The sequence below is a fragment of the Pantherophis guttatus genome, chromosome 4 (assembly GCF_059756535.1).
Source record: "Pantherophis guttatus breed Tessera chromosome 4, ASM5975653v1, whole genome shotgun sequence".
Taxonomy (NCBI): Eukaryota; Metazoa; Chordata; class Lepidosauria; order Squamata; family Colubridae; genus Pantherophis; species Pantherophis guttatus.
In genome coordinates this window covers 112,163,138-112,739,853 of record NC_142066.1, presented here as the reverse complement: position 1 = coordinate 112,739,853, position 576,716 = coordinate 112,163,138, and the positions used below count along the sequence as shown (strand labels likewise).

Below are 576,716 nucleotides of genomic sequence, written 5' to 3'. Positions count from 1 at the left end.
TATTCTACTTGAACAATAGCCCTGTGCATTGGTACACAGGTAAACAAATCTTCGTAGCCACCTCGGCCACTGAGGCAGAATACATATGCCTCTCCAAAGCCGCCAACAACCTTATCTGGTTCGACGACCTACTCGCCAGTGTGTGGAGAGAACCAACTTACCCGATAAACATCTACGAAGACAACAAGGCCGCCATAGAGATATCCATGGCCGACGCCGTAGGGCAAAGATCAAGACATAGCGACATAAAATACAAACACGTGAGACAGCTCTCCAGAATCGGGTTCATAAAGGCCATTCATTGTGACACAGAAGAACAGACTGCAGACATACTCACAAAACCACTGCAGGGCAAACAGCATTCACACCTAGTGTCCAAACTCAATATCCGCCCCAGAGTACCAATCAATCAGTCAGGCATACAGACACATGTTAGGCATTTAGAGGGGGATTTGTCAAGGGTAAATGCCTTAACTATGCCAGGGGTCAGCTATAGTGCAGCAGTGCAGGGGTTAATCCAAACTCCCACCTGTCCAGCTCCTCCCACTGACCCCTCCTTACCTAAGTCTCCGCCTTCGGGTATAAAAGGTGGGCACACTCTTCCTTGCTCCTCAGACCCAGATGTTGCAAGCGTTGTTGAGATGAACCTGTGAATAAAAGAGATTTAATTAATCTACTGACTCATGTCTTGCTGTTGGGCCTGATCCATGAATCCTCGTAACAGTCATCTCCAGACCAATTGGTTTAACATGGATTTTTTAAAAAATAATGTTCTGAATTCTTTCAATATGAAAGATCAGGACCACATGTGACGTTCCAATGTAACTTATTTGTTACTGAACATGCCTATGCATAGGAATCTACTCAACTAATGGTTAGCACTATCTTGGCATAAAGTAAGGGTCAGTGGAATTCAAGAAGGGTTGGACAGTCCATTTGTGGTTATGTAGAGATTCTAAGTTGATTCCTCTTTTAACTCTTTCCTGGTTTCTGCCACTTCTTCTCCTATAGGAGTTGCCAGATGCTCTGGAGACAGAATGTATTAATAATACATTGTATTATACATATAATCAGGATCATTATAAAATAATAACAATATAATAATTGGCAATATGTTGTGCAAATTCGTGGCAGGATTTCAAAACAATATTTTGGTTTCTACACTTCAAATTGGCTACTGTATCCCTGGAAAAAGAATAGCAAAGATTGAGAGATTGAGATAATTAATTTAAGAAAAGTTGTGACAAAAACTGTTTGAGAGAAAGACATAATAAAAACCTATTTTTAAAAACATTAACCTTTCATAATACTACAACCCAATGCAATTAACAAAGCTGACTATAGGGAAGTTTTTGACAAGAAAAAAAACATTCTTTTTCATTCAGACTACAGTTATACTAGGGAATTTATTATGTATAAATGCTTTATGTTATTGATACTTTGCACCAGTCCATCTCATGGAGTTTGAAAGACCTGCATTAAGTGGAGTTTTATCAATATTCTTTTTCAATTGATTTGTGATGACACAATGTTAGCAATGTATGGCATAAGTGTGATTCTTTAAATGTTTTTACTACAACACAGCATTTGATGATAACAATGGCATATGCTGGGAGCTGGAAACCAGTATGCAGGTGGTTTGGCATTTTAATATTTTGGTAAGCAATCTTTAATTGAAATCCTAAGCAGATTCTGGCTAGTACACATAAAACAAAAGATCTGCTCTTGGACAAATTGTAGAGTTTGTCAGCCAGCTTCCTGGAACTTATGCACAGAAAGGCTTTCTTTTTATCTTGAAGCAAACATGATAAATAGCACTGAATAAAAATAAGATATCATTTTGGTTGACTTTGAGACTCAGACATTTGCTATAATAAAAACACACCTGCCTCTTGTCTCACCAAAAGTCTAGGACTTTTGATGAACCTTATGAAATTTTGAAGAAGTACAGGTAGTCCTCAACTTAAGACCACAATTGAGCCCAAAATTTCTGTTGCTAAATGAAACATTTGTTAAGTGAGTTTTGCCCCATTTTACAACTTTTCTTGCTACAGTTGTTATGTGAATAATTGCAGTTATTAAGTTAGTAACCTGGTTGTTAAGTGAATCTAGTTTTCTCATTGCTTGTCAGAAGGTTCCAAAAGGTGATCACATGACCCTGGGACACAGCAAACATCATAAATAAGAACCAGTTGTCAAGCATCCAAATTTTTATCAAGTGACCTTGGGGATGCTGCAAAGGTTGTAAGTTTGAAAAATGGTCATAACTCACTTTTTTCAGTGCTGTTGTAACTTTGAACTGTCACTGAACAAATGGTTGTAAGTCAAGGGCTACCTGTATTTCCCATCTGAACTATCAGCCATTTTACAGAGATTTTCAGAGTTACTGTACAGAGATTTCATGAGATTTCAACAACAGCTTCTTGTATCTAGAAATGCATACTTTATCTCAGCACTCAATTTTGGCAATTTGTTTTAGAAAAGACATTGAATGATTGCCTTGTTTAGGTGAGTTTATGAAGAAGCATTCCAAAAAAAAGTTTTTATCTGATCTGAAACTGATATTTGCACTGGTTTAGGAAAGAGCAATGGGTACTACAAGTCACAAAGATCAAGAAGACAGCAGATTAGATTTGCAGGACAGCACATTCAATTGATACCATTAAAAACTATTGCCCATAGGTCTAGATCAGCGGTTCTCAACCTGGGGGTCACGACCCCTTTGGGGGTCGAACGCCATTTCACAGGGGTCGCCAAAGCCCTCTCTCGCCCCCCCATGCCTTCACTCACCCTCACTCTCTGCTCTGTAGGATTGCCGGCCGTTCGCTTACCCCACCCACTCCCAATCTATTGCTGCCTCCTGAGTCCCAGCTGATGGCTAGAGGAAAAAAAAACTGTTTAAATTCTTGCCATGGGGCTTCAAAGGGCCGCCCTATAGCCAGTGGTGGGATTCTGCCAGTTCTAGGGGGTTCAGCCGAATCATTTGTTAAATTGCTGGCTTGCCCCGCCGCTCTGCACCATTATTTATTGCCAATAAATAGTGGTGGGCGAGGGGCGGGCGAGCCAGCAATTTATTTATTTATTTATTTATTTATTTATTTATTTAATCATATTTGTATACCACCCTACTCCCGAAGGACTCAGGGCGGTGAACATCCAAAATAAAATACAAAGACATACAAAAGTTAAAAAACTATTAAAAACAGATTAAATAATTTAGGCTCAAAGAACAAATTAAGACATCCAATTTATCTAAAAAACATTTAAAAGCCAATTTAAAAGCCAATTTAAAAGGGAGAGTTAGGCCAGACCAGTCTGTTGGAATAAAAAAGTTTTTAGGGCGCGGTGGAAGATGCGTAAGTCTTGGAACCTCCGTATCTCCGGGGGGAGCTCGTTCCAGATGGCAGGTGCCCCCACAGAGAAGGCTCTCCCCCTGGGGGCCGCCAGTCAACACTGTTTGGCCGACGGCACCCTGAGGAGCCCCTCTCTATCAGAGCGAACTGGTCGGTGAGAGGCTACTGGTGGCAGAAGGCAGTCTCGTAAGTACCCTGGTCCTAAGCCATGGAGCGCTCTAAAGGTGGTAACCAGAACCTTGAAGCGCACCTGGAAGACCACTGGAAGCCAGTGCAGCTCGCGCAGGAGGGGGGTCACATGGGAGCGCCACATTGCTCCCGTCACCACCCACGCGGCCGCATTCTGGACCAGTTGGAGCCTCCGGGTGCTCCTCAAGGGGAGCCCCATGTAGAGAGCATTGCAATAATCCAGGCGTGAGGTGACAAGGGCGTGAGTGACCATGCGTAATGAGTCCCGATCCAGAAAGGGACACAACTGGCGAATCAGGTGAACCTGATAAAAAGTCCCCCTGGCCACGGCCGCCATATCCTCTTCTAAAGGCAGCCGCAAGTCCAGGAGGACACCCAAGTTGTGAACCCCATCTGTGGGGGCCAACGACTCGCCCCCAATAGTCAGAGATGGCACCAACTGACTATATCAGGATGTCGGAAACCACAGCCACTCGGTCTTGGATGGGTTGAGCCTGAGTCTGTTCCTCCCCATCCAGATCCGTACCGCCTCCAGGCACTGGGACATCACCTCGAGGGCATCATTGGGGTGGTCTGGGGTGGAGATGTACAGCTGGGTGTCATCAGCGTACTGATGGTACTTCACCCCAAAACCACGGATGATCTCACCCAGCGGCTTCACATAAATGTTGAACAGAAGGGGTGAGAGGACCGATCCTTGTGGCACCCCACATACAAGGGGCCTCGGGGTCGACCTCTGCCCCCCTGTCAACACAGACTGCGACCGGTTGGAGAGAAAGGAGGAGAACCACTGTAAAACAGTGCCCCCCACCCCCAACCCTTCCAACCGGTACAGCATGATACCATGGTCAATGGTATCAAAAGCCGCTGAGAGGTCTAATAGGACCAGGACAGAGGAGCAACCCCTGTCCCGAGCCCTCCAGAGATCATCAACCAATGCGACCAATGCCATCTCTGTGCTGTACCCGGGCCTGAAGCCCGACTGGAACGGATCTAGATAAGTCGATTCATCCAGGTACTGAGGCAGCTGTCGTGCAACCACACTCTCAACAACCTTCACAACAAAGTGGAAGGTTGGAGACAGGACGATAATTTGCTAACACAGCCGGGTCCAGGGAGGGCTTCTTGAGGAGGGGCCTCACCACCGCTTCTTTCAAGGCGGCGGGAAAGACACCCTCACTCAAAGAAGCATTTATAATCCCCTGGAGCCAGCCTCGCATCACCTCCCGGGAAGCCAGGAGGGACACAGGTCCAATAAACATGTGGCCGCACTCAGTCTGCTCAGTATCCTGTCCACGCTTTCGGGAGTCACAGGATCAAACTCTTCCCATATAATATTCTCAGGACCTGCCCCTGTCATCTCCCCTGGATCTACCCAGTCAGAGTCCAGCTGTTCCCGAATCTGAGCGATTTTGTCATACAGATATTGTACAAAATCCTCAGCTCTACCCTCCAAGGGGTCCTCCCGCGCCCCCTGGTGGAGCAGGGAGTGGGTCACTCTAAACAGGGCGGCTGGGTGATTATCTGATGATGCAATAAGAGCAGAAAAATAGTTACTCTTCTCTACTTTTATCGCCACTAGGTAATTCTTAATATGAGATCTTACCAGTGTCCGGTCGGATTCAGAACGACTAGCCCTCCAACTGCTCTCTAGGCATCTTTTCCGGCGCTTCATCTCCCTCAGCTCCTCAGTATACCAAGGAGCCAGGTGAGACCAGCGCCGGGTCAGAGGCCGCAAAGGCACGACTCGGTTCAAAGCCCCAGCAGCCGCCCTATCCCAGGCGGCTACTAAGTCCTCAGCCGAGTCGTGTGCCAGAACCTCAGGAAATGGCCCAAGCTCCATCTGGAACCTATCAGGATCCATCAGGCACCTGGGGCAGAACCACCTGGTCGATTCCGCCTCCCTGCGGCGGGGTGTGGTGGTTCAAAGGTCCAGGCGAAGGAGGGAGTGATCTGACCATGACAAGGGTTCAATCACCATATCCCCTATCTCAAGATCACTCAACCACTGTCCAGAGACAAAAACCAGGTCCAGTGTGAATAGGGCCATAAATTAACTGGGTCAGGTCCATGGCCATCATGGAAGCCATGAACTCCCGAGCCATCTCAGATGTCTCGCCGACTGATGGCAGGTTAAAATCCCCCATGACCATAAGCCTGGGGGTGTCAACCGCCACCGTGGCTATAACGTCGAGCAGCTCGGGCAGGGCTGCAGCCATGTGGCAGGGAGCCAGGTATGTGACTAGCAAGCCCAACTGCACCTTATGACCCCACTTCACAAGGAGGGACTCACATCCAGCCGTCTGAGGAACAGTGGACTCCCTTGGTCCAAGACCCTCGTTAATGACAACCGCCACCCCTCCGCCCCTCCCCTTTGACCTTGGCTGATGGAATGCATGGAAACCAGGTGGGCACATATCAACAAGGGGGACTCCCCCCTCCTGGCCCAACTAGGTCTCCGTAATACCCACCAGATGTGCACCCCCCTCCTGAATAAGGTCACAAATGAGGGGGGCTTTATTTACCACGGACCTGGCGTTGCACAGCATCAGCCGAAGGCCTGGGGCCCAAGGTTCTGTACAACCTGGGCAACGAGAAAAGCTTTGGGGGCCAGAGCGTGCCACCGCTTGCAACCAGCGAGGACGCACTCCCACAAGATAATGTGGCCCCCTGCTCCCACCATGTCTGCCCCTCCCACCTACAGTATCGATGTCATGGCCATCTGTATCATTAGCTCTAACCCCCTCCTTGACCCCTGAGTCTGCACTTCCCATGCCATGCCCCTCAGCTGGCCCAGATACCCTCCCCCACGGGTGTTCCCCCAAACCCACGTAACCTACCCCCCTCCCAGAATCCCTTAAAATCCTATTAAAAAATTTCCCTAAAAAACCCCATAACCCTCTTTTTGCTGTATGCCATCTCTCCGGACTCCAAAGTCCGTCATCGAGATAGGCCCTCGATAAAGCAGAGGGCCAGACCTGCGAGAGGTGGGAATCTCGCAGTTTGAGGAGTTCTCCCAACGAGTACATTTTGTAGCTAGATAGTCCATAGCTGGTAGGCATGTCCTAGCTATCCAGGGTCCCGTGGAGAGAGTATCAATCAGAGGTACAAGTCATTTTAGTCCCACTGACCTCTCACATCAGCGGTAGAAAACTTAAGCCATTTTGAACTCAGATGTAAACATCGGTCACCCTCTCACGGCAACCAGATATAAGGGAGAGAAACAGCAGCTTTAGTCTGGTTCTTTCAATGTTGTACCTAGGCACAGATGGAATAGCCAATCCTTGAGTTCAGAGACACGGATAGTCTGTGGGAAATATGTAGTAGGCGAATCCAGGGAGACTCAGATGACATAAAAGTAGGGAAACTCTCATCCTGACTTACAGGAAACAACAAACCTGGATAGCAAATGATCACAAAAGGCCAAATATCCGGCCACAAAAGGGGCATGGGAGATGAAAATACAGGAGGGGGGGAGGTGGAATAAGGCAGTCACTTTGCAGAAGCAAAGCCCCCATGGTAGACACTACAGTCCCCTTCCCATCTCCTTAACCACCTTCAGGTCCCCCCACATAGAAAAAGAGGGGGGAGGCCTCTGGGAGGTGGTCCAGGGCTGGCCCGACAATGAATGGGTCAGCATCCCTCCGTTGCCCAGGAGTTTCCACTGAAAATAATCAGGCAGGTCCCTGCTCTACCACTTGTGGCCTCTTTGGTCTCCGCCGCTCCCACTACCGCTGCCGGTAATCACCATTTCGGGCACCGTCATCACTGCTCCATCACCATCGGCCTCCTCCACGCCGACTCTGCCCACTGCTGGCCTCCGCAGGCAACTCCTGCCATTGCCAAGGTCCAACGGAGTCTTGCCCAGGGTGCCAGATGGCCATCGCAGCCGCGCACCGCCATCCCTCCGGCAGTCTCTGACGGATGCAGGGTCGGCTGTCACGGAACTCCAGGCCTGTTTCGCCGTCTTACACCCCGCCAGCACCGCCCATCTCACTTCAAGCTGTTCCGGAGAGCCAAGCCATAAACTGCTCTCCCAAAAGGTCTTCCGGAGCCAAAATGTTCCCAACGGATCGGCGAATCAGCCCTCTCACCACGCCATGGGCCATAGGTGGACAATTGGCCCTAAGGACCCCCTAATCGCCAGGACATCACCCCCGCAAAACCGGAGCTCCATCGGAAGTCGCCATCTTCGGCATGCACAGAGGATATATATTAACAAATGGTTCAGTGTTTTTTTGTAATTTTATTGGCCCGCGGAGTTTCAGCATAGGCTAATTAGCCCTTGATTAGATCGGCTCCCAACTCTCAGCTGATTTGGTCTCAGCTGTTTTGCGGAGGGTTCTGCTGCTTCCTTGCAAAGAGTCCTGGAGCAGATTTTTTTCCCCTAGCTATGCTGAAAAACGAAACCGAAACTAAAGCAGGCTGTTGGCTTTGCTGTTGCTGCAACGTTGAAAAATTAGCCAGGCAGATTTCTTTTCTTTTTCCTCACCAAAAAAGGTAGGTGCAAACAATGGGAAATTTAGGGAAAAAGAGGAGAGTTCAAGATTTTAAAACACAAAAGAAAGAAAGCTCTATTTAACTAGGGAATTGTAATAATTGAGATAATATTAATTGTATATTGTGTTGAAAGCAGAAATGGTTAAGTTGTGGTTTGGAGGAATATATGGGGGAAATTATTTGGTTTATTATTATTGGTAAATATAATTAATTGATTTGTAAGAAATTGGATTGCATGGAAATAATTGGAATATTCATGTTCATACTGATTAATATATAAAAAGGTAGTTATATAACTAATTGATTTATATTAAAATGTTGAATTTATATTAAACAACTGTAATATTACATAATTAACCAATGTGAGGATGGATATAAAAATAGATGACAATGGGAAGGGGTATAATATATAATAGAAAGGAAAAATTGAATTTGATTAAGATTAGAGATGAGGATGAAGGATAATATTGGTTTTTTACAAAAATAGATGAGGAATAAATATGGCAAAAAGGAAATATAGAAATTGTAAATTTAATTCAAATGACTAAACACTGTTTAAATTTGTGAACCGGCCAAATACTCTGTTCAAAGAAAATACATTGTATGTTTGTATGTGTGTTTCTAATTATTGTTATTTATTCATATTTGTTCTCTTTTATTCTTTAAAGTTTAATAATTCATTCTTTATCTTAATATCTTTATATTTGTTTGGGGTTGGCTTTCTTCCCTTTCATCTTTTTTATTGTGCAGCAATCTTTCTCCTCAAACCTACCACCTCTATCTTTTCTTTCCTTCTTACTTTCTCTTCCTCCCCCTGTTCTTCTCCTCCCTACTTCCTCTTCCTTTCTCCTTCTCCTCCTCTCTTCCTCCCTCTCTTACCCTCACTCCTACTCTAATTTCCCTTCCCTTCCCTCATCCCTCTCTATTGCTGTATCTTTTTATGCATATGGACTACTCAGTGGGCTGAAAAAGTTATTTCTGACTGGTCCTCGCACTTTTGACCAGTCCTCGAACTTACGACTGTCCTCACATTTTATGTTTTTGCCCTATCTTGTCACCATGGTGAAGAGAAGCAGTTGTGAAATGAGTGACATGGTTGTTAAGAATGCTACAATGGGCATAAATGATGACCAGTCATAAGTGCAAAGACCAGTCAAAAGTGCGAGGACCTGTCAGAAATGACTTTTTTCAGCCCTCTGGGTAGTCCTTTTGTGCACATGGACTATTCAGAGGGCTGAAAAAGTTATTTCTGACTGGTCCTCGCACTTTTGACCAGTCCTCGAACTTACGACTGTCCTCACATTTTACGTTTTTGCCCTATCTTGTCACCATGGTGAAGAGAAGCAGTTGTGAAATGAGTGACACTGTTAAGAATGCTACAATGGGCATAAATGATGACCAGTCATAAGTGCGAAGACTGGTCAAAAGTACGAGGACCTGTCAGAAATGACTTTTTTCAGCCCTCTGGTTAGTCCTTTTGTGCACATGGACTACTCAGAGGGCTGAAAAAGTTATTTTTGACTGGTCCTCGCACTTTTGACCAGATCTCGAATTTACGACTATCCTCACATTTTACTTTTTTTGCCTTATCACCATGGTGAAAAGAAGCAGTTGTGAAATGAGTGACATGGTTGTTAAGAATGCTGCATGGGCATAAATGTGAGGATGGTCATAAGTGTGAGGACCAGTCAAAAGTGCGAGGACCTGCCAGAAATGACTTTTTTCAGCCCTCTGAGTAGTCCCTATACACATAGCCATGGCCACCTGGTCACATGACCAGATAGCCACGCCCACCCAGTCACATGACATCCAAGCCACGCCCACAAAAGAAGCCATGCCCACAGAACCGGTAGTAAAAAAATTTAGAACCCACACCTGGTTGGGGGTCACCACAACATGAGGAACTGTATTAAAGGGTCGTGGCATTAGGAAGGTTGAGAACCACTGGTCTAGATATATCAATCCAATTTTATTAAGGAATTACATCACCTAGTTGCACATGAAACAGGTTAATGAAAATCCATAGCTGTATTGTATCCAGAATGTGCATCTCAAGAAGATGCAGTGCTTATAACAGTATTAATGGATAATTAATAATGGCCTGGTGGCTCAGCAGACTGAAAGCATTGTGATTAAACCAGCTGTCTGGAGACTTCCGGTTTGGTTCCTGTTGCCAAAAGACGGTCGTTTTTTTGGACCCCCAGCCTAGCTGCCTGTTAGAGCCGCTTCGAACAAGAGAAGCGGCTCGGAAATTTCCGAATCCAAAAGGAATCGTGAAAAGAGTCGGCGCGAGGCAGGTAGAGCCCCTGTGAGCCCCCAGATAGCACTCCTTTGCTTCTGGGGAGGAAACAGGCGCGGCTCCCTATTCAGCGCGCCGAGAGTCCGGACAGCGAGGACGAGTCTACACTTTGTAGAGCAAGGCGGCAGGACCAACCTTCTTCTACTGAAAACAAAGCGAATCCAAACAAACAGGGTGGAATAAGAACTTGAACCAAGAAACCGCAAGTATTTACTAGCCCTGTGATTAACTTTTAAAAATTAGAGAGTGAAAGTCTCCTGAAAATGGCGCCCAGCTTCAGTGTTAATGAGAGCTGAAAGCGAAAGTGGACTTGAATAGCTATTTCAACTAGCTACAAAGTAGTATTGCCTGTAACAAGTGAAAGAAAAGGGAATCTTTTTTAAGACAAGCCTGATTTTGCTTCAATTTCATCTTTAATTTGATTAAACCTGGGGGAATTCTTCAGAGGACTTTGTGGTGAAGGAAAGGGAAGAAGGATTTCCTTTTTTGAAAAAGCTAGACTACGTGGCAGGATGGCTTCTAAGCAGACTAAACAGGATGTGAAGGCAGCAGGGGGGGATCCCCCACACACAAACCTGAACAGCAGCCTCCCAGCCAGCAAAGCCAGAAAAAAGAGATTGATCTTGAAAGTTTAAAGGATTTTATTGCTCAGGTTTTGATGAGGCAAGATGAAAATTTGGATGAGAAATTTAAAAAGTCACAACAGGAAATTAAGCAGGAGATGAAAGAAATTAAAGAGGTGGTGCAAGAAAAATATGATAAGGTGACCAAAAAATTAATGACAGTGGTGACTGGATTGTCAGAAGTAATTATTAAAACTGATAATAAAGTGGAGGAACTTAGATCAGAAATGGATGTCAAAATGAAGGAGACTAATTATAAAATTTTTGATGCTGACAATAAAATGCAAAGACTTGAAAATGAAATTACAATGATGCAGTTCAGGTCCATGGAATTTGCTGTAAGGCTGAGAGGCTTAAAGGAGAATGATAGGGAAGACCTGAGAAAGATCTGTGCTGATGCTCTAGCTGTGCTAGATTAGCTAAAGATTAGCTCTGAAGAGATTTTTTTGCAAAATGGACAAAGTGTACAGAGTGAATTCTTGGGTGGCCAGACAAAGACAATTGCCTAGAGATGTGGTGATATATTTTACAGATAGAAAAATGAGAAATGATATTTTACAAAAGTCCTTTCTCTCTGCTGTGCAAGTGGATGGAAAGGAGAGTGGAGCTTATAAAGAGCTACCACCTAAGATGTTAAAAGATAGAAAGGACTTTGGATTTTTAGTGAATGAATTAAAAAAACAAATTCCATTTAGGTGGGATGCTCCAACTGGCATAATTTTGAGGTATAAGGGAGAAAGATATCGATTAAATACTGTTGAGAAGGCAGAAGAATTCTATTCTAATGTTTTCAAAGAGAGTTCACCATTCCCACGTACATCTTCTGTGCTGGAGATAAAGGAAAGTGATAAGGAGAAGCAATTTCAGCAAGAGAAGGAAGAGCAGTCTAAGCAGCTGGAATTGGAGGCAATGGAAATGCAGGGAGCTACAGGAGGATTTCTGGATGCGCCCCTGCTAGATTTTCTTTCGGAAATTGTAAATGAACCACCTAAGACCACAAGAGAAGTGGCTTTGGACCTAGCCCGGATGTGTGAAGCTAAAGGTCAGCGTATAACACGAGCAGTTTCTAAGCAAATTAAAGAAAAACAACAACAGGAAAGGTCCAAGCCACAGCAATATAAGAAAGGAATTAAGGGCAATATACAAGAATGTGAAGCCATGGGAGGAGCAAAGCCAAAGACCACTGATTCGGAAAATCTTCAGCATGTGTTCTTGTCACTTCAAAAAACTGTAAATGACGATTAAGTTTTTATCTTGGAACGTGAATAGATTAAACTCACCACAGAAAAGGAAGAAACTATTTAACTATTTGAGACAATTTAATAATGATATAATTTGCTTACAAGAAACTCATGTCAGAATACAAGATCAAAAATATTTGATAAACTCAAGATTAGGAACACATTTTATAGCTTCGAATTTGGAAAAAAAGAATGGTGTGGTTATTTATATAAATAAAAGACTGTCAGATAAAATTATTGAAGCGGATGATTGTGGCAGGTTCATAGCAATTGAACTCTACACAGCAAATGGCCCAATTCTGGTGATAGGAATTTATGCTCCTAATCAACAACAAGAAAATTTCTACAAAACTTTGCATTCGAAAATATTGCAATGGGACTATAGATCTATTTTAATTATGGGAGACTGGAATGGAGTAATTGATTCTAAAATAGATAAAAAGAGTTTGGCAAAGTCAAGGATTAGATTACCACAGACTTTTTTTGATATGAAAGTAGATTTGGAATTAAAAGATATTTGGAGAATACATAACCCAAAAGATTTGGATTTCACTTTCTTTTCAGACAGACACAGATCTTTTTCTAGGATTGACTTTATTTTACTATCAGCTGACTTACTTGTGAAAATGAAAAGAACAAAGATTTTTCCAAGGACTTTAACTGACCATAGCCCGGTATGGATAGAAATTGAGATGGGAAAGAGTGAGAGAAGATCATGGAGATTAAACGAAAATTTGTTTAGATTTGAAAAGAATATAACAGAACTTAAAAAGCAGATGAAAGAATTTTTTGAAATGAACTTGAATAAGGGTACCCCTATTGAAATCATGTGGGATGCGAGTAAAGCATATATGAGAGGGGTACTCATTCATATGAACTCTAAACACAAATTAAATCAACAAAAGAAAAGATCTGAAATGGAAGCAGAAATAAAGAATAAAAAACAGTTACTTATAAAAAACCCAACAGATGAAAGAATACGAGGAGCTATAAAACTTCTGAAAGATCAATTTCAAATGCTTATGGTGGAACAAACAGCAACAAATTTACAATTTGCGAAACATAACACATTTTGTAATGCTAACAAACCGGGCAGATGGTTGGCTTATACACTAAGGAAGAGGCAGAGTACATGGGTCATTGACAGTATTGATAGTGGAGGGAAGGAAATTTCTCAACAAAAATTAATTAGAGAAGTTTTTGTAGATTATTACACCAAACTATATGCCAAAGATGATACACAGAATGGATTTATAGAGAAATATTTAGAAAATAGAAGAGTCACAAAAATTTCTAGTCAACAAAAGGAGAGAATGAATCATCCTATAACAGCGGAGGAGATTATTGCCGCAATTAAACAACTGAAAACAGCTAAAGCACCAGGGACGGATGGTTTAACTGCGGTGTACTACAAAACTTTACAAACAGAAATGATTGAACATCTTAAAGATTTATTTTGCAGTATACAACAAGGGGGTAAAATACCCCCGTCATGGAAAACAGCTTATATTTCATTGATACTGAAAGAGCAAGCAGGTCCTAAAAAACCTGAGAATTTTAGACCAATATCTCTTCTGAATAATGATTATAAAATATTTGCAAAAGTATTAGCCAACAGGTTGATGCCAGTTATTCAAGAGGTGATTCATTGTGATCAAGCGGGATTTATAGAAGGCAGATACATGAAGGATAATGTAAGGCAAGTTATAGATTTATTGGAATATCTTGAGAAGAATAAACAGATCCCTGCAGTGCTGGTTTTTTTGGATGCGGAGAAGGCCTTTGATAGAGTGGATTGTAACTTTCTATTAAAGACTTTAAGAAAGATGGATTTTGGGGATCAATTTATACAGGCGGTTTCAGCAATTTATCAAGAACAAAAGGAACAAATTATTATTAATGGAAGCTTGATAACAAATTTTAGTATTGAAAAAGGAACAAGACAAGGTTGTCCGTTATCCCCATTGTTATTTATTTTAACATTAGAAGTCTTGTTTTTTTTTTAATTTTTAAAATTTTTATTAATTTAAGAAACCACATAATACATTTATAAATGCAAGTAAAACAATTTACAACAAGTATCATCTTTATAACATCTACCTATAATATCTGAATTGTTACAATATCAATATTCTATATTCTTCAATATACAATATTTCTCTCACCTTATATAATGATATTATTTTATTGATATCTCGTGTCTCTTTCTTAAATTTCATTTGATGTAAAAATTTATTTTACTTTATTGATATCTTTTCTTTTATTTAATTTTTCTTTCTTTCTTCTTCTCTTTTTTTTTCACTTCCCTCTAACCATTTATACCATTTTTGCCAGACCAGATAATATTCAGATTCTTCCTTTCCTTGGATCTCCTTGGTAAGTTTATCCATCTCAGCGCATTCCATAATTTTGGATATTAATTTCTCTTGAGTCGGGACCTCTTCTTGTTTCCAATTTTGTGCGTATATAATTCTTGCTGCAATCAAAATGTGTGTTATTAAATATATTATTTCTTTTTCATATTTGCTTGTAGGTATTCCTAATAAATAAGTTTCTGGCTTTAATGGCACCTTTTGAGTTATTATTTGTTCCAGTTGCATTTTTATATTGTTCCAGAATTTTTTAGCTTTGGGACATGACCACCATATATGATAGTATGTCCCTTTATGTGCTTTACATTTCCAACAGAGTGGAGATGTGCCGGAAAACATTTTAGAAATTCGCGCCGGTGGTAGATGCCACCTATAGAACAATTTATAAGCATTTTCTTTGTATGGTACAGATAATGTTAATTTATTAATATTTTTCCACAATTTTTCCCACTTATTTAATTCTATTGCATACCCAAAATTCGTCGCCCATGTGATCATATTCTCTTTAACTACTTCCTCTGCTAGTTTATATTCCAATAGAAAATTATAAATTTTGGTTATTAATTTCTCATTGGGGCCTAATAAAATTTCATCCAACTGATTTGGTTCCATTCGAATTCCAGTTTTTTCCATATCAGATTTATATCTGGATTTTAATTGCAAATATGACCACCACTCTATTTCCACATTTTGTATTCTCAATTTTTCTCTTGTTTTTAGTTTTCCTTCTTCATTTAAGATATCCTTATATGTTTTTAATTTATTTGTATCTATTGTATTTGGATAAATATGTGCTTCCATTATGGAAGTCCACCTAGGAATCCTATCATAGTGATATTTTCTGATTTCATTCCATATTTTAAGCAAATTATCTCTTACAATATGTTTGCGGAATTGTTCTTGTTTTGTAATTTTCTCTCCCCAAAGATATGCATGCCAACCTCTTGTTAAGTCAAAACCTTCCAATATTAATGTTCTTATGTTTTTGAGTTCGATCCAATCTTTTATCCATATTAACGCTGAGGCTTTGTAATAACTCTGCCAATCAGAGAGTCCCATTCCCCCCCTCTCTCTTTTGTCTTGTAGATGTTTTAATTTGATTCTTGCTTTTTTCCCCTGCCAAATAAATTTTAATATCATTCTGTCTAAATCTTTAAAATATGTTCTTCCTGGGTTTACTGGTATTACCCTAAATAGGTATAACACTCTTGGCAGAATATTCATTTTAATGGTAGCAATTTTGCCTAAAAGAGACAATTGGAGTTTTGCCCATCTTTCCAAATCCTTTTCTATTTCTTTAGCCAATTTAATATAATTGTCTTCCTTCAATGTTGATATTTTGTTTGTAATCCATATTCCTAAGTATTTAACTTTCTTTGCTATTTGTATCCCTAATATATTTTCCAATTCTTCTTTTTGATACTTGTTAAGATTCTTTGTTAAAATTTTAGTTATTTGTTTATTAATTTTCAATCCCGCTACTTCTCCATATTGTTGTACTTTTATCATTAATTTTGGTCCAGATTGTATGGGTTTATCTAAAATGAATACTATATGATCCACAAAGGCTTACAGTTTATATTCTTGATTTTTTATTTTTAGTCCAGTTATTTCTGTATCTTTCCTGATTTCTTCTAGTAATATTTCCAATGTTAATATAAACAATATAGGAGATAATGGGCATCCTTTTCTCACTCCTTTCTTTATATCAAATTGTTCAGTTGTATCTCCATTAATTTGTATTTTTGCTGTTTGGGTGTTGTATATCTTTTTAATCATTTTTATAAATCTTTCTCCAAATTTCATTTTTTCTAATTGTGCTAATAGAAATGTCCAGTTGAGATTATCAAACGCTTTTTGCGCATCTAGGAAAATTAGAGCTAACTGGTTTTCCGATCTTTGCTCATAGAATTCCAGAGTGTCAATAATTGTTCTTGTATTATTATGAATTTGTCTTCCAGGAATAAAACCATTTTGATCAGGATGTATATAGTATTTGACTAGGTTTTTCAATCTCTGTGTTATAATTGATGTGAATAGTTTATAATCTACATTGAGAAGAGAAATTGGTCTATAATTTTTAATTTCCGTGGGATCCGAATCTTGTTTTGGTATTAATGTGATTATTGTTTCATTCCATGACTTCGGAATTTCAGCTTCCATTAATGCATCATTGAAAACTTGTATTGGGACTTCCGGTTTGCTGCTTGTCGCTGCCAGACGTTCCTTTGGGATCGTCAGCTTCCATCGCCTGTCAGAGCTGCCTTCACAACGGAATGGCGGCTCGAAAAAACTCCGTTTCCATGAGGAAACGGAGATAGAGCCGGCAGGGGTGGGTAGAACTCTCTGCGGAGTCCCAAAAGTTTTTTTTTTACTTTTGGGACGGAGCGGATGAGATGCCCCGTATCCCCAGCCGCTGCTCCGGGCTTTGGGAGACCTCTGCTGATGCAGAGCCAGGCGTCAAAAGCGAGCCTGTAAATTTAACAGACTACTCAAAGAAAATGTGAGCTGGACCTGTAATACTGAACCGCAAGTATTTTACTGAATTTTTAAAAGAAATTACTTAAGAGAGAGGAGGAAAAGAAAGAGGGAAAAAAAGCTTTTTAAAATGGCGTCGGCTGGAGGAGAGGCTGAAAGGGAAAGTCCTTCCGTTTTTTATTACTACAATGTAGCGGAATAAATACCACTGGCTACATTTGTAGACAAAACTTCGCTCCTGTGTTTTTTTTCTCTTTTTTTCTCCCTTGGAGACCTGATATTGTTGTTGATTGGAAAGAAGTCTTTCTTGCTTTTTTTTTAACAAAGTCTGCCTGGGCGGAAACATGGCACTGAGACTCATAAAGTCAGATAAACAAGAAGGGGGGGGATTCCCCCACCAGCAACTTAAAGGAACAAGTCTTAACTCTTCAGTCTGAGAAACCTGATTTTAATATAATAGAATTTTTTATAGAAGAGATTGAAAGAAGGGAGGAGATTGTGAATCAGCAATTTGAAAAATTTAAGCAGGAAATTAAAGAATTGGTGAAATCTAAGTTTGATTTTTTGGAGAAAAAATTCTCAAAAATGGCTAATGGTTTTACAGAATTTATGATGCGGTTGGACACAAATACTAATGTACTAGAGTCTAAAATGGAAGGAACTCAAGATAAATTGGACAATAGAATCCAAAAAATTGAAAATGACTTGACAAACATTCAGGATAATAGCTTAAAAGAAAAACCTAAAATGAATGCTGATCAAAAGTGTGGTAATGCAGAAAATCTGCAACAGAAGATTGAAAAAGAGATTTTAATGGTACAATATAATTTTACAGAATATGCGATAAGATTAAGAGGTTTGCAGGAAAATAATAGAGATGATTTAAGGAAAATATCTTCTGAATTTCTAGCTGGGATTCTAAAGGTTCAACCTGACGAAGTGTTTTGTAGAATCGACAGAGCTTATCGAATCAACTCCTGGATTGCTAAGCAAAGGCAATTGCCTAGAGATGTGGTGATTTATTTTACAGATAAGGAAATTAGAAATAATATCGTTCAAAATTCCTTCAATTCTAATTTGCAATTGTATGGAAGAAAGATTTGGATTTACAAGGAACTCCCACCTAAGATATTGATGGAAAGGAAGAAATTTGGTTTTCTGGTGAATGAGTTAAAAAAGAGAAATATCTCCTACAGGTGGGACGCCCCAGTTGGTATTATATTTAGATACCAAGGAGAAAGATATCAGCTAAATACTGCTGAAAGAGCGGAAGAATTTTATCAAAATAGGTTGAAAATGAACTTAACATCTCCAGGTATAATACAGGATAAGCAGAAGGAGCCGGAAATAAAGGTAAAATATCGAATTACAGAGACTGTACCAGATGAATTGCCTTTGGATTTATTGGATACCCCAGCTGGACTATCTACAAATTTGAGAGAAGAGGCATCTAATCTTAATGTGATGACTTATCAAGGCAAGGATAAACATGGAAACCAATTAGGGGATATACAAGGGATAAAAAAGAAATATGAGATACAAAAGCAAAACCAACAAGACCAATCTACAAAGCAGAATAAAAACCGACCAGATGATACATATTTTGTAGAAAGGGAACCAGGACGGAAACCGAACCCACAAAAAGAAAAGAAAAAAAGAAATAGGTGGCATAGAAATAGAAATTTCTAAATCAAGCAACAGTGAAGCCAGTGATTTTAAAATATAAACGATTATGTGCAAACACAGAAGAGGCGACGTATTGGTTAATATCATCCTGAGGTTTGTGGGAGATCTCTGCATGGCCGTAATCTGGGGACGTGAAATGAGCCTTAAACTGATGGATTTGAATTATCCATTTTGGAATTCCTTTTTGTGTTGATAAACATATTATATTATCTTGAATCACAAGGCAAGAGAATTATGCTGGGGCATGCAGAAGATCGGGTTGTTACCCACTACCATGATGGGAATTAATAATCCTGATGAAACCCACAATTATTACTATATGGAATATAATTATAATGTCACTCGGGTGGTTGTTTTTACTTTTATACATATAAGAAGATATTTACTACTGATGGGGGCAGATATGATTGAAGATCCTGAATAAACTGTTGCACCAGTAAGCTATGTTACCCGATTATGGATGTCGGTTCTACCAATCCAGTGGAAAGACCTCAAAGAAGATACTATATGGATTATAAATTTAAAGTCATTGTCTTTTCTTTTTTTTAATTTAGATTTAATGGAAAATATAGACACATATTTTTAAGTAGTGTGGGCAGTGAATCAAAGATGTTAAGAAATGTGTATGGCAATTTTGCATGATAGTGGGTGAATAAGCTAGTTAGTAGATTGATTAGTCTAAGAAAAGGGATTTTTAAGTGATATATTTAGGGGAGTGGAGGAAATGGATAGAGTGGAATAAATGTTAAACTAGATTTTATGGGGAAGGCCGCTTTGAAATGTTATAGTAATATATATAGAAGATTAAATGTTAAAGTAGGACTTATCGTATAGTTTTAAAGTGGAGAAGTTATTCTATAATGTCATAGTATAATGTCTTTTTTTTTTCCTTTCTTTTCTCTTTTTTGATATGTATGGATAAAGGGGGATGTTATAATATTAATAATATTTTTAGTAAGTAAAGGTCAACATCTAGAGGAGGGAGTAAGTAATCTGTTAGGAATTAGGTTTTTTTTTGTTATGAAGAAGTCACAGGGGGGGAGGGGTGGGGAGGGGGGGTTAGGGAGGGGGAGGGAGAGGGGGAAAAAAGGGGGGAAAATTTGTATTTGAAAACTTTTTCAATAAAAAAAAAAAAGAAAACTTGTATTAATATATCATCTAATGGTTGTTGGAATGTCTTATAAAACTCTGCCGGTATACTGTCTGTTCCCGGTGTCTTGTTATTTTTTTGTTTCTTCCTCACTTCTATTAATTCTAACATTGAGATTGGTCTGTTCAATAATTCTATATGTTCTTCTTCTAATTCTTGAATCTTTATTTTATTTAAATATTCTATGATATTTTCTTCTCTAATCTCTTCCTTTGCGTATAAGTTTTTGAAAAATTCCTTTGCAATTTGTTTTTTGTCTTCAATATTCTGGTATAAACAACCATCTACATCTTTTAACTGTATTATAATATTCCTCTGTTTTTCTATTTTCAATTTATATGCTAACCACCGTCCGGTTTTGTTTGCATGTTCAAATTGGTTTTGTTTAGCGATTTTTATTTTTCTTGCTATTTCTGTTGTGATCAAATTTAATTTATGCCTTGTTAAATTTATTTTCTCCTTAATTTCTTGGTTATATGGCTGTTTCGGTAGATCTAATTCATATTGATGTAATATTGTCCGTAAATTTTGTTTTATTTGTTGTTTGTTTTTATTTTTTTGTGCAGTATAGGCAATTGTTAAGCCTCTGATATATGCCTTGGTTGTGTCCCATAGATTTTGTAGACTGGTGTGCTCTTTCACATTAATTTGTAGAAATATTTTCAATTCCTTTTGGATCATATCCACATATTGTTTGTCATTTATAATATCTCTATCCATCATCCATCTTTTACGCTTTTGGTGTCTCTTCCATGTTATTTCAATGGGGCTATGATTAGCCCATGTGTTCGTTGTAATTTCTATTTGTTTAATGTCTGCTATAAGCTCTGCCGTCATCCAAGCCATGTCAATTCCAGACCACGATTGATGTGGATTTGAATAGAATGTGTATTGTTGTTTATTATAATTGAGTTCCCTCCAGGCATCTTGTAATTGAAATTCTTCTACTATATCATAAAATGTTTCTGGAAGTGTTTTTTTCCTGGATTTATTATGTTTACAACTCCTATAGTCCTTCTCTATGTTTATAATTGCATTAAAATTTCCAATTATGCATATGTTTTGGTATTCCAGTTCCTTAATTTTGTTGTGCATCTTTTTAAAATAATCAATTTGGGTTCCATTTGGTGCATAAAGTGATACTAGTAATATCTTCTTCTTTTCTGTTTCAATTTCAACCATCAGCGTCCTACCCTCCTCATTTGCAAATAATTGCTTTGATTGTATATGATTCCGGATGTACATTGCTATACCTCTCTTTTTTTGTTCTGTTAGTGCCGTATAAAGTTTTCCTAATCGTTTGTTCTCTAATAAACTGCGCTGTTGTTTTTTAATATGAACTTCTTGTAATGTTATAATATCTATCTTCAATTTTTGTAAATTTCTAAAAATACGTGATCTCTTTGATGGAATGTTTAGTCCATTTATGTTAATCGATATCAGTTTTAAATCTTTCTCCATTTCAAATTTCTATTTTCTTGATGTTCTTATTTTCCTAGTGTTTTTTTCTGTAATTTGTATTTTATCCCTTGCTCCCTCTCTTTCCATTCTTTCTTTCTCCCCTCTTTTTCTTTCTTCTTGCTGTATTTTTCTCGGTTTGTCCTCCTGATTTGCAATTTCTTGCTGTGTTTCAGATTCTTGTTCTTCCTCAGGAAAAAAATTGCTATCAAAAAATTGCTGTGCTTTCTCTAGTGTATCAAGTTTATATTTTTTATCTTGCCATGAAACAAGCAGTCCCTCTGGCGTTAACCACCGGAACATTATTTTATGTTTGTGTAATTCTGTTGTCAGAAAGTTATAATTTTTCCTTGTTTCTCTTATTCTTCTTGGTATTTGTTTTAATGTAATTATTTCTTTTCCCTTATATATAATTGGTTCTTCTCTCATTTTTTTGTATATTTCCTCTTTCACCAACTTCCTTGCAAATCTAATATGAACCTCTTTTGGTAACTTGTTTCTTCGGGCGTAATTTGTGAATACTCTATAGATTTTGTCAATTTCCTTATTAATTTCTTCTTTATTCTTTAACGTTGCTTCAGCCAGAATTCCCACCATTACATCTCTCAAATCTTCCTCTCTGTTTTCCACTATATTTTGAAATCTTAGGTAAAATAACGCCTTTTCCATTTCTAAAAATGAAATTGAATCTTCCAGTTCTTTGTTTATTATTGTTTGATCACATTCTGTCTCTTCTATCTTTTTTTCTACTTTGCCCATCTTATCTTCAATATTTTGGATCCGTTGTTCATTTTTAGCAATATTTTGTTGAATTTTCTCCATCTTATTATCCGTTTTTTTTAGATTATCCTTAATTTCACCTATGTCCATTTTCAAATCCTCATGGTTTTTCCTACTTTCTTGAAGATTATCAGCAATTGATTCCTGTGTTTTGTTCATACTCTCTTGTATCATTGATAATACTGAGTGAATGTTTTTGATGTTAATTGATTGAGGAGATTTCTCTTTTTCTGAAAGTAACATTGTGTCTATTGTTTTCTGTTGTGCTGATGACGTAATAGACATTGCTTGATTGGCTATTGCCTTTTTACCTGGTTTTGTCATTATTAATGAGCCAGTAGTTGTCATCTTAATTTTCTAATTTAATAGTTCCCAAATTTTCAAGTACTGTCTATAGTATATAGTAAGATTTTCCTTCTGATAATTACAGAAGCCAATATCACTTGTTTAGTTTTCAAATACAGTCAAATTTCAAACTATAATATCATTATATGAGGGATTAATTAAATTTAAATGAGGAGCAGGGATAAAATATGATATCTCAACAAGTCATATTTCAGTTTCTAAATTAAATATTCTATTTAAATATATTATTAATTCTATTAAGTTCTATTAAATCTTTAGTTATATCTCTAATAAATTTTATCAATTTTAATATATTTATTCTTATTTAAATCAATATACATCAATATTAATAATCAATTTTCAATTCATTCTTTTAACACCATATCAATTTTTAAATTAATATTAAATTGTATCACATAAAAAAACTATTAGAATAGGAAAACGAGATAAAACAGAAATAAGAAAAAACAGATATGCTATGTGTTATATTATTATATCTATTCAATACTTATATATTCCAACTTTTCTTACTTATATTAGAAAGTATATATTTAACATTTAAGCTTAAGTAATCCTAAACCTTATGCTATTTGGGCTATAATATTATATACTATATTCTATATTAAAACATTAAGTATTACATAAATAAACAAATAAATAGATAAAAGTACTTAAAAGTATTTAAAATATTATTAAAATAATTCAGTTAAAATAATTCAAATAAATTAAGTCTCTCAAACAATAAAATAAATTTCTTTCTTTATATTAGGTTCCAGAATATATTAAAAAGTATATATTTAACATTTAAACTTAAGTAATCCTAAACCTTATGCTATTTGGGCTATAATATTATATACTATATTCTATATTAAAACATTAAGTATTACATAAATAAACAAGAGCCTTGGTAGTACAGGGGTTTAAGGCACCCTGTTATTAAGCTGGTTATTAAGACCAGCTGCCTGCAATTACTGCAGGGTTCGAATCTCGCCAAGGCTCAAGGTTGACTCAGCCTTCCATCCTTTCTAAGGTAGGTAAATTGAGGACCCAGTTGTGGGGGCAATAAGCTGACTTTTTATAAATATACAAAAGGATGAAGGCTATTGCTGAGCACATTATAAGCCGCCCTGAGTCTTCGGAGAAGGGCGGCATATAAATTAAATAAAACAAACAAACAAACAAATAAATAGATAAAAGTACTTAAAAGTACTTAAAATATTATTAAAATAATTCAATTAAAATAATTCAAATAAATTAAGTCTCTCAAACAATAAAATAAATTTCTTTCATTGTATTAGGTTCCAGAATTGAAGTCTTTGCAATCCTCACTTGGTTTTGTGTCTTTTCAGTCGTCTAGTTTGTAATTGTTTCCAAAGTCCTTCAATTTGCCTTCTAAAAATATTTTAAACACCTCTTCCAGAGCCTCAATGTTTTTTATTTATTTGCAAGTTAATACTGTAATATAGTTACAGTATCTGTTCACTGAAGCTCTGCCACCGTTACAAAGTTTTTAAATCCCTCACAGTCACTCCCGAAACTAGATACTGTTTCTTCTTTGTCTCTTCTTTCTTGTCTCCGCACCACCTCCGTTTCTTTTTTTAAAATAAGTCCAACACTTGGATCTGTATTCCTTTCCCCAAATGAATAATCTTTGTCTATTTCCCAATTTCTGTCTGGTAAATCTATAATTATGTGTTTTATTTCCAATCCACACCTCTCCATTGCGCTTTCTCAAAATCGCCTCAGTTCCGTTGCCTGTCAGTTTCGCCCCCTCACACTTCAATTAGCCTCGTTAACTCACTCAGTTACATTTTCACTCCGTTTCTTCTTAACAATTCTGCTTTGCCGATCAGTTTCTCTTTTTAGTTATGTATCCGATGTTTTAAATATTTAAAATGTTTCAGAATAAGAGTAATTAGTTATTCTTATTGATGCTGTTTGCTCGATCGTCACTTCCCTTTTTTTTTAAAGCAACCGTCAGCATTCTGGCCAACCGACAAGAGGTTGGTTTTTTTCCGGACTGAATTAAGGGACTTTCCTTGAACCTTCGGGGCAATTTTTGATACTCCCGAGGTCCTCAGGATTTTCTCTTTTATCTATTGACCTCTTTGTGGTCAATAGAGCTAAAAAATTCGGCTTTCAGACCGAAAATTGGGACCTAGGAATGGAGCGCTGTCCCCTTGGTTCCTATCACGCTGACGTCACCAACGGAAGTCCTCAGAAGTCTTGTTGAATACAATACGGGACTCGAGCACCTTGAAGGGAATAGTAATAAGGCAAGAGGATCACAGAATAAGGGCATTTGCAGATGATCTGGTTGTTACCCTAACACAACCGATGGAATCAATAATCCAGATGAAAGACATTATAGAACAATATGGTATGGTATCAGGATTTAGACTGAACCAGAAAAAAACTAAGATGATAGTCAAAAATATGACACAAGATCGAAAACAGGAACTTGAAAGCAAGGCAGGTTTTGAGATAGTACCAAAGGTTAAATATCTAGGAGTTCAGGTTGCAGAATCAAATATGAAACTGTTTCAAAATAATTATGAGGTGTTGTGGCGAGAGGTACAGAAAGACATGGAGACCTGGAAAAAACTGCAACTGTCTCTACTTGGAAGAATAGCAGCAGTTAAGATGAACGTTTTGCCAAGATTTCTTTTTTTGTTTCAAATGATTCCGGTGCTTAAAAGTGATAAACAATTGAGAGAATGGCAAAAAGGAGTGAATAAGTTTGTCTGGAATGAGAAAAAGCCGAGAGTTAAGCTGAAAATTATGCAAGATGTTCCAGAAAGGGGGGGCCTTAAACTTCCAAACCTACAATTATATTATGAAGCAGCAGTTTTGACGCAAGCAAGTGATTGGTTTGGAAGGAAAAAGACTGGAATATTGAATATAGAAAGTTATGATCTTGAATTTGGATGGCATGCATACTTATTCTATGAGAACAAAGTGGATAAAGTATTTAAAAGCCACATACTTAGAAATTCTTTGATGAGAGTTTGGAAGAAGCACCGACTCAAATGGGATTACAAAATACCATTATGGCTGGATCTTGGTCATATTATGTGGAATACAAATATAATGTCACTCGGGGGGGGGGGGTTATATAAAGAAGTTCTTTTTACAGATGCGGGCAGATGGCAACTGAAGACATTAGACACACTGTTGGAAGAGGGGATTAATTTATCTTGGTTACAGTATAATCAACTTCAATTGAGATGGAAAGAGGACCAAAAAACTGGTATAATGATGCATGAAGAAGAATTGGTTAGACATATAAAAGAGAAAGGTCCAATGCATATTAAAAGAGTATATAATGTTTTGCTAGAAAGAGATTCAGAAACTGAATTGGTTAAAGATTGCATGATAAAATGGGCACAAAATTTTGCAGAACCAGTGATGTTGGAAACATGGGAGAAAATATGGGTTCAGAATGTTAAATTTACACAGTCGCAGAATCTGAGGGAAAATTTTTATAAAATGTTTTATAGGTGGCATTTAGATCCTAAGAAATTATCCTGTATGTATCCTAATGTTCAATCAAAATGCTGGAGATGTGATTGCCTAGATGCCACATATTATCATATGTGGTGGACTTGTAAGAAAGTGAAGGCTTTTTGGATAAAAATTTGGTGGGTTATGCAGAATGTTTTAAAGAAAAAAATTCAGTTTTCTCCACAACTGTTTTTATTGGGCATAGTTAAGGGTTTCACACTGGGTGAAATAAAGTTGATATTGTATATGATTACAGCAGCGAGATTACAGATAGGTCAATATTGGAAAAATGAAGCTATGCCTACTATTGAAGAATGGACTTTGAAGATGGCTAGTTTTGCTGAGATGGCGAAGATTTCAGCATACTTAAAAGATCGGACACAAGAGACTTATGTATGGAAGTGGAAAAAGTGGATAGATTATGTGCAAAATAAATATCAAACTAGGAAATATCAGATAGCTTTTAACTGAAAGTATTATATAGGGATAGAATAATTGAACTTTGTGAAGATGTGGAAAATATACGGGGTGGAGGGGTTCAGGTTTTATAAAAAGTGACTTTGATATGGATTATATTTTGTGGAAGTCCTGGGGGGATGGGAGGGCTTGGGGGGGTTAGGGAGGGTTAGGGGGGATAGGGAGGGTTAGGGGGGGTAATTGGGAAGAAAATGTATTTGTAAAACTTTTTCAATAAAAAAACAAAACACCAGCTGTCTGCAATTACTGTAAGTTCGAATCTCACCAGGCTCAAGGTTGACTCAGCCGTCCATCCTTTCTAAGTTAGGTAAAGTGAGGACCCAGTTTGTGGGGGCAATAAGCTGACTTCGTATAAATATACAAAAGTATGAAGGCTATTGCTTAACACATTGTAAGCCGCCCTGAGTCTCCGGAGAAGGGCAGCATATAAATCAATTTTTTTTAAAAAAATAAGATTTGAAAGATGGAAATTGATTTATGTCCAGACCATACATAATCAACAAAGCCATGTATCAATAAATATATTCAAGGAAGAAAGTCTTTTTCAAGTTGTTGAGGCCATTTTCTCTGTGATTACAATAGAAACAATATTGTCATGCTCTCAATTTGCAATAATTACTGTCCTCCAAATTTAAGTTAAGAAGGAATTAGGAAAAAAAAAATCAGAGAAGATGACCTATTAGGTACGTTGTAGGAGAAGTAACAACCATCTAGCTTTCCAGTTGCTGGGGATAAGAATAAAAGAGGGTTATTGCTTACATGCATTGCTTTCCTCTAAATGCCTGAGAAGTGGTTCTGTTTTTCCCAACTTCCTGCCACTCTTCCCCTTAAATAACTTCCAGTCACTCTAAGCATTATTTTGTAAGGTTCTTCAGAACATATATTGTTCTGTCCATGAAAATTTTTCTCAGAGTTTGGTTCCAACCATCATCGATAATTAGATGATGATATATAGTCATCCTAGAAAGATAGAAGAAATTAATGAGCCCTCTGTCCAGTGGATTAAAATAATAGGACTAAAAACTATTATTATTAATTTATTTTGACATATTGGATTTAGACTTAGGCAATTTAGAGCTTCCATGAATTTTCCCTATGGAACTTCTCTGGGAATTCCACTTCATTTCAGAACCCTTATGAAATCTTTCCTTGCTGTTGAAGAGATATATAGTTCTATTGATTTAGTACTCAAATGTGAGACTGTGTCCTTGTGTGAGCATCCTAGTTCCATAACAGTTTTCTTTTGAATAAGGATCAAAAATATTTTTCTTTTCTTTTCTTTTTCAGTGGGTTATCAATGTGAAAGTTATCAATTTGAATATTATTGCTGCTATTTCTAAATGGTAAATGTTTTCAAAGTGATGTCATGCATTGCCAATATTGTATATAACTTTTTAAAATCTGTGTGACATCTGGTCTTTAGAAAGGTCATGCAGACTTTCCAGAAACAAATAAAAATGTGATGAAATGTACATAGGGTGAAAGCTATAAAACCCAGATTAATAAATGTATTAAGAAGTGGAAGTTTAAAATGAATAATTTCATCTAAAAACTGATTTTGACAAATTCCATATGAGTTGGTCATTGTTAAAGGGTTGATTTTTATGATAGTCAATAAAACATTTAATGTGCTACTGAAATGTCACATCAAGGCTTTAAATGTCTGAAATGATCAAATGGGCACTGGAAAGATGATAAAAATCACAGTTTCTTTATGTGTAGCTCTTGCCATTTATTTTGGGATCATCTTGGACTAACACTTGTGGTTTGATATCATATTCACCCAATATATATTAACTTAACTAAAATAAAATATAAAGTATCAGATATCTTGCTGATATGGTGAATTGGCCAAAGACAAATTTAGAAGATGCCCTTATGAAGAACCTAGAAGTTCTTCATAATATTTGGAGGTTTCCACCCTAAATCCAACACCCAGACAGATAGATGGCAGTTGCGGTCCAGTGAGTGTCAAAGTGACTATCATGGATGAAACCCAGACCATCCAAGGACTACATCAGTAAGAGGGCACCCAAAGATCAACTACTGACAGAATGCCTGAAGCAGTAGCAGATGTGGAAGAAAGATCAAGCAGAGTAAGTGCCATGGGAAGAAAAGACCCTGCATGCACCAATGACAGATAGGTGAAGTGGCAGAAATCCTACCAGAAGCTGGAAAAGACTAGACTAAAAGATAGTGCCGAGGCTCTGACCACAGCAACACAAGAAAAGACACTATGCATCAGCTCCATAGAAAGCGGGTTCTACCACACTAGACAGGACCCAAGATGCAGACTATGCAGAGAGACTTCAGAGACAGTCCAAAACATAGTGGTAGGGAGGAACAGTATACACTGAATGGCACAACCAATTACTGGCATTGTGTACAGGAACATCTGTTACAAAATATGGGCTAGATCCTCCTATGTCTAGATGGAACATACCACAGAAAGTTGGGAGGAAATAAAAGTACTGTGGGAAATCCTGTGGCATTTCCAAATCCAGAAGACAGGCAAATACTGGCCAATCAACCAGACATCGCAGTAGTAAATAAAGACAGAAGCATGGTGATAGATGTAGTGGTGCCAAAATGATAGCAATATCTGGAAAAAAGAGAAAACTGGAGAAGTATTAAGCCCTGAAGGGGAAACTGGAGAGGATGTGAAAAGTAAAAATTAAAGTGGTCCCAGTAGTGGTAGGACCATCAGGGCTGTGATTTTAAGCTGAGAAAGCTGTTGGAGCTGAGTGGCTCCAACAGATCCCAGGGACAACATCAGAGCTCTCTGTACAGAAGAGTGAAGTCTAGGAACAGCTAAGGTACATTGCAGAACTGTCAAACTCTTGAGAGTTCTTGATCAAACTTATTCAAATATTTTGCAGATCAACTTAAAAGTTTTATTTTAGTACATAAATATGTTTTTAAAAACATCACTTTCAGTGCCCCTAGTATAAAGTGTCTGTTATAGAGCTTGATATACTATAATTTCTTGTAACTCCTTTCTATTTTTCTGCTTTTTATTTTCACACTATTATTTATTATTATGGTTATTTTATCTCAGCAAACAGCAAAATTGGTAACAACACTAATAAATAATAATCACTAAAATACAGTTAATGTGAAATGTGCTAAAAGTTATGAGTCAACAATTATGGTTTCCACTCCCCTATTATTTTGTAAATGATGTAGACATAACACATGAAAGATATTCAACCTCTATTTTAGGGGCAGTCAGCCTTGATTTTCTCTTCAGCTTTGTATATTTGTGCTTCATTTATTTGTGCTAGACTCAAGGGAGGAAAAATGCCTACACAGAAAACCTATAGTTGAGATCATTGTGCGAGGGAGGAAGAAAGTGCTTAATTCTTCAACTCCCCCGACATACAGTATTGGAAAATTCACCTATGCCAACAAGTGTGAACAGGAGTTTTAAAATCTCCATTGGTTTCTAGTAAAATATTTAAAATTTTGTCTACAGGGAAACACATTTATCAAAATTTCAAATGTAATAGGGCCAGAAGTTGTTTTTTATTTCTCACTCACTCACATGCCCACAGAATAGTTGCAATTCATATAAGTGATCATACACTAAATGTAACATAAAAAGGGAAAGAATATCTGCTTTGAATGTATTTTGTAGTGTACAGGTGAATTAAATGTGTTATGTTTCTAAGATTACCCATTCTATGGTCTATTTCTTGGGTGAAACTTATACAGGACAAAGGAAAAAATCTTCTGCAGTTACACATTCTCATGAAGAACTGCTTCAACATAGGAATGTATAGTTCTTCATTATTCGTGCCTTATTATGAGAACTGATTTGCACATTCTACCTTTGATGTTAAATTGCTTTTATTAAGATCCAGTCACTATTTCTTTATTTACATGTTATGCATTCAGATAATCCTAGCTTAAAGATGTAAATTGGAACAGGAATTCTGTTGTTAAGTGATGTAGTCATAAAGTATGATGTCACATTTCTGTGCCAACTAACAACAGCAATTCTGTCACTTCCTGTTGCGTTAAGTGAATTCTGTGCCATTGTTAAATGTGACCTTATATGATTGCCATTTGAACTCCTACCAGCTTCCCAATTGACTTTGTTTGATAGAAACTGCCAGTAAAAGTTGCAAATGGCAGTATGTTCAATATTATAATTACAAGCTGATTGCCAAGTGCCCAAATTATAATCACATGATTGTGGGAATGCTGAAAAGGTTGCAACTGCGGACTAGTTGTAAGTCCCACTTGTTCACTTCTATCATAACTTTGAATGATCACTGATGAGTGGTAATTAACTGAGGCTACCTATATCTGAGCCTGGGCCTGATCTTGATTTATAGACTTTTCAGATAAAAATACAATCCCAGTATTTCTGTAGAACAATAAATTGTGTCATGATTGGGGTTTACAATTGCAAGCAATTTTATTATATCGCTTTATGTTGCCACCATGGATTGAAAATTCTGTGTCAAGGGTCCAGATGTTACCATCATTGCTTTTTGTTGAAGAGAGCATCTGTGTATTCACTGGGCAGGATTCACTTCCTACTATCTGGAGCTATATCAATAGTAGCAGCCTGGAATGATAAAGGAGCCCAAATGCTGAATCTAGATAGGTCTGAAAATAAATTTCATGTTTGATATAGTGTAATCTAATGCAAGTTTTGGAAGAAAGTCAGATCTGAAATTGACCTCTGAAATCACAGGCCCATTTCTTTGCTAAAAGAGAATTCCTAGCTGGTTGGAATTTCTTGTGCACAAACGCAACTCTCTATATAATACAGACTCCATGTGACTACACAGAACAAAGGCATCAACATGAAGACACCAGGAGTCAGAGCTACCTGGAGATGTGATGTTTGTGAGCTCTGTTGGAACAAACTTCACCTACAAACAGGTAGAAGCACTTAATTAAGTCTAATAACATGAAGATTTCTGTAGCTAAAAGAAAGATGTACAAAAAACACATATGGTTTTTCAGACTGTTATAAAATAAACTGTTTTTTAAGAACACTTTTCTCCTGTTTTGACATTGCCTAACATCCAGAATACGTGGCTGCATTTCTGCAATTATTATCCACTTTCTCTCATCCATGTTTAGTTTAGTTCAGCTTTCAATTTCCAAACATTAGGGTGCTCAAAAGTTGTGGCATGCCTTAGGGATTGTAAAGATATTTTGGTTACTTTGATATAATTTAGATGTTCTTGGTAAATAACTATATAAATATCATAACTTTTCAGACCAGCAATTCCCCAGCAAACAATTCAGACCAGCAATTCCTCAGAACCATCAAAGAAGAACATTATTCTGTGTGCAGTGAGCAGGGTGGAAGATATCTTTATCATTTTACTCCAGGTAAAGGTAAAGGTAAAGGTTTCCCTCGCACATACGTGCTAGTCATTCCCAACTCTATGTTTTAATATAGCACTGGCTAAATTACCTTTTGTATGGAAGGGTAGATGTGCTGTTGGATATCTTAAAACACCAACGAGATATACTAGACAAGTGAGAGAACCAAGTAAGAAGGAAGGGAATATTTTCCTGGACCTAATGAAGATAGCTCTCAACAGTTTATCCTTTTGTGTAAAAGGAGAGACTACAGTCTCTGATATAATGTCTACATGTTTTGTTGGAGTGCCAATCCCTGGAAAATTCTTATTTGAGGAAGCGAAGATTACCATAGAACCTAATAATTATAACTTATCACAAGTGATTACTATGTTTGGGAGTCCACAAAAGCCTAATAAATGGACTAACCAGAAGAAATTGTTGATTGAAATGAAAACTATATTACCAGTTTATGATTGTGTAGTTTATAGACAACCTGAGAAGAGACAGGAAAAAATAATATATGTTCCTGTACCTACTGTTCTGAAGTGGAAGAGATAGATGCTACAGGACAGGTATTATACCTGCTTAGAGGATGGTTTCTATTTTGTGGATTATATGCCTATGCATACATACCTGCTAATGCAGTAGGAGGTCCTTGTACAATTGGACGTCTGACTACCTTTATGGCAGTTGCACATATTAAGAACATTAATCAGGAAACAGAATTTTACTATGAAACGATGAACGCTAGTCTCTATCATAGTAACCAAGTGCCACATCAAGTTGCTACAAAGGTGGTTACACATGATGGTACATTGAATACTGTGAAAGAGACAGTAGATGGGTCACATGTACATGCACATGGTAATGTTGAATTGCATAAACCAGAGAAAGAACCACATCTAGTCATATATGCACCTGTAAAATCTATAAAATGGCATATAACACCGGTAGAGTACCCCTTTGATCGTACGGAGGAAAGGATATATAGGAGCAAAAGAACTACACTGCAAGACGCATTTGATGCAGGATGTAGTGACGAAGAAGTAATATTAAACAAAGTGCAAACAGGGCTCTTAGGAATGTTTCCTTGGATGGCTACTCAATATAATCATTTGCACATAGGACATCTTGCTTGTGCGTTAGCAAAGAGTATAAATGAAACATTATCTGCTATTGCTGCATTAGATGATGAGATGGGAGAGATTAGGAAATCTCTTTTGCAGAACCATGTGGCTATAGATTATATGTTATTGTGGATGGGACATGGATGTGAGGAATTCCAAGAAATGTGTTGTTTTAACATATCTGATAAATCTCAAGTTATCGAATCTAAAATACAAACTTTGCATAATATTACTACACATTTAACATATATGACTGAAAATAGAGGCTTTAAAGGAATCTGGGATTTGTTAACCTCCTGGTTGCCTAGCTTTGCTTGGTTAAAAGATCTATTTATAGGTATCATTGTTATTATAATCATATGCTTTATCACCTGTATTTGTATCAAATGTACACCTTTATGCTGTAACTGTTGGAAGTATTGTTTTTGAGTAACTAAACCAAAGAAGAAAAATGAAGAACCGGGAAAGAGATTAAGCAGACAGGAAGTATGTATTATGTTACAAAACATCATGATGATTTACAGGAATAAAACTGACAAAAAGGGAAAGGCAGGTTTGAGAGAAATGGAATTATTCCCGTAAAAATATAGCCTAAATGACTCCATATTCACCCTTCATATAACCTGAGCTAACCCTAAGCTATTTAACTCTGTAAGACACTTAGAAAGGGGAAGTATGTCTTTTCTGAAGAAATAACACCAGGCGCTTAAATGATGCCTTTTCTGAAGAAAAAAAAGAAAGAAAGAAAGGGTATTTTTAGGAGGGAAATGCCCCTCCAAGAGGGAATTCTAAGTCGGAAAAGATGTTTCTGAGAAAGCCAAAATGTTATTTAACATCCAAAAACAATGATAAGTGGGGGTGTTGTAATTGTTTTGCTGATTGCTTGAAAATGTATTTAAACCATGTATTTGGAGCTGTAAGATGTTCTGTCTCCTTCATGGGAGAACAAAAGCTTTTTGCAAAAGCTCATGATATATTTATATATATCTTCATAATAAATCAGCTTTTTACTTGTTCATGGTCTCCATTTTACTTTTTACGAGGTTTGCTGGTTTTTTAAATCTTACAGTGGTGCTCATCTCTGTTTCAAAGTCAAAGACCCAGTGCTGTCCGAAGACGTCTCTGTGGTCATGTGGCCGGCATTGTTAAATAGCTAAATAGTTAAATAGGAAAAACAGACAGCCTCATAGAAAAATACTTCACTTGTCAGAGCATAACCAATCAGGAACCCCGGATACTCCCGCTTAAAGGAGGCCACACCTCTAAGCCAATCCCAGAATGGCATCCCCGGTTGCCGGGGCCTCTGAACACAACAGGCATGACTAAGCACCAAAGGTGCACGGAACACTGTTACCTTCCCACCAAAGGTGGTCCCATTTTTCTACTTGCATTTTTTACGTGCTTTTGAACTGCTAGGTTGGCAGAAGCTGGGACAAGTAGCAGGAGCTCACCCCATTACACAGCACTAGGGATTCGAACCGCTGAACTACTGACCTTTCTATTGACAAGCTCATCATCTTAACCACTGAGCCACTGCACCCCTTATTTTACTTATTTACTTATTTTACTCCAAAGTAATGCTCAAAAACAGGAAAACCTGCTCAATTGCAGATATTCTGTTGTATTTCATGAAGAAGAAAGGCATTGACAAAAGCTTGAAGGCCATTAGAGGAGATACTACAAATGTTAATACTGGCTCTGAAGCTGGTGCCATGTACTGAGTAGAGGTCAAGCCAGAGCATCCACTTTGCTGGAGCTGATTGACTGGTTTGTTGGTATATATGAGCCACCTTTGATGTGCAAACTGACTACAGCAGAAATAAAGAAGTTCATTGATGAACCAATGCAAGTACCAGAGTGGCCCTTTATGCCCAATCAATAGAGAGATGTGTGAAACAGGTGACAGCAGCAGCAAGTAGAGGGTATACACATGAGAAATGTGCGGTTTATATCAGAGGCCAAGAAGCAAGTTGTTGGCTGATGTTGAAGAACGAATCAAAAGAAGACTAATTAAACTTGCTTAAACGTTTTTTGTAATTCAGATAATTGCTTTCCGATGTTAGTTTATGATTGCATGGATTATTTTTTGCTTAGCTAGATAAGATTTGTGCAGAAAAAAAACCGTTAATTTTTGTAGCACAAGATGTAATATTGAGAAGATAAAAGTTAACAGTATTTGTGGGATATATGATCAGACATGGATTTATAATGCTAAGCTCAATGTTGTGCAATTGCAAAAATAATAGCAGATTCTTGAATTCTTGGTCTAAAAACACATATTTTTAGAACCCCTCTTGCATGCTGAGTGTAAGCTTTCCTTCACTGACCTGTCCCCCCTCCCCCACACGCACATTATCTCTCTTCCTCACTGATCTCTCCATTGGCTGCACTCTCTTCAACCTTTCCCATTCACCAAGTATGCTTCCTTCTTCGCTATCCCATCCTATCTATCCATCACTTACAGCCTTGTCTATAAATTCATGCTTGTGCACTCTGCACATAACTGGAACTTCCCAACAAAGCATATTGTGATAAGTTTTTAATAGCAGGAACAGTTAGTACAGAAAACAATGTGGATATTTTTATGAATCTATTAAAATTCATTTTTGTAAAATAAGAAAAAAAATCAGAATACTTCACCATTAAAACAGACAGTAAAATGGACTGGGTTTTTGTGATCTTTATATCCCTTGCTTAGAGTTGTGATAAATATACAGCCAAACATGTAAATAAAGCTCAGGAAGTGATAAAGGGTCAGAGATGATGAATGATCATTCCAGGCTGATATGTAATTATGGAGATCACAGGAGATTGCTCAAACTACTGCATTACCAACTGGCAAATTAATATTATATGGTAAAACATGTCACTTGGGAAGAGTTGGCTGTGTTAATATTATATTAAAATGACTGTCAGATATTTTACTGGAGGGAATTAAAAACAAAGCCTCTCTCCTGGCAAAATGGCTTAATGCATGTCATACAATTATCAAAATGAAATAATGTGAAAAGACAAAAGCGTAATTATATCTTGCTATCTTTCAGAGTGTCAGTATTGACTGGTTATTTTACATCACCTTAGCCTCTCAGCAGCTAATCGTAATCTTGTTTCATTATGACAAAAGACGGCATTGGAGTATTTTCGGATCAGTGTGGACATGTTTAGTGTAATAATATATTTGGTATTCTGATTTCTTATTTCTAAAGTAACATTCTTTCTACAACCTTGTAAAAGGTTCAGATTTTATTCTTTGCAGTTCAAAATCTCACACTTAACAAAATAAGCTGCTGCTGAATTGAATACAATCATAGCAATAAATCTTGGCAATGAGAATAGGACAATTAGCACAGTAAAACTAAAATCATTCCCTGGAAATTATACAGATGGTACCAGGGGGTCTAAATGATTAACAACTGTCAAGCAGATGGGGAACTTTGTTGTCAATAAATTTCTCATCTTCCTGAACACAACTCACATCTCCAAAATGGGACAGAGTTACTATAACCTGGATTTGACTTCACTTTGCTTTCTTACTTTTTAACCAAACCTTTTGAAATCTTCATGTTTTCAAAATATACATGTGTATTTTGACCATTTTGGAAAGTGAGGCTTTTGTGCCTATGTGGACATGGATTAAAGAGAATATGTCCACACAAATACTTCCAAACACCTTTTTAACATACATTTTTGTACATAGTTGTTCTACTACTGTGAACACCTCATGGCAATCACTATTTCTATATATGTGGTGTATATTTTTCTCTCACATAATCACATGAAAATTATTGTGTGCATTTTTAAAATAGTTTTATTGAAAATTTTTAACCGTAATACAAGATAATGCCAAAAGAAATTAAAAAAAAAAAGAAAAGAAAAATAGACAGGAAAAAATGGAAAACAGAGAAAAAGAAAATAAAGACACGAATTCAAGTCTTTACAGCAGGTAAGAACAGACTTAATATCATTCCTGCCCTTTGAAATTACTTTGTGTTGATCACTTCTTCCCATTTCAACCCTTTTCATCTGATTAATCCAAAAGTCATTAATTCAGTTCCATATTCAGCAAAAAGTTCATAAGGTGTTTGCAGTAGTTTGTAAAAATACTGATTCCTAATCATACAAGTCAACTTTGTATTCTTTTGTCTTACGCAGTATTCTGACATTATTAATCTTTAACCTGATGTTAAAATTTTACCTTAAGACATGATCTCCAGTCCTATATTCTTCCTCCCACCTAATTTCTTAAAGGCTTCAAAGTGCTTTCCTTACTGTTTTCATGAAGTTACTCTATAAGTATTCTTGGTCTTAAACAAGATTTTGTAAATCAAGTAATATCTACCTTAGTTTTCATCTCTTCACTTAATATTTGTATTTGCTCTCTGTTATTTGTGCCTTTAATTATTTTTTAAATCTTTAAAATCTTTGCTCTCATATTTAATCTGGGATGAAGGACTGTGATCTTTGTATTATGCCATCTGGAAATGATGCTGCCATGGCTGCTCTTTTAAAATTGAAGAAAGTGTTTCCCCTTATAATTTTATATCATTTTGGACTGCCTTCTCTTTGTTATCCATTGCATTTGATTTAATGATAATGTTGACTAAGAGTACAATGCTATTACACTTCTGCCTGAAATGGTTATCATCTTTGGCTGAGCATGCAATTTTGAGAGCAATGCACATAGGATATGGAAAGAGAAAGGGGACATCAGTCTAGCCAACCAGATCATCTGAATCAATCCTCGTGGGCAGTGGAATGGACAGATGTTGCAGTTCTTATTTTATCCAAAATGCACAGATTACTCCAGCTGTTACTAGTTTTTTTTTTTACAGTTAAATATTGTGTTCAGTTACTATACAGAACTTAATTAGGACTGTATATCTTGATACCAATAGTAAAGAAAGCTCAGTCTAAATTCTTGAAAAAACTTTTCCAGGTTGCTCACTGTGAGCCAAATATGCTTGATAAGGGTGGGTTTCATTTTTTATTTTTTTTTCAATTTTAAAAACAAACTTTATTCAATATAAAAAGATAAAAGATTATACAAAACGTTCTTAACTCTAAAAAAGAAAGTACAATTCTAAATTGCATATATACTAAAACTAACAAACAGGATTATCTATCTATATCTGAACATGTAAATACATATATACATTAACCTTGATTTCTTAATGATGATATAAATTTGTTACCCTTAATTTCTTACTGTATTTGACTTTAGTTTTTTTTCCATCGATTGATCCATTCATACCATTTGTCCCATATTTTGTAATAGTGTGAGTCTTCCTTGTTGTTTAATTTTAAAGTTAATCTATCCATTTCTGCAAATATGAATATTTTTTGGATTATTTGTTGTTCTGTTGGCAACTGTTCTAATTTCCAGGATTGGGCTAGGGTTAATCTAGTCACCGTAATTGTATGTAATGTGATGTATTTTATTTCTTTTCTACTACTTTTTTAAAGTATGCCTAATAAAAAAAATTCAGGTTTTAGGTCAATTTCTTCTTCTGTTATTTCTGTTATCCATATTCTAATTTTCATCCAATTTTTTTTAATTTTTGGGCAAAACCACCAAAGATGATAAAAGGTTCCCAATGATTTTCTGCATTTCCAACATATCGGATTGCAATTTGGGTACATTTTTGCCAGTCTAGCAAAAAAACCACCTATACCACATCTTATAGTGGTTCTCTTTGTAGGTTGTTGCCTTTGTTATTCTACAATTATTTTCCCATATCATTTCCCACTCTTCTAATTGTATACTTCTTCCTATGTTCCTAACCCACGCTATCATTTGGCCTTTGACTGTGTTTTCTGCCATGTCGAAGTCTAATAGGTATTTATAGATCTTTGAAATTAATTTTCCCTCTTTAGTTTCTAATAATTTATCTAATTGGTTGGGTTTTGTATCAACTCCTCCTTCTTCACTGTCTTTTTTATATCTAGTTTGTATTAGTACATACGGCCACCAGTCTATTTCTATCCCCTGGTGCCTGAGCTCTTGGCGAGATTTGAGACTCCCATTAATATCTAGAATTTCTTTGTATCTTATTATTTTTTGAGTAGCTGGTGTCTTGGGGTGCATTGTATTGGGGTGCATTGTTGCCTCTAATGTAGATATCCAGCCTGGGACTTTCATATAGTGCTTACGTTTAATTTCCAACCAAGTGTCAATTAGTGAATTTCTTATTATATGGTTTTTAAAATGTTTGTATGTTTTGTTTCCAATGTTCCACAAGTAAGCATGCCAGCCTTTTAATAAATCGTGACCTTCTAATTTCAATACTCTTTGGTTGACCAAATTAACCCAATTCTTTATCCATATTAGACTTGCCGCTCTATAATATTTTTCCCAGGCTGTTAGGCCAAAGCCTCCTCTGGGTTTATCGTCTTGTAGTATTTTTAAATTTATCCTAGTTTTTTTCCCCTCCCATATAAATTTTGCAATTAATTTATTCAAATTTGCAAAAAAAAAAAATATTCCAATTTAACAGGAATAGTTTGAAATAAGTAGAGGAGCCTTGGGAGTACATTCATCTTTATCGCCGCGATTCTTCCTAACAGCGATAGTTTAAGTTTCCCCCATCTCTCTAGGTCTTTTTTAATTTGTTGCATTAGTTCTCCATAATTGTTATCTTTAATTGCTATATTTCTAGTTGTCAAATTTATACCTAAATATTTTATCTTTTTAACTACTTGCAATCCTGATTGTTGTTCCAATTCTTCTATTTGTTTTATTGTTAAATTTTTGGTTAGTATTTTAGTCTTGTTTTTATTAATTTTTAACCCTGCCACCCTGCCGAATTTCTCTATTTCTTCCATCAATTTTAATTGTGTTTCTAATGGGTCTTCTGTGAAGAATACAAGGTCATCAGCAAAGGCTTGGACCTTGTATTCTTCTCCTTTTATTTTAAATCCTTTTATATTTTTATTTAGTCTAATTCTCCTAAGTAAATTCTCCAGGGTTAAAATTAAATTAAATTAAAATAAAATAAAATAAGAATTCTCCAGGGTTAAAATAAAAAGGTGTGCACATGCTTGCGCGTGCGATGCTTCTGCACATGCGCAGAAGTGTCCAGGTGGAGCCTCCTTCCGCCGCCGCTACTGATTCGCCCAAACCCGGGGCGAACTGGTAGCAATCCACCACTGGCTTTGATGATAATCAGGGTCACTAGAAATTTGCTTTTGGATTATTATCCTTAATTTTTGGTTAAAATCATTACACAGTCAATGGGGCCTCATTTTTATTCCTCCTGGAAAAAAAATCATTTCTATGAAATAACACATCTATGTTTTTTCCTGTGAAGGTTTTATGCCGTGGGATTACAGAGTTTAGAAGCAGGGAATTAGAGAAAGCAAATAGGATCATACAGCTCTTACCCATTATATATTTATTAACTATCAGTTTCTAAATCTTAAATTAGCCAGTTACTGTTTCAAAATTCAGTAGAGTCACTGGTTGCATTTGCAGTTGTGTAGTATCAGAGGTTGCTTGGAGAAATAGTTCACCACACTTGAAGAGAACATTACTTTATCCCTGGCATATTTTAACACTTTTTCCCCAGCAAAGTTTCAAGGGAAATGTAGAAAAATTAATCCTTTAAAAAATGATGTTATTCCTGTCAGGCAGATATGATAGTGCCTATATTTTGTTATCCTGCCAGTTCTATAGGGATACTCATCTGCAATTGATTTATTCTCCCCTTTCTAAAATTCCAGGAGATCTTGATTTATTTTCCTTACATTCTTTAGTTGGACTACAGAGACACTGCTGTGCCCTTAAATATTGCAAACTATAGTTATATTGTGTGTAAACTCCATTCCACCATGACCTGCAATTGCCAATGATTATGCTATATTTTACTGTAATAAAAATTTATCAACTTTTCTGGAATAATATGAGAAAAATGGGAGTGAAATTTGTACCATTATACTCTGGGAACTGACAAAGAGAATAGAATAGGGAGTAATCTGGTGCTGTAAGTGAATTCTTGTATTGTGATTTTACCAAGCTTCAGCAATGCAAAGCGAGTCCAAGCACATGCTGACAAGCTATTCTTCAGTTTATTAGGGTTTCTTCCCAGTAAGGCTGGATTGAATTATTTGTTTCAGCAATTTCTCTGGAGAACATCTGTGTTAAATCAGTCAGGTTTGCATTCAGATGTTCTTCTTCAAGATAGTTTTCCAAACATGTAATGTGCTTTAAAATGATATGGGATAAAATGTATGTATTCCATATGATATGGAATAAATGTGTGGTGGTTTTGTCAGTTTTCCCTTCCTTATCCAAATATTGATTTTATTTTGTTTTGTTTTTATGCTTGGATTTTGGAGCTACTATTCATGTGCATATATTTCAAGGGATAAATATTTAAAAGAGAGCATTTTGTGGAAATCTACCTTCCTATAAGCCACTGGTTGATTAGATCTTTGCTTTCTCCTTCCTTAAGTATTGCTGATTGTTTTAAGTAAATCAGGCTATTTCATAGCATTGCATTAGTCGCATTCATCTAAACTAATTTGTAAACATATTGTATGAATGCTTGCATATAAATATGTAACCATGAAACTAGAAGCTGGGCAGTTGATCTATGAGGTTTGTTATTTATAGATCTCATCTTAAAATTATCTCTCTATATTCTTCTATACAAAATAGATATGTTTTAGGGCCAAATAGAATAGCAATAGCATTTAGATTTACATACTGCTTCACAGCAGAGATGGGAGTCACATAATGGAACAACCTGTTCGCCCAGAGCGCGCTCACCCAATATTTTCAGTTTGGTAATGGGATAGAGGAGAAATTTATTTGGTTATTTAGTTGAATTGCCAGACAAATTATCGGTCTTGTACTTTTGTACTTATTTACAACTGAAAATCTGACTTTTCATAATTTTACTCAGAATCATTCAACAGAAAATATGGAACCAAGTGGTATGTATTGGTGAACAATACAACCAGAAATTAAGGGATGATGCACACCATTATATTTTACTTTATTTATATAAATGTATATATTGTTGATATTTAATTTTTAGTTTGATTTGAGTGGCACTGATTTGTCAAATTTAAAATCTCACATTTTTAATTATAACTATAGTAAACAAAAAAGATAGAAACAAAAAAGCAAGCTACAAATTCAGTAATAAATAGTTTGAACAAATTAGTTGCTATAATTAGTGCACAGTGTTAAAATGAAATTTGCCCGTAAATTTTGTGAATGTTTGTAGGAAGCTTTGTTTTGCAAAATTGGCAAACTGATGCATTAGGAAACTGAAAAATGAAGCAATGAGAGTTTTCCCATTCCTATTCAGAATATAGATTTATTTAGACATATCTAAAGTTCTCTGGAACATAAATATTGTGTGATATTAACTTTGTTAAAATAGCAAAAGTGCCACAGTTTTGTTCTGTGATCTCAGGTATATCTCTGTAACAGGGGTGGGTTCTACTTACCTTTACTACAAGTTCGCAACGCATGCACAGAAGCATTTTGATGATGTCAGGGTCAGTGGGCGGAGCCTCCCACCGATTTTACTACCAGTTCTATAGAACCGTTGCAAACCGGGAGCAACCCACCAGTGTTCTGTAAAGGCTGTGTTTTTGTTGTGCACATCTCTATAGCAAAAATAATTTGTCTCAGGCTGACCACCTCAGTTACTCATTCCCCCCCCCTTTTACATTAAGAGAGCATCTACATTATTACAATAAATAAATAAGTTTTAAGGTCATTGCTAGAAAATATTATTTCTTCATATAATACAGTCAGATAATTGCCTTACTTATCCTTTTACAGAAGATAATTCAAAATCCGCTCCATATCATGTAAGCTACTCAGTCCATGTGAAGGAAGAGACTTCTATTTCATGCCTTAAACCTTCAAACTTTGAGAAAGGTTATTGCTTCTTTTCTTCTGGGATGGATGTGGGTGCAAATACCGGTTTTTGCTTTAATCTTTCAGAAAGAGCTTGTTGTGATTTCCAATCTGTGGCCTCCCGCCATTTCTGAACCACAACACAATCAGATGAAGGCAACAGAATTCTCAGGAATCCATCTGCAGAGACCATCTGCAGAGCTTCTTCATAGTTGTGCAGGTAATTTGATTTTAATAATAATAATAATAATAATAATAATAATAATAATAATAATAATAACAACAACAACAACAACAACAACAATAACAACAACAACATAAGAACATATATAACATTGAAAACTTAGAGAGACAACTATATACTATAGATAGATAGATAGATAGATAGATAGATAGATAGATAGATAGATATAGATATAGATATAGATATAGATATAGATATAGATATAGATTTGTTTTCTCAGGTTTTCGTGGGTGTTTGTATGTAGGTCTTTGGTTATTCGGGTCTTCTCCCATGTAAAATTGGAAGTGTCTTGGCGACGTTTCGACGAAGTCTCATTCGTTATCCTCAGGCTGGTGTTCTTGGCCTCGTGCTTCCAGGAGCAATGTGAGATCGCAGCTGTCTCTTCCTTTTAACTGCTAGTGGGGGTGTGAGCTGATTGGGTGGGAACTTGGCTGTGTTCTGATTGGGTGGAGGTGTGTTCTGATTGGTTAGGGGCTTGGCTGTGCTCTGATCTGTGCTCTCATACGTAAAAAACTCATTCCAGTTCATAGACATCATAAAGCAACAAAACTTACAGCCCAGTGACCTACTTGTGAGCTTCGATGTCATATACCTCTTCACCCAAGTACCAATCAAAGAAGTCTTGACAGTTATCCAAAACAAATATAACCCCCCCCCCAAGCACATCTTAGATCTGACCAACCACTGCCTATCCAACACATACTTCATCTATAATGGACAGAAATACAAACAAACAGAGGAGCACCCATGGGATCACCCCTCTCACCTGTCATTGCCAACCTCTATATGGAATACTTTGAAACCCAAGCTCTAGAAAAATCTGATCACAAACCCAAACTCTAGCTCAGATATGTGGACGACACCTTCATAATCTGGCCACATGGGAAAGAAAAACTGGACAACTTCCTCACACACCTCAACAGCCTACACCCCAAAATACAGTTCACCATGGAAACAGAAGCGAACAATCAACTTCCCTTCCTGGATGTCTTAGTCTACAGAAAATCCAATGGCTCCCTAGGACACACTATCTACCAGAAGAAAACACACACAAACCACTATCTGCACGCACTCTCACACCACCACCCTGCCCAGATCAACTCTGTAGCCAAGACACTCATTTCCAGAACAAAACGCTTAGCTGACGAACAACACCTAAAAACCGAACTACACACTCTCACTAATGTACTAACATCCAATGGATTCCAAAGAAATAAGATCACCAACCTAATCCAAAAAGAAACCCCCACTAAAATCCAAGACAGAGAACAAGAAACGGCAAAGCCCTCCTCCCATACATAAAAGGCACCACAGACAAAATAAGCAAAATCCTCCACAAACATAACATCAAGACAGCATTCTGCACAAACCGAAAAATATCCACCATCCTAAGGAACCCCAAAGACAAAATTGAGTTAGAAAATCAAGGAGTATATGAAATCCCATGCACCGCCTGCCCCACCACATACATCGGACAAACCAACAGACGAATAAGTGCACGCATAAAAGAACACAAGAACTCAGTCAGAAAAGAGGAACCAACTTCTTCCCTGGTCCAACACCTTAAAGCCACAGGACATGATATTGACTTTAAAAAGACCAGAACTATCGCCAAAACTGAACACTTTAACAACAGAATAATCAGAGAAGCCATCGAGATAGAAAAACGCCCACACAGCATGAACAAACGAGACGATACCTCCCGCCTACCAGCCATTTGGAAACCCGCCCTTATTGACAAACAAGTCCCTAACACGACGAATGACACCAGACCCACACTCACGAGAGCCACACAGGATGTCACCACCACACATCCACGCAGAAAGCAGACTCAAACCCACACTGATAATGAGCCATGACCAAGGACCAGAAGCCAGACCGCAACTGCATCATTAGCCACTTTAAACCCCTCCAATCCATACATGAAGCAGACTGACACCCACCATGAAGAGCTCGCACGGCCACAAAAACGAAGCCAAACAACAACAACGCAGCTCACCAGCTCAAATCCCCCTGCAACTCAGACTAAGCTGAGCACAACCAAGCCCCCATCCAAACAGAACACACCCCCATCCAATCAGAGCACAACCAACCCCCATCCAATCAGAGCACAGCCAAGCCCCTAACCAATCAGAACACACCTCCACCCAATCAGAACACAGCCAAGTTCCCACCCAATCAGCTCACACCCCCACTAGCAGTTAAAAGGAAGAGACAGCTGCGATTTCACATTGCTCCTGGAAGTACGAGGCCGAGAACACCAGCCTGAGGATGACGAATGAGACTTCGTCAAAACGTCGCCAAGACACTTCCAATTTTACGTGGGAGAAGACCCGAATAACCAAAGACCTACATAGATATAGATATAGATACACACAAACAAATAAGTTGATAGTTATCCATAAAAGCCAAAAACCTATACCTGGGTTACATTTCTTGGAAATACCAAATTAAATGAGTAATATTTGAAATGGAGTAGAATACAAGACTGGTGTGTGTGTTTGTGTTGGCTGCTGATATTTATTTTGTGATTTTTGAGTGAGCAAACATTTTGCAGATCAAAACCAAACAGAAAAGTATAAATATACTAATTTTGAGAGGTTAAGATAAAGATGGACGTTTTTCTTATCCAGTCATGTCTGGCTCTCATCTCTGTTTCTTAACCAAGTGAGCCAGCTTGGTCCAAAGACATTTTCATGTATGTGGTACAGCATGATTATATACAGAGACACTTAGAACATCGTTAATAGGTACTGAAGTGATACCTATTTAATCTACTTTCATTTGCATGCTTTCAAACTGCTAGGTGGGCAGGAACTGGTAATGGGAACTCACCCCATCACATGGCACTCAGGTCTCAAACCAGGGCTGTCAGCTTTCCAGTTGATAAGCTCAATGGCTTTAACTGCTGAGCCATTATACTTCCCCCCTCCCAAGGATAAGATAAACCCTCAAAATCTTAATATCAATAATATGTCTGCCTCATATCAACTTCACTGGCAAAAAACAGATGAGAGATTTGGAACTAATCAGATCCATGGGCATATGCTAATTTGAGAAATAATTTTCTTTCATTTCCTTAAAAGTTTTTACAAAAGACCTATATTGTGATCCCCCCCCTCCATGTATTAATACAGTATTTCTCAATCTTAACAACTTTAACCTGGGTGGACTAAGGTTGAAAAACACGGTATTAATAATTAAAATTGAGGGGACAAGGATTTCACGCCAATAAATGTTTCTGGTTTTAATACTCACAGTATTGTCTGAAAATCTGAGTGTTGTTCATGAATCAACTCATAAATAGGGTAGAAAGTGATCAATTAGATAGCATAAAATTTATAAGTATTATTTTGGACATCCATCACTCTTACCAACCATCTCCCCTTCATATTCTGGTTATATATGATTACATTTATATTTTATTTTCATTTTTATTATACATCCAATTATTAGAATTCTCAGTGTGATGTATGGGTTGAAGCTGTTGTCCTAGAGCTCTGATTAATATAATATTGGTTTGATCCTATGAAGCTTAGCCATAGAATGAAGAACTTCACAATAGTTGTGAAAGTCAAAGCTTAAAAAGCCATTAACTTACATGTCAACAATCCCATCATCGCCAATCAGCACACAACTCTAGAAGTATTTTCTTTGCACCAAAAATGCAGAGTGCATAGACAGGGGTGTCAAACTCATGACAACATGTGTCATCACGTGATCTATCACAACTTTTTCCCCCTTTGCTAAACTGGGAGTGGGCATGGCAGTGCGGGCTGCGAGTTTGACACCCTGGCATAGAATAACTAGGAAGAAATCACAGCATTCCCCCTGAATTTATTTTGTTCCCACTTTGGGAACAAGCTGTTTCTGCACACAATCCTGATGTTTCACATATTCTATATGTATTTCTGATTCTTCTCCAAGAAATGCAGAACATGTATAAACTGCATTTAATGAAGTGTCCAATAACTGTATGAATAAAGCAATAAGGATAAGAAAGTATAATTATAGATGCACATGGTGAGATGCAGCAGTTGATATCTATCAAACTTTACTGAATCACAATTTAATATATAAAGGAAAACAATTTTTGTAAGTGATCCCAGGTCATCCATGTAAAGGAGATAATCTGACAGATGTTTCTGATGTTTGATAGCTATGGCCTGTTATTCAGTATTTTTGACAGAGGAATCAGTACAATGACAAACAGTAGTGGTGAAAGTGAATCTTTTTGAAATATTCCTTTTTTGATAATAACATCTCCCAGTCTTTCACTATTGACCTGCAACTGAGTCTTCCATTGTGCCACAAAGCATCTGATATTTCTAATTTCTACTGACACCTACTTTCTACTGACACCTGTTATCTCTAGGCACTTGATTATCCAATCAGAGTCGAATGCCTTTTGTAGTCAATCCATGCTACATTCAAGTTGGCCTTCTTTCTCTTGCTGTTTTCCAGAATCATCTTGTCAATTAGAAGTTGATCTTTTGTTCTTCTGATGTTTGGGCATTTCCCTTTCTGCTCAGGTGGAAAGAACTTGTTTTCAAGCAGATGCTATTGGACTGTATCAACTACCATACCAGTTAGCAATTTGAAAGTTGTTGATAAGCAGGTAATTGGCCTTTAGCTGCCTGGTGCTTCCCATTTTGCTGGATCTTTCATTATGAGGTAGGTTTTGCCAGATATTAGTCACACTTTAATTTCACCACCCTGCAGTATGTTGTTAAACTGCTTGGCAACTAATGAGTATAGACCAATCAAACCTTTCAACCAGAAACCATGCAGTTCATCTTACCTGGTGCTGACCAGTTCTTCCTTACTCTTTTCTCTACCATTTCTGCTGTTATTATTAGTTCTTTCATTTCAACTTCTTTATTCTTATCCACCTTCTTTAACTAAGCTGCATCCTTGTTTTATTTCTTTGGGTTATCCCATATCTGTGCCCAGAACTGTACTGTTTCTTCTTTGTCAGAGACTGACTGATTGTACTGCAGTTTCCCCGTGGGTAGATTGATAGAAACTTTTTTTATTTGATTGAAATTGGAGTTTCTGCCTATAATTTGCAATTTAAGTTTCTTAGTTGCTGCTTTATTATTTCCAGTGCTTCCTTGATCTTCCTTGTTTCTAATTGGTACTTCTTGATTAGGTTTTCTTTGGCCCTCTTGTTCTTCAGCTTTTCTTTGTTCTGGCTTGCTTTCATCTAATCTCAGCTTGCTGATTTTATTTTCAGACAGAGAAAGGAGGAAACGAGTAACACTACTGTACATACATGTTTAAGTAATGCAAACAACACTGTGCCAGAATAAATGAGAGGGTTTACAGTGAAGAAAACCAATGTTTTATGTGGCCTCATAGTTCCAAATTTGGGTCCCAGGAGTTCTTTTTGTTAATTCTAATTTCTAGTTTTATTAACATTTAGTAGAATTTTATTTATATTTGTTATTTGTCCAATCTTTTATAAAATCTAATTTTCATATAGCATGTGCATTAGAACATACACACAATGCCTCTTTTTTTGGAACCTTCTGCCATCCTGTCATGTTTGTCTTAAGTATTGAGACTAGAATGGTTGGTTTACAGAATTCATTCTGTCTGCCCTGGAAGGGATCCTTAATGTTTCAACCTTAATCTTGTATGTTTACTGAGTAGGCAAAAGCCATATTGATTTAACACTCAAACTCACTCTATCTCTTAGCTGCTTTCTGACAAAAGCTTAAATCAGAACTGTCAGACTATGTTTATTTACTGAGTACTAGAAGAGATAATTCTTTGTTTCTGGAGGGAATTTATTCCCAGAAAAAAGAATAAAGTCAAAAATAATGTTAGATGGGTTTTAGACCCGTAACTACTGTATTTCTTTAAAGTTTCTGATAAAGCTGCCAGGTCTTGCATTCAAATAGCTAATATTAAGGAGCAGATTGTTCTAAAGAGTGATAGAAATTCTACTTTCTACCAATGATATAATGGAAAACAGATGCTCTTTTTCAAATGCTTTTTGTCTTAAGCAGGCCCCTTTGTCATTTTGGAATATAAGATAAATCATTATTTAAGATAACATAAATTCAGATGAAAATGCTATTCTGAGAGTTGCAGATGTTACCACCACTCTTGTCACCATGTAGCATTCAAGGGGGAAGGGGATGTGCATATGTTTGTTGAGCAGACACTCCCTAATAGTTTTGAGGAATTGGGTAAAGAGTCTGTCTGTCTGTCTGTCTGTCTGTCTGTCTGTCTGTCTGTCTGTCTATCCATCCATCCATCCATCCATCCATCATCCATCCATCCATCCATCCATCCATCCATCCATCCATCCATCTATTTATCTATCCCATCCATCTATTCTGTATGTCTGTCTCTCCTATCTATTATCCTTATTGATTCTATAGCCTTTGTTTCCAGATATTGCCCATCCCTTGACTTTCCACCAAGGTAATAGTAAAAAAGCCTACACTGTGAAACTGTTTTTGAATGATAGCAGAACAAGAAAAAATACTACTTTAACAGTAGTTCAGATAAGGATCAGCTGCATACAAGAGGAAAACAATGTTGTGGACATACAGGATAAAAAAGATGTTGTTTCACCATGGTCAAATGTAAATGGGGGAAGGACTTTGGTTGTGACTATGTTTGTGAAACATTCTTCTCAGGGAAGCAAGCCCACAAAGAACCACCCTTAAATGCCTCTCATCTAATTGCAATGTAGTAGGAACTGATTATTATTATTATTTTGCTTCTTTGCTTCTTTAATTTTTTTTTATTTAATTCTTGTATCACATTATTATTTATACTTATAAAGGTGTTTTAATTTCAGGGGCAGGTGACTAGGTAAGAAATGATTACGGTATGTCTTTTTAAAAAAAAGTCTTCTCTCCAGTGTTGGCAGCTTAAGATTTTTGCATTAATTTCAACGTGATCAAGCACATGGTACCAAAACCTATTGTTAAATTTCAGGACATTTGCAACAGTTATTCACTGTACAAAGATCATGCTGCAATTGTTGATTGTGTTAAGTCTGTTTGCAACACACTTTTAATATTATTACGGACTGTAGAAGGAGATATTCTTGTACATGTCTAAGAACTATTTTTAGTTTAGATGGGGGAATTGGATATATATTTGGATATAAGAGAGTACTATATATTATTGATATAAGAAATAAAAACTGAAGACACAATACAGAATGGGTTGGATTTTTCAAAAATGTATCTAGCATAGATGAAACAGCAGTGAATAGAAAATTATACAAACTGTATCTTGGAACACCTTTTTATGTATTATCTTCACTTTCATAGTATTAAAGCAATCCATGGTGATATCATTGCTTCCTTTTGACAGTTCCTATCACATACAATTGGCAGTTTTCTGAAATGAAAAGTACATAAAAGCATGTGAGTGCAGATAGGAATGCTCTGTTCTTCAACTGGCAATGCATAGTATTTACAATTCATAATTAATGGAATTAATTAAGGAGAAGCTACTTTTTATGGAAAGAAGCTATTCCTCAAAGCTCTACCTACCTATAATTCAATATAATACTTAATTCACACACACACACACACACACACACACACACACACACACAATTTCAGACTCCCTTCACTTTTGTCAATTTTGTTATGCTGTACCCTGATTCTATAGTTGTTGAAATTCATTTTTTTCTCATTAATCTACACTCGGTACCTCATAATAACAAAGTGAAAACAGAATTTACAGAATTCTGAATTTCTGTTTACAGAAATGTCTATAAATTTATTAAAAAGAAAAAAAACCTGAACTATTACACACACACACACACACACACACACACTCCACTCATGTCCCTATTTCCATTTCACCCCGACAATTTGCAACTGTTAGTTATAGACCACTCAGATTTAAGTTAGTTTGCTGCTTCCAATTTTATTCTCTTACTAAACCAACATAGAGAACTCTATTACTATGTGAACATATGTTTGTGGTTAGGAAAGGGTAGAAGAGTGTTCATTCAAGGGGATTTGAAGCCAAAATCACTGCAAGTCTAAATATTCCAAGTTGCTGAGACATTGTGCCAAGAAATATGATGGGCTAGTAATGGGACTCCCATATGTGCAGTGCTGTTTGATAGGCCACCTTGTGCCACATTATCTCTGTAATAGAAAATATTTTTCACAAACTTACACTAATAGCTCCAAGATAATGTTTTAGAAACTTTTGAGAAATTATTGTTCTATTACTAGTGAAAAAAATGAAGAAGTAATTATTGTCCATATATTGTTATCACACATCTCAACTTTCTGACAGATGTAATTCAACAAAATCCAGACAGCCCAGTTTTCTCCACCTTGTTATGTCCAATTTGGGCTTTGTAATATCTTCACATTTTTTACTCCTTTCCATTTATACCACACTTATTGAATCTATATAAAATTGAATAATCTGCCACACCTTGAAACTGCACTATAAAATTTCTTCACAAGTCTGTATTGTGACTCTTTTCAGTTAGTCCGATATTTTGGAATCCCCCCCCCTCCAATTTCTATTTTAGCAGCTTGTGTTCATGATCCTCCACCTTATCCAGAGATCTCTCTGCTAAATCTGATGGAGTGATATCTCTATCACCTCTGGAGGTTCTGTATTTGTTTATGGATACCCTTCCCAACTCGTGTCCCAGAATAGTGTAAAAACATCCTTGCTTGGTCAGCCCATAAAACACCTTGTACAGTCATGGGGAGGCAACATATGAGCCTTTCTTATCATTTCCATTCCCCCTTCATAAACTTAACCTTCAACATTTGAACCACATCCCTTTAAATCAGGCCAGATTCAGCTTTTCAGTTTTTTTGTTTCTATTTTTTATTTAAATCTCAAGAAACATTTATAGGATGGAACATCAAGAATTTGGTAAAACTCCATAATTTAAGGGAATAGAAAGGAAAAGGTGAAGGAATGGGAAAAGAAGAGTAGGACATGAGGAAGTGATGTTAAGATATAGCTAAATTTTAACATTCTTAGCACTCGGCATTCTGGTGTTGTTCTCACCATTTATTGGATTTCATTGATCTCTCAGAATCATAGTCAGATGGAGAAGAAGCTGCTTTAGCCCAGGTGGGCCCCTTACTAGCTATTTCTCATTTTTTAACTAAAATGTCCTATTCAAATCCATTTCCGTCCTTAATACTCTACCTTTCTTTTCCAAATATGAAATTGCCTTATCTCTTCTTTCAAAACATTGTACTTATTTATTTTGCAAAAATGTAGTTTATATGGCCCATCCATTATATTTTCCACCCACCCCCCCCGGGCCTTTTATGGACTTTACATGAAGACCTAATTCTAGATGCTGAGTTTAATGTTAAAAGTGATATGGCAATATTGCTGGGGAGGGTAGCTTTTATTTATTTATTAAAATTTGTCAAACAAAAATGAGAACAAGAATAAAAGGGAAAAAAACAGGGATGATAGGCACATTAGTGCACTTATGCACGCCCTCTCTACTGACCACTTAAGTATGAAGTAAGGTCCATGGAAGTCAATTTGTGCCTGAAACTGTGAAAACTGTAGTATTAAGACTTTTATCTTCTTTAAAAAAATATGGTATTAGCATTCCCATAACATCCAGTTTTCACAATATGTAATCCCCGCCCCCCCCATATGTTAGGTGCCGATTTTCCTAATTTTATCTTTTATTTTCCAACAAGAAAAGTTTATGTGAAACTGTGCTGCTATCATTTAAAGTTTCAGCAGTAAATTTCATTTCATAATCTTGAGGTCATAAAAAGACATTAGAATATTCATGTTGTTTCTATCCTTTATTATGGGTTGCTTACCTCTGCATTGTACCAATATATGTTAAACCTAGATAAATTTCTGTTGCAAATCACACACTTTTTGTAATTTCTTTCTCAGATTGCAGGTTCATAGTCTATCTCCAATAATGGTAATAATTTTGCAGCTTGTTAGTCATATACCATCAGCCCTGTAAGGTAGAGCAGACTAAGAAAGTAATGCCATATAGGTTTATAACTACTGTTATACTAATATAATTTTGCAGGTCTGAATGTGTTTCCATCCTTCTTCACTTTGTCTTCATGTGAATTAGAGAAAGTCCATCTGAGATATTTATTCAAGTTAGTTTCTTGGAATGATCATAATCCCCACTTGTCTGACTGCAGTGGTTCTTCCTCCTGTTCTTCTAGACCATTCCCTATGCCTTCTTCATATATCCTGGTAATGGTAGTTAAACCAGAAGTTTTTATTATGTGCTGGGACTCCAGTTCAATATGGAATTTAGTTGGAAAGAGATTTTGTCCATTAAAAGGGCATATGAATATATGGAAGATTTGCAACACTGAATTTATGCCTCCTCTTACCATAATAATTGAATCCATCTAATTCTACTGAACTGTATAATGTTTGTCATCCTTCTCACCTAATATACCTGGGCAAGTAAAAACGCAAAGATGTTAGCCAAAATCCTGCAATAAAAAACTCAGCCTTTTCATGTGACACATACAAAAAAGGAGTAGTGTTTTGCTTGTATGGTTGCAGCCAGTCTTGATTTTGGGAGAGGGCGGAATATACACAGATATGGCTCTGTAGTAACTTTGATTGCTAGAAAGCAGCCAAAGAAAATAATTGATTGTCCCAAAGGTACTTTTTCAAGAGGCATAATAATTGATTAACTGCTTGGAATATTCTGGGAGAGAGAATCCAATTCTTTTTTTCTGTTCAATTGGTGACTATAAAAGTTAACAGTTTGCAGAGTGGGCCTTCAAGCAAAGATAATGCAGATTATTATTATTACTATTACTATTACTATTATTATTATTATTATCATCATCTCTTTTATTCATTAAACATGAAACTCAGTCAACTGAACATTTAAAAATGTGTCACAAATATGATTGACTGGTGCTAATGGTTGATATGGGTTGCTGCCAGGATCCTAGGTATCAACCAAGTATTTTCTTAAAATATATGATGTTCCAAGTAGCGCAGTCTTATGCAATCCTGCTGGTGTTATTGCAGGAAGCTGCAATTTCTTGATGTGCTTTGTTGTTGTTGTTATTATTATTATTATTATTATTATTATTATTATTATTATTACTACTACTACTACTACTACTACTACTACTACTACTTCTACTTCTACTATTGAAGCAACACTTGATTGCAGTTGGGTGAATTTGAAATGCGAACATTAATGTTTTTTTCTTTGCTTATATTTGGAAACTGAAGATATGAGTATGATAAAAATTTATTTATTATTTATTATTTATTAATTCAATTTGTATGCCGCCCCTCTCCGAAGACTCAGGGCGGCTCCCAATGCATTTAAAATCATTATAAAAAACATTTAAGAATTAAAAACATTAAAAACATTAAAACTCATTCACACCATTCATGGCTGGATCTCGCCGGATCGCGAGAGTGAGATCAACAGCCCCAGGCCTGCCGGAAAAGCCAGGTCTTCACCGCTTTTCGGAAGGCCAATAGGGTGGGGATGGTCCGGACCTCAGGAGGTAATTGGTTCCAGAGAGCTGGGGCAGCCACAGAAAAGGCCATCCCCCGAGGGCCTGCCAGCTGGCATTGTTTAGCTGATGGGACCCAGAGGAGACCAACTCTGTGGGATCTTATCAGTTGTTGGGAGTTATGCGGTAGAAGACAGTCTCGAAGATACCATGAAAATAATCAATATTCCATCATCATCGTTGTTATTGCTGTCATCATCATTATCATCTATGTCAACCATAAACATAAAACCCCAAAATTTTACAAATATCTAACAATTATAGCAAAGACCCAGTTTGATGGAGTAATAAAGATGCTGGACTAGAAATGGGAAGATCATTTGTTCTATTTCTCCTTTTAGGCATAAAAGCCAGTTGGGGGACTTTGGAGCAGTCACTCTCTTAATTAAATCCACCTTACAGGGTTGTTTGGTGGGCAAAATAACAAGAGGAAGCACTAAGTATGCTGCCTGGAATTGTACAAAATAAAGGTGAGACATAAATAAAAAAAAATGAATTGAATCTGAACTTAGGTGACTGCACCCACTGAATCAAAAGGAGAAAGTTATGGATATTGATATTAATGGGTTTAATGTAGATGATATAAATAGATACTGTTTATTTCTACAATTTATATCCAGATTTCCTTTTAGCCTGTGAGTTTGCTACTTTATAAATAATGTGAAAATGTATCTTAAGTAAAAATTGCCATCTCCATGGAGAGAGCAGGAATTGTTATTCCTATTTTATGTGCTTTGAAATAACATAAAATGCTGTAAAATTGAAGCATTATTTGTTAGAAGATGCCCAGTTGTTTACTTTTTGATAGAAAGCATTGTTATAGGCTTCAAGTTTTTGGTCAAAAAAGAAACAGCAAATTGAGAAAGGAAAGCTGAAACCATTTTGTCTGTGACATGTAAGAAATAACAAGAACTGTGATAACCCAGAAAGTGACTTCTCCTTCTGCCTCTCTCTCTCGGCTTGCTTTACCTGCTTACCTGAGCCATTGATTAGCAGGTTCATGGCCTAGCCATGAAGTCTGTGAGAGATTCATTAGAATACCTTCTGTCAGTGGAGTATTAAAAGCCAAAATGCATTATTATCTGCTTAATGGATTCTTCCCCTTGGCAGTCAGGGATCAACTGGAATCCAATGACAGAAGCCTTAATGGAGAGTATTGGGGAAGGGCGGGGGCGTAATGTAAGAAAATGTAATTGATTCCATGCTAGAGATAAAACAAGGTATTTTGCTTTCATTGCCTGCTGCCATATTGTCATGAGAGAGGGTGGTATTGAAGATCATGCTTGCTCTATCATTAAAAGAAGAGGGCAATATGTAATTACTTTTTAGAGGGCTTGCAAGAGACTTTTTGCTTCTTGTAAATGGCTTGCTACCTTTAGATAAAGAATCTTCCATCTCTCCAAAGAAATGCTTCTATATTTTAAACATAGCCATCCTTGAATTTTCAACAAATATGCACTGTATTGTACTACACAGTAATATGTAGTCATTACTGGTACCAGCAGTTGTTGCTCTTGTAATTAATGAAATTGGAAAGCAAAGAATATCTATTTATTATAAGACCAAAATAATTTCCCCTTGACACCTTGCCTATATACTGTATCCCTTATATCTGGGGCTGGACGTTTTAAAATGTAAGGTTTCAATATTTAAACACCTTGTGTCTTTCTTCAATTTTCCTGCTTTAAACTTTGGCTTGTTAAGTGGTTGTGTTACTAAGAAACAGGTTTCAAAAGCCATAATCACCATCTCTTAAAAACTGGAATTGAACATTTTTTTTCCTTTCAAGAGCCAAAAGGCTTTTCCAGAGGAATTTAGTTTCATTTATGTTAAAGTAGTTTTGTCATGTCTTCATTTTCACAAAATACAAAGTGCAAATAAACATTTGGAGTCTATAACTGTATCAGAACTCTTGCTGAGCCAGTGGCATTTCCAGAGTTCACCGCCTTGAGTTCAACCTTTTTTTTTTCTTTTTTACAATGCACTTCAGTGGGCTGCCTTATAGCAAAACTCCCACATACTTTGTAGTAAATACTGTGAAGGACGTTGGCATCAATTGTCCCTGTAATTGTTTGTGTGTGCATCTGCAAGTGTGTGACTGTGTGTGTATGTATTTCGTCTTTTGGTACACCCAGTGAAATAAATATAACAAATCAAGAACAAATGAGAAAGAATACGCTTCCTGCTTCAACATGAAAATTGACAGAATAATTAAAATTCAATTAATTGAAGATACAGCAGCAGAAACTGATCTGAATTACAATGCAGCATTCTTCATTTCTACATCAACATGTGAAAGTAATATTTAAGAAGTTCTACTCTAACAGGTCTTGACTGAGTTTTAGTTAAACAGAAATCTTCCAAATCAGGAGAGTCACTATAGTGAGATGTCTGGGAGACTAACCATGCAATAACTTACAGTATATCACATGATAGCCAAGATCGTCTGTTTCCCTTGTTGGAACTAAATGCAGTTGTTGGAACAGGATGGTTGTGTCTTTTAAACTGGATACTAGATTCATCAGGGTCAGAAAAACCTTTGCAATTTGTATCATTGGTGCAATGGTCAATTTTCTTAATTTTGCAGTGGGAAACTTCCCAGTGTTACTAATTGCATTCTCTGTAATTCTCTACAGAGTATTTGCTTCTTAGAATTGGGAAGTAACAGCATTTGTGTGAGTGTGTTTGTGTATTGTCAAATGAAGTAGGTTAGAAGCCTGAAGAATAGACTTGACATAGATGACCTGCATTGCACATGATAAGCTGTTTTGTCACATAGAGGTCCAGTGATCTATATCAATTCAATACCTTTATCTATGGAACATTTTTTCTGCACATCAGAGCACATCAAAGACTTCTGCCTGAACAAAGAATTTTGTGTTGAAATGAGGGTTTACCTATGTGCCATTATCCAGCAATATGCTTAGAAGGCTTATACTTTGGGGTTTTGCTTTAAAAGAGTGCTCCAGCTTTCAGGGGATCCTGGAATTCTAAAAAAAATGCAAACAACTATTTTGCCTTCTCAAAATTCTGCTTTGTATTTGATCACGGGGTAGCTATTCCACAATAGTTAAATCTCATCCTCTTGTGATAGCACTTATTTAAGCTATTCAAAATAAGCTCTCAAAATTCCAGTTATTTTTACTGTCATAAAACACCACCACCACTAAGCCTTATTCAGTCTTTAATCAATACACTATACTGACAGTACTAGTACTGAGGTAAGATTCTGTTATTTGACTGATTAGTTTCTATGTAGGATAAAGATTTGATCAGGATTTTTCTCCTGATCCTAGACTCTTTCAGGACAAAGTATTGGAGGCAGATAGAACTCAGAACATGCCTGATGTTGGGACTACACTTCTCAGAATCCAAAGAAGAATGGTTGGGCTTTAAGAAATTGAATATAGGAAATTAAGGATTTTTAAATTATGGATTTTAGAATATAGGAAAGCAGCCTGTAGTTCTTTTGCAACTTTTTTTGTTTAGTATAAAAAATGATTTATCAGAAATATTGTACTTGCAGAAGCCCACAAACATAGACACACACCTTGCTTTTATCAATTTCTCATTGCCAACTGGTTGCAGTCTTGAACTTTTCTAATAACACACTATCCCACCACCATTCCCACCTTTGTGTTTGAAGTTCTCTATTGAAAGGCTATCCACATTTTCTACCTGCTTGAAAATTGCTGTTCTCTGCATACCTTGCGACCTCTTACTTACAGAACATTGTGTTCACAGGATTACTCCAGGTTGGAAGATGAGAAGAAAGCATTTGGGCAGCAAAACACCTTTGCTTAAATGTGTCTCTTCTTGATGAACAAAAATGACATGGAGTCATGGAAGAAAAGAAAATGTAATCATGCCCTGAAGCACAGTTTTCTTCAAAGGGGCAATGATGCACATATTGTACAGACTGAAAAAAAAAGAGAAAAGGGAATGATATTGCTATAAACTTTCCCATTGAATTTAAGTGGGGGGTGAAAGTGCTTTTGATTACACTTCTGAAAATACTAATTGTGAAACAGAAAAGCAATATCTATAAGAAACAAATATACTGGATCCAAGAGTGGGTGAAGCAGTGCCACGGTCCTCCCCTTCCAAAAGATAGAGACATATATTGTTTAGTAGTTTTTTGTCTTCTCACATGTCTTTTCAGGGACAAAATTAATAACATAACATGATTGCACTTTACATATTGAGTGTATTGGTACAAAAAAAAGCAGCTTTGAAGGTAGTATGGAGGAATGTATGGAGGAATGTCTTTAATTTTGTTTTTGTTTTTGTTACTACAGTCCTAGTTGAAATCATATATTGAAGGGGTTCCTGTCTGTCCCTTTCCACCAAAGCCCAACTGCCATAATAAGAGACCACAATCTCTACAACAATACAGTTGGGACAAAAAAAAAAAAACCCTTCGTTTTTCACTTCAGATCAATTTTTTTATGTGACTTCTATAATTAAAAAAAAAAAAGCATTCCAACCCTTGGGTAATACCAAAATTATGGAATAAGAAATCATTCAATGTTCTGGAAGAGGTCAGTGATGAACCACTTCTATATTGTTGTCAATATAACTGCATGATTGTCTTTGTAGTCATAAAGAGTAATGGATTCTACTCTCTTTAACTATATGAGGAGAATGAAAAGAAAAAGTCCTTTTTTGTTGTTTTTTCTATCAGAGATAAGGAGTATCTCTGCCTGCAGTCATAAACAGGCTATAAACTGCTACCCTTGACTAAATCCAGACAGAAATTCAGAGAGTAAATCTAGCTCCAATCAAATAAGACTGACATTTAGTTAATAGACTAAATGGAATAACAGATATAAAATAATACCTTGCTACTACTGGGAAATAGCAATATCTGGAACATTCAGACCATGATGCATTAATCATTGCATTTGACTGTATGCCTGGACCGTAAGCTAACAGATCTTTTCAAAGTACCATCTCTACAGAGGGCACTGAATCCAACATCTTTGTACTGGAGAAAAATCTTGGCCTGATCACCAAAATATGACAATATGCCCATTTCCATTGTGCCAGCTTCCTCTTTCTTCCAAAGAAATCCTGAATATTTAAAAATAAATTAGCACAAGGTTTTGTGGAAACTGCAAAGAAAAATCTAGATAGATACATGATAGATAGATAGATAGATAGATGATAAAATAAGTTGCGAAGCCTGACATACATTTAAGAAACTGACACCTTGATGGTTCCTTATAATCCATCCTCCTCTGATTACTCTCTCATCTTGCCCACAACTGATACAAAATTACTGACCATGTTGCTATCTCTCTGGCAAGAGAAATTGCTAGACATAGTAGTTCTCCTGAGTATTGAAAGTATTCTGTTTCTAATCCTTTGCTATGTCAATAAAATTGAACCTGGTGCATTAATAAAGAAATGCAGTCGATTTTGAAAATGCTTCAGGCCTTGCAACCCATGGATTGCAATTGGGTGTGCACCGGACAAGATAAAATAATTTTACAGACCAAAGCAAGTTGGAGTATTATGAAATTTGTACCAGGAAATAAGACAGGCAAATATCTTAAGCATACTCTGTCTCAGAACTCCAAGTCTTTCTCTTTGTATGTGTATAAGATTGAGTAGAAAAAAATAAATAAATTCTACAGGTAAAGGTAAGAATGGAAGAAATGAAAAAGGAAAGGGGGAAATGCAGAAGGACTAACCCTATAAACAGCAGATCTCCTACAGGCTCTTTGTTTATGGAAAAACAATTGTGTTACACAGCTACATATGCAATAATATTAGCAAGATTTTGTAGCAGGATTGAAATTGATATGTAGCTGTAAACTTTGTGAGGTAGTTCAGGTGAGAAGCACATCCAGGAGTACTAGCTTTATCTTACTTTTAAGAGTGCATTAACAGAACCTTCCAAGTACAGTTCTCCCTCCTCATCTTTAAGTCCATGAAACTAGGTAGGGCTCCTTCTGAGATGCCATCCATCCCTTCTGTGGGCTCATCTGCCTCCTGGCTGTTTCTCCTGCCTCCCAAGGTCATTTCCACATAACATAATAATCCACTAATTGTGATGTGTACATGAGCACACTGACTTCATGTCATTTGTATGGGCAATTATCTCAGCTCTCTGTAGTTCTTTTCACTATTGAACCTATCCATGACTGGAGAGAAGAAACAATCCTACTTAGTACAAAGATCCTTAGCACATGTCAACAGATCTAGCCAAACTTGAAGAGAACATGGCATTTCCAAGAGATTTTGAACCTCTTCAAGGTAACAACATACGGTAGTCCCTCAAAATGATTCAGACTTGATTTTAGATTTTCCCCCCCAAACATTTTGGAATGAATAGAGGGCATCTGCAGAAAAATAGTTACTCAAGTCTTGCTATCTGATAGGATGTCCAATTACAAAAGTCATTTTCCTAAGTTATTCAAATATAATATTTGCTGTGCTTCTCTACTCTTTTTCTGTTTTACTTCATATAAGTAGAAATAATTAAAGAGAGTTTGATTAAATTAATGAGAAAAAAATTCCGGGCTTTGAATTTGAGCTTACCTTACTGATTGCAGTCAGACTCCCATCGGGCTATGCAGTCATAGCTGAGGCTTGTCTGCATCCCAGACTTGGTTGAATCTTGCTGGGTGATGATGTAACGAAGAGGGTTGTGTTCTGAAAGGGTGTTGGGCAATTACTATTATGGCTTAATGGCTTTGTCCTGGTTTGGATCTTGAGTGAGGGCTAATCCTATCACTCTGGAGGTGAAGGCCTTTTGTTTTGTAGATAGGATGGCCCAGTCTTTCTGGGGCTATTAACAAAGGTGAGGGTTGCTTTCCAAGAGCATGTCTTTCTTTTTCTCATCCAGGGAGGTATAATATTCTGTCTTTCTAATGTTTCCTTCAATATTTCATTCTTCTAGGAGGGGGGTGGGTGCTAACTTTCTACAATGGGTTTCCTTATACAAAATTATATTTTATTACATGTTATTTTTTTATTATTAATCTAGTGCTGTGTTTCTCAACCTTGGCCATTTTAAGATGGTTGGATCTCAACTCCCAGAATCCCCAAGGCAACATCCTGGCTAAGAAATTCTGGAACTTGAAGTCCACAACTTTTAAAGCTAAGATTGAGAAACACTGGTCTACTCTTTATCTTCTTAGATTGTGGTGGTTCAGAAGATTTCATCTGCCTTCTCATATTATTTCATTTTAAATAGCTCTGAATTCAATTCTTACAGGATGATGTGAAAGAATAATTTATTATGATACCTATAAAATGCTTCACTTTCTGTCATAGTGTTTACTATGATGCGTGGATCTCCTACCTTGTTTATATTGCAGATGTATTTTAAGATCTTTCTCTCTCTCACCCTCCCTCCCTCCCTCCCTCTCTCTCTCTCACACACACACCTGCTCACTCATTACTACACCTTGTAGGGTAGGTCATCTAAGGTGACTGATAGGAATGGCATTCCTAGCCAAGATAACAGAAACATTTATGCCAGGACTGAGTTTGAAAAGGCCGAAATTTAAATAACCAAGAATTTTATAAAACTCAAATGCAATTGAATGACTTCTTAGCCTATAATACACATCACTGAATTTCTCATAACTTTATTCTGGAGGTAGGAGCAGACATCATCTCTAAATAAAGACTTTCCTTATTTCTCAGCTAATAAACTGTTTAGTTTTATATTCCTAAATGTAAAACAGGAGCAGCAATATATTGCACTCAACTTAATGAAAAATAAATGGAAACAAAATACCTTGGATGTTACATTGGTTAAATATATTATTTTATGGGTCAGAGCTGTTTCTAAATTATTTTTATAGTAAATGATCTCGCCTTTTGCCTATTTGTTGGACCCACAGGGATTTTATATATAGGTGATATCAGAATATTATTTTCAGTAATGGAAATAACTAACAGCAAAATGAAGCTGTTAGTATAAAGGTTACTGGATCTAGTGGAATAAATATTTCAAGACAAGGATATGAATTAGGAAATCAGAAATAAAGTTTTGCATGCATGTACAAGTGTTTGCAAATTACTCAGGAATATGCTTTAGCAGCAAAGTTTTAAATGTGTTATAAACAATTGTATGCATGGATGAGACTGGACCACAGTATTAAATTAAATTATATTAAATATAATGGAAGTTGAAAGTCAACATACAGTATTGGGAAGGTATCTGGTTATGTTAAGCCTCGTTAGGTATAAACTGGTCTTATAAAATGAAAATGTCCTAAGTGAATGAATGTAAATCCATATTTGAGACTAAAAGTGCCAAAGACCTGTAGAAATGATTAAACATAAATATATTATATTATATTAATGTTTTGCTATTCACAAATATTTCAAAGGAATTCTAGATAAGAGGTTGGCACTGAAGTTTTTGGTAGCATAACAAGGGAAGTGTAAAAATTGGATTTGCGGTTTTAGACCTCAAAGTAAACGGAACTCTGAAAAAGGGAAGAAATGCAGCAGCCTCAGTTGTTTGAAAGCAAATAACTAAAGAGTCCAACATTTCTGAATGAAGCAAATATAATTCTGCAGCTGATTTTAAGATGAATTAGAGCAAAAATCTACTATTTAATATATTATTTAAAACAAATCAGTCATATTGGATTAAAAAAAAGTCTGTATTACCAACCACATATAATCTATTTTCTTCCAGATCTGTGAAATAAATTGTATCTTTCTCGAAAACAGGTTCAGCCAGTTTCTCAATAACATCTCTAATAGACCATTACCAACCATTCATACCATTTCCTTAGCAGAATATTGGATCTGTCAATGCAGAAAATTGCAGTTCAGTGATCTCACATGCTTAGCAGTGTCTTTGATTCAGGGATCATGGTTCTGATTCTGACGTGCAGACAGGAAAGGCAAAATAAACCCTGACATTTGGGCATCCCAGAGCAATCTGCTTCAGAAACACAAAGGAAAACTACATTCAAGGTATATGCCGATTCATCTCTTAATGATTTTTTAGAAGAGATGGAAAGTTAAGGAACTCTTTTGTTCTTCCATAATGAAATCAAGTCTATATCACTAATTGTACCATTTTTAAGTGGTAAACTAGACCTGTTGGCAGGAAAGTTATAATTTGACCTCCAAGGCACTTGAAAGGCATTGCAGAAAAAGAGTAAAATTCAGATTAGGATTATGATGCTGGGAGATAAGCAGGGGTGGGATTCTACTGGTTTGCACCAGTTCGCTAAAACCGGTTGTTAAGTAGTTAAGCAGTTCGGAGAACCGGTTGTTAGAAGAAATCTCCTTTTGTTTTTTTCCAGTTTACAGGGTTAATCCTGTAAGGAATTACAACATTCTGGTGTTGTTTCTAGCCTAATCTTTATTGCCCTGCTTACAGAAACTGCCTCAATTAATCCTTATTTCATTCTTGGCAATACGCCTAGACTTAGTGTCACCTCTGGAGCTTTTTTTCCCCTTTGCTTGACTTTCTTAAAGGGGAAGCAGGGGTGAAATCCAGCAGGTTCTAACAGGTTCTGGAGAACCGGTAGCAGAAATTTTGAGTAGTTCGGAGAACCGGCAAATAACACCTCTGGCTGGCCCCAGAGTGGGGTGGGAATGGAGATTTTGCAATACCTTTCCCCTGCCATGCCCCAAGCCACACCCACAGAATCGGTACGGAAAAAAATTGGATTTCACTCTGAGGGGAAGGGTTGTTTTAAGCTTTTTACACTGATGTTGGGAGGAAATACTCCCCTGTTAGAGTTCTTCCAGCCGAGATGCAATGATCACCACTTTGAAGAAATAATTGAATAATGAAGCAGAGCTGCCAGAAAGAATGACAAGGAACCAAGATGAGTGATATTCAGCAAGCCTTTTTAGCTACCTAGAAAGATTGACATTCAAACATGAGTTTACATACCCTTTCTGATTTTTGGTCTAAAACTGTTTTTTGGTGAAGTTTAATTCTGTGCTTGGTGATGTTTAATCCTGTGTTTATTGATGGGATAATTTTCCCTATTCATCTTTTTTTGGAAAGAAAAATGTTAATCTCTGTTCCTGAAAAGAAGCAGATTCAGAAATCTGGCTAGTTCCTATGTCTATTTATTCTGGTAATTGATTTAACAAGCAACAGCTACTGTGTTTGCTCCTTTGCTTCATTCTGGTGTAATTGCTTTCTTTGTAGTTAGGTTTATCTCAAATGCTTTTTTTATCTGGGGAGGAGGGTCTTCCTTCACTGCTTTAGTGGTTCTTGGCACTGTCCTTTGGGGTGTACTTCCAAGAGGCAGAATGCAAGCTTGGCACTGATTTTTTTACTGCCTTTCTGGGGGACATGTGATCTTTCCTTAAATCTGGATGATTTCCTTGGGATATTTTATGAGGTGAGTGAGGCCAGCTGGTATCTTTAAGTGGTGCAAATGGATCTAAGGATTGCTTCTCCTGGGTGTGCTCTTTCTGGAAAGCTTAAATGACATCTCTGCTAACGGGTTTCACTTTATGAGTAAGAGTTGGCTGCTGATAGTTATCATTGCAATTTAACTACTTTAATTCCTCAAACTTTCTGAGTCGGGATTCCTTATGCACAGTCACTCATGCTCTCGTCACTTCTCGCCTGGACTATGCTAACGCTCTCTACATGGGGCTCCCCTTGAGGAGCATCCGGAGGCTCCAACTGGTCCAGAATGCGGCCGCGCAGGTGATCATGGGAGCGACATGGCGCTCCCATATAACACCTCTCCTGCACGAGCTGCACTGGCTCCCTGTGGTCTTCTGGGTGCGCTTCAAGGTGTTGGTTCTCACCTTTAAAGCGCTCCATGGCTTAGGGCCAGGGTATTTACGAGACCGCCCTCTGCTACCGATAACCTCCCACCGGCCAATACGCTCTCACAGAGAGGGCCTCCTCAGGGTGCCGTCGGTCAAGCAATGTCGGCTGGCGGCCCCCAGGGGGAGGGCCTTCTCTGTGGGAGCACCCGCCCTCTGGAGCGAGCTACCTCCCGGATTATGGCTGATTCCGGATCTCCGCACTTTCTGTAAGGCCCTGAAGACGTTTTTATTTCAGCAAGCCGGCCTGGCCTGAATAGATTTTAGGGGTTTTTAATTATATTGCTAGGGGTTTTAAATTGGGACGGCCGTTTAATTTAATTTATTTTTAATTATTTTAACTTTTATATTGCATGTTATTTTAATTCTCAGCTGTTCACCACCCTGAGTCCCTTCGGGGAGAAGGGCGGGATATAAATTTAATAAATAAATAAATAATAAAATAAGAATGCTACAACGGGCATAAATGATGACCAGTCATAAGCGTGAGGACTGGTCAGAAATCTCTTTTTTCAACCCTATGGGTAGTCCCTATGTGCTACTCTGAGGGCTGAAAAAGTTATTTTTGACCAGTCCTCCCACTTTTGACCAGTCCTTGCACTTATAATTGTCCTCACATTTTACGTTTTGCACCCTATCTTGTCACTGTGGTGAAGAGAAGCAGTGAAATGAGTGACATGTTTGTTAAGAATGCTGCAACGGTCATAAATGTGAGAACAGTCATAAGTACAAGGACCGGTCAGAAATCACTTTTTTCAGTCCTCTGCGTAGTCCCTATGCATGTAGCCATGGCCACCCAGGCTAGCCACGCCCACCAGGTCACATGACTACCAAGCCATGCCCCCAAATAAGCCATGCCCACAGGACCGGTTGTTAAAAATTTGAATCCCACCACTGGAAATAAGAATTTAAATCCTACCTATGATCCATTTCCATGTCATAGAATCAGAATGGAGAGGTTGTAAGTCATCTGGGAGATTTATGCATTGGGCAGTTCAACTTCTGCCCAATGCATAAAGATGCTACCATATCATCTGGTGCCTTTGTTCAAATATCTCCAGTGAAGAGAAATTCAATTTTCCTCAAATAGGAGACATCTTCTCTATTACCATTATTTGTTGCATTTAACATTATATTTTTTTTCCTAATATCCTATTAAAATTTCTTTCTTTGTAATTTAGGCTCACTATTTCTTTTCTTCTGAGGAAACTCTGAGAAATTCATCCTGCTATAAAGAAGATGGCACTTCAAACACTTGAATTCTGCTATCATACTTTCCCTGACTGTTCCCTTCCCCAAACAATATGTACTCAAAGACTTCAACCAGTAAATGGAGTATTATTATTAACTGCAACTGGGCATTCTTGTAATAAGAGAAATATAAAATAACATGGCCTAGTCTTCAAGAACTCCTTCACCATGGAGCAAAATTTATTAAATGTAATTCCTCAAACATTCCCTTGAGAACAGCTGTTGGCGAGGCATTAAATGTAGCCAGAAGTTTTAGAGCTTGGAAATATTTTTTGGCATGGGTATCAAGTCAGCTTGAAAAAAAAGGTGAATGGTTTGCCCAAGAGCACATCTGTGCATATGGCAGCCAGGTCTAATTGGGCTTCCAAATATTTAGCACATAGTTTAAGGGCTGCCTCTGCATGTTCATGTGAGGACTGCATTTAGTGAGAAACCACAGCATTTCATTTTCTCATGCACTGTCCTATCTTACAATGAAATAATATCTTCACTTAAACTTACAGATAATAAGCTATGGGGAGAGTAATCTTAACAAATAAGAGAAGATGCATATCCAGTTATGGGTTTCTGTTTTGGATACATCAATATCATAGTGTAAAATGATATTAGTTTAAAAATTTGGATTGCACCACTCTGAACTGGTAAAGAAGCTTTGCAGTAAAGGTTGTATCAGTGCTGTAACTAAGAATAGTTTTAGCATGGCAGATGCAAATAATACACTTCTAGCAGTGGTGGAATTCAATTTTTTTTACTACCGGTTCTGTGGGCATGGCTTGGTGGGTCTGGTGTGGCTTGGCGGGCATGGCAGGAGAAGGATACTGCAAAATCTCCATTCACACCCAACTCTGGAGCCAGCCAGAGGTGGTATTTGCCAGACCTCCAAACTATTTAAAATTTCCGCTACCAGTTTTCTAGAACCTGCTGAATAGCACCCCTGACTTCCAGTGTACTAAAAGGCCCACAAGTTTGCTTGTTCTTTAGCCAAACTGTTTTTTTAAAAAAAAAATTGGACCAGTGTAAGAGTTTATTATATAAATGTCTAGGATACAGTTTGCTTATGCTTAGGAAGTAAAGAAGATGCTAGGGCTAAACCCGACTTCTTTGGAAATACTTTTCATTGCCTTACTATTTATGAATGTAAGCGTGATAGTTAGAATGATGTTTCACCAATCCAAATTACGCAAAATAATTTCAGCTGTGATAAGATTGTCACCTGGATCTTTGTCAAGCTTAGTTGTTTTACAAGATCGATGATATCTAATCCGGTTACAGGGGCCACTGTGGTATCAGACTTTCATTAAGCTCTAGGTCAAGCTCAGTTGAATCCTGTTGTGAGTATAATACCCTAAAATGATTCTCCGATGCCAAAGCTGGCATTAAACAAGGAAGACAAGAAGCTGGCTATGGGGTGAGATGGGGGGGGTATTTATCTGTTGCCAAAACAAGAATTCTTGAAGTGAGAGGCCAAAATTAATAGTTGCTATGAATTCCTGAGTGTCTGCCTCTTCTTGGACTTGAAAAATGTTTGTACATTTTTTCAGAGATGGCAGAATTTGGGTCATCTAGAGAAAGAGTAAACTTTACATATTATCTTAAAACAGCAGACTAGTTCCATCTAGCATCCTAGCATTTACAATCAAACCACGGTTGGGCATGCGACTTAATATTTGTACTTTTACATTTATTTGGCTAGAATATTAGTGACTGGAGAAATTGAAACAATTTATTACAGTCTGGCATATTAGTGATTCCAGATGTCCTTCTGAGAATTCATATCAGATCAGGGAAGCTCTGATTTCACAATAAGGTAGCTTCCATGTGTTTTGAAAAAGTTAAATCATCAATTCACACTGTGCACAAAGGCTGACTAGATTGGAAACTGAATCTTCAATCATATCTCATGATAGATGAGGAATCTTCTCTGCATCAGAAGAGGGGGGTTATGGAAGTTGTGTGATCCTCAGGTCTTACCATCAATACTTTGCAACTTTCTTATTCTGTACAGGTAGTCCTTGACTTACAACATTTCATTTAGTGACCATTCAAAGTTACAACAGCACTGAAAAAAAATAACTTCTGACCATTTTTCATACTTTTGTCATGTTGCAGCATCTCATGGTCATATGAGCAAAATCTTGGCAGATGCTTGACAACTGACTCATATTTATGATGATTGCAGTGTCCCAAGAGTCATGTGATCACATTTGTGACCTTTGCAAAATGATGGATAAATGGAAATAGTTTTGCACTAAATAAAGGAAAAGATCAACAAAACTAGAGAAATATTAACCTTAGTTGGAAGGTTTCTCTCTCTCTCTTTTCTTTGTTTCCAATTTTGGTTCTTGTCGCCTGTTTTTGCTAGTATATATCATATTTTTTGGACTATAAGACATTCTGGATTATAAAACACACCTAGCTTTTTGGGAGGAAAACAAGAAAAAAAAATCTGCCTCTTCCTCTCAGCAATTTACCTCTTTGCAACAAACAGCAAACAGCCTGGTCAGCTTCAGCACAGCCTGATTTAGCACAGGCAGTTGATTGGCAGTTGGATCTGCCTCCCGGAATATTGTCTATCAGCTGTTCTAGGCTACGGGGATCACCACCACCCACCATCACCGCCCATTGCTGCTGCCACCTATCACTACCATGCACCCCATTTTTGGTCTCCATGCCTCTCATTTTTGGCCTCCGCATGCCCCATTTTGGCCTCTGTGCATCCCATTTTCAACTTGTTCCAGGCGGCGGGGATAGGCGGCGGGGGTCTGGAACAGGCTGAAAATGGGGTGCACAGAGGTTGAAAATGGGATGTGCAGAGGCAGCGATAGGCAGCAGCGGTGACGGTAGCAATGGGCGGTGGTGATTCTAGTGGTGAGTTGCCCCTGTAAAACTGGAAGGAGGCTCCACCCACTGATCCTGACATCATGAAAATACTTCTGTGCATGCACAGAAGAGCACGCGCGGGGCCTGTTGCAAACCGGTAGTAAAGGTAAGTAGAATCCACCCCTGGATGATTTGGGAGGCAGATCCAACCGCCAACCAGCTGCTCATGCTAAATCAGGCTGTGCTGAACCTGACCAGGCTGTTTGCAGTTTGCTGCAAGGAGGCAAATTTCTGTGAGGCAGAGGCCAAAGGGTGGGAGCTGGTGGATGGGCAAGGCTTTGGCAACATTCGCTGTATAAGATGCACAGACATTCATACCCACTTTTTGGGGGGGGGGAAGTGCATCTTATATACTGAAAAATATTGTAGTTTTAATTTGAAAATATAGGGAAAATGCATAGGAGATATGGTGCTGGGACACAAGTACATAATCACAGCAAATCAAATCAAATATTTATTATGGTCATAGACAAGCATAAGGACTGTGGGATACAAGCAATATTTGTGTGACAAATTCATAGTTTCTATGTGTTTGCACCACCTTTTTGGCATCACTGTGATTTGCAGTAGACTTTTCTAGATGGATGATCAAATCCTTGCAGATGTGGTTTATTGATTTATTTATAACATGCATGACCTACACTTTTCTTCAACTGGAAGGGTTTCCAGTGAAGCTTATTGATCAATTAAAAAGTCAATGCTCCCCCCCACCCCGTTTATGTCTAAAGACCCAACACCAAGAAGAAACTATTCTGTGAGAAAAGTAAAGCAAACCCACTCAGTATCCCATTGTTTCAAATTATAGGCATGTATTCCTTCTTCCACCAGATATTCAGTTTAGTGGAAGAATTATTGATGGCAAAATCTAATGCAAGAGAACTTAGGGTGACTCTGCTTTCCCTCTTTCCTTTGCAAAATTCTGATGAAATAGTGCTGCAGGGTAAGATTCAAGCCTAAAAGATCTTTCATAGCAGGTGTTTAAAGTTACAAGCTGAGCCTGAATTGATTCTTGGTCACATGGACACTTAAGACACAACAAATCCTGATTAGAGCTGGTGCATGATTGCACTCAGCATGCCCCTAAACTCAAAGGTAGTCTCACACAGCCTCTGAAATGCAACATAGACTGAGCCATTTTTAACAAGAGCTCACACTAATAGGAGATCTGAGAATCAGGTCTAAACCCATCACTTCAACAAATTGCAATTAGGTTTATATTCAAGTTTATACATCTAAATCATGATATCAGTGGAAGTGAACCAGATTTTTATTTTATTTTTTCAAAGACACACGAGGTTTTTTTTTTCTGGAAGAAAAAGGAATAAATGAAACTTCTGCAAACTCAAGAGAAGTGCTATTTACAACAAGTGATCAGACAGCTTAGTCATTTTCTGTGGGTTATGTTAAAACCTAGTTTGAACTTACAGTGGTACCTTGGTACTCAACTGCTTCAAAACTCATTAAATTTAGTACTTGATGCATATTGACATGAAAATGTTGTCCCAGCACACATTGTTTGGTATTTGATGCACTGTGATCAGGGGTGGGTTTCAAAACCTGTTGCTACCAGTTTTTCTTGTGGGTGCACGCATGTGACACTTCTGCGCATGTCCGGGCAGCCTCCTGCTGCTGCTGCTACCGGTTCGCCTGATCCAGGGCAAAGCAGTAGCAACCCACCACTGACTGTGATAGGAAGAGGGAGAGAGCTACAGAAAATGGACAGGAAGTCGCCATGCTGGGAAGATTGCTGTAAAAGGAAGTTCACAGAGGGTTAACAGAAAGTCAGCCATTCTGGGAAGGTTGCTGACATAGGAAAAGGAACAGACAGGAAGTCCTTCCCAACTGAAACAAAGGGTCATGTAGTAAGTCACATGGTAAGTCATTTGGTTTGTTTGGTACTCATTGTTTTTAGTAATTGTTATGCCTCCCAGAAACAATTAGTGGTGAGCACTAATGTACTATTGTACTTTTTGTATGTTTGATCCCTGGAAGGAAACAACTTCTATTAGGTGAATATCAACCTAACAATGCAATTTCCTTTTTCTACATCTGGCAAAGACTTTGGCTTTCCCCAAATCAATGTTGGATATATAAAACATTGAGCAATATAATAATTGTACATTCATGTCACAAACAGCCTGTCTTCCAATAAATATACCCAGTACTTATTGGAGTCTTTAAGCTATAGAAAGATATAGATAAGATTATAGGAAGTGAAAATATTCATTTTCAAGAACACTCTTACCTCTATGGAATCTGAACTCTAGATATTTGGTAGCTGTGTTATTAACAATAGCAATAGCGCTTAGACTTATATACCACTTCACAACCCTCTCTATGTGGTTTTTACAGAATCAGCATATTGCCCCAACAATATATTGGTTTTCTCTATATTTTATTTTCTGGATTCAATTAAACACCACTGTTGATTTTATATAACATAAAAAATAATTGGCTTTCCCTGAATATACATCTTATTTTGGTAAATGATAATGTAAAACAACCAAATAATTTTTGAAAATAACTTCAGGGAAACTATACATAGTTAGGTCATTCAAGTCACACAATTGCAGCAAATAACCAAAGCAACCAAGCAAATAGTCGATGACTGAATCAATAAGATACATAAATGGAAGCATTTAAATGAAAATCAAATATATTGAAACTGTCAAGACTGACTGACACATGTCCACACTAATAGATTAGATGATTGCCAGAGATAATCATAACAATTCTCATGATCACAGCAATTATCTTGAACCCCTTCAATCATTACAGCCATAGGGATTTTTACAGATAACAGTATGGGATTTGGCTGCCTAACACAGCTGAACTGGACAAACATAATGGGTTGTTGGACAGCCTCCAAAATTGCCTGTGATAGATACCTGTTAGAAACTGAAGCATCTCTTGGGTTTTTTCCTATTTCCTCCAGTATGATTTGGTGCTGAATACAATTGTTTTATTCACTATTTGGTAATGGATAGCTGTGATTTTTGAACATAGGAAGCAAAAGAAGCTTCAAGAAGCTATTGTTTGTTTCAGGAAGCAGGATTTTCAAGATGAAGAATATAGCCTATTTCTTCAATGTTCATCTGGAGGAAAGCTGGGCTTTTATTTTAAAGCTTTTCTAGACCCCATAAACCTTGTTCTTTTTCTTCACCTGAAGCCAGCATGTTCCTAGTTTTGTATTGTCCAGCATACATTCATTCCTTCTGCCAACATGCAATGCTTTTCCTACTGGTAACAATAGCCAAGTGGAATGAGAGTTAAACAAAGACTGGAAACAAAAGCCAGAAACCACCCATATTCTACTTATGCTTCCCTCTGCTTTAACTCTCTTTCTTCCACCAGTAATCGGCCAATAGTTTAATGTGAAAGGCTTACATTGGCTGCTTAACCTATAGAAATTTGTTCAGTTTAAATGGCTTATATTATGCCCATGAAGAGAAAATTACCATTAGTCTGAGCTTCATTACAGGATTAAATATAGATTTTTAAAAAGTTTTTTGAACCTCAATTTAACTGCTAAATTGATAACAAATTTAGGATAGTTCTTCCATTAAGAGGATTTTTTCATGTTGAAGGAAAGAATGAATCCACCAGAAACATCTTAAAAAGCTGTATCCAATTGTACACCATGAAAATAATAATAATAATAATAATAATAATAATAATAATAATCATTATCATTATCATCATCATCATCATCATTTTCATTCATGAAACTCAGTCAACTGAACATTTAAAAATGTATCACAAATACGATTGACTAGTGCTAATGGTTGATACGGGTTGCTGCCAGCGTCCTAGGTATCAAAACATATTTATTTATTTATTTATTTATTTATTATATTTCTATACCGCCTTTCTCCCGTAGGACTCAAGGTGGTGTACAGTCAAGAAAAATATAGACACACAAACATCATAAAATTGCTAATTAAAATTGTTACTTAGTTTGGTCAATTAAATAAAACCCAGAATTAGATAACATTTAAAAAATCATTTGCATGTTTGTATGTTTAGCCCTGCCTGTTGGAACATCAGGGTCTTGAGGGCATGGCGGAAAGCACGGAGATCAGGGATATTCCGTATCTCCGGGGGCAGTTCATTCCAAAGAGTTGGAGCCCCCACAGAGAAGGCCCTCCCCCTGGGAGTCGCCAGTCGACATAATTTGACTGACGGTACCCTGAGTAGTCCCTCCCTGTGAGAACGAACTGGTCGGTGGGAGGCTATTGGTGGCAAAAGACGGTCTCGTAGGTATGATATATGATGTTCCGAGTCTTAGGTATCAAAACATATGATGTTCCAAGTTTATTTTTTTTATTATTATTATTATTATTATTATTATTATTATTATTATTATTATTATTATTATTTATTGGTTAATCTTTAGTGAGATTCACAGCCTTTGAGGCTGGTTAATAGCTCAGCAGCTCGAGTCCTAACCAAGGACCTAGGAACTGTTAAGGTATCGTCGGAGGATGTAAGCTGTTCCGAGTAAGGTGGTTTTTTGTAGAGTCAAAATGTTTTAAGTCCGGCAAATTTAGAATTTCTAAATAGCGGGGTAGCCCTTTGGGTATTGCTCGGAGGGCTCCAATTACAATCGGGACAACACACGATTTCTTTTTCCACAGTCGCTCAACTTCAATTTGTAAGTCCCGGTACTTTGTGATTTTTTCTTGCTGCTTATCTTCAATTCGTGCATCACCAGGTATTGCAATGTCAATGAACCATACTTTTTTCTTTTCAACTATTGTTATGTCAGGTGTGTTGTGGACCAAGTGCCTGTCAGTCTGAATCCTAAAGTCCCACAAGATCTTGAGTTTCTCATTCTCTAAAACTTTCTCAACCTGATGTTCCCAGTGGTTTTTGCTGTACTCAAATCCAAACTTCTGGCACAATTTCCAGTGAATGATTTTAGCAACACGGTCATGGCGTTGTAGGTAGTCAGTTTGTGAAATTTTGCTGCACCCACTGATCAGGTGGTCAACTGTCTCTTCTTTTTCATTGCAGAGGCGGCATTTGCTGTTGGTGGTAACATGTTGAATTTTTGCCTTCATACAGTTTGTGGCTAGGGCTTGTTCTTGAGCTGCCAAAATAAAGCTTTCTGTTTCTTTTTTCAGTACCCCTGATCTTAACCAGTTCCAAGTTAGTTTCTGGTCAGCTTTGCCTTCAATACTTTTCAAGTATTGGCCATGCAAAGCTTTGTGTTTCCAATTTTCAGCTCGCTGCTCAATTACTTCTTTCTTATATTCTGCTTTTGTTTTAGTTGTCTTTAAAAGGCCTCCTTTATTTACTTCCTTAATCATTGGTTCTTCACTTTTCTGGATGTAACCATTCAAGCTGCATTTTTCTTCTTCCACAGTCTGCTTTACTTGTAGGAGTCCTCGACCACCCTCTGCTCTTGGTAAATATAATCGGTCAACATCACTTTTAGGGTGCAAGGCATGATTCATTGTCATAAGCTTCCTTGTTTTTCTGTCCAAATTGTCTAACTCCATCTGGGTCCAGTCAATTATTCCTGCAGAGTATCTAATCACAGGTATAGCCCAGGTATTTATGGCTTTTATGATGTTTCCTCCACTCAATTTGGACATTAATATCTTACGAATTCGTCGAATGTACTTGGCTGAAGTTAATTCCTTGACTTTATTATGCATTAAGTCAGAGGCTTCTAAAATCCCCAAGTACTTGTAGCCTTCTTCTGATTTTACTGCCTTTATCATTTCTTCATTCTCTAGTTCTATTCCATCCTCTTCTATGATCTTGCCTGCTTTGGTTGCTATTGTTGCACATTTGTCAATTCCAAACTGCATACCAATGTCTTGGCTGAATTCTTTTGTGTTTTCAATTAATAAATTCAATTCAGCTTTATTATTATTATTATTATTTATATATTTATATTATTATTTATATATTTATATTATAATTTATATTATTATTATTATAATTATAGCTTATTATTATTATTATTATTATTATTATTATTATTATTATTTGCCACTTGACCTTCAACAACTCTGAAAAGCTCAACAATAGAAGAAATTACAATAAAAATCAATAAAACATAAAAAAAATAAGATAAAAGATGGAAAGGATGATGAAGTGAGAGTACTCACTCTACTTTGCACAGGTCTTCTAAATAACACCAGAGTGGAGGCCATCCCATCAGATCTTGGAAAAAAACTTGTTCCCCAGAGTAGGTGCTACTACAGAGAAGAAATGCTTCAAGGGTCTCAACATTGTTTAATTGAAAGAGCACACCAACCCTGCAAGATAGAATATATCAGGTAGAGATTATGGGACATAGATGGTCCCTCAAGTAACAAGGTACTATGTCATCATATAGTTATAATTATATATTTTTACATTCACGTGTTTATCTAATGGAATCTAATTGACACTTTAATAAGTTATATAATTTATTTCCTTTTTATAATTTATAAAATTTACTCTCCTACCCAGATGTTTTAGAATGAAATATAATCCATTTTTCCAAATAAAGACTATTATAACAGAAAATTGTGTATTCTTACAATAGTGTAAGAATGACTTGATTTTTAGTTCATAAAAAATGATATAGGACAAAAATTGCCCAGGTGTTCTTCATACAGGTGATCTTGAAATGAAATGACATAGATTTCGCCCACTAGGTAGACCAGACCAAGAAATCAACTTCAGTGGAAGAATAAAAAATTACTTTTATGAGATTGGGTAAAATAACAGAATCTTGCAAGTCTAATTGAGTTGTATCTTTGCCTTCATATAGTTTGTGAATTAGGGAGATTTAAAGCTGATCAACCTCTGAATGTTATCTGGGTATTCAGAATTTAAAAACTGTTTTATCCCTTGTCACCTTGGCAATGGAGCTTGCATAACAATGGTGGGTTCCTCCCGGTTCTGCCCGGTTCCGCCGAGCCAGTAGCGGTGACGATATGATGTCACTGAACCAGTTCTGCCTCCCCCCCCACTCCCTCCGCCCCCCCGCCTCCCCGCATTATTCTTACCTTTTATTTAGCCTCATACCCAATCTATTGCTGCATCTTGAGTTCCAGCTGATCGGCTACAGGGGAAAAAACTGTTTAAAATCTTGCCGAGGGGCTTCAAAGGGCCACCCTACAGCTGATCAGTGTTAAAAGAAAACAAATGAGTGGACTGGTGCCTGCAAAAATAAATGGGTAGACCAGTGCCTGCAAAAATACATGAGTAGATCAGTGCCTGCAAAAATAAATGGGTAGATCGGTACAGTTCTGCAAGCAGTTAAAAGCCTGGTAGACCAATACCTCTGCTAAATCCTAACTAATTGTCACATGACCATCAAACCATGCCCACAAAATAAGCCATGCCCACAGAACCGGCAGTAAAAAATTTTAGAACCCACCCCTGTTGCATATCTCTATTAATGTTTTTTTTCCTGGAGAGGGGAGAGGAGGGGAGGGGAGGGGAGGGGAGGGGAGGGGAGAGAAGGAGATGAGAGGAGAGGAGAGGAGAGGAGAAAGAAGAATGAGCATTTTTCAGGGAAAATATTTTTAAAGAAACATTTTGAGGCTTTTTCTGCAGTACAAGCACAGCACTTGGAGTATATGCACATGGAGTATATGCACAATTATATCATGTTTAGCAGTGTCTGTAGGAATCCCTAATTACATCAAAATGGCGCATATATCATGCTATATGTTGTGACATCTGACACAAGTCTGTAAATCATGTCATTGTCCTATCTTCCCACTCCGGATGACTCCAATTGTCATATTGTCTATTATCATAGATAATAATGCAACTTGTGAGGCATTCTACTTCACTCTAGCTTTCTATATACTATTACTATAGTTCCTGTTCATTTTCGGGCTTCAACATCTAAACATAAATTGCTTACCTATTAATTGGTCTTAGTCTATCACTGTACTCATATATCCATTTTTTACTTCGGATTGTCCAGGCCTTAATATCCTGAGTTACACTATCCAAGGTCACTTGTGATATAGTGTATCTTCCCCTAATGTCAAGATAAACTTTACCCATCAGATAATTGACATAATTAAAAAATGGATTGCTTCTTTGAGAATCTATTCATAACTAACATCCAATAATAAAAATGGCACCCAATAAAATGATAGTCATTCAGATGTGGTGGGGCATGCTTACTCTAAAGCAGTGGTTCCCAACCTTTTTTTGGCCATGCCCCACCTAAGCATCTCTAAAATCCTGATGTCACCCCACTCCCCCTGGTGACATATAATTCTTACTATTCAAAAAGTGAACTCTACTCATGTGAAGGAAGCCTAAAAGGCCATTAAATTGGTTTAAAAAGATTCCAAATTGCCCCCATTAAGAATCAAATTGCCCCCCTGTGGGGCATGGGCCCACGTTGGGAACCACTGCTCTAAAGCTATATTTGATCATCTTCTTCACCAACAGTTAGGGGGAAATAATTTGCTGCTAATAGATTGGGCAACTTCATTGTTGTACTGTGGATTTAGACATAAGCAGAAACTGAAATGTCTACAATAAGCCTAATTATAACAGTTCTCCCATTCTGCTATCATCTGCCCCTTGACAATTATCTTATCAAATTTTCAAACCCACGTGACAGCTGTTTTTAACAAACAAAGATAGTGACTATCCCTATAAATGACAATCATTTCTAGCTTTCTATAACTTAGAAATGAACTGAAAAAATAGCTTTCATCTCATTGAATCAGCTGAAGTGGAGATAAAATTACACATAGTTGGAAGCATCCTTTTCCAATTCTATTTGAAAATGTGCTTCTTAAGAAACTTCAAATTACTAATATGATGCCAAAGGTCTATCAGGAGCCTACCATGCTTTTCATTTCCCTCCACATTAATTCTTTATTTTTTAAAGTGACTTAATTGGCCTACACTATTTGTCTGCCAGTTTTCTTATGCTGTTGCACAGTTCATTCCAGTGGTGGCTTGCTCCTGGTTCGATCCAGTTCTTGTGAACCGATACTAACGGTGGCGGGAGGCTCTGCCAACCTGCCCGGACATCATCATGGATGATCTGCACATACGCAGAAGCATGCGTGCAAGTGTGCTCCCATCGCGAACTGATAGTAAAGGTAAGTGGAACCCATCCCTGGTCCATTCCTTTGTTGCACAGCCCTCTCCTATTCTGGATTCAATCACAGGCCTTTGGTTGATTGTGGGTCAAACAATGGTTAACTGTCTTTTTATCATCAATTAAAGATAAATGGTGAAAGAAGAATTCTGAGAATGTGACTTGGAGGGCAAAATATAAACTAAAAAAACCCCTAGAAATATGTTGGTCAAGGGAGTGCAGAAAGGGATCATGGGGAAATAAGGGATGTAGGAGTAAGGGGGAAATGATAGAAAAATTAATAGAACATTGTGTTGCAACAAAAAAACATCAACTTCTTCAAACAAAAGAACAATCAGACAACAGGTAAAGAAAGCTATGTATAAATAAATACTGATGAAATTCTTCTGATTCTGTGACATTTACAAATTTACATGGATAATGTGAATACTGCTGACACTACATATATATTTCCTGTTATAGTATTGTTGTAATGTACAATACTTCCATGCCCTGAACTTATGCAAATATCGTTCAAACTCCAAATAAATGTAATTCTGAGTCTGTATCAGTACAATACATGTATCTAGTTGGTGCAATGTGAGTAACATTCTGTAGCTTTGCAAAATAGCCACTATATTTGAGATAATAGTTACTATAGAAAAATGTGAACATGCTTGGGATAAAACTTGGTTTTATTTGTTTGTACTTGGCAAAATGACCCCAGATTATCATTATTGTCTTTCTGTTGGAAGAGAATTCTGCATGTGGCACAGCTAAAATTAGGACTATTTCTTCTCTATCTTGCCAGAAAGAATGATGTGAATGTTTTGATTAATGAAAGCTGTGATTAATGGAAGATGTCTATATCTATTGGGCCAAATAGTGAAGAAGATAGCATATGGAAAATTCTAAATTAATATGATTACAGCTGTACTGTAAGATGTAAACAGCATGAACTAAACAAAGAAATAAAAGAAAAAAATAGATATATTTTGAATGTGTGAAAATAAAAAAGAAAGAATACAATAGATTTTGAATGAAGGTGGTCCAATCTTATGAAGTGGATTTGATCAATATATGTAGGAAAGTTAAGATACAGGTTGAAATGTCAGAGAGTAATATATTTATTTATACCCACTGGATAGTCTGGGTGGGTATAAAAGTACCGTAAAGTGTAATTTGTTGTGAGGAATTAATTTTTGTTAACAGCAAAAATGGCTATGTACAGAACAATGTTTCTGCTCACTTTGCAATATGGAGATGATTGGTGGATATATCAAGGGAAATCTAAACGTAAATTGAATGCAAACAAGTTACTTAAGAAACAAGATGATACAGAATCAACAATGAATGAGGGCTGAATGAATGAGAATTGAATTACCAATCTAAAAGATGTACAATGAATGGTTGGTTATATAGAGAAAATGAGTTTCAAATAGCTAATAGCAAATATATTAAATAAGAATGAGCACAAAGGGAGTTTGTGAAAGATGCAATTGGATGGAGTTGATGAGATCCAAGAAGGAAGAAAGAGAAGAAGGAGAAGGAAAAGAAGGGGGAGAAGAAGGAGGAAAAGAAGGAGGACGAGAAAGACAGACCAAAGGAGGAGACAGTCAGAGCAAAAAGAATCTAAAGCCTTGTGGTGCAGCGGACTAAAGTGCTGTTAAGTAGCACTTAGCTGCCATCTGCCTGCCTTACTGCGAGTTCAAATCTCACCAGGCTCAAGGTTGATTCAGCCTTCCATCCTTCCGAGGTAGGTAAAATGAGGACCCGGATTGTGGGGGCAATAAGCTGACTTTGTATTAAAAAAAAAAAGAAAGAAAGAACACCGCCAAAAGCCCTACTAAGCAGGTATATACAAAAGTATGAAGGCTATTGCTTAATGCATTGTAAGCCGCCTTGAGTCTCCGGAGAAGGGCAGCATATAAATCAAACCAATAAATAAATCTATGAGTCAGTGTATGAGATTAGTGGAAACATGGACGATTTGGAAGTGCTATACCGAACTGCTTTTGTTATAAACTAAAATTAACTATCTTTTCATTTCCTTAGCTCATTCATTTAACTTCCTTGGTTATTGTTTTTAACTCCTCTTCTATACCTTTTGCAGTTTTTGTTTAGTTAGATGAAATAATTTGCTTTGAATATATTTTTTAAGAGGAGACTATATTTTGGATAAAATTATCAAGGGCAGAGGAATGTATTAGTCCTAAATTGTGAGTTGGCTAAGGACAGTAGGTAAGAAAGTTCTTCCTCTAAATGACTCTACCTTGGCCTACAACGCCTTTGATTTCTTATTCTTCCACTGACTCAGAATAGAAAACTTTAAAAGGGAGGCAGATTAGTGGGTGGTTTGCAAACCAATTTTGTATCTTCAGCAATGTAGATAATCCCTTCAAAGTTTTGCAGTCCATCCTAACTATTGCAGGAAAACTCAACCTCAGTTATATATTATAGAGTGAATGTAATGCACATATCCTATGAAAGAGTAAATTAACATCTCAGCAAGAATTATTTTTATAGTCATGCTGTTCCAATGGTGGATTTCAAATTTTTTACTACCGGTTCTGTGGGTGTGACTTGGTGGGCATGGTATGGCTTAATGGGCGTGGCTTGGTGGGCGTGGCAGGGGAAGGATACTGTAAAATCTCCATTCCCTCCCCACTCCAGGGGAAGGTTACTGCAAAATCCCCATTTCCTCCCAATCAGCTGGGACTCAGGAGGCAGAGAATAGATAGGGGCGGGGCCAGTCAGAATTTTTACTATCGGTTCTCCAAACTACTCAAAATTTCCACTACCGGCTCTCCAGAACTGGTCAGAACCTCCTGAAACCTACCTCTGTGTTGTTCCCATTTCAAACAGCCTCTCTCAGAAACTGAAAATATAGTTGGGCTTTCCTCCCCCTCCCCCACACACACTTTATATTACTAAATAAAACTGATTTTAGTGCATGGTGTATATATTATATTTTTCATCCAAACCTAACAAGCTTCTGTGATTGCTCTGGCAAAATGGCCCACCAAAACAAATTTGCCACTTTACATTTTCACCTACTGCATGTATATCATTGGCTCTTCCTCCCTTTATTCCCTCACTTAAATGTCATCTTACTAGGGTAATTCTTGCTGTTATTATTAGTTCATAACAAAGCCATTCTGAAATGTCAGCTGTAATGAAAAAGGTATGAAAACAGAAAAAGACACTTATTTGCAGATTCCACAAAATCATAGCATCCGGGCACATCATTCACATTAAAAAGAGGATCATGATTAAGAATGGTGCAACTTATTGGAGGTCATAGGTTCAGATCGAAATTTGATCCATATCCATAAATTAGTATTTATTTTCTTTATTATATTTACATTTCACACAGCCTTTTGGATTTAGTCCCACTTTATAAAGCCTTGGTAAGACCACACTTAGACATACTGTATTGCATCCAGTTTGGTCATCATACAGTATTATAAAAAAGATGTAGAGACTCTGGAAAGAGTGCAGAAAAGAGCAGTAAGGATGATTAGAAAGCTGGACCTTAAAACATATGAAGAATGGTTGGGTTTTTGGTTTGCTTAGGATGTTTTGAAGGGATTTAGTTGGCTTGTGTGCTATGCTTGTGTGCTATGCTGATTCCATGTGCTTGTAGTCGTTTATTTCTGAGATGTTCTTGATGTACGGCAGTGTAATTCTTTTTAGGGTTGTGTTGGTTGTGTTGTATTGGGTTGAGTGGTCAGGGACTTTTTGATAAAGTTGCATGGGTATCCATTTTGTTAGAATGTGTTGTATAGATGCTCCATTTCTTTTTCCTGCTGTTCTGGGTTGCTGCAGTGTTTGGTCTCATTTAAATAAAGTCCTTATACAGTTCCTCTTGTGGGAGTTCAGTTGTTGCATTGGTAGTAGAGCACCTGGTTAGTATGGGTGTTTTTTCTGTAGACTTGCATTTCTATTTTGCCATTGTGGTCTCTGCTGATCAGGATGTCCAGAAAGGGTAGGGAATTGTTGTTTTCTTCTTCTCTAGTAAACTGGATTCCTTTAAAAATGTTGTTGATGGTTCTGTGGGCATTCTCTAATTGGTCTTTTTTATTATGGTGAAGATGTCATCTACATATCTGATCCATATTTTTGGTTGTATTTGTGGAAGTGCTATGACTTCTAGACGTTGCATGATGACCTCCGCTATAAATCCTGAAAGCGGTGATCCCATAGGTGTCCCTTTAATTTGTTGATAAATTTGGCCATCAAATGGCAAGAATTTAAGCATATGATATCCATAATTCTGGCTGCTTTGATCTTCGTTAAGATCAAAATTAAGTCAAGTGTATTGTGAAGCAATATAGTCATGGATTCTTTGGCTAATTCTGGATCTATAGATGTGAACAGGGTGGTGACATCAAATAAGGCTATGATTTCATCCTCATCTATAGTCACATCCCTGATTGTTTGAAGACACTGTAATGAAGAGTTAATGGAGTGTTGACTTTCTCTTGTGAGACGCCCAAGCTTTTTTGTTAATTCTTTTGCAATGTTGTATGTAAAGGTCCCTGGTAGAGGTACAATTGGATGGAGGGATATGCCAGGTTTGTGTATGGGGCATCCATACAAATGTGGGAGGATGGATCTGCTGCTTCTAATCTGCATCATTTCTCTTTGGTAATTTAGCCTTTCTTAGTGAGGTCACTGAGGGTTCTCTTGATCTGGTTATCTATGTTTTGTATTCTGTTGGTGTTCACAGGGATGTAGGTTTCTTTGTCCTCCAGTATTTCTTTTACTTTTTATAGGTGTTGTGTTCTGTCCATCATCACTGTGGTTTGGCCTTTGTTGCAGGTAGGATGATGATTAATAAATACCGGCTTCCAGGTTGACAGATGACTGAGGCGAGATCTCCAACTAACAGTAATCTTTATTAACTACATCGTGTGTAACATCATATCCCGTGTTTGACAGCTCCTTTTATACCGGCTGTCAACTCCATCAACCAATCAGAACAGTGAAAGCTTTTCCTGCCTTCCACTAGGGGAACAGCCCGTGGCTCAGGTTATTATGCAACACTCCTTCCCACCAAGCTCGTGCATGCGTAGTTCTGTAAGTACGTAGGCCTACGCCGGCTCCGCCCTGATCGTCAGGGCCCTGCTGGCGTCAACTCTGGAGGCGGAGGTGAAGCGGCCTCATCCTGACCGGCAATCCGCCTGGACTTCCTGGGTCAGCTCTTCGTGAGTCTTCCCGGACCCTGGGGTCAGCGACAGGTAAGGTATTTGTGTCTATTATCTCTGCCCCGGGGGTGTCAGTGGATCTAGGCAGGTCCCTGTGCAGGTAGTCTGGCTCAGGTTGATGCTCTGTTGACCTGGCGTCTTTAGTTGGTCAGCTGGAGACAGGCCACTGTGTCCTCAATTGAGCCTTATGGTGTTTCCAAACCACTTCCTGGCTCATATCTAGCTTGTATGAGCAGGGTCCCGCGATCCCCACTATTCAACCCAACAGCCACAATGGCTCCCCCACGGGCATAAACAGGGGCCTGTAATTGGAAAGGCTGGTGCTGGCTGCTGGAGTTTAGGGCCTTTAGTCAGGCTATGCTGTGAGTGCATGCAGTCTAAGGAAATCCACAGCTTCGACCCATCAGTAACTCGGCCGGACTTTTAGTCGTAAGCTGACATGGCGTGGTATGCTGCACCAGCAAGTAATCATCCACCCTCTCCTGCCAACTTCCCGGACCCATTTTTTAATGCTTCTTTGGCCGATTGGACAACTCATTCCCCAAATCCATTGCTAGCTGGATGGAACGGGGCTATCAAGCAATGCCGAATACCTTGGGCAGCCAGGAATGTTTCAAAAGGGGCGGACGTGAATTGTGGCCTGTTATCCGACATGAGCATGTCGGGCAACCCGTGGGTGGCAAACATCTTCTGGAGAGCCCTAATTACTGTTTCTAAAGTGGTAGAATGCATCAGCACTACTTCTATCCCCTTTGAAAATGCATCAGCCACAATTAGGAAGAATTGTCCCTGCAGTGGACCTGCGAGGTCTATATGTAACCTTGACCAGGGGGCCCTAGTGTCCTCCCACTCCCGAGGATGATCTCTTGCTGGCATTGGCCTACTTTCCTGACACTGCTGACAGGTGGAAACACATTCTACAATATCCTTATCGAGGTTAGGACACCACAGATAACACCGCCACAAGGCCTTCATTTGCATTATACCAGGGTGCCCCTTATGTAGTTGCAAAATTAACGAGCGCCTCAAGAGGGCGGAATCACCACCTGATTTTTTTTTTTTTTTTAAACAAACTTTATTCGTATTTAAAAAAAAACATTTAAAACAATTATAAGAAAAACTGAACAAGTTTTTGTTAATCAAACACACAAATTACAAGTACATATACTATACATATATAATGCTCAACTTCATCTATCAACTACTTTCTAATGTTATATATACATATATATATATATACACACGGTGACTTATTTCTTTCTATATCTCTCTGACAGTGCAGTTGTTTTTTTTTTGTTTTTTTTTATTGCAAAAGTTTTACAATTACATTTTCACCCCTTTTTTCACCCCCCACCTCCCTCCCCAAACTTCCCGTCCTCCCTAACCCTCCCTAACCCTCCCCCCCCAGACTTCCCTATTATGTACTCATAACTAATAACACTGATATATATACCTGAACCCATCCCTCCCCCTATATAATTTTCCCTCTTTGTCTCTTTATATTAAAATATTTCTAATACATTGTTTTCAAATAAAAGCTATTTGATACTTTCTAATTTGGTATTTGTTCTGAACATATTCTATCCACCTTTTCCATTCCCATTCATAAGTCTCTTGTGAACAATCTTTTAAATATGCTGAAATCTTCGCCATCTCTGCAAAACTGGCCATCTTCGAAGTCCATTCCTCGATAGTAGGCAAAGCTTCATTCTTCCAATATTTACCTATCAACAATCTTGCTGCTGTTATCATATACAATATTAATTTTGTTTCATCCCGTGTAAAACCCTTAACTATGCCCAATAAAAACAATTGTGGAGAAAATTGAATTTTTTTCTTCAAAACATTCTGCATGACCCACCATATTTTTATCCAAAAAGCCTTAACTTTCCTACAGGTCCACCAAACATGATAATACGTAGCATCCAAACATTCACATCTCCAACATTTTGGCTGAACATTAGGGTACATACATGACAACTTTTTAGGATCTAAATGCCATCTATAAAACATTTTATAAAAATTTTCCCTCAGATTCTGCGACTGTGTAAATTTAACATTCTGAACCCAAATTTTTTCCCATGTTTCCAACATCACTGGTTCTTCAAAATTTTGTGCCCACTTAATCATGCAATCTTTAACTAATTCCGTTTCTGAATCCCTTTCTAGCAAAACATTATAAAGCCTTTTAATATGCATTGGACCTTTCTCTCTTATATGTCTAACCAATTCTTCCTCATGCAACATAATACCAGTTTTTTGGTCCTCTTTCCATCTCAATTGTAATTGATTATATTGTAACCAGGTTAAATTAATCCCTTCATCCAACAGTGTCTGCAATGTCTTCAGCTGCCATCTGCCCGCATCTGTAAAAAGAACCTCTTTGTATAAAAACCCCCCGAGTGACATTATATTTGTATTCCACAAGGTATGACCAAGATCCAGCCATAGCGGTATTTTATAATCCCATTTGAGTCGGTGCTTCTTCCAAACTCTCATCAAAGAGTCTCTAAGTATATGACTTTTAAATACTTTATCAACTTTGTCATCATAAAATAGGTAAGCATGCCATCCAAATTCAAGATCAAAACTTTCTGCATTCAATATTCCAGCCTTTTTACCCCCAAACCAATCACTTGTTAAAGTTAAAGCTGCTGCATCATAATATAACTGTAGGTTTGGAAGTTTAAGGCCTCCTCTTTCTGGAACATCTTGCATAATTTTCAATTTCACTCTCGGCTTTTTCTCGTTCCAGACGAACTTATTAAGTCCAGTTTGCCAAACTTTCAGTTGTTTATCACTTTTAAGCACCGGAATCATTTGAAACAAAAACAGAAATCTTGGCAACATGTTCATCTTAACTGCTGCTATTCTTCCAAGTAAAGACAGTTGCAGCTTTTTCCAAGTCTCCATGTCTTTCTGAACCTCTCGCCACAACACCTCATAGTTATTTTGAAACAATTTCATATTTGATTCTGCAACCTGAACTCCAAGATATTTTACCTTAGGTACAATTTCAAAACCTGCCCTCCTTTCAAGCTCATGTTTACGATCTTGTGTCATATTTTTGACTATCATTTTAGTCTTTTTTGAATTCAGTCTAAAACCTGAAACTCTACCATAATCTTGTATAATGTCATTCATCAGGATTGTTGATTCCATTGGTTGTGATAGGGTAACCACCAGATCATCTGCAAATGCCTTTATTCTATAATCCTCTTGCCTTATCATTATACCTTTCAAAATTTTTGAGTCCCGTATTGTATTTAGCAAGACTTCCAATGTTAAGATAAATAAAAGTGGGGACAACGGACATCCCTGTCTTGTTCCTTTTTCAATTTTAAACTCTGTCGTCAAACTTCCATTAATAATAATCTGTGCTTTTTGCTCTTGATAAATTGCTGAGATCGCCTGTGTAAATTGGTCCCCAAAGCCCATCTTTTTTAAAGTCTTTAGTAGAAAATTCCAATCCACTCTATCAAAGGCCTTCTCCGCATCCAAAAAGACCAGCACTGCAGAAATCTGTTTATTCTTATCAAGATATTCCAATAAGTCTATTACTTGCCTTACATTGTCCTTCATGTATCTGCCCTCAATAAATCCCGCTTGGTCCTCATGAATCACCTTTTGGATTACTGGCATCAACCTGTTGGCTAATACCTTCGCATAAATTTTATAATCTGTGTTCAAAAGAGATATTGGTCTGTAGTTCTCTGGTTTTTTAGGACCAACTTGTTCCTTTGGTATCAAAGATATATAAGCAGTTGTCCAGGATGGGGGTATTTTACCCCCTTGTTGAATATTGCAAAATAAATCTCTAAGTTGTCCCACCATTTCAGCTTGTAAAGTTTTGTAATACACTGCAGTCAAACCATCCGTGCCAGGAGCTTTAGCTGTTTTTAGCTGTTTAATTGCTACTATTATCTCCTCCTCTGTTATAAGATAATTCATTCTTTCCTTTTGTTGATCAGTAATTTTTGTAACTCTCTTATCCTTTAAATATTTTTCTATAAGTCCATTCTGCACCTCTTCTTTAGCATATAGTTTAGTATAATAATCCACAAAAGCTTCTTTAATTAATTTTTGTTGAAAAATTTCTTTCCCTCCAATATCGATACTGTCAATAGTCCGCATACTTTGTTTTTTCCTCAATGTGTAGGCCAACCATCTGCCCGGTTTATTAGCATTGCAAAATGTATTATGCTTCGCGTATTGTAAACTTGTTGCAACTTGTTCCGCCATAAGCATTTGGAATTGGTCTTTCAAAAGTTTTATAGCACTTCGTATTCTTTCATCTGTTGGGTTTTTAATAAGTAACTGTTCTTTATTCTTTATTTCCATTTCCAACTCAGATCTTTTCTTTTGTCGGAACAGTCTATGTTTAGAATTCATGTAGATAAGTACCCCTCTCATATAAGCTTTACTTGCATCCCAAACAATTTCAACTGGGGTACCTTTATTCAAATTTATTTCAAAAAATTCTTTCAAATGCTTTTTAAGTTCTATTATATTTTTTTCATATCTAAACAAGTTCTCATTTAATCTCCAAGAACGTCTCTCAACCTTATCCATCTCGATTTCTATCCATACAGGACTATGATCAGTCAAAGTTCTTGGAAAAATCTTTGTTCTTTTTGTCTTAACAAGTAGATCATTTGACAACAAGATAAAATCAATCCTAGAAAAGGATCTATGTCTATCAGAAAAAAAAGTGTAATCCAATTCATTTGGATTATGTATTCTCCAAACATCTTTTAGTTCCATATCTTCTTTCATATCAAAAAAGGTCTGTGGTAATCTAATTCTAGACTTTGCCAAGCTCTTTTTATCTAATTTAGAATCAATTACTCCATTCCAATCTCCCATAATTAAAATAGATCTGTAGTCCCATTGCAATATTTTAGTATGTAACATCTTGTAAAAATAATCCTGTTGTTGGTTGGGAGCATAAATTCCAATCAAAAGAATTTGCCCATTTGCTGTAAACAATTCAATTGCTACAAATCTACCATCTTGATCTACTTCTATAACTTTTGCTGTTAATTTTTTATTTACATAAATAACCACACCATTCTTTTTCTGCGAAGTTGAAGATATATAATGTACTCCTAGTTTTGAATTTATCAAATATTTTTGATCTTGAGTTGTAATATGCGTTTCTTGTAAACATATTATATCATTATTAAATTGTTTCAAATATGTAAATAATTTTTTTCTTTTCTGTGCTGAATTCAACCCACTGACATTCCAAGATAAACACTTAAAGGTCATTAGCCTCTTTCTGGAGCGCAGAGCAATATGCTTGAAGTTCATCCGAGAGCTTCGATCTCGCTCCTCCCATAGCGCCAGTCTCTTGTGCAGTGCTCTTAACTGCCTTCTTATCTTGTCTTTCCTGTTGTTGTTGTTGCTTTTGTTTAAGTAGCTTGGATTGAGCTCTAGTTATACGTTGATCTTTAACTTCAGTCAACTGAATCAAATCCAAAATTGGAGAAGAATCCAGCAATGGCTCACTCAGAATACCTCCTTCTGCACCTTGCACGTTTTCTAATTCCTGCTTAGACTGTTCTTTCAATTGCCTCTCTTCACTCTCCTTAATCTCCAAAACTGTAGATGTACGTGGAGATGGTGTTCTTTCCTTAAGAATAGTACTGTAAAAGTGTTGCGCCTTCTCCACGGTATTCAACCGATATCCTTCTCCCTTATATCTGAAAATTACCCCAGCTGGTGCATCCCACCGGAAGGGTATCTGTAAATTTTTCAATTCCTTAACAAGAAAATCAAATTCTTTTCTAGCTTTCAGCATTTTAGGAGGTAATTCTTTAAAAATTACAAGCCGTGAGCCCCCCACTTGTATAGAAGTGTGAAAAGATTTTTGCAGGATATCATTTCTAATTTCTCTCTCAGTAAAGTATATGACCACATCTCTGGGTAATTGTCTTTGCCTGGCCACCCAAGAGTTCACTCTGTAAATTTTATCTATTTTATGAAATACCAAATCAGGATTAACTTGTAAAATCTTAGCCAGGGCTTCAGAGCAAACTTGTCTCAAGTCCTGTCTTTCCTCCTCTCGAATTCCCCGAAGCCGTATGGCAAATTCCATCGCCCGGAATTGTATCATAACAATCTCATCTTCAATTCTCTGCATTTTATTGTCAACTTCATCAATTTTATAGTCATTATCTTTCATCCTAACATTAACTTCTGATTTAAATTCTTCAACTTTAAAATCAACTTTCCCAATAAAATCTGCCAGGCCAGACGCCACTTCTGATATTTTTTTGGTCACCATAATTTGATTCTGTTTCACCATGTCTTTAACTTCATTAATTTCCTGCAAAAATTCCTGATGTGATTTTTGAAGTTTATCATCTATCTCCTGATGTGATTTTTGAAGTTTATCATCTATCTCCTGTTGTGATTCTTGAAATTTATCATCCAAAGTTTTAGAAATAAATTCTTTTAAATCTGCCACATCAAATTCTTTTTTCTGAGTTTGTAACTGTTGAGCAGGGGGAAGTTGCGTTTGATGTTTATGTGTGGGGGATCCCCCCCCTGATGCCTTCCCTTCCTGCTTCTTTGAAGCCATCGTGCCACGTAAGCTAGTTTTTTTGAAGAGGGAAGTTCTTTTTCCTTTCCCTCTTCCACAGAAACTTCTAAAAAAGTCCCCCAGATTTAATCAGGTGGAACTAGAGTAAAGCAAAGTCAAATTTTAGCAAAAGAAATTTTTTCTTTAGATAGAGCAACTTTGTAGCAATTTTACAACTTTGTAGCAAAGCAGGGAGGCTTCACAAATCCACTTTCACTAGCTCGTTAACTCAAACGCTGGACGCCATTTTTTTTCAAATCACTTTCACTCGCTCACTTTCTCTTTTGATTTAAAAAGTCAACAAAGCACCAATACTTGCAGTTTTCAAGTTTCTGGATTCAAGTTGATATTTCCGCTGTTTGTTAAAATTAATTCCTCTCACTTTAAAAGTTTGCTGCTGCCGGCTTGTTCTGCTGAAGGCAGAATCGTCCCACGCCGCCCGGAGTCTCCGCAGGTTGGAAGGGAGCCACACCTGTTTTCACCCCCAGAAGCAATTCCCTGGGGGGGTTACAGGGGCTCAACCTGTACCCTGCTGTCTCTGCTCCTGCAATCTTCAAGATTTCGGAGTTTTCGAGCCGCACCTCGTTCGCGGGGCGGCTCTACAGGCGGCGGGGCTGGCGGTCTTTAAAAAGTCACCGCCGTCGCCGAAGCTCGCAAACCGGAAGTCCGGAATCACCACCTGATTAATCCCATGTTTGGCTTTAAGTAATAAACAATGCCCCCATAACAAACAACCCCCCTGGGTGGAGAACTCGAGCTGCCTCATTGCATACGGTTGCAGTTCCTGTGGGAAAGGACCCTGCGGCCAACCCCTGGCCATCCAGCCCAGGACGCAGAAAAGTACTTTGTCTTTGGCCGATAGGCGAGCGATATCAGCAGCTGTCACCAGCAGTGGCGAGCCATTGATCAAGAATATAGAGGAGGCGGGAACTGGATCAGCAAGCAGAGTGAGCAGGGGGGAACGGCTCAGCGCATCAGCATGGGCGATGTTCTGGCCTGGCCGGTGCCGCAAGGTATAGGAGTAAACCGCCAAGAAAATGGAATAGCGGGTCACCTGGGGAGGTAGTATTTGGGGAGCTGGGTGGTCTCCTGCGAGAATGCCGAGGAGCGGTTTGTGGTCGGTAGTCAGGTCAAACGAGCAGCCGTAGAGGTAATGGTAGAATCGTTTGACCCCGGCCACTAGCGCGAGAGCCTCATTGTCCAATTGTGAGTAATTCCATTCAGCAGGAGCCAAGGTGCGGGAGAAATAGGCTACAGGTACCTCCCGACCATCTGGGAAACAGTGGCTGAGAACAGTGCCTGTTAATAATCAGGACATTATTAACGCTTTGTTGAGTGAGGGTGTCTTCCCATCCGCCTTGAAAGAGGCGGTGGTGAGGCCCCTCCTCAAGAAGCCTTCCCTGGACCTGGCTATATTAGCTAATTACTGTCCTGTCTCCAACCTCTGCTTCGCAACGAAGGTTATTGAGAGTGTGGTGGCGCGACAACTTCCTCGATTCCTGGATGAAGCTGTCTATCTAGATCCGTGCCAGTCGGGCTTCAGGACAGGCTACAGCACGGAAACGGCATTGATCACATTGGTTGATGATCTCTGGAGGGCCCGGGACAGGAGTTGTTCCTCTGTCCTGGTCTTCCTGGACCTCTCAGCAGCTTTTGATACCATCGATCATGGTATCATGCTGCGTCGGCCAGAAAGGATGGGAGTGGGGGGCACTGTGTTGCGATGGTTTTCCTCCTTCCTCTCTGACCATATGCAGTCTGTGTTGATGGGGGGACAGAGGTCGACCTTGAGGCCCCTCACTTGTGGGGTGCTGCAAGGGTCAGTCCTCTCACCCCTCCTGTTCAACATTTATGTGAAGGCACTGGGTGAGATCATCCATGGCTTTGGGGTGAAGTGTCAACTGTATGCTGATGACACACAGTTGTACATTTCAACCCCAGGCCACCACAATGATGCCCTTGACATGATGTCCCATTGCCTGGAGGCCGTGCGGATCTGGATGGGGAGGAACAGGCTCAGACTCAACCCCTCCAAGACTGAGTGGCTGTGGTTTCTGACGTCCCAATATAATCAGCTAGAACCATCACTGGCTATTGGGGATAAGATCTGGTCTTCCGGGTGCGCTTCAAGGTGTTGGTTACCACCTTTAAAGTGGCTCCATGGCTTAGGACCTGGTTACTTACAGGACCGCATTCTGCCACCATTTTCCTCCCACCGACCAACACGCTCCCACAGAGAGGGCTTCCTCAGGTGCTGTCGGCCAAACAATGTCAACTGGTGACCCCCGGGGGGGAGCCTTCTCTGTGGGGGCTCCTGCCCTATGGAATGAATTGCCCCCGGACATACGAAGGACCCCCAACTTCTGTGCCTTCCGTCGTGCTCTGAAGACCCTATTATTTCAGCAGAGCCGGTCTGACGGGATAAATGATTTTAAATTGGGTTTTAAAATGGTTTAATATGGTTTTAATTGGAAGTTTTAATTTTGGCCAAAGATTGAATTGTTTTTTTTTTAAATCAAATTTCTATACCGCCCTACTCCCGAAGGACTCAGGGCGGTGAACAGCCAAGATAAAATACAGATAATACAAATATTAAAAATCCCTTAAAATTATTAAATATTTTGGCCGAAACACAGATTAAAACATCCAATTTATAAAATCACAAATTAAAAATTTAAAAGAGGAGAGTTAGGCCAGGCCAGCCTGCTGAAATAAAAAAGTTTTGAGAGCACGACGAAACGTGCGCAGGTCTGGGATCCTCCGTATCTCTGGGGGGAGCTCGTTCCAGATGGTAGGTGCCCCCACAGAGAAGGCTCTCCCTCTGGGGGCCGCCAGTCAACACTGTTTGGCCGACAGCACCCTGAGGAGCCCCTCTCTATGGGAGCATACTGGTCGGTGAGAGGCTATTGGTAGCAGAAGGCGGTCTTATAAATACCCCGGTCCGATGCCATGGAGCGCTCTAAAGGTGGTAACCAAAACCTTGAAGCACACCCGGAAGACCACTGGGAGCCAGTGCTGCTCGCGCAGGAGGGGGGGTCACATGGGAGCACCATGTCGCTCCCATAACCACCCGCGCGGCCGCATTCTGGACCAGCTGGAGCCTCCGAGGTGCTCCTCAAGGGGAGGCCCATGTAGAAAGCATTGCAGTAGTCCATGCGGGAAGTAACGAGAGCATGAGTGACCGTATTTAACGAGTCCTGATCCAGAAAGAGACGCAACTGGCGAATCAGGTGAACCTGATAAAAAGTCCCCCTGGCCACGGCCGTCATGTGCTCTTCTAAAGACAGCCGTGAGTCCAGGAGGACACCCAAGTTGCGAACCCTCTCCGTGGAGGCCAATGACTCGCCCCCATTAGTCAGTGATGCCACCAACTGACTATATCGGGATGTCGGAAACCACAGCCACTCGGTCTTGGATGGGTTGAGCCTGAGTCTGTTTCTCCCCATCCAGATCCGCACAGCCTCCAGGCACTGGGACATCACTTCAAGGGCATCATTGGGGTGGTCCGGGGTGGAGATGTACAGCTGAGTGTCGTCAGCATACTGGTGGTACTTCACCCTGAAACCACGGATCATCTCACCCAGCGGCTTCACATAAATGTTGAACAGAAGGGGCGAGAGGACCAACCCTTGTGGCACCCCACATACAAGGGGCCTCGGGGTCGACCTCTGCCCCCCTGTCAACACGGACTGCGACCGGTCAGAGAGAAAGGAGGAGAACCACCGTAGGACCCCTAACTCCTCTAGCCGGTGCAGCATGATACCATGGTCGATGGTATCAAAAGCCGCTGAGAGGTCTAATAGGACTAGGACAGAGGAACAACCCCTGTCCCGAGCCCTCCAGAGATCATCAACCAATGCGACCAATGCCGCTTCCGTGCTGTACCCAGGCCTGAAGCCCAACTGGAATGGATCCAGATACGACGATTCATCCAGGTACTGGGGGAGCTGTCACGCTACCACACTCTCAACAACCGTCGCAACAAAGTGAAGGTTGGAGACTGGACAATAATTTGCCAACGCTGCCGGGTCCAGGGAAGGCTTCTTGAGGAGAGGCCTCACCACCGCCTCTTTCAAGGCGGCAGGGAAGACACCCTCACTCAAAGAAGCATTTATAATCCCCTGGAGCCAGCCTCGTGTAACCTCCCGAGAGGCCAGCACCAACCAGGAGGGACACGGGTCCAGTAAACATGTGGCTGCGCTCAGTCTGCCCAGTATCCTGTCCACGTCTTCAGGCATCACAGAATCAAACTCTTCCCAGATAATACTCACAAGACCTGCCTCTGTCCTCATCCCTGAATCTACCCAGTCAGAGTCCAGGTGTTCCCGAATCTGAGCGATTATGTCATACAGATACTGTACAAAATCCTTGGCTCTACCCTCCAAGGGGTCCTCCCACGCTTCCTGGTGGAGCAGGGAGTGGGTCACCCTAAAAAGGGCAGCTGGGCGATTATCTGATGATGCAATAAGAGTGGCAAAATAGTTATACTTCGCCGCTTTTATCGCCACCAGGTAGGTCTTAATATGAGACCTTACCAGTGTTCAGTCAGATTCAGAATGGCTGGCCCTCCAACCACTCTCCAGGCGTCTTTTCCAGCACTTCATCTCCCTCAGCTCCTCGGTGAACCAAGGAGCCAGGCGAGATCGACGCCGGGTCAGAGGCCACAAAGGCACGACCTGATCCAAAGCTCCAGCGGCCGCCCTATTCTAGGCGGCCACCAGCTCCTCAGTCGAGCTGTGTGCAGAGCCTCAGGAAATGGCCCAAACTCTGTCTGGAACCTATCAGGATCCATCAGGCGCCTGGGGCGGTACCACCTCAATGGTTCCACCTCCCTGCAGTGGGGTGTGGCGGTTTGAAGGTCAAAGCGAAGGAGGGAGTGATCTGACCATGACAAGGGCTCGATCACTATATCCCCTATCTCAAGATCACTCAACCACTGACCAGAGACAAAAAACAGATCTAGCGTGTTTCCCCCCGTGTGAGTAGGGCCATGAACTAACTGGGTCAGGTCCATGGCCGTCATGGAAGCCATGAACTCCCGAGCCACCTCAGATGCCTCACCGACAGATGGCAGGTTAAAATCCCCCATGACCATAAGACTGGGGGTGTCAACCACCACCACATCCACAGTCTCATTGTCTACCAGCAACTGCTGGTAGGCTTGGGCCAGGTCTAGTTTTGCGAACACCGAACCCTGGCCCAGGGAGTGCAACAGGTTTGCACCACGGGACCAGGTAGGCATGACCCAGGAGCGCCTGATTGATGGTTGCTCGATAGTCCGTGCAGATGTGGATCGAGCCATCGGTCTTAATAGGTGTCACAATTGACGTCTCCCAGCGGGCATGATCTACTGGTTCTAAAATGCCCTGGGAGATGAGCTTATCTAGCTCGGCATCTACTCTCACCCTAAGGGCAAATGGCACCTGCGGGACTTGAGCCTGCGTGGAGGGAACTGGGGGTCTAAACTGAAGGATACAGGTGTGCCCTTGTAATAGCCTAGGGGGCCATCGAAGACAGCAGGGAACTCTTTTATCAGGATGTCTAATTCATCGGACCATATAGCGTTAACACCATGTATGGTCAGCCCCAAAGCCTCAAACCAGTTAAACCCCAGTAAACTTGGTAGAGGGGCTTCTACTATGACAAGGGGTAATCTGCCGGTGAATCCTTTATACTGTACCTGGAATTTCCCACACCCAATGATAGGGATCAAATTCCCTTGATAGTCTCGTAACTGTATGGTACACGGGGTGAGGCGGTTCTTGGCAATTCATGGCATAAGCCACTTTACTGTGCTCCACAATGCAAGGGAAATGGCGGACCCGGTCGGTGTCCACCTCCATCAGGCAAGGTTTGCCTTCAATGTTGACTGAGATGTGGATCTTCAGCTGGAGTGGAGGGCTAGCTGTAAGGTCCACCATGTTCACTGCCGCTGGCTCACGACCCCAGCTCGAATGGACCATTTGAGAATTTGATTTTCTTGCAAGGTTCCATCTGTCCCCTCCCGGGGGGGGGGGGCAGTGTCGATGCCGCAGACTGTGGTGACTGGCAAACCCTCGCAATATGGCCCCAGCGACCACAATGGTGACAGACCGCCTCCTTGAACTGGCAGGTGGACCTCAGGTGGTTCCCTCCACAACCCCTACACTGCATGGGCATGGATTGCCAGTTGGGTCTCTGCATGGCCTTAACGCGGTTAATGTCCCAATCCACATCCACATCCTCCTCATCGCTGCACTGCCACGCTGAAATGAATGGACTCTCCCTTAGGTTTCCCTGAGGCTTGGCCATGGAGCAGGTCAACTAATGATAGGAAGGTGAGCTCAGCAGCGCACGCTTCATCGAGGGCCTCTTGGAATGACAGTTCGGGTTTTGCTATTAACCATCTCTTTAAGTTCTCGTTCCTCACTCCACTGACAAGCCTATCCAGTAAATAGTCATCCAAATCGACGAATTGACAATGCCTAGCCGCTTTCCTTAGGACAGCAGATTCCCCCTCAGCCTGGTTTTCATGATAAAAATGTTGTCAGTGGGCAATCCATGATGGCGCTGGGGCATAGTGTTTTTTTAGCTTTTTCATAAACTATTCCCAGGTCCCCACGTGAATAGACCGAGGGGCCATCAGTATCATGGCAGTATTGAACATTTCGGGGCCACAGAAACTTTAAAAATATGCTCGCTTACGTTCACTCAATAATTCTCTATAGTCATTTGCGATGAGGCTACATAAGCCTTCCAGGACTCCGTTGCTGGGTTAAACGGAGGGAAATTCTGTGAGGATGCCATTCCCACCCAGCGCTCTGTCACCGTCAGTGAGATTTGCCTGTGCTCTGTCTCTCTGTTACCAGACGACCTCCGCCACAGGGCCTTATTAACTCGTTAATGCCTCAGTCAGTCATTGGGAACATCCCATCCTTGTTGCCACTAATAAATACCAGCTTCCACGTTGACAGATGACTGAGGCGAGATCTCCAGCTAACTTACTGTTAGCTTTATTAACTACATCGTGTGTAACAACAACTCCTGCATTTGACAGCTCCTTTTATACCGGCTGTCAACTCCATCAACCAATCAGAACAGTGAAAGCTTTTCCTGCCTTCCACTAGGGAACAGCCCGTGGCTCGGGTTACTATGCAACAATGATGGTCTGGTGAGGGTCCTTTTTTAGGTTTCTGAAGGCTGCTCTATTTTTGGTTGTAAGTTGAAACATCTGCAAGAAAACAAGCAAGCTCAGAGAGCACCAAGGTCCCGCTCACTATATCTTTTGTTTGGTTAGTGCATTTATTTCAACAAAGGGACTACCCAAGGACCCTCATATGAAAATTGTTACAGATAAGGAAAAGTATTAAAATAAATTGGAAAGGACAAGACCTGAAATGTGGTTCTAACCATTTCTGAAGCTATTATTTCCTTTGGAAAGTAAATCATTCTTTATAACTATAAGTCCTTTGTTGTTTAATGACTTTAGAAATGACCTATTATTCTGGAGTAAATTATGCCATTACTAATTACTGGTATGACAAGAAAACAAGGATAATTAAATCTGTAGGTTTTAAATATACTGAACTGTTACTCAAAACCTACCCTAAGGAGCATTTCTTATAACTACTAAACTGTATTATGAAATTTGCAGAAGTCATTTGGTTACTGGGACCATTTCTTATTAATGATTACACAGAGCTATCTTTGAAAGACAAATCTGAATTATACTGCCTGTCTGTGCATTAGTGCAATAAGGAAATAGCTGTGGAGTTAATGTATGAAATTAGAATTATGTTAATTTTTGGACTTTAATAAAATGGTTGACTTCTTATCCAATATATACAAGAGCTTAAAAATGAAAGTCATTACTAAAAAATGACTTTCTATTTTTGATTATTAAACAAAGGTATGACTCTGCAATTCCATATTGTATGTATGTATGTATGTATGTATGTATATGTATGTATGTATGTATGTATGTATGTATGTATATATATATGTATATGTATATATATATGAATCTCTCAGAAAATGTGACATCTATATTCCCATCATTTATATCAAACATATTTGTGTCCTTGAACAAATGGAAGCAATGTCAGACTAGCTATATTCAGATGTTATGTGAGACCAAACTGAACCAATAAGCCAAAGCTTCTGTGACTTATTCAGATTCACATGGATGCTAAACATTTATGCTAAAAATAAGCAGTATGCCATTGGATGGATGGATGGAGTTATGAGGAATCTGCTGGAGAATTAAAATAAAACTAGCTCTTAAATATGATTTTTACTAGTATGTGGGAAGCTTGAATCATATTGTGGGTTATAACTCTATCTGTCCTGTTCTGTATGAAATCTCCCACCAATTCTCACCTTGAATTCCAAGCATTTTCAAAAGTTATTTTGCTTCTTTTTTTTCTATCTACTTGTTGTATGCCAATATTGTATTGCATTATCTTATAGATGATTATGTTAACTTAGTTTTTTTTTTAGCAATGTATTATTCAAGAGGCATAATAAGCATTGTATGTAGAGTCTAATGTAAACTAAAGGGACTTAGTAAAAATGAGCTTTTTAATTTTTGTGATAGGAAGTAAAGATCTCATCTTGAAAGAGATATGGTTCTGGCAGTATCAATCTTCTTTTTATAAAGTGAGAGAATGTAAGTTCTGTGCAGATAACAGACCTTTGTTCCAGTTGCTCATAAAACATAATCTAAATTCATTTGTCTAATACAACATGGTTTATCCAAAATACAAATCACCAACTTATAATAAAGTTCTTTGATAAAATATGTGACTTGAAAATATTTATTATCTAAAAAAGTTCAAGATTATTATGATGTCTCATATACATATAGAAATTGATTTACCCATAAAAATGCATCTACCAAAGAGCCTATGAAACAGAAGTGTCAGATCTGATAAGGGCCTTATTCCAGCTCTGGCTCTCTTATGTACAGTTAGCTAATCAAACATAATTCATATTCCTCTAGTTTGCCATAGCTGTTGATTTGCCAATTGTACTCAGCCATAATAGTCCCATATTTCCCAACAGCAAACATGAACATGCAGTCATAACAGCACAATGCTCAGTTGAAATTTTGAAAATGACTACCATTTAATTAGTAGACTTTGAAGTCAAACATGGCCTGGCTACATTTTGAGGTAATCATATATTGCTTACATTTTGATGCAATTTTAAATATACATGTGTGTAGGTCTTTCTAACATATTCAACTATTTGTATAAAGTTAAAACAAAAATAAAAATAAAACTACCAGCAACAAAATAGCAGAAAGAAAAAAATCATAACAAATATTACCTTCTTATATGAGATAATCCAAGCAGCATCTCTTTGGTCAATAATGTTTGGATTTACCTGTTGAAAATTTGTTTTATTATTGAACTTACATCCCAAATTTCCTTAACTGAAATCAGATTGTTATGCTTCTATTTCATTTAGTGTCCATGCTAAAACAGTGAATGATAGGCACAAAATCACACAGCGAACTTTGTGGTTGAGGTTGGGCATGAAACTTGGTATTGTAGCCCATCTTACTAGTAGCCCATCTTGGTTGCCATGATGTAAAAAAGATGTTGAGACTTTAGAAAGAGTGCATAACAAAGCAACAAAGTTGATTAGGGGACTGGACGCTAAAACATATAAAGAATGGTTTCTGGAATTGGGTATGTCTAGTTTAATGAAAAGAAGGACTAGGGGTGATATGATAGCAATGTTCCAATATCTCAGGGGTTACCACAAAGAAGAGGGAGTCAAGCTATTCTCCAAAGCACCTGAGGGCAAGACAAGAAGCCATGGATGGAAACTAATCAAGGAGAAAAGCAACCTAAAACTAAGGAGAAATTTCCTGACAGTCAGAACAATTAATTAGTGTAAATGTTCCAACACTGGAAGTTTTTAAGATCTGATTGGATTCATTTGTCTGAAATGGTGTAGGGTTTCTTGCCTAAGCAGGGGGTTGGACTAGAAGACCTCCAAGGTCTTCCTTCGAACTCTGTTACTCTATTCTATTCTATTCTATTCTATTCTATTCTATTCTATTCTATTCTATTCTATTCTATTCTATTCTACTCTACTCTACTCTACTCTACTCTACTCTACTCTACTCTACTCTACTCTACTCTTATTACTATTCATTACATGTGCTCCTATTAACATAGTCAAAACTATACATGGAGGTCCTAGGCTAAGAAAGGCTGGTTTTTATTTTTATACTAATGTATCTCAACGAGTATTAATTTCTCAAAGAAACATTAGACTTGGTCTTGATCACGTCTCAAAGTCATTGAATATTTTATGCTTAAGTGAACATTGAAAGCAAAATATAGATCACCTGTCATTTTCCCCCAAATCCCCTACATCAAATTGGCAGCTTTTCCACACACTATTAGTTAACCATTGCAACCTATTCTTAAAATAGACTGATATTATCAATAATGAAATAAAATCAGGAGATTGATATAAAGACAATAACTTTTATTATTGTGAAACTAAATAAATCAACAGGTTGTAGAAAGGAGAGAAATGCTAAAGAAAGGAAAACTTTTTTTAGCACATGAATCTTGCTTTTTCTAATGTACTTTATCATGTCATTTCAGATTTAGTCATGTTATCCATTACCTAAAACAATATTCATATGAAACATTAGACTAATGTATCGACAGATGGGGCTTTTTTTCAGGAGGAAATAAAAACCACTTACTATGTTTAGACAAAATACAATGTTGCAATTATTTTTAGAGCCAATTTGGTGCAATGGTTAAGGCACGAGACTAGCAACAGAAGACTCTGAGTTCTAATCCTGCCCTTCGCACAAGGCCAGCAGAGTTAACTTGGGCTAATTCCTCCCTCTCAGCTCTAAGAAGGAGCCAATGGAAAACCATTCCTGGAAACCTGCCTAGAAAAAAGCAGAGATAAGTGCAAGTAGTTGCTAGACTCAAAGGCACTGAAGCAACAATGTCCATTTTTATAGAAGAAATCATTGCAATATGGGACTTGAGCATCCAAGTTAGAATGTGTACAGAGATTACTAGTTTATGAATATATCATAAAATACAGCAGTATAAAACACTTGGTAAATATTACCATTACCAATTTGTAATCACATAACAGCAGCAATCAAATATTACATAAAATTGCAATATGTTTACCACAAAATGAGCAGCAAAACAGTGGGATATTTTAATACCATTTGCAAAAAGGGAAATGAAATTAGCTTCAGAGACTAAAGAGATATCTTTATCTGGCACTGTAAGGTCCATAACAGTAACGTCAGGAAAGCACAGATGAGGAAGTCAATTACACAAAAACCTGTTTAGGATTAAAATAACATTCCTTGAAATTTAAATCCTTGGTTTGGATTCAGCTTTCTGGAGTGGGCCTTAACTTGCATGATTTATCAAATAAGTCACTGTTACACATTATGTACTAAGCCATGAACTATAAATTACATAAACTACATTACAAAATATAGTGGTTAATTTTATGCTATATATCTAGCTAAACCAAACATATTTTTCTGTGTGAACCCACACCAAATTTAAGGCTTTATATTCAAGTATGAAGACATTGGAAGAATCTATTCCTTTCTTGAACAATGAGGGAAATTCAAATTTTGAAAAAGGAAGAATGAAATTGCCAAGTCATAATGAAGTTCAGAATCTATAGTTCAGGTTAAATTATGAGGATTTTTTGTGCTCTCTCTGCGCTTGGCTATTTGCTTGCAGATGTTTCATTCCAATGGACAACTGATGTTACTTGGTCAGTTAATTAAATATCTGCAAGCAATCAAATTCAGAGAGCATCAAGGACTCCAAAGTCCAGGATGGTTTTTTTTTGCTGAACATGTTCCTTGTTCAAATGCGTAATCAGCAATGGAGATTTTACTTGGCTCTTTAGAAATATGAAGCTGATAACTAATCAACAAATTAATGTTAAGGGTAGAATTAAAAGACTTTAGCAAAGTCGCCCAAAATTGATTGAATGAATAATTTCTTACTTTATAACCTACTAATTTTAATACTTGAAGTGGCAATTTGGAAGGTGATATACAGCAATAACATGTGCTTATACTGAAAAGTTAGCTTTCCCAAATTATTAATTTTATATTAATATATTTTATGGAATGCAGTGGCTCAGTGGCTAAGACGCTGAGCTTCTGGTTCGAAAGGTATGCAGTTCAGTAGTTCGAATCCCTAGTGCCACGTAATGGGGTGAGCTCCCGTTACTTGTTCCAGCTTCTGCCAACCTAGCAGTTTGAAAGCATGTAAAAAATGCAAGTAGGATTTGGTCGGAAGGTAACAGCGTTCCGTGAGCCTTTGGTGTTTAGTCATGCTGGCCACATGATCATGGGGATGTCTTCGGACAGCACTGGCTCTTCAGCTTTGAAATTGAGATGAGCACTGCCCCCTAGAGTCAGGAACAACCTGCACATATTTGAACCTTTACGTTTAGCTAATATATTTTAATCTTATTATCATAAGTTAATATTTCCATTCCTGTACAGTAATGTATTTTTAAGTTTTGTAAGATAGCTCAGTTGCCTTTTGATTTCATTTTTATACTATTTGCACTAGAAAAATATCATATCCAATGATACAAAATCTATTCTCCAAAGCACCTGAGGGTAGGACAAGAAGCAATAGTTGGAAACTAATCAAGGAGAAAAGCAACCTAGAACTAAGGAGAAATTTCCTGATAGTTAGAACAATTAATCAATGGAACAGCTTGCCTCCAGAAATTGTGAATGCTCCTGTTAGCGTTCAGCGTTCAGCCATATTAGGCTGGAAGCTTTCAATCTGCCAGCTCCAACACTGGAAATTTTTAAGAAGAGATTGGACAACCATTTGTCTGAAATGATATAGGGTTTCCTGCTTGAATAGAAGATCTCCAAGGTCCCTTCCGACTCTGTTATTCTGTTAAAAAGTCACATACATCAGGCACCATATAAATACCTCACACAGAATAACCTAAAGTGTAGAGCTCCTTGAAGATGGGCTCCAGCATGAGTCTGAAAGCTTGGAAAATTAAACATCTGGTCCAGGTGACAGACCCAGATTGGATCCTACAACATTATCCTGTGCCCCATATATTCACCTTCATTCATATAACAAAACTAGCCTTTATTTTTATCCCATATCATAATGATAACATTTTTGTTCCAGTTCTTCATAAAATTAATTTTTAATATAACGATTACATGAAAAAATAAACGTCATCTTGATAGTTTTTAAGTAAAATCTAGTAATTTTTTTGCTCCTATCAATTCATCCATCCTAACCATTGTCTTTTCTTCTACATTTGTAAACCTTGATATGCACAATACTTTGTCCTATTTAGTATCTACTCACATCACATGCCCAAAGTATGAGTTTCTGATTGTTGATCATCACCTTAGGAGAACAGTATTTTTTGATACTCATCTCAAGACAGCAAAGAAGACCAGTGAAATAGTCTTTATTTAGTCAATGTTTAATTGTTTGGTTCTTTTTACAATCTGTATTATTTTTTTGTTAATTAACCTGCGGTGCCATGTGGGTTGTTACAGGGGCTTCTCGGTACTCCCGTGTGACACCTCTCCTGCGCGAGCTGCACTGGCTGCCGGTGGCTCTCCGGGTTCGTTTCAAGGTGCTGGTGCTCACCTAAAAAGCCCTACATGGCTTAGGCCTGGGGTATCTGCAGGATCATTTCCTGCCTTCTTCCCACCGTTCGGTGCGCTCACACAGAGCGGGCTTCCTCAGGGTGCCGTCAGCCAGACAATGTCGGCTGGCAGCCCCCAGGGGGAGAGCGTTCTCTGTGGGAGCACCAACTCTCTGGAATGGGTTGCCTACCGGCCTCAGGACAGCTCCGGACCTCCTCTCCTTCCGCCGTGAATTGAAGACGTGGCTTTTTCACCAAATGGGCTGAATCCGTAGGGGTGAGTTCAAATAATTTTAATAATTTTTAATTGAGTTTAATTTAACTTTAAACTGATTTTAAATTGTTTATGTAATTCTTTGTTTTGTTTTGTAAACCGCCCTGAGTCCTATGGGAGAAGGGCGGCATATAAATTACATAAATAAATAAATAAATAAATAAATAAATAAATAAATAAATAAATAAATAATTCCAAACTGTAAATTGTATATGTATGTATATTTCTATCTTAATGTCCATCTGTCCATTATTATTGAAAAGGATATTCTGATCTTAGGTTTGCCAATTTTAAACCCATGTTTAATTTCAAATACCCCTTTCCTCTACATCTTTGAATTAAGAAGCCCATATAGGTTTTGAATGGCATGGAGGGACATACTCCAAAGGGTAAGTGGAGCCAAAGCAAAAAAAGTAGCCAAACTAGGTTATAAACTGAATGTGCTAGTTATACACATTTGATTAAATTCCTTTCTATATACTTAATCATTTTCCCATTCAAAAAAAAAATATTAAAAATTCTTTAGCAATTTTTAAAAGCCTTTGGAAACCACATCCAAAATTTTGGGGGCACCTACATACTCTTAAATCATCAATTATATAGGTGCCCTTTATAAAAATATATGTGTCTAGTTCAAGCTCTGTGAACAGACCAGCTAACTAGCTCACTTGAGTTTTAAAATTCACCGAGAATACCATATCCCTTAACAATGCAGCCAATATTCTATGCCAGAAGTGATTACCTGTGAATGAATGGCTGGGGAATAAGCCTTACTCATCAGCATTCAGTGCCACTGACACAACTTGAAGAAGGAATGGGGAGGGGGGGAGAGACTCTCACTAAAAGAGAGAAGGTGAGCAGATAAAATGGGATCAGTGAGGCAGAAAATAAGGACACTGCAAAATTGCTTAGGGACAGAAAAATTCACAGGCCTTAAAAGTTGTACATTTGAGCAGCACCCCATGTCCTCCTTATGCTGCTTGTGTTTTTCTGTGAATTTATCACTGCAACAATGAATCATTAAAAAGAGAGGCAAAGGTACCTTACCATGTACAGAGTCTGTGGATAACAAACACTTGTTTTGCAGCTAAAAGTGGAAAGAAGTTTCAATTTCTCATTCCTGGGAAATTGAAGAATCCTGACTCCAAATGAAAGGGACAGATTTGGCCATCCCAGTTGTTTCCAATTTTGTTTGTGACTGAACAGCTACAAGTAATAAAGGTACAATGCTCATCCAACTCACAGATTAAGAGAAAAACTGTACTCAAGAGAGTAGACAGATCTGGGCAATGGTTAATGATAATGCTGAATAGAAAATACAGTTGAAATGCAAGACTTCTCTCCTTGCTGTTGTACCTCAATTACCTTGGCACACTGCAACTGCCTGGCTGGCAGAAATGGTGTTATGATCTAATATTGAAAATTGAAAGAAAATACAGGCAATTAACACTGATAACAGTCACGAAACATTCTACCTGCAACCTTTAGCTAAAAGTACTTTGCACCTAACTCTTATAATTCTATCCAACCAAAAGCAATAAAATATCTGCATTTGAAAGATACTTTCTGATAATTTACTCGGAGGGAGCAACATTTGTGCTGAGCCCAAACTCTTTATATTATTTGAGATGAAAGGAAAAGAAAAAAAAAATGGGGAGGAGCGTGCAGTAGTGAATTATTAAAGTAAGGGCAAATAAAATATCAATGGATTTTTTTAAAAAAAAACCCTCATTAATAAATAAAATCATTTGGTGGAGCAAAAAGACTTATGACAATGGATGGTTCAGTTTTAATTACAGTAAAAATATATTTTGGATTGTGACCTCTGTTAGGATATGGTTTGAGCCTAACAGTTGTCCAGGCAATATAAGTGTACTGTAACTTTAATCTGTAAATGTATTATGTGACTTTAATGCTGAGTCATGCTGTAATTAGATAATGACTGGTTGTGAGAGTATTTAAGCAAGGTATTGTAACATGTTCAGTTGCTGCTATGATATGCTGCCATTGATGATGAAGCTGCTATGATAAGCTACCATTGAGAGGAGTTGTTATCTGCTAATCATCATTGGATGGATCTGCAACCATCGTGGTTTGTGAACCAGAGTGAGTTTGTTATTCTAACCAACTACTGTTTGTTGGGTAATAAGATTCTGTAACTACTGGACTGATTTACTGGCAAAGACTTGGAATTTGTTTAAAGACTATGAGACTGTTTTTCCACTATAAAGTAAGCTTTTGATAAACCAGTTTGCATATCTCTTATTCATTGCTCTCAGCAACGTTTCCTTGTGCGTTTACTCTGCTGGTTGGTAACACAACAACAATATCCTTAACAACCTCCTCATGTATTCATATGATTTCTCCCCCTAAAAGGTATAGGTATCCAAATACTTCATATCAACCTCTTTTCAAAGAATCATAGAATATAAGGATTGAAATGGACATGGGAGAGGTTGGCCCATCGTACAATTAGAATAAAATAGAAATCCCACAGTATAGTTGAAAATATACCAGCCACATGCAGGCTAAATTACTGAATGGAGGGAAACTTCAGGCTATCTAGTTTAATCTTTGATTTTTCTAGTCATAGTGAGACTATATCTAAACTATTCCAAGAATCTAGATAGATTATCCAATGTTCTTCCAAATAAATATTGGAATTGTCTAACATTCTACAAAGTGTAATCTGAATTACATGAGATTCAAAGGTTATTCTGAAACCAGCAGAGCTTTGTTTTTTGCCGTCACAATGCATGATATAGTGCAAAACCACTGTTTACCATGCCAGAATAATAACTTAGTTTTAGAACTCCATCCTAGAAATGTGATCCATTGCAAATAGTGAGAATGATTTTACCTGGATATTAATTCTCCCTTGGAATCAGGTATATGTAGCAAGACATTTAGCAGAAAGGAAAAACTTATAGTGATGCTGATTGACTACCATCTGTAGATTTACTTGTACTCCAATTAACTCTAACATTTTTTGCAAAACATTTTTTGCAAATTGAAAAAAAGCAAAATACAACTACATCAACTGCTTTAATCAAAGAAAGGAACACATCCAACATTGTTTCTACCTGGAAATGTTTCTGGATTTTGTGTTTAGATTAGAAAGAAAGGAAACTTTGACTTGGGTTTTGCTGATTAGATAAATTTGTGTAGTAGAAATGACTAGTACATACCAAACATGAAAAGTAAAAAGTTGAAACTGTAATTGCAGGGCTGTCAAACCACTGGCCGGATGCGTCATGTGCTGGCCACGCCCACACCTGGTTTAGTGAAGGGGAGAAACAAGTCACAATATGTGTCACGTGATGCTGCTGTGGTGCCACAAGTTTGACATCCCTGCTGAAATGTTACTATTTTATTCTACTGCAGTAAAAAAAAAATCAGCAATCAATGCTTTTCTTTCTTTTTCCTCCCTTCCCTTATTCTTATTTTCCTCTCCCCCTTTTCTTACTATTTTCATTTTCTTATGTGTTTTATATCTTAATAAGCTTAATAAAATTATTAAAAGATAAAATAGTATTTTAAAAAGCAAAATACAATATTATGTTACATAAAAGCAATATTTAACTTACTTGGGACCCATCTTTGCATCTGTTTAGGATATTACTATTATTATATCACTATTTCTAGCCAGCTTTTGGTATGTTAGAAACCGTTCACAAGTGTGGGTTAAAAAAATGTCAAAATGTTGGCAATGGCTGCATGATCAAATCCTACCCCTTTTAAAACCTGTATTGCACAACACATAAAAATTGGGGAGCATTTTATTTGGGTAGTCGCAATCCCCAACTCTCCTGCCTCTTTACCAGACATCCTTGGTTGCATCACTGGCTATATTTTATTAGGAAAACTGCAAAGCCATTGTATTTTATTTTTCCAAACTGATTAGGTCACCATCCCTAATAAGCTGACTATTCATCCTGTATTCCATAAGAGTTTTGATACAATACTAGCTCCTAATGATGCAGCTGATAAAGATAATTAGAGCTATATACTGTGGAATACTTGCTTAATTATTAGGAAGGCTCAATTCTTACAGATTATTTAAGTGATTAATCTCTTCCATTTGCAGCTCTAATGGAAAGATGGTCAGGTATTAAAGAAATTGGAACTACAACAGCACTTATATAGTATATCAATTAATAGAAGCTCCTGATTACATGAGGGAATATCAATTCCTACAGGCAATGTAAAATCCTACCTCTGTTGCAAATGTTCATTTTCCTTAGTTTACTGCACCATACAATATATACTAATCTTTGGTTATAGAAATAAGCATTAAAATTGCTTAATTGCAGTTATCTACTATCCACCAGAATCAATAGTCAGCTTGCTGAGGATTTAGCCCCATAGCTTTAGTATTAGCTAAGATAGATTCCCTCCTGCAAATTTTCTTTCCGTTTTTTAAAGAAAATAAGTATATTAGTATTTATAACTGTCTGTATCTGTCTAGAGCAGACCTATCCATTGCCAGGGCAAGAGGCTTGATTTAATCTGGACTGAAGATGTGCTTCCTATATTTAATGATTTATTTATTATTTATTTTTATTTATTTTTATTTTATTGGATTTATATACCACCCTACTCCTGAAGGACTCAGGGTGGTGAACAGCCACAGAATAAAACACATAAATACAGAAATTTAAAATAGAATAAAAATGAATTAAATAATTTGGCTGAGACAAATTTAAAATACTCAATAATTTAACAACAAATTAAAATTTACATTTAAAAGGGGAAAAGATTTAGGCCAGGTCAGCTTGATGAAATAAGAAATGATAACTTAACTCCAGGTTATCACTATATTAATTTTATTATTTAAGGCAAATCTCCTTCCATAATATTCCACAAGGCCAAAGCATTTGTAAGATGTCTATTAGATTGTTTATAAAAGGCACTTTAGCCCTTTCCCCTCTTAATATGGTTTCGAAATTTCCAGAGCTACTGAGAATTGTCTATAATTCTGCCATTCAAAGGGCACTAGATCTTTTATTTTCAGTTGCTGAAAAACTGACCCCTAAAAAATAATTCCCAAACTTGGTTAACATCTTATTTACACATAAACTGTATTGAGAAAACTATGAAAGACATTCAAATATTAATAAGGCTCTTTCCCATAAGGTTTTTCATATTACTGTGTTAGAGCAAGCAAAACTTTATTATCAGGCAAAGAGCAGGCAAACATTGTTACAAAACCGCAAAGCCATTTTATTTTATTGTAATAAGCAACTGGTCATTTAAGGCTGTTTGAAGTTATGATAGTTTTGGAAAGGGTGCTTTGTGGTCTGGTCTGGACATCATACAATGTACTCCCCCCCCCCAGCAGTCACATGACCGCATTGGACTACTTGGCAACTGGCTTGCATTTGCAATAAGTTATAGCATCCTGCAGAGTCACATGACCATATTTGTTGATTTCTGATACTTTTGGCTTATTTCTGGCAAAAAAATGACCATTCATGAGAGTGGATTTGGACTTATGGATGCTGTGAGTTGCTTAAAACCACATGATTTGCTTAACAATAACTGTAAAAAATAGTTGAAAAATTGGGTTTGTCACATGGTGTCTCGTCTAATGACTACAACAACTTACATCCCAATTGTAAATTGCAGAGTACCTGTACTTTCTTCTTATCCACCACCTCACTTACTCTTGCAGCAGCAATGTTCTTCTGCTTTTCAGCAATTTTTAATCCTATCTTCATTTAGTCCTCACATAGGCCTAATCAATTTGATAATTATTTTTACGCAAAAATGAAAAGCTGCAAGCTGTAAGTTTAGCTCTGGGTTTCAGAAACATACACTGAAATATTTTAATCTTTTCCCTTGGTAATAGAAGAGGTATTAGGCAAAATAATTTCAGCAGTTGCATGTACAACAGTCCCTATCAAGCTTTTTCCTTTATTAGTCTTCATACCACTTCTTTCAGTCTTTTTCTCTTCATTGGCAAAGTATTCATCCCCTACCAGCAGTTTTCCAGATTCCATCAAATATGTCTAAACTAGTTTTTTGCTGGAAAAAAATAGTCCCAAATACTTTTATGTGTTCCAGCAGCTATGTCTTTTTCCCCACTCTTACTGAAAAGCTTTAACAGAGTACCTCTCTTCTGTTTCCCATCTGCAGTCAATCTCACTGACTCATTTCAGTTGGGTTTCCATGTAAGAGATGGTTGAAGTAATATCTAGTTGGTACTGGCATTGTATTATAGCTGAACTGCTTGTGGCCAAAGTGAAAATCTATCTTCATTGCTGATTCTATTAAATTGTTTGCTACATTTGATGCATTAGACATTCAAATATGATTATTTTGCCTGAGTATCCTTGGTGTTGCCTGCACTAAATTTTAATAATTTCAGATTTATATCACCACACCTTTCTGCCATAGTTCTATTTTCCAGCCTTTGTCATAATCAGTGCCTATTGCCCAGGATTCAAAATTCATTGCTTTTATTTACATTCTTCATTTGGTTTCTTAATTTCTTATCGGTTTATATTGACAATACTCAAATATACTCATTTGTCCTTCTTTTGGATGACAAAATGTGGACATCTATTTCCAAATGTTACTATCTCAAACTCAACGTGTAAAAGGTTATGTTCTTAGTGGTGATGCATTTAGAATTAAAATTTGGGAAAACTATCTTTAAAGCTCTTTATTAGTATGACCATCAATTCTTGTAATTGTAATTATTATTCACAATGGTCCTTGGGTCTTTATCATAAAGATATCAACGTTCAAACTATTACGAATATGTCCCCAAATTACTCCACCTCCTACATCATCTGTTAGCTGCTATTTGCAAAAGACATCAGTTCATTGAACCACGCTAAACTAAGTTAAACTAGTTAATTGGAAAATCTGCATGTTGTTCATGTCCCTGTGTATTTGACCTAATTATCTAGCTAGGGCCAATTCTTGGAAATAACATTTCTAGAACATCATTGGAAGCCCTTTTCTACCAGTGCCAATCTTCTGGAGTCAGAATGATGCCTGAAGTTTTATCTATCAGAAAATATTTTAATGGGTCTTTATAAAAGTGATCTAAGTAATAATGTAATGCAGAAAATATACTGTTATTTTAAGTATTTTAAGATGGTTTTAAATGTTTTGGGTCATTCAATTACTGAGGCTGTATTTTTCTTGTGATCCTAAGTTAAATTCTAGTAAGCTTTTGTGTTAATGTTTGATGTTGCATTTATTATGCTATTCTATAGCTAGTTATACATGCAGGAAATATAAAACTATTAGTAGTACAGAATTCCTGACAAATGGTCATCCAGATTGCGTTTAAACACCTTCAGAGAAAGAGACTTCACCATGTCCACAGGAGGTCAGTTCTCCAAAAACCAGCTTCTTCCATGAGGATATTTTTCCTATGCCGAAACAAAATATACTTTTTTAAAATTTAAATATGCTATTTTTGTCCTTTCTTTGGAAACAATTCTGCATCATTTTCTATATGTCATTCCTTGACACCTGAAGACAGATATCATATCTTGCAGCTATATTCTCTTCTCCAAGCTAACTATCCTTATAGTTTTTTCTATAGCTTCACTTACTTGTAGGTCCCTTAATAACTTGGATATTGTCCCCTAGATATGCTCCACTTTGACAATGTCCTTTTCTGAATCCCTCTAGACTAGGGATGTCAAACTTGCAGCCGGCGGGATGGATGCTTCACATGCTGGCCCCGCCCCTGCCCAGTTTAGCGAAGGGGGGAAAGTCCTGATAAGTCACGTGACGCTGCCGTGACAACACAAGTTTGACACCCCTTCTCTAGAGAAACAAACTTGGAATTCAATACAAATACTCAAGAAAAAAAAGTACTTTTAACAGCAAATTTATTTTTAATGAACAAAGCTCTTTGCAGCACCGAGATAAAGATTATCATTGGTTGATAGCTGTATTTCAGAAAGCTGTAATTAAAATTCTTTCTGATAATGACTTATTCCACCTTTGCCTGGTATGCTCCCTATGTGAATCAGGCTCCACACCTCCTAGCAGCTGCAGTAAAATTTTTCAGGCCTCACAGTTTGATGGTGCCAATCAGTGTTTTGCATAATTCTCACATGTTGCAATTAGGGGAGTGTGGATCCTCAGAATCCATACTCAATTTTATTGCTTGCTTCGGCAATATAGTTTTCCAATCTTTTCTAAGGATATTGTAAACAAATCCACAGAAATATTTGTCAGGGCAAAGGGGAGTGGACATGGATTGCACTCCCCCTCCCCAATTTCTAAGGTTCCAAGGAGGTTTCCCAAATTTGTTTAACCTTTTAAATGCCCACCAAAGCTTCATTTCTAGAAGAGGTTTTCCCTTTCACAAAGCATTTCTTTGAATTACTGTGTCACTATCCAGTGTTATGTCTTTATTAAGACATTTGTAGGAAGTACCAGAAAACATAAATCTCTCTGTAAATGTGCCTTTGTAAGAAAATTAAAAAGAAGCCCTAAGAAAATATAGGTGATGCAAATTTTGAGTATACTCAAACTTCAGCCTATTAGCTGATATTGTTATTATTGTCAAAAGAAGAATGTGTTGCTTGTTTATTCTGCTGTGGATTCCCCTAGGTGTCCCAAAGTCTACTCCTAAATACATTCTTAATATTGGTGAACTTATTTCATATCCCAAATTTATAACTGAAAAAAAGTGATCCCACAGAGCACTAGTTCTCAACTTTGACAACTTTAAAATGTGTGGGCTTCAATTCCAGAATTCCCCAGTCAGCCATGTCCATGGTAATTGTAATATATTTTCTGGTTAGGATCACAGAAATAACCTGACCTGCAGATTATCTAGCAAAACCGAGTCCAAGGAATGTATTTTGAAAGGGTTGGTTATTGTTGGAAATAATCCAATGGTTTGACTGTTTATTTATTTGCTATATGGTAAACTCAAAATATGTGTGCCAAAAATGATTTAGTGCTGCAGTAATTAATAATTTCATTATCCATAAAGAATGGTAAATTGTTCTGTTTGCAGTACAAACATTTGATTTATGGTGTTTCTAGATTTTGTTGTACTTGGAAGACTTAACTGAATTACTTTTTGTTTGCACTATCTTAAAATTTATTAAATGAATTGCATATTCCACAATCCCAAAGAGATAAGCAAACTACTGGATTCTGTTTTATTATATCTACCACTCAACCATCTTAATCTCCCATGTATCTTTAGCTTTCTCTATGTACTCATAATGAGATTCTTCATTTAAATGCAACATATTGGCTATGACTGATCCTCTCAAGAACCTTAAAAATGCAAAGATATGATGGAAATTAAAAATACTTAAATGAAGGTAATCAACAGTAAACTATTTTTATGGATTTATATGCCTTTTATTAATCCCCAGCAATGCATGTTAATTTACCTGAATCCTGGCAGAAAACAAACTGTAAGCAATGTCACTTTAGTCTGTCACTTTAATACATATTAATAAAGGAATAACCTTTTCAATGTAAGTTGACCCAAATCTCTAATCAAGTAGTTATTCAGTTTTTATTTCTTAATTATTTTAAGAGATGGCTACATATGTCAAAATGAAGACAGCTAGAGATATGTGATGCTGTATCATTTACAGGACGAAAGATATAGGTTTATATGAAGAGATCCAGCCTGGGTTCTTCTTTAAACATCTCCATTATTTATAAATTAAAGTTTTCACTACCCTGAGATCACTAAAACAACCCAATATTAGATTTTTCAATAAGACGAGAGATCTTTCTTTCCTAGATGCAGCACAAATATGCCCTGGAACATCATTTTTGTGCCATGTTATCACAATGCTGCCTTCATCTCATCTCAGTCCACAAGTAAGATAAGCTTGTCCTTAGCTAGACTGGTGTTAAAGTAGTTCTCCAACTCAATCCAAGGGCAGCCTCAAGACACATCAAGTTTGTCAGGGTTTATGAGCCTTTACCTTGGGTCAGGTAAAGTCAGATGACTGCAATGACTTAAAATAGAGACAGACTAGAGACAAACAACAAGGACAGCAATGTATAATTTCTGTATAATTGCCTGTATAATTTCTGCCAATTCAGGAATAGGCAGAGAACACCACAGCTCAGGTATAGGAAAAAAAATCCTATGTGGTTTTAACTCAGCTTCATGAATCAGATTGCAGAAATGAAATCAAGGATTTGATTTCAAATAATACATTTAAGGTTTTTCTGCTACAGATGGATAATGGAAACAAAAGAATAAAGGATGGGGATTTGGAGCAGTGAAGATAGGTAGTACATTGGTTTGCTCCATATGAAAGACAAAATGGAAAACCAAATCAGAAGTTAAATTCATCCAGCTTCCAAGCAAAATGTATAATTTAATAGTACTGCTTTATTTATATCACTCTAAACAAGTTGAGAAGGAATAAGTTTTCCTAAAAATTTATTATCATACTCATTCTTTTTATAATATAATACAAGATACTTGGGAAGCAAATTACATCTGTCTGTCTGATGTCTGTTTGTCATCTAGCTCTCTATCATCTAGCTATCTAGCTCTGTATCCTAGCTATCTAGCTATCCATTCACCTATCTATCATCTATCATCAGTCAAATTTATATACTACCCATCTCATCTGAATGATTTTGGGCAGTTTACAAGCATTTACTAATGTATTACTTTCTAAGTCACTTGATTCATTGATTGATTCATAGACAACAACCTGAGAAGTTATCAAAACCCTTCCTTGCTCTGGTTTTTGTGAAAAACATCTGAACAGGCCAAGGGAGCAAAGCCACTTACCTTACCACTATCGGCTGATGCTTTTGGTTTGTGAAAGTCCTGATTCTGTTCCATTTTTATTTTTTACCTAATGGAACACCATAAAGAAAATAGATAAAAGGATTCAGAATTCTATCTACCTGTCAGTCAGTAGATTAACTCTTCCCAAAGTTAGCCAAACATGGCCAAATTCGTTATAGTGGAAGATGCTGGCAAAAAGGTTAACTCTGGGTCAGAGGAGTTTTGAGGAAAAAAACACAGAATACAATCGTTTAATACATCATATGGTTAAAAAAATGAGCAGCAACTAATTCTTGACTTAGTGATAACTAGATATTAATGCTTCAATAACATGATAACTATTCATTCAGTTATTGTGTGGGTGCGTGTGCGTGTGCGTGTACGTATATGTATACATATACAAACACACTCAAACAGAATTATTGGAGACTTCAGAGATCTCTGCAAAATAACAAAATACAATGTAATTTAGTTTTTCTGGAACTCTAAGAATTTCCAGGCAACTTAGCTGACTGCTGCACATTATGTAATGTTGTGACTACAATCTCCAACTTTCATAATTGGGAATATGGAAATATGACCAATAGCAGGTAGAAGACACGAAGTTAGCAAATGCTGCATTACTGATAAATTCATGCTGAAAGAGTTGATAGTAGCTTTAAAAAAATGTTTCTGCAACAACCAAAAACTCCCACTTGCCTTCTCAAATAAATAGTACAGATAAAATTAGCTGCTTCTTCTCTATGGATGATTAGTTCACATGTGCTTTCAGGTACAATAGCTTGCTAATAATGAGATATAATAGATTCTAGAATGATTCCAAAAGGAAAGTACAGCTAATTGTCTCATAGAAAGTTACACTAAGCAATTCAGTAAAAAATAGGCTATTTGGGTGGGGGAAAAGTTATATATAATTGAATTATAGGAAAATCTTATCTGTTTCCAAATTGGAAAGGATAGCTATCCTTGTGTATCATTAATTAGATATGCAGCAAAGTAAAGAATTGGTAACTGATCAGTATTTATTAAGAAAGTGTTTTAGAAAAGTCAAATGGTGGCCTTCGTTTTCTAGTCAAAAACATTCTTCATGTTCCTTTGATAGAAGACTGCATTTATAGCAGGAGCTGCAATCAAAAGAGAAACTGGGTCCAAGACAAATCTAAAAGTGATTTAAGTTTGGTTCAATTAATTAACTTGTTATAAAAGTTAAGATTACTTTTCATGTATTTATTGTCATTGTTGTCCCAAAACATTAAAACATTAAAAACTTCAGTTTGATGCTAATTTGAAGAGAAGCTTTTGATAGGGGTCATGCCTAGGTTTTAAAGCTAATTATCCTTGTGATGCAATGTTCCACTCGCATTCCACAAAGGAGGAACTTGAGTCTGGCTTTTTCTTATCAATTTTCTTATCAATTTAGGGAGCTGGTTTCAGAGGAAGAAAAGTGGGTAGGTTGTGTAGGTACTGCATGTTCCCATCATCTGTTGAAGTTATTAGGAAATTTGTGTTTGTAAATTACTATCAGCTAATTGAATCAAGTTTTTAAAAGACACATATGCTTTGAAGATTTTGCAGTTTATTGGTAAAAAAAAAATAGTGCTGACCTGGTTAGGTTACAACATTGTCTCAGAAATTGCGCTCATCTTCCAGATGTAAGATTACTGAATTACGTAATGTCTTTCTGTGGGAGTGTTAATCTTGACATATGCAAACTTGTGGAGTGGAGGAAGAAACAGAAAATGTGCCATTGTGTAAGAAACTGCAATTCACTACTAGAGACTTGAACCAAATGACCTGTTATTTCAGTTCTCTTTTTTGTAGGCATGTTGTTCTTTGATTCATGGTGTAGTGCTTAAACTGCAGGCAGTCATGACCTTGCTAATACTGTATATATTCATAGCTGTCTGCGGACATAGTTATTGTGAGGGTTTTATAAAATTGGAGAACCTATTGAAGTCAATGACTGTACAGTAATAAATGTACAGAAATTTCTTTTATGCTTCACCACTATTTAAAGTTTATATTTTGGACAGGGTAAGTTAAATGAAGTTATATGTTATTTGTCTACAGTGCAAGTCAGGGATATTTGTATGTATATGTGTGCTCCAGTAACTATATTTTGTTGTTATTTCTAAAAATGTGCAAACAAAATATATCACAATTTATCAGAGACCAACCTGAAACTGTCTGATTTAACTCTGTATTGAATATCAATTTGTAAATCTTAATTGGCTCCAACTGGCTTTTAGAGATAGTGTGAGATCTGGGAGTTTTAATAGATGTAGATTAAATCTGATCTAGTGTGAGTTGGCAGAATGGCATTTTCAACTATTCAGTCAAGAGCTTAGAAAAAATAACTGTCATCTATACCTAAAGGATGACTAGTCAAATCAAAACTTTATTATGGTCAAAGACCACCATAGAGAGTGATTAAAAATTCAGTCTTCCTACTCCTAATCTAACACCATAACTGCTATATCAAACTGGTTCTCAAATATTTGTATAAGTCTCTAAACTACATCTTTCATTTTAAAACCACAGAGATCCCTCTCCATTTCTACCCACAACAAAACACAGGCACTGTGCTTTATTTTTTTAAATCAGTATTAGACAGTTGCTTCATGTCTATGGAGATTCTCAGTCATCCAGTTCATGATTGTCCCAAAAGTGCTTTTTCAAAAGACAACCGGACTTCCTTTGTTTTTGCTTGAAGATGTTTTGCTTCTCATTCAAGAAGCTTCTTTCAGAAATGCCTTCAAGCAAAAACAAAGAAAGCTGTCTTTTGAAAAATCACCTAGATGCAATGACTTTTAAACATGGATGTCATTTCCAGTTTGGAGATTTTGAAAAGGATTTTCCTTTCATATCTTTATTTTTGGGGGACAATCCATATAAAAACAACATACACAATCTAAGTACAATTATGTATACTTTACCAACTCTTACTAGCATTCTTTATTGTGTGACCATATATATATACACAGACTAGTAATTATAATATTAATATAATTATGCAATCATATAATGCGACTTACAGTAACATTTTCTCAGAACACTCTGCCCAAAACAATACTTCTGGTAGACAAAATGATATCATTCACTATTTTTGTTTTAGAACAAGAAGTTTCGCTTATCTTTTCCTTGCTTAGTCAGCCGATGTCAGAAGCAGCCATACTAAAAATGTAGTAGTAGGTACAGGCTAGACTTGGCTTTCAAGGCACTCCTGATTTTTTATTGTGGTAGATATTTTCCAAACATTTCTTTATTAGCTCTTGATATAGTGATAGAAAAACTTACAACACAGTGAATTATGCATTTCCATTCTTCAAGTTCAAGTTGCTAGAAAATGTTTTACAGTGTGGAAAAGTGCAAAATAACTGTCATAAATCATGACCTGGGATAGAGACAAAGCCAATATCATGGGGACAAGGAGTAAAACAATGATTTACAGACTGTCCCATTGACATTGCAGATAACTAATGAGAGTCTTTTTGTCTTTCCAATTTGTAAATAAGCACTGGGGGAATTCAGTTTATGTTCAGAAGACATTGACTTTAATTTATGAATACTTCAAGCTTTATTCAAGACAAAAGTCAGGATTTGCTGTTACATATCTAATTGCTCTACTTCTTTGAAATCATAATCTAAAGCCTGTTTAAATATCTCTGACGAAGGAGAGCCCATCACCTCCAATGTCAATAGAATATGTTCTACTGTTTATTATACATCATTGGCAACTAATGTGTAGCCAAAATCTGCTTTCTACAGTTCCATTTATTGCTTCTAATCTTGCATGTTAAACTGTCCTTTGAAAGAAATGATGCAAAGTAAATTACCAGGTTAGTAGTTCCTAAAGAAAGAAACTAAATCTTACTGCCCAAACTGTTAATTGTAATTTCAAATTTGAGTTAAAATCTTGTTGCCCATTGCAACACAACTCACTAACCTCCTAAAATAACAATTCTAAAGAGTTCTGAGAGAGAGAAGGACCAATTCTCTCTATTCTTTATTGGTCAGACTTCATATAGAATAGTCCATTCAATTCTATGTATTGCAATTATAAAGGACAATGGTAAACTAGAGCAGTCCTTCGGCTTGGATCAATTGTAGTGTAGAGTTCAGAGATATTCCAGAAGAGTGCAAGAAATAATTGATTTAAATTACAAGGCATAGCTTTTGCTTAAATATCAGAATAAATTTACTGATAGTAAGAACAGTTGCAGTACATCTCCTTATAGCAGAAATAAGAATTTAGTATCTTTCCAAACATTGCTAAATCTAAACTTCCAGAATTTGAGGTAATGTGACCAATAATTCTTCAAACATTTAGAAAGCCCTGAATTATCACCCTTACCTAAAGAATTGACATTACTGGATATACTGTATGAATAAACTAAAAATTAAAAATAATTTTATATTGAAGATGGAGAAAATACTGTAATAAAATTTTAGAGCATTAGTCTAGGGGGGAAAATTAAGATCCATGGAATAAGTAATTGAATAGCATCAAAAGGAATAGTTTTCACACTAAAGAAGCAAGTAAAGTATCAATTTTCTTTTAACTGAAACAGCAAATGTGTTTCTTTGCAGGAGGCAGAAAATTATTCTAGGACCAAAATAGCAGCATTTGACATAAGAACACAGTTATAGCCCAAATATAGCTATAGAGAAGAGGATTAGAAATGAGGCAACATTTGCTTCTCTGGGCTTTGCCACTGCATATGGTAATTTTTCTCAATTAGCTTGCTCAAATAAACAAAAGATAAGATTTCAAAGCCACATCTGAAACCTCATCCAGAAAATGCAGCATATTTTTCCATGACTTCTTAAGCTTCCTTCCTTCCTTCCTTCCTTCCTTCCTTCCTTCCTTCCTTCCTTCCTTCCTTCCTTCCTTCCTCCCTCCCTCCCTCCCTCCCTCCCTCCCTTTTATTTTTTTAAAGTCATGGAAATTCTCATCATTTCCAACATTTTGTTTTTAACTAGGGCCTTCAAGTCAACAGTAAGTACAATTCATTCCAGTCATGCCAGAGACTCAGCTTCACCTTCAGTTCAGGTATAATTAGTTCAATCCACAAACAATAACATAATAATTTTATGAATTTCTATTTGAATTTCTTCAATTCCATTTCCATTTTATGTGATACCAAGTTCTAATATTTGTGTTTTTAATATTTTTTTATATATAGTTGCTGTATTAACCATTGATTTTGGGCTGTCCAGAGTTCAATACAAGATGGTTGGCTATACAAATATTTAAAATAAGTACATTGTGGAAAGTAAAAGAAGTTACAGAAGGCTCAGACATATAAAAAGACTTCAGGGAAAGAAAGCTGTGAAAAATTGATAGAAAATATAATTAGATCTGAAGAAGAAAATGTCTTATGCCTAAAATTTATAAAACGCAAAGAGAAAATTATTTATTTATTTAGAAATTTAGAAAAGAAGATCAAAACTAGTACAAGCTGATGCAAAATAAAGAAGAAAAAAGAAAAAAGGAAATCAAAGAAAGCTAAAAGCAATAAATTAAAAAAGTTAAAGAAAAATAAAGGAAGAAGATATATAAAGAAGGAATTTCTTTAGAGCAGTTATAAATACAATTATAAATTTATCTCTTTCTCTAAAATTTTAATATGTCTCTCTTATTTCTAATCATGAAAACCATAAATCATGTTCATTTTTTTCTGTTTTCCACAAATGTCCATAAGGGAGTCCAGTCAGCAATATCTGTAGATGACTTTTCGCTTATCAAAAATTTTAATTTTACCATCTTGGCAAGTTCCATTATCTTCACTACCATTTTTCCATTGTGGGTATTGCTAAATCTTTCCATCTTTGCATATTCCACTGCAGTTATTAAAAAAAAAAAAAAGTTCCATGACTTTCCCCCCCCAATTTGGTATCCATCAATCCCTAAATAAAGACCTCTGATCTCAGGTGTGTATTAATCTTTAAAATCCTCTGAATTAGTGTATGTATTTAAATCCAACATTTTCCAGCTTTTTTACATGCCCCCTAAGTATAATAAAATGTTCCTTCTTGTTCTCATTTCTTACATGAATTTGAAGTTAAATACATTCTAGACAATTTCTCTGGTGATATATGACAATGGTACATTATTTTATAAAAATTCTTTTTAAAATTATAACAAAATATAAATTTCAATCATTTCAATAATTTATTTTACTATTGTTCCAACTGTATTTTATAATCAAATTTATTAGCCCACTTTATCATACATTCTTTTATTTATTCTTCTCTTTCAAATTTCAATCATTTCAATAATTTATTTTACTATTGTTCCAACTGTATTTTATAATCAAATTTATTAGCCCACTTTATCATGCATTCTTTTATTTATTCTTCTCTTTCAAATTTCAGAAGTTTATAAATTTATAAATTGTTGGGGGCAATCTGTAAACTGACTAGAGCAGGGGTGTCAAACTCAAGGTCCCGGATCCAGCCTGCAGGGTACTTAAATCTGGCCTGCAGGGCTGCCGTGGAAACACTCTGGAAACAGTGAAAATGGAGCCTGTATTCATTGGCAGAGGGTTGTAGGAGACCATGGCGGCAGAAAATGGAGCTCAGGAGCCCGTTTTTGCTGGCTGAGCGCTTGGGCCTCCACAGGTGCCCCCGACATGAGTGATGTTGAGCTGGCCACATCCACCCTGGTCATGCCCACCCCAGCCCCCTGAGATCAAACACAACCCTGATGCGACCCTCAATGAAATGAAGTTAGAGGCCTAGAGAGTGCAGTAAAGCACTATGGAGTGGTATACTGTATAAGACTAAGTGCTATTTATTTATTTATTTATTTATTTATTTATTTATTTATTTATTTATTTATTACAATTTGTATACCACCCTTCTAGTGGACTCAGGATGGTGAACAGCCAGAACTAAAACACATGCCAATACAAAATTTAAAATTGTTAAAAGAATTACATAACTGGCCCAATTTAAAACAATTCAATTAAAACCCAATGACAATTTAAAACTAAAAAACTAAAAAAGACTAAAAAAGGGGGAGGGGGTTCATGCCAGCCCTGCTTGATGGAAAAGTTTTCAGGGCACGGCGAAAGACCCGGAGATCCGATATCCTTCGTATCTCCAGGGGCAAATCGTTCCAGAAGGCAGGAGCTATACAGGAGCTATTGCTATACAATTAAGCAATTACATGTTCATCAATTGTACATAATTCCATTTCCTTTTATATTCCTTTGCCACTGTTTAAATGATACATCAGCTGCCAAGCAGGTATTTTCTGAAACAAAAACATCATACTAGGCAGAACATTTAATCAGAATTTTTTCCTAGCAAGGACAATTATAGTTTCTCCCATCTTAATAAATCTTTTTGTAATTCTATTGCACATCTTAACATAGTTATTTTGAAATAACATATGATTGGTATGTTATCAATCTTCAAACCTATTACCATATATTCATCAGTTCTGTTTGATCATCTATTTTCATGTTTTTATTAACATCTTTCTTTTCTGTTTGTTAATTTTAATACCTGCTAATGCACTAAGTTGTTTTAGTTTTTCCATTAATGTTTCAATTTCCTTTTAAGAATTTTCCAAAACCAACATCAGGTCATCAGAAAAATCTTATGATGTGAGCAAAAATGGCCTATGATAAAAGAATTTTGTAACTCTGAGACTTAATTCCTACAATTATGGAATCAGATTACCTCTTATAAAAAAACTTCACTCAAGATGAAATAGCTTAAAGCTAGGTGATTGTGCGTGCTCTCTGCTGACTAAAATCACAAAACCAAGATATACTAAAAAACATTGTATTTAGCAAATTTAACCCATACATAGGCGAGCAAGCCTTCACAGCAAATGTATTCCATTTGCCTACATATTCCAATGATATGCTTTTGATTCTCTTTACAAATCAAGGCCTCATCCGTCATTCCAAATTATTCATAATTCTCTTTATCTACATTGGTATTGACATCAATAAATTTTCAGGGAGTTTAAGAAACACTATATATGGAATATCTAATGTAGGGTTGGACAACTCACACCTTTTAGATTGCACGCAGCTGCCCCTTTTGTTTTTTGCCTCCCCTTAGATCATATCATTGAAATTCAGAAGATAGCAAATTAATGAATGCACAATTTCACACTGCTAAAATTTCAATGGGAAACTTAAGGAAGTAGGTACATTAAAATATTGAGTTTTATTTCAAGACTGGTCCCTGATTTATTTGAAGATTGATCCCTGATTACTAATAATATGGAAATAGATTATATTGAACTCAGTGGTGAAATCCAATTTTTTTTACTACCGGTTCTGTGGTCGTGGTGTGGTGCGCGTGGTGTGGCTTGGTGAGCATGGCTGGGGAAGGATACTGAAAAATCTTCATCCCCACCCCAGTCTGGGGCCAACCAGAGGTGGTATTTGCCAGTTCTCTGAACTGCTCAAAATTTCCACAACCAATTCTCCGAACTATTCAAGATTTCCGCTACCAGTTCTACAGAACCTGTCAGAACCTGCTGGATTTCACCCCTGATTGAATAACCAGCTTAGCTTAGAACTCCTGTTGTTTGCTTGCTCTATCTCTGCTGTCAGAAGTGTCAATAATTTTTTGCAGTCCCATATGCCAGATTTGCAAGATAGGACTTACTTTTCATCTTTGGAAGAGATTCATGGCTCTAGGGAATGCCTTCTGGAAGTGTGCTATCAGGATTTGTCAATGAATTCTGAATGGAGAGACTGTCCTTTTTTCAATTGCTTTTTCCCTTAGGTTGATTTTTTTTAAAAGCAAATCTCAACCAACAGATGCTCTATCTTACACATTGGCAAAAAAAATCAGAACACAAAATACAATCTGGGCAGAAACGGCCTAGTAGACAACCTTCACTCTGTCAAGGACCTTGGAATATTCATTTCAAATGATCTAAGTGCAAGAGCTCACTGTAACAGCATTGCCAAAAAAGCATTAAGAGTTGTTAATCTAATCTTGCGTAGCTTCTTCTCCAGTAATATTGAACTGCAAACTAAGGCATACAAAACTTTTGCTAGACCAATTCTTGAATACAGCTCATCTGTCTGGAACATGCACTGCATATCGAACATTAATACAATTGATTTTCTATTGTAGAGATATTTCACAAGAAGAGTCCTCCATTCCTTTGCTCGCAACAAAATACTTTATGCAACCAGACTTGAAATTTTGGACTTAGACAATTTAGAACTTTGCCGTCTTCAGTCCAACCTAAGCATAGTACATAAAATTATCTGCTACAATGTCCTACCAATCAATGAATACTTCGGATTCAACCAAAACAATACATGCGGACACAATAGATACAAACTTATGGTAAACCACTCCAAACTTGATTGCAGAAAATACGATTTCAGTAATAGAGTTGTCAATGCCTGGAATGCACTACCTGACTCTGTGGTTTCTTCTCCAAAATGTTAACCTTAGACTGTCTACTGTCAACCTCACCCCATTCCTAAGAGGTCTTTAAGGGGCGTGCATAAGCACACCAGCATGCCTACCATCCCTGTCCTAATGTTCCCTTTTATTCGTATCCATTTCATGTATTCATAATCATGTTTATACTTATATCTGTTATCTAATACATGCTTGACAAAAATAAAAAAATAAAATAAAAAAATAATAAATGTGAAAAATGGTAAAATATCAATTAAGAAAAAGTGAGAATTGTCTCATTGGTCTTCTCTTTAAATTGTATGGATGTGCTACATGGATTCTGCTCAAGTGGTAGAGTTGCAGGAGCCCTTGCTTAGTGGTAACTGCAATTAAGTGCCATGATAATTAAGTGAATCTAATGGCAAAAAGTGAAGAGGAATTAAAGAGCCTCTTGATGAAAGTGAAAAAGGAGAGTGCAAAAGTTGGCCTGAAACTTAACATTAAAAAAAACAAAAAACTAGGATCATGACATCTAGTCCCATCACTTCCTAACAAATAGAAGAGGAAGAAATGGAAACAGGGTCTGATTTTATTTTCTTAGGCTCCAAGATCACTACAGATGACAATTGTATTGATGAAATTAAAAAATGCTCGCTCCTTGGGAGGAAATTATAGCAAACCTAGACAGCATAGTAACAAGTGGAGACATCATCTTGCCAACAAAGGTCCATATATTGAAAGCTATGGTTTTCCCAGTAATGATGTTTGCCTATGAGCATTGGACCATAAGGAAGGCTGAGTACTGAAGAATTGATGCTTTTGAATTGTGGTGTTGCAAGGAGATCAAATAGTCAATCCTAAAGGAAATCATAGTGACAGATTTTATTTTCATGGGCTCCAAGATCTCCGGACGTGGGGAGTATAGCCAAGAAATTAAAAGACACTTGCTCCTGGGGAGGAAAACGATGGCGAAGTTAGACAGGACACTAAAAAGCAAAGATATCATCCTGCCAACAAAAGTGTGCATAGTCAAGGCTATGGTTTTCCCAGTTGCAGTGTATGGTTGTGAAAGCTGGACCATAAGGAAGGCTGAGCAAAGAATTCAGGCCTTTGAACTATGGTGCTGGATAAGACTCCTGTGAGTCCCTTGGACTGCAAGGCAATCAAACTAGTCAGTTCTAGAGGACATCAACCCTAACTGTTCTTTAGAAGGCCAGATCTTGAAGATGAAACTGAAATACTTTGGCCACTTAATGAAAAGGAAGGACTCACTGGAGAAGAGCCTAATCCTGGGAATGATTGAGGGCAAAAGAAGAAGGGGACAGCAGAGAATGACGTGGCTGGATGGAGTCACTGAAGCAGTTGGTATGATCTTAAATGGTCTCCAGGAGATGGTAGAAGACAGGAAAGCCTGGAGGAAAGTTGTCCAGGGGGGGTCCCAATTGGTTGGACATGATTTCACAACTAACAACAACAAAAGTAAATCAATCCTGACTGCTATTAGGATGGACATTTTTTTTTTTAATTTGATTTATATGCCGCGCTTCTTCGGAGACTCAGGGCAGCTTACAATGCGTTAAGAAATAGTCTTCATACTTTTGTATATTTATACAAAGTCAGCTTATTACCCCCACAAACTGGGTCCTCATATTAAATTATTAAATCTGAACTGCAAATCATATAGAAGAGAGGACTCATTGGAAAAGACTGATGTTGGGAAAGATTGAAGGCAAAAGGAGAAGAGGATGGCAGAGGATGAGCTGCTGTGGGCATGGGTTTGGGCAGACTCTGGGAATTGCAAAATGTCTGACAGGACTTAGTGACTGAACAACAAAAATTAAGTGAAATATCACATGACTGTGACTTAAAATTTTACTTCTACCTTTTCTTGCTTGTTGTAAGCCATTTTTGATGCACACAAATGGCAATCACGTAACTAGGATTAAGCAATGTAAATATAAAGATTGGTTACAAAGCTAATATTGTCATAACTTGAACATTTGCTAAACAAGACAGTTGGTAAGCAAGGATTATTTGTGTTCCTTTGAACTATATCTTTGTGTGAATGTGAATATGAAGCTCGTTCACATTCCTTAGGCAACCTTAGCACTGCAGAAAATGATGCTTGAATCTGCATGAAGTGGCTAGACGAAATTCTGGAAACTACAAGAATGCAGTTGCAAGAACTGTATAATGTGGCAAGAAGCAGGGCAGCTTTTATCTATACATCACCAAAAACAACTAGGACTTGACAAAAATATAACAAGACAGGGAGAAAGAGTCAATTGATTAGGTTTAGGTGTCTCCAAGACCAGGTAGATTGAGTAAAATAAGTTGTATATAAGTGAGACTGAAGCTGAATTTACTCCTCAGTGGGTGACATGCTTGTCTTTAAGCAAGCCACACTAAAACAACTTCCATAAGACTTATGGTTTTATTGGCTGAAAAGTGACTGTTCAACAGAAAAAAAACCCCAAGTTTCTGGATATAAAGTAGATATAAACTACTAATAAGAGCAGAATCTCCTAATCCTTAGTTGCTTCTAATATCATCCCACATTGTATTTTAAAGCAAAGACTCAAGAGACTTGATGTTATTCAGAAAGAAAAATCTATGGCTGCCACTTTTAAATTATAGAAACAATGCCTTGCAGCTATGACTCCAGGATGTGAAAGGGATTTTCATGAATTAATCAGGTGTGGCTGGTGGCAATTTAGGCAGGACTGATTGCAAAGCTCTTTCCCAGGGAAAAGCAGATAGCTATATAGAGCATTAGAAGCAAAATAATGACTAGTACTGTTAATTATGGCACCACTTAAAATCTGTCAATATTGTATGAAGAATTGTTTTTTTTAAAAAAATCTCCTTTTGTAAGTTGGATTCTCAATATAATTAACATCCATTTCAAATAGCATGAACTTTATTTAATGAAGTCTTGTCCAAGCAGGGGCCTTTCAGACTGATGTTGGCCTGTAATTCTTATCATGGAGGAAGGAAGGAGAAGGTGGGTTGGGGCAATAATCCATCATATCTAATTTTAATATATATGTTGTGGAAGCAAGTATGTTTCAGTATATCTAAAGGATATCAGATAGAAAAAGGCTATTATAACATTTTCAAGTAATATGTTTTACTATTAAATTACTTATTATCCCACGCTTGATTTTGTAAAGATACTAAAACCACACAAACCAGTAAGATATCCAGCAAAACTACTCAGAAACCCTAATTTATTGCATTAAGATGTTTGGTCACTCACCATTTGAAAAAATAAAGAAATACAGTGATAAAAAAAATCCAGAAAACAATTGCTATTTTGGTTAATTATACTTTAACTCATACTACATTTTTATAGCTCTAATATGGGCATGGCTACATGAGCTTAATATATTGCTATTCTAAATATGTTGGATTAGATACCAGATATTTTTTTTTTTAAAAAAATGTATGATAACATGAAGAAAAGAATAAAATTTGACGAGCATCCTATAGATCTGTAGAAATAAGTAGCATATTGGATCTAATGACCCAATATAGAATTAGGTCTCCTTACTGCATCTTATGTATGACTCTTTTCTTACATGCACTGGTCTTTGTCTATGAAGACTACAGAACAAATCTGGTTTACTAGACTTGAAACTTTGGGATGCTAATCATGATGGATGAGTTCACTATCTAGAATGGCAACTTGGAATGCAGTTAAGAATTTAGGAAAGAAACACAATAACATGACATGCCTATACAGGAATTCTTTCAGAATTATGGCCAGACTGTCTTGCATTTATTTATGCATTGGAACACAAAGCCTTTATTTATTGGAATTTGGGTATCTCTGATAAGCATTTCACCCTATCTTCCTATGTTAGCAGGAATGAAGATAATGCTATATAGCCAACAGGATATATACTGTTGCTTATTATAGGAATAATGAAATCCCTATTATATGTACTCATAAAAATATCTAAGAGAAATGAAGAAAAGCAGTAGAAAGAAATCAAGATGTTTAAAAAATTGGGCATCAATACATGGGGAATGCGGATATATTTCTGTACACATGTAAGAAATATCTCATGGCTGGAACATATGTGTGTCTCTTATATTAGTTGATTTTCTAATCCAATTTGTATTGAGGGCTGTATTTGTAGTTTATTTCCCATATTTTTCAATTGCTGCTTCCTTCTGTTTCTAAGAAAATACATTAAGAACAAAAGACCAATTGGCTGCTAAATCTTTTGATTGGCTGCCTTAAAGGCCTCCAAAATCAGAACTCTAAATGTCCATGAAAATAAATAATAGAGCTTGGCTTCATATGATCACATATTCATATTTGTTACTTATTTTTCAATGAAAATGAAGCATTCTAGAGCAGGGGTGTCAAACTCGCATCGTCATATTGTCATCACATGATGTATCACGACTTCCCACCCTTTGCTAAAATGGGCGTGGCCAGAACAAGATGCACCTAGCCCGTAGGCTGTGAGTTTGACACCCCTGTTCTAGAGTTCTAAATTAAAACCCACATTTTGAGGACTATCTCAGTATCTTAAATGTTATAAAACTGACAATCATACTATTTATAAAGCAGTGTTTCTCAACCTTGGCAGCTTAAAGATGTATGAGCTTCAATTCTCAGAATTTCATAGCTAGCCTTGCTCTAAATTTGCTTATAGTTTTAAGTTTCTATCATATTGATATTAATTATATTATTTCAATGTATGGATTTTGTGTTTTTAATTGTATTGTAATTTTTAAAAGAATCAGCTATGGAATAGCACTCTAGTCAAGCAGTATCAGCCCTTCCAGTAAAGTAGACTGGATGGCCTAATTTATTGTAAATCATCATTAACAGAATAGTAAAACAATGGCCTTAATGAAAATTAGAAATAATAATATTTAATTAAAAGTGGAAGTGCTATAGTGATTGAAGACACCAAGCTAGAAACCATGAGTTCTAGTCCTAATTTAGCTGAAGTTGTATGACTTTGGGCCAGTCATCTTCTCTGCCCTAAGAAGCAGGCAATGGCAAAACAATTCTGAAAATGTTGCTAAGAAAATAGTTGGGACAATTGATTTGAAAGCACCAATAAATTAACAAATGAATATCACAACACAGAGAAATTAAAAATCTGGAATTTTTCATGCCATCTTCTTCCTCTTCTTATTGCAGCGGAGACTTAAAGGCTTCACAAACACTAAATATAACTCTAATAACTTATACATATTTCAGTTTTGTAAAAGACACATATTAAAACATACATAACTCTCAAATATAATTTCTTTAACAGAATTGCTGGGTTATTTTCCCCGTCCTTCTATTCCTATGGGATGGGGATAGGTAACAAAGCATTTACTGCTAGCAGAGAAACAGTTTAAATACAATGATGAAGTAGAAACAAGTGAGTTTACTTTATAAAATATATGAAACTGGGTAAGGCCCAAATAAAAAGAGACTAAACAGCTATATAATAGTTGAAATTATGTTCAACTATTATTTAAATTATTTTGGGATGGGGAAATTGGCTGAACATTTGAGGAAGCATGATTTAAAAGTCCAAGCTTTCTTCTATATTGGCATCTATGCTGGATTCATTGTTTCAAATGGAGCCTGCTGTTTCCTTTTGCACTGAAACTCATCTGACTTTGTCTTTGTCTCCTGGCTTTACTTCACCCAAGTGACTATATATAGATTTTCTGTCTCAAGGGAGTAAGTTTGGAAAACTAGATGGATAAATTTTAGAAAAATCTGGATTTTTCACCTCTGGGTTTTCAGAGAAAGTGTCTCTGATTTCCTATCACAGTTGAACTAGTTTTCCTTATGCTTTTTTTTTTTTTTTTTGTAAATACATCAATATACTAACTAAAGGAATCAACAAGAAATGAAAACTGTGCCATTTAGTACTTATTATTCTTTTTGTTAAATAATATTTGGATGCAGTGAGACAGTTTGCAGACATGGTTTCATTTTTCAGAAACCAAATTATATATCGTGTCAACATTATTAATTAGGCTTGTATGCAGCTTTGAAAAAATGTTCAGCTTTCATGAAGCTTCAGATGAAACAACATCTTGAAGCTTCTTTGTAAAGCAATACTAGTTCCTAGTCATAGAATTATAGACTTGGAAGGTAATTTAGATGATGCACTGTTCAGTGCAAGATCCTGTATAGCAGGGGTGTCTAACTAGATTCTTTGAGGGCCGGATCAGCATTGTAGTTCTCCGTATGCCAGCTGCAGGGGGAAGAGGGGATGGATTCCTCCTGCAGCCAAAGGAACAATTCACCCTGCTGGCCAAAAGTAAGCATGGGCAGGGCCACATGTGCCCCCCCTGCACATTTTGGCTGGCAGAGTGCTGCAGGAGGCCATCCAGGCTGAAAATGGGGTGTGTGGAGGCCATGTGTGGCCTCCATGCCCCATTTTGGTTGCCAGAGGCACCACAGGCAGGTTCTTTGCTATTTCCAGGCTGGCCCCATGGGCCAGATTTAACTACCACCTCTAATGTGTGGAGTATATAGAAGCCTCTTCTATTGCGGTTCATCAGTCTCTCTATGTGCCGAATGGGACTTAGAGTGGGTGCTTCTACTGGATCAGCAGCTCAACCTCAGAGTTACTAGGCATTGCTGAAAGAGTTTAAGAGTGCAACTGTTTGCACTAAGCAGATGGAACCCTTAAAACACTCTTGGGCTATTCTAAAGAAACTGGGTTGGGGGGAGCTATAGCACACCTCAACCCAGAGCAAATATTGAAACAAATTGATAACTAAATAGCTGTAAACTGCTCATAGGCACTCTGACTGAGATACCTACATTAGAACGAATGAATGAACGAATGAATGAACGAACGAACGAATGAATGAATAATATCTCATATGTGTATTAGTGGTCTCCTAAAATGGGTGGATGTAGATCTTTCAAGCTACTTGCCTTCTGTCTTCTGGTTTGAGAAATTGCCATTGTAGGAAATGCCATTTTCTATTGTATCAGTCAATTAATAGTTGACAGAGTTGCAATAGTGGTGAATATCTGTAGCTTGGATGTAGGATGAAGATGAAGGTTCGTTTTCCGAGCTTGTGGGTTGGTTCCTGAATGAATCCCCTAAACTCTGCTTGTTATCTAGCCTGGAAACAAAATGTTTGGAAACCAGCCCATAAGCTCAGAGAACAAGCCTTCACCCTCAGTTGACAATACTTTCATACTGTTCTCTTCCAGCCAAAAAGCTGATTTGGGAAACACTGTGGAACATGGTTGACATATCTGTCTCCCATAATGCTAGCTGAAATACTTTCATGCTAAGTTACTTTGGTAAATGTTAGAGAATTGCCAGAGTATGTGCTGAAGGTGGCTACCTTTATAACATTTAGAGCTCACTAAAAGTCTGCCAAGACGAATGGTTTCAACATATATGCCAGCAATCCTGTAGCTACCCAGCATAGGAGTCAGTACTGGAGGAAAAGACTGAGAAGAGCCTTCTCCTGCAACACAGCTCTGAAGTATTTCAAGATCCTCCAAATTCCTTCACTTAGACAACTCAAGAATCCTTTTCACTTCAGTGAATTGTATCCGGTCAAATCCCTTAAGTAAAGTAAATCTATGTCACTTTGTAGAGGCCTAGTTTAACCTCTTAAGTTAATTTTATTGGCCATCACATTTTATGACAGTTGTGGTTTCCACTTTCCTTAGCTATTTCTTTCTATAATATAATAGTTAATAGAATATATCCAACAAAGGGCAAAAGATGATACTGCATCTTGCATATGTTAATCTACATATGAATATATGCAAATGTAGAAATAATTCTAATTTATTTATTTATTTATTTATTTATTTATTTATTTTTCATATTTCTATGCCGCCCACTCTCTGAGGACTCTGGGTAGCTTACACCAAAGACAGTATACTAAATAGCATATTGCCCCCAACAATCTGGGTCCTCATTTGACCCACCTCGGAAGGATGGAAGGCTGAGTCAACCTTGAGCCGGTGAGATTTGATCTGCTGATCTGCTGAACTAGCAGTCAGCGGAAGTAGCTGCAGTACTGTACTCTAACCACTCCACCACCTTGGCTCATTATCATACATATGTGTGTGTGTGTGTGTGTGTGTATGTGTGTGTATCTTTGTGTGTGTGTTTGTCTGTCTACATGGAGAACACAAAGTAGAGAGCTGTGTGTTAGCATACATATTTTAACTTCCTAAGCAAAAAAGAGGCTTTCTACTATTGTTTAAATCATAATAAAAAAAAAAATCAGAAATCATAAAATCAAGCATGGGGCATCAATCCTGTTAATAGCCTCTATTTTTCTTCTGATGGTTCTTCATCTCTAACCTTGATTAATCCTCCCAAAATAGTTTTATTTTTTTTTGCTCTTGTTCAGAAACTTATTCCTTTATCCATTTCCCACAAATTCAGGCTTTAGACCCAGCGATCTAAAACTCCGCTTTCTACTTTCTACACTTTCTTTGAATTGGAGTTGGAGCACGGAAGGTGGAGTCTTCTCATATAGAAAATTGCAAGCTAAAAGAATCTTGTAACATGGTTTATGCATATTTAAGTAAAAGGTAAAGAGCTTCATAGTTCAAGCTGAATTCTTTGAAAAGACATCAATTTTTTTGGCAACTCTACAAAAGAAGATTCCACTTGTCTGCAACATTTTTTGACTTTCAGTCTAGCCTGGGATTTCTTTCCATCCACAGACTAAATGTGACCTTTAAAATCAGCTAGGATCAGCTAGTTGATCCCATCAGCTATGCAAAATTTTTATTAGTTTGCTAAACCATGAAACAACAACAACAAATATAAAGTCATCAAATAATGACTTCTATATTTATTTTAAAATTATACTATTTAGAAATTTACTATTGTGTCCTTCCAATGAGAATGCAAAGAAAAAACAGATTCATTTTATTATTTCAGCAACTTTATATGGTAGGTTGCATTGACTAACCCAAGGTTATTTACTGTATTCCAAGATCAAGTGGTGATTTGTGTTTGGGTTTTCATCATGCCAGTTCAGCCTGGTGCATTGTGTCTCACATTAATTTTGTAAGTTTGGATGTTCGTGTAGTTCTTAGTATAACTCTCTATAGGAAGCAAATCCTTCAAGTAATGCTGAAGATTTTGACATGCCTATATGCAAATTAAATTAATGAAAGCAGACTTACAAATGCATAAGTTCAAAAGTAATCAGCAAATTAATGATCCTGAATGGAGGATACTTCATTTTAATTAAAATCATTGTCAACAAGCGTAGATGAAAACTTCTAGTCCCTTTGCAGTATTAATAATCACATGTCTCAGTGTGCATGAAAATAATAAGCTCAATTTTTATTTTAATGATTAATGATGCATATTAATCACGAAACTGGGTGGAAAGGACATGATGCAAATTCTCTGTTACTAAGAAACTATCAATTGGGGGAGACTATATTAAATTAGTTCTTTAATAGTATGGTTGATTTCTCTAGTTATCCAGCAGAATTTCTTTTGTGCATATAAGGAGTGAACCTTCCTTTTATCAATATCTCATGAATAGTAATTGCTAAATGTTCACGTGCATTAAAGACCTTTGTTCATTTATTTCGAAATTAAAATGATAAATTCTCAACAACACTGAACTCTGGAGAAGGAAGTAATTTCACAGGACTGCCACGGAAACAACACTGCTGTTGTATAAGAGAAACTGGAAGAATGTCACAATGAACAGAAAATGCCCAAAGGTTAATAATTTCCCAAATCTCATAAACAAAATTTTGTTCAAGAGATATTTATGCTGGGAAATAAATAGGTGAAGATCACCAATATGTGGAGATAGAAGTATGTGTGTACATACACATGTATATCTGTATACATATTATTGATATAATTTTAAAAATAAAATAAAAATAAAATGCCTCTGTAGTACAAAGCACCATCTCATTGGATATGGTGCCAGCTATACAGATGTACTCTCTGTCCATCCCAGTGGAACTTTTCTGGGTCTCAAAGGCATTGCTACATGATGCTAGAGTCTGGTATAGTCATTTCTTTTTCCTTTTTTAAATTCAATTTTTAAAAATCAGATGGAATGGAGATTTTGGTGGGCATAGAACAATATCTTGAGGCACACCTGTGCTCATAAGCATTGTGTTACTCACATTCTGTTTGCTCTTGTAGCATACTATTAAGAGATTCTTAGGCAAGATTTCTTATTCTTTGCTTCCTTTTTACTTTTTACCATAACTTTCTACTTCCATTCACCAAACACAGATAGATTGGAGATTACTATGATTGAGAAGAAGCTAATAAAACTCATTCTTTTTTGTATCTATGTTTGTGTGTGTGTGTGTGTGTGTGTGTGTGTGTGTGATTTTGGACAATAATTACAATTATCTTATATGATATGACAAAAGAATGCAAAGTGGACATTAAATATAAAAATCAATTAATAGTTAATAGGGAATGAATGCATCTTATTTCATAAATTAGTGAATAAATAGTGTGCTATAGAGATCTTACTGAGATGATTTTGATATTCATATGAATAGCAACTGTAACCAACTTTTTAAATATAACTAAATGAAAAAAAATTGCATAATCACCTACTTATTAATACATTAACTTTATAAGGAATTTATCTTCATTGGAGACATCTGACAAGATAACTGAGACAAGTTAATTAGACTTCTAGTTAACTACTAACCATGTTAATTTATATTTTATAAGAAAGGTAATTAAAATCCAACATCCTATAGCTGTAGAATAGTATCTTTTTCTATTTTATACAAACCTTGTCTTACCAGTAAATTAAACATAGCTAATATAATGAATTAGTAGTATGGCACAATTCAACAGTTATTGCCAATATAGTGAAAATTAGACTGAAACTGGTTTATCTTTTTGGAATTTATTATAGCTCATCAAAGGCTCTTTAAGCAATCATTTGGTACAATAAGTGATTTTTTATGCAAGTATAAATGCAGGTTGACAAAATGAATATGCATTTTGGGCACAGCATTTTTCCCCTTCATTGCAATGAAAAAACTTAACTATCATAGTTAAGAACTGCAAATGCTTCTAAATATTGAATTAAAAGAGATATATTAGTCCATTATGCATAGATTCCCCATCATAAGATAATGACTTTCTTTAGTCCTGCTAAATGTGCATAAAATGTAAGCAGAATGAACTTTCCCATAAATGGTGCTTCAGGATACTGTGTTAAGCTTAATTGTCTCCTTCACTAACCATGCTTCTGACTGTGCTTATAGTCAGACACAATTAAGACATTCTGGGGTATATGAAATATTTTAAGAAATACCAATTGTCCATGACCATTTGTAAATCACCCAAAAGCACATTTTTGCAGTAATAAGCCCTTCAAATGTTTGTAATAACACTGGAGTAACTCAAACCCAGATTGACTTTTTTTCAAAAGATATTAAGTTTTCTTGACAGATCCGATTTAAATCATCCCTTCAGAAATATATCATTCCAATCCCACTTGAATTTCTATATCAACTGTGACATAATGCCAAATGTGTTTTCCCCAGGGTGATGCAGACTTCACAATGGCTAGCACAACATTTGGAAATGATGCACTTAAACCAACCAACCAGCCAGCCAACCAGCCAAATATTTAAAATAGGTGCAGTCTGTCAATCAAATCCTGAGTGTTATACTGTAAAGGGCATTATGATAAAAAAAAAAATACCCTAAAAGTATTATTGCATTTCACTCACACAGTCAAAAAATATATATAGCACATTTTTACTTAGAGAATGTAAAGATTTCTTCCTTACTGGAGAGTTGACTAAGAGAGCTGCTGTTATCATATAGCCTTCTGATTGCATTATGCACTTGTGCTTGTATTTGATTTTGCATTTTGTGAGCAGTGTGTTTCTTATTCATGTTTTTAATTAGGAAAAAAATAGCTATGACTGCTATCTCAGACTGCTAAAAACTAATTGCAGTGAGCATAATATAAGCTTTTTCCCAGAAAAGTATTAAGATAGAAAGGATGATGGATGCTGTTATTGTCAGTGGGAGAGGCATAAAACTAAATCAGACAACAAAAATAATATTTTTTCTTCCTCTCTGGAGAGCTACAAACCAGCCTTCCAACTTTATAACAAGCTACAAGAGGCTCCTGAGTGATACCATCATATTAGATTAGGACTTACTTTTATAAAGAATGCAATATGTTGTGATTGTATAGTCTGATAATATCAAGAATTTCCTGAAATTCAAGCTTTCTATACTTAGCTAGGGTCTAAGAAGGTGAGAAATTCTATATCCACCCATTTCATGCAAAGAGTTTGCATTCTCAATACACTGCACTCCAAAAAATGGAATGGGTCACTGAACTAAAAAGCAAACTGTCTTAAAACTAATTGAATATTGAAATATGATCAGATTGATTGTGAATATAACATGATTCCTTGCTTTCTGTTACATTAGAAACTGCAATTTGGTGGCAATTTTTGAAGGACCTCGAGAATTACTCCCAAGGCTTTGAACAGCCAGATTTGTCTCTAGATAATACAAATTCCAAATGACAGTGGAACTTTAATTAGAAATCAGAAAAATCACCCACATGCAATGGAAATAACTCATGAAAGAGAGTACAATCCTAGATTGCAAATCAAGAAATTAGGAAAATGCCTTTAATATTGGGAATGCGGAAGCAGAAATACTCTGAGAAAATCAGAAAAGTGATTTTTCAAGTAATCACTCAAGAAAGTTAAGGTAAATATTAATTCATATCTTTGTGTCAAAAAGCTGCTTTGGGACATAGCTAGTAGAGGGTGGCAGCAATAGTTACGTGACAGCAAATAAATAAAGATAATAAAATAATAAAAATAAAATATATAAATAAAGTACAATAAATAAACATATGATTATGAAGACAGAATTAAATGAGATAGAAAGATCACAATGTGATCTCAAAGAATCAAGAATGAAAGAAAACATGGACTTTTGCAGAAAGCAAAAAGAAAACCTACAAAATCTTTGCTTTTTGTTTTAGGTTTGTTTTATTCCCCTAATCTGCCATTTATTTTCCATGAAGTAATATTTACTTAAAAAAAAAAAAAGGAAATGAAATATTTTAAAAAGTACAGTTTAGAACAAACATATATATTTTTAACAAACATATATATAGTTAACCCTGGATATAGGTTAGGTGAATTTGTAAAGTTACAAGAAATGGTTGATGCTGCTATTCCTTCCTTTCTGCCATTATTTAGCAATTAATTTAATGACTTCCAAATATAATGGGTTTGTTTATTTTTGCACGTGTGCTGAATTTAGGGATAGAAGCCTGGCTATTATTTCTGCTCTGAAAACTCAGCAAGGCTAGGACAGATAATACACTGAGATTAATGAATAAATATGAAGACAAGAAAAGTTTAAAGGGAGATCATAGTTTGATTAATCAAACTGCTTATGATCATCATAATAATAAAACACTGTGTTTCAGGGTTTGTTAAACCAATACTGTATAAGGTACTTTGCCAGTTTTAAAATATGAAAGTAAGAATATATCACAGATATTTTTCAATTTCAAAGATCTTTAAAATATCACATTCCATGCCAACATATCTAAAAAGACAACTAAACTACTTATAATAAGGTAACACTGAAAGCCAAACATTTCAATCAAAAGAGGGCATTTTCATGTATATCTGTCAAACATGCAACATTGCTTTTGAACAAGCAAATTTCTAAACACTCTGGTTTTACATGCTCTTCTAAAAAACAATTTATTTTTTCTACTTTTTTCAAAATGGATGAAGCTTATGATCTAGCCATTTCATCCTCTAATTGTGAACATCAACACTTGCTGCCATGCGAAATTTGCTGCAATTTTGCATTTTACAGAGCTTGCTAAAATGTAGTGTTCTAAGCATTTGTGTTAGAATATAAATACATTGGTATGGTGAACTTTTGAGAGTTCCCAGAGTATTTTAAAATTACTTTAAAAATCAAATTTATTTTATAAATCCTCAATAATATCTTGTTGGGATAAATATTTACTAAACCATAAGGCACAAGAGGACGGATATATCAACAAATGTGCATATAATATGTGAGGTAAGTGGGTTGCTCGAAATTTACTTCTATCACCTTTGTCATGGAAAGTTTAGAAATCTTTATTACTTAAAAGATAAGTGAAAGATCTGGGTAATATATTAGTTACATTATGTAACAAAAACAGTAAGTACTAATTTGCTAGGTCAGCTATTAACAGTGCAAATTATGATTTGTTATATTATTAATGAATTAGAGATTCACAATTATATAATATGCTGAAAACATGTAAGATCTGCAGGTAATGAGGACAGTGTGGAATAACTGCAATCTGGTTTTATTATGTGTTGTGCATGACTGGCAAAAAGAAACAACAGCACTGTGGCAGATTTAAATATAAAACTAGGTATATTAAATTTCATTTTAAGGCCATGAAAACGTAATTAAACAGAAAAGAGAGTAAAGGTGACAATGAATTCAGTTTGGGCATATCATATCTAGTCAATACAAAATGTCAACAAAAGGTTACAAAAACCATTTGCTTTTTGCAGCGATCTAGTAGTCTTGGAGATCTTTGCAACCCAGATATAGTAGCCTTGACTTAGCCCTATGGGCAAATCTATAGGTTACTTTTGTTTTAGATTGTGTCCAATCATTTTCTCCTCATTAAATAAGCCCCCCCCCCTTGTAAGGCTGCAATTTTCTACATCCTTATTTGGAGAAAAACCCTTTGAGCACAGTGAAACTGCATAAATTTCTCAGGGTAAGGCTGACTTGTCTTATCCCACTTTTAAAATTGTTTCTCATGACTTTGCTTTGTTCTGGCTTTACCTCCCTAGTTATTGCCAATTAAAGTAAATGATCCAAGTACTGAGATTATTGTACTGCACAGTTGCTTTGCGAGCTAGTAAGTAGTTTGCAACACAGTGTTGCTCTTTTGCTAAGCTAATTACCCTGTAAAGGAGCTGAGTTACAATGGGGGAAATGCTCTGCTGTGCTCTAGCAAGCTGAGCTCTTAAGTGACTTGTCTTATTATGAAGCCTGGCAGCAATTGAATTTGCTAAATCTTACACATTTAAAGTTCAGTGGGAAGATCTCAGTCTTGTAAAACAAAATTTAAATGGAAAGACCTTAGTATTTTCAAACTAACAGATCTATTAAATGTCAGTGCTTTTAATAAGTTTTCAAGTTAATTAAGGCCAATCTGTAAACCCTGAAGTTGTTTAGGTAGCTCTGATATAACGCTAATGGCAATATTGTCCATAGAAGTAAAACATGTACAGGGAAAAGAAAATAAGAGAAAATTAAATCAGTCCTGAAACATGACATATCTTAAAATTCCTTTGCATAAGGCATTTTATCCACAAGGTTTGATGACCTAGCATCAAACCGCAACATAGCTTTTTGGAACTGTTCAGAACTGTTCCCAGAAATGATAAGGAAGCTTCAAACTGTATGGGAGAAACTGTTTACATTTCCTGTTATAGGGTCACATTTTTAAAATACATATATTTTAAAATACATATATTTTAAAAATGTGACCCTGTCAGAAAAGATTCTTCATAACATTCAACTGCCTATGTTTAATGAATCCAAGATTTTATACTAGGAGGAAAGCCTATGCAAGACAATAGCTTTAAAAGATTTTTTAAACTTTCCATGAATAATTTCAGGACCATCCAAAATTTGGAAATATTCAGCATATATCAAGGCAACCCTCTAGCAACAGCACATTCTAGTCAATAGCAATGCAACAATATCCTTTCCTATTGACATTAGTAGTCGGGTAGGTTAATGACAAGAAGCTGCCATAAGCCATTTAAGACTTTCAAAGTTAGCACTAATGCCCTGAACTGTTGCTGGCAGGAGATTTTTCAGTACAGGAATTATATGATATCTTTTATCTTGAATTGGTTAGCGGTCTAGCACTTAGATGTAGTGAGAAGTGCTTTATCTAGTTGAGATTTCCAGACACTTTTTAAGGACAGATGGATATGCAGATGATAAGATGATTTGGGCAATAGCTGCGGTTTTATTTCTCATTATAAATTCCACTTCTAAATTCAGTGACAGCTAAGGATCAAGGAACAGTCTCAAAAACTAAGCCTTCTCCTTCTGAGGGAGTGCAACTCAAAATTAAACAAACTTGGAAACCGAAGTCTTTCTGACTAATATTAGTTTTATTATTCAGTTATTGTTACAAAGTCTTGCAAATATGAGTGAGCTCCCCTCTTCTTTCTCTGTATCTTTATCAGAACTGGATAACCTATGACTTGTGATACATTCTCAGTTAGTTCTGATCTAGACTCAGATTCAAATTTCTTTTATGTGACCTTTTTTCTTGGTGGTGGTTCTTCTTCCTGTTTCTCAAGGTTATTCCTTCTGCCCATTACAGTTTGGAATTAATTGCAGCCTCTTGTCTCCCAGGGAGTACTGCTTGGTCAGAATTACAAGGAATCCTTGACTTATGACTGGTCATTCAACCATTCAAAATTATGACAGTGCTGAACAAAGGCATTTAAGACACAAACGTTCCAACTATTGCAGTGGTCCCACAGTCACATGATCAAGAGTTGAATGCTTTGCAGCATGCCTGGCCTTATGACCATGGGAACGCTGCAATTCCTCCATGTCACTGTGGCCAGGAAGCTGTGGACCACTGAACTCACCAGTGGGCCACTAAGCTAACCCCTCCCTGCTCTGCCATCTCAAGAGACCTGACCTTTCTGCCTGCTGTGCCACTCCTGGAAGGTCTTGGCTAGACCCACTGGTGCATGAGCCTCCTCCTTGCCCTGCCACTTTCGAGAGGCCTGAATCTTCTCATTGCCTCACCATTTATCAGACCCATTTATCATTCTCTTTTGCTAAAATGGGCAGGTGTGCTCTGCCAATGTGAAGTGCAGTTAGAAAGCTAGCAAAAGGAATCTTCCTTAAGGCTGGGCTCCACACATGCCCAATGCTTCTTTAGGGCCACAATGGGGAAGAGCTGGGTATGTGGTCACAGTGACCACAGCAACTCACAACCAATATTCTGGGTTTGGTTGTAGTTATAAGTTGGGGACTGAATTCAAGTATACCAATTGCTTCCTTAGAAAGTGGAAAGCAGTACAGCAAAATGCTTCATGATACCAATAACATCCATTCTAAAGTTTAAACTTATCTTCACAGATCAATGAACTTGCTATCATGCAGTAGTCCTACAGTACCAACTCTTGAATCATCTTGACAAGAAAGGCTGAATTGCTGCAAAACCTGGGCCACAAGGGGCAATCCTGCCTGGCTACCAGAATGGTTGATGGTATAAAAAGCTGCTATAAGTCCAGGAGAACTTGCATGACTGTAGCAGTCTCAGATCCTCAACCATCTGATATAGATTTTAAATTTTATTTAAGATGATTTTCACTTGAAATGGAATGATTTTGAAAAAGAAAACAGAAAGGGTAATAAATAGATCCCACTAATAAAGAATGGAATCTTTCAAGAGACTTTACTGTTTGTCATTACACTCATTCCTGTATCAACAATACAGAAGAAATCAGACCATGACTATCAAACTCTGAAAACACCTGCCATGTTATCCTATCTTCTTTACACAGATGATCTGAAACTATATGAAAATTGCTGCTCAACAATGACCAAATATACAGCCAGAATATTGCAATAGAGTTTGGCTGGACAGATGTACCATTCTCACCATGAACAGAGAAAATAGAGAAAACTGAAAGAATCAAGATGCCCAATGAAATAACATTAAGAGTTGGATGAAGACAATCACTATAGATATGTGGGTATCCTTCGAACAGGGAACTAAAATCAAGAATAAGGTTAGAAGTGAATACATCACAAGAGCAAAGAAGATCTTAATGTCCAAACTCAGTGAAGGAAATATCATCAGCACAATTAACATCTGGACAATTCCAGTGATTAGATACACAGCTGGAATAGTGGACTGGACTCAAGCAGAACTAACAGCCTTGGATAGGAAGAGAAAGAGAGAGAGAATGAATCATGCCCTTCATCCACAATGATATTGGCAGATTCTATTCAGCAAGGAAAATGTTCCAAGTACTTCAGAAGGTTGAAGAAGAAAAAAGGGCATTGGGAAAATAACTGAAGGACAATGAAGAAGATGCACTGAAGCTAGTATTCAGTGTCTACTGATTATTTGAGAGACCAAACTGGCCTACAAGAAAAAACAAATGAAAAACAGAAAAAAAGACATGGGAAGAAAAAGTATTACATGGTTATTATATTTTTTAAAAACAGGTAAAATAGATAATAACAAGATCTGACAATGTCTAAGAGCACGAAAATTGAAGAAAGAGTCCAAGGTGCTAATTTTATCTGCACAAACTTTAAGAACAAATGCATATAAAGCCAATATTGAGAAGATAGCAATGGGTAGCAAATGCTGTCTCTGAAAGAAACTGAGGAATTAGTGGACCACCTGGCTAGCTGTTGCAGATCACACAGACTGCTTCAAACAACAGCACAACAAAGTAGCAACAAGAGTGCATTGAAATATCTTCAAGAAATACCATTTTTTGCAAACAAGAACTTAAAATACACAAAGTCATAGAAAATGAAATGTTCTGGGACTTTAGAATCCAAACAGACACTGCCACATAATATCCCAGACTTAACAACTGTTGATCAGAAGTCTGTATAGTGGACATGGCAGTACTTGAATTTTAACACCTGAAATGGACAAGAAAAAACTAGACAAAATCATAAAATATAAACTCCTGCAAATAGAAATAATACTAATATCCCAAAAGAAAGCAACAATAGTACCAATAGTGATAGACAATACCTGGAGCATCACAAGAACACAATTTACAATGACAAAATCACCATCAGTCAATTGTAAAAAGCAGCTTTATTTGGAACAGTGTACACTCTTACAATGATGCCTTTCATCAAACAACAATATCTGCCTATCCCAGGTCCTTGGAAAGAACTGTATAGGTGATCAAAAATATCAAATCCAGGCTTCCGGTCTGGCTTCCGTCGCCGCCAGACGGTCCTCTGAGACCGCCAGCCCCGTTGCCTGTAAAGAGCCGCCTTTACATCTGAAAGGCGGCTCAAAAAACTCCATTTCCTGAAGGAAATGTGAGACAGAGCAGGCGAGGGCAGGTAGAGCCCTCTGCGAAGTCCCCAGAGTTCTTTTTTTACTCTTGGGGACGAGCAGGTTGTGGCTCCCTATTTCCACTCGCCGTTGCTCCGGGCTTCGGGAGCACTCTGCCTTTTTACAGAGCCAGGTGCTGGGACCGGACCAATCAACGAAACTAACAGACGGTTTAATTAAAGAGGACGAGATTTGGACTTGGGACCCTAAATCGCAAGTATTTTTAATGATTTTACAAGCGTTTTTAAGTAAAGGAAAAAAAGTTTAAAATGGCGACTGCTGAGGCTTGAGAAGAAGAAGAAAGCCGAAAGCGAAAGTCTTTCCGTAACAAGCTACAAAGTAGCGGAATAAACAGTGCTGGCTAGAATCTAGAAGAAAAATATCTATTTTAAGTTTCTTTATTCTTGGAGATTTGTACTTGATCTTGCTTGGGGAAAAGTTTTCTTTCTTTAAAAAGAGTTTGTGTGGCAAGATGGCATTAAAACTAATAAAGCCTGACAAACAAGCAGTGTGGGGGGTGTTCCCCCATTTACAATTATGTGAACAAGTTCTGAGCTTACAGACTCAGCAGAATGGCTTTAATTTAAAAGAATTTGTCCTGGAGGAAATGGCAAGATATCACGAGACTGTGAACCAGAAACTTGAAAAATCTAGGCAGGAAATTAAAGAAATGATACAACTAAAGTATGATGATCTGCAACGAAAGATTGTAACAGTGACTAATGCTTTTTCAGAAATTGTTATAAAGATGGATACAAATATCAAGTTATTAGAGTCTAAAATGGAGGAAGTTGATGATAAGATTTATAATTTGGACAATAAAATACAAAGATTGAAAATGATTTGATAAATATTCAAGACAATAGTTTAGAAGTAAGGTCTAAAAAGGAAGCTGGTCACGAGACTTACAATGCAGAAGATATAAAGCAAGGGATTGAAAAAGAAGTTACAATGATGCAATACAGGCTCACGGAATTTGCGGTTAGAATGAGAGGGTTACAGGAAAATAATAGAGATGATTTAAGAAAAATATCTGCTCAAGTTCTGGCCGGGATTTTAAAGGTTCATCCTGAGGAGGTATCTTGTAAGATTGACAAGGCCTATAGAGTAAATTCTTGGATTGCAAAGCAAAGGCAATTGCCTAGAGATGTGGTGATTTACTTCACAGATAAAGAAATAAGAAATGATATTGTGCAAAAATCCTTTAATTCTACTCTACAATTGTATGGAAGAAAGATCTGGATATATAAAGAGTTGCCGCCTAAGATGCTAAAAGATAGAAAGAAATTTGGATTTTTGGTGACTGAGCTAAAGAAACAAAATATCTCATTCAGGTGGGATGTTCCAGTTGGTATAATATTGAGATATCAAGGAGAAAGATATCAGCTAAATACTGTTGAAAAAGCGGAAGAATTTTACTACAAGGTTCTCAAAAAGCAAAATCAACAAGAGATAGAAATTCAAGATAAGCAGAAGGAGGTGGAAGTAATGGAAAAACAACAAGTTACAGAGGTCTTTGTAGATGAGCCGCTTCTGGATTCTCCTTCAGAGGTCTCAGCTGGACTATTTATAAATACAAGAGAGGCAGCTCTGGATTCTAATGTGATGACTTATCAAGTTACAGACCAGCATGGAAATCAATCAGTTGATATAAAACTCATAGAACCAGAATGGAGATTTAAGCCACAAAAGCAAAACCAACAAGATCAAGTTATAGATCAGCATGAAAACCAAACAGTTGATATACAATTTATAGAAAGGAAATCAGGATGGAGATCTAACCCACAAAAAGTCAAGAAAAGAAGAAGCAGGTCTCACAAAAACAAAAACTTTTAAACTAAACAACAGCGTAATGCCAGTTATTTAAGAGATGATTGAATATATGAAAAGATAGTTGAGGCAAAGTATTGGTTTATATTATCCTGAGGAGAGTGACAGACCTCTGCAGTGCTGTACTTTTGGGATGTGAAAAGGGCCTTAAACTGAATGGATTGGAACTATCTTTTTTTTTGATTCTTTGATAAATGTACTACGTTTATGCTGAGCTACAAGGCGAGAGAGCTATGGAATTGGGGCACGCAGATGATCTGGCTGTTACCCTATTATGGTGGTTGGAATTAATAATTTGGATGAAAGACACCACTATAGACACTATATGGAATACAAATATAAAGTCACTCGGGTGGTTGTTTTTTTTTTTTTTTTAGAAGATATTTGTTATTGATGGGGGCAGATGGTAATTGAAGATACCGAACATACTGTTGGAATTAGGATGTGATGTTACCCTAACATGGGTGATGGAGTTAACAATCCAGCTGAAAGACATTACAGAAGATATCATATGGATTACAAGCTTAAAGTCTTTTTTAAGAGGATTTTATTTACATAAGGGAATATTTTTTAGTGGTGTGGGCAGAAGAATAAAGATATTAAGAATTATTAAGTATGGTAGTCTTGTAGGAAAGTGGGTGGAGACAGGTTAGCTTATTGATTGTTTAGTTTAAGAAAAGGGATATTATGTTTAGATATGAATATATGTAAAAGATTTGAGTTAAGAGATATATCGATGGGGGTGAAGGAAATGGGTAGACTATGAATTGAATAAATGTTAAATTAGGATTTATTATATAGTCTTATAGTGGAAGGTTGCTTTGAAATGTTATATTAATATACATAAAAGATTTGATTTAAGAGATATATGTATGGGGGGGCAGAAAAAGGGTAGATTATGAGCAGAGATTGCTAAACTGGGAGATATAATAATATTATTATGCTAAATTAGGAGTTATTATATAATGTTATAGTAGAATGTTATTTTGAAATGTATAGTATAAGGGGGATATAATAATATTATTAGAAAGAAAGGGTCAGCATATGGGGGATGGAGTAAGGGGATGGTAAAGTATTATATAATCTGTTATGAATTTGGGTTTTATTTTGAAGAAGCCACAGGGGGAGGGGAGGGGGAGGGGGGGTTAGGGAGGAGGGGGGGAAAGGGGGGGGAAATTTGTATTTGAAAAACTTTTTCAATAAAAAAAATGTCAAATCCAGTGTAAATATTTGGCTGTGTAAAACAACAACAACATAGTAAATCCTCATTAATCTAGATTTGATTGCCTAAATGTTGGCAACAATAAATCCTGAAGTTTTAATTTTACTGATGTATCTGCAGCTAAGAAAAGCATTACTTGGAGTTAGGGAGTTTACATCAACACTACTAAAAGTCCTGATTTGAAAAGATTTCTCCGTCTATCTTCAATGGGTGGTAGGCGTTTTATAGGCTGCAACAGAAAACAACTAGGTAAGATCTGAAATTATTCCATTCCTCTTCTTTAAAAAAAAAAATTAGGTGCTTTTCTCACTATCAAGGTTGTGAGGACTCACATTTAATTATGAAAATATTCCCAGGCTTTCTTCCTTCATGTCTTTTTCCTTCTTTTTCTCCCCTTTTGTACTACTCCCATTTATTTGTGAACCATGCTAGGACATTTGGTCAACAAATGAGATGCTTTAAATAGAGACATAGAATCTCATTAGCATAGATGGTATGGCTAGATAGACAGACAAATAGACAATATATAGATAGAAAAAGGGTGCAATTTAAGTTAAATCAAAAACTAGCAGCAACCAAAATAAAAAAATCTTTCTTCCTTCCTTCCTTCCTTCCTTCCTTCCTTCCTTCCTTCCTTCCTTCCTTCCTTCCTTCCTTCCTTCCCTCCCTCCCTCCCCTTCCCTTCCCTTCCCTTCCCTTCCCTTCCTTGTCAAACATAATGAAAATAAGAAGTTGGATGGAGGAAGTCTCTAAGCAGAACATCCACTAGGAATATGTTCTATTTGGCATTAAGTTGAAATGACTCTTATGGCTGCTTCTAAATCACTGAGTCTTTCAAGTGGATAATATAGGAACCAAGAGTTCAGAGATGTTAGCTATGAGAATTTGAATGATCTCCAAAGCGGCAACATCTTATAGTTCTATAAGCTGCAGTCTGTGGCTAACAAAAAAAAAAAAAGCTGCTGAAGCTCACAATCACATCACTTGTGAATTAAGAATGGCTCCCAAGGATCCTGACTCATATTGACTGTCAAGCTAAACAAATTACTTAATCTATCCATTCTTCCCCTTTATTTTTAAAATAAAGCTTCCTCCTTTGCCTGTTGTTTATGTTAATTAAGCATTCACTCAAGAAGCAATTAAGACCATTCCTATTTTCTATTTAAATTTAAATGTCTGATTAAATTGAATCATGGCGGCCTTTTCTATAAATGATTTAGGGGCATAATCCTTTCATTCTAAACATGATAAAGTGCTTCTGAGCAATTATTCTGAGAGATTTTTCTCTTGCACCAATATTTAATTGATACCTTTTGGCGATACAAATCACAGTTAAGCATGATTTCTCTTTCCTATCAAATAGTTGGAAACTCGAATGGGTACTATTATGTAAAACAAAGTTGTTTTCAGGTACATACATCACACTGAAGCTTCTTTAATCATTAATGCAAAGTATCTGATGCCCATAATAATGGAACAATGAATTGGCTATATAAGTGCATTGATTAAGTTTTCAAACTCTTTTACTCATTTGAAATGTTTTAATGCATTTGGGGGACTTCCGGGTTGGCTCCGCAGTGCCATGGACGGTCTTTTAAGACCGCCGCCCCCGCGATCCCGTTGAGCCGTTCTGACAGCGCTAATCAGCTGTCAAACGGCTTGAAAATCTCCCCTTCGGGAAAAGAAGGGGAGGAGAGCAGGTGGGTGAGGGTAGAGCTCCCCGAAAACCCCTGGACTAATTCCAGGGGTTAGGAGGGCGAGAGCTCCCCGTTCAGCCCACTGAAGCTCCGGATCCGGGGGGACTCTGTTTTTTACAGAGCTAGGCGTCGCATCCAATTTCTGCTGTCAAACAGAAGATTAAATGATTTCAAAAAAGCAGGCAGAACGGAAGCAGGAGGACAAGCTTTTTGCAAGTATAATGCTTAACTCCGGGGATACAATGTTTCTAATTGGATTTTCTGAGCTGGAAGGAAAGATGGCGTTTTTTTGTTGCGATTTTAAAAGTGAAAGCTAGAAAGGAAAGTGTCTGCTAATAGACTCGTGCTCAGAGACTGGCTTTAAATTGCTGGATTAGAATTTAAAGAGCTGTTTGGGAAAAGATTATCTCGTTTGGTGATTTATAAAGAAATTGCTGAAAGTTGCTCAAGAGGATGGCTGTGACTTTATGACTTTATGGTTGTGGGAAGAAATAAAATCTTTTAAAAATAAAATGGCTTCCAAGAAAGGAGATTTTGAAAGTGCTGGAAGCTATTTGGAGGTGTCAGAAATGAAACAGTTGTCTGATTTACAGAACTACAAGGATTTTGATGCAGAATTTACAGAATTTATAAAAGAAGCCATGAATAATCATACTGCAGCTATAAGTAATCAAATAGCAATTCTTAAAGGGATAACAACAGAAATGATTGAGGAGACAAAAGCAAGTACGGAGCATGATGACAATCCAGGAGACATTTTGATTGAAGCAGAGAAGGTGGAAGAATCTTCTCAAGAATTTTCAAGCTTATTCTCTGCTCTTTTTGAAAAAATTGATAGAATCTTTCAAAATTACGACTTAGTTTGGAACAAAGTAGTAAATGACCAGACTTCCGAAGTTTCAGAAGATGAAGGAGATTTGCCAGTGGTATTTAGACATTTAATAGAAAAGAAACAACTGAACTTTTTTTCACAACCTCTTGACAATCTCTGGTTTTACAGACAAAGGAATGAACTGATTTATATAAGCAAGAAGAGGCGATATGGGGGCTCTAAATCAGAGGAAATATTCTCAAAAAGGGGACAATCTTTGCAGTTACATCAGCCTCAAATTAAAATTAAAAACCTCCTCAAAATAGAAGTAGGAGGGATGCAGAAAGACTGGAAAAAATATAAAAAGAAAGCAGGAATGGAAGATTAACCTTTCTTTTTGGTTTTGCAGTTGTTCTATTCATGGTTAAAAATGATTATGTTTTAGGTGTTATAACTACTGAGGGGGGGAAAGTATAAATTTAAATATTGATTTTTAAATATGATGCATTAATGGTTAATTAAAATGATTATGTTTTTTTTTTTAAAAATGTAGAAACTTAAATAATGATAATGGCTAAAAATGATTATGTTTTAGGAGTTAAAAGTTGGAGGGAAGAAAAAAGACTGAGGGGGTAAACGTACAGATTATGATTAATTAAGGTTTTTTTTGTTTTAAGATTTTTAAAATATTTGAGAGTAAGAATGTAAGATTAATCTTTTTTGGTTTTCTAGTTTATGTATTAATGGTTAATTAAAACGTTGATGTTTATGTTTTAAAATTTTAAAAGTTGGAGGGAGGAACAACGAAGGGGGAAAATGTAACTATTGAATATTTAAGGCTTATTTTTTGTTATAAGATTTCAAAATATCTGAATTTTGAGAAAAGTAGGAGGGGGGAAAATGTTTTTGTAAATGAATTGAATACCTTATTGATATATTAAGAGAATTTTTAAGGTTTGAATGCTTAATATTTGTTAATGGTTTTGAAACTTTTAGAGTTATTCGATTATTTGCTACTTTGAGTCTATAAAAAGGGAGGTTGATGAAATTGTAAAAGGGGAGTTAAGGAGTCTTGGGAGCTATTAAATCTTGCAGTTAGCTAGTTTATTTTAGCGAATGTTTGGTCTATGCCCTGTTTTTGTTCTGGGAAGTCGGGGGTGGGGGTGGTGAGGAGGGGTTGAAGATTGAGTTTAGAGATGGATTATGGATTAAAAAAAAATTCTTTTTTTTTTTGATGATAGTTCGAATGATTGCTTATGTTGTATACTTGTTTGATCATAAAATAAAAATTTTTCTTTAAAAAAAAAAGAAATGTTTTAATGCATTTGAAATGCGTTAATGCATACACACACACACACACACACACATACACACACAATAAAAAGCTGTCTCCAGCAAAAAAATATTTTGCACATATGGACGTGCTGTGAATGCATGGAATACATAAACAGGGGAAATGATTAAAGCATCCATGTGAAAATGAGTTCAAAACAGACATAAACACCCATTCTCAATCCATTGCCTCTGCAGTGGTCTCATTAAAATAAATGAGGTTACTCACTAGTAGGCTATTTCATAACTGAAGCACCATCTTTTCTGAAAGAACAGATTCCTATGGTGAGAAACAAGGAGACAGAGATTAAGATAAATAAAAGGAGAGAGACATGCTGGGTTGGATGTATTTCACTTTTATTTTCTTCTTCTGTTTGCAGATTTCATCTGCTTTAAGCAAGAATGCAGTTTCACAGCTGGTCTGTGTTATTCCCACATTCTCTGTAACTGCTCTCAAGGCTAAAGGATGTCAAGCAGCCATACACTCATGTGGACTTTATTATAAATGTCTCAGTGGAAAAATATAATGAGATTTGTGCCACCAGATCTAAGTATGAATAGTTTGCTGAGAAAACCACTGCTGGCTCTTGAGAGGACTCTGTCATCTCAAAAACACAGTATCTGAACCAGTGACAACCTAAATGCATTCTATATTAGATTTTGCAGTGTTCCCTCTGAGTTAACATTTTGTTGATTTTTCTAATCATTCACTATAATTGGCTTGCCACACCCTGAAAGACCATTTGCAAATGAAACTTTAATATTTTGAATGCTACATATTACAGTCATCTTAAATATAGTTTCTTGGAAAGAAGTCCCCTGATGAATTTTTTTCTATCCTTTTGCCATCTCTTAGAAAGATATGCCCAGGAATTAAAATATGATATATATTTGGAGATTTTGAGGATTAAAATGTCAATTAAAATGTTAGAATCTGAGATAACAAGAATAAGGGCATATGCATAAACAATATGTATACAAAATTAAGGATTGGGAAGTCAATCTCAGAACCTACTAAGCAGGCCAGAATAACATATATAGGAACAAACATAGTTATTACAACTAAAGCAATGTGCATTTGTAGGTCAACCTTCCTATTAAAATCAGATATCTATCTCAAGCAACTGGTTTTGGGAGATGGGGAAAGGTAATAAAGAGTTGGAGATTCTTTATTCTCCAATAAAGGAGAGAATTCTGTGATCATGTCTCATAAGATAGACTCCAGATGTGGCAAAAAGCTGGGATAAGGATAGTGGTAGGCAAACGTTTGCCTCGGAATCACAGGAAATCCCCGAATCCTCTTTTCTGCAGCTGTCCTATGCTAATATGTCCATGATTCTGAAAACTGTACATATTTATCTGTAATTGGGAGTAGGATGAAGATGGGAGTTCTTTCTCTGATCTTGTGGGTTGGTTTCCAAACATTTCATTACCAGGCTAAGTAACTTCTTCAGAGGAATTTAGGGAATGTGAGTGTCTGTTTTCTTCTGCTTATAAGGGCATCATGGGATCAGTTGTTGTTGTTGTTAATTGCAAAGTCGTGTCCGACCGATCGCGACCCCATGAACAACATTCCTCCAGGCCTTCCTGTCCTCTACCATCCTCTGCAGTCCATTTAAGCTCATGCCTACTGCTTCAGTGACTCCATCTAGCCACTTCGTTCTCTGACGTCCCATTCTTCTTTTGCCCTCAATCATTCCCAGAATTAGGCTCTTCTCCAGTGAGTCCTTCCTTTTCATTAGGTGGCCAAAGTATTTGAGTTTTATCTTCAGGATCTGGCCTTCTAAAGAGAAGTCAGGGTTGATCTCCTCTAGGACTGACCGGTTTGATCGTTTTGCAGTCCAAGGGACTTGCAGGCGTCTTCTCCAGCACCATAGTTCAGAGGCCTCAATTCTTTAGCGCTCAGCCTTTCTTATGGTCCAACTTTCACAGCCATACATTGCAACTGGGAAAACCATGGCCTTGACTATACGCACTTTTGTTGGCAGGGTGATGTCTCTGCTTTTTAGTATGCTGTCTAGATTTGGCACGGCTTTCCTCCCCAGGACCAAGCGTCTTTTAATTTCTTGGCTGCAGTCTCCATCTGTGGTGATCTTGAAGCCCAGGAAAATAAAACCTGTCACTACCTCCATTTCTTCCCCATCTATTTGCCAGGAATAGGATCAGTAGGTTTTGTCAAAAGCCATGATCCCAAATCCCTTCTCTCTACCCACACTGACACCAAACAGCACCAGTTCGATTGAAGAAATACAAAAATCACTAGCCACGCTGCCACCCACCATGCTCAAGAGTTTATGGAAGTCTGGTACTCCACAAACAATTCTATCAACAGACACATTAACCTACAACAGCCTATGAATCCCTCAGAATTCAAATCACCTGCATATCCAACCAAAGACAGCACCAACCTCAACCAACCCCCCCAATCAGCACTCCCAATGACCCTTACCTGATGTGACCCACACCTGACCCATCAAAGACCCATTACAAGATCTTGACCTGATATGACCCTCACTTTCATAAGACCTACTATCCACACAAAGCCCTTATAAGCAGAAGAATACCGACACTAATATCCTCTAAATTGGATGATGTTACCTAGCCTGTTAGTGAAATGTTCGGAAACCAACCCACAAGCTTGGAGAACAAACTTCCACCTTCACATCTATGAATGCTTGCAAAGGTAAAGAGTGAAGTAATCCATAAGAGAATGCCATGGCATTGAAATCTATGCAATGACATTGAAATCATATTCTGGCTATGCATCTTAGTTTTTTTAAAAAATAATTAACTTCAGATGCTTGAGGATGAACTGATGAGGCAGTTCAAAAATTAGGCATGGAAAATTAATTAAATAATTTAGATCATTTCTTTTTCTCTGTGTATGTGAGGCCCGGAAAAGTTAGGGGCACCTGACTTTGCTGTATTCATCATGATGGATTGAGGATCTTCTATTTAATTTGGTCCAAGAGAAAAGCAGAACAAACTAAAATTGAAAGTTATATGTACTATATCAAACAGTTTGCCTCTTCAGTTGGATCCAAGAAAGATGACCTCTACTGCTGATGAGAAATGAATATGGATACAGGAACAACACTGTCCCTGAAAATCCACTATTCTCTATATATGGGAGAAGACCCATTTAAATCAATGGATTTTTTTATTTGAACTGTTTAGGGCAGGAGTGTCAAACTGGTTGTCTGCAGGCTGAATGCATCATACGCAAGCCATGCCCACCCCAGCTCCGCAAAGAAAAAGAAGTCACAAAAAACATCATATGACAACAACATGATGCCATGAGTTTGAAACATGTGGTGTAGGGAATATAATAATGCATCTTTATTTTTTAACTTTCTAGGAAATTATATAATCTATCTCCTAAAGAAGTAATGAGTTACACAAGACAGTTGTAGTGCACTGGTTCACTTTCTCTGTTCGAGAATCAGATTTCTATTTTGGCATCTTTCTTTCTTTTTATTTCTAGGCATGTTATACAAAATATGCTACTTTTCAGCAGATCAATTTTTGAGTTTGGCAGGTAATTAGGAAAGCAACTTTTGGTTTGTTATGAAGGTCCTGGAAACTCCCATGTATTTTTAAGAAGATTGGATTCTAATTATTACTAACCTTGATTTTCATTCAATGTGGAAAGCACAAATCTGTTTATATGGCTTTTTTTCTCCATCATCTCATTTTCTAGTCCTTTATTGATTCAGTCTTATTTCTACACCAGGTTGTCGCTGAAAATATCCATATGAGGATTCTTTGCATTTACAAGTTGCCTAAAAGAAGACAATTTTTGATAAAATTTTGCATATATCTGTATTTAAGTCTGTATTTCCCATTTAAATATATGTATTTTTCATCCATATATATTATTTCTGTAGTCCATTCAGAATAATTCATCAGAAAATTATGTAAGAATCACCATCAATAGACAAGAAGCAAAATATTTGATTTGATAATTGAATATACGGCAAAGGCAGTATCAATAGCTCTGGAAATTTTAACTTTAAAATCTTTGAAAAGGTTTTAAGGAATTAGAAATACTAGCTGGTCTCTGTTTCTTGTGGAAATTTTGGCACATGTTCTGATCAGCAACCCACTCTGATGGTGTTGAAAATTATCTGTATTATTATGTTATGGATTCTAGCTATTCATTTTTCTCACATTACAATGATTGGAGCCCCATAGATCATCTGAAGGAAAAATAATATTTTCCACAATATGAAACTATTCTCTGATTCCTGTTAAATTAATCATCTAGATCATTTTCTCTATTTTCAGACAGGATAAAATGGAACATGACTTACTTTCACAGCAGAAGCCTATATGAGTTCTTGGCTATGATAAAATCTCAGGGTCCCAAATTGACGAGTAACTGAAAGTAGGTTTCATTTAAGGTGTGCTTGTTTAACTCTCCAAGCCAACTTTTTGCCATGGCTTTTCCTAGTCAGAACAATAGTTTTAGCCAGATTTTTGAAAGAGAATCATAGGCTTCATACTGCTCTGAATGGACTCTGCCCTTTGTTAATAATCCAAGGAAACCTGATGCACAAGAAATCATCACTTTCCAAAAAAATCAAGCAAGGATAAGAAAACATTTGTGCTTGCTTAAGTCACTGTCTAGTTGTAATTTTTCATCTATTCCAACTACACCAAAAGCGTTTCCAATTTATCCAGAGCAGATGAAAAGAGTAGTCTTTGTATTCATATTATCAGGAATTTTGTTTAAGAGCTCAAGATAGAAAAATAGGGGCATCTTCTAATTTTATTCTCATGAAAATCCCATCAGGTAAGGTGGGATGAAGTAGAGTAAATGGCCCAAATCACCCTCCAAAACCCCATTCTAGTCAAGTATGTACTTGAACCAGGGTACCTCTTCTGCTGCAGACTCCATCCTTTCTTCTTCATCAAATAGGTTGGGAAAGAGCAGCAGTGGAGTGAGCTAGAGGGCAGTGGAGATACAAGTTCACCATATCAAAGTGAACTCCTGGCAAGGCCCATTCAACCAACATCAAGAATCCAAATAAAAGGGCTTGCTTTTTTGCAAATGTCATATTTTGCTCTCCTGAAATATCTGCTGTCAGATACTATAAAATTAATTACAAAATGTCAGAGGAAGATACCTGCTTGACAGAAAAATAACTGCTTCCTCCAATACTACCAGTTGGCACCTGGCTGATTGTCCTGTGCCTACCCTTCTGAACAAGTGCTCAGAAAAACACTTTGGGAAGACTGACAAGTTGCCATCTTACTGTGACAATTATGGGGTTTTTTAGGACAGCAAGTCTCTCTAGAGAGCCACAGACAATAGTCACAATGAAATTTCTGGTTTGGATAGCAAGGAAGTTAGAGTGGTGTCTCAATTTTCCAGCTATTTAACAATCAGCTGGTTTACTTTTTGAGGTAAATATATTACCCTTGTCCATAATTCCCCTTCCCCAGACAAGTTCCCCTTGTCCATAATTCCCTTTGCCCTCCTTCGTTCTAAATTTCTTCTCTCCTTGATTAGCTTCCACCCATTGCTTTTTGTCCTACCCACAGGTACTTTGGAGAGTAGCTTGACTCCCTCTTCTTTGTGGTAACCCCGAGATATCGGAACACTGCTATCATATCACCCCTAGTATTTCTTTTCATCAAACTATACATACCCAATTCCAGCAACCGTTCTTTATATGTTTTATCCTTGAGTCCCCTAATCATCTATGTTGCTCTTCTATGCACTCTTTCTAGAGCCTCAACATCTTTTTTACATTGTGGTGACCAAAACTGGATAAGCGCCTGCACTTCCCAAAATTCTATTGGAACTGAACACCCAATACCAGTATTTCAGTCTACAAGTTAAAAACGACTTCAGTCCATGATTTTATGCAATTGGGGTTATTGGCATTGCAATATTTATTTGCCTGATTATATTTCATATTTCTAAACTGCCCATCTCCCTCAAAGAGGAAGATTAAAATTTATTTATTGTAGATCCTTTTGGAAATGTCATATTATATTATGTTTGAGGGCTAATAGTGCATTCTCATTTTCATCTAAAAAAATAGTATTTTCTTTTTAGATAAAATAAAGCCAAGAATCTAACTGCTACTGTGCTGGAACTACAGGCAGTATTTATTTAAGTCATGTGTTGGGAACTATGGTCCTTTTATGACTTTATGACTTGCGGACTTCATCTCCCAGAATTCTGGGAGTTGGAAGTCCACAAGTCATAAAAAGGTAACAGTTCTGGTCTAAGTTATTATAATGACACAAATATTAAACTGAGGAGCTTCTCTAAAGGCATTTTCAAGTACTGATGATTTTTAAGAGGGCCGTGAGGATTTTAAAATGTGGGATGGGGGTTTCTGTTCAGTACCATGGCAGGTAAGGCACTTGAAAGAATCTTTATAAAGCAGTGTGGGTTCCATTATTTCAAGTCATTGGCCCCCATAGAGAGGGCTCGCAATCTGGGAGTCCTTCTGGATATGCAGCTGTCCTTGGAGGAACATCTGACGGCTGTAACCAGGGGGACCTTTTGTCAGGTTCGCCTGATTCGCCAGTTGCGGCCCTTTCTTGATCGGGATTCCCTGTGCACAGTCACTCACGCCCTCGTCACCTCTCGCCTTGACTATTGCAACGCTCTCTACATGGGGCTCCCCTTGAGGAGCACCCGGAGGCTCCAGCTGGTCCAGAACGCAGCAGCGCGGGTAGTGACGGGAGCAGCATGGCGCTCCCATGTAACACCGCTCCTGCGCGAGCTGCACTGGCTCCCAGTTGTCTTCCGGGTGCGCTTCAAGGTGTTGGTTATCACCTTTAAAGCGCTCCATGGCATAGGGCCTAGCTATCTTCGAGACCGCCTGCTGCTACCAACGACCTCCCATCGACCCGTGCGCTCCCACAGAGAGGGCCTCCTCGGGGTGCCATCAGCCAGACAATGTAGGCTGGTGACCCCCAGGGGGAGAGCCTTCTCTGTGGGGGCACCTACCCTCTGGAATCAGCTCCCCCCAGAGATAAGGAGAATCCAAGACCTCAGTGCCTTCCGTCGCGCCCTTAAAACCCATTTATTTAAACAAGCCGGGCTGGCTTAAGATGAATTTTTTAACTGTTTTTAAATGTTTTAAACGTTTTTAATTGGTAAATGAGTTTTAATTGGGCCAAATTTATATATCTTTTAATTGTTTTTAATATTTGTTCTGCATGTTTTTTAATCTGGCTGTACACCGCCCTGAGTCCTCAGGGAGAAGGGCGGTATAGAAATCCAATATAAAATAAAATAAAAATAAATAAAGCAGAGTGAACTTTTTGCTTGTTTCAGCATAAATAGCAGGTACCTTCTTATTTTTGGAAAACAGGAATAATCCATTGTTCTCAATCCACATTCAGTTTGCAGTAAATGCAATCTTCACCCATGTTTTCATGAATTGCCTCAAAACTATTGTTTTCTACTTTTTAGTGGAAGAAGTGATAAGGACCAGTTCATTTGAATTTAATAGCATTGGAGGCAAATGTTTCCAGTCTGACTGGTCAGCAAAAACATCTCTTTCCTTTTTGGTTCCTAATCTCTGCTCTCCATAGCTGTTGATGTCCCACTCAGAAGGGCAGCTTCTCAGGGCCAAAACCCTGAATTACTAACTCTTTAATTGAGGTGGAGGAATTCACATAATCTGCAAGAAATTGGACTTTTTGATTACTTGATTACATTATTGGTGTGCATACAGCTTCTTATTGATGCTATAGATGTTATATGGTCAATTGTCCATATGTTTTATATGATCATAAGGCCCAAATAATCCTTTGCTTTTTTTTTATTATTTTTTTTATTTTTATTTTTATTTTTATTATTATTATTATTATTATTATTATTATTATTATTATTATTATTATTATTATTATTTATAGATACTTGTTAAAAAAATTGAAGTAGCCACACACAGCAACCAACTTTTAAAAAAAAACTTCATTGCACTTTCCTAGATTAGGCACCCTAATCTCTATATAGCTAATATAGCTTTCAGTTTGTTTATTTGTTGTAGTATCATAGAACATAATGGTTATCAGTTTTCTCTCGCATGGAAAGGATCCTCGGTGAGAAGTACCCAGCAGAGCAAGGGGCACAGAATGATGAAAGATCACATGGTTGCAGCGGTTGGAACAGAGGAAAGATTAAGAGAAAAGTTTATATTTAGCCAAGAAAAGAGATTATCCTTTGTAAGAATTTAAATCTGCTATCTATCTGTCCAGTAAGATGACTGATCATCATCATTCTTGTGGTGTATTTATAGGAAATCATACATTTCCTAAGTGCTTGCACCCTTTCCTATATATAAATTCTGGTCTCGGCTTGTCGTTTGTTCAGAACCGCGATAGTAAATAATCACCAGTAACGCACAGAGAATCAGGGTTTACTTTGGCAATGGTAAGCTCGCAGTCCAAAGTAAAGTACAAGTCGGTGTTTTGGTTCAAAGTCAGCACTGGGTGTAACCACACCACAGGGCTATTTAACAAAACTCAGCCCCTTAAACATACATCCGGTGATTATCAATCAAGCACCCCCCACTCCCTTAACAGTAACAGCTGTGGTGATTATCAATCAAGCACTCCCCACTCCCTTAACAGTAACAGCTGCGAGCGCCAGAGCAGCAGGGACAGCAGAATCGGAGAGCCCGGCAACGTCATCAATCATCGCCATGAACACCGCTATCCAGGAACTGATTGTGTGTTTGCTGCAGCTGCTTATCTCCGCTCCTTCGTCTCCCATACCCCCCATCGATGGTGAGCTCCGGTAGGACTCGACAGGCAGCCCCCCTACCAGGAGCTCACCATCGGGTCGTGTGGGTCCTCATCGTCATCATCACTATCCCCAGTCACAATCGGGAATTTTTCTGCCACCACTTTCTTAGTATCTGTAGCTAGGGGATCCCTCTCCGTATAGGATGTTAGAGTCATTTGGGACCGTTCTGATGTTGGTCGGCCTCTGCCTCTCAACGCAGCTCTAGGAGGGGGGTTCTGATCCGAGCTGCGGGGCATGGGATGAGGACAGTCGGCTGCTCGATGACCAAGGCGATTACATCTGAAGCAACGAAACACAGGCCGCTGGATCCTTTCTCCCAAGCTGGAACCAGCATTCGGTTTAGTCTCCTTGGGTGTTTGTGTGCGTTCTGCTGGTCGTTTTCCTTGACTTGCAACCCCTTCACCCCGTATACGGAATTCTCGGAGACCGATGTCCAATTCGATGGCTGCCTTGTACCACACACTCAACTTGGGGGGCAAGCCCCGGTACACGCAGGCTTGCCGTAAATCATGGTCTAGTCCTTTATGGAATTGGTGCACCAGAAGACGTTCTGGCCACTCCACCAACCGAGCCGCAATCTTTCGGAACTCCTGTACATATTCCTTTGCTGGTACGCCCCGTTGCTTAAGCGCAAACAAATCCCCCTCTGCAACCTGGGTGCTTGTTTCGTCTTCAAATCTGGCACGAAGAGCTCCAGAAATCGTCCCATGTCCACCAGTTCTCTTGCATGTTTAGCATGGAGGCCTGCCATCCACTCAGCCACTTCTCCCGTCAGGACCCCCGTAACAGCAACCACCATAGCCCATTGGGAGGGATACCACTGTCCATATTGGTCCATATGGCTTATCACCTGGCTTAAGAAAAGAGCCACTCGTTCAGGGCTTCCGTCAAAGGAATTCTGCAGGGCAGGCGGTCCCCAAACAGCCTGAGGGACCCACAACCCCGGTGGGGCCCCCGGAGGCCAAGGCATGGGGCCTGGGGTCCTCGCTGCGCCAGTCGCTCTCCTGTCCTGCCTAGGTCAGTCCCTCACTGCCCCGCGACCTCCAACAGGTAAGCCCCCTACCATTTGCGTTGGTTGGGGCTCAGGACCAGCTCCAAGGTCTCCCGACGAGGCACCTTGGTCTTGTTCTGGAGGTGGTTGGTCCATGGATCGTATAGCGGTCCGCTCCATTTTCAATTTAGGACTTGTGAGCCGGAATTGGGTCTCTGAAGCAGTCACCCCTGTATCCTGCCAAGAAGAACCTGGAGGCTCCAGCCCTGCAACCCAGGGCTGCCAGGATGGGGCATCACGAAATCCAGATTCCCCAAAACGCTCACGCAGCATATCCATAGTACTGGGACCGGATGAGGCAGGATACCCCCAATTCCCTTCATCCTCATCAGTCGATCGTCTTTCCCTCCAGCCCTGGAAGGACGCTCCCAAGCGAGGGGGTGTTGGCATCCGCGGCCCGAGGAGAACAGAGCTGTGCCACCAATCCCCCGTCCGACCCCATTGTCCTGGAAGACTCTCCTCCTCCGTTCGGGGCGGGGTGCTCTTGGGTTGCTTGACTTTTGGTTTCACTGCCAACTGTTCCACACTCTCCTTCGCCTCCTCTATCAGCAGTTCCTCCCCCTCCACATCTCCACCGCACTCCTGCTCTTCCAAGGCCGTCCCTTCTGCCATATCCCCCTTTGCTGCAAAGCCACAGGGAATCCTCACCTCTTGCGAAAAGGAACCAAGCGCTGACTTTCTCTCGGCTTGTCGTTCGTTCAGAACCGTGATAGTAAATAATCACCAGTAACGCACAGAGAATCAGGATTTACTTTGGCAATGGTAAGCTCGCAGTCCAAAGTAAAGTACAAGTCGGTGTTTTGGTTCAAAGTCAGCGCTGGGTGTAACCACACCACAGCGCTATTTAACAAAACTCAGCCCCTTAAACATACATCCGGTGATTATCAATCAAGCACCCCCCACTCCCTTAACAGTAACAGCTGTGGTGATTATCAATCAAGCACTCCCCACTCCCTTAACAGTAACAGCTGTGAGCGCCAGAGCAGCAGGGACAGCAGAATCGGAGAGCCCGGCAACGTCATCAATCATCGCCATGAACGCCGCTATCCAGGAACTGATTGTGTGTTCGCTGTGGCTGCTTATCTCCGCTCCTTCGTCTCCCATACCCCCTATTGATGGCGAGCTCCGGTAGGACTCGACATCTGGCCTACTGTACAGTCATTGTCTCTAAGTTATATTCTATAATACAAGAATGTATTTTGCATGGAAGTTTAATATGTAACCTGCATATCATTAAGTAAATGTGAACTTCATACAGCATTATCTATTGGCAATAAAAAAACCCACATGCACCTTTGTTTGGGAGCCAAGAGAGGCCATTTGTTCACTCTCTCCTTTGCTTTCAATAATTAACTTGGCACCGTGGATTGATTTATTGAACAATTCCAAATCCTGGGGGAGCATCTTGAGATATATTGGTAGTGCTAGTGGGTATAATAAGCTGATTTTTGTTCTGTTGTTTATGGAAAGGACAGCCAACTGGCAGCCAGCATATAAGGCCATTATCTTAATGAAATGAAGAAAAGTATTTCACTTAAAAGACAGCTTTTCTAGAGCATTGCCAGGGATTATGAGCTCTGCAGTTTTGCCTGAGCTGGTTATTTGGCTTGATAATACATTTTCTCACCGAGGTCATGTTTGAGCTCTTATGTCTAGTCCTTTATCTTATCTCTCCTTCCACATTGCTCACAAGGAATATTTGTTAAATTCAGGCAATTCTGGTGTCTTTGTAGCTCATTTTCTGAAGAGGCATTTTTCTTTTCAGCATAAACCAATGAGATCAATTGACTTGATTGTTTTAAGGATTTATAGATTCTCCTTTATTATAACAGTTTGGTAAAGTCTATTATAGCGATGTAATATTTATAAAGGACATTTTAAAAATCCAGGAAAAAAATCAAATATTTGAATGGTTAGCAACAAGGCAGGGGACCAATCTGAATGAAAGTACTGAGTATTAAATAACTTAAAAGATTAACGAGAATAAAAAGATCTGGTTGGCTTCCTTGAGGATTTAATTCCAAAATTGAGGACTTGCAGGCATTCCTCAGTTATCATCTACAACAGGGGTCCCCAATCCCCAGTCCATGGATTATGACCAGGCCACAGCATGCCAGAAACTGGGCTGTTCAAACAAACAAAGCCCCATCTATGGAATGCAGGCAGCACATGAAACCACACCCCCTCCGGTCCCTTGAAAACTTCTCTCCATAGAACAGGTCCATGGTGTCCAAAAGGATAGGTGGGGGTGTCACCTGCTGAGTCCAAAAAGCCCTGCAAATGAGAAATATTCTCCACAAAGGTCTTTGTACTTGGGTGAGCACCATGCTGAGAAAATGGGTAGAAAATCAAGAACTCCCAATTGGAGCTTTAAAAATAAGTACATTCCTAAATAGAAATATGACTTTGTCATAGTGGATTTGTCAGTAAAAATCTGCATTGAATGGATTCAACTTACACTCCTCTCCAAATTCCTTGTTCACTTCCAGTACATGGAGTTATTCAAAATTTGGGGGCAAGGAACCATCACTCATTTCAGCATCTATAGTGTGTAGTATGATTGTCAAACCTGAGTTTGTTGGTAGACATTCCTGTTTTAATTTTTGAAACTCAAGACTACAGTGGATGACTGTATAACTGGCTGATATGACATTAGGATGTACACTAGGCTGGAAAATTCTTTTGCAAATGTAAAATATGCACATATATACTAACCAAATTCTGAAAGATCCCCCAAAATCATTAAGCCAACTTAAAAACAACCACAACAATATCAAATATCAAGTTGCTATCAAATATCAATAATATTTCATAGGAGTTCCACATCTGAGGATTGTAGAGGGCTAAGGGCCATATGTACCCCAAAAGCCTGTTTACTGGACTACTAGCACTTATAATAAACATTTCTACATTTGTAACATAAGAAGAGGATTATTTTCAGTGGTGTGTTGCCTCTGGTTCGCACTGCTTCTATAGAACCGGTAGTAAAACCGGCGGGAGGCCCCGCCCACTGACCCTGACATCATGAAAATGCTTCTGTGCATGCGCAGAAGCTTCTGCGCTTGTGCAGAAGAGCATGCGTGCGCACGGCCCCATTGCGAACCAGTAGTAAAGGTAAGTAGAACCCACCCCTGGTTACTTTGCCTGTTTATTGCTTTCATAGACAGAGCAACCCAGGAGATTGTTCAATTGAACTTGGATAACTGTTAAGTTTATTCTTTAACTCACTTTTATGTTGAACCCATTCTTATGTTGAAGTGTATACAGTTAAATTAAGTCAGGATGCCCTCAAGTTGACTCCGGTCTTGCAGTCTTGCTGATTGTATCCATGTAGGTTGCTTGCCAATGTTATAAAAATGTCTTTGCTGCAGTTTCCCAACCTCTAGCCAACAGCCTTGAAATTCCCAGGCAGTCCTTTATCTAAATGCTTAACTTCTGAAATCACTCAAACTCAGTTCAGCCTGTGCATTTCTACATACCTGGATTACAATGTAGTTTGACTAAGATTGAAGGATTGTGATAAATTTTGCTCTGACCGTATTTCAATTTGTTGGTATATAATATCTGTATAGAAACTCAGCTGAGACAGAGAAAAATCCTTTAGGCTCTTAATGAGTTTTCCAAATTATCTGGAATTCTCTGGGGTTAAAGAACTGGAATACTTACTGACCTCAGTCAGACTTTCTTAAAAAAAATCAAAAACCAAAATTCCTATATAATTATTTGTTCAATTACCTGCATGCTACTTCTCTTTGCATATATTTTGGGTGAAATCTCTACACCCTGAAAGTAGCATTACTCAATTCTGTTTTAACTGACACATGCTTATTGATTTTTTTTTTTAAGATCCTGGAATTACTGTTAATCTGCATTAAAGGGCAACAGCATTAAGCTTGATTCATACTCACAAAATCAAATAAATCTTTTTTATTTATCTAGTTGGTGTTTGAATTGTACCATTCAATAGAGAATACTGAAAAATAACTAGATAGGATAAGAAAGAAGAGTACAATATAACCAAATTCAAAACATGTTGGAGATAGATCTTGTATTTCCAAGAATGGGGAATCAACTTGTCTATTTCTTGCCCCATCAATGCTAACCTTTCTTTATGACAGTTACTAAATTAAGGTATCCATTTATCGGAACTCCAAAGCTACAGAGGAATGGGAAATTAACATTTTCCACAATCTTGGACCATTTTCCATATCCTGGAGTCAGTTTTAGTTACTGATATGCTATTGGCACATACAAATACAAGATTATATGTTTAGGAATAAGTCTGAATAATGTTACTCGCAATGTTGTGCTTTTAGAGTCTTCAGCAAAAAGACTTTAAAAGGTGGAAACAAAAGCTAATCAATATAGGCTACATTATCTTTTCTTTTCTAAATCCAATAAGTTACATCTGAAGTTTAAAGTCATTCACCATTCTACGCTGCGCTATGCTGTGCTGTCATTTTATTCAGTTTCTGCTCAAAAACTCATTTCATTTTCTTTCACTGCCTTCACTTTTATCAGATGCCATTTTCTTGGCAGCCTGCAATATTCCAACATGAAGATTTTTTTTCCCCCTCTGACCTCCACCAAGCTGGCTTTGTGAACAGGATTCTGTAATGGGGAGAAAATTTCTGTTTGCAGAATAAATTATGTTTGTATTTTTATCAGCTTTGGAGCAGTTAAGAGGTGACAAATTTCAGAATGATTCAAAGGCTTGATTCAGATAACTATCATAAAACCAACTTGCAGTAAAGTAGGGAAAATGTGTGGTTTTGTATACACGTGAATGGGTGGATAAATGCATAAACATTTTTTCTTAAAAAGCAGGCCAACATGAAAATAACAAACATAATTTAAACATTTCATTGACCTGACAAATATTAAATTACTACTTCCTCAACACTTTTTGGTAATTTTGAAAGTCTGAGATTTCACATGTTATTCCAAGTTTGGTAAGAAGATCATCTGAAATTCTTGTAGTTAGAGCTCAGATGATTCAGAGAGCATTGAGTTCTCTCATACTGGTTCTTTTCCCCTTCTCTTGCCTTTTCCAGTTACCCTTGCCAGGTGTCCACTATTTGAGCGGACAGTCCGCTTTTTTCACATTATGTTCACTATTTTTTTTCACAAAGTAGTGGACATTTTTTTTTATTCAAAAGCTTTATGATGAAATGGTACATAATCTAAAGCTGTACAGTCTAAGAGAATAAGGATAGGAGAATCGTGTTTTGTCTTTTTTTTCATAAGTTAGAATGAGACAAAGATCGTATATCCATTGAACTCGATTCTCCGAAAAAATTAATGATGAGATTAAAATAAAAATATATTATAAAATTATGTACAGTTCACATTTTTAAAATGTATTGTAGCTTGTGTCGACTGACCTAAAATGGCGTCAAGTGATGAGAGTGACAGCGGCGAGATTTCGAATTCTTTAAAATGAAAGAGAGGAGTGTGCAAATACACCAAAGACTGGGAAGCTACTTTTGCATGGATTACCAACAACGAAACCGACAGAACAAATATGACGGCCTACTGTAAATTGTGTCAGAAATCGTTCACAATTGAATATAATGGTATAAAAGCTGTCACACAGCATGCAAGCACAAAAATCATTTAGATAAGGAGAAAATAGCTTCCAGCAACAAGCGAATCAATTTGTTTTTCATTGTTAAAGACTCCTCTCAGTGAGAAAGTGACTGTAGCTGAAATGGCTGAAACTTACCATGGGATCAAATACCATATTTCTTTCCTGGCTCAAGATTGCGGTATTAAGTTAATGAAGCAAATTTTTGATGATTTAGAAATTGTAAAAAAGATGTCTTGTGGAAGAACCAAATCATCAGCTATTGTTAATGAGGTTTTGTATCCTTTTTCTATTGAGTTGGTTCTCAATGATCTTAAAACTGGAATTCCATTTTCTCTCTCCACTGACGCATCAAACAAGGGAAATCGCAAAATGTATCCCATTGTTGCACAATATTTTACTTGTGAAGAAGGACTGTGTGTGAAAATTTTAGATTTTATGAGGATTCTTTCGAAGATTCTACATCAATAAAAAATCAGCTGTGTCGAGTTCTTAGTGATAACGAATTGGAAATAAATAATGTTTCAGCTTACTCAGCAGATAATGCATCGGTCAATTATGGAGTGAACAAATCTGTTTACCAAAAATTATTGCTGGAAAATGACAATATTGTAGCTACTCATTGCAATAATCACATTTTACACAACAGCGCAAAAAATGCATTAAAGCAGTTATCTTTTGATATCGAAAATGTAGTGCTGAAGGTTTTTGCCGAATTTTTGAATTCTGCGAAGAAAAGAGAAGAGTTGAAATCATTTTTTGAGTTTTGCGAGTCAGAATTCCATGAAGTTTTGCACCGTTTTCCAACACGTTGGTTAAGTTTGTTTAAAGCTTCTTTGTTTAAAAGAAGTTGAAAGACTTCTTTTAAACTGGATACCTCTAAAATCGTATTTTATTTCTCTTGGATCTGATGAGTGCCATAAGGTTATCTGAACCTTATTTCGGATCAGGAAAATGAACTCGCAAAGACGATGAACCAACAATTTCAGAATTGTATTTATATTTCACGCACCTCTTCATGTCAATAATGCAAGACACCCTACTGAAGCTGGAAAGCAAGAAAATTCTTGCATGTGATCTTCACATTATCATGTGTAAGCTGAATGATTCTTTGCAAAAAAAAATACGATGAGCAGATTTTTGGAATGAAAGTTTTATTTGCCTTACGTAAAAAACATTTGCCTGAGAATGCCGTGCAAAAATTCAAGAAAGAAGCCATCAACGTGTATCAAAGAGCCATTGCGTACCTAGAAAAGTGGTATAATTTCACCGATTCAGTATATGAGACGCTAAGTTGTTTCAATCTAATTGATCGCAATAATCCTCCAATTTTAGAAGAAATGACGAACATCTGGTTATTATCACCATGGCGAGAAGAACTTCCAGCCAACACTCTCTTCGATGAAATTTCTGCTTTAGAAGAAGTTTATGTTCATCTGCAGGGCGATTCATCCCTTGATAAGTGGACGTACGTTTTCAAGAAAGAGCCAGCTCCGAGTTTACTAAAACTGTTTCAGTATTGTGCATCAATTCTGGTATCAGATGCAAACATTGAACGAATTTTCAGCGTCATGGGAAATTTGTGGACTGACGAACGTAACCGACTGCTTGTACCATCAGTTCGAAGTGAACTTTGTATATTTTTTAATATTTCTCAACGTTGTACTGAAATTAAAGAATTTTTCCTTAAACACAAAGAATTGATCAAAACTGCGCAGTCAAATAAAAAATACACACGACAGCGAAGTAAAATGTAATTTAATATTTTACATTTTATTATAATATATTTGATGTTTTGAATTTTAAGTAAAGTTTTGAAGTGATTATTTTAATATGTGTTAAAATGTTTGTAAGAAAATATATAATTTAATTGTAAATTTAAAAAAAAATTACTACTTAACACCCCCCCCCGCGCTTGTCCGCTATTTTTTGGAAGCAGACCTGGTAACCCTATTTCCAGTTAGTTTATTTTTGCCCTTCATTTGTTTTCCTATTTTATGGGCTAAGAACAATAAGAAGAGTATGGAATTTCTCAGACCCTGAACAATAGTTACTAAGACCAGAGATCTGATGCTATAGATATACTGTAAGAGCTGCAGAGATTTCTGTGAGGCTAGGAATAAATCTCTTCTCTTCCCAAAAGCCAGATAAATCTGGAAAGAAAGTTTGCTTCATGTCATTTATGAAATAGGAATTTGATTTCTTGTTCTCTGAAGTGTTCTTCAGAGGTGGGTTTCAGCAGGTTCTGACCAGTTCTGAAGAACTGGTAGTGGAAATTTTGAGTAGTTCGGAGAACTGGTAGTAAAAATTCTGACTGGCCTCACCCCCATCTATTCTCTGCCTCCCGAGTCCCAGCTGATCGGGAGGAAATGAGGATTTTACAGTATCCTTCCCCTGCCATGCCTCCCCAGCCACGCCCACCCAGCCATGCCATGCCTACCAAGCCACACCCACAGAACCAGTAGTAAAAAATTTTGAAACCCACCATTGGTGTACTTCAGTGGTGGGTTCCACTTACCTTTGCTACCGGTTCAGAATCGGGAGCACGCGTGTGCACTTGCTTCACTTGTGCGGCGCTTCTGCACATGCACAGAGCATCTGTGATGACATCAGGGTGAGTGGGGGAAGCCTCCTGCCGCTGCCATGACCGGTTTGCCCAAATCAGGGTGAACTGGCAGAAACCCATCACTGGTGTACCTGTTGTGAACTGTTGTGACCTGTTGATATCACTGTGACACTTTGGCTCAAAGCCCTTAGAGTATTCTTTTTCACAACCAACAGTCAAGGTAGAAGGTGCGATAATTTCTAGAGATATCACTGTGAACAACTGTACAGCAACTTGTTCTTTGTGCGTTTCCTTCTCTGGTTCAATTTAAGGGGGAAAATACTTGATTTTAAATTCTTTTCAGAAGAGATTACAACCGGGAGAACGGCTGTAAGGAGCTCTCCCAAAAGCAAATTAGGTTTTTCTTTTTAACGTTTTAAAGTATTTTTATATTTTTAACTCACTTTTAATCTATTTTTAATCTATACCGGACTCTTACAAAGCACATATAGGGTGGCTACTGTTTGTTTTAGACATATTTTAACAACACTACAACCTGCATTCCTGGCCTAGGCTACTCCTGTGACTCCTCCTTGCAAGGCCTGAAATTCGGATTACCGGACTTGTTGACAAACCTCACTGGAGGCCCCTAACTTCGGAGGGGATTTTGAGCTGTTTGTTTTTGGAATGAGTACAGTAAGGAACTGGCTGCAGATGCTCCTGGTAGGCCTGCCTTTAATGAAACCTTATCAGCTTTTTAGTCTCCTTCCCCCACATATTTCCCTGTGAAATAATTTAAACAATTTAAACATTTCTGAAAATAGATGATAGCAAAGAAGTAGGAGTAAAAGACAAGCCGTTGTTTGGAAAGGAGATTGGTTTTTACCTCTGTGGTGCCTCGGCTGAGACCATCATTAAGGCCTACCTTAACTACGATTGCCAAGGGAGGATAAATTATTGCGATATTTAATTTCGCTGGGAGATACTGGATCAACTATCTACCAGAATGGGAAAGAAAAGTAAGAGGCAGAGAGCTTGCTCTCTCTCCCCAAAATCTATGACAGAATTTAATTACTCCAAGCCTCTTAAACAGCTTAAATTGGATGACTTTATGGAGAGGTGTAATCCAGAACCCCAATCTAAACTTCGAACTTTGTCTCTGTCGACTGTATCATTGGGAGAGGGAAATACAGAAGGGGAGTTTTCTTCCCGGATTTCAGATTCAAACTCGCCTGCTAAAATGGGTGATTTTTCAAGCTCTATCCCCTCTCCTACTTCTAGCTGTTTAAAAGAAGTTCCGACATATTCAGACCTCAGAGAGATGGTCTGTACTCAGAGTATGTTAACTGCGCACACAGTAGATTCAATATATGACTTACTGACATCGATCAAAAGAGACATCGAGAGGATCTTCCAATTCGTAAATGGCCCTCACTCCGCAGCTAAGGAGGGTGAGATTGCACACCATCCTGACGCGCGGAGAGAGTGGGAGGGTGTAAGACCTCAACCCAAACAACAAAGCATTGCAAGTACTGATGCTAACCCTCATCAAGGAAGAAGGTTGTTAAAGAAACAAATCGCTTTAAGGATAAGGAAAATCCCATGCAATAGAGGACGATGGACTTCAAAGGAAAGGATAACCCTCTCACTTGCACAGCTATTGAAATCTGATCCTTTATTAATAGATCTACTCAGATATGAAAAACTTCCCCAGCATAGCAATTGTGTTCGACTAATACTGCATTTTGACAGCAATACTATACCGAACGCTGTAATGAAAAGAAAAGGATCCCTGCTCAGATTTGAAGTCATTCCTACAAGAGTCTTCTCGAGTGGGCCTATTAAACCGCTTTTACAAGGACTTAACCAAACATCAAAAATGGTACCTAGGAACCACTCTGCTACCTCCAGGGTCTTTCCTCCAGAATCCGGAGAAACTATGGAGGCAGGCCAGATCCGGGAGGTCCCACATATGAAGGCAAGCACTGACAAACCAGAGGATGTTATAATCAGCAAATTTGTCTCCTTGTCTCCAAAGGAGGAAAGGTTGATGTTAATTGAATTTGATTTATTAAGCTCTTCGCTAGCAGAAGCCTGTAGTTCAACCAGAAGGCTATCCAAGTCGGAAGAATGGGGAAAGCATGTGCAGACAAGGCCTAAAGTTGTTAAGTCCGTCCAGCGGGATAGAAGGGAAGGCAAAAGTCTTTTCAAAGAAACAAAGACCATGAACGTAGCGGCAGAAGTTCACCCTCCCCCAACAGTGCAACTGCCCTCACCTGTCTCATCTTCCTTAAGAACGGAGGAGGCACTTCAGCAACAAACAGAGGCCACTTTTGACTCCTTTGGCACTCCAGAGAAGACGGTGGTAGTAATTCCGGACCCCTCCACCAGAAGGGTGGAGGAAGAGACACAAGGAGTAGTGCCTCGGGGTGACTGACTAGACAACAAATGGCCAACAACTAGGGTATCTTATATCCCTAGCCTTTCCCTCCTGTCCTGGAATATAGCGGGCTGGAAAGGCATTGCAAACCAGATGGATTTTATAAAATTGATTTCAACACATCATCTCATCCTCCTTCAAGAAACTAGCTGACTACTAATGATCCACAGATCATCTTACCGGGTTTTGCCTCATGGCATAAACTGGCAGGCAAAGTCAATTTAAGAGGGAGGGCAATTGGGGGCTTAACCACGTTGGTCAAAAGGGATACGGGATGGAAGGGTAAAGAAATTTCTTTAGATCCTCAATTCCAATATATTCTGCCTATTAGATGTACGTTCAGGGGGATGGACTTAATCTTAATGAATGTATATATCGCTCCATTTTCATTTCACCTTTTAGGAAGGGATTTGTGGGATGAATTAGATTCAGTATTAGCTATCTTAAAGGGATGCTTTCCCCAAGCAAAAATTATATTAGCTGGAGATACTAATGCAAGACTAGGTCCGTCAATGAAGAGCTATGCTAACTGAGGCCTGGTACCAACTGGTTACTTTTATAATGAGTTCACTTGGTCCTCAATGGACAAGAGGACCAATAAATATGCCCAGAGGTTAATTTCCCTGCTGTTTATGAATGATATGCAAGTACTTAGTGGCTCGAGTGATGGGTATATATATCCCTATACTTTCTCGTCCAACAAAACCTCAACCTCTATCGATTATATCTGCACTTCCTCTAGTTTAGTACACCATTTTTCAGAAGTAAGAGCTATATTTAGAGAGGAAAGTGACCACTTTCCCATCACGGCTCTGGTTTCACTCTCTTCAGAAGTTAGGCCTCATTCAAGAGAGGAAATTGACACCTTAGCAAACGCCCGGTTTTATAACTATAAAAGGTTATATTGGCACAGACTTGATGTCAAATCTGTCACCACTTATTTGGGCTCAGACGAAGCCAGACACCTAGCAAGGGAAATCTCCCAATCTAAGCCCGGAGACAACACCCCAATGCCAGTTTATACAGAGCTAACTTCTACTCTTAAGAACTTAATGATTCAGAACGATAGAAAAGTAGATGGGATCTCTAGAAAGTGGTTTGATGATGATTGCCATAACTTGAGGTCAAATCTAAGAGCCGCAGTTAAGAAAGTTAACCGATCCAGACAGGATGGTGATTATTCAAATATGGTTCAACTCAGGAGAGCATACAAATCCCTACTGAAAAACAAGAAAAGTAGCTATAACACCAGGATATGGAAAGAGGTAGAAATGGCAGCGAAATCCCAATTCCCTACGATCTTTTGGCATAAGATAGCCGGTATATTAAAACAACGTTCCCCATATATTCCCCTCTGATTCAGTTGCCCCCTGAGATAAGGAGAATCCATGACCTCAGTGCCTTCCGCCGTGCCCTTAAAACCTTCCTTTTCCAACAAGCCGGGCTGGCCTAATTCTTTTTAAGTGTTTTTAATTGTTTGGTTTATTGTTTTAACTAATGGGGCCAAATTTATATATATATTTTTAACTGTATTTTAATATTTGTATTTGATGTTTTTATTTGGCTGTTCACCGCCCTGAGTCCTCAGGGAGAAGGGCGGTATACAAATTCAAAAATAAAATAAATAAAAATAAATATATGGACACTGATATATCAGCAGTAAAATGGGAGAAGCACTATCTTGCTTTATTTGATGGTAACAATACAACAAATGTCTTGCAATTGGATATCCTCCAGCAAGAATTAAGGAAATGTCCGGAATGGACACCAGTTACCCCTACCGAAGTTAAGCATATAATTCAATCCTTAAAGGCCGGGAAGGCCCCTGGAGAGGACTTGTTGCCTCCTGAACTCTTTAGGTTCAACATTGACTTTTGGGTACCGGTGCTGGTAGCACTGTTTACTTATATTGATAAAGTAGGGATAATCCCTGAAGGGTGGAGGTTAGCTATAGTTTCTCCAATTTTTAAGAAAGGTGACAGAGCTGCCCCATCCAACTACCGACCCATCAGTCTTCTTAATATAATTTCAAAAATGTATACGAAACATCTCCTAAATAAAATAGAGGACTGGTGCTTGGATAAGGAAATTCTGGCAAATGAGCAGGCAGGTTTTAGATCAGGTAGGTCTACCATAGACAATTGTTTTGTCCTTTCCCACTTAATTAATAAATACAAGACCCAGGGGAAAAAGCTGTATACCACCTTTATTGACCTTACTGCTGCTTTTGATTCTATAGATAGACTTATTTTGTTGATCAGGATTCTCTATACTAATATGGCAATTAGAGTCAGATATGCAGCAAATGGGGCCTCAACAAACAGCATACCGACAACTAGAGGAGTGAGGCAGGGCTGCCTGGTGGGCCCTACTCATTTTAACCTTTATATAAATGATATCCCAGCGCAGCTGGATGATCTTCTGACGCACAGCCCCCAAATAGGCTCTAGATTTATTAACGTATTAATGTATGCCGATGACTTAGTGTTGTTTTCTAGAACCCAAATAGGAATGAGGAGACTTTTTGACAAGCTCACACGTTACTGTACTGCAAACCACTAAATGTAGCTAAATCAAAAGTTTTAGTCTTTGGCAATAAGAATAAAAAGCACAATTGGCAGATTAATGAAACAAAAATTGAGCAAGTTACCCAATATACTTATCTCAGAATTGTTTTTTCCAGTGCAGGAGTGGACTCCGCACATCAATACCTTTCTCAAAAGGTCAGAGCAGGAGCAAACCTTGTATCCAAATTAAGTAAACGAATCCAACCAACCTCCATTTTACCTCTTCGTAAAGTCTTTCAGGCTAAACTTGTTCCGATCATGCTCTATGGTGCTGAAATTTGGGGTCTTACAGAGGCCCCCATATTAGAGAGAACTCAAAATAATTTGTTAAGGAGGATGCTTGGGGTAAACAATTCCACTTCAGCTGCAGCCGTCAGAGCTGAATTGGGACATTTCTCACTGTACACCTATACAATCACTAGGGCGGTAGCCTACTGGCTAAAAATGACCCAGATGGATGCCAGCAGACTCCCTAAAATATGTCTAGAGGAACAGCAGATTTCAAATCCTCAAAGGTATTCCTGGCTAACCCGGCTGTCAGAAATATTGAACCGATATGGCGTAGGGTTCCCGTTGTGTGACACACTGAACCAAGTTAAACAATGGATTAAAGATATACATGGGCAAATGGACATGGCAACCCTTTCAACTAATCATTCCCTTAAACTGCTGACAGCAGTTAAAACAACTTTCACTCTGGAAAAGTATTTACATTTAGAAATGCCATCAGTGGAGAGACAGTTATTTGTTAAGTTTAGATTCAAACTTCTAGATACCAACGTTAGATTCGGCCGCTATCGGAAAATCCCGTATGACAAAAGAATATGCATATGTGGGGAAAACGTCGTGGAGGACACGGCACATATAATATTCGAATGTAGTCTCTATCAAGAAGTAAGAAAACAATATCTGTCCCCAATTATAAATAAATTTCCCCACTGGAATATAAGCCAAAAATTAGCATTTCTGTTGAGAGCTGACTCTCCTCCCCTGGTAAGAGCGATCACTCGATACCTTAAAAGAATGACGGCAATACGAGCCAGTTATATCAAAAAACATTTTATCGATTGTAAGGAATATGAGCTCAGTTAGACAGGAGCTATCCTATTTGGGTTATCTAGTCTTGGCAACTTAGCTATTGAAATTTGATATTGTAAAATTTTAATGTCATCTATCATATATTTTTAGATTGCTATTTTTGTAACTGTTTTATCTTTTTCCCTTTTTCTTTTCTGTTTTGTTTGAAAAGGCCTTCGGGCTATTCAATAAACTATACTACTGATTGTAAATTGGCTATCTTTTAATCTGAGCCTAATTTCATGTCAGGTATCATGAGCTGTTAAAGAAAATAGACTAATGCAACAACAAAAATAAGAAACAAGTGCTAAAACTGAATAAAGAAATAATAAAGTTTGTCCAAAATATCTTGATTTTTCATAAGAGAATGAAATTGTCTCTTATGTCCTTTGCCATCTCTATTTCTCTCTCTTCCCTGTTTCCTAATTTCTATTTCCAGGAGGGAAAGAGGGAGGACAGAAAGGAATACAGGAGGGAGGGGGGAGGGAGGGAGGGAGGGAGGGAGGGTGGAAGGAAGGAAGGAAGGAAGGAAGGAAGGAAGGAAGGAAGGAAGGAAGGAAGGAAGGAAGGAAGGAAGGAAGACTATCAATGCTTCCAGGCATTGATCCAGGGAAAGTTGGCAGAAAGTCAGAAATTGCTCCCATACCCAATGCTTTTTTGTCCACCTCTGGTCATATTGTTTCTTGCTTCGGATTAAAAAAAATTCTAAAATGATTACCAATTGAGCACTGACTATCTAGTTTTGATTAAAAGTTGCTGATGTAAAGATTTTTTAAAAAACTAATAGAAACAAAAAAGTAAAATGAAAAAGAACAGAGAAAAAAGAAAAAAATGAATAAAAAAGAGAAATGTATAAATAGTTTCACCCTTCATCAACCTTCATAGTATTTCAACAAATACTAACATTTTCAGTAACTTATCACTTTCTCTAAAAATATAACAAAAGAACTTCTTTCCCACATCTCATTGGTTAATTATAAACATATTTTAAAGCCATGTCATTCAGTCTTAATCAGCAAAAGTCCATTAAAAGTTACTAGAAATAACTGCATATATACAGTATTTTAATCCTAATGATATAAACTAACGTTCTATTCCTTGCCTTTGAACACAATAATTATTTCTGTCACTGAAAATACAGCAAAAGAGCTCTTCTTCCCATATCTTATCTCCTATCTATAAATGTTTATATTTATTTATTTATCTGAACCCCACCTTTGTTATTTTTACAAATAATTCAAGATGTCAAACATACATCTTCCTTTTTCTATTTCCACAACAACAACAACCCGGTGAGGGTGAATTAGATAGCTCAAAGTCACCCAGCTGGCTTTCATGGTTCATCATTTGATCTTGGTTTTTTTAAAAAAATATGTTAAGAGCAACCAGAAACAATAACATATTCAGGTTCAGGTTCAGGTTCACATTCAAATTCATATATTCATATTCATGTTCATATTCATTCATACAATACACACACACACCCATATGTATGTATGTACATATTAACCTTGATTAAATAAGACAAGTTTATAATCCTTCCTTTTAGTTTGAAGAATCTTAATCCTTTTAAATAGTTTGTCCAAAACTGGTTTATTTTTCTTATCCCTTCCAACAGAGAAGGTTTGCACATGATTGCAGGATGCTGCAGTTGGTCATAAGTGTGAGCTGGTTACCAAGTGCCCATATCACAATCATGTCTCTACAGGGCTGCTGGAACAGCTAGTCTGAGGACCAGTTGAAAGCACCATTTGTTCAGCATTGTTGTAACTTTGACAGTCTTTGAATGATGATCATAAATCGAAGACTATCTGAATTTCAGGGAACAAAACAAACAGAAGTGCTACTGTTTCAGGCCATTGTTAGATAATAAATAGGTTCAAACAATTTTTGCATTTGTGGTAAAAGAGAGGACAAATTCTCTCTGTTTCATTTTGGGGACATACAAAGGTACTTTCCATTCCAATAGATGATACTACCGTGTTTCCCCAAAAATAAGACAGAGTCTTATTTTCTTTTGAACCCTGAAATAAGGGCTTGGCCTTATTATCGGGGGGGAGGTGTCTTATTAATTTGGGGGTGGAGAAGGCATTGAGCATGGGACTGGATGTTCCGTCATTGTTGTCGCCTGCCCTCCCTGTTCTTTGCACCGGCCGAGCAGCTGGCCACCGCTGCCCTTATGTGTCCCGCCTCTGCCGCTGCCTCGTGGAGCAGGACTCTTGTTGTGCCGTTGCATGCATGAACTGCAGTACCACCGTGAGCTTCATCATACTGGCACAGCTGCCGTTCGTGGCTGTGCTGGTATGTCAAACCTCGCAGCAAGCAACCAGAGGAAATGGCAGGACTGGTTGCACATGTGTGTAAGTAGTTGGTGGGGGGGCTTATTTTGGTGGGGGGCTTATTTTAATGCATGCAGCAAACTTCCGGTTTGCTGTTTGCCGCTGCCAGACGTTCCTTTGGGATCGTCAGCTTCCATCGCCTGTCAGAGCCGCCTTCACAACGGAATGGCGGCTCGAAAAAACTCCGTTTCCATGAGGAAACGGAGATAGAGCCGGCAGGGGTGGGTAGAACTCTCTGCGGAGTCCCAAAAGTTTTTTTTTTACTTTTGGGGCGGAGCGGATGAGATGCCCCGTATCCCCAGCCGCTGCTCCGGGCTTTGGGAGACCTCTGCTGATGCAGAGCTAGGCGTCAAAAGCGAGCCTATAAATTTAACAGACTACTCAAAGAAAATGTGAGCTGGACCTGTAATACTGAACCACAAGTATTTTACTGAATTTTTAAAAGAAATTACTTAAGAGAGAGGAGGAAAAGAAGGGGGGAAAAAAAGCCTTTTAAAATGGCGTCGGCTGGAGGAGAGGCTGAAAGGGAAAGTCCTTCCGTTTTTTATTACTACAATGTAGCGGAATAAATACCACTGGCTACATTTGTAGACAAAACTTCGCTCCTGTGTTTTTTTTCTCTTTTTCTCTCCCTTGGAGACCTGATATTGTTGTTGATTGGAAAGAAGTCTTTCTTGCTTTTTTTTTTAACAAAGTCTGCCTGGGCGGAAACATGGCACTGAGACTCATAAAGTCAGATAAACAAGAAGGGGGGGGATTCCCTCACCAGCAACTTAAAGGAACAAGTTTTAACTCTTCAGTCTGAGAAACCTGATTTTAATATAATAGAATTTTTTATAGAAGAGATTGAAAGAAGGGAGGAGATTGTGAATCAGCAATTTGAAAAATTTAAGCAGGAAATTAAAGAATTGGTGAAATCTAAGTTTGATGTTTTGGAGAAAAAATTCTCAAAAATGGCTAATGGTTTTACAGAATTTATGATGCGGTTGGACACAAATACTAATGTACTAGAGTCTAAAATGGAAGGAACTCAAGATAAATTGGACAATAGAATCCAAAAAATTGAAAATGACTTGATAAACATTCAGGATAATAGCTTAGAAGAAAAACCTAAAATGAATGCTGATCAAAAGTATGGTAATGCAGAAAATCTGCAACAGAAGATTGAAAAAGAGATTTTAATGGTACAATATAATTTTACAGAATATGCGATAAGATTAAGAGGTTTGCAGGAAAATAATAGAGATGATTTAAGGAAAATATCTTCTGAATTTCTAGCTGGGATTCTAAAGGTTCAACCTGATGAAGTGTTTAGTAGGATTGACAGAGTTTATCGAATCAACTCTTGGATTGCCAAGCAAAGGCAATTGCCTAGAGATGTGGTGATTTATTTTATAGATAAAGATATTAGGAATAACATCGTGCAAAATTCCTTCAATTCTAAGTTGCAACTGCATGGAAGAAAGATTTGGATTTATAAGGACACATTACATTCTTATAGAAGAGACTTTGCATTTGACATCAGCTATTCCACTATCCATTTCTTTAATCTAGTCTTCTCAGACTGTCCAATGACTAAATCCATCTCCAGGTGATGCCAAATCTTTATTGCCAAACTATTATGGTTTTAGGTTGACTAAATACATTTTTCCCATGACAAAGTAGTCTGCTAGACAGTTGCATATTTCCATCCTTTTATAAGTAGCAAAGTATAATGCAGTCGGGTCCTATAATTTTCAACACATGCAAAAGTTATTATATATTATGAAGCTTGGAGAATGGTGTCAGAAATGCTGCAAGGATTTTACATCATTTTGTTCTGTTCAGTAAAATATTTTATAGTACTGTAATTATTTCCTGGAAGCAGTATGCTCAGCGTTTCAGAAGCCATCCTTCCAGAATATACAGTAGAATGTCTAAGCCTTTGGGAAAATATTTTGTACATTTTTTTTCTGGTGAAAAAAACAAAACAAAACATAGCCTCTCTATTGAGTTATAAGGAATTAAGTACTCTTTCAAATATAACTTAGGAAAGTAATATACTACTTGTGGTGCACATAAAACCATCCTTTATGAAAACAGCTGTAACATGGACACATAAAATATATATTGGATAGACACCTTATGTCTTTACTTTAAAATAACACAATTTGATTTCATAGAAGCAATGGTCCTCAGGATTACTGAAAATGGATCACATTAATGGATTCCATAGAAAGTGAAACAAATCAGAGTTTTTTGTCAGCTTTGATGGATAGTTAGAATGCAGATATTCTCATTGTCTAAAACCGGAAGTAGTGGTTCTAGTTAAGACAGAAAAAGAGATAAACAGATAGTTTTACTTATATATTTGTTTATTTATGTATATAATATTATGCACAAAATCAGGAAATAAACAATAGCAAATTATAAAATAAAGGATAAAAAAGAAAAAAATCACAAGTATAGCTTTTTCCCCCAAGGTAGAATGTGCATGCGCAAGATGGCGGACCTCCGAGGGACTCGCTGTTGAGGTCGATGGAGAAAAGGAGAACTTTGGAAATGTCAGAGACCGATTTAATGATCCTGAGCCCCATGTTCAGCATGCCGATGGTCTGACGGCTCGGATGAGCTATCCCTTATTGGGATTGGCTCGGGGATGGCAGAGCTACAGCGAGGAGATGCAATCGTAGTGCTGTAAGGAGGGCGGCGGTGGCGATGGAGGCCTCCACAATGACTCCACAGCCACGGAGCCACGGAGCCACGGAGATCGGGCATTCCACCCTGCAGACCGACTGAAGGAGGTGAAGGAGTTAAAGTGATCCGGGGAGTCTGACTGAGCTGGATGGAGAACTGAGGGAACCGAGGAAATCATCTATAGCTACCCGAGCCTCCCTTCGATTTGACGGTGGCCGGAAAAGAGCTGGACTGCTGAGGGGGATGCGGGAAGCGGAGGGCGATGAACCTGGCACCCGGAGGCTTGGAGGCCTGTAGGCCGCATCAAACAGTTATTTAGCCCAGATTTGAGGCTGGGGGTGTATGGTCCAGCAGTCTGCTGCGCCTGAAACCCCCCCCCCATATGGACCTAGACCTGGGAAGATCGTGGCAGAATTTGCTCGGAGAAGACGGGTAGGACTATTGGGGGTGATTTGGCCCAGAACATTGAAGGGAGTTGGGGAGTGATAGAGGGGGATTGCTAATTACCATCTGGTTTCCCTCTTGGATTCACTCCCCTCCCTATGAAAATGGCCTCCCCCCCGTTGCTGCCTGGACTCTCTATTAGGTCAGTCCATTTTCCCATCACTATTGACTCTGGGACTTCATTATCACCTTCCTGGATTTTTATGTTTGATCTCTATCTCCTTTTACTGCTGGCTAGTTTATTCCTGCCGCCCGATTACCACCTTTAGGCCTTGGCTCGGGGGAGGAGTGATTGCAGGCTGGAGGGAGAAGCTGAGAGTCCAGGTCAAGGACTGCTGTTCCATCTGCAGGAAGAGAGTGACTTCTGTTGGCCTATGACATCCAGCCGCTGTGAGAGAACGGCTGTGGCCATCCACCTGCACTGCAATTATCTGATCTGGTCACCCCATCACTGTGAGAGAGTGAAAGGGCCCCAGCTTCATCCTGTCCAGCCTTTTTGCCATCTCTCACCTCAATGACTATCCTTAACTATCGCTGACATCCAAAGTTCCCCTTTCCCATTTCATCATATTTGTATGGCTTATACCTCAGCAGATCTGCTCGCGCTGCGAGATGCCTCCCTCTCGCGGCAATGGCCTTCCACTTTATCGAAGGCCTACCTTAAGGACGGGCTTTGGAGCCCCGAGAGGTGGCATGTTTTAAAGCAGGGATTGAGGGGTTTTTTAATTAGGGCTTTTAATATTTTTTTAAGGGGAACTGGGAGGGCGACCAAGGGGGATGGGGGGGGGTAATCCACCTAGGTCAGGGCCCAGCCCGGCACAGGGTAACGGTCTGGAGGGCGCAGGGCGAGGGATTGGGGATACCATCAGCACGGTGGATGGGAGGGGCAGATATGGCGGGAGCAGAGGACCTTATCTTGTGTCGGGGGTGCGCACTCGCTACTTGAGAGCGATTGCATGCCCCAGTCCTCAAGGCTCCTCTTGGATACTAGGTGGCACAGTTATTCAGGACCTGGGCCTCCGGCTGATGCTGTGCAATGCCAGGTCCATGGTAAATAAGGCCCCCCTCATTTAAGATCTTATTCAAGAGGGGGGAGCGGACCTGGCAGGTATTATGGAGACTTGGTTGGGCCTGGAGGGAGGGGTCCCTCTGGTTGAGATGTGCCCACCAGGCTTCAGAGCATTCCATCAGCCGAGGGCCCAGGGGAGGGGAGGGGGGGGTGGCGGTTATTATCAAAGAAGGTCTTGGTCCAAGGGAGACCACTATGCCACAGATTGCTGGATGTGAGTCCCTCTTTGTGAGATGGGGTCATGGGGTCCAGATGGGCTTGTTGCTTACATAACTGGCTCCCTGCCGTGTGGCAACAGCCCTGCCCAAGCTACTCGACGTAATAGCCATGGTGGCAGTTGATACACCCAGGCTTATGGTCATGGGTGATTTCAACTTGCCGTCCATTGGTGAAACGTCGGAGATGGCTCGGGAGTTCATGGCTTCCATGACGGCCATGGACCTGACCCAGTTAGTTGATGGCCCCACTCACATGGGGGACACACACACTGGACTTGATTTTTGTCTCTGGCCAGTGGTTGAGTGGTCTTATTATAGGGGATATAGACATGAAACCCTTGTCATGGTCAGATCACTCACTCCTTCGTCTGGACCTTTGAACCGCTACACCCCGCCGCAGGGAGGCGGACCCAATTAGATGGGTCCGCCCCAGGCACCTGATGGATCCTGATAGGTTCCAGACGGAGCTTGGGCCATTTCCTGAAGATCTGGCACATGACTCGGCCGAGGACCTGGTGGCCGCCTGGGATCAGGCAGCTGGCAGGGCTTTGGATCGAGTCGTGCCTTTGTGGCCTCTGACCCGTGGTCGATCCCTCGCAGCTTCTTGGTTTACCGAGGAGCTGAGGGAGATGAAACGCCGGAAAAGACGCCTAGAGAGCGATTGGAGGGCCAGTCTCGCTGAATCTGACCAAACACTGGTAAAGTTGCATATTAAGACCTACCTAGTGGCGATAAAAGCGGCAAAGTTTAATTACCTTTCCGCTCTTATTGCGTCATCAGAGAATTGTCCGGCCGCCCTGTTCAGGGTGACCTGCTCCCTTCTCCACCTGAGAGCGTGGGAGGACCCCCTGGAAGGCAGGGCCGAGGATTTCGGACAATATCTGTATGACAAAATCGCTCAGATCCGGGGGGATTTGGACTCTGACTGGGTAGATTCGGGCAGGGTAGCGAGGAATGGTCTTGAGAACGTTATCTGGGTAGAGTTTGACTCTGTGACCCCTGATGACATGGACAGGATTCTGGGGAGACTTAGTGCGGCCACATGTTTACTGGACCCGTGTCCCTCCTGGTTAGTACTGGCTTCCTGGGAGATTACATGAGGCTGGCTCCAGGGAATTATTAACACTTCATTGAGTGAGGGTCACTTCTCCATGGCCTTGAAAGAGGCGGTGGTGAGGCCTCTCCTCAAGAAGCCTTCCCTGGACCCGGCAGTATTAGCCAACTATCGTCCTGTCTCCAACCTTCGCTTTGTGGTGAAGGTTGTTGAGAATGTGGTCATACAACAGTTTCCGGAGTACCTGGAGGAAATGTCTTATCTAGATCCGTTCCAGTCGGGTTTCAGGCCCGGGCACAGCATGGAAACGGCATTGGTCGCATTGGTAGATGATCTCTGGAGGGCTCGGGACAGGGGCTGCTCCTCTGCTCTGGCCCTGTTAGACCTCTCAGTGGCTTTTGATACCATCGACCATGGTATCATGCTGCACTGGTTGGAAGAGTTGGGGATGGGGGGCACCGTGTTACAGTGGTTCTCCTCCTTTCTCTCAGACCGGTCGCAGTTCGTGTTGGCAGGGGGGCAGAGGTCAACCTCGAGGCCTCTTATATGTGGAGTGCCTCAGGGGTCAGTCCTCTCGCTCCTTCTGTTCAACATTTATGTGAAGCCGCTGGGTGAGATCATTGGTGGCTTTGGGTTGAAGTACCATCAGTACGCTGATGACACACAGCTGTACATCTCCATCCCAGGCCACCCCAACGATGCCCTTGAAGTGATGTCCCGGTGCCTGGAGCCTGTGCGGATCTGGATCGGGAGAAACAGGCTCAAGCTCAACCCTTCCAAGACTGAGTGGCTGTGGTTCCCGGCATCCCGATATAGTCAGTTGACTCCATCAATGACTATTGGGGGAGAGTCTTTGGCCCCCTCGGAGAGGGCTCGCAGTCTGGGAGTCCTCCTGGATATGCAGCTGTCCTTGGAGGAACATCTGACGGCTGTCGCCAGGGGGACTTTTTGTCAGGTTCGCCTGATTCGCCAGTTGCGACCCTTTCTTGATCGGGATTCCCTGTGCACAGTCACTCATGCCCTCGTGACCTCTCGCCTGGACTACTGCAACGCTGTCTACATGGGGCTCCCCTTGAAGGGCACCCGGAGGCTCCAACTGGTCCAGAATGCGGCCGCACGGGTAGTCACAGGAGCTGCATGGCGCTCCCATATAACACCACTCCTGCGTGAGCTGCACTGGCTCCCAGTGGTCTTCCGGGTGTGGTTATCACCTTTAAAGCGCTCCATGGCATAGGACCTAGTTATCTTCGAGACTGCCTGCTGCTACCGATGGCCTCCCATCGACCTGTGCGCTCCCACAGAGAGGGCCTCCTCGGGGTGCCATCAGCCAAACAATGTAGACTGGTGACCCCCAGGGGGAGGGCCTTCTCTGTGGGGGCACCTACCCTCTGGAATCAGCTGCCTCCAGAGATAAGGAGAATCCAAGATCTCGGTGCCTTCTGCCGTGCTCTCAAAACCTTCTTTTCCCAAACAAGCCGGGCTGGCCTAACTTTTTAAAGTGTTTTTAATTGTTTTGTTATTGTTTTTAATTAATGGGGCCAAATTTATATATATCTTTTTAATTGTATTTTAATATTTGTAGTTGATGTTTTTATTTGGCTGTTCACCGCCCTGAGTCCTCAGGGAGAAGGGCGGTATACAAATTCAAAATAAAATAAAAATAAAAATAAATAAAATGGTGATAATACTCTATATCAGTTTTTTTTGCCAGTATTCTAATATTTAATTTACTGAAACACATAGTGTGTTACTTAAAATATTGAATGATGGTACATTCAATTAAAACTTCTTCTGATATCAATATACAATTTGCTGGTGTGAAAGTGTCAGAAAATTCTTACACTTTTCCATAGTTAGTTGGTAAGTTTTGGGCAGACCTAATGATGGTACTCACAAAGAAAGATTGAAAACAATATGTAGAATGTGTAACACTGATCTTCAGCCAAATAATTTCAGAATTTAACATTTTTGTTAATGAGGAAAATATATTATAGAGATACTATCAGTCAACAAATTTACCCAACAATGGATTTGTTCTAACAAGTAAAGTGAGAATTCTACATCACACTGTAGCAGTAAACATCGCTGACAGAAAATTGACAAAAATTAATACATGATGGCGCTCAGAATATGACATGCAGTTCCATTGTTCATAAGCATAGTTAATAAATGAAGCAGTGAGCACAGGAGACCCACATGTGCCACTGTGCAGACTCACAGAAGAGGGAGATCTATAAATAACAGTATTATTAATCCTCAGAAAGGCGATTTATAAACATTTACTCAAAAGCAAGCCTCATTGGGTTAAACTGGAATTACTCCCAGATAAAAGTTTATATCCTTGTAGCTTTAGGGGTTTTTTTTAATCACTACTTCTGTGCATTTTGTTATGTTCCAGAAGAATTGTGGTAATGCACTCTTGTCAACGTTTCTTGCAAGCAGATTGTTCTAAATGCCTTCAGGAGACAGCTCAGCGTGATCAGCCTAGTTCTATGTCATTAAACCATAGAGGTATTATGAAGGGAATTTTTACATGAGACATTCAAGATGGGCACTGGAAATGATAAATTATTATAACTCTGGTTCTTGGTAGGTTTTGCTTTGCTGCACGATTGTATCCATCTAGACAGCCATATAGAAGGTAGTCAAACAAAAAGAGGGGGGAAAAGGTAAAGCAAAGACAAAGCACTTCCTTCAATAACATTGGGATAATTATCATAATATCGTATTGCTGAAAGTGTCCTTGAATGGCCTGAAATGTAGAATATATCATCCCTGGCAAAGGACTGCCAACTTTGCAGTCTCTATTTAAATGTCCATGGTAAAAGAATTGCCCATCGTTGTTGCAAGGCAATTAAATCTTCTGTTGCATAGCTTCATACAGTTGCAATGTTTTCTGAAAGTTAAAATCTGGTTGCTCTCCTGCCTGCTTGAACTTGGGGGTGGGGAGGCTGTATGGGTAGGACAAAAGAGTATGACCATCTGTGTGACAACCATTCAGATATGTGAAGGTATATTTTCTCAAAACAAAATATACAATGTTTTTAATTTGCTTTTTTCATGGAAGTTGCTTTCCAATAGCGGTATGCAATCCATTTCAGCAATTTGAATCAATGAAAATTACTCAATTCAATTTAATCCTTTAGTTCAAATGGTTGCATTTGAGTTATTCAATTTTCCATATTTTCACATCAGTTTAGAAGCATCCTATTTGATTTGACTTTTTGATTTGATCAGAAAGTCAACTCTACTCGAGTATTCAACTGTGCATCAAAGCATTCTGCAAGTTCTGTTTCTCAACCTCTTACCAGTCTGTAAGAAACAACAGTCTGCATTCAGCTTCAAAAGGAGAAGCATTTCAACTTGGCATATAGCCCATTAAATTCCAGGAAAGCACTAATATACAGGATTTTTTAGCCATTTCTTCCCAATTTGGTTCTTGTTGTCATGCTGTTCCTGATTCTACATACAATATTCTCATGTTTACACAATCTATGAATATTTCTGAAAAGCAGGCTATATGCATATTGTGTATGTATATAGTATATAACACTATAATATACTACTTATAATACTTCATGTAATCACGAATCCTTTCCAGGAATTCTTTTACTTGGTTTCATTTTTCCCTATACAGTATTTGTAAACATTTCAGCTTATTTTTCTCTTATATACAAAATTACGCTACTGAATGTAGTACTTCCAATTATTTTCCATATTTCATTGCATTTTATGCATTTTTCGTATTACCCCTTATCATAAGCATTATATGTTAGGATATTTTTTAAATGGTAAAGCAAAATTGCAGTAGCCCCTATAACAACAGCAGAAATTTCCATTCCAGGTCTTGTTTTGGGGCCACAGTTTCTGAAGCAGTATGCTTTCGTCTAATCTTGAGGATGGGAGGAAAATACATACCTGAATTTGTAAGGTAAAACCCACTGCTAGATTAGGACACTAAACAATGCATAGAAATAACAGAGCTTTTGTACAAATATGTCATCAAAATTTTTAAAGTGCAGTTATAAATCTGCATATGGATACTAAATCTTTCATTGTTTTAAACTTCTCTTCTCTTCTCTTCTCTTCTCTCCTCTCCTCTCCTCTCCCCTCCCCTCCCCTGTTCTCTCCTCCCCTCCTCTCTCTAAAACAAGATTATAGTGGCATTACGTCTGGAAAATGATTTCTTCTTTCTTGGTAAGATCAGGCTGGTAGACAAAGAGAACATGGTATTTGTGGTAATTCTAATATCCAGAATGTGGTTATAGTTCTTCAATTAAGATAAGTATTTATTTAATCATTTAATTTCTATTCCTGACCATCTTAAGCAAATGACTGGACAGCAAAAATCTTAAAACAATTAAAAGTTATTATAATCTTTTTTTTTTTACCAAAACAATAAGTAACATTTTTTTCTATTTGGAATATCTTTTTATGACATAAGCATTTGTTTGTTTGTTTGTTCATTCATTTAAATTAAAAGTTTGAGTGCAGGACAAGACAAATTTGGACTGCTAAAAGCAAATATTAACATACATGGAATGGATCATCAAGTCTTTAATGCTTTTTTCTACATTTTCTTTGCTAAATTATATGTTTACTGCAACTCATTCAGTAGTGAAATGTACTTGTGAAAAAGTGATTTTTTAAGTAATAAAATGTGAATATATTGCTATAAAATCAAAAATCATGGTGCATTTTGAGAATGGCTCTTCTTTGTCTGGATAGAAGTTTCTTCCATTTTCATTAAAATGAATGTGGATGTAATATTGTGCTATGAACAGAACTCAATGTTTCTTGTTTCTTTTCAAATTTTCTGCCTCTTCCTTTTCTTATTTTGATCCAAAATAATGCCAGCTGAAGATAGAGAAAGGAATAAAATACATATTATTAGCCTGCCCCTAATCATGCAAAATGAAGTATTTAAATATGATATGATAATTGATCTTGTTAAATGTACCTTGTTCCCATGGAAATCAGTGGGATTTAGCTCTGATTTCCACAAGAACTAAAAGCAAATAACCTGCTCTTGTAAATATAATTACTGTTTTTTTTTCATAGTCACTTTGCTGTGAATAACTGTTTTGTGATACTCTCTCTGTCTCTTTTTCTTGTTTTATATGGACATAGTAAAGAAAACCCCTAATATTTTAATTCCTTCAATCATTTATTTGGAAAACAAATGCATAGATTTCAATAGAATGCACTTTTCATTAAGTGTTCTCAGCATTCAAGAATTAGAAATAATACAATTCCTCTCCCTTTTTTATAAAGGAGAAAACAAACACATCTGGAGTCTTTTCAATAGCAAGATCCTTTCTTGCTCTAGGCAGTGTATTTCAAGTAAACAAATATGCAACAGGTCAGCTCCAGTAGGCAGAATAGAAATTACACCTTGATTACCTTCTGAATAATCTGTTTACTGATAGCAGCAGATCCTAAATAGAATATAGCAGCAAGGCTAGAATTGCCAAGAAGTTGTTTAGGGATAGTTCAAGAGATTTTACTGCCTATAATAGAACATGGGAATGACCTTGTTCATTCCCCCTTGGAGAGGGGGAAACCTAGGGAAACATCAGATAAAAGGGGAAAGACCCCATAACTGAGCAATAGTAGGCTGGTGACCCCCAGGGGGAGGGCCTTCTCTGTGAGGGCACCCACCCTCTGGAACCAACTGCCCCCAGAGATAAGGAGAATCCAAGACCTCAGTGCCTTCCGCCGTGCCCTTAAAACCTTCTTTTTTCAGCAAGCCGGGCTGGCTTAACTTTTTTAAAATGTTTTAAATTGGTTTGTTATTGTTTTTAAATTACGGGGCCAAATTTATATATATCCTTTTAATACTATTTTAATGTTTGTAATTTATGTTTTTATTTGGCTGTACACCGCCCTGAGTCCTCAGGGAGAAGGGCGGTATATAAATTGGATATAAAATAAAATAATAAAATAAAATAAAATAAAATAAAATAAAATAAAATAAAATAAAATAAAATAAAATAAAATAAAATAAAATAAAATAAAATAAAATAAAATAAAATAAAAATAAATAGGCAGAGAAAGAGACTTACGAAGGATCTGTCCTAATTTATCAGTTGGTAAGAATAGATGGTGGGAGATTTATACTTTCAGGTTTACAAGATTCTGTTAATGTAGCCTGAATTAGTTCAACTTGGAGGGAATTGGAAATTGGATAATAACAAGGCTATGATTCCAACCAGGACTGCATCAAATCCATGTTAAATTATATAATGGAAAGCTAAAATTATTTAATTAGGAGGGCAACTGAAAAAATAGGAATGAGTTTGGATTACATGACTAAGAAAACTCATAATGCCTGCATTTGCCAAAAAAGGTTTACAAATAGAAACACCAGAGTTATCCAATTATGTGTATTTGTTAGAGTCATGCCAAAAGAAATATTACAATGACTATAGATGTGCTGGCTTTTGTTTAGGGCATATATTGCTTGCAAATTCAGTACAGGTAGTTGTCAAATTACGACAGGTCACAGAATAGTGGTTCAAAGTTATGCTAGACTCCCCCCAAAAGTGTTTACAATTCTGCCTGAAGTTATGTATATTGCAGCATCCCTGATCAGAGAGAGATTCTGCAACTGAGCACAGAGACTCTGCAACATGTGCTCTCCACCTGTTTCCCTCCAATCTTGCCCCATGGACCCCACAGGCACTGAGCCTACTTTGCTAGCCACAAGGTTCTACATGGTCCTCCCCACCCCCGTCACTGATCATTCACCTATCTTTTGAAATTCTCCAGAGCTCAGGATGTCAGAGTAAGGAAAGGAAGACAGGCTGCTTCTTTTTGGCCCATGTGGCAGAATTCCACAAACAGCTATCTTTTCCTGAAATACTGGCAAAGCTGTTTTCCTTTCATTGCTAAACCTTATTCTACCCTCTTGCAGCGCAGGCAAATGGTGATGGAGAGAATCGTTTCCTTGCCGTTTGTCTTCGGTCCCTTGGTAATAGTTTTGGGAGCAGCCTCACCAGAGTCTCAGAAAAAAATGGCTGCTCTCCTGCCCCGACATCCTTAGTTCTGGAACTCTTCGAAAAGTATAGTGAGGAATCGTGATAGCAGGTGGTGGGTGCAGAAGTTGCCCAAACAACTGTGGGGACTCCAAGGGGTAAGAAATAGGGCATGGATATTTCAGTGGTGGAGGGAAGACTTGGGAGAATGGAGACAGTTGTTCCTGAACTAGGTCCCCCATGATCTTCCCCACACCTGAAGGATCCCATGCACATTTAACAACTACACATTTGTTTAAAGAATGCATTGGGAAGAGCAGTGATGGGGATTCATTCACTTAACATGATTCACTTAATGTTCTCCCAACTTTAGACCATAATCGCCAGGCTCCATTATGATTGAAACTCGAGGACTACCTGTTTAAGGAAATCATGTTTCCATGATCATAGCAACATTATCATTGCTCTCACCCACTTCAAAATGAATGATTTTTTATTTTAAAAAAAAGTAGGGATTGTATACATACCAAGAATGGCTTCCATCTTAAAACATAACACAAATAACATAAATGACACCAAAATGAATTAAAATGAAAGACTAATGCTTAATTTCAAACCCAAAGATACTTTTCTTTATGAGATTGAAGGTAGAGAGAAAAGGCTGTAAACATGACACATAATCTAAGATAAAGATTCATTCTAATTAAGGTTTAGAAGAGTGGCATGTTTGTTGATTTATGGCTTTTCAGTCTTTTTTCCCTTCTATATGCTTTTTGTCCTGGAAGATTTTTTTGAAGCTGCAGTAAACTCTCATCTCATTTAGAAAGAAAAGGCATAAATGCCTTAAAGAATCAATCTTACTTAGATTCATTCAATTTTGATTTTACAAAGCTTCTTCCTTTTAAAGAACCCAACCTAGTTTCTTTTACCATAATCCCATTATAAAATAGGTGCCATAATGGGTGCGGCCTGTCAGACATCACCTAAATAAAATAAAGCAAATTGGGGAAACTGCAAACTGTTTCTGCTACTTTTTTTTTTTTTTGCTCTTGGAATTTTTCAATTGTGTTAGCTTTCTAAATTATTTTTGTGGTCATGTGGTCTTTAGTTAGCTATTTTGAAGTCTATTGAATCTATGTGAAGCAAGCATTGAAACACCTTTACAAATCAGATAATATTAGAGATTAGCCTTTTGCTTTGTCCCCTGCTCTCATTGCCCCCTCTCTCTTTTAACTATTATAAAAAGAAAGGCAAATTTGGGGCAAAGAACCTAGCAGGCTCCAAGAAATATGTCCTTGAGTGTATTATACCTAAACAAATGCTATGTTCAGCATTTGTTCTTGAATTCTTCTTATCATTTTAATCCATTATTTTCTAAAGAACAGTATTAACAGTATAAAATTACACATTGATAAAGTAAATGAGGCCTTCCTCCTTAAGACAATTATTTCATTTAAAATACAATAATCTTACCTTAAATAACTGTAATATACATGAGACAGACCTCTTCTTAACTAAGGCACAGTGTCCTTGAGAAGATAGAAAGAGGTTAAATGAAGCTATGAGAAGTCAAAGGAAGATGTAGCTGAGTGGCTGTAATCAAGTTTTAGTGCTTGCAGCTTGTGAAAGTGTAGATGAAAATGCATTGGCTGTCCTAGCCTCAGATAATTGCATGTGTAGGCTATTACAGGTGATGGAAGCCCTCTGAAGCAGAGTTAAAACAAAGAGTCAAAATATTTTATAAAAATGTTTTGTCATTATCCACTCAGAAAGAATGTCATTATTTCATTCAGATAATCTACTGTTGTTTCATAAAGAATGACTTTACTGCTCTGCAAAAAAAATAAAAACAGGAGAATGGATTACGCACGTAAAGTCATGTCTCAGTGTTTACCAAATCTGTTGACTTAAACCACATTACTTTCAATAACTAAGATAAGTCTAATTTCAATCATACTTGACTTCTGGTTGTTTCATAGATATGCCCATCAATATCATTGGATGCATTATCTAAATGGTTTTTTAGTTGTTGTTTTTATTCTTCCTATAGCCATAGGTATAGTGACCATACATCATCTACTAAAACAGTCTTTCAGAAATCTATACTTTAGATCAGGCTTAATTTTCTCAGAGGCCACATGAGAAGCTGGGACTATTGTGGAGGGACGGTGCTGACCCCTGCCACTCCCTCCTCACCACATCATCTGCCAATACCATCCCCTTACATTGTCCTTTTTGCTCTGCATTTTGTAGCCCAAATATGCCCACTCACTTTCTGGAGGGCTTAAATGACCTCTCTGCTAAAAGGTTTCACTTTATGAGCAAGAATTGACTGTATTTTAACTATTTTAATTCCTCAATGTGCTCTGGCACCTGTCTGATTTGTAACTCTGGGTTGCAGGTATTGCTGAGGAAAAGGAAGGTATTCAGACAGAATGGTTTAGCTTTCCATGACAGCTGTGACTCATTGATCTTCAGTATGTATTTCATTTCTAATCTTCATTTCTAATCTACCATAATGATTGGTATTTAGGGCAGCTTTTTGCAACAAAGAAGCTTTTTGTATTTTTGTACAGGTAATCCTTGACTTACAACAGTTCATTTAGTGACCTTCAAAGTTACAATAGCACTGAAAAAAGTGACTTATGACTGTTTTTCACACTTATGAAAGTGTGCAGCATCTCCATGATCACAAGAGGCTGAGCAAGGCTAAGCGCCCCTTGACATGAGTGACATCAAATTGGCCATGCCCACTAAGTCACATGACCATCCAGTCATGCCTACCCAGCCAGTCATTAGGGCAGAGAACTGGTTGTTAAATTATTTAAAGCCCAACACTGGATATAGCTCCCTTTCTTTCTTTCCTTCTATAGTAAAAAAGAGGTGTTTCACTTTCAGATCTTTTCTCTACTGTTATCCTGACCAGAAATTTCCTCCACAACACAGTATAATGTATATCTCTTGATTTCAGAACTAATACTTTGAACTGAATTATTAGAAGTGGATGACTCAGCCAATATTAGTTCACTGAATATCCTTCTTGATTCAGTATAAATGTCACAGTAAACTACCTAATGATAAATGCATTCAATCACTGAGACTATACAGCTGAAAGACATTTAACTGGAGGGAGGGAGGGAGGAAGGAAGGGAAGGGAAGGGAAGGGAAGGGAAGGGAAGGGAAGGGAAGGGAAGGGAAGGAAGGAAGGAAGGAAGGAAGGAAGGAAGGAAGGAAGGAAGGAAGGAAGGAAGGAAGGAATTATGATGCTCCTTGACAACTTCCCACAGGGAAACTCAGTGGAGAAGCTGACAGGAAGTCTGTCCTTCTCCTACTGCTTTTTTGCTGACCCATAGTCGTTCTATTTAGATATGGAAATATCTCTGAAATGATGACCTGATGGGACATAGGTGACCTAATTAAATAATAAAGTAGATCTCATAGATACAGCATATGCTCTTTGGACAATTGTGAGAAAACTTTCCCTGCAAGGAATTGTGCCTCCCTGCCTTTGCTTATGATATACTTTAAATAATTCAATTAAACTAATAGAGAGAATTTTCAAATGTAGGTATGTTCATAAATCAGGAGATAATTTTAATTGGCTATAGTGGTACAGAATTGACAAAAAGCACTGAAAAGGAAAAATATTTCCCATGAAGAAGAACCAAACTAGAAGAGAGGGAATCTCTCTTTGCCCCTGACATACTCCACTTTCAATAATACATGCTGTATGGCACCAGTGTTATAAAATTTTCTCTCTACCAGCTTTCAGGGAATGTAACTATTTTAGTGTCATGTCAATGAACTGACGTGCAGTTAATGTTTTCAACTGTGTATTTATATTGTGGCTTTGAATGAATTGTCCTGGCAAAACTGGATTTCTTTTGATTAAATAAAAAGCATATGTATCAAACTGAGAAGTTTGGGCTAAATGTTGGCAGGGTGATAATGATAAAGAGCCGAGGTGGCACAGTGGTTAGAGTGCAATACTGCAGCTACTTCAGCTGATTGCTAGTTCAGCAGATCAGCAGATCAAATCTCACCGGCTGAAGGTTGACTCAGCCTTCCATCCTTCCGAGGTGGGTAAAATGAGGACTCAGATTGTTGGAGGCAATATGCTAATGCTAATGCAATATGCTAATATGCAATATGCTATATGCTAACTTTGTAAACTGCTTAGAGAGGGCTGTAAAGTACTATGAAGCAGTATAGAAGTCTAAACAACAACAATAATAATAATAATATCCCATCCCCACTCAAGTTCTGAAAATAAGCCCTTTAGTATAGCATTTATTATCATCTATTTAAAGCATTCAACTACTGTTAATCAGTTTCTCCTCCAAAAACCTTGGATATGCATCAATGTTACTGTCCTTCAGTAGGGAAAAGACACGTTGTATTCGGTCAGGTAAATAATTGGTGAGCAAGATTGCTGATGCTTCTGTAAAAGGGAGAGAGGAGAAAGAAAGGAGGGGGGGAAGGGAGAGAGAAGGAAAAGGCAACCAGAAGGTAGATTCATTTCAATGATTCATCTCTCTTAATATATAAATTATAACCCTCAAATTATGAAGACAGACATATTTTATGTATAATTTAAAATACCTCTCATTTCATACCTCCAAATCATTTCATCATCACCTATTTTTTGGAGCTGGAAAATGAAACAACTGAATGCCAAGAAAGAAATCCTTAGTATGGATATGTATTCCAGAGGTAAAACAATGAATATGGTCAGCATGTCCTTCTCTTGTATGGTGAACAACATATATTATTTATGTTTGCTTCAGTATTTAAGGAAAACACGGAAGGCACCATCTCTGTGGTCTTAAGATATTTCAGACATTGGCAGCTCTTTTGCAATTGTTTCTCCTGTAGAACAAAAAAGGGACCTTGCTATTCAAAGGCATCTCAGGGATAGATACTACTGGTATCTTCCACTTATTGCAGTAGTCAAATTCTAATGCAGTTACTCAGTTATTTTTTATAGTTCCCTGATTAATTAAGGTATAAAGTATAGCATTTATATGTTATGTATTTTCTTTGTCTGTCTCTCTCTCTTTCTTAAAGGTCACTCTAAATTAAATTAAATTAAAATTAAAACTGGATTCATACCAAAGCTATCAGGAAATTGTTGTCCTAAAAGATGACAAATGAACTCCAATTTTTACTATGTTCTTTGTTCTTGTAAAACCAATGGCTCTTATATACTGTATATATTATATGTAAATATAAAGGCTTTCTTTTAAAGCTTTACAATCTTGAAAGAAGAACAAGTCCACAAAGTTGCAAAGGTTATTGTGAATTATTCAAATTCTAGTGGTGATAAATTATGTTCCAACTACAATGAAAATATTCAGAGAAAATGTTACATCAATTTCATATATGGTACACATATTTATAATTTTCATGATTTCTTGTTGACAAATGTAGACTTATTTAGTCTACATTTCTAAAAGTCTTGTTCTCTGATATGTGAACAATTTCCTGTTATGATTGGAATCTGGACTATTTTTTTGTAGAGACTCACATGCAGCCTTGCCATTTGATAGTTTGACTGTCATTATTTTTTTTCCTGACAGTTCCTGCCTTCTCTGTCCTTACTATATAATTTTTTTCACCTTAGAAGACAATTGTTGGTTTTTACTTCAGATTTTATGGCTTATTTTTTCAAGATCTGGCTTTGATTGGCCATGAGACAGACCTGATAGAGCTAAAGCAATGGACTTTTCATAACAATACATAGAGAAAGCTTCCTTTTCCAAAATGGCAACTACTACAATTTTTATCCTTTCTGTTCAACCCCTGGCTTATTATAAAATGGATCTCCAGTGATACTTACACTGATGAACACATGCTTTCCATCTCCCTTGTCACTACCTCATCTAACAACTATATACTGCTAAGATTTCTTAGTTCCTAGGTCTGATCAGTAGTAGGGGATGGAAAAATCTACTTTAAGTTGGCTGTCGCTGCCATGTGACTTTCATTGTTTCTGCTCTTCATACTAATTGGCCCCAACACTGTGTTATTACAACATCAATTTCCCACCAGACAGTGCCTCTTGTGGTTTGACTGTTTACCTACTTTCCTACAGATGTACAGCTTAGCCGATAATTTTAACTTTAGCAGCCTCCTGCTATAGAGTCCTAACTCTTTTCATATCTGGTCATAATGACTCCCCTTTTGCTCATAACAGGCTTACAGTAATTATTTTTTCTTATTTTATGTTTTATATCCTCTCCTTTTATTTATCTCTCAAGGGTTATTTAGAATACCCTTCTGTAGCTGACATGAAGGAGATTAAACAAATTATAGTTTTTTACTCCTTCATTTCTCCCTCTGCATAAATGGAGAAAAATAAGTGTTCCAGATCTAGCTTTCAATTGCACAGCCCATGGGAATTTCTAAACAATCAGATGTAAAAGACTTCTTATCAACAAAAGTCTCATAAATACAAATGATGACAACTCTCTCATATTAAGTAACAAATCTGATCTATTATATCAGCTAAAGTTGCCTGGTTCAGAGAACTCTGCATCTTTGGCACAATGTAATTCTTTCATTAAAAAGCAAGCGAGTCCATGCTAACCTGCTCTAGGTGTAGACTCTGTAGATTTGATGACAAATCTCTGTCAGTTCATAGCTGAAACTATAATTTTAACCTCTGAACTTTCACAAACTATTTACCATTATGGAAAAACTAGATAGTAAAGTCAGTATGTGTGTCACATTTCAGCCCACCAGATGCACTAGGAAGCTAATATATGGAAGATTAATACAGTCTCTCTCTCTCTCTTTCCCTCCCTCTCTCTCTCTCTCTCCCTCCTCCCTTCCTCCCTCCCTCCCTCCCTCCCTTCCTCCCTCTCTCCTCTCTCTCTCTATCCAAATGCACCCAACATGGAGAAGTAGTTATATAGTAGGTGTACGTCCCATGCTTAAAGGTAGCATCCAGTCATAAAGATTAGTGTCTTAGTTCAGACCCAAAGATCTAGAAAGGTATAACTTTTGTTATTGTCACAAATAATGTTGTTTGTTAAAATGAACAAGGGGTATGAGTTTCAAGAATAGGCATATTTATTTCCTAAACTGATTGTTACATGGTCAGTTGTCTCAAGCTGTAGAATTATACTAAAGTTTAGCCATCAGTGATTCCTCTAATGCTTTTAAAATGAGCAGATTTCTAGCTTCTTTCCAACTATGTCCAATCCAAGGTTTTAAGATGCTGATGTTAAACCATTAACAACTGCCCTGAATTATAGTCCCAGGGGCAAAGTCTCCTCTCCTAAGAAACCAAAGAATTTTGTTATCAGCACCACAACTGCAAGGGTTACCCTGACAACTGAAAGTACGGAATGTCCTAATGAGTCTGTAGACAAATCTTCCATTAACATTTTACAGAAAGAAGAACAGCAATATGACTCAATCAAAACGCTGCCAAATAAAACAAAAGTGGAAATTTTAGAAGCATGGAAGACATAGAATAATCTTTGTCACCTTCACATTTGAGCACAGTCTCATTACATTCTGGCGCTCAGGCAGCAGTAATGAAGTTCAGAAGCAATATTTTCTCTATTATTGATAGTTACACATCTTTCTCTGAAGACCATTTTTTCTTACAGCAGAATACTATACTTAAAATTGTGCCTCCTTCATATTGCGAACTTATTAATGGCACCATTTTATTTTCCAGTCCTGAAGTGAGTTCACCATCCTAAAAGTGAATCCAATGATAAGCTCCTTGTTAGACAACAGATATTTTTTTTGTTTTTTTACATGCTCTCCACTCATTAAAATAAAAGGGGGCTGACATGATGCCTTTGTGCTTTCGATTAATGATATAAAGAACAAACTTGTCACTGATTATAATAAAACTGAAGTAGTTACTTTCTTCAGAGGAACCATTATACTTAAGCACACTTTGGAAAATCACTGCCCTTGGCACTGCCCAAGTTAGGATATTCAAATATTTTGGTACCTGTTTCCAAGTTTCATTGATCTGGGCTGAACAGCCAGTCTGATTAAGTAGTTAAGACACAAGTAGTAAAAATTTTTGAAACCCACCACTGCAGCAAGATCAGTACCAGTTTGCGACCTGTTGGGAACCGGGCCATGCAAGGGAAGAGCGAACACATGAGCCCGCAAACTCTATTTGTGCAAGCAGCAGGCATGTACACAAAATCATCCCCTCTCTCTTCCCCACCCCCACCTTGCCACTGCCAGTCCACAGAGTTGGAAATGTTGGTGACCGCTGCAATATAATATTATATCATCTTAACTAATTCCTTGTCAATTGTATTCCAATAGCTCTTTTTAGGTCAGGGACTTTTTGGAGCAGGAGGAAGATTAGAGTTGTGTTTGGAAAAAACAAGCATTTTTTTTATATACATAAAAGTGACTTTTTCAAATTTTGGTTGCCCTTTTCCAGAATCAGGAAGGGCGGAAATTTCAAATTTACATTATATTTAATTATTATACCAACCTTGAATATTTTTGTGTGCATTATATTTGTACTGAAAGAGTGACTTATGGAACAAGAGTGAGTTTCTAATATGTCCGTACAAAAAAATTAATCAATTTTTTTAATTAAAAATTTGATTAAAAATTTAATCAAATTAATTAAAAAATTAATCAGCATTTTTGTCAATGCTGATAAAGAATAAATATATTGAGTAGCTGTAGTTACATATTTTAAATGATTGTGTGCTGTTAGATAAGTACAAATTCAGAACAACTAGCACCTAGATAGGTATTGAGCTGTTGCTTAATAGCATATAGATTGAATAAATAAGAATATACATTCTTGTCTCACTTCTTTCCCAACTTGTTTTGCAATGTTCTGACTAGACTGTGTTTCAATAGAAGAGAATAGTGTTTATATGTAACTCAGAAACCTTGGTGCTCTCTGAGTTTGGTTGTTTGCTGGCAGATGTTTTGTTACCAGATTAGATAACATCTTCAGTGCTATATTGTTAGTCACTTTATATTGTCTATCCACACAGTTCTCTTGGTAAAATACAGGAATGGTTTACAGATGATATAAAATTATGGTTTTGCCATTGTCAGTAAAGTGATTATCTGCCTTAGTACCTTATATAGCTGTTGTGCTGCTATATAGATATCTTCTTGTTTTACTTGGCAACTGGATGACTTTTATTTGGGTTATCCTTTTGGGACTATGTAGTCTTGTTATTAAAGGACAACATAATTAATAAAACAGTTTGATCAAATAAGTTTCAGAAAGACTTTAATGCATAGTATAATGCTTGAGAATAAAAATACAAATAGCTTACTAAGGGACAGTAACTGCAAACTCAAAGCCAATGTATAGAGAGGAGGAAGTCAGCCCTTGTTGACCTTGACAGTTAACCAAGGCTTGCTGACTAAACAAATTAAAGGTGCAAATGTTAATTTGCTGCAAACACAGATTCAGGCAAGCTATATCATTAAGGGATCATACTGTCCTCTTATATGTAAATAGGAACCTTGTATTCTGCCTCTGTACAGATAAATAAGTTTAGCTCATGTAGATCGAGAGGTCTCCACTTGTCTTCAGCATACACCCCTGGCATTTTACATTTATCATTGAGGATGGAGGACTAATAACTTTAATTGTGTCCTCTCATAACATTGATCCACTCTTCATCAGGTTTAGGTCTTATTATTTAGGAAATCCTGGGCTATGTAGCCTCAGACTTTGGGTCTAAGATCCAATCATGAGTACACTATTCCTTAGATCAGAAAATGGCAATCCTAATTATCAATACCTGCCTTTTCTCTGGTACTCTGGTACTCTAACTGTGGTACTCAAAGATGTGTGTGTATGTGGTGCATGAACACACACACACAATTAATATTAAAAGATAAAGTTAGCAGAGTTTGATTTAATTTACCAATTTTCTTTTTTGTTCTTTCAGATAGAAGAAATAATATATTTGTTTTGGCTTCTCTGAGAAGTGACAGGAAAAAGGATGTATACAAAAGTAATGAGCTGGACAGCCTCACTCCATTACTTTCAGTGTGAATTATTCTGCTGTATCCATCATATTGCCTCATGTCCAAAAAGGAAACAAGAAAAAAGAAAAATAAAGAAAAATATTTTCTCATGAGAGGAAACATAAACTTCAACACTCTGAACCAAATAACGGATGTTCAGCTTGTCAGCAGTCATGCTGATCTTGAGACATAATTTAGATGGCATCTAAATTATGCCATCATTTCAAAATATTTTCTGTTTTCACTTGTGCCTTACAACATAGAAGGTGTTAATGTGCTGGTTTGTGCAGGCATGATATGTAACTTTCATTCTGGGAAGAGAGTTTTAATGAGTTTTTTAATCTCTGCAAATGTCTCACACTTGATTATTCTTCCAGAATCTTACCAGATTTAATTTAGAACGCAAAACAGAATGTGGTGTTCGTGTCATGATTTTAGCCTTGTTAATATTCCAATCTAAAAGCATGAAAATGCAGATGTTAACATAAGTTGTTGATTCTTTTTCTCAGCCCTCCATTTCTCTTTCTAACACAATATGTTGCAATTGTACTTAGTTTGTGTTTTTAATTCTAAAAAACAGTGTGGAATTTAATTTTTTATCAGTACTCTAAATGAGAACTTAAATATGATTAGCAGCCTTTTCGTCTTAAATATTCTTCCCATTGTTTTTCTGCCTGTTTGGTTCTTGCTACTATGAAAGGTTACTTTCTTTCAGGAATATTATCACCATCATCTTAATAATATATTTAATACATAGCTCTATTTTGGTAATGTACCATAATATTTTTATTTATCCAAGTAAATGTATGTCTATTTTTTTTTAGTTTCTCTTGAATACAACATTCTAGATATGCTACATTTTAAAAAGTATGTGGTAGATAAAACGGGGGGGGGAAGTGTAAGGATGGCATAAACTTTTTCATTCTACAATATTGCATGCACATCATTGTCTAGAGGCATTTCCATTTTCTTCTCCCTTCTTTGAAAGCTCCATAGCTTGTTCAACTCTTCATCTTTCTGCCTTATTTCCCTTTATATTGCTTTTGTGTGTCTTTATATCCCTTCTAAGTCTTCTTAGTGGTTTGCAATGCACTTTTCAGCATAACCAAGAATAAGTACCATTTAAGACTTTAAAGTCATCCTGGGGGAGGGAGTGGAAATGGCTAGTCATAGAAAGTAAGAGAGCCCACAGGTATTGTTTAAAAGGCAATCATGTTCCATGCTGCCTACAGATTCTGAGAGCATGTCCAATACATTCTGGCAGAAATGATGCTATTATTCCCATTTCAAAATTACAGAGAGGGAAACTGCAGTTAATTTTGTAAAACTGTAGATGTTTCTCCTTCAGAGGCAAACCGAGAAAGCTGATTTCATCAGCATGGTAAAAGTAAGCAGCATAGGATTCCAAAAATTAATCTAATCAAATTATTTTGCTCTGAGTGAACATAGTATCTATTTCTACAGCATGGCACTAGACAATAACAAGTGGGGGACATATAGTGTGGCTGCTTTTTAAGGCATTTTCATGTCTCATTCTCCCACCTAAGCAAGATGAAAGTGATCTGCAATGATTGGCATTTCTTAAAAGACAAGAAACTCCAGAGATCACCCCGAGATCAGTCAGTTAATAACCAATAGTTCCTTTTCATTAGCCACAAAAAATCAGTGTACTACCCCCAACCAACATCAAGTCTGTAATAAAGCAGAAACAAAAAATCCACAACTCCATTCTATTCAAAAAGATAATGAATTGGTTGACTTTTCCATCTGCATACATGTTTCAATGTAATGGTGAAATAGCAGCATGTTAGTTTTTTGTTTTTTGTTTTTGCAAAAGGTTAGCTTGTACTAATAACTGCAACAACTGGAATGGGAAAAGGGGGAATTTATTTTGGGAACAGAGGTTTGAGGCTATTGTAGTGGTGGAGAGAAAAGAGGTTCGGAAGCAGAGCAAGAAGCAAGTAAATGTCTACCTACATGTTTGGCAGAGCTGCAAAATATTGAACAATCAATATATCAATTCCAGCTACTTTCTTCCATTCCCCCCTCCTCAACTCCTCAGTGTTCTCTGGAGTATTCACATCCATTTCTAGCTAGACCCAACCATCCTTAGCTTCTGAGTATTGCCATATGCTGAAAATAAATGTATCACAGTAATCCAGTTACAAAATGATAAAGGCATGAAGCACTGGTACCAGGATATCCTGATCTAGGAAAGATAATCAGGGAAGATCCTCCTAACTACAGCTACATCTTGATGGTTTGGCAGGGCCATAAGTCTAAGGAGGAAAATCCAGTGGTTAAGGTTCTGAACCTGTAAGCAGGACAATATGAATTTTAGTCCTCCCATGGGCATGAAAGCTGGCTGGATGGTTTTGAGCCAGTCAGCCCAATTTACCTTACATGGTAGCTATTGTGATATAGGGAGCAGGACCATTATGTACATTGTGTACATTATGTCTTAAGTTGGATGAAATAAAACCGGAATATAATTTTTAGAGTAAATAAATAAACATGCTCCTTCAGAATTATTTCCAGCCCATCCAAAGTTAAAGATGAAACTATTCTGGAATCAGTGGGCTTCAGAAATCTTGTTGGGATTTATACTACACCAGTTTCGTTCCATTCAGCCCCGCAAAACGTCTAGATTCCAGGTCAGCATTTTTATATATGCAACAGTGTTAACCATGCAAAAGCCAAGGCAACACTATTATGGAGGATCCCTTTAAGAATGAAGTCATCTACCATGACTACATAAACACATTGATATTCTTAGCAACGATATAGAAAAGGTTGGTAATTGCGTTCTATGTTTCCTATTGGCCTTCTGCTCAAATACTAGCCCCATCTGATCTAGCTTAGCTTTATAAGATCAGCCAGTACCCACAGGTACTTGCTGCAATGTGTATAATTAATAGATGAAATAAACCTGGGACACAACATCTTAATTTTTAAATTATTTTTAATTATTTATGGTAGGCAAGGCAATGACAGCATCATTTATATATGATCATGTGGGATTTTAAAAAATTTTTTAAATACAATTTGTTTGTGTAGGGAGGATTTTTTTTTTATGGGGGGGAGACTACTAAGCCTATTGAAAGCTTGATACAATCATTATTTTTGTCTGAGAAATGGTAGGAAATTATTTCACTGATTTTGGACACTTTGCCACCCAAATTTGGTAATCTCAGGGCATCATACCAAATGGGTTTGAAGGGCTACCTGCAGCCCAGGTCATAAGGGACAACATGTAAATAAACAAGAATGAAGGTTTCCATAAAAGCATCCCACATCTCCATAAATCAGTTACAAGTTTCCTGTTGAAATAACCTCTCATTTAGCAGAATATCTGCCACCAAGCTGAAACTTCAACAAAAGAATATAATTACCAGTATGTAAATTTAGCATCCTCATCACATAGGAGTAACGAGGTTTCCAACCCTCAAGTGGATGTGATTTCTGAACCTTTCTCATAGCTCATGAGGAGTGAGCTAGTTATGGAACAATCGAAGTGACAGATGAGAAAGATGGGCAAAGTAGAGAGGCTTTGCCTCTTGCATTTCTTCTTTTTCATCAAAATAACAATAATGGAGAAAAAGGCAATTGCTCAAAAGAGAAGGCCACAAGCGTTGTACTTAAAAGATTTTACTTAGGGTAAGGCAGCCAAATAAATATTGCTGACCATAAAATAATGAATCAGATGCCTTCTCTCTGGAAATTTTTCCTGTCTACCAAATGATATGATTCTGAAAATCCTTACTCATTCCCATAAATTAAACAATTAAAGTGAATGCATGATGCTTAGGAAAGCTTGTTTGTGAAACAAATGGATAGAAAGGTAACATTTTGGCTCCTCTTAGATCAAGTTCTATTTCAGGTTATTATGCAGAGTCTGAGAACTAAAACAATATATACAAATATCTGCTTGAAAACTCTATGGAATTGCCTCAGGTGTGTGTGTGTGTGTGTGTGTGTTTGTGTGCACGCACACACACACACACATGCGTGTCCACATATGTGCCTTTGAAGCACCAGTTAATTCTTAGTAACGATCTAGACTAGTCCTGTAGTTTTCTTGGGAAGATTTCAGAAGTAGTTTACTATTGCTTCCTTCCTCGGCCTGATTGACAATGACTGGTCCAAGCTCCCAGCTGGCTTTGTGCCTTAGGTGGGACTAGAACTCACAGTCTCCATAATAAAAGCATGGAATCATTCCATTTCATAGTCAATACTTTGTGACTATAGAAAGCTATTACACACAAAGTTGAATTCCAATAGGATTATTTTCCTAACATCTATAATTGCCATTTATAATACTATATAATTGCCATTTATAGTAGTAATATGTACCAACCCCCACAACCCCCACAATACAATCTTGAAAGATTGCAATTTACATAATTTATTTATTTATTTATTTATTTATTTTCCAATTTATATACCACCCTTCTCCCTGAGGACTCAGGGCGGTGTACAGCCAGAATTAAAAAACATGAAATACAAATATTAAAAAACATTAAAATATATATAAATTTGGTCCAAAATTAAAAATACAATAATAATAAAATTTGGGTTGAGTATAATACCATTTATGGGAAATTTCCTCTAATTCAAAAAGAATCTGCTGCTCTTGATATGCGTTTTATATACCATTGAAGTTTCCTTTGCTTTTAAATGAAGATGTTTATCTTCTTCAAATATTATTAAGGATTTAACTGATAATGTCCAGTAAGCTTAGAAAGGATTGATTGGTACTAAATTGTAATGTGCACCAATTCTTGTGAAAAATATATTCAGCACTACGAGTTTCTATTCATTATCTAATGTTATAAAAAATTTCCCTTGCCACTTCTCAAATTGAACATTTTATCTCTACATGTATAAAAAGTATGTCTGATGTAAAGGAAAAGTGAAGGGATTAAGATCCAAACATTTCTTTTTTTCATTTTTAAAAAAAGTTCTAATGTAAATTTCAGCTGACTTTAAATGTTAATTTCTGAATGTGAGGAAGGAATATAGAACTTTAACTGAGAGAAGTCCAGTACTAATTCAAATTGCAATCAATATTATTTGAATTTCTACTTATATGAATTATTTATCTTCTTTCAAAACCATAATAGATTCAACTTTTGAATGTTTTAAATAAGCATATTTCAATATATTCTAATTTCCATTCTTAACTCAATACATTGGAGGTTAAATGTATCTGAAATATTTCCTGAACTTTGTAAAACATCCCTATAGTATTCAATTCTTTTTTCAAAACAATATGAATTATTGTTTGTAGATACCATTTTATGAGAAGTTAAAACATCATATTTTTACAACATATGCTAAGAGCATTTTAAACATATTCTCATTCCTCTGATAAGATTTTCCATATTTAATAATGTTTGTTAATGCAGTTATTTTGGTGAAATGGTGAAAAGCCACATATCTATTCTCAGGATAATACAGACTTCTGATTGACTGCGGCTGATGTTATATGAGGAATATCCTCAGATTTCCTGGTTGGACAATTAATGTGTACAACATAAAAACACATTATTTTCTTAAGGACAGGATTACATCACAAAGATAAAGCCTAGTAGATATAGAAGCAAGATTATATATATATATATGTATGTATGTATGTAGGTCTTTGGTTATTCGGGTTATCTCCCGCGTAAAATAGGAGGTGTCTTGGCAACATTTCGACGAAGTCTCATTCGTCATCTTCAGGCTGGTGTTCTCGGCTTCGTGCTTCTAGGAGCAATGTGTGTGATCGCAGCTGTTTCTTTCTTTTAACTGCCAGTGGGGGTGTGAACTGACTGGGTGGAGGTGTGTTCTGATTGGTTTTTTTTTTTTTAATTTGATTTATATGCCGCCCTTCTCCGGAGATTCAGGGCGGCTTACAATGCGTTAAGCAATAGCCTTCATACTTTTGTATATTTATACAAAGTCAGCTTATTGCCCCCACAAACTGGGTCCTCATTTAACCTACCTTAGAAAGGATGGAAGGCTGAGTCAACCTTGAGCCTGGTAAGATTCAAACCTGCAGAAAATTGCAGGCAGCTGTGTTAATAACAGGGTGCATTAAACCACTGTACTACCAAGGCCCCTTGGTTGGGGGTTTGGCTGTGCTCTGATTGGATGGGGGGTTGGCTGTGCTCTGATTGGCTGGGTGTGTGTTCTGTTTAGGTGGGGGCTTGGTTGTGCTCGGGTTAGTCTGAGTAGCAGGGGGATTTGAGCTGGTGAGCTGTGTTGCTGTTGTTTGGCTTCATGTTCGTGGCCGTGCCATCTCTTCATGTTGGGTGTCAGCCACAGCTGCATCATTAGCCACTTTAAACCCCTCCAATCCATACATGAAGCAGACTGACACCCAACATGAAGAGATGGCACGGCCACGAACACGAAGCCAAACAACAGCAACACAGCTCACCAGCTCAAATCCCCCTGCTACTCAGACTCACCCGAGCACAACCAAGCCCCCACCTAAACAGAACACACACCCATCCAATCAGAGCACAGCCAACCCCCCATCCAATCAGAGCACAGCCAAACCCCCAACCAATCAGAACACACCTCCACCCAATCAGTTCACACCCCCACTAGCAGTTAAAAGGAAGAAACAGCTGCGATCACACACATTGCTCCTAGAAGCATGAAGCCGAGAACACCAGCCTGAAGATGACGAATGAGACTTCGTCAAAACGTTGCCAAGACACCTCCAATTTTATGCGGGTGAAAACCCGAATAACCAAAGACCTACACACACACACACACACACACACACACACACACACACACATATTGCCACATGGGAAAGAAAAACTGGACAACTTCCTCACACACCTCAACAGCCTACACCCCATGGAAACAGAAGCTAACAACCAACTTCCCTTCCTGGATGTCTTAGTCTACAAGAAATCCAATGGCTCCCTAGGACACACCATCTACCAGAAAAACACGCACAAACCGCTATCTGCATGCACTCTCACACCACCATCCAGCACAGATCAACTCCGTACCCAAGACACTCATCTCCAGAACAAAACGCTTAGCTGACGAACAACACCTAAAAACCGAACTACACACTTTCACTAACATACTAACGTCCAACGGATTCCAAAGAAAGATTACCAACCTAATCCAAAAAGAAACCCCCACTAAAATCCAAGACAGAGAACAAGAAAACGGCAAAGCCCTCCTCCCATACATAAAAGGCACCACAGACAGAATCAGCAAGTTCCTCCACAAACACAACATCAGGACAGCATTCTGCACAAACCGAAAAATATCTACCATCCTAAGAAATCCCAAAGACAAAATTGAGTTAGAAAATCAAGGAGTATATGAAATCCCATGCACCACCTGCCCCACCACATACATCGGACAAACCAACAGAAGAATAAGTGCACGCACTGAAGAACACAAGAACTCAGTCAGAAAAGAGGAACCAATTTCTTCCCTGGTCCAGCATCTTAGAGCCACAGGACATGAAATTGACTTTAAAAAGACCAGAACTATTGCCAAAACTGAACACTTTAACAACAGAATAGTCAGAGAAGCCATCGAGATAGAAAAATGCCCACACAGCATGAATAAATGAGATGATACCTCCCGCCTACCAGCCATTTGGAAACCCGCCCTTATTGACAAACGAGTCCCCAACACTAAGAACCCACACTCACGAAAACCACACAGGATGTCACTACCACACATCCACGCAAAAACAAACCTAAATCCATACCGATGAGGCACGACCACAAACCAGAAACCAGACCACAGCTGCATCATTAGCCACTTTAAACTCCTCCAATCCATACATGAAGCAAACTGACACCCACCATGAAGATGTGGCACGACCACGAATGCGAAGCCAAACAACAGCAACGCAGCTCACCAGCTCAAATCCCCCTGCAACTCAGACTAACCCGAGCACAACCAAGCCCCCATCTAAACAGAACACACCCCCAATCAATCGGAGCACAGCCAAGCCCCCAACCAATCAGAACACACCTCCACCCACTCAGAACACAGCCAAGCTCCCACCCAATCAGTTCACACCCCAACTGGCAGTTAAAAGGAAGAAACAGCTGAGATCACACATTGCTCCTAGAAGCACGAAGCCGAAAACACCAGCCTGAAGATGACAAATGAGACTTTGTCAAAACATCGCCAAGACACTTCCAATTTTACGTGGGAGAAAACCCAAATAACCAAAGACCCACATACAAACACCCGCGAAAACCTCAGAAAACAAATACATAAATATATATATATTCTAGATAGTCTTTTTTCTATAAGAGACTTCTCATAATTTGGTTGCTTTATAAAAGTTTCATGCTATTCTTTCAACAAGTTTGATGATATTACTGCATTTGATGAGATGAGCAGCATATACATTTAATAAATATTATTCTTACATATTGTATATTTTATTCTTACATATTGTATATTTTATTCTCATAGTTTCCAAAGACTTACATGAAATAAATACATTTTGTTTCTTTGTAAATATAATTGTACTACTAAAAAGGAAATCACTACACCTTTTGTTTTTCTTTTCTTTCTTTTTCCAAAAGCCAGCTTCTTCCTTGTATGTTTGAGACTACCGGTAGAGATGTTGAACATCATGTCAGAAACTTGGCAGTTTAAATTTCCCTATTTTGTTTTAACTCTTTTGTCAAGTTTAACAATTAAAAGCAATCATTTTTATATCTACTCTAAAGTAAACCATCCCTAGTTCAATGGGGTTCACTTTCAGATAAATGGAATATAATTAAAGCCTAACAAGTTATTTTACCTCTTTGTACAGTTCTGTATTTTTCAATATGACAGAAGACAGTGATCAATTGAATGTGCAAACATGGTTTTTAAATATGAAATAGCTCAACAATGTCTGGCATTGAAATTTATTTTAAAATTTCCACAGAGCTGTATTGCACTAAATCATGTACTGTTTATGAATGATAATTTTAAAAAGTATATTTTGAAAAAAATACAGTTGATAGTAATGCACCTGAACATAAGTGCTTTAGAAGCAGCTATCAAAAGGTAGGTATGCAAGCTAACATATTGGTTTCATAAATAGTCAAACATGCACAATAGTAATGAGTTGGTTGTCAGATCCAAGCCCAGAGATCAGATAGCAAAATCCAGTCAAGTCCAATCTTTTATTTGCTTATACCTCATGGCCAGAAACTGCCAAACTAAAGCTATAATTTTCTAATGCACTAGACATATTGTACAAATGCGTATTGTACCATATTAGTCCAGTCCAGGTAACTAGGTGGTGAATTGAGTTAAAAGGCTATGGTTGTAAAAAACATCTTTAATAGGATTTAATTCATTTCTTTAATAGCATTTCCCTTCATCAAGTCCCCAGGATGTTAGATTCAAAAATTTAGGAGAAAAGTCTTGAAGTATTATCACCTTTTAAAAATAAGACCAATTAGAGAGCTGTTGTTACCATCAGTAACAAATATTGTAGGCTATAGAATGCTGTGTTATCATAACTCTCACTATATTACTTCTGACAAGCTGGTCACAGTGAAGAAGAAGAAAGGAGCTCATCTAATCTCATTGTACATATATTGTGCATTGACAATAAAGATTTGAATTTGAATTTGAATTTGAATTTGAAGCAGTACCTTTTTGAGCAATACAATTAACAGAACAGCAGAGCCATAAATAGAGAAGGAGTAAAAGATGATGACGATGATAATTTCAGAAGGGAATTTGCAGGTTGCTAATATAAAGTAGTCAGTTAGTTACATCTCATTTTTCAGGCAAAATGTTTTCAAACATCACAGATCAGATCCCCAAATATGCTCTCCCTGAATAACAGAGAGTTACAGTAATTTAAATTATCTTTTTTGTGGAACATGCTATGTAACTTATGGAATACATAAATTCCTGCAGTGGTCTATATTGCCTCCTGTCCTGCATCTGGAAGCATAGTTTTAAAAAGCAAGTTTTTCCAGCACCAACAATTATATTGTTTTAGTTAGAAAGAGAATAACTGGGAGGAATATGCACAGCTGCAAGCATTCCAATCCACTGATAAAACATCCCCCCCCCCCAAAATAAGACAACATTAATTATTACACCATTGGTTACATAGCTGCTTAGGCTATCTCTGCCAGCAGCTTTTAATGCATTCTGCTTTTTATTAAAAAGTCATCTGAGACTAACCCTAACCTGATTTTATCATTGTCAAGGACCATATATGTCCTTCTCCTTCAGTATTGCAATATCATCTCAGCACTTCTTGATATAAACTAAACATTGTCCTTTGTCAGGCCCTGGGCTACAACTATGACAAGGAGTAGGATTATATAACAAATCAAACTATCCAAAGGAGCATAGCTGAAGCTACTGTGTGTACACACTCAGACCTGCGTTCATGTTTCTAACACACTGGCTAGGAAATTTTGGAAGTTGAAGTCTACACATCTTAAAGTTGCTAAGATTGAGAAGCCCTGTTCTAGGGGATTTCCTTTGGTGCTATAGATATTGTTCAAAGACAGATGTGTCCCATCCACTTCCAACAGTAAGAAAGGAGGAAATGAAATCACTCTGTATTTGTCATTGATCTCATACTTTAAACCCATCAATAAAAAAAAAGGTTATGAATATGTTATAATTGAAACACTTGCACAATCAAGCTCTAGCACTGGAAAGTTCCCCAAGAAGTTCCTGGAAGATCATTATTTTCCACTTTTACTCACTCTGTTGAAAATAATAAGTATTACTCAAACTTTATTTTTCCCCATACAGTATTTTCTATTGGTTTTAAAGGAAAAAATGAAAAAGAGTGTTTCATTTGTTAATGGTTAGCTTTCTGACACTTGAATTATATAACTGTGACTCACTGGATCGCTACAAACATATGACATGATGAACATTTCACTAAGCTATTACAATGGGATATGACCAGAATCCTATCTGTTAAACTATAGGTTATTAGATAGACATATGTGTTTTAGAAATACAAAAATAAAGTTATAATTAAAAACCAATCAGTGCAATTTATTAAGTAAAATTCAAGGCTAATATTGGACAAAGCAACCAAATAATTAATAGCTAACACTCCATGAAAATTTAGTACAGAGAATATTTGCGACTAATGGCATACAAAGCAATCAAATAAAAAATAATGAAAAATCAATTGGAATTTAGATATTATTTAGTGAGAGGTTATTCAATGAGGAGTGCATTCAATTCAGCAAGAGCAGGAATTCAGCAAAAAGCAGTGTTGTTATAGGAGAAAGCAGAAGGAGGAAAAAATATATTAAACCTTATGCCACAATAAAGAAAGCCAGAAGTTCTAAGACTTCTTGTTATATCAAAGAGAGAGAAAAATTATAGTATATAAACACATGTCGTTAATGGAAATACTTTCTGCATAGACACAATTGTTCTTGGAAACAAAGAATGAAACAGAGAACCTGAAAGATCATTTCTGAGCTGGGGACTCAGGCCAGTTCAAATGCAAATTATTGGCACACTATTTCCAATTTTGGTCCCTATTGATTCAGTTGATTCTTCCAGGCTGTGAAGTCTGGAGAGGGTATATTATTAAAAAAAAAAACATGGTGGGAAGAGATTTGTGACCACAGCTCCATCCTTTTCTACATACATGGATGGTGCATACATATAGAAAAGGGGTGGTACCTGCACCCCTTGCTGCTTCTGCTATTTTGTTTTTGTTTTTTAAATCACCACCACAACCATCACCCTACAAGGCAGAAGATGGAAGTCCAACTTTATGACTTGAGACAGGGTGTTCACTTCAAAAGGCTAAAAAGTGGAAGGAAAATGTCTCAAAGCTGGCTGAATCCCTGAATAACTCCAGCTATTGATAGAGAATACCTTTTAAGCACTTCTTCATTTCCTTTTAAAGAACATTTCTTTTATAGAACATTTCTATTTCGAGGCAAAAATATTGGGGAGACCCACTTAGGAAAATAGGATCTAAAGAAAAAAAAAATGATTCAGGTCTAACCATTGTTGTTTTATAGGTTTTGGAAGGATTATATTTGTTCTATAAAAGATAAAATGGATATCCTTCAGCTGTATGGGATATTTAAAAAGCTATTTGTAGGACCTTTTTTGCTGATTTTTACTGTTTCACGCAAAAAAAGAGCTCATTCAGAATTATGAGTTTTACTTACAACTCTACTGTTCAACAAAGTACCACTGCAAAAGTGTAAAATTGGGCCTGGCCATGTGGATGCCTCAATTTACATCCATTCCATAACAACTTATGATTGGAAATCTGATCCCAATTGCTCTTGTAAGTTGAGGATCACTTCTAGAAACAATTTGTGAAATGCTATATAAAAATTAAAAATAAACATACTTTAATTTCAAAAGACTAATGAAAGGTAAGGAAACTATTATTAGGCAGATTAATGGGTTAAATCAGGGCCTTTTTCCTGACCCAAACAAAATGGCATCCTGATTGGTAGCCCTGCTAAGGTTTTTCAGGTTATTTCTTGGATATCATTCAAAATATTTTTTTTTTGCAAGAGTGGATGAGTCATTGAAGAGCAAATACCTGTGTTTTTGATTGGGGAAAATAATGGCTCCTGAAGAGCTCGTGGTGAGGATATTTCCTTATGCAGATCCTTTTGTTATTTCTGCCATTGTTATATATGACACATATAAACTGGAAGAATTGAGTGGGTTCTTATGTCTAATTTAGCATTGAATAATTATTTTGGGATAGTTTTAATATTTTATTTCCTGTTATTACTAGACTCGCAGTGCAGAACAATCTGTAGAAGGTTCAATCTGCTTTTCTTCAGACTGTGGTCTTGAGTCATTTTGACAAGCCTGCCTGTCAAAATGCCCTCCCATCAAAGCGAACAGAGAAAAATCTGTTGTTTCACTTTGTTAAAAGAACATAAACAGAAAAGATATTAGAAGAAATGTAAAAGCCGTATCATTTAAGTACAAATATACATAATGGAGATGTGCGTTCATGTATTTGACTCTTTTTTATTTTTATAACTTTAAAAACTTTTTAATGATGTACTTTCAGATAAAATAAATAATGAGTATTGTGTAACATATAACATGTGTATTCTCTGAAGATCTTGATGGAATTTTTGCTGTTGCCAGCCCCAGATGTATAACTCTCCAAAAGGCCAAGGGACGTTTAGACTGAAAGGAACCTGCTCCGGTGTTGCTGCTGTTAGTTTTGCAAGAGCAGACTTATTCTTTAAGTCTTTCCACAGCCTAAAGCTTTTTTTACAAAGTTACTGCCACGAAAGCAAAGAATTGTTGAATTTTGTCCAGATTACATTGTATTAAAAGTGATGATTTTTCAAGAAACATTATAAAGTTTTATTCTAAAATGTAGTAATCCTTGAATTTAAACATCAAACCTACATTTACAGGTTTTCACTCTACAGTTCATATATGTCAATCTGAATTTATGTAAAACTAATTACCACTGAAGGAATTCCTTGAAATTTTCATCTTCATTCCAAAGGGAAAATTTAGACTAGGTTCTACCCATGCAACCCAAAAATAGGTGTCCAAATTACTATAGACTTCAATTCTTTAATCTGAATGTAAAGGTCAACTTTGCTATCAAGTTTTGCTTCAAGATTGTTGACAGCTATAAAATCATCCTTTAACTATTGCCTTTTAGGCAATTTTAGTGTTTGTAGTTCTGTTATGGCTTCCCACAACTGATTTCTGAATGTTTCAGTTGTGATTGTTTGAGCTGGAGGCCCCTCTTTTTTTAAAAAAAGTTGTTGCTGACCACATTAGAACATTTTTATGATGTTTTCTTATAAAACTTTTTTAAAAACTTACTGGATTTCCAATTACAGTATTTAGATCACTGTCATTTATATGAACTAGAAAAATATATCTTTTTAATATCGCATAAAATCTCCATCTTCTACATTATGAATTTTGCTTTATTTTTATATTAATTCCCTTTTTTCTCCTGTGTCAATCGTGGAATTGGGTGGTGATAAGAAATGAAAATAATGTTTGATAATCCTCCTTCAGATTTCAGTCTCCAGGACAAATTGTGATCTATAGCCAACAGGTTTCTGACAAGCAGGATTTTTTAAATTTTTTTTTAAGATTGCTATTAGCCTGCTGCCAAAAACAGATCAGGGTGGATTTTTTGGGGAAGGGGTATCTTAAAGGCAAGTAGGATCTTTAATATTATTTTGAGTAGAAATATGCATACATAGAATGAGAAGAGATAATAATGACAAAATAAAATATAGTCTGTTTTTTTACTCCACTATTCCCTATAGCATTACTTAAATCCTAAGAAAAATATTAACATTTACAGGATTTTAAATAGGGTTGCCAGGTCTGCTTCCAAAAAATAGCACACAAGCAGGGTGGTGGTGATGGTGGTGGTTAAGTAGTAAAAAAATAAAAAAAAATTTACAATTAAATTATATATTTTCTTACAAACATTTTAACACATATTAAAATAATCACTTCAAAACTTTACTTAAAATTCAAAACATCAAATATATTATAATAATATGTAAAATATTAAATTACATTTTACTTTGCTGTTGTGTGTATTTTTTATTTGACTGCACAGCTTTGATCAATTCTTTGTGTTTAAGGAATAATTCTTTAATTTCAGTACAACGTTGAGAAATATTAAAAAATATACAAAGTTCACTTCGAACTGATACAAGCAGTCAGTTACGTTCGTCAGTCCACAAATTTCCCATGATGCTGAAAATTCGTTCAACTTTTGCATTTGATACCGGAATTGATGCACAATACTGGAACAGTTTCAGTAAACTCGGAGCTGGCTCTTTCTTGAAAACGTACGTCCACTTATCAAGGGATGAATCGCCCTGCAGATGAACATAAACTTTTTCTAAGGCAGAAATTTCATTGAAGAGAGTGTTGGGTGGAAGTTCTTCTCGCCATGATGATAATAACCAGATGTTCGTCATCTCTTTGATACTCTTTGATACATGTTGATGGCTTCTTTCTTGAACTTTTGCACAGCATTCTCAGGCAAATGTTTTTCTTCTGCGCATGCCCAAGATGGCGCTCCGATGCTGAGTCTCGGCTTCTTGGGGGTGATGCCTTGGCTTGGGGGGGCTCAGGGGGGTCATTTCAAACATCTATGACCCCCCGCCCAGGCGAAGCAACATCTGAGGAGCCCGTTGGGAGCTTTGTCGGCTCCCCGGACCATTCCAGCTCTGAGGGGGATGACGTCGGGACGGCGGTGGGTGACGGCGGTCTGCGACCTGCAGGGGAGCAGTGCCAGCGGCGGTGGCTGCAGGCGATCATGGCGGCGGCAGCTCCTGGATGACGTCGGCGTTGTGAGGCCCCTACGGAGGTTCCCCACGCCCCTGGATGCCTCGAGGTGGATCTTTGGAGGCAGGGGCGGCTGGGGACGTCCATGGGGGGGCGATGGCGATGATGATGATGGGGACTGTGGCGGCCGCGGCGGTGACCATGGCGATGGCGCCTGAGGTTGGGGCGGCTCCCAAGGGCCTACAGACTTCCAAACAGACGGCACAGGACCCTTCAGCAGTGGATTTAGATCTGATTTTGGGGTGACTGGAGGGTATGTGACCCTTGGGGAAAGGGTTACCTCCAGGGAGACCCAGAGACTCCCCCCCAGGGTGAGCTGGATGGGGGGGGACAAAATAGGGGAGCTTTACTCACTAGAATGGAAGGTTGAGGATTACTGGGGCCGGAAAATGACTACAAACTTATGCGGTTTGAATCCCCCCTCCTCCTTCCTTCGGACTGAGTTTTGGCCTATTGGCCTATTACGATCATAGCTTCCCATCTATCTTGGCCTGCTGAACTACTCCTAATTTTTCCCCACTTCCATCTGGCCTGTCTGGATTCCCTACCATGTAGAACTTCTTTGACGAACATTTACGAACTTAAACCTCCTTTGAGCTGGATATTGGATTCCCTGATGCCGCTAATCCCAGGAGGGATACTGGTTCTATGGACATAAGGCCCGAGGAGGCGGAATATGGCTATCCTCACCCCTGAGCTTTCTATCAAAGTCTCCATGGGTTGGCCTTGGTGAGAGACGGCCGCCCTGGAAACTTTCGGAGTCGAATGATATGCACCTCCTTAGCCACTGTTGTGAGAGGACAGTGGAGCTTGGCAGCCTGACCATGGACTGGAATTTTCCCTATGTCTGTAACATCAGCGGTCCCCCACCCTTGGACAGTTTCCCCTGATGACTATATGTATTCGGTGTCGGAACTCCTCGCCCTGCGAGATTCTCCCCTCTCACAGGTTTGGCCCCCCACATTATCGAGGGCCTATCTCGATGATAGACTTTGGAGTCCGGAGAGATGGCATGGAGCAAAGAAGAATTTATGGGGCATTTTAGGGAAATGTTTTAAGATTTTAAGGGGTTCTGGGGGGGGTTGTAATTATTCTTTTAAAGATAATGGGAAGACGACTATGGCGGATGGGGGGGAATCCACCAGGGTCAGAGCCGTGCCCAGCACAGGGTAACGATTTGGGGGGCACCGGACAAGGGATTGGGAAAGGGATGGGGGACGATATCTATGAGGGCTGTACCATCGGCACGGTAGATGGGAGGGGCAGATATGGCGGGAGCAGGGGACCACATCAGGTGTTGGGGGCTCGCACTCGCTGTCTGAGAGCAATTGCTTGCCCCGGTCCCCAAGGCTCCGCTCGGATACTAGGTGGCTTAGATACTCAGGAGCTGGGCCTTCGGCTGATGCTGTGCAATGCCAGGTCCATGGTCAATAAGACCCCCCTCATTCACGATCTTATACAAGAGGGAGGAGCGGACCTGGCGGGTATTACGGAGACCTGGTTGGGCCCGGAGGGTGGCGTCCCTCTGGTTGAAATGTGCCCACCAGGCTTTAGAGCATTCCATCAGCCGAGGGACCAGGGGAGGGGCGGGGGGGTGGCAGTTATTATTAACGAGGATCTGGGTCCGAGGGAGACCACTGTGCCTCAGATAGCCGGATGTGAGTCCCTCCTTGTGAGGTGGGGCTGTGGGGTCCAGATGGGCTTGTTGCTTACATACCTGGCTCCCTGCCGCATGGCAACAGCCCTACCTGAGCTACTTGACGTGATAGCCACGGTGGCAGTAGATACACCCAGGCTTTTAGTCATGGGTGATTTCAACTTGCCATCCATTGGTGAAACATCTGAGGTGGCTCAGGAGTTCATGGCTTCCATGATGGCCATGGACCTGACCCAGTTAGTTCATGGCCCTACTCACAGGGGAGGTCACACTCTAGACTTGATTTTTGTCTCTGGCCAGTGGTTGAGTGGTCTTGTTATAGGGGATATAGATATGGAACCCTTGTCATGGACTGACTACTCACTCCTTCGCCTAGATCTTCGAACCACGACCCCTCACCGCAGGGAGGCGGACCCAATTAGATGGATCCGCCCCAGACGCCTGATGGATCCTGATAGGTTCCAGATGGAGCTTGGGCCATTTCCTGAGGATCTAGCACATGACTTGGCCGAGGACCTGGTAGCTGCCTGGGATCGGGCGGCTGGTGGGGCCTTGGACCGAGTCGTGCCTTTGTGGCCTCTGATCCGATGCCGATCCCGTGCGGCTCCTTGGTTTACTGAGGAGCTGAGGGAAATGAAGCCTGGAGAGCGGTTGGAGGGCCAGTCTCGCTGAATCTGATCGAACACTGGTAAGGTCGCATATTAAGGCCTACCTAGTGGCGATAAAGAGGGCAAAGTCTAACTACTTTTCCGCCACTATTGCGTCATCAGGGAATCGTCCGGCTGCCCTGTTTAGGGTGACCCGCTCCCTGCTCCACCTGGGAGTGCGGGAGGATCCCTTAGAAGGCAGGGCGGAGGATTTCGGACAATATCTGTATGACAAAATCGCTCAGATCCGGGGGGATTTGGACTCTGACTGGGTAGATCAGGGCAGGGTGACGAGGAACAGTCTCGATAATGTTATCTGGGAGGAGTTTGATGCTATGACTCCCGATGATGTGGACAGGATTTTGGGGAGACTTAGTGCGGCCACATGTTTACTGGACCCGTGTCCCTCCCGGTTGGTACTGGCTTCCCGGGAGGTTACACGAGGCTGGCTCCAGGGCGTCATTAATGCTTCGTTGAGTGAGGGTCACTTCCCCACTGCCCTGAAAGAGGCGGTGGTGAGGCCTCTCCTCAAGAAGCCGTCCCTGGATCCGGCAATATTGGCTAACTATCGTCCTGTCTCCAACCTTCGCTTCATTGCGAAGGTTGTTGAGAGTGTTATCGCGCAACAGTTTCCACAATTCCTGGAGGAAACATCCTATCTAGATCCGTTCCAGTCGGGTTTCAGGTCTGGGCACAGCATGGAAACGGCACTGGTCACGTTGATGGATGATCTCTGGAGGGCTCGGGACAGGGGTTGTTCCTCTGTTCTGGTCCTATTAGATCTCTCAGCGGCTTTTGATACCATTGACCATGGTATCATGCTGCACTGGCTGGAAGAGTTGGGGGTGGGAGGCACTGTGTTGCGGTGCTTCTCCTCCTTTCTCTCCGACCGGTCGCAGTTTGTGTTGGCAGGGGGGCAGAGGTCAACCTCGGGGCCTCTCATTTGTGGAGTGCCGCAGGGATCGGTCCTCTCGCCCCTTCTGTTCAACATTTATGTGAAGCCGCTGGGTGAGATCATCCGTGGCTTCGGGGTGAGATACCATCAGTACGCTGATGACACCCAGCTGTACATCTCCACCCCAGGCCACCCCAACGATGCCCTTGAAGTGATGTCCCAGTGCCTGGAGGCTGTGCAGATCTGGATGGGAGGAACAGGCTCAAGCTCAACCCTTCCAAGACTGAGTGGCTGTGGCTCCCGGCATCTCAATATAGTCAGTTGACTCCATCACTGACTATTGGGGGCGAGTCTTTGGCCCCCACTGAAAGGGCTCGCAATCTGGGAGTCCTCCTGGATAGGCAGCTGTCTTTGGAGGAACATCTGACGGCTGTTACCAGGGGGACCTTTTATCAGGTTCGCCTGATTCGCCAGTTGCGGCCCTTCCTCGATCGGGATTCCTTGTGCACAGTCACTCACACCCTCGTCACCTCTCACCTTGACTACTGCAATGTTCTCTACATGGGACTCCCCTTGAAGAGCACCCGGAGGCTCCAGCTGGTCCAGAATGCAGCAGCGCGGGTAGTGATGGGAGCAACATGGCGCTCCCATGTAACACCGCTCCTGCGCGAGCTGCACTGGCTCCTGGTGGTCTTCCGGGTGCGCTTCAAGGTGTTGGTAATCACCTTTAAAGCGCTCCATGGCATAGGGCCTAGCTATCTGCGAGACCGCCTGCTGCTACCGACGACCTCCCATCAACCCGTGCCCTCCCACAGAGAGGGCCTCCTCAGGGTGCCATCAGCCAAACAATGTAGGCTGGTGGCCCCCAAGGGGAGGGCCTTCTCTGTGGGGGCTCCCACCCTCTGGAATCAGTTGCCCCCGGAGATAAGGAGAATCCATGACCTCAATGCCTTCCGTCGTTCCCTGAAAACCCATCTTTTCCAGCAAGCCGGGTTGGCTTAAGAAGAAATTTTTAAATTCTTTTAATCAGTCTGTGATTTTTTAACTTTCGGGCCAAAATTTATATATATTTTTAAATGTTTTAATATTTGTATTCTATGTTTTTATCTTGGCTGTACACCGCCCTGAGTCCTCAGGGAGAAGGGCGGTATATAAATTGGAAATTAAATTAAATTAAATTAAATTAAATTTACGTAAGGCAAATAAAACTTTCATTCCAAAAAACTGTTCATCGTATTTTTTTTGCAAAGAATCACGCAGCTTACACATGATAATGTGAAGATCACATGCAAGAATTTTCTTGCTTCCCAGCTTCAGTAGGGTGTCTTGCATTATTGACATGAAGAAGTGTGTGAAATATAAATACAATTTTGAAATTGTTGGTTCATCGTCTTTGCGAGTTCATTTTCCTGATCCAAAATAAGGTTCCAGATAACCTTATGGCGCTCATCAGATCCAAGAGAAATAAAATACGATATTAGAGGTATCCAGTTTAAAATAAGTCTTTCAACCGCTTTAAGCAAACTTAACCAACGTGTTGGAACATGGCGCAAAACTTCATGGAATTCTGACTCACAAAACTCAAAAAATGATTTCAACTCTTCTCGTTTCTTCGCCGAATTTGAAAATTCAGCAAAAACCTTCAGCACTACATTTTCGATATCAAAAAATAACTGCTTTAATGCATTTTTTGCGCTGTTGTGTAAAATGTGATTATTGCAATGAGCATTCGATCTTTGTCTCATTCTAACTTATTAAAAAAAAGACAAAACGCAATTCTCCTATCCTTATTCTCTTAGGCTATACAGCTTTAGATTATGTACCATTTCATCATAAAGCTTTTGAATAAAAAAAATGTCCACTATTTTGTGAAAAAAAAATAGTGAACATAATGTGAAAAAAGTGGACTGTCCGCTCAAATCTTTTAAGTTTAAAATTAAAACCCTAATTTTAAACTTAAAAGATTTGAACTTGTAATTACATAAATGTAATGGATTATATAATTTGACAATATTTCAAATAGATTGACTTTAGGCTGAAATCCAAAGGAAAAGTGCCACTGCTTTCATAGATAGGATACATTTTGAACATGGAATTATATGTCTTAACTTACAACTACTTACCAAATATTGTGAAAAAGGTAAACTTAATTGTGCTTCTTCATCAAAATAGGAACTAATTTCAATTATTCCAAGATGTGCAGGTATAAACCTTACAATTTCACTGAATTATGAGCATATAGTTTATGTACATACAATAGTCATAGAATGATGTATGAATTGGAAGGAATTTAGTCCAAATTGCTGTATAATGCAGGAATCTACTGAATCATCCTGACAAGCAGCCTACTTCCATTGGCCAATTTCCAAAGAGAGACAGTTCACTGCTGTTCTAGACACTGTTCTTCTGCTTAATAGCCTTTACAATAAGAAATGCTTTCTAATATTCAACCTTAATCTCCTTTCTTTATCTTTTAAGCATATTTATTTATTTATTTATTTATTTATTTATTTATTGGTTCGATTTATATGCCACCCCTTCTCTGGAGACTCAGGGCGGCTTACAATGTGTTAAGCAATAGCCTTCATACTTTTATATATACCTGCTTAATAGAGTTTTCGCCCCCCCCCCAAGCGGTGTTCTTTTTTATACAAAGTCAGCTTATTGCCCCCACAATCCGGGTCCTCGTTTTATCTATCTCGAAAGGATGGAAGGCTGAGTCAACCTTGAGCCTGATGAGATTTGAATTTGCAGTAATTGCAGGCAGCTGGTGCTACTTAACAGCACTTTAGTCTGCTGCGCCACCAAGGCTCTTCAGTATAATCAATAAACAGGTTCACTCTCTTGAGCATAACCTTTTAGACCATGTATCTATACCCTTTTTGTTTGTATGGTAAACATTCCATCCTCCTTTACTAATTCTTTATATATGTTGCTTTCCAGATTTTTAAACATCCTAATAGCTTTTCTCTGAATTCATTCAAACATCTCTTTGCCTTGTTTAAAGTGTAGTGCCCAGAACTGGCCAGAGTTCTTCAAAAGCAAAGCACCTTGGAATTGTTATTTCCTGTGATCTGGATACAATGCTTCCATTTTAATGTTATTTTAAAAGGTACTCAAAAATGAAAAGAGATGGAAATAAAAGAAAGAAATAGAGACACTTTTGAACTGTAAAGTTTGCATAAGGACTTATAAAACATTAAGCAAAAATGAAAAACACTCCTCTAGTCTACAAGTAACTTCAAAGAGAATTAAATTAGGAAAGCAACCATGATAATAACAATCAGTCAAAATAAGAAACATTTAAGAAAAATTACTAACTAATCTAAAGTAGCCAAGATTTAGCTTTATGATTTAAATCATGTGACAGAGCTGGTGTTTTTAAGGTTTTAAATATATTTTTTGTGTTTTTAAGAGAAAGCTGAACTTTAGATAAATATGACTTTTATGAAGACTTAAAGAATTAAAGTCTATAATTAGTTTCCAAATTAAATTAATATCAGATTTATTTTTAGATATTGTCTAAAATATCTAAAATATTTTAGATATAATAGTTATAATTATTTTGTTATATAATAATAACAAAATAATGAAAAGTATGAAATACCTGTTGCATCATATTGCTTATTTATGTTCAGCTGTGTCCCTTAGGATATCCTTTTCACATGTATTGCCTCCAAGCTAAGTCTCTCCAGTTCTAATCAGATGCAGGACATTGTACATTACAATGTAATATCATCCTGTTGGATTTAGTCTAATAGAATGTCTAGGTCATTCTGAAGAACAATTTTATCTTTTAAATAACTAGATTTTCCTTAGCCTGCAAATTTATTAAGCATTCCTTTCATTTCATCTTCTAGGCTATTTATAAAGATATTGAATAGCACTAGGCTGAAAATGAAACCCTAAGGGAATTCAGACCTCTCTTGTCTATGCCATCTTCTATCATCCAGTTGTTCACTTTCAAAAATCTGGTTTCCTGTCTTCTTTCCTGAACATTAGTAGAGTAGATGGATTGGAAACACTATTGAAATTCCTAGCTCCTTCACTAGAGCTGTATAGTTCCTAAGGCTCCTTTTAAGTATTCATCGTTGTCTGTTTTTTCCCATGTCTATAGGTAGGAGTAGATGGTGATCAGTTGATAACTCTTCTGCAATTTCTTGGATACCTGGATTAGGAAAATAGTAATTTTCTTATGTTCCTCTGGGCCATAGAACAGCTACCTCAGTCCAATATCAAGAGAGAGTTCTTATTTTTGCTGAATCTTGAAGAGTCTTTTATTTGTCTGACTGACAAAACTCTTTCAGATTTTGAGAGTTCATAGGACCTCTCTGCATTCCATTTTCGTTGGTGAGACATAAAGAAAAAGAAACCTGCCCTGAAATTCTTTATAGTGAGCATACCCTTTTAGACTATGGTTGTAATGTATATGGGAATGACTTTGAAGAACAGGAAGAAATACTTACAGATTTACAAGATTCTGCTAATTGAATTTTATAACAGAATACAGTAAGTTCATCTGACTTTGCTTCCTATTTGGTCTACTTTGCAAGGCTGACAATAGCACATATCTAAGAAGACACCCCTTGTTAGTCAAATCCATCTTTCAGCCAGATCTATATTTCAGATCTATTCTTTCAACCTAGTCAGATCTATCTTTTAACATAGTTAGAGGAAGGCTTGTTCCTTCTCCCGATCATTTCTCTTGGAAAGCTCCTTTGTTCACTTTTTTTTTAAAAATTTGATTTATATGCCGCCCTTCTCCGGAGACTCAGGGCGGCTTACAATGCGCTAAGCAATAGCCTTCATCCTTTTGTATATTTATACAAAGTCAGCTTATTGCCCCCACAACTGGGTCCTTAATTTACCTACCTTAGAAAGGATGGAAGATTGAGTCAACCTTGAGCCTGGAGAGATTCGAACTTGCAGTAATTGCAGGCAGCTGGTCTTAATAATGGTGCTTTAGACCACTGTACTATCAAGGCTCTTACTCTTACCCCACTTACTCTGGTGATCAACTCGCAGATGTTTGTTCTCTTTCTAAAGAAAATAGCCTGGCATTGACTGCTAGCCATGGAAGGGAACTTCACACACTAGTTGATTGACTGAAGTTGTAAACACTGCTTTTAGCTCAGGCTGTGTGCTCAGCAGATAGTCATGGAAATTCAGCTGATGGCTTTGGGAACCATTTTTTTTCTGTTTTCATCTCTTCCTCACAGGGTTGTTATAGAAAAATATTGTGTACTATACACACCAAATAAAAACACTTCTATGTTATTACTTATCGTTTTATGAAATCATCTTATCGACTTTATGTATTTTTCTATGTATATTCTTCAAATATAGATAATGCTCAATTTATGACCATTCATTTCACAATGGTTTGAAATTGTGCCTGTCTTCCCAAAAAATCATGTATGATCTAAATTTGCACCCGCTTACTACAAATAACTGCAAATACACACACACACACACACACACACACACACACAACACAAAATCCCAATTGGGCACTTGGCAATTGGCTCACATTTTCAACTGGTTGCAGCTTTCTGTGGTCATGTCATCGTGATTTGCAACTTTTTTGTCTATTTCCAGTCAGAAAAGGCAACACCATTAGAGAATGTGTAATTCATTTAATAACCATGTGACTCACTTTACAACCATATGACTCATTTAACAACCATGTGATTTGCTTAATGATTGTGACAATTCAACTTATGGCTACTGTAAAAAATAGTAACTCAACTTATAATTGCAACTACTTAAGAAATACAGTCCCAAATGTGGTCAAAAATTGAGGGTTACCTGTAGTTTATTAGTCTGCTGACAGATATCAGTGTGTTCAGTCTCTGAAGTGATTGAGGAAAGAAGCTTTGCAACATTGTCAACTTTTTTTAACACATAAATGTCAAGCTAAATGTCACATTAATCATATCTTTTTAAAGGTGTCCTGAATGCTGCTACTTTCAGTTCAGAGGAAAAAAAAATAACTGCAAAGAACTTGATCAAATATTATGGTCTCGATCTTTTATATCAGTTTTTCTCTAAGATTACCTGGGAACAAAGTTATAGGAATTAAGCTGTCAGAATAGTACTGGCGAGAGTTGCATTGGGACACTGGCAGATTAAGGCTCACTGGTGCCCTAAGCACTGACAAATCTTGGTGCCCCCCTCGTTTCAGTGAAGAACCAATCTTCATTGGACTTTTTTTTTTCTTTCTCAACTTTGTCGTGCCCCCTTTGGGCCTACTGCCCTAAGCACATGCTTAGTCTGCTTAATGGTTAATACTAAGGTGACCAGATTTTAACATTGATAAAGAGGGACACCATTGTGGGCATGGCTTATTTTGTGGACGTGGCTTGGAGGTCATGTGACTGGGTGGGCGTGGCTAGCTGGTCATGTGACCGGGTGGCCATGCCTATGTGTATAGGGACTACTCAGAGGACTGAAAAAAGTCATTTCTGACAGGTCCTCGCACTTTTGACTGGTCCTCATACTTATGACCATCGTCACATTTATGCCCGTGCAGCATTCTTAACAACCATGTCACTCATTTCACAACTGCTTCTCTTCACCATGATGACAAGATAGGGCAAAAATGTAAAATGTGAGGACAGTCGTAAATTCGAGGACTGGTCAAAAGTGTGAGGACCAGTCAAAAATAACTTTTTCAGCCCTCTGAGTAGTCCATATGCATAAAAGGATACAGCAATAGAGAGGGATGAAGGAAGGGAAGGGAAATTAGAGTAGGAGTGAGGGTAAGAGAGGGAGGAAGAAAGGAGGAGAAGGAGAAAGGAAGAGGAAGTAGGGAGGAGAAGAGGAGGGTGGGGGAAGAGAAAATAAGAAGGAAAGAAAAGAGAGAGGTGGTAGGTTTGAGGAGAAAGATTGCTGTACAAAAAAAAAAGATGAAAGGGAAGAAAGCCAACCCCAAACAAATATAAAGATATTAAGATAAAGAATGAATTGTTAAACTTTAAAGAATAAAAGAGAACAAATATGAATAAATAGCAATAATTAGAAACACACATACAAACATACAATGTATTTTCTTTGAACAGAATATTTGGTCGGTTCACAAATTTAAACAGTGTTTAGTCATTTCAATTAAATTTACAATTTCTATATTTCCATTTTGCCATATTTATTCCTCATCTATTTTTTTAAAAAAACAATATTACCCTTCATCTTCATCTCTAATCTTAATCAAATTCAATTTTTCCCTTCTATTCTATATTATACCCCTTCCTATTGTCATCTATTTTTATATCCATCCTCACATTGGTTAATTATGTAATTATGTAATACAGTTGTTTAATACAAATTCAACATTTTAATATAAATCAGTTAGTTATATAACTATCTTTTTTGTATATTAATCAATATGAACATGAATATTCCAATTATTTCCATGCAATCCAATTTCTTACAAATCAATTAATTATATTTACCAATAATAATAAACCAAATAATTTCCCCCATATATTCCTCCAAACCACAACTTAACCATTTCTGCTTTCAACACACTTTCCAATAATAGTATCTCAATTATTACAATTCCCTAGTTAAATAGAGCTTTTTTTCTTTTGTGTTTTAAAATCTTGAACTCTCTTCTTTGGCCCTAAATTTCCCATTGTTTGCAGTTTTGCACCTACCTTTTTTGGTGAGGAAAAAGAAAAAGAAATATCTCTCTGCCTCATTTTGTCATGTTGCAACAAAGATCCTGCTTTACTTTCGCTTTCGCTTTTCAGCATAGCTAGGGGAAAAAAAATCTGCTCCAGGAACTCTTTGCAGCTAGCAACAGAACAGAGCCCGACACAAAACAGCTGAGAGCAAATCAGCTGAGAGTGGGGAAGCCGAGCTAATCAACTTGTGCTAATTAACCTATGCGGAAGCTGTAAGAGGCTGTTTTTTTCTATTTTTGCAGGCATCGGTCTACTCATTTGTTTTCTTTTAACACTGATCACCTGTAGGGCGGCCCTTTGGAGCCCCGCAGCAAGAGTTTAAACAGTTTTTTTCCTTCTAGCCATCAGCTGGGACTCAGGAGGCAGCCGGGACTCAGGAGGCAAAATGAAAAATCGGGACTTTTTTAAAACGTCAAGGGACGTGGGACAAATTGCTAAAAATCGGGACTGTCCCACCAAAAGCGGGATGTCTGGTCACCTTAGTTAATACACTACTACATTGGGAGCACCTAGACCAATATTTCTCAACCTTGGCATTCTAAAATTTGTATCAATCTCCACATAAGGGACAGAAACTCCCTTTCTCATCATAGCCAATTGAATTGAATTGTTGTGGAGATAAAAAAGAAAGGACATCTCCATGTAAGCATATAAATCCACTGATGGAAAGAGGGAAAAAAGAGATGAAATACATGAGTTGGTGCAATTTTCATTCCTTACATACTTGTGTACATCACTAAGGAAGTATGAAAGGACATAGCTTGCATTGTTAAGATCCCCATTTCATCATTTTGGTGTTACTGTAGTTTGGAACAGACAGCAAGTAAGCTACTTTGAACTTTTGGAACAAAGGTGGGATATTCAGTACATAATAAACAAGTAGATTAACGAAGATCTCACACATTCTAAATTGCTTTTTTTAAATATGTTTTTTTTTATTTTAAATAGCATCATTGAGACAAACAGCAAAATAGCAGCATTATAAGAGAGAATATTTTCAAGGAGGAAACAAATATTCAGACGGCAGCAACAGGGAGGGTTGTGTCTTCAGCTTTCCTTTTAAATCAAACTGTTATAGAAATGGATTAAGATTGTCTGTAGCTGGTCCTAAGAAAGGCAGAAATTAGAATTACAATATAAACCCACAGATATATACTTGTTACCTGGCTTAAAATTGCTGGAGAGCAAAATCTTATTGGCATACCTATAAAATATTGGACTCAGATATTGTACTAGATCCTAATAAGGTCTGGTTTAGCATGTTGCATAAACTTCTCTGTTGTGGTTTATAGGAGCCTATTTTTTTTTTAATTAAAAAAAATTATAAATTTTATTAAAACACAAATTTGACATTTACACAACCTACGACATATAAATAAGCTTATCCTTTTTAAGCAGTTTCATAGTGGTCTTCCATCTGATATTTTATATTTCTTAGTCTAATACTCCTTTTCCCCCCCTCCTTCTCCTTTTCTTCTCTTATCTTCCCCCCCCCCTTTCCCCCTATAGAGATCTATATATTTTGATTATATCTTTACTGTTTTACATTTCTACAGTCATATTATATACATAATTATACCACTCAATACATATAATATATGTATATTTTATATTTCTGTTCTTTTCTCTATAGGAGTCTATTAATGGTATGAAGGATGAAGGAACCCAGCCAATGGTGGTTTCCCAATTAAGCCACAACCATAAGACAATGGTAATCTGTAAAAATGAACAATAATAATGAGAACCCTGACAAGGGATGTCAATGGCAAAGGAGTTGTGAAGTGATAAAAGTTAATATAGCATGCATAATCAGCATCTTGCCTCTTTTTGTGTGTGTGAGGTGCACACATAACACAGGTTAGAATGATGCAGACCCATGGACCTTTTGATTTTGATTTTGGGGGGTACCGCATAGATGCCCTGACCATAAAAGAGAGAAAATATTGGCTTACTTGCCATCTTTCGTTTCAAGTAGAATATAGGGAAAAAAATGCAAACTTAGATGAAGAAAAAACCATCTTATTCTACCTTAGTTTTTCATTTCTGGATAATCTTGCAATGAAACAGTGCTCTATTTAAATAAGCTAAAATAAGAATTTGATATAAGATTTTTTTTCCCCTGTTTTATTTATACCTTATGCTGTGTAGGAATTTGTTGCAAATGTAGCAGTAAATAATTAAAGAAATATAAGCAAGCAAGCAAACATTCTAAGGATTCACTTATGCATAGGCCAGCCTTAGTATTAAATAGACTTAAAGTGAAGACTATCATAACCAATATCAAAACAACATTTCACTATCTTGCAAACAGTGTTGTATAATTCCCTCTTGCATATAATAATTTGGTTTCCTAGGTAACTGACAATCATCTTCTTTTCTTGACAGACATGATGCCAACAAATGCATGTAATAATTGTTGCTTGCCACAATTCAAATATTAAGCACTCTAAATGCTTGATAGCATAATCAATCTTGACGTGAAAAAAATATATGCCAGATTAGTGACAGATTGACAACTATGTTGCTGTTCACAGCCTTTTCTTTCACATCATGTTGACAGTCTTCAGGTTTTTCTGGATTCCTCAAGCTTTAAATTGTAATTTATATCCAAGTTTGAAATTAGCTTCAGCGTTTTGAAAAAAAGAACTTTGGAAGAATCCATGTGTTCAGCACCAATGAGAAATTCCTATGAGCTCATCAGAATATTAATTGTTGCAATATTTAATCAAGTGTGACTTTGTGATGGCATATAATCCAAACTGGGAAATTACTGTACATGTTTGCCTATTTACTAACTTAATTTGGAATGTTTATACAATTATCTTTCTTGAAATGATTTCTGTTATAAAAATGCAGATCAGTCAAAATATCTTCTGAATGCATTACTATAGCTCATATATTTAGCCAATGGTCTCAGAAGGCAATTTGACAACCTGAGAAAACCTTGAGATCTAAAATGTGTGAGCAGAAGATAAATGTGGATTTACTGGCAGACTGAATGATTTAGCAAGGTTTTTGATTTCCACTTAGCAGTTCTAGCCACAGAAACCATACAGCTGGAAAGATGGAGCTGAGGCAGGAACCCTAGAAATAAACAGAAGTTGACATCTGAGATCCAGTTAATTCTGGTACTCAAAATAAATTCTCAGAATTTGCAAATTATAAATAATTTGCCTACATTAGAAATATAAAAGCAGGCCATCTGCAGTTATGATTCTTGCTTCAAAATGATAGGTCCAATCAGACAATCAAGGCCATATTACATATTAAAACTGCATACATATTAAAAAGGACAGGTTTTAATCAGCCAGTTGCACCCAAATCTGAAGCGAGGCACTATTATTTCAGATCCTGCTCCATGAAATATTGCTTCAAATTACCCTAAAAACTGAATTTGTAACCTTCTAAAACAGAGCACCTATCCTGTACTATGAAAATGTCAACAAATTCATATGACGTTTCTGGTTATTCTTCTAATAATTCTGTTTATGTTACATTTATCTGCATGTATGTATGGCAGATGGACTATCTATATGTATTCTATACCATTTACACTTATTATTTATTTATTTATTTATTTATTACATGTATTTATATGCCGCCATTCTCCCGAAGGACTCAGGGCGGTGAACACAAGTTAAGAAACAAGTACAATAAAATCATAATTTAATCCAAATAATTAATTAGTAGTAAATAATAAAGCCCGGAATCAGTCTCAGCCTATTTGTTTGAAAAGCTAAGTCTTCAAGTCCCGATGGAAGGAGCAGAGATCAGGAGCCGTCCGGAGCTCAGTAGGTAATTCATTCCAGTGGATGGGAGCACCCACAGAGAACGCCCTACCCCTGGGCACAGCAAGGTGACATTGGCTTGCTGTCGGAACCCTGAGGAGAGTGGCCCTATGTGAGCGAACAGGATGGTGAGAGGCAGCCAGGAGAAGGTCATGCAAATATCCCAGACCTAAGTCATGCAGAGCCTTATAGGTGAGGACTAGCACCTTGAAGCGGACCCAGAGAACCACTGGTAACCAGTGCAGCTCACGCAGGAAGGGTGTTATATGTGAGTAACAAGGGGCTCCAATAACAACCCGTGCAGCTGCATTCTGGATCAGCTGGAGTCTCCGGGTGCATCTCAGGGGCAGGCCCATGTAGAGGGAATTGCAGTAATCCAAGCGGGAAGTAACCAGGGCATGAGTGACTGTGCGAAGGTCATCTCGATCCAGGAAAGGGCGCAACTGGCGCACCAGGCGAACCTGTGCGAAGGCCCCCCTGGTCACGGCCGTTAGATGGTCTTCTAGGGATAGCCGAGCATCCAGGAGGACACCCAAATTGCGAGCCCTATCAACGGGTGCAAGTTTAACTTAAACTTAACTTGAACTTAACCATAATATTCAATTTTAATACTGTAATTAATTGACATGGAAAGTGACAAGGTCAGTGTTCAGCAAAGTATAAATATTCACCATCATTAATGTAAATTTGAATGTTACAGGGTTTTTTTTTTCAACTCATGTAACATAGTGCTTTGCCATCCTAGTAGCATAACTTGTCTGTGATAGACTGGGTATGTAAATTAGTGTAATATTAGTTGAATCATCCGTTTCCTTTGAATTTGTGATCTAATCTGATCTGCATTTCTTATTTGTCTTGGAAAATTGATTTAATTCAGTTCGATCATTCTGCATTCACAGAAGTCACCTAAAGTGTCTGAACTGATTTAGAGGTAGCCAAATCATCTTAATCAATTAGGAAGCATTCAGCTTGATTCAGCAGTTCAAACTGACTTGTCAGGTTTGATTCAGAAATTCAGCTCAGTTTGGAAATTCAATTGGAACATGTTTGAATTTCTAAATTGAATATTTATGATCACTTGTCATTTGTGTACAGTACATTATTTCATTTATTCAATTTCCCTTTAGCTCCCAGTGAAAATCAGTCTTAAAACTCCTCCAACAGAATGGCTGTAAAGAAAATGAAAATACGATCTTCGGAAACAGATTGGTTTGTGCTTTATTTGATTTGGATGAGAGGGACAAATCAAAGATGTTGTAATAGTGACAACTTACCTTTAGAGCTTGGTCATTGACCAATATTTTATTTGATGGGTGCTCACGAGAAGAGAAGAGAAGAGAAGAGAAGAGAAGAGAAGAGAAGAGAAGAGAAGAGAAGAGAAGAGAATTCTTTTTTGGCCAAGTGTGATTGGACACACAAGGAATTGGTGCGTATTCTCTCAGTGTACATAAAAAGATAAGATACACTGATCAAGAATCACAGGGCACAACACCCAGTGACAGTCATACGGTACAATAAGCAAGCAAATCATATTAGGAAACTATCAATATAAATATAGATCGCAAGGATACAAGCAAAAAGTTACAGTCATACAGTCACAAGAGAAGCCAAAGCCTTGGTTTCTTTACTATGATTTTCTCCAGATCATTTAAGGGTGTGGCTGTTGGAAGCAACAAAAAGGATTCTTTTAAAGTACATGTATTAGCTCATTGTTCATGAGAGCCAAGGATGATTACAATCAAGCATTTTCACAAATGTGATATGGACTGAAATTCTTCAGTTCTCTATTATCATAAAACTCTCCAATCTGACACTGGACATATACTATACCTAAGGAAAAAAGGGAACATGTGCCTATCTTCTGCAAGCAATTTGCTGTTATTGCCCAATATCCTGCATTTAGTAATGCACCTTTTTGTTCAGATAAAACATGGAAAGAATTTGACAGAAAATAAAGGGAGGTGTTTATTCCTTTGTTTAGGAATATGCAATTTAGGAATTGCATAGACATTTTGAAAGAGTCACTTCAAGAGCTGTAATAGGAAATGCCAAGAAATTGCACCATAGGGGAATATTGTCTGATCTGTTTATTCATAGGCTTGGACTAAACTGAAAGTTTTTCTTCTCTTTCTGTGCAACTTTTTTTTAAAAAAATTGAGCAATGTATTGTTTAGCAGAATACACAGAAATAGAAGCACTTAAAAAGTGTGAGATGCTCCCTGCCAACACGAAGAAATAACCTCTCTTCTTAAACTGATACATAAATGGGCATGAGACAGATCGTCCTGATGCTGAACTGTAATGTTACTGCACAACAGGAATGGGTGCATAGAACATGGATGCTTAACTTGTGCATAAAAGAATAATTGCATTGACTTCCATTTAGCAACCATGTCTTGGAGGATTGCCCCATTGCTGCTCACATAATATCTTGCAGTGGATTATAAATTACTAAAAAATGCTTTTGCAGTATGAGGGGAACTAAATTGAATGTCATTCTTTGAAACGATAACACCCAACATTCATCCCCAACTTGCTCCAAATCATAAGTAAATTGCCTGTAGGTAGAGAATACTTTTAAAATTATTTTTAAAGCTATCCTCCCTTCCTATCAACTGCAGTGGAAGAGAATTTCTTATGGGGGTTCTATGAGTGATGGATTGCAGGACTCCACAGATCCATTGCATTAGTTCCTTACCCAAACACCAAAACAAACAAAAACCAAAACAAACAGAGATCCTATTTCTGAGCTTTCGGCCAATGGAACAGTAAATAGAGTGGAGTTTTTCATTCATCCTTATACTATAGAGGCCCTTGGTAATCACTTCTCTAAAGGGTAATTCCTACTCTGGTACTAAAAAACTATTTCAACATCTTTTAAATCCTTAGCCATCTTGTAACGGATCATATGATTAGCTTCTAAATAAAGGCCAAATGAATACATTGATAGAACAGAGGGAATGAAAAAGGCTTTGATGAACTTGTTATTGAGTATTTTGAATATTTTACAATGATCATAGGAAAATTGGTGTTTCTTTTTTTCATTTATGCTCTAGGTATTTAATCAGGTTAAATAACTTTAATGCCTCCTTGGAAATAACAAAAATAACTGTCAAAAGAACTGTGAAGGCATTTTACTGAATATCAATAGACCTGGTTTTGTCTCCAAAAGAAACTTCCAAAATTATGAAAATAATATATTAATTTAGTTTGATCAAAGGACTACAGCTTCTCCAGCTAAATTAGACCAACTGATAAGACCCAAGTCTTTAAAAAGACTTTAGCTATAATTATTTTGTCTACCAAAATACCTAAATTATAACTATTTTCGAGATGAGAACAATTGCATATTTACCAATGATCCAGTGTATTTGTTTAGGTGACTCTGACTATGTTGAGCTTGATGTTGATTTAAAAAGTCAAGAACAGAAATTGCTTTGGCCTCAGACACAAGGAAACAGAAGCTTTCTCTTTTTTTAACCAAAACATTTTAAAATTTACTGTGGTCTGACCAAGCTTTTAATTCTGTAAACCATTGTGAAGAACAGTTTAAATCAAAGCTGTTATTCTTTTGTAAATGGCAATGTACTAAGAATTCCATCAAACTGAACAACTGCATTGAAGCCCATTCTTCTCTTATTTGATGCTTGTACATCAGTCTAAATTTAAGAACTTTATAATGTGATTTCTATTGTCAGGATTTCAGCAGAAAGGATTGGATTGACCCATATTTCATTGTCTGAAAAAGAAAAGCTAAGGGTGCCTCTTCCTTATTACTAGAAACATAATGCCTGTCGAATTATTTTGACACTGGAGGCAAAAAAATCCACAATTATTATTCTATCTCACTGGAAGTATAGACTTTCAGTATATATACAAATAAATAACAGTGATTTATTTATTATATACTCTCTTCCATGAATTCTAAGCCAGTTGGCTGAAGTGGCCTAATAATGGTCTTCAGACAAAAGAAAGGAACACATAAGCTTAATCCTGAGATATCTCTAGTGAGATGCGGCAATTTCACAAAAATCAAAAAGACAGGTACAGCACATGATCAAAAGCCTGCCCCTTTTTTTACATGCTTCACGTGTGTAATAAACATAGAAAGCGCTTCAATTGCACAGTTACAACTTGGGTAATAATTTTCTTTCCCTATGGACACCCCAGCTATTGATTTTATTTTTACAATCACATTTTTCTAGATTGGCTTAGAAGCATAAAAATATAAAATAAACCTTCAAAACACAAGAATTAAAACATAGAATAGAAACAATAGCTAAAATGTATGTTTGATTGTTCAATTTTTGGGTGGGTGGGTGGAGAAGTAATAGATCCAGGATTAATGTTTTAAATGACACAGAAATTTAGGAGTAAATATTTTTGTCTAATTATCTCATGCCCTTCAACTAAATATAGAAGCAGTTCAACCTTTTTAAAAGGTTAATATCTTTCTATGACAAATTTGTTTCATCTACACAAAATACTAAAAGTACAGATGTCAAACCTTGAAGCCCAGGGTTTGCCATACTGGGGTGGGATGGAGCACTGGTGATGGGGAACTGGAAACTACAGCGATGGAGCACCGGTGATGGCAGCTGTGGGAGAGGCTGCAGCGGTGGCATAGGACCAGCTGGTTGATGGAGGGTGAGCTGGGGATCAACTGTGTAGCGGGGAGGCGTGGCGACGCAAGCAAGCAACCTGCCGGGATTCAGAGCTCCTGGCAAAGACCAGCTGTTCTGGCCCAATGATCAGCTGTTCCAGGTCAAGGAACGTCTGGGTGGCGTCCCACTGGCTAGACCAATGCACAGCTGACAGCTGTGGCAAGACCAGCATTGGCAGAAGGGCGTGGGTCGACTAAATAAAACACGCTGGGAGGCAGAAGCTCTCAGTGCTGACTTTGCATCTTTGCATGTTGCTGTTTTGCTGCTGCTAGAACTAAATAAGTCCAGCTAAATAAAGCCAGTTAGTCTCCATGCAAGTGGAGTCTTAATACTGATATAGGTCCAGAGCTCGGACCTTGGGTCTTGTTCTTTATTTATATTGTTTTTTTTTCTGCACTCAAAGGACAGCTTATTGGACAAGATGGGAAAGCTATGAAGCTGACTTGGTTCACATGGTCAAGCAAACAAAATAATGGTGTCATCACAAGAATATTTCTTCCAAGGTGTCCAACCTGGCTTTCAGGTTTCTCTATTGCAAAAAATCAGTATGGGAGTCAACAGTAATACATGCCACTGTAAACTTGCTAAGGAATATTGGGTTATAAATGAGAATACATTTATCCCAGATTTGATTTCTAAGTTTCAATATGTGGAGACCATATTAAATTCTGATTTGGATCTAGATTTTGGAAATACAGATTTAGACTTGAAAAATCAAACTTATTGTGTTTATAACTCCACAATTGTCTTTATGAGTCCATAAATATTCAGCAGTCATATAACATTTTTGGAGGGCTGAAAGGGATTTTTGGGAAGATTCAAAATAATTTCAACAAGTCATGGAATACTTTGCCAAAGTGTTTAAGCACATATTAAATAGAAATATTGAGACTCCTACCATTTAGGAATATTCCAGTTCTATACACTATATATAAACATTAAACACTTTTTCCAATGAATGCACATGTTGAGGTAAAACATACCACTATGATAAAATCTGCAGCATAGAAAGTATTCATTTTGTATATAGAATATCATCTGAAATGAACTGTCAGTGAAAAAATTACTCTTTTAAACTTAATCAAGATTGCAGAAGGAATGTAGTCACACACTTAGTATATAATGTCTGTCACGAGTTGTGTCATTTGTATGTGTTTTTCCCTAAGGAATTAATTTTTGGATGACTTAAATGTTTCATAAATCATGGTTACTTTTAAAGACATTTCAATTTTAAACACATTTCTGGACTTCTTCTTTGGCTAACTTGAAATGTGAGGGTCACTTTGATCAATTGGACTGGGCAGTTCATTGGTTCAACATAATGAATGTTACTATGGAAGGCAAAATACAAAGAAAAATGTAGTCAAAATTGTATATGTATTACTACATTCACTATTATACCATTTTTATAGGATCTATGATATATCTATTACTAACTTCTTTTTCAGGTAAATGACATGTAAGAGAGACTAACAACCTCCACAAGCATGCAGGATTCATGACCAAGACATTCAATAATCATGATAATTTGTAATATAATATACTCTTTGTTCTACCTATTGGCCTCATAGTATTTGAGCAAGGAAGCTTGAAGTTCTCCTGTCTATCAGCTATACAGCTTATGGCTGTAAAATTAATTGTCTGAGTAAAAGAAAAGCTGGAACTTTTACAAATGAGTTTATAGCAAGGGCCATTTGAACTTTAAGGAAAACATTGAATATCAAGCTTTGAAAAGGAGAATTTGAAGCATTGTAGCTTATATTTAATAAAGAAGCTTCACACGGTACTTTACCCCTTTACTTAATAGTACCCAGACATAGTCATGCTTAAGTCAGGAAAAATTAAATTATATTATTCTTTATTTGTTTGTTTATATCCTACTTTTATTATTTTTACAAATAAGTCAGTGAACATATCCAACACAACTTCCTCCACCTATTTTCCCAACAACAATAACCCTGTGAGGTAGGATGGGATGAAAGAGAGTGACTGTCTCAAGCCACCAACTGACTTAAATGCCTAAGGCTGAACTTGAACTCACAATGACCTGCTTTCCAAGGTGTTGTGAGAGAAGAAATACACAGCATCATTTTCTTCCCAGAATCATCCCATCCAAAAAGATAATCTCTATTCGCTTTATTTTTCTTCTGTGTATCAGAATTATCAGTAGTATTTTCTGAATTATGTCAGCTAGTAGTGTTACCTGGTTTACTGGCAGAGGGGTCCACAGGATATGGTCAAAAAGGTGAAGATGACAGTCATAATAGATACAACATACTTAAAAATAATCATTTGGAATTTTGCACTTTGTAAACTTCTCTGTTTGCTGAGTTTCATTGCAAACACCTCCACTCCAGTTGGTTACCCTGCACTATACCCAGAATGCTCTCTTCTTCTATTTATTGGTCAGGGATTTTTTCATGGCTATTTATTTAGAGATGATAGAGGTAGAGATATTTACTTTATCTGTTGAGTGGTAAAGAAAACCCAGGCTGCTGAGTACACTGGTGGAATTGTGAAAAATGTGAACCTATTTTTTTTTAAAGTGAATTTGACACAGGTTATGTCTCTTTCTCTTTTTAGCCCATAAAGCCAATATTTCTCCCTCCTTCCTGAAGAGATAAATAAGTAATGGACTCCATTATCCAGGGACTGTGGCAAACGAGACCAGACAGATACAACACAAGGCACCACAATGATGAAAGTGAAGAAAGGGATAGAAATTTCCAGCTGGTTTACAGGGCCTTAAGAGATAGCATCTTAAAGCTATTATGGGGAAAAGCCTTAATATAATTAAGCTTGAATCTAATCTAACATTACTCTTTTGGTTGTATGGTAGCCCTAAGGTATAGGGAATATTACAAGGACCTAATTCAAATTTGAGCATTTTAAGGCTTTATAGGCCACATCTGGCCCTTCGGCTAATTCTATTCAATCTGTGACATCAGTGGTACTGTTGGCAGGGGGCAGGCGGTGTTGGCAAGAGCAGGTGGTGGCAGCTGGAGGGTAGAATGGGCAGGAGGCAGGGCATCAGCAGGGAGTATTGGTGGGGAGCAGGGCTGTGACAGAGAGTGGGGTCCTGGCAGCAGCAGCAATTTAGGATTTTTTGTTCCCTTTTGGGCTGGTTGATTGTCTCTTTTGCATAGTCTATATATATTGTTAATATCTGTGTGTCTATTGATGGCTAATTTGTCAGACTGCCAAGCTTCTAGAAATTCCCTGGCACTTTTGGACTTGGCCTGGTCTAGGATTGTCCCAATTTTCCCAATTAAAACTATGGTTAAATCTGTTTATATCTTGTGAAATTAAAGAATTTTCATCATGTCTTCTGACTGCTAGTTGATGTTCATAGATGTGTTCTACCAGTCTTCTGCCTATTTGTCCTACACAGTGGTTGTTGCAGTTCTTACATTGTATGTTGTAGATGACACATGTTACTTCTCCTTATACACTTGGGGCATAAATTGATTGAAAGCTTAGATATAGAATAAGAATTTATTCTATTTAATTATTCACCTGTACCTACAGTATACACTGGATTATTAATTCTGAGATGGAGGAATACTTTTACAGAAGATTTCTATATCTCTAATATCTGAGTGATTATATATTTATATATAAATAGATTATTACAATATCAATGCCCAAAATAAAATAAAGTATTAGACAATTAATTTCCAATTCTTCTTTTTACCACAAATAGCTTTAAAGTGGCCTTTCTTGACTTAATTTTTATCTCTTTGAAATGCAGCATCTGTCAATTTGACCTTAAAGGACCAAAATCTACAGCTGCCATTATTTAGGTTTTTAATTTTTTTATTATGGGGAATTATTACATTATAGCTGATGCTTTCAAAACAATGCAATAATAGAAAATAACTCCATGAATAGCAGCAACTATCACTAGCTTTCCTATCCCCCACTTTGATATTACATTTGCTTTTGTTATTGAAAAACTTTAAAATGTTGGTTGAATTTATATTGATCTGCAGGAACGGAAAGTCAGTCAGCAATAGTTTAAAAAGTGTCTTGCTGTATTAAGTTTCCATTTAAATGCCACCAAAGTTTCCAGAATTAGACCATCTTTTAAAAGACCAATAGAAGTTGAACCAACATAGTAGCTTTCTTCTATTTAGATGAAAAATATTATACTGTAGTGGCTATATTACATAGCAATGGCTTCAGAACCAAAATTGATTCACAGATAGCTAATAGCTTTTTCTCATCATAAGATCTTAGTAAAGGTTCAAATACTTCTTGAACCAATTAGTGAAGTAGTAAGGCCCAATTGCATTACAGCTACTTTATATTCATAAATTATAGAGGAGGGGTAACATTAAACTTTTACTAGAGCTGGAACAACACTATATAGATAAATAGTACAAGGACAGCCAAAATGCCCTCACCTGCCCCTATTTTTTTTCAAAGTCATATACCCTAACTGCTATATATGACTTTCAGGGAGTACTTTTATAGTACATTTAAATTAAAACTAACAACATCAGATAAATGGATAAGTGAGACAGTTTCCACCAGATTTTACAGTTGTGGAGTGACTTTTAATCAAATATTGACTGATTTTAAATAAATCAAAGCAATACAGTACCACAAGGAGAGCTAGTACATTTTATACTAAAAATATAAAATAGCAGACCGGTAATGTATTGATTTGCCTTCTCCAAATGCTGTTTGATCAATCCAGGTATTTCCAAAAGAAGTAGTTGTGTTTGTAATTTATGTAGTACACTCAACAAACTAATTGAGCAGTAACTGACTAGATCAAACCTATTTCCTCTTTTATGCATGAGAACTATTATAGATCAGCTTCAGTCCTTGGAAAACAAAATGTTCGTAATAAGAGGCACTCACAAAATGGCATTATTTTTCTTTTTCAACAGTTGAGGGTGGGGAAGTAGATCAAACCTGTAGCCTTCCCATTTTTAAAATAACCCAATCAGATTATGAATTCCAGAAGAGGATACAAGAGCCAGCTTGGAAGTCTATGGTCTACAGAAATAGGAATGATGTTATGGGGAGAGATTACCATATACCTCTTATTATCTGTTGTTACTTTGTTATCCAGCTAAGTAATCCTTGATACATAGTGCTTATAATGATAAATTAATAGCCAGCACAGGTAGCCCTCCTGTGGTTCTGACCCTCTATTTATGAACAAGTTGGGCCAGAATTTCAGAATCTTGAGTGAAGAGGTTGTTAAGTGAGATGCTGTATGATTGCTTTATTTAACAAGTACAATTCCATGGTTATTAAGTGACTGTGGGGTCATTCAATGGAGTACAGGAGAGAAGGCCAGATGTGCTGAATATGGTGGGATAGGAAGAGAGCCAGCCCTCCCACCACACATGGCCTTCTCCCATCCCACTGATTGTGAGAATGTTGGTGTTCATGAACATTCCCCCCTCAGGAATGACAGAAACAATGGCATTTGCTAAAATGGTAGCAAGTACCAACATTCTGAAAGTCTCAGAATGCTGTTGCTTGCTAGCATTTCAACAGATTTGAGGTCAATTCCTCTAGTGCATGGCAGGGGAAGGAAAATCCTTTGATGCACTGGGGGACTGGAGCACAAATTCAATGTCTCCTCTACTTGCAATCTTCCCTGCAGGACTTCCCCATTGACTTACTGAGGTCACATGATCATAGGACACTTGGCAACCAGCCATAAATGCAAACAGATTGCCAAGTGCCTGAAATGTGGCACCCATGTGATGGGAGGAGGGATACTGGTATGATATTATACAATGCCGAAAGTTCTTTATGGACCGTAAAGCACCATTCTGAGGCTGTTGTGACTGCGATTGTTAAATGACCAGAAGTAAGTTGAGAACTACTTGCATACTATTTTTCTTTAGGGTTTTAAATAGATGATCCCAGTAATTGCAGATCCTCCATGTTCCTCCTTTATATTAGAACGTTATGCTTTAATTGCATCTCTTTCTGCTTCTATAAAAATAACTTGTATCTGATCAATCTCTTAAACATAGAAGTGTAGTAAGGTGAAGCAATACTACCAATGTCCATGCAAGCAAAACCCCCAGATATAACGTATGTTTATGTTTTAAAAATAAGATCTCCCATGAGATGGCTTCTTCTCCCATCCAGTGACTGGCAATCAAGAGAGAACTATTAATGCCACAGCAATAGTATATAATCATTGTTCAGTCAGGCAGAAACTGGTTTTTTTTAACCCTGTCACTTTGTAGAATTTGTTGAACATCTACTTTTCTTAGTTCTTCTAATTTTACAAAGATTCTGCCTTCTGCTAACTTCTTACCCAGAGGCTACTGTTGTTTACCTTTTGATTTGTGTCCATTAAAAGAGCAATGTGCCTCAACTTAAGTGGACAATTCTGCCAAATATGCAGAAACTACTATCCTACTATAGTTTTAGGCTGTCCTATTTTATCCAAGTTCAACATTGGAGCCAATAAGAATCCCAATGAATGGTGTTCTATTTATTCCTAACATAATTAGCATTTTGTATGTAGTAGGTCTGGAAAGCATACAAAAATGTTTCACACATTTTTCACATTTAGGCTTCATCCTTTATTAGGTAGTGAGTAAAAGACATTGAAAGGATTGTTTGTTGCTTACAACAGTCTTTATGTAAGAAATTCGTGTTTGCATATAACACTATGATGACAAAAAGAAAAAAAATCAAACAACATAAGAGAGTATACAGCAGATGATAAGAAGAGTAGGAATGCCTCTTTATTCTCTAAGCAAAACTTTATCTGTCCCATTTTTACTGTGCCTCCATAAACACCACAGGCCAAATTATTATAAATCTGTTTATTTTAGTTATATTTTAAATAAGAAAAGGCTTTCCACAGGCCTTCTCCTAGGCCATTTGCATGATTCCCAGTCATCAGTTTGCATATTATTTCATATAAGAAAAATCATTTCTGGGACTCTCTAGTAATGTTATGGCTTTGTTCTAAGAATTTTTTTTATGGCCACAAACAAAGGTTTTGTAGGTTTAGAACAACTTTATATAGCTTAGCGTAAAAAAAAAATTGACATATAAAAATTGACATGCCAGCAGTTCTTATCCTTATTGCACCAAAAAAGTTGAAATAAATTATTGGAATACATCCTAAAATGGTCATAGGGGTGCTATCCCAACAATTTTTATAAAGAAACATTTCTATAATTACTATACACAATCACCATACACATTAGTGGTATCTCCTGTCCCATATTCCTAATATCACTTGGAAAGTATTTGGAGATATATGATAACCATTTTTGTGGTGAGCATTTCTATACATTAAGAATAAATTCAATTTTAGATTCAGATAAATCTTCAAGGCCATTCCCTAATGGTAAATCTTCCAAATGACTGCACTTTTAACTAGCTATAATGAAAACTGAAAAACTGACATAACTAGAAGCTTGGAGAAGGTTGTGGTGACGTCTTATTTTAATGGTTTAATTTAAGAATAGACATATGATTATTTGACCTGCAATCACTAGCTGGAAGCAAAAAATTAAGAATGTTGGTATCAATTAATTACATCAAGTGGTTTTACAAGTTTTGCAGTCCAAATCTAGTTACACTAATTGCAATCTTCCTCCAAATGTTGAATACTTTCATTTCCCATTTGCCTTGGCCAAAATGGCAATGAGATATGATGAGAGACACAATTCATCATCTTGAAGTTTACATATTTCCCATCTCTTTGTGAATTAATGTGGTCAGAGGTAGGTATATGTATTCACATTCATAAATTTTTTTTCTTATAGGTTTATTTCCAAAAATGAAGTTTCAATGTTATCATTCCATAGCAATAAATCTGATCACTGGCTAATTCAGCAACCTGAAAAATGAATTTTTAAATATGTTACACTTATTATTACAATCTTGAGCAACCTTCCTAATGAAAGAAAATAAAAACCACAAATAAACAGATATTCTTGACTTCATATTCTATATGTGGTATAAGACTGATAAACTTAATTTCAAGGCACAAACAGTTGCAAATAACATAAGTGAAATATTTATAAATCAATCAATTGGAGCTCTCTTGGCAAATAAGAATTTAACAAATCTGTGTCAGTTTGAAGTTTGGAGGCACATAGTTGGATTGGGTAGAGAATTTCAGCCATAGAAATTTGCTCATGGAATAATTTGTACTCTTATCTATTTCTTTCTCCTGCAGTCTTTCAACTTACAAAAATCTGCTCCAGAGGATTGGAAGATCCTTTATAACAATGTAACAGATGGTTTCCATGCTCTATTAAGAATGGAAGAAATCCTTCTGCAAATGCTCCTACCACTACTGGGACCACTTTGGTCTTTACTTTCCACATTCTCCCCAGACCCTGGTACTTTTCTCATACTCATTCTTTCTGATGTTGCTGTCAATTGGCAGCTACATCTATCACCACTGTTGTCTTCTGGTCTTTGTCTACTACCAAGCTATCTGGTTGATTGGCCAGTACCTGCCCATCTGAATTTGGAAATGCCACAGGATCTTAGTCCTTTTACTCTTCACAACCTTCTGTGGAATCTTCCATCTAGACTTAGAAGAGTCTATATACACATCCACATCCACACATGTATATGGATATGCGTGCATGTGAGCACACACACACACTCGTGCCAACTTTTCTAAAACCAGTCATCAAATACTAATTAGCAGTGTTGAGTTTCAGATTTGGAAAGAAAAATTAAAGCTATATATGGGATATTTGTCAACAACCAGCCTTTTCTTAGTATCAATAGCAAACTGAATAGAACTAATGTAGTGAATTGATATTAGGGAATAAGATTGGGAGACCGTGGGAAGAGCAGTAGCCTAGACACTCTTCCTATAAACAAAATATGAGTTGGAAGGATGGATGAGAGTAATGAAAACATCTTAGAAAGGACTCTGTAGTTTTAGAAGACTAAAGTAAGGGAAGGTAAAGATCCCTTCAGACTTCCAAGATTTGGTTACTATAATCTTACAACAAAGGTAATATTAAGTAGTGTTACTCTTGATTGCTGTTTCTTTTCTGGGCTACTTCAATGGGATGACATTGGTGTAGCGATTAATAGGCTACTATTGGCACAGACACCAGTTTAGAAGCCTTAGAGTATTTACTTCCTTTCTGTTCTTAATCAACATCAGGACTGCAACTTTAACGCTCTTGTTATATCATGCATCAATATGCTCCATTCTTCTAATTACAGTGAATGTAATGCAAAACAAGATGACTCTGCCAACTAAGTGGGACAAGTGCTAAGAACAGCAACAACCCAGTAGTTTGAATAAGTAGCTTCATGATTCCAGAAACAGACACAGCCATTTAAAAGAGTGGCAGACTTATATGAGGAGAGTGTTCCTCCTTATCTATTTTCTTTTTAAAGCTGAAGTGCTTTCTGGCTTAGTGTACTAAATGGAGTGTTTGAATATGGTAAATTTATGGAGGTTGCTTTAATATAACTAGTATTTCATGAATAATCTTTAAGCTTCCACTCTCCACTCAGCTTAAAATGTGTCTATTTGCTAAAATCTACTTGTGAGCATAATAGCTGTATAGCAGAATGGCTGCTTCTGAATGAGCATTTAATTTCTCCAAGAAAATGTCAGCAGAAATATCTATTCAGAATAGATACATTTCTTTCCCATCCTGTCTGCTATTTCTTGCCAACTGTTTCATAACCCTTTTCTAAAAATGAATGGCTCAATTTAATTATTTTATATAGTTTTCTCTGCATAAATTATTTTGAATTCTAACATATATACAATATAGCTCTATAGATTTCCAATATTTCATTTTTAATGCCTCACAGTGAACATACAGCCTTAAGGTTGCAATCCCATATCAACAAGACTTTCCTTTCAGTAGGTCTGTAAAATGGCATAAAGGCTAAAAGGTTATGATATATAAGACAGATACAAAATTTCTGGTCCATGGGTTGCATCTGTCCACATAGTATGGCTTTCTGATAAAATATAACTTAGATTTATATTAGATCCCAACAGTAGCAATATACTTTATTATTACCACTATATGTGGCATAAACAAACCACTTCACAAATCTTCTGTTCTGTGTTCCTTTTGTTTGTTCTATAACCAATCCTGTACCTAATCATTGTCTAATAAATGTTTTTAACCACAATCTGCTGAAATATGTATTAACTTCTGTTATGAGATTATCCATTTTACAGTCTTAATTTGATTCTAAATGCATTTCCTTTTTCCATAGAATATTTCAAAATATTTTTTTCCTTTGGCAAACTTGAAATTCCAGAAAATGGAGTATCATTTCAGTGATATAAAAACCAACTGCTACCATGGAGAGTTGACTGAAGGAAAAGGAAATCTGTGACCTGTTTCATGAGAACATTAGAAGCACAGGCGATCAGATCACTATTGGGCTATTTAAGATAATTGCAGTGTTGATACAGATGTTCCTGCCAGGTTACATAACTTTTTATGGATCCTGATTCCTTCACTTCCTGGACTATAGACTAAGATCAATTTCTCCTGCCTGTATTTTGATTGATTGCTACAGATAACACAGATGCCACATTAGCTCTCCCAATCATAATCAGGTTGAGCACACAAGAACGTGTATGTATAGTAGAACTTTTTCTTTTGTCCTGAACAATCAGCATTCAATTTATTTAACATTACATGTACATTTAAAGCACAGGGAAATGTTAAATGCCACTTGTGATGAAGCAAAGAGGCAAGATGGATAGGCAGACCTTCAGAAAGAAATGTCCAACTAAGGGCTTTCAAGATTGGTGTTTCACTGAAATGATGATATAACTAATTGGAAAGTCTTGCATTCAGGAGAGAAGCCAATATTGCAATCCTATCTGAACACATCTGCTGTAAATAAAATCTCTTTTGAGTCATGCTTGACTCCTGACAACTACATAATTGGGTTTACCATTTTGGTTTACTTGGCAACAAAGCAGAAGTGGGTTTCCACTCCCTTCTTAATTTGCTTGTCAACTCTGTTGTACATTCTGCGGTGTTGAATAGGGTGTATCCTAGAGAAAATTTTGTGCAGGGTGACTGCCAAAGCTTCTTCCTAGGCTCACAAATATTGTGGCAACTTGCCAAAGAAGGAATATGTCAATTATGTCTTCTCAGTTTATGAACATTTCTGTATTGTATCCATTTTTATCAGATAAATACCCAGGAAATGCTGACTTGGCAGGAGCAATGGTTAAGCGTACTGGTGTTCACAGTACTTCTGTTCCTTTTCTCCTTTCATTCTAAGGATTAAGTATTTTATATACATTGAAACCAGTTAATGCCCTTTAAACAGTTCTGTTTAGTTGTTCATAAAGTTACTGTATGTGGGATCTGTGCCAAAAAGCACAATCAAAATTGCTTCAATACTAGTATTTGTGTGTATATGTGTATTTGTATTTGTATACATACACATATATTTTTTTCTGAAATGAAAATTTATTCATTTTACATACACACAAACACACACACACACACACAAAATCAATCAATGTTGCAGGATAACTTGTAAGATTCTCATTGGTAGAATATGCAGCCAATTTCCTTTCTTTAAAATTGATTAAGATCTCTATTAAAAGTCATGTGTGTGTGTGTGTGTGTGTGTGTATGTGTGTGTATACACACACACACACATATACACACAATAAATTAACACTGCATAGGTCATTGTCCTTGTTTTACTTTTGTTCTGAAAAATTATTGCAGTACACTTAATTCATTGATGGAATTCAATATGGAGCAAACAGGACAGGTGTGTGGGTCGTCCGTATAGGTCCAGGGGCGGGTCGAAGAAGTGATGGAGGAAGTGCAGAAGTCTGAAAAAGAGTAGCTGGTGGGGCTGTTCGAAGACTGAAAGGGGAATTTACAGCCACAGCAGCAGCTGCTGCTGCAGCTGCCAGTGGGTTGGGGAGTATCCTTGGAGCTACTGGTTTTGCAGCTTCTTTTGAAAAGACAAGTTTGACCTGAAAGGGGAGGGAAAACAACAAAGAATGTTATTTGTTCAAATCACAAACACTGAAGATGAATTTTTATGCAAAATATCTAACATACTTGATGACATTGCAATGGGAAAGGTAAATCAAAGGATTTAAAGGAAAATAAAATATTAAGAAAATGAAAATAAGTAAATAAGAACAACAGAAAAGAGGCATGTGTGTGTGTGTGTGTGTGTGTGTGTGTATGGAATCAGAAAATCAGTATACTCTGATAATCAATATTTACAGATTTCATATTGGGCAAAACATGTTCATAAATTGTTATGAAAAGGTTCTAATTTTGGGAAAAACAAATGTTCATTTTCAATTGTACACACACACTCACACACACACACACACAAGCACACACAAACAGATATATTTCCCTATTAACTTTTTAATATCAAAACTGCAGAACGCAAGGTCCTAAACAGAACTTTGTATATGACCAGGGTAACAATGTATGGAATGAGAATTCTATGAGGGGCATATGGAATTTCAGAAGGGATTGCTTCAATGAAACTTTCTATGAAGCCAGTTTAGTCACCAGGCTAGAAATGAGGAGACTATAAATTCTAGTCCTGTCCTAGGGATGAAAGCTAGTTGGGTGATCTTGGGTCAGTCATTTCCTCTCAGCCCAACCCACTTCATAGACTTTTTGTTGTGGGTAAAATAGGAAGGAGTATTATATATGTTTATCACTATGAATTATTTACAAAAATAATAAAGGTGGGATAAAAATAGATGATAGATAGATGATCTATCTATCATCTATCTATCTATCAGATGATAGATAGATAATGGATAGATAGATAGATGATAGATCATTTATCTATCTATCATCTATTTTTACCCCACCTTTATTATTTTTGTAAATAATAAAGATAATAATAAATCTAAAGATAGATTGATCGATATAGATAGATAGATAGATAGATAGATAGATAGATAGATAGACATGAATAAGCAATGCATTCCCTTGAAGCAAAACCATGAAGAAAGCTGAGCCATGTGTCATCACTTATAGAAAGTGGGAAAAAATCCTGATGGATGGACATGGACTTAACCTGCTTTGTGATATAGATGTGATCTCAGGTGAAACATTAAGATGGATTGAATCATTCACACACTCAAAAGCACAGGTTCCACGATCCCAAATCCTTAATTAAGTCATTAATTTATATAAACAATTGCATATCCTATTCTTAGAGTTAATCATTATTACACTGATTTCTTCTTATTTATTTGATTTTTTGATAATATTCTTCTAAATAATTATGAGCAAAATTTCTATATCATAAAAATAACTATGCAGGGGAATGACAACAGCACACCAAATAAATCACAGTTTCCTGGCTGTGCACTCACTTGGAGTGAGTAAAGATTATAGTTGGAGTAAACATTATAGTTCAGTGGAACTTAATTCTGAGTAGAACGTATGTGTGATATCACTAGCATCCTCTTACATGAGTGGTGATTTTTCACCCAGATACTATATTTTGGTTGATCAACTACTCAAGCTCTCTTTTGCTTTTGCATTCTCCATATCAGAGATGGATAAGCTTTGAGTGACCCTTTCCCAACTTAATTAGATTTTTGGAGTGTTCCAAATGAATACTTGGAAAAGCTCAATAGTCAGATGGATATTTATCTGAAACTTGAAACATAATTTTCCATTGGCCTTTCCTCTTTTTTCTAGTTAATTTCTTTTTCATAAGAAAAAAATATTTAATTTGGTAAGAATAAGGAATGGCTAGCTTATGATAAGTCGCTTTTTTTCAACCAATGAAATGTAAGGTTATTCAAAGGTTGTCAGTTAACCTAAAAAAATGGAGTCTCCATAACACACTATTAGAATTGTGCTTCAAATTATATTATCAGTAATACTATATATCAAAAACTTGCTTACCCCAAGTGGGTGTGTTCCTTTTTGGAGTTTGTTATAGGGGCTGTATTTGGGTTTTGGAGGTTTCCCAGCAGCTCTGTCTTTGTGCCTTCTACTGCTTATGTGCTGTTTTAAAGCAAACACTCTTTGTTACTATTGTTCAAATGACACAATTTACTGACTTCAACACAATATTTTTGGCCAACCTGAAAAATTTGATGTGTCCTGTTTTAAAACCATGCCAAATAATGAATCTTTTTATCTTTTTTTTTTTACCATAAATAAAAATCTGGTTCAAATAACCAGATTTTGAAAGAAAAATAGATGAATAGATTTTATCATAAACCGATTCATCTATTTTTCTGGTTGCTCTGAAATGCTGAACACATAGGTTATATGATATATCAATTAACAAGGTCTGGTTTTGTAAATATCTTAAAAAGAAAACTATTTGGGAAATCAGGACAAACTCATTAATAAATAATCTCACTAGACTAATACAGGTACTTGTAATTTATGTCTATGGAGATTCTCAGTCAGGTACTCCTAACTTAATGATCACAATTAGGACTGGGAGCTCTGGGAGCAAAGTAATTTCTAAGTGGGAAACCACATGACTACTACTATATTTTCCTTTTCCCACCCACCCACCTCACCTTTGGAGTAATCACCACAGGGCTGAGGTAGCTGTTTGCCTGCCTGTAATTGATTTTCACACTTCCACTTTTGTTTGTCTCCTAAAGATTTTACCTTAGCTTCCCTTTTTTTCTGACTGCTTGATCATTGGAATAATTAGAATGAAGGGAATTAATAAACTAATTTCTATTTGCATTTATTACTGAGTAGGGATTACAAGAATAATGCCTAAATATGCATGCACAATATGGCGACGCCACCCTGAATCCGCAATCAACCATGGGGTGGATTCGGGTATTTTGGGGTCCACCGGGAGTGCTTTTACAATCCTAGCCTGAAACCCAGTGATGGGAACTCTCGCCCAGCCTGGAGAGGGCTTTTTTGCCCTCCAGAACAGCATGGCTGGGGAGAATTTACGGAGACTGAGTGTCACGGAATTGAAGGCACCAACGGCTGGTCGCTCTGGCATTTTTGCATTGGGGGCAGCAAGGGCAATGTCGACAGCCGAACACAGTGGCTGGCCGAATTGGCAGTGGGACGAGGCCGGCCTGAAAGATCTTGCCTGGCCCAGGGTTACCTCGGGGAGCTGTGGAGGCTCTGTAGATACTGGGGGGTGCACTGGAGATCCGGATGTTTGCCAGCAGCGGTGGAGGTTACCCCTGGCGAAATGGCGACCGCTGTAGGAGGCTGATTTGGCTCGGAAGACCAATGTTGGTGGAGGGGTCAAAAAGAGACGTCTAACATGCCCTGCAGCCGAGCAGAGGCTAATAAACCACCAAACCACCAATTGTGATTGGGGACTTGGAGGCTGCAGCCATGGCTGAGGGGATTACTAAACTTCTGGATATGGGAGTTGCCGGAGGCGGGCCTATGGACTGGCTGCCTTGGGCGGCATATCTCTCCCCCCCTTTCTTTTCAGCCTGGTTTGGACTTCTTAGATGCTGCCCATGGATTGTATTACTGCGGATTTATTCCCAGTTTGTGGAACATCCCCCGCCCGTGGATTATCATAGACCTGCCTCTATAAATTATTATTCTATTCTACTATTCTATTTTATTGAGCCCATGCACCGAGGTGGTCTGGATAGTCATGTGGGTGCTGAGGGAGACGGCTTTTGGGCACTGGTTACTGCTGTAAGACTGGAGGCGGACCAACAAATCCTCCAAAGTTATGACCATCTGACCATCGCCGTGAGAGGGTGATTAGGACATTGATCTTGCAGAGGTGCTCAAAGGCCTGGGACTCCTCCCACTGTGGTGAGAGAACAGTGGAGGCCAGCTGTTTCTTCCACATAGTTTCTACCATCTTTTACCATCTTCTATAGATCTTTATTGGACCCCACCTGGATACCAGTTCCATTTGGTCTTCTTAGTGGATGTATTTGGTGGCTGAACTAATTGCATTGTGAGATGCCCCCCTCTTGCAGACGTGGCCCTCCACATTATCGAGGGCCTACCTCAATGACGGGTTTTGGGACCCGGAGAGGTGGCATGTGAAAAAGAAGGGGTTGAGGGTTTTTTAAAAAAGGGTAGCAGGGATGCTTTTAAGGGGACCTGGGAGGGGGCAGGGGGCTGTAGAGATGGACTGGGGAGGGTCCATATAGCCACTGTGCAGGGTGGTGGGTTGGATGGGCGCAGCGGAGGAGGGAAGCAGGGTAATCTGACCGGGCTGCCAGGGGGCGAAAGGAAGGGCAGTTCCATCAAAGTGATAAGTGGGAGGGGCAGGTATGGTGGGCGCAGGGGCCCATATCAGGTTCAGGGGGTGTGCACATGCTGTCTTCGAGCGATTGCGCACTCCAGCCCCCATAGCGTGGCTCGTGTCCTGGACTCCATAGAATCTCAGGCCCTGGGTCCACGACTGATGGTATGTAATGCCAGGTCGGTAATTAACAAAGCCCCCCTCATTTGTGATCTTATTGTGGAGGGGGGTGTAGACCTGGCTGGGATTACGGAGACCTGGTTGAGCCAGGAGGGGGGCTTCCCCTTGTTGAAATGTGCCCTCCAGGCTTTCATGCATTTCATCAGCCAAGGGCCCAGGGGAGGGGTGGGGGAGTAGCGGCAATTAGTAGAGAAAGTCTTGTCCGAGGGAGGCCACCGTTCCTCAGATAGCCGGATGTGAGTCCCTTTTTGTGAAGTGGGGTCGTGGGGTGCAGATGGGTTTGCTGACTACGTACCTGGCTCCCTGCCACGTGGTGGTGACCCTGCCTAGCTACTCGATGTGATTGCCGGGGTGGCAGTTGATACCCCCAGACTTATTGTTATGGGGGATTTCAACCTGCCATCTGTCGGTGAGATATCAGAGGTGGCTCGGGAGTTCATGGCTTCCATGACAGCCATGGACCTGACCCAGTTAGGGCAAAGCCCCACTCACACAGGGGGACACACTCTGGACTTGATTTTTATCTCTGGTCAGTGGCTGAATGATCTTGGTAGAGGGGACCTAGACATTAAACCCTTGTCATGGACAGATCATTCACTCCTTTGCTTAGACTTTCAAACCGCTTCCCCCCCGCCGCCTGGATGGTTCCGTCCCAGGCGCCTGATGGATCCCGAAAGGTTCCAGATGGAGCTTGGGCCATTTCCTGAGACTCTGGCACATGACTTGACTGAAGACCTGGTGGCCGCTTGGGATAGTGTGGCCGCAGGGGCTTTGGACCACGTCGTGCCTTTGCGGCCTCTGACCTGATGCCGATCTCAATTGGCTCCTTGGTTCTCTGAGGAGCAGAGAGAGATGAAGCATTGGAAAAGACACCTAGAGAGTGTTTGGAGGACTAGTCAATCCGAATCTGACTGGACACAGGTGAGGTCTTATATCAAGACCTACCTAGTGGTGATAAAAGCGGCAAAATCTAACTATTTTTCCACTCTTATCGCATCTGCAGAGAACCGCCCAGCCGCTCTGTTTAGGGTGACCCACTGCCTCCTTCGGGTGGAAGTGCAGGAAGATCCCTTGCAGGGTCGAGCTGAGGATTTTGTGCAATTCCTGCATGATAAAGTCGCTCAGATTCGGGAAGGCTTGGACTCTGACTGGGTGAATCCATGGAGGGAGATGGGGGTGAGTCTTGAGAATATTATCTGGGAAGAGTTTGACCCTGGGGCTCCCGAGGACATGGACAGGATTCTGGGTGGGCTTAGTGCTGCCACATGTTTATTGGACCCGTGTCCCTCCTGGTTGGTACTGGCCTCCTGGGAGGTTACACGAGGCTGGCTCCACGGGATTATAAATGCTTCTTTGAGTGAGGGTGAATTTCCCGCTGCCTTGAAAGAGGCGGTGGTGAGGCCTCTTCTCAAGAAGCCATCCTTGGACCCAGCTGTATTAGGAAATTACCGTCTGGTCTCCAACTTTCATTTTGTGGCGAAGGTTGTCGAGAGTGTGGTGGCACGACAGCTACCCCGGTACCTGGAGGAAGCTGTCTATCTGGATCCATACCAGTCGGGCTTCAGGCGGGGGTACAGCACAGAAATGGCATTGGTCACGTTGGTTGATGATCTCTGGAGGGCTTGGGACAGGGGTTGTTCCTCTGTCCTGGTCCTATTAGATCTCTCAGCGGCTTTTGATACCATCGACCATGGTATCATGCTGCAGCGGTTGAGGGGGTTAGGAATTGGAGGCACCGTGTTATGGTGGCTCTCCTCCTACCTCTCCAACCGCTCGCAGTTTGTGTTGGTAGGGGGGCAGAGGTCGACCTCGAGGCGCCTCGCTTGCGGCGTGCCGCAAGGGTCGGTCCTCTCACCCCTTCTGTTCAACATTTATGTGAAGCCGCTGGGCGAGATCATCCATGGTTTTGGGGTGAGAGCCCATCAGTACGCTGATGACACCCAGCTGTACATCTCCACCCCAAACCACCCGAATGATGCCCTTGATGTGATGTCCCGCTGCCTGGAGGCTATATGGGTCTGGATGAGGAGAAATATGCTCAAGCTCAACCCTTCCAAGACTGAGTGGCTGTGGCTTCCGGCGTCCCGGTATAGTCAGCTGGTGCCATAGCTGACTATTGGGGGTGAATCTTTGCCCCCCACAGAGGGCTCGCAATCTGGGTGTCCTCCTAGACTCATGGCTGTTTTTAGAGGAGCATATGACGGCCATAGCCGGGGGGCTTTTTATCAGGTTCGCCTGATCCACCAATTGTGTCCCTTTCTGGACCAGGAAGCCTTGCACATGGTCACTCATGCCCTCGTCACCTCCCGTCTGGACTATTGTAATGCTCTCTACATGGGGCTCCTCTTGAAGAGGCTCCAGCTGGTCCAGAATGCGGCTGTGCGGGTGGTTATGGGCGCACCTCGTTACGCCCATGTAACACCTCTCCTGCGCAAACTGCACTGGCTCCCAGTGGTCTTCCAGGTGCAATTCAAGGCGTTGGTCACCACTTTTAAAGGGCTCCATGGCATAGGACCAGGATATTTACGGGACCGCCTTCTGCCACCAATAGCCTCCCACCGACCAGTCCACTTCCACAGAGAGGGACTCATCAAGGTACCGTCGGCCAAGTTATGTCGGCTGGCGATACCCAGGAGGAGAGCCTTCTCTGTCGGAGCTCCTGCCCTTTGCCCCTGGATATTCATAACATCTCTGACTTCCAGGTCTTTCGCTGTGCCCTCAAGACCCTACTGTTCTGACAGGTGGGGCTGTATAACTAAATGATTTTAAATTGGGTTTTAATATTGGGATTTTAAAATTTGGCCAAAACTATTTAATGATTTTAATTAATTTTCACTATGATATTATATATTTATGTTTTTAATCTTGGCTGTACACCGCCCCGAGTCCTTCAGGAGAAGGGCGGTATATAAATAAAATTATTACTATTATTATTATTATTATTATTATTATTATTATTATTATTATTATTATTATTATTATTATTAGAGTAAGCAGACACAAAATGAAAAATACAATCAAAAGCAATCCATTGGCACTGGTAGTCATGAATAGGCTATGCAACAGCACAGTATATTTTGTGAACTGTTGTACTAGAAATAAATCCTGAAGTATCACAATCTTCAACATCAATAAAAGATAAATCAGTAATAAAATGTTTTTTTTTTTTCAAGATGGGCTTATATAATAATGGGAGGTATCTTATAATAATAACTTTACTGAAGAGTACGTTATTTAAGTAATACAGAATACAGAATATAGAATACAGAATCCTGCAGAACAAATGAATCTCTCTGACCGGTCGCAATCTGTGTTGACAGGGGGGCAGCGGTCGACCCCGAGGCACCTTGCTTGTGGGGTGCCACAAGGGTCGGTCCTCTCGCCCCTTCTGTTCAACATTTATGTAAAGCCGCTGGGTGAGATCATCCGTGGCTTCGGGGTGGAGTTCCATCAGTACGCTGATGACACCCAGCTGTACATCTCCACCCCAGGCCACCCCAACGATGCCCTTGAAGTGATGTCCCAGTGCCTGGAGGCCATGCGGGCCTGGATGGGGAGAAACAGGCTCCGACTCAACCCATCCAAGACCGAGTGGCTGTGGCTTCCGGCATCCCGATATAGCCAGCTGACACCATCGCTGGCTATTGGGGGCGAATCACTCGCCCCCACGGAGAGGGCTCGTAACTTGGGCGTCCTCCTAGATGCACAGCTGTCGTTAGAAGATCATTTGACGGCCGTGGCCAGGGGAGCTTTTTATCAGGTCCGCCTGATACGCCAGTTACGCCCCTTTCTAGATTGGGACTCCCTACGCACAGTCACTCAGGCACTCGTCACTTCCCGCCTGGACTACTGCAACGCTCTCTACATGGGGCTCCCCCTGGGGTGCACCCGGAGGCTCCAGCTGGTCCAGAATGCAGCCGCGCGGGGGATTATGGGGGCGACGAGGCGCTCCCATGTAACACCTCTCCTGCGCAAGCTGCACTGGCTCCCGGTGGTCTTCCGGGTGCGCTTCAAGGTGTTGGTGGCCACCTTTAAAGCGCTCCATGGCTTAGGGCCGGGGTACTTACAAGACCGCCTTCTGCCACCAATAGCCTCCCACCGGCCAGTACGCTCGCACAGAGTGGGCCTCCTCAGGGTGCCGTCCGCCAGACAATGTCGCCTGACGACTCCCAGGGGGAGAGCCTTCTCTGTGGCGGCGCCCACCCTCTGGAACAACCTCCCCCCAGAGATACGTACAATAACAGACCTCCGGATTTTTCGTCGGGCCCTGAAAACCCATTTATTTCAACTAGCGGGGCTGGCTTGAGTTAATTTTAAATTGATTTTAAATTGGGTTATTTTAATTTACGGCCAATAATATTTAATTATTTTAAATTGCTTTTAAATTTTGTATGTATTGTTTTTTACTTTGGCTGTTCACCGCCCTGAGTCCTATTCTGGAGAAGGGCGGTATAGAAATTTAAATAATAAATAAATAAATAAATAAATAAATAAATCATTAAAATATCCTCTTTTTGTTCAGTTGTTCAGTTGTTAAAGACTCAAGAGCCTATTTCCCTTAGGTTAGGTTGATTTATGCTTCGTATCAGAAATCCTATGTAACACTTGGGAACTGGGCTATCTACCAGAAACTGCCTTGATCTCTTAACTGCTGTATTTTTTCTATGTGAATAAATAGCACTTGCCTTAAATTGTTCTCTATGGCATTTGCCTCTGTATGTCAAACAATTTATCTGTAGAACCTCATTCCACAGAGAAACATCCTACCATTTTAGAACAACAAACCAACAAACTGGAATTTATGTGAATAGCATTTCATACTTATAAAGCTGAGACATGCAAACAAACATTAGACTAGTATCGTCTTGTTTTGCTCTTTTTAATTACTAAGTTTGTGTCCTGATATATGGGCAGGATCTGCCAGTAAACTGCATAAAAATGTTTTAAGTTGTGTGGTAAGCTGTTTGGGGAAGACTTACTTTAAAATGTGTTTCACTCATTTTAAACCAAATAAATATTCCATATATTATTCCCAGTGCATAAATTAGTCTTCCGTCAAGATAATGCTCTCTCAGATTATACATACAATGTGATTACAGATATGAGAACATTTATAAAAATAATATTGTGTGGTTAATAGGATTTCTAATTTTGAGGAGGAAGAGTATAGTTTACTGGATCTAATTTGATACTTCTTGTCTAAAGAAGAATCTGTTTATACAACAATTCGTATTCATCAAAATATCCATTTTTCTGCAATAGACATGGAGAAAGTAAAATAACAGAACACAAGGGTACATTATGTCATTCTCAAATAATTTACCCTAAGTTGAAATAATTGTCAACATATGATAGTTTAACAAAAATATAATTCAGCAAAACAAATGCATCACCACACACAAAATCATCATGAACCATATGGCATGGTTGTGTAAACTGTTCAGAAAGCCAGAAAACTGTTCAAAAAGCCACTGTTGCCTTGTGGCTTTGGAAGTAATCCAGCAAATGTGCCGTCTGTTCAGAAGAGTGGAAAGGGATGTGAAATGTACATGGTAAAGTTTTCAGAAATGTGATACCTTGCTGAACCAAGCAGCAGGTTTGGTTGAAATATCCATCTCTCTAATTTGCATTACCCTATCCTGTTGGTAAGAAATCAAAGAATCATATGATTGATGAACACACCATAATCTTTTAGCATATGGACACATTGTTGGACTCAAATAGATATGTTACTTTTCATTTCTATAGTTGAAAATACGATGGGCATCTGTATCAATCTCCTGGAATCACAATATTGTTGCAGAAATTACAGGAAAATTGGAAAGCACCAGTCATTCTTGGCAAATGGTAGATGATCATAATCCCATCAGTGGCCCTCATAAACTCCTAAAAATTGGTAGCTTTACTAATCCATAATTAAGAACCTTGAACTTCTGGAGCTTAGGAGCAATGAAAGAAATATATTGCCAAAATTTAGTACCTGTTTAAGTTGTGTCTCAGAATTCACGTGCACATCACAAATTTCACAGTGAAATGTTTTGTTCTGAAGTCCTGTATTTCCTTTATTGATAGGTCCTTTTCCTTTGACACCTGTCCTAGGAAAGGCTTTGATGGTTCCACTCCCGTTACGAGCTTCTAGCATAGTTTTGTGCTTTGTGCCTAAAAATGTTAAACATATAAAGAATAATCTTAGAAAAATGTTTGAATAAATCCTTCATCTTCCTCTGGATTAACTTTATCCAACATGTGAGGACTTTAATTTCCAGGATTCTTTAGCATTATAGCCAGAGCTAAAAATATTACAAAGTCCTCATATTTAACGAATTTAAAGGCTGTTCTAGCTATACCTCAGGTTTTATCCCAGATACTTTTTATGCACCTATCTATATTCTTCATATTGATTTGATTAATGATAATCATATTAATATTGTATATCCATATATCTAGCTATTAATGCCACCTAAGTAATTATAATTTCATATAAAAACCTGAGAAGTTATGATTATTATTTCCATACATTGGTGATACAATTTCTAATGTCCCCAAGTTCCATGCCACATATGACTAATTGACCCCAAGTTATTTATTCCTCAACTTTTATGCTAAAGAAGCTGACATCAGTATATAGTAATGTGTGTGAGAATCCTCAATGAAGTTAAATGTAGAGTTTATTTTGATCACCAGCTGCAGCTAATTAAACATGTCCTCTCACAAAAAGATAAAATCATTCGGACATTGGTTTGAATCATTGCCACATATTCTAATTGGATTATTAACAGTAATTTTGAAAACCTGCTGCTAGTGAAGGAATTGGCACTACCTCAAAAAACCTTTTTGACAGTGCACACACCATAGAAAGGAATGGAAACTAAGTCACCCTTTTTAAAAAGAATGCATGAAGTCTAGAAGTCTTTACCAGGAAAAATATTGCTTCTAAAAACTAAAGTATTTACAATAAAGATCTATTCTATTCCATGCCACTGTTTCTCCAATAGAGAAAAATTCGCAGGAGTCCATGTATCTTTATATTTTTCATTTTTAAAGAGGGGGAGGGGGGAGAAGCAAAGGTAGTATTTGTCATGACAACTTAAAAGATTAATTATTTCCAAACATTTTACAAAAGTTAGGCAGTGTACACAAAATCCTTTTGAATCCAAAAGCAATAGCCATACTTATAAATTTCAAAGATTACTGCTATTGGGAATTTCTCAGATTTGCCCGTTCCGGATCGCAAATGGATCTTTTTTCAGTTTATTTAATCAATCAGTCTGAAAGTAAAACAATTTTCAGAGATTACAGGTAAGTGCCACCAATCCACTGAAATAACAATAATGCTGTTCTGTATATATATGAGATATTATTCATTCTTTGCAATAAACCATGTAATAAACCATGATTTAAAAAATCACACAAGACTTTTCCTTCCTCAATGAAGGAGAAGTAATGCAATGTAATCTAATATTGATTCTAAAAACATCAAAAACCATATAAATAGATAATAGCTAAAAAACTGAAGAAGAATATAGGAGTTTGATAAGTGGCTTAATGATTGAATATATATATATAAAGACCCAATTACAGGTTCACCTCAGCTAGGAAGCTCACTGGATTTGGCCAATCAATCTCAGTCCAATCTAACCTACCTTATAAGATGCTCTGAGGGGAAAATCAGAGGAATGAATGCTATATATGCCTCCTTGACATCCTGGAGAAAAGGCAGGACATAAATCTAACAAATAAATGCATTTATGGAATACATAATATAGGGGAAATTCAATAAGAATTATTTAAGGGCCTATGCACAAAATAAAATAACAAGATTATAAAATAGAAAAAAAGATGCTACAATAATTCAGTCTAAATTTGAAGAATTAAAAATGATTGAACACATAAAATAACCTCAAATATATAAGTATATGAAATACTTGTACTTATTAGCTATATTGTATTAGCTTAAATATTTGAATGAGTAAAATAAATGGTGGGGTTAAAGGCTATATTGGATTAATGACATGTTGGTTTGATTGTTCTAATATTCAGTGGAGTATTAGAAGATAGGAGAAGAAACTATGGTTTGGAAATGAGGAATTTTTTTCCTTTAAAGATTTTCAGTTATGATACATAGAGAGTTAGTTAGATTGTTCATATAATATCCTTAAAAGGTACTTTCTAAGTGGTTGTGAATTCAATTAATGCAAGACATGTCATTTGATAAAAGGTGTCAGTGCTGAAGAATGAAAAAGAACAATTTTGATTAAGATGCATATGTGTACATCTATGTATGGTTATATTTAGTCGATTGTTTTTCCTACTACAGCAATGCAAACATTAAGTGTCCATTTCAAAATCTTCTTAATGTTATACATCCAGTCATATTAGTGTCTGCTTTCCTTTCGTCTAAAACAGTATACAGCTCATGTAATCAAATGCTTCAGCAGCATTGCAAACTGGTATTTGAAGAAGGAATCTGATTACTTCTGTGGATCAAAAGCTCCTCCTTTCCCTTTTTTATACTGAATTTCTTTTCTTGTCACTTTTGTCATTTAATTGTTAATAAATTCATGGAATTTTTAGCTTTCTCTTCTGCAAGCCATCTGAAAAGCTCAATCTTACCACTGTTGTGTGCCTCCAGCTGGGAGGCAGAGTTGACAGCAACCTTGCATAGTGAACAATAAAGCAACCGTTTGGCCTTTTCTTCTTCTGTCTCTCCTAAGGAGCTCACGCTACTGCTGGTGGCAGTGGAGGGAAATTTTTCAATTTTTGAGGTGATTTCAGTCATTGTTACACTGTTCTTTCGAATTTTGATAGCTGGAGACGTTGATATTGCTGGTGTTTCGGTTGTACTATCTGTTTTATAGATTGAAACAAAATATAAGTTACAAATAATTATTCATTACGATTCTGGAAACATTGGGTGTAATATGAAACTTGACACGAGAAGTGGTTTAAAAAAAAATCCAAGCAGTATCATAATAACAATATGGACTTTAATAGAGATCTTTACAAATTTTTTTTAGTTAGAATAATTAATCAGTGGATTAATTGCTTCCAGAAGTTGTGGGTGCTCTAATACTGGAGATTTTCAAGAAGAGTTTGGACAATCATTTGTCTGAAATGGTATAGATCTTCTTGCCTGGGGGTTGGGCAAGGTCACTTCTAATCCTGTAATTCTGTTACTCTCATTTTTATCTGTATAAATATAAAATGATAACAACTACAATCCACTGTCCCTAGCCATGCAAAATGACTGCTTGTTAAACATTCAGTGGCAGGGTTGCTGGGAATTAGGAAATGGGGAAAATATTGTTGGTAGCTTACGTTCAGCCACTTGTACTAAGATTGATGGTAAAATAGAAAATGGATGCCAAGTGAGTAATGCTTGCCATTAATCTACTTCAGTAAAAGAGCCCTTCATAAAATGTTGCTGAACATAATAAATTCATTCAAAAGGCTTTTTACTGGTCATTCTTTCTTAGGAGATAAGGCAACATATAAATAATTTATGTCAGAAAATGAAACAAATTTTGTAAATGCATGTATTCTACACAAGCCTGTAATATTTTATTATACCTCTAATGTATAACAAAAATCAAGTGTCATGCTACAGATTCTAATTTACTGTCCTGGAAATCTTGGCAAAGACATTAGATGTTCAAATATTGTTTTCCTAATTTTTCTAAGGGTTGGATCTCTATTTAGGTAAGAAAATCATGTTCATGAAAGCAAACGCTATCCTCTTAACCGCAGAAATATTATAGATTACCAAGAAACCCTGCATTTCACTTATTTTAATACTACAATGGATTTGTCTCCTAGATATCATATTGTGATAGTATTTAAAAAACTTCATGATAAATCCTATAAATTGCTTCCCGAAATCAAATGTCAAGCTATCAGGTCCAAACAAATTAACATTGTTAAATCTGTGAATGGATAGTTTTGTGGCTTTTGTTCACTTTTGAAGCAGCACTGAAAGCACAGTGAAAGAAAGCACATTAAGGATAAGTGCTTAATCAATCCTCCCGTATCAGTTCACTGATGTATAATTTATTTCACTTGAAATAAGTCAAAACTTCTAACCCCTCCTTCTGCAGAAATAAAGATTACTGTCAAAATTCAAATAGGGTCAGTAGTGAAATATTGACATGCAATAAAAAGGCTACTTGGGACTAAGAGCTAATAAACTTTTGTAACATCAGCAGCCTTAGGGGAATAAATCCTTAATATGAGGAATCATCATTAAAAGAAAATATTCTTTATCTTTGCTTTTTGATGGGCAGTCAGATAAAGGACTTAATGCAAGTTTCACATGAAAGAAGGCAAAAATACATCCCCCCCCATTGCAGATTTACTTAGACGGAAAAAATGGTACAAAGAAAAAAGATAAATAATGCTCAATAAAGCCAATTCTTCAATCTACTGCAATTCTTTTCTTCCTGGATCTTTAAACTAACAAATAGTACTTGGTGGCATTACAGTTCATAAAACTAGGAAGACTTTCTTAAGAATACACATGAGCCAACTCATCTACTCCAATGGACAGCTTTAGTCTCAAAAATAACTCTTGGAATTACAGTTCTGCCCTTTAATTTTAGCGACAATCTTCCCTAGATAAGTTCATAAGTAATTTTTAAAATAATTTCAGAGACTCTGTAGTGACAGCTGATCTATTATTATTTTCATTATTATTTCTTCCCAGGGGCATTTAGTTCTGCTTTTGCAACCAAAGTATTTGAACATCTTACAATCTGTGTCTTACAAGAAAGAGAAAATAAACATTTAGAAGAAAATAGAACAAAAAAACTGAATCCTGAATCATTCACTTTTCACTTTCAGAAATGGGCAAGAGTGTCCCATCTCTAAAGTTGAGCTTTTGAAGCAAAACATGAGCCAATCCATTCTTCACTGAAATAATATGAGTTCATCATCAATACTCTGGTGAAGGAACAAAAGAGACAACTATCTTATGAAATATCTACCTGCTATTTATAAAGTCTAGAATATATTACTTTCTTCCTTCATTCCATAATTCACCTTCTGAAATGTTTAGTCCTACAATTCCAACATGATTTAAGTATAAGTTATCTCTCCAGTTAGGGAGACAATTAGCTGTAACAATTTTAGAGATGAAACAAAAATTGCCTCTATAGACAGAAAATATAATCATGAAATATAATTAGAGCAGTCAATCATATTCTGAGGACAAAAGATAGAAAGTATAGGTAAGAGAGAGAAGAGACAATTTATTCCTTTCTTTAATTTGCCCATTGCCTTTATTTATCCTTTCATCATTTGATTAATTCAGTTGGTTAGTATTCTTTAACACTTCAAATAACCCTTCATATCAAGAAATGGTTTGGATGCTGACTTCCTGTTTGCTCTCTGTCGCTGCCAGATGGTCCCTCGGGACTGCCAGCCCCGTCGCCTGTAAAGAGCCGCCTTTACATCTGAAAGGCGGCTCGAAAAACTCCATTTCCATAAGGAAATGTGAGACAGAGCAGGTGAGGGCAGGTAGAGCTCTCTGCGAAGCCCCGAGAGTTTTTTTTTTTACTCTTGGGGGTGAAGCAGATGAGGCTCCCTATTTCCCTTGCCGCTGCTCCGGGCTTTGGGAGACCTCTGCCTTTTTGCAGAGCCAGGCGACGAGAACAAACCTTTTAAAGAAAATTAACAGACTAAGTAAAGAGGATGAGATCTGGACCTGTGACCCTAAATCGCAAGTATTTTTATTTACTTTGTAAAAGATATTGAAGAAAGCAAGAATTTTTAAAATGGCGACTGCCGAGGCTTGAGCAGGGAAAGCTGAAAAGCTGAAAAGGGAAAGTCCTTCCGTTTCTTATTAAGCCACAAAGTAGCGGAATAAATACTCCTGGCTACAATTGAAGAAAAAGCTCCACTTTTGTGTTTTCTCTTTCCTGGAGATTTGATATTGATCTTGTTTGGAAAGAAGCTTTTTTTTTCTTTTCTTTTCTTTTCTTTTCTAAAGTTTGTCTGTGTGGAAATATGGTGTTTAGACTAACAAAGCCAGACAAACAAGCAGTGGGGGGGGGATTCCCCCATTTACAAACTATATGAACAAGTTCTAAACCTACAGACTCAGAAAACTGATTTTAATATAATTGAATTTCTCTTGGAGGAGATTGTAAGAAGGGATGAGATTATGAACCAGAACTTTGAAAAATTTAAGCAGGAAATTAAAGAATTGGTGCAATTAAAGTTTGATACTTTGCAACGAAAGATTGTAAAAGTGACTAATGGTTTTTCAGAAATTGCTATGAAGTTGGATACAAATATTAATTTATTAGAGTCTAAAATGGAGGAAATTGAGGATAATTTGGACAATAAAATACAAAGAATTGAAAATGATTTGATAAACACTCAAGACAATAGCTTAGAAGAAAAACCTAAAATGGAAGCTGATCATGAGACTTGTAATGCTGAAAATATAAAACAACGGATTGAAAAAGAAGTTTTAATGATGCAACATAATCTCACAGAATATGCGATTAGACTGAGAGGAATACAGGAAAACAATAGAGATGACTTAAGGAAAATATCTTCTGAAATTCTGGCTGGGATCTTAAAGGTTCATCCTGAGGAAGTATTTTGTAGGATTGACAGAGTCTATAGAACAAATTCCTGGATTGCAAAGCAAAGGCAACTGCCTAGAGATGTGGTGATTTATTTTACAGATAAAGAAATAAGAAATAATATTGTGCAAAAATCTTTTAATTCTACTTTGCAATTGTTTGGAAGAAAGATTTGGATATATAAAGAATTACCGCCTAAGATGTTATTGGAAAGAAAGAAATTTGGATTTCTGTGACTGAGCTTAAAAAACAAAATATTTTATTTAGATGGGATGTTCCAGTTGGTATAATATTGAGATACCAAGGAGAAAGATACCAATTAAATACTGTTGAAAAAGCGGAAGAATTTCACCAAAATTTTTTGAAAATGAGCTCAACATTTTTATGCACAACACAAGATAAGCAGAAGGAGTTGGAAATAAAGGAAAAATATCGAGCTACAGAGCCCTCTGTAGATGAATCGCCTTTGGATTCTTTAGATGCCTCAGTTGGATTATCTATAAATAAGAGAGATGTGGCATCGGATTCTAACGTGATGACTCATCAAGTCACAGACAAGCATGGAAATCAATTAGTTGATACACAACTTATAGAAAAGAAATATGAGCCACAAAAGCAAAACCAACAAGACCAAATCATAAATCAGAACGAAAATCGACCAGTTGATATACAACTTGTAGAAAGGAAATTAGGATGGAGATCAAACCCACAAAAATTCAAGAAAAAAAGAAATAGATCTCACAAAAATAAAAATTTCTAAATTAGGCAACAGTGAAGCCAGTTATTTAAAAGATGACTGAATACATGAAAAGATAGTTGAGGCGAAGAATTGGTTAATATTATCCTGAGGAGAGTGACAGACCTCTGCAATGCCGTAATTTTGGGATGTGAAAAGGGCCTTAAATTGTTGGATTGGAATTATCTATTTTGGATTTTTTTGATAAATGTATTATGTTTATGCTGAGCTATATGGCAAGAGAGCTATGCTGGGGCATGCAGAAGATCTGGTTGTTACCCCATTATGACGGTGGGAATTAATAATCCTGAAGAAAGCCACTACTACAGATATTATATGGAATACAATTACAATGTCACTCGGGTGGTTGTTTTCTTTTTTTATATACATGAAGATATTCATTACTGATGGAGTAGATGATAACTGAGGATTTTGAACATTTTGTTGCAATCAGGATGTTATGTTACCCTAATATGGGTGATGGAGTTAACAATCCAGTGGAAAGATATCAAAGAAGACATTATATGGACCATAAGTTTAAAATCATTAATTTTATCTATATAAGGGAATATTTTTTTTAGTAGGGTGAGCAGAAGAATAAAGATATTAAGAATTGTTATGTATGGTAATTTTGTAGAAAAGTGGGTGGAGACAGGCTAGTCTATTGATTGTTTAGTTTAAGAAAAGGGATGTTTAAGAGATATATTGGAGTGGAGGAAATGGATAGAGTTGAATAAATGTCAAATTAGGATTTATTATATAGTTTTATAGGAGAAGGCTGCTTCGAAATGTTATATTAATATACACAAAAGATTAAATGTTAAATTAGGATTTATTATATAGTCTTAAAGTGGAAGGTTGTTTTGAAATGTTATATTAATATACAGATATATGTATGGGGGAGGAGAAAAAGGGCAGATTATTGCTAAATTGGGAGTTATAATAATATTACTATGCTAAATCAGAAGTTATTATACAATGTTATTTTGAAATGTATGGTAAAAGGGGATGTAATAATATTATTAGAAAGAAAGGGTCAGTATTTGGGGAATGGAGTAAGGGGATGGTAACATATTATATAATCTGTTATGAATTTGGATCTTACTTTGAAGAAGTCACAGGGGGACGGGTGGTGAGGGGGGGTTAGGGAGGAGGGGGAGAAAAAAAGGGGGAAAATCTGTATTTGAAAAACTTTTTCAATGAAAAAAAAAAAAGAAATGGTTTGGATGCTGTTTTGCCAAGTGTCAAGGAAGTGATCAGGTGCCCAGGCAGTGGTGAAATCTAAAATTTGTTACTACCGCTTCTGTGGGCGTGGCTTGGTGGTGGTGGGAGTAATGTGACTGGATCCACCACATCTATATTTTTCTTAATATGAAGGAGAAATGTCACTATTTCCTCAGAATAACAATGTTCTTACACATTGCCACAACAGATACCCATGCATTTAAAGACTGGGAAAAGGGATTAAAATATTACTTTTGTTTTAAGCAGCACTTAAGCAGCACTTGAATTTAAAAGAGAGGGCCAGGAAGAAAGCAGGACAATTGCAGAACAGGCTTCCCAAAACATGTGTCAATGTCCCCTCCATATAACATTTCCAATATACTGAAGTTTACACCCATACCTTCACTGCGATATCAAATAAACATATCAATAAAAAGGAAATTTACTTAAGATAATAAAATACTTATTTAACATGCTCTAGTCCACTGTCTTATTGATACATGGTATTCCAGCTCTTCAGCCCAAATTTCTTACAATTTGGAATGTACAGTTGCAAGAATTATCTATAAAAATAAATGTATAAATTTAGAATTATCCAAAACTCTATCCTATGATAACAACAATTCAGGAATTTCCAATGCAGCTAAAGCATCCAATCAAATTGTATATATGGAATGAAATACTTCAGAATTGATGCATAATTATTATGTATTGTCTGATAAATAATTTTGCCTAACTAATTACTTGGGTTTAAACCAATTCATCAATAAAAATGAATTGATTTTACATTACCAATTCCAAATTGCATCTGGTCATTTTGTAAAAGTTATTTACTTATAGGTTAATTTACATGACAGTCCATCTCAGACACATTGTGAGCCTAGGCAGCTCACAATAATAAAATATAGAAGAATTATAAATAACATAAACAGCAGTTGGGAAAAATAACCAATGGTAATAATTAGTAATCACACACAACAGTGATTTATACAATAAAAAAAAAATGGGCTTGCCCAGGCTCAAAGACAAAACAGGAATTTAACTGGCCTTTCAGTTAAAAGACCATCCAAGTAGATGCAAGTCTGTCTCGGGGTGGAATGATGTTCCAGAGGGCATCACAGCAATCCTCTCATCTGGGGTTTTACTGGATTATGATAACAGATGGAATCTAGAACATGTTTCTTCTGCTGGCTCTAACAGGAAGCTGGATATAGCAGTCCTGTAAGTATTCTATCTCCAAACAATGAACAGCTTTAAAAGTAACTACCAGCACCTTGAATTGCATGGGGAAGTATACTGGAAACCATTGAATAGGGGTTTATTGAATAGAGGTGTCACACATGCTGAATTACAAGCACCTATAACTAACTGTGTGACTGACTTTTGCAACATCTGTGTTATGTATTGAATATATATAGTTGTGTTAAGCCCTGCTAAAGTGAAACTAACCTTTAGATGACCCTAACTGTTAACTTCAACTGTTTTGGAGGGAAATTTAGAACATTCATATTTGGGTGGGCTTTTTCAAGTATTATGATTGATTGAGGCCCTGTGGGCCCAGGGTATAAATTACAGGAATTTGCCTGTTGTTCAGCAGTTCCAGTTGCATCAATAAATGCTGTTGTATCTATGCTGTCTGTTCTTGCCTACTGCAGCCCATAACATAATAATCTGAAGCTTCTAAATATTCTTCAAGGGCAGCCCCATGTATAGCATGTTGCAGTAATGGCAGGTGATTTAGGCATGATGACTGTGAACAGAGCCTCCTCACTCAGGAATAGCTGCAGCTGGCTCATAGCATGAAGCTATGCAATAATATAAATGTATTATAAAGTCATTATGACAATTATTAAATTGATTAATCTATCAATTCAATTTTTAATACATACTTTACTCATATGAAAACATATTTACTTTTTAAAATCATTCTGTAAAATGCTCATTACCTTGGAGGACTCTAAGAAGAAATAAATAGATGTAGAATAATGTTTTGACTGAGACGAATATGCCAAAATCTTTCATTTTTGCCAGATTAGACATTTCATTCTGCTTATATAAATCTATTCATATTAACAAAGATAAACACATGACTGACTGTTGCTTTAGGAATGCCAATCTCATTCCAAAGCAGAGATAAAGACAGTAATCTTCCATGTTACATTTTGTGTTCAAGGAAAATAAAATAACCACTTTGCCTTTTATAAAATATGAAAAACTGAGTTTTTTAAAGGAAAAGCAGCAATTGAAACTATGACACATCATCTACAGTTGACTAATATTTTGCTTCCTGATAACTCTCTTGGGAAAATGTTAAATGAACCATCAAAACTCACAAGGAAAGCAGAAAATCTGTGAAATATAGGAAGACATAACATTATGGACCCTTGTAGTTATTATTTACTAATTATTATTAGTTATTATTAACATTTTACTATTGCTAGATTTATATATATATATATATATATATATGTCTTCTTAAGTTTTTTAATTTTAAGCTAGGATTTTAACCAGAATTTTAAACATTTTAACTAACTTATTTAACATGACACGGGAAAACACCCGAGATTTTAATTTTTTGCTTATATATATAACCTTGCACATATGTGCTAGTCGTTCCTGACTTTAGGTGGCAGTGCTCATCTCCGTTTCAAGGCGAAGAGCCAGCACAGTCCAAAGACATCTCCGTGGTCATGTGGCAGGCATGATTAAATGGCAAAGGCACATGGAATGCTGTTATCTTCCCACCAAAGGTAGTCTCTATTTTTCTACTTGCATTTTTTACGTGCTTTCTAACTGCTAAGTTGGCAGAAGCTGGGAAAAGTAATGGGAGCTCACCCCATTATGTGGCGCTAGGAATTCAAACCGCTGAACTGCTGACTTTTCGCTCGACAAGCTCAGCGTCTTTGCCACTGAGCCACCGCACTCCTTTCATAGATAGATAGATAGATAGTGTGTGTGTGTGTGTGTGTTTGTGTGTGTGTGTGTATAAACATTAAAAAAAATACCATTCTATTTCTATAAAGTACTGGCCTATCTTTTATATTTCTGACTTGATATATTGCATGTGCATAAAATCATAAGCTTGACTTACTGAAACTGCACATATTTCTAATTGTTCGTTTTGTGGTCATTCTGCATTCTGTGAGCTTGACTCATACTAAAGTCTGCATGTCAGCTAGGATAGGAATAAATAATTTCATAAATTGTTTCTTCAATCTTAAATTGTCAACTTTAAAATAATTTAAAATGGTGATGGCATTCCATTTCACATACTCTAATGCTTGATATTTTTAAAATATTTTTTAGTCTTTTTTAGTTTTTTAGTTTTTAATTTGTCAATGGGTTTTAATTCGAATTGTTTTAAATTTGGGCCAAAGTATGTAATTCTTTTAATAATTTTAAATTTTGTATTGGTATGTGTTTTAGTTCTGGCTGTGCACCGCCCTGAGTCCACTAGGAGAAGGGCGGTATACAAATTGAATAAAATAAATAAATAAATAAAATAATGTACAGTATATTACCACAAATGTCTATATCATCTTAAAGTTATAAATATGCCTCTGTAATAACCGATACTAGGTGGATATAGTACATTCATCTGAACAGGTACATTTAGCAAGGAGCATTTCAGTGCAATACTTCCTATGTAAAATCTGTCTAAAAAGTTTATAGCATGTGACGTCTATAACACTTCGGTTTGACAAGTTGGCAAGCTATGGAGAAGCACATTCTGAATGAAAAAATGTAATGAGTTGGAATCCAATTGATCTCAGATTACTGTAGTACCTTGGTACTCGATGTTAATTTTTTACAGGAGACACATTGAGTACTAAAAACTATGAGTGCCAAACAAATCAAGTGACTTACCATGTGACTTTTTGTTTTGTCTAGGAATAACTTTTTGTCTATCCTTTTTCCTATATCAGCAACTTTCCCAGCATGACCGATTCCCAGCATGACCGTCTCTGTGACCTTCCTGTCTTCCTTTTGCAGCACACCAAATACCAAAGAAACTACGAATACCAGGACAACATTTTTGCATCAAAATGTTTCAAGTACCAAATTCGACTTGTTTTGAAGCAGTCGAATACCGAGATACCACTGTAATTACCAGTTTGAGGAAGATAAATCTCAAAATTTAATAAAAGGTAATTTTATTGTTAAAAAAAGCATTCTCTTTTCCAATTGTGAAAGCTTTCACAAACAACTCCCAAGGCAATTTTTAATCTAATAGCCAGTGAAGATCTTGTGTGGTAATGCAATTTATGATGAAGCTTTCTTTCTAAATTTATTTAGAATTATTTCTAAATAATTCTTTTGACCCCATTTACACCAAGACTAAGCTGATTTTTCTACGATCTATTCTTAACTGAGCCACCTTTGGATTCTACTTCAGGAAATCTCCCATTTGATGAACATGCTTTGTTTTGAGGCAATTAGTGAAAATTGAGACTAAACCCTATTGTGGCATTCTATGGGATTACCTGTTGCCAAAAATTAGGATTCATAAAAAGTATGAGTAGATCCAAACAATATTTTTTAGGTAGCAAAATCAAGAAACTATTCTTGACACCAAGTTTATATGTACTGGGTGGTTGCCAGATGTATTTTGCTTGTCTAAGTTACTGATATCAGCAGAGAAAGCTGGCCAAATAGCATCATTACACCTTAAAGTGCTGACTGAGTTAATGACACAGTCATTGTAAAATGCTGTTTAAGATAAAGCCTTCATCTTTCACATCTCCAAGTAGCTACAAATAAGAACGGAGATTTTCTTGCTCCTGCTCCATAGTTTTAACTTGTTACATCAATGAGCAAATAAAGGTAACACTGAAAACCACAGGGACTCCACAAATTCCAAGTAATCTTCACTTTTATAATTCAGAAAAATGTACATAATTGTTGCTAACAATTTGTCACTTCCACTGTTGAGAAAAGTTTGAGGGGATTCAGATCTTGGAAGTAAATCAGAAATACATTTACTGCATCCATGAAAGTTGTTTTTTTTTTTTTTTTTGGTGAAGTTGGCAATCTGTTTCTATTGTAATGATCTGCAGTAATTATTCATTCTTGCAAACATCACTGCTTTGCTTTGGCATTGCGCCCCAACCACTAATATTGATAGGATGTCTGGAATGTCAGCATCTAGTAAGGAAGAAGACTTTGTATTTACATAACTTTTCTTTACATGCCTCATCTTAATTTAAACAGAGTGCTTGGAAAATCTATAAAAGAGAAAATCTTGAACAAAGTGGCAAACATAAATCCAGAACATTAATGCATGCTGAAACAATAACGGAATGGCCCCACATATAGTACAAGCAGTGAATCTCTACTAGCTTTTTTTTTTTTTAATTTGATTTATATGCCACCCTTCTCCGGAGACTCAGGGCGGCTTACAATGTGGTAAGCAATAGCCTTCATCCTTTTTGTATATTTATACAAAGTCAGCTTATTGCCCCCACAACTGGGTCCTCAATTTACCTACCTTAGAAAGGATGGAAGGCTGAGTCAACCTTGAGCCTTGGCGAGATTCGAACCTGCAGTAATTGCAGGCAGCTGGTCTTAATAACAGGGTGCTTTAGACCACTGTACTACCAAGGCTCTTTTTTAAAATGCTACCCAGGTTTGAAAGAAGTGAGAGTCTGAGAATGTGCAGAATAATCAACCCACCCCTTCCTCATTTCATTATCAGAGGCACTCTTAACAAGAGCTCAGGTATCAAACAGCCAGCATGCTTTTCTGGCATCAGCTTTAAAGAAGCCACAGTATGATGCTGAGTCAATGAGGAACAGTTCAATGCTTGAACAGCTCTCTGTCCTTTCCCCCCAAATGTACATTACACAGTCCAATGTGCCACCAAGAATTTGGAAGCATAGCCAAATCTTCCCAAAATACAAATCTTTAGCACAGAGCACTCTTCTGTAGTGTGGTTGCTCTTGTCCAAGGCAGCAGTGTTGAGCTTCCAAGTGCTCCAGCAGTTGTCCTGTGTGCAATAGTGGCCAATAAAAGAGAGTAGCTGTACTGTATTTAGGGTTCTTGCTGATCTCTCAGCTTGCAGTTTACTTTTCAGACACTTCATTACCCAGCTAGGTAATAATATTATCTGATATTACCTAACTTGTTAATGAAACATCTATAAGCAAACAACCAAACTCAGAGACCACCAATAATTCCATAACAGGTTCTTTGAGAAAGCAGTCTGCATCCCTGAACCTTTCTAGTTCCTGAAACAAAGCCTAAAATCTTGGAAATAGATCATTAAAAATCAGAAAGACTCAGGAAAACCTCCAGAAAACTATATGAAAGCCAATACTTGAAGGCTCTAATAGTAATTATTATTTCAAGAGGAAACAATCAAAGTCTCCAAAAGCTGTGGAAAACTGGGGGTGGATTGGGATGGAAGTGGAAGATGGGAGAGGAGCAGACTAAAATGAAGAGGTTCTGCATTATTCAATAAAAGTCCTCTCTCCTGGGGTTAGCCTGTTTTACATTTGGAAGGATATCTGTCGCTTAAAAATCACCAAAGAACCCATGATATCATCTGCCAAACTGGATGCTTCAAGTGAATTGTTTAAAGGACTTATTCACATAGAATGATTTTTATAACCAGTTAAGTGATGGGTGTGAAGTCTTACAAATATAAAACATGATGAAATCCAGAGATGTCCAAAATGAATATGAACCAGCTCTCTACTCCACTCCTGAAGTTATAGCTCATTCATACTGGAAGCAACCTTAACTTTCCGATGCAGAAACATACTTTTAAAGGCATTTAGAAGGGACCTTCTAAAGGTCCCTAGTGTACCCTCCAGGAATTTTTGGCTCCTGCTCACAAACAGTAGTTTCCCATACTTCTCTGCCTAGAAATGTAATAATGAATATTCAGCTTTCTTGCTTCTACTTTTCTTTTCTTTAAGTAAGTGGTTAACTAAACATTAAAAAAAATGATAGTGGGAAAATAAATGTTAATTTTCCCAACGAAACACTAACCATAAAAAACAGGGAAAATAACAACACAGAACAAAGCTAGAAAAACTTCATTTACTAAAGAAAATTTATTTTAGATTACTGTATAACAGATTGTTTTGCAGATGCATTGAGTCTATAGTACAAACATATACAAAGAATCTTTTCCGATTTTACGTATAAATATTTTAACATACCACATGAGTGTGATTTTAAGAATATTTAAAATCTTTATATTTCTGAACTTTTTTTTTTTTAATCAAAATGCAATTTGTATAAGTATATTGATGAGGTAACCAAGGTCAAAAACTAGCAGAACTGCTGTGAACAGAACTTCACTTATGGGACACTCTCAAACAGCAGAGGTTGGATGTAGCAATTACTACATACTACATTATTCCATCTCCTGGCAACCCTCTACAAATATATTCTGAAGAATTGGGATATCCCCTGAAGCTATATAGAAAGAGATATAGCAGGCTTCAGGGAAAGAGAGTTAACAAGTCTTCTACTGTGATTTTGTCAGAAATGTCACTGGATAGCAATAGTCTCTGCAGACAGAAAGAGTTCTTCCATTCAAAAAAGGAAAATTTAGCACTTAATCCATTGTAGTGGATTATTATAGGTAAAAGCATGATGAAAAAGATTTGGTTCAGGAAGAACTGAGATCCAAAGGTTCACTTTTTAGGTAAACCAGCTTATTTTGTGGCCTTAGCTAAAGTAGTACTGGAAAAATCAAGGAGAAACTCACAAGTTTTTGTGTTGAATAGAGGCTAGTGGTTTTATTAAAAAAACAAAACAAAACATCCATAACATAAGTTTCAGAATATTTTGCTCTCCAGTTAAACCTGATTTGCCTATGTCCTGAAGTGGCTTGTTTTTATTAATTGGAGGTACAAAGCTTTGGAATGAAATTTGCATTCTGTTCCAATTGACAGTCTCTCCATTTCAATGCACAGTTCATCAATCCTGAAAGAAATTAACTGCAAAATGAAAAGCCTACATTCTTGCTGAAATTAATTGAATGAAACTGGCAGGAACAACCTCACGAGGTAAAGGGCTGGTGGGAAAAGAGCAAGGCAAGAGGGTCTGAGGCAATTTCTACATTTAGAAACTAGATAAATGTTGTCTAACTAAGGAGAAGCACAAATGAGTAAGGACAGAGGAGAAGAATTGATTCATTCTACATCTATTTTAAGTAACCTTGATTTTTGACTAGATTTGGAAGCTGTCCTTTCAAGACATAATATAGATTTCTCCTCATTGAGGCAGAAATAGAAACTGCTTTCAGAAACTATGAATGAAAGATTTTCTGTTCCAGGAGCTTTGAGGGCATGGAACATTTCTGGCATAAGCTTGTGCTCTTGCTATCTAATTAATGAGACTTATGTAGTAGTGCAGAGGGGGAAAAATCAGTTTTATAATCAGAACAAAAGATAATAATTTGAACTTCAAAAGTAAATCTTGCAATCAAGAACAGTCAGAATTACATTGCTTTGTATCCAAGCGTCTCTGGGAAAACAACACATTTTCGATTTGGACTCTTGACTTCAAGGTTAAGCACAAGGTTAAGTACCAGACTGACCTTTTTCTAGCAGCATTGTGATTTCTAGCAGCATTGTGATATAAGGTAAAACTGATAAGAAGTTGCTTTTAAAGGAAAAAACAAAAATCTCTAATAGTGTTTTGATCATATATTAGTGTTAATGTCACACATACACGTACATACACAAACACCAAGGTGACCATCTTTTTAAACATATAACAAGAAAAACAAAATTGCTAAAGGCTGCAGCTAGCTTTTGTTATCAGATGCATACTTGTAAATTACTACATAAAAGAAGCAGTCTTCTAAATTGATATGGAAAGAAATAGTTTGCCCATAGGCAAAAATTAACCTCAGTAGTTTATTATAACAACAGTTATGGGATTTTCATATAATGAGATTTATAACAGTCCAACAAAGAATAGACTTTCAGAGGGTTATAAGCAATACCATAGTGGAAAGCATGTTATATTTAATTTTTTCTTTGTCAAAAATGCATATGGCGATGTAAATAAGCCTGCTTCTTGTCCCTGTTGTCACGCACTAGTTTCCTAATACTAGTTCCGCACTGCCTCTGGAGGATCAATGATAAGTGAAACTCCACTTCCTATTTTCCCATTCCCTGGCCACCTTTTGCTTGCTATCTGTGACAATGATTTAGGATCAGGGGTATCAAACTGGCAGATCCGTAGGCCAGATGCATCACATGCAGGCCACACCCACCCTAGCTCCGTGAAGGGAAAAAAAAACATCTTGAAACATCATGTGATGGCAATGTGACACTGCAAGTTTGACACCCGTGATCTAAGTGCCTGGAAGTCCAATTGATCTCTAAGAAAACTTGGAGCATTGCAGTCAGTGAGAGGAAATAATATCTCAGCAGGAGTTTCCTCCAATGCTAAAAATTGAGCCTGTGGAGAAAAAAAAATTGTGATTATTATCAATGATGTGAAGATTATCAGGAAAAAAAATGTAATATGGGCTAACTTACACTCATAAATCCTATCTAAAACTTCTGCCAAGACTAATTATATCCTGATAGCCTAATAAATATTGTAAATGCATATAGACAGCAATAATAAAAATTAAGGGAGCCACTGATAATCTTATGATTTATGCAGTAGACATAGGAAAATCATCTTTCACAATTAAAAATCCAGAGTAAATAAATAGTTGAGGTATGTAAGTTTTCTGCTCACTTGCTTTCTCTTCTTATACCCTACAAGCCTTATGTTCAAATCCATTACAACAGTTTGGAAATGCTTAGACCATTTGAAATGAAGTTTTAATTTACAATGTAATTCTGTTGAAAATGGACAGAAGGCAATAAACGTTCAGCCATATGTTATAGTTGTGTGACCATTTTATATCATATATTCATTAAAAAGAGAATTATAATACTGCCTTTTTAGTGAAAATCTCCAAACATGGATAAGACAACTGAATATCTTACTCTTATCAGCTGCGGGAATGAATCTCTCTCTCTCAATCTTGGAAAGGAGGTTTTAACCTTATCAATAGATTAAGCAGACACGCTGAAATATTCCACCTTTTTTTTAAAATTTGATTTATATGCCGCCCTTCTCCGGAGACTCAGGGCGGCTTACAATGCGTTAAGCAATAGCCTTCATATTTTTGTATATTTATACAAAGTCAGCTTATTGCCCCCACAAACTGGGTCCTCAATTTACCTACCTTAGAAAGGATGGAAGGCTGAGTCAACCTCAACCACATTAGTATTTAATTGTAATAAATCAGATATCTTGCAAATATTTAGTGAAAAAATGATTTTAAAAAATATCTATGCATTGTTTTTGTTAGAAAAATGACTTCTGTCTGATGGAATTTCATTTTTAAAAACACATTTTAGCACCTTCAAAATGCTATTCTTTTGATGCAACATTATTTAAAATGTTGTGACTAGGTCATTAGCTTGGCTATTCATGTAATGTTTGCTTGTAAGTCCTAATGAGCTCCTCTTAGAGGCATTTTTCCAAATATAGACCTAACTGATGCAAAGTTGCATTCACTACATCATTGTGCCATTCTGCATTCTCAGTATTTGATGACTGTTTAACTATCCTTTACCTTACAGACTTATTAACCATTCCTTCCCTGATCTTTTGATCTGAGTTTATTCTTGTCATGCAAAGATATTTATTAAGGAGAGACAGTTCTTGTGGAATTTGCTTTTAAAAAATCAGCATTGTGAACATTCCTATAATGATTTTAGATTTATTCTACTGTTCTAGTATTAATTCTTATACTGAAAAAACAAGCAGATTTAAAGTTCAGGCAAAGTTATGTGGCATTATATCTCATTGGTCATCCAAACACACAAAATATAGTCATTAATATAAGTTACAGGACTGAACTTGAATGCTAAAAACTGAAGAAGGCTAAGTAGTTTATTTATTATATTTGTAAGATATATTATAATTATTTTCAGCATGCCTCCCCTCAGATTTACAATGAAATCTGAGATGCTACATATTTCCAAACAAGATGACATCTTACATATCTGCTATATTACATATGTAACAATCAGTGGTAGGTTGCTCCTGATTCTGTCTGGTTCTTTAGAACCGGTAGTAAAAGCGGCAGGAGGCTTTGCCTACCCACCTGGATGTCATAATTGATTGATAATCTATGAATGTTGTGAACCGGTAGTAAAGGTAAGTAGAACCCACCCCTGGTTACAACTCAGCTATTACTTCTTGTCAGCATAGTCCTGGCTGAGAATGTCAGAACTGTCACCTAATACATCTGAAGGATATCAAGCTAGGAAATTTGAGACAGTTCTCAAGAATGACTCAAAATAATTTTGATTTAAAATTATTTTGCCTCCAGTATGGTTCTTAAATACTGCATAACACCTACAACATCAGCCTTATTAATTACTTTAATTATCATTTATTTTTTTCATATTTTTTTTATGCTACATGATTATATTCTCTAAACAAATGGATCAATATAACATTTTCCCTCTATTGTTAAAATATTACAGACATGTAGCCAAAATTTCAATAAGAGTCTTACAGAATCAGGGGAAGCTAGGTTCTTGGAAGGACCTACTTACTTAAGGTTTTGATACATTTTCCAGACATTCTGTAAAAGTTGGTTCCAATATCAATTTCTCTTACTGTGCTACTTTGGCAGCATGATACAAATTCACAGTACCTTTCCTCTTGACTGGTTTATGATTTCAGCTTTTCAATAAGAAATTATGTTGTAGAGGAACCAATGTGCAATTGATTAGCATGCAAACTGCACAAATGATAGCATAATGCATGATGTTTAATCAAAATTTTATCAATGTACTTCTCTAGAGACTCTAGATCTTCTGCTCTGTCTACATCAGTAATTATGAATGAACTGGAAAGCATCCTATTTGGCATCAGTTCTTGTAGTGTGGAGCTGAAGCTCTGATAGATATTTCAAATGTCAAGCAGATAGAAGGGAAAAATTAAAATGACATATAATAGGAACCACGAGAATTACTCTGTTTAAACACAGCCTAAATCTCTGCTGATAGGTAGCAAAGTCTAGAATTTATAAAATCTTTAAATAGCCAAATGCTATTTGGCTATGCACAGATCTATAAAATCAAGGTTTTCATGAGGAATAATTCTACTCGCTGAACAATATTTTTACTTCATTTGATGGAAATAATGTCAGAATCACACCTGTACTTTAAACAACATGAGAGCAAAGATTTCACAAGAAAATAACTATGGAAGAAACTAATGTTGTGTTTTACAAAAAAATCCAGCAATATATGCCAAACATATAAAATTGCAAATACAAACAAAGAGAAAGATGAAGGCATAAATCTTTTAGCATCTGTCTAACCAGACAGTTAGCTATGTCTCTATGGTCTTCATTAAATTTATATCCATTTCATTTTAAAAATGAGTTTAATCTTTTCTTCTTTAAAACAATTTTAAAATATAGGTAATATTGTAATATTTTGATAACAAATACTTTATTTGTAATCATACTCTACGGGCATATTACCTAATCTTCAAATTATTATTACTATTACTATAGTTATTGTTTTTCTGTTGACCACTTCTCTCTAAGTGGCTTACAAATCCCAAACACATAAAGCAGATAAAAAGACACAGCAATATCTTTAAAAGTGTTTAAAATGATTAGGATATATAAATAATAAAACTCCTATTTCATTTTTGGCACCTGTTTCCTTTGAGAAGCTGCCAAAGCAGAATTTTATCCATGAAATTCTCCTATATTTCTGCTTCCTTGCTGAAGAGCACTTTATCTGTTAAATCTACACTAAATATGCAATGGTTAAAGGATAAGCAATCATTTTCTTTCCAAAGGAAAATGATAACCAATGTTCCTGGACCACCAATCCTTATCCATGGTTACTCATGCCCTAGTCATTTTCCATCTCGACTATTGCAACACGCTCTATATGTGCTGCTCTTGAAAAACATCCGGAAGCTTCAGGTGCTTCAAAATGCAGCAGCCTGCATGGTTTTGTGTGCATATGTGTCACCTCTCCTGTAGGACCTGCATTGGTTGCCAATTTGCTTCCAGATGCAATTCAAGGTGCTGGTTGTCAGCTTTAAAGTCCTTCATGGCTTGGGACCAGGTTATCTGGGGGAACATCTCTTGCCAGTCACATCAGAAATAACAAATGTTCCATCCTCTAAGGAGGTATACTGTATCTGGCAGGACCCAGAGAAGGACTTCTCTATGGTGGCTTCCTCCCTCTGGAACAACATCCCTCCAGAAATTAGACTGGCCCCTACTCTGACACTCTTTCTTAAGACATAACTTAAGAAAGTTATAACCTGAAGACATAACTTTGCCAGTTAGCCTGGGAACCCAGAGTGGGATGGAGCCCATTTGAGTGTGTGTTGTTGCTGGGGTGGGGGTGGGGGGGTTGTATTATTTTATTATTTTTATTTCTTTTCCCTTTTTTTGTTTGTAAGCTATCTAGAGTTGCTGTGAGTAGGCAGCTATATACATTTTCTAAAATAAAATAAAATAATAAAATAGTTTAAAGCTTCTGCCTCAATCAGCCTTTCTACAGACACAACTCTTGTTCTAAGTACATTTATTCTTAGTAAAGCATAGCAAATATATTATTTTCTACTTATTTATTGAACAAATGTATATCAGAGACATTTCTAAAAATTATAACTACATATTTCTGTTGAATTAGATCAGTGTTTTTCACACTTGGCAATTTAAAGATATGTCCAACTTTCAGAAGTCCACAGCCAACATAGAAATTGAAGTGCACATATCTTAAAGTTCCCAAGTTTGGAAAGCATTGAATTAGATGATTATGCAAATCTCTGTAAATATTAAATAATGATTTTATTGAGCCACCATAACCCATTAAAATAATGATACAGAGTTCTGACCAAAGAAATGAAATGATGAGAGAAACATGAGATGAAATGAAATAACTACAAATTTACATCTTGAGCACCAGCAAATTGGGATAGGCCAGGATTGGATCCTTTCAGTCAGAAGAGCATGCTGTTTTCTACCCAAAATCTCAAAGAAGGAATAGCATTGCTATAATAGTTAGGAAAGCTACATAGCAAGAGCAGTACTGGGCTACAGTGCAATCTGTGACCAAATAGTGTCAATTAGACTTCATAAACAACCCTTTAATATGGCAATTACTGAGGCAGAGGAAGAAGAGATTTGATTTATGGTCAAGTTCAATGTGAAGTTGATAGCAAGCAAGATATGCTTCTTATGATTGAGGATTGAAATGCTAAGTCAGAATTTATTAATTATTTATTAATTAACTTTATGCAGCCATCTATTTCAAGTGTGTGACTCTAGGTGGCATACACAATTAAAGCACAAAGCAATTAAAACCAGTTAAAAGCCAATTGAAAACTATAATGCACAAAGAGAGGGAAGAGTTAATTCTAAACTCAAAAGAAAGTAAACTAGATGACAGAAAGCAAAGCAGATCACCAAACCCACCCCCCCCCCACACACACACACAAACAAGGAAACTGCAATGGTAGAAAATAAAAGTTAAGAAAGAAAAAAATATGATAAAATTAATGAACAATTTCAGAAAAGAAATTATTAAAAGAGATAAGAAGCAGTAATATAACAACATTTATAAAAATACTGAAGTGGGAAATGGACATGGAAAAACATAACTTTTTAACATTACTCTGAACTCAAAAGGAAGCTTCAACTTCAAATCAGTATGCAAATGGACAGCAGTGGACATATAGTTACTAATCAAAGGTGGAATGAGTATGCTCAAATTCTTACAGTATATTTTTTTTCAATTCTTACTTTTGGAAGGTATTCTGCTTAAAAATATTTGTAATATTAGAAAATGAAGTTAAATCAGCACTTTGTTCATTACTAAATTGGATAGAATATAGAATATAGAATGATAGAATATTTACAAAAACGTGACAAAAAATAAAGGAAAAATTAGAAAAGGCTCTAAGTAAACTGTGCCAACTAATCTGAAAAACAAAACAGCAGTCAATGGATTGAAAGAAGCCAATCTGCATACCAATATAAAAGAAATGATAGAGTATAAACTATCATACAATATTCTTAATGTAATATGCTAGCAAAATAATGGCAAAGATAATCCAATGTAGATTAAAGCCCTACTTGGCAAAAATATGCCACATATTCAACCACATTTTAGAAAATGTCTGAAGTACAATATCACTGCTGACAATATCACTGCTACATGAGAAAGATGAAGAATACAAAAAAGAAGTCAGTATTTTTATTTATTTATTATTTATTATTTATTTATTTATTTATTTATTATTTTATTTTATTTTATCCAGAGAATAGTGAATAAGATGATTTTATTCCAACCAGTTCTTCCACCCTAGGTTGATTAACTGTTAAATACCTAAATTTGCTCCTATCAAGACTGATCAACATAATACCTATTCTTTAGTAGTAATAATTTTTTCTCTGTCATTCAGAGAAGTATAGATTCCAGATATACCTGCAGCCTTTCAATTCTAATCACACACACACACACACACACACACACACACACACACACCTGTATGTATATGTATATATTTATGTTTATGATTGGAATTGAATACACCCTCCCAATAGAATTATCATTTTAAGCTATTGCTCAAATATATTTAAAACAAGAAAGAATAAAACATACAGTTGATGCAGTTTTCAAAGCCATTTTCTTTGCCATATATATCTATGTTCCATTCATAGTTTTATGAGGGTGGATTTTTATCCAAAATATAAGATCAGTCACAATATTTTCCAGAAACATTTAAGGAAACTCATCAAATTTATGTGGAAAATACAAAACATAATATTCATGCAAGGCTGATGCCAGATGTCTTTATCTTGAATCACTAATTACAGTGAAACATCATATTTCATATTTCAACATCATATTACATCATATTCAAAATAATGGCAAAATGGCAGATTAACATCATAGCTTGATTCAGTGCTCTCAAGATGATTCTCAATATTGTATTTGTCTATATTTATATCACTATCTCTTATGAAATGGGTAGCTACAATACACCAAAGAAATATTTGTAACAGCTAAAACATCAGTGATCCCATGATATCCATCAAATATATGGATATGAATGAAGAGTATAAATAGTTTATGAAAAATATTCTATGAAACAACAGTTTTGAATGTGTGTGTGTGTGTGTGTGTGTGTGTGTGTGTGTGTGTACAGTTAATATCTCAGGTTTCTTCCCGTGTAATTGTAAACATATCCTTAAAAGGGTAGTAGCGACGTTTCAACAAAATCGCATTCGTCATCTTCTGGCTAAAGTTCTCGGTTTGGTGCTTATGGGCAAACTGTGTGATCGTAACTGACGTTTTTCTATGAAAAGAGGCAAAGGTGTATTCTAATTGGTCGACAGTGTTGTTGTATTCTGATTGGCTGATGACGTAGCTGTATTTTGATTGGGTGGAAGCGCTGTTGCTTGTTTGTGGGTTAATGGATAAGTTATGCTGGAAATGGTGGCAATACAAGCATTATGATGAATCTTTGATCTATGGTTTATATTTTGTGTTAAGATTCGTCTGTCTATGAGAGCAGGTTTCCAAATAGTAGGCAGACAAGAAGTGTCATCACGTTTATTCATACAATATGGTCTTTTCTCTATTCCAATGGCCTCTCTGATTATTCTGCCATTGAGATGTTCCATTTTTGCAACTGTTTTTGTGTTATTAAAATTAATATTATGTCCTGTGGCATTTATGTGTTGTACTAGAGAGAACACACATCATCACAACCAAGCAACAGTGCTTCCACCCAATCAAAATACAGCTACGTCATCAGCCAATCAGAATACAACAACACTGTCGACCAATCAGAATACACCTTTGCCTCTTTTCATAGAAAAATGTCAGTTACGATCACACAGTTTGCCCATAAGCACCAAACCAAGAACTTCAGCCAGAAGATGACGAATGTGATTTCGTCGAAACGTCGCTACTACCCTTTTAAGGATATGTTTACAATTACACGGGAAGAAACCCGAGATATTAACTATACACACATATATATCCGTGAAAACTTACATATATATATATATATATATATATATATATATATATATATATATATATATATCCAAGTAAGGGTATGGCTAGCTGATTAAAGCTAAAAAGCTTGAAATAGATCTATACTAGTCTCCCTTTATTTCTTTATCAGCAAAAATATAAATTTGGTATAAAATGGTTTGTCGTGAATGCGACTGCTTGAGGGCTCCTGGATTGGAGCTGAAAGGCAAAAGGGAGCAGAATGCTCCCTCCCACATGTTGGGATAACCAGGTGTCTCGATAGAAAAACACTTAATCTTTCCCCTGACTCAAGTTGAAGAAGTGAGAACTTTATTATTTATTTATTTATTTATTAGTCGCATTTTTATGCACTAAAATGCATAATGTGGAGGCAGTCTGGACCTCAGGGGGTAATTGGTTCCAGAGAGCTGGGGCAGCCACAGAGAAGGCCCTCCCCTGCGGGCCCGCCAGCCGACATTGTTTAGCTGATGGGACCCGGAGAAGACCGACTCTGTGGGATCTTACCGGTCGCTGGGACCTATGCGGTAGAAGGCGGTCTTGAAGATAGCCTGGCCCTGAGCCATGTAGGGCTTTAAAGGTAATAACCAACACCTTGAATTGCACCTGGAGACCGATAGGGAGCCAGTGCAGCTCGTGGAGAATTGGTGCAATCTAGGTGCACTCACAATAGCTCATGCAGCTGCATTCTGGACCAACTGTAGTCTCCGAACACTTTTCAAGGGTAGCCCCATGTAAAGCACGTTGCAATAGTTCAATTGTGAGGTGACAAGGGCATGAGCGACTGTGAGGAGATCCTCCTGATCCAAGTAGCATTGCAATTGGTGCACCAGATGAACCTGTGCAAAGGTCCCCCTAGCTACAGCCATCAGATGTTGTTCCAATCTCAGTTGTGAGTCTAGGAGAACACCCAAATTGTGAGCCCATTCTGAGGGGGGCACTTTCTCCCCCCCTCCCCAGAACCAAGGATGGACAATCGACATAATCTTTAGGGGCAATACCCAGAGCCATTCGATCTTGTCTGGGTTAAGTCTGAGCCTGTTGGACTCCCATCCAGATCCCCACAGCCTCCAGGCACCGGCACATCACATCCATCACCTCACTGAACTGACGAGGGGTGGAGATATACAGCTGGGTATCATTAGCATGTCGTTGGATGATTTCACCCAGCGGTTTCATGTAGATGTTAAATAGGAGGGGAGAGAGGACCACCCCACAGATGAGGGGCCTTGGGGTCAACCTCTGTCCTCCTACCAACACCGACTGAGATCGACCAGAGAGATAGGAGGAGAACCACCACAGCACGGTGTCTCCCACTCCCAATTCCCTTAGTCGCCCCAGAAGGATACCATGGTCAATGGTATCGAAAGCTGCTGAGAGGTCAAGTAGCACCAAGATAGAGGAATGACCCCCATCTCGGGCTCACCAGAAATCATCCATCAGCATGACCAAGGCATTTTCCATGCTGTAGCCAGGCCTGAAGCCAGACTGAAAAGGGTCCGGATAATCCGATTCATCCAATGACCGCAGAGCTGAAGTGCCACCACTTTCTCTACAACCTTTCCCACAAAGAGTAGGTTGGAGACTGGGCAAAAGTTCTTTAATTCTGCTGGGTCCAGGGAAGGCTTCTTGAGGAGGGGGCCTTACAACTGCTTCCTTCCCTTAATGACGCATTAACTAAAGCCTGGAGCCAGCCTCATGTCATCTCCCTGCTGGCTGAAACCAGCCAGGAGGGGCACAGGTCCAACAAACAAGTGGAGAAACTCATCGCCCCTACAGCCTTGTCCATTTCCTCAGGAGTCACTGGCTCAAACTCCTCCCACACAATAGGACTAAGACTCATCCCTGTCACCTCAGTCGGTATTGCCTAATCAGAGTCCAGCTCCATCCGAATCTGAGCAACCTTATCTGACAGAAACTGCACAAATTCCTCAGCTCTACCTTGTAAGGGCTCCTCCATTCCCCTACCTTAAGGAGGAAGCAAGTCGCCCTAAATAGGGTGGCTGGGCGAGAATCCGCGGATGCAATAAGTGCGGAAAAATGTGAACATTTTGCCGCCCATATCACCACTAAATAATCCTAATAAAGGCTCTCAAAAGTGTCTGGTCAGATTTGGATTTACTGGTCCTTCAGCGTCACTCTAGATGTCTCTTCTGGAGCTTCATCTCCCGGAGCTCCCCAGTAAACCAGGGAGCTTTCCTGGATCCACTACCGTTGAAAGGCTGCAAAGGCACAATCCAGTCCAATGCCCCAGACGCTGCCCTATTCCAGGCAGTCACTAGGATCTCAGCCTGAGAGGTTAATTCAACTGCCTAACATGCAGGAAGCCCAAGTTCGAATCTGAGTAAGGGTATGGCTAGCTGATGAAAGGTAAAAAGCTTGAAATAATAGATCTATAATAGTCTCCCTTTATTTCTTTATCAGCAAAAATATACATTTGGTATAAAATGGTTTGTCATGAATGCAACTGCTTGAGGGTTCCCCGATTGGAGCTGAAAGGCGAAAGGGAGCAGAATGCCCCCTCCCACATCTTGGGGTAGACCAGGTGTCTCGATAGAAAAATACTTTATATATATATATATATATATATATATATATATATATATATATATATATATATATGTCTTTGGTTATTCGGGTTTTCTCCCGCGTAAAATTGGAGGTTTCTTGGCAACGTTTTGACGAAGTCTCAATCATTGCCACTCAAACGTTGCCAAGAAACCTCCAATTTTACGCGGGAGAAAACCCGAATAACATATATATATATATATATATATATATATATATATATATATATATATATATATATATATATACACAAATAAGCATGTGTGTGTGTGTGTTAACAAATAACAAGTAGGCTTTTTGCATGATGAGCAATACCTGAAAAGGTATTCTTTCAGTCCATTTATTTCTACAGCAGAGTATAAAATAAGATTATGTACTAGCATAGAGCAAATAATAAACAATGTATGTACTATTTATTTTTCTGCTAGTTTGGATTGTGCAAGATCTGAAATTTATTTCAGTGATTATGTGTACCTGATAAATTCCAGTTAGACTAAAACCCTGATGAACAGTAAGTAGCAAAAATACTGTTTGGGTAAATATTAATACAAGAATCAAGCTGATTTAAAGTGGTTGTTTGGTTGTAGATTGAAACCAGATTATGATCTTTACCCAAATATATAACGTGAAAAATAGACAAAATTTCTAGTTTTCACTTAGATTATCATGGATAAGGTAGTAAGGACTAATTTATTCTTATTAAGCAATTATGAACATGTGTTCTGAATAGCAGACACATTCATTGTTGCCTTCCAGGAATGCTTTGCTTCTAAGGGAGAGTGATGTAAAGACAAAGTAGAAATTGTCTTTAATGAGGTCGTGCTGATTCACACACTATTCAAGAAGTGTGAAATAATAACCAACAAATGGAGTTAATGGTCTGTAGATCTTTTATTAAACATGTATTAAAGGTACATGTTAAGTAATAAGTGTTTTAAGTTGTAAATGGAAAAGAGACTACCATCTTCCATTTTTTAATTGATTCCATATGTCAGTTCTGCCCTTCAACTTTCTAATGAGCTACAGCTGCACTCATTCTTTTACAAAGCAAAGATCCTATACAATTCTCATATTAAATTTTCACATTTTAAGTTCATCTTTCATGCAGATACAACATGATCCTTGCATAGTTCCAAAATATTACAAGTGGAGAAATGTCAGTAATACAATCTACAATGATTTTTGTAAGTGAAATACCTGTGCCTATTATAAGATTCAGCTCAGTTAACTACAGTTAAATAATATACAGGTTTTGAAAGGCCTTTGAACCATAAATTATTAACCAAGGCGATTCTGTGAAAGCAGTTTCTATTACGTGATTATTCAAGATGGATACGCACCTTCCTTCCTTCCCTTCCCTTCCCTTCCTTTCCCTTCCCTTCCCGGCTTTACACTTGAGTCCCATATTTTCTCACTTAGCTAGGACATAAAAGCTATAGATACAGATTTGAAACCAACTACTAATTTATATTTTGTTTATGCCCAAATTTTATGAGAGGAAAAAGGCTTGGAAATAATTGGAGCACAAAGTATGTTTGGATTTGATAAGCATAATGCAGAAATTAAAGGAATGCTTTCTCTCTTCCCTATTTAAGATAATTGCTGCAATTTGAGCAGGATAGATTATTTAGATTTTAGAACAATGAAGAGCACTACTTAAGTAAAATGAAGCATTTTTATATTCAAATAATTCATTTGATATATTCTGAAAATACCTTACTGAAATAATTTAATATCTAGTATGTTTTAAGATACTTGGAGGTGTATTCCGCTTGAAGATTATAACTTACTCTGTAATAACTAATGTTATTAGTTGTTAGGCATGCAATATTAAATTAAAGTAGGTGGATATTTAAAATTGGAGATGATCAACAATTTTCAAAAACATATCTCCAGTAGATATGCTAGTATAGGAATTATAATTTGGATAAAGAACCAGTAAAAAAAAATACTTTAGTCATTAGGAAGATTACTTCTTCACTCCAAACCAAGGTCTTTGTTCTGTCTGTCTGCATCTTATCCATACTAGCAAACTCATGTTTAGAACTGCCACCTCCACAAAGTATTGTTCAGTAAATCCCATATGAAGACCTGTGTTTCATGAAGCTATTTCTTTCCTAAATAGCTTCTTTTGTTCTTCTGTCCCATCTTAATCCATTAGATTTAAATGAATGGACAACTCAATGGCACATTAACTCAACATTAAAATAATTTTCTCTCTTAAAATAGGAACTGGGTGTATTACTTGGAATCCTGACAGGAAGTGGATATGAAGGATCTAGGAAGGGGAAAAAATGTATTTAAATTTAATGTAAATTTAAATTTACATTCATGTTTTGGACTAGTCCCTCATTTGGTATTATTTAGAATAATGATGGCTAATAAAATGGGAACAGAAACCTGCTTGAAATGAACTGTCTCTACTTTCAATTTTGTTTAAACAATTCAACTTCTTTGCTTTGAATTCTCATCTCATCCCTATGCATGATTGTATCATCATAAAATTCTTACTTTTGTTTGCTCTTTGCCTTTGGTAGCAAATTAAGACAGAAAATGGACAGAATGTTACACTATTGCATGTTAATTAGTATAAGTAGAATTTGCAACACGGTCTACATGTGGCTGTCCCTGAAAAGCATCCAGAAGCTTCAGTTAGTGCAAAATACAATGGCCCGCATTGTTTTGTGCAGACCTTGGTATGCACATGTATCATCTCTCCTGTGGGAACTGCACTGTTTGCAGATTTGCTTCCACATGCAATTCAAGGTGCTGGTTGTCATGTTTAAAGCCCTGGTCTTGAAATCAGGTTACCTGAGGAACCATCTCTTGCTGGTCACATCTTACCTGACCGACTAGAGGGGGGAGGCAAGGAATGTTTTGGGTCCCATACCCTAAAGAGATATATCTGATAGGATCCAGTAGAAGGAATTTCTTCATGGTGGCTCCCTCTCTGTGGAACATCATTCCCCAGAGATTAGACTGACTCCATTCTAACACTCTTTCAGAAAGCCCTGAAGATGTGGTTCTGTCAGCAGGCCTGGGGAACCCATAGGGGGATGGAGCCCATTAAATGGCTAGTATGAATGTGTGTTGTCACCAGGATGGGGGTTATTTCAGTATTTTATTATTTTATTATTTTTCTTTTTATTCTTTTTATTTCTTTTATAAGGTGTTTTTATATACTTGTAAGCCACCTTGAGTCACCATGTGCAAGTAAGTGGCAATATAAATTTTCTTAATAAAATAAATAAAAATCTATTTTCAGCATAAAATAATGATTTTCTTATGGAGTTGTTGACTTTCCTAAATTTAAAATTATTAGCTTCTCTAATATAATACTCTTGATAAATTTGAACTAGAAATCCATTAGCCTCAGCCAGTTTATAAAGTTTCAGTAAGGTTACAATGTTAGTAATTTTATTTATTAAATTTATTTCAACATGTTTACCGGTATATCAAATTGTTTAAATTCTTTAATATCTCTTACATTTCTCATTCTTTGGAGCATTTTAAATTTCCTAGTCCCTTTCTAGTAAATTTAAAATTATATGCAGTACGCTTCAGAAAAGGAAAAGCTATAGAAAAAGCATAACAAGTGCAATGAACAAATGAAGTCTTTATAAATTATATGCTTCAGTTTTTACTACGTGTCTATCCTAGGCCTTTTCTGGATAGAAACTGTTGATTTGTGGTAGTAGATGAAATGTTTTCATGTATTTTGTATTTTTCTAAATGCTAGTTGCAAGTGCATTATCAATGCCTCTTTTGTACATACATTGAAATTGCATGGGTGTACCAAAAGATCAGAGCTTTAATTGATCTATTATGTTTACCATCTGGTATTTTTTGAGATATTTCTCCCAGCAGATGTCACTCCCTCTAGGTGTTATAAATCTTATCTGCCTCAGCAAAATGGCAAATGGCCAAGGGTTATGAGAAGAATAGTTCAAACATCTGAAATGTATTGCGCCATCTTTTATTGAACAGTTTTGCTACTTCCTTATTCAGTTCAGAATGGTTCAAAAGGCGAAGAAAGACCAAAAAAGCAACCAGCTTCTAAATTTCTTGAAATAATTTCTTCATAAGCATTGCCAAAATCATGCCCTATTTCAAGAAATTTAGACCTTTTCTGATTTACTTCCCCTGTTCAATTTATAAATTGGCATTCTTTCCAGGACTTCAACAAAGGCATGCCCAATGGGTAGTGCTTTGGGTTCCAAATGGCTGTTCAGAGTTGGGACAGACACAAATAAGAGTACTTCTTTGCAACGGTTTAAATCAGCCTGAAAGGGCAGCCAGGTAATCCCCAGAAAAATGGCAGACAGCATTATGTTCACATTTGCTACATACTATGTAGCAGTTTTTTTAAATGAATTGAAACACTGCACAGACCTATTTTCTGATAGTCAGAAGGGTCTCTAAAGTTTATTGTAACTTCAATTGCAAGGTATCATAATTCTAATTTTATCAGTTTGAATTGAATCCAACTGCCACTGGAAAGCTTTGCAGAAACTGGTGCCATTGATATATTACCAATTCAGAGCTCATTAAGTGCAATGCCATTGATATGAACTGGAACTGAAGGATTAAAAGCTATTATTTATTTTATTCAGGGGTGAAATCCAGCAGGTTCTGACAGGTTCTGGAGAACCAGAAGCGGAAATTTTGAGCAGTTCAGAGAACTGGTAGCAGAAATTTTGAGTGGGGAGGGAATGGGAATTTTGCAGTATCCTTCCCCTGGAATGGGGTGGGAATGGAGATTTTGCAGTATCTTTCCCCTGCCACAGCCACCAAGCCATGCGTACCAACCACATCATGCCCACCAAGCCACGCCTACAGAACCGGTAGTAAAAAAAAAACATTTTCACCTCTGATTTTATTATCTTTCTCAGTAAAAAGTCAGTGGATCTTGACAATATTTTAATAAGTAAATAAGTAAATGTCATAATTAGGTGTCAAAGATCTGTATTTTTAATGGGGAAGGAAATTTATGTTTGAAAATGTGAAATAGAAATAGTGGAAACAAAAGGCAATTTTGGCATTTAATTGAAGAATTTGATCAGTTGTTCTATTTTATCCTGGGTACAATGCTTGTAAATATAATAGACTAATAGAGAATTTTAATCTTGTTATGACAACCTGACCCAGTTAATTCATGGCCCTAACCACACGGGGGGAAACACGCTGGATCTGGTTTTTGTCTCTGGACAGTGGTTGAGTGATCTTGAGATAGGGGATATAGTCACTGAGCCCTTGTCATGGTCTGATCACTCTCTCCTTTGTCTCGACCTTCGAACCGCTGCACCCCGCCGCAGGGAGGCAGAACCGGTAAGATGGCTCCACCCCAGGTGCCTGATGAAACCTGACAGGTTCCAGATGGAGCTTGGGTCATTTCCTGAGGCTCTGGCACACGCCTCGACTGGAGATCTAGTGGCCACCTGGGATAGGGCAGCCGCTGGAGCTCTGGACCGGGTCGTGCCTTTGCGGCCTCTGACCTGGCACCGATCTCATTTAGCTCCTTGGTTTACTGAGGAGCTGAGGGATTTGAAGACGCCTAGAGAGTAGTTGGAGGGCCAGTCTTTCTGAATCTGACCGGACATTGGTAAAATCTCATATTAGGAATTACCTAGTGGCGATAAAAGCAGCAAAATGTAGCTATTTCGCTGTTCTTATTGCGTCATCAGATAATTGCCCGGACGCCCTGTTTAGGGTGACCCGCTCCCTGCTCCATCAGGAAACGCGGGAGGACCCCTTGGAGGGTAGAGCCGAGAATTTTGTTCAATATCTGTATGACAAAATCACTCATCTGGACTCCGACTCGGTAGTTTCAGGGGGAGGGACTGGGGCAGGTCTTGAGAATGTTATCTGGGATGAGTTTGATCCTGTGACCCCTGAGGACGTGGACAGGATTCTGGGTAGACTGAACGCGACCACTTGTTTATTGGACCCGTGTCCCTCCTGGTTAGTGCTGGCTTCCCGGGAGGTGACGCGAGGCTGGCTCCAGGGGATTATAAATGCTTCGTTGGGTGAGGGTGACTTTCCTGCTACCTTGAAAGAGGCGGTGGTGAGGCCTCTCCTCAAGAAGCCTTCCCTGGACCCGGCAATGTTGTTTAATTATTGTCCGGTCTCCAACCTTCGTTTTGTGGTGAAGGTTGTTGAGAGTGTGGTTGCGCAACAGTTCCTCCAGCACCTGGATGAAATGACGTATCTGGATCCGTTCCAGTCGGGCTTCAGGCCTGGGTACAGCATGGAAACGGCATTGGTCGCGTTGGTAGATGATCTCTGGAGGGCTCGGGAAAGGGGGTGCTCCTCTGTCTTGGTCCTGTTAGATCTCTCAGTGGCTTTTGATACCATCGACCATGGTATCATGCTGCACCGGTTGGAAGAGTTAGGGGTGGGAGGCACTGTGTTGCGGTGGTTCTCCTCCTTTCTCTCTGACTGGTCGCAGTCTGTGTTGACAGGGGGACAGAGGTTGACCCCGAAGCCCCTCATATGTGGGGTGCCGCAAGGGTCGGTCCTCTCGCCTCTCCTGTTCAACATTTATGTGAAGCCGCTGGGCGAGATCATCCGTAATTTCAGGGTGAAGTACCACCAGTATGTTGATGACACCCAGCTGTACATCTCTACCCCGGATCACCCCAACGATGCCCTTGAAGTGATGTCCCAGTGCCTGGAGGCCATACGGATCTGGATGGGGAGGAACAGGCTCAGGCTCAACCCATCCAAGACCGAGTGGCTGTGGTTTCCGACGTCCCGATATAGTCAGTTGGCGCCATCACTGACTATTGGGGGTGATCATTGGCCCCCACGGAAAGGGCTTGCAACTTGGGCATCCTCCTGGATTCACGGCTGTCTATAGAACAGCATTTGACGGCCGTGACCGGGAGGAATTTTCATCAGGTTCACCTGATTCGCCAGTTGCGGCCCTTTCTGGATTGGGACTCCTTACGCACAGTCACTCATGCCCTCGTCACCTCCCTCCTGGACTATTGCAAGGCTCTCTACATGGGGCTCCCCTTGAGGAGCACCCGGAGGCTCCAACTGGCGCAGAATGCGGCCGCGCGGGTGGTAATGGGAGCAACATGGCGCTCCCATGTAACACCTCTCCTGCGCGAGCTGCACTGGCTCCCGGTGGTCTTCCAGGTGCGCTTCAAGGTTTTGGTTACCACCTTTAGAGTGCTCCATGGCTTAGGACTGGTTACCTATGGGACCGCCTACTCCACCAATAGCCTCCCACCGGCCAGTATGCTCTCATAGAGAGGGACTCCTCTGGGTGCCGTCAGCCAAACAATGTCGACTGGCGGCCCCTAGGGGGAGAGCCTTCTCTGTGGGGGCACCTACTGTCTGGAATGAGCTCCCCCCAGAGATACGGAGGATCCCAGATCTGCGCACCTTCCGCTGCGCTGTGAAGACCTTTTTATTCCACCAGGCGGACTTGGCCTAATCTTTTCCCTCTTTTTAATATGTAAATTTTAAATCTGTTTTAAATTATTGGGGTGTTTTAATTTGTCTGGGCCAAAATGGTTTAATTCGATTTTATCTGGTTTTTTAAATTTTTTGTATCTATGTATTTTATTGTTTGGCTGTTCACCGCCCTGAGTCCTTCGGGAGTAGGGCGGTATACAAATCAAATAAACTAAACTAAACTAAACTATTAAATTAGTTATAATATTTTTACAGCATCTTTCAGCAGAAAATTCCTACCATACTATACAACTATAAAATTGCAATATTAACCATGAAAAATCTCATCAAAGATAAAACATAGAAGCTTGAGATTTCTAGTCATAAATCACATTAAAAAATTTCCTTGTGCCAAACGGATAGGAGAGATAAGCCTCAGATGCTTAACTGAAGATTGCATTTTACAGATAAATACCATATGAGTGTTGGACGGGATAAGTAAAGTGAAAAGGACAATTCAAACAAAATGGTATTCTTCAAGTAGTCAACTTGGCAGCTGATTTGCTCATTATAGGGCCTAATCTTGACTTGGTTCTGTACTATCTCCAGAATGGTCTTCTCCAATCATTGTTGGTCTACTTTCTGGAAGCCCAGGAAGATCTTTTTAATGACCTCCCATTTTCTCAAAGTTAAGTAGATGTGGCTTCTAATTACTGCTGCTTTGTTGCCGTACCTCTTTTGTGGAATATCCTTTCTCCTCAAAGAATATAATAATTGTAATAAATAAATAAATCAATATAAGAGTCAATGTCATGGTTTATCTACTGAGAGGCACTCTCTACAACCACAGCTCATCTAGTATCAAAGAACTACAGCATTAACCCAGCTAGAGTCAATTCAATGAACTTTCCAAGCTTCAGGCCATTGTGTAACACAATGCAATGGTAAAACTGAAAAATTAGATCACACATGGACAGATTATGTCTACCCAGAACAGATGTGAAATAAGTGCTATCTTCAAAGAATTTCAAATGCAACTTTTTTTTTAACTTTGCCCTGAGCAGCCAAACTGGAGAGACCCCTGTATAATTGGTACAATTCCACAAGATAATATAAAGATGTGTTGGTAGAACATTAGCATCTACCTTTTTAATTTAATCATTTATTATTATTTAACATCAAGGAAGTATCTATTTCTGTGAATGGATAAGTCTTATCCCACTTAGTATTACATAGCTATGCCTAATTTTATTTAAATTCTAGAATCAGTTTTAGAAGATAGAATTTTAATTATATATTAGTCTGTAACTAAAGAAAAATAATATTTTGTTTTCCTGTCTAGTTATGAGGCCAAATATATTGATGGAAGAGGAACATATTCAATGCAAACAACTGCAATCAAATGATTCCAAATAATGCATTATATGCTAAAGGCAATGAAACATATTTCAGGAAAACACAGAAGAAAACTTCATAAAACTAAACATTGCAATACTGAAATGTAACTATCATTGCTTTTAATAAACTTAAAATCTGTGAGTTAAGGCACTCAATGAATAGGAGTTCCTATTCCAACTTTACTAATAATTTATGCTTGAAAAATTCACAGAAAGAAAAGTGTCTTTTAAAAGCAACTGGCAGGACCAAAACATTTTTTTATTTAAATTTAATGACAGTGGCATCAGCAAACAATGGGTTTAATTGTTGCATCTAAAAAAAAATGTTATTTAAGCAACTATTGTGCAGTGTTTTAGCAGAGCACATTTTAGTATCTTTGTTCCAAAGGCCAGAAATATTTTTAGTGCTCTTAGTTTTGATTATACAAACATTTAAGTATAAGCAGCAATGGGGACACAAGAATTATTTCATACAAGACATTGGCTAAAAAAAAATAAACTGTTCCAGAAAAGCACCATTCACAGACTTACATAAACTTGTAATAGAGTTATATTATGCTACATCTACTGAGTTCTTTCAACTAGCAAAAAATAATCCCACTAAATATAATCATATCATCTGGGAAATTATTTCAGTCTTCTGTGGTCAGGTAAATAAATCATCCAAAATCAGCTACATATCTAATCAATAAAATAAGAGCCTATTTATGAAAATATTCAATATTTATTTGCCATCTGGACACTGCTTTCTAATGGGTTTATGGTAGATGGCTATAGGTTTTAGTTTGTATTTTTAATTAGTAGCAATAAATAGTTTGTATTTTTAATTAGTAGCAAATGTTAAAATCCCTTGTTTATCTGAGAAAATACACAAATTAAAATATAATACTGCTGCCAAATGTAGGGCAAAAATTTGGTATCCAGATTCAGGCTGAGAACATAAAAAAGAAATTTAAAAAAATCAAAAGCTATGTAAGCAGTTCAGGGAGAATATAAAAGTTGCATGATGCTTCTAGCAAATTAGTGATAGAATGAAAATATAAGGTTTTTGTCATAAGAATTTTCATAGATTGTATCCTGAAGAGATGTAAACTCTGTCTTATGTAAAAAATATGTGAAAAGCTTCAAACCAAATAAGTTTGGCTGACAGAGAAGCATCAACAGAACAACCAAACCCATAACTGCACAAACAGAAATTATGTGTAGTTAAAAAGCATAGCATGTGATTCTATGTTCTATATTAAGATAACATTTCAACACCATTTTCTAGTTTCCAAAAAATCCACCATTAACTGCTGAAAGGCTGAGATAGTTTACTAATAGATGCAGACTCATCATAGAGGTTACTTAGAGCTGAGCCTTAGTCATAGCTATCTCAGGACCCTGTAATGCACCTGGTAGGCTTCTAATTAATTATAATTAAATGATTTCTTTGTTTAGTACAATTACAAATGGAGGAGAATGTACACCAACTGCATGTTTTTATCCTAGACAAATGTGACGCGAGTCTGATTTATCTGTAATATGCCATAATCTCATGAAGTCACAGTAAAAGATCCAGTCTTGTGGCATTATACTTTTTTTTATGCGAGGTACGTGGTTTGCATTTTGACCAAACTATGCACATTTCATAACTTCCATTCTGTTTGCAGGTATCTTCTTGGCTACTGCAAATGATGGGTGCTATTCTGAGAAAACTGCAGAAAAAGGAAGTGAAGTGAAGCAACAAAACTATCTGATTTAAGAAGGCTGCAATGCTTTACAAAGTAGTTTAGAAAAGTTGGTTTCCTCAAAACTTTATCCAAGTACTTCTTTAGAAACCTGCATAACTTTTGCTATTGTACAATATTCTTTTTAAATTCTTATTTTATCTGAACAAAAATTATATACTTTAGATAAAATATCTATAAAACTGATTACCTGAGAATTGTGAAATAATTGTTCATGAATAAGACATATAAATGAACAACATCACTGTAAAAACATCTGGACTACATGTCTTGATCAAGGTAAAGCTGTTGATGCAATTTACATATATTTTTGTAAGACTTTTAATACAGTAACACCGTGAACGTGAACCTATGGCATGTGTACCAGAAGTGGCATGCAGTGTCATCTCTCCAGGCATGCCAGCTATTGCCCATTGCTCTTCCGGGTTCTGGTGTGCTGGCCAGCTGGGCTTTAGGAGCACTGGAAACCAGAAGAAGTCACCCAGTGCACATGTGCATGCCGGACGGCTGCTCTTCTGGTTTCTGACACGTGCATGCGCACTAACCACCTTGGTTTCCGGTTTCTGGAAGACCAAAGGCCAATTGGCCGGTGCACATGCACGCGCTGGAAACCTGGAGATCATCTTCCTGGCATGCACATGTGCACTGAGCAGCTGCTTTTCCGGTTTCCGGTACGTGTGCGTGCACTTGGTGCCGAAAAGGTTTGCCAACACTGCAGTAGTACATGATAAACTGTTGTTGAAATGAAACTCTTATGGCATTTATGAACCTTTGCACAAGTGGATTGCTGCTTCTTGTCTAATAGACTGCAGAAAGTCAAAGTAGGGAATTTACTGTCTAATCCTGCATCAGTTGTGTTCTGCAAGGCAGCATTTTAGGTTCCACACTTTTTTTTCTCTATACATATCAACAATTTATGCGATCACTTTAAAAGCAACTGTGTTCTTTTTGCTGATGATGTAAAATTATTCAATTCTACATATAATTTTGTTATATATTTTTTTATTTTATTGATTAGAATTTGTCAAAAAAACGAGAACAAGAATGAAAAAATAAAAATACAATGACAGGGATGTGACCATCTGAATGGCCATCTATTTGGCAACTTCAAATTTTGATTTGAAGTTGCCAAATGCTATGCCAAATACAGAGCAATAAAAAATGTTCTGTATTACATATTGGTAAACTTAATCAGAATGTCAAGTTTAAGCTAAGTGGCATTGATCTAGCAGATGACCCTCACTTTGTTAAGGACATAGATATACTTATCTCTGACAATTTATGCTCTAAAACACATTGTAACAGCGTTGCTAGAAAAGCATTAAGAGTTGTAAGTATAATTTTGCAAAGCTTTTTTTCTGGAAACATAGTATTGCTAATTAGAACTTATAAAACTGATGCTAGACCAATCTTAGCGTATTGTTCAACTATTTGGAATCCCCACCATATATCTGACATCAGTACAATAGAAAGGGTTCAGAAGTACTTCACGAGAAAAGTCTTGCACTCTTCTGTAAACAATAGAATTCCCTATGCTACTAGGGTTGAAATCTTCAGTTTGGATAACTAGAATTGCGTCACTTGTGGTCAGACCTAAGTATTGCATATAAAATTATACGTAGTAATGTTTTACCTGTAAATGACTTTTTCTGTTTTAATCGTAATAATACATGCACGAAAAGTGCTTTAAACTCAATGTAAATAGTTCTAAACTTGACTATAAAAATATGATTTCTGTAATAGAGTTGTCAAAGTCTGGAATGCCCTATCTGATTCAGTTGTCTCAGCTACAAATTTTCACAGTTTCAGTCACAAATTGATATCCGTGGACCTCACTTCATACTTAAGTGGTCAGTAGAGGCAGCGTGCATACGTGCATTAACATGCCTATCGTCCCTGTTATTGTATTTTTATTCTCTTATTCTTGTTCTGGTTTTTGTTTGACAAATTCCAATAAATAAAATAAACAAATAAACATATTTCAAAACTCCTTTCTGGAAGATTCAAATTCCACATGAATATTGAATAGACTAATTTTTCATTAACTTCATAGGAATAAGTGATAGGCAGTGAAAACCTATAATGTACTATGAAAAAATAAACTTGGTTAATTCTCAGCTTTTTAAAAACAGCAATTACAAAATTATGGTATGAATTACTCTAATTTAATTACAGGTTTGTTATCTTTCCCTCCCATGCTATAACTTTGGCATAGAAACATACGAATTCAAGAGATATGAGCAAAGCTCCTTTTGGCTCAGGTAATTTGACTCATTACTTTTGGCTTGAGTAATATTTTGATAAGCAATAAATAAAATGTCCAACTCTGCCCTATGTATAGCCACTGGGATTCAAAACAAGCATTTATCAGAATGAGCGATCCAATTCTGTATAGTGATTTAGAGATTCTTCTAGGTGCAGAGGTAGTCTAGGCTAAGGTAATTTTATAAGTGCATTTGAAAGGCCCAGATGTTTTTTTTTAAATATTAAAGAGTTTTACATAAAAGAAAAAAAAAACAAAATTTTTTTTACAAGTATTTCCCCTTTTCTCCCCTCCCTTCCTTCCCCCCACCCCCCGAACTTCCCAGAAGGATCAGGGCAGTACAACAGAATAAAAAAGCATTTAAGATCTAACCTCTGACCTCTTTTGGCAGTCTTATCAGGATGTCTTTACACCACTGAACACACGTGTCTGCTTTCTCAAAGTCTGCTAAAGCAACTGCCTAAGAAAGCAACATATGTTAATGAATTGCTTGAATGACACATGGGTTTTTTTTAAATTAATATTTAAAAATGTAATACAAGTACGAGTGGCTAGAGAATAGAAGCTAAAACAAGAAATAAAAGATTTAAAACTATTGATTATAATATAAAGATATATGTACATATGTAAAATCAGAATATATTATATTATTACAACATAATTATTACACTATTACTAGAATTGTTAAAATCTATGAGAAGCCAAATATTGAATAGTGAATTACAAAAGCAGAATATACATGCTGATAAGGGAAGCTGTAAAATTATATTATGCTGTTATGTTGTTCGTATTTTTATCTGTATCTGTATTTGTATTTGTATTTTTTCTTTTTTTTTCCTTTTTTCTTTTTTTCCTTGTGGTTTTTAAACTTGGAAAATGTTCACTAAAAACTATTTTTTAAAAAAACCTATAATGTACTTCACTTAGACAGCCATCTACTGTACATTAATATTTATCATAAAAACCTGTTCTGATATTACTTGATTTGTCAGAAAGGTGTTAACAATGATAAATGCCTTATAATGCACTCACACAATAAGACTTTTAGCAGAAATTATGATAAATACTATGGATGGTCTTTGTTTTTATTCATCTTTCCAAATGTTGGAGTTGAATATAAATTGGAATTATACATAAATTATTACGCATCATAAGTTATTAAACACTGTTGCAACTTTTCTTAATTTATTTTCATATTACAGAAAACAAAGGCAGAACAGTTGCAAGAAAATTATTTTTCCTTTCTTTTGTTTTTATTCTGATTGATAAGAGGAATCTACCCCAATCTAGTGTCTTCCTGATTCATTGGGCTTCAATTCATCGAAAATCCAATCATCCATTACTGTCTGAAAAATTGGAAATTAAATGAGTTTTTGCTCAGATTTCTTCTTAAATTAGACTCTCAAGAGCTGATTAGTGTCAAATGATTGGGAGGGAACTTAGCTATTATATATGCTTCTTCAAATTACTTCATTTTGGCAGCCTCCTTCATTTTCAATAGCCATCAAAAAATTAGAAATATATTAGAACATAGAAAAAAGGAGCAGTTTGAACTTAAACCCTAGTTTTCCAGATAAATGGTCTCACCATTCTGGCACAGCCAAGAAAAACATTCTGGGATTGCACACTGAAGAAAATGTGTCCATTGCCTCTCGAGACAAACCTTGTGAATTCAAGGTAAAGAGGAAGATGTACAATATGAATCCCTAAAACAAGATTTTGGTGATTAGACTAGAAACAATTCTGCTCATTGAAAATTTTAATTTCTGCTCAAAAGGAGGCTGCAATGGAACTTCAGTCTAAGTTTTAGAAACTTTAGAGTTCATATACTAATTTTACAGTTCTTTAAATCTGGGCTACTTTGCCAATTCATAAGATTTGGTTTACCAAATACAGGTAAGAGCCTGTAGTACAGTGGACTAAAGCACTGTTATTAACAACTGCTGCTTGTAATTACTGCAAGTTCAAATCTCACCAGGCTCAAGGTTGACTCAGCCTTCCATCCTTTCAAAGGTAGGTGATTGCCCCCACCCGGATTGTGGGGGCAATAAGCTGACTTTGTATAAATATACAAAAGTATGAAGGCTATTGCTTAACGCATTGTAAGCTGCCCCGAGTCTCCGGAGAAGGGCGGCATATAAATTAAAGCAAAAAAAAAAAAAAAAACCATTTCATTAAGCACACACAATTAGTGGATTTCTATTTTTACATTCTTTTTTCTTTCTTTTTATCTTATACTTCTCAGTAAGCAGAGTTTCAGGTTTTCGGATGAGGTAGATATACAGTATATTAATAATTTCTGCTTTAAGACAGTTATAAACTGTAAAAGATTAGCCACCTTCTGATAGACATAACATTATACAAAATGAAGTGAATTGTGACCTGGTAAGGCTTGGATTTTCATCTTTCCTTTGGGTCTTACAGTAGCTTGGGGGCATTTTCTTTGTTTTTAACTATATTAAAAGCCTCATAACCTTGCAATATTTCTGTTTTAGAGATTCAAAATGGATTTTTTAGCAATAATGGTCACAGTGTGATAATTTTCAACCTACAGTAACATAAGAATATACTAGAGCATATGAAATGGGACTCAAGGAACAATTGCTAAAATGAGCTAAAATGTCATTTTTATTTTAATGATGCCTCTTTTTACACATGTGACATTCTTGAGTGAAATATAAATGATAGGGGTCAATTTCAGAAAATGTAAAATGAGCACTGCCAATCACAGTGTAGTGAGGTTTTAACTGTCCATTCACAGAACATGATGACACTTTGTCAAGGAAGATAAATGTTCTTTCCAAGTACACAAGTTTGAAAATGTCAACAATATATCCCATATATTCTGCAATGGCAACCAACATGGGCAAACATCAATTATTATGGGAAGAAAATTATTTCAGAAAAGAGCAGAAATACAAGAAAAGACAATAAGGCTTTTAGTAAACTGCCATGCTATTATTTTGAAACAAATGTTCTGACATATACTGAAAAAAAAATTCAATTTTAGGTCACAAAACAGCTGCCAATCATAAATATCCCTCAACTGTAATGGAAAAAGATAAAAAGTACCATGAAATCCATTTGTAACATACCAGCAAAGAGAAAAAAAAGAGTGGTGGCTTCAGGAAGCCAATATAAATTTTTTCTTTGTAGAAATCAATATAATTCAATTCAGGGAATCCCAGAAATTTAAGAGAAATCAGAAAACAGAAGGCAGCATTGATTCTAAACTAATCAATTAATTCATCATCTGTCCATCCCTTCCTCCATCCCTCCGTCATCAGCTGCCTATCTTTAAAGATTTAACTCTGGGCAGTTCAGAGAAAAAAACATCATAAAAACCTAAAGTAATTAAAGCAAAGATTTAATTAAAATATTAATATTAAAGTAGTACAACTAATCTTCTCTAGTGTAGCCAGCATAATCTAGCCAGGCTCCAACTTCACCCTGTTCCAGCATTCTTGTTCTTTGCAGCCTTCTGGAAGAGTAAAAAATTGGATGCCTGTTGGATCTCAAGGAGACAGGTGATTTATAAGGTTGGGACTGCTAGAGAAAAGTTATGCATCCATCAGATGCAACATTTAAGAGAGGGGACCTAGAGCATGCTTATGGTATCTAATTTGGTGGAACAGACAGATAGTTCAAGGAGCTAATCTATAATGCACTGTGACATGACCTCTGTTGAGATTTATGCTGGTTTTTTAAAATGAATTTTGATACTTGCTAAATTCTTAGAAGGATACAAATAAATAAACTAAATGATTAATAAAACAGATGGCCACATTTTGCATGTAACATCCAGAAAAACATAAGTGAATAGCAATATCATCATTGTCCACATATATTAAAAATATCTAATCCCTCATCATCACATACATACATCCATGGTTAAACTTCCTTTTATTGTTCTTCAAATTACTCTTTTAGGAACATTTGCTACAAATGTCAGTATCACCTGACCTACCAAATTGGTGCTACCTGTCAATTCACTCTCTATACAGAATCATTCTTTAATTTCAGGTTTAAGCAAAAAAGCTTTGTGTGGAAATATAGCACATAATGTGGAATGAGGTTTGATCCTTTGCCTTGACATTTGTTGTGAACTTTGCCAAGTTTGAAGTCCTGTCTTGCCCCCAGAGTGCTGCTCCTATGGACTTTCACTGTGATGAAGTTGCACAAAATGTCTGCGGGCACGTGTGTTTGAGCCTTGCTACTGGAGTGTAGGGATAACCTGTGGGCAGAGAACTTTCTGGATTGTGGGGATGGTGGGGGATGGTGGTTGAATAAAGGTGGTTAAGCTCCCTCCTAGTATATGTTCCTTGTGCATCAACCCTGGGTCATAACAAGAAGACAGTATCCTTGTGATCTGTACTGCCAGCTTCTGCCCAAATCTTAATTTATTTAAAGGGTTATTTCCATTTTTGCACAAACACTATGATTGTCCTAAACAGTTCCCAATCTCAACTTTTATTTCAATTATACCATCAGTATATCTCATTCTTTTCCCATCAGCAGCCTCAGACATAACAACAAACGTATCAACATTTTGCTTCTTAGAAGATAATTTATCAAGGAACAGTCATTTAAGTAGGAATGTATTTTCAGATCCTTCTGGTAAGATATACTGTAACATCACGTGGGAAAGCAGAGCGGACAGGAAAAGTAAATGAGTGCATGTAGTTTTTTGGTGTTCTTTGGAAATTATGATTGAATGGGATTCTAAAGATACTTTTTCTCTTGATTAAGAATATATTATAATTGCATTTTGATCCATTATATAAAAATTAGAAGCAATATCAGAAATTGTGGATGGCTGGATAGCTATAAAAAAAGCCTCTGTTTCACTTGTTTTTTCATCCCTCAGTTGGCTCACATGACACCCATATTTAGGACATGCAAATGAACAGAGAAATATACAAAGGAAAGTGAAGAAAATTTATATTGAAGCAAGCTATCATAACAACTGGACAGATACATGCATAAACCATCTCCATCAATTCATTTTGCCCTGAGATCTAGCAATTAATTCACCCATGCCTAGCTGGTTGTTACCATTTAATATTAAAAGAACTTTGAATCAGATTGATTTGTATCCAGAAGTTGGGAAATCCTTAACAGTACAATTGAGCTATCAGTTGTTTAACATAATTTTGAAAAGGACTATTAACAGCATTCATAAACATTCTGGATAGAATTGTCTAGTAACTGATTTCTGGCTGAAAAGGGACCTTTAGGTGACATTAATGGAACCATTGCTTTCAAAAGAAGAGCACTCGGAGGCTCCAGTTGGTCCAGAATGCGGCCGCACGGGTGGTTATGGGCGCAACCCATTGTGCCCACATGACACCCCTCCTGCGCGAGGTGCACTGGCTCCCAGTGGTCTTCTGGGTGCAATTCAAGGTGTTGGTTACCACCTTTAAAGTGCTCCATGGCATAGGACCCGTGTATCTTTGAGACCGACTTCTGCCACCAATAGCCTCCCACCGGCCAGTTTGCTCCCACAGAAAGGGTCTCCTCAGGGGGCCATCAGCCAAGTTATGCCGGCTGGCGAAACCCAGGAGGAGGGCTTTTCTGTGGGAGCCCCTGCCCTGTGGAATGAACTGCCCCCAGAAATAATAATAATAATAATAATAATAATAATAATAATAATAATAATAATAATAATAATAATAATTTTATTTCTATACCGCCCTTCTCCCGAAGGACTCAGGGCGGTGTACAGCCTGTTTAAAAACACAAACAAAACAACAATATAAAATTTAAAATAATTAAATAAAGTGGCTCAGATTTGCATAAGATCTCCGACTTCCGTGTATTTCGCTGTGTCCGCAAGACCCTTTTGTTCCGCCAGGCCGGGCTATCAATGTAATGATTTTTAAATCGGGTGTTTTAAATTTTTGGGGTTTTAAATTTGAGCTGAAATTATTTAATAATTTTAATTATTTTTAACTGATGTCTGTCTTTGTGCTTTTAATAGGCTGTACACTTCCCTCAGTCCTTCAGGAGAAGGGTGGTATAGAAATTTATTTATTTATTTATTTATTTATTTATTTATTTATTTATTTATTTATTTATTTATTTAAAAGACATATTAAATCTTGCCCAAATACTTAGGTTTTTTTCTCATTTAAAATGTGATGTCCCTTTTGCATTGACTGTGGGAAAGATAAAGGATCCAGCAAGTAGACTAGTTCTTTGGCATCTTTATGGATAAGCAGAGGGTAGCAGATCATTTACATGTGCTCCTGATTGCTATTCTTTGCAAGGAGACTTTAGAACAGCATTTTCCATGAGTCTGAATAATAATTTATTCCCACTGACTTCCAAGGCATGCTGATCTCTTTTTTAGGCTAGTCAAAAACATACAAACATACACAACTCAGAATCATACTTTCTCCTGAACAGAGATTGAGGTGGGTCTCACAAGTTTTATCCTGGGCCTCTTCTGTCAGAGCTCCTTCTTTTATCTTGAATCTTATTTTAACCTCTCTCCCCACAACTCTCTTTTAAATTTTCCTTTCCTGATATTATGTGTTCTCTGGCCACAATTTTGAATATTTCATTAATGTTGGAAGTTCAATAATTCTAATAGATTGTGGATTTTGGCAGTGGGAAAGGAAATCAGGGATTAGTTTTGGTTTTGGAAGAAACAACATCCTTCCATTTTTAAAACTGAAGTTTTGTTTTGTTCTTCCTTGTTCTTGGTCCACTAGATAAAGTTATTTTGTTCTACTAAATTCAATTATTTCATAAGAAAATTTAATGCACGAAATATACAAAAAATAAGATATGAAGGATTTGGGATTTAAAGTCTCATATGAGTCTATAATCATTATACAGTCTAGTACAAGTGGATTTAATAATTCAGCTTGTACTTTGATATTTTTTCAACATGTCTCTAATTTTCTAGAAGTCATTGCTAGAATCCTATTCTGCCAAAGGGCTAGAAAAAATAACTGCCCCTTTCAGTTCCTGCTTTAGTTGAATATTGAGTCATCCCATATTTTTTTGCAAGTAGACAGTGAAGATTCCAACTTTTGGGAAATGTTTAACTGTTGGTCAAATTGTTGTTCTAGCATATTTTCCATTATTTAATCATGATTTTTACACGATATACTGAAATGATGTTAATATGCCTTTCTCCTAGCTTTCTTCATTCCACATACGGATCTTTTGAAGATGCTTTTAAAAGCCATGAAAAAAATTAAATATTTTTTTCAAAGGAACATGAATATGGTTATAAAAAAACACACATACCCTTGGTAAAGTAGTTTCCACAATAATATACATACTTTTGATCATTGATATTTTTCTAATTTGTACAAATTCTATTCTGCTAGACTTTGAAGACATTTCAAAGTCAAACAGTTCAAACAATTCAAACAAAAATAACCTTTACAATAGAATGTAAAGAATAAGAAACAGCTGACAAAAATGATTTGGTACATAAAATATATTTTTACCTATTCAGAACAATAGCTCCAAGTTCATTGTTTGACCTGGTTCTTGAGTATCAGAATGCATGATTAAGTTCTCAAATGCTGGTGTCTATAATCAGCAGCATCCATGATGAAATGAAGAGAATGTCACAAATGCCATAATGCAATTGTGTAAAATAATTACACAATTGTGTATAACACTAGTACAAATTTATAAGACAAGACATTTGCAAACAGCAAAAAGCCAGGTTAAAGTTTTGCTTATATGACTCTGTTACTTTGCATGGGTATAAGTCACTCAGCTGCCCAAATTGTAATATAACCTATTGTTATATTATTAAAGATTACAATTGAATTACTGAAAATGGTTCCTGATTTAAACATTCATCAGATACAACATTAGTATTTTAAAAGTTCCTTATTAAATTACTTTAAACATATTATTTTAAATTACTATCTTAAATGAGATATACAATTGTCAAATAATATTCTTCACTTCTGACAAATATTATATTTTATTTGCTGTCTAACACACTATTCTACATCAAACTGCCTCATATCATGGATTTCCGTATTTTGTCTATATGGTTCTATCTCTCTGCACATGTGTACATATGGACAGTTGCAATCCTGTTGCATCTCTTTTAATTATTTCTTTGAAATATTTTGATTATTTCATGGTAAATTTCATTGTATGCTGTTTAATAATAATATACTTATCCCTCTTTTATAAATGTGGAAGTCATTTGGCCTCAAATGACAGTGGGACAGTGACATCTGAATCCAGAAGTCTGAACTGCACATAGCTTTTCTTCAGAGTAATGTGCTTCATATTGCAATCTTTGTCCAACTGCCACAACTTTGTAGTACCTGCAATTGGAACTGTATGTTTTACAAAGGGTAAGTCTACTTTGAGTGAAAACTAATCAATTGAGGGACTTTTAAAACAAACACAACAATCAAGATTCAAATGTAGTCATTGTTACAGATACATTAAGCATCTCCCCGACTCCACCATTCTGCCCTACTGTCTGTTTTAAACTCTATAGAAAGTTGCTATAAGGCCAATGTCTATATATTAGACATTAGAAAGGTTGTGTGTGTGTGTGTGTGTGTGTGTGTGTGTGTGTGTGTGTGTGTGTGTATATATATATATATATGTAGGTCTTTGGTTATTCGGGTTGGCGACATTTCGACGAAGTCTCATTCGTCATCTTCAGGCTGGTGTTTTTGGCTTCATGCTTCTAGGAGCAATGTGTGATCGCAGCTGTTTCTTCCTTTTAACTGCCAGTGGGGGTGTGAACTGATTGGGTGGGAGCTTGGCTGTGTTCTGATTGGGTGGAGGTGTGTTCTGATTGGTTGGGGGTTTGGCTGTGCTCGGGTTAGTCTGAGTTGCAGGGGGATTTGAGCTGATGAGCTGAGTTGCTGTTGTTTGCACCCACGAAAACACACACACACACACACACACATATATTACACGTTAGAAAGTTGCTATAAGGCTTCATCCATTTTATATGCATTAATTAAAAAGAACAAAGGCTGTCTCCATTCTATTTTTTTATGAAGGGAAAGCCATACCATATATTTTATGGGAATCCATCTGGCAAGAACCAATTCAGTTCAGTGTAAAATTCCTGTTTCCTTAATGATGAACACTAATTAAAAGAGCAGCTGGCCATAAGCAAAGGCAGAACAGCCACACTGATGACTAACAAAATGTGGTTAGCAGCAGTTCAAAGAAACCCTCTTTATCAAATGACCATACCACAACAAGTAAACCATTTACTTGTTTTATATCAAGTACAAATGCTTCTTGATCTTTTTAAAGTACTTTATTTATCTTTATTTATTATGCTGTATGCTGCCCATCTTACCCAGATGTATGGACCTTGCATACTATAAACAGAGCAGAAAAGGACAAGATCAGTTCTTTTACATAAAATGCTGAATTGTCTCTTTATAAATTTTCCCAGACAGTGGTTCAGATTTTAAATGCAAGGCGACTCAAGTCCCATCAACTTAGCAGCTGCTGGCAATGTTTTTATTACTAGGAGAAGTAGAGAGAAACTCACACAATCTGATTTTGATCAATAAGTTTTAAACTTAGATACTGTTTTTCAATCTGTGCAACTGAAATATAAGAACAATCCATTTTGGTCACACTTACCTGTTTATAAAGTGAGTGGAGGGTACATGGAAATTATCCAATTTTAAATCATGCAATACCTTTTGAAATAATAATATGTGACAATAAAGCTTTGACAAAATGCTTTTAAAAAAGAGTCACAGAAAACTGCAAAGGAGGAGGCAGTTCTGGCTCAGACTACAAGGCTTTGAGCAATTTATGCTTAATTGTTTGCTGGCAATAGATATTACTCATCTTAAAATATATGCATTCATGCCCGACATGGTGACAAACATCTTTGTGCACAAGAGAAATCAGTTACACAACTTGCCATGATTACCTTCCCCTTGTAAGTATACTGGGAAGAAGAAAAGAATCAATATTACACAGAATGATGGCTCAAGCATGAATCAGCATGGCAAGCACATAACCCAACGGACATGGCGGTCAACAAGAGAAAAAGAATAAAAGAAATAAATCACAACAGAAATTATTGCTTAACCTGTTTTGTCAGAGTTGGTATTGATGGTATTGGTAGTGATGGAAGTGAAGATAGTCTTTGCGCTGTCCTTGGTAGTTACACATTTCTGCTTATTTTTCATGGCTTCCAGCGCTTTGAGCTTCTTGGCATGTTTAGTGCCTTTGTAGTGGGCCGCAGCCTGGCTCTACAAAGGAGAACAAAATGAACCATGCAATCAGGCTCATTTCTAAAATGGCATTCTCTGTATTAGTACAAATACAGACCACCTTTCAATAATGGGTACCATTTTCCATACCAAGATCATGACCAAACTGAAGTTTCTTCCCAAAATAATCCTTTGGAAACAGTGACACAGGAATATTATAGATTTTATGTAGACTATCTTGCTCTCTTAAAAATACACTCACTTTAAAAATACACTCAAAAAATTGGCAGCTGGGAATTTTTCCTCTCTAAGGAAAAATGCAATTCATTTTTCTTTCAAACTGGTTTTACATTAGATACACATTAACTGAAAATTTAATTTCAACTGCAGCCATGGAAAATATTTTTCATAGACACCAAGCAAGAAGAGGGGAATTGCAGCCATCTCTTTTTATGGAGAAGACAATCAGCATTTAATCAAAGGCTATTTTATAATGTCCAAAATTAAAGCCTATTGTTTTTCCTTCCCATTGCAATGGATCTGACCAATTCTTTGTGTTGAAAACTTCTGATGAAATTATTTGGATTAATTTGTTGAACTTTTGTGTTAATAAGTGTTCATAAAGTGAACACAAATGGCCATTTTAAATAGCAGTAATTAAACAATAGGGTGGTCATATATTTTCTTCCTGAAGATTTAAAAATATTTTAAAAAAGAAAAGAACAAAATAAATCTATGCCTCTTGTTTATAGGAAAAATCATTGTACAGGTGATCCTCATTTAATAACTTTTCACTTAGTGACTGAATTTATGATAGGGCTAAACAAGTGGTAGTTATGATTAGACCCCTTGTTTATAGTTGTCACAGCATCCAGCAATCACGTGATTACAATTTATAACCTTTCCTTCCAGCTCCCCACAAGTAAATCTGAATTTATGTTAAGCAATGCTGTGTCCTCCCTCTTGCAGTGCCTGAAGCTCTTAGGGGCTGGACAGGAAGCAACAGGTTGAAACTGAACACTGGCAAGACTGAGTGGCTCTGGGTTTGAGGTTCTTTGGCCCAGGGAGAATTGCCATCTTTGGTCTTGGATGCCCCAAACAGATCCTGTGCATAAACTGGGGGATCTCCTGGATTTGTGTTTTCTGTTCAAAGAACAGGTGGCAGTCATGGCCAGGAGGGTCTTTGTGCAACTGCGCGTTGTGCACCAGTTATGTCCTTTCCTTGACTGACAATCCCTACTCATGGTCACTTATGCGCTAGTCACTTCCCGTCTTGACTATTGCAATGCACTCTACATGGGCTGTCTTTGAAGAGCATCCGGAAGCTCCAGTTGGTTTAGAATGCAGTGGCCCACATGGTTTTGTGCAGACCTCGGTGTGCAAATGTATCACCTCTCGTGTGGGAGCCACATTGGTTGCCAATTGTTTCTGGGTGCAATTCAAGGTTCTGGTTGTCTTCTTTAAAGCCCTTCATGGTTTAGTACCAGTTTATTTGAGGGACCAACTGTTGCCTGTCACATCTACCCACTAGAGCGGGGAGGCAAGGAATGTTGGATCCCATCCCCTAGGGAGATACACCTAGTGGGTCCCAGAAGAAGAGCCTTCTTCATGGTTGTTCCCTCTCTCTGAAATATCATTCTCCCAGAGATTAGACTGGCCCTGACTCTAACATTCTTTAGGAAGGCGCTGAAGACCTGGTTCTATCAGTGGGCCTGAGGAACCCAGAGCAGGATGGAACCCATTAAATGGCTTGTGTGATATGTTGTCACCAGGGTAGGGGGTGGAGGGCTATTTTATTATTTTATAATTTTCTTCTATTTGTTTTATTTTTTATTGTGTAAGCCGTTTTGAGTCTCCATGTGCGAATAGCTGGCACTATAAATTTAATAAATAAATAAATAAATAAATAAATAAATAAACCGATAGAAAATCTGGAGTCCTGAGATCACATGAGACCCTTAATGACCTTCACAATCCTTGTTTAACCGGGACTGTTGTAACTGCTATTCCTAAGTAACATGGTCAAATGGTTTTACAACTTATGACCCCACTGCTTAACAACAGAACTTCCAGTTCCAATTAGCTTTGCTAAATAAGGACCATATAATTACCTTTATATGTGCAGCATCTACATTAAAAGGAGTTTTGGTGGTGCAGTGGACTAAAGTGTTGTTAAGTAGCACTTAGTGCCAGCTGCCTGCAATTACTGCAAGTTCAAATCTCACCAGGCTCAAGGTTGACTCAGCCTTCCATCCTTCCGAGGTAGGTAAAATGAGGACCCAGATTGTGGGGGCAATAAGCTGACTTTGTATAAAAAAGAACACCTCCTGGGGCGGGTGCGAAAGCCCTACTAAGCAGGTATATACAAAAGTATGAAGGCTATTGCTTAACGCATTGTAAGCCGCCTTGAGTCTCCGGAAAAGGGCGGCATATAAATCAAACCAATAAATCAAACCAATAAATCAAATAAATCAAATAAATCAAATAAATCAAATAAATAAATAAATAAATGAAACACAACAGTCCCAGGTATTATGCTACATTTTGGAAAGCACCACCAGAAACCCAATGGGGCTCTGCTGTTAAGAAGTGACAAAATTCTGAACTCAGGAATTATGCATATTCCTGAGTTGTTGCAGAATTTTCTTTATTATCTTCCAGATTGATAAATGAATGACTTGTGTATGTATGCATTCAAATGCACAGAATTTAGGTAGCACTGACTAGAATTTTGAATTCGTGTGTTGATCTATTATACACATCCACAGAAAATTAGAATTATGTCAAAATGATGATATGTGTGTGGTGATGTCATGATGCATCCCAATTTGTAATCCATGTAAATTTCAGGTTTTCTATCATGATGTTATTATCCATTTTTTTACTTGCCTCCTCTCCATTTCCTATCCCACAGATGTTTAAAGGCTTAACACAATTCCTTCCTTCACTCCAATGTGCAGAAAACTGAGTTTCTTATTCCATCAATCTAATGCAGACTTTAAAGACTGCTGAATGCATGGCTGATTCCCAATTTTTTTTGGAGAAGGGTACTAATAATGTTGCTAAGGCCTTGATCCTATATCAGTCTGCAGTATAAACTGCAGAAGTGGAATGGACATATCAAACGGATACCAAGGAATTATTATGAATTCCTGCTTAGAAAATTTTTATAGAATACTATCTTCAAAGGGAATTGTCTTCTTAATGATGCATGAACTCAGTTTTCTAATACATTATTGGCCACTTGGTACTCTCAAAATTAGTTAGAACTACAACTTCCAGGATTTTCTATCTTTTGGGCAGGTTGATTAGGAATTCTGAGAACTGTAGTTGTAATACATTTGAGTAATACCAACACAGAAAAGGCTGATCTAACAGCCACAACCTATAAAATAATAAGATAGTGGTTAATAGTAAGATTTACAGGCAGTAGGACTACACAAAGCATTCAAGAAAGGCACTTCTGAAAATATAGTGGGGTGAATGAAGTGCTACTTGAAATGTTAAAGCAACCACATTATTTGAAAGCATGCAAGGTTCGTCTTAAGAATGTCCTGTTTAGCCTTATGCATGTGCATGCCTATCACAGCACTTTGCTACTGATTCTAGAAGAAATATTGCATACATAAAGATTGAGGAATTTGGAAAACATCCTTCAAAGCAAAAGTCAGGTGTATTAATGAATCAAAGATGATGCTTCATTCATGTCAACATGCTTTGCAAAGCATCTTATCTAAATGCTTTTAAATAGTCTCCACTACATTTGCACATTTTTAAAAAACTCAAGCCTGTCACCCCTTATATATTAACACTCAACATGGGATTGGAATTATACTATAACCACTGAACTTTTCCACCTACATAATTTCTCTGTTTACTAATAGTTGGGATACAAGTAGGTTAAAGAAACTAATCTGCAAGTCCAAATTGAAATATATGGTGTACATCTGTGTATATGTACCAAAACAACATTTTACCATAATATTTAATTTTGCTAATAGATAGAAAACTCTCCATGTCTGGGTTTACATGGCTGCAAAATTTGTGCTATCTATAATAGAAAACTATTCAATTATATTGATAGCTACAGTAGTCATATTTCCTTTTCTCTAAATCAGTTTTGGTATTGTTGTAGGTACCCATATTGAAAGAACACTGGACAGTGAAGATAATCATTAGAAACAAATCAAACATAGCACAGTCATGCATCTTTACAATTTTCAGACAACACAAAACATTATGAGACATACTATAAGCCAAATGTGAACATATAAATGTTAATTACTATTAAATTGAAAAACCAGTGTTAAGGTAGGATGGCATAAATAAAATGATAGCATCTCTTGCACATTTATGTCATGATTGCCACGTGTGTTTTGTGCTTTACCAATATATTAAAAATGGCATTTTCTTTGGGACATTTTAATAATATTTATTGACTCAGAATGTGTATAAAAAGATATTTGCCTTTTCTAATTTCAAGCTTTCAACCTTATACAGACATTATATCCACTACCTTTTATTGAGAAGAGCAATCAAGTAAAGTAATTATTTATTTAAAAGATTTTTACAGCTGCTCTTCCTATGCAGCACAACTCTGGCCAGCTTTCAAAAAACAATAACAATGGGAAAAATACAGCATAATCAGAAAAACTCCTTGTGCCCATCAAATGACACTTCCCAACACCTTAATAGTTACTTTCTTGTGACCCAGCATCACTCTACCTCAGTGTTTGTGATAAATACAGCTCTTTAAGATCTCTCGAAAGCTAGGAGGGTTGTGACCAATGAATTTCAGGATATTTTTAATTAATTGTAAAGGTAAATCACAATGAACTAAATTAGAATTCCAACCTTCTCAGATATAAAATAAAGATGTCTGAGTGAACTGGTAGATTATAAACAGTTTTTAGCATATTGGAATTGTATTTATACTTGCTATTCACAAAGAAGTTAACATTCTTTGTCCTAACATTTCAGCATGCAAATTCCTCATTTTTGATCCAAGGATAAAGAAAGTTGTTTTATGGCAAGTAGTATTGGCAATTAATTTGAGAAAGAGAGACTGGTCAACTGTTTAATCAATTAAAAATTAAGCTAAACTATTTATTCTTTCCTAGAATCTCTAGAATGAAAGTGGAAACTGACAAAAATCTATTACAATCCTTTCCATAAAGAATAGAACAAGAGTTTTAAAATATTCCTAAACCTGTTGGTGTGTTGGCATATATGCAAAGTAGTTATAGTATATATCCATGATGGTGAACCTACGACACACGTGCCACATGTGGCATGCAGAACCCTCTCTGTGGGCACGCCAGCCATTGCCCCAGACCAGCTGCACCCTGCATGCATGCGTAGCTCCCGCCAGTCAGCTAGTCTTTGGGTCTCTGCTGTGCCTGCATGGGGGTGGAGCGCATGTGGGGAACACATGTGTGCATGTATGGGGGACAGGGCACATGCAAGGGAGTGCTCGCATTGCATTTTTGGAGTTTGCGCACACATCGCCCGCACCCCATTTTGGGTCTGGAAGGCCTCCCGCACCAACCTGGAAACCAAAATGGGGTGTGCTCCCCATGCAGTGTTTTGGTTTCCAGGTTGGTGCAGCAGGCTTTCCAGGCCCAAAACAGGGCATGGGGGGGCCTCATGCCGACAAAGAGGTTGCGGTGGCAGGCCATTCCCACTGGCAAAGAGGCTGTAGTGGCAAGCCTCTTTGCGCTGTAAAAGAGGTTGTGGCTGCAGGCCATTTGCACCAACAAAGAGGCTGTGGTTACAGGCCATTAGCATCGGCAAGACCATTAGCTATGGTCTAAACCCAAATGGAAACCATGATTCAGAACCATGAAAGAGACCAAATAATTGATTATACTTTTTATCTAGGTAACATACATACTATGACATGCCTTGAGAAAATAATGGTAGAAAATAAATAGTGCAATAAAAAATAGCATAATATTCCAATTAGATCTTAAACATGTTATAAACTTAGCAATGCAAGCATTTATTTGGCATCTTAAAGGAATCTGTGTCATGATTATTTTATTTGCTGCAAAAATAAACATCTATCATTCACTGAATATTTAGCCTATTCCTGAATGTTGCAGTATTAGATTTAGGGTATTTTCCATTGCCAGCCAAACAACAACAATAATCAATATTCTGCAGTCTAAGCCAGATTTTCTTTGTTTTCAACAATATTTATATTTCTTGAAGATGTGTAACACTGCCAGTGTCAGAGCTGCAAAATTCAAAATTTATCTCTCATTCTTGAAATTCCTGATGATCAGGAACGGAGAGCATTCATCATTCAGTCATCTGCCTTAGTAACTCTATGACAATGTATCTTTAATGTTTTGTATTTAAGAATACTTAATTTAGAAAATATTTAAGTATTTCTCTACCATAGTCACAAACAAATAAATATATGGCAGAATATATATTAGTCTTAATAATTAGTGCAGCCTCATTGAAATGAATATAGTCTTTCTCACTGATTTCATAGGTTTTTTTTTTTAAATACAGTCTTTATATTTTGTAAACATAAAATTTATTTCATCTGATAAGGCTGTAATTGATATGGCTTTATTTAGAGCTTTATAATATGAAATGGTTGTGTGCAGAGACATTTGAATTTACATTTTCATTCAGCAGTAAAACTCCTTGATTACAATAAGCTGTAAACTATCATACAGATAAATTTATCTTGTACAATGTTGTGAAATAGTACAAAAACTAGGTATCATGTCCAGTTGAAAGATGTTTCCATGTTATTGTATATGAAAGAGCTTTTTTCTAGTCTCTTCTCCAACCCATGTTAGCAATTTGAAAAATGAAAAGGATTCATTTAGAAGAATTCATATTTCCATATGGAAATATACTGTCTGGATAGGTACACATTTTGTTGTTGTGTGTATATGTGTAGGATACGCCTATACACTTTTCTAACTAATCCACCTAGTGGCAAATTTGCTATGAGAATCTCCTAACTCTCACCAGAAAAACAAAAAAGCTAATAATTTTGAACAACTTGCAATAGCATTTCACCAATCAGAAAGTCACTGTCAATTACTAGTTATAATTGTTCTCAGATCACTCATCAGCAATCCTGAGTCACATACTTATGAAGTCAAAGACTGAATCACTTAAATTTATCTTACAAAAACTCTATCATTAAGATGAATAAATCAAGTATAATAGCATACATTATCATAACATAAAACAACATAACAAACTAACATAACAACATAACATAACATACATAACATAATATAACCATCAAGTCTTAAAATTATATTTAAATAGTAAATTTAAATATAGGATATCAAATTAGGTATAAGTTAAATCAATTACAGTCATCTTTTAAAATAAATCATGCAAATATAGTCTTGAAAAAAATTAATACAGGCTGCAATGTCAATTACACATTGTTAATTATTGCAGTAAACATGGGAGCTAATTTAAATGTCTACTTAAGAAGGCTTCAAGATATATCATCTAGGCACCTTTCTGGCATGTGGCCTCAACATAGAACATATTTGTCACTGTGCATTTTCAAAACAAAACCCATATATTTTCCTTTTAATATTCTGTAACTGCTATACATAATGCCTAAATTCTTCTTGAAAGGGAGAAGGGGGAAACCTGTTATTATGGTTCTTTGTTCTAATAGTAAGGGTCCCTGCACATATATCTTGCATGTGCAAAAGCTACATTTTTCAAGCAAAGCAAAATGCAGCAGCCACTTGGCTAATTAGAAGAAGGATGGATTAACAAGTCAAATACATGGTTCAGAACAATGTTTCACTTGTACTGTTGATACAGCAAAATGTCTCTTCAGTCTATTCTCTTACTGATGGTTTGAAACAAAAAGATAAAACACAAAACTAACTCAAAACCAAGGATATTAAAAATCAGTTGGAACAGTGTCATTTGATAGCGATAAGCAGCATACAAATTAAACAAAAGCAAATAATCAACAGGTAGAAGCCCATCCAAAGTGATATATCATTTTTGTTAAAGAGCAAATTAAGAGATACATTTCTTCACTTCAATCCTAAATATATTTAAAAACTGGGGAAAGGACAGGGAAAGATCAACTAAATTGTTGCTAGATAAGTCTTCAAAAACTTTTTGATTGATTCATTGTGCCATCAAGACATTTTTAACTCCTACAGACCACATAGCTTTTCTTTTTCATACATCATAAAAAAGGGTCTTGATGTGACCTGCAAACAAAAATGTGCATACATAAAATTTATACAGAGAGAATGACATGCTTTATGCATATTTATAGTATTAATACAGAATACTAGGAAGACAGTACTGAAGTAGAAAAGTTTTTACCAATACTTATCATGTATGTTTTAAAATAAATATTTTATCATTTCATTATGTTCACAACTTAAGGTTTACAAATATATATATGAGACTTCGTCGAAACGTCGCCAAGACACTTCCAATTTTACGTGGGAGAAAACCCGAATAACCATATATATGTGTGTGTGTGTGTGTGTGTGTGTGTGTGTGTGTGTGTGTGTTTCTTTTAGCCAGGTTTTTCCTACGTAGCCAAGATTTTTCTTTTTTCTTAGTCTCTCACTAAGCAGCATAGGGCAGCATAGGGCCTGCTGGCTGCCAATTTGAATAAATAAAAAAACCAATTTCCTAGAGGTAAAGGAAAAAGAAGTACAGTTTATCCTTTCTATTCTTGGCTAAAATTGAGCAACAGTCACGTTTGAAACCATGAAATTCCAACTCACAAAAGAGTGGAAATCTTGTCACCAGCTCTTGCTGGACCAATAAGTGAACAGACTTACCTGTCCTTAGCTTCTCGTCTTGGATTAATTGAATATTTCCTACTGATCTATTTATTCTTTGCCTGCAGAATAGCTAAAGGAAGCTTGAGTGGGTAAGAATAGTGTTACCAACTGAAGTATTTTACCTTAGTATCTGTTGCTAGGGAAACCATTCCTTTTGTCTATAAAATCAAAACAACAGCTTTGCTCAAGTTTGAATTTAAGAGCTATTAGTCTAAGCCTCCAAATCACAATCCCAATGGCACTAAGCATATAAAAATAGAATTCATAAAAAAGGTCATCAAGTTAACATTCCGTTTTTTCTCTGAACTATTAAGTGTGGAGATTTAAGAATGATAAATCCAGATTACTTGATTGTTCTTCATTGGTCACTTCTGTATAAAGTACAGTAGAGTATGCACTTTAGACTGAGGAGACCAATGAAGAACAATCAAGAGTCGAGATAAAATGTCATCCAAAAGATCAACATATATTTTATTATGGGGCAGAACATTCTTGGTAACAAATGATTCATGGTATCTTAAACATCAGATATGTACTAGGTAGAGTTGATAAACCATTGTCTGTTTAACCAGTGCTTGACTAATTCTTGATTTAACTGGTCTTTAATGAGGAAAATATACCCTGGATTAATTGTTCTCATTACTACGTGCTCTTCCATATAGACATACATTTTACTTCATCCTTAAGTTGGGATCATCATCAACAGAAATTGTGTTCCATAGTCTACAATTTCTGAACCTCACCATCAAGGCTAGGCAATGTTGCTATCCTCAATCAGTTAACTGTGCAGTAGTTCCTGAGCATCTATTGATGGAGTTCTTGATGTCCTTTCCCATTCCATCTAGTATTATCTATTGGCAAAAAAACTAACCATCATTCACTCTTCTGAACATATAGTACAGAAAGGATACATTTTTTTCTTTACTCTTTATCTAGTTCTTCTAAGACAAGACTATTCAGCAGATAAGTCACTCAGCTGGACATTGCTCCAGTTGAATGAATTTGGGGAGGTCCTAGTCAGTAGGGTAGCTGTTATGTATTTATTGTGCCTTATTTGTTTAGCATAAAGCTGGAAAAAAAAACAATAACAAGAAGAAAAAGGAAAGAAGAAATAAAGTATTTTTTTTAAAAAGTTCAATAACATGAAAAGCATATACAGTATTTAAGGGTTTCTTATACATTTCTATCTACAATATTTTACATAATTACACACACATGTACACATACAGAAGTATACACACATGTTTGATTTAATATTTCAATTTCAAGGCTACGCAACTTCATAGTGATCCTGCATGATTTACAATTACAAAAAGAATTAAAAAGAAGCCAATATAAACTAAGGAAAAGTTAATTCAGTTGTCTGGAAGATACACTTCATAACACAGAAAGACGAGCATTATCTATAGAAAACCTATCTTTATAAGTATTTTATTCATAGGTCACAAGTAACATTACATCTTCAATTTACTGAATAATTTGGGGAAAAGAATAACAATGTAAATCTTCCATATCGAGTCCTCCTCATTATTTGTTATCAAAATCAGATAAATAATCATCATATTATATTATTATGTGATTACTTTTTTAAAAAATTGTTTTATTCATAAATATTTTTGAATACAGAGTATTGTCTGGGTATACCATTTATAAGAGGAAGAGGAAAAAAAGATCATTTAGAAAATAATACATATTAATACATGAACTAATAATAATATTCATATAATAACACATGTACTAAGATTAATAGTAATAATATAACCAAAAAAGTTTTAACTAAGTTTCTTTTTAAATTGACTTATTTATATTTTGGTTAATTATGATGGTTATAGGTCTTCTCTATTTTTAGTACAAATATTCGTAGTCCTTCTTTATCTAATTTTTACTTCTTGTCTGTACCCATTCATAAAATTTATTCCATATCGAATAGTATTCTGTGTTTTCTATACCTTTTATTTTTAAAGTTAGCCTATCCATTTCAGCACAGTCCAAATTTTTTTTAATTATGTCCTCATCTAGCGGGGTGTTCACATTTTTCCAGTATTTAGCAAATATAAGCCTTGCTGCTGTCAATATTTGTAAGACTAAATCAGTGGTGAAATCCAAATTTTTTTACTACCAGTTCTATGGGCATGGCCTGGTGGGAATGGCAGGGAAAGGATCCTGCAAAATCTCCATTCCCCACCCGACTCCAGGGGGAAGGATATTGGAAAATCTCCATTCCCACCCCACTCTGGGGCCAGAAGTGGTATTTGCTGGTTCTCTGAACTACTCAAAATTTCTTCTGCCGGTTCTCTGAACTGCTCAAAATTTCCACTACCAGTTCTCCAGAACCTGCCAGAACCTGCTGGATTTCACCCCTGGACTAAATATGTGGTCCCTTTGTCAAAGCCCTCCAGTGTGGGATGGGGTTATCTCAGTGATTGGAAAACCATGCTGAGTAAACAACATCAGCACAAAGTCCTAATCTCATCAGAAATGTAAAGACAGGATGTCTGGCAGAGACCCTATCTCAGATATGCAAGGCATGGGGACCCGGCACGTAGACATTGTTTGTCACAGGAAGAACATGAGGGAAACACGAGGGGTTCATATGGAATTCACGAGCCTTCTTTAGCCAATCAGTACAAGTAAACGTTGATTAATGTTTTGCCATGATAGTTGTAAAATGACAATAAAAGGAACCTTTTGAATGGGGTCAGGGTGCCTTGGTCAAGGTGCCTTCCCACCGAGGGGCCTTCCCGTGAACCATTTTCCTGCCTATGCGTCTTTCTTCATCGAAACAACACTCCAGTATTAAACCTAACAGATATATTTCTGGTTTCAGGTCTATTTTCTGCTTAGTTATCTTTTCCAGCCAGCTACGTATTTTCTCCCAATATTTTCTTGCTTTTGTACATGTCCACCACATATGATAATAGGTACCTGGGGTCTGGTTGCATTTCCAGCATTTGGCAGACAGATTACTGAACATTTTTGCCAATCTTGCTGGAAGTAAATGCCACCTGTAAAACATTTTATAAAGATTTTCTTTATATGCCAAGGCCATAGTCAATTTATAATTCCTGTCCCAAAGTTTTTGCCATTTCTCTAATTCTATATTATAACCAAAATTCTTCACCTATACAATCATTGTTTCTTTGACTTGCTCCTCCTCCATTTAAAATGTGAATAAGTAATTATATACATATATATATATTTATCAATTTTTCATCCGTTCCCATTAAAATCTTATCAAATGCTGTTGGTTCTTTATTTAAACCCCATGTTTTAATGTGTTTCTCATATCTTGATAGTATCTGGAAATATGCCCACCAAGCTAAATCCACGCCCTGATTCTGTAGTTGTTGCCTAGATTTAAGCTCACCTTTCTCATTCAGAATCTTTATAGAATACAATTTTTTCCAGATTGATAAAGTTTGGATATATTAATGCTTCCATTGTGGAGAGCCACAAAACTGGTATTTTCATATAATGTTGTAGTTTAATTTTTTCCTATATATAAAGCAGCACATTCTTCACATAATGCCTTTGAAAATATCTGTGCACCGTATTCCTACCATACCAAAGGAAAAGATGCCAACCTATTTGGAGATCATGTCCCTCTAATAATAGTAACCTTCTATTTTTCAGATTTATCCATTCTTTTATCCAAGTAAAAAAACTGATGTCTGGTAATATAGTTCCCAGTCTGGAAGTCCAAAACCCTCATTACTTTTAGATTCCTGCAACATTTTCAATTTTATTTTCACTTTTTTGCCTTGCCATATATACTTCAAGATTATTTTATTTAATTCATCAAAAAATTTCTTCTCTAATTTTATTGGAATCATTTGAAATAGAAAGAGTACTTTTGGTAGAATATTCATTTTTACGGAAGCTATTCTCCCTATCATAGATAATTGTAGGTTCTTCCATTATTATGTGATTTCTGATCATTATTTTGACTATATAAAGTTGGGGAAATGTGCAATGGAAGTCATTATTTGCTCAGGACTTATAGATAGTTGCTTGATGTAAGATACAATACATATGGCCTTTAACAATAGCAGGAACCGACTTCCGGTGGTTTCGCGTTCCCTGAATGGATGCTCCTTTTGGAGCTCCAGTCCCGTGATTCCGTTTGCCGCTAGAACAGCGAAAATCAGCTGTTCTAGAGGCTCGAAACTCTCCCCCAGGGAAAAAGGGGGAGAGAAGAGCAGAAAGGTCTGGGTAGAGCTCCCCTAAACCCCCAGGCTTTTTTTTTTAAGCCTGGGATTTGCAGGGTGAGAGCTCCCTGAAAGCCCTTCAATGCTCCGGATCCGGGACGATTCTGCTTTAAGCAGAACAAGGAGTTGCAACCACACCAGCAGCGCAATTTTAAGGACTATGAGAAAATTCGAACTTGGATGCCGGCAGAGCAAATCAGGAGAACAGGAAATGCAAGTATTAAACTTTAACTCCGTTTAAAAGAAAAAGGAAAAAAAATGGTGCTTAAGGGCATTTAAAACGAAATTTACAAGTGAAAGTGATCATTAAAGCTGCAACATTGTAAAAGATATCAGATTACGCAGCAAGAAAAAGATTTAAAGTGCTAGTGAAATGAAAAAAGACTATTGTATTGACCTTAACTACTTTATACTTCTAAATTGTGTGGAAAATTATTGGATTTATTGACCTGATAGCTGAACAAAATTAAAAATAATTGGACTTTGAAAAAAAGAAAATGGCTGGTACCTTTGAAAGTGCTGAAGGACTATTATTACACACACCAGCAAATACACAAATAAAAGTTATAATACATGAAATTTTTGAGTCACAAACCACTGCTTTACTGGAAAGTCTTAAAGGTTTTTTTGATGAAAGGTCTCAGGAAGAGGAAACTGTTTTGACTCAAAACATGGAGACAAAGGAGAATATAATATCATCTCAAGGCTTGTTAGACAGTAGTGAGCTGTTGGAAGAAGATGGGGCAGAAATTCAGTTTAATGTGACTTTGGATAAAAAGGAAAGCAAAGGAATCTGGAAGAGTTTAATCAGAAGGACTTGAGAGAGATTTATGGGGGTTTCAAATTAAATGTAATAACTTTAAGAAGACAAAAACTTTCAAAGAGACATCAACCTCAAATCCAAATTTTAAAATTCTCAAAAATAAAAGCAGGAGGAGGAGCAATGCTGAAGAAGAAAGAATTGTCAAAGAAAAAGGATTGAAAAAAATACAGAAAGAAGGGAAGAACTGAAGATTAATCTTTTTGGGGGAGGATTTTGGCAATAGGTTGAAAAGCTTAATTAAATTTGTATTTTTAAAGTTTATTCTAAGATAGTAATATAAAGGAAGTGTGTTATTACAATTGGTTTTGGACATAAAAATGATAGCTTTTTAAGAGTTATCGAGGTAAAAATGATAGCTTTTTAAGAGTTATCGAGGTATTAAAATGGCTAATTAAAAATTTGAGGGATACGTTTCTGAAGGGCTTGAAATTGATATTTTGAGAAATGACTTAATATCTTATTGATGTATTAAGGGATTTTTAAAATGTTTAACATAAGATTATAGTATTTTAAGAAGGTATATGAGATAAAATGTTTAAAGTTTTAAAATGTTTAATTTTATGAAGGATTAAAGAGGATAAATGTCTAATTTAGAACTTTATTAGGGAGCAATGTTGATTGAGGAAGAAGGACTGGAAAAATATAGAAATGGTTAATTAAAAATTTAAGAGATAGTTTCCTGAAGGTTTTGAAATTTATATTTTGAGAAATGAACTAAGAAGTTCTTATTGATGCATTAAGAGGTTTTTAAATGTTTAATATAAGATTATACTATTTTAAAAGGTATAGGTGATAAAATGTTTAAAGTTTTAAAATGTTTAATTTAGAATTTTTAATGCTGAATAGTTAGAAATTGATAATTGGTTTATGAAGGAATAAACAGGATAAATGTTTAATTTAGAATCTTATTAGGGAGCAATGTTGAAAAAGAAAGGTGTTTGAGGGATGAAAATGAAACATATCAGTGTTTGTTAATGCTTGTAATATTTTTAAAGCTATTGGATTACATACCAAGAAAAAGGCTCTTATATTCAGGAAGAAAGAATTTAACCCAATTGATTTTGAGAATTTACAAAAGGGAGGTTGATGAATTTGCAAAAGAGGAGTTAAAGAGCATGAGGGGGTTTTAAACTTTGTAGTAGGTTAGTATATTTTAGCTTTTGCTTGTTAAACGTTATACCCTGGTTTTGCTCTGGGAAGTCAGGGTGGGGTGGGACGGGGGGGAGGGTTGGGTTGGGATAAAATTGTTGAATAGATAAAGGTACAAATATAAAAGTAAATGTGGGGAAAATGTTACAACAAATGAAATGATAATATCAAGATATGATAAATATTGGAGGCGTAAGAGGAAAAAAGATGTATTCAGATGATACACTGATTGATTGATTATATATTGTATGTATGCTTGTTTATAAAATAAAAACTTTTCAATTAAAAAAAAAACAATAGCAGGAACCAATCCAGTTACAAACAAAGGTTCAGCTACAACCCTCTTCCCCACCACAAACATACCTAAGAAACAGAATCCACATTTATTTATTTATTTATTTATTTATTTATTTTTTGAATTTGTATACCGCCCTTCTCCCTGAGGACTCAGGGCGGTGAACAGCCAAATAAAAACATCAGATACAAATATTAAAATACAGTTAAAAATATATATATATAAATTTGGCCCCATTAATTAAAACAATAAACCAAACAATTAAAAACACTTAAAAAGAATTAGGCCAGCCCGGCTTGTTGGAAAAGGAAGGTTTTAAGGGCACGGCGGAAGGCACTGAGGTCATGGATTCTCCTTATCTCAGGGGGCAACTGATTCCAGAGGGTGGGAGCCCCCACAGAGAAGGTCCTCCCCCTGGGGGTCACCAGCCTGCATTGTTTGGCTGATGGCACCCCGAGGAGGCCCTCTCTGTGGGAGCGCACGGGTCGATGGGAGGTCGTCGGTGGCAGCAGGCGGTCTCGGAGATAGCTAGGCCCTATGCCATGGAGCGCTTTAAAGGTGATAACCAGCACCTTGAAGCGCACCCGGAAGACCACTGGGAGCCAGTGCAGCTCGCGCAGGAGCGGTGTTACATGGGAGCGCCATGCTGCTCCCATCACTACCCGTGCTGCTGCGTTCTGGACCAGTTGGAGCCTCCGGGTGCTCTTCAAGGGGAGCCCCATGTAGAGAGCGTTACAGTAATCAAGGCGAGAGGTCACGAGGGCATGAGTGACTGTGCACAGGGAATCCCGATCAAGAAAGGGCCGCAACTGGCGGATCAGGCGAACCTGATAAAAGGTCCCCCTGGTTACAGCCGTCAGATGTTCCTCCAAGGACAGCTGTGTATCCAGGAGGACTCCCAGATTGCGAGCCCTCTCTGTGGGGGCCAAGGACTCGCCCCCAATAGTCAGTGATGGAGTCAACTGACTATATCGGGATGCCGGGAACCACAGCCACTCAGTCTTGGAAGGGTTGAGCCTGAGCCTGTTCCTCCCCATCCAGATCCGTACAGCCTCCAGGCACTGGGACATCACTTCAAGGGCATCATTGGGGTGGCCTGGGGTGGAGATGTACAGCTGAGTATCATCAGCGTACTGATGGTATCTCACCCCAAAGCCACGGATGATCTCGCCCAGCGGCTTCACATAAATGTTGAACAGGAGGGGCGAGAGGACCGACCCCTGAGGCACTCCACATATAAGAGGCCTCGAGGTCGACCTCTGCCCCCCTGTCAACACGAACTGCGACCGGTCGGAGAGAAAGGAGGAGAACCACCGTAACACGGTGCCCCCCATCCCCAACTCTTCCAACCGGTGCAGCATGATACCATGGTCGATGGTATCAAAAGCCGCTGAGAGGTCTAACAGGACCAGAACAGAGGAGCAACCCCTGTCCCAAGCCCTCCAGAGATCATCAACCAACGCGACCAATGCCGTTTCCGTGCTGTGCCCAGGCCTGAAACCAGACTGAAACGGATCCAGATAGGATGTTTCCTCCAGGAATTGCGGAAACTGTCGCGCGACCACACTCTCAACAACCTTCGCCAGAAAGCGAAGGTTGGAGACAGGACGATAGTTGGCCAATATTGCCGGATCCAGGGACGGCTTCTTGAGGAGAGGCCTCACCACCGCCTCTTTCAAGGCCGCGGGGAAGTAACCCTCACTCAATGAAGCGTTGATAACACCCTGGAGCCAGCCTCGTGTAACCTGCCGGGAGGCCAGTACCAACCAGGAAGCAAGCCCATCTGAACCCCATGACCCCATCTCACGAAGAGGGACTCACATCCGGCAGTCTGAGGCACAGTGGTCTCCCTCGGACCAAGACCTTCTTTAATAATAACCGCCACCCCCCCGCCCCTCCCCTGGGCTCTCGGCTGATGGAATGCTCTGAAACCTGGTGGGCACATCTCGACCAGAGGGACTCCTCCCTCCGGTCCCAACCAGGTCTCCGTAATACCAGCCAGGTCCGCTCCCCCCTCCTGGATAAGATTGTGAATGAGGGGGGCCTTATTTACCACAGACCTAGCGTTGCACAACATCAGCCGCAGGCCCAGGTCCTGAGTATCCAAGCCACCTAGTATCCGAGGGGAGCTTTGAGGGCCGGGGCGCGCAATTGCTCTCAAACAGCAAGTGCGCGTCCCCAACACATGATATGGCCCCCTGCTCCCGCCATATCTGCCCCTCCCAACCACCGTGCTGATGGTATTTCCCTCATTGGGATAGCCTTCCGCCCCCTCCCCATTCCCTCGTCCAGTGTCCTCCAAACCGTTACCCCGTGCCGGGCTCGGCTCTGACCTTGGTGGATTACCCCCCCCCATCCCCTTTGGTCGTCCTCCCGGTTCCCCTTAAAAAATTATTAAAAACCCTAATTAAAAAACCCCTTAATCCCCGCTTTGAAACATGCCACCTCTCAGGGCTCCAAAACCCGTCCTTAAGGTAGGCCTTTGATAACATGGAAGGCCATCGCCGCGAGAGGGGGGCATCTCGCAGCGCAAGCAGGTCTGCTGAGGTATAAGCCATACATAGATGAGAGGTAGAAAGTCTGGTCAGGAGTTTGATGAATAGTCTAAGGTATTGGAGCAAGATGGACCTCAGAGCTGGTGGGCTGGACTCCACTGCTCTCTCACTGCAGTGGGAGGAGTCCCGTGTCAGTTCATCAAAATTGGAGGTAAGGATCCAAGCCACCCTCTCACGGTGGCTAGCCCAGATGGAAAGGGCTTGGGAAAGTTAGATGGTCTATTCCTCCGTTGGTGAAAGGCAACAACTCCCTCAGCTCCCGCATGACAATTGCCCAAACACCCTCCAGCTTGGGGCACAAGATGGAAAAGGAGCCAAACCATAGAGGCATGATGATATTGAACCCGCGGGAGAGAAGATATTCAAAAGGGAGGGATAACATACAGCTGGATACAATCTGGAGGCGGGGAGCCAAAGACCAAGTCAAAGGCATGGGGGGGGGAGGAGAGATCAATCGAGGCGACCAGATGACCAGTTTTTTTGGCCGCACTCCAGCCTCTCCAACCCCCAGAACCTCATAAATCCCCCTGATTGTATCTCCCGCTTCCAGACTCCAGCCCCCAGGTCAGATGGTCTAATCCATGTATAGGTGGTAAGGCCAGAAACAGAGCGGCCATATCTCCCCCCCTTCTTCAGTACTAAGCACCAGGCCGCCGTCATCGTCTTGCCATTGAGCCACAGCTGCCATTGCCACCCCAGCTGCCATCGTCGACGCCGTCCGGAAACCGGACCCTCAGCACATCCCAGGACCACCGGAACAACATCCAGGGCCTGGGAGGGAAGGGCCTGCTCCATGCCGCCGCCGCCGCGCCCACAGCCGCCGCCACTCCGACCTCCGCGGCCTCCGGCGCAGAAGAGGCTGCCATCCTCTCGCGGCGCCTCCCGCGTCGGCTCCGCCCAGCCGCAATGCTCCGGAGGGCGAAAAAGCCCTCAACAGGCTGGGCAGAGGCTCCCACAGCTGGGGGCAGGGCCGCCCCAGCCTCCGCGGCCTCCGCGGCCTCCGTCGCAGAAGAAGACTGCCGCACCCAGGCCGCCGTCCTCCCGCAGCGCCTCTCACGTCGGCTCCGCCCAGCCGCAATGCTCCGGAGGGCGAAAAAGCCCTCAACAGGCTGGGCAGAGGCTCCCACAGCTGGGGCTGGGGCTGCAGGTGGTCAAGTCAGCTCCCCAGACCCCCAAATGATCAGAAACCGTCCCATCATCGGACGGGTCTTACACGAACAGCGCCATCTTGGGGCATGCGCAGAAGACTTTCCCTTTCCCACATGACTTGGAGACTTGGCTGTGATTATGTTGTTATTTTCTTTTGTAAAAAAACGGGACAGTGAGGGAGGAATGCTCAGTTCATGTGCCTTTGGGAATCCCACAAACCAAATATGAAAACAATCATTTTCATCAATATTTTTGCCCAAAGATCAATGAAAATTTAATTTTAGTTGGGAGCATTCACCAGTAATTCTTCATTCATAAATATTTTTGTGCAGATTTTTAATGTTTTAGTATATTTAAAGTTATCCCTTTAGACTGTAAATCTACATACAAGTCCCACTGAACCCAATAACATATATAAAATTTTATGTGGTCTTGTACTGAGAAATCTAGAAAGTATAGAAAATTATTTTGATGGAGTGTGTAAATATCTATTACTAAGGCAATGAGCGGTTAAATGAGGTTTAAGCCTGTTTGAGAAGTTTTAGAAAATATTTCTCACAGGCATCCCCTTAATTAATTAACATATTTCCCCATGTAAAATGTTGGGATTTTTTAGATGAAATTAATCATTGAAATGCTAGATAATTAATTAATGCTTAACTAATTAATATATTTCCGTGTGTAAAAAAAAGGATTTTTAAAGATGAAACTAATCATCAAAATGCTTGATAACTTTCATTGGTTAATTTACATGTTAATTGTGTAACCAGGTTTTGAAGTGCCAATTTATTTAAATCTACAATATTATTTTTTCTTAAGTGAATTCCTTCAGGAAAAAAGTATATATTTAAATTTTCCTCATTATAAAATTTTAAATATATTTCAAAATATAAGCTATTGAAAAAATAGCTGCAGAAAGAAAGAGAAACATATTTGCTACATTTTTACAATGAAAATTATATCAGTACATCTACATTTAAATATCTGCTGCGCATAGGAAGTGCAGAAAACATTATTTATATTTCATAATTAGGTTCACTGAATTGATTTAAAATTGTATTGCAATGTTGAATTTTGTAATTGCTATTGATATATATATTAACATGTCATATTGTTATAAGTATGATGCCTTTTGTAGGTTAGAGGAACTTTATATAATTGGTAATCGTGCCTATTTTTTTATTGTAGAGCAACTAAATCCAACATGCTTGAACCTAGCAATTATGCCACTTGGGATTGTATAAAAACAAAATATTTAACTTTGTTCTCAGGAAGAGCCATAGCAGATTCTTTTTATAGATTTCTACTCCCGCAGGGAGGCGGGACCGACTAGGTGGTTCCGCCCTAGGCGCCTGATGGATCCTAATAGGTTCCAGGAAGAGCTTGGGCCATTTCCTGAGACTCTGGCTCATGACTTGGCTGAAGACCTGGTGGCCGCCTGGGACAGTGCGGCCGCTGGGGCTTTGGACTGCGTCGTGCCTTTGCGGCCTCTGACCCGGCACCGAACTCACCTAGCTCCTTGGTTCTCCGAGGAGCTGAGGGAGATGAAGCGCCGGAAAAGATGCCTGGAAAGTGGTTGGAGGACCAGCTGTTCCGAATCTGACCGAACACTGGTGAGGTCTCATATTAAGACCTACCTAGTGGCGATAAAAGTGGCAAAATCTACCTATTTTGCCACCCTTATTGCATCATCAGATAATCGCCCAGCCGCCCTGTTTAGGGTGACCCGCTCCCTCCTCCATCTGGGAGTGTGGGATGATCCCTTGCAGGTTCGAGCTGAGGATTTTGTGCAGTATCTGTATTATAAGATCACTCAGATTCGGAAAGGCCTGGCCTCTGACTGGGTAAGTCCGGACAGGACAACTGAGGCAGGTCTTGAGAGTGTTATCTGGGAGGAGTTCGATCCTGTGGCTCCCGAGGATGTGGACAGGATTCTGGGACAGCTGAATGCGACCACATGTTTATTGGACCCGTGTCCCTCCTGGTTGATGCTGACTTCCCAGGAGGTTACACGAGGCTGGCTCCAGAGGATTATTAATGCTTCCTTGAGCGAGGGTGTCCTATCGGCTGCCTTGAAAGAAGCGGTGGTGAGGCCCCTCCTCAAGAAGCCCTCTCTGGATCCGGCTGTTTTGGCTAATTATCATCCAGTCTCCAACCTTCATTTTATTGCGAAGGTTGTTGAGAGTGTGGTGGCGCGGCAGCTTCCACAGTACCTGGTTGAAGCTGTCTATCTAGATCCACTCCAGTCCGGCTTCAGGCCTGGGCACAGCACGGAAACAGCATTGGTCGCGTTGGTGGATGATCTCTGGAGGGCTCAGGATAAGGGGTTGTTCCTCTATCCTGGTCCTGTTAGATCTCTCAGCGGCTTTTGATACCATCGATCATGGTATCATGTTGCACCAGTTGGAGGGGTTGGGGGTGGGAGGCACCATTTTGCGGTGGTTCTCCTCCTACCCCTCTGACCGGTCGCAATCTGTGTTGTCAGGGGGGCAGCGGTCGACCCTGAGGTGCCTTGTTTGTGGGGTGCCACAAGGGTCGGTCCTCTCGCCCCTTCTGTTCAACATTTATGTAAGGCCGCTGGGTGAGATCATCCGTGGCTTTGGGGTGGAGTTCCATCAGTACGCTGATGACACTCAGCTGTACATCTCCACCCCAGGCCACCCCAACGATGCCCTTGAAGTGATGTTCTGGTGCCTGGAGGCTGTGCAGGCCTGGATGGGGAGAAACAGGCTCTGACTCAACCCTTCCAAGACCGAGTGGCTGTGGCTTCGGGCGTCCTGATAGAGCCAGCTGGTGCCATCGCTGGTTATTGGGGGCGAATCATTGGCCCCCACGGAAAGGGCTCGCAACTTGGGCGTCCTCCTGGATACACAGCTGTCTTTAGAAGAGCATATGATGGCCGTGGCCAGGGGGGCTTTTTATCAGGTCCGCCTGATATGCCAGTTGCGTCCCTTTCTAGATCGGGACTCCCTATGCACAGTCACTCAGGCACTCGTCACTTCCCGCCTGGACTACTGCAATGCTCTCTACATGGGGCTCTCCTTGGGGTGCACCGGGAGGCTCCAGTTGGTCCAGAGTGGGGGAATATGGGAGCGACGGGGCTCCCATGTGACACCTCTCCTGCGCAAGCTGCACTGGCTTCCTGTGGTCTTCCGGGTGCACTTCAAGGTGTTGGTGACCACCTTTAAAGTGCTCCATGGCTTAGGGCCGGGGTATCTACAAAACTGCCTTCTGCCACCAATAGACTCCCACCGGCCAGTTCGCTTGTACAGAGAGGGCCTCCTCAGGGTGCCATCGGCCAGAAAAATGTTGGCTGGCGACCCCCAGGGGGAGAGCCTTCTCTGTAGCAGCACCTGCCCTCTAGAATGACTTACCCCCAGAAATACGCACGATACCAGACCTCCAGACTTTTCATTGGGCCCTGAAAATACATCTATTTCATCTAGCCGGGCTGGCTTGATCCCATCCTTTCAGTTTTAATTTGTAATTGGTTTTAACTGGGTTGTTTTAAATTGAGGGCCAAAATTATTTAATGTCTTTTAAACTGCTTTTAAATTTTATATGTTATGTTTTACAGTGGCTGTTCACAGCCCTGAGTCCTGTTGGAGAAGGGCGGTATACAAATTAAATAAATAAATAAATAAATAAATAAATAAATAAATAAATAAATAAATAAATAAATAATTTCTAGCTAGTAATGTTATAACATTTTCAAATTCCTAAATCCTGGTTAGTAATGGAAACTTTATCCTTATTTTGAGTTCACTTTATCAGCACTCATTGTTTTCTAACTAACTAGATCTTCATCAATGTAGACTTTTATCAAATTATTCCATGCTAGACTCACAATTTCTAATTAAAAATGTGGCTGGGTTGAGAAATATTACTGTCTAAGGCAGTAGTCGGTTCCACTTACCTTCACTACTGGTTCAGAACTGTGAGCATGCACTCGTGTACGGTGCTTCTGGGCATGTGCAGAACATCCGTGATGATGTTCGGGTGAGTGGGTGGAGCCTCCCATCACCACCACTACTGGTTCACCCAAATCCAGCCGAACCAGTAGGAACCCACCACTGCTCTAAGGTATTGGGATGTCCTACCTTACTGGGAGAGCATTCCAAAGTTAGGGTTTCTGCTGAAAGGATGCACTTTCAGGGGGGTAGCCATTTTTTACTTCAGCATGGGAGACTCTCCAGAGAATAGTCAACAAGCCATAGGCTATTATATGCATAATTTTTTGTACTATCAATAGTACAAACAAGAATACTTTGCTTTTATTGGCTTAGATACATTGTGGTCCGCCAGCAGGCAGCAGAGTTGGACAGTGAGGAGGCTGAGGAAAAACATGAGTCAGCCCTGGAGGCTAGGGAAGGCCTGGTTGAGGGCTCTATATCAGAGGCAGAGATGGGGCCAGGGCTGTCTGGGAGTGATGTGTGGACTCCAAAGCTTCCAAAGGCGGACAGCAGAAAGGCAGAGGAACAGGAAGAGCCTGTTCCTAGTGCATGCATGAGAAGAGCTGCCAGAAGGCAAGAGCAGCTAAAGCAAAAAGGATGACTCGGGAGTAAGGCCAAGAGATGATTGGCCCCTCCCTTAAGGCTTAAAAGACCAGCAACGGCTCTTGGGCTCTTTGTCGGAAAACAACGTTGATAGATTTGTTTCTTGTCTTGCTGCATTTATTTCTTGTCGGTGTCTTCTGCTTCTGAACTTTTGCCAAGAAAAGCCTTTGGCAAGTTGCCAAAGTAGACCAAGGTTGGTGACAAGGCTGAAGAATTATGTTATGAAGAATTTGTTTTGAATTTGTTTGGGCTACGCTGAGAATGAGTTAATTCTCAGCTGTTCTAATAAAATCTGTTTGTTTAGAACTGATTGCATCTGTTCTACTTGGGCCTAGGTCACAACAAGATAGATAAGCAATATTTACAGCAGGAAGAGCTATAGCTAGGACTTTTTCATACTGCTGCACCTAGCATCTGTAAGAGGCTTTAAGGATGATGATAACCATTATATACAGTATATAGCCTTTGTGATATCATATTACCTTCACAGCAGAGGTGGGTTTCGGCAGGTTCTGATCAGTTCTGGAGAATTGGTAGCAGAAATTTTGGGTAGTTCACAGAACCAGTAGTAAAAATTCTGACTGGCCCCACCTCCATCTATTCTCTGCCTTGCAAGTCCGAGCTGATTGGGAGGAAATGGGGATTTTTCAGTAACTTCCCCTGGATTGGAGAGGAAATGGAGATTTTACAGTATCCTTCCCCTGCCATGCCCACCAAGCCATACCACGCCCACCAAGGCACATCCACAGAAACGATAGTAAAAAAATTTGAAACCCACCACTGCTTCAGAGGAATATATTCCCTTGACAAGGGGAAACTTTTTAGTAACTCAAAGTAGCTAGGATTCATTAAAAAGTGGATCAAATCCACTTGCTTCCCATAAAACCAAATTCTTGTCTTGTTACAACATCCAAGAAAGTAATTTAACAACTGTAGATATTTGTAGACTTCTCTCATTCGCATTAGTGGATAGCTATTTAATTCTAATGCAATAGGCCAGGATGTTACACAAATATATTCTACAGATATTTTTATTTATTTATTTTTATTTTATATTGGATTTCTATACCGCCCTTCTCCCTAAGGACTCAGGGCGGTGTACAGCCAGATTAAAAAACATGCAGAACAAATATTAAAAACAATTAAAAGATATATAAATTTGGCCCAATTAAAACTCATTTACCAATTAAAAACGTTTAAAACATTTAAAAACAGTTAAAAATTTCATCTTAAGGCAGCCCGGCTTGTTTAAATAAATGGGTTTTAAGGGCGCGACGGAAGGCACTGAGGTCTTGGATTCTCCTTATCTCCGGGGGCAACTGATTCCAGAGGGTGGGTGCCCCCACAGAGAAGGCCCTCCCCCTGGGGGTCACCAGCCTGCATTGTTTGGCTGATGGCACCCCGAGGAGGCCCTCTCTGTGGGAGCGCACGGGTCGCTGGGAGGTCGTCGGTAGCAGCAGGCGGTCTCGCAGATAGCTAGGCCCTATGCCATGGAGCGCTTTAAAGGTGATAACCAACACCTTGAAGCGCACCCGGAAGACAACTGGGAGCCAGTGCAGCTCGCGCAGGAGCGGTGTTACATGGGAGCGCCATGCTGCTCCCGTCACTACCCGCGCTGCTGCGTTCTGGACCAGCTGGAGCCTCCGGGTGCTCCTCAAGGGGAGCCCCATGTAGAGAGCGTTGCAGTAGTCAAGGCGAGAGGTGACGAGGGCATGAGTGACTGTGCACAGGGAATCCCGATCAAGAAAGGGCCGCAACTGGCGAATCAGGCGAACCTGACAAAAGGTCCCCCTGGTTACAGCCGTCAGATGATCCTCCAAGGACAGCTGCATATCCAGGAGGACTCCCAGATTGCGAGCCCTCTCTGTGGGGGCCAATGACTCGCCCCCAATAGTCAGTGATGGAGTCAACTGACTATATCGGGATGCCGGGAGCCACAGCCACTCAGTCTTGGAAGGGTTGAGCTTGAGCCTGTTCCTCCCCATCCAGACCCGTACAGCCTCCAGGCACTGGGACATCACTTCAAGGGCATCGTTGGGGTGGCCTGGGGTGGAGATGTACAGCTGGGTGTCATCAGCGTACTGGTGGTATCTCACCCCAAAGCCACGGATGATCTCACCCAGCGGCTTCACATAAATGTTGAACAGAAGGGGCGAGAGGACCGATCCCTGCGGCACTCCACAAATGAGAGGCCTCGAGGTCGACCTCTGCCCCCCTGCCAACACAAACTGCGACCGGTCGGAGAGAAAGGAGGAGAACCACCGCAACACGGTGCCTCCCACCCCCAACTCTTCCAGCCGGTGCAGCATGATACCATGGTCGATGGTATCAAAAGCCGCTGAGAGGTCTAACAGGACCAGAACAGAGGAACAACCCCTGTCCCGAGCCCTCCAGAGATCATCAACCAACGCGACCAATGCCGTTTCTGTGCTGTGCCCAGACCTGAAACCCGACTGGAACGGATCTAGATAAGATGTTTCCTCCAGGAATTGCGGAAACTGTCGTGCGACCACACTCTCAACAACCTTCGCCATAAAGCGAAGGTTGGAGACAGGACGATAGTTGGCCAATATTGCCGGATCCAGGGACGGCTTCTTGAGGAGAGGCCTCACCACCGCCTCTTTCAAGGCGGTGGGGAAGTAACCCTCACTCAACGAAGCGTTGATAACACCCTGGAGCCAGCCTCGTGTAACCTCCCGGGAAGCCAGTACCAACCAGGAGGGACACGGGTCCAGTAAACATGTGGCCGCACTAAGTCTCCCCAAAATCCTGTCCACATCATCAGGAGTCACAGCATCAAACTCCTCCCAGATAACATTCTCAAGACTATTCCTCGTCACCCTGCCCTGATCTACCCAGTCAGAGTCCAAATCCCCCCGGATCTGGGCGATTTTGTCATACAGGTATTGTCCGAAATCCTCCGCCCTGCCTTCTAAGGGATCCTCCCGCACTCCTGGATGGAGCAGGGTGCGGGTCACCCTAAACAGGGCAGCCGGACGATTCCCTGATGACGCAATAGAGGCGGAAAAGTAGTTAGACTTTGCCGTCTCTATCGCCACTAGGTAGGCCTTAATATGCGACCTTACCAGTGTTCGATCAGATTCAGCGAGACTGGCCCTCCAACCGCTCTCCAGGCGTCTTTTCCGGCGCTTCATTTCCCTCAGCTCCTCAGTAAACCAAGGAGCCGCACGGGATCGGCATCGGGTCAGAGGCCGCAAAGGCACAACTCGGTCCAAGGCCCCACCAGCCGCCCGATCCCAGGCGGCTACCAGGTCCTCGGCCGAGTCATGTGCTAGATCCTCAGGAAATGGCCCAAGCTCCGTCTGGAACCTATCAGGATCCATCAGGCGCCTGGGGCGGATCCATCTAATTGGATCCACCTCCCTGCGGCGAGGGGTCGCGGTTCGAAGATCTAGGCGAAGGAGTGAGTGGTCAGACCATGACAAGGGTTCCATGTCTATATCCCCTATAACAAGACCACTCAACCACTGGCCAGAGACAAAAATCAGATCCAGAGTGTGACCTCCCCTGTGAGTAGGGCCATGAACTAACTGGGTCAGGTCCATGGCCGTCATGGAAGCCATGAACTCCCGAGCCACCTCAGACGTTTCACCGACGGATGGCAAGTTGAAATCACCCATGACTAAAAGCCTGGGTGTATCTACTGCCACCGTGGCTATCACGTCGAGTAGCTCAGGTAGGGCTGTTGCCACGCGGCAGGGAGCCAGGTACGTAAGCAACAAGCCCATCTGAACCCCACGGCCCCACCTCACAAGGAGGGACTCACATCCGGCTATCTGAGGCACAGTGGTCTCCCTCGGACCCAGATCCTCGTTAATAATAACCGCCACCCCCCCGCCCCTCCCCTGAGCCCTCGGGGATAGAATGTATTAACAATATAGTTATTGATCCTGGTGCTAAATGTGGTTTTTAATGTATTTTTAATTTTTTTAACTTGCTAGCCTCTCATGGCAAGCAGAAAGTCATTTACTATAATTTTAGTTGCATATCATTTAATTAAAGAATACAACTCTTCTTGAGATACTATTGGATTAAAATTAGATCAGATCAGATTGGATTGGATTGGATTGGATTGGATTAGGATGGAGTGGGATGGGATAGGCTAGGCTAGGCTAGGCTAGGCTAGGCTAGGCTAGGCTAGGATAGGCTAGGATAGGATAGGATAGACTAGACTAGACTAGACTAGACTAGACTAGACTAGACTAGACTAGACTAGACTAGAATAGAATAGAATAGAATAGAATAGAATAGAATAGAATAGAATTCTTTATTGGCCGAGTGTGATTGGACACACAAGGAATTAGTCTTTGGTGCATATGTTCTCAGTGTACAGAAAGAAAAAATAAAATATATTTGTCAAGAATTATAAGATACAACACTTAGTGATAGTCGTAGGATACTAATAAGCAATCAAATCATACTAGGAAACAATAAAAACAATATAAGTTGTAAAGATACAAGCAACATGGACATTTCAGTAAACATTTCAGTAAAGCTAAAGTTACAATAGTATTGAAGTAAAACAATTTTGCCCAGGAAGGAATACCAGGAACAATTATTTAAGATTGTTCCTTGCTGTGAAAGCTAAGCCTCTCTTACAGATTTTATTTAATTCTATGACCCTGAATAGGGGCTACATCAATAAAGAAAATTCATTTTAAAAGGGAAAATAGTCTTAAGGAACACTATGGGCTACTTTCAATGATATTACAGTTTTTCTAAAATATAAATATTAATTGGAAAAGACTTTTCACAAAGATCATAGTGTTTTGATATTTGTCAGTCATAATTTTTTAGTTTTTAGTTGCATTTAGTTGCTTTCCCCACCCCACAACTGCCTGTTCTTTCTCAATTACTTCTCTGAGGGGGGGGGGTTACTGCCAAATATGTTTCTAACTAAGTAATGAACATATATTATAGTTCCAAGATGAACCAGATATTGTACTTCTCTTTCTGTCTCACAACTGAAAACGTATTACTACCTTCAGGCTTCTTATACATGATAAAATTAATGGAGTTCTTTAGGCATATAATTGGTTCAGGAAAGGATTAAAGGAGACTAAATCAATGGCTTTCTAAGGTGAATTTGCCAGGAGGGTAAGTGGTTCTCCAATTAAAATCTTCAGTGGGATCATTCATTCAACTGTAACAGAACAGCAATCCAGCCACGCCAACATTCTTCTCTTAATATATGCTGGTTGCATAAGTTCAGTACTGGTCTTGTAATACTTGTAATACTATGGCTGAAAATATAACAAAGTTTAAAGAAGTTCAGTTTTACTCAGGTGTTCCATTCTGAAAAGAGATGTTCTAAAATGGGAAGCAATTAAAGTGGGAAAATAAGTTCTTCTCGTGCAACCTGTAGAAAGAACCTGGCTTACCTTGTGGATTCTAAATTACATGCTTATACATGAACACACACATTCCCTGCCACATACAATTCCCCAAATGGTGACAGTACACCACTTCACTTTGACCAAGCATTATTAATATCCATACCCACTTTTGGTGTTCTGAAAGGGCTTAAAGATCTAGTTCTACCAACTATCCTGGGATCTCAATGGAGGAGAGCATGTTGAAGATGGTTAACAGATTAGACAGACCCCACCTTCTCCCCATACACACTTTGTTCTCTTATTCTCCATTTTGGTCAATTTTAGCTGAATTTTAAAACTATCATCTTTATTGTTGTAATGTTTTATTTGATACTTTTATTGAGTGACTGTAAATCACCTAGTGTTGTCTCAACAAAATGGGTGGTATAGAAGTTTAAAAATAAATAAAATAAACAGAAAATTAAGTTTAATAACATGTTTGACTGTTGACTGTTTTTATTCTGACAGATAACTGTGCACAAGCAATATAAAAATACAATAAATTAGAGTTTATAATTAATTAAAGGAATCTGTAAGAAGAAAATACCTAATGCAAGAAATTACACCATGTTTAAAAGATCTAAGTGTCAGTCCATTACTTCTCACTTTGAAAATGACCTTCTGAATAAGTACAGTACTTGGCCTTCACTTTTCAATACAAAACACATTAAAATGAAATCATCCCCACACATACAACAGTTTAACAAACATCTGCTAAAAGGGCCACAACACAATAACTGCAACTATTATCACTTTGAGAGGTGCAATAGCTCAGCAGTTAAAGATGCCGGGTGGGTTTGAGATCAGAGCATAGCACAATGAGGTGAGTTCCCATTAGATGCCCCAGCTCCTGACCACCTAGCAGTTCAAAAACATGCAAATGCTAGAACATACTATTTCGGATACCATTTCGGTGGGAAGGTAAAAGCATTCTGTGTGCCTTGGTGTATAGTTATGCCGTCCACATGACCACAAAAATGTCTTCAGACAATGCTGGCTGCCTCAGCTAAGAAACAGACAGGAGCTCTGCCCCCTTGAGTTGGTCAAACAGTGGAAACTTTTACCTGTTATCATTTTGCCTATTTGAAATTTGAAGTATGTTTTATGTATTTAATTTATGAATTGACCAAACCTTTTAAAATTAAAAGAGATCATGCTTGTAAAGGACTCAACAAATAGACAAGCAATATATACAAATCACTAATATACTTAAACAAATTTCTACAATGATTTCCTCATCTGTTTCTCTTGTTATAATTGTCTTAAAAGTGAACATGTTTAGAAATAAATAATAGACAAATCTATTAATTTCAGTTTTATCTAGTTTTCATTTTTTAAATCATGTATTCTGGATTCATTTCATGCCTTCATGAAATATCATAACAAGTGCCACACACATTAATATACTCATATTTTCTTCTTAGTATGGTTTGTCTTTAACTTATAAACAATTACCTAGCAATTGTTCAAGTTATGACAAATCTGCCAAATGCAACTTATAACCCAGTTTTGAAGTTATGATGGCTTTTCCTGTCCTGCAGTAACATGATAACATTTTGGGCACTTGGTAACTGGATTATCTTTATAGCCATTTGCAGTATTTTATGGTCACATGACTACAATTTGTGTGGGTTTTTGTTTTGGCCAGTTTCCAGTGTTTCCTTCCAGTTTCTTGCAAAAAGAATCCATTGGATAAAATGGATTCACTTAATGATAGCAGCATTCAACTAAGAAACATTGTGTTCACTATCGCAAAAAAGCTAAAAGATTATGTCTAGGCAGGTAATGCGTCAATTTACAACCATAAATTGCAACAAATTATACCCATAATTCCATGCTCAATTACAGCCATAGTTCTATGAATAATTCTTTGCAAATTATTTTCCCTAATATAAGATATAGTATGTATTTTTCTATTTTTTCCATTTTTTAAAATAATGATAATTGTTTCCAAGCTATGAATTAAAATCCAAAATTCTGAAAGTGTATATCAATATTTGCTTGAAGAAAACTAAAATGGAAACAACCAAACCACTTTTTCCCATTTCCAAGTGCATACTGATTATTTAGCATTACGAAATATATTTTTCATTGCTGTATGCCATGGAAAGCAATATGCAGCATAATCCTAATGACAATGTTCCTTTCTTGTCTTCAGCAGAGAGATTTATGGAAAGAGAAATACAAGTGGAACATAGTAAACACTGAAGCATGGTAGAAAGGAATAGCTAGTGCAGTAACTGGTGAAGAATATAGAGTCACAAATTTAATATTTTCTTTTGCATCCAGTTATCATTACAATAAATTAAACATAGGCATTTATTATATACCACATACCATTTTGATACACATATTATATTACTGGAAAATTGGCAACTGATAAGTAATGGCAAATATTTTATGGCAATTTATTTCACTAGAATTATATTAGAAAAGACAGATTAGATATTATCCTAGAAAAGAGCTATAGGAAGGTTATTTATTTATTTATTGCACTTAAAATGCAGTAAAACAGGCAGTTCTTTAGAAAAGTAATAGAAAAAAAGAAAAAACCCTCATCTTTATGCAAATGTTGAAAGGGCACTTTTAAATGCCACATAAAAGAGGTATCTAGAGCTCACACAATTCTTTGAGGGGAGATTCTGCTGTTCTGGAAAGAAAATTATCCACACAACATTTCACTGCAGTCTCCAGAACTCTTCCTATCTATTTTCTAGAATTGGACAATTTTTGTTTATTAAACTACTTTCGCTTTTCAATAGAACCAGGTGCCATCACTAAGCAACACAATTGTAAAGCACGATGTCATGTGACTGTGTTACTTACCAATGGCACTTCCATGTGTCATTGTTAAGGAGGATTCGGCAGGTCATTAAGCAAAAACTTCATGTGACCATGATTTGTGACTTCCTGCCAGCTTAACCACTGACTTTGCTTTGAGGAAGCTGTCAGGGAATGCAGGAAATTGCAATCACATGGTCACAGTGCTACTTCAATGTCTGGAATGCCAAGGATCCATCATAAATCCTTGAAACATTCAAAGAAGGTAACATTTGCAGTGAATTTCAAATTGATAAATTAATAGTATTTGTAATAGAAAAGGATGGTCATAAGAAATGATGCCTTTTTCATGAATATGATGCAGATTATTATGAAATGAATAGTAATAGCAATAGCACTTAGACTTATGAAGTGGTTCGGGAATAACGAGAGGCACAAGCAAGCAAGTGACAACAACTCTTTGATATACAGTGAGACTTCAGCAAAAACTCTGAGGCTGCAGCCCTCCTTATATACAATCCTGGAGAGGCTGTCAGACAATCAGTAACTTAGGCAGGTTTGAAACTCCCGCTGAAATGTATCAATACATAAACCCCCCCTCCCAGAAGGCACTAACATTCAAATATTTACATAAATACACACAAAATCTCGCAGGTGACCTGGGCGAGTTCTCGTTCTAGTTGACCTGCGCAGTTCAGTGGGGCGTCGAGCTGGTTGGAGGGACTTTCTGTCTCTCCCGGCTCCGCCAATGGAACCTCCTGGATTTTGTCCGGGGCGTGGTTATCCCCGGCTGGGAGTGGCGACTCGCTGGGGCAACGCTGGAACCAGGGCTTGTCAGCTAAGTATTCCCTCATCCCCGGGCTTGAGTTAGCTGTTTTGGGAAAGTTGTTGTAGTTAGGTTCGGAGATATCTAAGTTGATGTTTGCCTTGCTGACTATTCTCTTCCTTAGTTGGTCTATGTGGCATTTCCAGATTCTGTCTACCCCTACATCTACTGTATAAGATTTTGGACCCGTTATGCCCACTATGGTTCCTGCAACCCATAGAGGTCCGCTAGCATAATTGTGAGCGAACACCGGGGACCCAACCTGGAACTGTCTTAGTCCGGTGGTCTCTCCCTTAAAATTTTCGTGCGAGTAATTAGGGTGAAGCCTGTCTAACACGCACCGAAGCTTCCTGCCCATGAGGAGTTTGGCTGGGCTTCTCCCTGTGGTCATACATGGTGTGGCATGTTGGACTGCAAGAAATTGATCTATCCTGGCCTGCCAGTCCCCGTTATCTAGCCTGGACAATGCTTCTTTGGCCGTTCGTACGAAACGTTCAACAAGGCCATTAGAAGCCGGATGGAAAGGGGCCGATAGGGCATGGCGGATGCCCAGTCGACCAGGTAGCCCTCAAACAGGGTCGCTGTGAATTGAGGGCCATTGTCAGATACAAGAGTATCCGGTAGCCCATGGGTGGCAAATAGTTTCCGAAGAGCTTTAATGACTGCTTCAGCTGTGGTTGAAGACATTAGTATTATTTCGAGCCACTTTGAGAAGGCATCGACTACAATTAAAAATGTTTGCCCATGGAATGGCCTGGCAAAGTCAATATGGATCCTCCCCCATGGCCCTTTTGGTTTCTCCCACTCTTGGATGGGTGCTGTCGGGGGATCGGGGCGAGATTCCTGGCAGGGCCTGCACTTCCCCACCCACTCAGAGATGACTTGGTCCATGTTGGGCCACCATACGTAACTGCGGGCTAAGCTTTTCATCCGAACTATCCCTGGGTGCCCTTCGTGCAGCAACTCCAAGACCCTCATTCTCAGTTTCGTTGGTACCACCACCCTATCACCCCACAATAAGCAACCCCCTTGCATAAACAATTCGTTACATTTGTTAACATAACCCTGATACTCCCCACCTTCCACCTTGACCGGCCACCCCTTAAGGACCCACCCCATCACAGTACGAATCACAGGGTCTCTAGCAGAGGCTCTAGCCACCTCGCAAGAGGAGATAGGTCCCAAAGTCACAGCGTCGATCAAAAGGACGGGGGCTTCCGGCGTGGGGTTGACTAGCAGGTCGGGTAGGGGACAGCGGCTGAGGGCATCCACGTGGCCTAAGGTCTGTCCGGGTCGATGGACAAGCTGGTACGAGTAGGCCGATAGGAAGATGGCCCACCTGGTCAGACGTGGGGACAGGGCAGCGGGGGTGGGCTTGTCACCGGCCAAAAGTCCCAGCAAGGGCCGGTGGTCAGTCACAAGTTCGAATTGACGGCCATAGAGATATTCATGGAATTTTTTAACCCCCGCAATTGCAGCCAGAGCCTCTCTGTCCACTTGACTATAGTTGCGCTCTGCGCTGGACAGAGTGCGAGAGTAAAATGCAATAGGCACCTCTAGGCCGTTTGGCAGTCTATGGCCTAGGACGGCACCAACTCCGAAGGGGGAGGCATCACAAACCAATACAAGCGGTAGCGCTGAGTTGTATTGAATGAGGAAGCTGTCCTCAGATAAAAGTTTCTTTACAGCCTCAAATGCGGCTGCCTCTGTTTTGCCCCAAACCCACGGAACATTCTGCCCTAGCAGTTTGTGCAGGGGATCTGCGACGGTAGCCTTGTTCTTTAAAAACATAGAGTAGAAATTGAGCAGTCCAAGGAAGGCTTGGAGCTCCGATTTGGTTTTGGGGGCTGGTGCGCTCTTGATAGCTCTCACTTTGCTTTCGGTGGGGTGGATGCCTGTGCCATCCACCTTGTACCCCAAAAATTCGACAGAGGGAACAGCGATCATACACTTATTCTTTTTAAGTTTCAGTCCTGCTTCCCTAAATCTGGTTAGGACGTTCCTCACTCTGTCCCCTAGTTGACGTTCATCTTGGGCGCTGATTAAAACGTCATCAAAATAGGGCACCACCCCCGGGAGCCCTTGCAAGAGGCGCTCCATGGTGCTCTGAAATAGGCCGGGTGCGACGCTCACCCCAAACTGGAGCCTAGTGCATTTGAATGCACCCCTGTGAGTCACAATTGTTTGCGCCTCTGCCGTAGCGTCGTCAACGGGTAATTGTTGATAGGCCTGTGCTAGGTCTAATTTGGCAAAAAAATTTCCGGGCCCCAGGGAGTGTAGTAGATGATGCACGATCGGCACCGGATAGGCGCTCGGCTGCAAAGCCTTGTTGATCGTGCACTTGTAGTTGGCGCAAATTCTGATTGAGCCGTCAGATTTAACTGGCGTCACTATGGGGGTTTCCCATTTCGCATGGTCAACGGGGACCAACACCCCTTGTTTAATTAATTTGTCCAGTTCCGCATCGATCTTTGGTTTCAATGCGAAAGGCACCCGTCTGGCTTTCAGTCTTATTTGGGCTACGTTGGGGTCTAAGTTTAGGGAGATAGGGGTCCCCACATACTTGCCCAACGTGTCCCCGAAGACGTCCTGGAACTCGTTCAGGAGGCTGTCCTTCAGTGATGGCTCGGACATTCAGTGGACGCCGGTGAAGCCCATGCCAAGGGCTCGGAACCACCCCATGCCCAGAAGGCTAGGCAGCTGCTTTGTGACGATGGTTAACGGCAGGTCTTTTTCGAAGTCTCCATAGGTGACTCGGAACATGCCTACTCATTCGAGGGGGACCCGGTTCCCCTGGTAGTCTAGGATGCGCAGTCTCTGCTTGGATAACTGGTCCTTCCGGAATGACGGCAGGATGGTCTTCAGGGTCGCCCACGACATTATGGAGAGAGCGGATCCGGTGTCGATCTCCATCGAGCATGGCTTGCCGTTGATTTCGACCACCATGCTGACCTTGTCTTTGATTGCCGTGCTGGCCTGGTCAACGTGTATGCTGCGGCCGTCTCGCGGTTCAAATTCGCGCCGTTTTTTAGCGCCGCTTTCTCTCATTGGATGCTTGTGGCGCGTTGATTCTGGTTGGCTGCGGCGCTCATGTGGTTGGTGTTTTCTGGGCAGAATGGCTCTACAGACTCGCACCAAGTGCCCTTTTTTCTCGCAACGCCTGCAAATAGCCTCTCTGTATTTGCAGGACAGTCTATCGTGATGCCCGCCACAGCTGGGGCAGTTACGCCGGGGGCTGCCTGCGTCTTTTCTTTGGTGCTCTGTGCGGAAGACGTCCTCATCAGACTTGGGCTCCGAACTGGATCCGGCGTCTTCCCTGTGCACTGGTGTAGACTTGGGGTTGTCCTTGCTGGTCAGCGGGCGCTGCAGCATTTCTGCGGCTTTTGTGGAGGCTTCGTGAGCCCTGGCCTCGTCTAGGGCTCCAGCAAGCGTTAGATCAGGCTTAGCGAGTAGTCGCCTTTGCAGTCTTATATCTCAAACGCCACAGATTAGCTGCTCAAGCAGCGCATCGTCCAAGTCTCTATAGTCGCAATGTGTTGCGGCTTTACGCAGGCTCGCCATGTAAGCGCTGACCGGCTCTCCCTCTTGTTGCACTCGTTGTCTTAGTTGGTATCGTTGCATGAACTTGGAGGGTACGGGAGCGTAGTGAGCCCGAAGGGTTGCCATCAGGGTGTCCCAGGAAATAGTCTGGACCGGCGTTGGCTCACAAAGTGACTCCGCCATCTCGAACACATCCGGTCCGCAGTGGCTTAGAAAGAGGGCTCTCTTTCGATTAGCGGAGAGTCCCTGCATGTTGCTGGCTTCGAGCGAGCATTCAAACCTTGTTAGGTACGAGACCCATTTTTCGCGGGCCGGATCAAAAGGCTTGGGCGGAACGTAGGCAGACATGTTCGGTATGCCTCCTGTAGTTCGCCTCGTCGCCTAGCTGAAGCTCGTGGTCTCACTGATTCGCTTCTTGTGGCCTCAATCCCACCTTCGTCGCCAATGAAGTGGTTCGGGAATAACGAGAGGCACAAGCAAGCAAGTGACAACAGCTCTTTGATATACAGTGAGACTTCAGCAAAAACTCTGAGGCTGCAGCCCTCCTTATATACAATCCTGGAGAGGCTGTCAGCCAATCAGTAACTTAGGCAGGTTTGAAACTCCCGCTGAAATGTATCAATACATAACAACTTATATATTGCTTTACAATGTTTTACCTCTCTAAGCGGTTTACAGAGTCAGCCTCTTGTCCCCAACAATCTGGGTCCTCATTTTACCCACCTCAGAAGGATAGAAGGCTGAGTCAACCTTGAGCCTGGTGAGATTTGAACTGCCAAATTGCAGGCAGCTGGCAGTTGGTAGAAGTAGGCTGCAGTACTGCACTCTAACTACTGTGCCACCACTGTTCATGTAGATGTATAAAATATTAATTCACTGTAACTTTCATAAAAGAAAGCATTTATTAAACCAGTCAATTAATCTAAACAATCTACAAAATATTATAGTATTGAAGATGGGAGATTTAACAATGTTGTGATGCTATGGATAATGCAATAAAGATTTCTGCCTACACCATTGTCCCTTCCAGAAGACACTGTGATTGAGGTAAACATTAATATCAAAGTATTCTCATTAAAGAGCAGATCTTGTAGACCAGGAGTATCAAACTCGTGGCCTGGAGGCCGGATGCATCACGCACTGGCAATGCCTATGCCCAGTTTAGCAAAGGAGAAAAAGTTGTGATATGTCATGTAATGCCACCTTGATGATGTGAGTTTGGCAGCTCTGTTGTAGACCCAAGATGTAAGATTTCCTCACCTTTCCCAGAATACTGTGGTGTTTATATAAATTATTTTAAAATCTTTTTTTCCAGAATTCTAGAAATTCTAGAAAAATAGAGCTTGTTTGGTGCTTCATGGAAAGTTTTGGATCAGAACAGACTAGACCCATCTGTTCTGATGGAATGATTCAGAATTCTGAATCATTTAGAATTTAGTCTTTACTGAGGTCTGAAATACAGTTGTTATTTTAATTCCCTAAAATATAAATATTTAGAATAAATATAATACACTTCTACACACACAAGTTCACTTGCCAGGGTTTTTTTTATATATAATACATGATTAACAGACTGAAATGTGCAAACTTAACAAAAATATAAACTTTTTGTTTTTCTGGGATTGTGTGAGGCTATAACAATCACTTTTCTCAAATATACTCAGTAGAAACATTAAGTTTTATAAATTAAAAAGTTTATATGGAAAAATGTAATGCATAATAAAATGTAATATTTTAACCTTTTCAAAATTTGTACTTTTTGTAATATATTTATAAAATGTTGTTTTGATGAAGTAAACTATAATCTTTGGTAATCTCTACATGACAGGTAAATCATCTAGGATTATAAGCGTACAGTATACAGTATAAGATTTTAACTTAAACAAAATGAAATGCATTTTTTATTGATAAAGGGACTCTTATAATATTCTTTGACAAAAAATGTACAGTTGTCAGTACAATACTGGCTGGAGTTTCTTACCAAGTTGCACTGAACTTCAATATAGCTATACATTATAGATAATATAATCTATCAAATATTGCTCAAAAGTTGTTAGTATAGCAAAGCTGTGACATAAAAAAGGCAAACAATTCATACTGTTGAATACTTCTTACAGAATAGGATATTTCTTATGGAATAGGACTATTAATTCCTGAAACATATTGTATGTCTTGTAAGAAACCTCTTGTGGCTGAAAGAAATTTGGGGATTTAAAGAATGTTTTTGTAACATTAAACCCAGTAGAGTTAAAAAAAAAAAAAGAAGAAAGAAGAAGTCTTTATCCTTTCATGGAAATGACAAAGAACTGGTGAACTGAGATGCAACAGAAGAAAATGAACCTAATGGAAATGATAAGACGAAGACATGGTAAATTATCCACAGTGGCTACTGCTGCTATTACTACATCTCCTCCTGAGCTCAGCCTTAGCTTTCCAGTCTTTTTCCAACTTATTGCTGAATAAAATAGCAGGTTAGAACAAAAGGATGAAATACAGGTGCACCAATGATAGGTGGAGTTACTTGTACGTACTTATAAATGAAGAAACTATCTTCACATTCTCTTGATCTTTCAAGGATTGTTATTACAGTACTTAAAATAGAACATTAATACCAATGTCTTACTTTAAGCAAACCCAAAAACAAAAACATGAATAGGAGAATACATTTATTAAGGTGAAAATCAGTGTGCAATTATTTAAGTTTTCAAAAACTGTTCTTCGTGTAAAATAAATAAAGCAAGAGACGGAGCTTAATAGTTTTTTTTTATTTCTAAGGATTATGCATTTTAATTTAATTAGCGGAATTTATTTTCGTTTATTTCATTTTATTTGTTTACAAGATTTATATGGCCACCCATCTTAAACAACTCTGAGTGGCTCACAAGATTAAAACCAGTTAACTATAAAACAACATAAAACAGTAAAAATATTAAACAAACACATAAGACTGAACCTTAATCATCTCCTAATGATTCAGCTCATTAAATTCAACTCACTAAAAAATAGTTAGCTCTATCTTTTTAGCAACTGCATCATTTGCAAATTGTCTGAAAATAATTACTAAATACTTGTACAACAAAATGAAACATGATATTAGTTAGAATTTAGCATTCATATTCATCTAAGTAGAAGCAAAATTAATTTTGCAAGATTTACGGTTAAAACAAAAGCTGAACACTAGAGAATGAATAGAAGAAATTTTTGATGATCAAGGCTATGAACAGAAGGACGATTTTCTCTATTCTTTGGATTTAATATAATGCATGTTGATGAGCTGAACAGCACCACAGAACTACCCTGTAGCTCACTGAGGAAAAAAGTTAATTATCATGACAAGACTACTGATGCAGAGGAAACAATCCTTTAAAAAAAAAAGGATAAATCCATTCAGTGTAGCCCTCGACCCTCAATATTTCCTTGCAAGTATAAAAAAGATATTTTATGTTTACAACAAACTAAAATACATATATACAAAAAAATTCAAATATTTCTGTAACCGAATGCTTACATTTCTATAAATCTAATAGAACAACACGTACACAGTTTAAAAGTCATTTTTAAACATCTATCTGTTATTTAAGAGTATAGGTCAATATTATGAATACATTTTCATGCTTATTCTTGCAGAAAAACTATTTCTGACAGCCCTAGGGAATTCATTTAAAAGTGAATTTTGGGGGTTCTATTCAGGGGAAAGTAATTCCCTTATGGCAATTTTAGTCTTTTAATTTTATTTGCAACTCACATCAAATCAGAAACTAAAATAAACAAACAAAACGTGTCATGCTGAAATAAAGCATAGCTCCAAACTGAGAATTTAGTCAATTTTCATGTATTCTCACAATGTAAACTCACAATGTCCTCCCTGTCAATGACTACTTTAGCTTCAACCACAACAATACATGAGCACACAACAGATATAAACTTAAAGTGAACCACTCCAAACTCGACTGCAGAAAATACGACTTCAGCAACAGAGTGGTCAATGCCTGGAATGCAGTATCTGACTGTGGTTTCATCCCAAAACTTCTAAAATTTTAACCTAAGACTGTCTACTGTTGTCTTCAGCCCATTCCTAAGAGGTCTGTAAGGGATGTGCATAAGAGCACCAGCGTGCCTACCGTCCGTGTCCTAATGTTTCCTCTACTTGTATCTATTTTATGTATTCAATCCATGTTTATACTTATTACCTAGTATGTTCTTGACAAATAAATAAATAAATAAGTAAGTAAGTAAATAAATAAATAAATAAATAAATAAAATAAATAGAATGCATATGGCCTTAAAGAATATTATTTATACAGCTCACAGTTGTCCTTATACTAAGAGTGAATTTTATCCATAGTTTCTTTAATAAAACTGATTCATACATTATAGTTAAATCTTATAGTTATATATATACACACTCACACATACACATAATAAGGGATTATGCTGTAATTGTCATATGCTACTAATTACTACAATCATACTACAATTCAGTAGAGACTGAAAGAGCTGCCGCTCTCTCCTGTTTTAATAATGTATCATAGAACATAATGTGATGTTACTGATCAACTTAATAAACAAGTAATGTGATCTGCCAGTAATATTCTTGAAATAAAACATTATCTTGTTAAGAGTCTTTGAACTTTGTCTCTTAAAAATGGAACGTAATAGTGACATAATTTCTGGAGGAAATCCATGTGCAATTTCCACAAGATGGGGCACTACTCCACCTTGTATTTAGTATCGAATGTATTGGGCAGCACTGCAGGTACCTTCAATATCTGTGATGCTGCCCACTCCTGAATCAGACTGAGCAGGCTATATGCAATTCCCTGAGGAAAGGAAACTAGGGCTCCTGAGCGTGCAACTAATGGCAGCAATTTTCTTCTAACCCATCTTTAATTGTTCAATACTACCAGTTAAGAAGAAAAACAAACGAGGAATGACTTAACATGTTCAGATGAAGAGGAAAAAAACCCTCTTACTTTCCCATTTTCATAGAGCTGACTTAACGAGATGGACCCAACTATTTTAAAAAACCTTTGAAGATGCCTCTCGACTTCAGAAATTAAATGCCAAAGGCTCAATATTCCTATTGAAGAATTTAAGGCTGATGGCAACAATACATCTGTATCAGCTGTCTGTTCAGGATCCACAGTGTTTTACATTTCTGAAAGTAGAGATCACATTGACTGCATTTTGAAAAAATCTATCACGAATTAAGAGTGCTCCAGTGAAGTTATCTAATAATTAAGAAAAATGAATAGAATTAACTTGGGTTTTACTTGTTACAATATGCATTTCCAAGAAGAGAGACAATTCGAGCCCCTTCCTTCATAGAGTTCTCTGTCTTTGATTACTGTGGATATCAACAAATGAGGGTAAAGCAGGGATGAAATCCAGCAGGTTCTGACAGGTTCTGGAGAACTGGTAGATGAAATTTTGAGCAGTTCAGAGAACCGGTAGGGGAAATTTTGAGTAGTTCAGAAAAATGGCAAATACCACCTCTGGCTGGCCCCAGAGTGAGGTAGGAATGGAGATTTTGCAATATTCTTCCCCTGGAGTGGGGTGGGAATGGAGATTTTTGTAGTATCCTTCTCCTGCCAGGCCCACCAAGCTACACCACACCCACCAAGCTACGCCCACAGAACCGGTAGTAAAAATATTTGGATTTCACCACTGGTGGCAAAGGTAATTCAGGATCAGACTGTTGTGCACTGGACTGAGCTAATGATATGTTCTTTCTTTCAAAATTTTAGTACTGTAGACATTTAAGTTTCATAGCATACCTACAGGCATAAGTGTTGGATACTATGTCTGTTAAGTTATTTGCTCAACTCTCTTGCTGGAGTTGTCCTGCTAATGGATACACCATTGATCCTTCTACTCCAATAATAGATTTTGCAGTTTACACTTCCACAGGCCAAGTGAGACATTCAAGCTAACAGGTTTGAACGTCCATATTAGCTTTGAGAAATGATGAGGACTTTTGGAAAAAGTTGTGTTTTCGCCAGTGTTCTTTTACTTATGACATTTTATATCCTCCTTTTCCCATAAACTTCTATTACTGCTTTCATAAAGAGACAGACTCCTAGCTAACTCCTAGTCTGATCAGCATAAATGCCTTTTATAAAGTTTTAGCTTTTAAATATACCCCATGTAATCTATGCTTTATAATATAACTTTATATACTTGGCAAAAGAGTTTAAAACAAAAGAGTTGCATAAAGTTTTTTTCTATAATTACTTGCTTTTTGAACAATTAGGCAATGTTTGAAGGTGGACCCCAATATTTTATGACATTTTTTAGGCCTCTGTTGGGCAAAGAGGCATGCCTGATAACTTGGGCATTTTATCGAAAAATAATAGGTCATTTTTTTTTTGTTCTTTCAGAACTTGGGATAGGCTAGGTACAAATCAAATGTTTTAAATTCTGCAGAAATTTTAATATACCTATTTTGAACTTTTGTATTATTTATTATTATTGAAATAAATTGGCAATTGTGCCACCAATTCCACTGCCATGATATGAGGCCTTTGGGAATTGAAAAATGATGGATAATTTTTATCTTAATCATGCACTTTAAAGTAAAATCTAAATGCCCTGTCGTCTTTGCACTGTGCCTTGATTTACTTTAAGAAGCAATAATTTTAATTTAATCCAGTTTTTCTGCAGATAGCTTCAGGAGCTGCGCTTTGAAGCAGCTTGTGTGCTGAAAGCAGAGGGTGGGGGAGCAATTAGTTCATGGTTGAAGAAGCAGCCATTTTGGGAATTTATTTTTCAAACAGACAATAAGTGGTATCTTTCATTTCTTAATCATTTTTAATCATTATTAAGGTAAAAGAGGCTTTTTAAGCTGCAGTTTGCTATTCCTTTTTGAAGATCTGCACCATTTTGTGGATTTCTTCTTGTTAAACAAGGAAGAAGGCTGCTAAGGCAAGCTAAAAGAAGGAAGTATGGACTATCTTTTTTTAAAAAAATGATGGAGAAATATAAGGGCAGGTAGTTGTGGTTCTAGTTTATTATTTTTAGTAATTTGTAGCATGGTCTGTTTTGCTGTGGATGGCTAAAACTAAAACTTTCTGATTTTTATGTTTCCTGATGGGTCAGCAATTTTTAAGTGACTTACAAAAAAGCTACTTTTTGACAAAAGAGGAATTTAAGAAGATGGAGGAGCAAATTATTAAAAAGCTGGAAGGAGTGACTTAAACTTGGAATTAGTATGGATTTTCATTGGTTTGATATCTGTAATTGAAAGAAAGTCTTAATCTAAAATTTGAAAATGTATTCAAATGTATATAATGTTTAAGTAATTCCTAATGTTTGTAAAATATTATGAAAGTATTTGAAAATATCTGTTAAGAGAAAGTTATAAAAAAAGATATACTAGCTTAAAGAATCTAGCACTTTAAAAAGGATGTATACAAGAAGAAGAAGAATTGTATGATGGTAACTTGGAGGGAGTGATCTAAATTTAATGAGTTAATTGGAATTTTATTGGACTGAAAGTGAACTTTAAAGTATGTATGCTAAGAGGAAGTTTAAAAAAATGTATTAGAATGTTTTTATTTTAAAATGTTTTTAAGAAAAGCTTGGTGTTTTATGATAGATGAAAAAATATTTTTTCTTTTAAGGTTAAAGAATCTGAAAAAATATAGTGAATTTTGTTAATAAAAATAGTGATAGTTTATAAAGATTATTAAGTGCAAATAGAAATAAATATTATTTCAACAGCGAGGAAGATAAAGCAGTAATGGTTAAATTGATTGTTTATTCAAAGAGGAGACTATATTTATGTTTTTTATTTGGATATCACTTCTGGATTTTGTACTTGTGATAAAAAAACTTTGATTTTGGTTTTGCTGATTAGATAGATTTGTTGTTATAGAACTGGTTAGTTATATACTAATGTGTAAATGTAAAAAGTTGAGGTTGTAATGTTATTTTGTACTGTGCTAAAAAGAGTCAGAAATCAACATGTTTTTCTTTCTTCCCTTGTACCTCATATTTTCTTTCCCCCTTTCTTTTTTCTTCCCTTAATATCCTATTTTTATTTTTCTTTGTATTTTACACATTGATAAAAACAATAAATGTTATGTATAAAAAAGATGCTGTAAGATGGCATTTTGCAGGACTTTTCAATGTGTTACATCTCTTTTTTTTTAAAGCAAATCTACTTTGAAACAATGTTTTGCCCAGTTGAATTAGCCTTTTCCATTAGAGTTCAAGGATAGTAGGATAATTGAGATGATACAGTTATACATTAACATGCAAAGTTATCTTCCATTAGAGTTCAAGGATAGTAGGATAATTGAGATGATACAGTTATACATTAACATGCAAAGTTATCTATCATGCAAAGCAGCACTAAGAACCCAGCTTTCCTTATAAATATAGGAGTATAAATTAGTACCATATTTTTTGGAGTATACCTTACCTTATTTTAGGGGGAGGAAAATAAGAAAAAAAAATTCTGCCTTGCCCATCAGCATCCATCGGTATTCATTTGGCTAGCGTCCTTAGCAAACATCCTGGTCGGCTTCAACACATTAACCTGATTCAGTATGAACAGCTGATTGGCGGGTGGATCACCTCCCGGAATACCCCCAATCAGCTATTCCCCGAGGTGAAGTTTAGCAACAGGTTTGTTGGTTGTGAGAGTGCACACGCCTTTGCAAAGAGAAGCTTCTCTGCAAACAGAGTTTTTGGAGCTTTTGGAAGCAGCTTGAGAGGCTTTCCGTTTGAGAGGCTGCATTTGCAGCCTCCAAAAGCTCTGTTTGAGAGGACACACGGAGGCCGAAGGGTGGGGGTTGGTGGATGGGCAGGGCTACATTCGGTGTATAAGATGCACCCAAATTTTCACACTCTTTTAGGTGGGGGGGGAAGTGTGTTTTATACTCCAAAAAATACAGTATGTGTTTTCTTAACTGGTGGTCTTCGAGGTGCGATTCAAGGTGTTGGTTAACATCTTTAAAGCGCTCCATGGCTTAGGACCTGGATACCTACGAGACCGCCTTCTGCTACCAATAACCTCCCACCAGCCAGTACGCTCCCACAGAGAGGGTCTCCTCCGGATGCCATCGGTCAGGCAATGTCGACTGGTGACCCCAAGGGGGAGTGCCTTCTCTGTGGGGGCACCTGCCTTCTGGAACAAATTGCCCCTGGAGATTCGGAGGATCCCAGACCTACGCACCTTCCGCCATGCCCTCAAGACTCTTTTGTTCCAACAAGCCGGGCTGGCCTAATTCTAATTCTTTTTAACTTTTAATTTTTAATTTTTAATTCTTGACGTTTAAAAATGGGTTTTTAATTAGTTACGGGCCATATTGTTTAATATATATTTTAAATTGTTATTAAATTTTCTATTTGTGTGTTCTTATTCTGGCTGTACGTCGCCCTGAGTCCTTCGGGAGAAGGGCGGTATATAAGTTCAAATAAATATATAAATAAATAAATAAAAATCATTTAAATGTAATTTCAAATTATCAAATAATTTTTCTGCATCAAGAAATATATTAATTTCAAAAGTAATTTAAAAAAATCTTTTATCTTGCTGAGAATATTGAAATGTGTCTAATTTATTTATCATGTACATCTTCAGGATAAATCCAGTCACATCAATTCAGTCATAAATTCACTATTTTTTTATAGCCATGAACAGTTTTATTTGAAAATAGATCTACGTGACTTAAGACAGGTGCAAGTTTTTCTTTGTTTATAAATCAAACAAATGAAGACTTCCTTCCATTAAGAGAGAATTTTTTCACCTTAACTGTAATCCTAACCTTAATCTATTTTTTAATCTCAAATGAGCATATTACTGTAAGAATTTTGTGAGGATGTATACTCCAAAGAACGGTGGGAATGAAGGAAAAATGAAAAGTAAAAATAAGCAGATTGTTTTGTGTGCACCTCCTTTAATAATTGCCTTTCATATTGTCTATTCTTTTTTTAAAAAAGCTTTGTGTGAGTATTCCTTTTTCTTTAGTAGTGTATATCCTACTATTGAACAACATATTATGGAGATATAATATTTTGCTCAACATATATGCAGATATATTCCAATTTCAATAGAATATATCTCAAAAAACCTTCTCTTGTTCATAATATTTTAGTCAACTCTTGAAAATGTTTAGAATAATTAAATCAAAATAATAATTTTATGGAAAAATAATAATGAACTGTAATATAAATAATGTTTATTTGGTCAATGACCAGCAAAATTTAAACATACAAAGCAATAGTAAAAGCAAATGAGTGAGATAAGGTACTAACATAACAATATGTTGGAGTCTCAATAATAAAAGTGTAACTTATGGTACAATAATGGCATGTTAATGAATTGTGTATTTATTATTTGCTTCAGAACTTGCCTTGGAGATAAAGAGCACAAGAAGATTACATTTTCTGCTATCTATTTTAATACTTCTTTTTCCCCCAGCATAAATTTATATTCACTAAATCTGGAGAAAGATAGATGTGATATTAGGCTTTAAACCACAGGAGATAGGTGTGCCATGTTTGATATACAACAGTCCATGAAGGGCTGTACTTTTTGCATTCCTGTCACTAAAATTGAATTTGAAGAATAGATTTAATAAAGTAGTCAAATTCTATTATTACTGAAATTTAAGCAGCTACAATAGAATACATGCAAAACTAAGCATAAACAACCACAGGTATAGATCCCAATTCCCTAAAGATGAATATCAAATGTTAAGGAATGCAGGTGCAAAGAGGAGCACATAGTCATCATTCCACTTGGAATGAGAAGGCAACAATATATATTAATAAAACAAAAGAAAAACTTCAAATCTCAGAAAAGTAATCCACGAATAAAAGCTGGGGCAATAGATATCAAGAAATCACATACAATATATCCATTATTCTAATGGAACATGCTATCACACAACTTTCATTGGAAAAATACATGTATTTAATGCATGCATGTTAAAGATATAACTTGTTTACTTACATCTGAATTAAATCTCAATTGGCATATGTTGCAAGAGATGGTTTGCTTTCTTCTGTGAGGAAGAGGAACCCCAAATGTATGATTTATTACAGCTTTTTGAATTGGATCCATCTGCAATAAGAAGGGGAAAAAAGTTGTTTTCTAGGCATTAAGCTACCGTTGTGAACAAGATTAAATTAAATTTGTGCACTTCCCAAATATGGGGCCTATACTTTTTGTATATGTTTATACAAATATAGGTATGTGTATGTCTACGTATATGTGTTTATACCTGTGTATGAATGTACTGATGAAGGGTGAGAAGGGAAGAATAAATGAAGAAAGAGTATATTAATCAAGAAAAGAGAATGATGAGACAATTGAAGTTAGATGGAATTGAGATCCTCACAGACAGAATCAAAACATTAAAGGTTAACAAAAGATGAGGTAGAAGGAAAGATATTTTATAACTACAGAAAAGTACTAACTGGTATAGTAAGTGATCCTTGGTGTGAATTAGTTCTAGATTTAGTTGACTTCCTTATCTTGTCTTTAACACCTTCCTTTAATTTTCTTTGTTCACTACTCACTTTTTTTCAGTTCTTTGTATAGTTGCTGGTACATATATCACATCAGATCCTATAGATACTATATATGTTGGGAAGGCTATCTTAACTTTTATCTAGGAAATTAATGGATGAAAAACCATTCCTGGAAGAAAGCTCTAAGAAAAACAGTAACATTCTAATATAATTCCAACATTCTCATGTGTCTATCATGATTTCATTAAATGTTGCAATTGATGGAGTTATATTTGGAAAAATAATTCTGTCTTGAGAAATCAAACTGCATTTTTCAAAGTAGAAATGTCTACATCCAAATCCGCTTTTCCTGGTCACTTTAGTTAACATGCAGATATGTTTGCTTTAAGACCCAAACAAAACCAGGGAAGTTATATTTAAAAGAAACAGTTTATTGCCCATGTGGAGAAATCATGGGTTTTTTTCCTCCATCATAATCACGTAAGTGCTGTACTTATTCATTTTTCCTACATAGATTGAATTAGGTGAATTTATTATTCTGGTTACATAAAAATTGGTATCTCTCAGAAGATTGGATCACAATGCCTAATATTAGGATGCCTCAGTTTTAGTTCCATAATAATTAATGACTACAGTATGGTGTCTTATTTGTAGTGAATGACTTCAAACTTCCTTCAACTTTTTCAATGTTTATTTTATAGAGTGGAAGCAGCCTAACTTTTGTGTTTCACATAGCTCTCATTTACAAAATATACTTGAGAATTCGCTCATTGGAAGCATTAGATATATAAAAATATATATCCTCACTTTCATCTATTGAATACATATCAACTGCCAAACAAAACAAACAACAACAACAACAACACAGGAGAGGCAGGATAAAAAATTGAAATTAAATATCCATGAAAACTAGAATATAAAAACAAGACATGAGAAAATTTTGTCTCCAAAAAAAAAACCTGCTGCGAAAAAAAATGGATATGAATAAGATATGTCAGTTTCCTCAAGTCCTTTGGTTTCTGTTTGAATTTGACTATATCCCATAGTGCTCTTTGCAGGAAAAGAAGATCACAGAAGGACTCTAATTACATAGAAAAATTATCTAAAGTAACAGAGAGCTTTTGGAATTTAGCATAGCAAAGCCTTATCAAGAAAAAACAAAATAGAACAATCAAGATTCTTCACCTACAGATTAGGATGAGCTTTAAAAAAAGTTATGAAGTCTGTTTCTCTCAGCTTTCTTGTTCCAGTCAGACCGCTACAGGTTAATTCGTTTAGATAGGAAGGAAATTCCAATTTTTCCTCTTGCCTTACAGAGTGATGAAGATACGTTTGAATGCTGATTTACAGTTAGCAATCACACTTAAGAAAAGAGGAAATTGGTCTGAAGAAGTTAAAACATCGTTCAACTAAGTCCTGGATGGAAAAAAAAGATGCTATCTGGTTGATTTCAAAGTAGAGGATGAACTTCTCTAATTTTCAGGTTGTCTTAATGGCAACTAAGAATACAATACAATAGGTTCAGTCAATCAGATTAGAGCTGAAAGGCACCTTGAATGGCTTCTAGTCAAACAAATAAACAAGCCCTAAATAAGTAAATGACTGAACTTGTTCTATTCTTCTGCCATTTAAAACCCATCTCCTCATCTTTTGTTGCCTGCTAAATATCATTACCTTTGACTTCTCTACGTTAATTGTCAAGCAATTTTTTTATACAATATGCTGCCAACCTCCCGAGTGACCTTCGTAGCCCCACCTGTGAGGCCGACAGCAAAATTATATCATCGGCATATAACAAGCAATTTACCTGTCGTGTTCCTATACTAGGCCCATGGAGTAATATGTCTTCCAAACATTTTGGAAGGTCATTTAAATATAAATTAAAAAGTGTTGGGGCTAAATTGCAACCTTTGGATTGCATTTGTTACCGATCCTGTCCTGTTCACTCAAACTCTTACTGGGTTGCCATGTATAACAATCTAATTAGATTGTAATTAGATATAACAATTTCTTTTCTATTCTCATGGCCTCTAATTTATCCCATAAAATTTGTCTATCAATTGTGTCGAAGGCTGCCTTCAAGTCTATGAATGCCACATACAGTGGTTTTTTCCAAAACTTAAACTTTGTTATTAGATGGTCCAACACAAAACAATTATCTATAGTAGATCTTCCTCTCCTGAAGCCTGTCTGTTCTTCAACTAAAATGATATTTCTCATTGCCCAATCTTCTAATTTATGAAGTAAATACTTAGCATAAATTTTTGCTGATATATCAATTAGACTAATTAGACTAATTAGTCTAATATATTAATTAGACTAATTATCTGGGTTATCGCTAGAGCCCTTTTTTATATAATGGAATAATTATTGATGAACGCCAACTGACAGGAATTTGCCCTGTTCTATTGATAAAAGTAAAGAGACCCACCAGGACAGGCGCCCACCAGGCTATGTTATCTTTAAATAACGATGCCGGGAGCGCATCCTGTCCTGGAGCTTTATTTGTCTTCAGCGGGGAAATTAAACACCTTACCTCCATGATTTACCCCACTGGGGTAAGGCTTCATATCCCTGTATCAAGCTCAGAGAGGATATCACCTCATCAGAGCTTTCCGCTGCTACTGGAGTGGCCAGATGCTTCTCCCAACTTTCTGCAGTAATGTTTGGGTCACTTACTGATTTTCTATCTCTAATAATTTTTGAGACCTCCAACCAGAAAAGTGTGGGTGAAGCCAGCTTTGCTGCCTATTCTAGGTCAGCCCATAAGTTGTCAATATAAGAGGCCTTTTTCCTCTTCAATAACTGCTTGTATTTCTGCCTTATGGTGATATACTCCTTCTGTAATTCCATGTTTGGGCTGATTAAGTATCTCCTAAGTGATTTCCTAAGATGTTTTTTCCTTTCCTTGCAGTCATTATCAAACCATGTTGAGTAACTAGAATCAAACTGGCCCATTGGCTTGGTAGTCATGAAAAAATGCTTCAATTTGCGGCATATTTCCACAAATATATACTATAAGCTCTTGTTTATCCATACTATTTGAGCATATATGCGCTAAGGCTTCCATACGTGGTGAATTCATGAATTCTGTCACTGCTTTACTATCAACCCTCTTCCATGTTAGTATTCTCTCATGGGCTATTTCTAAGTTGAAGCCTATTTGTTGAATTGTTTGATTCCTTTTCTTTAAGTCGGAAGGGATTGCCAGGGACGTCTCAATCGGAAGATGATCACTTTCTGGCCTTGGTAATGTCAAGACCAAAGTTGCCCCTGATACTAAGCTGTGAGAAGTAATCAATAGAGCTACATGCCTTAGGGCCAAAAAAGTTATGGGATACCTTTTAGCTTCTGAGTACTGGCCTACAATTTGAAGGTTACAGTTGTATATCATTGTTAGAAATTTCCCCCCATCTTTATTATTTTTCCTATCTTGAGAGTCCCATGATTGTTGGTTATGTAAATATCCATCTGGAATTGTATCATTTTCAATAAAAGGCTCCAATGAGGGACCTACACGAGCGTTAAAATCCCCTGCCAAAATTAAAGGTGTTTTTATAAATTTTTTACATATATCTAATATTTTTTCCTCTAGTGCCTCCCACAAATCGCCCATTGCTGGATTAACAAACACATTTACAAATACCATTGACATCCCTTCATACACCAAATGGATTGCTTGTAAAAATAAAGGGCTGGGATCCGAGCATATGTCATTTCCCTTCCATCCTAATTCAGCTTTTACCAAGATGCACAATCCTCTTGAGGGTCTTCCCTTTATAGCTACCATCTTTGCTGGCAACTGCCAAATATTAAACCTGGGGAGCTCAATGGGGGCCTCATCACTGCTAACCCATTGCTAATTCTTGTAAGGCAATTACTTGGTACCTGTTTAAAAATTTAATACAGTCATCTCTGCACCAGCTTCCTCTCCATCCTGCCACATTCCAAGAGAGGAAGTGTATTCTTGAAGAAAATGATTGCTCGCTATTTGCTAGTCAGGCTTTTTGAATAATCTCTCCCACCTGTCCTCCCTCACTTACGCTCACACACCCATTTAATCGCCTGAGCTCCACACAAGTCTGTTTAGGTGTCATTACTCTGCCTGTTGGTTTCGAGCTTGCAGATCCATAGGCTCTATTAATCTCTGCCTCCACGGTAAATGATTTTACATGAGGCACAGCGCTTACATCGTTTCTTGGAATCATCTTTGTCACTAAGGGGGACTGGGGAATTCCTTCCTGGGTGCCTTCCATCTCTGGTGTTCGTCTCACAGCACTTTGCACTCTTAGGTCTGCTGTCTCTGGCACTTTGTGCTGTATAGACGTGGGCGTCAGGCTTACTGGGCTTATAAACTGCTGATTCTCCGGAACTGCGTCATGCCTTGATGGGGGCAGAACAATCAATGCCAAAGGAGCAGCAGCGGAAATGGTCTGCTTCAGCTTCCTCATCTCTTTAAGTTTATTAAGTACTTCTTGCTGCTCAGTTAATGAAAGTGAGGAAAAAGTTTCCAAGCAGGCAGAAGCGAATGTCTCATCTTGCATTAAGCCAATTGAAGGAAGTTTCACACTAGCTGGATCCAAAACCTTCACCGACATTTCTCTTCCCCGTTTCAGTTAACTTGCTTTCCCCATTTAGTTCACTTTCCCAATCAGCCATCCCATGCACTGTAACACTCTCCCTGGGGGCTCTCCAGATCAGCGGGCTGACTTTGCCACTGGAAAAAACTCGGGTTGGTAAAATTTGATAAAAAGCCAAGAATCCTCTCATTCACATGAGCAGGCTAGGAAAGAGCTGTTGTTTGAACTTAAAAAGAATTCTGGAATAATTATCACGTTGTGGAAGATATTCATATGCTTCCAAATCTATTGCCCCCTTATCACTTCAAGTAAGCTGTGACAAAGAGGTCACTATCCATCTTTTTTAAGTCCATCTACCTGCATTTATCTCAGAATTATATATGTTCAATACAATCTAGTAACCAGGGGGACCTTTTGTCAGGTTCGCCTGATCCGCCAGTTGCGGCCCTTTCTTGATCGGGATTCCCTGTGCACAGTCACTCATGCCCTCGTCACCTCTCGCCTTGACTACTGCAACGCTCTCTACATGGGGCTCCCCTTGAGGAGCACCCGGAGGCTCCAACTGGTCCAGAACGCAGCAGCCCAGGTAGTGATGGGAGCAGCATGGCGCTCCCATGTAACACTGCTCTTGCGCGAGCTGCACTGGTGTTGGTTATCACCTTTAAAGCGCTCCATGGCATAGAGCCTAGCTATCTTCGAGACCGCCTGCTGCCACCGACGACCTCCCATCGACCCGTGCGCTCCCACAGAGAGGGCCTCCTCGGGGTGCCATCAGCCAAACAGTGCAGGCTGGTGACCCCCAGGGGGAGGGCCTTCTCTGTGGGGGCACCTACCCTCTGGAATCAATTGTCTCCAGAGATAAGGAGAATCCAAGACCTCAGTGCCTTCCACCGTGCCCTTAAAACCTTCCTTTTCCAGCAAGCTGGGCTGGCCTAATTTTTTAAGTGTTTTTAAGTGTTTTGTTTATTGTTTTTAATTAATGGGGCCAAATTTATATATATATATATTTTAACTGTATTTTAATATTTGTACTTGATGTTTTTACTTGGCTGTTCACCGCCCTGAGTCCTCAGGGAGAAGGGCAGTATACAAATTCAAAATAAAATAAAATAAATAAATAAAATAAAATCTGCTCCTTCAACAATCACCTATTCCCCCCCCCCATTCCTGTGCTGCAAGATTTCAGGCCCAACCAGCTCACCATCTTTTTTCCCCCCACGATTACAGTCAATATGCTGTCTGCTTACTCCTTCCCTCGATTGCACCATTGATGGTATCTGGGTAGGTTGTTCTCTCTGGCAATCAGTTGAAATTACCTGTGCTTTTCCCATCTGTACCGCAGCAATAAATTGTTCACAGAGTCCAACTTTAAATGCACTTCTGCAAATTGGTCAAAAATGGCCAAAACTGTCTGAGAAGTGAGCAAACTGTGCCAGCTGATAAAATCCTTTATACTATCACTTAGCTGGTTTTCAAGTCCTAAAGCTAATTCATTGGAGTTGTAAAACTCCAACTCTAGGCCCTTATCCTGCATGGAGTTGGCTCACTTAAAGTTGCTGAGTCATTTGTCATCCGATCACACGGAGGGGTTAGCGAGCCTTTGACTGGCTTCTTAACTGGCTCTCTTTGGCCTGTGCCTACAGATCCCATTCCAGGGAAGAATCCCCAAACAATGCCAATGCCTCGCAACTATCCGGCAGGGGAGGGGGGGAGGATGCACAACTTACTATTGATGGTATAGGTTGACAAAATCCGTCAGTTTTCTGTTGGTTTTGTGGATTGGTTCCACCTTTCTTATTATTTGGTGAGCAGGGTGCCGTCTTTCTTTTCTTTCCCTTGGGAGAGGCCATCTGGAATTCCCAGTTACCAGTTAATCTTTGCAATATTCGTTATCTGAAAAAAGTCTTTTATCTTTTGTAGGTTGTCTGGGCATTGTTGCAGCCAGGCATAGCTGGTTTGCTTAGTAGAGAAAGCTTTCCTCTCATTCACTAAATGCTATACTAGCTGGAGTAAAAAACTGGGGTAAAAACCTCTCAAGTAGTAAAACTAAAACTTTTTAAGTTTAAAAGTTAAAAGCTAAAAATTGATTTAAAAGTAAAGAGTGTTTTTTAAAAAATAAATAAATAAAAATAAAATAAAAATAGAGAGCAAAAAGGAGAGCAAAGCTCAAAGCTACTGCTCACTCCCCATTCTCTCTGCTCCTCCCCAGAGCTTGCATATTACCAGATTGTTGCAGACGTTCAACTTACTATCTTATTTGTTGGTACAAGAAATGTTAGCTAAAAAAAAACAACCATATTCCAAAAAGGGAGGGGAGGGAGGGGGAAGGGAGAGAGGGAGGAAAAAAGGAAGGCAGGACTATGAAAAGGTTAAAAGCGTGAAAGTTTTCTGAATCCATTGAAATCTAGAAGTAGCCATTTTGAATGTTGTTTGAAAATCACTTTTCATACTAAACTATATACCATACTAAACTATATGCCAGCTATTGATACCCTGGTGAAAGTAGGTGACTGCAATGTACCCAAAATACCTTTGGGACAACCATGACCTGAATGATTGAGAATCACCATAGACATTTAGGTGACTGCAATGTAAGGAGACTGGATGCTTCAGTTTGTGGAAAAAATGTATAAATCCAGGGTTTGCTGGATGTACTTTTATTGCTCACAATTCCAGTATATATGATGGATACATAGTTCATAGATAGATTATTGATGAAATGATCCAAGTTAAACTGTTGACTTGGAGGAGTAAACTGCTCATTTTTGAGGGCAGCAAGGGTTATATTTTCCCATTTCTTCAGTATAAAGATTGAACCCTGGACATCCCCTGATGACAGGTTTTATGATCTTGAAACCATGGTGTCTGATGAGACAGGATTTTTCTGATGTATGCTGCTAAGACAAGAATGGTATTTACTAGTAAACTGAAATAGTCCCTAACTTACTACTGCAGACAAAATGTAGAGTTATTGGGGGGGAGGGGGTTATATTTATTAGAAAGCAAATGACGGAAATGATAGAGCAAGAGTTTCTCACAGGCACATAGGGAGACATTGCTGAAAAGACTGAGATTTTATGTACTGACTCTTTGCAATATGTTATATTCATATTTGTCTGCATGGCTTAGTAACATTTAATGTATTTTAAGAATATTACAGTTGCATAAATGCCTTTACACAGCCACCACCAGCCATAGAAAAAGTATTTATATAACAAACTGATGTCTCTAACTTACAGCAAGAATGTGAATTATTCAGCATGCATTGCAGGGATGTGATAAGCATGTTGGTGATGGTTTTGGGTTGGCTTTTCTGTAATCAACAGCATCCCAATGGCCTTTGGATGCTTTTCTTTATGACTGCCCCATCTTCAGTAAGTACACTTTAGTGAATCCAAAATACTGCTGTATGTTCCCAAATTTTGATAAATTATTTGCATATTACAAAGGTTGTACGGTTTCTTGTTCACTAATAGAAACAGACTGATGAAATCATAATTTTGTAGCAGAGATATGTAGCATTCATGTCTACTGTCAAAAAGAGAAACTACTGGGTTTAAAGGAATCGGGAAATTTTGATTACAACCTGCTTCAAGGATGTATCAGTTTCAGCATAACCTTGATTTTTGAGGTCCTATTGTAATTCATGTACAGATGTCTGGAGCTTCATATGTTGAATCAATATAAAGCATTTATTGAGGAACCTTTATTTCCTATTATTACCAATACCCTACCAAATAAATGAATAGTAATGTATTAATTTTCATTCATTCATTTTATTACAGCTTATGCACAGTTGGAATTGTACAAGCTCCTAGAGAGTTTGGATAAGATGCATGAGATGTCTATATCATGACATTGATAAAATCATACTTAACAGCAAGGAAGGAGCATGGACACTGCCATTAGGTAATTATTTCAGCCAACTAATAAGCAAGATGCCACCCAAACACTGTTAATTTGTTTTAGCATGAGCCAAAATGGATGGGTACACTTTATTGAATAGGAAAGTAATGGTAAAGGTAAATGATCCTGAACATCACTAATTATCTAAAATTAACTTTGGAAAGATTTTACGGATGCTTATTGCTTGTCTAAAGAGGATGGACAGAAATGATAGTGGTAGAGCAGCCTAACGTTTTCACGGTTAAGAAGCAGTGGGTGGTAGAATCCCAGGGACAACAAAAACTCTAAAGATGGTGTATAAGAAAAGGGAGTTAAAGGATGGAGATTAGTATATGCTACCTTAACTGTAATTAATCATGGTTTATATAATTTATACTGTAATTAAATGTGATGTATATAATTCATAAAATTCATAACATGAAAATTATTCCATTCATACATCCATTTTCATATATTGTAAGAACATCATTCAAGTTGAGAAAATAATTTTTTATCAAGGAAATGTTGAAACATAGTAACACTCTATCTAAAATACTGTATCAGTATTTACAGTTTTACAGTTTTCGGTTGTCTTTAGATAAAGAATGAGTTATTACATTTCCAGATATTAAGTTTATGGTAGGTCTTTCATCTTCTTTTGAAGATGATGGGTTGTTTCCACCAAATAAAATAAATTTGCCAGTGGTAGATGAAGTCCTGTCCTCAACTTTGACAATAATCAAATAGAAAATGCCTTTATACAGTATATCCATAAAAAATGATTGAATGATTGAATGTGAATGATTACTCTGAATCCCAAATACTTGATTTTATTCTGCTCTCATGGCCAGATTCAAATTGTCAAATTGTTGTCTAATAGAAAACAATATCTGTACCCAGTGGTGGGATTCAAATTTTTTTACTACCAGTTCTATGGGCATGGCATGATGGGAGTGGCATGGCTTGATGGGCATGGCTTGGTTGGAATGGTTTAGTGGGATTGGCAGGGGAAGGATACTCTAAAATCTCCATTCCCACCCCACTTCAAAGGAAGGTTACTGCAAAATCCCCATTTCCTCCCAATCAACTCGGGAGACAGAGAATAGATAGGGGCGGGGCCAGTCAGAGGTGGTATTTACCGATTTTCCGAACTACTCAAAATTTACACTACCGGTTCTCAAGAAGTGGTTAGAACCTGCTGAATACCACCTCTGTCTGTACCCGAGGGTTGTACTTTGTAGTTGTTGGTGCTCTCTGAGTTCAGTTGTTTGTTTACAAATGTTTCAATCAAGTAACATTATCATGTTATGTTACATAGCTGAAACACTTGCAAACAAATAGACAAGCTGAGAAAACACCAAAAACTTCCCAATATCACACTAGTATTGTGGATATACCCATTGCAGAGAGTATTTAAAAAGGCCTTGAAGGAGTCGGTGAAGATTCATTGCGAAAGGAATAAACAGCAAACATTGATTAAGCCCATATGAAGATATTTACAAAGAACACCTATTCCTAGCACCGCAAACTTTAAGGTTAAAAGAAGGAGAAGGGGAAGCATGTTCAGATTTGCAATATTCTGTTACTAAAGGCATCCTAATAAAGGTAGTTTTATGCCTAGGCAGCATCTGTTTCTTTCTTTCTTTCTTTTTTATTGAAAAAGTTTTACAAATACAGATTTTCCCCCCTTTTTCCCCCCCTCCTCCCTAACCCCCCCTCCCCCTCCCCTCCCCCTGTGGCTTCTCCAAAATAAAACCCAGATTAATAACAGATTATATAATACTTTACCATCCTTTTACTCCACCCTCCATATGCTGACCCTTTCTTTCTAACAATATTATTATATCCCCCTTATACTATACATTTCAAAGTAACATTCAGCTGTAAAATTATATAATAAATCCTAATTTAGCAATTTCAACTCATAATCTACCCTTTTCCTCCTCCCCCATGCATATATCTCTTAATTCAAATCTTTTACATATATTAATATAACATAACATCCCTTTTCTTAAACTAAACAATCAGTAAACTAACCTATCTCCACCCACTTTCCTACAGGTCTACCATACATAATATTTTTAATATCTTTGTTCTTCTGCCCACACCACTAAAAAATATTTCCATATGTAAATAAAATCCTCAAATGACTTTAAGCTTGTAATCCATATGATATCTTCTGTAATGTCTTTCAACTGGATTGTTAATTCCATCACCCATGTTAAGGTAACATCAAATTCAAGTTCCAACAGTATGTTCAGTATCTTCAATTACCATCTGCCCCCATCAATAGTAAATGTTTTCGTATATAAAAAACCACCCGAGTGACTTTATATTTATATTCCATATAGTGTCTTTTGCAATGTCTTTTCATCTAGATTATTAATTCCAACCACCGTGTTAGGGTAACAACCAGATCTTCTGCATGCCCCAATCCCATAGTTCTCTTGCCTTGTAGCTCAGCATAAACGTAATCCATTTGTCAAAGAGTCCAAAATAGAAAGTTCCAATCCACTCAATTTAAGGCCGTCTTCCACATCCCAAAAGTACAGCACTGCAGAGATTTGTCACTCTCCTCAAAATAGTATAAACCAATACTTTGCCTCAACTACATTTTCATGTATTCAATCGTCTCTTAAGTAACTGGCATTACACTGTTGTTTAGTCTAAAAATTTTTATTTTTGTAGGACCTGCTTCTTCTTTTCTTAACTTTTTGTGGCTTAAATCTCCATCCCGGTTGCCTTTCTATGAGTTGTATATCAACTGATTGATTTCCATGCTGGTCTGTATTTTGATAAGTCATCACATTAGAATTCAAAACCGCCTCTCCTGTATTTATAGGTAGTCCAACTGTGACCTCTGAAGGAGAATCCAAAAGTGGCTCATCCACAAAGGCCTCTGTAACTTGTTGTTTTTCCATTACCTCCACCTCCATCTGCTTAGCCTGAATTTCAATCTCTTGTTGATTTTGCTTTTCTTCATTTCCCTCATGTGTTATACATGGAGATGTTGAACCCATTTTAAGAACCTTGTAGTAAAATTCTTCTGCTTTTTCAACAGTATTTAGTTGATATCTTTCTCCTTGATATCTCAGTATTATACCAACTGGAACATCCCACCTGAATGGGATGTTTTGTTTCTTTAGCTCAGACACCAAAAATCCAAAATCCTTTCTATCTTTTAACATCTTGGGCGGCAGCTCTTTAAATATCCAAATCTTCCTTCCATGCATTTCAAGAGTGGAGTTAAAAGACTTTTGCACGATATCATTTCTTATTTCTTTATCAGTAAAGTAAATCACCACATCTCTAGGCAACTGCCTTTGCTTTGCCACCCAAGAATTAACTCTGTAGGCCTTATCAATCTTGCAGGATACCTCTTCAGAACTAACCTTTAAAATCCCAGCCAGAACTTCAGCAGACACCTTTCTCAAATCTTGTCTTTTTTTTCCTGTATTCCCCTAATTCTAACCGCAAATTCCATGAATCTGAATTGCATCATTGTAACTTCTTTTTCAATCCTTTGTTTTATATTATCTGCATTATAGGTCCTGTAATCAGCTTCCTTTATTTTGGATTTTACTTCTGAGCTATTATCTTGAATATTTATCAAATCATTTTCAATTCTTTGTATTTTATTGTCCAGATTATCAATCTTATCGTCAACTTCCTTCATTTTAGACTCTATTTCTAGATTAATCTCTTTATCCGTCCTCATAATTGCGTCTAAGAAACTTTTCAAATGTTGCTTCAGGGTATCATACTTTTGTTGAACCAACTCTTTAATTTCCTGTCTAAAATTTTCAAGGCTCTGGTTCACGATCTTATCATGTCTTGCCATCTCCTCCAGTACAAATTCCTTTAGGTCTGTAAAGCCATTCTTCTGCATCTGCAAACTCACAACTTGTTCATGTGGTTTATAAATGGGGGACCCCCCCCACAACTTGGTTATCTGGCTTTGTCAGTTTTAATGCCATCCTGCCACACAAACAGATTTTTCCCCCCTTTTGAAAGAAAAAGACTTCTCTCCAGACAATATCAATATCAAGTCTCTAAGAAGGAAGAAGTATGAAAAAAGAATTTTTATCTTCACTCCTAGCCAGCGCTATTGTTTTAAATACTTTGTAACGTATTAAACTATTCAAACAGAAGGACTTTCGCTTTCAGCTTTCTTCTCAAGCCTCAGCCAGTCGCCATTTTAAACTCTCTTTTTTTCCTCCTTTCACTCTCCTTTACTTTTAAAATCAGTCTTAGGGTTAGAAATACTTGCAATTTAGGATCCCAGATCCGGATTTTCTCCTACTTGTTCAGATGATCTGTTAGTTTCGTTAATTGGTCTGGTCCCATCGCCTGGCTCTGCAAAAAGCAGAGTTCTCCCAAAGCCCGGAGCAGCGGCGAGCGAAAATAGGGAGCCACATCCTGCTTTGTCCCCAAGAGTAAAACAAAAACTCTGGGGACTTCGCAGAGGGCTCTACCTGCCCTCGCCGGCTCTGTCTCACATTTCCTTTAGGAAATGGGAGTTTTTCAAGCCGCCTTTCAGCTGTAAAGGCGGCTCTTTACGGGCGACGGGGCTGGCGGTCTCAAAAGACCGTCTGATGGCGACGGAAGCCAAACCGGAAGCAACAGCATCTGTTTCTTGATCCGGTTTACCTTGGAAGGCTGACACCCAGTAATATCTGGCACTTCTTAAAATTTTCCAAAATACCAACCACAATTCCTACTGTTACATTTTGATAGATTTGTACCAGAAGTCTATATGTCAAAAATAGACTTTTTCACCCTGAAAAACGTGTTGTTTACACAACAACAACAACAAAAGCAGCCTATTAGCTAATTAACTGCAGTTCTCCTGGGATGTTAGTAACAATGCGTAGAAATTGCAAAATACTTGTGAAGGCTTGGCAAAATTGAAGAAAGCTATGTTGTGCAATGCTAATGAATTGGTATAGGCAATATCAAAAATATTCCTAAACACATTAAAATAAAATATTTCTATCACCAGCTGATAGTGTGACCTAAGCTCCTAAGAGTGATCTGACAAAATGAGTTTAAAAAGGATAAGCAAAATCTCATTTACCCCAAAGAAGAGACTCAATCATATTTGATATCTCTGACACAATTATTATTTTTTTATTTAAAAAGTTTTAACAATCATTATAATAATTTCCCCCCTGCCACCCCTCCATCCCCCCTCTCCCTACAACCCCGTCCCCCACCCACCCACCCCGGAGTTCCCAGAGCAAAAACAGGGTATAGCATAACAAACATAAACTAAAATAATCTAACTTTCTGTAGTCTCCAAACTCCCCCTTGCTCTTTAACTCCCCCTTCAACTAACTAAACATATTCAAAAAGGAAATTTAGCTTTCATTCATAAGCTATTTGTAAATTTTTAGTCCGATATTTGTTTTGAATATAATCAATCCATCTTCTCCATTCCGATATATATCTTTCATTTCTATGGTCCTTCAAATACGCTGAAATTTTGGCCATCTCTGCTAAATTCGCTACTTTTAGTGTCCATTCTTCGATAGTAGGCAAGTCTTCCTTCTTCCAGTACTGTGCTACCAAGAGTCTGGCTGTTGTTATTAAATTTAAAATCAACTTAGTCTCTATAACAGTACAATCTGTAATTATGCCTAACAGAAAAAACTGTGGAGTAAATTTTATCTTCTTTTTGAGACTATTTTGAATAATCCACCATATTTTTATCCAAAATGCCTTAATTTTTTTACATTTCCACCATATATGATAATACGTGGCATCATCACATTCACATCTCCAACACTTAGGTTGCACACTTGGATATATACAGGCTAGTCATACTGCCTAATCTTAATTCCACTTATTTTGTCCGACCGACATATTTTACTTAACAAAAATTCCAAAGTCAGAATAAACAATAATGGAAACATTATTGTCTTGTTCCTTTTTCTATATTAAAAGTGTCTGTTAAACTACCATTAATTATTATTTGCGCTGTTTGTTTCTGATATATTGCCTTAATAGATTATGTGAAATGTTCCCCAAACTGCATCTTTTCTATTATTTTCAATAAAAATTGCCAATTCAATGAGCAAATGCTTTCTCTGCATCAAGAATTATCAGCAACGCAGGGATTTGGTTGTTCTTCCCCAAATACTCCAATAGGTTAACAACTTGCCTTACATTACTCTTCATTTGTCTATCATTTATAAAACCAGTTTGATCATTATGAATCATTTGTTGCATGACTGTCATTAACCTATTTGCTAATATTTTAGGAAAAATCTTGTAATCTGTATTTATGAGTCGACAGGCGGAGGTAGAGCCCCCCAAGTGCACTAGGGGAAATCCTGGGGCGCAAAGGGTGTGGGCTCTCTATTGAAGCCTGTCAAGCTGTTCCGGACCAGGGACGACTCCGCTAAAGCGGAGCTAGAAGCCGCAACCAAAATCTGCTGAAAATAAATGAGGGGACTTTTAACATCTTTACCTTGATTGCAGACAGAGCAAACCAGGAGGAAAAAAAAAAAATTGCAAGTAACACTTTAACTCCGGGAGGAGGAAGCTGCTAGGGAAAGTGCTTGTTAATGCTTGTTAACATTTGCAACAGTGATACAGCTACTGGATTACATCTTAAGAGAAAGTTTTAAAGTGGAAGCGGCCAGGAAAAGGATTTGGTACTGAGGGAAAGAATTTGGTACTGACTTTAATTAAAAGTTTGCCTTTATACTGTGTGGAAAATAGTTGGAATTGTTGTCCTGATAGATGGATGAATACAAAGTGGCTGAAATATGGCTGACACCAGGGCTGGTGAATCAGCAAATTCTCAAGCTGTAACTGTTCAGGTTTTTCAAGAACTTCTAGACTCTTTTAACTCTGCTCTATTGGACACAATTGAAGGAGCTTTGTCAAAAAACAGCTTGGAAAATCATAAGCAGTTGTTGGAGGGATCAGCAAATTCTCAAGCTGTGACTGTTCAGGTTTTTCAAGAAACTTTAGACTCTTTTAATTCTGCTCTTTTGGATACGATTGAAAGACCTTTTTCAAAAAACAGCTTGGGAAAACATAAGCAGTTGTTGGAAGGGCAACAGGAAACTACTCAGAGGAGTTTGTTTTTGGAAAAGCAAGTGGCTGTCAGGATTGAAAGGCAAGCTGGCACAGTTGAAACAAAGGCTTTGGCGGATGTTTCCATTCAGTTGATAGAAAAGCAACAAATAGACTCTTTATTGCAAGTTGACAATCTTTATGGCAAGAAATTTTGGCTATATGGACAAAGGAATGGACTGAATGATTATACAAGCAAGAAGAGTCGAAATGGGGATTTCAAATTAGAAAACGTGACCTCAAGAAGAGAACATTTCAGAATGAAATGAGAGTATTTCAGAAACATCAACCTCAAATCAACATTTTAAAACTTTCAAAAATAAAATTGGGGGGGACTGTTGAAAGAATTAATTAAAAAAAAGGATTGGAAAAAATATAGAAAGAAGAGAAGAACAGAAGATTAAGAAAGATACCTTTCTGTAGATTTTGAAATTTGCACTTGGCAGATATGTGTTTTAATGGTATTAAGAGATCTTTAAAATGGTTAACATAAGATTATATTATTTTAAAAGATATATGAGATAAATTGTGCAAGCTTTCAAGATGCCCAACTTTTTGAAGCAAAGAGGATTAATGTTAAATTCAGAATTTTATTACAAAATGATAATTAGTTTTGGATAGTAAAAGGGCTGTTTTTTTTTTTTTAAAGTTAGAGGTACTAAAATGGTTAATTGAAAATCTGTAAGATATCTCTCGTAGATTGAAAATCTGTAAGATATCTCTTGTAGATTTTGAAATTTATATTTGGTAAATAAGTGTTTAAGTGGTATTAAGAGATTTTTAGAATGTTTAACATAAGATTATATTATTTTAAAAGATATATGAGATAAAATGTGTAAGATTTCAAGATGCCCAATTTTTCTGAAGGAAAGAGATTTAATGTTAAATTCAGACTTTTACTAGGGAGTAATATTTAAAAAGAATGATGTTCGAGGGTATGGAAATGGAATTTATTCATGATTTTTACTGCTTGTAATACTGTTAAAGTATTGGACTATACATCAATAAAAAGTTTTTTTTATAATTAAGAAGAATGAATTTAACTTAATTGGTTGTGAGAATTTATAAAAGGGAGGTTGATGAATTGGAGCAAGGGAGTTAAAGAACATGTGGGAGTTTTGAACTTTATAATTGGTTAGTTTATTTTAGCATATGTTTGTTAGATGCTATACCCTGTTTTTGCTCTGGGAAGTTGGGGTGGGTGGGGAGGGGGGATAAGGGTTGGGGTGGGAGAAAAGTGGTGAATAGAGAAATGTTTTAACAGAAGAAAGTATCTACGATTAGAATACAGGAGTTGCTCAGATGCTAAAGGAGGAGAATATTTCACAGCAAAGAAGTTAGAAAGGAGAGAGGAGGAGAGGGTAGGAAGAGGAGAGGAAGGGAGAGGAATGGGGGAAAGGACAGGAGAAAGGGAAGGAGACAGGAGTAGGGGTGAAGGTTAGAAGGGGGAAAAGAAGAGAGAAGTGGGGGAAAGGAAAAGGAAATAGGATGAGGTAGGAGAGGAGGTAGGAGAAAGTAGGAGAGAAGAGGAGGGAGGGAAGGGAAAGAAAGGAGGAGGAGGAGAAGGTTTGTTATGGAATGAGGGAAGAATGAGAAGAAGAGCAACTCCGAATGTAATTAAAATGTTTTATTTTAATGCTTTCTTTAAGGGAAATATGTATATGTAGGATTTATTATGTATAAGAAAATACATATTTTTTATTATGTGGGGAAGGGGAAAGGGTGGGGGGGAGAAAATTGTTTGTATTTCTTATAAAACTTTTCAATAAAAAGAAAAAGAAAAGAAAATTGTATTAATTCTTTTTGAATAATCAAATCACCCTTTTGGGCCTGTACCAACAATTCTTCTTTCTCCCCCTTTCTTGCCCCATCCATTTCCGTCTTCCTTCTAGCTTCCTGGGGCTGAGGGCATCCAGCCTTTAATACATTGGTATAAAAATCTCTTGCCTTCCACACTGAATTGAGACGGTATCTTTCTTCTGAATAATTCACCACCAAACCAGCTGGAACTTCCCATCTATACTGTATCTGACGGTATCTCAATTCTTCCACCAGAAAAGCATAATCCTTTCTGGCTTTCAACATTTTGGGGGGAATTTCTTTCAGTGTTAAAACTTCCTGCCCCTGCACTTGAAGTTTGTTTTTAAAAGTGACTTGTAGGATTTCATTGCGTAATCTCCTTGTTGTAAAATAAACTACAATGTCTCTTGGTAGATGTTTCTGTCTGGCCACCCATGAATTGACACGATAAATTTTGTCAATTTGCCATTCAAAATTTGCTTTTTGATCTTCCATTATCTGTGCAAATGCTTCTGAAAAGATCTCTCTCAAATTCTCTTGCTTATTTTCCTTGAGGCCTCTTATTCTCAGAGCAAATTCCATGTCTCTATATTGTATCATTATCACATCCGCCTCTGCTCCTTCCATCTTGTCCTGGACCTCCCACATTTTATTTTCCAAGTTCTCATTAGACTACTTAATTTCTTCCACTTTTTCATCTATTGCTTCAATATGTCCTGCCAATCCTTGTACTGCCATAATAATATCTTCTCTAATTTCTTGGTTTCATTTTTGATAGTCTCTTTGACCTGTGCAATTTCTTCAGCAACTTCTCGAGTTTACTCCTGAAACATTGAAGCAATTTTTGTTTCTGTAACAGAGGCTTGTGTTTTGAGGGCTTCCTGCAACATTTCAAATGTTAATATTGTTGGTTCTGTTGGAACAGAGAGAGATTGCAATCTGGACGTTTGAGCTGGTGAAGTCCCAGCACTTTTGGGGACAATAGCCTTAATTTATTTTGAAGCCATTTTTAGTTTCCAATTTAAATTCAGTCAACTGCCAAAACTGTAAATCCACCAAAGCCAGAAATCAGTCTTTAAATAATATCAGTGCTTTTTTTTTTAAGGATCACTGCTGTAATCTCTAATCTTCTCTTTAAAAAAAAAAAAACACAAATCTCTAATTTTAGACAGGGACTGCCAACACTAAAAGAAACTTTCCTTTTTAACTTTCGCTTTCACGCCCCATTAAAGCACAATCACAATCACCATCTTGGTTTCACTTCACTAAATCAGAAGGAAGTAATATACATTTGGAGTTAAAGTTCAGTACTTGCAGATCTCATCTCTCCTGAGTTTGCTCAGCCTGCTTCCAAATGATATTTATTCAAGCGTTGTTTGCAGGGGTGGTTGCGGTGTCTTCTTCTGCTTGAAGCAGAAACGTCCCGGATCCAGAGTTCTGTCGGGCTTCCAGGGAGCTCTCACCCTTCGAGCCCCAGAATTGTTCCTGGGGCTCCTTGGGGAGCTCTACCTACGCTCGTCTGCTCTCTTCCTCCCCTTTTCCCGGGGAGAAAGTTTTCAAGCTGCTAGACAGCTGATTTGCGCTGTTCTGGCAGCTTTACGAGATCGCGAAGCTGGCGCTCAAGGGAAGAGCATCCTCGGCGCCTGCAGTGCCACCGGAAGTGTCTGACACAATTATTAATTCCACCATAAGGCACAACAAAACAAGAGATCTTCAGCAGTGAATAGCATGTTCACTGTATCACTAATCCCAGTATCAATATCCTAGAATTGGTGATAGAGGAAACCTAAAAGCTAGGATAAATTTATAATGCTATAAGGCAGAAACAAATATCCAAAATCTGTGATGTACTCTGCATCTATCCAAAATCCACAGGAAAAGTGTCTATGGCTCTGCAGATCATAGAAGTTGCCACCTAGGGCCCACTTACAATCACCCATTTCAATTGAGCTGAGAATTCAAATTTGACTTTAGAGAACTTCAGAGGCATTTGTACTATGAAAAGCTGGATTCACAGAAAGTTGGTTGCCATAAGCAGAAAAAACAAACCAGCTAGAGCTTTTTAGTTTAGTTTTATTTTAGGTTGTTTATTTCATTTTACTGAAAAAAATAGCAATGTATAGATTACGGAGCAAGCTATGGTTATACTGTTTCCCCATGGTTAGGGTAAAATAATCCAATTAAGTGATCTGATACATCGCTTCTCTCAAAAATATGCACACATAGCCATGAATGCAGATACAGCCAGAAGCAGCTACTGAAGCATCTGCATGTTTCTTGCAAATAATATGCTTGGTTAATTATTTAAAGAAAGATGCTTTATTCACATTACTGTACATTGCAAAGCATCTCTTTCAAAATGCCTTTCAGCAATCCTAACACTTTTATACACGTCCTCCCAAACAAAACAGATAATTGTTTCATAACTTATTGTATTGTTTGCTGCTTACTTTAAGCAGTCATTTAGAAATGCTAATTACACTACATTACATATCATAGCTCTTTTGTCCAAAACATCAAAGTTATAGTCATGGTTGTTACTGGGTTGCAATGAGAATATATCAATATTTCTTAAAACTGATTGATAGCTAACAAACAAATACCATACTTACACCAAGTGGCAAAAGCAATGATATTACATAAGCATGATACGATAATACCTGGACAAATAGTTAATGACAGAACAGCTACAGCCAAATAATAGCTTTTTAATGACAGGATTGCCTTTAATCATTAATGGCAAACTAATATAGTATCCTTGCAGGAGCCAGAATATGGTTTATAGACCTTAATTTCTATATAACTGGACCCTACAGGAAACATTCTTATTAAAATTCAAAAACAGTAAGGAAATATTTAGGGATATTTTTTAAAAGTAAAAGTGGTAAACAATTGGAGAGAAACTAGGTTTTTTAAAATATATTCACTAACTTTAGTTACTAATAACTGTAGTCTAAGATGGAAACGGCATTGGTCGTGTTGGTGGATGATCTCTGGAGGGCTCGGGAAAGGGACTGCTCCTCTGTCCTGGTCCTGTTAGATCTCTCAGCGGCTTTTGATACCATCGACCACGGTATCATGCTGCACCGGTTGGAAGAGTTTGGGGTGGGAGGCACCATACTTTGATGGTTCTCCTCCTTTCTCTCCGACTGGTCGCAGTCTGTGTTGACAGGGGGGCAGAGGTCGACCCCGAGGCCCCTTATATGTGGGGTGCCACAAGGATCAGTCCTCTTGCCCCTTTTGTTCAACATTTATGTAAAGCCGCTGAGCAAGATCATCCGTGGTTTTAGGGTGGAGTACCACCAGTACGCTGATGACACCCAGCTGTACATCTCCACCCCAGACCACCCCAACGATGCCCTTGAAGTGATGTCCCGGTGCCTGGAGGCCATACGGATCTGGATGGGGAGAAACAGGCTCAGGCTCAACCCATCCAAGACCGAGTGGCTGTGGTTTCCGACGTCCCGATATAGTCAGCTGGTGCCATCGCTGACTATTGGGGGTGAATCATTGGCCCCCACGGAAAGGGCTTGCAACTTGGGTGTCCTCCTGGATTCACAGCTGTCTTTAGAAGAGCACTTGATGGCCGTGACCGGGAGGATTTTTCATCAGGTTCGCCTGATCCACCAGTTGCGTCCCTTTCTAGATCGGGACTCCTTACGCACAGTCACTCATGCCCTAGTCACATCCCGTCTGAACTATTGTAATGCTCTCTACATGGGGCTCCCCTTGAGGAGCACTCGGAGGCTCCAACTGGCGCAGAGTGCGGCCGTGCGGGTGGTGATGGGAGTGACGTGGCGCTCCCATGTAACGCCTCTCCTGTGCGAGCTGCACTGGCTCCCGGTGGTCTTCCGAGTGCGCTTCAAGGTTTTGGTTATCACCTTTAGAGCGCTCCATGGCTTAGGACCTGGTTATTTATGGGACCGCCTGCTACCACCAATAGTCTCCCACCGACCAGTACGCTTCCATAGAGAGGGGCTCCTCTGGGTGCCGTCGGCCAAACAATGTCGACTGGTGGCCCCCAGGGGGAGAGCCTTCTCTGTGGGGGCACCTACTATCTGGAACGAGCTCCCCCCGGAGATACGGAGGATCCCGGATCTGCGTACCTTCTGTCAAGACTTTCTTATTTCATCAAGCTGGCCTGACCTAAGTTTTTTTCCCCTTTTTAAATGGAAATTTTAAATTTGGTTTTAAATTATTGGGGTTTTAAATTTGTTCAGACAAATTATTTAATTTGTTTTATTCTATTTTAAATTTTGTATTTATATGTTTTATTCTATGATTGTTCACCGCCCTGAGTCCTTCGGGAGTAGGGCGGTATACAAATTCAATAAAATGAAAATGAAAAAAATGAAAGATACGGAACCTCAACCTGCTAATCCAATGAAAGTGGTCAGAGATTCCATATAATACAGATAGCAGCTCATCTTAAAGTTATTTATTTTGGGTATGCTTCAATATTTTGCAAATTATTATTTCAAAATTGGTCAGTGATCACAATAAATGATGAATCCCTGATTTGAAAATATTAAGACACTGTCATATTCTATTGCATACATGACCATGTAAAAATATTGTTGAAAATATTTAGAAATAAAATTATTTGTATTCCAAATGAATGTTAAAACCTAGTTTGGGTAATGAAATGTCTGCAAGAAAACAATCTCAGAGAACACCAAGGACCCATCACATAAAACAACCACCGGTAAGTAGGGCAGATTTTCCCAGCCTGTGTCTCTCCGTAACACTCTATAATAGCCTAGTTTTCTAAGCAGTCAAAAGCGCTCCAATGATGTTCTATTCTTTGACTGAATGTGTTATACTTTATTTGAACATTTTCTTTTTCAATAAAAAGAAGGAAGATAATATATTATTCTTTTTTGTCATAATATCATTCTAATACGTTTGGTAAATAGGTTCATTTACAGTTATCCAATGCATATTAATTTAAATCTTCTAATACATTTAATCTCAGAAATAAGGAAAGATTTTATGAATGCAGGCTCTAATCATTTACATTGCATCTTATATAAATGGCCAAAGATATCCAGTGTGATACACAAGTTATGAAAAGCATACCACTACATTTTATCCAATGGTGGTATTCAGCCAGTTCTACCCAGCTCGGACGAACCATTGGCGGCGGCTGCAGGACACTCTGCCCACCCACCTGGATGTCATCACATCCCGTTTTTGACGATCTGCGCATGTGCGGAAGGCCCTGCGCATGCGCAGAGGTGGCTCATGCGCTCACATTTGCAAACCGGTAGTGAAAATAAGTGAATACCACCCCTGATTTTATCACACAAAAATGAACATTTCTAAACCCTTAATAAATATGTATCTGCCTGTATTCCATGTTTTATTTGCAGATACATAGACTGTAAAAAACATATACACTTTGGAAGACCTAAAGAGTGATTAACATGAAATTCTTACATAGCAATCCTTGAAGCTGTTTCTGAACATATTTCATAGATAATGTTCTTAAAAAGATTTAGGTCCAGGATACCTTAGAAACCATATTCTCTCATATAACTTCCTGTAAATATATATTTGGGAGGCTGGGGGATAGCCAGTTTCATTTAGCAAACATTTATTTTCTTTTCCAATCAGTATAAATTGTAATATTAACTGCTGCTGCTGTAAATTGTAATGTTTACTTATTTATGTATTTAATTGATTTATATGGTTGTCATTTTGCATCTCTGGGCAGCTATCAACACATTAAAAATATCACAACCCCTATGTCAATAAACATTTAAAAAAATGTATAGTGTCCAATAAGAACAAACCCAATAGGCCAAAATAAATAAGATCTTATTTAATAAGCCAATGTTTTATATTAGTTAATCTTGGTTTTTTTTTCTTTCAAAAATTTACATTACACTGATTTTAATTGTTGCCCAGGCCATCCCACCCTTATGAGTGAAAAGTACATATTAAAAGGAGGAGAAAAAAAACTTAAAATGAAAACAAATTAATGCAAAATTATTATTATGTTTACACATGTCAGAAAAGGAAATAAATAGGATGGCTTTACTATTTGTTACAGTATATTCTATACTACTATAGGATATAATATTTATTGTACAGTGGTATATCCTATATCCTATAATATGATATAAATATCTTACTGATATACAGTGTTATCAAAAGGTAACATGACCAGGTGCCATTTTTGAGAATTCAGTTGGTAGCTAAATAAATAAATAAATAAATAAATAAATAAATAAATAAATAAATAAATAAATAAATAAATAAATAAATAAATAAATAATAACCAGTACCAATACCACTCACAACTATGAATGAATCATTCACAGAAACCTGGATGTCATCAGAAACAATAAGTAAGTCTTTCAGAGTATGAACCATTCCCCATAATTCTCCTAATGCATTAAATCTTTGTTCAGAACCAAGATTTCAAGTGCCATTTCCCCCCTCCGGCTGACACAAAAATGGGGGGCAGGGGGAATAGCATAATTGGAGAAAATGGGATGGAGAAATAAAATAAAAAAAATCTGTCCACTTTGGACATCAAGCACTATTTATAGCTCTATGAATCAATATTTTGTCTATGGTTAATGGCCATTCAAAATATAGGATTTTCTATCCTGAATGGATAAACTCAAAAATAAACAAGAAGGTATTTTTGAAAATCTGTCCTTTTGTTTTGTTTTTACCAAATGCAAACATTTCAGACTACAGCATACAATTTTTGTGCCTCTGGAGTATCTTCAAGATAGGTGTCTAACTACAGCATCTTAAAGGTTAAGTGACAAAAAATTACTGGAATTGTTCCTACTTGAAGGACTATTGATTCCATGGTGTATCCTTTATGTACCCAAAGTAACAATTGCTTAGTACATGTTTTCTAAAGAAGCATCTAACTGGTTGTTGCATTAATGCTCCTTGAGCAGTTTGACTATACTGCTAATTGTGGTCTATTACTAGATATGCAAATATATAGTAATTGCCCTTGTTAAAAGCTGGGCATGATATTCTGCCACGAGTGTGGGTGGTGGAAAGATAAAAAAGGACTACAACATGATGCATGATAATTGTCAAGAAAGAATGAATATCTGGCTTTTCCTTTCATCTGTGGTACTTAGAATAATGCAAACAGAGGAGAGAAAATCTATATCATTAACCAGCATGCCCAAAGTCCTGGATTTCTATAATTATGCTTTTGCTGTCTTAGATTAATCAAGCAAGTTAATGATGCAAAAAATTACATTTATAATCCAGTCTGAATACAGCTGTACAGCAAGCTAAGATCTAAGTGCTATTAAGGTAAATGAAATTAATGGACTGTCTCTGGCAATCTTTCTGTCTATCATTTACTAATCAGCATAATTTGGTAAAAAAAAATAATTTGTAAGGAGAAAAATATACAAAAGGAATAGGCCGAACTTGCATTGGACAATGATCTCAATAGAATGTTCTACATATGACGCTAAAGGACATAATGGGTATAAGAACAATGAAAGACAAGCACTGATAATAACAAAAACTTACATTTAAAGACATCACTGCAATACATTATCTACATGAATGAACTTTTGTGAGAAATGTCAACTTAAACTGAATAACTGAAGGTCCAAGAAAGAGATCTTATAAAAACATTATGTGTGATTTAACCTAAATAATGATTTTAATATTTGTATAAATGAAAAATATTCCTGTGAATATGATCATATATTTAATTTTTCTTGGTTTTCATCTGAGGTTGAATTCATATTTCTTACAATGTTTTTAATTGTAGAAATACTGTGTCTTGTACTTCATTAAATCACAAAATTTATTATCAACATTACGGCTATGTGAAGATTGATATTAAAATATCATTAAATGAAATGCTTCCCCATCTAATATAATCAAACTACATGGGAATGGGGAACTATTTAGATGTTGTATCTTTGTCTAAATAAAGATTTATGGAAAACTACAGGTTTTGGTAAAGTTTTTCTCACTTCCATTTTTGCTTCCATTCATAATATAAATTATAAATTATAATATAAATTAACCTGGAATGATATTCATTTTGAGAGTGTTAAGGAATATGCACAGAGTAACCCTTGAATAGCAAGGATGTGCACATGAGAAAACGGCTGAGAGTGATTGTGAATAAGCACAGACACACTGAGTTGTGATATTCTATTACTTTTAGGAAAAAGCAAAGCAAAGTCCAGTAAACAATCCAGGTCATACACAGATAAAGATAGTTAAATTTTCAATCCAGGGATATTCCAAGAACAAAGTCTTCTTACCAGTTGTTGTAGTCATATGCAATAAAACAGTTCTTTTTGGAGTTGAAAACAGAAACAAGTACAGCAGTACAATCAGTAAAACAGTAGAAAACAACAAGTAGCAATGATCAAGCAGTGATCATGCAGAGAGAAAAGGCAGAGAGGAGCAGAGGTACCAATAATAATGTAATAAGAACAATAAACCATGATTCAAGCTTCCTCTTAATTACATTGGCTACAGAGCTAGGCAATCAAAATACAGTATGATGCAATATAGCATTACAGTCTTAAAGCTATACATTACATTTTGAGTGCAAACTCAAAATGGTTTATATATATTGCCAACCCAACTAGCTAGGCAATAGCCATTTCCTAACAGAGAGCATTCACTTTTTTCCAAAGAGTAAGGTTAAATAATTCCTATTTATAGATTAGATATAAGAAACCTCTATATTTTATTTAAATTGCATGTTAGTAACTGAGTTATACCTTTTGGTATACACATACCTATATATTTAATGGATATATAGCACAAATACAGAATTAACATTCCTTAAATGGATAGGGAACCAATTTTCACCTGGTTAGTTAGTTGAGTATACAATTATTTTATGAAATGCATTTATCTTTCATAAACAATACTGGATTAGAAATAAACAAAACAATGTTATCTGTAAATAAAACCCATATGTGTTTAACTGAGTTATGTACTCCATAGTTCTATGTTGCCTAATAGTGTAAGCCAAGAATCCCATGCAAATATTTAAAAAGTGAAAGTTGAATTATCTAGTCATTCTGAATCATGGAAAAGTAGGAGAAAACATGCTATTAACATTTGCTTTAGGGTGACTCAATAATATCTTTAAAAAGTGAAAGTTGAATTATCTAGTCATTCTGAATCATGGAAAAGTAGGAGAAAACATGCTATTAACATTTACTTTAAGGTGACTCAATAATATCTTATTAATCAAAGATTGGATGATAAATACCTCATTAAGAATGATCAGAATAGAATAGAATAGAATAGAATAGAATAGAATAGAATAGAATAGAATAGAATAGAATAGAATAGAATAGAATTATTTATTTACCAAGTGTGATTAGATACACAAGGAATTTGTCTTGATGCATACGCTCTCGGTGTACAAAAAAGAAAAGATATATTCTTCAAAAATCATAAGGTACAACACTTAATGATAGTCATAGGGAAACAGTCAATATAAATCTTAAGGATACCAGCAACAAGGTTACAGTCATACAGTCATAAGTGGGAGGGAATGGGTGATAGTAACGATGAGAAGATTAATAGTAATGCAGACTTAGTAACTAGTTTGACAGTTTTGAGGGAATTATTTGTTTAGCAGAGTGATAGCGTTCGGGAAAAAACTGTTCTTGTGTCTAGTTGTTCTGATGTGCAGTGCTCTATAGCGTCGTTTTGAGGGTAGGAGTTGAAACAGTTTATGTCCAGGATGCAAGGGGTCTGTAAATATTTTCACAGCCTTCTTTTTGACTCGTGCAGCATACAGGTCTTCACCGGAAGGTAGGTTATCTCATTTTGATATAACTTTTAAACCTGATTAAAATACAAGTGATAGAATTCAAATATCTCTTTATATACTTGAAAAATTTTGGTACTGAAAGTTCTATAAATGTTTCATACCACTCAATAGGGAATGTATCTAATTGAAGTGTTTTACCATTTGCAATTTTTAAAATTATTTGTTTAATCTCAATCTCAAATAATGGAATGAATAAAATTGTTTCATCTAAATGTGGTAGTTTAATTTTATTTAAGAAAATATATTTATTTTAGTAATGTAATTTAAAATGTTATTCAAAATTTACTATATAATTTTGAATAACATTTTTTTAAATGACAATTTATTCTATTTAATTTTTATAGATTTCATCTCTTTCACCTCTAGTAATTTTAATCATTGTCCTATCTTTCATTTTATGATATGACTCAAGAACTTATTCAGTCTTTCCCCATATTTATGGAATTATTTTCTTTTTACTACCTTTAAACTACCTTTAGGTTTGGGCTTTATTCGGGGTGGAGTTGGGGCAACTGAATGAAACTGAGAGTTTAGTGGAGAAATGCCCTTCCTAATGCCAACACAGAGTTCATAGCAGATATTTTCTCTTTGTACTCTAATAGAGAAACATCTGCTGCCACCTAGAATTGAACTCTCAATCTTCCAAGTGGGAGGCCAATGTCTTCATCTCTAGGCCACTGCCCCGTGGTAAATATGGTAAATATATCAGCATAAATTCTGTCTATTGTGATATTAGTTGTTTTGTGAATTCATATTTGTTTCTCTGTATTTCTGTGTACAAAGCAAATACAAATTGTGTTATGTGATGAAATTTGAAATAATAAACAATAAGTTATCTGACATAATGAATCAGTACAATCTTTTTTAAGGAAAATTTTTTTTTCCCTTTTATTAAGGAAAAAAAGTTACTACTAAAGCAAACATTCCTGTTTTATCCAGAACTTGTTTTTCTACTAAGCCATCTGGATGTACTTATTTTTATTGTTCAATTGCCCTGTTTTATTTATGGAATATTATATCATATCCAAATTTTCTTCCCAGTATTTTGTAGTGATTAAGGTGGCTAGGGTAAGACCAAATTCTCAGCCACAGAAGCTCACTGGGTGATTTTGAAATAATCATTCTATCTCAGCTAAACCTACTTCATAGGATTAGGTGTGAGGAAAAAACAGAGGACCAAGCTTTGAACTACTAAATGAAAGGCAGGATGAAAATTTAATAAACAAACAAACAAAACAAACAAACTGTAACCAGTTTTTGGTCATAATTTCTTTTTTCTCTCTTATTCATAGATATATATGGAGCACATAATTGGGTCAAAATATATTTCTTTGGAAACCTTTGAAGAGAACTAAAGCAAAATAAAGACACTCTTAAGTGGAGATGAACTCATGAGACTGTAGCCATGTAGTTTTCAGAGCAACGCTATAAGTTTACCACTGGCATCTTTACTCAATATAGTTGACATCAGGACTCAATAAATAATACTCTCAATAAACACAAGGTTCAAATTCTTTTTCTGAATCAGGATCTTGTTTGAATAGAAGGTGTTGTCATTTCAGACATCATTTTTTTTTCAGAATGCCATGTAAGTATGGGAAGGTGTATATGGAAAGAATGTTCCGGTTCATTTCTTCAAAAAGGAAGGACTATATTGTCAGCAATTCTTACTGGCAATTATATTTCTCATTCTCTCTCTGTTACATTTAAAAATATTAATAGAGAATAGAAACTAATTCTTGGTTTTTCTTTGGGCTTTGTTTTTTTTCAGCCAACTTTTCTTTGTAAAGCTAGATAATAGCATCAGCTTATGGGAGAAGGAAGTTATACTGGTTATTTGTATTCAGTAACTTGTCCTGTCAGTCTTGGTTGGGGTTTGTTTTTTCTTCATGATTCTTGATGACAGGATTGTTTCTTCCCTGATTGTTTATTTGGTGCTGTAATCAAGGAACTATCAAAGAAGAAACCACTGAAAAAAGGAAGAAATTGCTTAAGATGTTAAAATGCTGTCTTGTAGTTTAATGATATTGCTTTTACACTTGAATTTAGAAACAAGAGACTTCAGAATATTAATGCAATTTTCCAACTTTGTTTTGAGGTATCACAGCAATTTCAGCATGTACCAATACTTGGCCTATGCACTAAGGATAATTAACAAACAAGGTTATTTTAGTTGAGTATCATTTGTACTTGGAGAAAATCTGATCCTGAAAAAATGTAATAACTAAGTGACAGCCTCATGGTTGATGCCTTAAACGCTAAGCCAAAGTGGCTTTGTTTTCCAATGAAAGCCAATTCCTATTTGGATATCCTTGTCCTATTCACTAGTGCCTGTCCAATACTTTATTTAAAAATGTCAGTATGCTTAAAATGATTAAAATAGGTATTGTAATCCTGTTTCCTTGTAAGAGGTAATATATACGGCTATGTATTTGATAAAGACATGAGATTAGCAGCAAGAACAAACAGCAATTGTTTCTGTTTATTCAGTTGAGTCCGTCTATTAGTTAAGTATTTGGACAAGTTTTTGCAGCTATGTGGTTAGATCTTTTGTGACTCAAAGTTTAATAATCGTAGAGGCTACCCCTTCTTTGGAAGGCAATGAATATTACTATTTACTTAAAAAGTGATTAATCAGCTTTGCTGCATGTTAGGGCTTCTCTAGCATTTTTTTTTCTGAATGATACTTGATTTCTGTCCCCTCCCAACAGCATCATTTTTTTTAGTGTGATGATGCCTTTTACATATCACAAATCCTAGTTGCAAAAAAATTCTCTCTTTCACTTGCTATAGGTTATTATATTGTCCTATTTATCAAAAATTACATACGTGGCTATATGAAAAATGTCATAGAAATTCACAACTGTGTACTACTGTATGAATTACAATTGCATAATATGGCAAAATACATATAACATACTGTAGTTCTAATCAAACTGAAAGCATTAAGTGTAATTACTTAACTATGGATCTTTTAATTTTATTTTCCTGACAATCCTATAAAATAGGGTTAGATTGAAAGTTGGTGATTGACCAAAAATTACCCCAGCTAAGTCTAGAGATTGAAATCCCAATTTTATAAATTCTCCAGTGATATAACAATGACTCTTATCATAGTGGTGGAATTCAATTTTTTTTACTGTGGGCATGTCTTGTTGAGCGTGACATGGCTTAGGGGATGTGGCAGGGGAAGGATACTGTAAAATCTCCATTCTTACCCCACTCCAGGGGAAGGTTACTGCAAAATCCCTATTTCCTCCCGATCAGCTGGGACTTGGGAGGCAGAGAATAGATGGGGAGGGCCAATCAGAGGTGGTATTAGTTCTCTGAACTACTCAAAATTTCCGCTACCGGTTCTCCAGAACTGGTCAGAACCTGATGAATACTACTTCTGCCTTATCATCAGTTTTTCTTTAAACTACAGGTCTTCATATTCATTGCCTTTAATCTCAGTTATATTTTTCATTCTTTGATACAAAAGCTGATATATATCAACTATAGTTAAAGTTAGTGTAGATGTACTATTAATCACAGTGTAGACTACTCAGAGTCTACAGAGAAGATAAACATATATTGGTGCTGGAAGACAAGAATAAATTGCAGCCTGGTTTGAAAATTACAATAACCAATCAACCCACATGTCAGATGAGAAACTCTATACTGTAATGCATAACCAAGGACAACATAAATTTTTAAAAGAATTCTGAAAAATTACATACTCTTCTTGCCTTTAACCAAACAGTTTTAGATAAATTCTATTTATGTCAAATAACAAATCAAACTTCAATTTAATACAATTACTATCAGACATGGAAAAGTAATTTTAAAAAGAACTTAGGGCATGTCAAATTTTTCAACCTTCAATTTCCAAATATTAGGAGTGCTCAAAAGTTGTGACATGCCTTGGGGATTTAAAGATATTTTGGTTACTTTAATATAATATATTTATTTTTTTTAAATTTTATTTTATATCAAATTTATATATCGCCCTTCTCCCTGAGGACTCAGTTCGGTGTACAGCCAAAGTAAAAACATAAACTATAAATTTATAAATTTAGACATTGTATGGTAAATAACTATATAAATATCATAACTTTTTAACGTTTTGTTTATTTCATTTCACAGGTTCATCTGTCTTTCTCTTTTTGTTAAATGTTACTTTGTCTGAGAATGTTAATACTGTTGGCCTCATTTCCTGTGAGTGTGATAACTGATCTGTAATGGCCTCTAAAAAAAGCCATGAGGAAGATTCACTCATAAGAGCAATCTAATTGGGACTGGCAGAGATTTTTTGCCATCTGAACTCCCAACACTGTGAGACACTCTCAGATATGGCCTACTGTTAAGAAAACAAAGTAATGATGATCCTAGAAACTATCCAGCAGGCAGTTTTGCAAAAGACATATATCCAAAAGTGCTTGAAAACAAGCAAACAGTTCTTTTGTGATCCCTGTTATAAATTCATGGGAACGAGGGAACAGTTCTTTTGTGACTCCTGTTGTAAATTTATTAAACAAGCCCCAAGAGACCTAGGATCAAACAAAAAACAAATTCTTGGTAGAGGAAAGCTAGATGTTGAAGAGACTTTCACTGTGAAAGTCCTATGTGACCTAACCTCCAGCCACAACAATCTTCAACTGCAAGTATTAAATTGTTCTGTGTGCTGAATTTGGTTGCTCTGCTGGCTACAAAAAAGAATCTCACATTAGCTGTACCTGCCCTAAAGAGACAAAGATACCATTGAAGGAACTTGCTTTTGTTAAAGGTGAGAGAAACAAGCTTGGTTGTTTTTGATCATACCAGATTGGTTTGCCAGATATGCCTGAGCAAAAACTACTAGGCAAAAGCAGCAAGACAAGATGACAAAGGTTCGCTAAGTATTACCAGAGAAGTATTCCAGACTTTTTGATACTGACAAATGAAGTAATTATCTCTTATTATGAAAATGAAGGACAGATAACTGATGACGAAGATGAAGAGGAATGAGATGGAAGTTATGAAGATACCTTAGATCAAACACATGTGCCCTCTACTTCAAAAGAAAAAATTGAATACAATAGATTAGAAATAATAAATGTCGCTATGCAAAGCATAAGATACAGCGTTGGTCTATGTGACACTGCTGCCATTACCACATCTGCCTTCATAGATGCTGGTTTTCAACTCCAGGGAAAGGCTCAAAAACAGGAAAACCTGCTCAAGTGATTGCAGCTAATCTAGTGTATTTCATGAAGATGAAAGGCATTGACAAAAGACTGAAGGTCATTGGAGGAGATTCTACAAATGTTAATACTGACTGTGAACATGATGCCATACACTGAGTAGAGGTCAAGTTTGTCTGGAAGTTTATTGGTTGGTGTGTGGACTCCACATGAATGAGTTACCACTATAACACTTAATTACAAAATTGGATGGAAAGACTTTGTCTAATAACAAATGGACAGGTAAAATTGGCAGCATGCAGCTAGACACTGCAACAGAACTTGACACTGATCCTTCATTCACCAGAGTTTCAATTTATGAGCCTCTCATTTCACTGAGCAACAGTGTTGTAAAGGATTTCTCTACTGATCAAGCGTATGGATATAGGATCACACAGACAATAAGGACAGGAGAACTTCCCACAGATCTGGCTCTTCTGGAAATTGACCCCTTACTAGTTGACAACTGCATATAGGCTTTGTCAAATATGGGTTTCAAAATGTGTCTTTAAAGGCAAAACTCTTCAAAACTTAAGAATGATAATGGAATACATTGGTGTGTACTACCCTTGCTGGTTCAACATCAAAGTAAAATATTCCTGGATTGAAGGCCCATGTCATGCATTATTCAAGCTGCAGAAGTCAGACTGCAAAAGAAGGCTGTAGATTATATTTTGCCAACCATTCAATGCTCAGCATAGTATGTTTCAATGATAATCCAGACACTCTTGTGTTCAGATGGCATTCAAGAAAGGAGAGCTGGTGTACAAAGGATCATTGACTTGAGAGGCGCAGACGATGATGCGCTGGAAGATTTTTCTATACTTGCAAGAAAAATGTCTTTAATTGATGCCAAAGTATCCACTCTGCTGGAGCTGATTGACTGGTCTGAAGGTGTATATGAGCCACCTTTGATGTGCAAACTAACTACAGTGGAAATAAAGCCATTCATTGATAAACCAATGCTAGTACCACAGTGGCCATGTCATGCCCAATCAATAGAAAGATGTGTGAAACAGGCCACAGAGACAGCAAGCAGACTGTAAACATGAGAAACATGAGGATTATATCAGAGTTCAAGAAGCAAGTTGGTGGCTGATGTTGAAGAACAAATCAAAACAAGACTTGATCATCAACTCACTTTAAACATTTTTGTAACTGTTAGTACAAAAATGTAGTTGTTTGAATTAACTGTGGATGCATATTTATTTCTAGTATTTCTAGAAGCAAATTGTACAGAAAATGTGCAATAATATTTTCATTTCATTGAAAATAGTCTTCATGCATTGTCAGCTATGTAAGGCTGACAATCAGATTAAGAACCAGACACCATGAAGTTGTAAATCTACTTTTACTAGAAAAGCTGTAGAGACAGAATCTTACAAGTGTGATAGTGTTTTTCTTTTTTCTCTTTTTATCTTCATGTGAATTAAGGAGATGGCAAGCTATCTGAGGCATTTCATAAACTACTTTCCTGGATTGGATTAAGGTTACATTTATTTAATCATTACCTTGGTAGCAAATCTTCCTTCAAAGCCATCATTTTTATTTACTACCCACCATGTCCATACACAAACATTTATTTTTAATCGCAGATGTAAAGTAGTAATATCAAAAGTACCTTTTACTTTGTTGACTCCATTTCATGTGACAATAGCATACCCGCTTGACAGTTCTGCTGTCTGTAATGTACCAAGAACCAAGCATAACTAAAGAGTTTTTTTATTACTACAATTATCGTGGAATATGCCATGTGATCAATTTCTGCATCTCTTTAGAGTTTTAAGCTCTAATTTCTCAGTATTTTTTCTCCACTTAGAAACTTCTTACTAAAGGCAAGAGAATTATTGACTTTCAGAGGTCTTCTGCAATCTGCACTACTTCTACCAAATTTTGAATTAACATTTTAAGAGTTTTTCAATATCTGCTCTATAAAATGGCTAATCTTGCTCTGGGGGATGTCTACAGTCATAGAGAAAAGAGATTTGCCAGTAGCTTAGCAACAAGTGATGTTAATGAAATCAGACAGCCGCAACAATTAGGCTTATGGTATACTTATAGTCACTTCTGATTTGGGTGTCCTTAATAATGAGTGGTTCCTGCAATTTATTCCATGTTCAAAAATTATAATATGCAAACGAAGTAAATCCATTAACCCAGAACGAAGTCTGCCAATGTATTTTTTATGAGTAGAAATGTGAATAAATCACACAAAAAAACCAGCATCAAATTATAGAAAGTAAGCACTATCCAAACAAAATGGGATGCAGCCAACAGGAGCTAGGTAAATCCCAGCCTCTGTGGTTTTATCTTCTCAATTGCTGCTGAAGACACTGAAATTGTGTGTACAACAAAGTTTGTATTAGGAAAAAATGGAAAACCCTATTTCCAAACCAAATCAGAGAAACTTTAAAAACTCCCAAGGCATGAAGTAGAGATTTATTACATAATGGGGATGAGGTGCTGTTTCAGTATAGTTGCTCTTTTTACTAGTTGCTATTGAGTTCTTAGCAAAGCTCCAAGCTCTAGGCAGGACTCCCACCAGGATATGCTGCTCACCATAGCTTGTGGTCCTAGCAGTTGAATAAAAGTCTTCTTGTGTGCTTGTATACTGTAGTTGCCAATCTCCAGACACAGTCTCTGTTTCCCCATCTGTATGTCATTTGCTATTATTTCTCCTGCTACACTGACCTTTCCCCCATTCAATCTTATCATTTGCTTTTATAAGCTAAAAGCCTGGTTGAAATGAAACTGACTCTGGACCTTGGCATATCCTTCAAAATACCAAGATACGGCTCAATTCTCACAGGCCACTGCAACACTGGCTTGGATGTTTGTGAGTAAAGTTGTGCCTGAATATATGAATGCATGAGGGAAATGGGACTGGAAAGTATTTCTTCCAAACTTATTTTGCTCACATACCTTTTTTTATATTTAACTCAAACTGAATTGATTAAGTATGTATGTAAACTTGTATTATTGTTCAGTTACTTTATCCTACCTGGATTTATTGTCATTCTTGCAGACTCAATGTAATTTGTTCTTTTAGAAGTTCCTATAAAAAAGGGAGCAGGAAAATTTATTCCTGAATTGGTAGTTCTTTGTTTGTCATTGGAAAAGATACCACAACTGCGACATCACTTAGAGATGTAAATAAAATTTACTTAATCAAAACATTTGGAGCACTGGAAACAATATAATTTCCTTGTCTGAAATAAAGAGACCCCCATATTTGATTTGACTCACTGAAGTCACTTGGGTGGCCTCAAGTCATTTTGGATGATGCAGGATCAAATTCTGTACAGTCCTCTCTCCACGGGCAAAATATTTGCAGACAAGGTAGCTTGCCCATAGCATTGATCAATCACTGAGCTAAACATCTTCAGTGCACATTAATTGGGCTCAAGAGTAGTAGTTTTGTTGTGCATGCACTGTGGTGAATCTTATGGCACCTGCTGAAGCTGGCAAGCCTGGAGCTCCTTGGCACTCACTGATCTTTCAGGTCAAAAGTCTGCCTTGAGTGTTGCAAGATTGTATGCACCATAAGCAGTCATTTCTGCTTTCCCCCTTTCATTAATCAAATAATATTTGTATAAGCAAAGATATGTGAATCTGCTACGACATATATATTATCTGGCATTTTCACAGTAAATTATCAATATTACAAGAGCAAGATTCTTTGGAATTAAAGATGAATAATATCTAAACAATCTTCTAAAACATGTTAAATATACTTTTTGATGCCAATAATAGCAACAATCTCCCCTTATATCTGAACCTAATGTATCTGATTGTACTTACTTTTAAAATAAAAGATAACTCAGATTTTTTATTTATTTTTGATACTATTTTGATTTCTCTTCAGATTGTAACAATTTTTGCCTTTCATTAAACTGTTCAAATATATTCTCAGCTTCAGTCAAGTATGCTGACCCCATATTTATTTTTTAAAAAACTGTTTAAGCAAGTCAGCAATTGAATTCATTTTATCCATTGGAAATATTACAAAAGTGTCATTCAACTAATAAAATCATAAAGCAGTGCAAAAATGATTTAAATACACAGAATATATTTATATATTTAATACAATAGTAAATTCTTAATCATTACAGAATAAATAGCAGCTAAGAACTAAAAATTTTGTATGCAATTCTTTAAATTGTCAAAGCTTTAAAATTAGAACATTTTTTTAAAAATCACAAACTTCAAAATACGACTTGCTGCCTTGAGAAGTTACCTAGAGAATGGATGGATAATTTATTTTGGTCAGTAATCAGATAAAGCATATTTAAACTAAATACAGCCCCCCCCCCAAAAAAAGAACAAAGAAAACAAATCAACAATCTACCCACAGAGATATAAGGTATAAGGATATTAGCACAATGTATACCCCTTCCATACATTCATAGAAGTTATACAGAACTTTTCTACATTGTGTGTGATAATATTTTTCTTTTAACTCATAAGAGGAGATTCATATTCCTCAAAATAATTTGGGGGATGTAGAAAAAATGAGTCTCCTTCAGATATCATTATAGAAGGAACAGTGTAGCAATACATAGATATTACACACAACTATCAACACAGGGGCATGTTTGGCTAATCATGAGGGTTTTATTAAATCTCCCATATAAAAGTACTGAGGGTAGTTTATTATATCTGAGTCTAAAGAACTATCTTTTCTGAGATGAAGAGATGAGTGTGTTGATGTAGTTGGCTGGCTTCCACCTAATATGATTAAATTGAGTTTGGACAGAATTTGAGATGACGCCTCTTAAATGTCTAAAAACCTTTCTTTAATAACTCTCATAGCCTGAATGAAAATATATCCAAACAAGGTCCTCTCTCTCAAGGAGATTCTCATAGATTACAACAAATATATAGGTAGTCATCGACTTATAACCATTCATTTAGCAATTGTCTGAAATTACAACAGCATTGAAAAGAGTGACTTACAACCAGTCCTGAATGAAGCATTCCTATGGACATGGGATCAAAATTTGGGCATTTGGCATGTGTTTATGATGGTTGTATCATCCTGGGATTGCCATTTGTGACTCTCCCAGTAGGCTTTTGAAAAGCAAAATTAATGGGAGAATCTAGATTCATTTAACAACCATATGATTCACTTAACAACTGCAGTGATTTACTTTAAAATGGCAAAAAAAGATTGTAAAATTGGATGCAAATCATTTATCAACTGCCTTCTTTAGCAACAGAAACTCTGATTCCAACTCTGGCCATAAGTCAAGGACTACTTATAGCTTCGAAATTATGAAAAGCAATATTCTAATACTGATTAGATTCTATCTTGAACTTTATATTCAGTTTACACTCTATTTTAGGAAGGAATCAAGTAAATTGGAATAAATTTAAAGAAGGACTATAAAAATTTTATTGAACTAGAAACTACATTATTTACATTTAGTCTAAATCACGGGTCTGCAACCTTAAACACTCAGAGCCATTTGAACCCATTTCCCACAGAAAACAAAACACTGGGAGCCACAAAATCTGGCTGGGCATGGCCAACTCGATGTCACTCACTCCCACCCAATCATATGACACACACCCCAGCCACGTCTACCCAGATTTAGTGGCTCCCAGTGTTTTCTATGGGAAACAGGTATCTCTCTCTCTCTCTCTCCCTCTCTCTGTCTCTTTCTACCTCTCTCCCTCCTTCTCTCTCATCTCTCTTTCTATCTCCCTCTCTCTCTCCCTCCCTCTCTTTCTTCCTCTCTGACTTCCCCTCCCTCTTTCGTTTTCTCCCTTCCTCTCTCTCTCCCTCTCTCCCATCTCTTTTCTTTCTCCCTCTCTGATTGCCTCTCTCTCATCTCTTTCTTCCCCTGTCTCTTTCTACCTCGCTCCCTTTCCCTCTTATCTCTTTCTGTCTCTCGTATTTCTTTCTTTCTCTCTCCCTTTCTCTCTCCCCCTCTCTCATCTCTTTCTCTCTCTCATCTTTCTTTCTTTCTTTCTTTCTTTCTTTCTTTCTTTCTTTCTTTCTTTCTTTCCTTCCCTCCCTCCCTCCCTCCCTCCCCCTCCCTCTCCCACACTCTCCACTTCCCAACCCCCACACCCACACCCAGTGAATAACGTAAGGAAATTCGGCCACGTTCTCTCCTGTCTGGAAAAATACAAAAATAAACCTTGCATTGCAAAAGGAGTGACTGTCAGGATGTTACATCACAGTACTATGAGGTTTCCACCTTAGATCGCCATCCGTACTTCAGAGAAGCATCATCCCAATCAGCAGCACATTCACACAGGCATGCGTATGCATTCTGTAACTCGGTCCAAAGTGGCCAGAAAAAGACAGATTTGGCTCGATTCAGCTCTATCTGCTCCCCTCTCTCTGCCTTTGCCCAGTTTTGGAAGGATTCAGCAAATGCTGCCTTGGTGATGGGGGGGGGATGTTGTCCCATACTTTGCTTGCCAAGCATCTTCAGGGGTGCCCAGGGATTATAGTCTCTCTCTGTCTCTCTCTCTGCCCAGCTGCAGCAGGAAATAGTGGGCAGCTACTTCCGACCTTAATTGGTGCTGGACGCCTGGAGAGACAGTGTTACCAGGGGCGAGTGGGCAGGGAATGGGCTCTGGGAGGAGGAGGGGACCCAGTGTTCTCCATTGTGAAGTGCACTTTCACTGTGCTGCGCAAGGCGCTGAGAGAGCAGCAGGCAGGCCATGGAGGAGATATTGGGTCTTCCCCCACCCCACGCCAAAAGGAAAGCCAGCCAGTTTTTTCCTCCTAGAAGCCCCCTACCCTTCCCCTGCTTTCTCCTCCTTCCCCCTACCCCCACTCAATCCCACTTCGGGACAGAGGAGCATGCGGTGTAAATGCATGTTGGGGCATGTCTTCTGACCCTCCGGCACTTGTCCCGCAATTCTCCATGATTTCCAGGCTTGCTGATGCCTCCACTGCCCCCACCCCATGGCCGCAACCATCGCTGCCTGGCTTCCTCAAAGGTGCGGCACATTTCAAATGGGGCAGCTTGCATTGGAGGTGCCGAACAGCGGGACAGCTGCAAGAGCCGAGTCAGGCCTCTCCATTGTCTGACTCACCAATGGGGGTGCTTCTGCCGGATAAACCACCATCCTGCTGGGCTTTTTTGCCCCAGTGCTCAGTTGGGGAGGGGAGCTCTTCACCATGTCGTCCCCTTCTTTCTCTTGCCACCGCCAATGAGGAGGAAGGCTAGGCTTGGGGAACGGCCCCCACCCTGAAAGAACTGCCCCACCATTCTCTCCCAGCCTTCTTTGCTGGTGGCAACAGCAAATTCCATGACAAAGGCGAAATCCTGTTGCCACGCAAAGGCAAGTAACAGGCTCTTCGCTCCCACACTAGGGCTCCACCCATCACCACTGCCATGACAGGGGGACAGCTCTTTCATCCCTCTGCCATAATAGGGCCACAGGGAGCCACAGCAGAGGGGTGAAAGAACTGCATGTGGCTCTGGAGCCGTGGGTGGCTGACACCTGGTCTAAATAAAAGAAGACTTAAGAGTGGCATTGTCAGGTTTTCAGGCCGTCTTCAAATAAATTGTGTCTCAAACAAAGTCTTTTTTGAAACAAGCTTCCATTTTATTTAGAACGGCAACTTTTATACTGACTCCATGCAGCCAGCACTGCTGTGATGCCCCAAAATCCCTCCTCTTCCTTCCCCCACTCCTCTGCATTCATTGGCCATCTTCCCAATCATTCACCCCTAATCTACTGCTTCAATTCAAAGAATTTCCCCCCTCCCATTCATCTCCTAGGGGACATTATCTCCAGCTAAAATAAGTAGGTGAAAGGCAACCGTCCCGTTGCAGACACTTGCGTTCTTCTCATGTCACCACTAGGATAAATGCATCTTGACGTGCTGACAGGCATATTAAGATTCTCCAAGTAGATGAAAGACAGAGGACACCTCCTGCACAGAGGAAGGATGTGATTTCTATTTTATTTTCTTAGAAAACAAGATAGACTAAATGTAACTTCATAAGAAGGCAGATTATGGTCAAATATCTATGGAGATTCTGAGTCATCTAAGTCATTGTTGTCGCAAAGATGCTTTTTAAAGTGTTGAACTGTTTTTTAAGGAAGAAGATATTTCTCTTCTCATCCAAGAAGCTTCAGCAGTTAAAGTTTCTTGGATGAGAAGCAAAATGTCTTCTTCTTCTTCCTCAAAAAAATAATCCAGTTGCCTTTTGAAAAAGCACCTTTGACACAGATTATGGTCAAATACTACAAAAAACTTCCCAGCAGCATAGTGGAATCAATAACTAGTGAAGTTCAAACAGAGGCAAATAGCCATTTATTAGGGATGTTTTAAATTCCTTCACTATGCATTAAGTTATACTTGATGGTCACTAACTTTCTATGATTTATGCCTTTAAATACATAAAACAATCGATGAAATTGTATCATAAACATTTCTTATGTCAATTGCTTTTACATTTGTTTTGAATTTATATTTTTTGAAAGGCATGATCAAAATCCCAACTATCTTTATTTTAAAATAAAGATAAGAGAATGAATAGAAAACTGAGATTGTGCTTTCATAGTCTATAGTAATAAGGGCAAATATAGAACTTTATTGATCTGGATCTCTTGCTTTAGAAATATTTCTAATACCGTGTTTCTCCAAAAAGACGACCCACCTTGAAAGGAAGGCCTATCACATTTTTGAGTGTATGCAATCAAATTAAGCCCCACCCACAAAATTAGCCCAAATTAAGACCCCTCCCACCCTGGGGTGCAGGGAGTAGGGTGAGGCCCATAGGTAAAAAATAAGCTAGGGTGGGGATGGAAGGGTGTAGCTGCCCTACTTACCAGACCTCGTATACCCCGACATCTGCTTTGCCTTCTTCTGCGGCCGCTTCTTCTGTGGCCGCTTGCCGTCACTCGCACACATCACCCCAGCCGTTTTGCCTTTAGATGCCTGTTGGAAGGCATCTGCAGCCAATAACAGCTCCGCATTGATCCAGAGCGCTGTTATCGGCTGCAAATGACTTCCGGCAGGCATCTGAATATAAAACAGAGGCCAGGGCGATGCATGCGAGTGGCGGAAAGCCGCCACAGAAGAAGTGCACCAGCAGTGGTCTCCTGCTGGGATGGGCTTTCGGTGTGCCAACAGCGCGACGTGAATCTATAATTAGAACCATCCAAAAAGAAGGCCTACCATTTTTTCGGGAGTCAAAAAAAACAGGACCTGGCCTTCTTTTTGGAGAACCCAGGTGGTAGTGCGTTTTGCAAAAGTTACACTAGTAATTAAAGTATCAGAAGGAGATTATATCTTAAACATTTTAAATCAGGTTTTCCTGTGATTACTTTCTTTTTTATATTTTCAGTATTTTTAGCAAGCTTCTCCTGAGTGTTTCTAAAAAAAACATAATCAAGGATGTAAAGTTGTTTTTCTTATACCACACTGAACAAATTTACTAGATTTTTCCTATTTTACTGACAAGTGTTTTTGTTGTTTCTGGTCTGCCATTTTTCAAAACATTTCAAGATATTTCTTAGGATGTGTGCTTTCCTGGGAGAAAATGAGGGGCAAGCTCTGAAGCTCTGCCCCCTCTCTTTCTGTATTTTTTAGAGAGAAAAAGTAAGAAAAACAAGGGATATGCTGCATTATTATATGATTTCATAATAGTGCTTAATTATCTATTTAAATGCACCTATGGACCTTCTATAGATAAATTGGCATGGCATTCTCAATTTTGAAAACTGAGCAGTTGTTCCAGGCACACAACATTCAATTTTAATTCTAATCCTTGTAACCATAATTTGTATTCTTGTACCTTCAAGTCTGTTTAAAATGTAGATAGATTGAGGAATTATTAGAGATTCTAAGGGCTATATAATACAATTACTATTTAATTGAAGAGGATTTTATATTTCTTTTAAAATGGCAGTATTAGAAGCAGTGTAATCACACATGAATTGCCTTAAAAGTCTATTGGTTTTTGTCAATATTTCTAATTGCTTGAAAAGTACATATTGTATTATTTTGCTTATCTATGGTTCTTATTGAAAATTTCATATTTATTCTTTTGTTTTTCTTGAGTCAATATATTCAGAACTGTAACAATTGCTTGGTTCTTTATTCTAAACATAGAACATTATTTTCTATCTGAAAAACCATTATCTTATTCAAGATTTTTCATTCTCTTTGTAAATATAACCCTTTTCAAAGATCTACTTGTGCAATTTTGAGATAAGTTCGACAAGTAGAATAATTTCATATTTTTGCCTCTGAAGATTAGACAAAATGGAATTAGATTAAAACTTGATGTTCTTTCAATAAAAACAATGAAGAGATTAGACAGATGACTGTGGAAAGAAGTTTCTTTTTAATCTTTCACACATGACCAGGATTTTTTTCAACTCTTACTGTATACTTTTTATAGCTTTAATCTAAGCATATAAAAATAATATATTACAAATCATTGTTTCTTAAACATTTATTAAACTAATAATAATTTTATATTTTTAATGTACTATATACAATATAAAATTCTTCTGGTACTTAAAAAATTTCCTTAGGCATAATATGGAATGGAATGTGGAATCACTGTTTTAGACTAGTTTTATATTGCCACCATCATCATGGCTTGATGATACTATAAATCACTGATAAGGAAATCTAAGTGTATATGGTATGTTTGTGTATGTAGTTATGTATCCATTGGACTCAAGGAAGGGATAGCAAATTACTGAGACTAGTAAAATATAAAATGTTTGTGCAGTGATTATGCTTGGCAGAAACCATGCATAAAATATTTTTAAGGTCTGACTAAGAAATGAGTGAGATAATTACGATATATAATGTGTTAAGAACTCTTAGTTTCTCTGAAACCACAGAAACAGATCTTAATATATTAGCATGTAGTAATAATACTGCCATAAGACTTGTCTTGTTTCACTTGTATATGTATATGTATATGTATGTATATATATATATATATATATATATATATATATATATATGTGTGTGTGTGTGTGTGTGTGTGTGTGTGTGTGTGTGTGTGTGTGTGTGTGTCTTTGGTTATTCGGGTCTTCTCCCACGTAAAATTGGAAGTGTCTTGGCGACGTTTCAACGAAGTCTCATTCGTCATCTTCAGGCTGGTGTTCTCGGCTTCGTGCTTCCAGTTGCTCCTGGAAGCACGAAGCCGAGAACACCAGCCTGAAGATGACGAATGAGACTTCGTCGAAACGTCGCCAAGACACTTCCAATTTTACGTGGGAGAAGACCCGAATAACCAAAGACCTACATACAAACACCCGCGAAAACCTGAGAAAACATATATATACAGTTAATAAATAAATAAAGTTCACCAAATAAATACAGTTCACCATGGAAACAGAAGCGAACAACCAACTTCCCTTCCTGGATGTCTTAGTCTACAGAAAATCCAATGGCTCCCTAGGACACACTATCTACCAGAAGAAAACACACACAAACCGCTATCTGCACGCACTCTCACACCACCACCCTGCCCAGATCAACTCTGTAGCCAAGACACTCATTTCCAGAACAAAACGCTTAGCTGACGAACAACACCTAAAAACTGAACTACACACTCTTACTAACGTACTAACATCCAATGGATTCCAAAGAAATAAGATCACCAACCTAATCAAAAAGAAACCCCCACTAAAATCCAAGACAGAGAACAAGAAAACGGCAAAGCCCTCCTCCCATACATAAAAGGCACCACAGACAGAATAAGCAAAATCCTCCACAAACATAACATCAAGACAGCATTCTGCACAAACCGAAAAATATCCACCATCCTAAGGAACCCCAAAGACAAAATTGAGTTAGAAAATCAAGGAGTATATGAAATCCCATGCACCGCCTGCCCCACTACATACATCGGACAAACCAACAGACGAATAAGTGCACGCATAGAAGAACACAAGAACTCAGTCAGAAAAGAGGAACCAACTTCTTCCCTGGTCCAACACCTTAAAGCCACAGGACATGATATTGACTTTAAAAAGACCAGAACTATCGCCAAAACTGAACACTTTAACAACAAAATAATCAGAGAAGCCATCGAGATAGAAAAACGCCCACACAGCATGAACAAACGAGACGATACCTCCCGCCTACCAGCCATTTGGAAACCCGCCCTTATTGACAAACGAGTCCCTAACACGACAAATGACACCAGACCCACACTCACGAGAGCCACACAGGATGTCACCACCACACATCCACGCAGAAAGCAGACTCAAACCCACACTGATAATGAGCCACGACCAAGGACCAGAAGCCAGACCGCAGCTGCATCATTAGCCACTTTAAACCCCTCCAATCCATACATGAAGCAGACTGACACCCACCATGAAGAGCTCGCACGGCCACAAACACGAAGCCAAACAACAACAACCCAGCTCACCAGCTCAAATCCCCCTGCAACTCAGACTAAGCTGAGCACAACCAAGCCCCCACCCAAACAGAACACACCCCCATCCAATCAGAGCACAACCAACCCCCCATCCAATCAGAGCACAGCCAAGCCCCTAACCAATCAGAACACACCTCCACCCAATCAGAACACAGCCAAGTCCCCACCCAATCAGCTCACACCCTCACTAGCAGTTAAAAGGAAGAGACAGCTGAGATCTCACATTGCTCCTGGAAGCACGAAGCCGAGAACACCAGCCTGAAGATGACAAATGAGACTATTAGCATGTAGTAATAATACTGCCATAAGACTTGTCTTGTTTCACTTGTATATGTATATGTATATGTATATGTATATGTATATGTATATGTATATGTATATGTATATGTATGTGTGTATATATATATACACACACACACACATACACATACACATACACATACACATACATATACATATATTCTTACTTCTTCATATGGTTTATGTGTGTTTTTCTTCTAGCCAGGTTTTCCCTACGTAACCAAGGTTTTTTGTAGCTCCAGCTCAGTAGAATCACATCTACTTGGTTCTGGGCTTTTTTCTTTTCTAACAGCTAGCAAGCTCTTACTGCTAGGTGGGAGACCTAAATAGATCCATTTCTAGCTCGTTTGCTTTCATCAGTAGGCCACACCCATATCTTATGTATCCTCCCTGTAAAGGTACAGTATCAATTTTCTTACTTCTGGATCTATTTAGGTCTCCCACCTAGCACTAAGAGCTTGCTAGCTGTTAGAAAAGAAAAAAGCCCAGAACCGAGTATATGTGATTCTACTGAGCTGGAGCTACAAAAAACCTTGGTTACGTAGGGAAAACCTGGCTAGAAAAAAACACACATAAACCCTACGAAGAAGTAAGAAAATTGATACTGTACCTTTCAGATATCCTCCCTTTGTTGAAACTTATTCTGCAGGATCTAAAAATCTCTCCTCTGAACTTGTATGGGCGTATGCTCTGGTCTTAATAGTTCTGTTTTGATAGTTTCTAACTTTAAACAGCTCTCAAGTAGCCCCCTTTAATCAAAGCAGAAACTATGCCTACACAGGAATATCCATATTATATAAGATCTGATTGTGTAGAAGAGAAAATTGCTTTTTAATTAAAATTTTATTTGAAAGCGTCTTCCTTAAAATCAGACAACTAAGAAAGAGGAATAAAATTTGAAGCCAAGCAAACTGATTCTGAGTCATATAACTTAGAATGAATAGATTTATTTAATATGTGTTCAAAATCCATTTACCATATTTTAAAAGTAATCTTTTTCAGCCTCTATCTGAGATAATCAGATGATTATGAATGATGGGTTTTCCTTTCCAAATATCCAGAGGACATCAAGCTAAAAAAACTTTAGACTATTTGTTGATCTTTTCCTTTTTTTTAATCTTTTCACTTTATTTCTTTATATATCTTCTTTCTGCATTTCAAAATAATATTTCTTTTATCCATTCTTTGGATATTTTCTATTTCATGTCACCTTACATCTTCAATTCCATACTGTTCTTTTGTTGCGGTCTGTTGCATAACTATGCAATATTCTTTTGGTTTACTTTTGTCGTTGTAGGTTCTTAATGCCAATAGAATTCTTCTAGACATTATTTGCTCTATAGAACATGATTGGCAGTTTATTCAATATATGCCTAGCCTTCAAGGATTTAAAATTCACAGATCCTTTCTTTTTGTTATCTTGCCATGTTGTTCTTTGTTATCTTTTGTTATCTTCATAAGAACTCTTTTGCAAAGACTAACTCCCTGCCTCCAGTTCTCTCTCTTTCATCTTCTCTCTGAAGAAGAGGAAACTAGTCAAAGATTATGAGTAAGCAGGGTAACCTTCAATTACCATTCAGCAGTCTCAATTATTACACCACTCTAGATCTTCTTTTAACTTACTGTAATAACATTGATAGCAATTAAAAGGATTTTGTAGAGAATTATTGATACAGGGTTTTTACAGCACAATCGTCTAAACCTAAGTTTAAGATGCAATAGAATAGCAAACTTTTCTAAATGAGCTTGTAAAAACCAGTAAGACTCTCCAGTGAGTATGACTCATTTCAAGGCTTCAAATGTAGCAATGAAATCATAGTGATCTGACTTCAATTTAAAGTAGTAGATCATTTTCTTCCTCCTAAAAGTATCAAACATTAAAGCTATAATCTCATTATCTGATCAGCTCCTAAAATAATATTTGAATCATACCTGGAATAACTTTCTTAAAATATATAACTGACATGTTCTGCAGAAATACGTATTTAGAAACTCCTATTATTTGCATTTCAAAGTAATAAAGTGGAATTATCTTATGTGAGTGCCATCTTTTCAGATGTATAACAAACTTGCTTTCTAAAGCATTGTACAATTTTTATTTTCCTTTCTCCATGCTTCCAAATAATTTAGAAACCACAGTAATAAAATATTAACATTGGACCGGAAGTTGACACCGCAGCAAAACGGGACGCGCAATTTTGGGGCTCCAGAATCGCCGCCGATAGCCCCGCTGCCAGACGGTCCAGTTAGGACCCCACAGTCTAGGTTTGACTGTGCTAGTGGAGGGCACCTCCTGTCGATCTCAGGGACATCGCAAAGTCCCTGATTGATCCAGGAAAGCCCTTTTTCCGGCAGCAGGGACGCAGCCATTGTGGCTGACAAGGCTGGGGCAGCTTCGGATGAAGAAAGAGGAATGACAGCTATCTGATCCGGTGAGAGAGCTCTATTTTGATTGACAAGTTCACCTTAAGGAATGAGTGAGTGGATGATTATTAAAAGGAAGCTAAGCGGCGAATTTATTTTGAAATAGACTATTTGAAACCCGATTGCTGATTGGAACTTTTTAAACTAATAGTTTTTTCTAAGACCGAGGCTGGACTGAATGAGAAGAAGAGGGAAGGCATTGATCTTTGGGACTGTGTTTTGTTTAAAAAAGGGAAAGAAAGAATTTTGTCTGAATTGTGACTGATCCATTGTGAAGGTTTTTTTTTCTTTTATAACTTTTCCTTTCAATTTTAACTTTCAATAAAGAGGATTTGGACTTTTAAAGTAGGAAAGCTAAGAGAGTGAAAGTGCTGCCATCTACTGGGGAAAAGAAAAGAAGAGAAGAAACTCAGTTGCAATATACCCAGGCAGAAAGATTAAAGATATATTGTAGCCAAAACAATAACAAAGAAGATACATCGATACAAAACCATTGGGATACAATGAAGGCCTATGCTAGAGGTATAATAATAGATTATATAAAGAAAAGGAATGTGAAAAAAAGACAAACTTTTACAATATTAAAGAATGAACATAAGAGATTTGAAAAGGAACTCCAGAAAGATCCACATAAGAAAGATGTTAAAATGAAAATGGATATGTTAAAACATAAAATGGACTTACTGGAGAAGGAAGAGCTAGCCCAAAAAATAAGAAGTGCTAGACAGAACTATTTTGAAAATGCAAATAAACCGGGAAGGTGGCTAGCATATAAATTGAAAAAAGAAAGGGAATAAAAAAAAATAACGCAACTGATTGATGACCAAGGACAAAGTAAATTTGGAAATAAAGAGATGGGAAAAATAATACAAGAATACTATAGGCAACTTTATAAAAGAGAGCAGGTTGAAGAGGGGAAAGTTAAAAAATACTTACAGAACACAAAATTACCTGTGATCCCTAAGAACATTGAAGAAATGCTAAATGGGCATATAACAATGATGGAACTAACAGAAGCAATTAAGAAACAAAAAAATGGAAAGACACCAGGACCAGATGGATTGCCTGTTGAATATTATAAGACATTACAAGAATCCTTATGCCTTCCACTTTTGGACATCATGAATGAAGTAATGACAAATAAAACAATACCCCAATCATGGACTGAGGCTTATATTACACTGATTCATAAAGAAGACACAGACTCACAGCAAGTTAAAAACTATAGGCCTATATCCCTGCTGAATTCGGATTATAAAATATTTGCCTCAATACTGGCAGAAAGACTTAAGAGATACTTGAATAACTTTGAATACTCTAGAATATTATGAAGCACACCCTGAAAAACAAATGGCTTTGGTATTTTTAGATGCACAAAAAGCATTTGATAATGTGAACTGGCGATTTATGATGTTACAAATGGAAGAGATGGGCTTTGGAAGGAAATTTATTCAGGCAATTGAAGCTATATATACGAAACAGACAGCAAAGGTAATGATTAATGGAGAATTGACCGATGCTATTGAAATAGAAAAAGGTACTCGACAAGGATGTCCCTTATCCCCATTGTTATTTATATTGACATTGGAAATGTTGAATAGAAAGGTTAGAGAAGAAAAAGAGATAAAGGGAATGAAAATTAGAAAGGAAGAATATAAATTACAAGCCTTTGCTGATGACCTGGTTTTTATTATTGAAGAACCACTAATATCAATAAATAAATTGATAGAAAAAATAGGCGAATTTGGGGAGGTTGCTGGTTTGAAAATTAATAAAGAGAAGACGAAGATAATGACTAAAAATATGTTAAAAAAACAAAAAGAAGAACTGAGGGAGATCTCCAAGATGCAGGTCACAAATAAGGTAAAATACTTGCATTAACAGCAAGATGTAGTTCTCTTAAAGAAAATAATTATAATAAGCTTAAGCAACAGATAGGACAGGATTTGGGGAAATGGGGAAACTTGCAGTTATCTTTGATTGGTAGAATTTCAACTATTAAGATGAATATTTTACCTAGAATTTTGTAATTTTTTCAGACAATTCCTGTAAAGCTGGGTAAGGAATTTTTTATAGATTTAAATAAAATGGTTTTGAAATATGTTTGGCAGGGAAAGAAGGCAAGGATAAAATTTAAACTGTTACAAAATGCTAAGATGAGGGGTGGTTTTGGATTACCGGATTTTGAATTATACTATCAAGCGGTTTGTTTAATGTGGATTAAAGAATGGGTGATATTGAAAAATACTAGATTATTAAATTTGGAGGGACATGATTTGCTGATGGGATGGCATGCTTTCTTATGGTATAAAGGAACTAAAATTCAGGGGTATTTTAGAAGGCACCAGATACATGAAGCTTTGTTTTTGACATGGGAGAAGATCAAAAAGTACCATTATCTGAAGATTCCAGTCTGGGTATCTACAATTGAAGCTTTTTCTTATCCAGTGGTATTTGAAAGGGAACAAATTGTTAGATATAATGAATTATTGGATGAAAAGGGTGAATTTAAATTGAAACAAAACTTAGAAGATCAGGGAATTAAGATAGATTGGTTTTCATATATGCAAATACTTTCCAGATATCGAGAAGACTTTAAACAAGATTTATAGTGTTTCGACCGGTTTAGACAAGATATTAATGGGTTCAGATGACCATATAATTAAAAAGCTATATGGATATTTACTTGAAGCAAAACTGGAAGAAGAACAAGTTAAAGAATCAATGATAGCATGGGGAAAAAATTTTGGTTATAGTATTGATTTAGAGAAATGGCAAAAATTGTGGTCACATATTTATAAAATGACAATGTCAACAGCATATAAAGAGAATTTGTATAAGATGTTTTACAGGTGGCATCTACCCCCGACGAGAATAGCCAGGATGTTTAAGAATAAATCGGAGAAATGTTGGAAGTGTCATCAAATTCCAGGATCATATTACCATATGTGGTGGACATGCGTGGAAGCAAGGAGATTTTGGACTAAAATGCATACATGGTTAGAAAAAATGACAAAGAGACATATTGACTTTAAACCAGAAATATTTTTACTAGGAATTTTACCAGAGACGTTTAATAAAGAATTACAATACTTAATTGTGAACATTTTAACAGCGGCCAGAATTGTATTTGCCAAAAACTGGAAAGGAGAGAAGATAATTACTGATGAAGAAATTATTATGAAAATGTTGGATTGTGCTGAAATGAGTAGATTGACATTTGAAATAAGAGAACAGGAAGATAAACAATACTATTTGATATGGGAGATATTTTATCAATGGTTTGATAAAAAAGTATGGAGATGAGATAGCATATATGAAATGTTTAAATATGTATTTTTAGTTTAAGTAAAGAATAATTGTTATATGAGGAGACTTGGAGAACTGTAAGCACGAAATGATTTTAACCGATTGAGATGCTGTCTATAATTGTTTGTAAGGATGATATTTTTATGTTATTGTTGTTGTGTTTTTCTTTTTTCTTTTCTTTTTAATCTAAAATAAAACTTTTTCAAAAAAAAAGTAATAAAATATTAACATTGAATCTAATCTATATTATTTACATATGTTAATGAAATGAAAAGAGTACTACAAAATACATGTACAATGATAATCCATCAGTGAACATGACATGTAAGCAGTAATTGAGCTTTAAGGCATGTAAAATTTGTATTAGTTACTTTTTTGTGATATTAATACTGAAATATGTCCCATATTTCTTCTGCAGTTATTGTTTATGATCATTAACAATACATCATATGAAAGGAAGCATGAAAAAACTACTGAAGCATTTAGGTTGTGGATTTTTTTTTTAATACTACACAGAAAATGTCTTACACAAACCAATGTGATATATGATTAAGGACAGTAGTGAGATTCAAATTTTTTTACTACTGGTTCTGTGGGCATGGTTTGGTGGGCGTGGCAGGGGAAGGATACTGTAAAATCTCTATTCCCATCCCACTCCAGGGGAAGGTTATTGCAAAATCCCCATTTCCTCCTGATCAGCTGGGACTCGGGAGGCAGAGAATAGATTGTGGGGGGGCAGTCAGAGGTGGTATTTACCAGTTCTCCGAACTACTCAAAATTTCCGCTACTGGTTCTCCAGAACTGGTCAGAACCTGCTGAATACCACCTCTGATTAAGGGATTGGATTGGGACCTGGAAAACTAGCCTGAAAATCTTTCTTAGCCATGGAAATTCAGTTTGGGGCAGTTGCAGGACTACTGTTGTGAGAAAAGTAGCATGCTCCCTTGAGCTTTTGGACCCCTAAAATGAAGCAATATAGAGATACCTATCAGTTATTCTGTAGAATAAATTATGTCTCGCTACATCTCTCGTGGTCCATGTCCCGGATATTTCAGATAGACCATATGCTAATATACACTGTTATAAACTGATAAATGTCTTTTATAAGTCTATAAAAATATATTTTAAAAACATTAGTTATAAAACTTTCAACACAGTTAGAATTGCTGCAAGATGAATTATTGAATATAATGAATATACATTTAAATCTATGTATGTATTTGGAAGAGGGGATAAAGAATATAATATTGAAGCACCTTTGGAATACAATCTATAAGTGGGCAATGATCCTATTAATTGTTCATTATCAACATTAATTATACAGGCCATTTTTATGGAAGGTGTGATGCATGTATGCTTCCAAGTTTGGTTTATAGTCACCCATTCACACCAGCAGAGTCCTGTAAAATAGACTGGAATCACTTTCAGACGAACACTGAGGCACAACTGTTTTTTATAATAATACATGGAGACTGAGTGAATTTAACATATCAGCAAAATTTTACTTTTACAAAGTATATATATATATATATTTATTCTTTGACATATGCACACACACTCCACCTATCCTTACTCATGTCCTTAACTAGACTGATAGGCACTAGCTAGAGAGATGGAAGCCACCAAGTCTGGATGCAAAGATGGCTCGAAAAGTGGGTGGGCTTCAGAACTCTTTTATTCCCCAAAGTTTTTGCTTTGTTGATTTACAAGCATGACAGCTACTCTTGCCTTGTTGCTTTACAAGTCTGATACTTATTGATGGGACTTGGGGAGGGATTTCCTATGTTCTCAGGCCAACATTTTTTGTCTGGTATAGGTGACATTTCCCCCCCTTTGTTTCTTTAATGACTTCATTCTTCCTTAACTACTTTCCCTAAAGGAGTTTTTTCTGACTTTTGTCCACCCTGCTTCCATGCTTGCTTCATCTTTAGGTATGGCAGCTTAGGCCTAGTCTCACAGGTGTGATTGTTTAAAATATAAGAATCACACCCCACATCCTTTCACCATCAATGCATCAACCTATCAATCCAAATATTAATTTACATGCATACAGATTTAAAACTGATATCATTTCATAAGTGGATATTGTCATTTTAGTATTTCAGTTATTCAGGAAACCATGCACTACAATTTCCAGTTGCTTTTTGAAAAAGCACCCTTGGGATAACCATGACTTAGATGACTGAGAATTTCCATAGATTAAGGTAACCAGATTTTAACATTGGTAAAGAGGGACATTGTGGGCGTGGCTTATTTTGTGGGCGTGGCTAGCTGGTCATGTGACTGGGTGGGCGTGGCTAGCTGGTCATGTGACTGGGTGGCCATGGCTATGTGTATAGGGTAAGGTGAACAGATTTTAACATTGGTAAGAAGGACACCATTGTGGGCGTGGCTTATTGTGTGGGCGTGGCTTGGAGGCCATGTGACTGGGTGGGCGTGGCTAGCTGGTCATGTGACCTGGTGGCCATGGCTATGTGTATAGGGACTACTCAGAGGGCTGAAAAGTCATTTCTGACAGGTCCTCGCACTTTTGACTGGTCCTCACACTTATGACCATCCTCACATTTATGCCCGTGCAGCATTCTTAACAACCATGTCACTCATTTCACAACTGCTTCTCTTCACCATGGTGATAAGATAGGGCAAAAAACGTAAAATGTGAGGACAGTCATAAGTTCGAGGACTGGTCAAAAGTGCGAGGACCAGTCAAAAATAACTTTTTCAGCCCTCTGAGTAGTCCATATGCACAAAAGGAGTAACCAGAGGGCTGAAAAAAGTCATTTCTGACAGGTCCTCGCACTTTTGACTGGTCCTCACACTTATGACCATCCTCACATTTATGCCCGTGCAGCATTCTTAACAACCATGTCACTCATTTCACAACTGCTTCTCTTCACCATGATGACAAGATAGGGCAAAAATGTAAAATGTGAGGACAGTCGTAAGTTCGAGGACTGGTCAAAAGTGCGAGGACCAGTCAAAAATAACTTTTTCAGCCCTCTGAGTAGTCCATATGCACAAAAGGATACAGCAATAGAGAGGGATGAAGGAAGGGAAGGGAAATTAGAGTAGGAGTGACGGTAAGAGAGGGAGGAAGAGAGGAGGAGAAGGACAAAGGAAGAGGAAATAGGGAGGAGAAGAAGAGGGTGGGGGGAAGAGAAAGTAAGAAGGAAAGAAAAGAGAGGTGGTAGGTTTGAGGAGAAAGATTGCTGTACAATAAAAAAGATGAAAGGGAAGAAAGCCAACCCCAAACAAATATAAAGATATTAAGATAAAGAATGAATTGTTAAACTTTAAAGAATAAAAGAGAACAAATATGAATAAATAGCAATAATTAGAAACACACATACAAACATACAATGTATTTTCTTTGAACAGAATATTTGGCTGGTTCACAAATTTAAACAGTGTTTAGTCATTTCAATTAAATTTACAATTTCTATATTTCCTTTTTGCCATATTTATTCCTCATCTATTTTTTTTAAAAAAACAATATTACCCTTCATCCTCATCTCTAATCTTAATCAAATTCAATTTTTCCCTTCTATTCTATATTATACCCCTTTCCATTGTCATCTATTTTTATATCCATCCTCACATTGGTTAATTATGTAATTATGTAATACAGTTGTTTAATACAAATTCAACATTTTAATATAAATCAATTAGTTATATAACTATCTTTTTTGTATATTAATATGAACATGAATATTCCAATTATTTCCATGCAATCCAATTTCTTACAAATCAATTAATTATATTTACCAATAATAATAAACCAAATAATTTCCCCCATATATTCCTCCAAACTAGAACTTAACCATTTCTGCTTTCAACACAGTATACAATTAATAGTATCTCAATTATTACAATTCCCTAGTTAAAAAGAGCTTTTTTTTCTTTTGTGTTTTAAAATCTTGAACTCTCCTCTTTTGCCCTAAATAATTTCCCATTGTTTCCACCTACCTTTTTTGGTGAGGAAAAGGAAAATAAATCTGCTGACTAATTTTCCAACGTTGCAAGCAAACACCAAAGCCAACAGCCTGTTTTACTTTCATTTTCGTTTTGAGCTTGGTTTGCACAAAGAGAAAAAAAAACTGCTGGAGCAATTTAGGAAGAGCAGAGCCCTGCGCAAATCAGCTGAGAGGGGGAAGCCGAGCTAATCAACATAGGGCGGCCCTTTGAAGCCCCGCGGCAAGAGTTTAAAGAGTTTTTTTTCCCTCTAGCCATCAGCGGGGACTCAGGAGACAGAATGAAAAATCGGGACTTTTTTAAAACGCCGCGGGACGCGGCACAAATTGCTCAAAAGCGGGACTGTCCCGCCAAAAGCGGGACGTCTGGTCACTTTACCATAGATACATGATCAAGGTGGGTTTCCAAAATTTTTGACTTTCTTACCCCGGAGCAGAGCAATCAATACCAGAAACTATGTACCTAATCAATCTTTGGCATGCTCTGATTCACTGTTTCTATCCCTAACAAACACTTTAGTTGTTGATTGACCAGCCAGATCTGAAACAAACAGCTCTAATCTTTAGATACTGTGCAATTTTGTTTTTAAATGATATGCACTTCCTCAATACATACATACACTCACACATAGAGCATATATTTTGTACATAATTTTAGTTTGTTTATTGAAAAACAACATACAAATGTTTAAAATAAATACATATTTATATTTGTAAATCCATTCTGTCCCTTCCTTGCATTATTCTCCCATTTCCAAAAACAATACATAAAGTGCTTACCATGTTTCCCCGAAAATAAGACTTATCTTATTAGTCTTATATTTTTTTGAACTCTGAAATAAGTGCTTGGTTATTTTTAGGAAGGTCTTATTATTTTGGGGTGCAGGGAGCAAGACGGGGCTCCTCTTGCTGCCTTACCTGATTTCCAGCTCTCTCTCCCTAACCCTAACAAGAGGAAATGGCGGGGACTGGCTGCGCATGTGTTTAAATATTTTCGGGGAGGGCTTGTTTTCAGGGGAGGGCTTATTTTGGGGGGAGGTTTTATTTTCAGGGGAGGTCTTATTTTGGGAAATGTCTTATTTTGGGAGAAACACGGTACTATATAAGTTATCCTTATTGGTAGCATTGTTACCTTGGACATGTGACACCTGTGAAAGATTAGAATTGTGTGAGACTGTGACATTCAGTGGATATGAAAGTTGGAATTTAAAGAAATGTTGGTGTTTGAGAAGACTCTAAGAAAATAATGGACAGCTAAGAAAACAAGTCAATTCAAAATTGTCAGCTCATATAAATGACCACACCCAAATGAAAAGATCTAGCTTTCTAGACAAAGGGTCTAATGCTGAGAAAGGTGAAAGGAAAACAAAAAAGAGGACAACCGACAGCCTGCTAGACAGACAGTTTCAATGGCATAAATGCAGGCTGGAAGACCAGAGAGATTTGGTTAGAAATAGACCATCATGGAAAAATCTATCTCTGTGATTTCTTGAAGTAAAAAATTACTTGATTGCATTGTAATCAATCAATCAATTACAATAGGCTTTTCCATTTTATTGTATTTTATTGCTAAATGTACATTTACATTTCTGCATATTTTATAATAAAATATGCTACTTTACTATTCTTTTAAAAAACAAAACAAATACTACATTAAATTAAATTAAATTAAATTAATTAAATTAAATTTTTTAAGTAAATTAAAAAGTTGCACAAGTTTTATCTGCACTTCAAACATATTGTTGCTTTCTAAAATAAATTAAAACCAAACAAAATTCTCAACCATCTAAAATATTCATATCTAAGTAGGTTTGCTGAATTGTTCTCTACCTACTTGTTTCCTTAGTGATAATTTTTAGCCCTTTCATTGTCTATAGGAATACAGAAATTTAAGATATTGCAACTTGGTTTAATATAATCATAATTGCATGTAACCAGTGGTGGGATTCAGCCAGTTTGCACCACTTCGGGGGAACCGGTTGTTAACTTTCTGACCAGTTTGGTGAACTGGTTGTTGGAAGAAATCATTAGAGCAGAGAACCGGTTGATAAATTATTTGAATCCCACCACTCCATGTAACTGCATGTCAGAAGCTTAACATTGCCAGGTTTTTATTTTCAATGTTATGGTTTTAACAGTTTTAATATAGTTTTTATCTTGTTTAATATTGATATTGTTTTAATTCTTTCTTGGAGCCTCCCAAAGTTTGGTATAAAATGGGCAGACATATAAATGTTTTAAACATGAAGTAATAATAATTTATCCATATTAAATTTTAAGGCCAAAATAAGATTCTTCTTTTTTAATAAAGCATGAATATGTTTTGATGAGAAACAATGTATGTGTTGACAAGACACTGTGACTTCCCACAATCCTCCTTAATTCCAATTTTCATTACTTCACCCTTTCTATCTATGGCAATTAAATCATTTGTTCAAGTAATTACTTTTGACTAATTGCTGCCTTTTAAGAACAGGTTAATAGCAACCTCCATATTTAAACTGCAGATTCAAAGAGTAATGCTTATTATGCCATAGATTGTACAGAATAATATAACCACTGATCGCTTCTAACCCAGCTCCATCAAGACAAAAGCTATAAACTTCAGCTGATTAATATATTACATAAATGCTTTATTAAAACATATTTTAAGCATTTTCACTCATCAAGAATTGACAAATTTGAAGAGTACTTCATTTAATTAATTCTCCAGGAATGTTTTGCATGCAAAATGAGTGCCCACGGGACATTGAGTACACAAAAAAATGCTGTAGTATTATTGCAGAGGATGCTACAACTTCCTGAGAAGTAGTCAGTCTTACTTCCCATTGTGCCATAGCTGCTATAGTATGTAGAAAGCAAATTAATCAGAAAATATATGAATATTACAGAGAATCTGAACCCATATCGGCCTTGTGGAGTAAACCAGATAGGAATCAAAACCAGATAAGTTAATTCTACTTTATTGTAAAGCTACATTGACAAAATCTGGCAAATCTGAAATACATATCTTCCCCCCTCCATCTCCCTAAGTAAATAGGGAGAGTTCTCAGCTTTTTGCCCCTCTGACTATCCAGATGTAGTCTTTGCTGTTTCTTATCTGACTGTTCTCTTGGAGCATCTTTTGGCCCTGTCTCCAAGATTCTTTCCCATATATCATCACAACCTGAAACAATAAACGACGTTTATGTAGTTATGAAAAGGGCTAAGGGACTTGATCTAGATCAGGGATGTCAAAATTGCAACGAGTGATGTATCACAACTTTTTTCTCCTTTGCTAAACTAAGTGTGGGCATGGCTAGTGCATGATGCATTGGCCCGCGGGCTGCAAGTTTGACACCCCGATCTAGATATTCTTCTAGTTTCTTCTTATAAATATTCTGAGAGACCAACTTATATAACCTTTACAACAGAATATTATTTTATAGAATGGAAAAATTCCTGACAGCCAAAATGAAGCCAATATAGGATTAATAGTTAAAGAGGCCCAAAATCTGACTTTAACAAGAAATTAAGGATTATAAATTGTTTACAATTCAAACAATGGCAAAAAGATATACCTAAATTTGTATGGCCTTTGAAGGTTGATTTCTAAAGAACATGATGGATACTTTAACATTTGATCTGTAGGCATGTCATTGAGTTGGAATAAATTGTTACTAAAGATCAACAATAACATTTGAAGACAACTAAAATGAATTTTAAATGGACTTTAAAACTACAACTTACACAAAAGAGATAAAAATACTAAATTTACAAGTGGAATTGGATGATCATTTAAATAAAATTAAAATAATGTAGCCAAAGCAGAGATGGGTTCCTCCCGGTTCGGTCCGGTTCGGCCAAGCCGGTAGCGGTGATGATATGATGTCACCGAACCGGTTATCCCTCCTCCCCCCCACTCACGTTATTCTTACCTTTTATTTGGTCCCACCCCCAATCTATTGCTGCCTCCTGAGTCCCAGCTGATGACCAGAGGAAAAAAAACTGTTTAACCTCTTGCCGCGAGGCTTCAAAGGGCCGTCCTACAGCTGATCAGTGTTAAAAGCAAACAAATGAGTCGGGTCGTAAGTGTGAGGACTGGTCATAAGTGCGAGGACCTTCCAGAAATGACTCTGACCAGCTAGCCATGCCCACCTAGTCACATGACCTCCAAGCCACACCCACAAAATAAGCCACGCCCACAGAACCGGTAGTAAAAAAATTTAGAACCCACCCCTGAGCCAAAGAGTGATGTGCACTATCCTTTTAAATCCAAATACAAGAGAATTACTGGAATTACTTCATAGAAAGTACAAATGGACTTAGATAAAGATTACAGAGAACTTCAAGAGAAGAACCAAAGAGACTAGAAGAAAACAGGAGTTAGAATTTTAACCTATGGTATTTAAAAATGGATGGAAAGAAAAGGGAAAAAATACAGAACTGGTTTACTTGACTCAGTTAAATAATGAATTGATGTGATGCTTATGGTTATGGTTATGGTTATCAGGACTAGAAAGTTTCATTCTTGAAAATGTTCAACTGTATAATGCATTAGTTTCTAATATTTTCATTAGATTTTAATGATTGATTGTAATTTATTTATGTTTTAATGTATATATGTGTATACACACACACACACACTTTAATGACTGTAAACTGCCCAGAGTTACCATATGGTAAGATGGATTGCTAATAATTTTTATTTAGTTATTTATTTTATTGTTTATAAATTAGTTGCCATTTTTTGATATTTTAAAAAGAAGCTAATGGTAATGTTTAAAAGCTTATTGTTATGGATGATCACATATTCAGCCATATATTTAAACTGGATTTGGCATTTTTATTCATCTATCAAGTTCTACCCAAGGACTTGAAATTGGTAATTTGATGGTTTCAAAAGTATCATTGTAGAATATAAATTGTTCTGAGTAAACTGCCTTTTGCAATTGCCAGATGGTGGTTTTGCCAGTATCTATGATGTTCAAGTGGAGCTCCAAATATTTTGGGATTTATTTATCATGGTTGGTCACATAGCCAGCCAGATATTTAGATTGGATTTGAGCTGTTCAGAGTAAATCTGCCTTTGCAATTGACTGATGGTGATTGTGTCAATGCTATTGATACTATCTTTGCTTTCTTTTGTGATAGTCACCCTATTTCCATCCGTAGATCTTTGTATTTTGTTACTTTTCCAGTTCTTTCTCTTTGCTCTATTGTCTCCAGGTACTACCAAGTTTACTATCCAGATTATTTTGCCTTTATTATTGGCAATTGTTAAGTCTGGGTATTATGTGGCAGATGCTTGTCTGTTAGAATTCTAAAATCCCAGAACATTTAATTTCTTCATTTTCTATTTCTTTATTTTATGGTCTGATCAGTCCTTGCTTGCAGAGAAATAGATCTTCCAATGTGCTACTTTGACATGTTGTTGTTTGTAGTTAGTCTGTGTGATCTTCTTGCAGCAACTAATAAGGTAGTCCACTGTTTCTTTAGCTTTTTGAAGAGGTGACATCTGCTGTTTATTGCTGTCTTCTCAATTATGGTTTTGTACACATTTTTTCTTAAGGCTTGGACTTATCTATTCAGAATAAGCCTCTTGGTCTCTTTCTTAGCCATTACTAGATCTTGTCATTATCTGCTATGACTGCTATTTTTTATGTACTGGTCATTTAATACTTTGTCTTACCAGGTCTCTTTTCTGTTCTTTATTTATTCTTTCTCGTAGGCCAGTTAGGTTTTCAGATCTTATTAAGCTTCCTGGTATACTAGCTTCAGTGCATCTGTTTCATTGTGATATTTTTTTCAATGTCCTTTTGTTCTTCTTCAGCTGTCTGATGTACTTGCAATATTGCATGTCCACCTATTTTCCTTGGTAAGTAGAGTCTATCAACATTGCTGTGTGGATGAAGGACAGGATTCATTGTCATTATTTTTCTGGTCTTCCCATCCAGGGCTTTTATTCTATTTGGCTCCAGTCCACTATTCCAGATGTATATTTAATGAATGGAATTGCCTAGGTGTTAATTGACTTGCTTGCATTTCCATCACTAAGTTTGGATTTTAAGATCTTAACTCTCTTGATATGTTCATTTCTAATCTTTTTCAACTTCAGTGTTATTGACTTTGTCAGCTTGAAGGATGCCCAGACACTTGTAGTGATTGTCTTTATCCAGATATTATTTTGATATTATTTCATATGGCATCTTGATTCCTTCAGTTTTCACTATTTTTTCCCATTTGATGGCTAGGATAGCATATTAGTCCAATGCAAACTACACTGCAATATCTTGGCTGTACATATGGACAGAGTTGAATTATTATATTTCAGATGATATTTTTAAATATAACTTCAGCTCATCCAGGAGATGGGACAGCCTAGCAGATGTTTTTGATGTGTGATAGCCATAACCAATACTGAATTATTCAGTATTGTTGACAGAGGAATCAGTGCAATATAAAATATCTTGCTAGTGGAATGTGATGGATCTATACATGACCTATTTTCACAAGACTTTATGGGACAAGTGGAAAGTTTTGCATTGGGAAACATTAACTGAAAATATATATCAGTTTAATATGGGAATACTAACTGTTATCTATATGAAAACATTTGCACATTAAATATCTGACTTTGGAAATAAATAAAGTGGAATGTTAGCAAACGTGAAACATATGTCCTCTTTCCCATCTCAAATTAATATAGATGCACACATATGCTTCAGTGATACGACTTTTTTAAAACAAAAAAGACTAATGATTTGCTTTTATAAAAAGAGATCAGTTGAGCTGTAGAATTAAAAAAAAAACTATTGTAAAAAAATTAGTTACACTGTTATTGAACCCAAAGACTTAAAACTTCTTTAAGGCTTTCACAGAACTATTTACAGCTTAAATGACTGAGTTGTTAACATTTCTTTCAACATATGACTTGAGGGGATACATGCACTTTACAATTAAGTATATAGCACCTACACACGTTCTGCTAACCAGAATGCTAATTAGCATGCTGTTTTTTTATAATGCTTCATAAAACTCTACTTAATGCAATCAGATGAGAAAAAAATCATTAAAAGTTACTTCAGTTGCTGCTATGCAAGGTGTCTCATGGCTCACATTATCCCTACAGCCATTTTATTATGATTATTGCTCACCCCGTGATTTTCATTTGATATTGATTTGAGAACCCTGAGGGCAAGCACAGTCTCCTCAGTAGCTTTGTGCAGTGCTTCCTAAACTTTTTACTTCATTACCCGAAGTTACTTATCAGAGGGTTCTTTTTACCCAGTGTAAGTAAAACTCCTTAAATAAATTTAAATGTCCTGTTGTTATGGGGCAGTTGCTTGATATGTCATTACTCAAAGAAAAAACACACCTTTTATCCAATTTGTGGTAATTTACCTGGGTTTGGGAAGCACTGAGTTAGTCCAAACAATTTACTCTCTGTTTTGACTCTCTATTAAAATAACACAACATCTATTCTCTAATTCCTGGGTGGCAGAAAATCTATTGAGCTTTATTCAGCAGATCTTTGGATGATTTGCAATAAAACAGCAGTGTTTCTGACTACTGTCTAATAATATGAACAGTTTCCCCCTTATATTTGATAATTGAAAGAAAATGTTTTGGGGAAAGCAAGAAATAGATTTTCAAATTTTGTGATATTGGGTTTAATATTAATCACAAATTTCTGGGCTCAGTATATGCTCAAAAGTATCTTATAGATAAACCACTTCTGACCAAAATTGGTAAATATTAGGATTAAAATTAAATAACAAATAACCAAGTAGATCCTACAATGGGATCACCTGTTGTCATAGTATTAAAAGCAAACTCAACCAAAACCAGTAAAGTGATAAACAACCAGGAAAATTCTCTGACAAGGACCTTGATAAGCTGGAAATCAAAGCAGACCTTACAGTCAGAGATGTTTCAATTGCTCTGTCATACCACCCAGGCTGACCTCTAAATATTAAACGTTTCTTGCTCCAATTGAGCACAATTGGCCCTCATCTTCTCTGGTTTCTTTAGCAGATTAGTTCAGAATAATATAATATTATCTCTTAAAATTCTTGAACACTTGTATTTGTCTTCTGATATTTTATCTTCAGATGATAGCATCAAGGAATAAATGAAAAAAGCTCCTAGTTCATACCAGGGTTTCTAGGACCAAGTCTGAGCTAGGCCTAGAATTAATGTGCCTAGCTTTTGAGTTGACTCTTAACATAAGGCCATGATGTCACTCTCCTCTTTATAATTCCCTTCTCTACCAGAGAAGAAAATCTTCATCATATAATATTGGTAGAGGTTGGCATTCAACATAAAAGATATAGTCATCTGTAACATCCTAAGCTATTTTATCCTTCATGACATATCACATCTCATAGGTTTGTGATTTCCCTCCATGTCAACAGGACTCCAGGATATAGTTATCTTGTGCTACTGTTATTCCGATAAGGGAAGTACTTGAAGAGTGTGGGAAGTGCTTAAATGAGAGGACTAATAGAGAGATGAGTCAAGGAATAACATAAATCCATAAAATACTGAATGGAGTAAAAATTGGAAGGATGCTTAGCATCTACTCCGCAGGACTACTTTGGCATATAATGGTGAATGGATTGAGGAATCTGGGAATGCATTTCCTGAGGTGACTTTAAAGAAGTAAATGTTGCCTAGACTGCAATTTACAGGCAGCTAAGGATGCTGATTTCTTGAACAATTTCTTTAAATTGTTCTTGCAATGTGCCCAATACTGTTTGGTGTTCCTATAAAAACTGCCTGCCTTTTGTGAGCATATTTGGAAATGGCCTCATAGTTACTGGTAGAAAATATAGTGGGTAAAAAAAAAAGGTGCAGCTAACTGAGCTGAGGCAAAGATGGTGGGGGTCTGCTGTTGGTACTCCACAGATAATAGAGCTGGGAAGTACTGCATTTAGCTTTTAACACGCCTCCTTCCTCCAGCCTTCCTCCTCACCAGAAGAAAATACATACTAAAATAAATTACCTTTAGAAGATGCTTTGGTAATTACATAAGTTACATAAATAATATTTTACATATTATTTCTTTGATTTTAATTTTTAATTATTCAAATGACCAGAACAAAATATTTCAGTTAATTTTATCTTGTGTTTCTTGCTGAAATGGTAAAATTGCAAAATTAGGTACTTGTAAAGAAAAAGAACTACACACCTCATAAGCCTCATAAGCCACCCAATTCTTCATAAAATCTTTTTTTAAAGAACATGAACTCTTTTCAGAAACATTAAAAAGTATGTGCTTGTCAAACTGTCCTGTTAAGTCAAATCTAACCTACAGCCTATCTTTCCTTAGGCTGATAATGTTCTAGTTGATATGACATGTCCCTAAAGGTTTGTCAAACAGGGAGGAAAATGTTAGAAATGCACTAGCCTTTCTTAGGCAAAATATGTATTTACTGAACACTATTAGCTAACTCAGGCATAGAAATTGGTAGTAAATGGAACTCAATATAATCTAGCATTTCAGGAAACTATATTAGAAAACAAAGGTCACATTGCCAAACAAAATCTCATTATTGCTACCACTGTAAGAAGTCTGTATTTCTATTTCATCAGAGATCAAAATTCAAAAAGCAAAATTCACAAACAGCAATGTGATAAAATTTAAGCAGATTTTTTAAAATTTAGATTGCTTTATTGTTCTGCTTTAGTACATGCTATCCTAAAATCAAAATAACATGTGGTAGATGATATAAATATTTCAATATTTCAACAGAATAAACAAAGCATTTGGAACACAGGCTACTGAGTAATATTAGTCATTATTTTCTCAGCAAAGATTGTAGGAAAACTTTACTGCTTAGAATAAAACTATATGTTAATGGAAACATGAAGCATACATTGAAAATGGAATTTCCAGGGATCTAGGAATGACATAACATAGTATAAATGTATTGGGTACAAACCCAGATTTCAACATAATTATCATGAAAAGAAAAACTAGGCTACAATGTAAAATGTCATTGGTATTTATTGCATCTTACTTTCTTGTGTCTATGTGCTATTTGCCATATAATGTGAGATTTGAGGTTGTTATTCATAAACCATGTTAGAATTGAACAAATAATATTCTGAATCCATGACCAAACTGTTTTGTAGAATGAAGTGAATGTGCTTGTACAGCTGCACATGGATTTGCACAAGCTTGAACTCTTGAAGATTTGTGTCTCCCTATGATTCTTTCTCTCAAGAATTACAAATCATAATTTATTGTTTGTATTAAAGTTATTGTTTACCTTAATGTCTTCTATTAATTCTAAGGGAACTGTTTGATAAAACACTGTAAGAAAAACTGACTATGGGAAGGTGGCTCTATAGTTGAGTAATGAAAAAATTAATTGGTCTATTCATTTTGATGTATTGGAAAAGGAAAAACACAGAAAACTGAAAGTTGTATTTATCTGTCTATCTATTTATACATTTACATTCTACCTTTCTTCAAGATACCAAGTATAAAATAGCATATTAATAATGGAGAACTAGTTTGTATAGTGGTTAAAAGACATTAGGCTAGAAATCAAGCAATTGTGAGACCTAGTCCTACCTCAGGCTTGAAGCCAACTGGGTGACCTTGGATTAGTCATTCTTGCAGCCCTCAAGAGAGAGGAGAGAGGAGCAAACAACTTCCAAACATCTTACTCAAAAAGATTAGTCCAGGGAATTGTCAGGAGTAAAGATTGATTTAAAAATTTAAAAAAGTAAATAGTTGAGATGCTTTATACAATTCTTTTTCAAATTGTCCATTCTGTTAAACAAAATGTATTTATCTATTAAACATTCTGTGTCATTGCAATCAACCTGATTTTTTATAGCTTATGAAAACAAAGTGGCAAAATGTCAGGATGAGCTTTTGAAAATCTGAAATGCAGACTTCTGGGGTGACGTCATGGTGGTGCGACATGGAGGAATGGCACTCATTCTTCTTTGCTGGATTTTTCACGTTGGGAAACCAGATAAAGGCGAAGACGGACCCTGGAGGGGTCTGTGTGAGATAGGAGATATTCTGGAGGTGACGGGAAGAGGGGAATCTCTCCCCGTCAGATCATCTTTGTGGATGATCTGGCATTTATTATAGAAGACCCTTTAGAAAGTGGGCAAATATTATTACAAGAAATAATGCAATTTGGTAAAGTAGCAGGGCTTAAAATAAATAAGGAGAAAACAAAAATGTTAACTAAGAATCTTACTAATAGACAAATTGAAGAACTGGAGGAGAAATTGGGGATTTCGAGGGCAAAAAAAATTAGATATTTGGGAATATGGTTAACGGCAAAATGCACCACAATAAAAGAAAATAATTATAACAGATTATTAAAACAAATAGAAAAGGACTTGGATAATTGGACTAAATTACAGATATTAACTGGCAGAATTTCAACAATTCAACAATCAAAATAAATATATTACCTAAATTATTGTATCTTTTTCAAACAATTCCAATAAAATTAGCCAAATTTTTTTTTTGAACAATTAAACAAAATGGTATCAAAATTGATCTGGTCAGAGAAAAAAGCCTGCATAAAAGTCAAACTCCTACAGGACAGCAGAAATAGAGGAGGATTTGCCCCTTCCCCCCAGACTGGGAACTTTATTATCAAGCCGCAGCCATGACGTGGCTCAAGGATTGGGTCCAATTGAAAAATAAAAGAATACTAACGATAGAAGGCCACGATCTCCAACTTGGCTGGCATGCTTTTCTCCAGGAGGGCAAAAATAAATCCCATTCATATTTCCAGAGGCATCTATTAAGAGATGCTCTGCTAGGTAACTGGGAAAAAATAAAAAAAAAATCATTATACGAAGATCCCTATTTGGTTATCGACTAAAGTCTAACCTCAGCAGGAAATGATCTGACCACGACAAGGGAGAAGCATCTATACCCCTTAATTCCAGATCATATCTCCACTGCCCCGAGAGAAACACCAGGTCAAGTGTGTCCCCCCCCATGAGTCGGACCTTGAACTACTTGGGTCAGGTCCATGGTTGTCATGGAAGCCATGAACACCTGAGCTGCATCTGAGAATTCGCCAAGTGACGGCAAATTGAAGTCCCCCAGTACCATAAGCCTGCTGCTAGGATTGTTTTCGCACAAAACTGGCAACAAAATACTACCCCCTCAGATGAAATGGTAATTAGGAAGATACTTGAATGTGCTGAAATGGACAGGATGAATATGGAATTAAAAGAAAGAGAAGAGTCAGACTATTATAAAATTTGGAGTAGACTATAAAAGTGGCTAGAGAATAGAAGTCCAAATAAAAAATAAATGTTCAAAACCAATGACTATAATGGAAAGATAACTGTATGTATGTATGCATGTGTGTGTGTGTGTGTGTGTATAATAGAAAATCTGAAATGCAGAAAATATGATTTGAGAATTACAATTAAAAACTTGCTTTCATGATTTGCTAATATATGGATGGATTCAGATCACAGCACTAATGTGGAAGGATGGCCACATTTGGGTGTACAAAAAATAGAAATTTCATATTAAATTATTACTGCATGTTACAAAAGGAAAGACATCTCATGCAGTAATAATTTAATATGAAATTTATATTTTTCATACACCCAGCTGTTGCAGAGAAGGATGAATGGTAATTATTTTGTAATGTCTCCATGATATAAGAAAAATATAGACAATAAATTATGGAAAAAATGGAAAAAGTAGAGATATCCAAAATATCATCTTTGATGTCTTACAGTTTTCTACATTTTGTTTTCCCACTCTATAAACTATGGCATTATATATTTTCCCTTTCATTATTGCTATTTTATTTTATTCTAGTACATCAAAATTCATTAGCATTAAACCTGCATTGGAATGAGCATGAACTAGATATGAAGCAGGGGAATAGCATCACCAAAAATCGAGTTCTATTTTAAATGCCATTTTTAAATTAATGACTCACAGGATGCCAATTTTGTATACTGTTATTGTACCTCCTGTCTGCTCTTTTATTTCATTTTACCATGCATAATATGAAAATGATTCAAAGCTTGGATATTTTTTTTAAAAGGCAGAATATTACATATAGTTATGAGAAGCATACAGGTAGTTCTTGACCTACAACCATTTGTTTAATCACTGTTAAAAGTTACAAAAGCACTGAAAAAAATAATTTATGATCAGTTTTCACACTTATGACCTTTGCAGCATTCCTAATGTCACGTGATCAGACCTCAGGTGCTTGGCAACCAGCATATATTACCAGGGTTGCAGAATTTCAGGATCCCAGGGTTTTCCTCTGCAACTTTCTTAGGGAGCTCCAGACAAGAAAAGTCAATGGGGGAAGCCAGATCTGCTTAACAAACACATGATTGACTTAACAACACCAATGATTTGCTTAAAAATGCTTTACAACTTTACAATCTTGTCGAAAAGGGTTGTAAAATGGGACATAACTTATTTAACTACTCTCTTGCTTAACAATGGAAACTTTGGGCTCAATTGTAGTTGTAAATTGAGGACTACCTGTATCTCAAAATGTATAAAGCTTAAACCTATCCTTGAAAATTTAAGGTTCAACATTTGTAATGATTCTGGGTTTTTTTCTTCTCAATATAAATTTGTTTGTTATCCAGACAGTAGGAAAAAAACAGAAGGAGAGTATTTATAAACTCTTAAAAGTCAAAATAATGTCAAAACTGCATATGTTAACTATACAAATTATATTTACATAGTTAATTGTGCTTCTTAATTAAACTCAAATAGAAGAAAGCAGACAATGGGTATTCATGAAATGAATGTAAGAGCTGCCCAAGTTATATTTTTTTCCACAATATGAAAACAGCTATATGGAACATATGTGTTTTGCAATTACACAGCTTTGTTTTATTTCTGTGCCTCTTTCCCTAACAGGACCCATCTGGTAAGATATGGAACAACTAGTTAAGAAGATAATAAGATAAAGATGAATATTCATAAACAAGTCTCAGCTGAATTCAGCAGACTTAACTCCTAGCTATGTGTACACAAAATTTCAGTTTAATGTTATAAATTCAATGACTTCAATAGCATTTCATCCTAAATAAATATTAATACAAGTGCAACTTAAGTTTCCATGTTCGTAAGACATTCCAGATCCTTAAGACATGTTGCTATGTCTCTGTGTGTCTTTTATAATATTTATGCTACAGTATAGATCCTTTGTATTGCAGTCAGAGAATCATAAAAAAAATGTCAGCTCCTCAGAACTACTGTACACCAGCATCTGTGGTCAAAGAACCTTCAGAATTTCAATAGACACCAGCACTATAATAAAGGGCAATTGGCAGAATAATGTTTCTAAGTGCTGATTTTCTTGATATACAGTCCTCATTTAGCAACTGACATATTCATTAATAATTTGGATGTGTTTTGGAAAACAACATAAATTAACTATGCAACCAGTCCTTGGATTTAAACCACTGCAGGTGGTTTAAAGCAAAGTAAAATCATGACATTTCACTTAGCAACTGCTTCATTCAACGTCCAGGTTGCCAGTCCCAATTGCAGTCACTAAACTCGGACTACTTGTAACAGGGTAAATAAATGGAAATTTATTTCATTTGTTAGAAGTACAGTATATACCTACATAAGGAAAATTTCTACAATCTGAGTTCCATTTCAAAATGTTAAGTAATTCTACTTACGTCTTTATATCTTTACATCTTGTATCTTTCCAATATGTCTGTAGCATTTTCCCTTGAAAAGAAGGTTAACACCTTATGTGCTTTAGGAGTGGAAAGGAAGTTCATGTAATTTCTCCATGTATGAGGAACACGTTCTAGTTCGTTCTATCTTCCCCACATTCAGAAGGCATGACTGTATTCTAAATCAAGATTTCTTCTTTTATTGAGGAGTTTAACATATGTGGTTTTTCCTATATTCTTCTATTCTATCTGTGGAATACCTTCATCGGGGAGAAGTGCCTAGCACCCATAATATTCTTCTGGGAAGAAGTGTCAGGGATTAAGTAGAGGTTTTTCTTTAAAAAAAACTCCAAGTACTTCTGTAACTCTTTTTAGTGCTTTTTATGTTTTACCTGTTGTTCCTGGTAAATTTGCTACTTGTCATTCTAGTTAGTGATTCTGATGTGATGTTTTGTCATCATTAAGTTCTATAGACTTAATTAAACCAAAGAAATGCAGCTACTGGGCAGTTTAATATAATAAACAAATACAGTGATTCATGGGAAAGCTCAGTCCTATTTAGTATTCTTGTTAAAAGGGATTCAACATTATTAGTTTCCATACTACTATGGTACTGAAAAATTTATCAGTTTAGTTTATGTTACTATAAATAATTTAAATACTTATTTTGAGTTTTTATTTAGAACCCATGGAAAAAGCAGATAAATATTAATTTATAATTAACTACTTCAAAATAATAGATCTGATGTTCTTTCATTAGTTATAATTAATCCAATAACTAATTTGACATAAACAAATTATAAGATAATTACCTTAAAGAGAATATTTGTAGCTCAGGGTTGAAATAAGGGGTTACTGGTGCTCTCTGAGCTTGGTTGCTTTTTGCAGACTGTTTTATTATCCAAACTGGATAACATCATGATAGACTAATTGCTGATTTTGTGTGTGTACCAGGGGTGAAATCTAAAATTTGTTACTAACAGTTCTGTGGGCGTCGCTTGGTGGGAGGGGGGGAGTAATGTGACTGCATGGGTGTGGCCAACTTTTTTTTTTTTTTACTTTTAAAAGCATTTTTTCTACAACCTTAAGAGGTTGCAGAAAAAAATGCTTTTAGAAGCCTCTGACAATCAGGCAAGTCAGCTGGGATTGCCAGAGGCTTTTAAAGACATTTTTTTCCTACAACCTCTTCAGCCGAAGGGGTTGCAGAAAAAATGCTTTGAAAAGCCTCTGACGATCCCAGCTGAGCCGCGGATCATCAGAGGCTTTTTTAAAAAAACTTTTAAAAGCATTTTTTTCGGCTGAAGAAGTTGTAGAAAAAATGCTTTAAAAGTAAAAAAAAAACCAGCCACTGATGATCGCGTGGCTCAGCTGGGCATGGGGCGGGGGGCGCAGGGATTTTTGCTACCAGTTCTCCAAACCACCCACTGCCATCGCTACTGGATCAGGCAATCAGGTCCGATCCGGGAGCATTTCACCCCGGTGTGTACATGCACATGTTTGTGTCTATCTGTGTACACATTTGTATGAAGATATTCTTTGGCTTGCCAAATAATTAATAATTATTTGGCATGCCAAATAATTAAAAAGAAGTATACAACATGGAACTAAAACTTCACTATGGTACTTACAGCATTAAAGTTGGGGAAGAGATTGACAGCTGCAGAAGTGTCCAGTGGGAATGGAAGAAAGGGTTTGAGATCCAATGATGGCGGCAAGGAGGGGATTGAAGGTCGTACCAGGGCTGGAAGAGCAGGGCTCTGGCATGTACCTCCTATATAAGGAAAAAGAAAAGAATAAATGAAATCATACATAATGGTTTCTTAATTTAGTTATATTCTAAATTGGACAGCAGGTATTAAAACCAAATCAGTAAGTAATCTTTTTTATAATTCCCATTTTTTTTAGGAAACCTAGTAGAGAACATTTATTTCTTCCACTAGCTTTTCAACTGTTGTGTTGATTTCAAGATTGCTCAAAGTACATCTCCAGTGTAAACCTTTGTCTCTTGTAATATCAGCCAAGATTTTTTTAGAATAATAATTCTTTTGAGATTCTGTTGACTGAAAATATTACTTGGACAAACTAAGGACATTTGTCAATTAAATCTATTTAGTCCAGCCACATTGATGTCCGGATTATTTGAGGAGTATCAAATTGATATTGATAACAATCAGAGAAACATTTTCCTAATTCCTTCTTTCATCTTCTTGTTCTGGCCCTTTAAGGAATGATCATAATAATATTGCCTTGTTTTGTAATGATTTGTTCTATTTCATGAGTATGTCTACAGCATAGAATAAGATAAAACACCTCCAAAACAGCATTTACGGTACATTACATAATTAAATGTTTTATGAATGACAAATTACATGATTAGGTTTGCAAGGAAATTTATTTATTTATTTATTTGTTTGTTTATTTGTTTATTTATTTATTTATTTATTTATTTATTTATTTATTTATTTATTTATTTATTCAATTTGTATGCCACCCCTCTCTGAAGACTCAGGTTAGAACTTTAACCTAAGCTATGGAGCAAAACCTGAAATACTTTTTCATAAGTCCTATGCAATCTTTAAGAAAGCAATCCAAATATACACCTGGCTTCTTAAAATATTTATAGCACTTTGGATCATTTTAATCAGTACTGTGTAACATCTTGTTTATAATCTTTGCTTCACTTTTAGTCCATGAAACTGAGGAAGTCCTCTGAGGGATATAAACCTTTACATTTAGAGGGATGTTTTGCCACACTCTCTTATTGTGGTATAGTACTCTTTTTATCCACTTATTTAGGATATAGTTGTCACCAGTAATGGCAGAATGAAATTATTGAATTAGAGATTGGCAGTTAGGAGGAAGGTGAACAACTCATCCTTCTCAGAAGAAAAAAGAAGTCAGAAACATTTGCCTTTTTTAAAAAAAGAAAAAAGGACTTATGCAACCCTATCATTGCAACGGATAAGCCTACATTGATGCCTGTAATTTTCTTCTTTCCAAAATTACTGTTTAAAATTGTGGTTTTGCTGGAAATCAGCCAAATAGAAAATGCTGGAAATCAGCGAATAAAATGCTGGAAATCAGCCAAGCTATAGGAGGAGAGTTGGAGAAAAATATGCTGTAAATCAGCCAAACAATGGAAGGAGCTCTGGAGGAGATTATGCTAGAAACTAGCCAAATAAAATATGCTGGAAATCAGCCAAGCAATAGGAGGAGAGTTGGAGAAAAATATGCTGGAAATCAGCCAAACAATGGAAGGAGTTCTGGAGGAGATTATGCTAGAAATTAGCCAAACAAAATATTCTGGAAATCAGCCAAACAATGGAGGGAGTCTGGGAGAAGTTCATGCTAGAAACTAGTCAAATACAATATGCTGGAAATTAGCTAATAATGTTGGGAGATTGGGGGGAGACAATATTGGGAATAATCTCAAAAGAGTTGATAATTTGGTGAAGAATAAACAATATGTTCTTGTGATAAAACTGTGTTATATGTGGCATATTAAATTGGAAAGTTCAAGATATTTTGATTTGATAAAAAGGGTCAAATAATTAAGATATTGATAAAATTGTGTTTTAAAATTTTAACAAAATGGAGCTGTATTGAAATTGAACTTGATAATTTTGGTGATAAAATTGTAAGGTATATAATTAGAATAAAAGACTAGAATATTGTTAATAAGTATTTGGATATTGATGAGATAGAGATATAGAGATAATGAGCTAAAATTTAATTTGAAGTTAAAATTGTACTGATATACTAGATTTGTTTAGATGAAAGTGTTAGAATTTTATGTTTAAGTTTGTTTTTTGTTTTTCTTAGCTGTTTTAAATTTTTAAAAGATGTAAACAATTAAGATATTGATAAAATTGTGTTTCAAAATTTTAACAAAATGAAGTTGTATTGAAATTGACTTTGATAATTTTGTTTTTGTTTTTTTTTTAATTTTTTATTATAGACAAACATACACATACAGACATTGACGTTTAAACAAACTAAACATAAACTAACTATACAGTGAAATCAAGTCATAGAGCTTGAACTTTGAAAATAGAGCTACTTCGGTAATTATATATCTATATATCTGTATGTATTATCTTTCATCATGTATCAATGTTTATATAACGATATTTCATTTTATTTCCTTATTTTTGTATCATTGGGTGGTATTCCCTTATTTCGTGTTCTTTTTATCTAACCAGTTGTACCATTTTTGCCAAATTAAGTAATAGTCTGAATCTTCTTTTCCCTGTATTTCTTTGGTCAGTTTATCCATTTCTGCACATTCCATTGTTTTTTGTATTATTTTTTCTTCTGGTGGCGTATCTTCCAATTTCCACATTTGTGCGAAAATGATTCTAGCTGCGGTTAGGATATGTATTATCAAGTATTGTGTCTCTTTTTTATAGTCCTTTGTCAGTATTCCTAATAGGTATGTTTCCGGTCTGAGGGGCACTTTTTGGGTGGTGATTTCTTCCAGCTGACTTTGAATTGTTTTCCAAAATTTTTTGACTTTTGGGCATGACCACCACATGTGGTAGTAGGTCCCCTTCTGTATTTTACACTTCCAACAATTCTGATTGGTATTGGGAAACATCCTTGCCAACCGTGGAGGGGGGAGATGCCACCTATAAAACATCTTGTATGTATTTTCTTTGTAGGGCACAGACATTGTCAGCTTAGTATTTACTTTCCACATTTTTTCCCAATTTTCTAAGTTAATATTATATCCAAAATTTTTAGCCCAAATAATCATATTTTCCTTCACCACTTCTTCTTCCAATTTGTATTTTAGCAGATAATTATATATTTTAGTTATTAATTTATCATCTGATTGCATTATAATTTTATCTAATTCATTTCTTTCTTTTTGAATTCCAAATTTTTCCATATCACTTTTATATCTTGATTTTATCTGTAAATACGGCCGCCAATCAATGTCCGTGCCCTGTTGTCTCAATTCCTCTCTTGTTTTCATATCTCCCTCTGTGTTCAACAATTCGTCATAGGTTTTCATCTTGTCTATATCCATTGTGTTCGGGTAAATTTGGGCCTCCATGGTTGATAGCCATCTTGGGATTTTGTTGTAGTGTTTTCTCCTTGTTTCAGTCCAAATTTTTGCCAATGCTCCTCTGATATAGTGTCTCCTGAAGTGTTCATGTTGTCTGGGCTTTTCCTCCCATAAAAAATGCGTGCCAGCCTTTTGACAAGTCAAATCCTTCTAGTGCTAATGTTCGTTTATCTTCGAGTGTCATCCAATCCTTAATCCAAGTTAAAGCTGTTGCAGTGTAATAAGTTTGCCAATCTGGTAATCCCAGGCCACCCCTTTCCTTGGTGTCCTGCAGGTGTTTCAGTTTAATCCTGGCTCTTTTTCCTTGCCATATATACTTTAATGTCATTTTATCAAGGTCTTTGAAATATGATTTTCCTGGGTTTATCGGTATTGTTCTAAATAGATATAATATTTTTGGTAGAATTGTCATTTTAATTGAAGCAATTTTGCCTAGTAGTGATAGTTTCAATTTACTCCATGCCTCTAAATCCTTCTGAATTTGTTTGGCCAATTTAATATAATTGTCTTCTTTAAGGGATGATACCTTATTGGTGAGCCAGATTCCTAGGTATTTTATTTTTGTTGTTGTTTGTATTCCTAATGTCTCTTCCAATTCTTTCTCCTGGGTTTTTGTCAAATTTTTAGTTAGTAGTTTTGTTTTTTGTCTATTAATTTTCAATCCTGCCACTTCGCCATATTGTTCTATCTGCCTTAGTAAATTCAGTCCTGATTGTTTTGGTCGTTCTAAAATAAATACTACGTCGTCCGCGAATGCTTGTAACTTATACTCCTGGTTTTTTGTTCTTAATCCTTTTATTTCATTGTCATTCCTAATTTCATTCAACAGTGGTTCCAATGCTAATATATATAATATAGGAGAGAGGGGACATCCTTGTCTCACTCCCTTGGATATTTTAAATTGGTCTGTTGTCTCTCCATTTATCCATATTTTTGCGATTTGGTCTGAGTATATTGTTTTAATCATATTTAAAAATTTATCGCCGGTTCCCATTTTTTCTAATTGCAATGTTAACAATCCCCAATTAAGGTTGTCGAACGCCTTCTGTGCGTCAAGGAAGAGTAAGGCCATCTTTTCGTCCGATTTTTGCTCATAATATTCCAGTATATTGATTATTGTTCTTGTGTTCTTATTGATTTGCCTATTTGGAATGAATCCATTTTGGTCTGGATGGATATAATTCACAATAATTCTCTTCATTCTCTGGGCCATGATTGATGTAAATAATTTATAATCTGCGTTTAGAAGTGATATGGGTCTGTAGTTTTTGGTTTGGGTGAGATCTGAGTCTTCTTTAGGTATCAATGTAATGATTGTTTCTATCCATGATTTAGGAATTTTGGCTTCTAAGATTGCTTCATTCAGGACTTGTAATAAAATATCATCTATTGGCTGGTATTCAATTTTGTAAAATTCCGCCAGGATCCCGTCTGGACCTGGTGTTTTATTGTTGTTCTGCTTCTTCTTCGCTTCAATTAATTCTGACATCGATATTGGTCTGTTCAAGAGTTCTCTTTGAGTTTCCTTTATTTCTTGAATGTTGGATTTATTTATATACTCTTTTACTTTTTCCAATTGGATTTCTTCCTGTGCATATAGTTCCTGATAGAAATTTCTTACGATTCGCTTTTTTTCTTCATCCATATGCTGCAATTGCCCTTGTTCGTCTTGTAGTTGGTGTATTAGTCTTTTTTCCTTTTCTTTCTTTAGTTTATAGGCCAACCAACGTCCTGTTTTATTTGCAAATTCAAATTGGTTTTGTTTTGCCATTTTGATTTTCCTAGCTATTTCTGTTGTTGTTATTAGGTTTATTTCATGTTTAATAAGGTTTATTTTTCCCTTGATCTCTTTCCTATCGGGTCTGTTCTGTAATTCTGCTTCCTGTTTTCCGAGCTCAATCAATAAATTGTTTCTTCTTTGCTGTTTCTCTCTGTTTTTCTTCGCCTTGAATGAGATTGTTAGTCCTCTTATATATGCTTTTGTAGTGTCCCATAGGACTTGTAATGATGTTTGTTCCCTCTTGTTTATTTGAAAGAATATCTCCATCTCTTTCTTTATCATCTCTATGTATTCTTTATCTTTGATGATCTCTCTATCCATCATCCATCTTCCTCTTTTTTGCTGGCCTTTCCAGACTATTGTTATAGGACTGTGGTCTGCCCATACGTTCGGTGTAATTTCGATTTCTTTTATGTTTTCTCTTAGTTCTGCAGTCATCCAGGCCATGTCTAGTCTGGACCAGGACTGATGGGGATTTGAGTAATATGTATACTGTTTTTTGGTTTTATTCAGTTCTCTCCAGGCATCTTTCAATTGTAACTCTTGAATCATATCCTTAAAGGTATCAGGTAGTGTCTTTTTCCTAGATTTTTTTTTTGTTACTTTGGTAATCATAGTCCATATCAACGATTGCATTGTAGTCCCCTATTATACATATATGTTCGTAGTCTAATTCTTTAATTTTATCGTGTATCTTTTTAAAGTATTCTTTTTGGTTCCCGTTCGGAGCATATATTGATGTCAATAACATATTTCGGGCCTCCATCTTAATGTCTATCATTAGTATCCTGCCATCTCCATCTGTGTAAATTTGTTTTGCCTGAATGTGGCTTTTAATGTATATTGCGATACCTCTTTTTTTTGATCTGATAGTGAGGTGAATAATGTTCCAAGTTTTCTGTTTTCTAGTAACTGTTGATGTTGTTTTTTAATATGTACTTCTTGTAAGTTGATAATATCTATGTCTAATTTTTGAAGTTTTCTGAAAGTGTGTGTTCTTTTGGTTGGTAGATTAAGGCCGTTTATATTGATTGAGATTAATTTCAACTCTCGTCCCATTTCCCTTAGTTTTTCTTTGTTAGTCTAAGTCTACTTGTGTTTCTTGTTACCATTTGTGTTTTCCCCCTAGCCCCTTCTCTCTCCATCCTCTCCCTTTCCCTAGACTCCTTCTCTTCCTTTTCTTTTTTTGTTTCCCCCATAGAGTGTTCCTGGTTTGTATTTTCTGAATCACGTCTAGTTTCCTGTTCTTCTTCTATTATAAAGTGAGTGTCAAGAAATTCTTGTGCCTTCTCTATCGTGTCGATTTTATATTTTTTGTCGTCCCAAGATATTAGAATTCCCTCTGGCACCAGCCAGCGGAACATTATTTTATGTTGATTCAGTAGGGTTGTCAAGAAATTATAGTTTTTTCTGTATTCTCTTATTCTTCTTGGAACTTGTTTTAGGGTTATTATTTCTTTTCCTTTGTAGCAGGGTTTTCCCTCTCTCATTGATGTGTAGATCTCTTCTTTTACAGTTTTATGTGCGAATCTAACATGTATTTCTTTAGGTAGTTTGTTCCTACGAGCATAGTTCGTATGAACTCTATATATTTCGTCAATTTCCCTACTAATATCGTTTTTTTCCTTCTGGGTAGCCTCTACTAATATATCTGTCATCAGGTCCCTTAGATCTTCTCCTTTTGTTTCTGCAATATTTTGAAACGAATGATTTTAATATTTAAAATCTTTTAATATTTTAAAATCTTTTAATATTTTAAAAAGAATGATGCCTTTTCTAATTCTAAATGGGTAATTGACTCTTCGAGTTCTCTATTTAACTCCATTTGATTTTGTTCGATGTTATCCATCTTTTTCTCCGTTAGGACCATTTTAGCTTCCATGTTTTGGATTCATTCTTCGTTTTTAACTATGTTTTGTTGTATTCTCTCGATCTTATCGTCCATTTTTTTAATATTATCATTTATTTGTCCTACTTCTGATTTCAGTTCCTCGTGGTTCTTTTTTGTTTCTTCATGATTATTCACTATTGTTTCTTGGGTCTTGTTCATCCCCTTCTGAATCATAGCTAGTATAGACTGTATATTCTGTATGTTGTGTGCAGTGGCAGCATTTTCTTTGTCTGTAGTTAGCATCGTGTCTATGGTTTTTTGTTGTGCAGGTGAAGATTGTGTAGGTATTGGGTTTGTTGTTAATTTTTTCCCTGTTTTAGTTATTGTTATTGAGGATGTTGCCATCGTTGTTTTTTGTGTTATTTTTCCCCAAATTTTCATATACTGATTTGGTTGGGGGTAGAGGAAATATCGTTATATAAGGATCGGGTTAATTAATTCAGAGGAGTTAGGGGGAAAATGCAGTGTTTTAACAATTCATTCTTCTATTCCTGTTCCTAAACAATATAATACAATTAATGTTTAAATACCAAGTTATCACAGTACTTAAATTCACTTTAAGACTAAACAATTTCTATATAACCTTTATGTAATAAATCAATGGGATTTAAGATTCTCTATAAATCATCTAAGATATTCTATTAAGTTATATCACAATTACCAGTACATGCTACTTATATTAATTATCACAATTATTATTCCTTAATAATATCTATAACCATCTCTATACAATGTCTATGTTAATATCTAGCTTTCTAATCAATACACAGTATAATTCCCCTTAATCAATGTATTACTGTACAATCTATATACTTATTTCAATGGGGTGGGAAACAATAAAACAATAAAAGAAAAGATAATATTAAGTCAGTTCCTTAGTGTATATTATAATAACTTCAAATTTGATATTAGTATTCTTTAAGCAGAATTAAGTAAGTTTTAAATTTGGATTTTATAAAGTAAATGAAATTTAATAATTTAATGTTTAAAGTTCTCCACTGTATCACTCTCAGACCAATTAGGGTTGCTTCCTACTCCTTCTCCTTCCTTCGTTCTTCAGTTCACCTTCTTTTCACCCAGCTATCACAATTCTATTGCAATAGCCTCTATTAAATCTGTAAGTAAGTCAATTGTTCCGATTTTCCTGTGTAGCAAGTTATATCTCCTTTGCCAACAGCGTCAATGTATCTAATGTCTCGCTACGAATCTCGTGTCTGTTGTTGAATTTGTTATTGTTGCTGGACATAAAGTAAAAGTTTTCTTCTCCGAATCCTCAGTCCGCCATTCGCTACTGTTCAGCTAGTTTCCTTCCGCCCACAACAATCTTAAATAGTCTCAGTTCTTTAAGTTCACTTTCTACAATCACTCTCTTAATTAATCCTTTTTTTCCTCTGTTAAATCAAGATGTATTATTGTAAAGTTATAATCCACCGCTTACTTGTAATCCTTTTTGTCTGTCACTAGTTCCTTTCGCCAGTCAAATCTGCATTGTCACTGTGGGTATTAAGCTTCGCTCCGATCACTGTCTCTCACCGCTTGCCTGACGATCTTGCCGCCGCTTTTTGGAGTCCTATTCTCGCCAATGTATTTAGATCCTCATGATTATACCTTTGTATTTCGATTTACTTAGTCCTTACCGATGTTTCTCTTTGTAATCTTCGCTTCCACACTTGTCGGTTGACAGCGCTCCGGCCAGCCAAAATGGCTGGTTTTTTCCCGGCTGGAGTTAGGGGGTTTTTCCTCTGAACCTTTGGGGTGATTGCTGTCACACCAAGGTCCTAGAGAGTCCTCCTTTTTCTATCGACCTCTCCGTGGTCGATAGTGCCAAAAACGGCTTCCAATCAAGAAATTTGGAACTTCGGGGACGGAGCCTCGTTCCCCTCGTTCCTTACACGCTGACGTCACTGCCGGAAGTCCTGACTTTGATAATTTTGGTGATAAAATTGTAAGGTATATAATTAGAATAAGAGACTAGAATATTGTTAATAACTATTTGGATATTGATAAGATATAGATATAGAGATAATGAGCTAAAATTTAATTTGAAATTAAAACTGTATTGATATATTAGATTTGTTTAGATGAAAGTGTTGGAATCTTATGTTTAAATTTGTTATTTGTTTTTATTAGCTATTTTAAATTTTTAAAAGGTGTAATGGAAAAGTGGAATAGAGCGTGTTAAAAGAATATAAGCATGTTAACCATCTATGACCGGATTGAAACTCTGTTCTTGAAAGTTATATTTTATGTTTATGTTTGGGAAAAAATGAAAAATATTTTCAAAAAAAAAAAGAAGAAGAAGAAGTCAGAAACATTTGCCTTTTTTAAAAAAAGAAAAAAGGACTTATGCAACCCTATCATTGCAACGGATAAGCCTACATCGATGCCTGTAATTTTCTTCTTTCCAAAATTACTGTTTAAAATTGTGGTTTTGCCAATTTGTTTCAAATAGCCTCTGGCAAATATCCTAAACCATGCCTGCAGGCAAAAGTAATATGAAAATTAGCCATGAAGTATGATTTTATTGATCAAAGACAGCCTATTATAATATGAATGGAGAAAAAGCTAGAAATACATTTTCAATTTACTCCATATAATGAAAAAACATTTCTGTTTGCAACACTTAAAAATTTTCTTTTTACTCTTAATAAATTAATTCATGTATTTATCCATAGTATTCATAAAGGGCTTTATAATTAACTTCAGTGACTGATTTCAGTGAATAACCTAGTAAAGGACACTGTTATAAAAGTAGGCAATACAATATGAAATGAAGCAGTCTCTAAAATTCTGGAAAGAATTTTAAAATTATTTAGAAATATATTGTTATATTAATCTTTGCTTTCCTGATAACAGTAGGAAAGACATATTGAAATGAAACCATATTTCTCTTGGATTTTGATATTTCTCTTTGAGATGGATCACCATTTGTTACTAGCTCCTTAGGAGAGATTGCAACACATTCAATAATCTGAAAACCTAGATATATTGGTTTAAAATGGTTCTCTATTTCGGTACATCTCTAGATCATCATCTTAGGTGCTAAATATATTTTTTTAAAATCAAGAAATTATTAAAGTTTGACTGTATTCTTTTAAGTGAATTTTGTTGTATGGATATACTGTGTATACACATACAATGACAATAAAGTTATTATTTTAACCTGATAGAAGCAGACTGTAACAACCAGGTGGCAAGAGTCAAGGGGAAAAAAATCAAAGAAATGACATACACATAGCTCACAATCTTTCAGAGCAGAGTTTATGAGGATTTAATAGATACTCAGTCATTCTCACTGTGGCAAATAATCATATTTATTAATAATAACTTTAGATTTCAGATATAGGTAGCAAATTCTTCTTTCATTAGCAAATCTGGCAGGGGAGATACCTTGAATCTAAATTGAATCATTTGCACAGTACAGATAGTCTTTGATTAACAACCTAAATTAGGAGTAACAACTTCATCGTTAAATGGTAGTTAAATGAAGCATCACAGGACTGCAGTGTGCTTATGACCTCACTTCTGCTGTGGTTAAGTCTAGCATCATATAATTATAACTTATGATTTACTCCTAGCTTCTCCATTGACTCTGCTTGTTGGAAACTAGCTGTGAAGCATGCAAATGGTGATCATGTAACTGTGGACAGTGTGGTGGTTGTAAAGATCCACCAGTTGAATGGTGATCATGTGATCGCAAGGATGTTACTACAGTTATAAGCACAAGAATTGGCTATAAAGTTAGTTTTTCAGCATTGTCATAACATCAAAAAAGGCAGCTTTTGGACTTCCGGTTTGCACCCAGGCGTCGTGAACAATCTTTCCGGACCGCCAGCCCCGCGATCTCGTAAAAGCCACTTTGACAGCATTAAGTAGCTGTCTGGCAGCTTGAAAACCTCTCCATCGGGAGAAGAAGAGAGGAGAGGAGAGCCGGTGGGTGTGAGTAGTGCTCCCAGTAAGTTCTCTGGAATAATTCCAGAGGCTTGGAGGGTGAGAGCTCCTCGATCAGCCCACTAAAACTTTGGATCCGATGTGACTCTGTTTTTAACAGAGCCAGACGTCGTGACCAATCCTGCAGGCAAAAGTGAGTTTGACTGAATACAAGCGCAGGCAGAGCAGAAACAGGAGAACAAGCTTTACAAGTAACAGTGCTTAACTCCGGATTTACATTGTTTCTAATTGAATCTCTTTGAAGATGGCACCTTTGTTATGGGTGTGAAAGTGAAAGTTAGAAATGAAAGTGTTTATTGAGAACTTTGCACTTTGAGAGTGGATTAAAGCTGCTGGGAATTGAGAGCTTGTGGAGAAAAGACTATTTTGCTTGATAAATTATAAACTATAAATTACAAGCTTTTGAAAATTGCTCAAGGGACTTTGTGGCTGTGAAAGGAAAAAAGACTTTTTTTAAAAAAAGATGGCTTCTAAACAAGTTAAGGCAGGAGTCTTTAGAAGTGGAGGAGGTTCTCTAGTAGTGTCAGTAGTGACACAGAAAGCACAACTTCCGGCTGATTCACAGAGCCAGGAGGCTTCTTTTAATGAACTTAAAGAATTTATAAAAGAAGCCATGAATAATCAAACTGCAGCTATGAATAACCTAACAGTAATTGTGGAAGGGAAATTAAAAAAAATTGAGGAGGATATAAAGTCAATTAAAGAAGTTGTTGAAGAAAAGCATGATGAAATAAGAGATGATATTGTTTTAGCAGTTTCAGGATTGGCAAAACTTATTATTCAGGTGGATGAGAGAGTAGAAGAAATCAATGAAGCCAATCTGAATTTGGAAAATAAAGTAGGAGACATTATGACCAAAACAGAGAAGGTGGATGATGAATTGGTTATGTTACAATACAGATCTATGGAATTTGCCCTGAGACTGAGAGGGTTAAAAGAAAATAGCCAGGAAAATTTAAAGGATATTTGTGCAGAAGCAATAGCAGGGTTAATTAAAGAAAGTCCAGATGATGTGGCAAGCCGAATTGATAAAATCTACAGGGTCAACTTTTGGGTGGCAAGACAAAGGCAGTTACCAAGAGATGTGGTGATTTATTTTACAACCAGGAGGATCAGAAATTACATCTTACAAGCTTCCTACAAGAATAAGGTTCAAGTGGCTGGACAAGAAGTGGTGGTTCTGAAAAAGATCCCTCCAAAAATGTTAAGAAGCAGAAAGGACTTTGGGTTTTTGGAAAATGAACTGAGAAACCAACAAGGGCAGTACAGATGGGATGTTCCAACTGGTTTAATAGTGAATTATGGTGGAGAAAGATACCAGATAAACACAGTTTGGAAGGCAAAAGATTTTTATGTTAATGTTTTAAAGGCTGGACACCCACCTTCACCGGGCCGGGGTGGGGGGACAGAAAGAAAATGGATATGTTAAAACAAGAGAAAGAGGTAAAGCAGATACAAACTTATGCTGAAGCTGCAGCTGGAGGAATTATTATGGAAGAAGACTTAGAGCAATTTGGGGGCCACTCAAGAAGACAGAGGAACCAAGAGAGCAACGACTGACACGAGCAACCTATTTTTGTTTCAAATGATACCAGTGCTTAAAAAAGATGAAAATCTGATGGAATGGCAGCAAGGGGTTAATACTTTTATTTGGGGTCTGAAGAAACCAAGAGTGAAACTGAAAATTGTACAGGATACACGTGAGAAAGGTGGTCTTAAAATGCCTAATTTATGATTGTATTATGAAGCAGCTGTTTTATCACAAATTAGCGATTGGTTTAATTTAACTGAAGAGAGAATATTAAATATAGAAGGCTATGATCTGTTATATGGATAGCATTCTTATTTGTTATATGAAAAAAAAAAGTGGATAAAGTGTTTAAGGGTCATATACTTAGAAATATGTTGCTGAGGGTTTGGAAAAAGTATCAATATAAGCTAAACTGCAAGATGCCTATATGGGCAAATCCCAGACATGCAATAGAAAATATAACAAAACAAAAACGGAGGTGATTACTTATGAAGAACTTCTTTTTATGGAAAGGGGTAAACTGCAATTGAAATCTTTAAATGTATTGAAAGAAGAAGGGATAATCTATATTTGGTTTCAGTATGGTCAGCTTCAAGCTAGATGGAGGGAAGATCAAAAAATTGGTATCATGCAAAATGAGCAAAACCTGGTAAAACAGATTAGAGATCAGAGTCAGATGCATATTAAAAGGTTGTATAACGCTTTATTGGAAATAGATTCAGAAACGGAATTGGTTAAGAATTGTATGATAAACTGGGCACAAAACTTTCAGGAACCAGTGATGATGGAAACATGGGAAAAGATTTGGGTTAGAAATGTTAAGTTTACGCAAGCACAAAATTTGAGAGAGAATTTTTATAAAATGTTTTATAGATGGCACTTAGATCCTAAAAAATTATCATGTATGTACCCGAATTTGCAAGCTAAATGTTGGAGATGTGAATGTGATGATGCAACTTATTATCATATATGGTGGACTTGTAAGAAAATCAAGGCATTTTGGATAAAAATTTGGTGGGTGATGCAGAACATTCTGAAAAAAAGGTTGAAATTTACTCAATTGTTTTTATTGGATATAACGACGGATTGTACAGCATTAGAGACTAAACTGATTTTGAACTTAATATCAACAGCTAGGCTGTTGGTAGCGCAATACTGGAAGAAGGACTCTTTGCCTACTATTGAAGAATGGATATTGAAAGTAGCGAATTTAGCGGAAATGGCGAAAATTTCAGCATATTTGAAGGACTATACACAAGAAAGATATATATTGGAATGGAGAAGATGGATTGATTATATTCAAAATAAGTATCAGACAAGAAAATATCAAATAGCTTATGAATGAATGTTAAATTCTAGCCACAGTGGAGTTAAGGTTTCAGGGGGGATTTTGTAGTTTAAGAATAGTTAGATTAATTTAGTTTATGATTGTTAATTGAAATACCCTGTATTTTGCTCTCGGAAGTCTGGGAGGGAGGGTGGGATGGGAAGGGGGGTGGGAGTGGTGGGGAGGGAAAAGGGGTGGGGGGAATGGGGGGGAAATTTTCTTTGTAAAACTTTTCAATAAAAAAAGGCAGCTTTTAAGCAAGTCTATCTGTATTAAAATGCTGTGAGAAAATATCTCAACTGAGGCTTCATTTCAGCTTTTAAGTGGAGACTCATGATATAGTATACTAAATCATCTGTTCTTTGACTTTTGGTAGAAAATCAGTTGACGGTCCTTTCTTACTATCTTTTCAGTTACTTTCTAAAATGCCTGACAAAATTTTAGTGATAAGGAAATGTCTGTCTAATAAATCAAGCAGATTAATTTATAGCTCATATTTATTTCACACTGTACACTGACTTCCTTGGAATCTCTTGGTGATTTACAACACTTGTGAAAGTGGAAATTGAATCCGACCTTTAGAAAAGGGCTATTATGGAAAGAGAGACAATAAAAGAATAATACATTGAGTCAATGTTCATCTTAGAGAACCAGACAGTCATTCATCAGCTGATTAAATATCACCTAAATTGACCTGAGGGAATCAGGTGCATTTAAGACACTGCAATGAGTGCTGAGAATGTTGGCCACGTAGACCAAATACTTGATAAATCCAGTACTTGAGAACACTTAATATAAACATAATAAAAATAAGAACCAGACAGTTATAAAGTAGAATGCTGTTTTTCATAGATTAAGTCAGTTAGCCAATCAAGTTCTTCTGCCTGATACTCATTTCCATTTGATGGATTTCTACAATGCTCTAAATAATAAGCATTCGATATTCTCTGAACACAGAATATCTTTACTATCTTTTGTTTTTTCCTTGCTTTCTCCCAAGGGTTTTTCTCCCACAAACTGCAGACTCCTTCAATACAAATGCCCTCTTCCTCTGAAGAAGGGGCCCATTTTTGCAACATAGGCACTGGTATTCATGAATTAGAATTGGCAGGTTAGTGCCTATAGGTGCCATGATTCCTGCAAAAGTCTTTAAAAAGCAGGGATATCTCACTGGTTCTTTCGTATGTATTACTTTGGTATTTATTAATTTCACTTTATTCAAATGTACTTTTCATCAGAATCAGTTGCCAACCCATAATATGAACAGTTGAAAACAGAATTAGTTGCTTTGTCTAACAATAATTCAGTTTGACAAATGCAGATTGGAATGGCAGAATGTTATGATTTATGTTCACTGATAATAAATGCCCCATTACTCTCTCTCCTAAAGATAGTCCATGTTGTTCCACATGTCAGAGCAGACAACCCTTATGGCAAGCTGCAAATAAGAACTGTATACGAAATATTTTATGGATAAACATAATAGAAATATCTTTGCCAAGGAGAAGGGATGTCTTTAAATTGTTAAATAAACTCAGTCATTTTGCAGATTTTAAATGAAAGCATTTTGTTCTGTTTATATGTTTGTATTCAATTCTCATAACAATAGTAACCAAAGCATCATCTATTAGGTTTTGTAACGTCACAGTCACAATAGAACAGATTTATTCTTCCAGGAGAAAAATTACATTTTCCTATCAGTTCTGAATTATTTTTATGTCTGGAAAGTGCAAAAAATATTTGATTAAACAACATTGCCTTGATCTTTCAGTACAATTTAGCTTCATTACAGTGTAATAGAGACCTGATAACACTGAACCTCTCCTGTAATCCCCAATGATACATTTACTTTAGCTTGATGCTATATTAGGGAAATAAGGACTATATATTAGGTATAGAAAAGTAAAAGACTAGTGGTGAAGCTATGAATTCCTGCCAGCTAATCATTATAACATGGCCTTGTGATTGCATGTCATTATCTTAAATGAAGTCAAATGTATCATAGGATTTTACTTTTTAATATGAAAGAAGGATAATAATCATAGAAACTTTATTTATTAAATTAAATTATTAAAACAAATTTAGATTTTGTCTTCATTATCTTGCTTGCTTTTTACAATATAGCTTCAGAATTCCATTAAAATATTCATTTGGATTCAGGACATTTGGATTCTGAAATGCTGTGCGTAAAATATTTGCACAGAATAGTTTTGACAATTTGAAATTCATAATGTTATATGTAACATCTCTGTCTATCTCATATAGAGGAGATATATAATATACAAACTGAGGACCCAGTTTGTGGGGGCAATAAGCTGACTTTGTATAAATATACAAAGTATGAAGGCTATTGCTTAACGCATTGTAAGCCACCCTGAGTCTCCGGAGAAGGGCAGCATATAAATCAAATTAACATATATATATATATATATATATATATATATATATATATATATATATATATACATACATACATACATACATACATACATACACATAAGCTATTTCCAATTTTACACGGGAGAAAACCCGAATAACCAAAGACCTACATACAAACACCCGCGAAAACCTCAGAAAACAAATAAGCTATTTAAATTCTACATGAAGTTAATAACAATAATAATAATAGATTTTGGAAATATTTTAATTGAAATACTATTTCATATTCACTCAAATATTCATTTTTGTGACATTGTAAGCAACATCAATTGAACAATTGAACCTGAAAAGTTCAACTTATTTGGAATGTTCATGAATGCCATCATTGCTTCAATATTGCAAACAGTATTATGGATTTTAAGCCAAAAAATTCTATTTACATCTTTCCTTGATAGCAGTCTATTATAATCTTGGGTAACTACATAAGTTATTTTTCTGCTATGTGTGAATCAGATAAGAAGATTAATTTGCTTCTTTGGAATCTATTGATCCTATCAGTTAGATGTACTCATTGCTAAACTCTTTTCTGTCAATTGCAGGATTAATTTCTGGAAGCAGGTATCTTATCAGAATGCTTCTTTCAAATGTGTTTTCCAATCTGTATTTTGAAGATTCAAATACTCTAGTGAAATACAGCACTACGTTGACCTTTATGGAATGGGTTTCATTGGAGGAAGGAAAAGGAATTATTTTCATCTTCAGTGATGCAACTCATATGACTACAAACAGTTCTTCAGTTTAGCCACACTAGAAATCTTTAAAATTTAAGAGGGAAGAGTAAATCTTCTTACTTAGTGTCACTGATCATTCTTTACATTTGTTTAAATTACTATTAATAGAACTATTTGCCCTAATTAAATTGAGAATTTTGTATTTCATATTCTGTGTATGTAAGTGTTAATGTGAATGCTCACATGTTTTTAACATCTAATCCCACAGACCCTTTAAAGAATTTTTTAAAAACCCCATCTCCAAAATTATTCATTCAACAATATTAGATTACATATTGTCTCAGAACTGAGTTACTTTTACATACTGAAGGAATTAACTTATATTGAAGCATTCTAATACTTCTTTAATGATTTCTGTAAAATTTTTATTTTTATTTCTTTATTAGATTTTATACAGTTTTCCACCTTTTGCAGAAAAATTCAAAGTAGTAGACATGGTGCTCCCTTTAATTTTATTCAACAAAAATCCTGAAGTAGATTAAAGTGACAAAAAATGATTGGCCTTAGGTTACTCAGTGAGTTTTCATGGCTGATGTGTCAAAAGTGCTTTTTCAAAAGGCAACTGGACTGTTTTTTCCTTGAAGAAGAAGGCATTTTGCTTCTCATCCAAAAACTTTATCTGTTCAGACAGGTGGTGGAGCTATGGAAGGATTAGTTCTGACAGGATAATAAGGTTGGAATCATCATATTTCTTTGCAGTCATCGGTTCATTAACACTCTCCTTGAGAGCTCTTGAGGCCACTTGGGGGTTTTAGCTGTGCCCTCAAAGTCACCTGTATCAGACTGCAAAGAGGGGTGGAATCTTTTGGAACTACTGAAAGGACAGTGTTGAGGAGATAGGTAATGTCTTATCCCTCCCCCTTTGTTGAGAAGACTGCTTAATGTTAACATATGAGGTGTTAACATAATATAAAAATATCCACAGACATTCCATAACTGATGGTAAACAAAATGTGATTGGTACCAGTCTAATATCTTAATTTCTACAATATGTTGGATCACTTTATTCTTACTATTTTAGTTTACTTTATATTTAAGACCCCTTCCCTTAGGCGCTACCATCTTTTGGTTCTTTAAGCACTGGAAAGTATGCCTTATCTATTGCAAGCCCATTTCTATGAAATCCAATTAGCCTCTAGCTTTTAGGACAGCATTTAAGACTTGGCTCTTCTCCAAGCATTGGGATAGAAGAAGGTCAGAATGAAATGAGAATGTAAGGTAACATCAAGGAAAGATGGTTATGGTACCAGGTTTTTCTATTTTAGATTTATTGGTCTTTTGTGTTTTATTTGTTGTGGTTTTATTGTTGCATATACTTTTATTTTTGGATTATAAGACACTCAGAATTTTGCTTTACAAATGTTATACATACATACATGCATACATGCATACATGCATACATGCATACATGCATACATACATACATACACAGGTGTGTCTCTTTTGGCCTCAGTGGTAATCTCTAGATGAGAAAGCACTGCCCACGAAAGAGTAGGTTTCTTCATTAAGATTCCTCCAGACTTGCAGTTCCTTCTGAAGTAGTAGATATAAGTTGCAACTGAAGAAGGGGATGACTTTATTCAGCTTCAATAGGTGCCCCAGTTATAGTCTTATCTGAGATAAGAGCATCTGACTACAATAGCACATGCTCTCTTCACTATCCATTAGACCACTGCAAAATGTTCTATATGGAACTGCTTTTAAAAACCACGTGGAAGCTTTGAGCTGCTATAAAATGCTCCAATGCCCATCAGAAACTTCCACTGAGAGATTATGATACATCTTATTATAGGTTCTGCCTTGGTTGTCTATTAGCTTCTGAGTGCAATTTAAAGTACTGGTACCAGATTACAACAGGACCATATTTCTCTAGTAGAATCAGTTCAATTACTGTGTTCATATCAGTAAGAGGTTGATTGTTCCTCATTTCTAGGAACTGAAGGGGAAAAAACACCTGGGAGTGTTTTCCAGTAACTGCCTTCTGTAATGGCCTCTATAATTTTTCATAAGAATCTGAGGATGGAGCCCTTTTGGAAGGTGTTTACATTGAGATACTAGGTTGTTTAGTTTATATGTTTATGTTTTTGGTTACATTTAATTCTTTGTTCTAATGTATGGTTTTGTCTTCTGTGTAGCCTGGTGGTGATAAAGCTAAAGAAATTTGTTCAAACCTTTTTAAAAGAAATATATTGATATTAAAGAGGGAGAAATTATATTCATTTTGTAACTTTGTTTCTGCACAGTGCTTTTATTTTAAAAAAGGAAAAGAACTGCAAAATGTATCTAAGACACATAGGAAAATTTAAAAATAAATGAAATTAGCATGCTGCATACAGTTATTTTGAGTCAAACAGCAAACAAATTTAATAAATAATTATGGTTAGTTACACGCTCAGCTTAAAGTGTATTTGTCATTTTTATCCACTTATCAAGTCCCTTCTAAAATGTTGTTTGATGGTATTAAATATATTGTCACAGGATAAAAGCTGTTCATTATTTTCCAGGATATGAATTATAAATCTACATTTTTAAAAATCTTGGATTGTTTTTGTTAAGCCATGGTCTCTTACTTATTCCTGTTATTTCATCAATGCTAACATCTATGCTGTTTGGATTACGCCAATTTGAGATTTTGGATGCAAGTTACCAATCATGAGACAGGATATCTTATAAAAAAAAAAACTCATATCATACACTTAACCCATATGATATTGCCTAAAAATGTTTGTACAAATCACTTAATATTATTAGCCTGACAACTAAATGTTTTCATAGAAAATGGCTTTCATGATTTTTGCATCATCAAAGAAACTTGGTTTACTTTCAGTAATCTGGAAAAGAAATTCATATATATATGAAATATATATCAGATAAAAAATTGTATTTTGAGTGGGGAGAGACAGAGACAGAGAGATCTGATGGATATTCTTTGACATTTTGCTTAATTCTAAATGCAACTAATATATCAGGCATTTTATTATAAATTAAAAGTCTAAATTAATGGTTTTATACATAAACAGTATTCTCTTCCAGTTAATGCTATCCTTTAATGAAACATACAATACTTGATTAAATCCAATGTTAAAAACTAGGGGGGAAATACATACACCATTTCTAGCTTGTATCTGTGCTTTCATATACTAATCATCTTCAAATGTAATAAAGCAATACTATCTAATCATAATGCATTATTAAATCAAGGTGGAGCTAATGGTTTAGCATAAACCTCTGTCTGAATTTCAAATGACATGCTAAACAGCATTAAATTGGAGTTAAATGTATTTCCTCATCAATATATTTGAAAAGTTGAGGTATTTTATTTTTTACGGGAATAAAATTAAGTGGGTTCAACCATACAAGTAGCTTTTATATTCCATTTTACCATGATATCATCTCTGAATGAAGAAAAAGAAGAGCTATGCTTTCCTTTTACTTTACAAAGTAGAATTGTTTCCCATAGAACAATACACTGTGTTTGGAACAAAAGAAGGAATGTTTACAGCTTTGTTTTAAAAAAATCTCAAAGAGTATACTACCAAATATTTTCCCTCAAAAGCTCTTAAATATTATACAGACAAAACTCTTAAAACAGAAACTGTGCTCACTTTCTCCTTAAAAGTGAACATTTATTCTATGGTTTACTCTGTGTGATTTATTTTAAATGTAATCTGAACATCAGCAAGCAAAGTGTTAAGGGAAACTAAAGGGAGGAAAGGAATGAAAGAATAGCTATGTACAAATCTTGATGCAAGTCCCTGCCACTGAAGTTATGCCAAATGGGATTGAACAATAATTGATTCCTACTGCTCCTTATTTTAGCACTGTTGATTGAAATCCTGTTCTCATGAGTCTCAGGATAATATGCATGGATCTTAAATTAAGTTTTCATAATCTTTCAGTTGCAGACCAATAATCTCATCATATAATATACATTATATATAATATTTACCCATCTATTAAAGACAGAATAGAGTAGACATGTTAAACTCAAGGCCAGATGTGGGCCCATGATGTGTTTATATCTGGCCTGCAAGCAGACTAGTAGGAGGAGGTGATTGAGTAGTTACTTCCTCGTTTTTTTGGGTGACTTGTCAATGGCAACAGGCTCTGCCTAAGAGTGAGTGGCTGGTGAAGAAAGGAAATGATGGAAAGAAAAGAGAAAGGATGGAAGGCTCCTGGGTCATGTGTGTAGTGAAGGAGTGAGCTGAAGCAGCCCTGTACAAGTCTGGAGGAGAGTCAGCTGGAGTTGCAGTGTGCTGGGGCTCTGCTGAGGCCCCAGGATCAGTTGTTGGCTCCAGCTGATCGGCGCTTCAAGCGGCGTCAGCTGTTGCCAGCAGCAGCACACAACCTACAAGGCTGCTGGGGCTCAGCGGAGACCCCAGAATCAGTGCAGAGAGCTCCAGAGCTCTGCATGCAAAGGTTAGCCAGGCAGTGGGTGGCTGCATGGGAGTGGAGGTGGGAGGTTAGGCTGGAACAGTGGCTGATCTTATAGCTCTGCTTAAGCCCCAGAGAGTGATGTGCCAGAAGACGGAAAAAAAGGAAGAGGCGAGGAGAGAGGAGAGGAAATACAAGGAGGGGATTTTGGCAGGAAAAGGAGAGGAATGAGAGAGACAGAAGAAAATAGGGAGGAGAGGAGAGGAGAGGTTTCTGTGGGGCAAGCCTGAGGGAGAGAAGAGTTTGAGTGAAAGGGAGGCAAGCATTACTTCTTAAATACTTCTTAAAAACTTCTTAAAAACAGTTTAAGAATTTACTAGCTTCCAAGAATCTTTAGAACTGAATGGAATCTATACAGCAGTGCAGTTCATTTTCTGGATGTTGTATTAGTAAGACCAAGACTCAGATAACATGGAACTTACCTGAAGAAGAAAAACCCTCAAGACTTTTTTATTTCAACAGGCTAGCCTGGCCTAACTTTTTCCCTTTTAACTTTTTAAATTATAAATTTTAAATTTGTCTTAAGTATTGGGAATGTTTTAATTTGTCCCGGACCAAATTATCTAATGTGGTTTTATACTGTCTTTTAAATTTTGTAATCTATGTTTTTTGGCTGTTCATCGCCCTGAGTCCTTCGGGAGTAGGGCGGTATATAAATTTAATAAAATAAAATAAAATAAATAAAAATAACAGTACTCAGAATAACATTACTCGGTTCAACATTACTATCAAACACATTAAGCTCTTGGGAATTTATTCAATAAAAAATAACTTTTTTTCAAGAACAATTATTTTTCAACTGGTACAGATACAGTGGCAAATATCGTGACTGGAGAGAGTTAAAAATGTTAACTTTTTGTTTAAAATGATTCTACTAAGATGTGAAGACAAAATATTAAATGGCTGATAGAAACAGTCAACTAATTTTATTTAGTCTCTCCTTAAGTTATGATAAAGTCCAAGATTTTACACAAAAGAGGAATGGCAGCACCAAATTGTATGTTGCTTAATATGCATAACAGATTGGCTATAAAACCTTAGAGCCAAAATATTTCTATTAAAATAATAAGGCTTTCAGATGTCCTGTATCTTTGGAAAAATGAAAAAAATACAACCTACAACAGATAATTCTGTAATAATGATAAATAGAAAGAGAATTAGTCCATATTACAACCTCTTGCTTTGATATTAAATAAATATTAACATACAAGTAAATTTGAGCAATAGAGTGTTAATAATTTACATAGACAGCAAGATATAATTATTAACAGGACAAGATGAAGTCCATGGGTGAAACTGTACTTCATCACATATTGACTATATCTTACCCTAAACCAATATATGACATATCCTAGCTATTTTATGAAGATGAAGCAGCTAGGAGAAAATGGGCGTTGGTCTTACCTGATACGCCTCTTCTCTAGCTGGTGCCCACGGCAGTCATGCCTGGGTAGTGACAGGCCTGGCATCCAATAGGACCGAGTCTACTGGAATTTTAGCACCGCCCCTTCCTGCTTCATTCCAGTTTTGAGGCAAGGCTGTGCAGTAGACTGAAGGTGTCTGTAGAAAAAAGAATCAGAGAAGTGAAAGAACCTCCCACCCCACCAGAACCCAGGGACAGCCGAAAAGGGTGGAGCTGACTGCCATGGGCACCAGCTAGAGAAGAGGCGTATCAGGTAAGACCAATGCCCATTCTCCTATAAGGCGCCCACGGCAGTCATGCCTGGGACATACCAAAGCAAGATGTCGCCTAGGGAGGGAGAGGCCGGACCTGCTGTAGAACCCTCCTGCCAAAGGCTGTGTCCGCCGATGCGTACGAGTCCAGTCGGTAGTGCCGGATGAATGGAGTGACCGAGGACCACGTAGCGGCCCAACATACTTCCTCCAATGGAGCTTGTGTGGACCAGGCGGCGGAGGTGGAGGCACTTCTGGTGGAATGCGCCGTGATGTTAGCAGGAACAGGAAGCGAGTGAGCCTCGTAGGCTGATGCTATGGTGACCCTAATCCACCTCCCTATTGTAACCGACGAGACACGGGATCCCATAGTTGATGGTTGAAAAGAAAGAAAAAGGGCCTCTGATCTCCGGAAAGCGGCTGTACGGGCCACATATATCTTGAGCGCCCTACAAACGTCTAGTTTATGCCAAACGAGCTCCTGGCGCCGACTGGGAGCAGGACAAAAGTTCGGAAGAGTGAGCTCCTGTGACCTGTGAAAGATAGTATTAATCTTCGGCACGAACGCCGGGTCCAGGCGAAGGACCACCCTGTCCTGGTGGAATATGCAGAGATCAGAGCGTACGGACAGGGCAGCGAGCTCTGATATCTGTCAAGCAGAAGTAATAGCAACGAGGAACGAAACTTTAAACGATAAAAACTTGAGGCTGACTTCTCGAAGAGGCTCAAACGGAGGGCCCGTCAAGGCTGAAAGGACCTTATTCAGGTCCCAAGTCGGGAATCTATGGACCGTAGGAGGTCGCAGATTGGTAGCTCCCCTTAGAAAGGACCGTATGAGCGGATCATTGGAGATAGACTGAGACGAAGAACAGGTAAGTATTGACGAAAGAGCGGCGACCTGTCACCTGAGGGTATTCAGGGCTAGGCCCGAGATGAAACCCTGCTCCAGGAAGTCCAGAAGCTGAACGACAAAACCTCCGTAGGTGAAATGCCATTTCTGCGACACCAGGAAGCAAAGGCACGCCAGGTTGAGTTGTAAATTCAGAGAGTAGACGGACGGCAGGCGGCCTGTATGATGGTAATGGCGCCCGGTGGAACCCAGGCCTTGGTCAGGAGGAGCCGCTCAACCGCCAAGAGGTCAGCTGGAAGGAGTGAGGATCCGGGTGGATGAGAGGGCCCTGGTGTAGGGAGATCCAGTTGTCGGGGATCCTCCAAGGCGGGGTGACAGAGAGGGATACAAGGTCGGCGAACCAAGGGTGTCGCGGCCAGTGTGGAGCCAACAGAAGAACCTCCGCCCGTTCCATGACTAACTTCCTCACGACCTTGGCTACAAGGGGAAGAGGAGGGAAGGCGTAGAGTAGTTGTCCCGGAGGCCAGGGGCTCCTCAACGCATCCACTGCTTCCGCCCCCAGAGAGGGAAAGCGAGAGAAGAAGTGGGGGAGAAGATGGTTGCTGCTTGAGGCGAACAAGTCCACGGCGGGACGCCCGAAGCCAATGCATAGGTCCTCGAAGAGGAGGGGATGGATACTCCATTCACCTTGATCGATGAGGTTGTGGCTGAGAGAGTCCGCTTGGACGTTCGTCCTCCCCGAGATGTGCTTGGCACGGAGAGATGAAAGATGGGACTCCGCCCAGAGACCCAACTTGAGAGACTCCTTCATCAGGGATCGGGATCGAGTCCCCCCTGACGGTTGACGTGAGCCTTGGCCGAGACATTGTCTGTGAGGACTAGGACGTCCCGGCCAAGGATATGAGGCTTGAAGCTGAGGAGGGCAAGATAGATGGCCCTCAATTCCAGGATGTTGATGTTCATGTCCCATTCCGTCTGGGACCAAAGGACCTGCGCCACGTAGGACTCCAGGTGGGCACCCCATCCTGTGAGGCTGGCGTCCATAGTGATCACTATCCTGGGAGAGTCTCTGAACGAAGAGGCCTGGGAAATGGCTGATGATGTCCACCAATTCAGAGAGTCTCGAACCGCCAGAGGTAAGACGATATTGAGGGCCGAGGTGCTCGTCAGGTTGCGTTGGTAAGGGAGCAACAGCCACTGCAGCTCCCTGCTGTGGAGGCGAGACCACGGCACGATACCATAAGCGGAGACCATCTTACCCAGCAGACTAGAGAGGCCTAGGAGAGAGGCGGAGCCTCGGTTCCGGAACTTGGAGGCCATGTCAGAGAGACTGGTTTGGCGCTCCTGTGATAGGGCTACCTGCAGAGTATCTGAATTAATAACTGCCCGCAGATGCTGGAGACACATGGTAGGAGACAGGTGGCTCTTGGACCAATTAATGGAGAAGCCATGCCGTTGTAAAATGGAAATGACCGAGGTCAGATCCCTGAGAGCTAGGGACTGGGTTTTGGAAAGGATGAGGATAGCGTCGAAATAAAAGAGAGTCCGAATAGGGATAGAGCTAATGTGACCAATAAGGGCAGCTATGACCTTAGTGAATGCCCTGGGGGCAGAGGAAAGGCCAAATGGTAAGGCAGCATACTGAAAATGCTGGCCATTATAAGAAAAGTGAAGGAATTTACGATGTGGAGGGTGTATGGGAATGTGGAGGTAAGCTTCGGTTAAGTCAATGGAAGACATAAAGTCCCCTTTTCTGATGCAGAGCAGAATGGTGTGAAGAGACTGCATCTTAAAACGGCGGTAAGTGATATGCCGATTTAGAGACTTTAAATCAAGGATGGCCCGCCAGCCACCCGACGATTTGGGAACCAGGAATAACCGGGAGTAAAACCCCTGGCCCCGTTGAGAAGAGGGGACCGGCTGAGTGGCCTTAATGGCCAGGAGGTGTTGAATAGCCTGGTTAACTCTAGCCCATTTAACAGGGTCTAGAGAGACGGGGCAACAGAGATAATGATTGGGAGGGAAGGATTGAAATTCAAGTCTAAGGCAAAATTTAACTGTGTCCCTGACCCAAAGGTCTGAGACGGAGAGATCTCACTGGTTAGAAAAGTGGGACAAGCAGCCCCCAATCAAGGAATCAGAAAGATCATTAGCGGGACCGTCTAAATGGGCGACCCTGCCCCCCACGAAAGGTTGGTTTCGGTGTAAAACGAGCCCCTTGTCTGACCTAGTTTCCGAATTGCTGATGAGCTCTGGAAGGGACGGGGCGGTGAGAGCGGTGCTGGAGGTAGCTGGAGTCAGAGCCTCGAAAGGAAGGAGAACGAAAGGTGCCCTGAGATCGATATTCAGATCGTCGAGAAATGGAGGGAGGAATTTTGCGATGATCCTTTGTCTCTATTAACAGAGGGTCCAGCTGAGGGCCGAACAACTTGTCGGTGGAATAGGGAGAAGAGGTGAGTCGCCACTTATTGCGGGCGTCAGCCTGCCAATTCCGAAGCCAGAGGAGACGTCTTGATGTTACATACATACCGATAGCCTTGGCGGAGAATCGTGCGGCGTTAAGCGTGGCGTCGGCGGAAAATTCCACCGCGGCTAAGATTTTATTAATGTCCTGATGGGACCGTTGATCGGAGGCAGGGATGCGGTCTTGGAGCTGATGCAGCCATAAGATGGACGCGCGATTAAAGAACGATGCCGCCGAGGAAGCCTGGATAGACCAGGCGGAGGCTTGGTGTCCCTTATGAGGGTCCTCTCGGCTTTCTTCTCCTCAGGTCATAAATAATCTTCCGACGGTCCCGTGTGGGGGGAAGAAGATGATAGGGCCACGACCGGAGAATCAACTGAGGGAACTTGTAGAAGACTGGAGACCTCTGACGCCATATTATAGAACCTTCTATCCAAGGAGTTAGGGATAGGACCGGAACTGGGAGAGGTGCTTCAGAACTTCCGAAAACAATTTTGGAGCCGGAATAACCTCCGACTGCACTGTGGGTTCTTGGAATAAGGCAGAAGTAGGATCCGACGGAATAGAAGGAACCTTTGAAACAGAAGTACTGGTGCCTAGACGGGTGGTCATCTTTGCCTTATAGAGCAAGGAGTGAAACATGTGGGGCTTAAAGAGGCCCACAAAAGCCAGCTGATCAGGCTCTAGACCCTCATCCTCTGAGAGGTCTTGGTCAGGTAAAGCCCCTTCCTCAGAGAAAGAGTCTTGACTGGCCAGATCCTGATCGTAGAGATCCTCTGCTTCCTCCTGAGAGGGACGAGGTCGTGGATAGGTTGCTATTGGCTGGTTAACTGGCCGGGTAGCCGGGTTAGAAGCCACAGATTGATGTTGCTGAAGACCCTGAGCTATCCCCTGGCGGATGGCTTCAGAAATAAGGTCGGCCAATGAACCCTGCATGTCAAGTGGTAAGTGAGAGACTTGCAGAGGGGGCTGAGGAACAGAAGCAGAGGAGGAAAGACCTTGGTCAGCCTGGGTGGGAGAAGAAGATGGTTGGACTGGCCCTTGAGGTTCCTCAGAAGTTGAAGGGAAGACTGAATTCACATCAGGAGCGTTGGTGGTGTCACCATGAAGAGACCGGTCAGGAGACAAAGAAGGTGGAGGCCTGGGTGGAGCCTCGGGGATGGAGGCAGAAGGAGTTGGAGAAGCCTGCATTGCCCTGGAATGTGCCTTCTGGAAGGCCTTTTCTATGGCCTTGTGGCGTCTATCTTCATCCCTGGATTAGATGAGCCTTTGGAATGATGGGAACGTTCCGCGGTTGTTGCCCTGACCTTGGCCCGGTGGTCTGAAGAGGTGCCCTCTCCAGGGTCATCCTCAGGGCGACGCTTCCCTTTAGATTTTGAGCGATCCGTTTGGCGAGCGGGAATGGAGGCCATTTTGGGCAGGGCATACTCACCAGGCGATTAAAATGGCGCCTAACTAATCCCAGGAAGGAACAAGCCCCAAACGGTACCTCAATGCAAGGTCAGAAGAATAGCTGCTTGCCCAGAAAACTCGCTAGCCTTACGGCTTGTGCGCGAGCGGAGTAAAGCGGCGCAGAATCTGTCGTCGCGCCAGTCAGCTGTGAGGTGGGGGATGGATCCTCCTTGCTTCGCCGCCGCAATTAGAAATAGGAGTGCTTGAAACTCACTAGCCTTCCGGCTCGCAGCGAGGCGCAACAAACAGCGCGAAATCCAACGGCGCACCTGTCAGCTGTAGATGGATCCTCCGTGCTTTGCCACCGCAATTAGAAAGCAGCGCGCTTGAAAGCCGCCAGCCTTCCGGCTCGCAGCGAGGTGGCGAAAAAAACGGCGCGAAATCCAACGGTGCGCCTGTCAGCTGTAGAGCGGGGCGAATCGCTTCAATCGGCCGCAACAGAGACAATGGGCTTAGAAATGCAGCAGAGCGAGACAAGCAAGCTCGTGCGTGTGACGGGGAGGAAGCTGCCAGCCTGCAGTCCTCGCAGCTCGTAGAGCTTCAGCGGAATCAGGAAAAAAATCCCCTTCTTGCTAAAATTTGAAGTAGTTGCGTGGAATCAAAAGAGAACAAGGAGAAATCTACAGACACGACTGTCCAGGAACAGACCGAGTCAAAAAACTGGAATGAAGCAGGAAGGGGCGGTGGTAAAATTCCAGTAGACTCGGTCCTATTGGATGCCAGGCCTGTCACTACCCAGGCACGACTGCCGTGGGCGTCTTATAGGAGAATGAACCCTGTGCACCTCAAATATGAATGCCAACCTGGATGACCTCATTTCCTAACTGCTCGTTGAGGCAAAAATAGAACAATATTATACAATATCTCTACCTCTCAAGCTCCACAAGTGGCTAAAGGATACCTTAGTTGATGGTACTGAATAAGAATAAGAATCTAAGAATAAGACCAAGAGAATCATTATCAAAGCTACCAAATGTTGTTTCTAACCTAAGCCTGAAATTCATTATAGTCTAAAAGGACCCAAAGATCCTTTTGGAGTAATGGTATAGAGTTCAATGAAGATGTCAACATTCTTCATTGTAAAAAAAAAAAGATCAATATAGGGAATTTTACTTCCAAGATCAAGTTCAGCATCCATAGAGAATGGCTGGCTGAAAAGCTAACTTTTTGATCCCAGCTCTCACACAATACTGTTGAGCAGAAAGACGTTACACATTTGGGTAATAATCTGAACATTAGGATAATGGAGGTGGCTGATGGAGTAAGAAGTCATTCCCATTCCATCTATCTCTTGGCTTTTGTAGGCATGGTTTTAGTGCAGTTTTTAATAATTTTATGTCAGTTCATTTTAATCTTTTAATTATTTTTCATTTGTTTCTATAATTTGTAAGCAGCCCAAAGCCTCTTGTAGGGATGGTGACATAGAAATTTAACAAATAAATAAATAAGTCCAAATTGCACTTAGATAAACTTCTATACGAAGATAATAAACTATCTGTTCTTTTACAATTTCTCTAATAATTGTAAGCAATAGTTGACCAAGTAGTTATTCAGGCTACTCTGTATGGACTGCAAAAATCCAGATTGACGCTAAAGGTAAAGGCTTCCCCTCTCCAGTCTTGTGAAATTCTAGGGCATAGTATTCATCTCCATTTCCTAGCCAAGACAATCAGTTCTATCTGAAGATACTTTTATGATCATGTGGTCAGCATGACTATATGCTGAAGCACAGGAAACACTGATACCTTCCCATCGAAGTTGTACCTATTTATCTATTTTCATCTGCATGCTTTCAAACTGCTAGATTTGCAGGAGCTGAGGCAAGTAATGGGACTCATCCCCTCATGCAACACTCAGGTCTTGAACATGGGCTGTCAGCTTTCCAGCTGACAAACTCAGCATCTTTAACCACTAAGCCATTGTACCCTCACTAGATGGTAACAAAGTACATAGTACTGCAATACCAACTTGGTAGCTCACTTCATGAAAGCCAGTTCTATCAGTGTGTCAAGGAAATGTAATCCATGAGTAATTTTAAAAACGGCAGCTTACCAAACTAAGCTACTTGAAAGTTCAATTAAACACGCTCTTGACAATACTACTTTTCTATGTTCTTTAAAAGAGACTACCACATGAAAATGAAGTAAGGAGGTAAGGACAATAGGGATACGCAAATTTCAGAATCAGGACAATATCTATCTGTCTGTCTATGTATCTGTCTGTCTGTCTGTCTGTCTTTAAAAAAGATACAGAGATACATCTAGGCCATACCTTGCACACATACACCACACCACACCACACCACTCAATTAAATCCTTAGATTTAATTTTAGGCATACTTTTTCTTTTGTCATTTCGCCTATGTTTCTAATCATTCAGAAGCTATTACTAAATGATCTTAGGCCAGTTACTGTAAATCTTTCTTGCCTTACTATGGTCTTGGGGAAAAAATGGAAAAGATATTGTTTGCTGGTTAGAGATCCATAGAAGAAGTAAATGCCATCTGGAACGAGCTCCCCCCAGAGATACGGAGGATCCAAGATTTACGCACTTTCCGCCGCGCCCTAAAAACGTTTTTATTTCAACAGGCTGGTCTGGCCTAACTCTCCCTTTTAAATTGGGTTTTAAATGTTTTACATAAATTGGATATTTTTAAATTTGTCTTTGAGCCCAAATTATTTAATCTATTTTAATAGCTTTTAACTTTTGTATGTTATTTGTATTTTTATCTTGGCTGTTCACCACCCTGAGTCCCTTGGGAGTAGGGCGGTATATAAATATGATAATAAATAAATAAATAAATAAAGATCTCTGAAATAGATACTTCCTATCACGAGTCGTTTCAGATTATTTCATTTCATTTCAACCATTTCTTATCAGCCATGCTTCCAGGTGAGGACATTAGAGTTTTAACCTTAGATCTTCTGTAAAGACTTAAGCAAATCATCCAGGATTCTACTGGAATCATTGTTCAATTCATATAATTACAACCATTAGTATTTTTCATTCAGATCAAGAAACTGAATCATTTCAGTTTTGATTGTCAATTTGATTAACAGAGTGAATGGACATGTGCAGAAGTTCTTGAACTGTCAAACTGATTTCCAGGCATTCAATTCTATTTGAATCAAACAGAAGATTAATTTGAAGAGATATATTGGATAGAATTATTTTTTAATTGAATCATTGCAAAGCCCTCCTTCTGCTTACATTGCACAGCATCTGTTTTACTGCTAACACATTTTATTACTCCAGTCCTAATCATCCTTACTTGGAAGGACATATCATTAGTTTAAAAAAAAATGCTGCATTGCAGTTATGTGGTCATATTTACTGTTATCATAGTTTTCTTAAAGTATTAATACTATTGGCTTAATAGATTATATTAAAGCAGAAAAACATTATTTACAAATCAAAATCTGGATTCGCACAGGGAACACTACAGCAAAGGCAAACAAATCACTGTATTGTACGAATTTGTATGAATACAACCAAATTGAGAAGAGTCATAAGTAGCTCAACATAAATACATGCATAGAGCTGTGGACAGATATTGATTTGACTCTTAAAATGTGTTATCTTACTATTTACTTTTGTCTCATGTTTCACTAGAATTAGGCTTTTATGTGTTTTGTTTTTACAGAAGATATCTGAACATGCTTTATAATTATTTCACTACATTTTATTCATTTCTATTATTTACAGAGACCCTGGAGAATACTTGTCCAGTTGTATTAGGCTTTCTTTTTTCCACAATAGAGAAGAATTATGCACAGTTAGTTCTTTCATTACAAAAGGAAAGTCAAGCATATCCTTAAATTTCTCCCTTATTGATTTCAAATGAAGCAAAATCCAACTTTAAGTAAGAAGACATCCACTTCTGCAGTGGAAGATTTTACTCTCTCTTATCTCTACCTGTTTAAATCCAGACTATTTTTAATTAATCTTTTTCTTTGTAATTTAAAATAAAATTTTGACCTTTTTTTAAATATCTGAACATCCAATTATATTTAGAAGGATCATGCCTCCTGATTATTCCAGAACAATTAAACATCTGTTTTTCATTAGGGTTTAAACAGCAACATTGTAGAGAGCCCTTTAACTGAGGGCCAAAGAAAGCATTTATTGCAATATTTAAATAAATATTGCTGCATCTGAAGATACAGCAATGTATGGTCTATAAATATTGCTTTATTTTGCTTTCAATTATTACTTACAAAGGAAAAACTGAATGCACCTAAGGCTAAGTAGATTTCACAATTGCACTGTTTGCAAAATATTTATATATTTAACAGTTTCACAAGGCTTGCTTTTTACAAACCTCATTAATATTTATACTGTTAAGCACAGACTAGAAAACAATTAATGTGGGTTTTGAGGTAGCATAGTTCTCCCTTTCACACCCATTTTTAAATTATAATTGTTAGCTACATAGTCAGCCAGATATTTAGAGTGGACTTGGCATGAAGTCAAGAAAGCTAAGGCCCAAAATGAACCAACACTTGCTATACAAGTGAAAAATAGCAGGGAAAAAAAGCTTCTTTCAACATGTAAAAAACAAGAAAAAGGTCAAATAAATGATTGAACCATTAATTGGAGAAAATGGCAAGAAGGTGATGAGCAGCAGGGAGAAAGCAGAACTGTTTAACTAATTTTTTGCATCTGTCTTTTCACAAAAGGAAAAAACAGACCATCCTATTTTTAAAAAGTGTAAAAAGCAGATTAAGAATGCAAGTCAAAATAAACAAGAAAATGGTAAATGTACACCTATCCATTCTAGACGTTCAAATCATCAGGCCTGATGGATTACACCCCAAGATTACACCCCAAGATTCTGAAGGAATTGGCAGAAAATATGTCAGAATCACTGAATTATAACTTTCAAAGATCCTTGAGCACCAGGAAACTACCAGAGGACTGGAAAAGGGCTGATTTAGTTCCTATCTTTAAAAAAAAATGGATCCAGGAAACTACAGACCTATCAGCTTGACCTCAATATCTGGAAAAAATAATCAAGCAACAAATCTGTAAACAGCTAGAGGCAAACAAAGTCCTAACCAGAAGCCAACATGGATTTGTCAAACCAGATCATGTCATGCAAAACATATTGTATTCTTTGACAAAGTGACAAAATTAGTGGACCAGCGAAATGCTGTGGATATAATTTGGACTGGAATTGAATAAGGCATTTGATAAAGTTGACCACAAACCACTATTTAACAAGATAGAAAGATGTGGGTTAGATAGCATCACTACCAGATGGATTTGTAACTGGCTGACAATCCTCACTCAACATATAGTCCTTATTAAAACTGGAGGGACATGGAGGGAAGTGTGCACTGAGGTACTCCAAGGCTCTGCCTTAAACCCAGTACTCTTCAGTATATTCATCAATGACTTAAACAAGGGAATAGAAGGGAACTCATCACAGTTGCAGATGAAACCAAGCTGGCAGGAATAGCCAATACTCCAGAAGATAGGATCAAGATACAGAAGGATCTTGACAGACTTGAACATTGGACCCTAGCTAACAAAATGAAATTCAACATAGAGAAAAGTAAGATTTTACATTTAGGTAAAAAGAAAACCCAAAATGCACAAATATAAAATAGGGGATACCTGGCTCAACAGTAGCAATGGGGTGAGAGGTATATTGGAGTCTAGTGGACAATTATTTAAATATGAGCCAGCAATGTGTTGCAGCTGCCAAAAAAGCTAGCATAGTCCTAGGCTACATTAACAGAGGGATAGAATCAAGATCACATGAACTGTTAATATCACTTTATAATGCCTTGGTAAGGCCACACTTAGAATATTGCATCCAGTATTGGTTACCACAATGTAAAAAAGAAGTTGAGACTCTAGAAAGAGTGTAGAGAAAAGCAACAAGGATAATTAAAAAGAACTGAAGGCTAAAACATGTTAAAAATTGCTGCAAGAATTGGGTATGTCTTTTTTTTTAAATAGTTTTTATTGAATATAAATATTAAAAAAGACATACGTAACATACACACAACGAACATTTATACAACATATACACAAAAAGAGTGTAATTTCTTCTTAAGCATTTTTTCAGAGTGACGTTCTACAATTCTACTTATAATATATTCCTTCACCTCTCTTTAATCTAATAATATTTTTTATTACATATATATGTATCAATCGGTAATATATCCCCTATATTTTTTGTATATTTCTAATTTTTAACCAATTATACCAATTATTCCATATTTTATAATAGTCTGATTCTTCTTTTTCTTGTAATTCTTTGGTTAACCTATCCATTTCAGCGCATTCTAAAATTTTCCCTATTACTTCTGTTTCACTTGGTATTTTTTCTTGTTTCCAATTTCTTGCGTAGGTTATTCTTGCAGCAGTTAATATGTGAATTGTAAGATATTTGATATCCTTAGGGTATGATTTGTTAAATATTCCTAATAAAAATGTTTCTGGTTCTTTTTCAATCTGTGTTTTTGTTATTTGTTCCAACCATTTTTTGATGTTAGACCAAAATTTCTTTGCTGCCGGACACGTCCACCATAAATGATAGAAAGTCCCTTGTGCCTTTTTGCACTTCCAACAAATTGGGCTATTTTTAGGTTGTATTTTTGCCAATCTGGTTGGAGACATATGCCACCGATAAAACATTTTCAGTTGGTTTTCCTTGTACGCCGTTGCTTTCATTAACTTTAGGTTTACCTGCCAGAACTTTTCCCATTTTTCCAAAGGTATTGTGTGTTTGATATTTTGAGCCCACTTGATCATCGTTTCTTTTACTGTCTCTTCTTCCAATTTATAGCGTAGGAGAAATTTATAAATTCTACTAATTAATTTATTTTCTGAATCTAATATAATTTTATCTATTTCTTGTTTTTGATTATAAATTTCATATGTTTTTATATGTTCTCTATATTTGGATTGTATTTGAGTGTAAGTCCACCAGTCTATTCCTCTGTGTAAATCTGCCTCCAATTGTTGTTTTGTCTTTAGTTTGCCTTGATAGTCAATTATATCTTTATATCTAATTATTTTTGTCTTATCTGTTAAATTTGGGTGCCTAATTGATTCAGCCGGTGCTAGCCAATTTGGTATCTTCATATAATGTTTTTTAATTTTAAGCCAAATTTGTAATAGTGAGTTCCTTATTGTATGTGTTTTAAAATATGAATGTGTTTTGTATTTCTCATCCCACATAAAGGAGTGCCAGCCAGTTTGAAGTTCGTGTCCCTCAATTGTTAAAATTCTAGAGTCCTTTAATTCTATCCAATCTTTGACCCACGATAGTACTGCTGCTTGGTAGTATATCTCCCAGTCAGGGAGTGCAGCTCCTCCTCTATCTTTTGTATCCTGAAGCAGTTTAAATTTTATTCGTGGCCTTTTCCCTTGCCATATAAATTTAGATGTTATTTTATTCAGCTTTTCAAAAAACGGTTTAGCTATTTTAATTGGGGTGACCTGAAACAAATATAAAAATTTAGGTAATATAGTCATTTTGATGGCCGAAATTCTTCCTAGGAATGAAATGTGTAAATTTTCCCATTTTTCTAAGTCTTTCTTTGTTTGTTCTAATAATTTATCATAATTGTTTTCTTTAATTGCTGATGTTCTTGTAGATAAGCAGATTCCTAGATATTTTATTTTTGTTGTTGTTTGAATTTGTATATTACCTATCAAATCTTTTGTTTGAATTTCCGTAAGGTTTTTAACAATTAGCTTTGATTTACTTTTATTGATTTTTAGTCCAGCCACTTCTCCAAATTCTTCTATTTTTTGGAACAAATTAGGTATAGATTCCATAGGATTTTCTGTCAAAAACACTAAGTCATCAGCAAAGGCTTGAACTTTGTATTCTTCTCTATTAATCCTTAAACCTTCAATTCCTTGGTCTTCTCTAATTTTTTTCAACAGGATTTCCAATGATAGAATATATAGTAAGGGGGAAAGTGGACAGCCTTGTCTGACTCCTTTTGTTATATTAAATTTGTCTGTTATGTCATCATTCATAATTATCCTTGCTGATTGCTTGGTATAGATTTCTGCTATAATTTTCCCAAATTTTTCCCCAATTTGCATATTTTGTAGTTGTTCAATCATAAATTTCCAATTTTGGTTATCGAAGGCCTTTTGGGCGTCAAGAAAAACCAATGCTGCCTGCTTCTCCGGGTGTGATTCATAATATTCTAAAGCATTAAGTATTATTCTCATGTTGTTCTTTATTTGGCATCCCGGCAGAAATCCATTTTGGTCTGGGTGTATATATGTATTTAATACTAATTTAATCCTTTCTGCCAAGATTGCTGCAAATATTTTGTAATCGGCATTCAATAATGAAATAGGTCTATAGTTTTGTATTAACTGGAGATCTGTGTCTTCTTTTGGAATGATTGTTATTATGGCTTCTGTCCATGAATTTGGTATTTTGGCTTTCTCCATAGCTTCATTATATAATCGCAACATATTCTCTCCCAATACTTCTTGCATTGTTTTATATATTTCTACCGGTAGCCCGTCGGGTCCTGGTGTTTTATTGTTTTTTTGCTTTTTCAGTACTTCATCTAGTTCTAATTTGGTTATTGGCCTATTGAGAGTAATTCTTCTGTGATTTTTGGCATTCCTGATTTCCCTATGTACTGTTTTATTTTGTCTTCCTCTATTTTCCCCTGATTATATAGGTTCGCATAAAATTTCTTAATAATTTCTTTTTTGGCCTCTTTACTATGTTGAATTTCTCCTTTATCATCTTTCAATTGGTATATCATTCTTCTTTTCTGTTCTTTTTTCAGTTTATAGGCTAGCCATCTGCCCGTTTTATTTGCGTGTTCAAAATAGTTTTGTTTCGCCATTTTTATTTTTTGGGCTAGTTCTATTTGGTTTATCAAATTCAATTTATGCTTAATCATTTCCCATTCTTCTCTTATTGTTTTGTTCTGGGGCTTTTCCTGGAGTTTTTGTTCTATTTGTTTTAGGTCTTTCTCTAAATTATCTAATTGTTTTTTCTTCTCTTTATTCTTTTTCCTCGTATATGCTATTACTAGGACCCTTATATATGCTTTTAAAGTATCCCATGTGTTTTGTAAAGAGGTTTCCTCTATTTTATTTATCTGAAAGAATATTTTTACTTCCTTTTCTAACATCAAATTAAATTCTTTTTCTTTACATAATCTTTGGTTCATTGTCCATCTCTTACGTCTTCTTTCCCCTTTCCAGTTTATGAATAGTGGATTGTGGTCTGCCCATTGGTTTGTGCCTATCTCAATTTTTTCTACTTCTGTTTTGATATTTGGGGTCATCCATGCCATGTCCAGTCTTGACCAGGAGTTATGCGGATGGGAGTAAAAGGTGTATTGGGCCTCTTCTTCATGTGTTTCCCTCCATACGTCTGCCAAGTTTAGTTCTTCAGCCATAGTAAAGAATTCTTTTGGAAGTATTTCTTTTTTCTTTTGTTTTTTTCCCCAGTTTTGTAGTCTTTCTTTGCATTTACTATTGCATTATAATCCCCTATTACACAAATATCATCATATTCTAATTCTGCTAATTTTATATGTAGGTCTTTAAAAAAAACCTGTAGTTTTTGGTTAGGTGCATAAATCCCTACAATTAACATTTTCCTCTTTCCTATTTCTAATTCAACCATCACCACTCTACCTTGCTCATCGGTATAGACTAGTTTAGATTGTATTTTTTCTTTTACGTAAATCACTACTCCTTTTTTCTTTTTTTGGGCCAGAGATAAATATAGTTTTCCTAATTTGGGGTTTTCTAGGATTTTTTGATAATCTTTTTGAATGTGTACTTCTTGCAGACATATCACATCTGCTTCTAATTTTCGTAATTTTGTGAAAATTTGATTCCTTTTCTTTGGGGCATTTAAGCCATTAATGTTTACCGAAAAGAGTTTGATCTGTTCATCCATTGCCTATTGTATCTTGTTTTTTTGTGTTTCTTGTTTCCATCCGTTCCCTAGGTTTTGCACCTTCTCTCTGTTCTCTCTCTTTTTCTTGCCTCTGTCTTATTTCTTTTTCTTCATTTGTTTCTATTGGTTCTTCTTCTTGACTTTTACTATCTGTTTCCTCCTTGCTTTCCTGTTCTACTTCTAGTCTAAAATGTGTGTTATGAAATTCTCTTGCCTTTTCTAGAGTGTCTATTTTATATTTTTTGTCTTCCCACGTAATTAAAATCCCCTCTATTGGCAGCCATCTATACATTATCTTGTATTTGATCAATAGTTGTGTTAAAAACTGATATTGTTGTCGTAGATTTCTTATTCTTCGGGGTATCTGTTTTAAAATTATAATTTCTTTTTCATTATAGATCACCGTTTCTTCTCTAGATTTCTTATAGGCTTCATTTCGGATTGATTTTTTAAAAAATTTAACATGGACTTCTCTTGCCAATCTGTGTCTTCTTATATAATTTGTTTGTACACGGTAAGTTTCTTCCAATTGTCCTTTTATTTCTTCTGGCTCTTTTTGTATCATTCCTGCAATAATCTCCACCATCTTTCCTTCTAAATCCTCATTTTTTTCTTCTGGAACATTTTGAAAACGCAAGAAGTATGAGGCCTTTTCCATTGCGAGCATGGCCAAGGAATCTGGGGTATGTCTTTTTTAATGGAAAAGAAGAACAAGGGGTGATATGATAGCAGTGTTCTCCTATCTAAGGAGCTATAAAGAAGAGGAGGTCAGCATATTCTCCAAAGCACCTGAAGGTAGGACAAGAAACAATGGATGGAAATTAATCGGGAAGAGACCTAAACTAGAACTAAGGAGAAATTACCTGGCAGTTAGAACAATTAATCAATGGAACAATTTACCTCCAGAAATGCTGGGTGCTCCAAAACTGGATGCTTTAAAAAGAGATTGACAATCATTTGTCTGAAATAGTATAGGGTTTCCTGCTTTAACAGCGGGCTGGATCAGAAGACCTCCAAAGTCCCTTCCAGCTCTCTTATTCTGTTATTTTCATTCAGCTAACTAGTCCAAGTAAAGCTGCCTTTTCCAATTGATAAACGATGATTTGGTCAATGCTGATGGTGTGCAAGTGGTGCTCCAGTTGTTTTGGGATTACACTCAAGGTGTTTATTACTAGTGGTAATAGTCATAGTCATTATTTTAATGGTCTTCCTATCCAAGCTTTTATTTCTGCTTGAGACCATTCCACTCTTCCAGATGTGTATCTGATAACTGGGATCACCAAGCTGTGAATTGCTTTGATGCCATTTCCTCCACTAGTTTGGACTTTAAGATCTTTTCCATTCCTTTGATATGTTCTCGTCTAGCCTTTTTCTTGATTTCAGTGTTGTTCATATTGTCAGCCTGATGGATGCCCAGCTGTTTATAGTGATCATCTTCATCCAGAGGTTTGATATTATTTCAATAATACATCTTGATTCCTTCAGTTTTCATTATTTTTCCCCATTTGATAGTGAGGGTGGCACATTTGTCTAGTCCAAACTCCATTACAACATCTATGAACAACGTTGAGCAGCAATTCTATTTCAGTCTTTTTTCATACAGCTTCAGTTTGTCCAAGTAAAAGAAATAGAACAGAATGGCAGATATTTTTCATGGTAGTCATGGTCTGAGTTATTCAGCATTGTTGACAGAAAAATCAGTGCAATAACAAAACAACAGGCTAGAATCATGTCGGGAGTACCAAAGTGCTTCTGGGTTGAAAGGATTGAATAGTGACATCACCATTGCCCAAGGGATGCCCAGTTGGGGGCTGCTATCATGTGCTCATTATGTTGCCCATTAAAATGGTACACGTTTATCACCTGCTTTCAAACTGCTGGATCAGCAGGAGCTGGAGCATGAGACAGGAGCTGACCCATCTCAGGCCAGCAACCAAGTCTCAAATGTAAGCCTGCCAATTATCAGCCCAGCATCCTAACTACATGAATCACCATGCTCCCAATAGTCATGAAAGTGAGTCCCCTTGAAAGATTCCTCTCTTGATATTAAGCTCTCCCAGTATATCAACATTGACCAGAAACTATACCTTCCATTGTGCCATCAATCTTTGAGAATTTTCATCCTGTTCCATTTCCTCCAGCGGTGAAATCCACTTACTTTCGCTACCGGTTCAGGAACCAGAGCGCATGGGAGCATGCTATGCACATGCACGCCTCTTCTGCACATGTGCAGAGGTCAAAAACAGAATGTAATGACGTCCCGGTGGGTGGGCGGAGTCTCCCACCATCGGCGCTACCAGTTCGTGTGAGCCAGATAGATCTGGCCGGATTTCACCACTGATTTCCTCCTCTAATTCATTCTTTAGTTACCTTTCCATAGCACAATCAGAGATGGGGGGGAGGGTTACAGCCTTTCCAAAAACCACTGTACTCCAGAAGACATGGTGGTGTAGTAGTTAGAATGCTGTATTTCAGACTAACTCTGTCCACTGCCAGCAGTTCACCTCTAATCGACTCAAGGTTGACTCAGGTCCATCCTTCCAAGGTCGGTAAAATGAGGACCCAGATTGTTGGGGGCAATCTGCTGTAAACTGCTTAGAGAGGGCTGTAAAGCACCATGAAGCAATATATAAATTTAAGTGCTATTCTTACTCGCAATTTAGCTATTACTATACAATTAGCACTTCATAGGACTCTATTAACTTTTCAATGAAGGATATCTCATATCTACAGTTAGGAATTAGTCTTCATTTGCTTCTCCTTCCACATTTACCAGTGGTGAGTTGCTACCGGTTTGCCCTGGTTCGGGCGAACCAGTAGCAGTGGTGGCTACTGGTTCTGCTCACCCATCTGGACGTCATCAAATACGATCAAATTCCACTCACCCATCTGGACATCATCAAATACGATCTGCACATGCACGAGTGAAGCGAGTACGCGTGAGTGAGCGAACCAGTTGCAAGGGTAAGTGAAACCCACCTGACATTTATTGTAGGGGGAAAATTTATAATATTACAGATGATGTTGGACACAAATGAATATGACCAATCATGGGGATTTATAAGCCAATGAAATATACCCAATTCATATCATAAGTTCTTCAAGAATATGCTGTTTATTATGTTCTGTTCTCTTATTCCAATATGAATGTTCAGAGTTAGCTAAGAACTAAATGACTACAATAATACAGTATAGCAGCCATAACAGACATTTGAGTCTCTGAGGAAACAGCAGAAATGGTATAGAATGTATACTCAGTCCTGTTTCAAATCCTGTGTGTTCTTTTCCAATGCTGTATACCTAGTCTTTCTTTATGACCTCACTCCCCCATGCCTTTCCCAAGTCTTGTCAGCTGAAAACAGTTGCATGTTGCACATTTACATTCTCTGCATTTCTATTTTCTAATCCAAGATGAATGCTAGGCTAAAATCTTGCTAGGCTGAAATTGTCCTGCCACTAATGGAAACCTGATGTCATATGAATACAATGTTGCATAAATAGCAGCAATAATAAAGCAAGCAATTGAAACTATTAAAAGTCTACTTAATTGTACAATTAAAAAAGGTACTATTCAGCATTGTTATCCCATGGAAATTCATGAAATAAAAGAGCTAAGGAAGATCTTAGAATGAATAGATTTGTGGGGGAAAATAATCAATCAATATTATCATCTAATAAGTATACAGTAGGCAGGTTGCTGTATTCATTATAAATATGTTTTATTAGATCTTAATTCCATATAAAGACATAGTGGGCTTCAGTCTTACAATCACCATTTCCATTGGGTCTAATTAGAAGGCAGTAAGATATGCACTAAATGACGAAATTTAGCATCTGTCAACCATATTTTGAATTAGCCTTCATTTCCAAGTATTCTTCAAAACCATTCTCATGCATCCCAACATGAGACATTACTGAATCATGAATTCCTGTCACTAGGTACAAGAAAATATAAAAGAACTTAAATTATTTAAAAAGTGTTGTTCTTCATAATGCTTTCTATATTGGTATGAGCAGAGTAGATAAGCAGTATATCCAAGAGCATTTACATGATTGTACAATTACCACAGAACAAGAAGAATCATATGCACGATGTTATTCAAATTAAAAAGAAAAAAAAGAAGACAACCTTCTCCTGCAGAAGAAGAAAATATACATGTATGCCCTGACATTGATTGTGAAGAAGAAGGGGTGTTCATGGTAGCAAAAAATCAGAGGGCATTTAATAGTAGCTTTTATTAAATGTATTTTAATAAAATGTGTTAAAAAGCACTAGCTTTTATGAATTGCATATCACTTCATCAAATGAATAGTGACAAGGTGGTTGTGTTTGTCTTCTGCAATACTGAGAGTTTGATTGAGCTTAGAAGAGTGCGTCAAATCACCCAGTAAACGTCCATGCAGTGTGGGGGGAGGGGAGGTGAACCTGGGTTTTACCACTCATTATTCTTCATCTTAAGCGCTACAGTGCATTGACTGACAGTATTTCTTTGTGTGTATACATACAAACCCACCTTTCATGTATATCTTAAACAAAGTCCTTGCTTGCCGATAACAAGTAACAAATAAGGCTAATTAAAAATATAACCCCATTAATTGGGGGGGGAAAAAAAGAATTTTTAGAACTATTTTATATTTCTCCTAACTTTGAAGTGGTGGAATCTGTTATGTCTCTTATGGAAGGAATTCTAGCACAGGTCCATTTTAGATATCTAAGAATATAAAGTAGGATTCATAGCAGTATTCAAAAATCTTTTGATAGTTAGGCCTCAAAAAATTGATTACTTTTCAAACCTTATCATCGAAGTATCAGTATTTCTCTATTATTAGTGCTCATATATTTCAAACATCATTAGAAAAAAAAATGTTGAGAAATTATCAAAGGTACAACCCAGTTTAGAGTTCAATGTTTTCTGAAATTTTATAATATAAATATGTTAACCATATTTGAATTTATACATGCTTGCAAGCATTAAAATGCAATAAAACAATAGCTATCTTATTTATGTTAATTTAAATGCCAATACATAGGAAGTAGACTAAAAGCAATAACTAAATTTATTCTCACAAACAATCTAAAATCAAATACAATTAATGTTTATGCAACTTACATTATTTTGCAATTCTTGCCATGTTCTAAAGATAAAATTAACTTCAGATATTACATATGTCCACTTTTTGGAATAAAATTGCTATGGTTATCATTTCACATTATAATGATGAAACATATGTTACTATTTTTCTTGACATTCTGACCATATATTTGAGGCTGACTGCATATAGAATCATTTTAAACTTACAAATTTGGATTGTCTACTTCCAGGAGTACATGGACATCTGCAGAATTACTTCTTGGCTTAAGATATATGTCAGATAAGAAGCACCACAATTTCTGTACTATAGTCTTTTGACAACTAAATTATACTTTGAGGGCACTTTTGAGATGTGCACACAGCTGTTGAATACTGGCAGGGTCTGTTACTAGCATGTGTAGAAAAATCAACATTTTGTTTTACATATCCTGCTATGTACATTTGAAAAAAAAACATCAAAGTGGCAATGGTGTTTAAGTATATTAGCATACATATTTCCAAAAGCAGTGAAAACAAAACAAATTATGATATCCCTGGCAATCAGAGAGATCCAGCTTGCATCAAGTCCCACCAATTAAACAATGTCATCTAATAAGCCTTCTCTGTCACTACATCTGCCCCATGTGGGTTTCAAATCTTTTTACTATCAGTTCTGTGGGTGTGGCTTGGTGGGCATGGCATGTCTTGGTGGGCGTGGCTTGGTGGACGTGGCAGGGGAAGGATACTGTAAAATCTCCATTTCCTCCCCACTCCAGGGGAAGGTTACTGCAAAATCCCCATTTCCTCCAGATCAGCTGGGACTTGGGAGGCAAAGAATAGATGGGGGCAGGGCCAGTCAGAATTTTTACTACCGGTTCTTTGAACTACTCAAAATTGCTGCTACCGGTTCTCCAGAACTGATCAGAACCTGCTGAAACCCACCTCTGATCTGCCCTCTGGAAAAAGCACCTGAGATAATACACTTGCTGGGTGATCATAAATTGAAATAAATTTTCACTAATTTACTTACACATCATATGAATTTTCTTTAGAGTAGAGTCAGGCAGAGAAAAGAACTGTTGCATGTTATCCCTGTCACCCACCCCTCCTGAAATAGCCCCCCAAAATAGAGGCAGAGGAAGTATTTGAGGGGGGAAGGCTTAGGACTTTTCTGTCTGGTCCTTCTTGCTTTTCCCTGTCTCACATCAACATTAGCTTTATCCTGGACTCTTTTATCACTACATTAAAAATAAAACAAAAATCTTATTGGAATTGTCTTTTGCATAATGATATACTGAATTTTATTCCTCCTGCAGTTTTCTAGATTAGATGAGTACACAGAATCATGAGAACTGCAACCAAAGCTTTGGTTGTTCTAAAACTTCTGGACATAACCACACCCTTGCAAACGTCTCTTCTTTTGAATGCAACTAGCACTTAGCAATAATAATAGATCATTTTATGTTTTTTGTATAATAGTCAAATCAGTGACATACTAAATGCTTTAGATAAATATATGCTGTTAACAGAAAGTGACTGAATTGGTTTCCATGTGCAAACACAGACTGTCATTTGCTAAATGACAATGGCTTGTAAAGACGACAGAGCCTTAGATAGTTCTGAAAAATGACTTGGCTTAGCAAAAGAAAGCGGTGACAAAGCACTGATCTTGAATGCTCTGCCAAGATAAGTTGCTTGCCAGTTTTCCTTCTGCATTTATAACCAAAGGTCTTGTCAAAACTCTTTTTAAAATATTGATCCTTACTATGAGCAAGGATAACAGTATTGGAAAACACAACCATTATCTCTTCCTGTCCTCATGAGTTACTACACTTAAGAGTACACAAGGTCAACAAATGAAGAAAAACCCTTATATACCTATGGTCTGATTACTTTTACAAAAAAAGTGATTTTGCACCGCCAATTTCAAATAAATAAACAAATGTGATCTTAAATTTCATGTCCATAAATGTATGAAGCAGCTTCAATACACATTATAAAAATAAAACTTCTATGCTAAATTGCCCTGAAAAACAACAATAGCCCTATGCTTATTTTTAACAGATAATACAATAGCTATCATCAGCATTATCCTTAAAAACCGAAAGATTTGAGGGTATAAATCATAAGACAGTTCGAGCTGAGCTTGATAACCAAGATACACATTTTCCTGCTCTTAGTCACAATAAACAGAGCCAATTTTCACAAATGCATCAACCAAAAAGGTCTCAATTCTATACAGACTACTTTAAATTGTTAGAATGTAGCTTTGATGGAGGAATGTTTAGGGACCCAATAATTTCAATTCAATTGCATAATGTCAGTCTCGAGAGTGATTTGCAGCTCCATGGGAATTTAGATCTGTCAGAAGTTAGGTAAAGAGCATTAATAGAATAAATTGATTAGATTATTTAGATGAACTTGTTTGGAATAAGACAGAAAAATTCAAATACTTTCATCTGCAAGGAAATTATCCCAATAAAGAGGACAGGGGGATTGCTAAACTTTAATAACATATTAAGCTTTAATAGTTATAAATCTCATGTCATACTTATACCACTCATATGTCATCACTTTATTACGCTGTTTCACAAGTGAATTTTTGAAGGGTTCCCTCTCTTACCATAAGGTTTACAGAAACACTGACCAGGTGTCTATTACTTTATGTTTCATGTGACAAATAATTACCTAATATTGTCATGAATGTGGCAATTTGTGGATCACTTTTACATAATAACTGCATACAGCATCAGAACAAGAGATCAGCATCACAACAAATCTTACATGCTGACCAATAGGGAATCAAAATCTAATTCATCGTCACTGGTTTGCAATAGCAGTCAGCCAGATGTCTTTGATAGGGAGCTTATGAGTAATGCACATTTTTTCCCTTGATATCTGCCATTCAAATATTCTGAGTTTGGAAGTTTCAAACACACACTGCACTCAATATCTTTCAGTTATGTTCTTTGAATTGGTTGAATCTTTAAAGCTATTTAATCAAAATCTTATGGGTGCTTGAGCTAGTAGTAACTGAATAACTTAACACTTCTTTTGTTTCAGATCATTTCTATTCTCCAAGGCTAACCAGCATGATTCTTCATTGAGTTATTTTTCCACTGTCATGATTTGTTTATAAGCTTCCAACTTTTCAATTTTGCAAAACTTTAACCCTGGGTCAGTGCCAAGCCCAAGTAGAATACTACAGATTCAGTTATGACATCTTCAGGAATTGCTAGGAACTGTTTCCAGAATTTTAAGGACTGCAGTCATTCTTTTTTTTCTTCTAGTGATGTTTATACCACCCAATCAAGTGATTCTGGGTGATGTATAACAAAAAAACCAGAATCAAAAAACCGATACAAGTTTAAACCTGTCTTAACTAGTTATTAAATATGTTTTGAACTTCCCAAACCTAGCATTTCTGGGTTTCATCATGCTGATAAGGGCTACTAGAAATTACATTTTAGCAACACCTCAAAGCTATAAATTCTTAATTTAGTTAAATTGATCTGATAGATGCTAATTCTGGAATTTTTATATTCAGAACAAAAGTCTTTAAATTTTTTGTTTTGGTTAAAAATTATTTCCAAAATAATTATGGTGCAACTGTGTGTGAATATAGCTGGAAGTTGTTATGAAATCTTTAGAAGTGTATGTGGTTCAGAAAGTTATATACTTTGTTAGTGTATCCAAACCTGTTTGCTTTATTGTTTATTCGTTCATTCACTTACTCATTTTATTTCTTTCATTCTTTTTTTAATTTTTAAATTTAAGATCGTTAAAACATTTTAGTCTGCACATATAAACACACACTTCCTAATAAAAAGATCTTGACATGACTATTATTCTTCACACTGTAATACTGGAAGGCAGTTATCATAATTAGTGAAAAATACATTTCATTATCTTCCATGAATACATAAGCCACATCACAAAACATTAACACATGTTTAATGACATTTAAGAAACAGAAAATGCAGCATGTCAAACTGCAAAATATTATTTGGTGATATTTTAAATATTTAATTATGTTAATTATTAAATGTAATGTTAAAATATTACAGTCACAGTGCAAATTTCCACCATTATATGTAAGGAGAGATTATATTGCAAATAGTGAAGGAAGAAATTGAGAATAGTATTTTACACTGAAGTAGAATTGTAGATTCTCCATTGTAGGAGAATATTTCTTTTTCTCTACCTACAAAATATCATTTTAGTGTCATTATTATAAATAGAGATAGAATGGTCCTTAATGGGTGCAAATTGCATATAAATCTAATTGACTAATACAAAGATTTTCTCTCTCTTTCTGGCAGAAAAGCAGCAAGTAAATATAATGCACAATATCATAGTGTACATTACTATATTACTAGTTGTCAATGACCCAACAAGATTCAAGAGAAATCCTGCAGAATTAGGGAAGGGTTAGGTTAGGGACACTCAAAGTTTCACTTTTGCTTTCAAATAAGAAGCAGAATTTGGGTAATTTTGATTTAACTGATTTCTACTGGAACTTCAAGGATTTTGTTATTCATGGGATGCAAACCAAAGTTTTTAACTATTATATAGAAAGTGTTTTGTGCTTTCAGATTCAGATTCTTGGCTGCCAGTTTGCTCTTGTCTACTATCAAAAGTTGAACAAGAGGAAGGTTCAGTACAAAGAACAGTAAACTTCATAAACTGATCCAAGCATTGATACTTGAGAGGAAGTTACCCATGACTGTGCAAAAGATGAACAACTTATGGCATATAAAACAATGTAGATACCATGTGATATGAGAAACTAATATTTTTTAAGCAAAATTGTGGATTCACTTAATTATATATAATAAAGTTTGAACAAATCTTTTGGTCTAGCAAGTATCTGAAACTGATCTAGGTTGTCATATACTCCACTTTCTATATAATTACCTAATGACACAACTAAACAGAGCAACTTTTCATATACAGTTTTAGTTACTTTTTTTCTGAGTACTTTGATTTAGTTTTCCGTATCACATTATATTTTTAATGCTGCCATTCATCTAGGAAATTTTGTTGCAACCCTGAACTTTAGTCTAAATTATTTATAATAGTCTTTCCGCTTCCGGCGGCGATTTCAGCGCGTTAGGGATGAAAGGGGCGATGCTCCGCTCCTGAGTTCCTAACAATCCCGCATCTGGAGCCGAAACAGGCGCTATTGATCTCGTAGTGATCAATAGTTTAAAGGGGAACATCTTAGGACCTCAGAGGAGATCGCAACTTCTCTGAAGGTACAAGATTAAGCCCTTAATCCAGAGTGAGGAAAAACCAGCCTTACGGGACTGGCCAGAGGCGCTGATAACTGTATAAGAGGGAAGCGAAGATTGAAAACTATAAGAGGTCATCAACAGAAGACTATTATCTAGAAAAACCCAAAAAACTACCTGATAATAAGAAGCAGCGCTGGTGGAAGAGAAACCCGAAAAAAGAAAGAGAATAAGCGGCGACGGAAGATAGATCGGAATGGAGCCATTTTGAAAGCAAAGTGACAGCGCAAAAATCTGAACAGCTGAGTGTACAGTGAGAGCGGAAGAACGGAAGAAGGTAATTCCTATGAACACTGCGACGAGAATAGGGAATAATTTAAAAAGATTTTGATATTATCATTGGACTTTATGAGTGTGGACTGGATTGAGCGGAGAGAGTTGGACAAATAAGAACAGAACGTGCAGCACCGGAGCGAGCGGAGAGAACGTGTGCAGTGTGGAGTGCCGGAGATCGGAGGAGAGGAGAGGAACCTGGACGGATCTCTACAAATTGATCGTATTGGATTTAACTGATGTGGAGTGGCCAGAGTGGATTGAATTAGATAATTCGAAGAAGAAAAAGTCTGTGGGAGAGTGCGGAGAGTTGAGACAAACCCCGGTAAAATTGATTGGAGTGGATTTATACAAACTATCTTTTAGTGATACTTCTTGCGAAGATTAGGATACAAAACTGATACAAAGTGTGAGGGACTTTGATTATTTGACTACTAGAGACTGAACTGTTTGGATTGAACAATTTAAATATTGACTAATACTTGGTGAACCAGATGATAAGGACTTAAATAGAGGATACAACATTATACTCTTGGGATCGGATGTGGATTCTAACAACAGGAATACAGAGGACTATAGATTAAATTGGATCGTGGAATAATTAAAGTGAATAGGGTGACTCAGACCTTTGGAACCGTATTTGGCTGGAAGAAAGATAAGTTTACATAACACCAAGAAAGATAAAAGATTATAATTAATGGACAATATATATATGCTTGGCTCGATTTAAGTTTATTCTACTATATATCAGAAGATACTAGACCCGGAAAATAACCTTTAATAACTTATTAGTTTTTTTCTTAAGTAGTTTGTCTAATTTGTTTATTTGAAATTAATTAAACATTTATAGTATATTATCTTCAATTATTTTTAATTAATTTATTCATATACAGTAAATGATTTTAAATAATTAGATAGAACTATAATAATTAAATTGATATTGATACTATTTTAGAACTATTATAATAAAATACATTTTATTTTGTAAGTAATTGAAGAATAAGGTAACTAATGAATTGTTAGAAGCTTACTTTTTCCCCGTTGTTTCCCCCTTCTCTTGCTTCCCCCCCCCCCGCCTTCCTTTTTGCTGTTTTCCCAATATCGTATTATTAACCAGAAATACTCTGAAAAAACCTTGTAAAAATAATCCTGCATCTAGGTTATAAACATTAGACATGAGAATTTTATGAAATTGTGGGCAAAAATAATAAGCATAATAGATATGGCAACCTCAGACATACCAACTACTATTAAATTAACCAAGAAAATACCCCCAACCCAAACACTATTGGTGGCTTCCCCGGTCCAGCAGAAGACAGGGGAAACAACAGATAAAGAAAAGACCAACATAGGTATTCAAAACATCCAAGCTGCCCTTGCAATGATTCAGGAGGGAATGAAAAGGATGGAAGATAAGATGACCCTGAATCATGATGAAACCAAAAAGAACCATGAACAAATGCGATTGGATGTAGGGGAAATTAAAGATGAGATTAGAAATATAGATGAAAAAATAGAGAAAATTCAACAAAATATAACCGAAAACGAACAGAGAATCCATAAAGTTGAGGAAAAGGTGGAAGTCACAGCTACCAGGTTGGAACAGATGGAGAACCAACAAGCAACAAGAAGTCGAGACACAGAAGACGCACTGACATTTCTTGAAATGGAAAAGGCATCTTTCTACTTAAGATTTCAAAATATAGAAGAACAGAGAGAGGAAGACTTGGGCGAAATTATGGTTGGAATTTTGGCAGAGGCAACACATAAGGATAAGGATGAAATAAGAGGTGGTATCGACGAAATTTACAGGGCCTTCACAAACTATGCCAGAAGAAACAAACTCCCTAAAGAAGTACACATAAGATTTACAAAAAAAAACAATGAAAGAAGAAATATACCGAAAGATGAGAGAGGAGACAGTCATGTACAAAGGGAGGGAAGTTCTAACGCTAAAACAAGTACCGAGAAGGGCCAGGGATAGGAGAAGAGAATATAACTTCTTAACCCGACAGCTAAATAAACTCAAGATTAAATTTAGATGGCTTATACCAGAAGGAGTACTCATTTCTTGGGAAGGAAGAAAATTTCGAATCGACACCATAGAAAAAGCCCAGGACTTCGCAGACCAACATTTAGGATATGAAGGAGAACAGGAGAGCAGAGGAGGCAGAGAAGATTCAAACCCCAGTGACCAAGAAGAGCAACCAATAAATAAGGAGGACAAGGAACGGAAGAAGGGAAAGCTGGGGAAGGAGGAAATGACGGGGATCACACAAAGAGTCACAAGAAACACATCAAAACTCAAAATAACAGACAAATAAACAACACCAGGAATAGGAGAAGAACTAAAACTCATCTCTATAAATATAAATGGTCTAAATTCACCAAGCAAAAGACATCAGATATTCACTAAACTGCAAAAATTAGGAGCAGATATAATCACCCTACAAGAGGTACACATAAAAAAACAACAGAAAAAATTACTCGAAAATAAAAAATTAGGAGTAATGTATACATCCTTAGGCGACTGTAAAAAAAGGGGAGTGGTAATATATGTTAGAGACCATATAAGAACAAAGCTGATATATGTGGACAAAGAGGGTCGAGTCTTAATAATAGAAGTAAAACTGGAAACAAAAATAATACTGTTAGTAGCCATCTACGCCCCAAATGGAAACCAAATAGACCTTTATAAAAAATTACACGATAAATTAAAAGAGCTGGATTATGAAAATATCTGCATTGTCGGAGATTTTAATGCAATTGTCAACACACGAGAAGACTACTATAGCAACAGGAAGAATAAAATCAAAAGGAAGACACTGCCACAAATATTCAAGAACTTAGCACAAGAAATGAGTCTACATGACACTTGGCGAGAATTAAATACTACAACCAAACAGTACACATACTTTTCTGGCCCACATCAATCGTGGTCAAGATTGGATATGGCCTGGATGACACCCCAACTAAGTAAAGAAACACACGACGTAGAAATTATGCCTAACATATGGGCTGACCACAACCCCATCAAAATAATTTGGAAAGGCTCCCAAAAACAAAAAAGATGGAAAATGGACACAAGCATTATAAAGGAAAAAGAATATCTACAAATGATGGAAAAAGAGATTAAGATATTTTTCCAAATTAACACAAAGGACCAAACGTCGTTACAAAATCTATGGGACATGACGAAAGCATATATTAAGGGCCTAACCATTGCATACGTGGCAAAGAGAAAAAAAGAGAAACAAAGAATCAGGAATGACTTATTGGAAGAAATCAAGATAGAAGAAACTAAATTACAACAGCACCCCAATAATAAGATAGCACAGCAAAAACTTAATTTGGCTAAACACAAATTGAATTTGACTACAAAAGCTGATTTGGCACAAAAAATAAAAATGGCAAAACAGACCAACTTTGAACACGCAAATAAAACTGGACGCTGGTTAGCCCATAAATTAAAAAAGCAAACAGACAAGAGAATTATACACCAACTCCAGGACGAATCAGGAACTTTATTCCATACACACGTAGATAAGAAAAACATAGCCAAAACATTCTTTCAGAATCTCTATCGGCAGGAAGATGTCCCGGAAGACCAAATTCGAAAATATCTTAGTAAAGTGAATATTACACAATTCGAAGAAGAACATAGAGAGACCCTGAACTGTCCCATAACAATGACTGAATTGATTGAAGCTCGTAAAAAACAAAAGAACAATAAAACTCCAGGACCAGATGAATTTTATAAACACTCCCAACAAGAAATAGACGAAATATTGCTACAAGTCTTCAATGCAGCATTATTGACAGCTGAAATCCCAAAATCATGGACAGAAACCATTATTACGTTAATACACAAAGAAGATTTAGACCGGACCCAAGTTAGGAATTACAGACCCATTTCATTACTCAATGTAGATTACAAACTATTCATGTCAATATTAGTGCAGAGACTTAAAACAATAATTCATAAATACATACATACAGACCAAAACGGCTTCATACCCAGGAGGCAGATTAAAAATAATTTGAGAACGATCATAGATATACTGGAATACTACGATAAGAAAATAGATAAGGAAATAGCTTTAATATCTCTCGACGCCCAGAAGGCCTTTGATAATTTAAATTGGTCCTTTCTTACATCACAACTTGAATTAATGAATTGCGGAGAGAAATTCCTTAAATTGATAAGAAAGATTTACTCCTGTCAAACAGCCAAAATTGCAATAAATGGTGACATGACACAAACTTTTGACATTCAGAAAGGCGTACGACAAGGTTGCCCCATGTCACCTCTATTATTTATAATCGCACTGGAAGTTTTACTAACGGAAATCAGGAAGGAAGAAGACGTAGAAGGCCTTAAGATTTGGGGAGAGGAGTATAAATTACTTGCCTTTGCAGACGATGTGATCTTCATATTGGAAAACCCAATACGATCTGGAACCAGGTTGATGACAATGATAGAGGAATACGGGGAAGTTGCGGGCCTCAAAATAAATAAGCAGAAGACGAAAGTATTGACGAAGAATATGACCCAAACACAACAGTTGAAATTAGAACAAGAATTAGGACTTCAAATAGTAAAGAAAATAAAATACCTAGGTATTTGGCTGACAGCAAAAGCAACTACAATTAAAGAAGATAATTATACCAAATTGTTAAAACAAATCAAAAAAGACTTAGAAATTTGGAGTAGATTACAACTCTCATTGATGGGCAGAATTGCCTCAATAAAAATGAATATATTACCAAGAGTACTATATTTATATCAAGTGATACAAATACACCCCGGAAGAGATTTCTTTAAGAACCTCAACAAAACAACAATGAACTACATATGGCAGGGAAAGAAGGCCAGAATTAAAATCAAAGCCCTACAGGATTCACGGGACAAAGGAGGTCTAGCAACACCAGATTGGGAACTCTACTATAAGGCATCAGGATTGACCTGGATTAAAGAATGGATGGAACTCGACAACAAAAGAACTTTATATTTAGAAGGCTTTGACTTAATAAGAGGATGGCACGCTTTCTTATGGGACGGATCGGATAAAAGACACATGTACTTCCAATGTCATATAATTCGAGCTTCATTATTCAAGATCTGGCAGGATATTAAGAGAACTCACTATACTAAAATACCAAAATGGTGGTCCCCGATGGAAGCATTGATATACCCGAACACTCTCGAAATAGGAAAAATGATGAGGTACCAAGACTTACTGAATCATGAAGGCGAACTCATTTCAAGACAGCAACTCCAAAACTCCGGCATAAATATCGATTGGTGGCCCTATACTCAAATACACTCAAGACACATAGCAGACAAAAAGCAATATGGAATCTCGAATAATTTGAACGAATTGGATAAGATTTTACAAGGCCCAGAACAAAAAATGATAACCAAATTATATAACTACTTACTTAGATATAAATTACTGGAAGAAACAGTAAAAGAAAATATGATAAGATGGGCCAGGGACATAGGGCACAACATTCAACTGGCAAACTGAGAGAAATTGTGGAAACAGAACATCAAAATGACAAGAGCCATACCCTATAAAGAAAACCTCACAAAAATGTTTTACAGATGGCACCTAACACCAGCCAGACTAGCCAAAATATATCCAAACACCTCCCCACGCTGTTGGAAGTGCAAAACAAAAAAGGGCACATACTACCATGCCTGGTGGAAATGTACAAAGGCCCAACAATATTGGAAGGACACAAAGGAAATTATTGAAGAAATAATAAACCAACAAGTAGAAAACACTCCAGAATTTTTTTTATTTGGAATGATAACAACACAACACAACAAAGAGACAAAATACCTCATCATACACATCTTGACAGCAGCACGGTTACTGTTTGCGCAAAATTGGAAATCAGATCAACTCCCAATCAAAGACAAATTAATCTCGAAGATAACAGAATATGCCGAAATGGATAGACTGACTAGAACTCCAAGATAAAGAAGAAAGTGAATTCTATCTTGTATGGCACCAGTGGTATCAATGGCTAGAAAAGAAAATCAGTACAAATATAGATGAAAGAAAATAGGGTAGAAAAAATAAAACCGGAAATAAATAAATAAAGAGGAGATGCAAGATTATTTCTAATCTAAAACATCCAAATTGACAATGTATTACTTATATATTAACTTATAAAGCAATATATATTCTGATGATGATCAAAACATATATGTAAAGTTTGGTGTGGGTAGGTTGGTGGTGGGAACTCGTTTGTCTTTGTAATGTCTTTGTATTTTTTGTATTGTCTTTATATCTCTGTTTAAAACTCAATAAAAAAAATAAAAATAAAAAAATATTTATAATAGTCTTTCCTATGAACAAGTCCAATATAATTCTCATTCAGTTTTATGTAAGTTTCCCCCCCTTAAGATTAAAATTATAAGCAAATACTTGTGTCTGTCTCAATGTATTTTGTCACAATAATGGAATACAGATAATCCTTGATTTACAATTTCTGTTGTTAAATGAGACATTTGTTAAGTGAGTTTTGCCACATTTTATGACTTTCTTGCCACCGTTAAGTGAATCACTGCAGTTGATAAGTTAGTAACACGATTATTAAGTGAATCTGGCTTCCCCATCTTTGCTTGTCAAAGGGCTGAAAAAATGATCACATGATCTTGGGACACAGCAACGGTCATAAATATGAATCAGTTGCCAAGCATCTGAACAAAAGTCATAAGTGTGAAAAATGGTCATAAGTCACATTTTCAGTGCCATTGTAATTTTAAACAGTTACTAAATAAACTGCTGTAAGTGGAGGGCTATCTATATCAGTGATGATTAACCTTTTTGGTGCCGAGTGCCCAAAGCACACGCATGAACTCCCAAAATGCTATGCGAGAGCCCCTCATGCATGTGCCTTGCCCCCCCATGCCCGTTTGGCTTCCAGGTTGGTGCAGGAGGCTTTCCAGGTCCAAAATGGGACACACACCCCGTGCCTCATTTTGGGTCTGGAAAGCCTCCTGCCTCTCCCTGTGCATGCGCCCATGCATCCCCCACATGCACCCCGCATATGTGCGGCAGAGACCCAAAGACTAGCTGGCTGGTGAGAGGCATAGTGAAGCTGTGCTGGGGAGACAGCTGCAGTGCCGGCAGTGAGGGCTCTGTGTGCCACTTGTGGCACATGTGCCATAGGTTCGCCATCATGGATCTATATAATCCACAATATAAAAACAAAACATAGAGTTCCATATGTATTATGATTAGTAAAATAGCAGAGTTCATGGTTCATGTTCCACAAATAAAAACATCTTTTTCTATCCATTGACCAGATCAATGTCAATCACATAATCTTGCTGCACAATTATTTGCAAGTATGAATATTCTATTTATAAATCATGAGACCTTAATGGCATATTTATCTCTTTGAAGATCTTGAAGAAGCCAAAACATTCAGAATTGTACTAGGAACACAACTGCTTCCTCGAAAAATTGAAAAACAATGCAAAATAGGCCATGTTGAATTTTATAAGGGTACATGACTTCAAGATGTCTCTGATTATATATGTAAGTATGTGGGTGTGTGGGTGTGTATATATTTAGTGTGACTATTTTATGCAATGCGATCAATATACACTTTGTCATTTCAAATATTTACTTCTTTATAATTCAATCATTCAAAACCATGACGGTGCCTTTCCTATCATGAAGTGTAAAACTGTTGATATAGATGTTAAGAGATTATGCAGCTTCAGAAATGTTTATTGGAGTCCTCCAATATCAAAATTCATGAAACACCTTTTTAATAATAATAATAGTTCTTATAATGTCTGCAAATAGGTGTTCTGTTTTAAATAGAGGCTATAATAGGGATTTTTAATGATGTGATATGGATTGTTATTCCTTATAATGCTTTCACTCATTTTATGCACTTGGACATTCCCAGATTCAGAAATGTATACTATGCTTTACAACAAATGCAGCCACACTAAAAGATATTTTGGAATTTCAGAATTCTTGTAACCTGATGATTTTATGAAACATTCTTCTGTTGCAATCAACATCCATTATGTATTAACTACAGCGTTTTATTGCACACATTGATTGTAAAATATCACACAGGGAACAGCTCAGTATAAATAGTGTTTAAAAGGATTTTATTTTTAATGTGCTCTCTTAAGGATTTGCTGTGATTCATTCATAGAGAAATACTTCACTGTACAGAATTTTCCCCAATGTATGTTGCAGCTTGTTAACAAACTAGAAGAATTTCCTATGAAATGGCAAGTGATATATTTCACATTTTCAGTTTAAATTTTTTAAGAGTCTCTGAGGTTCTGAGGAGAGAAGGACATTTTGTTTTCTTTTAAACTCATCCATTATCAATTTTCCTTCATAAAACTATGGCAGAAGTAAAAAGTGATACTCAAAGAAAGAATATGAAGATGACAAGATCATATTCAGAACTGTGTTCACTAGAAGGGAGAGGAAACTGGCACCTGAAAAGAACTATGTGAAAGAATGTGACAATATCTTTGTGTCTCTCTACTATTTACAAAAAATTGCAGCCTCTCAAAATGGAATAGATCCAAATATATTAAGCGCAATGTTATAAAATAGTTCACTATAAAACACAGAGCTAAAAGTGAGAGTAACAAAATTATGACATTAATTATGACATTATCAAAATGACAGTATAACAAAAAAACAAAAAACCACCCTCTAAAGAAAATGAATTATCCAAAAAAAATTATTATTTTTCTTTTTGTAGCATTTTTTCCTCCAGAAGAATATTTCTACAAAGCAAAGTAATCAATCTGAGCAATATATGTATTGCTATTTCACTGTGTAGATTACTGGATTTATTAAGACACATGCACAATCATGTAATTGCAACATAAGCATGTATTTTGACTGCAGTCATAGAGGTAGCATTCTCCTGGATTCTAAACCCTGTCAAAATGCCTTTCTCCTTCCTGTTTCTGAGTACAAGGAAGACTGTTGCATTCAGCTCAACAAAGCTATTCACCCCAAAATGATAATGGCTTTGCATAAGCAGGCAGATACTTTCTTCTGATTGAAGCACACTGGGATACATATATTTTAATGATATCTACTGAACTCCAAGAGAAAGCTGTATTTTAAATTTTATGTCAGACCTTTTAAATTCAAGATTACTTGTTACAAGCAGATGAACAATTAGTCCTAACTGTATCTTTTTATTATGCAGAATTGCCTGCACAAGAATGAAGTGAGATCCTCTGGAACACCAAAAAGCAGACTTTTGGTCTTGAGAAGGTTCACAGCAAATACCCTTTAATAATAAAGATTAATAATTTTGGAGAGTACTATTAGGTTCATTCTTTTTAATAATAATTTATGCTGTAATATGGCTTGCTACTATTTTATGTTATTTACCACTTATATTAACATGACAATAATGTTGATATAGAAAAGATCCTTCTCTGCCTGAGACCTCAAAGACCTGTCTGTTACCTATCCAAAGGAGGGAAAATGAAGGGATAAGACAGAATTGTAATTTCCCAACACATTCTTAATAAAATTAAGTATTGTATTCAATGAGGCTGATGCACCTAAATGCTATCTAGGTGCAACCCTTAACGGTATAGAAAAAGTTTAACACTTTCTATTTTTAAAAAATCTGTCAGTGTCATGAAACAAGCACCCCAACCCTCAAGTTGCGAATCTCAATGGATTCAGCAGAATTAATAATGGTGCTGAAATTACAAAATTTTATTCCTTAGAGAACTAAATGTGGCACATATTTAGTTCTCATATCCAAGGAATAAAAAATAAAATTATATTCTTATCTACCCATGATGTTCATAGAAATAAGAAAGCTGCTGCTTTAAAGGTGACAATTTAATTCCAGAATATAGCAAAAAGCTAAGCAGAAAAAGTTACTTTAGCCTTAGGCATAATCTATAGTTTACTGGAGGAAGAAAAGGCCTACAGAAGTGAAGGAAACCTTCACACACACACACACACACACACACACACACACACACACACACAAGATATATAGATATATATATATATGTAAAATTTTACATATTTAATATTATATATATGCGTGTGTGTGTGATATTAAATATGTCTAAAATTTTACATATATAAAATTAATGTTTTACATAAAATTATTTTTAGCAGAAATTAGCAAGATTTTCAAAAAGATTGAAACCTAAATAGAATACTATTTACTATTAAATACCTGCAGTAAAAATGTAAGCTTTAATATGCCATTTTCTTAACCACAGTTATCCATTCCTTTATATCTTACACCTTTTAATAAAATGGCAATGTCCTATGTTTATCCTTTTCTCTAGTAAAAATTGTCCCTAGCCAAGTCTATTTCATTCTACATGATTCCTAATAGGGACAGGTGAGATGACAAATTTTAGTCTTTTGAAAGTGTGAATGACACAGATACCAAAATAGCTAGAGGAAAATAGGGATGTCAGTCAGTGCTCTGAACATATTTGGTACTTGGAAAAAGAGATATGGAATCTTCCAATTTGAATTAAAAAAATTACTAGGAATTCATATTTCCCCTCAAATTAGTTGAGCCAGTTTAGGAAACATAAATATGTTTAAAGTGAGAAAAAGATCATAATGCATATTCAAATTAATGCATGAATAGCTGACATTATGTCGGTTTAAGAGTTTAGAAAGACTTTAAATAGTAAAGCCATGTGAAGAAATATTAAGCTTTTGAACCCTGGATATACATAAATGGAAACATTGCCAATGATTCATTTTATTTGTTGGAGAACACAGGACTTATACCTAGTAATATACTGATCCTGCAGCTGTGATCAGACATAACATAGATCACAGGTCTTTGCCAAGATCAAATGCAAAAGTATTGCATTGCTCAGTACTGAGAATCTATTCTAAAAGCTCAGCTGGCAGCACATTTCATACTACCAATTTTAAAGGAGACATTTCAAGAAAAGCAAGCAATGTGAGTTGATTACAGCAAATTCTCACAGTTTTTCAGCAAGTGTCAACTTGCATAACATAGCACTATAACCTCCCTTCTGTTTACTGCATGGTGACAAAATACTTTGGGTTGCACTTAATTTCTTACAAATCTCTGAAAACATTGATCTGACAGCTCTATACAAAAAGCCTGAGCAAGAATTGTAGCTTCCCACTAATTTCCCAATTCTCATTTGTGGATGATACAACAGAACATTCCTCACTTGTAGGAGAGGCTTTTCAGAAATTTTTAAAAGTTTTCTGAAGATGAGCACAGCACACCATTCTCAGTACTGGTTATCCTCAGGATAGTGCAACACTTTAGCTAAAGTAAAAGAAAAGTGCTGTATTAAACATGCTGTTCTCATAACCACCTTCCTAGTCCAAATCAAGGGGAAGTGAATACCTCTTGAAGTTCAAGTCAACTTTGGATTTAATATTTAATGAAAGAAATTTATAGCCACAATCTCAGGAGTTCCTTCTCAATGCTATGTATCACTGCATATCAATCAGCTGCACTAAATTCTTGCTAAAACCGGAAGCAACTGAACCAAAAGAAATAAAAATATCTCCCCTTTACCTTTTCAATACATAAGTTCCTTTCCTACATCTCAGAGTGGTAAGCTATAATTTTATTATACTGTTTCCTTTGGTCCAAGAGAGGTACCCCTTGTTGGAGCACTCTAATCCACTTATTTTGTCTATCTGTCTGCCGCACATATTTAAAGTTTAAAAAAAGGGGGGGGCTTCCTAACTCCAGCATATTCCTTGCAATAAATGCAACCAACCATCTTCTGAAGAAAAGCTTCATCACATCTAAAGTCTGCCTAAAGGCTGAACTGTCCCAGACTTCGGAAGGTTTTTTTTTTTACACGCATTTATCATGAATACCAGGTCTTCGCGTCGTGTTTTGGGTAGGGAGATCATCCCCATCACTGGGAATATGGCAGGAAGGGGGAAAATAATATACCCAGAGAAATCCAGAGCTCTGCAAAGAAAGCAGCGCTTTTTTTCTGTAAAACCTCTGTAAAGTGAGAAAGTGGAAGAGTTTATAGAGAGCGCAGAGAATCCTTAACAGAGCAGCGACGCCCGGTTGTGCCTTATGACATTAAGTTTGGTTCCAACTTCCCACGCTTCGCCACCCTTGCGACAGCGGTTGGCACCCAGGTTTTCTTTGAAGGATTGAAGGGCGGGGGACTGGCCGTCATTGTCTCTGCAGACAGGTCAACCCGGCAAAGCTACCACCGGCAAAAGAAAAACAACTTTCCCGAGACAATCGACGTCTCCTTTGCTCTCAAGGGAGAAAGAAATGCCTCCACTGTCCTTCTCGAAGACAAAGTCTAGGCACAGCCACAGAAAGGAAGGTAAGAGCTCAAAACCCTCTCCCAGGTTACCGCTGACGTCCGTCGCGAAAGAAGGAAGCCGGAGTGGAAAGAGACTTACCAAAATACATTATGTTTCTCATTAATTGGGCACTCCAGCTTCCACCGCCGGGTGCTGCTCAGCATTAGCTCCCGCGCCGAGCTGCTGCTGCCGCGTGAAGCAGAGCGAGTCTGTCTCATCCTACATGATGTGGAAATTTCCAAGCCTCCGAGAACGAGCGGCGTGAGCCTCCTTGGGTCAGGGCTTGAAAGACAGGCTTTTCCCCGATACAATCCAGCTCTGGTTTAGCGCCGACTCCCGCTGCATGTTGCACTGCCCAGTTTTAGTGTAATCTGACTCCTCCTTGTGATGTCCTTGCTGTGACATCAGGACCGGGAGTACTACTAATAGAGCGCGGGCTATTTAGACGCTGCTCTTTCTTTGAGGATCGTGGGGAGTGGGAACTGGCGACTCAGGGGGGAGGCCGGTGCTCCTGATTAAGCCACTTTGTTACCCCACATGCTCTCCGCCTCTCTACGCCCAGCCCTACAACTGGCATCAAGCATGGCCACGGAACAATACCTTCCGTTTCACAAGGAGGAGCAACTTTAGCTGCTCTTCGCCATGGAGAAGACCAAGTTCAAAAGGGCAGCGTTCTGGCCAAGCCAACGACAGCCTCGAGGGGAAGCCTGCAAGCAGAGATGCACATCAGGGAACAAGACTGGCACCTGCCAGCAAGATACTTCTCTCTTACAGTCAGAAATTTAATACATTCCTCCTTGACCTGGCACTTTTTAGATGTGGTTTTACAACACCCATTATTTAAAGCCTACCTCCTAGTGGAAAAATAAATTTTAAAAAGCTGGGTGAAGGTACCATGGCATTCTGCACATTTTGGAATTGTCCTGCCTTCCCGCAAGGCTGCACAATCCCAGCTACTATAAGACAATGGAGACCCACAACTAACACAAACACACAAACATGTTTGCCCTTTTCTATGATACTTTATCCTACTTTCAACAAGTCTTGTCTATCAAATATACTTACTCACTCTTAAGAAATTTAGGGCTTCTCTTCTAAATAATTTGTCTTTTGCAAATATCCGGAAAAAATCTTATATGTGGGTGCTGTTATTTGGCTAAAAAAAAGTCTACAGTCAGAAAAAGTTCATTCTTCATTCTCTGCAAGATAATTAAATTTCATAGGATACAGTACCTTTGAGATTTTAGCATGTTCACAGAAAATCATTTATCATTTTAAATCCTTGAAATAATTAGATATTCTCTCCCCTCCTTGTTCTGTTTCTATATGAGATAAACAATATTGACAGCACAGAAGCCACTGAAGTTTATTGTGCTATCACAAACCTTTTGAACAGGATATTATGAATAGATTCCTATTACCACTCTCAGTCCATGGGTTTGCAATTAATAAAAAGAGGAGAGAAAGTTTCATCGTGATAAAAAAAGATTTGAATCTTTTATCACAAGACTACTGACATGCCTACATGACATTATTGGGAGATTATCATTATTCGGTTGTCTTGTCTAGAAGACAAATGCAATGTATCCAGCCAGTTCACATATGATCTGAGACATTATTACAATTGGTATCTGAGTACTGAGATCGGAGACACAATTAGGAACATACACTTTTACTTTTAAGAAGAGATGCCCTAGGTGAGATTTTGATGAAAAGACTTCAAATAAGACTTCATGTGGAACATTACTTTGCCTGTTGATCTATAGAACATTGTTTTACAATAAAATCAATGTAAAGTCTTTGAGTAGCAATGCTCATTTTAGATAAAGAAAAAAACAAGAAAAGGGAAAAGCATTTTTATCTATTCAGATAGGATTTAACACCAGCTTCATTTTTCTAATTACTTCATTTATATTAATTAGGCTTAAAGTAATAAATAAACAAAGTAAAAGCAATTACTACTAATTAATACAACCCTATTAACTGATAAAAGGAGAAAAGAAGAAAATAGGTCTAAATAGCCTTTGCATCAAAAAGATGACAAATGTAGTACACTTAAAACTTGTTTTTTTTAAAAAAAATTACAAGAACCTGTGAATTAAGGCCCTGCTTAAAGAAACTTTATTGTTTAACTCAATAGTGAATGTAACACCGGCATCAAACAAGAAGAACAATATAGGAATTACATATTCAATAATCAAAATAAATGTATAATAGTTATAGGAGACATTTACTCGATTGTATTGAAATATTTCAGGAATAGAAACTGATATGGCATCCATTACTCTATCCATCAAATAAGATTTTTTAAAAAATGATTTTAAATGCTAGTGAAGCAGTGGCACTTTCTAGGTATAAAATTGTGAATGCAGTGACCTTCTTGGTGATGAATGGTGAACAAAGATGTCTCTGATAAGTAGAGATGACAAGTATGGCTAAGATTGATAAGTAGGTTGGTTCTATAGAACTTCTCTGAATAAACAGAGGGTGATAGATCACCTACTTGTGCTCTGGACAGCTGCTCCTCACAAGTAGATTACAAGATAGCAGTTTTCTATAGAATTGAGTGCCAAAAGACAAAGGGAACCATCATGCCCTTAATTGCTTCAAAGCCTTTTAAAGGACACCAAACTCATTCACTGACTCTGTAATTACTTTTGGAAAATACCTGTTTACATAAAGACATTAGAGATCTTTTAAGCAACAAATTTGAAAAGCTACCTGGTGAATTTAGTTTCATTTTTAAATAAAAGAAAAAATAATTATATGGTTAAGAATTTAAAAAAAGACATAAACGCCAAATTTTAAGAATTTCTTAAAATTTTAAGAATTTAAGAACCTCGTGAATAGCCTGGTTGACTGGCATCGCCTCTCTGTTCTGAACACCTTTGGATTCGGGGGAGGGAGTAATTTCTCCTCCTTATCTGTGCTGGCCACTAGTGGCTGTGTTTACTCCCTGCCTGGAGCCTCAAGGCTATGTTACTGCAGCTATGATTCTCACTGCCCAAGTTCAGCCAGCTGCCCATCTGGTTGTTCCAGCTGCAATTGTTCAATCAAGATGGAGCCTGCTGCTTCCTGATCTGCATCTCCAACAGCCTCCGGGCTTCCTGCCCTGTCTCTCCTGGAGATGCCAGGAATGGCTCCTCCTCCTCCTCTGAACCATCATCTGGACAGAAAACCGGAAGCGCATCCAGAGGTGCACCCAACACAATTATAGGAAAGTTACATTTTTGTTATAAGATTTAATAACAGAATCATGGAAACCTGCCAGAGTTTTCTTCCCCTTTTATACCAAGTAGAGTTAAAGCAGGATTACTTTGAGTTTTTCCTCTCATTCCTTCCCCTTTCGCAAAACAGTTCTTGAAATGTTTCATCAAGGTTATCTCCATATTCCTCTAAACTCCTATTTGCTTTTTGGATCAGCATGATGACCTCAATTGCATAAAAATTGTAGGGCTGTGTGGATTTCTGTAAAGGCACATTGCCTCAACAAGCAACTCATTGTAACAAAATAGTGAAATGGTACCTGTTTCTAGAATTGAAACAGTTGGATTGGAAAATAAGCAGATGATCCCCACCATCAAAGAAGAGAAACACATATCTACACTTAACTTGAGGAAAGCAATTCCAACTGCCGGTAAAGTAGCTCATCAGGGCAGATCAAAATGAATCTACATAGGCCTAAAAGATTATACTTCCAGTAAAAGGGCATACTCAAATTTCTTTTACACACATTTACATAATATTTATTAAACTTTTTATAACTTAACCAAGGGATAGTTTATCAAGCTTAAAGATAAACTGAAGATAATCTGAAGCTGATGAAGTTTTTCATTTTTTTCTCCAACAACCAGTCATTGACTCATCTTTTTACCTGGGCTGGTAGGAAAAACAACCTAATTCTTCACCATATGCTGCAATTCAGATTCAAATTATTTTCCTCCTAGAGTTACTTTTATTGAAATAGAGAAATATTATATAGGATACTTTTATAGTAGTTCAGTGCTTCTTCTTCTGTTACTACAGCTACAGCATGATGGGGAACAGAATAGATTTTAAGAGGAAACTTGTAGCCCTTTAGCATTTACAACTCACAATATTCATCATAAATAGATAACACTAGTTTGGACAGATAATGTATTTCAGAGCATTTGGATGATTGCTTTTCTCTTGAATTAGTCCCATTTCTTGCATTATAAATACAGTCTTACCTTATATTTCACACACAATATCTTTTGTTAGGCTTTCAGGCAATAAGTTGTTTTTTTTAAAAAAAAAAAACCTAACTATTTGAGCTTTACAGCTGTTCAGAAGAGTTGGACATTTGAGTGAAGAACATAATTGTATTCTTAGTTACTGAAAAATATTATTTAAATACATGTTGGACTTATAAGCTTGATCAAATTGGCTTTGATTCAGTTCAAGAAACCTCTTTATATGTGAAGGTGCTATGAAAAAGTAACACTATTCGAATTTTAGAAAGCATGTTACATCATCTTGTGATCTCAACTGGCACTTGTGCAGAATCTTTTTGCAGGTACTGAAACTGCCGGAGACAGAGACAAAATAAAGCAAAGAACTGGCACTTAACTGGACAAGGGGGAGTCCAATTACTTTGTGAAGCCATATTAAATGGTACCATGTTTCTCCAAAAATAAGACCCTGCCTTATATTTTTTTGAACCCTGAAATAAGCGCTTGGCCTTATTGCCATGCGCTCAAAGGCCCAATTGGGCTTATTATCAGGAGATGACTTATTTGGGGGAAAACAGGGTAGGTTAGCACAAGCCTTCATCAAAATGAAATATCTACTTGAAAATCTATGAAACTCTGATGGAAGGTATCTATGAAAGATTTTCCAGGGTTACTGGATTGTTTTATGGGCTAGGCCTGGCATCAAAATTGCCAAAATAATCCAGTCAAGGTTCAGTTCTTTGTAGTATCCTATATACTTATAACTTAACAAATATACTCTAGGATAAGCTATTCTAAATATCTTCCTCTTTCCACTATTCCACTCTAGACTATGGTGTGTCTTGTTTCATTCCCTTCCTTGGAATATGGTCTTCCTTCATACATCTCCTTGTAGACACATTTTAACACAGCAACTGATATGGTGTGATAAAGTTGAATAAAATGCTTCAAATAAATCTGCATCTGTAGAACTATTAATGATTTCTGAAGAATAGGAAAAACAAAAAAAACCTTAAAAGAATGTAATCTCAAAGCTAAAATGCTCAGAAAAAAAGATTTTTGAATATTAAACTACCTCATGCTATAACACCTGTTCCATGGAGCAGTCCTGCCTGAAGTTACAAAAGTGATGGTTTTCAGCAGCCCAAAAAATTCTGGATCCAACTGTGTGGCCCGTAACTAGTTTATAATAGCATGATAGCAACTTGATGACTTCCCTCCTGAAAATAAAAAAAAACAGCTGAACAGCATGCTGTTTAACAGATGTGTTGTATACTTCTATGTATTTTCAACAAAGCACAGGAGTTTTATCACTTTTTTTTCTATCCTCATTGGACAAAATTTAAAATAATTACTAAATGTGATGCCTTGCTTTGTTTTTACACTTGAATCAGAAGTGTCAATTCCAGAACTCTGCAATATTTGTCACCATGAATACTACTTAACTGCAGCACTACCCAAAGGAACTCTGCACAGTCGCCTGTGAATACAACTGGAGGGACTTAATTAATCTTCCTGTCACTTCCATGATGCTTTTCATTAGTTTGGCTTCTATCTGATCAACTGGCCCTTTCTCTGTTGGAAATAGCTTTCCAGAATCTGTTTCAGAAGCACTTCCAAAAAGTAAACAAAGATTCACCTTTGATGCAAAGAGTCTTTGCAAATTTTAGTCTTTGCAGATTTTATCAATTCAATATTAGTTCACATATAGGCTTCAAAATATTTGAGGCTTCAGCAAGAGATTGGAGAACTTTTAAAGTGACTAATATTGAAAGATGCAAGGAATTTTTATTATTTATTTTGACCTGGGTGCATTCCTCTCCACCTAACTATATGTTACATATTTGTTATAGATAAAGTAGTGGTCTCATTACTCTCTACAAAAGATGATCAAAATTTATAAAAACAAAATGAATTTATCTACCCTGAAGAAAAAAAAATCTAAAATCCACATTAATATCATGTCAGTTTGTATAATAAGACTCTTGCTTGAGGATGAAGGTACCAGCATGGATCCGCTGTTAGACCCCCCCCCCTGCAATTTGCATACCGAGAAATTAGATCAACAGATGATGCTGTTAATATGGCTCTGCACTATATCCTACAACATCTTGAATCTCCAAAGACGTACACAAGGGTTCTCTTTGTAGACTTTAATTCAGCATTCAACACCATCATTCCAGACATTCTTCTAACTAAGCTAAACTAACTAGCGGTACCTGAACACACTTATAAATGGATCATAAGCTCTCTCCTCTTCTCTCTAAACTCCAATGACTGCATCTCAAAAGATCCCTCTGTTAAAGTACTGAAGTTTGCAGATGATACAACAGTGATCGGTCTCATTTGAGATGATGATGAATCCGCATACAGTCGGGAGGTTGAACAACTAGCCTCATGGTGCGACCGGAACAATCTGGAAATGAACACACTCAAAACCGTAGAAATGGTGGTGGACTTTAGGAGAAACCTTCCCATACTACCACCGCTTACAATACTATACAATACAGTATCAACAATAGAGACCTTCAAATTTCTAGGTTCTACCATATCTCATGACCTAAAATGGACACCAAACATCAAAAATGTCATCAACAACAAAGAATGTTCTTTCTGCGCCAACTCAGAAAGCTCAAACTTCCCAAAGAGCTGCTGATACAGGGGAATTATTGAGTCTGTCATCTGAACCTCTATAACTGTCTGGTTTGGCTTTGCAACCCAACAAGACAGACACAGACTTCAGAGGATAATTAGAACTGCAGAAAAAACAATTGCTACCAACCTGCCTTACATTGAGGACCTGTATACTGCATGAGTCAAAAAGAGGGCTGTGTAAATATTTACAGACCCCTCGCATCCTGAACATAAACTGTTTCAACTCCTACCCTCAAAATGACACTATAGAGCACTGCACATCAGAACAACTAGACACAAGAACAGTTTTTTCCATCACTTTGCTAAACAAATAATTCCCTCAACACTGTAAAACTAGTTACTAAGTCTGCATTACTATTAATCTTCTCATCGTTCCTATCACTCATTTCCTCCCACTTATGACTGTATGACTGTAACCTTGTTGCTGGTATCCCTAAGATTTATATTGACTGTTTCCCTATGACTATCATTAAGTGTTGTACCTTATGATTCTTGATGAATATATCTTTTCTTTTATGTATTCCAAGAGCATATGCACCAAGACAAATTGTTTGTGTGTCGAATCACACTTGGCCAATAAAGAATTCTATTCTATTCTATTCAAAAAATGGTTGTGCAAATTTGAATTGAGCTGTTAGAATTGTTTCCATTTTTAGTAGTGTATAAGAATTGGCATAAGGAAAAGAAAAAAGGTGTAAAATGTTGCCTGATTTGTCAACCATAGTTACTATTCTAATAACATATATCAGGGGAAAAGATTTATTATCAATTATAAAATGCATAGAGATGTCCTTGCTACATAAGTAAAATGAGATAGAGAAAAATCTCATGACTTCATGTTTTTGAATGAGCAAGTAAACGAGGCAGTCATATCATTTGTCTCCTAATTTTATTTACATGGCAATAATATTATCAGTATATATTTTGATAATATATAATATACACCAGCATTATTTTACAAGAGGCGAGTATTTGGTAGTCTGTCAAATATGACCTTCATTGTAGCTTATAGCATCAGAGGGCTTCAAAATTGTTAATGGATTTTAAGTTTTCCCATGCTCCTCTAAGGCAAGGAAACATTATCTCTGTAGTATAGATCACTGGCCAGTACATATTACACATTAAAAACAGTGGTAGGTAGGTTGTACTATCATTTAACTCTCCCAAGTGCTTTGTAAATGCTTGCACATTGAAAAATATGATATTTCATCACTATAAACTTCAGAAGTATGAATTGTCATTGCTGCTAATATTACTTAGGTTATTTATGCCATATGAAGTGTCATTTGTAAAACAGATAAACTGTTTGATATGTGCAGATTTTATAGTCACATTTCAAAGTGATCAAAACTGTAATCTTATATGTAGTCTTCTGGAAACAAATATCTCCAAATTGATTATAAGCAGACATGCATAGGATTGTTAACCTCTGCAAATAGCTGTTTGGGTATAAAGATAGGCTTCTATTTTAAAACAGCCTTTCTTCTAGATATGTTGGATTAGACTTGCCATCATTCTGAACCACTTTGAACAACGCTTATTTGGAATATAATGATGAAAGGCACACAAGTTGGAGGACATTGCCTTATGATCAGGCAAAACAGATCATTCTCTAAATGCCTGAATCATCTGAATTGCAGATGGTGACTAAACCGAAAAGTCCTTCAGTGGTGATAACCCAGCCACAAAATGTTCTCCTGTTTTTATGTCACTCCCAAGACTAGGCAAAAACTATTCTTATTTTCCCAGTGTTTTAGTATTCAGCATGTAGCTTTCATATTGGTGATTGTTTTAATTCTATTGTTTCTTTAACACTATATTTTGTATTATATGATTTCATATTCTTTTAATGTCTTAGTTTTATTTTAAGGTTTATAAAATTTTATTTAAGCTGTTCTGGGCAGCTGTTAAAAGATGTTCATCAAAATGAAAAATCCTATGTGAAATTAGTTTACTGAATGAAATCTCATGCATTTCTATTTATAAGTAAACCCAGTGAGTTTAGCAGGGCTATATTATAAGCAGTAATAGAATTGCAATCTTGTACATTATTGTTTGATTACAGTTTACCTTTATTGGAGAAGCAATATTCAAACCTAGAAAATAAAAATTCAATATTTAAAAGTGTATAAATTTGTATCTTCTTTCCACCGTAAAAATAGTTGTAAGTTGTAGTAGTAGTAGTAGTAGTAGTAGTAGTAGTAGTAGAGCAGGCATGGGTTCTACTTACCTTTACTACTGGTTTGCAGCAGATCACCCATGTTGACGTCATGGTAGGTGGGCAGAGCCTCCCGCTGGTTTTACTACCGGTTCTATAGAACCGGACAGAACCGGGAGCAACCCACCACTGTAGTAGAGGTAGTGATGATGGCTTTTTCATACCGGTTCTATAGAACCGGACAGAACCGGGAGCAATCCACCACTGTAGTAGAGGTAGTGATGATGGCTCTTTCATACCTTCCCCAAAGTCAAATCTAACTTTCTTTATACTTCCTCCCACATCAGAAGGCAATGGGTTCAGTCTTACCTCTCCTTCCTCGTTTGCTCAATGGGATAAGCAGCCTACAATGGTTAATGGACAAATCTTGCAGAGAAGAATCTGATGGAGCTGAAAATGCTGTGTTCTAATGTATGGCAACTGGCACTGGAGAAATCTAATATGACAGAAAACAAACAGCTTCTTTCTCCTGGGACTCATTGTCTATTTATAGTGGTAACAGACCACATGGACAGAACTTATGTGGAAACTTCTGATGGAACTATACAATGCGGTATCTGAATATCTCTCAGGGTAACTTTTCCAATGGATAAAATTTTCACCTGCATCTAGAATCCAAGATACATTTCACTTCAGAAAGCAAATGAGAGATTCAACAGGATTAAATGTGTCTCATTGCTAAATTCCATTCCTGTTATAGATCAATCCCAGAACAACCAATTGAGTTTCCATTTTAAGCTTGAATCTTCATTGAAAAGTATTCAAGAAATCAACTTCATTTAGCGTTTTCTGCACCAGAAGCCCCACTAGATTTTCAGTACAAGACAGGGTCAATAGGAAGTCAAAGCTTTTTCTAACTTCTTCTTAGCTTCTCTACTTTTTTCTTTAAAAGAGACTGCATGCTATTTATATATCTCTGCATCAGTGGTGGGTTTCAAAAATTTTTACTACCAGTTCTGTGGGTGTGGCTTGGTGGGCGTGCTTGGTGGGTGTGGCAGGGGAAGGATACTGTAAAATCTCCATTCCCTCCCCAATCCAAGGGAAGGTTACTGCAAAATCCCCATTTCCTCCCAATCACTTGGGACTCGGGAGGGAGAGAATAGATGGGGGTGGGGCCAGTCAGAGGTGGTATTTAACCAGTCAGAGGCTCCAACTGGTCCAGAATATGGCTGCACGGGTGGTTATGGGCGCACCTTGTTACGCCCATGTAACACCTCTCCTGCGCGAGCTGCACTGGCTCCCAGTGGTCTTCCGAGTGCAATTCAAGGTGTTGGTTACCACCTTTAAAGCGCTTCATGGCATAGGACCAGGATATCTACGGGACCGCCTTTTGCCACCAACAGCCTCCCACCGACCTGTTCACTCCCACAGAGAGGGACTCCTCAGGGTGCCATCGGCCAAGTTATGCCGGCTGGCGACACCCAGGAGGAGAGCCTTCTCTGTCGGAGCCCCTGCCCTTTGGAATGAATTGCCCCCAGATATTCGTAATATCTCTGATGTCCGTGTCTTTCGCTGTGTCCTCAAGACCCTACTGTTCCGACAGGCGGGGCTGTCTAATTAAATGATTTTAAATTGGGTTTTAACTTTGGGTTTTAAAATTCAGCCAAAACTATTTAATGATTTTAATTAATTTTAACTATGATATTGTATATTTATGTTTTAATTTTGGCTGTACACCGCCCCGAGTCCTTCGGGAGGACGGCGGTATATAAATAAAATTATTATTATTATTATTATTATTATTATTATTATTATTATTATTATTATTATTATTATTATTATTATTATTACCGGTTCTCCGAATTACTCAAAATTTCCATTACCTGTTCTCCAGAACTGGTCAGAACTTGCTGAAACTCACCTCTGCTCTGCATTTATACACCAGACTTTATAAAGATTATTTATCAACAAGCTTTTTTTCCCCTTCAGGAACAAATTGCTTGTGAATGCTATTAATTTACATCCAGAACACAAGTTGCCATTTTCAGGACATTGTTTGGCTTATTATGAACTACAATAATAACTCCAATTTCAATATCTCAATTTAGTGAGTTTTGTCAATAAAAGCAGGTTTCTAGCTTAGCAAGTGCAGCAAGTTACTTACCTCTTGAATTATTATTTTATTATAATTTATTGCCACCTATTTAAATTAATAACTCTGGGCAATTCACAAATTATAAACAATAAATAAAAACTAATACAAATATCTAATATAAAACACCTCAAAATATAATTAAGAATAATAATCACTATGTAACTAAGGTACTACAAAATATCTCATAATGCCAACAGGCATATTGAGATCCACTAATGTCCTATCCTTAATGACTGAGAAAAGGCATATACAGCCTTTGTGACTAATAAAGTTAAGGTCGCCTGGATCATAGAGAAAACTGTTCTAAAGGGCAGGCACCACAACATAGAGGGCAAAATAACATTTGTTTTACAAAGGAGACCAAGAGTCTACATACCTTGCTGGATTTGATAATACAGGCTGGAACCACTGGGAATAGGTGGTCCCACAAAAAATCTGGCTCTGTGCTGTTCAGGACTTCAAAGGTGATAAGCAGTACCTTGAGTTGTCCCTGGAATACTGGGTTCCAGTAAGATTGTTCAACAATGGTATATAATGATAAACCTCAATGCACCCAATATTGCATGTGTCACTGCATTTGGAAACTGAAGTTTCCAAATCCATTTTATTTATTTATTTATTTATTACATGTATTTATATGCCGCCATTCTCCCGAAGGACTCAGGGCGGCGAACACAAGTTAAGAAACAAGTACAATAAAATCATAATTTAATCCAAATAATTAATTAATAGTAACTAATAAAACCCGGGATCAGATTCAGCCTATTTGTTTGAAAAGCCAAATCTTCAAGTCCCGACGGAAGGAACGGAAATCAGGAGCCGTCCGGAGCTCAGTAGGTAATTAATTCCAGAGGGTGGGAGCACCCACAGAGAACGCCCTACCCCTGGGCACAGCAAGGCGACATTGGCTCGCCGTCAGAACCCTGAGGAGAACGGCCCTATGTGAGCGAACAGGACGGTGAGAGGCAGGCAGGAGAAGGTCATGCAAATATCCCGGACCTAAGTCATGCAGGGCCTTATAGGTGAGGACTAGCACCTTGAAGCGGACCCGGAGAACCACTGGTAACCAGTGCAGCTCACTCAGGAGGGCTGTTATATGGGAGTAATGAGGGGCTCCCATAACAACTCGTTCAGCTGCATTCTGGATCAGCTGGAGTCTCCGGGTGCATCTCAGGGGCAGGCCCATATAGAGGGATTTGCAGTAATCCAAGCGGGAAGTAACCAGGGCATGAGTGACTGTGTGAAGGTCATCTCGGTCCAGGAAAGGGCGCAACTGGTGCACCAGGCGAATCTGTGCGAAGGCCCCCCTGGTCACGGCCACTAGGGACAGCTGAGCATCCAGGAGGACACCCAAGTTGCGAGCCCTATCAACGGGTGCAAGATTTTCCCCATCTATCAAAAGTAATGGTGCCTCTGAAACCCGAGATGCCGGCATCCACAGCCATTCAGTCTTAGAAGGATTGAGTTTGAGTCTGTTTCTGCGCATCCAGGCCCGTACCTCCTCCAGGCAATGGGACATCATGGAAAGGGCATCTCTCGGGTGGTCTGGGGTGGAGATGTATAATTGGGTATCATCAGCATATTGATGATATCTCACCCCAAAGCCATGAATGATCTCACCCAGTGGCTTCATATAGATGTTAAAGAGCAGGGGGGAGAGAACCAACCCCTGAGGCACCGCACAATTAAGGGGCCTCGGGGTGGATCTCTGCCCTCCCGCCCATACAAACTGAAAGCGACCCAAAAGGTAGGAGGAAAACCACCGTAAAACAGTGCTTCCCACCCCTAATCCCACAAGTCGCTGCAGTAGGATACCATGGTCGATGGTATCAAAAGCCGCTGAGAGGTCAAGTAGGACCAGGATGGAGAAACAACCCCCATCCCGAGCCTGCCAGAGATCATTCACCAGAGCGATCAATGCCATTTCCGTGCTGTGACCGTGTCAGAAGCCTGATTGGTACGGGTCAAGGTATTCCATTTCCTCCAGGAATTGTGGGAGCTGTTGCGCCACTACAGTCTCAACAACCTTCGCAATGAAGTGAAGGTTGGAGACGGGACGATAGTTATTAAGTGAGTCTGGATCCAGGGAAGGCTTCTTGAGGAGAGGTCAAACCACCGCCTCCTTAGGAGAGGTGGGGAAATTCCCCTCTCTCAACGAAGCATTGACAATGGCTGCTGATCCTTAAGAGACCCCCCAGTCTCATTTTTATTATTAAAAACCACCCTTCTCCCGGATCCCCTTAAAATTAGATCTAAAAATCTATTTAAAAAACCCCAGAGTTTCCGTTTTTTAGCGTACCACCTCTCAGGGTTCCAAAACCCGTCATCAATGGCAGCCCTCAATAGTTGAGAGGGCCAAACCTGCGAGAGGGGGGAGTCTCGCAGTGCAAGGAGCTCCGCAGTTGAATACATTAAAGAATAGTAATGAGCTGAGAGTGATGAAGGATCATTTTCTATTAAAGGGTGTTAGAGATGGTAAAAACAGGTAGATTAAATAAGGGAAGAAAAGATGTTAAAGAGAAAACAATATGCTAAAAACATCAGAACATCGGGACATCATCGTCCTCTCATGACGATGGGAAGTCTTGTGATTATAATAAGTCTATTCAATGGTGGGAAAAAAGTCTCAAAGGCCGCCTTTCAAAGTGACCCAAACCAGAGTCATAAGGTCAAATGAGAGATGGTCCGTCCCACCATAGTCCAAGACTCTCGGTGTCTGTGCCTCCTCCCGTTCTGACACCAGTGATAGCCGAGGCTTAGTTCAGAAAAAAAAGCAAGGTGTATCATAGGATGGAATAAATGATTGAATAATTGAATAATCCGAGTAACCCAGGGAGGACAAGATGTTCAAATAATGGTCAAATAAGGCTGCAGATCAATCAAAATTTGGAAATTTATGCTGAGTGGTCCTATTAGACCTAAGCCTAATAAGGGGGGGGAACAGTTAAGGGGGAGACCAACTGTCATCCCCAGCTGACAATCCTCAGTTCCTTCCCCAAAAGCTTGATCTTCAGGCCATTCAGCCCAATAAGCCCCTTCAATGTTTTAGAAGAAAGAAAAAAAAAAGAGGGGAAGTGTCCAGATCCCTCAAAAATTGAGGGATCCTAACAATTGTAATGCTGCCCTCTTCTCCACCAATAACGGGGGCGTCTTTGCAGCCAAGCCTCTAGGTACTGCCGCCACCCACGCCGCCTCCAGCACCACCACCCTCGTCACCACAGTTATATCCGCTGCCATAGCCATCGTCGCCGCTTCCACGGTACCACCCGTGGCACCCAAGCCTGCCTCCGAACCATGGTTCTTTAGCTGCCCTGGCATTCCTGTCAGCACCATCGTCGTCAGCGCCGCCGCCACAGCAACCTCGCTGCCCGTGGTGCCGGTTGTGCTAGCTCTGGCGGCCGCCTAGGCTCCGACAACTGGGCCCCAATTGTGCCGTTCTCCACGCTGTCCTCTAATCTCCTCCTGACCTTCAGTTGTTCCTCCGGCTCCATCCACGGCTCTATCGAGCCGGCAACACCTCGGCTCGCTGGGAGGGGGTCAAAAGATGGTTAACTGACCCCCGACACCCCTGAAAATGTCAAACATTGCCTCCGTAAGTTCGGGGATCACTGCGGTGCCGCCATTTTGGTCTGCTGCCCAACGGAATTTTAAAGATATCACCATGAATATATTACAATAATCCAATCAGGGAGTGACTAAGGCATGAATGATCATGAACAGAATCCTCTAGAATCTCATGTACAAGATGAATTTGTGCAAAGGCCTTCATAGTCACACCTTCCTCTTTGAACAGGAGCCATGAGTTCAAGAAAATCCTCAGACTGTATACCAACTCTGTCCTATCCCAATCCACACATAACACAGCATAAGGAAAGATATTTTACATAACCAACCCCATCATCATTCTCAGGTTCCAACTCTGTGTTTACAGTCCTTGGAGCCAGTTTCAAGTGACATCTCCAAAAAACCACTAACAGGATGTAGCAAAAGCAATGGGAGTAAGATAAGCTGCAGTCTCTTCTGTGCCTAAGGCACAAGGATAATTCTAGCAAGGCAAACTCTCTGGGCAGGATGACACAAGGAGACTTTAATGGACTTCAGGCAGAACAACAGCAAGGTGATCTAATGATCTAAGCAAGATGACACAAATCACTGATTGCAAAGCCCAATGAAAGCAAACATGATTCTCCAGACTCCAGCATGGGGAAGGTAACTTGGCTTTGATGGGTCCAAGGCCCAATAGAGATAACACAATTTGGGGGCAGGGCATGACAATGGCGAACTGACTTCAATGGGTGCAAGACAGGATAACAGCAACACAATCTCAGTGAGTTCAAGGCAATGAGACTGTCAGGTCCACATTTTGTCCTCCATTCTGTTGGAAGCAAGTGAGGATAGCTTGCTGGCATTTTTTGCATGCTTTTGCTGTAACTTGCTTGGGAATTAGGAAGGGGGATTGTCTTCAGAGACAGAGCAGACTCCGTCCCAACCAGGTTCCAGCCATCATGTCCTGAGAGTGAACCATTATCTGTCTAACACCTTGGACTTCTCAAAACAACCTTGTGGCATCAGATTGGCTGCCAGTGGACTGGTCAGGGGTTTGGGTTTGGGGATGAAACTTTGTGCAGGCATTTTCAGATTTTGCCTGACAATCTTTCAGTAAAAGTTTTTTTTATTCAACTCAATGGAGTCAAGAGTCTTATTTTCCTGAGGACCAGCTAGGACAGGTCCTTATAGAGACACAAGCATTCACAAATGAAAGGATTATGAATGGTTGTCCCTGATCGCCACTAGGTTCCAAATGGCAAGGTAGATATTGTGCCTCATTAAGGGGGGGAGGGTAAGACTGCTTCCTCAGAAGTAACTTCACTAACTTCCATTGAGCCTCCCTCTACTCAGTTCTGCATGACCTGGGATTGGGCGGGGGCGGCAAATCCTCTTCTGCGCTGATTGGCTGCAACTGAGCCTCTTCTTCAGCCTACGCAGCTGGCTGTTCATCTGACTGTCAACTTCCCCGACATTCCTGGCACGGCTTTGCTTTGACCATTCAATTCTGCCACAGAACTCTTCATTTCTCTCTCAGATGTCCCCAGAGCCAGCACTTCCTCACCGTCCAAGCTGGTGCCTGAGGGAGTCATTACAACTCTTTCTGGGTGAGTGGTAATCCATCCAAAGCCAGAGAGGCAAAGTCTTGATGTCCAGGGAGCCCAAATGCCAACCCAAAAACCAGAGCAATTAGGTGTGAGTCTCCATAGATATCCTCACATCTACTGCATAGGGCAAGAATCCTATGACCATCATCTGCACAATTGTCACACAGGCATCATCAGTGAACTACACACCATGTCACTTAGTGTAAATATTCAATGGGATTCAAGATAGTCAAGCATTTAGGCATCCCATGTATCAAAGACTAGACTTTTTCCGCTGCCACTAGTACTGAATGGAACTGGGCCCTATGAGAAAGGAGAACCACTACAAAATGATACCCCATTTTTAAATCCCTCAGTTAGTCCAGAACATGATCAATGGTACTGAAAATTACTGAAAGATCTAGAAGAACCAGAATGGCTGTACTAACCTAATTATGAGCCCTTTAGAAATTATTCACAAGTAATATGATGATGCTCAGTTCTATAACCTGTCTGATATTCAATTGGATTATTTGGAAAGGATCCTAATAATCTTCTTCCTCCCAGCCTGCTAGAGCTGGAAACCTACTATCTTTTCAACAATCTTTCCCAAATCTGAAGAAACTGGATGAATTTTCTACTGAATGAATCAATAAAAGCATGATAGGAACATGAATTTCTGTTGAATCCAAGGGTGGCTTCTTGAGAAAGGGATAAACAATCTGTCCTTCAAAACAGCGGAAATTGTCCCCCTCCAAAAAGAATCACTTGAATGCAACTACATGTATCTTTTAGGAGGCCTTGACTAACCAGCAGAGACTAAAACTAGATCTTAAATTGCAATGGCAGCTTCCTGGGATTCTATATGACATTAAATTCTCTGAATGCAAATCCTGTGCTTTAAGTGAGAGAGTTTTCTTTCTCCCATGTGGGTATTCTGCATAATTTAGCTACTTGAGTTTTTCTGGCTCTTTTCTGGCTGTACTAGTGTAATTTCTGTGTAGGAAATTTGTCTTTCACCAAAGGGTATTCTCACCACAGCAAAGGAAACATGTTTGAGAGCAACAAATGATGTAATTTCAACTGAAATAGGTTTTTTTGTTCTAATTCCCTCCCTGCCATTTACGTAACTTTATAAGGCTAACCTCTTTGGTAATTAGTTATTCCAAGTGTACCAGTCCAAGAGAAAATATCTGCAGGCCAAAATTTGACCAAACTGCAGTAGTTCAAACAATAAAAGCATTATAGGAATACATGTTTAATGTATGCATCACATAAAACATGGAAATATAAGAATTTAGGTCTAAATGTTTAAATGTTCATTGAAGAGAAATAAATAAGTCCAAAAGCAAGGAAAAATTCAAATCCTAGATATAATTTCAAAATATTAGTATCTTAATTTCATGTCCAAAAGCTTTCTTAAACTGAGTTATCTTTAGGAAATTTACTGTGACATTTTCCCTTATGTAAGAAATAGCAGATGTGAACAACTCTCCTATCAAGCATACTGCTGTTAAGTATCCCAGGCAATATTCTACTTAAGGTCAGTCATGTTTAGAACATAGCTAGCAGCCAAGAGGCAATCTAGAAGTACTTAGTAGAAATGAGTTGTATCTAAATATTGAAGAAATATATAGGCCTTTGGAGGAAAACAAATTACCAAACAATTCATCCCTGGTGTTAGTACTTAGAATGCCCTGGCCAGCCATTTACTCAAACAAACAAACAAACAAACAAACAAACAAACAAACAAGGTCCAATGATTACTAAACAAAAAGTATTTGTATATTTTATTTTCTTACTGAAAACTTAATTGTAGGAAATTAGACCAGGCTTCCACATATGATCCTCTTGTACATGCTAGAACTACATCTTCCAGAATTTCTGTTCAAAATGTCCTGGGAAACTTTCAGATAGTTACAATCCACATGTTAGGCCTTTATGAAAGGAAGCCATCCTGTTGGGTTCTTTCTCCTATCGAAGGAGAAATCCCATTAAAGAAGAAGACTGTGCAGAGTAAGACTGTGTAAACCAGCTACTGTTACTGCTATCCTTCTATACAGCCCCAAAATCTAAATGTACATTTTCTTAGAATTCAACTTGTTTATTATAAAATGAATTCTTAAGAACTCCAGCCAATAACAAAATTTGTGATTTAAAAAGTAAAAGATAATAATAATTCTAGCTACCATCAGGAATTAAATTAGGATTAGGCTATCAGTGATTGATCCTAGTTGAAATTTAGCATATGGATTATTTAAAAAGTTGCTTATAGTACAAAACTGTGCATCACATTTTAGCTTCCAGACTCTTATAGGAAATATGTCAAACCAAAATATCACAACTGCTTTTAAACTATCCTAAAATTAGAAAGGGATTTAAGAAGAGGATTAACAGGGAAGGACATTCATGGTTAAAACCCAAAAGTTGAGAATTAGAGTTTTGGATTCTTAAAATTATTGACATGGTCAATAATCAAATTATATTGAAGGACAGTTTTTATATTAAGAGTTAAATATTTTAAATATTAATATAAATCTTAATATAAATCTTACTCCAAATCTGCATTCTGTCATCTAACAATAGGGAACTCACAAAAGTGAACACTGGATGAAAAATACCATGTTAGCCTTGGATGGCAAAAAACAAACAAACAAACAAAAACAGAATTCTGATAGTACCTTTTCTGGCTAACATTTTTTTATTAAAAGGAGTAAGTTTCTTGAACTGCAGCCATTTCATCAGATCTATGAAATGGCTAGATTGATATAATATTTGAACTCAGTAAGATGGACAACAAAATGTGAAAATAACAAAGAATTTATAAGGTATTCTACCTGAGAGGTTTTGCTTCCTTATAACCAAACTATTTTCCTTCCCCTCTATCTTTACCCCTCCACATTGCCTTTGATCATCTTCCCCCCCCCACAGAAATAGACAACCATCAATCCCTGAATTTTTCTTCCCAAGAAAAATCCAGCCTCCCCCCCACCCCCAGTTTGATGCTGAACATATGATTGATGACAATTTTCTCTATTATGAAATGGAAAACAAACCATGTCTTACCTAGTCTTACCTACTATTTTGTGGTACTTAAATTCAGCAAATTCAGGACTCCCAACATTGCTACTTGTGGCCTTTGTTCAGTAAAATATAGTCAAGTACTTTTTATGTTACCTTTGTCTTCTGACCCATATAATCTATGGGAATTGTTTTTATAATGAAAATGACTAGCTAATCATCTAGGAATTTAAGGAAACTTAGATTTGGAAGAGGCCATTTATAAAGTCCAATTCCCTAGTCATGCAGTAATCTGAACTGTGGTATACCTGGCTATCAGCCTCTGATCTCATCCATTGAAAGAGAGCAAACCACCTTTCTGGGTACCTTTGATAATATCAAGAAAAACTAAGGAAACAGTATTACTCAGCCAAAGACCTTCACCTTTCCACATTGAAGCCCAGGGATGAGTTGAGATGATGATTGAGTACACACTATCTTCAGACTAAATTGCATATCCAGTCATGGATAAACATTAGTCCTCTCACCAATCAAATGAAGCTACTGCTGATGCTTTTCATTGAGATAAATCATAGGTTATCTCAGTCCCAACTGTAAGTTTTTTGCATTCAAAAAAATCTTGTTTTCAAGAAGAAAGTATTGCTGTGCTGTTTCATTGGTTGATCTGTCCTGTAGAGATGAGAACGGAGGAGCCCTTTTATTTTATCACTTTTTACCATATTCAACAGCACAGTATCAGCAGTAGAGTTCTCACATTTTGGGTTTCTATAATATATCAGGACTTGAAATTGACACTTAACATTAGAACCATCATCAAAAAGGTGCAATAATGTTCGTCCTGTATCAACTCAGAAGTTGTTGGCACTGTTTTACAGAGGAATAATTGAGTCTGTAATTTGTTACTTCTATAACTGTCTGGTTTGGTACAGCAACCAAATAGGACAAGTACAGACTCTAATGGATACTTAAGATTGCACGAAGAATAATTGCAACCACCCTGCCTTCCATAGAAGACCTTATATTGTGTAGTCAGAAGAAGGATTGAGAATATATCTGCAGACCCCTCATACCTTGAACATAAACTGTTTCAACGCCTTCCTTCTGAATAGTTCTACAGGGCATTGCAGTCCAAAACAACTAGATACGCAGATAGTTTTTTTTTTTCCCCTTTAAGCCATCACTCTCCTGAACACCTAATTCTCATAATGATGTCTGTCTATATGTATGTCAAGTAGTATGACTTAGCATTATTATTTATCCTTCTTATTATCCTTACTCCTCCCTCTTATTATTATTACTATCATTATTATTATTAGTTGCATTGCAAGAATAAGCAATACACCAGAGACAAATTCCTTGTGTCTAATCACACCTGGCCAAATAACGTATTCAATTCAATCTTTATGATCACTAGAGAAGATGCTTGATTTGGGTCTCAGCTCATGCTACAATGTAATTGGCCATAAGGATCAGATAAAGAGACCTAAATATAGTACAGATTATAACAGAATGCTGCCATCCCAATGAACACTACCATGCAATCTCCTTTTCAAAGCAAGGGAGAGATTTCTATTTAGTGCAAAACCGAGTTAGCAGAAGGCTTATGGTATCAAACAGCAAAGTAGCTTTGACTGGTTGAAAGTTCTATGTGCTCAGTAATTAGAACTAGAAACAAGGTGGGGCAAGTTCTAGTCCCACTTTAGGCATAAAAGCTGTCTGGGTTATCTGGGTTACTGACACACCTACTCTCTCTCTTTACAAGGTTGTTATTGTGGAGAAAATAGGAGGGGAAAGAGTGTTGTGTATGTTTGGTGCCTTGAGTTCCTTATAAAATAATAGTGGGATAACAATCTAATAAATAAATTAAAACAGATAAAAAAGACAAATACTTGGGGGTTCTCTGTGATTACTATGGACTCAGAATGTAGTGAACACACCTTCCATAACTATGTAGCTCTAGAAAAAGGCCATATAGACCTTTCAATTATGCTGCATTTTAACTATAAATTTAGGGATTTGGGTTTTTAAAACATGGTTGATGAAATTGGGAAGTCAAACATACCATTTAAATCAGAGTTCTTCTACAGTTTATTGACATATAAACACATTAAGCAAGCAAATGAACAAATAAATTTCATAGGTTTCCCAATGGAACATGAAGTCTATAAAATGGCATTACATCTTTGACCCATTTTCCAAAAATAAAAACAAAACCCCAACAACACTCTTTACTTTTGGTTTCAGCCTAGATTTCACTAGAGGTAAACCTCCATCGTATCTGTAGTGCAGATACTTTATGGCATACAAATTCAATTTGCTTTTTTAAAGATTATGGAGTATAATTGAACATATTCTTATATTGCTCCTATATTGTTTAAGCCATAAATAAAAGGTGTTTAATGATGAAGTTTACAACAAAAGAATAATAATTGTCCATGCAACTTTGTAATAAATACTGGTATGTTCTTTAAATAGTCAGCATTTCCAGATATATAACTGCATTAAATCATGTTGGCAATAACACATTTGAGAGGAGGGAGAAAGAATTTTTCAGGTTTGAATTTAATTACTTTATGTAAACTAGAGAATGTCCATAATACATTTTGAGTGAACAGCTTATCACAACAATTGTTAAGTTCTGCTTTGTTTGAAATAATTGCATTTGATAACTTTGCTTTGCTACACATAGCATTTATTTATTTTTGTCAGAAACCCATTTTTAACATTCCATATTACCATTACTTTGGATAAAGTTTGAATGGGAACATTTTATGGATATAATGCTTAAAGTAAAACAAATTTTTTGCAAATAATGCAGGCTAGAAAACTAGATAGTACAATCTAAGACACGTTTGTGAGAATTTTCTCCCATTTATATATCTTGTATAGTTCAACATTTTAAAGCCATCCAAGCCAGACATGTCTCCATCTGCCTTTCAGTTCTTGAAATATATAGAAAAACAATTATTTTAGTAAATCTGGAACTACATCAGAGACCTTGAACATCATATATTTTTACCAAATTGTGTATCTAATCACATCCTTTTTGTTCTTAAATTTTAGAAAGCTTAGGTAGCAGCCAAAACATTTTTTAAAAATAACTGCTTGTCAAATCAATTTCTCTGATGTGAACTGTCTATGGGTAACCATTTTCTACAGAGCAGTAACCCTGAATTTTAAAAAAGTAAATAACTAGTAGCCAATTTCAAGGAATTAAAAAAAGTTCAAATCAGTTCTAAAAGGTTTTCTTTTTTCCAGGAAAATCAAACCATTTCTGCAGTAGTACCTTGCTATAGTTAAATCCTTGCTACAACAAGAAAAAAAAAAACCACCTTTGATAAATAAGAAAAATGAAAAATTATTTGGGATGGAAAGTGGAAATTTTGATCAGCCAGCTGGATGTGGCCATGCTGAAAATAGCATCCACTTGAACATTACAGCTGCTCTGGCTCCAACAGCTGTCAAATATGAAGTATAGTTCAGCCAAAAAGCAAAAAAAAAAAAAAAAAGTACATTTGGATTCTGCTACATATGTCCAATAGCCAGAAGCAACTGATTATTTCAAAGAGAAAGTATCTGATTTCTTAGGAACAGTGCTATCTTTTAGAATGAGAAAGAAACATACCAGTAATAAGTTGATGCATAGAGGTAACTGCAAATATTTTACTGTACTTGTTAAATGGCTTGTTCTCTTTTTGATATTTTTCTGTTGTAAAATTAACATTATTTAATCTTCTACAAAGTTTAAGCAATAACCTTTTCTTAATTAAATTAAATTTAATTAAATTAATTTTAATTAATTGTTTAATTAAAATAAACAGAATGATTAAATAAGCATGATACAGCGATGGAAAGGATTTTCTCTTTCTTATAAGTGAACTGCTTACATTTTTCCTAGTGTTTTTATAGTATTCTTTGTGTGTTTGTGTGTGTGTTACATATATTTATATAATATATAATATATTACCGTAATCTCTTTTTTGCTATTTTCTCTCTATTTCTCCATTCATCTGAAGTTATAATTATCTTTTATTTGCCTGTTACTTTCAGAGCTAGGAAAAGATATTTGGAAGCTTGATAAACAATATGATTGTTGAGATAAGGGATTCTGATTTATAATTATGCTCAGAAGTAACTAACAATCTGCATTTTTAAAAAAAATGAAAACAATAAACTAGAATTATTGGCAAGTTCCACAAATAAATGGAGCCCAAAAGGATTATTCCATCACTACTAATCACAGTTTGTTTATAAACTGGCCAGAGAAATGTTCATTTAAATAAACTATACATACACAAGCTTACTTTCAATTTATTTTTCTTGCTTATTTATCCTTCCTGCTTAATTGTGGTTTTTCCCCACTTTCAATTTTGTGTGTTTCTGGTTTATTCCAACCAGGAACTGAAATTATTCTTTTTTTCAGAATTAGATTGAGTTTAGTATTTATCCTGTTTTATATGAAAAGAAACTATGAATGGGGGATGTGGGAGAAGTAGAACCTTCTAATCTCTTTCCAGCAAGGAAAGTAGAAATGCATATGCTGAAAACACGTTCATGTATGTCTTTACTGTATAGCCAAAGACTGCAGCACAGGAATATGTTTACATATACATGATAAAAAAGGCTTAAACCACAAGATTGGAGCAAGACTACAATTCTCACTGTCATTTTTGCATCTAAACAAAAATGGAAAATGGAAAACACAAACAGATATAGGTATGGAATACTTTTTAAATAAGATTAATGTTCTTAAAATCCACTATCTCTTTCTTTTGGGTGGAGATTATCTATCTATATAAAAATGGATGTGTGTGTGTGTGTATGTTCCAGCATAACTCTGGAACAATTTCAACCAAACGTGGTACACAGATAACTTACTTTCTGTAAAGAAACACTGTGGGGGTAAGATATCCCTAACACCCGCCGGTGTGTGTATTCTGTTAAAATACAGCCTATTGTGCCTTAAAATGGCTTCTACTGGACTGCCTTAAAATGACTTCTATGGTACAGCACAGTGGAGTTGCCATGGTAACAGCTTCACAGTACTCCACAAGGGGACTCCCTCTGGTAAGGGGGAAAATCCAACATTAGAAATTATGTTTGGTCTGGACATTTTCAACAAGGCTTTGATGATCAATAAAACATTACTGCCTGCACCATTACGAGACCAACACGATGTACTTCATGCAAATTACATATGAAAAAAGAATTACAACGTTGAACAACCTAGTGCATATATCGCAGACAAGAAGCCACTTCTAAATTAAGATCAGAAAAAAGCATACCAAATGATCATGAATCAGCTAGCAAAACAACAAGGGGCTATCATTTTACTTGACGCTTCTGGGGGCACAGGGAAAACATTTTTAACTAATCTAATTCTTGCCGAAATCAGGGCTCAGGGTGAAGTTGCTCTTCCTGTCTAATACAAGATTGGGATAAATAAATACCCGGGCAACACCGGGTAATCAGCTAGTTTACTATAAAAAGAGCTGACATTAAGGCACTCCTTAAGACACCTTAGGGAATATGTTTGTGAGAAAGGTATATGGGACACTTTTAATTTCCTAAAGGTAGTCCTAAAGGCCTAATCAGAATCAGACTGTATCTGCCAAAACCAGTCTCCATGTTTTGCAAAAGTCCTGTCTTTAGAGGTTAGAGAATACTTCACAGAAATCTTAAATAAGATCTTTTAAAACATGTTTAATTCCCAAAGGGCACTGAAAATAAATGAACAAGACCCAGAGGACTAACTCTGAATCACAACTGACAATAATTGCTTCCAGTGTACCTTTCTAGCTGTGTATATGCCTGTGCATGAGGCTGTCTCCCACACTAAGAAAATGTGCTAACAAAGTGTGTTTGCAAAGGGGTAAGCAAGGAAAGGAAGGATGGGGAAAGGCTTGTCATATGGAAGCCTATGGACCTTCTCCTGCACAATAAGCCAAAGGAATGATTGAGCAGTGTGGGGAAGGGAGGGAGATGAAAGAAAGGAAAAAGCGAAGATGGTGAGATTTTCCTGTCAAGGAGCTAGGCTGAAGCCTGAGAACATTCTGATGGGCTCAGGGTGAAAAAATAAAGAATGAATAGGAAATAAAAGAAGAAGGAAAAGGGTGAAGTTAAAAGAACAAGGGAGAGAGACAGGGGAGCCTGTGAACCTTCTGTCAGGGTCCAGGCTGGAAAAGTGAATAAGGGACAACAGGAAAGAAACGGCAAAATAAAGAAGAAAGAAAAAAGGAAAGAAAGATGAGAATGTAATTTCTCATCTTTAAAAATATAATTTGAGAAATTTATAAATATAAAAATTCTTCATTTAAAAAAAAAATCACTCTCTCCCCCTCCTCTCCCTGGACCACAATTGCCCAGATCACATCAGTTGCATTTACTTTTCTGGCTTTATCAGTAAGCATCCAGTTCTGTTCAGAAATAGTAGAAAATTGAAATGACCAATCAATCAAACCTTTGAATCTGCTGCTATGGTAAATGCAATAATCCCTTCATTATACCATATGAACTACAGGACACATCTGCCCTGAACATTGCTTTTACATAGCAACATAGAAAAGATCAATTACCATTCTGTCTGCATGTGGAAATTTTCATGCCTTTGTAAATGTATCTTGAAATGACATATGCATTACTACCTGCAACTAAATGAGAACTTATGGAAGAAACAATAATAGCATATTCAAGAATAAAGTCTTTATCTCCTTCCTCTTTTGGAATGAAGGAAATAATGTATTAGGTGCTTTTAAGGAAAAATTTTAAAAAACTAGGAATCTTTTTAGAGCTTCTCCCTCATTTTTTTTTTTTTGTGGTGTCTATAGAGATAAAAAGTTATGCATTCCCAGTTTATTTTACTAATTCAGTCTTCCCTTCTAGAATTATTTTGACCTCTTTTTCCAAAGTGATAGCATTTGTTGTATGGCAGATGCCAGAGCTTTTCCCTAGAAGGAAGTGTATTGTCTGCTAGCAGACTGAGTGATTAAAACAATATTGATTGCCAGAAATTTTCACTTTGAGATTTGCCAAACCAATGGCTGCCATACCTAATCAGCACTAAGCTCTTTGGCAGGGCTTTATTTGATGCCTGATACTCATCAGCTCCCTCATAGATTCTTAGATCACATTTATATGAAGTTTAATGATAGAATCTGTGGCTGAAAATAACACAAAGTCATGGAGAATTCTTCTTTTCCTATGTTGCATACAAATAAATGTCACTTGTACAGCAAACATACACGGCTTTTACTTTCAGTTCATATCACATTAGAGAACATAGAAGGCATTTAATTATGAATATGTACTAACTCAAGATTATAATCTTTTACACTCAAATATTTTAGTATAAAAGATTTTGTACAAAATTTTGTATTTTCTACTCCCTGTAGTACATTCTTTTTTTCCAAGTGTAAAGACTAAAACTGTCTCTAAATTCAGTAAATAAGAATTAAACATTTAATTTTTTGTTCAGCATACTTATCTTAAACTCATAGCAATGTTTCAGATTTTCACATTTCTCCAAAGTTCATAGCAACTTTTTTTATAGGAAATGTAGGTGTTTAATGAATATCTCTGACAAGCACAAATGGCACATTTCAGTGTTTAATTTTATGCTATACAGTATTAGAAAGTGATTTACAAACACACACATACACAACTTCTTAAATACTTCTTTATCCCCATCAAAATCAGGACATACAAACATGGACACAGAGTTAAAAATCTAAGGACATTGACAAGATACATTTGATCAGCGTGAACACAGTTTTAAAAATCTTGCTGTAATTTTTTTTTTGCAAAATTACAGAACAAGTTTGAAAATGTACAAAATAAAAAGATTTTGGTTTCAGAAGCTACAGGAGGTAGCTCTCTTTCATATGTTGAATAAGTTAAAAAGCCTTCTATATGTCTTTGACTCTAAAGTCAAATTAACTATATTTGGCTTTAAACAGGTGTCCTGAACTGCCTTTCATTAATTTATTAGCCACCCAACTTTAATTCAAATATTAATATTTTCCTTATACACATCTTCTGTTTGGAAATAACATGCATACTTCATACCCAAGCAACATATGCATTATTTCAGATATTTTGCTAATATATCAAACATCAATAAGTGGCAGAAGATAGCTTAACACTGGCTCTTTACTGATGGGCTAGATTATTTTTGGAAAAAGGACTACGCCATATTGTCAATTACAATAGCACTTAGACTTATATACCACTTCATTGTGCTTTACAACACTCTCTGAGCAGCTTACATATTATTTTTCTGCTCTTATCGCATCTGCAGATAACCGCCCAGCCGCTCTGTTTAGAGTGACCCACTCCCTGCTCCATCCGGGAGCTCGGGAAGACCCCTTGCAGGGTAGAGCTGAGGATTTTGTGCAGTATCTGCATGATAAAGTCGCTCAAATTCGGGAAGGACTGGACTCTGACTGGGTAGATTCGGGGGGGGAGATAAGGGCGAATGGTCTTGAGAGTGTTATCTGGGAGGAGTTTGACCCTGTGGCTCCCGAAGACATGGACAGGATTCTGGGTAGGCTTAGTGCGGCCACATGTTTATTGGACCCGTGTCCCTCCTGGTTGGTGCTGGCTTCCCGGGAGGTTACACGTGGCTGGTTCCAGAGGATTATCTACACTTCTTTGAGTGAGGGTTACTTTCCCGCCGCCTTGAAAGAGGCGGTGGTGAGGCCCCTCCTCAAGAAGCCCTCCCTGGACCCTGCCGTTTTAGCAAACTATCGTCTAGTCTCCAACCTTCACTTTGTGGCGAAGGTTGTTGAGAGTGTGGTGGCGCGACAACTTCCCCAGTACCTGGATGATGCGATCTATCTAGATCCGCTCCAGTTGGGTTTCAGGCCTGGGTACAGCATGGAAACGGCATTGGTCACATTGGTTGATGATCTCTGGAGGACTCTGGACAGGGGTTGTTCCTCTGTCCTGGTCCTTTTAGATCTCTCAATGGCTTTTGATACCATCGACCATGGTATCATGCTGCACCAGTTAGAGGGGTTGGGGTTGGGGGACACCGTGTTGCGGTGGTTCTCCTCCTTTCTCTCTGACCGGTCGCAGTTTGTGTTGGCAGGGGGCAGAGGTCAGCCTTGAGGCACCTTATGTGTGGGGTGCCGCAAGGTCGGTCCTCTCGCCCCTCCTGTTCAACATTTATGTGAAGCCGCTGGGTGAGATCATCCGTGGTTTCAGGGTGCAGTTCCATCAGTACGCTGACAACACTCAGCTGTACATTTCCACCCTGAACCACCCCAATGATGCCCTTGCTGTGATGTCCCAATGCCTGGAAACCGTGCGGACCTGGATGGGGAGAAACAGGCTCAGGCTCAACCCTGCAAAGCCCGAATGGCTGTGGCTTCTGGTGTCCTGATATAGTCAGCTGGTGCCATCGTTGACTATTGGGGGCAAGTCGTTGGCCCACACAGAGAGGGCTCGCAACTTGGGTGTCCTCCTGGATGCATGACTGCCCTTGGAAGAACATGTGGCGGCCGTGGCCAGGGGGACGTTTTATTAGGTTCGCCTGATCTGCCAGTTGCAGCCATTTCTGGATCGGGACTCCTTACGCACAGTCACTCACACCCTCACCACCTCCCATCTGGACTACTGCAATGCTCTCTACATGGGGCTCCCCTTGAAGAGCACCCGGAAGCTCCAACTGGTCCAGAATGCAACCGCGCGGGTGATTGTGGGAGCGAAATGGCGCTCCCATGTAACACCTCTCCTGCGGGAGCTGCACTGGCTTCCGGTGGTCTTCCGGTGCTGGTTACCACCTTTAGAGCGCTCCATGGCTTAGACCATGGGTATCTTCGAGACCGCCTTCTGCCACCAAGAGCCTCCCGCCGGCCAGTACACTCCCACAGAGAGGGGCTCCTCAGGGTGCCGTCAGTCAAACAGTGTCGGCCCCCAGGGGGAGAGCCTTCTCTGTGGGGGCACCTGTCCTATGGAACGAATTGCCCCCGGAGATAAGGAGGATTCCAGATCCACGCACCTTTTGCCGCGCCCTCGAGACCTTCCTATTCCAACCAGCCAGGCTGGCCTAATTCTTTTAATTGAGTAATTTAGTTCTTAATTTGATTTTAAATTTGGGGTGTTTTTAATTGTCATGGGCCAATACTATTTAATTTGTTTTAAACTATTTTTAAATTTTGTATTCTATGTATTTTTATCTTTGGCTGTTCACCGCCCTGAGTCCTTCAGGAGAAGGGCAGTATATAAATTTGAACAATGCATACATACATACATACATACATACATACATACATACATACATACATAAATATGTCAGCATATTGCTCCCAACAATCTGAGCCCTTATTTTACCAACTTCAGAAGGATAAGGGCTGAGTCAACCTTGAGCCAGTCAGGATCGAACTTCTGCTGTGGGCAGACTTAGCCTGCTTTCTAACCACTGCACCACCACTTTCTAGCCCTGTAACAATTCAGTAGCAAAACATAGCTGCCATTTGATCTAGGACTATAAGCAGATTTTTCTGACCATGTTCCCTTCTTGTATGAACTGCATATTACTATCTATGAAGAAAAAGATAGGACTCTATTTCAGGATGGAAAAGCAGCAGTGAATGGCAGGAGATTCCACATACAACTTTCAGGAGCAAATGGGGCAACTATTCCTCCCTTCAAAAGAACTGGGAAAGAAGACTTCTCCCACTGCCTCCTATCTGGTGTGTAAAGGAAAGGAAAGTTTTGATATTGCATACTGATTTAACTCACAGTATAATGATTTTACTCTTCCAGTACTGGTTAAATTTAAAAATTCTGGGATCAATTTCATTTTGGATATTTGTGTATCAAAACAACTCCTCCAACACAATTTTTAAAACCTCTCCTTCACCCATCCAAATAACAGAAAGAAAATGGCACAGGATATTTATTGCATGTGCATCAAAGAAATTGGACACAGAAATGATTATCCATGGTAGTCTTGTGCAATGTTTATATAAGAAATGTTTTGCCAAGCATGATGGTGCAAACACAGTATACTCTCCAAAATCTTGAAAGCAGTCATGTGACTATCTTAAAGGCTGTCTCCAATTGTCTGAATGTGGTCTGTGGGCTCAGGCAACCTTTTCACTAAGGCTGCTAATGAAGCAGAATTATTGTTCATACACACATGCAAGTATGCAACTATAGTAGGGCTTCAAAGTAGCCACAGAAGTCTTCCAGATGATTCCGCTGCTTGCATAGTATGCTGTGTGAAAACCCTTTTCAAATGCTTTTCATAGCACCATTCCATTTATAGTAAAGACAGAAGTAATAAAACAAGAAAATGTGTGTACTGCAGGGGATGAATTCAGTGATCATTTATCTTGTCAGAAGCTTGACATCACAGCAAATACTAAGGGTTTTCAACCCATCACTATAAGTACGGGACCATTTTTTGGCTATGAAAAATGTCAGGTGATAATTTCGTTTCCCCTCTAAGTGTTCTGATATGAAAGGAGCCTATTCAAGTTCTATACTCACTATATAAAAAAGGGAAGAGGTGAAACAACATGGCACAGAGTCACAAATGAAGCCATTTGTTTGGAAGATTCAATTACAACTCTTCCATATAGAACTTGATTTGTTATCATCGCTGCTGACATATTTCTGTATTTCAGCCTGAAATTCACAGCAAGTAGTCAACCTCTTTTTCAGTGCACTTAAGCAGAAGACTTTGAACCACTTCAAAAGCATAAAATCATTACTAATATTTCTAATAAATCATGTAAAACATTTAAAGATTTCAGTGTTGCAGGCAGACAAGAAACATATTTACAGTTATGTGTGGCTCTCTTGATCAGCTAATAGCACTTAATATTAGCAAACTAGCAGATTATTTCAGAAACAGAACAAGCAGTTTGTTCTTCATTTCAATTAAGAGCCCTAGCCAAAACTATTCTACAATCTACACAGAAACAAACAAAAGATGAAACATTAGAACTGCATCCTCATAATCAGGAAAATCTTCTTCTTTACCAGAAGTCAACAGGATACACTAATCTTCATGGCAGTATTCTTGGCTGTTTCTAGAATGTAAAGAACTATGATGGAAGAAACTTGTTCTTGGTTTCAAAGATAGGACAATGCAATAGAAGTACTGTAGCTAAACATTTGAAATTACAGAATCTTTGTCCTTCTCAAACCTTCATAACCAATACTTCATCATCAATGCTTAGATTCTCCAGTTCATCTTTCCGTTAAAGATTAGGGTTGCCAGGTCTGCTTCCCAAAAATAGCGGACAAGCAGAGTTAAGTAGTAAAAAAAAAAAAAAACAATTAAATTATATATTTTCTTACAAACATTTTAACACGTATTAAAATAATCACTTCAAAACTTTACTTAAAATTCAAAACATCAAATATATTATAATAATATGTAAAATATTAAATTACATTTTACTTTGCTGTCTTGTGTATTTTTTATTTGACTGTGCAGCTTTGATCAATTCTTTGTGTTTAAGGAATAATTCTTTAATTTCAGTACAATGTTGAGAAATATTAAAAAATATACAAAGTTCACTTCGAACTGATGGTACAAGCAGTCGGTTACGTTCGTCAGTCCACAAATTTCCCATGATGCTGAAAATTCGTTCAATGTTTGCATTTGATACCGGAATTGATGCACAATACTGGAACAGTTTCAGTAAACTCAGAGCTGGCTCTTTCTTGAAAAAGTACGTCCACTTATCAAGGGAAGAATCGCCCTGCAGATGAACATAAACTTCTTCTAAGGCAGAAATTTCATCGAAGATAGTGTTGGGTGGAAGTTCTTCTCACCATGATAATAACCGTGATAATAACCAGATGTTCGTCATTTCTTCTAAAGTTGGAGGATTATTACGATCAATTAGATTGAAACAATTTAGCATCTCATATACTGAATCGGTGAAAGTATACCACTTTTCTAGGTATGCAATGGCTCTTTGATACACATTGATGGCTTCTTTCTTGAACTTTTGCACGTCATTCTCAGGCAAATGTTTTTTACGTAAGGCAAATAAAACATTCATTCCAAAAAACTGCTCATCGTATTTTTTTTGCAAAGAATCACGCAGCTTACACATGATAATGTGAAGATCACATGCGAGAATTTTCTTGCTTACCTCTAACCTTATGGCACTCATCAGATCCAATACGATTTTGGATAAAAAATACGATTTTAGAGATATCCAGTTTAAAAGAAGTCTTTCAACCACTTTAAACAAACTTAACCAACGTGTTGGAACATGGCGCAAAACTTCATGGAATTCTGACTCGCAAAACTTACATACCATTTCATCATAAAGCTTTTGAATAAAAAAAATGTCCACTATTTTGTGAAAAAAAATAGTGAACATAATGTGAAAAAAGTGGACTGTCCACTCAAATAGTGGACACCTGGCAATAAAGATCCTCCTTCTCTATATTTGTTTTATATTATAATAAATTTTGAATCTTGACCGTAGACAAACATTAGCACAATATAATCTCAAGATCTGGCAACACATCCTTTTAATGTAAATGAAAATATGACCAAATATGACTTTTCACAATGTATTAAGAAGGTTATTTGATTGAAAAATGAAGTAAATTAATCTGTTAAGGTTTATGTTTTGGCAAATCTACACTGATTTCTGCAAATTAATCTTAATTACTGCTTCACTTTCACAGGATTTATACACTGATCTCATAATCTGGTATAGAATCTTCTCAGATATTAATGTCAGGTTAACACTTTTGTATTTCTAGATCTAGAGCCTCTATTACTTCCCTCTTGATTATAAACTCAATATTTGCCCTCCATAGTCCTTGAGCACCTAATTAATCAAATATAATTCATCTGGCCCTGGGATTCTTTAATTCATTCAAAATAATGCAATATTTCCAGAATATGTTTCTAGCAATCTAATGCTTCAAATCTGCCTTTTCATCCCTCTTTTTACAATTATTTGCTGTATTTTACTTGTAAGAAGAATGATAAAACAAAATAGCAATTGCATACTCAAAAAAGTTAGATTAGTATGCTTGTCTGCTTTTTTTGAGGGGACATGACATCCTATCCAGCAGACAGTAATATAACTTTTTACCTTCCATATGTTTCATTGTTTTGCTAATATTTTTATTTCTATTTTGAAAATATAAATACAGATATGTCTTTAGAATATATTGAATGTTTATTGTCATCTTTATCATCAATCACTTATTGTGAAGATAGAAGAAATGTCATAAATTACTGTTTTATTTTGGGGTCCTTTGAATCACAAGATAATACTGCATTTTCTTTCTTGTATTACTTTTGGAAGTTACTGCTTCATTGCTTCAGTGTAAACATTTCTATTCAAGAAATAATACTGTGTGATAGTCTGGAAGTGGTATTAGTCAGCAATTTATATGAATTCCAAAATACAGCAGTTCAGCAAGTTGACATTACATTATGTTACTTGCCCTAGAGGCATAAATTCCAATTTGTCTTGAATAATAAATAAATTTAGTCAAGCCTTACAGTATTATGCATGAGTAAAAATATTCAAATATGATTTTCTTTTTTTGATAACACAAAAATAGCTTCATGAATTATAGGCTATTTTTACAAAAACAAATTTTCTTTCCCTTTCATACTATGCTGCCCCAATAAAGTAATTCTCTCATTTAGGAAGTGCAAATAGGATATACAGTATTTGCTTCTTCCCTTGATGGGTTAATAACTTAAGAAAGAAAATTATTCATAATGAATACATTCCTTTTTTATATCAAACAGATTTCAAAATATATCAGAAAAATATTAGCTCCACATACTGTATAAAAAACATTTGGAATATCAGAAATGTATTTAAATAAAGAAAACTATCATTTTACAAAACTAGAGTTTGTAATAATTGAGTAACAGCATATTACTGAATTATTTGCTTATTTCTATTATTAGCAGAAACGGTATAATGTTTACTATAAATAAATTGATCTATATAGTTTTTCCTTGTTTGGCAAATAGACTTCCAGTATAAAAAAATGAAGCTGTTTTGCTTTATAAGAAAAATGCAAAATCTTCAAAAGATATTTTATTGGGACCAATTCAAAATCATAAATACGGTAATTTAATCATCTGTCTAACTAATTTGTATACCACAAGGTTTCTAGAACCAGGAATTTTTAAAGAAGCCCTAAATTATATAACATAACTTCAATGGGTATTTAAAAAAAAAAATAGTGTAGGTTATGTCTATCAAAGTTTAATATATTGAATATTATTTAAAACTCCTGAGCTGCACAGTACGGGAAAGAAAAAGTGAAAATTCAATCTTTTCCCATTCTCACCCTTCTTCCACCCTCTGTGCTATCCTCATAACATGGCCTCATGGTCATCTGTCTCCACATAATAGAGAAAAGTTAATTTTTAAAAAAATTGCATTTCTCTAGCCACATAAATTTTTTAGTTCTGTTGAATTTATGAATTTATGCGTTCTATTATTCCCTATCTTAACTTATTTTGTTAATTATATTCTATATGATTCTGGGAGATAGTTCCAGAAAACAAATGCATTCTGTATCAACACAGCGTATGTAGGAAATATGTGACCTTACTCTTGAAACACTGATTTCTCATTATCAGATATTATAGATTTGAGGATCAAATCAAATGACGAAATATTTTTAAATGTTAGAATTTAATGAAATGATTGTTCAGTGAATGACAACATTTCAGAAGAATATGAGAAATATGAATATAGTCAAAACTGTAGAGCAATTGCAAAAAAAGTGGGGGTAGTGTTAGTAAATACAGTAGAAATTATCATTTTATTGAAATCAATTCACTGTATGCAGAGCTGTGTAATGGTATGTGGGAATGACTTTGGGAGATAGGAGGGTGAGCCATAGACAGGACAACCAGCATGTAAGAGAGGTCTCAGTCCAGAGAATAGGGGATGGCATAGGAAGTGTTCCAGAAGAGACCCTTTCTACTTTTCTGCTGGTAAAAACAAAGGAGGGGAGAAATACTTTCAGTCTTGCAAGAGTCTGTTAATGTAATTGAAGGCAAATTTATTCATTTATCACATGGACAATGACATTCTTTAAGTCACACTTATCCCCTGGGTGGTGCCAAGAGGAAAGAACTGAAACTTGGAAAATACAACAGCCAGTTAATCCTACCAATCTGCTGGCTATATCACATCATGTCATATTAAATTGAATGCAAAAGTAGAAAGGGACAGCAGAGGATGAGATGGTTAGATAGTATCATCGATGCAATGAACGTGAATTTAGGCAAACTCCGGGATACAGTAGGAGCATGGGGGTCTGGTGCGGGGGGGAAGGGGTTGTCGCAAAGCGTCATACATGACTTAATAGCTGAACAACAACAACTTTACAATAAAGATGGAACAAGTACTTCTCATTGATCTTCTTGTTTAGACTGCCTCACAGGGTTAATAGGCTGCAACTATTTTTTAAAAGTTCCTCCAACTTTTCCTTTTTCCTCTCCCCTCCCTCTCCCCCCACCCCAGCATTGGATTCTTAGGAGAATCATTCTGCCATTGTTTAGAATGCTGGCGATCTAATGCAGCTGTGCATCACATTTAGTAGCAAACCTGTAATTTTACTAAAGAATCGCTTAATTATTCAGCTACTTAATGGTGCATATAAAATGCAATCTTCACCAAGCATCTGCAATGCATAAGGTGATCCACTGCTTTCTTGCACTGAAATATTTCTGCCCTCTCATGCTAATGCAGGACAGCCATCTGTTCTGGCCATAAAACAGAAAGTGGTTCATGATTACCTGAGCAGTATATTGCTTACATTAAGTTCCTGACAATATTGAGCATGAGTTACAAGGCCCCATGTTTCAATAAGAAATATTCAGTATCTCTGAAATAATTTTATAAGTTTTCAGGTCCTTGACAAAACCAAAAGTTGTCAAAGAGATAGTAATACTAACAGACATAGTATTTCATGAGATACCTTATTTATTTTATTTTACTTTATGTATGATTTGTCTTCCCAAAGCAGACACTTAAATTATACCATCCCCGCCCAATTCACAGACTTTTCAGGAATCCACTCATGACATTCTCATTTTCCTACCATTTAATCCACAAATAATCAATTTTTGTTTTGATTTTTTAAACTGCATGTATACCCTGTGTCCCCCAAAATAAGACATCCCCTGATAATAAGCCCAACTGGGCTTTTGAGCGCATGGCAATAAGGCCAAGTGCTTATTTCAGGGTTAAAAAAAAATATAAGACATGGTCTTATTTTCGGGGAAACACGGTAATTGTAAACAATATATTGTTAAAATTCCTATTTAATTTTTGTCAATAAAAGTATCATTTTCCTCAACATTTCTTTTGGTCCATTCATTCTATTCCATTAATAGCAGAATGTAAAATAATGGCTCCTGAAAATCACTGTACTGATTTATATCAAACCTGTATGGATATTTTTCATAAATAATGGCTGGAATATTTTATTTCTTGAATGTTCACTTCAGATTTGTTTCTGTCTTTCCTTCTTAAAAGCTTACTCTGAACTTTATTATTTCTAATCTTAATTGATCTTGAATTATTGTATATCTTAAATTGTTTATCTTAATTAACTGGAAGAGAACTGCTTCAAGAAACTGAAACCTTGCAAGGAGCTCTGGAATGATCAATCAGTTTAGTTCTTCTGAAATGTATTGACAAGGCCAAGTGGCGTAGCAGGAGGTAGATAGCATTTTGAAAGATAAATGGTAAATGATATAAAGGTAGATTAACCCTCAGTCAAGCAATTTTTAGGAGAACCCAAGTTAGCAGATCAAACATATATAGTTACTTTCAGCATTAAATAATTGATCTGTATAATTTAAAATACCTAAATATTTCAGGTAAGTATAGTAAAATACTCATCATTGAATACATTAAGAGCAAACAAAAATATACCTTATTTAAATACATATTCTTTTTTTCAAAGAATTCACATAACCAGAACAGGTTTCAATTATTTTGAGAAAAATGTGTGTTTATTTATCTAAATTATACAAACTATAATTTATTTATTTATAATTTAAATTTATAAGGCCACTCAACTCCAGAGAAACTCCATTTCTTTTATTTAATATATATTTAATATATATTCTTTCCTATAGCATGAAACTTAAGATATCATAACCAGGATGTCAGAACAGCATTAACTATATTTAAAGATACACAGCTTTAGCAGAATATTTGCATAGGTCTTTTGATATATTTCCTAATATTTTAAGGGAAAATTAGGCTCATATTGTATGGAGAAAAATAAAAACAATATTTTAAAGAAAAATAAGTGTAGAATCTGTACCTGGAATGGTTTCCATAATTTTGTCCACACATGCAAGTAGTGTTATTATGAAATGGACAATTGGGATCTTTCTTGGAAGTATAGTATGCATATAGAATGACAGAATAACAAAGTTGGAAAGGACTTGGATGTCTTCTAGTCCAACCTTCTGCTCAAGCAGAAGACCTTATGCCATTTCAGACAAATCTCTATGCAAGTTCTTAAAAACCGTACTTAAAAAAATACAGATAATTCTGCATTGTTTGCTGAAAGTCAAAATTATTTGCAGCAAATGTTAGTCTGCATGGTACAAAAAAGAGTATGGACCTGAATATTTATATTATAATATATATGTCTTTTTCTTTTTCGTAGGCTTTTATGTGCATATTCTTTCTAGCCAGGTTTTACCTACGTAAACTAAGTTGTTCTACAGCCCTGGTTCTGTGAAATCTATTAAACTATTCATGTTTGAGACAAAAAAATAGAGTGACAATTGCAAACAAGAGATAAATAGCGAAAAACTGGAAAATGCAATGAGTTTGTGTACTTTGGTACATTATTTATCAAAGAATAATAAAATAAAAGAAGATATTTTAAATGCAAATGCAGTTAGCAAGGCACTTACTAATAATATGGGATCTGTTGCAAACTAAATAAAGAGGCAAAACTAGCTGTGTGTAAATATATGCATCATTACCCATTTTGTTGCATGGAACTGTGAGTTAGGGATCTCTGGAGAAGCATAAAAGCAAATAGAATCTAATGGGAATGAGATGGATAAAATAAGAAAAGATGGGGTCAGGAATTGAATGGGTCATGAATGAATGTGGATTGAATACACAGTGAGTGACCAGCACGAAAGAAGTAAGTTGATGGCATTTGGACATATTGACAGAATAAATACAATTCAGATCACAAAACAAATATGTGATGGAAAGATTAATAGACAAAGAGGAAAGAAAAATAAAAAAATAGATTGGATGAAGTTGCTAAAATTGCCAGAAAGAGACAAGTGAGAAGCTTAAAGAGAAAAGGTAATTTAGGGAGCAGTAAATGGATGTGATGGATGCTTTACAAGGACAGAAAGGTATTTCAAACTACAGGCTGCTTGTGATGTAAACTACATTTAGCTATATTTCAAATGTATGTGGAGAAAGGCAGCTCAAGAAGAGATAGCTTGCTTAAACAATTTCTTTATCTGATAAGTTAGCAGGAATCAGCTATCTTTGTAGTCTCTCTCTCTCTCTCTCTCTCTCTCTCTCTCTCTCTCTCTCTCTCTCTCTCACACACACACACACACACACACACACACACACGTCTGCTTTTTACTTAATGACTTGGCATCTTTATAACAGGATCAATATGGCAATATTCAATAACATTACCAATTTTCCAACTCCTAGATGAAAAAAAGTAATCAGTTTAGACCAGAGAGGTCAATCTCAAAGGGTAAAAACGAATGAGTTACAAATGTGATCATGCCAAACTGGTGGCAGAAAACCATGTAGGAACAGATTGGCCTGATACATGAAAATTTTAATAAGTTATATAAATATTCTTTATACACTTTGCAATTATACTTGCCTAGTTATAAGAGCACAGGATTATGAAAGAGCCCTCCTGGGACCTGTTCACAAGATGATTATAGTCAATATATTTTAACATATTGTTTCTATAGTCATTGCAATTTAGTATATATTTATCTAATCCACAGCACCATTGTGAGATTTAAATTAAGGATAATTGTTCTGAAAAACGGAGAAAAAATAAACCATAAGGGCTATATATTCATATTGCTACAAACATAGCATGATTTCACTGTTTATTTAAATTAATTTTATCTGCATGACTTTGACTCAAAAATAAATAATGATAAGTATACAGACAACAATACGTTAAATTATAAATGACAATTATAAATGTATAGGAGTCAGGAAAAAAAACAAATAATAATCAGACCTTTAAAAATATGTGACAGGACAGGACAGGGCAGGGCAGGGCAGGGCAGGGCAGGGCAGGGCAGGGCAGGGCAGGGCAGAACAGAACAGAACAGAACAGAACAGAACAGAATAGAATAGAATAGAATAGAATAGAATAGAATAGAATAATAACAGAGTTAGTAGGGACCTTGGAGGTCTTTTAGTTCAACCTCCTGCTCAGGCAGGAAATCCATTCAGACAAATGGTTGTCCAGTCTTTTCTTTAAAATTTTCAGTGTTAGAGCACCTACAAATTCTGGAGGCAAGTTGTTCCACTGATTAATTGTTCTAATTATCAGGAAATTTCTCCTTAGTTCTAGGTCGGTTTTCTCCTTTACTTTCCATTCATTGTTTCTTGTCCTGTCTTTAGGTGCTTTGGAGAATAGATTGACCCCCTCTTCTTTCTGGCAGCCTCTTAGATATTAGAACATTGCTATCATATCATATCATATCATTCATTCATTCATTCATTCATTCATTCATTCATTCATTCATTTATTTATTATATTTCTATACCGCCTTTCTCCCGTAGGACTCAAGGCGGTGTTTAGCCAAGAAAAATATAGACACACAAACATCATAAAATTGCTAATTAAAATTATTACTTAGTTTGGCCAATTAACTAAAACCCAGAATTAGATAACATTTTAAAAAATCATTCACATGTTCATATGTTTAGCCCCACCTGTTGGAACATCAGGGTCTTGAGGGCACGGTGGAAAGCACGGAGATCAGGGATATTCCGTATCTCCGAGGGCAGTTCATTCCAAAGGGTTGGAGCCCTCACAGAGAAGGCCCCTGGAAGTCACCAGTCGGCATAATTTGACTGATGGTACCCTGAGTAGTCCCCCTCTGTGAGAACGAACTGGTCGGTGGGAGGCTATTGGTGGCAAAAGATGGTCTCGTAGGTTCCCAGGTCCTAAGCCATGGAGTGCTTTAAAGGTGATGACTAACACCTTGAATGGCACCCGGAAGACCACTGGGAGCCAGTGCAGCTCATGCAGAGAGGTGTTACATAGGCACAACGAGCTGCACCCATAATCACCCACGCGGCTACATTCTGGACCAGCTGGAGCCTCTGAGTGCTCTTCAAGGGGAGCCCCATGTAGAGAGCATTACAGTAGTCCATAAGGGAGGTGACTAGGGCATGAGTGACTGTGCGCAAGGCATCCCGATCCAGAAAGGGACGCAACTGGTGGATCAAGCGAACCTGATAAAAGGCCCCCTTGGCCACGGCCGTCATGTGCTCTTCTAAAGATAGCCGTGAATTCAGGAGGACACCAAAGTTGCGAGCCCTCTCTGTGGGGAGTAAGGTCTCATCCCCAATTGCCTCATCCCCAATCATCCTAGCCCTTTTCATTAAACTAGACCTACCCAATATCAAAAACTGTTCTTTATATGTTTTAGCCTCCAGTCCCCTAATCATCTTTGTTGCTCTTCCCTGCACTCTTTCTAGAGTCTCAACATATTTTTTACATCATGGTGACCAAAACTGTATGCCGTATTCCAAGTGTAGTTTTGCCAAGGCATTATAAAGTGGTATTAACACGTCACATGATCTTGATTGTCTACCTCTGTTATTGCAGCCTAGAACTGTCCTGGCTTTTTTGGCAGCTGCAACACCCTCATATTTATGAGCAGCTCATATTTAAGTAATTGTCCACTGGACTCCAAGATCCCTCTCATGGTTACTATTATTGAGCAAGGTACCATCTATATCATACCTGTGCATTTGGTTTTTCTTGCCTAAATATAGAACTTTATTTTTCACCATTGAATTTCATTTTTTTAGGTAGCACCCAGTGTTCAAGTCTGTCAGGATCCTTCTGTACCTTATGCCTACTTTCTGGAGTATTGGCTATTCCTGCCAGCTTGGTGTCATCTGCAAATTTGATTAGTTCCATCTATCCCTTCATCCAAATCATTGAAGTGTTAATACTACTTTATAATTCCTTAAGGCCACACTTGGAATACTGCATCCAATTTTGGTTGCCACGATGTAAAAAAAGATGTGGAAACTCTAGAAAGAGTGCAGAGAAGAGCAACAAAGATCATTAGGGGACTCAAGGTTAAAACATATAAGGAACAGGTGCTGGAACAAGAAGCAACGGGTGGAAACTAATCAAGGAGAGAAGCAACCTCCCAGGTCCCTTCCAGTTTCTGTTCTGTTCTGTTCTGTTCTAGTCTAGCCTAGTCTAGTCTATTCATGAAGATGTTGAAGAGTGCTGGGCCTAAAACAGAGCCTTGGGATACCCAACTGCATATTTCCCTCCATGTAGATGCAGTTTATAGAGCACTACACATTGAGTGCAGTTGATCAGCCAGTTATGAATGTCACTGTGTTCTTTTATTTACCAGCTGAGTTCTCATTTCTGGACTATCAGACTTTCCATAGCTGGCCAAGAATCCTTATCAATAAGCTAAACTGTGCATGTCATCCACCCACATTCTTTCACACTTTCCTTTGTTCTCTTGCCAGAAAGGTCCGGCTGAGAAATAGCCAGCACGAACTTTTTCAAAAATGTAACAATTAATTTTTATTAGATTAGTTAGATGTTTTATTTTCTTTATAACAAATACATGAGTTTAATTAGAAGATATATCTTTGGGTTTTGTTTTCTTAAAGTATGCTGGCAAGGAAAAGTCTCGATCCACTCCTCTTAATCAAGGTGTGATTATCCCAAAGCAGAATGGGATTAATCAGCGCCCTGACAATGAATCCATCTGGTAGTGATGCTGTCTAACTCACATTTTTCTATCAACTAATAGGTTGTGGTTTACTTTATCAAATGCTTTACTGAAGCCCAAGTAAGGGCTACAGCTTTCCTCTTGTCCACTATTTTTGTCACTTTGTCAAAGAATGTAATAAGATTTGTCTGGCATGATCTGTTTTTGACAAACTCATGTTGGCTTTTGACTTTGTTTGCCTCTAGGTGTTTGCTTGATTATCTCTGATTCATTGCTTGATTATCTTTTCAGAATCTTCCCAGGTATTGAGGTCAGGCTGACAGGTCTGAATTTCCTGGATCTATTTTTTTTCTTTTTTTTTTTTTTTGAAGATGGTAACTATATCATCTCTTTTCTAGTACTCTGGTAGTTTCCTGGTGCTCCAGGATCTTTGAAATATATAGTTCAGTGGATCTAAGATAATTTCTGCAATTACTTCAGAACGCTGGGGTGTAATCCATCTGGTCCTGGTGATTTGAGCCCGTCTGGGGTGGACAGGTGCTCACTTACCATTTTCTTCCCTATTTTAACTTCTGTTCCTAATCTGTTTTTTACAATACTGTTTTTGATATGTTGGACTGTTTTTTCCCGTTGTGTAAAGATGGATGCAAAAAAATGAGTTAAGTAATTTTACTTTTTCCCTGTTGCTTGTCATCTACTTGCCACTTTCTCCCACTAATGGACCAATTGTTTCCTTGACTTTTCTCTTGTTTTATAAGGTACAGTTTAAATGAACAATACATATAAAACATATGCATACATATGGTATGGACGTCATGCACTCAGAAGGTTTATGTGACTAGTATGATAAAAATAGGAATGCATAAATATGAAATTACAGTGGATTTTATTGATGCAATAAAATGATGAATATAATCCTTAATTTGCTTAGATCAACTTCTGATCATCTTCTGAAAATGATCATCTTCTGGAGAAATACTCAGTTTAAAGTAAGAAATATTAATTTTATTAAGTTCTGAAGAATTCTTGGTGCTCAGAACTGAAGATATTATCTAGTCACATAACAAAATATCTACGAGCAAACAAGCAAGCTCTGAGAGCACTAAGGACTCAACAGCTCAAATTTGAACTATATATATTCTCTTCTATTAATTTCATTTTTTTTTTTTTTGTAAATGTTTTCCTCTCTTGGAAACAATTTCTTCTATTGGAAATAAAACCTTAATGACTTTAATACAAATACATGCATCTGTTTAAATATTATGAGTTTCTAGGAATCAGAATTGCCAATCTAGTTGAACTCTGGTATTTGAATCAAATGGTAAATTTAGAGAAAGCAATCCTTTTCAGATAAGCAGGGATATCCATAGAGATGAAACTGAAACACTGAATACAAACTCAACTCATTATGAGTCCCTTAGGAATAGGGCGGTATATAAATTTAATAAATAAATAAATAAATAAATTATCTGTTTACATGTTATGTCATGACACAGGGAAGGAAAATGCTCGAGCATGATCTCCCAATTCATGTTGAATTGAAAAAAATGAAGTTCAAAATCTTATTCTTGTCTTCTGGGTTATCCCAGAATTATGTTTTCTGTAGATGTGATAAGGATTCTTATTATACTGTCAACCAAATAGATAAAAATATTGAAGAAACAGTTGCATGACAGAACCCTTGCTGAAAATCCCTTGCTGAAAATCCCTTGCTGAAAATCCCTCCATCTTGATGAGCAATAAGAATCATGGACTTCCGGTTGGCTCCTTGGGTCCCTTGGGCCGCCAGCCTCGTCGCCCGTAAAGAGCCGCCTTCACAGCTGAAAGGCAGCTCGAAAAACTCCATTTCCATAAGGAAATGTGAGATAGAGCAGGCGAGGGCAGGTAGAGCCCTCTGCAAAGTCCCCAGAGTTTTTCTTTTACTCTTGGGGACGAAGCAGGATGAGACTCCCTATTTCCTTCGCCGCTGCTCCGGGCTTCGGGAGACCTCTGCCTTTTGCAGAGCCAGGCGACGTGACCAAGCCTCTTAACGAAAATCAACAGATGGTTTAATTAAAGAGGACGAGATTTGGACTTGGGACCCTAAATCGCAAGTATTTTTAACGATTTTACAAGCGTTTTTAAGTGAAGGAAAAAAAAGTTTAAAATGACGACTGCTGAGGCTTGAGAAGAAGAAGAAAGCCAAAAGCGAAAGTCCTTCCATAACAAGCTACAAAGTAGCGGAATAAACAGTGCTGGCTAGAATCTAGAAGAAAAATATCTATTTTAAGTTTTTTTTTTCTTGGAGATTTGATAGTGATCTTGTTTGGGGAGAAGTTTTCTTTCTTTAAAAAGAGTTTGTCTGTGTGGCAGGATGGCGTTAAAACTAATAAAGCCTGACAAACAAGCAGCGGGGGGGGGGTGTTCCCCCATTTACAATTATGTGAACAAGTTTTGAGCTTACAGACTCAGAAGAATGGCTTTAATTTAAAAGAATTTGTCCTGGAGGAAATGGCAAGATATCACGAGACTGTGAACCAGAATTTTGAAAAATTTAGACAGGAAATTAAAGAATTGATACAACTAAAGTATGATAATTTGCAACGAAAGATTGTAACAGTGACTAATGCTTTTTCAGAAATAGTTATAAAGATGGATACAAATATCAAGTTATTAGAATCTAAAATGGAGGAAATTGATGATAAGATTTATAATTTGGACAATAAAATACAAAGAATTGAAAATGATTTGATAAATATTCAAGACAATAGTTTAGAAGTAAAGTCTAAAAAGGAAGCTGGTCACGAGACTTACAATGCAGAAGATATAAAGCAAGGGATTGAAAAAGAAGTTACAATGATGCAATATTTGCGGTTAGAATGAGAGGGTTACAGGAAAATAATAGAGATGATTTAAGAAAAATATCTGCTCAAGTTCTGGCCGGGATTTTAAAGGTTCATCCTGAGGAGGTATCTTGTAAGATTGACAAGGCCTATAGAGTAAATTCTTGGATTGCAAAGCAAAGGCAATTGCCTAGAGATGTGGTGATTTACTTTACAGATAAAGAAATAAGAAATGATATTGTGCAGAAATCCTTTAATTCTACTCTACAATTGTATGGAAGAAAGATCTGGATATATAAAGAGTTGCCACCCAAGATGTTAAAAGATAGAAAGAAATTTGGATTTTTGGTGACTGAGCTAAAGAAACAAAATATCTCATTCAGGTGGGACATTCCAGTTGGCATAATATTGAAATATCAAGGAGAAAGATATCAACTAAATACTGCTGAAAAAGCGGAAGAATTTTACTACAAGGTTCTCAAAAAGCAAAATCAACAAGAGATAGAAATTCAGGATAAGCAGAAGGAGGTGGAAGTAATGGAAAAACAACAAGTTACAGAGGTTTTTGTAGATGAGCCGTTTCTGGATTCTCCTTCAGAGGTCTCAGCTGGACTATTTATAAATACAAGAGAGGCAGCTCTGGATTCTAATGTGATGACTCATCAAGTCACAGACCAGCATGGAAATCAATCAGTTGATATACAACTCATAGAACCAGAATGGAGATTTAAGCCACAAAAGCAAAACCAACAAGATCAAGTTATAGATCAGCATGAAAACCAAACAGTTGATATACAATTTATAGAAAGGAAATCAGGATGGAGATCTAACCCACAAAAAGTCAAGAAAAGAAGAAGCAGGTCTCACAAAAACAAAAACTTTTAAACTAAACAACAGTGTAATGCCAGTTATCTAAGAGATGATTGAATATATGAAAAGATAGCTGAGGCAAAGTATTGGTTTATATTATCTTGAGGAGAGTGACAGACCTCTGCAGTGCTGTACTTTTGGGATGTGAAAAGGGCCTTAAACTGAATGGATTGGAACTATCTTTTTTTTTGGATTCTTTGATAAATGTATTACGTTTATGCTGAGCTACAAGGCAAGAGAGTTATGGGATTGGGGCATGCAGATGATCTGGTTGTTACCCTATTACGGTGGTTGGAATTAATAATTTAGATGAAAGACACTACTATAGACACTATATGGAATACAAATATAAAGTCACTCGGGTGGTTGTTTTTTTTTTAGAAGATATTTGCTATTGATGGGGGCAGATGGTAATTGAAGATACCGAACATACTGTTGGAATTAGGATATGATGTTACCCTAACATGGGTGATGGAGTTAACAATCCAGCTGAAAGACATTACAGAAGATATCATATGGATTACAAGCTTAAAGTCATTTTAAGAGGATTTTATTTACATAAGGGAATACTTTTTAGTGGTGTGGGCAGAAGAATAAAGATATTAAGAATTATTAAGTATGGTAGTCCTGTAGGAAAGTGGGTGGAGACAGGTTAGCTTATTGATTGTTTAGTTTAAGAAAAGGGATATTATGTTTAGATATGAATATATGTAAAAGATTTGAGTTAAGAGATATATCTATGGGGGTGGAGGAAATGGGCAGACTATGAGTTGAATCAATGTTAAATTAGGAATTATTATATAGTCTTATAGTGGAAGGTTGCTTTGAAATGTTATATTAATATACATAAAAGATTTGATTTAAGAGATATATGTATGGGGGGGAGAAAAAGGGTAGATTATGAGCAGAAATTTCTAAACTGGGAGATATAATAATATTATTATGCTAAATTAGGAGTTATTATATAATGTTATAGTAGAATGTTATTTTGAAATGTATAGTATAAGGGGGATATAATAATATTATTAGAAAGAAAGGGTCAACGTATGGGGGATGGAGCAAGGGGATGGTAAAGTATTATATAATCTGTTATGAATTTGGGTTTTATTTTGAAGAAGCCACAGGGGGAGGGGAGGGGGAGGGGGGTTAGGGAGGAGGGGGGGAAAAGGGGGGAAATTTTGTATTTGAAAAACTTTTTCAATAAAAAAAAAGATAATTTGAAAGAGATGATGTCAGAGGCATTGGCACAGATGTTGGGGGAGCAGAAAGTGGAGTTAGGCTGGCAGATTGACAAGATATATCACGTCAGTTCATGGGTGGCCAGACAGAAACATTTACCAAGAGACATTGTAATATACTTCACCACAAGGAGACTATGTAATGAAATTTTACAGGCTACCTTTAAAAATAAGCTTCAAGTGGAAGGCCAGGAGGTAATGACAATGAAAGAAATTCCCCCCAAAATGTTGAGAGCCAGAAGGGAATATGTCTTCCTGGTGGATGAACTGAGAAAACACCAAATACAGTATAGATGGGAAGTGTCAGCCGGCCTAGTGGTGAACTATTCGGGTGAGAGATACCGGCTTAATACATTATGGAAAGCAAGAGATTTCTATGCCAACGTGTTAAAGGCTGGGCCACCAAAATCACCAGAAGTTAAAAGAAAAAAGGAAGTAATGGAAGGAGAGAGAGAAGAGCTGATGACCGTAGTCCAGGGGGGAGCCTCGACCAGTCAAGAAAATTTGCTACAAATCCAGATTGCTGATTTAATTGATATACCAGAAGAACCAAAGGATCAAAAACAGACCAGAGCAGCAACAGCTAAACGCAAGGAAGAATTAAGACAGCAACAAATCCAGCTGGCAACTCAAGGAACTACAAAAACAGAAGCAGTGGGAGGAGTCAGACCTAAAAGTCAAATGTGGCAAGACCATCAGCAAATGCTCCAAATGCTTCAGAGGCCCAAACATGGGAACTAGATTTTTAATTTGGAATTCTTCACAGAAGAGGAGGAAAATATTTCACTATCTTAAACAATTTAAAAATGACGTAATTTGTTTACAAGAGACTCATATTAGGATACAAGATCAAAAATATTTAATAAATACAAGATTAGGCACATATTATGTAGCGGCAGCACCAGAGAAGAAAAATGGTATAGTTATATATCTGAAAGGCGACTTAATTGCTAAATTAATTTAAGCAGATGATCAAGGAAGATTCTTAGCGATTGAACTTTTAATAAAGGGAGAAAAAGTACTTTTAATTGGAGTATATGCCCCGAACCAACAACAGGAAAATTTTTATAATTTTCTACATTCTAAGTTGACACAGCGGGGATACAAAACTTGTATCCTACTGGGTGATTGGAATGGTGTTTTGGATGTTAAAAAGGACAAGAAGGGACCTAAGCAAAATGTTTCAGCAAAAGTAAGATTGCCCAAATCGTTTTTGGAGATGATGGACGATTGGGAGTTGAGGGATATTTGGCGTGCAAGAAACCCAGAAGAAAAAGATTTTACTTTCTTTTCGGATAAACATCAATCCTTTTCAAGGATTGATTTTATACTAATTACTAATGACTTCTTTTCCAGGGTGAAGAATACGAAGATTTGTTCAAGAACATTGACAGACCATAGTCCAGTCTGGATGGAACTGGAGTATGGAAAGGGGCTTAGGAGGTCCTAAACGATAATTTGTTTAGATATGAAGAAAATGTAAAAGAGTGTAAAAAATTTATGAAAGAATTTTTTGTTATGAATATGCAAAAGGGTACATCGATGGAAATGGTGTGGGATGCAAGTAAAGCATATATGCGAGGTATTTTGATATATTTGAATAATAAGTGGGTTATCCCAGAATTATGTTTTCTGTAGATGTGATAAGGATCCTTGTTATACTGTCAACCAAACAGATAAAAATATTGAAGAAACAGTTGCATGACAGAACCCTTGCTGAAAATCCCTTGCTGAAAATCCCTCCATCTTGATGAGCAATAAGAATCATCATTCCAACATTGGTTAATTAAATCAATAGAGTGTAATTCAAAATCATTAGTGCAATAATATAAAATCTATTATGCAAAGGCTGGTTGGTATAATGTGTCCCACAACTATAAGTAGTTATTTTAAGTCAGGCAAATTAATTTGAGAAAAATACAGTAGAGAATTTTATAGACTTTTATAAAGTCCCTTTACTCATGAGTAGTGAGCAATAATTTAAGATGAATTAATACCAAAATTAAACCGTAGAAATTATGGTATATTAATATATTTTTTTACATATTATATATTTTGGTATTGAATATGCATAGAGTGTCTTCTGACCTAAACATAAATATTGAAAAAATCTTCAACTTTAAGTTAAAAGATGACTTCTGAATAGCCCTCACACTAGTAACAGCCATTTTAAATTTTATCAATATTTTTGTAGTTATATCTCCTTCAAGGCAAAGAGACAGCTGCTCTTTTTTGTACTGAAGGACCCTTCCTTACTTAAGGAAGGGCTGCTCTAGGCAGAAACTATTCTTGTTTATGACATATCACATTTCACAACAGTGAAACTTTTTTGTACGGTCGCAGCTGCAGCAATAAGACTCTGGAACAACCCATCAAGGGGAGAAGCAGGATTCTTCCTCATAGGAAGCTGAATGTACTGGAATGGAAGGCAACAGCACTTATCATGCACATACAGGTAATCCTCAATTTACAATCATTCATTTAGCAACCATTCTAAATAATGATGGAAGTCTGGAAAAGTGACTTACAACTGATTCTTGCAGTTATGATAGTTATAGCTTTTCTGTGATCACATGATAAAAATTGGGACACTTGGCAACCCGCATGTATTTATGACAGTTAGAGCATCCAAGGGTGACCACTATTTTTGATCTTCTCAGCCAACTTCCATTGACAAGTAAAGTCAATGGGGAAAGCTTAATTGTTCACTTAATGATTGCACAATTCACTTATAGATCATAGAGCAAAATATCTCAGGATAAAAGTGTCAGATGTAAATGCCTTATTCTCTAATGTGTAAATAGTGTACAGACAGAGTATCAGGGGTTAACTTATTCTTCACTTCTTAATGTATTCATAATTCACCACTCCCACATATAGCTCCACCCATTGTATATATAAGGAGCTACCTACAACCTTTCCCTTGCTTCTATCTGTGAATATTCAGTGAATATAGAATGCCTAATGTAAATAAAAGAATATATAGTTAAATCTTTAACTCTTGCTAATCTTATTGAGTCTGATCCTGAAAATATTGCAACAAACTGGTAGCAGAGGATGGTTAATTGACTCAATAAAAAACTTTAAAATGTCTAAGAAAGATAGGCCCAACACCAGGGCCTACAGCAAAGAAATGGAAACGGAACAAGAAATAATCAACGAATCCACGAATGCAATTTCGAGAGAATCCGAAGAATACACCACTGAAGACGAAGAAATAATTGATGACCAGGAGGAAATCGAAATAGAAAATAACGAACTCAGGTCAGAGATATTAAAACTATTAAAAAGCCAGAAGAATGATGAAAGCCTCATCGCGAACCTCCAAGATATGCTGAAGAACAGCGGAGCAGCGAGAGAGAAAAACATCACCAATGAAAAACCTAAAGATCCAAAAATAGTGAGTGATATGACTGCGGAGAAAATCATTACAAAGAAGAAAAACGATGATCCCGCGCGAAAATTTGAATGGCGGCCATCTTGGTTTCAACCGGCCTCCAAGATGAACGAAGCAGAACCAATCAGCAAGCTCAATTCAAAATTTCTGGCGCGAAAAATGTTATCAGACAACGAAAACGAAAAGGAAGATTCAAACACCTCAGAAGAATCAGAACCAGAAAGTGAGGAAGATCCAACAAAACACCAAATAAAATCAGCGATGAAAACGCTCTTTGCTGCATTTGGGCCAAAACTGAGAATTACTAAAAAGATGCCGAAAAAGCGAGCGAGCAAGCCAATGCCTCAAGACCTGCCCGCTCCCATCCTGACTACTAGAGTGCTGACGCCAGAACCCAGAGAGCCCTGCCGATACCGCCCTACGCCGCAGACCGAAGCAAGCACCAACGTTCTCAATAGAAGAGGAAGAACAGCCACCGTCGTCAGAACCCCCAAAGTCGAACCAGAGACCGACTCATCTGAAGAAGAGCAGAGCGAGCAAGCCGCAATGAGGAGAACCTTCCACGACGCCGCCGAAGAAGAAATGAGCAACGCGCATGCGCGAAACTACGCTGACGATCCGGGAAGACATGAACTGGAGAGAAGATCATGCAGACTCGTAGCGAGCATCCCCATGCCGTTTTGCAATTTTCTGCATTTACGAGACCACGGACTACCTCAGGTTGTAAGTAATGGACCCAATAATGTCGGAAATTTACCCAGTGACTTCCCAAAACTAAGGGTTGATGGCATTAATTTACAAGAATGGTATCAACAGCTCCAGGTTGTCTTTATGAAGGAAAACTTACTGTTTTTTATCACTAGTCCCCCAAAAAGACCTTGGACACTAAAAATAGATTGTTTACACCATAGAGCTTTTTTCTTAATAATATCTAGTGTGTCTCCTGCAATGTATCACAGCATTAAGCCAAATTTGACTGTTTCAGAAATTATTCAATGCATGTTTAATTTGTTTCACAGTGACAGTGTAGCTACCACCACAAGGATATCTAAAGACTTCTTTTCATCTAGGATAAAACCAGGGGTTTCCATAAGTGAACATTTAATATCTTTGAACAAAATAAGAGCTGAACTGCATTTGAGGGGGGAGGTGATTTCAGACCAAACAATGAAAAGTGTTATTATCAACTCACTTGATCCATCATGGGACAATTTTATGTCACATTTAGACACAATCAATCTAGGGTATTTATCCATAGAAAGTCTATCTAACAAATTGATAACAGAAGATAATTCTAGAAGGAATCGTTCTAACAATCACACAGAACATAAACCATATAGGAAAATAGCTTTCCAAGAAAAATATAGTGGAACATTTAAATGTCATAATTGTGGATCCAGGGAACACAATAGAAGAGATTGCCCAAAATTCTTAAAAGAAAGATATAGATCAGAATACAGAAACAAATACGATTATAGACAGCCTTCCATAGAAAGGCATAGATATAGGAGCCCACCAAATCACAGAGAGAATAGAGGGGGCAGAGACAATTCAAAGGATAGAAAGTCTGGTTCACTGAATGGATTAAATAAACAAGACAACACTAACACACAACAAAGTGAGAACAATAATTGGCTTATTGATTCTGGAGCAACTAATCACACCACTAATAACAAAAGTATATTGTCTTCATTTGCAGAAGATAAATTTGTAATTAAGGTAGCTAACCAAGAAAAGGTTCAAGTATTAGGTAGAGGAAATGTAACCTTGCCTGGTCTAGGAAAAATAGAGGGGGTATTACTAATACCTGAAATACCTCATAACATATTAAGTGCCATAAAACTAAGCAGAGATTCTGACATTAACATTGTCTTTTCAAAAGGAAAGGCAACTTTGGAAAAGAATAAAATAAATGTAGGCACTGTGGTGACTAAAGGAGGACTACCTTATCTGATAACAAAAGAAAAATGGTTACATAACATTGATTCAAATATGGAAGATTGTATTGAAATAGATGATGAGAATGTTAGCAACAGTGACAATGATGAATGTAAAATATCTCATGATCACACAGATGCACACATCGATAAGAAGCCAAAGATAGGTAAACCAATTCATGATGAGTGTGCTCACATATTGCACAGGAAGTTAGGACATGCCAGTTTTCCTGTAGTGCAAAAAATGACTGAACACGCAGAAGGTGTTAAAATAAAAAATTGTGAAAATTATCTGGAATGCTCAGTATGTAAATCTACAAAACTAAAAACTAGTCCCAGGCCAAGAAAATCTACCAGATCAACTAACAAAATTTTTGATTTAGTACACATGGACTTAGTTGGTCCATTAACTCCATCAATCACTTATAGGAAACGTTACTTCCTGACAATAGTGGACGATTATAGCCGCTATGGATTTGTTTATACATTAAAACACAAAGATGAAACATTTCAAAAATTTAAAGAATTTTACAAACGCATAGAAACACAACACAACATCAAAATAAAACAAATTATGACAGACAGAGGATGCGAATTCATGTCTAAAGAATTCTCACAATGGTTAAAAGACAAAGGAATGTTACATTACACATCTAGTCCATTTTCTGCGTTCCAAAACGGGATTGCAGAGAGAAAAAATTCCACATTACAAACCATGATTAGATGCACATTGGAAGATGCTGGCTTAAGCAAACATTTCTGGTCAGAAGCCTTACATTATTCAAATTACACACAAAATAGAACATGGTCCAGCATTGTAAATAAGACACCATATGAAGTGATGTATAATAGAAAACCAAAATTAGCACACATGCATATATTTGGAGTCACAGCAGATGTACACATACCTAAACAATTAAGAAGAAAGGGAGAAAATGTGTCCAGGAGACTCAGATTTATGGGATATGAGACTGGCACTAAAGGATACAGATTCATTGATAGTAACAACAAATTTATAGTCTCCAGAACAGCTGTGTTCCATGAACAAGCTAACTGGTCTAAATTACATCTTAATGAGATATTCCCAAATAAACATGAAGATACAAAACCTCATGAGAAAGGGACTATAGAAAAGCAAAATATCAACAAATATAAAAACAAAAACAAAACTTGGACAAATAGCCAACTCAAAATAAAGACAGACACACTAACAAAAAAGGAAGCAAGATATTTGCATGATAACGATAGTAAACCCGAAAAAATCATTAGAAACACCAGAAATCAAATGCCAAATAAATACAAGGATTATGTAATGCACATGAATGGTGAACCAACAACACCCAATACATACGAGGAAGTGTTAAAACTTCCTCACGAAGAAAAGGAAAAATGGGAATTAGCAATGAAGAAAGAGATGGAAAGTTTACAAAGACTAAATGTATTTACACCTGCAACTGCACCTAAAGATAAGACAATTATTGGTACCAGGTGGATATATAAAATTAAGAATTTAGAGGGAGGAAATACTCTATACAAAGCTAGATTAGTTGCACAGGGTTATGCACAGAAATATCCGGAGGACTATACTGACACGTATTCCCCCACTGTAAGAACAGAGAGTGTCAAAACAGCTCTAGTGGTAGCATCAGCACTCAATCTTGATGTATTCCAATATGATATACAGACTGCGTACCTACACGCAAAATTAGATAAAGAAATATACGTGAGAGCACCTCATAGTCAATACACAAACAGAAATGAGACTTGGTTGTTAAACAAGAGTTTATACGGGCTAAAACAATCTGGTAAACGGTGGTATGATTGTTTAGTAAAAGTACTAAAGACCATGGACTTCAACGCTACCACTGCTGATAATTGTTTCTTTGTCAAGAGGGGTGATGATTACATTGAATTTGTATTGATTTATGTGGATGACATTTTATACATAGGAAAACATAAAGAAAGAAGAGAAACTTTTGTAACTAAACTAAATGAGCATTTCTCATTGAAATCTTTAGGCAAGGTAAACAAATACCTTGGTGTCCAAATTAATAAGACAAAAAGGGGATTCAAACTTACCCAGAGAGATAAGATCATAGAACTTTTAAATAAATGCAACTTAAACAATGCCAAACCTTGTGATACCCCTATGCAAACTGACTTTCTAAGAAATTCTGATGAATCTTCTCCCGAGTTCAAGGACAATACATTCTATAGATCAATCATAGGTTCACTCCTTTACATATCTAATTGGACTAGACCAGATATCGCTTTACCACTCAATTTATTATCTAGGCATGTCAGCAAACCAACAATGTATCACTGGGAAGCTGTTAAAAGAATTTTAAGATATCTAAAAAGTACACTAGACTTTTGTTTAATGTTAGAGCCTAATGATATTAAAGAACCAAAGCTTACGTGTTATGCAGATGCAGATTGGGCTGGAGACACCTCATGCAGAAAAAGTACATCTGGTTATGTATTTCTCTTAAATGACTGTCCAGTTTACTGGTACACTGGTAAACAAGAACTAGTGGCTACTTCAACGACAGAAGCGGAATATGTTTGTTTATCCAAAGCCGCAAATAACCTTGTATGGTTTAATGATTTAATTTCAGATGTCTGGAAAAAACCTGCTCTGCCCTTTGTTATGCATGAAGACAATAAAGCAGCCATTGAAATATCTAGATCTGATGCCATTGGACAAAGGTCCAGACATATAGATATAAAATTTAAACATGTGAGACAATTATCTCAGGATGGATTTATTAAAGCAGTGCATTGCGACACTTCAGAACAATTAGCTGATATGTTGACAAAGCCTTTACCTTCTAAGCAGCATAAATATTTAACCTCTAAGTTGTATGTTTTGTATTGTCCTGAATCTGAGTGTAACTGGTGTTGTATAACGAATCGGCATTTAGAGGGGGATTTGTCAGATGTAAATGCCTTATTCTCTAATGTGTAAATAGTGTACAGACAGAGTATCAGGGGTTAACTTATTCTTCACTTCTTAATGTATTCATAATTCACCACTCCCACATATAGCTCCACCCATTGTATATATAAGGAGCTACCTACAACCTTTCCCTTGCTTCTATCTGTGAATATTCAGTGAATATAGAATGCCTAATGTAAATAAAAGAATATATAGTTAAATCTTTAACTCTTGCTAATCTTATTGAGTCTGATCCTGAAAATATTGCAACAAAAAGGAAAGTAAAATGAGTTCTCCAGGTTTAGGGTAGAATGCACCAAGGCAAGGCCAAATGATATTCTGTCACAAAAGTTAGTTTGGTTTCTTCATGCAACAATTAAATTCATACTTAGTTCTACCCTGGATTTCACATTGTTCCTTTTGTTACGTCAAATTTAGTACTTTTCTTTTGAATTGAGTTATGACTCATGCATAACCACACCTTTCAATATAAAAACAAATGTAACGATTCTCTCCTCTCTATTGATACCACCGCTTAGTAAAAGTTTTGAAAATATCTTTTATACCTCTTTGTTGGACAGCTATAAAATGTGAATGTTAGAGATGTTTTCTCTCCCTTGTATTATCCTATATATCTACTTACATATCACTTTCAGACTTACATTCCTTCATTATCCTGTTATCCCTTTGTGTTTTTGCCCATATATCACACCACTGTGTCACAATCTTTCATCTTTGTATCCTCTAATGCTCCAAAACATGGCATTCAAAGATTAATTAGAAGTATCTCTATGAATTTGGCCTATAAATTGTTCTAAGATACCAAAAATAAAACAAAAGAGAGATCTATTATCATAGAAAGGAAGCCCAAGAACCATGCTAATGAATCACAGCGAAAAACAAACACTAGATTGTTTGGTATCTGCACTTGCAACAATTGAGCTAAAGACAGCTGAGTGAATGCAGACATAAAACCCGTATAGGTGAAAGGCCCATTAAGCAATCTCTTGTACTTGAAATAGAAAGAACCAGGTGCTAAACATTTGATCTGTCCACTGCTGTGATGCGGATGCTCTCTTTATCCTGGATGTATTCCAGTTGTTAATGTTTTCTCATTAGCATATAGTATGTGTCTCCTGAATAGCTATGTACTTGTGAATGATCTCTCTCCATTAGTGTGTAATAACCACCCCAGAAAGATATAAAAATGCACTACTTGACCCTCTTCCATGCTGCCTATTCACATTACCATTTTTGTTGTGTGGCAACTTTCCAGATTTTCTTCTTCAGTACTATTCTCTGCATTCTCTGATTGGCTGAATTCCAGTGTTTGTTCTACTGAAGCTCACCATTAAGCACTTGATTTCTCTGTCAATTTTGTCCCATCTGATTTTCAAGTACTTAATCAATGCATCTCTCAATTAAACTTTATAGTATATAAATATACTATAGTATATTACTTTCCCTCTTATGCCAGACTAAACTCTGTTACACAAGACCAAAATAATGTATGGTGTTATCAGCACTGGCTAATCTAATTTTTCTTTAATGACAACTCCAGAATGTACAGACTGATTAGCAATTAAAGCAGGGTAGTGTTTAATGCTTTCACTGCCATTGTTCAGACAGAAAATAAGTATTTCTACTTCAAAAACCCTATAAACAAAGATGAAAAGGTGCAAAGAAACAAAATCCCAAATAATTATTTATATCATGAGATATTTTGAAAATAGTCTTTTCATCCTAATTCTTAGCTGCAATTGTGAAATTAAAACTTAATTTTAGTTAAATGCTAGGCTATGTAGTGGTTAAAATAACTTCTTCTCAACAGTCTATCTGGAGAGGTGAAAGTGGATCCACCAACATAGATATTTATACCTAATGCAAAAATGATGAAATTGTGCAACATGAAACAAACTCTATCCTTTGTACTAGCATCATAACATATTCTGTAACAACAGAAGAGGTAAAATCCATATTACAATGTCAAAATGCATTGTCACTTCCCACCCCTTGCTGGAGACATTACTGTTCACCATTTTATCAGATATCTCAGCACATAACTGTGGCTAATGTTCCAGAGATTACCTTAGTTGATTCACATGCCTACTAATCAAGCCTTCAGCAATTGCCGGATGAAAGTTCACATAGTTGGTTTCCCTCTCATTAGTGTCAATGTGAAAGACTTTTATTGGGAAGAAAATGCACAGATGCTGGAACTCCTCATCCTGAACATTATGAGTCAGCAGATTAGGAAATAGCATATAAATTCTTTTTTTCTATTTGGAATTGCTTTCTTGGCAGACTTTCATGAGAGTTTATTTTACAACTCCAACTGTTATAAAACTGTGAATTATTTTTCTAAGAAAAGAAAGTAAATCATATACTTCTCAGGAATGTACACAATATTGAAAATCCGAATCTTGAAGGCCATCCAAAAAAGCATGTAGGGTCAGGGCAACATGAATTGGGAGAGAGGGAATTATCTTCTAAAGGGCAGACACAATAAGAGAAAAGGCATTCTTCTAGGTCCACTGCTTAAATTAAGGGAACCAAAACAGACACACCCTGTCTGATCCTGTTGCAATCAGTTGTACAAATAACCAAACCCTGTGCCATGAATGGCTTTATAGGATTTATAGGTTACAACCAGTTACCTTGAATTGCACCAGGAATGCCAATTCATAAGCAGCAATGTTACATCAGTATTTCAACATATGCCCATATTTATTCATGCCACTGCGTTCTGGACCAGCTATACTTTCCAAGTGGCCTTTAAGGACAGTCCCTGTAAAGCAGATTGTGATAATGCAGATGAGAGAAAATCAAGTTGTGAGTCTAAAATTGGGGTACAAGTTGGATTTGAGCAGAGGCCTTCTAAGCCGTAGTGACCACCTGCTCTTTGATGAGGAGCCATATGTCCAAGCGGACTCTCTGAGTCTGTCTGGGCAATGTGACCTGATCTAGAACCAAAAATGGAAACTCTCAAGTTCTAGGTTGGTCCCAAATCCATAGACATTCATTCTTGCTAGGGTTGAGACTGAGCTTACTCTCACTAAAACCCCACAGCCTTCAGACACCAAGTTAGACCTACAACAGTATTGCTTGCTTGATCAAGAATCTGAGAAACATAACTTGATATCATAAGTGTAATGATATCTAATTTTGTGCTGACAAATAAACTCAGCTAGAAGTCTTGCACAGATGTTAAACAGGAATGGGCAGAGAATTTAGCTCCCAAATCAGAGGCCAAGACTGTACCTCTTCTTCCCTCCCCCCCAATCCCCTGTCTGGAATTGATTCTGGAACAAGTTCTCTATAAAACCAATCCTCTGATATCCTTGAGTCAGTACAGAAGAATATCCTGACCCATCAGGAAATCAAGGAGAGGAAGGATGAACACTCTATAGGTGATTTATAAGAACATAAATAACATCTGAATAGTTTACCTATGCTTGAAACTTAATTGAAATAAATCCAGATTGAAATGTATTTGAATATTAGTAGCTCAGGTTGGTAACATCACAACATATTCTGTAACAACAGAAGAGGTAAAATCCATTTTCTCGGTTGGACTACTGTAACGCCCTCTACATGGGGCTGCCTTTGGGATGCACCTGGAAACTCCAGCTAGTCCAGAATGCGCCCACGCGGGTTATTACGGGAGCTTCTCGTTACTCCCATGTGACACCTCTCCTGCGCGAGCTACACTGGCTGCCGGTGGTCCTCCGGATCCATTTTAAGGTGCTGGTATTAACCTATAAAGCCCTACATGGCTTAGGCCCGGGGTACTTGCAGGCGCATCTTCTGCCATCCTCCCATTGTCCCATACGCTCTCACAGAGCGGGCCTCCTCAGGGTGCCGTCGGCTAGACAATGTCGGCTGGCGGCCCCCAGGGGGAGAGTGTTCTCTGTGGGAGCCCCGACCCTCTGGAATGGCTTGCCCACTGGGCTCAGGACAGCCCCTGACCTCCTTTCCTTCCGCCGCGAATTGAAGACGTGGCTCTTTCATCAAATGGACTGACCAGTCTAAGGACTTTTACATTGTAATAATTTTAATTAATTTTAATTGGATTTTAATTTACATTTAAATTTAAATTGTTGAATTTTATCCTTTGTAAGCCGCCCTGAGTCCTTCAGGAGTAGGGCGGCATATAAATTGCATAAATTGCATAAATTGCATAAATAAATAAATAAATAAATAAATAAATAAATAAATAAATAAATAAATAAATAAATAAATATTACAATGTCAAAATGCATAGTCACTTCCATTCCTTGCTGGAGACATTACTGTTCACCATTTTATCAGATATCTCAGCACATAACTGTGGCTAATGTTCCCGAGGTTGTTGGTTTGAGCTCCGAGCTTGGCAATTTGGTTGAAACATTTGCAACCAAGTTGCCAAGCTCAGAGCTCAAACCTACAACCTAGAAATCCAGATAATGCCCTTCCTCCAGAGCTTTCTAAAGTGGCAGCCTAATCATGTTCTCAATAATTTTGTCCAAAAAGGGAAGGTTGGAAACAACCCAGAAATTATTTAATGCTTTTAGGTCCAGTGAGAAGATGGCCACTTTCTCCCTTCAGAATAAATTTAGTACTGCTTAGATACATCCACATGTCACTTCCAGGAGGCTTTAACCATTATATACAGATAGCCATGCTAACACCTCTAATATTATATCACCTGTTATATAATATTGTTTGAAGCTATTGTTTATTTCTTTTCAAGATAAATACCGTAGAAACAAAGAATTTTAAAAATCATCCTTCAATTATTAAATAACATTAAGTTTGCTTATTTGGAAATAGAAATAAACTTTTAGTCTTGCTTAAAAGTACCCTATCTTGAATGAATTCACTGAGTTTAAGTGATGATTATTGTAATATGATATAGTATTTGCTTCGAAATACATGTTTAGATTAAACATTTCCTGATTTACACTTTTTAGAAAAGACTTGGAAGATTTGGAAATATATTCAACATATCTGATTAAAATACAAGTGGCAAGTAAACTTCTATATAAAGCATAAATTTTCCATCAAAGATTAGATATACTACATTTACCATGACAATCCAAAAAAATATATATGCATATTAGGTGGCAGGCTGAAAATACTACCAACATTAGACCATCTTAAAAACAACTGCAAATATTCAATTTATTGCAGAGATTTTGGCCATTTTAAATAATGTTATCACTACTCTTCAAGTAATAACCAGCAAATAATAGACATGGAGAAAAGATATTCTGGAATATGCACATATTTTACTTATTTATTTATTTTTATTAAATTTATATGCCGCCCTTCTCCTGTAGGACTCAGGGCGGCGCACAGAATTAAAAACATATAACAATAAAAATCCTAAAAACAGCCAATATAAAATCTCAAACAGAATAAAATCTTGTAGCAGATCAGGGAAATTGCTGAAACAGCCATGTCTTCAGGTCGGTGCGGAAAGTACATATGATTTTGTAGTACTACTTTTTTATTCCTTACCTCTTATCTCCAAGAGAGCGTTATATATTTTCTTCAATGTTACAACAATGATTTAAAGACTATAATTGGAATTGAGAATGATTTGATGCTTATGTAATTTAATATTCAATATCTACAGTTAAATATAGTATTTATATGTTTTACTTCTGATCAGATTCAAATGTTTAAAATCCAAATTACCGTACTACTATGTCAGCGTAAAGAGTAATCAGAGAATTATAACAAAATAATGTGATACATCAAATTCTGAAATTTCTGTTCAAACTAAATTGTATTCTCAATATAATCCCACATCTTATAATTTGCATTGAACAAGATGTTTAAATAGCTTCATTCATTAAAAGCTTTATGAGATTGTGTTTTATTTCATCACATTGCATTATCTGTCCCCAATAATCCATCTTGCCCAAAATAATGTCAGTACGAACTCCAGTATGTTGAATTTAACTTTCAGGACATATTATTAAAAATTGGTTCACTTATACAACATAAAGGAAAAAAATATTAATAATGTACCAAGTAATCCATAAAATGAGACATAATTTTAAAAAAGAATGAGGGGAAATGCCACCATGTAATAATTTCTGTATCTCAAAATATTGCAAAATGATTCCAAATGAAATTAAATCAGAAATTATATACGGTATCTGTAGAAGGCATAGAAAATGGCCTAGAAAGGCAGGAAGAAGAGCAAGTATCAAGGTACTCAGGTAAGTGGGGCTCTCAGCCTGGGTGCAGAAAATGAAAATACACCTCAGACAAATCCTTCCCTTTTTTCATATGAACATAAAGAGGGGGAGAGGGAAAGTACATTCAGACTTGAAATATTTTTTTACAACAAAAGTCTTGTCCTATGTGGCATTGGTTTCTTGGTCTGCTCTACAAGTTGGACTGATGCTATCTGAATATCTGTTTATGACTAATTTATATCAAGTCTATAAAGTCAAATACCTTTCTGAAAAATTGTAATTGAAAAAAGTATGCTTTGCTTTGGAGTCAGGTAGCACTAGGCACAGAGAGGGGGGAGGGAGGGAGAGAGAGAGAAAGAGAGAGAGAGGGAAGAAGGGAAAGAGAGAGAGATGTTTGCAGATAGCTATTTTTTTTTTTTATTTTTTTACAAAATGGAACATTAAATGGCATGTTTTTCCTGTACTAAAATTTGGATGGAACATCAGTACGTTTTTTTGTACTGCAAAAATGAAAAGGGTCACATTAAAATCTATTTCTTTATGTAATGTAAAGATATATTTTAAATAGATATTTACCATGGAGTTCTCAACATGTTTTCATGGAATATGGGCTCCCTCCGGTGGAGAAGTCAACACCCACAGAATTCCACAGCTGTTGACTTTAAAACTGCGTAATGTAATGAAGACATTGTAAAACATATTTTCTGAAATGTTCTGAATTCAAGTAATAATACTGCATTGCTTATTTTATTTCAATAAAAGAATATGTTGATCTTAAGAGCTATTTACATCCAACGGTGCATTTATTGGAGGTTTGTATCTGATACCAGTAGGCAGAGCATGCTGTTGTAAGTATTTGTGTGGAAAGAATATGTGTTCCTTGCAGGAGGTTTGCCTACATGCATTTTTTTTTAATTTGAATGGTTTCTGAAATGTTTGCTACCCGTATGTCCTATAGAAGAGAATATATGTAGCTCAGGTTGAACTGTGGAGTCTTTGGTGGTCTTCCAGCTTGGTGGTTTGCTTGCAGTCATTTTGTTACTTGACTAGATAACATTACCAGCAGTGGTGGGATTCTACCGGTTCACACCGGTTCAGTAGAACCGGTTGTTACGTAGTTAAGTAGTTTGGAGAACCGGTTGTTAAAAGAAATCTCCTTTTGTTTTTTTTCCACTTTACAGGGTTAATCCTGTAAGGAATTACAACATTCGGTGTTGTTTCCTAGCCTAATCTTTATTGCCCTGCTTACAGAAACTGCCTCTCCGGCAGTATGCCTAGACTTACTGTCACTTCCGGTTCCAGAGGTTCTCGGAGGTTTTTTTTTTTTTTTTTTTTGCTTGACTTTCTTAAAGGGGAAGGGTTGTTTTAAGCTTTTTACACCACTTTTGGGAGGAAATACTCCCCTGTTGGAGTTCTTTCAACCACGGTGCAATGATCAGCACTTTGAAGAAATAATTGAATAACAAAGCAGAAGCTTTTAATGACAAGGAACCAAGATGAGTGACATTCAGCAAGGCTTCTTGGCTAGCTAGAAAGATTGACATTCAAACATGAGTTTACACACCCTTTCTGACTTTTGGTCTAAAACTGGTTTTTGCTGAAGTTTAATTCTGTGCTTGGTGATGTTTAATCCTGTGTTTAGTGATGGGATAATTTTCCCTATTCAGCTTTGTTTGGAAGGAAAAATATTCCTTAAAAAAAGCATCTTTGGAAATCTGACTTGTTCTGTGTCTATTTGTTCTGGTAATTAGTTTAACAAGCAACAGCTACTCTGTTTGCTCCTTTGCTTCATTCTGGAGAGCTTAAATGACCTCTCTGCTAAAGGATTTCATTTTAAGCGCAAAAGTTAGCTGCTGATAGTTATCATTGCATTTTAACTATTTTAATTCCTCAAGATGTTCTGGCACTCTCACTCATTTGCAACTCCAGTTTGCAGGTATTTCTAATCTAATAATTGGTATTTAGGGCAGCTTTTTGCAATCAAAGAAGCTTTTTGTATTTTTATACAGGTAATCCTTGATTTACAACAGTTCAATGGCACTGGAAAAAGTGACTTATGATCATTTTTCACACTTATGACCATTGCAGCAAACTGTCATTAGAACAAAGAAGCGATGCCACATGACCAACTGGCCACAGCCATCCAGTCACATGAAGCACCACAGTTGTGAAATGAGTGACACGGTTATTAAGAATGCTACAATGTGCATAAATGATGACCAGTCATAAGTGCGAGGAACGGTCAAAAGTGTGAGGACCTGTCAGAAATCACTTTTTCCAGCCCTCTGGGTAGTCCCTATCTGCATATGGACTACTCAGAGGCCTGAAAAAGTTATTTTTGACCAGTCCTCGCACTTTTGACCAGTCCTTGCACTTATGACTGTCCTCACATTTTACATATTTTGCCCTATCTTGTCACCATGGTGAAGAGAACTAGTTGTGAAATGAGTGACATGGTTGTTAAGAATGCTGCAACGGGCATAAATGTGAGGATGGTCATAAGTGTGAGGACCTGTCAAAAGTGCGAGGACCAATCAGAATTGACTTTTTTCAGCCCTCTAAGTAGTCCCTATACACATAACCATGGCCACCCGGTCATATGATCAGCTAGCCACGCCCACTCAGTCACATGACCTCCAAGCCACGCCCACCCAAATAAGCCACGCCCACAAAACCGGTTGTTAAAAAAGTTGAATCCCACCACAGATTACCAGTGCTAATGAATGTTCAGGGTTTGTTCCCTGAAGCTTTCTGCATCAAAAAGTTTCTGACTAGTCAACATACTATAGCACAACCATCCCAAGCTATGAAAAGGATAACACTGCCACACATCAAAAACATCTCAGAAACAACCAAAAACTATTACGATTTCACAGTATCACTGTAGCACTCAAACCAATTAAAGCCCTCCAATACACCCTAATAGCCCAGGAAGAAAAAAAAAGATCATCTACAACATTCAGTGTAAGGACTGTAACAGCCATTATGTAAGACAGATGGCAGAAGACTAGCAGATTGCATCCATGAACACCAACCAGCAGTCAGCAGACACAAAGAAAACTCCTTAATCTCATAAACCCATGAATAGAGTTGACCAGTCTTTCAACTGAGAAACTGTAAGCATCCCAAACCAAGCTAAATCAAAAAATGCTAGGGAATTCTTGGAAGCTTGACATTCAGATAGTTTGCCATCAATACGCATATAGGGATAAATCACAATAAAAAAGCTAAAAAGGAAATAAAAAGGCCATAGTACATCCTTTCCAGAAACCAAATTTCAGATAAACAGGGATAAACACCAAGTAACAATATCCTAATCAAGGAAATACTAAGGAGAATTTTTAAATTATTTTAATAATTTAATTTTATTGGAATATTATGATAGCAATAGCAATAGCATTTAGACTTCACAGTACTTTTACAGCCCTCTCTAAATGGTTTACAGAATCAGCATATTGTCTCCAACAATCCAACATTTTACCCACCTCGGAAGTATGGAAGACTGAGTCAACCTTGAGCCTGGTGAGATTCGAACTGCCAAATTGTAGGCAGCTTGCTGTCAGCAGAAGTAGCCTGCAGTACTGCACTCTAACCACTGCGCCACGGCAGCTCTTTCTTTTCGTATAAATGTATGAAAAGGCTTCACTGTTACATTCTCATGGCTGTGTGTTACATCTTATTTCGGGATTACCAAATGGACCCCTGATTACGATCTCCGCCTCCCTCGTTGTAACCTAAGATGTATACTACCTGTGATCTTCTTGCGCTGCAAAATTCCCCCCTCTCGCAGATCTGGCCCTCCACATTATCGAGGGCCTACCTCAAGGACAGGTTTTGGGACCCAGAGAGGTGGCATGTGAAAACCAGGGGGTTGAGGGTTTTTTTATCAAAATTTTTAATTAAACTTTTAAGGGGTCCCAGGGAGGGGGAGGGTCAAATTAGAACTCGGGTTGTGGGTTTGGGGGAAAATCCACAGGGGGGAGGGTTGGGTCTGGCCTTGAAGTGCGGCGAGGGGGGTGGGGGACCTGGGGTCGAGGGGGGTGTCAGAGCTCATCCGGATGGTGTTTCAAACATCAATACTGTGGGTGGGAGGGGTAGATATGGCGGGAGCAGGGGGCCATATCGTGTTAGGGGAGCGCGCACCCGCTGTTTATGAGCGATGGCGTGCTCCGGCCCCCAAGGCTCCACCCGTTCTCCAGGTTGCATAGACCCTCAAGGCCCAAGCCTTCGGCTGATGCTATCCAATACCAGGTCCGTAGTAAATAAAGCCCCCCTCATTTGTGATCTTATTCAGGAGGGGGGTGCGGACCTGGCAGGTATTACGGAGACCTGGTTGGGCCAGGAGGGGGGGGTTCCCCTCATTGAAATGTGCCCACCAGGTATCCACGCATTCCATCAGCCAAGGTCACATGGGAGGGGCGGGGGGGTAGCGGTTATCATTAAAGATGGTCTGAGACCAAGGGAGGCCACTGTTCCTCAGACGGCCGGCTGTGAATCCCTCCTTGTGAAATGGGGTCACGGGGTTCAGAGGGGTTTGCTGATCACGTACCTGGCTCCCTGCCACGTGGCAGCAGCCCTGCCTGAGCTAGTCAACGTCATCGCCGCGGTGGCAGTTGATACCCCTAGGCTTATGGTCATGGGGGATTTCAACCTGCCATCCGTGGGTGAGGCGTCGGTGGTGGCTCAGGAGTTCATGGCTTCCATGACAGCCATGGACCTGACCCAGTTAATTCATGGCCCTACCCACATGGGGGGAAACACGCTGGATCTGGTTTTTGTCTCTGGCCAGTGGTTGAGTGATCTCGAGATAGGGGATATAGTCACCGAGCCCTTGTCATGGTCTGATCACTCTGTCCTTCGTCTCGACCTTCGAACCGCTACACCCCGCCGCAGGGAGGCGGAGCCGGTAAGATGGTTCCGCCCCAGGCGCCTGATGGAACCTGATAGGTTCCAGATGGAGCTTGGGCCATTCCCTTAGGCTCTGGCACATGCCTCGACTGGAGACCTAGTGGCCGCCTGGGATAGGGTGGCCGCTGGAGCTCTGGACCGGGTCGTGCCTTTGCGGCCTCTGACCCAGCGCCGATCTCATTTAGCTCCTTGGTTCACTGAGGAGCTGAGGGGGTTGAAGCGCCAGAAAAGACGCCTAGAGAGTAGTTGGAGGGCCAGTCTTTCTGAATCTGACCGGACACTGGTAAGATCTCATATTAGGAATTACCTAGTGGCGATAAAAGCAGCGAAATGTAGCTATTTTGCTGCTCTTATTGCATCATCAGATAATCGCCCGGATGCCCTGTTTAGGGTGACCCGCTCCCTGCTCCACCAGGAAGCGCAGGAGGACCCCTTGGAGGGTAGAGCCGAGGATTTTGTTCAATATCTGTATGACAAAATCACTCAGATTCGGGAAGATCTGGACTCCGACTGGGTAGTCTCAGGGGGAGGGACTGGGGCAGGTCTTGAGAATGTTATCTGGGATGAGTTTGATCCTGTGACCCCTGAGGACATGGACAGGATTCTGGGTAGACTGAACACGACCACTTGTTTATTGGACCCGTGTCCCTCCTGGTTAGTGCTGGCTTCTCGGGAGGTGACACGAGGCTGGTTCCAGGGGATTATAAATGCTTCGTTGGGTGAGGGTGTCTTTCCTGCCGCCTTGAAAGAGGCAGTGGTGAGGCCTCTCCTCAAGAAGCCTTCCCTGGACCCGGCAATGTTGGTAAATTATCGTCCGGTCTCCAACCTTCGTTTTGTGGCAAAGGTTGTTGAGAGTGTGGTTGCGCAACAGCTCCCCCAGCACCTGGATGAAACGACGTATCTGGATCCGTTCCAGTCGGGCTTCAGGCCTGGGTACAGCACGGAAACGGCATTGGTCGCGTTGGTTGATGATCTCTGGAGGGCTCGGAACAGGGGGTGCTCCTCTGTCCTGGTCCTGTTAGATCTCTCAGCGGCTTTTGATACCATCGACCATGGTATCATGCTGCACCGGTTGGAAGAGTTAGGGGTGGGAGGCACTGTGTTGCGGTGGTTCTCCTCCTTTCTCTCTGACCGGTCGCAGTCTGTGTTGACAGGGGGACAGAGGTCGACCCCGAGGCCCCTCATATGTGGGGTGCTGCAAGGGTCGGTCCTCTCGCCTCTCCTGTTCAACATTTATGTGAAGCCGCTGGGCGAGATCATCCGTGGTTTTGGGGTGGAGTACCATCAGTACGCTGACGACACCCAGCTGTAAATCTCCACCCCGGATCACCCCAATGATGCCCTTGAAGTAATGTCCCGGTGCCTGGAGCCCGTACGGATCTGGATGGGGAGGAACAGGCTCAGGCTCAACCCATCCAAGACCGAGTGGCTGTGGTTTCCGACGTCCCGATATAGTCAGTTGACGCCATCACTGACTATTGGGGGCGAATCATTGGCCCTCACGGAGAGGGCTCGCAACTTGGGCGTCCTCCTGGATTCACGGCTGTCTTTAGAAGAGCACTTGACGGCCGTGACCAGGAGGATTTTTCATCAGGTTCGCCTGATTCGCCAGTTGCGTCCCTTTCTGGATCGGGACTCGTTACGCACGGTCACTCATGCCCTCGTCACCTCCCGCCTGGACTATTGCAATGCTCTCTACATGGGGCTCCCCTTGAGGAGCACCCGGAGGCTCCAACTAGCGCAGAGTGTGGCCACGCGGGTGGTAATGGGAGCAACATGGCGCTCCCATGTAACACCTCTCCTGCGCGAGCTGCACTGGCTCCCGGTGGTCTTCCGGGTGCGCTTCAAGGTTTTGGTTACCACCTTTAAAGCGCTCCATGGCTTAGGACCTGGTTATCTACGGGACCGCCTACTACCACCAATAGCCTCCCACCGGCCAGTACGCTCTCATAGAGAGGGACTCCTCCGGGTGCCGTCAGCCAAACAATGTTGACTGGCGGCCCCTGGGGGAGAGCCTTCTCTGTGGGGGCACCTACCATCTGGAATGAGCTCCCCCCGGAGATACGGAGGATCCCGGATCTGCGCACCTTCCGCCGCGCTGTGAAGACCTTCCTATTCCATCAGGCGGGCTTGGCCTAATCTCTTCCCTTTTTAAATATGTAAATTTTAATCTGTTTTTAAATTATTGGGGTGTTTTAATCTGTCTGGGCCAAAATGATTTAATTTGATTTTATTTGGTTTTTAAATTTTTTGTATCTATGTATTTTATTGTTTGGCTGTTCACCGCCCTGAGTCCTTCGGGAGTAGGGCGGTATACAAATCAAATAAACAAAAACAAACAAACAAACTGTTTTTTAAATGTGATGTACATGATGATTTGAATTCAAGAGCTCAGTTCTACATGCTGTGCTGTATTTATTAAATAGCATTTTCAGAACATCAGAATATGCATAATATATCTGAGATTCCTGAATATTTCACTGATAATTAAACAGTACACATGTAGATAACATGTCTATATGGGCACAGATATATCTGCAGGTAGTCAACAACTTACTACAATTGAGCCCAAAATTTCTGTTGTTAAGCAAGATATTTGTTAAGTGAATTTTGCCCCATTTTACGACCTTTCTTGCCATAGATGAAAAATGAATCACTGCAGTTGTTACAAAGTTATTAAGTGAATCTTGTTTCCTCATGGATCTTGCTTGGTATAAGGTCACAAAAGGTGATCATATGACCCCAGGACAATGAAAACATCATAAATTTGAACCAATTGCCAAGCATCTGAATTTTGATCATGTGACCATAGTGATGCTGCAACAGTCATAAATGTGAAAAATAATCAGAAGTCACTTTTTTTAGTGCTGTTGTAACTTTGAACTAAACGAACTGTTGTAAGTCTAGAACTACCTGTATTATGTTTATAGAATTACATAATTAATATCATTTAATTCCTTCCTATAATTTTAAAAAGCTTGTTTTTAAACAATCGTTAAGAATTGTATAATCTGTATATGTAACTAGTGCAGAGTCCAATGTGTGAACAAAACATAAGGACTCAGGGCGGTGAACAGCCAAGTAAAAACATCAAGTCCGGGTGTTTCGTTGCGCATTGAAGACCCTGTTGTTCCGCCAGGCCGGGCTATCAACTTAATAATTTTAAATTGGGGTATTTTAAATTTTTGGGGTTTTAAATCGGCCAAATCTATTTAATTATTTTAATTTTTAATTATTGTTGTGTCTTGTGTTTTTAAATTGGCTGTACACTGCCCTGAGTCCTTCGGGAGAAGGGCGGTATAGAAATAAAATTAAAAAAAAAAAAGTACAAATATTAAAATACAGTTAAAATATACATATATAAATTTGGCCCCATTAATTAAAAACAGTAAACAAAACACTTAAAAACACTTAAAAAAATTAGGCCAGCCCGGCTTGCTGGAAAAGGAAGGTTTTAAGGGCACGACGGAAGGCACTGAGGTCTTGGATTCTCCTTATCTCTGGAGGCAATTGATTCCAGAGGGTAGGTGCCCCCACAGAGAAGGCTCTCCCCCTGGGGGTCACCAGCCTGCACTGTTTGGCTGATGGCACCCCGAGGAGGCCCTCTCTGTGGGAGCGCACGGGTCGATGGGAGATCGTCGGTGGCAGCAGGCGGTCTCGAAGATAGCTAGGCCCTATGCCATGGAGCGCTTTAAAGGTGATAACCAACACCTTGAAGCGCACCCGGAAGACCACTGGGAGCCAGTGCAGCTCGCGCAGGAGCGGTGATACATGGGAGCGCCAGGCTGCTCCCATCACTACCCGCGCTGCTGCATTCTGGACCAGTTGGAGCCTCCGGGTGCTCCTCAAGGGGAGCCCCATGTAGAGAGCATTGCAGTAGTCAAGGCGAGAGGTGACGAGGGCATGAGTGACTGTGCACAGGGAATCCCGATCAAGAAAGGGCCACAACTGGCGGATCAGGCGAACCTGACAAAAGGTCCCCCTGGTTACAGCCGTCAGATGTTCCTCCAAGGACAGCTGCCTATCCAGGAGGACTCCCAGATTGCGAGCCCTCTCTGTGGGGGCCAACGACTCGCCCCCAATAGTCAGTGATGGAGTCAACTGACTATATCGGGATGCCGGAAGCCACAGCCACTCAGACTTGGAAGGGTTGAGCCTGAGCCTGTTCCTCCCCATCCAGATCCGCACAGCCTCCAGGCACTGGGACATCACTTCAAGGGCATCGTTGGGGTGGCCTGGGGTGGAGATGTACAGCTGGGTGTCATCAGCGTACTGGTGGTATCTCACCCCAAAGCCACGGATGATCTCGCCCAGCGGCTTCACATAAATGTTGAACAGAAGGGGCGAGAGGACCGACCCCTGAGGCACTCCACATATAAGAGGCCTTGAGGTCGACCTCTGCCCCCCTGCCAACACGAACTGCGACCGGTCGGAGAGAAAGGAGGAGAACCACCGTAATACGGTGCCCCCCATCCCCAACTCTTCCAACCAGTGCAGCATGATACCATGGTCGATGGTATCAAAAGCCGCTGAGAGGTCTAACAGGACCAGAACAGAGGAACAACCCCTGTCCCGAGCCCTCCAGAGATCATCAACCAACGCGACCAATGCCGTTTCCGTGCTGTGTCCAGGCCTGAAACCCGACTGGAACGGATCCAGATAGGATGTTTCCTCCAAGAATTGTGGAAACTGTTGCGCGACCACACTCTCAACAACCTTCGCCAGGAAGCGAAGGTTGGAGACAGGACGATAGTTGGCCAATATTGCCGGATCCAGGGACGGCTTCTTGAGGAGAGGCCTCACCACCGCTTCTTTCAAGGCGGCGGGGAAGTGACCCTCACTCAACGAAGCGTTGATAACACCCTGGAGCCAGCCTCGTGTAACCTCCCGGGAGGCCAGTACCAACCAGGAGGGACACGGGTCCAGTAAACATGTGGCCACACTAAGTCTCCCCAAAATCCTGTCCACATCATCCGGAGTCACAGCATCAAACTCCTCCCAGGTAACATTCTCAAGACTATTCCTCGTCACCCTGCCCTGATCTACCCAGTCAGAGTCCAAATCCCCCCGGATCTGAGCGATTTTGTCATACAGGTATTGTCAGAAATCCTCCGCCCTGCCTTCCAAGGGATCCTCCCGCGCTCCCGGATGGAGCAGGGAGCAGGTTACCCTGAACAGGGCGGCCGGACGATTCCCTGATGACGCAATAGAGGCGGAAAAGTAGTTAAACTTTGCCGTCTTTATCGCCACTAGGTAGGTCTTAATATGCGACCTTACCAGTGTTCGGTCAGATTCAGCGAGACTGGCCCTCCAACCGCTCTCTAGGCATCTTTTCCAGTGTTTCATCTCCCTCAGCTCCTCGGTGAACCAAGGAGCCGCGAGGGATCGACACCGGGTCAGAGGCCGCAAAGGCATGACTCGATCCAAGGCCCCACCAGCCGCCCGATCCCAGGCAGCTACCAGGTCCTCGGCCGAGTTGTGTGCCAGATCTTCAGGAATTGGCCCAAGCTCCATCTGGAACCTATCAGGATCCATCAGGCGCCTGGGGCGGATCCATCTAATTGGGTTCGCCTCCCTGCGGCGGGGTGTAGCGGTTCGAAGGTCCAGACGAAGGAGTGAGTGATCTGACCATGACAAGGGTTTCATGTCTATATCCCCTATAATAAGACCACTCAACCACTGGCCAGAGACAAAAATCAGGTCCAGCGTGTGTCCCCCCCCTGTGAGTGGGGCCATGAACTAACTGGGTCAGGTCCATGGTCGTCATGGAAGCCATGAACTCTCGAGCCATCTCTGACGTTTCACCAACGGACGGCAGATTGAAATCACCCATGACCATAAGCCTGGGTGTATCAACTGCCACCGTGGCTATCACGTCGAGTAGCTCGGGCAGGGCCGTTGCCACGCGGCAGGGAGCCAGGTACGTAAGCAGCAAGCCCATCTGAACCCCATGACCCCATCTCACAAAGAGGGACTCACATCCGGCAATCTGTGGCACAGTGGTCTCCCTCGGACCCAGACCTTCGTTAATAATAACCGCCACCCCCCACCCCTCCCCTGGGCCCTCAGCTGATGGAATGCTCTGAAGCCTGGTGGGCACATCTCAACCAGAGGGTCCCCTCCCTCCGGGCCCAACCAGGTCTCCGTAATACCTGCCAGGTCCGCTTCCCCCTCTTGAATAAGATCGTAAATGAGGGGGGCCTTATTTACCACGGACCTGGCGTTGCACAGCATCAGCCGGAGGCCCAGGTCCTGAGTATCTGAGCCACCTAGTATCCGAGGGGAGCCTTGAGGACCGGGGCGTGCAATCGCTCTCAAGTAGTGAGTGTGCACCCCTGGCACAAGATAAGGTCCTCTGCTCCCGCCATATCTGCCCCTCCCATCCACCGTGCTGATGACATCCCCAATCCCTCGTCCTGCGCCCTCCAAACCGTTACCCTGTGCCAGGCTGGGACCTGACCTAGGTGGATTACCCCCCCCATCCCCTTTGGTCGCCCTCCCAGTTCCCCTTAAAAGATTATTAAAAACCCTAATTAAAAAACCCCTCAATCCCCACTTTAAAACATGCCACCTCTCGGGGCTCCAAAGCCCGTCCTTAAGGTAGGCCTTCGATAGAGTGGAAGGCCATCGCCACGAGAGGGGGGCATCTCGCAGCAAATCTGCCGAGGTATAAGCCATACAAGTATGATGAGATGGAAAAGGGGAACCTTGGATGTCAGCGAAATTTAAAGATAGTCATTGAGGTGAGAGATGGCAAAAGAGGCTGGACAGGATGAAGCTGGGGCCCCTTCACTCTCTCATAGTGATGGGGCGACCAGATCAGATGATTGCAATGCAGGCGGATGGCCACAGCCATTCTCTCACCGCGGCTGGATGTAAAAGGCCAACAATAGTCACTCTCTCCCTGCAGATGGAGCAGCAGTCCTTGACCTGGACTCTCAGCTTCTCCCTCCAGCCTGCAATCTCTCCTCCCCTGAGCCAAGGCCTAAAGGTGGAAATCGGGCGGCAGGAATAAACTAGCCAGCAGCAGAAGGAGATAGAGAACAAACATAAAAATCCAGGAGGGTGATAATAAAGTCCCAGAGTCAGTAGTGATGGAAAAATGGGCCGACCTAATAGAGAGTCCAGGTAGCAACGGGGGGAGGCCATTTTCATAGGGGGCGGGCGAATCCAAGGGGGAAACCAGATGGTAATTGGCAATCCCCCTCTATCACTCCCCAACTCCCTTCGATGTTCCGGGCCAAATCACCCCCAATAGTCCTGCCCGTTTTCTCCGAGCAAATTCTGCCACGATCTTCCCAGGTCTCGGTCCATGTAGGGGGTTTTCAGGCGCAGCTGACCGCTGGGCCATATACCCCGAGCCTCAAATCTGGGCTAAATAAGACATTTGTTACCAATGTCTTCATTCTAGGACAATGTATTTTCTCAAAGCTCTATGCTAATGCTGGCATTTAGTCATAAACTTTCTAGCAACTAATTTTAAGAACATGGAACACATTCCCATTTCTAGGTTACTCCAGTATAAGCATAAGCATCCATACTTTCTGAAGGGCAATAATGCATGACTGTCTTTAATCTTACCCCAATAACAAACTATACTTCTACCCATATGGTTAGTTTTTATATGAAAATCAGTGATTTCTATTTTGTCCTAGTTCAGGCAGTGCTGTCTAGTTTGTCCCACTTCAATTTCTTGTAAGAAAACTCCTCCAGCTTATTGATTACTGCAGTAGAAATACCCCCTCTTCTCTTATCACTTTTAACTATCCTCTTTTTCCTTTTTGTCCAAGTTCACCAGCAGAAAAGAAGGATAAATGCTCATGAACTGGACCAATGCCATTACATTTTTTAAAAAAAATAATCAGGTGAAAATGATAACAATTCTGCAATTGTCCCTTTCTAACTCAAGAAAATTTCTTCTGTCCTCCTCCTCGGGCTATAAAATAAGGGAAGTCAATTAGCTGATTCGTATCAGCTTTATAGGAATCTTGATAAGTTCTGGCATCTTTCTATACAACACAATACATGTTTATGAACATGTAATATCTTATACTGCTATCTTCACTGAACTTTTAGATCAAGATGTCTCTTCCTCTAGAAACTATACCAGTTTAATATTTTCATTAACTAGGCCTGGTCTTTGACAAACAGGAACACACAAGTTCTAAGGATATAATATTTGTTTCAAGTACAGAAGTATCTGACTAGATAACATGTGACAGGTACATACCTATGAACTATATAATTTTAAACTTCACCTAAAATTAGCAGTTCTATAAATAGATGTTACAGAATGTTCTCTTGCTCATATATAATTCCACAGTTGTTTCATATTTGTACAAGTTTGTGGATAAGCTTCAGTATGATATTTTCTGTGTTTTACTTTTCTTTGCCCTGGGGCTTCTTATATCCCATTCCAAATTAAACTGTCCTCAAGTCATCAATTCTTCAAACAAATCCAAAGACTTCACTTACTCAGGCCTAGACAACCTGCAAATATATCTATATTCCCAAGGTTCTTTTATAGAGGAAAAGAAACTGTGTGTTAAGAAACTCTTTATGTTCTTAAATGCCTTGGAAGTTCAATAAACTTCAGAACAGAATGATGTTATGCTCTGCCTCATACTGTATCCTTTTATGTTCTCTTGAGGGTAGGAAAGAAATATCTACTGTAAATTGGCAATCTAGAGGCAGCATCAGAGCAGAAATATAATTAGAATAGGCAGAAGGAGGAGGAGGAATAATAGAGATTGTTAATCAAATAAGTAGAGAGAAAGCCGGTAAACAATATGGTATGACAATAGAATAGAAAGAAAAGGCAATGCTTATTGATAAAAGAAACTGGAGGGGGATATGAATATTTTTTTCTGTTTCTATCACTTTAACAGGAATTGGCTTAGTTGCTCTCTTGCAATTTGTTTTGGAAGAAAAGCTTCATTTATAAATTAGAAGTTTTGTGCTAGCAATATAAAAGAATGTGGGGAAGCAAAAGATGCACATTTTATTTGTTTAGAGTTGTGACATTGGATCCAGCTGCATATTTTGGGAGAAAAGTTAAAATTAATTCTGTTTAGAAAAGCACCTCACTTTTCATTTAGATTTAAAAATTAAACTGCCCCAATTAGAATTAATGTCTTTCTAATTCTTCTGTTGCTAAGGAACACTGCCATAGGAGATGTTAAAATTACCTGCTATTAAGGTAATCAAGGGAGCTAAAACTGGACAAAAGAACCAAGCCCATTAAATGCTATAAATACTTAACTGAATGCAAATGGGTATGCCAAATGTTGTGGCATCTTGTGAAGCTCAGCAGAATCCATTTTCATGGGTAACATAAAAGTAGATGTGATTACACAATATATTAATAAAGATGGAAGAATGTAATGGTCAGTTGGTGGGACATATAGTCTCTGCCTAATCATTTATCCAAGGTGACTCTGATGTTTACTAAGCTCTGCGGTGACAGAAAATATGCCCAGTGATGGATACAGAAATCCAAATGTGAAAATGGCCACATGCTGATGAGAACTCATTTTAGTTTACACAGTAGTGATAAGAGCAGAGGATTCTTTTCTATGCTTATTGCAAGTAAAATAAGCAGATGGGCTGATGGTCCTGTTCAGAATAGTCCCAATTCCTTTAGGGAAAGATAAGCAGAACAAAACACACCAGATAATTTTCAGGTTTTGTGGCAGATAAAGTTGTTTATCTCTATTCTGTTTTGGTTGGCAGATGGTAACCAAAAGAGCATTTTATATACAATATGACAGTTTGCTGCACTTTTAAAACTTGAAGAAGGGGGTAGGGCTTTCTGTAGAGTGTCTTCTGCCATCTGTTCTTGAACACCCCGGATTCTTCTGGGCAACCAGAAGGGACATGAGCAGTTAGATCAGGGATGGCTAACCTTTTCTGGACCGAGTGCCCAAAGCGCGCAAGCGCACACTTGAACCCTCCAAATGCAATATGCACGTGGCTCCTGTATATGCGTCCCCCACCCCCTGCGCATGCAAACGTGCCTCCCGCATGCAGCCTGCACCTGGGCATGTGCACGCGCCTCCTGCATGTGGCCCATTCATGTATGCACACATGTCTCCCCTACACGCCCCCATGTATGGCCCATGTATGTGCCCCACCCCTCACTCATGTGTGCGCACTCCCTGCACGAGCCTCACCCTTGTGCATGCGCAGCAAAGACCCGAAGACCAGCTGGCTGGTGGGAGGTGAGCATGCATGCGTGGTTGAGCTGAACTGGTGTGATGTCTCGCGTGCCATCAGAGAAGGCGCTGCATGCCATGTCTGGCACACGTGCCATAGGTTCGCCATCACAGAGTTAGATATTGAAGATACTTAAGATTTATCTGGGAGAGTATGTAATGTCATTTGCCTCAAAGGAATCAATAATGTAACATTTCCTGAAGAAGTAATCTCTGAATTGAGACATCTGTGTTAATTTTGCTGGTCCCTAAGCTTCTCTTTCTTGGGAAACTTGTTCAGGAGACAGTAGCAAATCATTCAGAGCAGGGGTGTCAAACTCGCGTCGTCACAGTAGCATCACGTGCATATTGGGACTTTCCCCCGCTTCACTAAAACAGGCATGGACAGGGCCAGCACGTAACACATCCGGCCCATGGGCCGGGAGTTTGACAGCCCTGATTTAGAGAATCTTAGAATAACTACAGCCTTTTTAGTCATATTGTCAAGTTTGGTCATAGAACAGAAATTTGTAATTTTTTTCTCTATGATCCTGTCAAAATCTCAGTTGGGGAGAAATGCAGTGGTGGGATTCTGCCGGTTTTAGGTGGTTCCGTTTGTTAAATTGCTGGCTTGCCCACCCCTCCCCCTGCCCCGCCTCCCATCCGTGTGACGTCAGCCTACCCTAGTCCAGGGCTGGGCAATTGTGGCTCTTTTACAACCTGTGGACTTCAACTCCCGCCTAGCCTATTCTGGGGAATTGTGGAGAATTCTGGGAGTTGAAGTCCACAATCTTAAAGCTGCCAAGGTGGGAGACATCTACTGTTACACTGTAGAATCCTTTCAAGCATGAAGATGACCAGGTATCCTCTTTGAAAGACAACAGTTGAACATCAGGAGGGCTGTTAGAGGGCAGGGCTACATTTGGAAATTTTTGCATTTTTGCAGGTGGTGCAATACGATCTGGTGTCTGCAATGGAGAGCAAAGTCCGGCTTCTTCTCTCCCCTGTAAGTGCGGCATCAGGATTCCACCTTGGTATATTTGCAGCACAAGGCAGCCCTCATTTCCTGCCGCTTGGGTTTCGGAACGATAAACAGAGTCTGGTTCGGGGAGCAGCTGGATTTTGCTCTCCATTGCTCTCTCGGCCCCCTGCAAGCTCTCGTCTCTCGAGGAGCGCTCCCTGAAGTGGTGCGGGAAACTTTGGTTGGGCTTCTCAAGAGATGAGAGCTTGCAGGGGGCCAAGAGAGCAATGGAGAGCAAAATCCGGCTGCTCCCTGAACCAGATGCTGTTTACCGCTCTGAGTTGGCAGGAAACAAGGGCTGTTTTGCACCGCAAATATACCAAGGCAGAATCCTGATGCTGCACTTACAGCAGAGAGAAGAAGCTGGATTTTGCTCTCCATTGCAGACATCAGATCGGCCCCCTGCAAGAGAATGAGAGAGAGAAAGTGGGGGAGAGTGGGGGGGGAGAAAGAGAAAGAGGGGGAGAGAAAGAGAATGAGAGAAAGAGGGGGAGAGAGAGAGAAAAAGGGAGGAGAGAGAAAGAATGAGAGAAAGGGGGAGAGAAAGAGAAAGAGGCGGGAGAGAGAGAGAAAGAGTGGGGTAGAGAGAGAAGGGGGAGAGAAAGAATGAGAGAGAGAGTGGGGGAGATAGAGAAGGGGGAGAGAAAGAGAGAATAAGAGAGAGAGTGGGGGAGACAGAAAGAGGGGGGAGAGAATGAGAGAGAGAGTAGGTGAGAGAGGAAGAGAAAGAGGGGGAGAGAGAAAGAGAATGAGAGGGAAAGAGTGGGAGAGAGGGGGGAGAGAGAGAGAGAAAGAGGGGGAGAAAGAATGAGAGAGAGGGGGGGAGAGAAAGAGAATGAGAGAAAGAGTGGGACAGAGAGAGAAAAAGGGGGAGAAAGAGAGAGAAAGAGTGGGGAAAAGAGAAAGGGGGAGAGAAAGAGAATGAGAGAGGGGGAGAGAGAGAAAGAGGGGGAGAAAGAATGAGAGAGAGGAGGAGAGAGAAAGAGAATGAGAGAAAGAGTGGGACAGAGAGAGAAAAAGGGGGAGAAAGAGAGAGAAAGAATGGGGAAAAGAGAAAGGGGGGAGAGAAAGAGAATGAGAGAGGGGGAGAGAGAGAAAGAGGGGGAGAGAAAGAGAGAATGAGAGAGAGGGGGAGAGAAAGAAAATGAGCGAAAGAATGGGAGAGAGAGAAAGAGGGGGGAGAGAACAAAAGAGTGGGGGAGAAAGAAAGAGGGGGAGAGAAAGAGAGAATGAGAGAGGGGGAGAGAGAGAGAGAAAGAGGGGGGAGAGTGCCTGAAGGACCCTATCCCATCACCGGGAGCCCAAGTGCTTCAGCAAGCAGCACGCTGAATTCGTATTAGTGGTCCGTGAAATTTAAAATTATGAACTTGGTGGTCCCTGAAGTCCAAAAGGTTGAGGATCCCTGCTCTGGAAGATTTAAGTAGCTTAACTGTGCTTGCTTGCCAATACCAGAATTACAGAGTTGGAAGGGACCTTTGGAGGTCTTCTAATCCAGAGATCTCCAACCTTGGCAACTTTCTCTGCCTGGGCCTGATGCTTCCTGAGAGGCAGGGGGTCTCTCCGAATGGGACCCCTTCCCCAAAAGAGGGGTAAGAGCCTTGGTTGTACAGTGGTCTAAAGCACCTTGTTATTCAGACCAGCTGCCTGCAATTACTGCAGGTTCGAATCTCGCCAGGCTCAAGGTTGACTCAGCCTTGCATCCTTTCTAAGGTAGGTAAATTGAGGACCCAGTTGTGGAGGCAATAAGCTGACTTTGTATAAATATACAAAAGGATGAAGGCTATTGCTTAGGACATTGTAAGCCACCCTGAGTCTCCGGAGAAGGGCGGCATATAAATCAAATTAAAAAAAAAAAAAAGGCTGGCCCCAAAGCCCTAGCTCAGAGATCTTCAAACTTGGCAGCTTTAAGACTTGTGGACCTCAACTCCCAGAATTATCTAGCCAGCAGAGCTGGCTGGGGAATTCTGGGAGTTGTAGTCTGCCAGGCTTAAAGTTGCCAAGGTTGGAGATCTCTGGACTAGAAGATAAATGATGGCATAAATGATGACCAGTCAAAAGTGCGAGGACCTGTCAGAAATCACTTTTTTCAGCCCTCTGGGTAGTCCCTATGTGAATATGGACTACTCAGAGGACTGAAAAAGTTATTTTTGACCGGTCCTCGGACTTTTGACCAGTCCTTGCACTTATGACTGTCCTCACATTTTACGTTTTGCGCCCTATCTTGTCACCGTGGTGAAGAAAAGTAGTGGTGAAATGACTGACACGGTTGTTAAGAATGCCGCAACGGGCATAAATGTGAGGATGGTCATAAGTGCGAGGACTGGTCAAAAGTGCGAGGACCAGTCAGAAATAACTTTTTTCAGCCCTCTGAGTAGTCCCTATGCACATAGGCATGCCCACCAGTAACATAATCAGCTAGCCATGCCTACCCAGTCACATGACCAGCTAGCCACACCCACCCAGTCACATGACCACCAAGCCACACACCCCAACTAAGCCACACCCACAGAACTGGTTGTTAAAAAAAATTGAATCCCACCACTGGAGAAATGTATCCTTGTTGCTCATATTAGACTTCTGAGAAGTATTTGATACCATTAATCATTGTATATTTCTAGCTTTTGTACCAGAGTTGGGAGCTGAAGACATCATGTTATGATGGGTCAGCTCCTGTTTGAGTAGGTGGTCCCGGTCAGTGATCATATAGAAAGCGCTCAAACCCATGTGTACTGCAGTATAGGATCCCTCATATTTCTTCTCCATTCTTTATAATACTTACATGAAATTGCTGAGAAATTTGGGTGAATATAATATGCCAATTATGCAGTACACTATCACTGGATCAAACTAGAGGTGCCATGGGAAGTCTTAATTTGTTGCCTGGAGGTTATGAGGCAAAACAAAATCAGATTATAATATTACCAAGAAAGAATTGCTACTTATCTGTAAACGCCTGAGCACAATAATAATTGACAGGGATTCATTTTCCCTGAGGGATTATACTTGTGGTTTGTGAGCCTTCTCAGGCTTGAAGACTTCTAGGATCTAGTTTTCTAGAATCCACCTGAAATTCAGAGATCAATTCCAAAACTGCCAAATTATAACAATGCTAAAATTAAAAATCAGTGCACTTGTTAGCAGTAGGATTCTGGACTGGTTATCATCTTTAAACCCTATGCATTGGAATATATCAAGCAATACTTTGAAGAATGGAATCTATTATTCACTTGGAGAATGCAGAAAGGGTCGGTTGAGAGTTCCCCCTTTGAGAAAATCATGTGCAAGGACTAGGAAATTGGCCCCAATATTCCCCAAACAGTGGAATATTCTCTTCCACGCAGCTCCTAACTTGCTTGTGTTTAAGAAATGAATAACATAAAAACCATTGAGCCCTTCATTCTGGCTGATTATATATTGTTACCAGAGGAATTATGGTTTATGTTGGCATTTGTGTTGATTTTTCCCCCCATGTCAGCCGTATTATTTTGTGTCACGAGTGTTTCCAGGATTGCTGTGGCTATCTGCCTACTCACAAACAGTATGGTTTCAATCAAGCCATCTACTGTTGGCAATTACCTGCAAGCCTTCCCTGCCCTAGTTAATTGCAGGTTAACTCCCTATATAAGCAAGGACCTTTTGCTTGCTACCCGGGCCTAGACTTCTAGGCCTAAATGCACAGCTCCTGCAGGAAGCTTGGTGCAATGCTGCAGATGGGAGAAGAATGCAGATAAGGACTCTAGACGCCGCTACAGAGAGACTCCCACGGATGCTTGCCTTTTGCTGTTTTGTAGCACGCAAGCTATCATCGGGACTGCTGTTGCTGGACCTTCTTCCTCCCACAAGCTTCAAGCAATGTTTGCTGTTTGAACTGTTTTTACTTCAGGTGACTTTCAGCTGTGAAGCTCGTGCTGCTCCCATTATGATTGCCTTGATGATGTATCGATGCCGAAGCTGCTTACCTTCATGCTAGCTTTATTCTTTTGTGAACTGTTTCAGTATTGTGGAGAGGGATCTAGGGAGATAGCCTTGCATCACATACCCAGATAAGACTTTGTTTTTAATGTGTTTTCTTAAAGACATAGTGCTTTTTAAATGTTTTAAAGTAAATTATATTTTTACACAAGACGCCTCTGTCAGAATCATTTCAGTCTCAGTGTGTTTACTCATGAGCTGGTTCACGGTCCGGGGTACCCCTCAACCCCATTTCATAACAGTTGGTAGCAGAGGATGGTTTAACGAACTTACGCTCATGTGGTAACACGCTAGACTGGAATGTCTGTAGTTGAATAGATGTTGACTAGGGCAGCAGCAGCAGCAAAAAGTATGCAGTCACAAACTGGACTGTCTGGGGCTCAGGCCAAAAATGTTTTGGCTGAAAAACCCCAAAATCTAATTGATTTAGAGAATAGTGGAGCTGTAAGTTTTGGAGCAGAGGCCTCAACTTCTGAAGGGCCTAAGATAGTGAGTAAACCATCATCACCTAAAGAAGTAGAGACTGGAAGAACGCCACTTAAGGTCTTGAAAACAAATACAGAGGTGGATGATGAGTTTAGGAAGGCAATCCTTCAGTTTTTAGGTTTGCCCACAGTAAGTCAGAACCCGACTGCTGATTCTAGCGAATTATTAAAGAATCCAGCCGTGAAAGGAAAGAAGATCGAAGTCCTACAAAACACCGGATCGGTAAGAGACTTTCAATCTTTTCCTAAAACCCCCACCTCAGACCGTAAGTGGAGAATGGGGGATAACAGACTGCCTGATTCGAATGTTCCTGCTTCTTTGTTAAACCAGCATGGCCAAGTTGATATTGCATCACCTGCTGTTGAAGCCATCATAGATCAGGCCATAAAGACTTTAGCTCCCTTGATGACATCAGTGACTTCTGCTAAAAATTTAAGAGACTCTCATGTTGAGCGTAAGGTTGCAAATGTGATAGAAACTTTGGCAACCATTTTAGGCGATGGTTTGCAGGCACCATCGGCTCAACAAATAGTAGCTGCACATACCAAAGCACCCCTGATGTCTGCGAATAATTCATTGCACACCATGAGTGGGATATATCCATCCGTGATGACATCGACATCCAGGACGGTTCCGGAGGCTGCCTCAACTGAAGATAGGAATTTGGGAGCGCGTCCAAAAATTCCTAGAGATGTGCACCAGAGAGGACCCTCGAGCTTTTGTGATCAAACCAGGATGAGCGTTGCATCCGCACAACCTGAAGTTTTAATCCCTCCCATTGGGAAGGAACGATTGTCAGAATGCCAGACAGAAGACACTGTGTTGTGTGCTTCCATTCCAATGCCTTATTGCCCGTTCCAGGATGGACCACATTTTGAACATCAATTAATGTCTGTTTCCATGTTTAATAATGTACAGGTCCTTCCTCCTAATTTTAAAAGTTTAAGTGTGGGTGGAGGAAATTTTAAGGAATGGGTTAAAAGTATTCAAGTAATTTTAATGAAAGAGAATGTTTTATCATTGTTGTTAAAACCCCCACCTAGACCATGGTCCTTAGAAGTTGATCTTTTACATCATAAGGCCTTTTGTATTTTATTGATGTCAATTAACCCTGCACTATATCCCAGTATACCTAGTAACCTGACCGTAACAGAAGTTTGGGTGAAACTGCATAAGCTATTTTGTTCAAAAAGCCCCCATGTTACAAACAGAGTTTATAGGGAGTTCTATTCCGCAAGGTTGAAGGCGGGAGTAGATATTAATGAACACTTATGTGAGTTAAACAGGTTAAGGCAGGAATTGATGTTGAGGGGGGAAACAGTGTCTGAACAAACCCTCATTACTGTTATACTCAATTCCCTTGACCCTAGCTGGGATAATTTTATATCGCAACTGGATAATGTTAGTTGTAATAACTTATCTTTAGAAGTGTTATCTGGCAGATTGATTGCAGAAGATAACTTGCGAAAATGCAGGGCGGCTTTTCATAAAAAGGAAAAACCTTTAAGAAGGCCCGATAGTTCAGATAGAGCATATGCTATCGGAGAATGCTTCAATTGTGGTTCAAGAGAACATTATAGAAGGGATTGCCCACAAAATGTGAATGCTAGGGCATGGTCAAAGGTACCTTCTGATAATAAATGTAAAAGGAGGTCATTGCCTCCTGGTAGAAAGCCAAGTATAGATGTTCCTAACCACAGAAGGGGTAAAAAGCCAAATGGAGGCAACAAAGGGAACAATCCCAGGTTTAATGATAGTTCTGTAGGTATAGTGGAAACTACTGAGTCAGAACTTACAATGGAACAGCGAGAGCAACTATGGTTAATGGACAGTGGAGCCAGTAACCATATTGTCAGTGACCGAAGGTTATTTGTTAATATGAGAAGGCATCAATCCATGGTCAAAGTTGCAAACGGTAAAAAGGTGAATGTTGTTGGCATTGGAGATGTTTATATTCCTGGGATAGGAAAGATTCATGGAGCATTGTATGTACCAGAGATAGATCATAATTTGCTAAGCCTAATGAGGATATGTGAGAACCCTAGAATGGAGATTCTGTTCTCAGGAGGAACAGCTGTGATCAAAAACAACAAATGTGTGATTGGGGAGGTTTTGAAGATAGGTGGCTTGCCTTATTATTCCCCCAATACGAATGCTGAGACCTGTAGTGATAGCAATTATACTATCTCATTTGGTAGTAACAATGAATCACAGTTAGAACTAGGTGATGAGGATCAAGACTTTCACCAGAGGAAGCCTTGTAAAGACAAATGTAAAGTTAATAAAAAGTTTTTAAATTTTAATTTAGAGTCAGATAATAGGGAACCTGAAAATGCTAATGCAATTTCTATAGGAGAGCCGTTGCACAATGAATGTGCTCACTTGATGCATCGCAGGCTAGGTCATGTGAGTTTTCCTATAGTGAAAAAGGTAACCGAACACTCAAGGGGAACCAAGATCAATGATTGTAACACATTCCTAGATTGTTCAATTTGTAGGAGTGCAAAGTTGAAGGTGAAATCTGCGCCCAAGAGGTCTCAGAGGTACTCTGAACACCCGTTTCAGCTCATCCACATGGATTTGGTGGGTCCATTCGCACCTTCCGTGGGTAAGAGACGGTACTTTCTTACCATAGTAGACGACCATAGCAGATTTGGATTCGTTTTTCCCGTAATGTCCAAGAGTGAAACGTTGACTAAGTTTAAGGAATTTTGTAACTTAGTCCAGAACCAGCACCAGGTCAGAGTTAAGAAGATCTTAACTGACAGGGAGACTGAATTTGATTCCAGGCAGTTCTCCAGCTGGTTGAGGAGTAAGGGCATAGTCTACTTACGCACCGCGCTTTACTCTAAGTTTCAAAATGGCATTGCAGAACAGCGCAGCGACGTATTACAAACAATGATGCGGTGCGCCCTAGAGGATTCCGGACTAGACTTCGCGTACTGGGTAGAAGCAGTTAGATACACGAATTACACCTTGAACCGAGTGTGGTCTAGTGTGGTGCAGAAGACCCCATACGAGGTGCTATACGGCCATAAGCCTAGCTTGGCACACCTCCACGTTTTCGGAGCAATGGCCGATGTTCATGTCCCAAAGGAGCTCAGGAGAAAGGGAGACCGGATCTCTGTTAAACTCAGATTCGTTGGTTATGAGCAGGGCTCCAAGGCATTTAGGTTTGCCTACCCTAACGGGAAACTAATGATATCAAGGTCTGCCACCTTTCACGAAGGGGCCAATTGGAGTAAGATCCATGCCAATGAGATTCTTACTCAGAACCCTTCCCGTAGTTGTTGTAGACGAGCGGAGGATGTATCGGAGAACCTACCCGAGGATAGGGATACATCTGGTTCTGGGAAGCGTGCATCCCAGGCACCCTTGAAAGGGGTATTGAAGCGTAAGATGGGGGTAGCCAGGAAGGATAGGCACCCAGCTTCTGAGATGCATAGTGATAGTCACGAGGTAGATGATTCATCAGATGACTCTGATGTGAGTGACTCTCCTAAAGGCAGACCAGTTAGGGTTACCAGGGGCAATAAGCCTAAGAGGTACGATGACTTTGTTACCTCAGTCGACCAGGTTTTGGCCACCCCTCAGAGATATTTATTTATTTATTTATTTATTTTTGAATTTGTATACCGCCCTTCTCCCTGAGGACTCAGGGCAGTGAACAGCCAAATAAAAACATCAAATACAAATATTAAAATACAGTTAAAAATATATATATAAATTTGGCCCCATTAATTAAAACAATAAACCAAACAATTAAAAAACATTTAAAAAGAATTAGGCCAGCCCGGCTTGTTGGAAAAGGAAGGTTTTAAGGGCACGGCGGAAGGCACTGAGGTCATGGATTCTCCTTATCTCAGGGGGCAACTGATTCCAGAGGGTGGGAGCCCCCACAGAGAAGGCCCTCCCCCTGGGGGTCACCAGCCTGCATTGTTTGGCTGATGGCACCCCGAGGAGGCCCTCTCTGTGGGAGCGCACGGGTCGATGGGAGGTCGTCGGTGGCAGCAGGCGGTCTCGGAGATAGCTAGGCCCTATGCCATGGAGCGCTTTAAAGGTGATAACCAACACCTTGAAGCGCACCCGGAAGACCACTGGGAGCCAGTGCAGCTCGCGCAGGAGCGGTGTTACATGGGAGCGCCATGCTGCTCCCGTCACTACCCACGCTGCTGCGTTCTGGACCAGTTGGAGCCTCCGGGTGCTCTTCAAGGGGAGCCCCATGTAGAGAGCGTTACAGTAATCAAGGTGAGAGGTCACGAGGGCATGAGTGACTGTGCACAGGGAATCCCGATCAAGAAAGGGCCGCAACTGGCGGATCAGGTGAACCTGATAAAAGGTCCCCCTGGTTACAGCCGTCAGATGTTCCTCCAAGGACAGCTGTGTATCCAGGCTTTTTACCATCGTCGGCTGACGAGTGTGTTTTTGTCAAGGAAGATCAGGGCATTAGGGAAACAGTACTGTTGTATGTCGATGACATACTATATATTTGCAGATCAGAGAACAGGCGTAAGAAGTTCTCTGAGGACCTAAGTAAGAGTTTCGCCTTAAAACCATTAGGTCACATTAGCAAATTTTTAGGGGTGCAATTCGTAAAAACCGAGAAGGGGTTTCGGCTCTCTCAGGAAGATAAGATTCAGGAATTGCTTAAAAAGTGTAGCATGGTAGAGGCGAAGCCATGCGATACCCCTTTGGCGACAGACTTCCTTAAGAATATGTACACTGAGAGCACGGAGTTTGAGGATAAGACCCTTTACAAGTCCATGATTGGGTCGTTGTTGTACATTGCAAATTGGACTAGACCGGACATCAGTCTAAGTGTAAATGTGTTATCTAGACATTCTGAACATCCCACACAGTACCATTGGAGCGGAATCAAACGACTCCTGAGATATTTAAAAGGTACTGTGAACTATTCATTGTTATTGGAACCAGAAGCAACTAGAGAATTAAGATTGAGTTGTTTTTCGGATGCCGATTGGGCAGGGGATGTTAGATCTAGAAAAAGTACCTCGGGGTACCTTGTATACCTAAATAGTAGCCCCGTGTATTGGTACTCTGGGAAGCAGAAGCTAATTGCAACCTCCACAGCGGAAGCTGAGTATGTAAGTTTGTCCAAAGCTTCCAATAACCTAGTTTGGTTTGACGATCTTCTGGTAAGCTTATGGAGGCAGCCCATGCAACCTATAAAAGTCTATGAGGATAACATGGCTGCCATTAACATATCAGAAGCCGATGCTGTAGGCCAGAGATCGCGCCATATTGATATTAAAATCAAACATGTGAGGCAATTGGTGAAAACAGGTTTCATTAAGACTGTGTATTGTGAAACCAAGGAACAGGTAGCGGACGTGTTTACCAAACCGCTGCCCCGTGACCAACACCTCTATCTTCTGGGTAAAATGTCGATGGCTATGTGAATGTACTTACCATTGATGTATATATGTACCCAATGTAGAATGTATGTTTGTTAACGAGTTAAATAGCCACAGAGAAGGGGATTGTCAAGAGTGTTTCCAGGATTGCTGTGGCTATCTGCCTACTCACAAACAGTATGGTTTCAATCAAGCCATCTACTGTTGGCAATTACCTGCAAGCCTTCCCCGCCCTAGTTAATTGCAGGTTAACTCCCTATATAAGCAAGGACCTTTTGCTTGCTACTCGGGCCTAGACTTCTAGGCCTAAATGCACAGCTCCTGTAGGAAGCTTGGTGCAACGCTGCAGATGGGAGAAGAATGCAGATAAGGACTCTAGACGCCGCTACAGAGAGACTCCCACGGATGCTTGCCTTTTGCTGTTTTGTAGCACGCAAGCTATCATCGGGACTGCTGTTGCTGGACCTTCTTCCTCCCACAAGCTTCAAGCAATGTTTGCTGTTTGAACTGTTTTTACTTCAGGTGACTTTCAGCTGTGAAGCTCGTGCTGCTCCCATTATGATTGCCTTGATGATGTATCGACGCCGAAGCTGCTTACCTTCATGCTAGCTTTATTCTTTTGTGAACTGTTTCAGTATTGTGGAGAGGGATCTAGGGAGATAGCCTTGCTTCACATACCCAGATAAGACTTTGTTTTTAATGTGTTTTCTTAAAGACATAGTGCTTTTTAAATGTTTTAAAGTAAATTATATTTTTACACAAGATGCCTCTGTCAGAATCATTTCAGTCTCAGTGTGTTTACTCATGAGCTGGTTCACGGTCCGGGGTACCCCTCAACCCCATTTCATAACATTTTGGTTTAACTGTATGGTAAGTATTATAGATTGGAACAGATTATGTTGTTGTTAGTTGTGAAGTTGTGTTCGACCCATCGTGACCCCATGGACAATGTTCCTCCAGGCCTTCCTATCCTCTACCATCCTCTGGAGTCCATTTAAGCTCATGCCTACTGCTTCAGTGACTCCATTCAGCCACCTTGTTCTCTTAATCTTTCCCAGCATTAGGCACTTCTCCAGTGAGTCCTTCCTTCTCATTAGGTGGCCAAAGTATTTGAATTTCATCTTCAGGATCTGGCCTTCTAAAGAGCAGTCAGGGTTAATTTCCTCTAGGACTGACTGGTTTGATTGCCTTGCAGTCCAAGGGACTCGCAGGAGTCTTCTCCAGCACTATAGTTCAAAGGCCTCAATTCTTTGGCAGTCAGTCTTTCTTATTGTCCAACTTTTACAGCCATACATTGCAACTGGGAAAACCATAGCCTTGACTTAATGCACTTTTGTTGGCAGGGTGATGTTTCTGCTTTTCAGTATGCTGGAACAGATTATAGATACTTTAAAAAGATACATGCTGGCAGTAATAAGGAATGTGCAACTATTAAGATGTTAAGGGAAACCATTCTGAGAGGATCATTTTAACCTGTGGGCATCCTCATAGGGAAAATAATTTTATCTGTCAGTGGCTCCTTAAAGAAGCACAGTAAGTAATCATAGTAGCTGTGTGGTTTCAAGAAAATATGCATCTGAATTTATTTGTTCAAATTATGTGATCCTCCACTCACCTGGCAGCATTAAGACATTAAGCATTAATGTGAAATATCAATGAAACTAACTTGAAAAAATCAGTTTAGGAACAATAATATTTAACAGTGAATACTCAAATTGAAAATAAATCATTTGGGGCTAAGTGTATTGAAGACATTGTTATTCTCCTTTTGAAGATGTCAGTCTTCAGTATAAAATTAACAAATCCTTCTAATACAATTAAATATGCATACACACAAAAGAGGAGCTTTGTATTACATAGTTTCTCTATTAATTTAATGTTAACTTCTTAACTGTTTGGCTTTTGACATTGAGTTTAAAAATCTTAATTCACGGGGATTGCTACTCTGGACTTTTCTCCTTGTGATCATGGTGTTAATTCATAACTCACATTTCATAATGATACATCTGTTAAGATTTTTCCCATCAGTGGTTGTTAAAATTAGACTTGCTATTGCATTATTTCTATTCTGTAGCACATTAATTCAAGTCCAGAAGTAATCAGTTTGCATTATATGGCCTTTCATGCAGTTTGAACAGATTTACAGCTTGGTTGCTTTTCTTAGTCTCATGATTGTAAGAC

At 37.7% G+C, this 576,716-nt stretch overlaps 1 protein-coding gene and 1 long non-coding RNA gene across 4 annotated transcripts; both read right to left on the bottom strand.

The window, feature by feature from the left end:
• Positions 1–50,218: 50,218 nt before the first annotated feature.
• Positions 50,219–60,566, bottom strand: LOC117655219 (uncharacterized). Its single transcript, XR_004588595.2, has 3 exons — positions 60,423–60,566; positions 58,255–58,466; positions 50,219–50,399 (listed from the first exon to the last, which is right to left on the bottom strand). It is a non-coding gene; the product is annotated as an uncharacterized LOC117655219 (long non-coding RNA).
• Positions 60,567–240,428: 179,862 nt separating this feature from the next.
• On the bottom strand, positions 240,429–487,491 carry ZNF385D (zinc finger protein 385D). 3 transcript variants are annotated; one of them, XM_087892574.1, is made up of 9 exons: positions 487,019–487,347; positions 426,064–426,206; positions 424,436–424,614; positions 354,504–354,614; positions 307,323–307,485; positions 258,874–259,107; positions 256,241–256,419; positions 247,770–247,871; positions 240,429–245,848 (listed from the first exon to the last, which is right to left on the bottom strand). In XM_087892574.1, exons 4-9 carry the CDS (start codon positions 354,612–354,614, stop codon positions 245,615–245,617), a joined length of 1,023 nt encoding a protein of 340 aa, XP_087748700.1. In that variant the 5' UTR covers positions 424,436–424,614; positions 426,064–426,206; positions 487,019–487,347; the 3' UTR covers positions 240,429–245,614. The 3 variants fall into 3 exon arrangements, with proteins under 3 accessions (XP_087748700.1, XP_034257948.1, XP_060541744.1); XM_034402057.2 differs by having other exon boundaries at positions 424,436–424,487; XM_060685761.2 differs by lacking the exon at positions 424,436–424,614 and having other exon boundaries at positions 487,019–487,491.
• Between the last annotated feature and the right edge of the window lie 89,225 nt (positions 487,492–576,716).

Bases quoted from the DNA above. Each gene is read 5' to 3' on its own strand.
- ZNF385D (XM_060685761.2), bottom strand. From the start codon at position 487,040: ATGAGAAACATAATGTATTTTG. The intron at 426,207-487,018 runs GTAAGTCTCTTT...TTCCTTATATAG, and splicing joins GAGAAACATAATGTATTTTG to GAGGTACATGCCAGAGCCCT. The intron at 307,486-354,503 runs GTAAGTAAACAA...TCTCCTTTGTAG, and splicing joins AATTGAGATTTAATTCAGAT to AGCCAGGCTGCGGCCCACTA.